The sequence below is a fragment of the Equus przewalskii genome, chromosome 1, assembly GCF_037783145.1.
Source record: "Equus przewalskii isolate Varuska chromosome 1, EquPr2, whole genome shotgun sequence".
Taxonomy (NCBI): domain Eukaryota; kingdom Metazoa; phylum Chordata; class Mammalia; order Perissodactyla; family Equidae; genus Equus; species Equus przewalskii.
The window spans coordinates 110,641,308-111,185,683 of record NC_091831.1 but is presented as its reverse complement, the minus strand read 5'-3'; the positions used below and the strand labels follow the sequence as shown (position 1 = coordinate 111,185,683).

Genomic DNA, 544,376 nt, shown 5'->3' with positions numbered 1-544,376 from the left:
TATACACACACACTTCAAAATATCTTCAAGTCTGCCTTTCTACTAGACACTTGGTGGTTACTGGTTATTCCCAGTACCATTCACCTTGACCTCATGGCTACCATTAGCTTCCTAATTGCTTTGTCCTCTTCAGTCTCACTCTCTGTTAATTGACTCTGCCAAACTAATCCTGTCAGTGCCTTACTCCCATCTCCATACTCATTGCTTCTTTCAAAAGCAGTATCCTGCATGCTTGGCCCCACCTGTCTTCCTCTGCTCATCTCCCACTACCCTACTTCCCACATCCTACACTCAAACACAGCAGCACAGGGTTCTTGCACTCATGTGTGCACACATACACACACACACACACACACACACACCCCAACCACCCTCCCACCTCTGGTCTTTGCTCGCACTGTGCTCCTAGAATCTCTTTCTTCTCACATAAACATGTCTAATGCTACCTGCCTACAAATCAATTTAAATGCACCCTCCATGAATCTCTGTCTTCAATTCTGCAAGCTGGAAATAATCTGTCAGTCTCACAAACTCTACCCTTTTAGCACATTATAGTTCTTTCTTCGCATGTGATAGCTGTTTATATGCATGGCCAATCACTTGTTGTGGAGTGTGTTTCCAAAGATGTCCAAACAGTATCTCCCATCTCACACGCCCTTTTGCAATGTGACCTTGATTATCCCTCAATAAGAGACAGAGGGTTTCTTTGCTCTCCCCTTGAATCTTACCTGTCTTGCGATTGTTTTGACCAATGAAAACTGTGGAAGTGATGTTCTTGAATTTTCAAATCCAGGCATTAAGAGCTAATGGCAACTTCTGCTTTTGTGCTCTGAGAGAAGCTGGCTGCTCTGTAAGAAGGCCCACAAACCTGAGACCACCATACCGTGAGGAGGCCCAAGCTAGTCTCATGAAGAGACTACATGGAAAGATGCCTGGCTAGCCCCTATGTTCCAAACACCTAGCTGAGGCACCAGATACATAAGTTAAAAATCCATCTTGAACATTCCAGCCCAAGCAGATGCTACACGGATCAAGATAAGCTGTCCTCACCAGGCACTGCCCAAATTGCAGAATCATGAGCAAAAAAATTATTGCTGTTGTTTTTAGCTACTGAGTTTTGGGGTGGCTTGTAATGCAATATTAGATGCCACAGTGTTTACCTTTACTGGGTAAGACTGTAAATGGGCTCAAGTATCTGCCAGCTGAGGTTAACACTCTAATTCAGCCACTTACTGAGACTTCAAGTAAGTGACTTCACCTCTCCCTCTCTGCCCCAGATTTCTCATCTGAAACATGGAACAATAACAGGAGAATTGAATAAAGTAATGGTCATAGAGTATTTTATTTTTATTTTTATTTTTTTAAAGATTGACATCTAAGCTAACATCTATTGTCAATCTTCTTCCTCTTTATTTTTACTTCTTCTCCCCAAAGTTTCCCAGTACATAGTTGTATATTCTAGGTGTAGGTCCTTCTGGCTCTTCTATGCAGGACGTCACTTCAGCACGGCTTGATGAGCAGAGCTAGGTCCCCACCCAGGATCCAAACTGGTGAAACCCTGGGCCACTGAAGTGGAACACATGAACTTAACCACTTGGCCATAAGGCCAGCCCCTGTAGAATATTTTAGAACAGTGCCTGTCCACAGACAACCTTCAATCTGTGTTAGCAATTGTTATGTTACTTGATAGCAAGCTACTTGAAGGCAGGAAGGTTTATATTATTCATCTTCGTCACCTACCAAATGTCAGCTCATGTCTGGGAACCCAGAAGGCTCTGAAACACGCTAGTTGAATGAAGGAATGAATGAAGAAACTATTGTTGTGTTTATTAAGGGCATGAGAGTGTAGGATTAAGAAGAGAAGGTATTGGTGGATCCCAGACTTCCCCCCAATCCCTCAGTTCATGGGAATAACCCAAAACTCTTCATCAACCATGCTGCCTTTTGAGGGCAGCCACAATAGTCAGCCATAATTTAGGGGGAAAAAAAAATCGTATGCTCTTCTAAGTTCAGATTAGAGTCATCCTGTCCTTGTCAAACAAAAGCATATTCAGTTACCTTAACAATTCACGATTTCGGACCAGTTAAATAAATTATGATGTATCCATAGAATGAAATATTTGCACAATTGTTGAAAAAGAATGAGGAAATATCTGTATACACATATGAAAACATCTCCCCAGATACATTTTCAAACGAACATAAAGGAACTGTGTGGTGTAATAAGTGATCTGGTTTGTGTCAAAATGGAGAGATGTAAATCTGTTTCTAGCCATAATAATTTAAATAAGAATTCCAAAACCAGTTGGAGGATTGGCGTCTGGGAATTTGAGTGGAGGGCACACTCACTTTGAACTTTATACTTCACTGTACTGTTGGCTTCTTTTTCTACTACGAATGTGTTTCACTTTTTAAATAATTTTTAAAACTATTTTAAAAGATTCTCTTCTTGGTAAACCAGATGTGAATAGAATGTAGTTGTCACCCCAGTAACATCTGTGTGGGGCACAAGCATCTTATGCTAGTTCTTCTGATGGTGTAAAACCAAGATACAATTTCGTTGTTGGTGAAGAAATGACTGTACCTCCTGTATTCTTTTCCTGTGGCTGCCCTAACAAACTTGCACACAGTTGGTGGCTTATAACAACAGCAACTGATTCAACACAGTTCCGGAGGCCAGAAGTACGAAATCAGTTTCACTGGGCCGAAATCAAGGTATCAGCAGGTCGCGATCCCTTCTGGGCTCCAGAGGAGAATCTCTTCCAGTTTCTGGTGGCTCTTGGCAATCCATGCCTTGTGGCTGCATTACTCTAATCTCTGCCTCTGTTTTCACATCACCTTCTCTTCTGTCTGTCGTTAAATCTCCCTCTGCTTCCCACTTATAGGGACACATACAGTTACACTTAGGATTCACTCCATAATGCAAGATAATCTCCCCATCTCAAGATCCTTAACTTAAACACATCTCCAAAGACTATTTTTCCAAATAAAGGTAACACATAGAGGTTCCAGGAATTAGGATGTGGATATCTTTGGGGGGTGATTTTCAGCCTACCACATCTTCTGTTTGCTAGAATACAGGTCCAAAGGCATGTGTGATGTCATTCATGGATTCCATAAATGTTTAGGTGCCTGTTCTGTCCAGAAACTGCAAACGCTTAGTCCTTGGATTTTGAAGAGCGTGGAGGTCATCCTTGTAGGGATCGGGTACAGGTAGACTTCTGTAAACTGGCATGCCCTAACAAACTTCCTAGAAGGAGGCAGCACCAACCTTAAGAGGGGCCAGGAAAAGGAAGTCTGACTGAGTGATGGTCACTGATCCCCTCTCAGCATAGCAGGAGGTGACCTGGCACTTCTCAGCCAGCTAGCGAGGAAGTGCAATAGCTCATCTGGGCCTTCCGGGGGCTACTCACTCATTTCCAATCTAAAGGGACTTCCTGCACCCAGTTGGCCATTAAAGTGAGCCAGTTGTGCCCTGGCCTCCCTTCACAGGGATGCCCCACACCTCATGCCCCATCCTGCAGGGCCTGCCGATGCCAAGGACTTTGGTCTGAAAACCACAAACACTTCGGGTTCATTGACATGTGGGCTTTTTATTTCATCTGGAAAACTGTTGTACAAGCTAAGCACTCTTCTGTGAAAAAGAGAATCCAATGCAAGCTCTGAAAGGGGTCTTTATTATCTGCTTAGCAACAGTTTGCTATAAATAAAACTGCCCCATTTTGCTATTTTATGATTAATAGCCCAACATTCCCACAAAAACATTGGCCTTGCTGGCATCCTGATTTCTTGTTTGCAGTGGGCCTGGATGATTCCACAACCTTTCTCTGAATGCAAATTGAGTATACAGGGTTTTAAAGAAAAGAAATGTTGCCTCTTACCATGCATTCATAGGCTAAGCAATCAGAGCTGCTGCATTCACACCCATAAATTTCTTATCTTTGGTCAAATGTTTAATATGCATTTTCATCAACTGTGCCAACTGAAGAGGACTTACTCTGGGATTGTCATTTGCACTCTCCCCACCAGACTTTCCCCACACCTACCCAATGTGAAAACCAAAAAATTGGTGCTAACATTTATGACTACTAACTGTGCACTCCACTGGGCTTGACAGGCATCACTCTTTACTCCACCCTGAGAGGCAGGCATTGTTCTCTCCATTCTGCAATTGAGCAAACTTAGGCACAGATCTAGTCAGGAGCTTGTCAGATTCAGAGAGTGAGTCAGTGGAAAATGTATGATTTGAGCCAGGACTTCAACCTAGTTCTGTCTGACTTGAAGGCCCAGCTTCTCAATCATCATCCCTTACTGCTCCATCATGAGTGGTCATAAGAACACACAGGCATGAGATTGACATCCTGTGATAAGAGCAAGGAAACTGAGGTCTGCAGCACTTAGCTGTTCTCACTCTTTGAGCAGAGGAGGCTGCCCACCCTCACCTCTTTATTGAAGGAAGAGCGTGTTTCTTCCAAGATAGGAAATATGCCTGATACTTAGGGAACAATTATCACATCAAATGTACTATTTTAGGAAATCTTCATAGTCCTTAGGGCTGTTTGGAATAAAAATCTGGAGGTATAACTAGAGAATTATGAGCATTTTGTGGGGAAGCTGACATCATCTTTGGATCCTAAAGGTATTAATGGACTGATGATGCTGATGAAATACCAGCAAAGCATTAAATGCCACAGGACAGAGGGCAGTGATCCTTTCCCAACAGGCAGGGTCCTGTAAGCACAGGGACAGAGATGGCCATCAATCCACTCACGTTACTCCCTGATCAGAGCCTGAGTCCTGATCCTCTGAGGCAGGACCAGATTGTGGGCTTCTCCCTGACTGTCTGTGGATATTGTTAATGTTTAAATACGGAATGACATATGCATGGCTTCCAGGGAAATAGAATCTTAAAAACAAGGCTCTTTCCTCACAGGATTCAGGAATTGAACTGTATCAAGAACAAGGCTTTCTACAATGTAAAAGAAGTCATCTTCTCAGAGACCAAAGGGGTGAGCAAGCACAATGGGCAGCTGACTGGTGGAGGAATATTGGGGTGTTCCAGGTAGTTATGGTGAAACCCTGGAATGGGCAGTGGAGTGCAGGCTGAAGGCTTCTAGCCACAAAATCCCATGATATAAATGCAGCAAGGATCAGGAGTCAGAGGGAACCTCTGTGGTTAATAATGCACCATACCAAGGAGAGAAATGGTATTTCTAGTTATCTTACTTCCTAAATATTCCTTACTTATACAGGTAATTTAATAAAGTGAACTGACTCCTAAAGACATGAAACTTGGCTACTACAACTCAATAAAGAGTAATGAGCCTTCAGAGTGGTATTCTATGTAGCTCGGGGCTTTTATCTGCACACTGGGAGTCGCCCAAGCCTCACTGTGAGCTTCCAACTGGGTAACGACTCTGGTAATGCCCAGAAAACACACAGGCATGCATCCATTCAACAAGTGTCTATTGAGTCCCCATCACGTGCTTCCTATTCGGTGATGAAAATGAATGCCTTTGTTCAGTAACGTTATTGCACGTAGGCAGTGGCAGGGGACAGGGAAGAAGATTCTTTGACCCTGGTAGGAATCAGCAAACCTGAATAATGACCCAAAGTCATGTTATGAATATGAACTGTCCCTATGCTGTTAGTGTAGAGCAGGGCTTATGTATAACGTCTTTGGAGACAAACCATCTGCCTTCAAGTCCTGGCTCTATTACTTACTAGTGTATGACGTTAGCATACCTCTCTTATCGTTAACCTCTCTTAGCCTCAGTGTTCTCTTCTGTATAATGGGTGATAATAATGTCCATCTCACAGTACTATTGTAAGGATTAATGTATGTAAAGCATTTAGCACAGTGCCTGACATGTAAGTGATCAGTAAATGTTACCTCTTTTATATTAATAGTAGCAAGGACTATAGCCAGGTAGAGCGGATGACACTTTCCTGAATGTGACTTTTCTTACATTGAATGTCCCTAGGTCCTCCAGTTCTAGTCTCCCAGAGAATTGGTTTACCCAACCTCATCAATAAAGCAAGTTCCATGAAACCAATGTCTAGGGTATGACAAGTGTGTTAAAGAAATCTTCTGACAAGAGGCAGCTGGATCTGTGACTCAGGGTTCTAAGAGGTGGGATGAGCCTCACAGATGTATCAGATGGACTGGTACGTCATGCACCCATGGAACTCAAACTAGCGCAGCTTGACATATAGGGACTGGTGGGCCATCTGATAAATGAAACAATTAGAAAACAATTATCACAGTCACCATTATCATCATCATCATCATGGTCAAAAAGCAAGGACCGCCTTGGAAATAAATCCTACCTGATTCACTGTGTGCCTTCTGCTTCACAGCCTGATTCTCTCTCTCTTTTCTGATGCCTCTCCTCTTTTCTGACATCACCTCCCAACTGTGGGCATTCTCTGAGACCTGGTGCCTTCTCTCTCTCTAGTCTCTATGGTTGTTTCCACCCCTAGGTCAATGGTTCCTAAATACAGTCTCATTCCCTGCCTAATTCTGGTGTGGCTTCTGGCTTCTCGCCCTTTGTGCCTCCAGATCTCAGCCAGCTTGGCCCACATCAGTCTCAGCAACACAAATCACACTGTACTTGAGATCTTTCCGTCCAAGCCAACCTTCCTTTCCTGGTTTTCTGTTTCTATCAGTAGCAACACCATCACCCACCAGTTGCCCAAGATCAAAAGACTCAAGTCACTCTCTTCTCCATATACGTGCAGCAGCCATATGTCCAAGGATTTCTGAAAATAGCTCTGACCTCAAATCTTCTGTTTTGTTGTCTGACCATGTGTCAACCCTTTCGTCTTGATTTTGGACTGAAGGGACAACAAGCTGTAGTAACTGTACTGTTAATACTCTGGCCTGGTGGTCTGCTCTTTCCATATGCCCTCTGGGGCTCAGTCGTATTTCCAGTTACCACAGCAGGAGTTCTTGTTCTCATTCCCAGATTCCATAATTATGCTACCCTCCTCCATTTCATTTTTCACAATTCCATCAAACAGATCCTCCAAAAATAAGTTTCTCTTTTCACTCTCAGCAAAACAAGCAAAAATAAAGTTTCCACAGCCAATCACATGAAGTCACCCTCTTTGTCTTGGGGTTTTTTCCCTAAAGCCTTCCATCAGCTCGGGCCCCACCAACCTCCCACCTTCCTGAAACAATATGACATTCCCTTGTAGTTTTGATACTTAACTCCTGAGGTCCTAAGTTGTTTTATTATTCAAGTCTTATCTCTGAGGTTTTAACCCTGAGGACCAGCTCTTCCGCTGTTTTTGGATGCCCCTGTCACATAAGCTGGTTGCAGGCAAGGAGTAAGTGTTCAACAATTTTTTTTTTTGAATGGAATTTCGCAGTGTGACTCAATATGTGAAATGTGTGTGCCCCCTGTAAGCCAGGCTTTCTACACATGCAGTTTGTCTTTAAAGGGATGAACAATATCATTCTTTTCTAGAACAAAAATGACCACGTGAAAAGGTTCTATGAAAAAACGTGGATAAGGTTGTCTCAGAAAACGGAAAGGGGGGGAAAAGGCGGCTTCGGGATTTTTTCCATTTTATGTGTAAATAGTGACATCTGCTGGTAAAAATACAGAAATGTTTACATGGGGTATGGAAGTGCCGCAAAGCAGATTTAACATTTAGGAAGCATAAATTTTTGAGTCTTTTTATCATGGCCTTCTCTTCACAGGGACACCTAAACACCCCTTGTGAGACCTCGAGGGTAGAGGCTTATACCTGCTGTCCAAAGAAGTGTTATTCTGGAACATCACACAATTTAATTAAGACAACACACCAATAATTAAAACAATTCTTCCTTTATCAGATTCATTAGCCTAGTTTAAACTTTTAGTTGTCGTCCTTTGTGATACATTTTTCATGTGGTAGATGCCAGCTTGGTCTCTCTAGGGGAAGAGCTTGCAAGCATGTACCTCATCATAGTTCGGTAATCATGAGTTAACTTTGTTCCCTAATTCTGTTTTTCGAGCATGATTTTAAACAATGCCATCAGGGATGACGAGAGATTTTCACATATTGAGGTGTATGGGGTAACTATTCTAGTTCAAAACTGATTTGGCTTGAGCTAGAAAGCCTGACTTATGGCCTATGAAACATACATTGTACATCTGCTTATCCATTAAAGTAAGGAATCTCTCTTGAGATAAGGAATGCATACTTCCCCTCCTACGCCCTATTGGTAACATCACCCTACTGGTAACGCCCTGTTGGTAACATCCGGATTAGTCCCTTTCCTGGCATTAGGGTCATGTTGACCTGCTAATTTGCAACTGAATATGTCTTTGAAAACGTATCCTGGGTGTGTTTAATGTATCTTCTTTGTTCTGAAAAGATATAAGTCCCTACTGAAACCCATGCTTCTCTGCAATACCTTCTAAGGCCTTCCCAGGGTTATAATCCTCACTTTGGCTCATAATAAACTCATCTCAGTTTTGATTTATAGGTTGGTTAGGGATTATTTGCGTCTACAGGGTTAAAAGTGTTTGAAGCTGAGAACTAACATCCAAATGTAGAAAACTTGTCTGCTGAGGACTGTTTTTCCAATTCTGCCCTCACCACTGCTGGATGCCAAAATGAAGCTCCGCTCCCAGGGTAAAGTAAATGTCAAGAGCCACACAGTAGCGTGCCTTCCATTCAAAGCAAAACAAGTTTTCTTGGCCAATTAGGCTGAATGGAATGAAGGCAAGCAGCACCATGTGGTTCAGGCCCAAAGGAAAACCGAAAATCTTTTGCCACCTCAAGCTGTAAATCTGCCGTCAGACGTCAGAAACTTGTGTGAAAATAGGGACTCCTGGAATTTGCTGTGGCTCCACAGAAGGACTGTTCTAGACTCACGGCCCCACTGCGACTACATTCTTGGGCTGGATGCTGCTGGGAAGGCAGCCCCAGAATACCTTTTGGTCACATTTGACTCCACAGCCCCCTCACCCTACAACCACATCTCCCATCAGGCTTCAGGTTCCATCCATTCTTCCTTGTCTCTCAGATCTGTCCCTGCTTTTGTTCCATTTCTACTGCTACTCCCTTCAAGCCTCAGGCACCTCACTGGACCACTATAGTCATCTTAACTGGCTACCAGCCTCCACTGCCCACCTCTACAGTGAGACTTCCCAAAGCACCAGTCTCCTAACCCCATCAGAATGCCACCCAGACAGAGTACCCCCATGGGTGTATGCTCTTGACAAGCAAAAATGGCAAGCAATAGCATATATTGGAGAACATGAGGAAGCCATTTGGCATAAACCTAATTCGACCTGACCTTGTCTTTCCAAAAGGGCTGACCATGGCTGTTGAGCATGCATTGTATATCTGCTTTAGATATTCCCTATGGCAAGAGCAAAGGCCCTTGAGATAAAGGTGCAACTTCCCTCCCCCTCCCAACATTGGCATTCCCTTAAGGATTAAGTATCTTTCCTTAGGCTGGGAACTGATTGCTATGCTCACCGGTGACCACCCAGCTTGAGACAATAGGCTTGCCTGCTGCTACGCCCTCTGAGATAGCAGACCCACTACCTGCTGTGTCCATCAAGTGCTGTGCCAACAGGGCAATCTTGTGACTATTGTGGGAGGGACATTTCAATCATATGTGAAACGTCCTGTATGGGGGTATATAACCACTCTGTATACCTCACTTCTTTGGTGCCCTTTCTTCCTTTGGGAAGAAAGGCCCCGGGCCATAGTCCTCAGATTTCAGCTCAGAATAAACTCTCCCAAATTTTCATTTATAGATTGGTTATGGATTATTTTTGTCGACACTCTGCACACATGATTGCACTGGGTCCTCCAACCAAGACTGCAAGGCAGGCATCATGTCCTCCAGTTTACAATTGTGGGAACTGAGGCTCAGAGAACAACTTAGCAGTGTACACTGCTAAAAAGAGAGTCAGAATTCTAGCCAGGATTTGCCTAACCCTAAAGAGCATGCTTTTCCCATTACATCAATGTCATGGATTTCCCCTGATCTAAAAGCTCTCAAGGATCCCACCCCTGTGGAATTCAGCCTGAGCCACCTACCCTGGTGTTCAAGCCCTCTGTGCCCTGGCCCTAGCCTGCCTCTTCAACCTTGCTCCAGTTCTTCCCTCCACTAACAGTCCCAAGTCCCATACAAGTCCAAATTCTTTTGTTCATCTGCAATATTTTCTCCATGCACCCATCTCCTCTGCTCACTCATCAAGTGTGTGACTCTCCAGGAATAGTTCATTCTTTTACAAACTTCCACAACACTTACTTTATTCTCCCTTACTTATAATTCTCTGCATAGAAGGTCTCTCCCTACCAGACTCTGAGCACTCTGGGGAAAGAAACTATGCCTGTTTTTAAATATCTTTATATGGCCTTTAATCTTTAGCACAGGTACCTGATGCTAAGTCAAAACTAACAAATGTTTGTTGGGTGGATGGATAGTTGGATGGATGGACAGATGGATGATAGATAAATGAAGAAAGTACGGTAAAGTCCCTTCATTATTGTCATTTCACTTTCCAGAGTTTCAGTTACCCATGGTCAACCACAGTCCAAAATATTAAATGGAAAATTCCAGAAATAAAATATTTATAAGTTTTTATTTGTGTACCGTTCTGAGTAGCATGATGAAATCACTAGCCATCCTGCTCCATCCGACTTGCTACATAAATCATCTCTTTGTCCAGCATATTCACACTGTATACACTACCTGCCTGTTAGTCACTTAGCTGTTGTCTTGGTTATCAGATCGACTGTCATGGTATCACAGTGCATAAGTTCAAGTAATTCTTATTTTACTTAATAATGGCCTCAAAATGCAAGGGTAGTGATGCTGGCAATTTAGATATGCCAAGCAAAAGTCATAAAGTGCTTCCTTTAAGTGAAAAGGTGAAAGTTCTTGACTTAAGAAGGAAAGAAAAAAAATCAGATGCTGAGTTTGCTAAAATCTATGGTAACTTTTATTAGAGTATATTGTTTATTATTGTTCTATTTTATTATTAGTTGTTAATCTCTTAATGTACCTAATTTAAAAGTTATACTTTATCACAGGTATGTATGTATAAGATAAAACATCATAAATATAGGGTTCATACTATCGTGGTTTCAGGTATCCACTGGGGGTCTTGGAATGTAGCCCTCACAGATAAGTGAGGACTACTGTATCTAACTGTTTAAGTTGTCATCTCTCAGAAAATAGGGAAATATATTTACCTGATTTACAGGCATACAAATACAAGAGACTAGTTATGACAATATAAAAGAGCAATAGTGTTTTGGAATAACAGTGATTAATAAATAGATATTCTTTTATGTCGATGCTGTATCTCTACGATTAGACTAGCAAGTCTGTAAGTTTCACAAGGACAGGGAGTACGTTTATACCTACAGCTACATCTGCCAAGCAAATTTGGCGCTCTTCACTGATTTGATACCATAAAGTAGGAGCTCTCACTCACACTAGAGGGAAATTCACTACACCAAGCTGCTTGCTAGAGCCCCTAGGAAGAAGCAGGGCTCCCCATCAAGGTCAAAGCTTTGGGGTTAGGATGCCTGAATCCAAGCCTGGTTCTGCTGTGTGAGCCTCTCTTGAGTCTCAGTTTTCTCTCAGAAAATACGGATCCCTGTCCCATGAGTTGCATTGGGGAATAAATGTGATAACCCTCACAATGCTCTCAGTATAGCACAGAAGCACTCCATGAGAGGGAGCTATCATCATTCATCCAGTGACAATTGTTCATGTCTCAGCTTTTGTCTTGCTGGTGATAACTTGTTGGTGATGACTCACTGGTATGACTACAACTCCAAATTCTTACTAGTGATCACCAGGACTTGTCAAAGTAGGAAAATATAGACTTCTGATAAAGTCAAATTATAGATAGTTTTAATTTAAAAAAACCAAATTAATTGCATTTTTTAAAAATCTACAATAAGATATAATCTGAAAGAGGATCCATAAACAGAATAGAGAGCCCAGAAATAAACCCATGCACACATGGTCAATTAATTTATGACAAAGGAGGCAAGAATACACAATGCGGGAAGAATATCTCTTCAATAAAAGGTGCTAGGAAAACTGGACAGGCACATGCAATAGAATGAAACTGGACCCCTATCTTACAACATACACAAAAATGAACTTAAGATGGATTAAAGACTTGAATGAAAGACCTGAAAGCATAAAATTTCTGGAAGAAAACATAAGCGGTAAATTCATTGACATCAATCTTGGCATTGATTTTTTTGGATTTGACACCAAAAGCAAGACAACAAAAGCCAAAATAACACATGGGACTACACCAAACTAAAAGCTTCTGCACAGCAAAGGAAATCATCACCAAAATTAAAAGGCAACCTACAGAAGGGGAGAAAATATTTGGAAATCATATATGTGATAAGGGGTTAATAGCCAGAATATATAAAGAACTCATACAACTCAATAGCAAAAAGCCCAGAAAATCTGATTAAAAAATGGGCAGAAGATCTGATCAGACATTTTTCTAGAGAAGACATACAGATGGCCAACAAGAACATGAAAAGATGTTCAACAAGACCATCAGGGAAATGCAAATCAAAACCACAATGAGATATCACCTCACAGCTGTTGGAATAGCTATTATCAAAAAGAAAAGAGATAACAAGTGTTGATGAGGATGTGGAGAAAAGGGAACCCTTGTGTAGTCTTGATGAGAATGTAAAATGGGGCAGCCACTATGGAAAACAAGTATGGAGTTATGGAGTTTCCTCAAAAAATTAAAGGTATAACTACCATATGATCCAGCAATTCCACTTCTGGGTAACAAAAACACTAATTCAAAAAGATATATGCACCCCAATGTTCATTGTAGCATTTTATATATATATATATACACACACACACACACACACACACACACAATGGAGTATTATTCAGCCTTAAAAAAGAATGAAATTTTACCATTTACGATAACATGGATGGACATTGAAAGCATTATGATAAGTGAAATAAGTCAGACAGAGAAAGACAAATACTGTATAATCTCACTTATATGTGGAATCTAAAATAAAACAAAACAAAACAAAAACCGAGCTCATAGATCCAGAGAACAGATTGGTGGTTGCCAGTGGCAGGGGGTGGAGAGTGGGCTAAATGAGTGAAGAGGATCAAAAGATACTTCCAGTTAAAAAGTAAATAAGTCATGGGGATGTAATGTACAGCATGATAACTATAGTCAATGGTACTATATTACATGTTTGAAAGTTGCTAAGAGAGTAAATCTTAAAAGTTCTCATCACAAGGAAAGAAATTTTTATAACTTTATAAGGTGACAGATGTTAACTAGACTTATTGTGGTGATCATTTTACAATAAGCAAAAATATTGAATCATTGTGTAGTACACCTAAAACTAATATAAGGTTGTATGTCAATTATACCTCAATAAAAATAAATAAATAGTAAATAAAAGAGGATTCCATAGTCTTCAATTCAAAGTCCCCATTTAATCCCTTAAAACCTCACCTCCCTTTGCCCATATTAGCATATTATATTATATTACACTGATCAGCTATTCCAACTAGTCCTCAACAATGGCTCCCCCAGTAGAGAAGATACTAGAAACAAAAGAGCCACTCCCCTCTGGGCTGAGAGTTAGGAACTGGAGATATCCATCCCAGGTGAGCATTTGTGCTGGCGATGAATTCTCTGTTTTGAGACTGTGAATGACAGAGATCCTCCAGCGGCAACAGAGAGGAAATGACTGCGTGGATGGACTCAGCCCCTGGCAGGCTCACTTTGTATGCTGTCACATCGTTAAATAAATGTTCACCCTTTTCTTCAAGCAAAGCTGGAGAGGACATTGTTGACATATCAGGACATCCTTAAAGTACTCAGCCTCCTCACCCAGTGTTTGGAGAAACGCACTAGCTCTGGAGGCTAGGAATACGGCATTGCTCATTACTTTATTACGTCCTTAAAAACATGAGTGCTCAGAAAATTTATGAGACTATATATACATAGATATATATATATTTACATAGACATACATAGAGCTATATATACACAGCCTATATATTTAACCTAAGGAGATTGGTGATGGTAGATCTCCATTATAACAGCAGAGAGTTTTGTTTGAATAATTCCTTTTCTCATATGACAGCTTCATTTCACATTTTTCTCAGTACAGTGATGTTGGTGATATTACCAACGATGACAAAACTTCTTACAGTACGTGCTGATCGCTCAGAGGCACTGCCAGATATAGAAATGACTTTTTCAAATTCCAACTATAATCCTCCCAAACCTCTACTGAGGAAATGAATCATCATCACCAAATGCAGAACTGAGTGTTACTCTCCATCAATAACAAACACAATCTTTCTTCTGCTGACCTCCTCCAGGGCAGGCTTCAGGCTGCTCACACTGCTAGCCACTCCCTTCCATCCCAGCTGCCTGTAGTCCTCTGAACCCTCTCTTCACTGACAGAACTAATAAGAGACAAATCTAGGAAGCTCCCTAAAACTTTTGTAAGAAGAAACCATTTTTCGTTTTCCTGAAAGTTTGAGTGCAGTCTGACTACACCTCCTCCTCTACAGCAAATCTCAGCGCTCCTAGAAGAGGAGGGACGGCACAGAGAGGATGCAAGGGAAAGCCAGCCTACCCCAGGATAGACTTTGAGAACAACCTTACGATTGCACCACTGGAGAACTCATACTGGGAGAGTACAGTCCAATTCCCAGGTTCTCATTCTGGCTGTGTCCACTGAAGGCTCAACCAAAACTTCATCCTCAGAGAAGAAACGATAGAGGAATTCCTCCTAAATTCTCCCCTTCCCCCTTCTTGTATAAATGAATGGCATGACTGACTGACTGAATGAAAGGAGAGAAGGAGAAAGTGAATAAACTCCTAGTTTTGTGGACATCAAGCTTCAAGATGGTAAATTAGAACTGAGTTCAATAGTGATCCCAATCTTCCTTTCTTTAGCAAGGCAGGAGGAAGGAATAAAATAGCCTCTACCTTCAAAACTCTCCAATTCAAGGCGAACAAATTCCATCGTGCACTTTTTAACAGTTAATTCTGCTATAAGCACCATAGTCACATCATGCATACGGTTGAAGCCTCTTGGTGGGTTGGTGCTTAGGTACGTGTACGTGTTTCTCACTCCTTCTGCAACCCAAGACCAGTATGAAGTTTGTTTCACTTGGTTTAGCTTCTCCACCCTTCTCCCACCTTGGAGAACAGGCTATTTTTCCAAGATTTGGTTCTAGGAACTTTGTAATGCAGAATCAGACAATAGGCAGAGAAATATGGGACCTCAAGAGCTAGGTGAGGAGGGAAGGACAAAGAAAGAGGCTGAACAAGAGGGGGAAAGGGGAGCGGAGAGAAAACAGCCACACCTCGGAGAAGGTGTGGGGAGGGGTGATGATGGAAGGTTGGTTGACCATCAGAGCATATGGAAAACAGGAAATAAGAACTGAAGAGGAATGAAAAAGGGCATGGGGTAAGAGGGTGTCCCATGAATTGGGAGATTGGTTCTGCTTTCATGCTTTTCAAGAAATGCAGATTGGCATTTCCTCTTAAATTCTTATTTGCTGTTGCGACTGCTATTCTTTGACTATGACTTTCACAGAAAGGGAACCACATGGATCTTGAACTCATTGATTTTCTCAGTGCTAGTCCAGTTGTCTCATCTTACAGCTGAGGAAACTGAAGCCCAAAGAAGTAAAATCACTGGCCTCAAAATGCACTACAATCTAGCAACTGAACTTTGACTGATTCCTCTGCCTCTTAGTCCAGTGTAGAGTCCACTACCCAATGCCAAAAATATGCCTGTTCCTGAACATATTCACACACAGGCACATCCCTCATTCCCCACAAGCCTGCCTCCCTCTCTAAGTCTTATTGAGAAGACAAAAATCTCGGACTTTCTCTCCAGTAGAAAGAATTTAAATTTCTGAAGAGAAATGTGTCCTACCACAATAGAATAGGTTCCCAAAATAAATTTAGTTTCTGGGGCTAGGAGCCAGCAACCGTGCCTCACTTCTACAGATTAAAGGCAGAATCTTCCCTTTAGGAGACAAGCTGTGACATTAAAAGGAAGAAGGGACAGATATTCGGATGTTTAAAAGGTCCATGTGTCTAAGTAGGTCTCATATTCCATCCAACAGATGGCAGTAGCAACATAGTTTTTAAATAAGCACAAAGTTCAGAAGAAAAAAAAAACAGTGAAATGTGATGTCAAATCTTCCTGTCCTCATCAAAAACTAGGTTATCCATCCATTCTTCTTGAAGTAACATAGAATTAAAACAAACACACACTACCTAAGCACTGCTAGATAAAATCAACTAACTGCCCACTAATAAAGTTCCCCATAACAAATTATAACAAAGAATTGCTTTTGTGTTTTTTTTGTTTTGTTCAGTTTTGGGGGTTTTTTTGAGGAAGTTTAGCCCTGAGCTAACTACTGCCGATCTTCCTCTTTTTGCTGAGGAAGACTGGCCCTGAGCTAACATCTGTGCCCATCTTACTCTACTTTATACGTGGGACTCCTACCACAGCATGGCTTTTGCCAAGCGGTGCCATGTTCGCACCCGGGATCCAAACCGGCGAACCCCGGGCTGCCGAGAAGCAGAACGTGCGAACTTAACTACTGCACCACCGGGCTGGCCCCCTGTGTTTTGTTTTTATTAGAAGGATTAGCAAGGATTATTCCTCTTGTCTGTTGAATATAACTAGACTTAAGTGAGTGGTTGAATATAGTTTCAGTTTTCTACACACTAGCATTCTGGAAGAAAAAAAAATAGGTCCCCTTGGCTGCTAACAATTGTTTTAGCACCACCGAATTCTTGGAATTTATTAGACTTGTGAACATTACTGCAATTCTAGTTTTCAAATTGAGAAAGCATTTGTATTAGAAAGCAGTGGCTCTCTTTCCATTTGGGATTACGTTTAACTTACTTAAGTTACAGAAAAGTTAAGTAGATCACGCAATTTATCTCAATTGTAACTGTATCCTGATAACTCTTAGCTTATTTTTGTGGCACTGTATAAAAAATACATTTCTGGAGGTCTTTTTTTCATTCTACTTTTATTCCGTTTTTTTCCTTTGCTCTATGCCTATCCACACTTTTCTGCATCACTAATATCATTGTGCAGAATTAAAACGACTACCTACACCTATTTCCCAGCAAGGAGGTATTGCTTTGCGCAAACAGACTGTGTCCTGGGGCAGCCACCCGAGGAGAATCACAGAGCCTCCTGGATGTTTTTTTAAATTTTCGAGGGCAACACAGCAAAGTCTGTCAGACATCTCAGGAACTGCTAGCTCCAGGTAAGCCAGCTTTAACATTAGATCACTACATTCCTTCCATGATGTCACAGTTTTGCAAAGCTGGGTTTTTGGTAGTTGCTGGGATGGATGTGGAAGAAATGTGGCATGTCTAATCTAATTCCAATATTTTAGGTGCTATTTGTACCTAATAGATGCACCCACATACTATTAGTAGGAAATTGTGATTAAAAATAAAATTAAAATGTTATTTTTTCTTTCAGTTTGTGTATATTATTTTTTAATCAGCTACTAAATTGTTAAGACATAAATACTTATTAAGATGTTTGACTTGACCACTTCATAAACAGAAATATTAAGTATTTCTTTTGGCCTAGAGAAAAACATTACTAAGACAGTAAGGGTGCTATAAAGGAGAACTGAGAGCATTTTGGGACCTCTGGAGCAAACTATTCACAGCAGTTTGCTGCTTTATTCCCCCCAAAATTTTAAAAATTACTTCAGAGGATGAATCATGAATTTAAATAATTGATATAAAAACCCAAAAAGAATGAATTAGAAAAAAAGAAATGAGCTTAGGTTGGGTTTGAATCCCGCCCTTGCCACAAACTTGTTGATTTCAGGTCATCTTTCTGTGCCTTGGTTTTTCTCCTTTGTGTGGGTTGAAGGAAATAACATTAAAGCATCTAAGAACCTTCCTGGCACTCTTAAATGCACAAGTGGTAGTAATTATGATTACCAAATCAAGCATGACCCATACAAATGTCTCCTCTCAGGAGAAGAAGGGGCTTTAATTTGTGGGGTCCAGAGCAAAATGAAAATGCAGGGATCCTTGCTGAAAATTATAGAGTTTCAAGTGACAGGAGAGCATTAAGCCAAGTGTGGGGCCCTTGTAAGTGTGGCCCTGTGTGAAGCTTTCCCCGCTCTTCCCTGCTCTGAACTGAGTCTTCTCAGGGTTTTCCAGCTCATATGAATCTTTTCTTGAACACCAAATCTTTTTACACTTGCTCTCTGCGCTAAATAATTGTTAGTTCATTAACTATCAACCTGATTCCTACTTGAGTTAGCAATATGTAATATCATCATATTCAGTAGTAGCTTCACAGTGACATTCTATTTCCCAAGTACACGATTAGGTCCTTGTGGGCAAGAGTCTATGAAGAGCTCTTAACTTATTTTCCATCTTGTCCTCTCCAGGCGCCACTGGCACATATTCGATGCTCAACAAATACTTGTTGAATGAATGCGATATTGTGATTTAAAAGAAATATTATTATTTGGTCTTTGTCCAGTTTCTGGCACAGAGCTTCTAAAACTCTAGGAATTTCCTAAGTGATGAGAGCCATGGAAGATGTCTTTGTTATGTTAATTAGGTGGCTTTTGGACCCCACCTAAGGATGGGGCTGATTGCCAGGAGAACCAACCATGTGATTAGAAGGTTGGAACTTATGGTCCCACTCCCACTCTTGATCAGAGGGGAGAGGGGCTGGAAGTTGAATCAATCACCAATGACCAATGATTTAATTAATCATACCAATGTAATGAAGCCTTTACAAAACCCCAAAAGGATGAGATTCAGAGAGCTTCCAGGTTGTGTAACCAGAAAGCTTCCTTGCACCACCATGCCAGGCCCAAACTACATAGGGACAAGTGCTCCTTCGTTCAGGACCTTGACATATGTAACTCTTCATCTGGCTATTGATTCCTATCCTTTACTATCCTTTGAAATAAACCTGTAATCTAGTAAGCAAAATGTTTCTCTGAGTTCTGTGAGCTGCCCTAGCAAATGAATCCAGCCCAAGGAGGAGGTGTCGTTGGAGCCTCCAATGTCTATAAGGTCAGTCAGAAGCACGGTGACAACCTGGGCTTACAATTGGCATCTGAAGTGGCGCAAGATGGGGAGGGCAGTCTTGTACGACTGAGCCCCTAACATGAGAAATCTGATATTATCTTTGGGTATATAGTGACAGAATTGAATTGAATTATAGAACACCCAGCTGGTGTTGGAGAATTGCTTTTTGGTGTGGGGAAACCCCTACCACCATGCACACACACATACACATGTTGGAATTGGTATCAGAACCTTTCATTGAGGAATTAACTAATACGAGGATGGTGTGGCTACATAGGTATCAGCATCTTACTTTCATATTCTCCAGATTGTAAAGGCTGGGGGTGGTAGAGAATGAAAGCATGCCAAGCAATCTTTGCAGGTAGCATACTAAAGGAACTAAGAGGACATTGTGTTCTATCTCTTTCTTTGATTTAGTTTTTCCTTCTTTCTTTATTTTATTTAATTAATAAACTTTATTATTTAGAGAAGTTTTAGGTTCACAGCAAAATTGAGCAGAAAGTACAGAGTTCCCACATATTCCTTGCCCCTACACACTCACAGTCTTCCCCACTATTGACATCCCACACTAGAGTGGTACATTTGTTATAATCAATGAACATTCATCAATACGTCCTTATCACCCAAAGTCCATAGTTTACATTTGGGTTCAATTCACTCTTGGTGTTGTATATTCTTTGAGTTTTGACAAATGTACAATGACATGTATCCACAATTATAGTATTATATAGTATTCTATATATTATATAGAAACTCTGCCTATTCATCCCTCCCTCCCCCTTAACCCCACTTAACCAATGATTTTTTTAGCTGTCTCCATAATCTTTCCTTTTCCAGAATGTCATATAGTTGGAATCATACAGTATGTAGCTTTTTCAGATGGGCTTTTTTCACTTAGTAATATGCATTAAAGGTTTCTCCATGTCTTTTCAAGGCATGATAGATCATTTCCTTTTAGTGCTGAATAATATTCTGTCTGGATGTACCACAGTTTACTTATCCATTCACCTATTGGAGGACATCTTGGTTGCTTCCAAATTTTGGCAATTATGAATAAAACTGCTATAAACATCCATGTGCAGGTCCTTATGCGGACATAAGTTTTGAACTCATTTGGGTAAATTCCAAGTGGTGCAATTGCTGGATTGTATGGTAAGAGTATGTTTAGTTTTATAGAAAACTACCAAACTGTCTTCCAAAATGACTGTCATTTTGCATTCCCATCAGCAATGAATGAGAGTTCCTATTGCTCCACATCCTTGACACCATTTTGTGTTGTCAATATTCCAGAGTTTATTCATTTTAATAGATGTGTAGTGGTCTCTCATCATTGTTGTAATTTTCAATTCCCTTCTTGATTTGAGCATTAGGGGCCCAGGTGTTTGGTTAAACATTGTTCCGGATGTGTTTGTGAGGTATTTCTGGATGAGATTAATATTTGAATCAGTAAACTGAGTAAGGCATATTGCCTTCCCCAATATGGGTGGGCCTCATTCTCTTCACTGGAGGCTTGAATGGAACAAAAGGCAAGGTAAGAAAAAATTTACTCCCTCTGCCTGCTTCCCAGCTATGACGTCAGATTTCTTCCACACTGGAATTTACACCACCAGGTCTCCTTGTTCTCAGGCCTTCAGACTCAGATTGGAACTACACAACCAGATCTCCTGGGTCTCCTGGGTCTCGAGCTTACAGAGGGCAAGTCATGGGACTTCTCAGCCTCCATAAATCATGTGAGCCAATTCTTAATAATATGTATAACATATATCTCCTAATGGTTCTGTTTTTCTGGAGGACCCTGACTAATACGCTATCTATATGTCTTCTTTGGTGGGGTATCTGTTCAGGTCTTTGGCCATTTTTTAACTGGTTTGTTCATTTTATTATTGTTTGTTGTTTTATTTTTGTTTTGTTTTGTTTTTGGTAAGGAAGATTGTCCCGGAGCTAACATGTGTTGCCAATCTTCCTCTTTTTGTTTGAGGACGATTGTCCCTGAGCTAACATCTGTGCCAGTCTTCCTCTATTGTATATGTGGGACACCACCACAGCTTGGCTTGATGAGCAGTATGTAGGTCTGTTCCTAGGATCCAAACCCATGAATCCCAGGCTGCCAAAGCAGAGTGCACAAAATTAATCACTATGCCATGGGGCTGGCCCCTATTTTTGGTGAGTTTTAAGTGATCTTTGTATATTTTTGGTAACAGTCCTTTATCAGAGTCATTTTTTGCAAATATTTTCTCCCAGTTTGTGGCTTGTCTTCTCATTTTCATGACATTGCCTTTTACAGAGTAGAAATTTTTAACGAAGTTCAGCTTATCAATTATTTCTTTCATGAATCTTGCGTCTAGTGTTGCATCTAAAAAGTCATTGCCATACTCAAAAGGCATCTCACTTTTCTCCTATACTATTTTCTAGGCGTTTTATAGTTTTATGTGTTTTACACTTAGGTCTATGATCCATTTGGAGTTAATTTTCATGGAGGGTGTAAAGTCTGTGTCTAGATTCTTTTTTTTTTTTTTTACATGTGGATGTCCAGTTGTTTCAGTGCCATTTGTTGAAAAGACTGTGCTCGATTGTATTGCTTTTGCTCCTTTGTCATATATTCCTAGGCTCTCTATTCTGTTCCATTGATCTTTCCATCTATTCCTTTGCCAATATCACCCTGTCTTGAGTACTGTATCTTTACAAAAAGTCTTGGAGTTAGGTAGTGTCAGTCCTCTGGGTTTGTTCTCCTTCAATATTGTGCTGGCCATTCTGGGTCTTTTGCCTCTCCACATAAACTTTAGAATCAGTTTGTTGCTATCTGCAAAATAACTTGCTGGGATTTTGATTGGCATTGCGTTGAATCTATAGATCAAGTTGGGAAAAACTGACATCTTGACAATGCTGAGCCTTCTTATCCATGAAGATGGAATATTTCTCCATTTACTTAGTTCTTCTTTGATATCCTTCATCAGAGTTTTATAGTTTTCCTCATATATATATTATACGTATTTTATTAGATTTATAACTAAGTACTTCATTTTTGGGGGGTGCTAATATTAATGGTAATGTGTTTTTAACTTCAAATTCTACTTGTTTATTGCTGTCATATAGGAAAGTGATCGACTTTTATACATTAACCTTGTATCCTGCAACCTTACTGTGATCATTTATCACTTCCAGCAGCATTCTTGTCAATTCTTTTGGATTTTCTACATAGATGATCATGTCATCTGTGAACAATGACAATTTTATTTCTTCCTTCTCAATCTGTATATATTTTATTTCCTTTTCTTGTCCTATTACATTGGGTAGGACTTCCAGTATGAAATTGAAAAGGAATAGTGAGAGGTAACATCCTTGTCTTGTTTCTGATCTTAGCAGAAAGCTTCACATTTCTAACCATTAAGTTTGATGTTAGCTGTAGGTTTTTGTGGATATTCATTATCAGGTTGAGTAAGTTCTCCTCTATTCCAAGTTTACAGAGAGCTTTTATCATGAATAGGTATTGGATTTTGTCAAATGCTTTTTCTGCATCTATTGATATGATCATGTGATTTTTCTTTGTTTGTTGATGTAATGGATTACATTAATTTGAATGTTGACCCAATCTTGCATACCTGTGATAAATCCCGCTTGGTCGTGACATGTAATTCTTTCTACACATTGTGAGGTCAATTTGCTAATATTTGGTTGAGAATTCTTGCATCTTTGTCTCAAGAGATACTCATCTATAGTTTTCCTTTCTCATAATGTATTTGTCTGGTTTTGGTGTTGGGGTAATTCTGGCCTCATAGACTTAATTATGTAATGTTACCTCTGCTTCTATCTTCTGGAAGAGATTAGAGATTTAGTATAATTTCTTCCTTAAATGTTTGGTAAAATTCACCAGTAAACTTATACGGACCTGACGCTTTTTGTTTTGGAAGGTCATTAATTATTGACTTAATTTCTTTAATAAGAGATACCTATTCAAGTCATTTATTTCTTCTCATGTGAGTTTGGCATTTGTGTCTTTCAAAGAATTGGTCATTTTCATTTAGGTTATCAAGTTTGTGAACTTAGAGTTGTTTATAATATTCCTTTATTATCCTTTTAATGTCAATGGGATCTGTAGTGATGTCCCTTCTTTCGTTTCTGATATTAGTAATTTGTGTCTTCTCTATTTTTTTTCTTAGTTAGCCTGGCTAGAGGATTATCAATTCTATAAATCTTTTTAACGAATCACCTTTTGGTTTGGTTGATTTTTCTCTATTGATTTCCTGTTTCCAATTTTATTTATTTCTGCTCTAATTTTTATCATTTTTTTAGTATTTATTATTCCTTTTCTTCTGTTTACTTGCATGATTTAATATGCATTTCTTTTTCTAATTTACAAATTGGAAACTTAGATGACTGATTTTAGGTCTTTCTTTTTTTCTAATATATGCATTCAATGCTATAAATTTCCTGCTAAGCACTGTTTTCATTTTATTCCACAAATTTTGATGTCATATTTTCATTTACATTTAGTTCAAAATAATTATTTTAATTTCTTGTGAGATTTCTTCATTGATCCATGTATTATTTAGAAGTGTGTTATTTAATCTCCATGTATTTGTAGATATTGCAGCTACCATTTTTTTTTTTTTTTTTGAGAAAGATTAACCCTGAGCCAACTACTGCCAATCCTCCTCTTTTTGCTGAGGAAGACGGGCCCTGAGGTAACATCCATGCCCATCTTCCTCTACTTTATACGTGGGATGCCTACCACAGCCTGACTTTTGCCAAGCAGTGCCATGTCCACACCCGGGATCCGAACCGTTGAACCCTGGGCCACCAAGAAGTGGAACGTAGGAACTTAACCACCGTGCCACCAGGCCAGCCCGCAGCTACTTTTTTATTATTGATTTCTAGTTTAATTCCTTCATGGTCTGAGGGTAAACATTGTATGATTTCTGTTCTTTTAAATTTGTTGAGATGTGTTTTATGGTCCAAGATGTGGGCTATATTGGCGAATGTTCTACTTGAGCTTGAGAAAAATGTTCAATCTGCTATTGTTGGATGAAGTAGTCTATAGATGTCAATTATATCCTGTTGATTTAATGGTGCTGTTGAATGCAACCATGTCCTTAATGATTTTCTGCATGTTGAATCTGTCCATATCCAATAGAAAGGTATTAAACACTCCAACTATAATAGGATTCATTTACTTGTTCTCTCAGTTTTATCAGCTTTTGCTTCTAGTATTTGAGTGTTCTCTTGTTAGGCACATATACATTAAGAATTATTATGTCTTCTTGGACATTACATATCATTATATAATGCCCCTCTTTATCCCTGATAACTTTCCTTGCTCTGAAATCTGACGTGTTTGAAATTATTATAGCAACTCCTGCTTTTTTGGATTAGTGTAAGCTGGTATATCTTCCTCCATCCCTTTTCTTTTAACATATATATTTCTCTATATTTAGTTGGTATATTTGTCTTTTCATTGGCATATTTAGACCATTGAAGTTTAAAGTGATTACTGACATAGATGAATATCTACCATATTTGTTACTATTTGTATTTGATACCACATTCTTGGTTCTTAGTTTTGTCTTCCACACTCTTTCTCTCTTTTATGGTTTTGACTGAGCATTTTATATGATTCCACTTCTCTCCTTTCTTTGCATATCAATTATACTTCTTTTCTACTTTTCAAATTTGTTACCCTAGAGTTTGCAAATAATTCAAGTCCACTTTGAAATAACCCTTTACCACTTCATGGGTAGTGCAAGTACTTTATAATAACAAAGTAATCATAATTCCTCCCTCCCATCCCTTGTATCATTGCTGTCATTCATTTCATTTATATGTAAGCATGCATAAGCATACACATGTATGCTTATATACAGATATTTGTTTATGTGTGCTTATGTATAAGTGAAATGAATGACAGCACTGATAAAATGGTTGTGTGTGTAGATATATACACACATGATCTATTTTTGCTGTTATTATTTTGAACAACTGTTATCTATTATATCAACTAAGAATAAGAAAAGTAAAGTTTTTATTTTATCTTCACTTATTCCTTCTCTGATGCTCTTCCTTTTGTTATATAAATCCATGTTTCCAACCTTTACCATTTTCCTTCTTTCTAAAGAACTTCTTTCAACATTTCTTGCAAGGCCTGTCTACTAGCAACAAATTTCTTCAACTTTTGTTTGTCTGAGAAAGTTTTCTTGCACTTTTGAAGGATGGCTTTGCAGGGCACAGAATTGTAGGTTGGTGACCTTACTTCTCTGACAGATCTGAAGAGTTGTTGGTTTTGCAGTTTGTTAGCTCTTTTCTTGTTGTTAGGATGGATTGGTGACTTTTAAGCTCCTTATATGTTGGAAAAGAAACAGGAAGTATAATGTTTTTGAAAGAATTTTGTCTTTCATAAAATCAGTGTAATGATTGTTGACCCAGTGCACAAATCTCCCCTGTCTCCGATTACCCTCTACATGCAGAAGTAGTCTTCAAGCAACCCAACCCACACACAGAGTGGGCACTGACTGAATTCAGTGAGTCAGAATCTCCACCCTAGAAATTGGGTCAAAGAGAGTCAGTCTCTCCCAATAAAGTATCTTTCACCTCCTTGTGAAGAGTAGAAACAGAAGTTGATCTCCAGCAATTGAAAAGAAGAGTGAATCAGAAAGAAAGAGATGCAAGACAGAGACTCAGGACGATTTTCCTCTTCCTGGGCCAGTACAAGCCTGGTCTTCAGCTGTACATCTTTAAATAGACTCTCTCTCTCTACTCAGCTTCTCCAAGAAAATTTATGTTTCTTTCAATCAAGAAGTCAAATTCAGCAAGTCTGAATCTGTTCATAAACTCAAACGGGTATGAATATCACATTTCCGTATCTTCTGAACTGGTGAGAAAGTGATCCACCACCTGGGTGGCTCTAAGGTGTAGGGTCTTCCCTAGTACTCACACAACAGGCAAGAGCCCTGACCCATACAAGGTCAGAGAAATCAGAGTAGCCACACACACAACTCCAGGGAGCACCAATTTCAGTGAAGTTAGTGGGAGTGGTGACCACATATTGTGTGGCCTGGGAATTCACCATTAAATTAACAAGTCTGGGGAACAAGTGGAAAGACTGTTTCCTGGAAGAGAAAACCATATCTGGAAGGAAACCAGAGAGCTCTGCCCAGCTGGGTGAAGACACATGATTAAGACAGCCCCAAGAATAAGGGAGTGTAATTGCCCTCATTTTTTCTGAGTCTACAGAGAAGATGAATATATCATGGTAGGTTACATGAAGGAAGAAAATTGCAATGAACTACAGGGAATCTAAGGCATCTTGGGGTTTGGGAGAGATTCAGGAAAATACAAAGAGACCAGAGCATGAAGTTTCTTGGTCCCATCAGAGTCTAAGCTCTGTCTGCACCATTTCTCCTCAGATCAGATACCTGCAGCGAGAAGAGGGAAGGAAGAAGAGGCCAGAACATCACGATACCATCATGCAAATTGTGGGAACTGCTCCCCTCCAGCTTCACCCCAAGTGGCAGGACTATCGTTGAATTGTCTGTTTCTTCATTCTATTTTGCCAGTTTTGCTTCATATATTTCCATGTTTAGTTATGTGGTTTGTTATATATTTGAGTAGATAGTTATTATTGTTGTGTCTTCTTGAGGGATTGCCACTTTGTCAGTATAAAATATCTTTTTTTTGTTTTTAGTAACAAGTTTTGTCTTAAAGTCTATTTTGTCTGATGTTGGTATAAATACTCTAACTCTATTTTGATTACTGCTTGCATTGTATATTTTTTCCATCCCTTTATTTTCAATCTGTTAGACTTTTTAATCTAAAGTGTCTCAATTGTAGACAGAATAAAGTTAGATTATGTTTTTTATTTCTTCTGCCAGACTCTGCCTTTTACTTGGAGTGTTTAATTCTTTTACATTTAATGTAATTACTAATAAGGTGAGGTTTATTTCTTCCATTTTGCTATTTGTTTTCTATATGTTTTATGTGACTTTTGTTTCTGCACTCTTTCATTACTGACAGTTTATATTAATGCATATTTTCTAGTGTGCCATTTTAATTTTCTTATTGTTCCTTTTACTATGTATTTTTTGAGTTATTTTTGAGTGGTTAATAACCTGATAACTTAAAACAATCTCATTCAGATTAATATCAACTTAATTTCAGTAGTATGCAAATATTTGGTCCATTAGAGCTCTATTCTCCCTTCCTTTGTGCATTATTATCATACAAATAACATGTTCATACAATATAAGCTCATTAACAGTTTTACAATTATTGTTTTATGGAATTATCTTTTAAATCAGATAAGAAAAGCAGTATTATAAACTCATGTGGATTCAAGTTACTATCAAGTGTCCCTTAATTTTAGCCTGAAAGACTTGTTTTATTGTTCCTTGTAGAGCAGACCTGCTAATGATGAACTTTCTCAATTTTTGTTATCTATGGTTGCCTTAATTTCTCCTTCATTTGTGAAGGATAGATTTGTTGTATAAAGCATTTTTCCTTGACATTTTTTTTCTTTCAGTACTTCAAATATGCCATCTCAGTGCCTTATCTCCATTGTTTCTTATGGAAAGTGAGTTGTTAATCTCATTTTAGATTACTTGTACATGATGAGTCATTTTTCTTTGTCTCCAAAATTCTCTCTTTGTCTTTCAATAGTTTGACTATAATACGTATAGACGTAGATTTCTCTCTATTTACCTAATTTGATATTTTTGAATGTGTACATAAATGCTTTCATCAAAATTTGGTTTTAGCCATTATTTCTTCAGATAGTCTTTCTACTCCTTTCTCTCTCTCCTTTTTGTGACTCTTATTGTGGGCATGTTGGTACACCTGATGATGTCCCACAAGTCTTTGTAGCTCTGTTCATTTTTCTTCATGCTTTTGTCTTTCTGTTTCTCAGACTGGGTACTTTCAATTGCCCTGTCTTCAAGTTCATTGCTTCTTTCTTCCGCCAGCTTAAGTCTACTGTTGAATTCCTCTAATGGCTTTTTCATTTCACTTATGGTATTTTTAGCTCTAGAATTTCCATTTGGTCCTTTGTTTTTATAATTTCTATCTCTTTATTAAAATTTGATGAGACGCTGTTCTTGTACTTTCCTTCTTTAAACATGTTTTCCTTTAGTTTTTTTAACACATCTTTAAGAGTTGATTTAAAGTTTTTGTCTAGTAAGTCCAATATCTGGGCTTCCTCAAAGATAGTTTCTATTGACTGCTTTATTCATGTGTATAGGGCATATTTTCTTATTTCTTTGCATGATGTGTAATTTTTTGTTGAAAACTGGTTATTTTAAATAATATAATGTGAAAACTCTATAAATCAGATTCCAGTCCCTGCCACCATGAATTTATTATCATTGCTGTTTGTTGTTGCTGTGGCTGTCTGTTAATTTAGTGATTTTCTGGAATAATTCTATGAATTCTGCATTCTCTGTAGTATGCAGACACTAAAGTATCATTTGTGTGTGTGTGTGTGTGTTTATGTTGTGGCATGCCTTCTTTCAATGCTATGGAAGTTTAAAACTTATCCTTAGCCCTCACTAAAGGCCTCAAGGTCTTTCCTGAGTATGCACACAGAGTTGCACATGTGTGTACCTTTCAGATCCCCCAAAACAGAATTTTTCGAGACTCTTATGACATCTTCTTTATCTTCATGACCTTGATCTTCCTTTAAGTTTTGTCTCAACTTGTATTTCAACGTTAGGCAATTGCAGTGTTAACTAATTCCTGCTGTTTGTTTTTGACAAATGCCTTGAATAGGATTTTCCCATGGAGTAGAGCTCCAAGTCAGGTCAAATAACAAAAATACCCTGAAAAATGGGATTTTTCCAGGGAACTGTGAGACAGATCAAATAATGAAAGTACTCTGAGGATGGGACTTTTTGAAGAGCTCCAAACTTGATCTCCCTCCTCCAGTGATTGCAAGGCTGCTGGTTTTGACAGCTACTGTGGTTGTAGGGGTGCTGGTTTTCAAGTTTACTACCCACCTTCATTGAGAGAGACGGATTTAGATCACTTTATAATGCCACAAACCCTGCTGTTCTTACCCATTTTCAGCAGTTTTCCTGAATAAACTCTCCTCAGATTAATGCAAGACTTTGTTTATCTTCAAAAGTTCTTTTAAAAGTTGATTTGACAGTTTTGGCCAATGTATTCATTGCTTTTGTGGAAAGATGGATTTACAGAATTCCTCACTATACCATTCCAATAATAAATCTTTAATTAGCTAAATTACAAGAGAATGGACCCACAAAGATAACACATTTTCCTTAATAAATGTTTATTGAGCAGCTAGTCTTTGCTGGACACTAGGCCAGGTCCTGGAAATCTAAATATCGGGAAGAAATAGCACTTATTCTCAAAAAGCTCAACATTCGCAAAGGAAGTGGACATATGGATAGAGATAAGTCAGCTGAGGAAGGAATCAAGACTTCTTCTTCAGGACTAAAGAAGGGAGAGTCTGGCCAGGAAAAAGAATGAAGAGGCTGACACATCCACTGCCATTTACTTTTTGTCCAAGCCGGAGAATAAGAACTATAGGGACAATATGGGACCACATATGTTGCACTTTGCCCACATTTTTGTATTTTTCACTTTATTTCTCTTTATTTCCAGCTAAAGGGTAATAATATTCTTAAAATAAAAGTTTACAGTTTGCTTTGATCAAAACAGCAGAAAAGGACCAGTAGCTACAGAAAAAGGAACTTTTTCCATTGCTAGACTTAGAGGAGACAAAAACCTCAAGAATAAAGAGTAGGTGGTAGCAGCTATAGAATAACAATAGAAAGGGAGAAAATATAATAGGCTGGATGCCCCAGGTGTCATTAATAGAAAATAGAGTTTAGGGACAGCCAAGGATGGAGGGTCTACGCCAGGGGCTTAATGGGCCAAAGGTCCCTGTGTTTCCCTAATTCAGAAGTGCGTGTGTCATTTTAATTTCATTTCAAAGTGATTTCATTTTCACTAATTCGATATTGTAAAAAGGTGTAGATTTCTTCCTCATAATTTGACAGAAAGTATTTCTGCAACATCGTAAAAAGACAGGGATATCCTTTCCTTGGTACAAATTATATTAGGAGCACTGGAGAACGTGTGAAGGCCAGGTTACTCTAATAAACATCATCTAGCAATAACATAAGTCCCACGGGTTTACGTAAGAGTTCCCAGAGGAAACTTGATTTCCTTCCTCTAGGATGGTATCCAGTTTCCCTGTTTATGGCCTTCTTCATACCTGGAGGCTGTACTTGTGGTCTGTTACAAGCTGAGCTAATCCCATTGCTGACCTGTGGAGATCTTAAAACAAGGCTATAAGATGAGACAGAAATTTGTAGAAGAATGACAAAGAAATGCAAATGCCCTGGACAGCAAAAATTGGGGGATAATCACAGAGCGACCAACTTAATAATTCTTAATGCTGGAGTCCATCCTGGGGTTGATATCTTAGTTCATTTGGGCTGCTGTAACAAAATACCAGGGACTAGGTGGTTTATAAACAACAGAAATTTATTTCTCACAGCTCTGGATGCTGGAAGTCCAAGATCAGGGTGCCAGCATAGTCAGATTCTGGTGAGAGCCCTCTTCTGGGCTGCAGATGCCAACTTCTTGCTGCATCTTCACAGGGGAAAAGGGAAGGGAGCTCTCTCTGGCCTCTTTAATAAGGACATTAATCTCACAATTAATGCAGAGACTTGTGACCCAATCATCTCACAAAGTCCCTACCTCTTAATCATATTGGGCTTTAGGGTTCAATATATGAATTTGGGAAGGGCACATTCAGACCACAGCAAGTAGAGAAAGAAATAAAGCTTTCTCTGAAAATAGCCCCACCCCTCCATTCTCCTATTGGAAAGCACATTATATTGCAAATGTCTTCATAGACCACTCAAGTACTCTAATTTAGACAGATACTGCCAAACCAAACTTACGGATTCTCATTTCCCTAGAGTAAAACCCCATTTGTCATGTTTAACTAAGAAACACAAGCTGAATTAATAAAATATTTTATGTAATTTTTAAGATATATGGTTTTATGCATTTCTTGTACCCTCTAGGCCTATTAGGATTTGCCTCTTCACTCAACTTCTCCCTTAAGCAGAATTCACTGCAGAATAAGCTAGGTGACGCCATAGTGACGAAAAATGCCCCAGATCTCCACAATTCACACACAGAGGTTCCTGCTCATTTACATTGCTCATATTATGCACCCTCTCAGATCTGCGGGGGCTCTGCTCTGAGCTGTCATCATCCTCACTCTGAGACGTGGGCTGATGGAACAGCCGCTGTCTGAAATATCACCATCGACAGTAACAGAGGGAAGAGTGCAAAGCAAAGATCCTCCTGGCTCTCAAAGCTTCCACCTGTAAGTGACACTCATCATTCCTGTTTGCATTTCATTAGCCAGGCAAGTCATATGGATAAGCTGAATTTCAAAGGGTCCCTGGGCATTGAAGGACAATAGCACAAACAGCCCGCCACACACACCCTGCTATGCAGTCTATCCTGTGCCGTGCACCAGAGCTACAGCTCCAGATCTACAGCAAGACTTGGTTTTCCTTCTATAGGTTTATAGTATAGGAAAAATACAAACAAGAGACCCACTATGCCAAGACTCCCCAGTGTACCTGGTGGGTAGGCAAAACCAGCAGAGGGATGCCACCATGACAAGTGGCTCAGCCCAGGAAGCTTCTTCATCTCACGGGCCTGAAACTCCTCTCCTCCTTCAGGACACTTGGTAGGCCAACCTGGGGAAACCTGTTTCACTCCCTCAGGCGGCACCAGGAGGGAGAGGGAGTCCCGGCACCAGCAGGAAAGTCAAGAAGACCAAAGGCTCTGAAATATAATTGATTTGGAACCACAGCCGAGAAAAGTGAGCCAGGACCTTGGTGCTAAACAGGGTGACTGCCTGATGAAATTAAGGATTTAAATAGGACCCAGAGTCTCCTAACACCACAGACAAAAAGTACAGGATACAATAAAACATCACCTACCCTATGAAGAACCAAGAAAATCACAGCTCGAATGAGAAAAGACAATAAACTGACATTAACACTGAGATGAACAAGATGTTGGAATTATCCAGTAAGAATTTTAAAACAGTTGTTATAAAAATGATTCAACAGTCAATAACAAATTCTCTTAAAACAAATAAAAGCAATTACAAAATCTCAGCAAAGATATAGAAATTACAAAAAAAGAACCAAATGGGAATCAGAGAACTGAAAAATACAGTAGCAGAATTTTTTTTTAAAACTCGCCAGATGGGCTCAGTAGTAGAATGGTGATGACAGAGGGCAGAATCACTGAATGTTAGCCTATAATTTGCCCAATTTGAACAACTAATCTAAACAACAGAGAGAAATAGCTTTAAAAATAATAAACAGAGTTTCAGAAATCTAAGGGACTATAAAAAAAATCTAATGTTTCTGTCATTGGAGTCCCAGAAAAAGAGGAGAAAAGGTGGGGCTGAAAGAGTATTTGAAGAATAACTTAAAACTTCCCAAATTTGGTGACACATACACACGTACAGATTCAAGAAGCTGAGTGGACCCCAAACAGGATAAACTGAAAGAAATCCATGCCTAAGACAAAGAAAAAAATCTTAAAAGAAGCTAGAGAGATATGACACATTACCTGTAGGGGAAAAATTATTCAAATGACAAGAGATTTTCCATCTGAAACAACAGGAGTCAGAAGAAAGTGATACAACATTTTTCAAGTCTTGAAAGGAAAAAGTTCAGCCATGCATTTTATGTCTGGGAACACTGTCCTTCAGTAATGAAAGGAAAATAAAGACACTCTCAGATGAAAGAAAACTAGAAGATTTTGTTGCTAGCAGAACTACCTGCACAGACTGGCTAAAGTAATTTGTCAAACAGAAGAGAACTGATGAAAGAGGTAATCCAGGAGCATCGGAGTAGGAGAAGCAACAGGAATGTGGGTAAGTACTCTTCCTCTCAAGGGTTTTATAAACCATAGTTGATGATTGAAACAAAAATGTTAACATCGTCTGATACTCAAGCCAATGAAATTTAAGAGAGGAGAAAGTAAAGAGATCTAGATGGATACGAAACTCCACATTTAATGCAAAGTAGTAAACAGTTGATACTAATAGACTGTGATAAGTCACATAGTTATATTGTAATACCTAGAGCAATCACTAAAAATCTGTACAAAGAAATATACTCAAAAACGCTATGAATAAATCAAGATGGAATCCAAAAAAATTATTCAAGTAACCCAAGGGTGGCAAGAAAAGAGAAACAAAGGAACAAGAACTGGAAGAAACAAACAGAAAACTAATAATAAAAAAGCAGAATTAAGTTTCAACATATAAACATTTACCTTCAATATAAATAGTTTAAGTACAGCAAAAAAAGACAGAGATTGGCAGAGTAGATAAAAATAACATAACCCCTTTTATATGCTGTCTAGAAGAGACTCATTTCAAATATAACCATATAGGTAGCTTGAACTGGTTCATCCACACCATGGAAAACTACAGCAATTAAAAAGAACAAATTATAGACAAACACAATGACTTGAATGAATCTCAAGAGAATTAGGCTGAATGAAAAAAAACAATCCCGCATGTTATATACTGTAGGATTCCTTTTATATGCCAGTTTTGAAATGACAAAATTTTAGAAATGGAGAACAGTAGTTGCCAGCAGTTAGGGGCAAGGATGAGGATGGGGAAACGGTGATGTGGTTATGAAAGGGTAACATGGCAATTCTAGTGAAGAGAAAACTTTCAGTATCTCGACTGTGATGGTGGATACACAAACTTATACATGTGTTCGAATTGTATAGAACTAAATATACACACACACACAAATGAGTACAAGTAAAACTGGGAAATCTTAAAACTATGGTGAATTGTGTCAATATCAACATCCTGGTTGTGATATTACACTATAAGTTTACAAAATATTACCATTGAGGAAAACTGGGAAAGCGTATATGGAATCCCTTTGCATTATTTCTTCTAAGTGCACGTGAATCTATAATTATATCAGTAAAAATTTCAATTAAGAATAATTTGCGTGTTGAGTTGTTTTAAAACACAAACATGCACACCCACACGCACACATACAAACAAAGAGTAAAACTTGCAATCTTCCCTTTCTACTGAAACAGCATTTTCCTCTTGGGAGATCCTCCCCTCTCACATTGTCCTTGCCCTCTCCCCTCAGGTATCTGTAGGCCTTGAACAATGAGACACTCCAGGAAGCAGACCTGGCCGAGTATCTCAGGCCCTTCTTTTGTCCTCAGTTCTAGGTACAGCATTGATCTGCTCTCTGGTTCTGAGTCAGCATGAGTTGGCTCATTATAAGCTGCAGTGTTAACCACAGCACTGGCTAAACCCAAATTTGGCAAGCCAAGAGAAAAGGAAAGAATAGAAAAAGGAAAGCCAAGATGGCAGGGAGGCAGGATTGAGTAATAGGGATTTAAGGCCAATGCTGCACACACAAACGGAGCAGCTTTTGCAGGTCTTTCAGGAGCTGCTGGTTCCTTTCCAGGCAGCAGGAAACAACAGAAGAACAACAGTGTGCGTTCAGCTACATCTTTGTAATTAATTATAACCTTCTGTATTAAATGGTAGGCAGCAGGGGCATATATATGTCTTTCAGGACATGCAAAAGGCACAGCTTCCCCCTCAGGCCGCTTAAATTCTTCAGGAATCTAACAAGTTAGATCAGTGATTTGGTATATGTAACCTTGGTGCGTGATTGTATCGTTAGCAGTATAGTGTTGTTTTCATTAATTATCTTTTGCATTCGACAGCTTATTAACATTGACAGACATTACGGATATGGTTTATTCAATCCCCACTCCTTAATTAGGGCCACATCCTCTCCTACAGTGTACACATTGACATAAGGCAGGGGAGACCCTGGTATCTCAGGGAAACCAGCACCAAGAATATGGGCTTCTTTCAGACAACTCTGGCTCCAACCTGTTCACCCAGCAGCACCTGTGAGGAGGAACAGGCATGCAACAGACAGGGAGAAGGGAGAGCATCACTGGCCCTTGAAATGGCATATCTCCTTCCAAGGCAATAGAGGTGTTTGACTCAATGCAGTCTCTTGTCCTTAAAACCTTTCTTGTTCTCCTGGGTTTTCTTCTCCTTTCTGCCATCACTTTCACGTCTCACCAGGCTGGATCCCAAGATCAGTCATTTTAAATCACTGGACACTTTAGGACCTTACAATTGCTGCTTTTCTAACCTATCACTCTTTTCCTGTCCAGGAATTTCTGGAGGAAGTCACAAAGCTGTGCTGTTTTAATTCTCAAAAGGTGTGCTATCTGAAATTTGGCCCTCAGAGGGACTGCACCGTGCTCAGCTTTATCAATCATTTCTTGACTTTCTTGTGCGTTATCTAAAGTGATTGCTCCAAGCATGTGTCACCCTTTCAAGCCCCCAGTGATTTTAGCGCCTACAAACATAGGTTCCTTACCTGCCACACAAGACAGGCCAAATAAAAACTGGAACACCAGGCTTATGGCAAGGAAAGAGTTTGTATTTCTGATGATATCAGCTGGGAGACAAGAGTGAGCCCTCAAATTTGTCTCATTTCGTTTCGTCTCCCGGAAATATGGGAGGCCAGGGGTTTTAAGTGTTTGTGAGTAATGTGGCTGCTTCTAGGGATGAGGGGATATAAATCAGTGGCCTTGCTGGTCAGAGCTTTCCCACCAGCCTGCGTTCAGCCTTGGGAGGCTGCTTACAGGGAGGAGGATGATAAGGAAATTTGTAAGTGGGCGACCATGGCTGTGAATGTTCATGGTGGATAGTGGATTCTGGAGCCAGGGAGCCAGGGAGCAAGCTGGGAAATGGTGCTTTGGTTTTAACCCAACATATGCTGGGTTTAATGTAGGGGAACAGGTATCAGGGCCGGCATCAGCGACACCACTGTCCCTCTCCATTTTTATCAAATTACCCTTCCTCTCAGTTTCGTAAAACAGTCAAGGACACCCCATGAAAGCTTTCTCCACTTTCTCTTCTTTCCATCTCATCTTCTTATCTTTTCATCTTCTTATCTTTCCCCTTCTCTCTTGTTGCTTTCCTTTGCAGTCTAACCTCCATTTGGATAATCATCCATTGTCTCCCAGCAGCATATCAGTCTCTCCCCTTCTCCCACCTTCTCCCATTCCATCAGCCACCTGCATCCCCAGACCAGGCTTCCTTGCAGCCTCCGCCCCTCACACCCTGACTTCTCAGCCCTTGGCCGACATTTTTCACCTCCCTTGCTCTGACGAACAACTGTCTCCAGCATCTCTTATCACAACACCAGAGCCGTTTTCTGGCATTTCTGCCTTACCTGCTACTTCATATATCATTGTGCCCATCTGCCTCATGGAACTTTCCCTAGCCTTGTTTCCTGAGCACTTTGCTGGCTCTCACACTTTTCTGATGACTTCAGCTCCATCTCGTCTACTATTTTATTTCTTACTGCAGACCTCAAATTCATGAGCTCTCGTCAAGCTTCTGTTCTCAGCAAATTTCCCTTTTCTTTGTGAATTTTTTTAGCAAGTGCATCAACTAGCAGAACTTCAGTGACTGCTTGGGCCTGTCTGTGGAGTCAGTCTCAGACTCTGGCCTCTATCTCACCTCCAGTTCCTTGTTCCTGTTTGTTTTTTGGACATCTCCATCTGGATAGCTCTCTGGAAATGCAAGTCCTTAGCGACCAATGCAGAACTCACCACATTTCCCCCAAACTCGATCTTCTCCGTTTTTCTGTTTTTATCACCAAATCTGGGAGCTTTGGCACAGCATTCCCTGTGTGTCCTTGAGGTGGTACTGGGTCTTTGTCACACTAGCCCAGGCATCTAGCACAAGGCCTAACACAGAGTAGTAGATGCTCAGTGCATTTATGAATGACCCTTCGTCTTCATCTGATCAGCTATTAAGTCCTAGCAGTGGGAACAATCTACTCACAATCATTCAGATAAACTGTATGAAGAAGCTGGATTGAGTTGGCAGTGACATTGAAAATTTCAAGTAGTAGCAAAGAGGTACTAAGAATTGACTGTGTAAGCCTGTAGCTCCTCTACCTGTTCAGCATTTTGGGATGATATGTGTAAAGCACACCAAGTAAGCGTGTAGTCAGTAAGCCATATTATATTGATATTTAGTATATATTTTATTACATAGCCAGCCACTCTCCTAATTTAATTCTAGGCAAGTGATTCTCATAGATTTCCTAGCCCTGCTTTTTAAAAATAGTGGTCATTCACATTCCTCTTTTGCATAATTATATTTCTTATTTTTGTTTCATTTGTATTATATTTCAAAACATTCTTAAATAATAAAAGAAATAACAAGGTGCCCAGACTCTTGCCCTGAGTGTCTCATCTGCTAAGAAAGCATCCTGAAGGGCAGATCTGATGATTTCTTGAAGTTTCCGTTGTGCGGAGCGTGTGTGTATGCACTTTAGGCATCTAGCCAAGCACCAGCTTTTAAAAAATAACTGTTTAAGGGCTCCATTCAAAACAGCAGTTAAGTCCCATCACTATTTAACAGCAATTAGGAACACTGACAACGTACATTGCATATGTTATTACTCAGGTGGATATTTTTATTGCTGGCAGACTTACATGCCTAAAGAAGGAAAGAGAAATGCCGCAAAAATGGGAATGTTATAGGCACTGCGCTCAGGAGCCAGGGTGTTGCATGCAGGGACAGTGAGAGACAAAGCCCTCGGACCCTCAAAACCTTCATTTCTGAGGCAACCCTGGAAATCACAGCACTTCACAGGAAGATGGCACCTGGTAGATGTTATAATACTCCCTTGAGTTCATGTATTCTGCAAAAACAAGCAAACCAAAAGTCTCAAAAGATTTATTTCGATTATTCTGTGATCACAGAGTTAACACCAGCAGTACCATCTTTCTGTACAGAGGAATAAATTAGACTTTTGGTTTTCTTTGGAGAGAAATCATTAAAAACAAAACTCCCCAAGGCCTTTCCAGCATGGGGATCAGCCACAGCAAGGAAAGCTACTGGGTGTTTGGTTTTGTTCCTGAGAGAACTGAGAACATGGGGGTAGACAGAAGAGCCAAGGCTGAGTCACAGATTTTCTGCCAGCTCACTTATGCATTCAGGTGCAGAACCTAGAAGTGAGGGGGTCATTGGTGACCTCTGACAAAACAGTTTCATTCATTCACTTTTTCTATGAGTAAGGCATCTACTGTGTTACAGGAACTGGGCTTGGTACAGTGATAACCTACACTAATGCAGCCTCTATCCTTTTGAAGTTCATAGTCTAGAGAATGGCAATATAAACAAACAAGTAAATATATATATATTTGTATATATATATTCTTGTGTGTATATATATATTTGTATATATACACTATATATATTTGTATATATAATAAATATATATAGAAATTAGGAAATGTACTCTCAAGGAAAAGAATAGGAGCTATAAGAAAGAGAATAATAAGGGGCCTTATCTTAAATCAAGTGAGCAGGCAAGGCTTCTCTCTGATATTCAAGTGATAATCTGTGAGGAGGAAGCAGGGAGAGGGCGTCCGGTTCCAGACTGCAGGAGTGCAAAGGCCATGAGGCAAGACAGAGCCCTGCACATCAAGAACCTATAAGGAAGCCCAGGAGTGCAAGGCAGCAAACAATGGGGATGGAAGAGAGCTGCCCCAGGAGAGGTGAGCTGAGTCATGCAGGGCGCTGAGGGCTTCGTTGGAGGGTCTGGGTTTGGGTTACTTGGTGGGTTTGTTTGTTTTAAGGGTAATAAGAGCACACATGCAGTGGTAGGGAGGGACACTGGACTGCAGAGAACTGAAGAGTGAATGAGCATGACGAAATAGATAACCAGTGTGGGCTTATTTTTTTTCAGGAGATCTTGGCTATAAAAGAGTACAGAGCAAAGAGGTTAAGCAGGGATTCTTTTCTTAGTAGGAAAAATTTGAACATCTTTACTGACTAGAGGATGAGTCAGTAAAAATAAAATGAACATGGAAAGGAAGCCCCCTCTCCATGGAGCAGGGACTATTCCTCACAGAAGGTCCAGCAAACTCTGTGTGAGGATTGCCTAGGGGACAGTTAGAAATAAAAATCCCCAAGCAACACCCAGTGTCTGATGAATTTGATGAGTGATAAAGAAACATAGTCACATGAATGAGTCTAAGATCTCCAGTTTGGGTGGCAGGATTGATGATGGAGTCAATAATTAACATTGGGAATATGGGATAGGAAATAAGTTTGAATGGGAAATATAGTGAATTTGGGTTTGGATGGATTGAGTAAGCTTTGAAACACAAAAGGAAGCTGTAAATATATATCAGGAGCTTAAGAGAGAAGTGTGGGCTGGAGCTTCTGATTTAGTGTAGTTGAAGACAGAAGAAAGTATATTTTGAAAGCTCTAAAATGATAGGGTGAAAATGCCATATGACCATTCACTTAGCAATAATTTTCACGCTGGCATCTCATTCGCTATCACAAAACCATGGTTTTGTCCAGCTCTTCCATGCCATCTGGACAGCATCAATGTTCTGTAGCCAGCTGAGAGTTTGGAGCTGGACTTCTGCACATTGAGTTGTCAGGAAGGGTGTAGCTGCAGTTCTGGGAGGAGGGGTGACAGCTGGCAAGAACCAGGTGAGTTGCATGGCCCCAGGCCAGCAGCCAAAGCCCAGGAGAACTGGGATGCTAACCAGGACCTACAGCCAAAGGCCACTCTGAGACCCTCCTCAGGTCAGAACAAGGTACCTGACCTCAGGCCTATGGATGGACTTTGGAAGTCTTTAAAGGTCCTAGAAAGATAAGCAAAAGTGGGGATATATGCTTACTTTTCTGAGGACAGAGTCGATAATTTTCTATTTTCAAAAGGTTCTGCTACTCAAAAATCTTATGGAACACTGGAATAGAAGAAAGCTGGACCTTAGCAGATGCATGGACTCAGGGCTTCTCTCTTCCCCTGTCTGGGCACTTCCCTCAATGTATACATCAGACTCTTTTGACTGCAGACTGATTTCATATTAAACCAATTGGTGAAGAGCCTGTTTATACAGACTTAGGATTAGTTAGGGTTTTCTCAGGACTTGCACAGGCCTGAGTGAAAAATAAAGCTCTCAGATCCTTGAGCTGAAAGCACCTAGAGAAAGCAAGAAGTCATAATTTTCCACTAAGAAGTTTTTCCAATATTTCTGCCAACATTACATGTACTGTTAATGGTTTTCTATTGGGTGACAAAATATAGAAAAATTAGGGAGATCTCGTCAAGATGGCAGCATAAGCAGACTCTGAACTCATCTCCTCCCACAAACACAACCAGGTTACAACTATTTTTAGAAAAATTACCCTGGAGAGAAAACTGAAAACTGGATGAAAAGAACCCCCACAACAAGGGACAGTCCTGACTAAGGCAGAAGAGGCAGAAATTCCTTCTGGAGAGGGAAAAAGCCACCTTTGGGAGCAGCGGAGCTTCTCAGCTGGCCAGGCGGGAGCCACCCTAAGGTATGCAGCCCTCCCTGGAGGAATGAGGTCTGGAGCAGGGGCGATACTGCTATAAGCATCCTTCAGACTCAGCCCAACTGAGATGGGGGTCTGTCTGGCTTTGCTGGCTATTAACTGCAGCAAGGATACCCCCAGAAAAGCTATCTGCCAAAAGCCAAAAAGACCCAGGTCTTAAAGGGCCCACACACAAACTCACTCATTGCATTCAACCTAAAATCACCAGAGTGAAGGCTGACAGTCCTTTGGTGAAATGAGACTCACCTGGTGAGTTCTGGGGGCATCTTGGTGAGAGGAGGGCCCTCTCTGGAGACTGAGACATTGGTGGGGGCCATTGTTCTGAACTGGTCCAGGCATGCTGCCACAGACCCCGGTGGGTGCCATTGACGTTCAGCCCTTGGCCTGTTAGCCCAGGGTTCTGCCAAATCCACTAGAGCACAGATTTAATCCAGTTCAGCCAGGGCAGGCAACACACCCAAGGGATTGGCCCCACCTAACAGCAAGCCCTCAGGATACTTTTCAGCCTGCATTGACTGGGTGCCTTGATCCTCTACAGGCCAGCAAGGGTGTCTGCCTCTGTGGGGCAGGGCCTGTGTGAAGACCAGGTGAACAGTGGGGGGCATTGCTGGAGAAGTGGGGGGCCTCTGCAGTGTGGCATTGGGGTATTCTCCAAGGGGTTGAGGAGTGTGCATGGACCAGGACTGTGTTGACGGTGTGTGTGGTCCTGTGGGATGTGAGGCTTATCAGTGGCAGAAGACCTGTGCTTCACAAATAGCCATCAAAGGATCAGCCCCACCTTCCAAAGCCTGAAACAATTGAGTCCTCCCTGCCTAGGGCCAGCCCCACTCAGCTGCACTCCTAAGAGAGCTGACAACAGCCTTGTAGGCCTGAGGCCTATCACAACTATAAGCCCCTGAGCCTAGCAACCAGCTATACTGGGTACCAACCCAAGTAAGAGGAAAATTGCAATAGGAGTGTGCTGAAAGACTTTGTAGCCAACAGGTGCTGAGGCTCCCCAAACTGGATTTACAAACAGTTGGCCAGGGAAGGAAAGACTAGACTCCCTGGATCCCTGCAGTGGGAGCAACCCTGTGACAGCAGAAAGATACAAGTAGCCCCCAAAGGGGTCAATCCTTGATCTTCTGGACTGGTGATGAGAGGGAAGCACACTGCCGGGCCTCATAAGGCATCTCATACATAAGGCCACTTCTCCAAGATCAGGAGACATAGCCAACTCACCTAATACAGAGAAATAAGCTGAGAGAAAGCGGCATAATGAGGAGACAAAGGAATACTTTCCAAGCCAGGGAACAGGACAAAACCCCAGAAAAATGATTAAATGAAACATAAACAAGCAACCTACTTAACAGAGAGTTCAAACAAAATATCATGCATATGCTCACAGATATTGGGAGAAGACTGGATGAACACAGTGAGCACATCAGCAAAGAACTGGAAGATATAAAAAAAAATCAGAAATGAAGAATACAATACTGGAAATGAGAAATTCACTAGAGGGACTCAATAGCAGAGTAGAGGATGCAGAAGAACAGATCAACGAGCTAGATGAAAGGCTAGAGGAAATCACCCAAGCAGAACAGAAAAAAGAAAAAAGAATTAAACTGAATGAGAACAATCTAAAGGAACTCTGGGACAATATCAAGCATGCTAACATTCGGATTATAGGTGTTCCAGAAGGAGAAGAGAAAGACAAAGGGGCAGAAAATTTATTTGAAGAAATATAGATGAAAATTTTCCTAATCTGAGGAAGGAAACAGACATCCAAGTTCAGGAAGCACAGAGAGCTCCAAACAAGATAAGCCCAAAGAGGCCTACACCATGACATATTATAATTAAAATATCCAAAATTAAAGATAAAGAGAGAATCCTAAAAACAGCAAGAGAAAGTCCACAGGTGACACACAATGGGAAGCCCATCAGGCTATCAGTGGACTTCTCAGCTGAGAGCCTACAGGCGAGAAGAGAATGGCATGATGTATTTAAAGTGCTAAAAGGAAAAAACCTACAGCCAAGAATACTCTATCCATCAAGGTTGTCATTCAGATTGGAAGGAGAGATAAAGAGCTTCCCAGATAAGGGAAAATTAAAGGAGTTTATCACCAAGAAACCAGTTCTACAAGAAATGCTGAAGGGACTTATTTAAGTGGGAAAGCAGTGACCACAAATAGAGATTAAAAAAAAATTATTATCCAAAAAACAAGACAACGAAAAAAAAAACAGGCAATAAAATCACTTGTAAAGGTAAAAGTATAGTAACGGTATCAGATCAACTACCTGTGAAGATGATATGAACTTTAAAAGACAAATGTACTAAAATGACCTATTTCAATGATAAGAGGGTAATGGATGGACACACACTAAACAAGAGACTATATATGATTTGAAAAACATAAAATGTGGGAGGAGGGGAGTGAAAAAGCAGAGCTTTTAGAAAGAGGTCAAGCTAAAGAGTCTATCTACTCAATATAGAATTTTACATACATAGAATATTAAATAGGATCCTTATGGTAATCACAAATCAGAAACCCATGATAAGGAAGCAAAAAAGTCAGACAAAAGAAATCAAACATATTACTAAAGATAGCCATCAAACCACAAGAGAAGAGAGCAAGACAAAAAGACAGGAACAGAGAATAACTACTAAAACACCCAGAAAAAAAGTAACAAAATGGCAATAAATACATATTTATCAATAGCTACTTTAATCGTCAATGGACTAAATGCTCCAATCAAATGCCACAGGGTGGCCAATTGGATAAAAAAGCAAGACCCATGTATATGCTGCATACAAGAGACACACTTCAGACCTAAAGACACTCACAAACTGAAAGTGAAAGTATGGAAAAGGATAGTCCATGCAAATGGCAAAGAAAAGAAAGCAGGGGTAGCAATACTTATGTCAGACAAAATAGACTTTAAAGCAAAAACTGTAACAAGAGACAAAGACGGGCACTAAATATGATAAAGGGAACAATCCGACAAGAAAATATAACACTTGTAAATAGCTACGCACCCAACATAGGAGCACCTAAATATATAAAGCAATTATTAACAGACATAAAAAGAGAAATAGACAATAACACAATAATAGTAGGGGACTTGAACACTCCAATTACACCAATGGATAGGTCATCCAAAAATAAGATCAATAAGGAAACACTGGTCTTAAAGGACACATGAGACCAGATGAACTTAGTAGATATATACAGAACATTCCATCCAAAAACCACAGAATACACATTCTTTTGAAATGCACATGGAACATTTTCCAGGACTGATCACATATTAAAACACAAAACAAGTCTCAATAAATTTAAGAAGATCAAAATAATACCATGCATCTTTTCTGACCACAAAGGTATGAAACTAGAAATCAACTACAGGAAGAAAATAAGAAAAGCCACCAAAATATGGAGATTAAACAAAATGCTACTGAACAACGACTGGATCAATGAAGAAATCAAAGGAGAAATCAAAAAATTCCTGGAGACAAACAAAAATGAAAATACGACAAGCCAAAATCTGTGGGATATAGCAAAAGCAGTTCTAAGAGGGAAGTTTACAGCAATTCAGGCCTACCTCAACAAAGAAGAAAAATCCCAAATAGACGATCTAAAAGCACATCTAAAGGTACTGGAAAAAGAACAACAAACAAAGCCCAAAATCAGCAGAAGGAAGGAAATAATAAAAATCAGAGCAGAAATAAATGAGATAGAGACTAAAAAAAAATAGAAAAAAATTAATGAAACCAAGAGGTGGTTCTTTGAAAAGATAAACAAAATTGACAAACCCTTAGCTAGACTCACCAAGAAAAAAAGAGAGAAAGCTCAAATAAAATCAGAAATGAAAAGGGAAAGATTACAACAGACACCTCAGAAATACAAAAGATAATAAGAGAATACTATAAAAAGCTATAAGCCAACAAACTGGATAATCTAGAAGAAATGGATAAATTCTTAGAAACATACAACCTTCCAAAACTGGACTAAGAAGTAGAAAATTTGAATAGACCAATCACCAGTAAGGAGATCGAAACAGCAATCAAAAACCTCCCAAAAATAAAAGTCCAGGACCAGATGGCTTCCCTGGTGAATTCTACCAAACATTCAAAGAAGACTTAATACCTATCCTTCTCAAACTCTTCCAAAAAACTGAAGAGGAGGAGAGCCTTCCTAACTCATTCTACGAAGCCAACATTATCCTGCTACCAAAACCACACAAGGACCACACAAAAAAAGAAAATTACAGGCCAATATCACTGATGAACATCGATGCAAAAATCCTCAACAAAATACTAGCAAATCGAATGCAACAAAACTTTAAAATGATCATACATCATGATCAAGTAGGTTTCATTCCAGGGATGCAGGGATGGTTCAACATCCACAAATCTATCAACATGATACACCACATTGACAAAATGAAGAATAAAAATCACATGATCATCTCAATAAATGCAGAGAAATCATTTGACAAGATACAGCCTCCATTTATGATAAAAACTCTAAATAAAATGGGTATAGAAGGAAAATACCTCAATGTCATAAAGGTCATATATGACGAACCCACAGCAAATATCATTCTCAACGGAGAAAAACTGAAAGCTATCCCTTTAAGAGCAGGAACCAGACAAGGATGCCCACTGTCACCACTCTTATTTAACAGAGTATTGGAAGTCCTAGCCAGAGCAATCAGGCAAGAAAAAGAAATAAAAGGGATCCATATTGGAAAAGAAGACGTGAAACTGTCACTCTTTATAGATGACATGATTTTATATCTAGAAAACCCTAAAGAGTCCACTAAAAAACTTTTAGAAACAATAAATGAATACAGTCAAGTCGCAGGATACAAAATCAACGTATAAAATTCAGTTGCATTTCTACACACTAACAATGAAATAGCAGAAAGAGAAATTAAAAATACACTCCCATTTACAATTGCAACAAAAAGAATAAAATACCTAGGTGAAAGATCTGTACAGCGAAAACTATAAAACATTGTTGAAGGAAATTGAAGAAGACACAAAGAAACGGAAAGATATTCCATGCTTGGATTGGAAGAATTAACATCGTTAAAATGTCCATACTTCCTAAAGCAATCTACAGATTCAATGCAATCCCTATCAAAGTTCCAACAACATTTTTCACAGAAATAGAACAAAGAATCTTAAAATTTATATGGAACAACAAAAGACCCTGAATAGCCAAAGGATTCCTGAGACAAAAGAACAAAGCTGGAGGTATCACGCTCCCTGATTTCAAATTATACTACAAAGCCATAGTAACCAAAACAGCATGTCACTGGCACGAAAACAGACACACAGATCAATGGAACAGAATCGAGAGCCCAGAAATAAACCCACACATTTATGGACAGCTAATATTCGACAAGGGAGCCAAGAGCATACGATGGAGAAAGGAGAGTCTCTTCAATAAATGGTGTTGGGAAAACTGGACAGCCACATGCAAAAGAATGAAAGTAGACCATTCCCTTACACCATGCACAAAAATCAACTCAAAATGGATTAAAGACTTGAATGTAAGACCCGAAACCATGAAACTTCTAGAAGAAAACATAGGCAGTACGCTCTTTGACATCCGTCTTAGCAGCATATTTTCAAGTACCATGTCTGACTGGGCAAGGAAAACAAAAGAAAAAATTAACAAATGAGACTACATCAAACTGAAAACCTTCTGCATAGCAAAGGAAACCATCAACAAAACAAAAAAGACAACCTAACAATTGGGAGAAGATATTTGCAAACCATATATCAGATAATGAGTTAATATCCAAAATATACAAAGAACTCATACATCTCAACAACAAAAAACTAACAACCCAATTAAAAAATGGGCAAAAGATCTGAACAGAGATTTCTCCAAAGAAGATATACGGATGGCCAACAGGCATATGAAAAGATGTTCAACATCATTAGCTATCAGGGAAATGCAAATCAAAACTACAATGAGTTATCACTCTGGTCAGAATGGCTATAATTAACAAGACAGAAAACAGCAAATGTTGGAGAGGATGTGGAGAGATGGGAACCCTCGTACACTGCTGGTGGGAGTGCAAACTGGTGCAGCCACTATGGAAAGCAGTATGGAGTATCCTCAGAAAATTAAGGATAGATCTACCATATGATCCAGCTATCCCACTGCTGGGTATTTATCCAAAGAACTTGAAAACACAAAGGCATAAAGATACCTGCACCCCTACGTTCATTGCAGCATTGTACACAATAGCCAAGACTTGTAAGCAACCTAGGTGCCCATCAAGGGACGAATGGATAAAGAAGATGTGGAATGGAATGGAATACTACTCAGCCATAAGAAATGATGAAATCTGGCCATTTGTGACAACATGGATGGACCTTGACAGTATGATGCTGAGTGAAATAAGTCAGAGGGAGAAAGTCAAATACCGTATGATCTCACTCATAAGTAGAAGATAAAAACAATGACAAACAAACACGTAGCAATGGAGATTGGATTGATGGTTACCATAGGGGAAGGGGGGGAAGGGCAAAAGGAGTGATTAGGCTCACATGTGAGGGGATGGACTATAATTAGTTTTTGGGCAGTGAACATGGTGTAATCTACACAGAATTTGAAATATATTATGATGTACATCGAAAGCTATATAATGTTAATATCCAATGTTACTGCAATTAAAAAATAAAAATTTAATTATATTAAAAAAATAAAAATAAAGCTATTTATGAACTAGAAAAAGAAGTAAAAAAAAAAGAAAAATTATATCTGACTCTCACGCTCACAGGATATGCTGTATTTTAGTATTTCAGTTTTTAGAAAGAAAAGCTAAAACAATAATCTTATGATAGCCCCCCCTTTTTTGGTAATTTTATTTTATTTTGTTTTTAAAACACTTTACTAGGTATGATTGACATGTAAAAAGCTGTGCATACTTATTGTATACAACTCAACGAGTTTTGGGATAAGTATCCCCTGTGCAAGCATCATCCTCATTAAGGCCATAAACATGTCCATTACCTGCTAATGTTTCCTCCCACCCCTTTATTAGCATTATAATTTTCTGTGGTAACAACACATCATAAGATCTACTCTGTTAGCATATTTTAAGTATACAATATAGTATTGTTAGCCATAGGCATATGCTGTAGAGCGCATCTCCAGAACTTATTCATCTTGCATAACTGAAACTTTGTAGCCCTTTTTCTTGATGAATTTATGATAGCAGTCCTTCTCTTTCTAGTTTATTCCATCTCTAAACATCAGCATGTTACAATGACCAGAGAATGAATAAATGCTTCAAAATAAAGAATAGCTGTTACCTCATATTTGGCATGTAAATTATCAGCATTTTGGATTTATCATCAAGCAGGTTTAGCCTAGCTGTGGTAAGTCACTGTCTAAGGTGACTAGTGAAGAATTCATGGGCTGACTCACTCTGTGGACACATGTCAGTCATACTGCAAACACTGAAAAGCCAACACAAGTGCATTTTATCACAGCACCTTAATTACAGCTTACAGAGTGATTGCAAGCATTTTTGAGATCCAACACATCTGGATTTGAATGTTTTTACTGCTATAATTGTGGTCCTGGGAACTACAAGCCTTACGAAATGGAGAGATGAACAGTGTCCACCGGGCTGTTCAGAGTGAACTTTAAAAGCCACAGGTAACACGTATGTATTTGAAAAAAAAAAGTAAGCTTATTTTTTGGCGCAAGTGTTATTCCTTAGCAACATTATTTACAAGTATTTTCCATCAGTTCAATTCTGTAATTAAAAAGGTGCTTTGAAGTGTTTCTCAAGGTCTCACTTCTCCACAGAGAGAAATAATATCAATTCATGTATTTTGCTGACGAACTTACTATTTAATATGAAAAGAACACCTTTTAAATGGGAAGATTTCCACTTATAACCACTTATCATTGGAAATTGGGGGTGAAAACATATTTCTTTTTTTGATAAAATAAGACAAAAATCACATGAATCTAGAGCTGCCTGTCCAATACAATTGTCACTAGCCACATGTGACTGTTTAAATTTAAATTATTTAAAGTAAAAATAAAATTAAAATTTCAGTTCCTCAGTCTCAATCGCCACATTTCAAGTGTTCAATAGCCACATGTGGCTAACGCTGCTGTATTAGACAGTGCAGAGACAAATCATAGCCACCGTCTCATAGAGCTCAGCTGGACAGCTCCACTCCAGGCACTAGATTTGACCTTATGCTTCTGCCCAGGTGGGTTACCTGGGAGACTTGAGTTGGGTCACATTGTGGAGTCTCTACCCAGTGGTCTTCAACCCTAGCTGCACAATAGAGTTAGCTGGGGAGCTTTTAAAAGGACAGAAGCCCAGGACAGATGCCTCCTAGAAATTCTGATTTAATTTGTCTGGAATGTGGCCCAGTCATCAGCATCTTTTAAAGCTCCCAGATAATTCTAACATGCTGCTGTAGCCCTGCACATTTGTATATGGTAAAATCAAGTTATATGGAATATCAGGGGCAGTCATAAAGAGGAAAGATCACCAAAAGGTTATAATGAAATTAAGAATAGAAATACCGCACAGAAAATCATCAAGGATATAGAAGAAGTGAACAACACCATCGACCAATAAGACCTAATAGGTATCTATAGAACATAATCAATAACAACATAACAATCAATAGTGACAGAATACATTTTTTTCAAGCACCTATGGAACATCCACCAAGATAGACTATATCCTGGGTCATAAAACAAACCTCAACAAATTTAAAAGAATTAGAATCTTGCAGCATGCATTCTCTGACGACAAAGAAATCAAACTGGAAGTCAATAACAAAAAGATATGAGGAAAATCTCCCAAAACTTGGAAATTAAACAGCACACTTCTAAGTGATCCATGGATCGAGGAGGAAGACTCAAAGGAAATTAAAAAATACAAAGGACCTAATGAAGATAAAATTACAACATATCAAAATTTGCGGGATGCAGCTAAGGTATTGCTGAGGGAATTTATAGCACTAAATGCTAACATTAGAAAATAAAGTTTTCAAATCAACAATCTGAGTTCCCACCTCAGGAAATTAGAAAACGAAAAGCAAAATAAGCCTAAAACAAGCAGGAAAAAGGAAATATTAGAGTAGAAATCAATGAAATTAAATACAGAAAAGCAGTAGAGAAAATCAATAAAACAATACGTTAGTTCTTTGAACACATCTATAGAATTGACACACCTCTACCAAGACCTACAAAGATGAAAAGAAAAGATAAGAATTACCAACATCAGGAATGAGATAGGGAACATCACCATTTTATCCTGATTGTGATAATGTACCGATCTTACCACTAGGGGAAACTGGATGAGAGGACCTCTTGGTACTATTTTTTTTGCAACTTCCTGTGATTCCATAATTATTTCAAAATAAAAAGAAATTAAGAAAATTAAATTAAAAAAATAAAAATTATTTGAAATTCCAAAAATTTTGAAATAAAATCAAGGGCAATTGAATATTAGTAGACTTTAGAAAAAGTTGAATTTTCTCCTTTTCTTCAAATTTTTTTTCAATTTGTCTAGCTGATTAAAGATGAGTGAGGTGTAGGCTGCCTCCTTTTCCAGCAGCTGCCTTCCGGCTATATTCGTGTCCACCGATAACAGAAGACTGAACTCTGAAACAGGGCCAGAGGACACCTCAATTCTCCATACTTGATGCATAACTCTGTCCCAGTGGAAGGGGGCTCCCAGGGCAGAGGTGTCCCACCTCCTTATATGAACCCTTCAAATAGCATACCTACCAGGAAATTGTGTAGTAGCTACTGTTTGCCATTGACTTAACAGTTTAGCAGATGGAAAGAGAAATCCTTAGAAAGTCAAAGGCCAAGCTCCATCTCCAGGTGATGATCCAGAAGCTGATGGTGTCAACAACACACTTAGGGGAACACTGGAGACAACTCCAGGGTCTCCACATGGGGTGCACCACCAAGGTCACATGAAGCCATCCCCACTCTTGGGCTGGGGTTCACCGCCTCCGTGGAAGGGGGCCATGTGGTGTCAGAGCAATTCAAAGTCTATCTGCATTGATGGAATGGTGAATCTGTTTTTTAACAGCAGCTATATTTCATCTACATATCATACCAATAAACCCAAAATGGGACACATAGATGTTTTAAAATGTAGTCCTTACTCCCCTCCTGACCTCAGAAATAGCATAATGGCTACTGGATCCATTTATTTGTTAAAACATCAGTTGAATCATGTTCTTTCTAAAATTTTGTTAAATCTGTCCTAGCAGGGGAAAAAAATCTGAAAATAGTACTCTCTCAGTAAACTCACTCTTTCTCAAAAGGGGAGATCTTTACATAGATTTTGTCATTGACTTTAGCATCTGTCCTGAAGGAAGCCTCCTATGGCCACATCAGGAGGACACACGATGCCCAGAGCTCTCGTCAAACCTGTAGCATCACGTTGACTTCTGGCCAGGTCTAAATTCAAGCACAATTGGGCTTCCCCAGTCATGCCAGGAAGTTCTTATTAACACAACAAAATGTTTAAGTCAATCAATATTCGTTTCACTCTAATGCATTTGCACTTGGTTTGCAGGAGCTGCAGCAGATGGTTGTGGCTTTGTCTTCAACAGGAAGGTGTGGCCCCCTAACGCTGAAGTCCTGCCTCTCTTCCCTGTGAGCTTGGCTGGAAGAGGCATCTGGCACATCTGTCACCTCCCCTTATAAGGACCCCAGCAGCCACCAGCTGCTTTGCCTACTGTGGTGCTTATCAGGACCATGAAGCCAACCAAAAACTGTGCCAAGTTTTGGGATGAATTCCAATGGTCGTAGAAGTTCTTACTTGCTCACAAGTGCATCTTCGCTCAGGTCCTAGTAACATAACCTCATCAGCTTGTGATCACAAAATAAGACCATCTTTGATACCTCAAAATAGATTGGCCTCAAACTTTTCCCCATGATTCTGAGTCCTGAAAGGGGCATCATACTCACCCCAACACAAGCTGCACCTGCCCTGGCCTTCAGCTTCAGTTCTCACCAGTCCAGACACCTGCCTGGAGGGGTGTCATCCCGGTTCTCTCACCTGGCCCCTACTCATCATGCAACAACATACGCAGCCTGTGGTCTTAGGATTCTCCTGGTAGCAATCACTTGACTCTGTGCAGAGGAGAGGAGAATAGTTTCTTCCCCATTGTGCTACTTTCAGTCCCTTGGGCCCCTAAACAGTTCTGCTATGCCTAGCTATCCAAAGTTTTTTTTTCGATAGTTCTGTCAACTTCTGACCTCTCATCCCTACCAAATCTTCCATGAGTAGTAGCTCTGTCCACTTCCTGCCTCCCTCCTCCAGCTATAGAAACTCAAATCCTGCCTCTACCGACTGACTTAACCAAAACTCTCCCATAATGATAGAATAAAAACTCTCATGCACAACAATGGATACAAACAAATACTTAGGATTCAATGGCTTAATGGGCAGTTAGAGGAACATGGAGATTATTTTCATTTATAGCTTCTGGGCTCCAAGTCAGTCAGATAAAATTTTCCTTTTATAAAAGTAACAATATTTTATTACAAAAATAGTTTGTGTTCATCCTAGAAGAAGGATTTAAAGAAGGGATAAACATTACTTCACTCCCCCCTCCCAGAAATAAGCAAATTTGTGCTTTAATGTGCCTTTTGAATATAGTCAAAATTAGACTCACACTATATCCTGCAGGTCCCATTTTACCTGGAGCATTATCATACCCATCTGCATTCACTTTCCTAAAACTCCTCACATTAACAGGGTGAAATGTGCTCAGTCTTGCACTGAGCAGCTTTTACCATCTAGACTGTAGAGTTACAATTGGGAAAGCAATTGCTCATACATGATGAGTATCTCCTGAAAACTCAGCAAGCACCTGGCACAAAGAAAATGCTCAGTAAACATTAGCTATTATTATTTAGCCACAAAATTGACCTACGATCCATGAGATAGTTTAAAGAGTGGCTAAACCTTAAGATTCGGAGAGTATCCAGGAACCTTTGTTCCAGTACCAATTAGTTATCATCTCGTTTTTTAACCCTCTGAGTAGCACTGTATCCTATAAATGACACCTCTCCCATCATCCTCTTCTCTGCAGGTGGGACCGGTAGGGATTTCTTGAATGTTCAACCTGAGACAGGACATTGTGACACTGTGCTTGTCTGGCTTGTTTTTTGTGTTAAAGTTTCTTTTGGTGGAAGGATATTAACTCTGGGGGACAATGATGCTACCACCTTGAGTGAGGATGGGCACAGTTTGTACTGCAGAGGCTACCACAGCTCACGTGTTACAAAATCAAGGTTAGTCAATGGGATTAGGAGCAAAGTTTAGAGTAAACCTATGTTCTCTACTTTGGAGGATGGTTACATTGTCTAAGTCGTACATCTGAAAGTCTCCTTTACGTTTGAAGTTTCAAGGTTCACACTCTTGAGCAGACAAGGCCTTCACAAGCTGGCTCTCCTGATTCACTTTTCCAGTCTAATCAAATGCTAGTGTCCCACCTCCACCCAAAGAAAATGACTTCTTGGACTTGCTGTGCTGTTTCACACCTCCACACCTTTTCTGGCGCTGTTCTCTCCGCCTGGAATCTCCTCCTCCACTACTCCTCTGCTTTGTAACTTGTCTCATTCTCTGTCCACCACGAAGCCTCCCTGACCTTCCTGCTCTTCTGACTCTTATCTCTCTCTCTGCTCTCCTTTTGTACACACTGCTGTCACAGGGTGCCCAGTTCCATCCTGTGTTCCTCTGTAGACTGCATGCTCCTGAAAGGTGAGAATGGTATTTTTTGAATATCATATCCTCAGCATCTAATAGTGCTTCAAGCATGTAGCAGAGGATCAATAAATACTCGTCATATGTGTGAATGCTCAAATACATTATTGTCTCTACATTGGGGGAGTAGATCTCTTTGAAGAATGGTGGGTGATCTTTTCTTTCTTCTTTGGAATGAATTACTGTATTACTTTTATAATCAGAAAAGCGTAATAATATAATCATGCATTAATTTTATAATCAGAAAAATTATTTTTAAAATAAAAAATTTAAAAATTACCCAATCACTATAATCATTTGTAACATTTGCAAAGTTCATGCTAAAGTTGGATGGCTGTTTCAAGGTTTGTGATATTTTTAACACTTATCCTTCAAAATTTGTTTTTCTACAAATAAGAGTATAAAAAATGATATGATAACTAAACATTACCACATGGCACAGTCAAAGTGTGTATGCATATAAGTCTACCCTTTCTAATCTAAAATGATCTTGATAGCCCTCACTGAGGATAAAGAACTTAGTGCCAAAGGCTTTTTTATTTTCTTGTGCGCGTCTTCTCTATTTACTAATCCATTTATTATTATATGTTTGAGTCATGTTCTGGACAGTTTTTTTCACCAAGGGCTATGAGAAGGTATGTGGTGGTGGGGTTTTTTGTGTATTCAGGTAGATATTAAACTTGCTAACTGCTCTCTCAGAGTTTCTCAAATAAGTTTCTTTAATTACATCAATATCTTCTTCTAAAGTGTTCTAATAGATTCTTCTGCTTATTCAAGAACAGATACCAGGAAGACTTTCAAGTGAATTCTGATGAAAAAGAACCCAAATTGCTCTGTTCTACAGAAGCTGCCACTGGTGGGCACAGCCATTTACGGTGAGATCCTCAGGCAAGGATGACCTGCCAAGCCTGTCACTACAATGTCCTTCTTTGGGCAGTGATGCATTTGAGGGCATCCTCTTTTCTTGGCTCAATTCCCTTCTCTGAGATCTACTGATTCCCAGCATTGTTTGACACTCTCACTGATTTAGACAAACTGTATGTTCTGTGGTGACTCGAACTTCACAAGTCACTAGATACTGTATCGTTCAGGAGACAGGGCACTGAAGAATTGTTTCTCTTTCTGGCAGTTCCACTACAGATTTAGCATGGAGTCATAATACGTCACTAGTCTCTTTACCTCTATTTTAAAATCTTCCAGGGCCAGGCTGCTGTCACCTTCTCCTCATCTAGGAAAAAGTATAATCCATCATTAAAGGCCGTCACAGCCAGGACAGAAGTAACAACTCAGAGAGAGTGCCAGGAGACATACCCTTCTTGCAGGCTGGTCTGGTCAGTTCTGTGAGTTGCTCCATTCTGGGTCCAGTGGAATTATTTTGGAATCATTTCTGAGAGTGAAGAGACCATTAGACATCTAGTATTCTCTCCTGGATTCTGTGTCAGAGGTTGGCTGTGTTCCCTGGCAGAGGATCAAGGAAATGTGATACATTCTTAGTAAGCTAAGATAGCTGGTTGATGTCAGAGTTTATTCCCCAGGCACTGCTTTCAGCAACATGCCAAACTCAATGGCTTCACCTGCTACTTCCTAAAATATATGCCAGGGACTCAGATCTAATTCTAAACCATGGTCAAATCCAGTTAAAGTGACAGTCCACATAATACAAAACATCCCCAAGACTTAGCTGACAATCTAAAGTAATATTTGATACAACAGGATTTTGGCACCAAAAACTAATCTGGACAGTACTTTGAGCTTCACTGACTTCCTCAAGGTCTTTTCCACTGGCACTACCCTCACATTTTACATTATATAAACTTTATGCTTACTTTTCTTTTTTTTCCCCTATTGAGATATTTAGGATTGGTGAAAACATTTAGGCCTTACTAAACCAGTCCCCTGGCACCCATGCCCCAATAATTTTCTTCTTCCCACTTGCCACCAGTACATGAAAAGCAACTGTCCCATCCCCTGCTGACAGCAGGTGGCAGGGGGCTTGGCTTTGCACTCTTCTCCTGGGCCAGTAATGACCTTATCATAGATGCTGGCACCTGCTCCACCATGCATCATGCCCTGTGGAGATGCTCCCACCTTCCACCCTCCCTCCATCCAGTGGTCTGAGGAATAATAATTCATAGTTTATAATCTACACAAGCTCCCTGGGTACCAATGGCATGAGGCTGCATGAACACAGAATTGTAACACATGATCTTTGTGCTTTCCAGTCAAGGTGTCTCAGGATGGTAGCCTCTGTCAATGGCATTCTCATGCTGTTTGTCATTCAAGTTCAAAACTTTGATGTGGGCCTGACTTCTTCCGTCATCATTGTCCAAATATCCCATCAGTCATCCTTTGCTGGCAGTTCTTCCATCAAAATGCTCATTGTATCTCTTTTTTTCCAGCCTCAGGCTCCCTCCCTAATTTGGAACCACATCAGTTTGCCCCAGTGATGCTCCCTGGGTAGTCCTAAATCCAGGTTCTCCTTTTAACCTGTAATGATTATTGCTACTGTCCTCACACCCCTTCTCCACTCAAGAATCCGGGCTTCTTCATTTCCACTGCTTAGATTTATATTTCCCTGCTTATATTAATCCCACCCCGATCTGATTTAACTACTACCCTTATTCCTTTTCTACTCTCGAAACATGCACCCTCTGTTCTATTCATCCCAGCCTCCCTGCTGCCAATCAATGGTCATTTCACTTCCTCCTCAGTACCTGCTGAGGTTTGTGTAGCCCCTGCCCTCCCTTTAACCACGACTTGTGTGTAACTTGCCATTTAGCCCCAGGACAACCGTGTCTCAGAAGCTTGTCCTCAAGTCAGCCTTGCTGCTCATCCAAATCTCCTCTTTTATTCCTACCCTGACATATTTTTGAGCTCTTCTTCTGTCTTCAACACCCAGTCCTGCTTTGTGCTTCAATTCTAATAACCAAATCCTTCCCCAATCCTTGCCCAGTAATTCAGTTTCATCTTCTTCCCACCCTACTCCCACTTCTAGCTCTTCAAGAGCTTGGAGAGCTGCCATTTGAGGCAGCTGCAGAGGCAGGTCCCAGTCCTGCTCCCGGGGCTCCCAGAGCCTTGAGTCTCTGTCCTCCTTATGCTGACCACACCGTTTCAATCACATGCCTAGCTTCTTGGGTTTATATGTCTTCTAAATCCTGGCCAAGTCCTTTTCTGGTACTTTCAGGGGCTACACTCTTTACCTAGGATGAGTGCCCCCCCCATCCCAATGACAAGTCACACCTCCTATAGGGCACTGACCCTTTCTACTCTAGCCCTCAACAAGCTCCTTCTCCTCAAAACCATGGCACTTGTAGGCTGTACAGAATTATTTAACTCTTTATTTATTCTAAAAGCCAATATTCATTATGCATGTACTTGAGATGAGTCACTGTGTAAGGTGCCTAGAAAGAAAAGGCCAATATCATCCTCCACCTTGATGAAGTCTCATCCTATAAGACACAATGTGGTCCAGAAGAATGCTATGAATGACAAGCTAGGGGAAGTCTTGCATCATGCCAGCCTTCATGAGCTGAGCCTTTATCTGCACTTAGATCAGAGCCTGGATGTGCTCCACATGACACATGACCACTTCATTTATAACTTTCTTAAAACTCTTTCTGGCCACCCCAAAGTCTAACTTATTTATTTTTAAGGCCTTTTCTTATTGGCTCCAGCCTACACTCATCTCTTCCACCTGTCCTTCACACCCTACATCCCTGACCCACTGAAGCACACCACTCCCCAGATACATCCAGGACTGCGTGGCTCTAGATCCTTGTACATGTCTAAACAGAATTTCTATTCATCCTTCAAGACCCAAGTTAAATAGCCCCTTCTTGTAAAACTTCTCCAAATACTCAAGGCAGAATTATTTACTCCTTCCTGTCCGAAACATGATCCTTACCCATTGTACTTCCACTTACTTGTGGAAGTATTTCTCTACCACTGGACTGTGAGCTCTCTGGGTACCAAGGATCTTTGCCTATCTGTGGTGCTTCTCACAGTTCCTGGAATGCAGATGGTGCTTAATGAGCTAGGCCATGTGAGAGAGGACTAGGACCTGGACAATGTATATGTCCACTCTAGTTATGGTCAATGTTTCTCAAGCATCCCTAGAACTATGCAGTGAAAAGCATGGTCCCATTTTCAAATAAGTGTGGGAACACCACTTAACTGTAGTTCTGCATTTGCAGAGTTGAAATGCACAAAAATATGTTAAAAGATCTAGAAAATCTCATCTAAAGAAGACAGTTTAAAAGTAAGTAAACATATGGCTTTATTTGTTCATCTATTAGTGTGGCGGACTACACTTACTAATCTGATATTAAACCATCCTTCCCTATCTGGAACAAACCCAAATTGGTCATGGTATGTTACCCTTTTTATACCTTGTTAGATTTGGTCTGTTCATATTTTGTTTAGCATTATTGCATCTATATTAATAAGTTAAATGAGTCTGCAATTTTTCTTTCTTATAATGTGTTTGTCACCTGTAAATCTCATTTGTTAAGCCATTTGAGCCTGATGTTTTCTTTGTGGGAATATTGTAACCATTGCTTCAATTTCTTTAATAATTATAGTATTCTGTTTCTTTTTTTTTTTTTTTTTTTTTTGAGGAAGATTAGCCCTGAGCTAACTACTGCCAATCCTCCTCTTTTTGCTGAGGAAGACTGGCCCTGAGCCAATATCCATGCCCATCTTCCTCCAATCTATACTTGAGATGCCCACCACAGCATGGCTTTTGCTAAGCGGTACCATGTCCGCACCCAGGATCCAAACGGGCAAACCCCGGCCGCTGAGAAGCGGGACGTGCGAAATTAACCACTGCGCCGCTGGACCGGCCCCGTAGTATTCTATTTTCTAATCAGTTCTGTTGTTATAAGTTTCAGAAATTTTCATAAGTTATAAAGTTTTGTGATACTTCATTATTTTTTCTACAGTTTAGTCTATATGTTTCCAGTATTAAGAAGGATCTGGCCACCACTTCTGAAAACCGGCCATGAAAACTCAATGAATTGCAGTAGTGCATTGTCTGACATAGTGCCTGAAGATGAGAGGATGGAGCAAAAGACCCAGCAGGGTTCCACTCTGCTGTACACAGGGTTGTCCTAGGAGTTGAAATTGACTCAACAGCATGAACAACGTTTCCAGTTTTATTAACTTATGTACATATACAAGATATGTTTACAAAAATGAGGTTTTATAGTTTTCGCTTTTTTGTAGTTTTATACAAAATGAGTTTCGTAATTTTATCATCTGTATTTAAAGCTTTCAATATTTTGTGAACAGCTTCCCTGGTCTTCTTCAACACTAGAAATAATTTCATACCGACCCTAATATCCGTTTCCCTACATTAAACCCAGCATATACAGGGTTAAAACCAAAACACTCATTCCCTGCTTACTCTCTGGCTTCGTGGCTCCAAAATCCACTACCCTCCATGGAGACAGACACTGTCAAGGACAAGCACCTGGATTCATGATCTCCTCCTTGCAAAGAGATACAGACTGGTGGGAAAGCTGCTGACCAGCAAGGTCACAGGCTTCCTCCTCTCTGCAAGTGCCTCAAGGCCAAAGACAGGCTGGTGGGAAAGTTCCGACCAGCAAGGCCATATGCTCCCCCTCCCCTACCTAAAGCCCCAAATAAAAACCCTTCCTTTTAGCTTTGGGAGTTCAGTGTTAGCTGCCCTCTCTCCTTGCTCAGTGCTGTGCAAAAATAAAATTCCTACTTTCTTCCACCACACCCGGTGTCAGAGACTGGCTTGCTGCGCGATGGGTGAGCCAACTCACTTCAGGTTCGGTAACAATATCATGAAGGAAAAAATTTAATATCCAATCATTTTAGAGCTAGATATAATTTTTCACCAGGGGCATTACATGCTCCTTGCAATAGCTTTACTGATTTAAATACCTTGAGTAAAAGAAGAAGCTCTGCTATAAACATACCGTTATCTGTTTCTCCATAATTGTATGCATACTATTGAAACTTGCCTTTCAACTTAACTGTTTAACTTATTATTGTACCTTGTGAATCATCAGCTTAAAATATTTTGAAGACGTTTTATCAAGTGCATACATGTTTAAAACTGAGATATCAACTGGGTGTGCTGAAATTTTTATCATTATGTAGTGATCTTTCCCACCTAATAATATATGAAAGAATAGGATTTAAGACCATAGGTATTAGTGGGGTTGGAGAGGGTCACATACGATGATGAAAGATTAGCATTTGACATATCTTTTTCCATCCTTATATTTTCAACTTTTGCCTGTTGTTTCAACTTTTTTCACTGTAGGTTTATTTCATTTACATTTATTGACATTATTGATATATTTGGACCTATGTAGCAACAATTTCATGCTCTACCCAGATCCATGTGGGTCCAAACTCTTTTTGTTCTTCGCCCGTCATCACTGTTTTTTGCTTCCAACAGCAAGTACTTACCACTGTTTAAATAACTGCCTCTGTCTCCTGGAGCTTTGTTGCCATGCCATCTGGAAGTACTTGGGAAATGCCTTCAATAATGACTGATAGGTTTAAGGGGATGAAAGGCATAACCCACCCTCCAGAGTTGCTCTGCAGGGTCAGGCTGAAACCACCACTGCTGTGTGTTCACGAGGGTGTAACTTGCTCAGCTTCCTTCTCTTCCATGTTCTGTTTTGCCCACTCCATTACCAGTCGACTCGGAGAACATTTCCTTAATAAAGTGCTCCTGTAAGAATTCTTATCTCAATATTGGTAGTACATCCTTTGACATTGAACTAAAATGTATCTTTTCAAATATGATGTCCTCTCAGATAAGGGAAACAAAAGAAAAAATAAACAAGTGGGAATTCATCAGACTAAAGAGCTTCTGCAAAGCAAAAGAAACTAGGATCAAATCAAAGAGACAACCCACTAATTGGGAGAAAATATTTGCCAATCATATGTCTGACAAGGGGTTAATCTCCATAATATATAAGGAACTCACACAAATGAACCATAAGAAAGCAAACAACCTAATCAAAAAGTGGGCAGAGGAGATGAACAGACATTTTTCCAAAGAAGACATACAGATGGCCAATAAACACATGAAAAGATGTTCAACATTACTAATCATCAGGGAAATGCAAATCAAAACTACACTAAGATACCACCTTATGCCTGTTAAAATGGCTATAATCACTAAAAACTAAAAATAACAAATGTTGGAGAGGGTGTGGAGAGAAGAAAACTCTCACACACTGCTGGTGGGAAATGCAAACTGGTGCAACCACTATGGAAAACAGTAAGGAGCTTCCTCAAAAAACTAAAAATAGAAATACCATATGACCCAGCTATCCCATACTGGGTATCTACTCAAACAATTTGAAATCAACAATCCAAAGTTACATATGCACTCCTATGTTCATTGCAGCACTATTCACAATAGCCAAGACATGGAAGCAACCCAAGTGCCCACTGACCAATGATTGGATAAAGAAGATGTGGTATATATATACAATGGAATACTACTCAGCTGGGAAAAAAAAGACTACGAATTCATCCCATTTGTAATAACATGGAAGGACCTACAGGGAATTATGCTAAGTGAAATAAGCCAGTCTGAGAAAGACAAACACCAGATGATTTCACTCATATGTGGAATATAAACAAGTACTGGGACAAAGAAAACAGTTCAGTGGTTACTAGGCGAAGGGGAGTGGGGGAGGGCACAGCAGGCAAAGGGAAGCACTTATATGGTGACAGTCAAGAAGCAATGTACAACTGAAATCTCCCATTGATGTAAACTATTATGAACCCAATAAAAAGAAAAAGAATTCTTTGAGTGTGCTTTGGGGGAATCAGATCTAAAAGAAAAAATTACAATCTTAGTTTATTATTTTAGTTCTCTCCCTCTTTTTAAATTTGTGTCTTATTTTTTTTTCTTTTCTTTTTGGTATTGAGGTCTACTTCTCCTCCAGCCCCCAAAAGAAAGAATTTTAGCACACTTTTAAATATTTCAGACTCCTCGCTCTTTATGATGGTAATACCTGTATTTAAAATTCATAGTTACTATAAATATATTTTTGTTTTTCTTTGACCTTATTGTTTAAACACAACAATAAATCTTACCAAGGTATGAAATCTTTTGTTTCTTCATATATTTTCTGCCTTTATCTTCCTAGATTTTTCTCTCCACTTATATAAATATTTCACTCCTGTTTCCCATGCAGATCTTTGTCAAAACTTCTGAGGTCTTCTATGCTAGATAATATCTTATCATGTCTGAATTTGAATGACAGTTTGTCTGGATATAAAATTCTAGATTCTAAGTTGTTTCCCTTTAACATGTTGAAAATCCTCTCTCATTGTTTTCTTGCATCTAGAGTTGATAGTGAAAGAAAAATCTAATATCATTCTGATGTTTGGGCTCATTTGTGATTTGTTTTGCCTTTGAAAACTTATAATTTCTCTTTGCCTTTGATATCTTAAGTTTTACTATAATGTGTCTGGGTGTGAGCTTTTCTTTACCCCTCCTCAAGGACCCTCTATGAGGCCTTTGAATCGGAGGTCTTCCAACTTTATATAATTTGAGAAAATTTATCTCTATTATTTCTTCAAATATTTCCTCATGCCTGTTTATATTTTCTCTTTCTTGGACTCCTTTTATCTGGATATTTGTACCCCTACTTCTCCATATTTAAAAAATTTTACTTTGTTTTTTCTTGCAAGAGTTTTCCTCAATTTGTCTTCTAATTTATTAATTCATTTTTCAGACACATCCATTCTGCTACTCATCTCAATGAATGTATGCTTTAAGTATTATTTTTGATACCTGATATTTCTACTTAGTTCTTTTCAGTCTTTTATTATTATTGTTTCACATTGCCAATTTTGTCTTTTGTCTCATTTAGTATGTTTGAGACAATTTATTTGTCTTCTTTTAATATTTCTCCTTCTGACACAATCTATAATTGAATATGTTATTTTTAGTTTTGAAATTGTTGTGCTCCTCAAATGATTTCTTCTTTTGGTATAAGTGCACGTCCCTTTGAAGTTTTAACTAATCTGCGAGGCAATGTGGAAGGTAAGATCCCAACTTGCCTCAGTCCTACTGTAGGAGGTGGATGTGCCCAGAGTGGAGGACCCTGGGTACTAATCACTTCCCACAGTCACATCTTTACTATTGGCCCTAGCAGGAAGTACAATTTGTTTTTTTGTAATCTTTCTACATTTTTTTTTTGTCTTTCTCTTCACTTCTGTAGTCATACCCCTGTTTCTTCTTCCTGCTGTTGCTTATTGACAGCTTTGGTCCAGCTGTCCAAAGAACACCTGTATTGACATCTCCTTTGGTTGCTTGTTAAAAATGCAGTTTCCTGGGCTCTATCTCAGACCTATTGATCCAGACTCTCTGAGTGGAGCCTGGGAAGCTGAATGTCAATCAACTCCCTGGGTGAATCTTACAGATATAAAGAATTCAAAACCATTCCTCGTTCTTACCATTAATTTTGCTCTCAGAAGCTTTATTGAAGAAGTTGGAGGGGAATTTATAATGTATGACTAAACTGTATTACTGAAATGAGGTTTTAATGTGTTGTTGATATCATTATCTGTGCTCTGCCTGGATCTCATCAGTATAAATAAGCAGAGAGTGAGTCCAGTGCACTTCTCCAAGGGCCTCAAAGGACTTCAGGAATCTTAAATCTCATTAATTCTCAGAATATTCTCTAGTGGCAAACATGTATTAATAGAACAATAAGGAAAATGAAGCTTATTTGTATTGATGAATCACACTGTCCACTGGAAGAATATCATCAGTCAAATAGCTAGTGAAGATCATGAAACTGAACAGTAATAAGGAAGCCTGGAGAACCTGCGCAGTTTTTTCTATGGTAGAAGAGCCCTTTGTTCATGATTCAGGCAGAAGAAGGTTACAGTTACTTCAAGAACTTTCCTAGCAGCATTATTTACTATATCCAAAAATAAGAAAAAACCCAAATGCCCATCAACAGTAGAATGGGTTAATTAGATGTAGTATATTAGCATTATGTAGCAATGAAAATGAAGTAGCTACAGATACATGCCACAACATGCATAAACCTCACAAACAATTTTGAGTGAAAGAAGGTAGACCCAAAAGAATACGTGCTGTGGAATTCCACTTATATAAAGTTCAAAAAACAAAGAAAACTGAATTATAGTGTTTGGGAATTTAAACTTGGGTAGCGAAAGTACAAAGAAATGCAAGGAAATTATCTCCATAAATACGTCCTTTAGGGAAGAAAGAGAGAGTTATGTCAAATTCATCTATCACTCCATACTGGCCCTTCTGGCTGCTGATCTTGCCTGCTTATGCCAATAAGGGAGCTGGGGAAACTGTCTCTGGGCTGTATCAACAATTCTCAGTGAATGTCCTGGAAATTGACTGCAAAGGCAATTGAGTCCTCCTTTTTCTTGTGTAAAGTACAGTGCAGGTTTGAAGCAAAGAATCAAAAATCTCACAGGGCTTAACCATCATGCCCCACTTCTGAGGCCACATGTTTCTAAGGGATTGATTATGAGTGGCTCTTCATTCATGCACATAATTTAACATCACTGCTGGAACTTAGGTCTTTCTAACTTAGAGCCCTCTTCCCCATTGTTCATTCACAGGTTCAATAAATAGTTATGAGCACCTTCTGTATGCCAGGCAGTGTTCCAGGTCCTAGAGATATAGCAAGTGGACAAGACACAGCTTCTGTTTTCACAGAACTTGCAATTTAGTAGGTGAGATGGAAAGATAAGGGCAAATAATAAAAATTATTGATATAATTTAAAGTAGTGGTTAGTACTAGAAAAAATATACCAGGGAAAAGAGTAAGAAGTAAAAGTGTGTGGGGGAAATATTATTTTGATATTTACAAGCCAGGGCTTTCTGAGGAGGCAATGTTCAAGGACTTGAAAGATGTTACATCACAGAGAAATGAAAGTTTTCCATGATTTCCTTGCATATGCTATGATGTGATTTTGTTCTTTTTTTTTAACCCTAGTTCCTTGAGTTGGTCAGAAAATTGCATATTTTCACTAGATCTAAAGAGCATATATTATTCATAGTCACTGAATTAAGTATAACTCCTTTTCCATATTTGCTTGCAAACTATGGCCTGTGGGCTAACCACCTGTTTACATAATATCTATGAATGCTTTCACTCTACTTGGCAGAGATGAGTAGTTGGGATAGAGACATGTGGCCCCAAAAGCCTAAAACATGCACTATTTGGGCCTCTACAGAAAAATTTTGCTGGCCCCTGGCTTAGACCGTAGATTTTCAAATTTTATTCTATTTAAAGTTATTAGTTTCTTTCTAAGCATTGCTTTAGCAGCCTTTAACTGGTTTTGATATGACATACAGCAATACCATTCAGTTCAAACTATTTTTTAACATACACTATAATTTATCCTTTTACTCATGGGTTATGTAGAAGTGAATTACTTAATTGCTAAACTATTAAAGATTTGCCTATTTATCTTTCTGTTCTTGACTTCCAGTTTAAGTTCAAAGTGGTCAGAGAGCACACCCTAAACTTTTTCAATTATCTGATTTTGTTTTGAGACTTGATTTAGGGGCCAGTTTTGGTAACTGTTCCATGTGTACATAAAAAGGAAGTCTGATCTGCAGCTATGCGCAGGTCTAGGTAAAAATCTAGATCAATTAAATTAATTTGCTTAATCATGTTGCTCAAATATTTTATATCCTTTTTGATTTTTTGACTGCTGTTATAATAATTACTGAGACATATTAAAATATTCAACTATTATATGATTTTAGATCAGTTTCTTCTACTTCTGTTAAATTTTGCATTATATATTTTGAAGCTACTAAGTACACATAGGTGAAACATGCAGAAAATTTTAGGACTGCTATCTATTTGATTGATTTTTTTTATTATGCAATTTGTCTGTTTGCTTCTAGCGATTTTTTTTGCCCTAAAGTCTATTAAGCTGATATTATACTTTAATAACCAGCTTGCTTTTGGCTACTGTTTGAATATAATTTTTTCTATCCTTTTACATTTCATTTAACTGTATACTTATATTTAAACTGTTTTGTTTAAACAAATAGCATATACTCAAATCTTGTTTTTGTGTCCAGTGTGACAATGTGTCTTTAACTGAAATGTTTAACTATTCATATAAAATGTAACTAATTAAACAAATGGATTTAGGTCTCCAATATTGCTATTTATTTTCTATTCATTCTACCTATTCTGTGTCTCCTATTTTCTCTCAGAAGCTTTCTTTTGGATAAATGAACTCTTTTTTTTTCACCTCTATTAGCTATTCTTGAACATTTTAATGGATACCTACTGAGGGATTCCAGACGAATCCCTCACTACAGTCTTCCTTAAGTTAGTTATTTTTACAACCTCCTAAGCAATGCAAGAACTTCACAACATTTTTAATCTATTTAATGTCCTCACTCTTTGTGCTGTTGCTGTCATATATTTTTACTTCTACATATAATAAATCCCACAGCACATTATTATTATTTCTAACAGCTATTATCCGTTTATATTTTCCACACGTATTTACCCATTCCAGTGCTCTTTATTCCTTCTTGCAGTTCTATGCTTCCATTTGGGATAATTTCCTTTCAGCTTAAAGAATTTATTTTAGAATTCTTCTAGAAAAGACCTGCTAGTCATGAATATTTTCAAATTTTTTGTCTAAAACATTTTTGTTTTACATTTATTTATTAAGGATATTTTCCACGAATAAAGAATTCTAAACCGACTTTTTTTTCTTTCAGTCCTCTGAAGATATAATTCCATCATCTTCTGGCATCCATAGTTTCGGATAAAAAGTTAGCTGTAAGTCTTATTGTTGGTCCTTTAAAGGTTACATGTCTCATTTCTCTGGCAACTTTTAGGGTCATCTCATTTTCTTTGCTTTTTAGCAATTTGATTCTGATGTGCTTCAGTGATGTTTTCTCTATATTTATTCTACCTGAGGCTCACCAATCTTCTTCAATCTGTGGATTGATGATTTCCAACAGTTTGAGGAAACTATTGCTATTCTATTTTCAAATAACCCTTCTGCCTCATTTTTTTTTCTCTTCTACTAGAATTCCCATTAAACATATAGTATATTATCTGACTGCTTAGATTATTTGATTATTTATTTCACATATATTTTATGCTCTCATCTTGATTTCCATTCTTCCTTTCTCTGTGTGCTTTAGTTTGGATATTTTTTATTGATCTAGTTTCAACTGCATTGTTCCTATCTTCTGCTATATGTGGTCTGCTGTTAAATCTACCCAGTGTTCTTAATTTTAGACATGTTATTTTTCATTTCTAGAATACCTACTTAGTATATTTTAGAATTCCAGATCTCTATTGAAATTATTCTTTTTTATAGTTTCAATTCTCTGTTGAAAATCTCCAACTTTCCATGAATTTAGTTTTTCTTTTCATCTCTATCTTTTTTTAAATGAAAAATATTAATCATAGATGGTACTCCCAGGCTTTTGATTAAGATACTGTGTCTATCTGCTCAAACCTGGAAGTTTTGCCCTTTGTAGGTTTTGAACTCAGCTATTATTTTATCTCATGAAGCTTCAAAATCTGGCAAATGTCTTGAGAGGAGACTGATATCGAACCTAAAGTGAGTTCCTTCACCCATTGCACAGCAAGCCAATCTCTGACACCAGGTGTAGTGGAAGAATGTAGGAATTTTATTATTGTGCAGTGCTGAGCAAAGAAAGAGGGCAGCTAATGCTGAAATCCCAAACTCCCTGGAAAGCTAAAAGGAAGGATTTTTATTTGGGGCTTTAGGTAGGGGAGGGGGAGCATATGGCCTGCTGCTTGGAGTTTTCCCACCAGCCTGTCTTTGTCCTTGAGACACTTGCAGAGAGGAGGAAGCCTGTGACCTTGCTGGTCTACAGCTTTCCCACCAGTCTGTATCTCTTTGCAAGGAGGAGATCATGAATCCAGGTGCTTGTCCTTGGTGGTGTCTGTCTCCATGGATGATAGTGGATTCTGGAGCAAGGAAGCCAGGGAATAAGCAGGGAATGAGTGTTTTGGTTTTAACTCCACATATGCTGGGTTTAATGTAGGGAAACTGATATCAGGGTTAGTATCAAGATCAATCATCTATTTATTGTAGGCCCCTCTCTCTATCTGGAATTTAGCAATATGAGACCATGGGAAATTTCACTCTCTCTTTCAGGCTTAAGTTTCCAGCCTCAGAAATCAGCAACTGTTTTGTGAGGAAAAGTGACATATACATCAATTAGATCAAATTTGTTAATTGTGTTATTCAAATCTTCCATATGCTTACCAAGTTTTGTCTATTTGTTTTATCAATTACCTAGAGAAACATATTAACATTTTCTGCTCCAATTGTGGATTTTTCCATTTTTTTTAGTTATATCACTTTTTGCTTTATATATTTTGAAGTGATATTAAGTACATATATATTTAGAGCAATTCTATCTTCTGAATGACTTGAAACTTTTATTGTCATGATGTACCCCTGTTTATCTCTCATTAGGCTTTTGCCTTAAAGTTTATTTTATCTGGTATTGATATGGTGATATTAGCTTTCTTTTTATTGGTGTATGTAATTTTCCATCCTTTAACTTTCTCCTTATACTTTCTATTTCTCTGTATCCTTATATTCAAGATAACAGCATATATTTGGGTTTTATTTTATTCAGGCTGACCATTTTCATTTAATTTACTGACAAAATTATTTTTGTTCTCTCATCTTTTATTTTTCCATCTTTTCTGCTTCTGTTTTCTTTTTTTTCCTTGTATTTCCTTGAATAGATTGATGTTATTGCATTTTTCACTCTACAATTTTGATGTTTTTTTCTATTATTCTATAAGTAATCTTGCTGGAAATTATCCTGCATCCTTGCCTTGTAACTTATTTTTTACTTTTGTCATCTCTCTGGCCTGTACTGGGCTTGTGGAACATTTTAACTCCATTTACCCTCTCCAAATCTATAGGTATTATTGTCATTTATTTGAATTCTCTACATATTTTAAACCCCATTAGATATTATTACTTGTTTATTCATTCCTCATCCATTCAGATTTGCCATTTTCATAGTATTTAATTACTTTCAGAGTGTATCAGTAATCCTTGGTCTCTTTAATTAAATTTCAAGCTTGCAATTTTATGAAATATCTTGGTCTACTTATGTTTGCCCTTATTTGTAAGGTTTCACCCTTCAAGGTCTCATCTCAAAATGCTAAGTTTTGCCAGTGACTCCACCCGTGATAGGCCCTGGATTATAACTTTTGTCTCCCAGGCCTACAAGTTTGTCAGAAATAATGCTTACTTTCAGCACTTTTTCAGGTAATCAGAAAAGGCTCCCTACTAAGAAGAAGTTCCATATGCCAAATTCACCTCTCTAGACTTCTATCTGTTTCCAGATACTCCTCAGCTCTCTGATGCCTTCAAGAATACACTCTTCCACTATGAAAGCATTTAGAGAGACTGTGGGAGAGGGTTGAAGATTATTAGAGGAATTTTTGGAGAGAGCTGCTGCTGGGCTAAGGGGAGTGTTGCTTCTCATTTCACCTCAAGACAAGAGACAAAATTTGGGGCAATCATTTGGGGAGCTTAACATGTGTCCTTGCAGTCTCACAGAATAAACTTGTGGCTGATTGTTATGGATCAAATTGTGTCCCCCCACAAAAAGATATGTTGAAATCCTAAGCCCAGTATCTCAGTATGTGACTTTATTTGAAAATAGGGTCATTTTAGATACAATTTGTTCAGATGAAGTCATACTGGAATAGAGTGGTCCCCTAATCCAATGATTGGTATCCTTATAAGGAGATGACCATCTGATGCCAGACACAGATAGGAGGAGGCCATGTGAAGACAGAGGCAAAGATTGAATTATGCTGCCATAAACTAAGGATACCTGGGGATACCAGAAGCTCAAAGAGGCAAGGAAGAGCCTTCCCTGGAGGCTTCAGAGAGAGTATAGCCCAGCTAACACCTTGAATTCAGACTTCTAGCCTCCAGAACCATAAGAGAATAAATTTTTGTTGTTTAAGCTAGCTTGTGGTACTTTGTTATGAGAGCCCTGGGAAACTAACGCACTGATTCATACCTAAAAATATTAAAAGGGAAACTAGTTGGCTAGCTACTCTGTGAGTGAAGCAAGGGAATGTGACTGAGCTGGATGCCATTTAGGCCCACATTTGTCAGAGAAAAAAATGGATGAACATTTCTTAGGGATTAGAGATGGGTCACACCTGAAAAAGAACTGGTGTGGAGTTATCTTAGATCCTATCTAAGAGAGCCACCAATATATGAGAAGAACTCAGCAGCAGGATAAAATTCCAAAATCTCAGAAGCTGAAGAAGTAGCTAAAGGGGCCAGTGTGGTGGCATAGGGTTAAGTTTGCACACCCCGCTTCAATGGCCTGGGGCACGCAGGTTTGGATCCTGAGTGTGGACCTAGCACTGCTCCTCAGTCTGTGCTGTGGTGGCATCCCACATAAGATTGGCAAGATGTTAGCTCAGGGACAATCTTTCTCACACACACACACACACACACACACGCAAAGTAGCTAAAAAACAATCAGCCACAAAAGATGCATTTGCCTATATTCAGGAAATTACAGGGGAGGGATTCTAAATCATGTGAATAAGAGGGTCTCAAGGCATCACACTAAAGTGCCCCTGAGATAGTCACTTTTAAAGATCCACATATGGTAAGAAGTACTCATGCTATCTTATAGCAGTATTCATCAGGAAAAAGTTCCCTGCACCTTCTCTTATAGAGAAGCAAAAACTTGAATTTGGAGATGGAAGGAGGAATAGTAGAAGGAGGATCAGTAGAAGCTCAAGAAGATGAAGACAGAAGATGGAAATCATGCCTCTTTTCCCATTACAATTGGCCAGTCTACAATGGACCTAAGCTGGAGAGGTAGAAGAATTTGTCTCAACATTAAAGTTTGACCTTTCTGATTATTATCTTGGATCAGACATTTTAATTATTGAACTGAGACTTTTTGGGGACTAGAGTGATCAAGGAATATTTTCTTAGCTAATAAGGACAAAAAAAGTCATTGAATCTTCCATAAATTTCATTCAGGGAGAGGGGAAGAACCAATCCTACATTTAAAAATGTAAAGAGAAAAAGAGATCAAAATAAAAGTAAAGTTGCCTGCTTCTTGAATGTGACAGCTACATGAAGAAAACAATCTTCAGTAGAAAATTTTGAAGTCATCCTACAGAGAGAAACAGGTAAGAGACAGAGTCTAGCGACATTTGAGCTGAAGCTTCTGATTGTCCCTGCTTCCAAGTTGTGCCCCTACTACACTGCATTTAATAAAACTCAAACTGGCTCATGATAATTGTTCAAGTGGTCACAAATAATCTATACCCCTCCTTGTTAAGAAATCGTTCTTCTTTTCTTATGGGATGAATTGTGTCCCCTCCCCCTACATTCATGTGTTGAAGTCACTCTTGCTTATGTCATAAGACTTCAGTGTAGCATACTGGTGAGAGATTCTCCTGCTGGCCTTGAAGAAATAAGCTGCCATGTTCTGAGAGGAAACACCCACATGGAAGAGATCTGAGGGCAGCCTCTAAAACAGAGCAGTCCCCAGTTGGCAGCTAGTAAGAAAATGGGTACCTCAGTTCCACAACTGAAAGGAACTGGATTCTGCCAATAACCAGGGAGCCTGAAAGAGGATCCTGAGTTTTGGATGAGACTGCAGGCTCAGGCGACACCTGAATTTCAACCTGGTGAAACCCTGAGCTGATGACTCAGTTAACTCTGTGATCTGACCCATGAAAACTATGAGGTAATAAATCTGTGCTTTTAAGTCACTAAGTTTCGGTAATTAGTTACAATGCAATAGAAAACTAATACGTTTAGATAAAAAAAGAAATCACAAAGGAAAATACCTAGTATAATTTCATTTATATAAAGTTTAAAATACTAAGTTACCTGGAGGCACACATATGTACAATAAACCTACAAAGAAAAGCAAAAGCATGATTGTCACTAAAGTCAGCATAATGATTCCCTCTAGGGTAGAAGGAAGATGTATGATTGGAGAGGGGCATGAAGGGAACTTCTAAGTTTCCACCACTTGTTCATATATTACCTTGGGTAGTGTTTACATGGGGATACAGTTTATTATTGATGAAATAGTACATGTAGATTTTATGCAATCCTCTGCAGGTATTACGTATTTCACAATTTAAAATTTTTTAAAAAGAGAGAGGGAATGGAGGAGAAAAATGAAGTGGGAGAGAGAGGGAGAGAGATAGCTAGAGCTAGAGCTAGAGATGAGAGAAAGGGAATGAATAACCACCTTAGGAACAGCAGCTGCAATTGAAATTATCCCCTGATTAGACTTATGATAAATCATACTGTCATTCTCCAATATCCATCTGATTGCACAGGCCAAACAGGCAAGTTAAATGGGAGAGGTGGTAGCAATCAACAATCCTGTACCTATCAAGTTTTTGGTGGTGGCACTAATCGCCAATATTCCCCTTGTGGAATGGTATTACTTTTGGTTTATTTTTTTTTTTAATACAAGGTAAGTTTATAGGTTTATACCATGATAGCCCTTCACTCCATGGGTCAGGAAACGAATATAAGGATCCTGCCAGATGACAAGCACGCCTATTACAACTTACATTTAGAATCTGGAGAATTAACCACAGGATGGCTTGTGCACCTACTAGACCAACTGAGAAATGATGTAGTTGATGCTGACAAGCCCCCAGTCTGACTGAAGGACCAGGGTGTCTTTCTGGTCTCTTGGAAGTATGTTATCTCAGAACTAGTGCCCAACCATCCCTGAAAGGTCTGGATATTTCCTTTCCCTCAGTGAACAGTGATACCACCAAATAGTCACAGGATTCTTTCAGGAAGCCTAGAAGGAAAATATACAGTATGATATGATACTGTATATTTTCCTATGATATATATTGTGGGGTTATCCTCGAGTGTACCCAGGCTTTTCTTCATTGACACAACTCTTTTGTCCTCTGAGTCACCAAATGACTCAGGCTTGGAACTTGGTGAGGGGCTGTGAGTCTCCATTAAGATGGCATGAGTCAAGCTTTGGTCAACCAGAACTAGAGTTGTACTGATCAAAAGGGCCATAGTGGACTGCACACCTACTTCAGTCCTTGGTAACTTCTGACCAATGAGCTCTGTTAAAGATCCATGTAGGCCAAACCATTCGGATTGCTACTCCAGCTTTTTTAAGTAAGACTTCTCCTAAGTTGGACTTTGTAAATGGCCTCCAGGAGCCTTCTAATGATATGGACCAACAATCTCTTGACTCACCAAAGCCTTTCTTTCAATATCCCCTTTGTCCAGTGGACTATAAGAAATCATTTAAGTAACTAGTTGGTCACTATTTGCTGTGGACTCCTGTCCCATTCTCTAGTACTACCTAGATTTTCACTGCCTTCAAAACCAAACATTTCAGGCACTAGTTCCAGCTTTCCATTTATTTGGGGGATCTTTTAGTATCAATTATGTGTCAGAAATAGTTGTTAGTTGGAGACAAAAAAATCCACTGTAACTAGTTTAGGCAAGTCTGTCACAGGTTCTCTAGACTACCCTCAGGCTCAATGATTTGCCAGAAGGACTCACAGGACTCAGAAAAGCTGTTATACTCATGGTTACAGTTTATTACAACACAAGAATACAGATTAAAATCAGCAAAGAAAAAAGGAGCATGAGACAAAAGTCCAGGAGAAACCAGGCACAAACTTTCAGGTGTCCTCTCCAGTGTAGTCATATGAGGATGCACCTAACTCTCCCACCAATAATATGGGACAGCACATATGAAATATGCCAACCAGACAAGCTCATCCAAGCCTTAGCATGCAGGGTTTTTACCTGGGGTCTGTCACGTAGGCATGTAGTGCCTGCATGACTCATACTCCAGCCACCTCACCCCTTAATCCCAACAAAAACAGGCATTCAACATAAATCACATTGTTAGGATGAACTTATCTGGTACATGACCCAAGACCACAGGCATACAAAACACTCTTATCAGGCAGAGTGTTAAGAGGACTCAGAGAGTATCTCCCAGGGGCCAGCCAAGGACTAGTCTTGAAGGCAGGCCTTTCTTTAGAATGTGCAGGGTTTGAATAACCTAGCCATTCTGAGTCAACCCTTTCCTGCCGAGCAAGAAAATATTTATAAAGAAATATTGGAAAGATCACAGAATAATCAGATATAATCAGAAGGGGTGAAGGGACAGCCTTTAGGTTATGTTTCTGAGAACACTTCCCAGAACCACATCATTGAACTAGCCTGCTAATGGAGATGGCTGTCCCTGCTAACCCAGACAAGACTATTTTTGCTGCCAATAGAAGGCTACCACTATCTAATAGATGAATTCCAAGTCAGCCTTCACAGACAGACAGAAGACTGAGGAATGTAAGTTGTTTCAATTCCACATTGAGGAGGTAATATACAAAACATGGGAAGGTATCAAAGTGAAGGCAGGGTTTTCAAAGGAATCTGGGGCAGCCATTCACGATTAATGACAGATGTTCTCTAAAGTGGGTTATGGTTGTATGTGTGTAGGGCGTGTGTGTCTGGATAATTACTGTCAAAATCACCCAAAGCATTTGGTAAAAATTCAGGTTCCTGAGGTTCAACTAAGACCTATTGAATCCCAATCTATGATGTTAAAGCGCCCCCCCCCCTCAAATATTTTAGTAGTTTCCCTGGGTTCGTCCAGTACTACAATGCTTGAATTTATGACTGCATAAATTCTCTGTTTTCACTCAGATACTCATAGCAAAATGATAAAGCAGAGACAGAGTAGCAGCAATTCACTGCCAGAGACAAAGCAGGTGTGGAGCTATAATACGCAGCAGGGCCACAATGATAATTAGCAAGGCGTGCCTGCAGGGGCTCTTTGGTGTTGGCCAACTGATTACAGGGTACATAAGAGAAAAATATAGGAGCAATCCATGAAGCAATTTAACTTAATCTGTATGGCAAAAGGAACTCTAGGGCTGGGGAATAAATACCTGATTTGAGTTATCATGATGAAGATTCAAAATCCTTCCCAAGTCTCAAGCTATCTTTAGTTCACAGACCCAGAGCCCCTTGAAAGAAACAAATACCCTTGAGGAAGCAGTTTCTGATAATATCACACACAAGCACAAATGGTAAATCTTCTTAACATTTCCCAGTCGAGTAGCAGCCAGTTACAATGGCACTTGTGTGCTGGAGAAAGAAGAAAACCCAGGTCTTTTGTGGACACTGACCTGGAACTAATCCTGTGGTCCACTAAACAGATAGGGACCTATGAGGGTCCAAAAAAAGAAATGTATTTGAGCCTCTGTCTAATTCTCAGTGGTTCATGAACACAAGCTAAAGTTACTTTCCTAGATCTTGAGACTATGGTTGGACTAACCATCCTTAGAATTGGCAGAACACTCACTTGGCTCCCTAATCAGTGGAACAAAGAACATTATTGGATGAAGGACCAAGAGAAAGCCATGTAGCTGCCTCTCTCTAACAAAACAAAAACCACATCTGTGTGAAAATTTCAGAGATTATACCAAATTCAAAGGCTTGGAATATACGGGAGTTGGTGATTCCTATCACATCTCCATCTAACTGCCCTGTTTCTTTGTATAGAAATCAGATGGGTCTTGAAGAATGAAAGTAGATTACCACAAACTCGGTCAAATATTGATTATAATTACAGTTGCTGGCCCAGGTATAGTTTCCTTACCAGAGCAAATAAACACAGTTCTTGGTTACTAGCACACAGCGACAGATCTGGAAGATGGTATTTTCTCTGTCTCGATGACCAGAAACCATCTGAATGAATTTACTGTGTCTGGCGGGAATAGTGAGATATCTTATTTCTGTTACCTCAGGGCTATATAACCTCTACAACTCTGTGCCATAACAACCTTCAGAGGATTTGATTATCTTATCATCCTATAGGAAATCACCTTTATCTGCTACATTAATGACATTTTACTGATAGAGACTGGAAACCTGAGAATGACAGATACCCAAGATGCCCAGGTAAGGCACAGAGATAATAAAGATGAGAGAAAAATAATCCATCACAATTTAGGGGCCTGACACCTCAGTGAAGTTTTCTAGAAGTCAGTGTCTGCGGCATGTCTGAGTATTCCTTCCAAAAGGAATATCGTGCCTTGTACCGCCTACCACACTAAGAAAGAGACATGATGCTTGGCATGTCTCTGACTGGGGACCAAAACAAGAGAAGGCTATCTAGTTGACCCACAGCAGAAGTCATATTCCTTAACTTGCCATAAGTAAATAATAGTACATTGAGTGTGACTTCTCATGGTTTAGATTTCTTTTATGCGTGGTTTGTATGGAAATTCCTCCTTTTCCCCTCCACTTTATCCTCTTCTCAGTTGCTAGTTGAAACTCTTGCATGTAAATTAGAGTATATAAATAAGATCTCATTTAAAAAGAAAGGCCTTTCTCAATGTGTATCACCTAGGGAAGACACACGTTCTCAGAAACCGTTAAGCCATGGTGAATTTTGAGTAGGCAGCAAATAATTTTTATCCCACTCTGAAATTGTCCCTAGCTTGCTATTTGGCCCTGAAAAAGACTAAATGCCTGATAAGGGGACATCAACTGATTTCATGAATTTCCATGATGAACTATTATTTGATCTACCAAGCCACAAAGCTGGTCACGCCCAGCAGCACTCTATCATAAATTGAAAGATGTTTATATACGATCAGAAGCTTGACAAATTGATTTTCCTGCAAACAATGGCTATGAACTCTGAACAACAACAATGAAAAGCCTGAGGGCTCTGGAGACTGAACAAAGATATGCAGATTTGAGAGAGAACTGAAACTGGGAACAAGTGACTTTAAGGGAGAAAGTTTCCATTTTTTGCAGCTTTGGCCTGAGGGCAGCCACAGTCAGGGGGATGGTAATGTGGAGAGGTAAAATCCAATAGAAAGTCTGCCACCTTTTGGCCAAAGGAAAGAAAAGAAAGTGACCAAAGCAATCAGGATCACCCAGAAATAAGAGAGACAGAGACAGATGAACTGCAAATTCCATGTTTAAACTCAGCCAAACTTTCTCTATAATCCCTGAAATATATGGCTGAAGCAAACTGAAAGTGGTGTGCACATGCTGCCCACATCAGGTGTGAGAGCTTTCAGTCTGAGTCTGACCAAGTTAATCACCTGCTAAAACAAAAACATCAACACTATTCGAATAATATAACATAAGCCAGAGTCCCCGGAATATGTCTTCTTGATGTCTAGGATACAATACAAAATATTTGATATATGAAGTACCAGGAAAATAAAATTTAGTCTCAAGGGAGAAGATAGCTGACAGATGCCAACCAGAGATGACTCACATATTATCGGACAAAGATTTAAAAACAGCTATTGTACTTATGCTCAGTGAGGTAAAGAAAAACATGCCTAAAATGAATGAAAAAAATTATTAAATATTTTTAAAAAAGAGAACTTTAGACCTGAAAAGTACAATATTGGAAATAAATTCACTCCATGGTTCTAACAGCAGAGTGGAGATGACAGAGTAAAGAGTCTGTGAACCTGAAGATAAAACAAAACAAGACAAATCTTCTAATACAAAGAAGAGAGATGAAAGAGATTAAAAAACAAATGGATAGAGCTTGAAAGACCTGAAGGATAACTTCCAAAGGTCTAACATAGAGTAACTGGAGACCAAAAAGGTGAGGAGATAGAGAGTGGGGCAGAAAAATATTTAAAGAAATAATGGCAGAAAACTTCTCAAATTTGGTGAAAGAAATAAACATTCATAAACTTCTATGAATTCCAAAAAGATAAATTTAAAGAAATATGTACCTAGGCACAATGATTCAAATGACTGCCAATTCTTCATCAAAACCATGAAGGCCAGAAAACAGTGAAACATCTTTAAGTTAGTAAAGAAAGAAAAAAGTAGCTTTCAATCTATAATTCTATATCCAGTAAAAATATTCTTCAAGAATAAAGGTAAAATAAAGCTACTTTCAGACAAAGGAAAATTAAGGGAATTTATTACTACAGCACTGCACTGCTATAGAACAGCTAAACGAAGTTCTTCAGGCTAAAGAGAAATGATGCAAGAGGGAAATTTGGATCATCAGTAATGAGACAAAAAGCATCAGAAGTGGTAAATGTATAGATAAATGTAATAGATTGTTTTATCTCAATTTCTCTAAAAAAACATGATTTTTTTAAAGCAAAAAATTGCAACATTCTCTTGTGGGGTTTATCACGCATGCATATGTAATACATATGACAACTATAATCTCAAGAAGTAGATGAACCTATACAATTGCAAAGTTTTACATTTCATGTGAAATTGTTCAATATTAACTCTAAATTAATATTGTCAAAAATTAAAGGTATATGTTGTAATTTCTAGAGTAACTATTAAAAAAATGAAAAGAGATGGCTAAAAAGTCAATAGAGAAAAAGAATATAAAAAACATTCAAATAAATACAAAGGGAGGAAACAGAGAAACAAAAGTACAGAGAGGATAAACAGAAAACAAATGATAAAATGGTAGACTTAAATCCAACTTTATCAATAAAAACATTAAAGTTAAATTAAAGGAAGAAATTATCAGAGCAGAATTTTTTTAAATAAACAGGCCCAACATAAAAGATAGTATACTTTGAAGGTACAGTTAATTTTTATGATCAAGTGACTTGCGTTCTTCATTATGTACCATCATCTGCTCAACACACATATGGGACATTTCCTACTACCAGTTGGCTGGAAGAGAAAAAATATGAGGCTGGATTATAGATAGTTCTGACATTAGCCAGAAGAGGACCAATATAACTTTATAGTCCTACTTAAATGAGTCCCTGAAAGACAGGGAGGAAGGGATAATCCTGTCAAGTGAGTTGAACTTTGGGTGGTATAAATTAGTTCCATTTTCTTGGAAGGAGAGTTCATAAGGAGTCTGGATCTATGCGTGATTCATGGGCAATGGCTAATGGTTTAAGTGAATGATCATAAACTTGAAAGAAAGAAAACTGAACTGGTATTATGAAGACCAGTCGGGAAGCAAGTAGTTTAACTTTCAGAATGGTCCAAAAGTGTGAGAATATTTATGTTCCATGTGAATGCTGACCAAAAGGGCACTCACTACGGAGAAGTTGCTCATTACTGAGACAGACAAGATGATGATTTTGTGAACGTCAGTTTCTTGTGTCATTCACCCCATTGTTTGCTTAATGGTCTCATGACCAAAGTGACCAAGGTGACAGATAACGAGAAAATGCATGGGCTCAACAGTATGGACTTCTCTTCACCACTGTTGGTCTGGCTATTACCTTTGCTGAGTGAGAAATCTGCCAGTAAATATAACACAAGACACATCTAGTTGTAGATTGTAGGTTGATTACATTGGGCCTCTGCTGTCATGGAAGGGATAGCAATTTGTCCTCATTGAAATTGATACTTATTTTTAATATTTGCCTTCTCCAAATACATTTCTGCAAGTACCACCATCCATTGACTACATGTCACATTCACTAACAGTGTCTCCCACTCAACGTTGCTTCTGACTAAGTAACACAGTTTACAGCAAAAGAAGTAAGACAATGGGTTGATACCCAAGGGGTTCTTTGATCTTAACGTTACCAGAAGCAGCTGACCTTATAGAACAGTGAAAAGGCCTGTTGAAGACTCAGTTAATGCACCCGGAATCAACTTTTTGGGATAGGGGTGCAATCCCACAAAATATAACAACAAATATTTAGTGTTCTTTCTCCCTTAGAATACATAAGTCGAGAACCCAAGGGGTAGAAATGACGTTCTTCTCTGGCTGATAACCCAGTTGCAACATTTTGCTTTCTATCTCTGCTACTTTGAGTTCTGCTGATTCAGAAGTCTTGGTACCCAAAGAATGTTTATGCCAGAGATTACACCAGTGGTTCCCTTGAACTGAAGTTGAGACAGACACCTATTCACTTGGGGTTCATCAAGCCAGTGAGCTAACTGGCAAAAGAGATTTACTCTGGGTAATTGAGGCTTATTACTAAGGAAGTGTAGTTTTATTGCTATACAGTGAGAGTACATGAGTATATCTGGAAGCCACAGGATGCTCTTGGTGCCTCCTAGCACTTCCATGTCCAGTAGTCAGAGTTAATGGAAAACTATAGCAACTGCATTCAAGAATAACTACCAAGGGCTCAGACTCTTCATCTTACCAATATTTTCTCCTTTGTTCTGTTAAAAATATTTACATAATCAATTTCCTCTGTTCTTCCTTTTCCCCAGTGTTTTAACTAGGGCATATTAAGAGGTGATTAATTTTATAATGTAGTCTATAAATTCAGAATATCAAGATAGGTTTCTAACTTGATCTAGAGGCTATACTAACATCACCCAGAGATGGATGCAATGACTACATCTCCACATTTGAGGAATGGGTGAACATGTTTTATTCACTTAAGAGAGAGGAATGGTTACTTGATGTTAAGCAGGAAGAAGTTGGTGCTACATGTAAGTTTAAAAATGGGAAGACGGATGTCTATGGAGATTGAACTGAAGCGATATAGTAGACTGGCCCTCAAATTCATTCCCACCTTACTTCTATGCCTACCTGTTGGACAGAGGACAGAAATGGAAAATTGCATTTTTAGGACTTTTATGTAGCTAAATTTCCAGAAGTGATTTGGATTTGTCTAATGAAATGTTCTTGGATGGCAGCAGTGTGACAGAGGCCATACCACTGCTGGCAGGTACAGTTTTGGAGGTGTTTAGATTTTCTGTGGCTGCATTAGCAAAGGCCCAAGCATTCAGACATTAGCTTTAGGAGATGTTGAGAGGCAAGCTATGATGTATGCATTTTGTGGGTGTAAATCATAACAAGTGCAGCATTGTTCTGGACTCCAGCTGTAGTAGAACATCTTCTTTGTTAGGACAGTTTCTTCACAGCGGTGGATGTGTAATTATACAGAGGGAAGACTTGGTGACCTGGATATGCAATGTGGCTTTGGAAAGCCCAATCTATAGTCTGTTGCTTTAGCCCTCCTAATGATTCTATAAACTATTCAACTTCATGTATTAAATCCCTTTTGCTTAAACTACCTAGAGTAATATAGTAGGCAGAATGATGGTCCCCCAAAAGATGTCTACATCCTACTTCGTGGGACCTGTGAGTATGTTACTTATACGGAAAAATGGGCTTTGCATATGTGATTAAGTTTAAGGACCTTGAGATGGGGAGATTTTCCTGAATTATCCAGATTATCCAGTCCAATCTAAGCAAATGAGTCCTTAAAAGCAGAAAACCTTTCTTGTCTGCAGAGAACCAGAGAGATGGCAGCATGAGGACTTGGCCTACTCTTGTTGACTTTGAAAATGGAGCAAAAAGGCTATGAGCCAAGTAATGCAAGTGGCTTCTAGAGGCTGAAAAGGGCAAGGAAACAGATTCTCCCTTAAAGCATCTCCAAAAAAGTACACGAGCTTTGGCTGTGTTTTGATTTTAGCCCAGTGAGGCCCACTTCAGATTTTTGACCTACAGAACTGTAAGAAAATAAATTTGTGTTATTTCAAACCACTAAATTTGTGGTAATTTGTTACAGATGTAGTAGAAAACTAATACAAATAGATTCTGTTATCTACCATTGAAAAATAAAGTTAAAATTTCTCTCCACTTCATTTTCTGTTTTGGTTTGATCTCATGCAGAGGGTTGAGTACATTTTGGGGTCCATGCTTCCCCATTTGCAGACTGTACCAATTTCCATTGGAATGCATCCAGCTCTTTCAGAACCTACAGAATTGGTTTAATCAATTGTTCTAACTGTAAGCCCATTCTTCAACATTTCAAGGATTTCATACAACACAGAAGAATAACACAGCAGTTATCCTATACCACAAATTATGGGAAATATTGTTAAAATTCCCTAGCTACATCAACAGCTTATCCCAAGCAATATGCTATTCTTAGAACACAATTAGACCCACATGACAGTTGACAACAGAAGACCCCAGCAAATATTTCAAGGTATGTGGGTAAATAAGGAAGAGAAAGGAAGTATTAGAAAATAATTTGACTTCAGTTTCTCTTAGATGCCTCAGTCGGGTTGTTATTGGCCAGTGCCCATAACCTCTGTAATTCTATTCGTCATGAATATCCTACGAAAAGGTAAATTATGTTGCTGTGTGGCTTTCCCCAAACCCTGCATAAGCCAAAATTTTCAATTCTGTAATTCTGCTGCTGGCATTCACGAGGCCTGTATCATCAAATACTAAACAAGAATCAAAGACCTCTGCTTACATAATTCCTCCCAAACTTATCTTTCCTCAGTTTTTAATGTCTCAAATCTTGGTAAGCCTTCACTACTACTATAACAATAATAAAATCCCTTTCTACAGCTTTTCCTTTTTTTGTAGCAGAAACTGCCCCCTCCAAGCAAAGCTTAAATGGAAGCATCAAAATATCTATCAAAACTGTGCTTGTTTTTAAGGCAGTCATCTTTAGCCCTACCAAAAACTAATCACTCCACAGATTGCAGAAGTAACATCACATTTCTTGGGTAGAGATGACCCTCTTAAAAACAGGCAAACGTTTGATAGACATTTTGTCTACAAGCTTACTAAAGATTTCTACTCAAGAGATGTGACGCTACCTCTGCAATCTGAGGTCTTCAAGCAGGAATCTTAGGAACCATGAGAAAAAATATCTATACCCAGACAAAGACAGATCTAGGCTGAGGCCTTGAACAGTTGAGGTACAATTTCACTTTACTCTCAAAATGAAGATTCTTTCGTATTAATCCTACCCTAATTGTGTACCTGCTGATGCCAGTTGCAACCTCAACTTCTCCTCATGGTACTTGTTTCTGAATGCCAGTCCCTATGCGTGTATCTTCTCAGCCCAAAGTTGAGGTTAAGAAGGATATTTTGGTGCTTTTACATGGTATTTCTCACAGGGACCCAGGCATGCCCAAATCCTGCCCTCCCAATCTCCCCTACCTACATATTACCCTCCTACTGTGGTAATCAACCATAGAATCCTAGCTAAAATAGAATCATAGTGTCTCTTTATTAACACATCTATGTAGTCCTAATAACTCAGTGTAGATTCCAACAAATGCTATGTTAAAGTATGAGGCTTAGACTATCTGTTGTCCTTTATATTTAAACTCCTGTGACTATTTTGGTCAAACTATAAAGAAGCATATGCAGAGTGAGATGACTGGGACCCAAGAAGATCCCCAAATGAACTCATACACTCTAGCACGTGGAATGAGAGAGAGAAAGAGAGAGAAAGAGAAAAACAACTTTTAACATACAGTGACCCTGCCTACTAGTAAAAAAAAACATATAATCTGATGATTGGCATAAACATTTTTTGTTGCCATGTCTCTTTATTGAAGTATAATATACAATTTATAATTCACTCATTGTAAGTACACAGTTAAACGATTTTTAGTAAATGTACGCAGTTGTGCAAATTTCACTGTGGTATAATTTTAAAACAATTCCATCACTCCACAAACTTCTCTCATGTCCATCTGCAACCAATTCCTGCTCCAACTCCCAGCCCTAGACACTCTCTGATCATTTTTCTGTCTCTACATTTTTGCCTTTTCTAGAAATTCCATATAGTAAATAGAATCCTACAATAGATCGTTTTTTCTGTCTGGCTTCTTCCACTTTAGCACAATGTGTTTGACATTCATCCATGTTGTATGTATCAGTAGTTTCATCCTTTTTATTGTTGATTAGCATTCTGTTGTACAGATATTCCAGTTGGTAGAGATTTGGATTGTTTTCAGTTTTTGTTATTATGAATAATGCTATACAAACATTCGCATACAAGTCTTGGTGCGGACATATGTTTTCATTTCTTGTGGATGGAAACTTAGGAGCATACTTGCTGGATTATATGAAAGCACATGTTTGACTTTTCAAGAAACTTCCAAACTGCTTTCCAAAGTGGCTGCACCACTTTATATACCCACTAGCAATTCCTCTATACCCTAGGCAACACTTTATATTATCAGCCTTTGTGATTATAATCATTCTAGTGGACATAAATTGGTATATCGTTGTGGTTTTAATTTGAATTTCTCTACTGACTTATGATGTTGAACATCCTGTGTTTATTAGCCATCTGTATACCATATTTGGTGAAAGGGCTATTCAAATATTTGCCCCCCTCTTTTTTTTTATGCTGAGGAAGATTCACCCTTAGCTAACATCTGTGCCAATCTTCCTCTATTGTTTTATACATGGGACACCTCCAAGCATGGTTGGTGAGTGGAATAGTTCCGCACCCAGGATCCGAACCTACAAACCAGGCTGCCAAAGCAGAGCATGCAGAACTGGTTCAGTTTTTAATTGAGTTGTTTGTCCTCTTATTACTAATTTGTAAGAGTTTTTATATGTTCTGAATATGTGCTTTATTAAATATATAATTTGAAAATATTGTCTCCAGTCTGTGACTTAACTTTTCATTTCATTAATGGTGAATTTTGATGAACAAAAGTTTTTAATTTTGATGAAGTCCAATTTATTGCTTTGTTTTATGGGTTGTGGTTTTTGTGTCATATCAAAGAAATCTTTGCCCGCACTGAGAACAAAAATTTTTCTCCTATGTCTTCTTCTAGAAGTTTTATAGTTTTAGTTCTTACATGTAGGTCTATGATTCATTTTGAGTTAGTTTTTGTATACAGTGTGAGATAAGAGTGTAAATTTGTATTTTTGCCTGTGAATACTCAATTGTCCTAGCACCCTTAGTTGAAAAGACTATGCTTTCCCTACTGAATTGCTCTTGCACTTTTGTTGAAAATCAATTGACCATAAATGTGTGAATTTATTTCTGGACACTTTATTCTGATTCATTGATCTACAGCTATATTCTATTTTTTTTTTAAAGATTGGCACCTGAGCTAACAACTGTTGCCAATCTTCTTTTTTTTTTCATTCTTTCTGCTTTATCTCCCCAAATCCTCCCAGCACATTTTAGTTGTATATTTTAGTTGTGGGTCTTTCTAGTTGTGGCACATAGGACACTGCCTCAGCGTGGCCTGACGAGTGGTGCCAAGTCTGTGCCCAGGATCTGAACCAGCAAAACCCTGGGCCGCCGCAGCAGAGCATGCACACTTAACCACTTGGTCACGGGGCCGGCCCCTACAGATCCATTCTTATATTAATACCACTCTGTCTCTATTAATTTAGCTTTGTTGTAAGACTTAAAATCTGGTGGTATACAAAAGAATAACCAGAAGAACCACTTTAAAAATGTTATTTTTGGCTATCATAGATCTTTTGCATTTCCATACAAATTTGAAGATCATCCTGTTAATTCTACAAAAAAAAGAAATTGCATTGGGGCTTGCCTGGTGGCATAGCAGTTAAGTTTGAATGCTCCGCTTTGGCGGCCCAGCGTTCACCGGTTCGGATCCCAGGCATGGACCTATGAACTGCTTATCAAGCCATGCTGCAGCAGCCACCCCACATAGAAAATAGAGGAATAGGGGCCAGATGTTAGCTCAGGGCCAATATTCCTCAGCCAAAAGAGGAGGATTGGCAGCAGATGTTAGCACAGGGCTAATCTTCCCCACTCCCCTCCAAAAAAATTGCATTGAATCCATAGGTTGACTTGGGAGAGAACTGACATCTTAAGAAGATGGAATCTTCCAATCTGTGAACATGGTATATCTCTCCATTTATTTAATTCCTGTTTAATTTCTTTTAGCAATGCTTTGTAGTTTTCAGTGGACAAGTCTTGCACTCCTTTTGTTAAATTTATTCCTAAGCATTTTATTATGTGTGTTTTAAAATCAGCGTGTTAATTTCCACAAAATAATGTTGAGATTTTTATCACAGCTGCATTGAATCTGTACATTAATTTAAAGATAACTGACATCTTAAAAATGCTGAATCAACCAGTCTATAAAGATGGTATAACTCTCTGTTTATTTAGGTCTTTAATTTCTCTCAGTAACGTTTTGTAATTTTCTGTGTGGAGGACTAGTATATCTCTTCTTACATTTATTACTAAGTATGTGTTGCTTTTTCAATGCTATCATAAACAACATTGTTTTTAAATTTTATTTTCTAATTTCTTGTTGCTAATATATAGAAAGAACTGATTTTTATACATTGACTGTTTCCAACAATCTTGCTAAATTCCTTACTAATTCTAAAAGTTGGCCTATAGATTCATTTGGATTCTCTTTATACAGTAGGATATATAATTTCATCATCTATGCATGATGATAGTTTTCCTTCTTCCTTTCTAATTTGTACGCTATTTCTTTGTCTTGCCTTATTTCACTGGCTAGGACCTCCAAGAAAATACTGAATAGAAATAGTGAGAGTGAAAATCCTTGTCTTGGTCACAATCTTGATGGAATGCTCCTAGTCTCTTGCCATCTAGGTCAATTTTATCTACAGCCCTTGATGAACCAACTAGGTCATTTGCTATCGCCCATGAGTTCATGTGTATCTATACCTTCTCTCTCCACATAAAGTGGATGATGTACTACCTAAAGCTCTACCATTGAAAGGATTTCACCTATCTCACACCATTATTTTTCATTTTCTGATCATACCAATCATAAGTTGACCTACTGTGAATCAATATCAGATCTTTTTCTTCTTTGTTAGCTGGTTATAGGAAATATTCCACTGGGTCAAATGTGTGAGCTAAGGGAAAGGAGAGAAATGTGGATGTGGATGAGAGACAGTTGTTCTTTCAGCTTATTTGTGATGTTTGGATTCATTCAAGCCTGATGCCAAATGTAGCACTTCTACACTTATGATAAACTGATGCTAGTCCTACCTGATTTTTGACTACTTTCCAAGAAAACATTGCAGAAATAAAAAAAGATCTGAATATATGTGTTGAAAAGGGCCTCACTATGAACTTGCAAAATTGCCTCTAAATGGTCATATCCAAATCATATCCTAGGAAAACTGTTAGATGTTAAAAATAAAGAAAAATCTGGTTCCATACTAAAAGGCAAAGTTTCTTACAAAGAACAGAAAATCAAGTTTTCGTCAGATTTCTTAAGAGCAACAAAAGGTAAGAAACAGTGGAGCAACCTATACATGAAGATGAAAGGGAAAATGTAAACCAAGGAATTGTTTTTAAGCCAAGCAAGCTGTCCTTCTAATATCAAGGCTATAGGAAAACAATTTGAAACTTGAACAAGCTCAGGGAATTCTGTGTGCCAGACCTCTTGCCAAGGAATTCACTAAAAGATAACCTTTATCAAACCGAGATACAACTGAGGAAACAGTAAAAGGACTAACTACAAGCTTTGATTTTATTTAACTATAGCTCTAACCCCAAAACAAATTGCTAACTAGGTATAAGAATAGGATGCAAAAATCATGTTATTACAAAGGAGAACTAACACAACTTTTAAAATAATAAGAGAAGGAAGAGAGAACAGGGAAAGCAGAATATGCTCATTGATTGTTGCACAGGCAATAGGTAGAATTCAAAGGCTATTGCACAGTTTTGAACCAAATAGTAGAAATCTAAATAAAGGAGACTAAGGGGATTATATAAAGTATTAGTGTCAAGTTTTCTCTATGCTAATTTACATTTCTTAAATACAAATGAAATAAACTCAGTAAATATAAAGAAAAAAGGGACAATATTGATAATTATATATTACATATACACATAAAGATATGTATGTGTGTGTGTGTGTGTATGTAGGTTTATTGTAAAAAGAAACTCAAGAAAGATAAACTAAAAAAATGAAAGTGACTACTTATAGATAGTGGGTAGGAATGGGGTTGGTGGAGTGAGAATTAGAGTGAAACATCTCTGAGTATATATTTTATGTAGTTTTGATATTTGAAACTTCAAAATGTTTTACATATTCAAAACTAAAATTAAACTAATGAAAATGAAAGAATCAAGCCCTAAAATTTCTACAGACAGAAACAAATAAACCTAACTACATATCAAACTAATAAGAATTAATTCAAGAAACTTCACAACACAATACTCAGAACATCTTTAGGGGAATTTAGTTTAAGGACTAGAAGAACTGCAAAGAAATCCCGAACTTTATTTAGTAGATTTGTTGTTGATAGTGGTATTAATAATATGTGTGTATTGCAAGATAGAGCATATGATGAATATATTGGGTTCTAATTGTAGGAGAAGGGAGAAATAAATATGGAATGGGAGAAGATGCAGAAGAACCCTGCAGTGTTGGATGTGAAACATCATTTCAACACTTGATTTAAAAAATATATACGTGTGTGTGTGTGTGTGTGTATATATACACACATATATTCCAGAAACATGGCCACTGAAGCAATGACAAGTTAGATACATTGACTAGTCCCCAGATTTACTGAAAGGAACCAGATTTCTGAGAAACAGCTGAGTTCAGATCTGAGGCAGAATAAGCCTGAACATCTTATTGTGCCAAAAAGCAAAGAAATGCTCAGACTGACAGGGACATATCAAAAGGACACAAAATAGGCTTGAGGGACCCCAACTGGCCAAATATGGGACAATTTGAGCACTATAAAGAATAATGATGTAATGTATTATGCCTTATTGAATAAAAGAGAATCCATGAATCCATATTAATACTAAAGAAAAGTGATGGTGAGAGGGAAAATTCTTCTTTACTTCAGCTAATAAATGTAGAAGGAATAGAGGAAAAATTAACATTGTGCAACCACCAACGTAAAGTTTATTCAGACGATCACCCATGGATGCCAAAACTAGTGGGTAAAACATTGGAATATTTACTCAATTCTCAAAGCATTACCACTCAGATTACTTATTAATTACAACATACATCTATAATGGAGAAATCTGGAAGACATCACATTAACCAAGTAATCAAACTTAGCATCACCAATAATACAACAAACTACCATATGTACATCTGTATGTGCTGAAATGAGTATGTAATATCACCTATATAATGTCATTTCCAAAAACATGTAATGTGAATCAAATCATAAGGAAACAATTAGATGAATCAGATTGTGGAGACTTCTATAAAACTACTACTCTGGAATCTTAAAAAATATCAAGGTCACAAAAGAAAAAAATGTTCTGGGGATATTTCTAGATAAATGAAGACTGAAGAAACATGACAACTAAAGGTGTGTGTTACTTAATTGGATCTTGGATGAAAACAATCTATAAAGAATATTACTGGAACAACTGGTGAAATTTGAATATGGATTGTATATTAGATAATATTATTGAATCAATTTTAAATATCATATGGTATTGTGGTAATATGTAAGCATGCCCTTGTTTTTAGGAAAAACATGCTAAGGTATATAAGACTAGTGTTCTGAAGTCCGCAATTTACGCCAAATTGTTCCATAGTTAAAGATGATAAATGATTAAGCAAATACAGAAAAATATGAACTATTGTGAAATCTAGGTGAAGAAAAGATGTGTTCATTGCACTATCGTTTAAACTTTTCTTTAAGGTTAAATAATGACTCACAAATGTGGAAGTAAGAATAACTATGGCATGTTTCATATGAGAAATATTTGACATGAAAGAGAGAAATAGGAGATAAGCTTCTGAGAGCTAGGTAGTAGCTTTCATAAATTTGAGAGATGTGAAGAAGTTCAGATTACACATAGTAGGAGAAAATTTCTGCATGAGAGGAGATTACAATCATTCAGGTAATAAAATATAATATTGTTGGTACACAAAACATGGAAATGAAGGAAAGTAAGAGTGCCCTTCGAGTGTTCCACTTTCAGATTAGTCACACAATTGACCAGGGCAGAGGATGGCATAAGTCACTTTTTAAAAAAGAGAACTGGCTTCCAGTTCTGCAAGACATAACTGAAACCTGACATTTCTAAAGAAAGGGGCCAGTCACCAGTGGAAACATTGGATAGAGTCAGACTAGGAAATGCTGCGTATATAACCTTCCTAGGGAATGTTGACGAGTGAGCTTCAAATATTCTCATTCCTCTGTCGAGATGATTCTTAAAGGAAGTTGGATGTATCAGGTATTTTAGCTTATTGCCATCAAAATTCAGTTCCTCCAGCTCCCTCTGTCTAGATTTCAAGGTTCCTAAGCAACCTTCTGTTATTGGACTCCCTGAATGTCTTCTTACAAGGAAAGAATGCTCTGGTCACATGCACTTCCAGTATTCCAGTCCCTGTAACAGTTATTTATCAATTTAAATCAATAAACTGGCATTCTGATTTTATAATTCTATCTCTTGAGCTTGGTTAATGTGTGGGCTGCTAATAGATTTCTACGCCTGCAACCATGAGAGCTAGACCAGAACTGTGGTAAATTCATCAAATTTGGCTTGTTGTTTCCTTTGTTCATTTGTACATTCATTCATTTGGCAGATGATGTTGGAACCCTGGGTTTTACCAACATAGTGTGCATGCCAGTCTTAGTCCCAATTGCCAGCATTTGCATTTCTTTGCTTTGGGCCCCTTGTTCAGCTGAAGCTGCCCGTGCCCTTCCACAGCAGTATGAGGAGTCATCACTGGGACAGTCAGTGTATGTGAAAGCTCCCTCTCCCTTCTGATGGTTAACTGTGAAGTAAGAGTTCTCCACTGGCACCCAGAGATCCTCAGCAGAGTTAAGGACTAGTTGCCCACAGTGGATGCTTGATTCATAAGGCACCCTTTATTGGTTGTCTCCCTTCCCTAACTCACTTCCTTACTTCCCTACCAATGTTTTTCGGGGATCATCTCCAAAAGAAACTACTTTACTCAAATAATTTTCTCAAGATCTGTTTCTGGGGGAACCCCAAATGAAGACAATTTCATTCATTCAGCCATTCATTCATTAACATTTACTGAGCATTTATCATGTGCCAGGCACTGAGTCAAGTCCCTAGCAACACATCGTCTCTTTAATCCTCACAGAATCATCCCTGTTACAGATGAAGACATTGAGGCTTAAAGAAGATAAGCAGCTGGCTCAACACCACATAAGTAGGACTGAGTGCTGGAAGGGAGTGGTAGCAGATCATGCTGGCTGAGGCTCTCAGAAGCCCAGTTTTGAACTGAACAGTATGGAAAAGGAACTTCCTGTTGGGGTAACAATTTGAGAATATTTTTCTGGCATAATACTATTAGGAAGCAATGACAATTATTAAGAAAACATTTCAATGAAGCATATTTTTGAAATTCAAAAAATTTATCTTTGTTTTCTGGGAAAGCAGCAACAAGACACACAGACACATACCTGGATTTAAATCCTAGCTTCATTAGGTTTTAGCTGTGAGACATGGGCAAGTTACTTATTCTAAGCTCAATTTCCTAATGCACAAAATGCGTAATACCCAAGATTGCTGTAAGAATTAGTGAGATTTATTTAAGCAACTAGCACGTAATGAGTCCACAAATGCAATTTGTGGAAGTAAATTGTCATTTCAGGAACTTTGTGTTACATACTGAAATACAGATGCATTTAGTACCATGCTTAGCAGGAACTAAAAAAAAGAAGCAATATAAAATATTTTATATCATGAATAATGTCCACATTACAATCTTAAAAAAACTTTTTCTATGATAGTTTACTGTCACAAAACAAAAATTTAAAAAGGTAAGCTTTAGGTATAAAATTGTTTGAAGCATTCTCAAAAAGAGTTCATAGTAAATTTTACCATTTTGATAATTTTGTACTGTTTGTTAGTGTCAAGCTAAAAAACAAAAAAATAAAATCTTATCAATTAGAAACTATATTCATGATTCTTCCCTAGCCAGATGTTTTCTTTAGTGGAGATATCCTGAAAAAAACCAGTGTGTAGCTATCTACACCATTTTTAATACCTCAGATTTTATTTAACCTTAATGCACTTCCTTAGATTTAAAAAATCATTTTATTTGAATTCCTGTTAGAATCAGTATGATATGTATTAAAAATGGTAATAGACATATGGATACAGTGTGAATGATTTCAAAGAACTCAAATGTGATGCACTTGTCAGGCAAAATTTCTAAAGTTTGCTTCATTGATTTGAGTGGAACATTTTCATTCAGAACAGCTTAGATTAGCAGTAGCAGCAGCAGTTGGTGCTCAAAGAAACTCCTCTTTTCCATCTACTCTCCATCTGGGTTAAGACAGGCACAAAGAGACTGAAATGACCAAGATCAAAGCATGATTTGATAGGGTTTCCAGGTTTTTGTTTGTATGGCTTCCTATCTAGTCTTGGATATAGTGCAATTAGTAAAAATTAGTGGTTGAGTAAGTCATAGATTTAAGAAGACTTTATAGGTCATTTGTTCAAAATCTCAGTTTTATACATCATAATACTAAGGTCCTGAAAGATTAAATGACTTATACATTGTTGCTTACTTAGTTGTTGGAGTTCACAATAAGTTAAAATTTCTTACAGTAAATTAATTTGCCTGATTTTTCTGTTCCCACTGAATTATATTTGCAGTCACCTCTGCACCTTGGATCTCTGCTTGACATAGTTGAAAAGTGAAATATCCAAAGATAAACAACTTTACCATACATTAGCTCATTCATTCAAATACTTTTTGAGGAGACATCAGTTTTTAACCACCGAGATTGGTACTGGGAACACGAAGCAAGTCAAAGGTACTTTCCTTTCTCAAGAAACTTAATGGGAGACAGAAATGTAAGCACAGCACATATAACAACAGTTTTTGAGAAGTAACATGATGGGAAGAAGTAGCATAGAGGCACAAACAATAACCCTGCTTGAAAAGATTAGAGATGCTTCTCAGAGAAGGTACTTGAACTTGTCTAAAAGGCAGAAGGAATTGCATACCAAAGGGCTCCAAATGACTCAAGTGTGTATGCACTGCTCTAGCAATGGGTTCATGGAGGAGTGAAAAGACATGAGACTGGGAGGCAGGGCCCACATCCAATGGGTCTTGCTCTTGGAGTTTGGATATCATCCAGAAGGCTATGAAGAGCCACTGATAGATTCAAGCACAGGAGTAATGAGATGCTATTTGTTTCTTTAAAAAACATTCCAAGATGAGGAAATTCAGTAGGAGAATACCGTAATATGGACAAGCATTTTGTTGGGGGTTGGGAATACAATAATGAATAAGATAATACAGCCCTAACTTTCTGGAGCCCACACTGTAGTTCAAGCAAGAAACACTAAGGGTCTAAATTAAGGTAGTAGCAGTGGGATTTTATAGAAGGAAATGGATGTTATAATAGTGACAATAATAGCTAATAATAATAATAGCAGTCCTTATTACCATTTATTGAACATTTTCCATATGTTGTGCACCGAATACTTCACATGTGCTGTCTCTGTCCATTCTTCACACAGTAGTCAGAATGATTCCTATAGCTTACATCTCGTCATAAGTCTCTCAAACCCTTCTAGGGCTTCTCACCTGATTCAGTACAAATAACCAAGTCCTTAGGATGAGGTACAAAGCCCACCTGGCTATAGCCCACCCTGACTTCCCTGAGCTCATCTCAACATCTTCTCTCACACTGCTCCATCCAGCCTCAGTGCCTTCCCAGGTGGTCCTAGAGGTTCTAGGTACCTTTCTGCCTCAGGGTCCTATCTGTTTGGAATGCTCTTCCCCTTGGATTCCCACAGTTCATTACTTCACTTCTGTCAAGATTCTGCTTAATGTCCTCTTTTCAATGAGACCTTCTCTGGCCACCCTGCATGATGTAACTCCTGTAGCATCCACTATCCTCTTTGCCTTGCTTTGTATTCCTCCTTGATACTTATCACATTCTGACCCACCAGATTTGTGGCTTTTCTTTTTCCACTAGATCATAAACTCCATGAGGGCAGGTTCTTTGTTCATTGCTGTATTCTTGGCACTTAGCACAGTGCTGCTACACCATATCTATTCAATAAATATGTGTCGAAGGGATGAATAGTTACAGTAGCCACATGGGGTCAGGACTATTATTTTTCCCCCTTCACTGATAAGGCAACAGAGAGATTAATTGAAGGTCCTCTATCTGGTAAGTGATAGAACTGGGATTTGCATGGGACAAAAACCTTCCCTTTATTGAGCTTGTGCTATGTGCCCAGCATTATTCTAATTACTTTACGTATATTAACATTTAATCCTCACAACCACCCTGCCTTACAGCTGAGAAAACTAAATCAGAGAGGGGTTTATGATTTTGCCCAACATTTTTGCACTTGCTAATAAACGGGGAGCCTGTGCTCTTAACCACTTTGCTACGCTTGCTAATTCTAAAACCAATTCTTTAAGGAGTATATAACTTTGCCTCCTAATTGCCAGGAAAGTGAGGGAAAGGAGGAAATCTAGGATTACTAACACTATTATGATTGGGGACTGTTACAGATGGTAGAGTCATCAATTAAGAAATGTCAGATGAGTTGGTTTCATTCTCCCTTAACTCCAGATGCCCATACCTACCTGCCTCCTTGATTTCTTCATTTGAATATAGGATACAAGGTGAGCTGTAGTAAAAGGGATCCAGAATAACCATGGAAAATTATAGAAGTTAGTAGCTGTCTTACACCAAAGTTTAAGCTGGTACACAGGCTCTGACCCATGAACTCCTCAGGGACCCACCGTGCTGCTCTGTGATCCCTCCAACATAGCTCACACCCCAACCGCATTCCAATCATCAGAAAAGGACACAGGGAAAGGGGCATCCCATTTCTTTTAGAGTATGATCTGGAAATTTCACACGTTATTTTTGCTCACATCCCACTGGCCAGAACTTAGTGACATGGCCATACTTAGAGAGTTTATTATAGGTAACCATGTGTCTGGGTAGATACTCCATTATCATGGATGAAGAGAATAATATTAAGAGTCAACTAGCAATCAGTCTCTACTGCATATATCTACTACTGATACATAGGCATCTCAAATTCAACACTGCCCAAACCCAATTCCTACTTGTTCTTCTAAAACCTGCTCCTATCCACAATTATCCCCATCGCTGTTAATGGTGGAAAATGGGACAAATTCAGCAGTTTAATTTTAGATATATTGAGTGTGAGGTACCTGTAGATAGAACATCCAGTACAAATTTCCAATGGGTTGAAAATATGTCTGAAGTTTCTGAGTGAGGTCAGTGTTCAAGATTCAGATGATTCCTGACTGAAATAAGTGATACAGAAAGAGTATACGTAAATGGTACTGCCAGAGACTGTAATATAGCAGGCAAAGAGAACCAAGGATGGAGAGGAAGACCATTCTGTAAAGACTTGAGGAACAGTGGCCTGAGACACAGGAGGAGAGGCTGGAGAACATGAGGTGATGGAACCAAGGGAGCAGTTTCCAGGAGGCAGTGGTTAGCAGTGTGGAAGGCTGCAAAGAGGTCATATAGGAAGAAAATTGAGAAGCAACCTTTGGGTTTGGCCATTATGCCATTACTGACATTAATACTAGCAACATATACAGTAAAATGGGGCAAATGCTAAATTTCAGTAGGTGAAGAGGGACTTGGAAGGAAAATGGCAATCTGAGTCTTCTAAACAGAAGGAACAAAGTACAGGGAGAATTTATGAACAGGAGAGGGAACTCCTGAGGGATTAAGAACCTTGAGGAGAGCTCCCTCTTCCCGCCAAAAAAAATTAGCTGTAGAAAGGAAGAAGGATGGCTCATACTTTAGGACAGAAGATCAAGGATAGTGCAAATTTAGGTAGATCTGTAGGAATAAGGGTGGAGGTGTGAAGGAGTTCATGCATGAAGTGTCTAATGCCAAATAATGATATAGATAATGCTAATATTACTAAGCACTAACATTTACCGAGCACTTATCATATGTCAGGCAATGTTCTTCATGCAGCTAATTTTGCTTCCACTGTATTTCTTAAACACCAAGAGCTACTCATATACTGAAAGCTTAGTCTCTTTCAACACAGAGTGTATAACAGTTTGATGCAAGCTAAACATAGCAACAGTAACTTTCATTCCACCATATCTGACCCTTTTCTGTTCCATAATCTCAGTTTATTCCTGATCCTAGGGGCATGCTAGCATTTTGATTCATCTGTTGTGTCTCTCATCAACAAGAAATTGTGAGCACCAAACAGCTGTCAAAAAACCAACTTCATCAGAGATTTAGGGCAAAATGTTCCATTACAAAAAAAAGTTCATGAGTATTAGAAGACATAGATTAGTAAACACTCCCATAGTCACTGAAGTGTTTGGTTATTCTGAAAAAGTGTCCACAGTTTTACAGGTGTGCCTTCCTCTTGGACTGTGAGTTCTTGAGGGCAGGGATAGGGATTGTTGCCCTTTTATTGTTTCCCAAAGCCTGGCACAGCTCTGGGTAAATAGAAGTTCAAAGCTTGTTCAAAGAATTAATGCACTATGCTAAAAAAATTAAACTGCTGATTTCACTTTACACCTGAAATGAGAAAATTATTAGAAACTACTGGGTCTCATTTTGATTACAAGAGTTTATAAATTTTACAACTTACTCAGTAGACACCAAGTTATTTTTCTGGGAAAACAGACCTGAAGGAAAACATGGGTCTGACTTGAGAGAAAAAAATTTATTCATAAAAACTGATATACATGGAGGTGGAACATCATTAGTATTCTAAGGATTCCTGACAATATTTGTGCTGGTAATTTTTACCAGAAAACATTTTGAAATTTGAAAATAGATAAGGCAAATAGCACAGTGGATTCTTGAATCAAATCTGACACCAGCGTCACACATAAGAATACCTATTTAATATTAATGAACTGAAAGGGCTATGGGTAATTTCTCCAGATTCCAATGAGAAATTGGGATTCTCCTTGATCTTACTAAAGAACTAGATAGTCATTCTGACATTTAAGAGCAGATTTATTTATCTTGAGCCTTTGATTTTTTGGAACTCAGAGATTTCTGCCACATTTGGATATACCAGCTTATTATAAAGTTACACTTCATTTATTCAATTTCTAGAGGAAATAGAACAGCTAAAAGTATCTTCACACGCCAGATATTGTAGTAACAATTATTTAACTACTTTAATGAAGTCTTTAAAGCTTTTCATTCTCATTTGCCTATTCTGATAATATGCAAAGATAATTCCTTAAAAGACCATGATTTTAACTAGTCTATTCCATACAATAGAATTGCAAATAGTTTCTAAATGAAAATCTGCAACGGGAGAAATAAAAAAATAAGGAACTGAGTTAAAATTGGACATGATTTAATACTGCCATTTGTCATGAGTTGTCCTAGAATAATTTAAATTCCACTAGCTTATTTTTTATAGTTGGTAAAATTTTTTATAGTTAGTTATTGTTGGGAAGCAGTGTATATATATTTCCCTGACTACATAAAAAAGATGTTCTAAGAATGACAGCTAAATACACTGCTATGTACAAGTGTTGATATAAAAAGTTTGAATACTAAACGAATGGGATCGGCAAAGTTGCAACCCGTTAAGACTATGAATTGTTAGTGATTCCATTATACTTTGCTATTAAGTGTTGCGGAGCCATAAAAAAACCTTTAAAAAAAAAGGGTAACCTTTGTACTAAATATGAAGACGCATGGGTTTAAATGGGTTCAGTTCAGTCGTCAAGCGGACCAAAATCAGCCTCTATCCAGCTGGGGTCAACCAAGAGGCCACTTTCTCTGTATCGGCAACCTACCAAAGGTCAAACCTGCAGGACAAGGGCTTTTACCTTCTTGTAAACCAGTGATACATCAAGTGTTGGCAAGAGGCCTAAGCAGATGACCTTGGTCCTCTGAAAGCTGGCCCGCTCTCTCGGGCTATCTCTACAGTGCTTACAAAAGCAGCCCGACGAACAAAGGGGTTGGAGACCTAATATCCGGAGGCTTCCGCCCCGCCGCGGGGACTGCGGGCTATCAAAGCCCCCTCGGCGACTTTCGGACCGATTCCTCCCCCCACAAAATCCCGAGCGTCCAAATTCCGGCACGTTCCTCCGTTGGGTAGACCAGGAAGATCTCCAACATTCCTAGGGCCTCTAGGGGGTTTCCGGAGCGGACCCCGTTCATTCTGTAGGGCCACAAACACCAGTGGTTCAAAGGAGGAACGGCCCAGGCTGTTCAGCCTCAAAATGGCGACCGAGCCCGAGGAGATTCCGAGGAACGGCGAGCCACTTCCCCTTCCCAACGGCCCCTGCGCTGGCGACGACGGCAAGCAGGAGGGGGGCGGAGCCGGCGAAGGAGGGCGGGGCAGAGCTCTGCGCCATCCCGCGCGCGCCCCGGCACCTCCCCGCGTCCCTGCGTCCTGGCCTGGAGCCCTAGCCTGGCCGGGCGACGCGCGCTGCCTGCTGGGATACTCGGCCCGCCCAGCCAGTCCTCCCGGCTTGCGCCGCGGCCGCGAGATCCGCGTTTTTCCCAAGATGGTGGTGCTGGGCTCGGGGTGACTGCAGGAGACGACAGAGTCTGAATCCCCTTCGCCAAAACCTCGACAGACCGCCCTCCTCTGACTCGCGCACCCCGCCGCTACGTAGCCATCCGCCGCCCCCGCCGCCGCCGACTTGCGCTTCACCTCTGCCGACCCGGCGCTCACGGCGCGGGCGGCGCGCCTCCCTCGGCTCCTCCTCGGGGTTGTGCTCGGAGCGGCTCGCAGCCTCCCCCGGCCAGGCTGGCCCCGGAGTCCCCAGTGTGGATAGGCAGCGGCGCGGCGGCAGCTGGCGAGAGCGCGGGGTTTTCAGCGGCCCCGACGCCCCCTTTCCCGGCCTTGGTCTCCGGAGAAGGAAGCGCGGGTCCCGCATGAGCCCGGGCGGTGGCGGCAGCGACAGGGAACGAGGCGGTGGCGGGCGGAGGCGGCAGGCGAGGACGACGACGACCAGTGAGGCGGCCGCTGCTGCGAGGGCCGCAGCCCAGGCGCGGGGGCGACCACAGGTCAGTGCGGCCGAGGACGGGGCCTGGGCGGGGAGGCCGAGCGGCGCCTCCTTTAGTCTCCTCTGTTGCCCAGGCCACCCTTCGGGGCTGGCTCGGCTAGGGTAGGGACACCCCCACCCCCGTCGGGGCTAGTGTTTGGGGCGCGTGGTCTGGAGGGGCCGGTGCCAGAAGTAGGCCTCTGGTAGCAGCGCCTGCTGCTGCCGTAACTGTCAGTCCTGGCAGAGCGCCGGAGGGAGGGTTTTGTCGCCCAAGGGGACCGAGCGGGCCCAGAGCGGGGCGGGGCGTGCGGGGCGTCGAGAGTGGCCCCTCCTTGGAGTAGGGCTCGCGGAGCCGGCCTGAGCCTCGGGCTGGCTTTTTACTTCCTAGGGGAGCTCTTTCTCGGTGTTTTCCAGGTTTTGGCCTTCTTGGTAAAGAAATATATAGACGTGGGCTTTGGTGGGTTGGGGCTTGGGAAGTGGACTGGTGGGGCGGCGGGGGTGGGGGGTGCGGATGAAGTGGGAAATCAGACCTAAGGGTTGTGTTCACAGATTACTCATCAGGATTCTGAAATTAAACGTGAGCTAGTGAGTTTGCCAGAGACTGTTAAATGCAAACCTGCAAACAGTTGGCCTGTTTTTTTTTTTCTTTTTCAGTTGAGAAAATGAAAAGGACTCTTTCCTTGTCATGGTGTGGAGGTTTTTGTTGGTAAAGTCAGAATTTGAATGTGGCAAATGCTTTAGCCCATAATATTGTTAAAAATAATTTTAATATGGACGCTGTTTGATTAAGCTTAGAATCCTCGAAAGATAATTTAGTGTCTGAATTTTTTAAAATGTCCTATGAGCGTGCTAAAATAGAAACATTACAAAGTCTATTTGGACTTGTGTTTAGGACTTGTGTTTATTAAGTGGCTTGGGTGCAGTTGCAAATGCAACCTACGTAATAGCATATGAGATTTGCAGTCCGAAGTTACCCTCTATCAGTCGTGAAGGAATATGGATATGACCCATAATTTTGAATCATTCCACTGGTTGCAATATAGAGGGAAGCCGCACATTATTCCAAAATTTTTTTTGAGGAGGAGTAGGGGCCTTCAAATGAAAATGACCTAAAGTTTAGCAGTACAACTGTTAAAAAGTTAGGTGTCAAAGACTGTGGATACGCAATAAATCTTGTTGAATGAATTGAGAAGTGTTTATCTCATGCCTGTGACTAGTAAGTCCCCTTACTTAGATTATTTTGTAAGCCACATAGAAAGGTTAGAATTTAGGAAGATAAAAAGCAAGCCTTGTCCTGGTATGTTTAGTGGAAATCACTTTGGAATTAGATCCTGCTTTAAAATCTGAGTTACTTACCATATTTTTAATGTAATGAATACAGTATTAATGATGGTGCTAATCCCGAAAGATGACCTGAAGCCCTTTAAAGACAGTAATAATCCTGACAAAACAAAAACAAGAATAGCTTCAAGAAATAATGACTCTCTATTTACAAAATTAGAATGTGAAGTAAGAAAGTTTTACTGTGTCAATATTTGTTAACCAGCATTAGTGTGCTTAGTAGTTTGTACACCATCCTGTGGACGTTACTTGGTTCCTCAGGGGTTTACACAGAGATGCAAATTGAGTGTTTTGATTCCTTTTCAGAGGTTTTGTAAGCTGCTTTTATTTTATCTCTCTTGAATCCTACACTTTTTTTCTTGACTTAAAAAATATCTTCTTGGGGCCCGCCCAGTAGTGCAGTGGTTAAGTTTGCGTGCTCTGCTTTGGTGGCCAGGGGGTTCGCCAGTTTGGATCCCAGGCACGGACCTATGCACTGCTTATCAAGCCATGCTGTGCCAGGCCTCCCCCATATAAGATAGAGGAAGATGGCCACAGATGTTAGCTCAGGGCCAGTCTTCCTCAGCAAAATGAGGAGGATTGGCAGCGGATGTTGGCTCAGGGCTGGTCTATCTGGGGGGGGGAATCTTAAATAAGGGTACTTAGTAGTCACAAGTGTAAGGAACACATTCTCATCCCACTTGTCCAGTCCACTTAAAGTTTTTTGGGTACCTATAGTGTCTTTGACTTGCAACATTTAATCAGTTGTATTTATTAAACTTTATATCATTTCTAAGTGACCTCTCTCCCCTCAAAAAACAATCTGGAAGAATTTGCTGTTTCTCTCAATATGCAGTCAGTGGAATAATCCAAATCTATGCATCATACCTAAATTTTTCAACCCAAGCACTTGAAATGATATTTACAAGTGTCTGTTTTCTTAAATGCTTACTGGTTATGTTCTTCAGTCATGTTGCACGGTTTTGTTTGGATCTATTTTTCTGTAGGTCAAAATGTAGAAACATTGTTTATGTGGCTGTTAAAAAATTAGTTTTCTGATTTTTATGAGTGAATACTTTTTCATAAGTGGTTTTTCGAATAAAAATACTTGGATAAGGTCTTAGATGCTCTTTTCATGATGATTCAGGACAACAGAGTTTTGGGTGATTTGGCAGTCCCCACTCTTCCCCTGACTGCGAATGTAAAGATAAAATATAAAAATTAAAGACATTATGGTATGTATAGTAGACATAGCTTTGTTTAATTCTGGCCTTACCTTACTTGTTGGACCCTTGGCAAGTTGCTTAATCTTGTTGAGCTGCAGTTTTGTCATCTGTAAAATGGGAAGGTGAAACTCACTCACAGTTGTTGTGAGGATTAAAGTATGTAAAATGCCTAACACATAGGCGCTTAATAAGTATTATCCTTTGAAGTCTTCCCACCCAGTTTTTTTGAATGGTCTCAAAGCACTTTATATACAGTGGACTATAGCATATTATCCTTGACATTGTTTTCTTTCTCACTAGCTGTGAACTCGATCTTTAAGGTCAAAGACTCCAAGTGTTTACCACAGAGTATGTTAGCAGAGTATGGATGAATTAGTTATCAGTAAATCGATAAATGGTCAACTAACATTTATTAGGTACATACTGTGGCTACTATGAGCTGAGCTAGGTATAGGGGCTACAAAGACAAGAATCATGTCTCTGTCTTTTGGAAGCTTAGAGGCTAGTGACTTTTCTCCACATAACTCCATTATTTTGTGAAACACCATCACATAACAGAGTCTCCTTCTCCCATGCCCTTTCAATCTTAGGGCAGTTCTGTGGGCACAACACCTCCCGCCTGTAGCTGCTATTCTAAAGAATATTGTTTTACCCCTTTCTTTTTACAACTGGCACGTGCCAGATACTTCATATCTTCCTGTCTTGGTCCCAGTCCGCTACCCAGCATCTGGCACATAGTGTTTTAGAGAGAGAGAGAGAGCGAGAGAGTGTGTGTGTCTAAGTAAAATAAAAAAATAAATTTACCTTGGCAGTTGCCTGTAAGTACTCTATTTTTCTGGTGTGACTATGATTCTGTCTTCTGGTTATAGATTCATAGAAGTTTTAAACCTGAGTAGGACTATCCTTGAGGTCAGTTACTCCGTTCATTTTACACATGAGGAAATTGAAATGCAAAGCTTTAAAATGGTTTTCTTAAAGACACCTAGTTCAGGACTCTTTGCACACAAAGACATAGTTCCTGTCCGTCCTGTTGGGAGGAGTAGTTACTTTGCTTTGTGATTACCTGCCCACCTTTTTGGAGATGTGTATTTTCTACATTGTTCATTGAAGGCAACCTTCATAAGATGCCATGAAGGGACCTTTTTTGACCATAGCAGTTAGTGTAGGAAATGGGGCTTTTTCTTCTAATAAAAGAAATACAGTAAAGTTACAGTTAATGGAAATAGTGTTAATATACAAACTTATATCCTATGTCCAAAACATGAGATGTTTGAAATACTTAAGGATGCTATATAAATGTTTTTTTAATGAAATGACTTATTAATAAATACGTAATATCTCATTGTAGTTTAGATCTGCATTTCCCTAATAATTAGTGATGTTGAACATTTTTTCCCGTGCCTGTTGGCCATCTGTATATCTTCTTTGGAAAAATGTCTCTTTGTATCCTCTGCCCATTTTTTGATCGTATTTTTGTTGTTGTTGAGTTGTATGAGTTCTTTATATGTTTTGGAAGTTAACTCTTTATCAGATATGTACGCCTGAAATTTACACAGTGTTATAAACCTCTGCGACCTCAATAATTAAAATACATAAATACATAATAAATTTTTTTGCTAGCTTTCATTTTCATTTAATCTCAGAAATGTCACTTATAGTGCTTTGATCTAAGTTATTTTTAAGAAGTAAATACCATTATGGGTAATAAGTCAAAAAGAAGGTTATTAAGTATAAGGCCTATTTGAGAATGAAATCAAGCTATTCTTTTTTTATCTTGGGAGTACTTACCTTGGCACATGGGATTTAGCTGGAAGTTATTGTTGTTTGATTCTAAGCTTTGTGACTGTGAACTTTTAAAATTATTTGTAAAATTTTAAGTGCTTCAGAGTCTCAACAGGTTCAGTGAACAAAAGCCACTGAGAACTGTTGATGTGGAGGAAGAAGCACTGCCTTTGTTGTCAGAAGATCATGGATTCATCCTTCCTCTCTAGCTTCCTAGCTGGTCATGAGCAGGTCCTTTAGCGCTCTAAACCTTTGTTCTATTCCTTCTGTCAAATGAAGGTGATACTTGCTTTGTCTCTTTCAGAGAATTATGTTTTTCGAATGTGATCGTTCTTGAAAAAGTGGATTAATATTCTATAAAGTGACCTTATAACTGATTTAATGACTTGCCCAAGAAAACAAACTGGTTAGTGATCGTCAGGTGATTGGAACCTTGGTATATTTTCCTGCTTTTCTCTATTAACATTTTTAACCTTTTCATAGAAATATTATTTCAGGAAATATTTAGTGTGTGAATTTATTTTAAATTTGGTAACTACATTTGAAATAAATAATTGTTCTGAATAGTTGATAATGCATTATTCAATATTATTAATCCAAAGTCAAATCCCTTCTGTAATTTGCTTTATTTTTGACCTCTCCTGTTAATTTGGTAAATGGCAAGTGAATCATTAGGTTGACCTGAAAAGAGGTTTTGGAGACCTTACTAGATAGTATCAGTATACAGAACCTTACTAGATAGTATCATTCCAGAAGTTCAATTCTAGGAAATCTGCTGAAATCTCATATAAACATCACATGTGGATCATAGTTAGAAGAGAGTCCTGTGTAAGACTTTATTAGTTAAGAGTCAGCATCTGTGCTGCAAATAAAAGCATGGAGGTAGTGTATGAGCCCTGAACACTTACTATACAAGTAGGATAAAATCTTCCTTAAATGAAACTCTTGGCTGACCAGTGTGGAGTCTAATGTGGTGACTCTAAACAGCTCAGTGTGTTCCAGAAGTTGATCTTCTGTACCCTTTGGGATCATTTGCGGTTAGTCAAGCATAGATCCCTTTATGTTGACAGAAATAAAACATCAGCAAATTTTTTGACCTGTCTCTGTGGTATGCAGGCTTGTGGCTCTTTTTTAGTTCTTAATGTGTGCCCATTGTGTATTCTTTCAGTAACTCAAGATGTTCCTTTTCACCTTTGAGACAAGTAGTGCTGCACATAAATTACGTAGCTGGGGGCTGAATGAAGATGTTACCAGTGCTGTACTTCCACACATATTCTTTTCGTTTGATGACTTATGTCTCTGTATCAAAAGGAATGGCTTAGCCATTTTAAGCTTCTAATAGACTTCTACCTCAGCAGCATTCCTCTTGAATGTGAGAAGGTAGTCTTAGAATTACCCTTGTGGACTGTAGCTATTGTTCTAACTCATATATCTTTATATTCTTTGTGATGCAGAGTAAATTCTGAATTCCTTCCAAATAAATAGACAATACAGAGGATACTGTAACAATCGTGTATGTACCATTCAGTTATGGACAAATGAAATTGTCATTGCATTGCACTCTAGCTCCCTCTCTAAAACTGATATTCTTTATTTTCTTCTCAGATGATAGCTCTAGCACTGCAGATACCACTACAAGAATTTCTTCATACTGCCAACAGATGCTTTCCTATCTCTTATCAGATGTAAAGCATAATTCTGCTCTTTGGAAGGAAAAGGCTGAAATACCTGACAGTGTTTTCTATATAGAGCTAATAGCTCATAGGGAGAAATATGGGTTATTTCCAATTTATTAATTATCTTAGTACTTTTTTCTTAGGAATTCTATTTATTGTGCTTCTGTGTGTGTATGTGCCCATATTGATAACCTTACAGTGTTCCATCAATAAGGATATTAAATACTGACCTTTGCTAGATATTTAAAGTTTTTGTTTAAGGAATTAAAAAAATACATGTTTTTGAGCACCTATTGTATGTGATGTATACTAATTGATAAATCCTATTTCACACAAAGATTAATTGGGTAATATTTTTCTTTTCTGGTTTTCTAAAGGGAACTGACAATGGGTATATTCCATTGTTGGTGATAGAAACTGCTGTTTCAGATAACCCACATTTAGAGCTTCTAAGAAATGAAGTTTCTCTAATTACTTAAGCTGCTTTATTCTTATTCACTTGCACATTTGCTATGTCCATAACATGTTGCTGTAGACTGAATATTTATATTCCCCCCAAAATTCGTATGTTGAAATCCTAACCCCCAGTGTGATGATATTAGGAGATGGGGCCTTTGGGAAAGTGATTAGGTCATGGGAGCAGAGCCCTCATGAATGAGATTAGTGCCCTTATAAAGACTACAGAGAGCTTCCTTGCCTCTTCTGCCAAGTGAGGATCCAGCCAGAAGACAGCTGTCTGTGAACCAAGAAGCTGGTTCTCACCAGACATGGAATCTGCTGGAGCCTTGATCTTGGACGACTTAGACTCCAGGACTGTGAGAGATAAATTCCTATTATTTATAAGCCACCCAGTCTGTGGTATTTTGTTACAGCAGCCCGAATGGACTAGGACACGTATTAAATACATTTAAAGAACAGAGAGGGAAAATAGAAAATTAAATGGATAAAGTTTGGTAGCTAAGGTGGGGATATACTGTACTTGACAGAATGGAAGTGCTTCTTAAAAGTTGACTACAGTGTTGAAATGAGAACACTTAAGTGTAATATATTGGAAAAACTGAGCTAACTTTAGTCTTTTACATACATAAAACTACATTTCTGCATTTTAAATCATATTGTATATTTCTTTGTTTAATCATTGCCCAGTGTACTGTATTTCAGATTATCTTTAAAATGAGAAAGTAAGATCTTATGGTCTCATTTAACTCAGTTGGGAGTCAGGGTACTCTCTCCCCCCAAAATTCCTCTTCCATCTTTGGGCTAGATGTAAGAAGGGTGAACTTAAAAAATAGATGGATCTCAACTGAGATTAATTTCTTTACTCCTGGATTGAAGATTCTGTGAGAACAGTAAACATTTGCTGTCTGTCTCATATTTTTTTCACGTGTGCAGTTTTAGGTAGTTATGAGTGCTAGATGAATGAACTACTTTCTAGTTAGTTCAGGACTACTTTTAGATATCTGCTGTGGGCTAATGAACTAAATATGATCAGGAACAATCCTCTAGGCTTCAGGATTTTAAGTAATTTTAAGTAGAAATAGAACTAGGAGTCAGCCTAGACAGTGGGCCAAAGACCTACTATAGTCCCACTTTACTGCCGTCCCTGTGCTGAATTTGACAAGGCATTCCTAGGAGGGGTATGTGTGTGTGTGTGTTCTCCATACTTCTAGCTGACACCAGATTTTGAAAATTTGGGACTGATCACGTAGCCTACCAAGGTTCTCTCAAGTGATCAAGATCTAATTCCCCTAAGTGCTATTTTAAACACCTAGTATGTGTTTAAAATCACCATGACTATAATACTACTTATTTTATATTCTTATTCTGATATCTTTCCTTAGTTCTTTTATAAAGTAAGTAGGTTGGATAGATGATATCCAAGGTAATTTTCAGTTTGGATATTATATGCTCATTTTTTCTTTTAAAATACATATATATATTTTAATTATAAAGTATTTAAAACATACAGTGAATAATACAGCAAATAACTCATTTACCCACCACCACGAATTTATAGCCAATTTTGATCCTTTGAGAAACGTGGCCTTAAGTATCCTCTTGTAGCAACGTCACCCCTTCCCCCCAAGTCCTATTATTCTCTCTCTTTACCCAAGCTAATAACTATCCCAAGGGTTCTGTGTTTTATATCCTTGTTTATACTTTACTGTGTTTGTGTACATGTATCCGTAAGTGATATCTGTGGTGTTGGGTTTTGTATCTTAGAGTTTTACAAAGTGTTGTCTGTATCTTTTGTCAGCTTGCTTTTTTTAACTCAGTATTCTTTGGGATATGTATGTTGATGCATGTAGCTCTAGTTTATTCAGGTTAACTGCTGTATGGTACTCCATTGTATGGATATGTAAAATGTCTGTGATGGATATTTTGAGTCATTTCCTTTTTTGCTATTACAAATAATGCTGTAATGATCATTTTTACACATTTCTTTTTTTGTTGTTTTGATGAGGAAGATTGACCCTAAGCTGACACCTTTTGCTAATCTTCCTCTTTTTGCTTGAGGAAGAGTGGCTCTGAGCTGACATCTGTGCCCATCTTCCTCTGTTTTTTATGTGAGTTGCTGCCACAGCATGGCTTGATGAGTGGTGTAAGTCTGTGCCTGGGATCCAAACCTGCAAACCTGGGCCACTGAAGTGGAGCACACCGAACTTAACCACTACGCCCCTGGGCCACCCCTTTACACGTTTCTTTATGCCATTGTTTCTTTGGGAAGATTCACAGAAGTGGAATTTCTGGGGAATAGATTGTGAATATCTTTCACTTTACTAGATAACTGCTAAATTCTTTAAAATAGTTATGTCAGTATATACGTTAGCAGTATATGGGCATATCTTTTTCCAGCGTCCTAGCCCATACTTAGGATTGTCAGATTTAAAATTTTTTGCTAATTTGATGGATTTAAAATATCTCATTTTAATTTTCATTTCCTTTGAATATTAATTCTGGGTGGTGGATAAATAGATATGAATTTTATTTTCTGTTTTCAGTGATTCATAAATTAAAGGAATGTTTTAAAAAGAAAATAAAAGACTGTTTATGTTGTAAAGGACCTTGGAGATCATCTTATCCAACCTTCTCTCTTTACAATGCAGCCAGGAAAGTTATCAGAATAAGAATAAAATGCAAAATCCTACTTATTGCTTATTGTGGTATCTCTTTTGGGATATAGAATCTCAATTTTTGATGTCTTAATCATGAGTCTTTTCCTTTGTGATTTGTGTTTATGATTGTGTTTTTTGTGTTTAAGAAATCCTTCTTGTATTGTTTGCTAATAGGTAAGGGGATTTTGTTCTTGTTTGTTTTTTTGTGTTTAGGTCCATCTGAGAAGGAGTTAGGAATCTTTTTTTTTCCCCTTGATATGAAAAGCTAGTTGTCTCAACATTAAGTATTGAATTCTTTCCCTGTTAATTTTTTTTTTTTAGTGTCAACCTGTGTCATCTGCCTTATGCTTGGGTTTGATTTTAGGTCCTTTATTCTATTGCATTTAATTTTTTTGTCTTTTTTTTTTTAACACCAGTACTACATTATTTCAAATAACTTTATATTAAGCTTTGAAATCTGAGAGTCACTGCCCCCCTTTTATTGATTTTCAGAACTGACTTGACTCTTAGACTTTTACTGTTCCATAATAATTTAAAACCAGTTTATTGAGTTCCTTTGGGGATATTAATTGGAATCACATTGAATGTATAAATTAACTTGAGAATTGACATGGTTTATCTTGCCATTTATTGATTCTATATTTTGCAGTTTTTTTTCATAGATGCCTTTTAAACATACTTGATTAAATTTATTCCTAGATAATTGATTTTTTTTTCCTTTTCTTTTCAAATATCCTTTTTTTTTAACATTTGATCGTTGTTGGTATTGATTTTGTATCCATCAACGTGGGTGAACTTGATCATTTTTAATGTTTGTAATTCTTTTGGATTATTGTGAACAAATAAGAATTCTCGTCTTTTCAAGTGATCTTTTAAAAATACAAGTCTAGCCTTGCTGCTTTCTATTTTTAAAATTCTTCTCTGGCTTTCTGTTGCTTTTAGAATAAAACTCAGAAGCCTTAATTGGCCTAAAAGGTCCCACCTGATCTGCACCTCCTCAGCCTTGCCTTCCTCCACACTCTCCTTTGTTCAGAACCATCTAACAGTACTGGCCTTTTTTTTTTTAAAAGTTTTTTGAGCTATCCAACATCCTCCTTGTGTCAAACGCTTTACTGTTGCATTTCAATCTGCCTGAGACACAGGCAACAATTTTACCCATCCTTTAGGGCTCAGCCTAAATATTACTCAGAGAAGCCTTACTTGAGAATCTCCTTGAATTCACTGGTTGTAAGGCTCCCTTGTATTATACTGTTAGTAAATCCTGCATTTCCTGAGTAAGTACTTATCTCAACTGAAATTGAATAATTTTTTTTACTCCTTAATTGAAGATTCTATGAGAAAAATAAATGCTATCTCATGTTTTTTTCACGTTCCAGGCATTGTGAATGCCGCATGAATGAATGTTCATTTACCAATTGGTTAGAATTGCATTTTTATTTTCCAGTTAGACATATTGCTCCAGTTGATAGCTGCTCAAAAGAAAATTTTTAATTAGGCTACATTGAAGTATTTTGCTAGACAGTAATAAAAGATTAAATGTCCTCAGTGTTTAATATTTATGTCCTTCCAGTATGGGTGGTCTTTAGAACAACAATTTTCTATCTTTTAACAAATGCAGTCTGGTTCACTTAAAATTATATGTGGTAAATTTTCTTAAAGGCATTTTGAAGTCAAATTAGAAGCCAATGGTCTTTTGTTATCCTTAAATCAAATTTTATGAGTTTAGATGCTACATTTGATAGGCAGATGAAATATAATAAATTAAACCTGAAAATGTGTTCATGATTATTTCAAGAAAAACCAACCTACCTTTAATTCTTATAGTATATTGCATTACACATCTTTTTTTGTGTGCATATAACAGACTGAAAGCTAGCAGAATTCTAGATTTAATTTTAGCTTAGGCACTGTATAAGATTGAACTCAAATGTGGTGCGAAAAGAACCTAGAGGAAAGTTTCACAAAAATAATCATTAGGACTATATGGCACATTTGCTTCTGTTTTCAGATCATAGATTTGTTGACCAGAATAAGTGATTTATCATTAAAGCCAGAAAATTGAAATAATTCTGGTAATTTGGAATTTCTAAAGGATCTCCCTACATGACACCTAAGATCTGCGCTCAGATAAGATTCTCTCACTGCTAGTAAGCCACATAAGAAAACACTACTTAAATACGTGTATCTTTTGGGGGAAAGATAGCATTTTAATCTTGGCAGATCATGGGTCTACTTTCTGTATTCAGGTAAGTAAAAAAGCATAACTTGTTTACTTTCGGAAATCTTCACAGAACCCTGTGAGGCGGCGGAGGTGGCAAGGATCAGTTTAGAATGAGAATTCAGTTCTTTTCCAGTGCACAGTGCTTGTGATCCCAAAGTTCTGCTTCTATCTATGTGTGACCATACAACCTAGATTTGCCAGCACAGCCTCAATTTTAAATATTAGATTATTCCCATAAATCATAAAACCAGGAACTCTAACACTTTTATATTTCCGGAGAGCCTCTCTACCCTTCAAGTGTTGGCATGTTGATTTAATTGTTTTTGAGAGTAAGGAAATAAAGATAAATAAATGAATGTATATTTTTAAGTGTGAAAAGGAGTGAAAGTTTTCTTAGCCCATTTCAAAACTTAGTTGTCGAATTTAAGTGTAAAAACATAAAAATGCCTGGCAAATACCAAACAAATAAATATATCTGTGTAAGTGCAGTTACACGTAGCTGTGTTCCCTTTTTGGAGAGTTTAAAAAAATCATGCTGTATGTTTTTTACAGTTTCCAACTTAATTGAGATATAATTCGCATACCATAAAATTCACCCTTTAAAAGTATACACTTCAGTGTGTTTTAGTATATTCAGTTGTCCAACCATCACCACTATCTAATTTTAGAACATTTTCATCATCCCCAAAAGAAGACCTGTACTTGTTAGTAGTCATTCCTTTTTCTCCCATCTTCCAGCCACTAGGAACCACTAATCTACTTTCTTTCTGTATGGATTTGCCTATTCTGGATATTTCATGTGAATAGAATTGTAAAATGTGTCTTTTTGTGTATAGCTTCTTGGCACAGAATTTTTGAGATTTATACATGTTGTAGCATATAACAGTACTTCCCTTTTATGGCTGAATAATATTACATTGTGTGAGCACAGTCATGCACCACATAATGATGTTTAGGTCAGTGACGGACTGGATATACAATGGTGGTTCAGTAAGATTAGTAGCATATAGGTTAGGTGTGCAGTAGGTTATACCATCTAGGTTTGTGTTAAGTACACTCTATGATGTTCACAGACAAAATTCCCTAATGAGGCGTTTCTCAGAATGTATTCCAGTCACGATGCATGACTATACAGATACTGTTTGTTCATCATCACTTGATAACTGTTTGGATTGTTCACATTTTCTAGTTATTATGAATCATATTGCTATGAACATTCCTACACAAGCTTTTCTGTGCACATATATATTCATATCTCTTGGATATATACCTAGGAGTGAAACTGCTGGGTCATAGGGTAACTATGTTTAACATTTTGAGGAACTGCCAAACTCTTTGCCGAAGTGGCTGCACCAGTTTACAGTTCCACCAGCAATACATGAGAGTTCTTTCTGATTTTTTTACTTCCTTGCCAAAACTTGTTGTTTGTCCCTTTCATTTTAGCCATTCTTATGGGTGTGAGGGTATCTCTTTGTGGGGTTTTTTTACATTTGCTTAATGACTAATGATGATGAGCATCATTTCATATGCTGATTGGCTGTCTTTCTAGAAGGTCTGTTCATTTCCTTTGCTGTTTTTAAATTGGGTTGTTTTTCTTTTTATTGTTGGGTTCTAAGAAGTTTTTATATGTTCTGGATACAAGTCCCTTATTGGAGATATGATTCCCAAATATTTTCCCCCATTCTGTAGGTTGTCTTTCACTTTTACCGTTGTTTCCTTTGAAGCACACACATTTTAAATTTGAGTGAAGTCTGATTTATCTGTTTGTCTTTTCTTGCCTTTGGTGGTGGTATCTAAGAAACCATTGTGTAATTCAAGGTCTTAAAGGTTTATACCTGTTTTCTTCTAAGAGTTTTGTAGTTTTGTCTCTTATATTTGGGTCTGTCATCTGCTTTGAGTTAATTTTTGCATATGGTGTAGTGTGAGGTAGGGGTTCAACTTTATTCTTTTTTTTTTTTTGCTGCTGGGAAAGATGCACCCTGAGCTAACATCTGTTGCCAATCTTCCTCTCTCTCTCTGTTTCCTTCCCAAAGCCCCAGTACGTAGTTGTATATTCTTGTTGTAAGTCCTTCTAGTTCTTTTATTTGAGCCATCACCACAGTATGGCTACTGACAGACAAGTGGTGTGGTTCTGTGCCCTGGAACTGAATCTGGCTGCTGAGGCAGAGTTCACCGAACTTTAACCACTAGGCCATCAGAGCTGGCTCCCACCTTTATTCTTTTACATGTAGATCCCCAACGCCATTTGTTGAAAGACTGTTCTTTTCCATTGAATTGTCTTGGCACACTTATTGAAAATCAATTGACCATAAATGTAAGAATTTATTTCTGAACTCTGAGTTCTCTTCCATTGATCTGTATGTCTGTTTTTCAGCTATGAATACATTCTTGATTATTGTAGATTTCTAGTAAGTTTTGAAATTGGGAAATGTGAATATTTAAACTTCATTCTTTTTCCAGACTATTTGGCTCTCTGGGTTTCTTGAATTTCTATGTGACTTTTAGAGTTATCTTGTCATTATCTGCAAAAAGGGCAGCTGGGATTTTGATAGGGTTTGTGTTGAATCTGTAGATCTATTTGAGGAGGATTGCTACCTCAATATTATGTCTTTTGATTCATGAACATGGGATAACTTCATTTATTTAGGTCTTTAATTTTTTGTGTGTTTTGTACTTTTCAGTGTATAGGTCTTATTCTTCTTTTGTTCAAAAGAAATATATTCCTAAGAATTTTATTGTTTTTTATGTTGCTAATGGAATTGTTTTCTTAATTTCATTTTCAGCTTGTTCGTTGCTTGTTTATAGATTTTTGTACTGAACTTGCGTTCTGTACAACTTTTACTCTCTTAATATGTTACAGAAATCTTTCCTTGTGAATGGCTACATAACTACATCTACTTCATTCACTTAGCAAATATTTATTGAGCACCTATTGTGTCATAGGCATTTTTCTAGATGCTAGTGGAGACAGTAGTATATAAAACCCACCCAAACTCCTGTTCATGGAATTTATGTTTAGTAGGGAAAGAGAGATCATAAACAAGTTATGTAAATATATTGTATGTTGTATAGCACTTTTAAGGAGAAAAAAATAAATAAGGGAAGTGAGATATGAAGTATTTGAGATGGAGAAGATGAGTGCAGATTTTAAGGTGGCCGGAGAAAACCTCACTGAGGTGGTAGCTTGAATAAACAACTGAAGGAGATGAGAGCGCTAGCCATGTGGATATCTGGAGGAAGAGCATTTCAGGCAGAGAGTAGTGAACACGGAAACCCTGAAGTGAGAGAGTGCCTGATGAGTTTGAGGAACAGTGAGGTGTTGTCAGCGTGGGTTTAGAAAATTAAATGATGAGAAATAGAGTCAGAGAATGTTGGTACAGATCATTTGGTCATAATAATAAGTTTGCCTTTTACCTTTGAGTAAGATGAGAAACCGTTGAACGTTTTTGAGCAGAGGAGTGAAAAGGTCTGACCAGTGTTTTAGCAAGATCTCTCTGGCTGCCATGTTGAGCATAGACTGAGAAAAAGGACAAAGGCAGAGTCAAGAAAGCAGTTAGTAGGCTACAGTAATATAGATAAGAGGTGGTGATGGGTTGGACAGGGTAATGCCAATGAGGTTGGTGAGAAGTGATTAAATTATTGATAAATATTCAAACAGTAACCCATAGGATTTGGTAATAGATCAGATGTTTGTGTGAAATAAAGGGAGGAGTAAAAGATGACACTGAGATTTTGGCCAGAGCAACTGAGAGAATGGAGTTCAATACTTATTTTTAATTACTGCATTAAATCTATGCATCACATCACATGCCCACAAAACTACAGATAGTTTTACCATATAAGCTTGGGGAAAAAAACCAGAAAAATAAAAAACAAACGAAACGAATGTCAAATATGGGAAATTGGGCCTTAATGAACATTCGTCCTGGGGTAAACTTGAGATGGAAGAGTATAAATCTTACGATTTCTGTCAGTCTTTAGGACTGAACTAGAAACTCAGAGTTAATAATACATTATGGAACTTTTTATTGTGGCATTTAGGTTGCTTTCCATTTTTGCTGTTACAAATATGGTACTTATTTCTGTAAGGTAGATTTCTACAAATATGGTTGTTAGAGTATGAGGCTATGTCAGCTTAAAAATTTGATAAATACTTCCAATTACTCTTTAAAAAATGTTTTTAAGTGGTTTCGTTCCCAACACGCTATATAGGGCTGCTTATTTACCTCATTGCTTTATTTATTTTGTGTATATATAAAATCTTTTTCAATATTTGAATATTTATAGATAGCTTTGTGAAATTTTCTGGATTTGGGGGTTCATTTTCTGTTACATTCTGTGTTTTTTTTCCTTATTAATTTGTAGGCACTTTTTATAGATCATTATTTAATCCCTTATCCATTGTAATTTGCAAATGTCTCATCATCTATCATTTATCTTTTAACTTTTTAGTATCTAATCAGGTGAAATTTTAAAATTTCGATGTAGGTACATCTGTCTTCTATGGCTTAAGAGTTTCAGCATGCTTATAAAGATGATATAAAAATAATCTCTTGTATTATTTTTCTAGCCCTTTAATTAGGTTACTTCATAGCTTTAGATTTATACTTTTAGACCTGAGTACATTCAGCATATTTTGGGGTATGGTATGATTTAGGTTTAGATCTAAATTGCATTTGGCATATTTTTGGGTATGATATGAAAATAGCTACCTTTTATTTTTTTCCACTGGGTAGCCAGTTCTCTAGACCATGTAAAGGATCCTTTCTACACTGATTTAAAAATGCTACCTTTTTATATATTAAGTTTTCATAAACACTAAAATCAAGTTTACTGAAGTATAATTTACATCCAGTAAACCGCACCCGTTTTAAAGTGTACAGTTTGATGTATTTTGACACATATATATATTGTAACTACCACCACAGTCAAGATATAAAACATTTGTATCCTCCCCCTTCCGCCCCCCCCAGATTTTTTCATGTCCCTTTGTAGTCCTTCCTCCCTCTTGGCTCCAGGCAACCTCTGATCTGCTTGTTAGTTTTGCCTCTTCTAGAATTGTGTATAAATGGAATCATACAACATATACTCTTTTTTTTGTTTGGCTTCATTTGCTTAGCATGTGTTTGAGATTCCTCCATTTTTGTGCTTATCATTAATTTTTCTTTAAATACACTATAGCTATACCACATTTCTTCATTTGTTTGGTGAACATTTAGATTTTTTTCCAGTTTTAGGCTGTTGTGAATAAAGATACTCTTTGCATGTGTGTCTTTCTGTGAACATGTTTTCATGTCTCTAGGGTAAACACCTTAAATTGGAATTACTGGATCACATGGTAAGTTTATGTTGAATTTATAAGGAACTGACAAACTGTTTTCCAAATGGTTATACCATTTTGCATTCCCACCAGCAGTGTGTGAGAGTTCCAGTTTTTCCAAATCCTCTTCAGCATTTGATACTCTCAAATTGTAGACATTCTGATGGATGTGTAGTGGTATCTCATTGCAGTTTCTTTTTCTTTAACTGTAGTAAAACATATGTAACATAAAATTTATCATATTAAGCATTTTTAAGTGTACAGTTCATTGGCATAAAGTATATTCACATTGTTGTGTAATCATCATGCTTATCCATCTCCGGAACCTTCTTGTCGTCCCACACTGAAACTCTGCACCCATTAAGCAGTAACCACCCATTATCTTCCCTCTCCCTCCAGCCGTTGGCAGTCACTATTTTACTTTGTTTCTATGAATTTGACTGTTCTAGGTAGGTACTGAGAGAAGTGGGATCATACAATATTTGTCCTTTTGCTCCTGGTTTATTTCACTTAGCATAATGTCCTCAAGGTTCAACCATGTTATTGCATGTACCAGTATTTCTTTCCTCTTTAAGGCTGAATAGCATTCCGTGTATATATATACACCACATTTCATTTAACAGTTCATTCACTGATGAATACTGAAGTTGCTTCCTCCTTTTGGTATTGTGAATAATGCTGCTATGAACATGGGTGTAATATCTCTTCAAGTCCCTGCTTTCAGTTCTTTTGGGGATATACAAGGATCATTATGGTAGGTTTATGTTTAATTTTTTTATGGAACCAACATAACATTTTCTGCAGTGGCTGTACCATTTGACATTCCCTTCAGCAGTGCAGAAATTGGAACAACCCTTGTTCCAATTTCCCCACATCCTTGCTAACACTTATTTTGTTATTACTGGTTTTTTTAGCAATTGCCATGCTATTGGGGTGTGCCATGTCATTGTGGTTTTGATTTACATTTCCTTGATGATTAATGATGTTGAGAAGTTTTCATGTGTTTTTTTGGCCATGTGTATATCTTTTGAGAGTATCCAAATATTTTGTGCTTTTTCTTTCTTTTTCTTTTAAAGATTGGCACCTGAGCTAACATCTGTTGCCAATCTTCTTTTTTCCCTTTCTTCTTCTCCCCAAAGCCCCCCAGTATATAGTTGTATATTCTAGTTGTAGGTTCCTCTGGCTGTGCTATGTGAGTCGCCACCTCAGCATGGCTTGATGAGCCGTACCACGTCTGCACCCAGGATCTGAACCAGTGAAATCCTGGGCCGCTGAAGTGGAGTGTGCAAACTTAGCCACTTGGCGATGGGGTGGGCCCCTGTGCATTCTTTTTCTTTTCGGGATATAAGCCCTTTGTTAGATAGATATATGTATTCCTCTATATCGTTACTGATTTTTTTTGGTTACTTATTAATTACCAAGAGAGAAGTGTTGAAATCTTCGACTATAATTGTGAACTTGCTATCTTTTCTTTGAGTTCTGTCCATTTTTGCTTCATGTATTTTGAAGCTCTGTTATTAGGTACATTCACATTTAGAACTATTAGATGTCTTTGATTAATTGATTCTTTATCATTATGACATGTCTATATTGATATCTGGTAATGTTCCTTGTCCTAAAGTCCGTTTGATGTCTGATGTTAGTATAGCTACTCCTTTCTTATGATTCATGGTTGCATATTATATCTTTTGTTCTCTGTCTGATCTTATCTGTCGTTGAATTTACTATGTCTTTCTTTTAGGTGGTGTATTGTTGCATCTTGCTTTTTGATTGATTTTTCTGATCTCTGCTTTTTAATTTGTGTTCAGTCCATTTACACTTATTGTAATTGTTAATATGGTTGGGTTTAAGACTACCAAGTTAGTATTTGTTGAGCTTTTTTTAGAAGTCTGTTTTATCTCCACTATTAGCTTATACCTTTATTCTTTTTATTTTTTGGTAGTGGTCACACTAGTATTTGCAATATGCACCCTAGTTTATCTCAGTCTACCTTCAAAAATATTATACTACTTAGAGTGTAATGTGATAATTCTAGAATAATATAAATTCATTTACCCCTCTTCATCCTTTTTGCTGTTGTAGTCTTACTACATTTTACTTCTAAGTAAGTTAGAAATTCCACAATAGAATTTGTAATTATTTTTTTAAGTGGTCAGTTGTTTTGTAAAGAAATTTAAAAACCAAGAGCAGCATTCTTTGGTGTTCAGGCTCATACTTACCATTTTCATTTCTTTTCCTTCATGTAGATTTTTGCAGATTCCTTTGCAAGGACCCAAGTTTCTATCTGGTGTTATTTTCCTTCTACTTGAAAAATTCAGAAATTTCTAAATTGCAGGTCTACTGGTCAGAAAAACTTTCAGCTGTTATGAAATGCTTTCATTTCATTCTTTAACATTTTATTAGGAAAATTTTCAAACTTACATAAATGTGAAATAATTGTAGGATGTAATGTATATTTACTTTGTCTCATATCTATCCATTTATCCATCTATTAATTTCTTATTTTTTGGATGCCTTTCATAGTAAGTTGCAGGTGTTAGTATACCTCATCCTTAACTTCAGCATGTGTGTTGCCACCTAAAACTTAGTAATTTAGTATTATTAACGGAATTTAATATATTGAGTTTAACTGAATTTACTGTATTGTTCCAGTTATCTGTTGCTGTGTAACAAGTCATCCCACACTTAAGTGCCTTAAACCTCAGCGCTTATTTATCTTGCTTATCAATCTGTACTTTGGGCAAAGATTGGCAAGGATACCTTGTCTTGGCTTCAAGCATGTCAGCTGAAATGGCTTGATGACTGGGGTAATTTGATGACTGGAGGCTGAAGTCATCCATCTGAAGGCTTCCTCACACATCTGGAGATTGATGCTGGCTGTCAGGACTTCAGCTGGAGGTCTGATCTATAACACTTACATATTGCCGTTGTATGTGGTTGTTTGGCTTCCTTGCCAAGTGGCTGGCTTCCTTGCTGTATTGTGGCTAGATTTCAAAACTGAGTGTCTCAAGAGAGCAAGGCAGAAGTGCCTGGCATTTTTTTTCTTTTTTCTTTTTTTTTTTTGAGGAAGATTAGCCCTGAGCTAACATCTGCTGCCACTCCTCCTCTTTTTGCTGAGGTACTCTGGCCCTGAGCTAACATCCGTGCCCATCTTCCTCTACTTTATATGTGAGACGCCTACCACAGCATGGCTTGTTAAGCAGTGCCAGGTCTGCACCCAGGATCCGAACTGGCAAACCCTGGGCTACCAGAGGAGAACATGCACACCTAACCTCTGAGCCACCAGGCCGGCCCCGTGCCTGGCATTTTTATGGCCTAGCATTACAAGTCACAGAGCACTACTTTCACCATACTCTCTTGATTGAAAAAGTCACAAAGGCCCCTCAAATTCAAGGAGAAAGGACATAAACCCTACCACCTGATGGACAATGCCAGTGTTACCTTGTTAGAAGAGCATGTGGGATGGGTTATATTGTGGTGGCCATCTTTGGAAAATACAGTCTGCCACATGTACTGTTCCTAGTCAGTTCCTGCCCCTACATCACCCTCCCAAATCAACCATTATTCTGACAGCTTTCATCGTAGATTAGTTTAGCTTGCTCTAGAATTTCATATAAATAGTTTTGTGGTATTTATTTGTGTAAGTTTCTTTTACTCGGCATAATCTTTTTGAGATTCATCCATGTTACTGCATGTGTCAGTAGTTTATAACTTCATTCTTCTATTAAGGCACACCTGGGCTGTTTTCACTTTCTAGTTGTTATGAATGAAGCTGTAGCAAACAATGTGTGAAAGTCTTTTTGTGTGATTATGTATGGTTTCTTTTCTCTTGGGTAAATACCCAGGAGTGCAATTTTTGGGTTATAGGATAGTTAGAATACGTTGCTAGATCTTTTCCCAAGTTGATTGTTTTGTTTTATGCTTCTACCAACAAGGTATGAGAGTACCAGTTTTGCCCTACATCCTTGTCTACATTTTGGGCTGTCTTTTTGATGTAGTCATTCTGGTAGATGTACGGTGGTTTGCATTGGTATTTTGAAGGATGTTTTCACTTGGTTTATAATTCTACGTTGACATGTTTGTCTTTTAGCATTTGTTTCTAATGAGAAGTCTGGTTATTATCTTTCTTCCCCTGTACTTAAACTTCTTTTCCTCTGGCCCCTTTTTTAGATTTTCTCTTTACCACTGGTTTTCTTTGTGATTGTCCTGCTTAGGATTTGTTGAGTTTTTTTGTGTGTGTTTTGGGGGGGGAATCTGTACATTGATGTTTTCAGCAAATTTGGAAAAGTGTCAGGTATTATTTCTTCACCTGTATTTTTTAAGTCGCTTCTCTTTCTCCTACTCTGTTATTTTTCTGGGACTCCACTTAAGATGTTAGACCATTCGCTATTGTCTTCAGGTCATTAACCTTTTTTTTTAGTCTTTTTGTCTCTCAGTGCTTCAGTTTGCTTTGCCCTCTATTTTCCTGTTCTTTTTTTTATCTCCTGCAGTGTCAAAAACTTGCATGTATCTTAATTTGTATTTCTGTAAGCTCTATTTGATTTGTTTCCATGTTTTACATTTCTTTATTCGTCTATTCCTTTGAATCCTTGAGCATATTTGTAATAGCTGTTTTGAAAGTCCTTGATTACTGTCTGCATTAATTCTGTCACTTCAGGGGTCATTGATTGGTTTTTCTGTTTGTAGGTCATATTTTCCTGTTTGCGTATTTAGTAATTTCTTGTTGGATGCTGAACACTGTATTAGTCTATTGTTGAGTAACTGGATTTTGTTGTCTTTTAGAGTGTTAAACTTTGGCAGCCAGCTAAGTAACTTGCTAGTCAGCTTCATCCTGTCAAGGCTATGTTAGGGTATGTCTAGAGAAAGCTTTACTTTAAGGCTAGTAGCTATTATAAAGATATGACCCTTCTTAGTTCTCTCCTAAATGTACCCAGTGTCAGCACATTCTTTTCACTCTGGTTGGAGGAACTTAAGGATCACCCAGTCCTCTGTGAGCTGTGGGACTATTTCAGCTCACCACTCTTTGTCCAGCTTCATGGAATCTTTCACCGTACTCATGCACAGTTTAGTATACAGTAGCAGACTCTAAGGACACCCAAGTAACAGATTTCTGGAGCCTTTTTTCTGCATAGCTCCCCTCATCTCTGGCACTCTGCCAGTTTCCACAACTCTGACCTCTTGCTTCTCGCCTCAGCGAGGCTGCTGTTCTCTGATTGAGTTTTCCCTCCACTGACAACAGGTTAGAAAGTACCTCCAGGCAGAAATCTGAGCATTGAAAGGCTCTCTTCATTTGTTTGTTCTCTCATGGGTCACAGTCCTGTACTGTCTGTTTTCCAGGGTCTGAACCAGCCATTTTGTATATATTGTCCAGTTTTCTTGTTTTTGACGAGAAGCAACTGTTACATACTTTTGGATCTGTCTCTGGACTGACTTCTGTTCCACTTATCTATTTATCTACGACTCATATCATACTGGGTTTTTTAAAATAAACTTTTGATTGAAATATATACAGAAGAGTGCACTTAACGAATGTACACATAGCCTCTCGAACTTTCATACATTCAGCACACGTTTAGCCAGCATTTACATCAAGAAACAACACCAGAAGTTCCTCTGATGCCCTTTGTGCTCTCTTTGTCACTACCTCTCTTCCCCCAAGAGTAACCACTATCCTGACTTCTAATAGCATAGATTAGATTGGCCTGTTTTTACATTTTATATAGTTAGAATCAATCACATTTAGTTGTGTCTCTCACTTAACTTATTTGTGATATTTATCCACATTGTTGGTTGTAGTAGTTGGTTGGTTATAATGGGTACTATATATATTCAGTTTTAGGAATATACCACAATTTATTCATTCTGCTGTTGTTGGACATTGTAGTCATTTTTGGTTTGAGGCTGCTAAGAGTATTGCTACTCTACACATTTCATTGAATGTCTTCTGGTGAACATATGTACTCATTTCTGTTTGATGTATACTTAGGATCGGAATTTTTTTTTTTTTTTAAAGATTGGCACCTGAGCTAACAACTGTTGCCACTCTTTTTTTGTTTTTTAATTTGTGCTTTTTTCTCCCCAAATCCCCCCATTACATAGTTGTATATTGTAGTTGTGCGTCTTTCTAGCTGTGGCACATGGGATGCTGCTTCAGCGTGGCCTGTCAAGTGGTGCCATGTCCGCGCCCAGGATCCGAACCAGCAAAACCCTGGGCCGCTGCAGCAGAGTGCTCCAACTTAACCACTCGGCCATGGGGCCACCCCCAAGGATTGGAATTTTTAAGTCATGGGGTATGCATACATCTAGTTTTAGTAGATACTGTCAAAGTTTTTTGAAGGAGTTATACTGACTTTATACATTTAAATTAATATTCTATGCGTTAATCCCTGGTAGAACAAGTCCCTTGGGAGAAAGAGACATTCTTCTTCTATTAGAAAATGAGTTTTGTTTTTATTCTTAAATCTGGTCATTGAAATAAACTTTTGTTAAATCGAGATTGGATTAAATTTGTGTTAATTTGGGAAGAAATGACACTCTGGTTTGTTCATCCATGAATTGCATTTGGAACTAGCTCAGAATTGGTTCTTTTTTTTTGAGGAAGTTTAGCCCTGAGCCAACTGTTGCCAATCCTCCTCTTTTCTCTGAGGAATACTGACCCTGAGCTAACATCCATGCCCACCTTCCTCTACTTTATATGTGGGATGCCTACCACAGCATGGCTTGCCAAGGAGTGTCATGTCTGCACCCGGGATCTGTACCAGCGAACCCTGGGCTGCCGAAGTGGAATGTGCACACTTAACCGCTTCACCTCTAGGCCGGCCCCCGAGCTCAGTTCTTTGTCAGGCCATGAATCCTGATTCCTTCCTTTTTTTTTTTTGTAGAGGGAGGTGTGGTGTCAAGAAAACATAGTCCCCATTACTATGAAAATAAAAATATGGATAAGATGAGCCCTACCATCAACCAGCTTACAAGTAGAGGCACTGACAAATGTACACAGATAGCTATAATATAAGATATAAAATAATAAATTTAAGGTAGGAATATTAATAAATTACTTTATGATATTAGGAACATATAGCAAGCCTCAAAGAAGACAGTAGTTAGTTACAGAAGAGCTTAGAGAACTCTGAGAGAGAGCCTTTAGAATGATTAGAGTTTTTAACAGGGCATGATGGATGGATGGGGGTGGATGTTAGCAAAGGATAGGCAAGTATTTCTGAGTGAAGTGTCCTGAGACACAAAAGCATTGAAGCCAGAAATACAGATGGTCAGTATGTGATAGCCAATAATCCAGTGGTGGATATAGATCATCAAGTACCTGGTAATGATGTCCTGTAATGGGCAGTAACACTTGTAAGGTTGGGGGTCAGTGGCTAGGGCCTCATATGATGTATGGAGTTTGAAATTTAGGTCTGGTATTAGAGAGCTAATGGGTAAATTTGTAAAGAGTATACCTAATGTTTCTGGTGCTTACAGTATCTGTTGCTTATCCTGTATCCTTATAGATTTGGTATATTTCCACTATGATTATGTGTTCCTAATCTTCTAAGGAAAAGTTTCTCAAATGGCAGTCTGCACATCACCTGAAATATATGGTAAAAAATACAAATTCACGTACTGTACTTTATTCACTGAATCACCATCTCCAGAGGTAGAGATCAAGCATCTGCATTTTTTACAGATCGCCAGGTGATTCTGAACATAATAAAGTGTGAGACTCAGTTCTCTAAGGTATAAAACTTGGTTCCTTTTAAAGAAAATATTTATACAGTGTCTTCGTTTTCTACGATCAACCTTTAGAACACAGAGTGGGCTTCTTAATCTTTGGGACATGGTTTTTTCATATGTAATAAAAGGAAATGGATTAAAAGACTTCAGTTCCTGTTCCACTGAGAAATGTTTTGATTGTATACAAAGGCATTAAGAACTCACAGTGATTATTTGAGTGAATGCTTTAAGCTTCAGAATTTGGTTTTGGATAAGAGTTAACTTTTCTTTTTTCTTGAGGAAGATTAGCCCTGAGCTATCATCCACCACTAATCCTCTTTTTGCTGAGGAAGTTTGGCCCTGAACTAACTTCTGTGCCTATTTTCCTCCACTTTATATGTGGGACCCCTGCCACAGCATGGCGTGATGAGCCGTGCTCAGGTCCGTGCAAGGGATCTGAACCCAAGAGCCCAGGCTGCTGAAGCAGAGCACATGAACCTGACTGCTGCACCACCAGTCCAGCCCCAATAAGAGTTAACTTTTGATAGATATATTAAATGTTTGATTTAAGAAATAATAGTTGCTACCATATATTGAGGCCCTATTATGTGTCAAGCAGCATTGTCCTATGTAACTTTTAAAATATTTTCTCTACTACTCATAACAACCTGACACCTAAGACTCAGGGGTCAAAGGACCTGCCTAAAGCTGCTACTCCAGGAGTTCATGAACAAATGCCCATATGTGTACCTAACATAGCAGATGCTCAACATATAGGATTTAATTAAAAGCTAAATTGGTATAGGTAACTGAAGGAATTTGAAGCATGTAGTGTAACAGTTTTCATATATTTTCAGCTTTGAGAGGGAGACAAAAGTAAAAAAATGGCAGTCACTAAGCTCTGGATGAAAATGGGAAATACAGCTCTACAAGCTGAAAGTACTCAGGCCACAGGGCCTGCCTAACTACCCTTCTCTGCATCCTGGCAACAGCAGTAGGGGCATTTGTCTCGATATGTTTTTGGATATTCATAAATATTACAAAAAATAAATTTCCTTTTATAATAAATTTTAGAAAAGTTTTTTCTTTGAAAGTTTATCCAGTTGTCTGTGTAAAAAGAATTGAGTGAGGTGTTTTATATTTTAGGTTAAAAATCTGTAAGAGCCTGATTTTAGAATTCACCAGCTCCCCAGAAGTTTGGCGCAATATGGTATGTTTCTGTTTTATTTTTTGGAATTCAAAATTGCACGTGTATCTTAATGTCATGGTTAGAGTAATGACAAATGCGTTCAGCAAATTTGGGTGCCTACCATTTTTAAAGCATTGTGCTAGGTGCTAAATCACTATGCTACCAGGTAGACTGTATGGGGGGCCCAAGTGGGATTTTGAAAGAATTTACAAGAGGTTAGTGTGCTGTGAGAAGTAAAATAATATGCATAGGAAGATTGAGGGACAGGTGTGGCTGTAAAGGTCTGAGTTAATAATAGATTCCATTTGTTGAGCTCTTACTACGTGCCAGGCACTCTTCTGAGCAATTCGTATGTTAGTCTGTTCATCCTCATGACAGCCCTCTGAAATAGATACTACTATCATCTTAGTTCTAGCTTTGGAATCTGAGGCTCAGAGAGGTTAAGTAACTTGCCCAAGATTTCCCACCTAGTAAGTGACCAACCAGGGACTGGAATACAGACCGGCTCTGGAGCCTGTGTGTGCTATGTTAGGCACTGCAACTCATGAAAAAGGGGGACTGGAAGAGAGAACTTGGCTCAGTAATTTTCAAAATATATGTAGCTCTTTAATAAATTAATTTAGCTCAGTTAATTAGTCAGTTAAAAGGTATTTTAACTTTTCTCATTTTTATGTTTACAGGTTGGAAAATTAGACTTGTTTAGATTTTCTGAATCCATATACACTGTTAGTCTTAGGAGAACACAAGAGGGAACAGTATTCATTTAAGGGATGTCATTTCTTTTTCTTCATATGACCTTACGAATGTTCTAGATTCTTATCAGGAGACATGTAGCTATGATAGGAAAACCTGGGAAATTGAGATTTTTCTTCCAGACATTATAAGAGTCCCCTAAAATTTCTTATGTATACTTAGGCCAACCCTCACCCTTGTATAAATTTGAAGCCCAAGTTCATAGGCTGCAGAGGTATGGGCTCAAGCATTGGTGTTTCAGCCCTTCTCTTGGGGTTCTCAGATACTTTGCTATTCTCTATTAGGTTCTGACCCATGCTGGTAACCACCTTCTATGGTTGTCTGTTGTCACTTTGAAGGTGTTAACTCTCAAGGGTCTTCTTCTCTCTTGTAATTTTCTCATCTTTCCTTAGCTTTAGCTTTTCAGAACTGACCTGGATACACAATTCGGTAGGGAAATGATCAGGGGAAAAACTAGTTGCATGAATTGAGCTCTCGATACTGGGATATTTCAGATGTATATCTTTGCCAGAACTGCAGTATGATTAGGATGCCTGATAAATTTGAACCATGATAATCAGGAAAGTTCTGCTAAGGCCAAATAAGGGGATTGAAAGATAGTAGGTTGAAGAAGGAAGAAGTGTTTTCATATTTTTCCATTCTCTCTCATGAAATTGATATAAATGGATTTATGGCTGAGAAAGAGTGGAGCATGTTTTCATGAAGGACCCGGGGGTTTGGCTAATGTTGGTCACCCTACTTAAATGTAGAATAAGTAGGACTAGATTTTGGTGTACATATATGTGTGTGTGTATGTGTAGGACTATAACTATTCCATTAAGCATTTGGCTACCTGGAAAACCTACGACTATTAGTGCCATTTAAACTGTTGCCATAAATGTGGGGTCCCAGTCCGTATTCTAAATCTTTGCTCATTTACATTTCATTAAAGTCTATAGCAAAACTAAACCAAATCAAAAAATTCTAGACTTGGATAGGAAGTCAGTAGATCTGGGTTTTAGTCCTAGCTTTAACACTAATTTTAAAATCTTGGGCAAGTCAGTTAATCACTCTAAGGCTACTTAATATATATATATAGATTTTTTAATTCTTACTATAGTATCTACCCTGATTAGGTGGAGCCAAAGTTGTCATGAGACTCAAACAGGATACTGTTGATAAAGTGCTTTATAAACTGTAACACTTCATAAAAGTACAAGAAATTATTGCCACCTTGTCTCAAGAGAAATTTTAAGGAAAAAAATGCTGGAAAATGGTCCTTAAAAGCATTTCTATAATAATTACTCTTCGGATGAACATTACATTAACACCGAATTCGAAGCTTTGAAGATTAGTTTTTGAACAGTGAATTGGATTTATATATTAAAGTGTTCTAACCAAAGATTTGTTTAATTTATTAGAGTTATTAAACCTACGCTCAGATCAAGTTAGCAGCTAGACTGGTGTGACAACCTGTTTTTAATCAGTGACTCAAAGCTGTGATCACCCTGATGTCACCGAATGGCCACAGCTTGTAAAAGGTAATTTTGAATGTTATTTTACAGCCTTTAAAAGGCTGTCATTGTGAAGTAAAATATGTGCTGTAAAAAATGAAGAAAATGTATAGTTGGCAGGAATATTGCTGAGAATAGTGGACCTAAGAGTTGACCTGCTTCTCCATGTAATCTCCTTCCTAAAATATTTCCTGCTTTTTTCCCCCAGACTCACCTGTATGAATAAACAGGAAAGCATTTCTTAAAAATTTTAGGTTTCAAAATGTTTTATTATGAACATCATAAAAACTATGAAAAAGTTCTTAATATGCTTTTTACAGTGTGCCTTTTCTGTGGTAAGAGTTTTAACTAAATCCTTCTCTACAAGTTTTTACAACTTTAATAAAACTAGTATACTTTTCACTCCTAGAGAGTTACACTGGAGGTCAAAGGAGTGGCTCGCAGGCTGGAGAAGCCTACATTTGAGTTTTCTAGCTCATGCTGCAGAATTCAGATTAGTGGTCATTTTGTGATCACATTTTCTGTGATCCAAATCAAGACCTAAAACTGTTCCAGGGTTTATTTTGTGTTTTCTAATGTTACTTGCATATTGTTTCTGTTTTAAAATTTCTTTTCTGATTTGTTACTCTTCCAAACTTTAACCTGAGTCAATAGTTCTTGTTTTTTTCCTGCCTTTGATCATATATCCTGAATTTGGTAAAATTACTAGCGTGTAATGTATCTTTACTTCCAAAATCTTGACAGTAAAGAATAAGATTCTTTAGGGCCCAAAGTAAAGATTGGAAACTATTTCTAGATATTAGATATTTCATAGTTTTGAGAATTCTAATCCTAACCTTAGGATATTTTTTGGTAAATTATTTAGAATATTATAGAAATATACTCTAAGCAGAATGACTAGAAATTTATTCAGACATGTACTATTGCTTGCTACTCACTTTAAGAAAAATATTTCTCCTAGTTCTATACATATTCACTTCTCTCTTGATTAAAAAACAATTTCCATTTTGAGTAGAAAACAAGTTGTGCTAACCATGTTTAAGACACCCAGAATAGATCTCTTTTAGGGTAATAATCTTTCAATCCTTTCTTATTCTTTTGTCCTTTTAGACTGAATTGGTTTAAATTACTTCGTTTGACTTCTAAATGGCTTTCAGTAGCTCACTTTAATATATGTTAATATTAAATGATAATCTAGTATATTTACAATTATTTGGTGACATTTTGATGCTAATGTTTACATATTCTCCTGTTTGGGGAACAGAAATAGAATGTAGTCACCATCTAATTATGTATTTAATCTCTGTCCCATTTCAGAATCTCAAAACTTTGCAGCAATTACATATTGTGCTTCTAAGACTCGGATTTGTTTTTCTTCTTGCTTGTGTCTTACCTTTTTGCAGCAGTATTTTAATTTTCCTGTCATTGTATCATCATTTTTCCCCCCTCTCTCTCTTTCCCTGTTAATTTTGAAAGTTTTGCCGCCTACGTGTTTGAAAGCTTCTAATCTGCCTCTCTTCCCTTAGTGCCAGCAGGTTTATTTTTTGTTTTGCAAGCCTGCTCTGCCTCCTTACAGTATGACATCTGATGCTGGAGGGTCGCACTTTCAAAAATGAGTCAGCTGGTACATGGGGTTATCATCAGTTTTTAGCTCTTCTGTCTGAGAGATACGAGTTTGGAAGCAATCTTGGGGTACTTACCCACAAGGCTGGTGGAGACCAGGTGTGTCACAAAGGTGATTTACTTGCTCCCTGGGGGAGAGGGTGGAGTGAAATTTTTGCATTTGTGTCACTGCCAAGTCACTGCCACCTTCAGCATGCCCCAATTTTTGGTTGTAATATAATTTTGTACAAAACTGAAAATATAAATATACTGCAAAGAAGATCTGAAATAAATATTTGAGCTGGTGGAGTCCTTTTTTTTTTTTTGCATTCTTGTCCTTGGACTCTGAATGAACTGCAGTGAGGGGTAATTTTGAAAGTCTGATGAAGAAGTGAGTCTTTTAAAAGCTAAGAAATGTGGAAAACAGATTTTTTTCTTTTTTTTTTTTTGCTGGTGGCTTTGGAAAATTTATCTTTTGACCTCTAAAATGTATTCTGTTTTGAAAATTTGAAAGTGTTAGAAATCAGTGTTATGTTGATTCACCTTAATATCCATTGACTGATGCTGTTTATAAAAGCTAATAGGGTAACAGGAATTTATTTTTTTAACAGCATGGTAGGGATAGGCAAAATTGGTTCATGCCTCAAAATGGAGATAAAAGGCTTGTTAGTGTCTTAGAATTTTGAATAATTCTACATAAGATAGCAGCAGTATATTAAAAAATAATATCAACTAACTGGCAACTGTTTATAATTGAAGTCATTCACAGTTATCCACAGCAAAATTTTAATACCTCAGGATGGTACACTTCTGACAAGTAGTACATCCTGCCAGTGTTTTTTCAGGGAAAGATAATTTCATTGTTGAACCAAGATAATCATGATCAGAATGGTATATCTGACTTAAGTGTCTCAGAATTCACTAAGGCTGTTAGGTTTACGTTTAAATTATCTACAGCAGAAATTGGCAAACTTTTTCTTAAAAGGCCAGATAATAAATATTTTAGGCTTTGTGGGCCATGTGTTACTGTCAGTTTCTCAGCTCTGCTCATGTAGCATGAAAGCAGCCATAGACAATATGTAAATGAATGAATATGGCTCTGTTCCAATAAAACTTTACAAAAATAGGTGCTGACCCACACCTTAGTTTGTCATCTCAGGCAGTAGTTTACTAACCCCTGATCCAAAGTTAGGGACTGTGAATACCAGTGAATACCCTTGTTATTGTGGATAACCAATACTTGGTTTTAGAAAGTTTCATAGTTGTGTTTTTATTGTAAATACTTGACTTTCTGAGTAATTATGATTTATTATACTGGTTTGTATGTTGATATATAAATAGAGTGTTTATAGTTTCCTTTCCTTTAAAAAAATGCACTGAGTTTCTTATTAGTCTAGCCCTTAACAGTAAATGTGTTGTATGGCAATCTGATCTGATCACTTTTTCTCATATTGAAATCTTCAGTTACTTTTAAAACTGTTAATGATTATATCCTGTTTTCAAATTTGTCTTCCAAAATAATATGTCTGCCCCTTTTTGGAATGTGGAATATTTTGCTTAACTTTCCTCAATTGCATTTTACAGATCACCAGGAAAACCTCAGTCTGACGACATTGAAGCTAGCCGAATGTAAGTGTAACTTGGTTGAGGCTGTGGCGTCTTTTAACTTGCCCTACCTTGCTTTAAATGGTATCACATTATTTGAAAATAATTTCCAATTGAAAGAGAGTAATGCTTTAAAAAATAAATTGGAAGATAGGAATATACCTACTCTTTTCCCTACCAAATAAATACCTCTAAACCTTGGTAACACGTTGCTGGATTTCTACTTCTAGATAGATAATTGCATACTCCTGGATTCTTAGGTCTTTTTGCTCACCTAGCAGTTGTGGGGAAATACAGGGATGGGGGAAGAGTTCAGTTTAACATTCATTTATTAAGTGCCTGCTATGTGGAGGGCATCAGGTGCTGTGCTGTGGATACAGTTAGGGCTTCTGCAGTTCAGTCAGTGAGAGCCTTAACAAGGACAGTGGTATAATAAGAATTCAAGGTAAAGTTTTCCAGGTTTAAGAAGAATATTTAGAAAGTGAAACAGGTAAGACTTGAGTGATTAGTTAAGAAGTTTAGGGTAATAGGAGAGGTGGTAATTGTTGAAGCAAGGTTTTTGAGGTTGGAATGAAGAATATAGGTATAGAGATTGCTCTTGAGTAAGAGCAAAGACCCCCATCTTCTGAAATTAGGTGGAGGAGGGAAAGATGGATACGTGATGTTAAATGTATTAGTAGGTAAGAATGGGGAGGTCAAGGTCATTTGTGCATGAACTATATCAGTTTTCTCAGTAAATTAGTTTAGGTCTGCTATACCACTGTTTCTGTCGTCTTTGAGATAATGCTAAGTGCTTCTTGAAAAGGGTTTGACTGTTGAATAAGTTTGGGAAATAAAGTTTAAGTTTGCAGACTTAAACAGCAGGTTTCTTTACTGAAAATAGTGGAAATCCTTTAAAATGCTACTGTACATTGTAGACTCCAACAAGGTACTCTAAAATGTATTTCTCAAGTTTATGTGTCCATATAACCTTTTTGTGTGTGTGTTGTGGGGGGGTAAAATACACATAAAATTTACCATCTTGACTGTTTTTAAGTGGGCAATTGAGTGGTATTAAGAACATTTATATTGTTGTGCAACCATCTCTGCCATCATCTCCACAGCTCTTTTCATCTTGCAAAACTGAAACTAAACCCATTAAACAATAACTCCCAAATTCACCCCTCTCTCCAGCCTCTGACAACAACACTTTAACTTTCTGTCTCTGATTTTAACTACTCTACCTCATATTAGTGGAATCATAGAATATTTGCCTTTTTGTGATTGGCTTATTTCACTTAACATGATGTCCTCAAGGTTCATCCATGTTGTAGCATGTGTCAGAATTTTCTTCCTTTCTAAGGCTAAATAGTATTCTGAGTGTGTATGTAGTACATTTTGTTTATCCATTCATCCATCAACGGATACTTGGGTTGCTTCCATTTTTTAGCTGTTGTGAATAATGCTGCTGTGAACATGGGTATACAAATATCCCTTCAAGACCCTGCTTTCAGTTCTTTGTGGGATTGCTAGATCATATGGTAATTCTATGTTTAATTTTTTGAGGAACCTCCATGCTGTTTTCTACAGTGGCTGTACAATTTTACATTCTAACCAACAGTGCACAGAGATGATAATTTCTCTACATTCTTATCTTGTAATTACCTATTTTTTTTTAAAGTAGCCATTCTAATGGGAGTGAGGGGATATCTCATTTTAGTTTTGTGATTATGTAACCTTTTAAGAAACACGTTTTGATAGTTTTTTGTAGAACACAGAGTTTGGTTAGGGGATTTGACAAGACTATGAAAACTTGGAAAGTTACTGGGGGGAGTGAGTGAAGGAGTGGACCAAATATTATTGAGTGTCTCATTCCGCTGAGTGGCCAGCTGAGGTTAGAGACTTTATCATACTTGGAGTTTAAAGACTTTTCTTTTAATAGTTGGTAGAAGATGCATGGTATTTCAGGGTTGGGTATTAGCAGAGCAGATGGGACAGAACCACTAGTGGCATGTGCATAGGATGTTAACAATGGAGTCGTTGAATTTATATGTCATTATGCGGTGGCTGTGGTTGAAAAGGTTGTGGTGTCAGATGGAAGGTGTTGGGTTGGTTACAAAAAGCCTGATATAGATCAGAGATAGTTCAGTGTAAATGAAACTCTCAAGGACAGATGATAATGATCAGAGGTTGGGTGTTTAATATGCCTCTACGGTAGTGATTGGCTGAAATAGAAAGGAGATGAAGGTCACTCAAGAAAGTTAAGTATTTTGGGAGCTAGAGTGTTGGGATAGATCATGTACACAGATGTTAAACTTACCATGGCAATGATGTAATTGGGGACAAAAGCAGAGCCTTTAGTACGTGGGTATAATTTTCCAGAACAGAGAGGAAAGGCAGACAATATTCAGGTAGATAACAGGAGTTTCACTGTAAGTCTTGTTTGTGTTGTGTTTTGTTTTGTTTGGAGGGATGGGCATTGTTTGTGTTTAATACAAGGAATTAAAAGAATAGTGGTAGACTTAGGAATTTGTCTCTGAAACCCTCTCATAAAAAGATTGCAAGACAAGCAATGCCTTTGTGGGTAAGCCAGGCTTTAGTGAAAGCTAAGAGGTTGAGGAACCATTATATAAAGCAGTTGAAGATAGAGGACAACCTGTATCATGAATGTGCTTCTAGAGATCTTGGAATAGGTTAGGAGGATGAACCGAGAGTAAAGAATGGAAAAGGATAGGTGAGGTTTGCATTTTGTAGTAAAAACCAAGGATGGCAAGAATGTGAGGCGTAATAGGGTATTTGTCACAAGATTCCAGGTGAAACTCTGTTGTTAAGTTCTGGTTTAGTTTAGCAAGCTCTCATACTGTTTGACTTGACCATGTTGAGGTAAAGTTAACGAAATTAGACCTACCACGTTGACTCCATACAGGCATCCAAGATTCTAGCCATAATTGCTGTGGGAATTTAGCTCTAAGTCTTCAAGTCTGCCACCATTTCTCAAATTCCTCTACCTGCAGAAACGATAACCAGGCAGTAGTTTAGTAAGGTGAGTGGGTCCAGGTGTATTCTATCATAATCTTGTGAGTCTTGATTTACAAAATAGGTAATGAAGGATTATTGGTTTTACCTAAGAATTAGCTAGAGTGTTTGAATAATGGCAGTTTATTAAAGCATGCTTTTGTTGGGCACTTGGAGACGTATTTGCTTTTGGCATCCTTTAGGAACACCTGGAGTGCATTTAGATAGTAATTTATATAAAATTAAAGAATATGCTTGTTTGTTTTTAGGAGTTCTTAGTGTTGCCTATTTCCTAGGGTGCAGGAAAACAGTAAAAAATTTTTAACAGCTGTGTGCCATTTTACAGTTTAGCCTAGAAATAGAGCTAACACAATAACCGAGATCTTTTTCTTCAGTTGAATATATATTCTACCTGGATTTTGTTTAAATTTATATATACCATGTAGTAGCTTCTTTTGTATGTATCAACTTAGACACTTTAGTTTTCTTAATGATTTCAAATTAATTTCTAGTATCTTCAGATTTCTCCTCTTTGGTAGTTACTCCCCATACCTGTCTGTAACACTTAGGTTATGTTTTCAGGTGTATAAGTAAGACAGTAAATGGAGTTAGGGTAAATGTTTCAAGTAATTTGTGATTCAGTATTCAGGAAGGCTATTTTTTTTTTTAAAGATTTTATTTTTCCTTTTTCTCCCCAAAGCCCCCTGGTACATAGTTGTGTATTTTTAGTTGTGGGTCCTTCTAGTTGTGGCACATGGGACGCCACCTCAATGTGGCCTGACGAGCGGTGCCATGTCCGCGCCCAGGATCCTAACCGGCAAAACCCTGGGCCGCCTCGGGCCGCTGAAGTGGAGTGCAGGAACTTAACCACTCAGCCATGGGGCCGGCCCCAAGGCTATTTAAATACTCAGTTTTCTCTAAATGTTGGCGTGACCCAGGACTCAGTTCTTAAGCCATCATTATCATTTCTCTTTAGGTAAGAGCTTTAGCATATGTACTCTGACGACTCGTATTTTTATCTCCAACTTTGACTTGTAGACTCTCATATCCAATAATTGCATGGCTCATTCTCAAATTTAACAATTCCAGACTAGAGGTCTTGATTTCTGTCCTCTCAGACCTACTTCTCTTATAATCTTTTTGCCATTTCAATCAGTAACAACTCTTTTTTTTTTTTTCCCTTCCAGTTCATCCAAAACTTTGGAAGCATTCTTGATTTCTCTTTGTCTCACTTAAATTTTAATATCAGCAAATCCTTTTGGTCTTTCTTCAAAATATCACTAATTCAACTATGTCCTTTTTTTCCCCCCATACCATTTCCACCTCTACCATTCTGGTTAAAGTGATCATCTTTTGCCAGAAGAATGAAATTGTTTCCCAGTAGTTTGCTGCTTCCATCCTTGTCCCTTACAGTGTATTTTCTGTGTAGCAGCCAGAGTGATCTTTTTAAAATTGAAGTTAAAGCATGTTATTTATGCTCAAAACCTTTCAAAGGCTTCCCATCTCTCTCACAGTACAATCTAAAGATCTTCAAGGCCCTATATGAGCTCCCTTTCACTTCTGTGACTTCCCATTTCTCTTGCTCATCTCTGTCTACACTGGATTAATCCTCTTGCTCTTATGTCTTGGTGTTAGTAAGACTTGAGCCTATTCTTATGACCCTTCTCTATGATATCCGCTTGGCCTCCTTTCTCACTTACTTCAATGCTCTGTGCTTAAGTGATGCCTTATCAGAGAGCCTGACCACTTTCATCAAAGAACAGTCATGTTCTTTTTTCTCTATTCCCCTCATCCTGCTGTATTTATCTTCATCCGATTTAATGTCATTTGACTTGTTTCATATTGATTTAAGTCTGGCTCATTTAATACTAGCATGGAAGCCTAATGAGAGTGCTTGGAATATAGTAGGTAGTCAGTAAATACTTACTTTTTGAAAGAATGAAATTACTAATTTTATGCAAAATGTTCATTTCTGCCTGTTTAGTTCCCTTACAGAAATGTCGGAAGAATTTTCTGGGATCAGTTTGTCTATAAATAGACTGATATATATGTACAAAGCCCATAGAACTTGGGTAATAACACCTAACATCATCTTGAGTACTTACCATGTAACAGACTACTGTGCTCAGTATATACTACATGCATTATATGACTTGAGAGGAGAACTTGAGCCTTTTAATCAGAGTAGACTATGGAGAGAGTAGATGTAGAGTTAGTAAAATTTCTTCCTTGAATTTTTGTTAAAATTCACCAGTGAACCAATCTGGTTCTTGTGCTTTCTGTTTTGGAAGGTTATTGTTTATTCAGTTTCTTTATTAAATATAAGCCTAGTCAGGTTATCTTTCTTCTTGTGAGTTTTGGCAGATTGTATCTTTTAAGGAAGTGGCCCATAACATCTAGGTTATCAAATTTGTGGGTGTAGACTTGTTCATAGTATTCCTTTATTATCCTTTTGATGTCTGTGGGATCTGTTGATTTTTCTCTCTTGATTTCCTTTTTTCAATTTTACTGATTTCTGCTCTAATTTTTATTTTTTATTTTCTTCTGCTCAATTTGGATTTAATTTGCTCTTTTTCTAGTTTACTAAGGTGGGAACTTAAGATGATTGATCTTTCTTCTTTTCTAATACATACGTTCAATGTTAAAATTTCCCTCTAAGCACTATTTTTCACTGCATCTCACAGATTTTGGTAAGTTGTGTTTTCATTTTTATTCAAAATATATTTTAGTTTTTCTTATGATGTCTTCTTTGACTTGTGTTATTTAGAAGCATATTGTTTAATCTCCACATATTTTGAGATTTTTCAGTTATCTTTCTGTTACTGATGTAATTCCATTTCAGTCTGAGAGTAGACATTGTATGATTTCTGTTCTGTTAAGTTTGTTAAGCTATGTTTTATGGCCCAAAATATGGTCTGTCTTGGTGAATGTTCCATGTGAGATTGAGAAGAAGGTGTAATATGCTATTATTGTTAGATGAAGTAGTCTATAGACATTGATTATATCCAGTTGATTTCATGGTGCTTTTGAGTTCACCTACATCCTTACTGAATTTCTGCCTGCTGGATCTGTCCATTTCTGATAGGCGTGTTGAAGTCTCCAAGTATGATAGTGGGTTCATCTGTTTTTTCTTGTAATTCTGTCAGTTTTTGCCTCAGGTAATTTTACTGTTGTTAAACACAAACATGTTAAGGATTGTTATGTTTTCTTGGAGAATTGACCCATTTATCATTATGTAATGCTCTTCTTTAACGCTGATAACTTACCTTGCTTTGATGTCTGCTCTAAAAGTAATACAGCTACTCTTGCTTTCTTTTGCTTATTGTTAGCATGGTATATTTTTTCTCTATTTACTTTTTTTTTTTTTTTTAAGATTTTATTTTTTCCTTTACTCCCCAAAGCCCCCTGGTACATAGTTGTACATTCTTCGTTGTGGGTCGTTCTAGTTGTGGCATGTGGGATGCTGCCTCAGTGTGCCCCGACGAGCAGTGCCATGTCCGCGCCCAGGACCTGAACCAACGAAACACTGGGCTGCCTGCAGCGGAGCATGCGAACCTAACCACTGAGCCACGGGGCCAGCCCCTTTCTCTGTTTACTTTTAATCTATGTGTGTCTTTAGATTTAAAGCCTAGACAACATATAGTTGGATCTTGTTTTTTGATTCACTCTGACAATCTCTGTCTTTTAATTGATGCATTTAGACCATGGATATGTATTTGGGTTAATAGCTTATATGTTTGTTACTGTTTTCTATTTGTTGCCCTTGTTCTTTGTTCCTATTTTTGTGTTCTACTCTTTTTCTGCCTTTTGTGGTTTTACTTGTGCATTTTATGTGATTCCATTTTCTCTCCTTTGTTAACCTTATCAGTTACCCTTCAGTTTTATTTTGTTTGGTGGTTGTCCTAGAGTATACATTTATATCTAACCCTAGTTCACTTTCAGGTAACACAGTATCACATCACAGGCAATGAGTGAGTACCTTATAATAACAAAATAACCGTAATTCTTCCCTCCTGTCCCTTTTATCATTTCTCTCATTTATTTCACCTATATATAAGCGTGTATATATATAAATAATTATACACACACTCTTAAGTACACACGTAAGTATTCATAACCAAATACGTTGTTGGTGTTATTTTGAACAAAATGTTATCTGTTAGATCAGTTAAGATTAAGAGAAATAAAAGTTTTTATTTTACTTTCATTTATTCTTTCTTCAGTGCTCTTCCTTTCTTTAGGTTGATTGGAGTTTCTGATCTATATCATTTTCCTTCTCTCTAAAGAACTTCGTGGAACATTTCTTGCAGGAAAGTGTACTGACAGCAGATTCCTTCAATTTTTATTTGTCTGAGAGTCTTTGTTTCTCTTTCACTCTTGAATAATTTTATGTGGTACAGAATTCTAGATTGGTGTTTTTTTTTTTCTCAATACTTTAAATATTTCATGCCACTCTCTTCTTGTTTGTGTGGTTTTTTTTTAAATAGAAGGAAACCTGCTCCTAGTTCATGGTAGGGTTGGATGAGTAGATGAACTGCCCATGGTTGAGTCTTCTTAGAAAGTAGAATGAGCAAACCTGGTTGTTTTTGTTGAGGTGCCCTAATGAAAGAATTTTTAGAGTCAATATGAGTTTTGCATTTTATTCATTATATCTTTTGTGTCCCTAAAAAGATTTTAAGAAACATTAATGGGACTAGTTTACTTTTATTATATAGAAGTTGTTAGCTGTAAATAGGAGTCAAAGCTAAAAGAGGTCAGTGAAAATAAAAGGGATGCTATTTCCCCCAAATTACTTAAAAGTAAGACTTTTTGATTCACTAGGTCCTTTCTTGGCTTCTACTATCATCTTCCTAGGATAATTGTGAAGATTAAAGGACGTAATCTACAAAAATCACTCACTGTGTGTTAACGAATGTTCACTGTTCTTATCATTTCAGCTTGTAGCACTAACTTCTACTCAGTTGCTCATACCATAAACCTAGATATTCAACTCTTCCTACTCATTTATCCTCTAAAAACTATAGTCTTTTAAATATTTTTGCATCAATTTCCTTCTCTTCATTCCTGCCACTACTTCATTTTTTGCCTGGTCTGTTATAGTAGTCATCACCTAACTGGATTGCCTGCCTCTACTTTTGCTAACTTTGGTCCCAGTTTAGAAAATCGAATTATTGTAAAGGGAGATTGGACATAGTCACTTACCTACTTAAAACCCTTTAGTCTTACTGCAGGTGTTCTTAACTAGTGTTTCCTGAATGGTGTGTGAATCTTTTGAAATTTCTTGAAAGATGGAGTATACTTTTTTTTTTTTTTGAGGAAGGTTAGCCCTGAGCTAATAACATCTGCTGCCAGTCCTCCTCTTTTTGCTGAGGAAGACTGGCCCTGAGCTAACATCCATACCCATCTTCCTCTACTTTATATGTGGGGTGCCTACCACAGCATGGCTTGACAAGCAGTGCCATGTCTGCACCTGGGATCCGAACCAGTGAACTCCGGGCTGCCTAAGCAGAACGTGCACACTTTAACCGCTGAGCCATGGGCCAGCCCTTATACGTGTATTTTTATGGGGAGAAAGTCATTAGCTTTTATTAGATTACTCCTCTTCTGGGTAAAATCAGAATTCTCTATCCTGTCTTATAAAGTCTCCCATACCTGGCTTGTCCCTTCCTCTTCATAGTTTTGGGGCCCTTCCTTGAACTTTATATTATTGAACTGCTTGCGCTTGTCATAAAACCATGTACTCAGGCCCTTGTGCCTTTACTCACTTATTTCTCTCTTTATCTGAAATCTTCTTCCCACCTTCTGTGTCATCATCTCCTAGTCATCCTTTGTGATTCATCTTGGCTAAGTTACCTCTCTTTATATTGACACACATCTGTAGTCCCTATAATATTAAAATAATCTGGCTTTCTCCTCCTTTAAACATTAAGTTTCTTGAAAAAAGAGCCCATGTGAAAATAGCCAGAGAACCTGGAATAGTGCTAGATTCTCAAGCAGTTTGAACTGTACTGAAGGAGACATTTGGAAGTCATCAGGTATCATCAAAGCCTTGAAAGAAGATGAAACTGTCCAAAGAGAAATTTAAAAGAAAGTGACTAATGACTGGTCTCTGGGGATTATAAACATTTCTAGATTAGGAAGAGAAGTCTCTGAAGAATAGCCAGAGAGAAAGGAGGAAAAAAGGAAATAGTCTCCTGAAAGCCCACAGAAAATAATTTCTAAAAGGTCTATGTTTCTCAGCAACGTTAAGTAAAATAAGGAGTGAAAAGTGGTGATTTGCCAAGAACAGTTTCTACATTACTAGATACAGAAGCTAGGTTATAGGCACAGTAAGCCTTGATCTGTTTGTTTCCCACACACAGTATTTGCTGTTCTCGTTTTTACTTATCTGTCTGGACTATTTCTGTTACTCTCTGAGCGTAAAAATCCCTGCTTTTTTGAGGCTTTGCCTTCTGGCTGTGTCATCCTCTATTGTCTAGTGATCTCCCAGTCACTTCTCAGTCTTTGTAATACTCATACTCTTCCACTATACTACAAATCCCCTGCCACCTTTGTTTATATTGTTAACCTCCAACTTCCTAACATCTCAATTCTCCAGCCATTTTATCTTCATAACTTTTACCTCTGCTTTGCTGTTCCTTCCCATGGGCATCCCAAGTCTGAACTATCTTACCCCTGTAACCTTTAATTAAAACACCCACCTTAGGTTGGGGTCTTACTTTCTTATTTTCTTTCTCATCTCATCTGTTCTTCCTTTTCTTACAGAAATGTCCCTTGGCACCCCTTACTATCTTCCACCCTCAACCGTCTGGTTTTTTCTACGTCCTAACATGGACTGGTCAGACCCAGGAGATTAAATAGATAATATTCCATAGGTTGCTTTTTCATTCTTTTGATTCTTTCCTTTGCTATGCAGAAGTTTTTAAGTTTGATGTAGTCCCATTTGTCTACTTCTGCTTTTGTTGCCTGTGCTTTTGGTGTCATATCAAAAGAATATTGAAATGAATCTTTAGATTACTTTGGGTAGTATGGACATTTTAACAATATTAAGTCTTCCAATCCATGAACTAAGGATGTCTTTTCATTTGTTTGTGTCTTGTTTAGATATTTTCGGCAATATTTTGTAATTTTCACTATACAAGTCTTTCGCCTCCTTGGTTAAGTTTATTTGTAAGTATTTTATTCTTTTTGATGCTATTGTAAATGGGTTTATTTTTGTTTCAGATTATTTATTTTTAGTTTATAGAAAAGTGGTTTCTGCATGTCAATTTTTGTATCCTGCAACTTTACTGAATTTATTAGTTTTAACAGTTTTTTTATGGGGTCTTTAGGGTTTTCTATGTATAAGAGCACGTCTTCTGTGAACAGAGAAGATTTTGTTTCTTCCTTTCCTATTTGTATGCTTTTATTTGTTTTTCTTGCCTGGTTGCTCTGGCATGGATTTCCAGTATTGAAAATAAGTGGTGAAGAGTGGGCATCATTGCCTTGGTTCCTGATCTTAGAGGGTAAGCTTTCAGTTTACACCATTGGTTATAATCTCAGCTGTGGATTGTTCGTATATGGCTTTTATTATGTTGAGGTAATTTCCTTCTGTGTCTGGTTTGTTGTGTTTTTATTATGAAATTGGGTTGATTTTTGTCAGGTTCTTTTTCTATGTCAATTGAAATGATCATGTTATTTTTGTCCTTCAATTTGGTATATTACATTGACTGATGTTCATATAGTAAAGCATCCTTACATTTCAGAAATAAATCCTACTTAGTGATTATGTACATTCACTTTAATATGTTGTTGAATTCTACTTGGTAGTATTTATTACGGGTTTTTGTATCAATATTCAGCAGGGATATTGGTCTGTATTTTTCTTTTCTTGTATCTTTGTCTCATTTTGGTATCAGGGCCTCCTAAGATGAATTTGGAAGTGTCCCCTTCTCTTCACTTTTTTGGAACAGTTTGAGAAGAATTGATGTTAATTCAAGTCTTTGGTAGAATTCTTCATTGAAGCCATCTGGTCATTTATCTGGACTTAACTGGTCTTTCTGGGCTTTTCTTTTCTTGGCAATTTTTTATTACTGATTCAATCTCCTTACTAGTTGTAGGTCACTTCAGATTTCTTATTTCTTCATTATTCAGTCCTGTTAAATGTATATTTTTATAAGTATATTTATTGTTCTAGCGTAGCCAGTTGTTTGATGTATAGTTGTTGATAGTAGTCTCTTATGATCCTTTTTATTTTTGTGACATCAGTTATAATGTCTTTTTTCATTGCTGATTTTATTTTAATCTTTCCTCTTTTTTTCATAGTCTAGCTAATGATTTGGTGATTTTCTGGATGTTTTCCAAAAACCAACTCTAGTGTCTTGTTTTTTCCTTTTTCTGTTCTCTGTTTTATTTATTTCTGCTGTTATCTTTATTATTTCTTTCCTTCTTCTACCTTTAGGTTAGTTTCTTTTTCTAGTTCCTTGAGGTCTAAAGTTAGATTGTTGATTTGTGGTCTTTCTTTTTTTTTTTTTGATATGGGCATTTACTGCTATAAACTTCCCTCTTAGTACTACTTTTCTGCATCCCATACATTTTGGTATATTGTGTCTCATAGTCAGTTGTCTGAAGATATTTTCTAATTTCTTTCTGATTTCTTCTTTGACGCATTGGTTGTTCAGGACTATGTTTGGTTTCTACATAGTTAGGGGGATATTCAAGTTTTCCTTTTGCTTTTGATTTCTAGCTTCATTCCATTGTGGTCAGAAAAGATACTTGGTATGATTTCAACCTTCTTTAGTTTGTTAAGATTTGTTTTGTGGTATAACATGTGATCTCTCCTGGAAAATGCCCTATGTCCAATTGAGCAAATGTGTATTCTGCTCTCATTGGATGGAGTATCATGTATGTGTCTGTTAGGTCCATTTGGTCTATAGTTGTTCAAGGACTTTGTTTCCTAATTGATTTTCTGTCTGGTTAATATATCCATTACTGAAAGTGAAATATCAAAATGTCCTACTGCTATTGTGTTATCTATTTTGCCTTTCAGTTCTGTCAATCTTTGCTTAATATGTTTGGGCGCTCTGCTGTTACGTGCATGTATATTTATAATGATAATATCTTTCTGGTGAATTGACCCATTTATTATTATGTAATGTGTCCTTTATTTCTTGTGACAATTTTGTGACATAAACATCTCTTTTTTCTGATTTATGTTTGGCCACTCTACTCTCTTTCAGTTATCATTTACATAGGATGTTTTTTTCCATTCCTTCACTTTCAGCCTACATATGTCCTCATAGCTAAAATGAGTCTTCTATAGGCAGGATATAGTTGAGTATTTTTTTTTGGTATCCATTCATACATTCTATGTCTTTTGATTGGGGAGTTTTGATCCAGTTATATTTAAAGTCATTACTGATAGGGAAGAACTTAATATTGCCATTTTGGTTTTTTGTACATCTTATAGTTATTTTTTTCCCTTTCTCTGTGGTGTCTTCCTTTGTGTTTTGTTAATTTTTTGTAGTGACATACTTTGATTCCTTTCTCACTTTCTTTTGTGCATCTTCTATAGGTATTTTCTTTTTGGTTACCGTGGGGATTACATAAAGCATCTTATACTTGTAATGATCTATTTTAAACCAATAACAATTTCAGTTGCATGCAAACTCTACTCCTTTACATCTTTTTCCCCTTTTATGTTATTGATAACACAAATTGCATCTTTTTATATTTTGTATCCATTAACATATAGTTTTTTAAAATGTTTTTCTTTTAAATCAATCCCTGAATTAAAACTGATTTACTCACCACAATACCAGTATTATAAATTCTCTATTTGTCTATATACCTTTGTCAGAAAGCTTTTTATTTTCATATACTTCTGTGTTGTTGTTTACTGTCCTTTTATTTCAAGTTGAAGCATTCCTGTTTGCATTTTTTGTAAGGCAGGCGTGGTGATGAACTGTCTCAGCCTTTATTTATCCTAAGAGGTCTTTATCTCTCCTTCATTTTTGAAGGTCAGTTTTGCCAGATATAGTGTCTTTGGTTGGCAGTTATCTTTTTTTTTTCAGGACTTTGAATATATCATCTCACTCCTTTCTGGCCTGTAACCTTTCAGCTGAGAAATTCACTGATAGTGTTATGATAGTTCCCTTGTACATGACTAGTCATTTTCTGTTGTTGCTTTCGAGATTCTCTCTCCTTCACGTTTGACAGTTTGATTATAATGCGTCTTAGTATGGGCCTCTTTGGGTTCACCTTAGTTGGAGTCCTTTGAGCCTCTTAAAATTAGCCTCAGATTTGGGAAGTGTTTGGCCGTTATATTATCAATAACGAGAATCTGCCCCATTCTCTTTTCTCCTCCTAGGATTCTCCTAATTCATCTATTGGTCAACTTGATGATGTCCCCACAAGTCCTTTAGGCTTTCTTCACTTTTCTTTATTTTGTTTTCTGTTTTCCCTCTGACTCACTAATTTCAAGTAACTGCCTTCGAGTTCATTGATTCTTTCTTTCAATAGTTTGATCAATGTGCTATTGAGTCCCTCTCATGAATTTTTCAATTCAGTTATTCTATTTTTTACCTCTAGAATCTGTATTTTGTTCTTTTTCATGTTTGTTTGTTGTTAATTCTCATTTTGTTCATGGATCATGATTTCATCTAGTTCTCTCTGTTCTCTTGTATACACTGAGTTTTCTTAAGGCATTTATGTTGGATTATTTGTCCGGTATTCTTAGATCTCTGTTTCTTTAAGGTCATTTTCTAGAACATTATTTTGTTTCTTTGATTTGTCCATGATTCCCTGGTGTTTTATGTGCTTTGTTATTTTTGTTTTGGATTTTGTATTTGAAAAAACAGTCACCTCTCCCAGTCTTTAAGGACTAACTTCATAGAGGGGAAGACCTTCACCATTCAGCCCAGCAAAAGATTCTTGGTACCTCTAAAACTTTTTATGGAGGTACGTCATTTCTGGACTTGTGCTTGTAATTTCTCAATTGAAGAGGGTTGTTATTTTTCTTTTTCAAGACCTGTAGTCTTTTGCCCTCTCTTGTGTGGTTCAGGTTCTCTCATGCTGCAACAAGCCAGGGAACTGTCTTGTGTTTTCTGTGGGCTCCAGGCATCCAATGTGTGCTGGTTCCATCAGTCCTCTTGAGTCAGGCCAAGACAGAAACTAGTCTTTTGGGCAGCTCCCCCCAAAAACTAGAATGTTGGATATAATTCTACTCTTCTCTTTGTTCCCAAAGGTGAGGCTGTGAGTTGGGCTTTTCATCATGATTGTGAACTGTGCCACCTAGGGGAGGGGTTGAAGCAATTGCAGTGAAACCACTTTTCTCACGTTTCTGGCTGTTTTTGGCTTTGAGCTCACCTGGGGTACTGCAACTTTCCAACTTGTTTCTGGAGGTCTCATAAAGCATTTTTGGACAATATGTAAGTCAGTGTTTCCGTGGGAAAATGAGTTCTGGGGCTTCTTTTTTCTCCATCGTGCTAATGTCACTCCTGGTTAGCTTTTTATGTTTGTTCAGATAAATTTAGTATTTCTGCAGTTCAGTTGCTAGAAAGACTATGCCTGCAGGTTCATGTATCACCTATCCAAAACTAACTTTGATGTATATCAAATAATCTTTAGTATAAATTCAAAGCTCAGTCTTAAGTATTTTCTCACCCTAACACTGAGAGAACTCTAGGTGTTTCTCAACAGTATATATAAAAGCTATTAAGTATAACTCCAAGGTTTTCTCAGCTCCCTAACCCCCTAAAAAAGACAATTTTATAAGAGTGATACAGATATCTAGAATGCAAAATTATCAGCCAACCAGATCTTTATCACAGAATTTACAACATATTGCCTGGTCAGTCGACACTTGTGTATAATTAGTCAAGGGATAAATTTTCTGTCTTGATTATCTTTGAATTAGAAGAAAATATCAAAGACCATATTTCACGTTTATTGCAGAGAGTTGGTAGGTGCACTACACTAATGCCAGTATGTATTTTGTGTTCCTTTCCTTTTTGGATCTTAATTGGAGGAAGGTGGATGGATATATTTTGGTTTTTGTCTATTATAACTTCATTGTAAAATGTGCACACTTTTTTGTAAAGGTGAATACTTTTATATAAATATTGTACAATTTTACTTTGTATTTATAATAAGCATTCTGGGCATTGAGATTATAAAGATCAATAAAACAATACTTAGGAGTTATTGTTATGTTAAACATATTTCTAACAGTAAAAAACATCAATTTATATTTACTTTTCATGAAAACTGTATCTTATTCTATAGTTAATGGCTTGTTGGTTTTAATGAGCCACAATTATTAAGTTCACAATTGTGGATGGCAGTCTTGGAATAATCTAATAATTCACTCAGTTTTATTGTAGCAGACCCAACTGTAAACCTGAACAAAGCTGTGTTACAGATATCTTTTGTCAAATCTATTTCTATAAGGCTTACTACTTTTATGATACTATTGTTCGTTATTCCATTTTCATTAAATATAACTTTGGGAGGGGGTGAAGTATTTGCAAAGGAAACATCCTAGAATGAACGAAGAGGTACTCCACTTACTTTGAGAAACTGGTAATCAGTGGTTATTAGCTTTATATACTGATTATACAAGCCTTGGGCCCTTTCAGTTTTATCTCTGGCCTCTCACTTCTTCACATCTTCATTTGACTTCATTTTCAGTTAAAGTCACTCTGCTTACATTCACATATTTTTGGTGTTTGCCTTTTTATCTCCTTTTGTTCTGTACTTTATCCACCATTAGATTTTATGCCGCATGTCACAGTTACTGTTTCTTTCATGTCCTGTCAGGGTTGTTTTTAATTCTGATTTTAGTCTTGTTTCCTCACTGTTCACTAACACATCTTCACTTTCTGACAGTTGCTGTTTTTATGGATTCATCTTCATTCTTGTGTTCATTTTCCAGTGGCCTTTTAAGTTCAATTATTAAGTTCAATTTAAGATCATTTTCAACTTCCATCTCCTATATTGTTGGCAACCATTTCATTGAAGGTTCTAACCCCAATGATTTGCTATTGGTATAGTAACATTAAACATACTTTCCTAATATTTATCTCCTTGATGGGTAAATTAAGGTGCTGCGCATAGTTATGGGGAGCTTATAGCTCTTACTTTTATTATTATTATTATTATTGTTATTATTATAGGGCTTTTTTGCTTGTTTTGTTTTGTTTTTTGTTAAGTACTGGACTGTTCTAAAAAGTCAAGGCAGCAAATGTGATACTAGTGCCATTAATGACACTGATGTTAGTTTTCCTTGGTGTTTTACTTTGAAAACTTCAAATCATGCAGCAGTGTTGAAAGATTTTTACAGTTGACGCCATATGCCTATTATCTAGATTCTACCATTAATATGCACATTTTTGGGGCCGGCCTTATGGCTGAGAGTGCTCTGATTTGGCGGCCCAGGGTTTCACTGGTTCGGATCCTGGCTGCCGACGTGGCACTGCTCATCAAGCCGTGCTGTGGTGACATTCCACATAGCACAACCTGATGACCTACAACTAGAATATACAACTACATACTAGGGGTTTGGGGAGGAAGAGGAGGAGGAGAAGAAGAAGAAGAAGAAGAAAGATTGGCAACAGTTGTTAGCTCAGGTGCCAATCTTAAAAATAAAAAAATTTACGTTGTTTTATCATGAGTCCATGGTTTTTTTTTTTTGTTAATGCATTTTAAAGTTAGTTGCTGACATCACTACATTTACCCCTAAGGTGAGACCATTTCAAAAACATTTCTGTCAAGTTTTCTGGAATAACTCTGACCCTCTACCTATGATTTATTCCATAGAACATTTATTGGTAGGACTGTCTCACTAATTCAGTCATAGAAATAAAATCAGTAAATGAAAGTACTGTCTGTTTTATTTTAATTTTATTTTTATTTTTTTATTGCTGTAATTGGTTTATAACATTATATAAATTTCAGGTGTACATTGTTATATTTTGATTTCTGTGTAGACTACATCATGTTCACCACCCAAAGACTAATTATAGTCTATCACCACACACATGTGCCCCTCACTCTCTTTTCCCTTCCCCTCTGGTAACCACCACTCTAATCTCTGTTTCTTTGTGTTTGGTTGTCATTCTTTTTATCTTCTACTTATAAGTGAGATGATACAGTATTTGACTTTCTCCCTCTGACTTATTTCACTTAGCATAGTACCCTCAGGGTCCATCCATGTTGTCACAAATGGCCAGATTTCATTTCTTATGGCTGAGTAGTATTCCATTATGTATAGATACCATATCTTCTTTATCCATTCGTCCCTTGATGGGCACCTAGGTTGCTTCCAAGTCTTGGTTGTTGTGAATAATGCTGCGATGGACATAGGGGTGTGTGTATCTTCATGCATTTGTGTTGTCATGTTCTTTGGATAAATACCCAGCAGTGGAATCACTGGATCATATGGTAGATATATTCTTAATTTTTTGAGGAATCTCCGTAGTGGCTGCACTGGTTTGCACTCCCACCAGCAGTATATGAGGGTCCCCTTCTCTCCACATCCTGTCCAACACTTGTTTCCCGTCTTGTTAATTACAGCCATTCTGATGGGAGTGAGGTGATATCTCCTTGTAGTTTTGCTTCGCGTTTCCCTGATAGATAATGACATTGAACATCTTTTCATGTGCTTGTTGGCTATCTGTATATCTTCTTTGGAGAAATGTCTGTTCATATCTTTTGACTATTTTTAATTGGGTTGTTAGTTTTTTTGTTGCTGAGATATATGAGTTCTTTGTATATTTTGGATATTAACCCCTTATCAGATAGATGGTTTGTAAATATCTTCTCCTAATTGTTAGGTTGTCTTTGTTTTGTTGATGGTTTCCTTTGCTGTGCAGAGTTTTTTAGTTTGATGTAGTCCCATTTGTTTATTTTCTCTATTGTTTCCCTTGCCTGGTCAGACATGGTCCTTGAAAATATGCTTCTAACGCCGTTGTCGAAGAACGTACTGCCTATGTTTTCTTCTAGAAGTTTAATGGTTCCAAGTCTTACATTCAAGTCTTTAATCCATTTTAAGTTAATTTTTGTGTATGGTTTGAGATAATGGTTTACTTTCATTCTTTTGCATGTGACTGTCCAGTTTTCCCAACACCATTTATTGAAGAGACTTTCCTTTCTCCATTGTATGTTCTTGGGTCCCTTGTCGAAAATTAACTGTCCATAGATGTGTGGGTTTATTTCTGGGCTCTCGATTCTCTTCCATTGATCTGTGTGTCTCTTTCTGTGCCAGTACCATCCTGTTTTGTTTACTGTAGCTTTGTAGTATATTTTGAAATCAGGGAGTATGATACCTCCAGCTTTGTTCTTTCTTTTTTTTTTTTTTTTTGAGGAAGATTAGCACTGAGCTAACATCTGCCTCCAGTCCTCCTCTGTTTGCTGAGGAAGAAAGACTGGCCCTGAGCTAACAACCATGTCTGTGTTCCTCTACTTTATATGTGGGACGCCTGCCACAGAATGGCTTGACAAGCAGTGCCATGTCCGCACCCAGGATCCGAACTAGGGAACCCCAGGCCGCCGAAGCAGAGCATGCAAACTTACTGCTGTGCCACCAGGCCGGCCCCACCAGCTTTGTTCTTTTTTTCTCAGGATTTCTTTGGCTATCTGGAGTCTTTTGTTGTTCCATATAAATTTTAGGATTCTTTGTTCTGTTTATGTGAAAAATGTTGTTAGAACTTTGATAGGGATTGCATTGAATCTGTAGATTGCTTTAGGAAGTATGGCCTATGTTAATTCTTCCAAATCAAGAACTCAGATATCTGTCTGTTTCTTTGTGTCTTCTTCAGTTTCTTTCAACAATATTTTATAGTTTTCAGTGTACAGGGTCTTTTTACCTCTGTGATTTTTCTTATTCCTAGGTAATTTATTGTTTTTGTTGCAATAGCAAATGAGATTGTATACTTAATTTCTCTTTCTGCTACTTTGTTGTTAGTGTATAGAAACTCAACTGATTTTTGTATGTTGATTTTGTATCCTGTAACTTTAGTATTGTCTGTTTTAAATGTGTAAATATTTTCAGGCATCTACTTTAACTTTGAGAGCTCTCTCACTAGAAGGTCTCACTTGACCTTCATTACTGACTTGATAAGAAAAGCATACTTTTATAGAACATCGATATATGTTACAAAGTACTTTGTTTTTTGAATAGTAAGAAAAGTCAGTGAGATGTGAGGAAATTGTAGAAAGTAAGCCATAGCTCCTTTTCTGGTAGTTTTGATTTTGAATGGCAGATAAGATGTCACTAAAGGGACCCAGTTCAAGCTAAGATCTGTCTTCATTTCTTTCCTTTTTAATCTTCTTTTCATCTTCTCTCCTCTTCCTCCCTTCTCTCCCCCTCACTCCTTTTCTTCTTTCATTTAATCATGCTTGGGGACAAGTATACATTTTACTGCATTGATTTGCTGAGGGGAAAGAAAGAGTGAGGAGTCCATGCAATTAGATGGAAATGCCACTGGAGAGCAGAGAGCACAGATTTTAAATTAAGAGTTGGGAAATTTTTCTGTAAAGGGTCAGATATTTATTTGAGGCTTTGGAGGCCATACAGTCTGTGTTAAAACTGCTCAACTCTGCTGTTGTAGTGCTAAAACAGCCATAGCCAATATATAAATGAATGAGCTTGGCTGTGTTTTAATAAAGACAACTTTATGGACACTGAAATTTGAATTTTCTATAATTTTTAAATGTCGTAAGATATTATTTTTCTGACTTTTTCAATGATTTAAAATTGTAAAAATCATTCTTAGCTTGTGAGCTATAAAAAATGGGTGGTAGGGAAGATCTGGCAACTCCTACTGTATAGGGATTAGCCTTGTACAAGTTACAAATGTCATTATTAGTAAGTACCTTCTGAACTTGGAAGCCCTTTATCTACTAAGTTAGAGGGGATCCAGAATTGTACACAGATAATTCAAGGTGTCATTGGAGTGAGGAAAGAAGAAAAATGCTTAATATTATTGATTCCATTAAGGTTCTGGCATGGTCTTCTTTCAGTCCTATCTCATCAGTATAGCTCCTATTTCTAAGTGTTGGGATAGAGAAGCATATCAGATAGAGGGGCCTACTCTCCCCTTAGAGATAGTAAATCTCTCCTTAGTGATATTAAAAGTCCAAGTTTTAGAGTCAGGCCTGGGTTGAAATCTCTTATTGGATATATGATTTATTATGTAACTGCACTGAGCATCTGTAGAATGAGAGTTATTAAACTAATTCACAGACTTGTGAGGATGGCAATAACGATTGTAACAGTAATAATAGCAGCTAGCACTTACATGGTGCTTACTATGTGCCAGACAGTGTTCTAAGGACTTTATATATATTAACTCAGTTAATTCTCTCACAGCCATGATAAGTCTCATGTATATCATCACTTTAAAGAGGAAGAAACTGAGACACAGCAAGGTTAACTAATTCTGGCTCTGCGACATAGTTAATAAGTGGGAGAGCCAGCATGTGAATTTGGGCAATCTGACCTCAGAGTGTGAGCTCTTAACTGCTAGGTTTTACTGCCTTCTAAAGTGGGAACATCTGTAAAGTGCCTAGCACCTGGGTCCTCAACAATTACACATATGTTAACTCTATAGAACATAGTGGTACCTGTTCCTCAAGAAACTTAGTGTACTTGAGTGATAACAAGATATCATGCATAAATATGAGATTCAAATTATGATTTTTCAGAAGCTTTCTAATTTATTTCAATTACACATTATTTATGGGATTTTTTTCCATAAAAGTTTTTGCTACTACTATTGTTAAGAATTATTTTGAAATGAATTACCTTCTGTAAGACAATATAGTGGAAACTACTTAGACTCTGGAGCCAGAAGACCCCGCGCTCCTGTTCTTGTCCTGGTTTTGCACTTTCCTTTGTGTGATCTTAGGTGTGTGATTTGACTCTTTCAATTCTGTCTCCTCTTTTGGCTGTGGACTAAAGATAATCCTCAAAGTCATGGGATTCAAATGAGATAATCTATGTCAAAGTGCCTAGCAGTGTGTCTACTATGTTATCAGACTTTCAACAAAAGCTGGTTCCTTACTCACTTTCCTATTACATACAATAACCTGAAATTTAGAACTGAAAGGAATCTTAAAGGTGGGAAAAACTGAGGCCCGGAGAATTACTTGTTCAGGATCATACAGCTACTTAGAGGCAGAAGGAGCTGTCACTTAATGCAGGTCTTCTGATTTCTCAGTCTTGTCCTGTTTTTACTGTTCACTCTCCTTTATGCATTACATACAGAAGCATTATGTATATGACTGAGAGTTTTTGGGTTTTTTTAGGACAAAACCTGACATTCTTATTAAGGAAAATACCTAGAATGTTTTGGTATTTTGTAATTAATCTTCAAAAAGTCATAGGGACAGTTAGTAAACCTTAAGGCCATTCAAATTATGTATGTGAAATTTTAAAACTGCTAACGTTTTCCTCATTCATATTTATTAATTTTTAATATACAAGTAACATGTTTATTATATAAAATAAATTAGAAGCTAAAAGAAGAATTTTAAAAACCCATTCAGTCACATCATTCAGAGAAAATGACTATTAATACTTTGAAGTAAAAATAGCTTCATCCTACATTTACTACTTTGTAACTGACTGTTGTCAATTAGTGATGTATGAGGGAGACTGTTTTTGCCAAATTCAGATCTTGGTAATTTTTCTTTATTCCATTGTGTGAATAATGGTTATTGGATCATTTAAGTAATCCCCTATTGTTGGGCATGTTGATTTTTTCCAGATTTCATGGAAACACCACATTTTTGCAAAATTGTCCAATTATTTCCCACAAGTGGGATCTCTGATGTGTGGTTTATTCCCTGATTCATTTTTAGGACTTCTGATACACGTTCATAATTTTCCTCCAAAAAAGAAATACATACCTGTTTACATTTTCACTAGAGAAAGCTACTGCAATTTTAGAGAGGATGGTATCAATCTCCCATTCTTTACTGAAAAGTAGCAACATATTGTATAAATCTTCTAGATTCTATATTTCTCTTTCTTTACATGTTATCACTTTAATATTTTGCATAGTGATATATCTGGAATAATAATAGTTAGTTTTCCAAAGTGAGGTTGTTTATAGGTACATATGATAAAACATCTCTAAAAGTCTTGTTCATGCAATTTTTAAATGTGTTTTGTGGTTTTTTTCTTTTATCTCTATTTGCATGCAATGAGTGGTACATTTGCATGCAACATTTGAAAAACAGAAGCACTAGAATGAATTGAATGTGTTTGAATTATTACTCTTTGTTACTTACTTGATAGTTTAGAGACAAAATTCTACTTTTGAGATAAAATTGAACTTAATAGTATGTCCCTTTTCTACTACTTATTTGCCTTCTTGTTAGTTGTTGAGTTTCTTGTCATTAACAAGATGTAAACTCTAATACCATTTGCTCTTTAGTCCTTCATGTTAGTGAGATAATTGTAGGAACATTTTGAGAATTAAATTAGGTAATTTTTTAATATAGTTTTGATTATTTGTAGTTTTCATTCCAGTGCAGGTAAATTTGAGACCTAAAGGAGTAGCTATGAATTAGATTTCTTTGGATCCAGTAGACTACTCTACTTACCTTGTGATAATCTCATATCAGATAGTGAAAGCCTAGATTTTAGAGTTAAATAAACCATGGAGATAGTGTAGTTTAGCTTCTTGCATGATGAAATCATCGCTTCCTCAGTATTCTTGATAGTTCTGCTGGAAGAACCATAATGGAACATTAATCTACGTACTTTAAGTTCACAAAGTAAGAGGAGTGTAAGGTTTTGCCCTAAGGAAACTTAAAATATTCCATGTTTCTATGGTATGGGGTTAATGAGGAACTTTAATGACATGTTTTGGGTTCAAGATTGTGTGCTTTGAGCCACTTTCTTGCAGTATAACACAAGCTTTGGATATTTCATTTATACAGTTATTTTTAAATCCCCCATATGATAGCTAATTGGAAAGAAACCTTTTTTGTTCCAGATAGAAGTTCTGGATTAACTATAAATCAAGCGTTTACAAACTGTTGAAACAAAATGGTGATTATATAAAGGAAAGCTGGATTGATACTTTAAATAGATTCTCATTTTCTTTTTAAATTTTTTTTATTTTTGACTAGGAAGATTACTCATAAGCTAACATCTGTTGCCAATCTGTCTCTTTTTTTGCTTGAGGAAGATTGTCCCTAAGCTAACATCTGTGCCGGTCTTCCTCTATGTTGTATGTGGGACACCGCCACAGCATGACTTGATGAGCAGTGAGTAGGTCTGCACCTGGGATCCAAACCCAAGAACCCTGGGCCACGGAAATGGAGTATGAGAACTTAACCACTACGTCACCAGGCCAGCCCCAGATTCTCATTTTCTTAATGTTAATTTTTAAAGTGATAAAATACTAAAACTCTTAGCCATATACCTTGTGATTTCTCAGCTGTTGTGCTAAGCAATTTAAGCACATATACCATTAAACAGGCTTTTTTCCCCTTTTTTTAAAACAAAGGAAATTATGTTGTATTGAAACAATGATTCTGATAAGCAGTATTCTTTATCATAGTATCTTAGGAAATATTTATCAGATATTTCAGTAGTTAAAAGTTTTGTGTAAATAGTGGATCTCCATTTTCTATTCCTCATCTTAATATGCAAGTTTATTCAGTGCTTGACTAACTTTAGCCTTGCTGATGATCTGTTGAGCTTTGTACCTGAGAGCTGTACTAATCACTGTGCTTATTGTTTGAATGTTTGATACAGGAAGCGAGCAGCTGCAAAGCATCTAATAGAACGCTACTACCACCAGTTAACTGAGGGCTGTGGAAATGAGGCCTGCACGAATGAGTTTTGTGCTTCCTGTCCAAGTTTTCTTCGTATGGATAACAATGCAGCGGCTATTAAAGCCCTCGAGCTTTATAAGATTAATGCAAAACTCTGTGATCCTCATCCCTCCAAGAAAGGAGCAAGCTCAGCTTACCTTGAAAACTCGAAAGGCGCTCCTAACAACTCCTGCTCTGACATAAAAATGAACAAGAAGGAAGGACACGGAGCAAGAGATGATTTTAAAGGTAAGATGTTCTATTCTTAATTGAGAATTTTTGACTGAAAACCAGATTGGAGATTTAAATAATGTGTGAGGGTTTTTTGTTTGTTTGTATTGTCTAATTGCTTGATATCTGGACATGATAGTATAGTGGAACTGTTTTCTTTTTATTTTGGTAAATGACAGAACTAATAATTGAGTTTTACTGTTCTAATAGTCTCTAATTAGAAGCAGATTATACCCAAAAGTTCTTTTGTTAATGGATTGATTGGAACTTTTAAACATTTTCCACCAGGGAAAATGTATTGTAGTAGTTAATCTCCTAAACTAGGCTTCAGAGTTTATTTAAATTATAGAATAGCTGGATTAAATATCTGGCAACCCAGGCTGGGGTTGTGGAACCCCAGCACTGTCCGGTGAAAGAAGCAGAAAGAGGGAGCATTGGTCTTTTCCTATTTCTGAAGGCAAGGCAAAATTTTGTAATAGTTACCTGAAAAATAATTTAATTTTTCCTTCTAATATGTCTTTTCTATATCCTGCTCATCTTCTCCCAGGCATTTGGCATACTCCTGCTGCCAAGAATCACCACCTACCAATGGCAGTCTTCTCCCAAGCCTTAGTTTTCTAAATGATCCTGTATCTCAAAACTGTTAAAACTTTTTTTAAATGCTCAACTCCAAGCTTTCTTTCCCTCATTGAAGGTAATCAGTATCAGTAACGAGGTAATCGAATTTGTGAATGACTGGCATGGCTCAGTCCTCCTAGAGGTAATTATGTTAAAAGAGGAAGCTTTTTGTTTAGGACATGTATAAGTTAGAGAATACTTCAAAGTTTTCATTAACACTATTTGAATCAAGTTTAAATTAGTGAAATTGAATCGTGGTATAACTTCTACTCTATTTCCACAATAAAGTTCTTTACATAACTTTATACAACTTTATTGCTTCAAAATATATAGTTCTGTTACATGAATAGGCTCACACAATGTGGATAAGTAGGTGAATGTTGTCTATATGTATAATGCAGAAGCTGCACTAACTTCATTATATACATTTCCCCAGCAAGTGTACACCATAGAGCAACAGTTATTAAATGTAGAACGTGCTGGCAGTTGAATGCAGCCATCCATCCATTATAGTCCAGAAGAGGTGTACCCATCCTCTTTTTGGCTATGTGCTTTGTCTTAGAGGTGCTTATTGAGTGGTTATTGCCAGTTCTTGTGTACTGTTTCTGCTCAAGTTTATGTAATTTTGCAGTTCCTTATACTTTTTCAATATGTTAGTAGCCCCCACTTTCCCTCTTTTTTTCCTGCAACATTGTGTGTTTACTGTAGTGTTTTTGTACTAAAAATTATAAATGTAGGGCCAGCCTAGTGGTGCAGCGGTTAAGTTCGTACATTCTGTTTCGGCAGCCCAGGGTTCACAGGTTTGGATCCTGGGTGTGGACCTACACCCTGCTTGTCAAGCCATGCTGTGGCAGGCATCCCACATATAAAGTAGAGGAAGATGGGCACGGTTGTTAGCTCAGGGCCAGTCTTCCTCAGCAAAAAGAGGAGGATTGGCAATAGATGTTAGCTCAGGGCTAATCTTCCTCAAAAAAAAAAAAAATATATATATATCTATAAATGTAAATGTATTAACTGCACTAGTACTTTTATTTTGATTGTTAATTATATTTGTTAGTTCTAGTTACAAAGTTCCATGGATATTGAATAGTCTGCCTCAGACTATTTTTGCCTAAGAGTTTTTTCATGTGTAAAAGTTTTTAGATTAAGAATATTTTCAGGAACACACATATCACAAAATACACAGTTATATATCATACATAAATGTCTCTTCATTTAATGTTTTCTCAGTAGAACACCTCTTTTTATTGATGAATAAAACTTTATGAGTATTTATATCTCGAGTTATGTTTTTTAATTTATGTGTGAAAAACTCAGTTCAACATTTTAAAACACTGGAAAAATTATTGGTCTATTTTATTTAAAATTAGTAGAATGTCTGAATCATTTGAAGATGTTCTGAAGAGCATGACATGTCACCAAAGGGTGTGTGTATCTATAATGTGTCTCTAAGGCCACATTACTGCATGCAGAGCAACTCTTTGTTACCAACTTCATGATTTGATGTTTAGGAAACCAAGTGTTTTACATCCTAACAGGATAGCTATTTATAATAGTTATTTACTATGTTTTGGTTAGATTTTAGGGAATTAAATAGGAGTTTTGCCATGTCTTGTAAGAAAGTATTATCATTTTTTCCAATTAACATAATGGGAAATAAGCTTCCAGTTAGCAGTTTCACACTTTTTAGGAAGTGATTCTGATGTTAACAGAAGATAACTATATATCCTTAATAGACAACCTGAGGATTAGTTCTTAAAGAATTAAGTCCCATGAAAGAAACTCTGTAGGTGCTGACAGTCTGGTAGTAGGGTTCAAAGATCAGATTTGTGGTGTGATGAAATTTGGTATTTTGTGGTTCAACTTTTGGAGGCTATTCATTCAATGATCACTTGCATATTATATTGTGTTTTACTGTGAAGCAAATAAAGTAGAGATAGGAATTGTACTAAGAAATTTTGTATGTTGTACAGTACGTGTGTAAAGGTCCATTTGTCACAATGAAGATAGGATTATCTACATGACTCTAAAATTATCCTCTGCTTAAGTATTTGATGACAAGTCTGTCACTCTCTTGATGAAAGGGATAGATTAAGCCTTTTGTCAGTATTATATTGTTTGACCAATATAATTCCACAAAGTTAATAGATATATATCATTTGTTCTCTTTTCTGTAAAATAGCTGAATAATTTACTCAAAATGACAAAAACTCTTTATTTGAGGTGTTCCATTTTTATTTCTTTCACAATTCGATACTGTTTTTACTGGCCTGTATAGCAGTACCTTAGAAAAATGGTCTTGAAATAATAGTAAACACTGTTTTTGGTTCTTTTTTGAGGGAGATTAGCCCTGAGCTAACATCCGCTGCCAATCCTCCTCTTTTTGCTGAGGAAGATTGGCCCTGGGCTAACATCTGTGCCCATCTTCCTCTCTTTTATATGTGGTATGCCCGCTGCAGCTTGGCTTGATAAGCGGTGCTCAGGTCTGCACCCAGGATCCGAACCAATGGACCCCGGGCTGTCGAAGCGAAGTACATGAACTTAACTGCTATGCCACCGAACTGGCCCCAGTGAACACTATTTTTTTAAAGTTTGAAGGACTGTTTTATAATTTGTAGAGACATGTATAGGAATTGGAAAGTTTGAAGGTGATATTATTTAGCTTATTTTATATATCAACTAATAAAAACTGTGATTTTTTTTTTTACTACTCAAAATATGAGTTAGTCTGTTTGCCCTCATTTATCAGGAAAACAAACCCTCAGAAGTCCACCAGTAGACTTCCACTTAGGTCATGGGCAGACTTGTGTCACATGCCATCCCCCAGGTACAAGAGAGAATTGGAATACTAGTGTGTGGTTTTTATAGTTTCTCTTATAATGAAATGTCAGGGAAAAGGGAGTGACTAGATTTGGAGTTAGCCAGCCTACAGCGTCTGCCCAGGTATGTTAGAGAGTTGGAGGAAAGACAGTAGTTTCAGAAGATCGCATTTCAGATACAGATACAGATACACTTTATTTGGAGTTCAATGTAATCTCAATAGAAAGTTTAAGTTCACGTATGCATGTAAACTAAGACTCTCTTGGGGTACTGTACAGCATTGAACAAGACCTCTTTCTTTCAGTTGAGAATGAGGTCCTATGGTCCATCATTAGAGGTTTCATATCCTTTTAGTAATTGAGTAGTCTTACCTGTCAACAAATCCTCGAGTGTTTTCCAAAATGCCAGACAAATAAGATGGTCATTAGGGATGGCAGAAAACATACATACACACACAAATAACATAGAGCTTTCAAGTTTTTGAATTATCTCCGCCCAGAGCGTTCATTCTTCCCTATATTAGCTATTAAAACAGCTAATATAGTTGATTTGTAAAGTGAAATTTGATTATCTTTTGTTTAAAGGATATTTTCACTTTTTTCTTTTATTAATGAAGTTTGACTATAAGATTGGAATATTTTTATTTCTGTTTTCATGTGAAGTACAATCATTTATGCTATTGTTTGACTTAAAAAATTTATTTTATCCCCAGTTATCTGATATTCATGCAAGTCATAAAAGAAAAAATAGTGTTATCTACGTATATTTCTCAGCTTTGGTAGGGTGAAATTTTGTGATGATGTAGGCTTATCTCAGATAACAAATGAGAGAATGTAGGGTGGTTTTTTTTTTTTTATGATAATCTTGAGAGTGAGTGCATTATAGCTAAGCTAATTTTAATTTAAAAATTGTTAGTTTTTTTCTTTCTTTTTTTTTAAATTGAAACTCATGGTAAGTACCAGGGAGTTTTATGACTTAAGGTGTTAAATCTACAAGTTGTCAATTGTATGATGATCCCAGGCATTGGGATTTACTACTCTTTGAGATGGGATGATTTGCATTGTTTTACTTCAATCACTGTACTCAGTGCTTTCTATGAAAAAGTCAGATGTTATGAAAAGTCAAACTGCATGAAATAAATTAACATTTGCAATTTGGAGTTTTAGAAAACAGCATGTTAAAATTCATTTTGTGTGTGTGTGCTTGTATTTTCTTCTCTAGTAAGACAAGTATAAGAGAGAGAACACAGGGACTTTCTCTAACGTATTTCATCCACTGGCTCTCCCCTTTAATACTCATGCGTTTTATAACCTCCAAACTTAGTCTTCATTTCTCTCAAGAGTGTATGTATAGATTTAAATTTTGTTGGTGAAGAGAATGAGAGCCAGAGGTTTGTCTGAAAAAGAATAATGGCAAATATAAAAACAATCTACTGGCAAAAAGTGATAATGGAGGTCTAAGCTACTATATTTAGAGACAGATATGAGAGGGAAGTAAGATGTGTCCCTGCAAACTGCTAAAAATTCTTTCAACCCTGCAGTGGTTCATGGCTCCAGAGAATTTTATCTCAAAAACTCTTGAAGTATTTTCTTCTCTGTTTCTTCTGTGATTTCATTAGAATTTCAACTTGTTAACATTAGTACCTCTGAAAATATGTAATAAGTTGGTATTCAGTATAGGCTTTCATTAACTCCTATCATTTTGCCTTTTATGGTATTATTTCTTTATGTGGAAGAATGGATATAACAGAAAAAAGTAGTAAAACTCCCTTGGACTTAAATACTACAAGCTGTAAAAACAAAGATAGTATTTCAGCTTATGTTACTTATAAAATTTATATTAAAAGTACCAGGAAGGATTAAGCATAACTTAGAGGGATGGTCATTAGTGGTATTTTAAAGACTCTGAAGGTAAGATGAGGAAAGGTGAAATGCTTCTATACTAGTGAGGATTAGCTAGACTACAATATTAAGTAGCCCCCACAAAGAGCACCAGCTTAAAAAACAGTGGAAATTTAGCTCACCTAACAGCCATGATATTCTAGGTTGGCAGAGACTTCTGCTTCGTGCAGTCATTCAGAGATGCAGCTGTTGTGGCACTGTTATGCTCAACATGTAGCTTTCAGAGCCATCCTGGGAGCATCGTCCCATTAGGCAGGAGGAGAATAGCCTTTGCCTGAAAGTAGCACTTATCTCAAAAAGCTGGGAGATGTGGTTCAACTTTGCCTAGGAAGCAGAGGAAATAATTTTTGGTGACTGCGTAGTAGTCTGTTTCACCTGTCTGCTCATAAGTTGCCTTCTTCCTACTCTATTTATTGCTCCATGACTATTTCCTGTCACTCTGTAAGGTTTATTCCAACCTGGTTCCTGCCTGCAAATGGCCATGTAATTTAAATTTAATATGTAGTGTATTACTGTATCGACTAGTATACAATATATTACCATATATTACTGTATATAATATAAATATACATTAAATTTACTGTACTTGGTTTTATTATACCGCATTCAAAAGTAGGACAAGAGCTGTTTCCAAACAGGATGCTGAAGAAAATCTTTAAACCTGCCTTCTCAGTCTTTTGAGTGCAGAGTACAGTCATGCACCACATAACTAACATTTCAGTTGACAAAGGATCACATATATGACAGTGGTCCCGTGAGATCAGTACTGAATAGCCTAGGTGTATAGTAGGCTATACCATGTAGGTTTGTGTAAGTACACTCTGTGATGTTCACACAACAATGAAATAGCCTAATAATGCATTTCTCAGAACTTGTCTCTGTTATTAAATGACACATGACTGTAGTGAAATAAGGAAGAAACTTCTCAGAAGAATAACCGTGTTTCTGCTCTTAGCACGAGATTGTAAGAGGTGTATTGTGATGAATCAGCACATGATATCTTGGTTCATATTTACAGTTAAAGCTGCAAGTTAATATATTCCATGATTTTGAAAAGTGTTTGAGTAAACAGTAATAAAAGCTATATATTATTGAAAGAATGGATGAGGTTGTTGCTGATAGTAGTTCATTGGAAAAAATAGGTAAACATATTTTGTTTATTGAATCAAGTATTAGATACTTTTTAAAAGTTGTAAATCATAAAGGATATTGAGTGCAAAATGGCTGTTTTACTTTTCATTAAAACTTACTAAAACAAAGTAAACATACATATATTATGAAAATAAATATTCTTTTTTTCTCTAATTTTCTAGATGTGACTTATCTAACAGAAGAGACAGTATATGAAATTCTTGAATTATGTAGAGAGAGAGAGGATTATTCTCCTTTGATCCGTGTTATTGGAAGAGTTTTTTCTAGTGCTGAGGCATTGGTACAGAGCTTTCGGAAAGTCAAACAGCACACCAAGGAAGAACTGAAATCTCTTCAAGGAAAGGATGAAGACAAAGATGAAGATGAAAAGGAAAAAGCTGCATGTTCTGCTGCTGCTATGGAAGAAGATTCAGAAGCATCTTCCTCAAGGATAAGTGATAGCTCACAAGGAGATAACAACTTACAAAAATTAGGCCCTGATGATGTGTCTGTGGATATTGAGGCCATTAGAAGGGTCTATACCAGATTGCTCTCTAATGAGAAAATAGAAACTGCCTTTCTCAATGCACTTGTATATTTATCACCTAACGTGGAATGTGACTTGACATATCACAATGTATACTCCCGAGATCCTAATTATCTGAATTTATTCATTATTGTAATGGAGAATAGAAATCTCCACAGTCCTGAATATCTGGAAATGGCTTTGCCATTATTTTGCAAAGCAATGAGTAAGCTACCCCTTGCAGCCCAAGGAAAACTGGTTAGACTGTGGTCTAAATACAGTGCAGACCAGATTCGGCGAATGATGGAAACGTTTCAGCAGCTTATTACTTACAAGGTCATAAGCAATGAATTTAACAGTCGAAATTTAGTGAATGATGATGATGCCATTGTTGCTGCTTCAAAGTGCTTGAAAATGGTTTACTATGCAAATGTAGTGGGAGGGGAAGTGGACACAAATCATAATGAAGAAGATGATGAAGAGCCCATCCCTGAGTCCAGTGAATTGACACTTCAGGAGCTATTGGGAGAGGAAAGAAGAAATAAGAAAGGTCCTCGAGTGGACCCACTGGAAACTGAACTTGGTGTTAAAACTCTGGATTGTCGAAAACCACTTATCCCTTTTGAAGAGTTTATTAATGAACCACTGAATGAAGTTCTAGAAATGGATAAAGATTATACGTTTTTCAAAGTAGAAACAGAGAACAAATTCTCTTTTATGACATGTCCCTTTATATTGAATGCTGTCACAAAGAATTTGGGATTATATTATGACAATAGAATTCGCATGTACAGTGAACGAAGAATCACTGTTCTCTACAGCTTAGTTCAAGGACAGCAGTTGAATCCGTATTTGAGACTCAAAGTCAGACGTGACCATATCATAGATGATGCACTTGTCCGGGTAAGTTGGGCTACTGTTTAAAAATTAGTACTAGATCAAATACCTAATGATGGGGAGATTGTGGTACAGTTCAGTGAATTCATTTTATAAGTGACTCTGAAAAAAAAAATATATGGTATATAGCATAGGAACACATGGACTTTTTTTTATTGTAAATATAAGTATTATACTTTTCTTGTTCCTTTCCAGGTTTGTAATGTGTTCCACAGAGTACTGGTTGTCTTGTATAATGATCACTCTCTTTGAAAAAGAAAAAATTTTCCACTCTCTTTTCAACTAACCCCAAAACCTTTTCCATTCAGAAGAGAAGTGGACGTTAGGAAAAGACCAGAGCACAGGAACAAGGGGAAGATGGAAATGCCTAATAATAAAATGTCAAGTCTTAAATGGGAGAAATGGTACAATAAAAGCATACCATAAAATAAGTGGTGTCCAAAAATTCCATCATGTAAAATTTAGAGTTGCATCATTGTGAAGTCGATGAAGTGACCTGGGGAGGTTGGTGCATGCTGCTAGTAGGAGTTCCTTCCAGGTCACTCAAAATGTTCCTGTATGACACTGCCTGATTGTGGTAGTTTGTTTCTGCTTAAATACCCATATAGACTACTCTGGGTCTTAGTTGATTGGAATTTTAGGGAAAACAGCAACTATTCCAGGAATCTTGTAGGAGTTAATCTTCCAGGATTAATGGTACCTGTTTCATCAACCCAGTCCAGGGAGATTGAGCTGGGAGGATACTGGGAACACAAACCCGCCTTCTAACTTCCTGTTTCTCCAGATAGCTTGCCTTGTGTTCATTCCTTCCCTCCAAGGAAATAAGAATTTTAGTGCTCCCATTCAAGAATGCAGGCCTGGCTAGAAGACAGAAAGCAATTGCTGATCACTTTGTACCAAAATTTTCGTTTGTCAGAGGGTGCTTTATGACAGAGTTTTATTGTATTCATACTGTTAGATATCCCCGTCATTGCTGGTTTCTTTTCATCAACTTCAAGTAAAATTTATTATCAACTAAAATTAAGATATGGTCAACTTTCTGTACTAACAAAGGATAAGATCCCATGACACAGACTATTAGGAAATAGTGATATTTATTTTAAAATATGTTTTAGTTTTAGAATGATTTGTCTGTGTCTGAGAATTCATAAAACTACACCAGTGGAAAAAGTTGCTTGACATCTCGGAAATTTAAAAGTTGCAAAGGTTCTGTGCCTCTTTTCTTTGTTACTGGTTTTTAAAATTACCAAATATGTTTATTCTGTTGAAGAAAGGTTCTGCATTATTTAAGCAACTCAGGCAGTTTTTCAACAGACAGAAATGGGTATTAACTGCTTGGAGTAATCATTGCTTGCTTTCTGGTGCCCTTTTATTTTGCTTACATAGTTTTGAGCTACATGAATAATTAATATACTTAATAACTGATCATCAGGCAGCCAGCAACTTATTTTACATAGTTTAACAGAATGGTAAAGTATCAGATAAGGATGTGAGTGAAGTTTTATGGAATGCACATTGAGGTCTATCTATGATTTTCTATTGTTAGAGCAGAGCTACAAATCCCAAAACTTACACATTTTATGTTTGGCTTCTTGGGTTGGGATCCTTTCGTTTGCTTCCAGCAAAAGCTATGACTAGCCTTTAAAAGCAATGAAATTACTCTCTGTAAAATTCAATCCGGCGTTGAGGAAAATAAAAAAGTCCGCCTTCCGTATCTGCCTTCTGCTCAGAAATCTGCCTAGCTTTATTTCCCACCCCTCCCATCCCACCATAAAGCAAGGTTAAGAACCAAGAAAAATTTAGGTACTTGTTGTATACTTTATTTATTTATTTATTTGGTGAGAAAGATTTGCCTTAGGCTAACATCCCTTGCTAATCTTCCTGTTTTTATTTTTTGCTTGAGGAAGATTAGCCCTGAGCTAACATATGTGCCAGTTTTCCTCTATTGTGTTTGTGGGATGCCTGCACAGCATGGCTGATGAATGGAGTAGGTCTGCACCCTGGATCCAAACTCGTGAACCTGGGCTGCTGAAGCGGAGCATGCGGGACGTTAACCACTCAGCCTCGAGACTGACCTCTACTTACTTTACTTTTAAAATTATCTATCTAGGATTTTGAGGAGACAGTTAGCCATTTTCATTTATGAGGACTTCCTTTAAGCACGTGTTAATGTCAAATTAACTGTGAGCTTTTTAATTTTGCTAGCAAATTATTGTTTTAGTGAGTTCTGCTTAGTTATATCAAAACAAAATGATGATTTGACCTATTATATATCAGGATTCACTAGGTAATATCTGTACTTGAATATTATAGTTCATAAAAGAAGTTCACTTCAGAAATCTGTGAGTGAGGCACTTTGTTAAGCAGTAGAGATAAAAGATGAATGGTGACCACTGAGAAACTTGTTAGGGGCTCTAAATGCTCACACTAAGCAGATTTTACTCTTAACTTACTCTTAACATTCTTCTTCCTTTTCTTTCTTTTTTTTGTTTAATAACACAATGTGAAAATGTTAGAAAAATAAGCATTAAAATAGGTCTTGGAAGTCAAATTGATAATCTACCTATTTTGGGGGAAATATTCGTAGTAGGTGATGGTTATTATTGTTACAGTATTTTAGTAACAAAAAGCAGACAGTTTACAACAAAAAGTAGTTTAAGGTCATCTTCTCAGGTGAACAAACTCTCAAAAGTACTGATGGATTTTCCATACCTTATTCCTCAAGGATCTGCTTTGCTTTTTTTAAGCCTTATTCTTCCTTTTATATCACAATTTGACAACCAAAATAAACCTATTGACTGCTTCTTATGACGCGCTAATTTTCAACTACAGAGTGGGGTCAGGAAGAGAAGACGGAATGAGAAACTTTGTCGCGAGCTCAATATTAATAATTATATAATTAAGATTGTAGGATCCTAAACTTTAAGAGCTGAAAGGAGCCTTGAAGTTCAACTCATTAGTTTATAAATGAGGCCCAGAAAATACTACATATATGACACTCTTGAGTATGTTTTCTCTTGGGTCTTGTTTTTCACTTATTAGTTGTAAGACTGACTAGCTTAGAGGAAGAAAGAGGGGTAGTAACTTAATTAGTAATTAGAGGGTTTTTTTAAAGAAAAGTATGTTCAACTGAGACTAGCAAATTGTTTCCTAACTTGAGTTTTTAGAGGAACTGTCCTTGATGACAGCAGAAGAATTACTGTGTACAGTTTTTTATTGAATCTAAGATACCATTGATCGTAGGACATGCTATTATTTTATTACTACTGAAAAAGAAAAAATGCTGCCAATTAGTTGTCAGATGCTATCGGTTGTATGGTATATCCTGATTTCAGAGATGTTTAAATGTCAAAACAAAAATGAATTTCAGAATCAATGAAATACAAAATATAAGTTGTCTTTCCACAAACAGGTATCTCAGAATTATTTAAGAACTACTCCCACACCGTTAAGGTACTGGAATATTTCCCCCTAGGACTTATTTTCATCTTTTTTTTGTTGTTATTCCTTAGAAAACAGTACAGTGATAAACATGAATTCAAAACTCTGCTTCCATTTGAATGAAAACAATCCTAATGTGATGGAGTTTTTACATTATTTTACTAATAACATTTATCTATTTGTATGTTCTTTTAAAAATAGATAATTTGTCATTTTTCTTAGACAAAGCATTCTCAAGGGAAGAGTATAAAAAAATTTTTTTAGATTACTTTTATGTTAGGAGATTGGGAGTATGAGTATCGTGGAAGAAGACAATATTGCCATCTATAAAGTGCCCCAAACTGCCTTAATATCTTGAATGGGAAATTTGGGGTTTTTTTTAGGAAAAAAAAAACACAAAAAGCCAAGGTTCTACCCTCTAGAGGTTCAGATTAGGAGGTCTGGTGTGGAGCCTAGTAATCTATAATTCCGGTAATACCCCCAAATATTCTGATAAAGCCAAACTGTAAACCGGTGTTTGGTAAGATGGCTGTTGATACAGTTTATGTATACATATTTATTGAGGCCATTTTTATATACAAGTACGTATTTAGGAAACTTTCAGGCTTTAAGAGGATGTTGAGGATAGCAGGCTTAGAATAGGGCTTGATGGTGGTGTGAGACTTAGTTTAGTTTAGATTAGTCAGGGAGCCCCAGAATTTTGAGTAGAGATGTAAAGACGAAAAGGAATGGCTGAGATGTAGAATTGGATAGGAAAGTCCAAAAATATGAACTAGAACAGATAAAGATAAAGGTGGTAGGTACAAACGAAGAGCACTCCTACTGCGAAGTTCTCCTCAATCCTCTCAGAATCACTTGACTGTTTTTGGGGAGGCTCTAACAGCACTATCTAAACCAGGCCCCACTATTTTTATTGGAAAACACACTTAGTTATTATTGAAACAACACTTCTTTTATTTATCAGCTGACCTACAGTGCTTTAGGAATAAGATTATTCTGTGCTGCCCTGGATATGGTTAATTATATCTTATTCATTCACTACATTGTGCTTAATGCAATACCTTTATTGTTTCTTATGATTTGTTCTGATTGAAATGAAGAACTTCGTGCCTGATTTATGTTGTCAAAGTAGAATAAGAGAAGGAAGTAGATGTGCATAGATTCTCAGCACCGTATGATAATTTAAAACGAGCTTGTTAAACTCGTTAGTATTATTTTCTGTGAGGAAAATGAAACTCAGATACTGGCCTGCAGAAATTAACGGCAGAATTGGAAGTAGAACTCAGAGTTCCTGATCTCACAGGCAGATGTGATTATGTGATTTGGCCTTACGCAAACATGTAAGGTTTATATTTAAGGCATAAAAACCATTCCTTCCTCTGTTTATTGAGAAATGAAAAAATTAAATATATCTGAATAATGTAGAAATCCCATTCTAGTCAGTAGTTTAAATGTACTCACTAGCGAAGTGCTTCACTGTAGAGTCTAATAAGTTAACTGAAATAGTTTAAGCCAGCCATTCTTAGGGATCTTAGGTATTCTTAAGTATTAGGTCTGTTTTATCTGAATGCTACTACATCAACTTCAATATTCATATCATTAAAGAATTCTTTTTCAACTATCGATAAGGATGGATTTGACATGAGTAATAGTCCAAAATACTATAAGATTTTAAAGGATGGAGTTTTCTTTTTGACTCTTGTAAATCTGGCAAGTATTGATATTTTTGTATTGAGATGTCGTCCTACCTAGATATTCTGGGAATACTCTGATATCAGGTCAATTTTTTAAAAATGATCTCTCTAGGATTTCATCATCATGGCCAATTAAAAGTTCAGAAATTGAGAATCGTTTTATCCAACAGTGATGAAATCAAGAGTCTTAGTAAGAAGAGGAAGTCATATAAGGAAGAGGTAGATGTCATTACATCCAGTCTTATTGTTTGTTTTTTCCCCAGTTATCTGTCTTTTGCTAGTCTCCATATTAAATTAATACAAAATATACCCTACTTTAAGAACACCTGTATATAAAAATCCTGGTCTTTATACTAAATGAATTCAATTCAAGTATGCACACAAATTCTCCTTTTCAGAATGTTCACTGACAAATTCTTCCAATTTCCAAATATCCTACTGCATTCAAGACAGCTTTTGATTTTAAAAATTCAGTCTTAAATGGTATGTGTCGATCACATAAAGGGATATACCTTTATAGTTTAATTCTGAAATGATTCTCTGATGGAACACTGGGTTGGAAGTGGTTGTTTTTAAGAAAAATAAAAATAAATGCAGCTCCTTACTTAATAATGGCCTTCATCAAAATGATTATTGCTAAATTTTACTATGTAGAGAACAATTAAAAGTAAATTCTTTTAAAAGGTAGGCTACCCATGTATACATAAATAATGCAATATTTTACAGAATCAATGTATATCTGAGAATGTTAATCTAAAATAGATAATGGTAAATTTTCATTGGCAGAATTCACTTGCCACCTATTTTTCGAAGTATTCTTTTTGCATATTTACTTTTGAATATACTGATCCTGAAAGTAATGTATATAGTAAAAAAATGAAAAAGAAAAGCATAAAGAAGAAAATAAAAATCACTGTATTTTAAAAAAGATTACTGCTAGTCATTGAGGAGAGGGCTGTAAAGCATAGTAGTTAAGAGCTTGCTTCTTGGATTAGAATCTCTGTTCTACCATTTACTAATTCTGACTTGAACATGTTATTACTTTAGGGTCTCCATCTATAAATAATATTACCGACCTAATAAGGTTGTTGTGAAAATTAAATGAGTTCATCTATTTAAAGTGCTTAGAATAGTGCCCTGGCACATAAGTGCTATGTATTATTGTTGTATTATTACTCGAATATTTTTGTTCTGTAATATCTGGGATGTTAGGTTTTCAGGCAAGCTTGAAAAAAATTTTAGAACCAATAAAATAAAAGTAACAATAAAAAGTGTTAGTACTTATAAGGCATTGTTGTATGGGGAATTCATCTAAACACTTCATGTATATTATTTATTGATATGTTATTCTCCTTTTAACGATGAAACTAAAGCAAAGAGAGGTAAAGTTATATGTTTCCAGTTATCATGATAGAACATATTGCATTAAATTGTTTTGGCACTCAAGGTGGGGAGGGGAGAGTGGAGATTGTTGGGAATGGACAGATAATATTTTATTAAGAATGAAGATAAATTTACTTCACTTGGCATATGAAGTATCTCAGGTGGAGCTAAGTCTAGAACACAGGGCCTCTGAATCCTGTAGAAACTCTCCACCAAATCCTTTAAAAGGTTTATCAGTCACATTGATACAGAGTCAGCTCTCACTTATGAATGTTAATAAGGAGGAGCTATAGGAAGCATAATCTAAATATCAGATAATCATTTTTTTTCACTTTGGACTACATTATACCTGATAGAAGCAGGTTTGTCTTTGTGTTCTAAGAGCATATATAAATAGTGACTTAACATTCCTTTAACACCTAGGCAGGTAGGAACTGGGAGAAGGAAACTAGGAATGGGTTCCATGGCAATATGGAATGTTGGCCTGATGTTAAATCACAGTTGAGCTAGGATGTTAATTTTAATTTAGTCCTCAGAATTTTTATATTCTGTTGCTTGAAATAAATTACCAACTGGAACTAATCACTTTAGGACTATAGTGCACTTATTCCGATGATGTTTGTGTTGCTTAAAACTACTTTTAAAATTCTAGTTGGAATAGTTGCAATAACCTAAACACCCCTAAATATTCTGTTTTGGCAATTTTTTTATTTTATTATCATCCAGAAGGTATTTAATGTGAATTTAACAAATAAGATGGATGATCTATTAGACATGTTGTTAGTAAGTTTCAGATACATAGAACAAAAAAGTTGCAGTATAAATATTTCACATTAGAATCAAGTGTTGATTTTATGATTAATTTCATAACAACTAAGGTTAATCACTATGTATATTCATTATTCTATAGATACAAAAAAGCATTTGGTAAAGATTTATAGCTGAAGAAATGCTAGATACTAGGGTTTGATAACTGTTACTAAGAAGTTAAAGCTAAGGATATGAGCAAGCGTGTGTCTCATCTCTTTTCAAAAGAAGTGGATATGAGTTCTAATCCATTAAAAAGTGGCAGTTTCAACTAAGTGCTATTATGAGACCATGAACTACTTCCCTGTTTAGCCAGTGTATGTTTCTTAGTAAAATTATTTTATTTATGACTTAATTGATATTAAGACTTAATTCTTGAGTTTCTGTTCTAATAAACATGAAGAACTGCTAGTGAATGAACAGTTTTGAAGTCTCACTTCCATACTCCATTGTTTTTGCTGAAATGATTTACTTTGAATAGTTACTTAGGCATTTTGCTGTCTTGACTTCTTTCCATGTCCCAACCTTACAGTCCAGGTTTGTCATACGCAATTAACAGCAAATCTAATTCTGATTTTCTACTATATATTAATATCATAACAAAGCAGTACTGAGAAAGAAACTCTCTTACAATTCTATTTCTTTTCTCTCTCATTTTTCCATCATCTGTGAGACTGGATCTTTGCCTACATTGGCTTTTTACCAGTTTGTTTCCTGTTTCCATTTAAAAAAATCCCAAAAGTCACTATCTTTTATTGGGTCCCTAACCCTACTCCTTGTTTTTATTTTGCTTCTCCTTATTTTTATTTTGTTTTCATCCTAATACTCGTAGTCATCTTGTTTTCACTTTATCTTTTCACTCACTAGCTAGAGATGATCGCTATGGAAAATCCTGCAGACTTGAAGAAACAGTTGTATGTGGAATTTGAAGGAGAGCAAGGAGTTGATGAGGGAGGTGTTTCCAAAGAATTTTTTCAGCTGGTTGTGGAAGAAATCTTCAATCCAGATATTGGTAAATATTTTAGTGATGTGATCATGGTGTCATATCTTTTTGAATTAAGAATTTGTTTACCTAGATGTATAAATATTCCCCGTTATGAAGAGCAGCAGAAGAAGGTTTTGGTATGGATTACCTAGAATCACAGATAATGACAATTTGTTGTGAGTTTTTGGGACTGATTTGTATCGCTCATTTATTCAAGTTCTTTTTTAAATTACTTAGCGAAATATTTTAATATAGGAAATTATCTTTTAGGTAAATGAAATTGAAAATACTTTAAAATGGTTCATTAGAACAATTGACGGGTTTCTTTGCTTTTTTTAGTCTAAAACGTCAAACTCACAACATTTCTGAAACAAGAATTTCATAGAAAAATGGTCTAAAGAATGTTGAGAATGTCTCACGAGTATCTCAGGCTCAAAGTTTGGTAACACTGGCTGGTATCCAATTAATTAGGTTTATTTGCTACAGGATTTCTTGGGGCTGAATATTGTAATGTTTTCACAAACTTTTTGAACTCCAGAACCCTTTTTCCACCCTGCACCTAATAATATTTGCAACCCAAAAGAGTTTTCATTGAACACAGTTTAGGAAAGACTGCTCTACATGTGTCAGTCTGAAAGTGAAGGATTTGAGTTGTACTGATGGACAAAGTGATAGACAAAGTAGGCAAAATAGAACACAGAAAATATGACAGCTTCTTGGATAGTGTACTAACTGCATAATTCTGAACTGATTCAGTTTCTACAGTATAACCACTTGGTTACTGGGTTTGCTTACTTTTAAACTTGAATGCATGTCAGTTGTAGGAAAAGGATTCCACTAAAGATACCATCAGAATTGTGAATACATGGCATAGAATAATGCAGATCGTTTCCATTAAGCTTGAAAATTGAGCTGTGATAGCCTTTTGATGCTCAGTATGTACATTGAATCGACTTTGTTATTATTCTTAGTCATATATGTACATTTACATGTAAATGGCAGTAGATATTTTGAGATCATGACATAATATCTGTATTCTAGCTAATGTTTCTTAATAATCAGAAGGCTATGTCATTAGTATGTAATTTGTTCAAATAAACCAAGACACACAAAACCATGCTTTTTTTGAGATAGAAAATTAATTTATAAGCTTCATAAGTTTGGTAAACCTTAGCTCTAGGTTCTGATGTGCTTAGAAATGTTAAACATTAGCTGTAAAGTATGCTTATCTGTAGAAATACGTTTAAGAAAAAGCATATATTAAATAGTTCTACTTGATAGTAAGGTTATTGAAATGATGGCGGTAGAAATATCAAACGGGAATATTTTAGAACAGCCACACTTTATGGTGCTTTTCTTTGAGGGACCTGAAAAAATGTGCCAAAAATGAAATCTCCTTGGACTTCAAAACTCTTATCTTTCATGTACAGAGGTGAGAGTAGTGACTTGTGTAATTTATATTCTGATTAATTTGTAGTTTATTGCTCTTGAGACAAGGATATACATTTGTGAGATTTCATCACATTTATTAATTATAATTAGTTTTTACTATTCTTGACCCTATTAATGCCGCATTTATAACTAAATGAAGTTTTTAGCACTTCAGTGGATGTTATAACTTAGGCCTGTAAAAGAGTTCAGATCTAAACTGTGAAATTGATGTACGAATTGGACAATTTTCAAACTGTTATTTTATGAGCATTAAATTGCATTAGAAAAAAATAACTTGATTTATGCTCTTATGATCAAGGGGACATTTTAAAGTTCCTTTTTATTTAACTTAAACTAAATGTGAAAACGAAGAAACATTTTTAAAGCTTTAAATAATATTAAAAATTAGTTTATTCATGTGCTCTATTGAGTTTTAAAGTTTGTTCTATTGGAAATTTCCCCCTTTTTCATACCTAATTCTTTAAATGTTTTCATTCAGTTTCACAGTAGCAACTGAAAAACATTTTAGTAAAGGGAGAAAAGTTGTAAATTCAATTAAAATATGACTTAAATTTTTCCTAAGATGTTCATCTAAAGGGAAAAAGATAATTTTGCCTTAGTAATGGTTATTCAGGTAGGTAAAACCAAAGATTCTTATTTTAAAATGAGTGATGTAAAAAAGGTCTCCAAGTTTGGGTTTTGAATAGTGAAAACCATGCGAAACTGAAAAAAGACTACAAATACAAACTACTTTTGTTTTACTTATTGGCTCACAATTAATGTGTATATTAAGTAGCTTTGGGTTTTGGACATAATCTAAGTTTATGTACTTGGTTTTATCTGGCTTTGTTAGAAAGGTGTTAGAAAAACTTGACGGGAAATTGTACAATTTTGGTTTTTTTTGTTTGTTTTGAGGAAGATTAGCTCTGAGCTAACATCTGCTGCCAATCATCTTTTCTTTGCTGAGGAAGACTGGCCCTGAGCTAACATCTGTGCCCATCTTCCTCTACTTTATATGGGGGATGCCTACCACAGCATGGCTTGCCAAGCAGTGCCATGTCCCCACCTGGCATCCGAACCGGTGAACCCCAGGCCGCCAAAGCAGAATGTGCACGCTTAACCGCTGTGCCATCGTGCCGGCCCCTGTTGTACAATTTTGAAAAAATTAAAACAAGCTTTTCCTTAATGAAATTCAGAATTGTTTTTTAAAACAGTGTCTGTGGATCAAGTAGGTTTTTATAAGTGAAACATTTTCAAATTATGATAGCTTTTTTTCCTTTTTTGCGTTTATTTTCACCCATTCAGTAGATAAAGTGTGAGTGCAAATTAACTTTTCATTTGTGTTAATAGGAGATTAGAGAACTTGAATCTAATGAACATTTACCCTGACTTCTTGGAAAATGCCACCAAAATTGCTTATTACCTTGTTTCCTTGGCTTCTTAAAATGGTATACTACCATTTGCCACAATTTATAACAATCATATATTTCAACTTTGGTTTCTCAAGTGCTGATGTAATAGAGAATAAAAATTTTGTACACCTAGTACATATAAGTTTACATATATAATTACATTTATATTGTATTGTTCATCAGTCTTTAATACAATATAAAATTAATTGTATTTTTAAAAATCATTTCTTATAGGTATGTTCACATATGATGAATCTACAAAATTATTTTGGTTTAATCCATCCTCTTTTGAAACTGAGGGTCAGTTCACTCTGATTGGCATAGTACTGGGTCTGGCTATTTACAATAACTGTATACTGGATGTACATTTTCCCATGGTTGTCTACAGGAAGCTAATGGGGAAAAAAGGAACTTTTCGTGACTTGGGAGACTCTCACCCTGTAAGTCTTCGTCATATTTTTATTCGATCTTTCAGATTTTATTTAAAAGCAAAAATCTAGTTTAAGAAAATTTGAAGTTTTCATTTGGAATATTTGTTAATATTTATACCTAGTAAGATACGATTGTTTTAATCTGTCTTAAGTACCCTAAAACTTAAAAACTCAAAGGGGAAATTTTATATGTATTGCTATCAGCAAACAGGTTTTGTAAGATTGATGCTGTAGAAAGTGTTTTTAAAAAATACTTTGTTTGTTTTTTATTGAAATCATGTGAGAATGCCGGGTGAAATCAGAGCTGCCCTGGGTAAGGGGCTTGGTGGCTACAGTTAGTGTATCTGTTTCTCTCCTCAGCCCCTCCCTAAGCGTGAGACACCTCTGAGATTCTCATAGAGCACAGTGTGAAATCCATTGCTAAACTGGTGGTGTAGGGTTTCTCAGCAGAGAGTGGTACCTCACCAATGACTGATAATCTTTCTTTAGTTTCTATATTGTAAACTGTTTAGGGAACAAGAGGGGGATACTATGTATGCTTTAATTCTTTATTGTCAAATTTTTTTTTTCTTCCAAGAAGGGTGATACAGACTATTGTATTTTGTAGTTCTATAGTAGCCGTAATTTTCCATTTCTGGTTGTTAGGTTCTATATCAGAGTTTAAAAGATTTATTGGAGTATGAAGGGAATGTGGAAGATGATATGATGATCACTTTCCAGATATCTCAGACAGATCTTTTTGGTAATCCAATGATGTATGATCTAAAGGAAAATGGTGATAAAATTCCGATTACAAATGAAAACAGGAAGGTAATATATGTTTTTATATTGTCATTGTATTTGTTGCTTTATTAACAAAATTTCAAAGCATATATGCTTGTAATTTCTAAAGAAAGTATCTAATATAGTCCATACAAAGACCCAGGAATCAAGTAACCAAGTTCCTGTAAATGAAGTAGCCACTGTTTTCTGTTGGGTATAAGCTTACGTGAGAGCACATAGTTGGGCACTAAACCCTTTTTGGACAAAGAGGACAGGAGTAGGAGATAGTGAATAACTCAGTGTGGCTGTAATATAAAGCAAGAAGCCTGATGTTTCTCATATTAGGCTGTAAAGGGGAGGGAAATAGAGATCTCATGATTAAGATCCTTATCACGGAACAAATAATAATTGCATTTAATGTACACACATATATAAGTGACTTAAATCCACTTCTGAAAAATATTCTTTAAGTCAGATTTGTGTTTTCTATTGACTCAAAAAGTACGCATCTGGAAAGAGAGAGGAATAACCCAGAGCATAACAGGAAAATTATGATAAGTATTATAATAAGCCTTTGAAAAACATGTTTACATTAATATAATTTTTGATAAAATATTGTACTCACTGAAGTACATTTTCCTTTTATGATTTGGTAAAATAGCTTATGTATCAAGTAAAACACCAACATTTTTGTTGAACTGGATATAGCAGGCAGCTTCCCAAATATTCTAGAATAGAAAACATGAGACTTCCTGGTTTACTCAAATCCAGTACATTGTGTTCTATTAAAAATGTTAGCTTTTATAAATAGATGTATATGTGGTTTAGATGTCTCTGTGTTTGCACACCAAGTTGAGAGAACCTCAAAATTGTGTTGAAGCCCAGCTTTTATATTCAGTCTTTAATCCGATATTAAAATTGATATTGTATTATTGATTATATGTATTATTAATTTATCTACATGGCCTTTTTACAGTTTAATGTTGGCTATTGCAGAGACCTGTGAAATTGTTAAAGGTATTTTCCTTTGTGTGTGTAAAGTTTAAATTGTTGAAAATATTCTTGAATGTATTTTCTTTTGGAAAATAAAAACAAAAAAGCTGTGCAGCCTAGTAGCTTGTTGTGTTTTGTTTATATAGCATATTATAAGAAGTTCTTGTGGTTAATGTTTTCTGCAGGAATTTGTCAATCTCTATTCTGACTACATTCTCAATAAATCGGTAGAAAAACAGTTCAAGGCTTTCCGGAGAGGTTTTCATATGGTAACCAATGAATCTCCCTTAAAGTACTTATTCAGGCCAGAGGAAATTGAATTGCTTATATGTGGAAGCCGGGTAAGAAAGCAAGTGTCTGCGAAAGTATCATGTATGGATTTATTGTTTGTAATGGTGTGGTATAGAAGATGTTAAAACATATTTGCTTGAATTTGCAGAATCTAGATTTCCAAGCACTAGAAGAAACGACAGAATATGATGGTGGCTATACCAGGGACTCGGTTCTGATTAGGTGAGGTGATTAATTCTTAAAAGAAAGATTTAATTCACAAACGGGGGTGTGAGGTTTATTCTTTAGACCTTTGTCTCTAGGTGTTATTTCCAAAATAAGCAAACTCACAAATTCTTAGGCTATAAAATTAGAAGCGCTTTTGTAATATAATCACCACTTTTCATTGTTAATCTTGTGATTTATTTCCTGAAAGAAATGCTTTATGTAAGTCACGTTTTCTTCTGCATTTGGGGTATAAATTATCTGATATTCTTAGAGATTTTGATTACAGTGTGTTTACTGCTAGTTAGAAGATGATGAAAATAGAACTACCACATTTGAGTATTTCTCCTTTCTTTTGAACTCTGTTTGTGAACTGTTACTGACCTACCCTAAATGAAGTGCCTTTTCTGTAAAATGTTACTTTCTTTTATTTAATCCATATGATAATATGCCAAGATACATATTAGTATTTGTCTTTGACACATGAAGACACTGAGCCCCAGATTCTCACAGAAAGAGGCAGAGATTCCCAGTCTTACCTGGTTCCAAACAGATGCCCTTGCCTACTGTACTATCTCTTTTTCTGTACTGTGTATCCAATCCTGAAAGACATAGGCTTCCTCCTCCCCTGCTGAGATTGATAAAAGGGGACAAAGATGCCCTTTTGGCACCAGCTAGAGGTGTGAGGTGAGAAGGCATGCAAACAAATAACTTCTTGGAGGTTGTCTCTGAAGGTTATTGCTCTAAGACTGAAGTATGTGAACACCAGAAAATACTAACTGTATCTAGAAATAAACAATATGTTATTTCATATTATTTATGTTACATTATTTTCTTTTGTTCTGTTTATATTGTTCTTCATCCTGGTTCATAGGAGATTGCTAGTATCTCCTCTTTTTAGTACACCATTCATCATTTCCAGCAGCAACCACTGTTCTGCTACTTACTTGAAGTTTCAAGGGCAACCCATAAAAGGGTTGAGATAACATGATAGGAAAAACCTCACTTGTGAGTCACAAAGAGGATCCGGGTAGTATCTCCATTAGTGATATTATTGATCACAAATAGGACTTTGTAGCATCTTAATGTTTCTTTGAGAATAGTTCAAACTATCTTGTGCAGTTCTTTTATGGAAAAACTATTTTTTAAATAAATGTCTTAATTTTATTTCTAGGTTATATAATAAGGTAATTCCTACATGATACGTATTTTAAGATAACATGTGAATACATGGTTTGAAGGGCAAGCTAATAAGCACTATGTGAAATGACAGGGATATAGTAGCTTCCAGCTCATTCTCACAGTTAATGATATTCTAAAACACTTTGAAACAAATTTCAGCTTCTTAGTTTTGTCAACATAAATATGAAAATATTAATTCATTAAATAGAGTCTTCAGCTAGTAGGAAGTTTAAGACTCAGAATAGTGATTATAATACCAGGGAAAAATGGCAATATTGGTAATTTGGTTGGTATTTATTTCATATAAAGTATTCACAATTCATTAAAATGAAATGAAAAACTTTGAAACTGTTTAATACATTTCAACTAAAAATTAGCAGTCTAACGTTTAGTAGTATATAAAGCACCACTAGAAAAATTGATTTTAGTTTTAAATATTATAAAAATATAGTTCTACTAAAACTTTTACCAATAATAAAATGAAAATAAATTATTAAAAAAATAACCCTATATTTAAAACATGAACGTTTATACTTTTAAATAAAAGTTTAGCATTGATAAAAACAGTGTGAAAATGTTGAGTCACATGCAGATTTTTGTGTATGTGTTTTCCAGTTGCTGATAAAGCTCTCCCTGACTTCATTTGTTTTTTTTGGTTTTTTTTTTCTTCTTTAGATTGGCACCTGGGCTAACAACTGTTGCCAATCTTTTTGTGTTTTTTTCCTGCTTTATCTCCCCAAACCCCCCTGTACACAGTTGTGTATCTTAGTTGCACGTCCTTCTAGTTGTGGGTTGTGGGACGCTGCCTCAACATGGCCTGACGGGCGGTGCCATGTCTGCGCCCAGGATCTGAACCCTGGGCCACCGCAGTGGAGCGCGCGAACTTAACCACTCGCCCGCGAAGCTGGCCCCCTGACTTCATTTGTTTGATTGCTAGGAGACTTAGAGATGTCTTTTCAAATGCTGTCTACATTTTTGGGGTGAGAGGCAGGAACTGCAATTTTAACTGCTAGTTTCTGTTTCACAGGCTTGATCAGATTCAGATTTGATCCGTCCATCCCTCTCACCCCCAGTTAATGTGATTAATTCCATTGAATTTTTCAATGTTATATCAGGCTACCATTCCTAGATAAGCCTAACTTAGCTGTAGTCTGTTAGTTTATAAATATATCGTTCTATTTGTTTTGCTAACATTTTGTTAAGAATGTTTTTATGTGTATTCATGAGGAATACTGACCTGTAATTTCTTTTTCTTGTACACATTTATCAGGTTTTGCTATATATAATGAGTTCAAAAAAGTACCCTGCTTTATTTTCAGAAGTATTTGTGTAAGACTGATATTATATTTTTCTTAAATATTTGATTGAATTCACCGGTGAGATATCTGGGCCTAGAGATTTCTTTTGGGAAGATTTTGGTTTATTTTTTTAAATTTTATTTTGAAATAATTATAATGGAATATTTTTTTAAGTACAGGTTGGTCCAGTGTACCCTTCATTCATTTTCTCACAATGGTAACATCTTACATAACTATAGCACAATATCAAGATCAGGAAATTGATATTGATACAATCTGTAGATCATAAATTTCATCAGTTTTTCACACATGTGTATAGTTCTGTGCACTTTATCACATGTATATATTTGCATAACCACTACCATAATCAAAGTACAGAACTTTTTTGTCATCAGAAGACTCTGTTGTATTATTCCTTTATAGCCACACTCACACCCCCCCCCCAGCTTGAAATCCATCAAAGTTGTTGCATATACCGACAGTTTGTTCCTTTTTCTTGCTGTGTAATATCCCACGATATGGATGTACCACAGTTGGTTTAACCATTCAACTGTTGAAGGACACTTGGGTAGTTGTCAGTTTTTGCTTATTAAGTATAAAGCTGCTATGAACATTTAGGCACACATTTTTATGTGAACATGAGTTTTCTTTTCTCTGGGATAAATACCCAAGAGTGCAATCACTAGGTCATATAAGTGCTTGTTTAGTTTTTTAAGAAACTGCCAAAACTACTTTCCAGAGTTGCTGTGCCATTTTACATTTCCCTGAGTGTAATGTGATGAGTGATTGTTTCTCCCCATCATTGCCAACATTTGGTGGTGCCGAAATTGTTAATTTTATCCATTTATCCGTTCTATTAGACATGCTGTGATATCTTGTTGTGGTTTAATTAGAATTACCCTGATAGCAGTTATGTGGAGTATCTTTTCATGTACTTATTTGCCATCTGTATATTGTTTTTGTTGAAATGTCTGTTTTTTTACTGTTGAATTTGGAGTTCTTTATATAGTCTAGTCCTTTATGAGGTATATGGTTTGCAAATATTTTTGCCCACTCTATAGCTAGTCTTTTGATCTTCTTAACAGAGTCTTTTGCATAGCAAGTTTTTAAATTTGATGAACTCTGATTTTTCTTTTTATAGATCATACGTTTGATATCAAATCTGAAACTCTTGACCTAGCCATAGGCCCTGAAGATTTTCTTCTGTTTTTTCCCCTAAAATTTCATAGTTTTACATTTTACTTTGAAATCTGTGGCCCATTTTGAGTTAACTTTTGTATGATATGAGAAGTTCAAGTCAAAAATTCGCTTTTTTTGCCAATGGCTATCTGGTTGTTCCCATATAACTTATTGAAAAGACTATCTTTCCCTTGCTGTTTTTTGCCCTTTTATCAAAAATAAGTTGGTAATGTTTGTGTGAATTTATTTCTGAATTCTCTCTGTCCTTACATTGATCTGTGTGCCTGTCCATCCTTCTGCCAGTATCACAATGTCTTTATTGCCATAGGTATGTGATAAGTATTAACATCGGATAGAGTGCTTACTCCCATTTTAAAAGAAAAGTTTCTTTTCCAAATTATTTTAGCTACTCTTTGCTTTTCTATATAGATTTTATATTCACCTTGTCTGTGTCCACAAAATCCTTGCTGAGGTTTTGATAGGAATTACACTAAGATCGAATTGAGGAGAATTGACATTTTTACTATGTTGACCCTTGTAATCTATGAACACAGTAATGCTCTCTATTTAGATCTTCTTTGATTTCTTTCATGAGCATTTTGTAATTTTTGGCATACAGATCCTATTCTTGTTTTGTTTGATTTATACCTAAGGATATGATTTTCTTTGGAGTGATTATAAATGGTATTTTATTTTTATTTTCAGTTTCCACGTTTCTTGTTAGTATATAGAAATGTGATTGATTTTTACATGATGTTCTTATATCCTCAGACCTTGTTGAACTCACCTTATTTTAGAAGTTTTTTTGTAGACTTACTGGAGTTTTCTCTGTAGGCAATCATGTTATCTGTAAATAGGGACAGTTGCATCTCTTCCTTTTAAATTTGTATGCCTTTTCTTTCTTTTTTCCTTTCTTATGCTGGCTAGAACTTTTAGCATTATGCTGAATAAGGGTAGTAAAAGTGAAAACCTTGCCTTGTTCCAAATTTAGGAGAAAGCATTCATTCTTTAACCATTATGCTTGATGTTAGTGTAGTTAGTGCACTGAATTCAAGGAGGTTCCCCTCTATACTCTTTTGCTGAGAGTTTTATCATGAATGGGCTTTTGGATTTTCTCAGATGCTTTTTCTACATCAGTTGATGTGATCATGATTTTTCTTTATCCTGTTAATATGACACATCACATTAATGAATTTTCCAATATTGAACCAGCCATGCATACCTGATTCAACCCCATTTGGCTTATTGTTGAATTCTACTTGGTAATTGGTTGATGATTTTTGTGTTTAAGTTCATGAGAGATCTTGGTCTACAGTTATGTCGTATTTTTTATTGTCTTGCTCTGGTTTTAACATCAGGGTAATTAAGGCCTCATGAAAAGAGTTGGGAAGTGTTATACTCTCTGGAAGCGATTGTGTTAAAGTGGTATTAATCCTTAAATGTTTGGTAGAATTCTCCAGTGAAATCACCTGGGCCTGGAGATTTTCTTTTTGGGGAGGTTTGTAATTTTAATTTTTTTAATGGTAATAGGACTGTTAAAATTACCTTTCATACTGGGTGAGTTGTGGTAGTTTGTGTTATTCGAGGAGTTGATTTATTTCATCTAAGTTGTCAAATTTGTGTGTGTGGAGTTCATAATATTCCCTTTTTATCCTTTTGATGTCTGCAGGTCTGAACTGATCATCCCCTTTTTTATTCATGATGGTGGTAGTTTGTGTTTTCTGTTTCCCAGTCAGTATTGCTGAGAGGTTTGTCAAAATTATTGATTATATTGAAGAGCCAACTTTTTTAAAATTTCTTTTCCTGTTTTCAGTTTCATTGATTTCTGCTCTTTTATTATTTCCTTCTTTGTTTTGGGCTTATTTTGCTGTTCCCGTTCTGGCTTATTAAGGGTAGAAACACTGATTATTGATTTGGGAACTTTCCTCTTTTCTAATCTAAGCATTTAAAGCTTTAAGTTTTATTCTCAGCCTTTAGCTGTATCCCAAATATTTTGATATGTTGTACTTTCATTTTTCTTCATATCCATGTATTTTTTAAAATTTATTTTGAGACTTTGTCTTTGACCCTTATTTAAATGTTGTTTAATTTCCAGGACTTTTGGATATTTTCCTGTTTTTTTCCTTCTGTTATTGATTTCTGGTTTGATTTCTTTAAGATTAGAAAACTTAGTCTCCATGGCTTCAAAACTTTCGAATCTGTGTATTCTCTGTTGGTCGGCAGAGTGTTCTATAAATGTCAATTTAGATCCTGTTGGTTGATGATTTTGCTGATTTTCTGACTAGTGGTTCTATCAGTTGCTCAGAGAGGAGTGTTGAATGCTCTAAGTGGTGGATTTATCTGTTTGTCCTTTCAGCTCTTACCAATTTTGGCTTTGTGTATTTTGAAGATCTTTTGTTTGGTGCATGCACTTAGAGCTCCAGTATATCTTTTTGGTGGATTGATCCTTTTATCGTTATGTGATGTGCCTTTTTGTCTCTACTAATTTTCTTTCCTCCAAAATCTACTTATCTGATATTAATCCTCTTTAACACTTTTTTTTAAATTGAACTTTTTATTTTGAGGTAATTGTGGAATTGCATGCAGTTATGAAAAATAATATAGAGAGACCCTGTATATACTTTCCCCATTTCCCTCAGAGATAATTTTTTTGCAAAACATTAGTACAATATCACAACTAGGATATAGTCAAGATACAGAAAAGTTCTCTTACCACAAGAATCCTTCCTATTGCCCTTTTAGAGCCACACCCACATTTCCACCCTACTCCCACTCCAGTCTCTAACCCCTGACAACCACTAATCTGTTCTCTGTTTCTTTCATTTTTGTCATTTTCAAGAATGTTAGATAAAGGAATCATATACACAGTATGTCTCCTTTTGGGATTGATTTTTTTTACTCAACCTGGTTCCCTTGAGAGTCCAAATTTTTGCATGTATCAATAGTTTGTTCCCTTTTTGTTTGTTTGGTGAGGAAGATCATCCCTGAGCTAACATCTGTGCCAGTTTTCCTCCATTTTGTATATGAGATGCCACCACAGCATGGCTTGTTGAGTGGTTCGTAGGTCCGCACCCAGGATCCAAACCCACGAACCCCAGGCCGCTGTAGGGGAGCACACAAACTTAACCTCTACACCAGTGGGCCAGCCTTGATAGTTTGTTCCTTTTTATTGCTGAGTATTATTTCTTGATACGGATTTACGACATTCTTTTTTTCCATTGCCTGTTGAAAGACTCCAAGGTTTTTTCCAGTTTGGGGCTACTATGAATAAAATTGCTATGAAAAATCATGTAGTTTTTTAGTAAAACATAAGTTTTCATTTCTCTGGGATAAATGCCAAGAGTGCAGTTTTTTTTTTTACTGTTGAGTTTGAGAGTTCTTTGCATATTCTTGATATCTGCTCTGTCCTTCCTTGATTGAATTACTTTTTCACATATGTCAAAGTTGAACATATTTGTGTAGATCTGTTTCTGGTATTTGTCTCTTTTTCCTTTTATTGCTGTCAGGTTTTGCTTCATGTATTTTGAGGCTCTGTCATTTGGTGCATACCCATTTAGAATCCTTATGTCTCTTGGTGGATTGATCCTTTTATCATTATATAAGGTCCATCTTGTAATTTTCTTTGCTCTGAACCTGATATGAATATAATCATTCCTGTTTGGGTTTTTTTATGTTTGCGTGATACATCTTTTTCTGTTTTACTTTCAACCTCTCCATGTTGCTGAATTTGAACTGAGTTTCTTCTAAATAGGATAGAGTTGAGTCATATTCTTTTTTCATTCACTCTGTCAATCTTTACCTTTTAATTGATATATTTAGACTATTTATGTTTAAGGTAATTGTTGATATGTGAGGGCTTAAGTCTGCCATTTTATTTATTTTCTGTTTCTTTCCTCTTTATGGTTTCTTGTTTCTATTTTTTTGCCTTCCTTGGGTTACTTAGTTACTTGAACATATTTTAGGATTCCTTTCTGATTCAGTTTTCATACTCTCTTTTGTGTGTATTCTTTAGTGTTCTTCATGAATGCTGTTTGTATTACATTACACATATGTGATACTGGTATCAACATCTCTTCCAGTGAAGTGTGGAAACCTTTTCCTTTGGGTCTCTTACTTTCTCCACTTTTATATGTCATTGTCTTGCATATTAATGCTGTTATAATTTTCATATCAGTCACCAAATAGGATTTATAGAACTAGTGAGGAGAAGGGTAGTCTATTATATGAACCTATATTTCTGCTATTTCCATTCTTCCTTCCATTTACTTAAAGAGTCTATCTTTTTCCTTCAGTCAGTCTTCAAAGACAAGTCTGCTAATGACAAATTCTTTTACTTATCCTTTGTCTGAGAATGACTTTATTTTCCTTTTATTCTTGAAGAATAGTTTTGTTTATGCTTTTTGGGGTTTGTTCAGCTTCTTGAAACTGTGAGTTTGTATCTTTTACAAAACTTGGAAAGTTTTCAGCCATCATTTCTTCAAATACCTTTTCAACCCCACTCTCTCTTTTCTCTTTCTGGGCCTCTAATGATACCAGTGTTCAGTCATTTGCCGTTGTTCCACGTGTACCTGAGGCTCTGTTCATTTCTATTTTTCAGTCTGTTTTCTCTCTTTTGTTCAGATTTTTATCTTCTTTCATCTTCACTCTACTTGAGACCACCCAGTATTTTTCTTTTATTGTGTTTTTCACCTCTATAGTTTCTGTTTGTCTTTTTTTAATTGTAACTTCTATTTCTTTGTTGAGATTTTCTGTTGTTTCATTTGTGAAACAATAGAACTTGTAATTGCTTGTGGAATCACTTTTCTGATGACTGCATTAAAATCCTTATCATATAATTTCAACGTCTTATTTGTCCCAGTGTTAATGTCAGTTGATTTTCTTTCCTTCATATTGTGATTTTCCTGGTTTTTGGTATGACAGGTGATTTTGGATTGTATCCTGGACATATTGGCTCTTATGTTAGGAAACTCTGGGTCCTATTTACATTTTTTTCTTTTAGTAGATGGTCATCCTGTTCAAGTTTAGCATGCAGGTCCTGGCATACTTTGTGTGGGTTGTGGTTCCAGTGACAAATTTAATTTTCAGAGCCATTGTGGTGCTATTCAGGTCTGCTTCATGTATCTCATTTCACTCAGGCTTCCTCTCCTCCCTGATGGTATTGCTTAAGGGGTGCAAAATGAGTTACTTCTCCAGTCTGAGCTGTGTGGTGTTTCAGGCCCATGGGACTGGAGAGCACTTCCTGGGCCCTGTGCCTGTTGTGGCAGGATCCCCCTTACTGGTATTCCTGGCCATTCAGTGTGTCTGGGCTGGGAGAGACTCTGAGGCTCTGGCAGGAAGGAGAGCACTTTCCAGGACAGGGCCAATTGTGGCAGAATTCAGTTCCCTGCCAACTGTATCTCTGGGTTGGCAAGGAGAGTTTCAGGCATGGTTTCATTTCTTCTTGATTTTTAAGATTTTTCTTCTGTGTTCTCTTTCAGTGGTATTATCGTAGTGCTTAATTCACTACGATACTACTAGTGGTTCTTTTAGTTTAGTTTTCATTTCTTCATATTGATGTGATTTTTTTCTTTTATATCACATTATTCCTTAGTTCTGTCGTGTCTTCCAAAATCTTCCTTTTCTTCTGTTACCTTTGTTCTGAGATTCCCTATTTCTGATCTACTTGTTCTTTCATGGCTTCTAGTATTGTTTTAAAAAAATATTTAGCTCAATTTGAAATTCATTTATAATTTTCATTTGTTAGCAAATCTTTTGGTGTACTTTCTTTTTCATTCTCTATAGGGACATCATTCTCGTACACATGTACTTGCTCTCTATTAATAACTTTGTTTAGTATTTGACTGCAATTCTTTTCTGTTGCTCATTTTTTTAAAAGTGAAACTAGTTTGCAAGAGGGAGAAATAGGCCAAGACAGCTTTTCGTGCTTCAGGAGGTCTCCATGCGTTTTGTTTATGTAGGATGATAAGAACTATGATCTTGTGCTTTCTGAAATGCCTTCTCTACTTCCCTGACCACACTTAATTTAATTTTCCTTTGCCTTTACTATCCTTGATCTGGTCAGTTTGGATGTTATTCCCAGCAGTTTCTCCTCAGTATAAGGTTTATTTTGGAAGGGAAGTTTGGTGTCAAGAGTGTTAAGTGCCCAGAGCTTATTGTATCATGATCCCCTTGTAATCATCGGCAAATTGGATCTTGTGGAACTCCCTCTTAACTTTTAACTACTATTCTCAAACTGGCCCTGCTTTCCAGCAGGTCAGTGGTTTTGAGGCTCCCTTGTTCTCAAAGCTATAAGAAACCACTTGTCTTCCCTCTGCTTCCTCACTCACTGGTGCTGATAACCAACCAGTTCTTCTAGATGTCAGTAGTTTGTTCCTATCCACTTATATTCGAAGATTCATGGGGGATATCTTATCACCTAGTTTTGTTATAGGTATTCCCTGTAGGTCTTTAATTTTCCCATCCAATTAGCTCTGTTTTTATGGGAGAGATTGGGAAGATTTTTTTAAAAAAAGCAAAAAACAAAATGTGTCACTGCCACCATCATATTCCCAAAACCCCTTATCTGTCTTTCACCTGATTTTAGTATCCATTAGTATCCTTACCTGAATCCATTATTTCACTGGGGGTTGCAAACTGGTTATTTGGAAAATAATTTTCTTCTTCTGTTCATTCTTTCTTTATACGTGCCATTCATTTTCTTCTTTTTAATGGGTGCTATTTAGGTACTTTGAAAAACAGTTCTACTGAAAAGGCATGATAAAATGTATTTAAATACTTCAGAGTAAGGAGTTAATGTAATAATTTCAGTAGTGGTAATTGTTTGGCTTTTTAGTGTTTTTTGCCTTTTTCTGAATCATGTTATGAACATACGGCTTTTATGTTTAATGTGTTGCACAGTCATTGATCTTAATGATGTTCAAATTACTTAGTCTTTGTGTATTTTTAGCATGACCCCATTAAATTTTGAAATTTTTAGCTCACCTTCAACATTCTTAACCCTAGGTGTGAAATAAGCCATTTTTGCAAGAAATTATTGGGGAATGGCATTTAGAAGTGAATATTGGGTACAAGAGATGACCTTTTTAATTAAATGTTATTGCTTGCAGGTGTTTTTCAGGGGACAGAGCTAGGAAGAAATTTTTCCCAGTATATACTAGAAATCACCCCATATCAATACAGAGATAGTGCCCACATTTTTTTGTATGGCTGAATACTGTCAGATTGTGTGGCTGCAGCGTAGATTTTTTTTTTTTTTTTAAAGATTGGCACCTGAGCTAACAACTGTTGCCAATCTTTTTATTTCTCTGCTTTATCTCCCCAAATCCCCCTGGTACATAGTTGTATATCTTAGTTGCAGATCGTTCTAGTTGTGGCATGTGGTGGGACACCGCCTTAACGTGGCCCAACGAGCAGTGCCATATCCGCACCCAGGATCCAAACTGGTGAAACCCTGGGCCGCTGCAGCGGAGCGTGCGATCTTCACCACTCGGCCACAGGGCTGGCCCCTGCAGCATAGATTATTAATGTTCATGGACATAGTGGTTGTTTCTAACCTTTTACTATTAGAAGTGATGTAACAGTGAATCATCAGATGCATGGATTATTCCGTACATATGTAAGGGTATCATTAAAGTAAATTGCTGAAAGTGGCATTGTTGTATTAAATGCCACTACATGCATATGTAATTTTGCTATTCTCCTTCACAGAAATTGTAACATTTTGCACTCCCACCAGCAGTATATAAGAGTATACACCTACAATTACCCAACCCAAAGTGTTGTTAAACTAGGATGTTTATCAGCTAGTTGAGAAACGATATTTCAGTGTAGTTATAATTTGTGTTTTCCTCATTATGAATGAGAGTGGGCATCTTTTCTTGTACTTAAGAGCTATTTGTATTTTTTTATAGTCTTGTTCATTTTCCTGCCCAGTTATTGGTCATTTTCTTCATTTTTAGAAACTCTGTGTTAGGGAGATTCGCAGTTTAACGTTGATAAATTTTCAAATATTTTTTTCCTAGTTCGTCATTTGTTTTTGATTTTGCTGACAGGGTGTTTTTCCAAGTGAAAGCTTTTATGTTCATGTAGTTAAATATTGTTCTTTTCCTGTATTCTGCTTTGGTGTGCATTTCTTTAGTTTTTTTTTTTAATTTGTTTTCTTGCTTTTTTGTTTCTGACTTCCGTGTCCCTAGTAGAAATTATGGTCATTTTGCTTGTCCTTTGGTCACCTTGTAAATTAGTCTTTATTTCGAAGTTCATTTTGTATATTTCTTGAGTATTTTTGAGTATTCTCATTTCTAATTCAGATTTGTCCATCTCTCTCTGAGTTTTGTATTTCTGATTAATGGTGTTCTTTCTCATCTGTTGTTGCATTTTCCCTTCATATTGGAATGTGAATGTCACAGATTTCCCATTCTTCACAACTGGTTTTTTCAGATGTACTTTTTTTCTGCCAGAAAGTTTGGTTTCTCATGTATTTGCTGGACTTGTTTTATAATTATTTGGATTTTGGAATTCTGTTTTTCTCATTTATGTTTGTATATGTTGGATTTTTCTGGACCTGCTGTTAGTAGATCTCATGGGAGAGTGAGGAGGAGTTTGGTGGCTTTAGTGATCTCTCCATAGAAGGTCTTCTTTTGCTGTGGCAATGGTAGTTTCTTTGATATATGGTTATTTGGCCCAGCTCCTTCTGATTCTTCAATTCCATCTTGTTTAATCAGGGCCTTTTTTCATCAGGTGCTTCTATCCCTTTACAACCAGAAGTTACTTTCAAGGGACACCCCTGCCTCCCAAGGTGCCCCCCATCTCTTCCAGACATGGTGCCTTCTTGAGACTGCCATTTCTGGTCCCAGGTACTTTCCAAGGCCCTTCCTTTTAGCCACCTGTTGCCAGTGCCCTTACCTGCCCTTGGTAGTTCACTCTTGGGTGCCTCTCCCCTCCTGGAGTGAACCCTAACCCATGTTATTCTTCACACTTCGTTCTTCCACATACTCCTGCTGGACTCTGCTAGTGTGGGCTTAGTTATTCATACTCCAGATTACATGTCACTTGGAGTTTGCTGCTAGTTTAATCTAGGCATAGGTTATGGGTATTTTTATTGGATTTTCTTTCCTTTTTGATCTGGTTAGGTTTTGGGAGATGTGAATGGGATGTGATCCATGCAGCTACCACTTTTATGTTGGAACAAAGAAGCTTTTTTTTTTTATTTTCAGTTTTCTAAGTAGTTGTATTCTTAATTCTTGTTGTAGAACATAACACTTAGAGGAAGAGAAGAATTTTGTTGAGTAATTGTTTTCATTATATAAACTGATAGTAACCCCAATATTTTAAGTTCTAGTTTTTTTTTAAAGAGAACCAAAGAAATAGCTCCTAAATAATAGAGCCAGACTGGTCAGAGTGACCACTCCTGGTCTGCTACTTCCATCAGGGTCTGTCTCCTCCACTCAAGGGCACCCTGCATCTTTCTCTTCAGGTGTGCCTGGTTCACTTAGGTTTCAGAGCACTTCTGCAGTGTGAGAAGGTTTGATTATCACCCATTGTAGGGCAGCTTTTCTGCCCTGACAGAGGGCTCTGGCTACAGCAGACTTCCTTTTTTCTCTTGCCAGCCACCCAAAAGAATTACCTAAACTGTATGATTTCTTTCCTTCCTGAGAAATGTGCCTGCAAATTCCATGTCCAGATTCCTGTTGTATTTCTTTATCATTTCCTCTAGGTGAGTGGTAGGTTTGCAGAAACTTAGGGGTGAGGAGGATGTTAGAGTGTCAGGCAAGGGAAGTAGCGAGACACTGGATAGAGCCAAGAAGTCTAATAAAGCTGCTAACCCTTGTCAGAAATAATGGCATTGCACCAACAAAAATGCCAGCATTTTGGTAATAGAAATTATATACTGGAATACTAGAATATCAAAAGCTAGAATTTTAATTATGGATGTGGGAAGTATGATGTTCTCTGACAAGGTTCTGGAAAGAACTTTTCAAATAAATATTGAAATACATTATTTCACCAATTAAACGTTCTTTTTTTTTTTTTTTTTCTAAAATCTTCAAATTTTTTAGCTGAGTGTATATGTTAAAATAAGGCGTACCTGATTATTCAAAGAAGCATGCCAAAATTGTTCTTAATGAGCTTGCATTTTGTTTTTAGAGTGAGTATAACAAGCAACATTGTAACATGACTTTTATCACATAGGTTTTAGGAATTCTAGGGATAAATTCATTAAGATAACTCTGTATGGCAGAAATATCAGTATAATCCCCCATTCCCCATTTTACAGCACACACTATTGGTAAAAGTGTTCCAGTTTGTATAAAAATTGTATATTTTTGTATTACTGCTATTAGATGTGTAAGTTGTTTGTTTGTTCGTTTTTCTTTTGTCCTTATCTGTATCACCTTTTCTCCCAAAGTTAAATCAGGAATGAGTAGACTGAGAGAATAAGGAAGTAAAACATATACCTGAAGACATCTGGAGTTAATTTTTTCAGATTATTTTCTTTCAGTCATTTTCAGTGCATGGGATTTTGGCTTTGAATTTTGTCTTTTGTTTGTTACTGATTATGTATTGTGAATATGCCATAGTTTACATAATTATTTCCTATTGTTGGACACTTTAGGTTTACCAGTTTTTACTTTTATAAATAATACAGTGATGAACATAAACTTTGATGTTTTTAAAACTGTTTCCTTAAGATAAATTTGCTTAAGTGGAATTCCTATATCCTAGATCACCAGGAATCAATCTTTAGGGTTCCTGATATTAACTTGTAAGTTGTCTCTTAATATGGTTTTAATACAAGTCATATGCTTATGTTAGTGCTGGTTGTAACGAATGCCAAACTAAAGTCAGGATTATATTTTTTCTCATTAGGGAGTTCTGGGAAATTGTTCATTCGTTTACAGATGAGCAGAAAAGACTCTTCTTGCAGTTTACAACGGGCACAGACCGAGCACCTGTAGGCGGACTAGGAAAATTAAAGATGATTATAGCCAAAAACGGCCCAGATACAGAAAGGTAATTACTAAATTGTGACTACATACCGCAAACCTTGCATTCTATATCTCACACGTGTGGACCGTAAAGTAGCTTCTGAGCACTTTTATAATTTTATATAGAAATCTCCAAATCATATGCAAAATTAGTTCACAGAATATTTTGTTAATATTATTTGAGGAAATTTTTAAACACTGGCCTCGTGAAAAATTATTATAGGATTTACTTGATTTGGAACTTTGCAAATCGGTGTGATTCATTCAGTTTTTGGTTCAGAATTTTTTAATTGAAAGCCATATTATGTAATCTATTTAGAGTAGTTAAATTGAGGCTCAGACTGTCTGTTCAGCACTAGATTATGCCAGAATCCTCAATTTCATAATCTTTGACTAATTTTGTTCTCTCTCTATTGTATAAGTTAACTTATTTGGTGAGTAGGGACCGTACATGAGCACTAGCATACAGGCATAGCTTATTTTATTGCAGTCCACATATACTGTGGGGTTTTTTTGTTTGTTTTTTTTTTAACAAATTAAAGGCAGGACCCTCCAGCAAAAACATTATGACTCGCTGATAAGTATTTTTTAACTAAGATATGTACGTTGATGCTTTTTAGACATAATGCTAGTGTATACTTTATAGACTACAGTATAAATAATTGTTTAATGCACTGGGAAACCAAAATATTTGTGTTACTCGCTTTATTGCAATGTTCACTTTATTGCTGTGGTCTGGAACTGAACCTGCAATAATCTCCAAGGTATGCCTATATTTATTGGTTTAAATGCATAGAAACATTTCTGTTAGTCTTCTACATTATCTGACATATAATGTATTAATGTAAATTTATTTATATTTATGGAATAATTTACATAGTCGTATTGCCAGAAATATTTCTCAGCAGCATCAAAGAGTACACCTCTATAGTGGGGATACTGATACCCACTCTGTAGGTTTATTATGAGAAGATTTAGTTAAATGAACTCTAAGGGTTAAGTACCTAAACAATATCTGGTATGTAGTAATAACTCGGTGGTTGCAATATGTTATCATCATTGATCATCGTCATTAGCATTGAGTGACTTAAAACATAAACACAAATTGATACTTGGTTGTTGCATGATGAAAGCAAAAAGTTTATGACTTGCATTAATGTGTAGTCTATATTGCAAACCATCTCAACTATATTTACCATCTAAAAGTAGAATCATTTAATACTGAATGTATTTCCCATGACTTATTTTCCTGTTTTTCCCCTTTCTCTCTATTTAGGTTACCGACATCTCATACTTGCTTTAATGTCCTTTTACTTCCGGAATATTCAAGCAAAGAAAAACTTAAAGAGAGATTGTTGAAGGCCATCACTTATGCCAAAGGATTTGGCATGCTGTAAAAAAAAGTGGAAAAAAAATGAAAAAAGAAAAAAAGGGAAAAGAAACGGAAAAGAAAATTTAAAATTTTAATAAATATAACAAGAGGGATAAAATTGGTGGTGATAGTGTCCCAGTACAAAAAGGCTGTAAGATAGTGAACCACAGTAGTCACCTATGTCTGTGCCTCCCTTCTTTATTGGGGATATGTGGGCTGGAACAGCAGATTTCAGCTACTTATATGAACAAATCCTTTATTATTATTATTTTTTTTTGCGTGAAAGTGTTACGTATTCTTTCACTTGTATGTACAGAGAGGTTTTTCTGAATATTTATTTTAAGGGTTAAATCACTTTTGCTTGTGTTTATTACTGCTTGAGGTTGAGCCTTTTTGAGTATTTAAAAAAATATATACCAACAAAACTACTCTCCCAAGGAAAATATTGCCACCATTTGTAGACCATGTAACCTTCAAGTATGTGCTATTTTTTGTCCCTGTATCTAACTCAAATCAGGAACTGTATTTTTTTTTTAAAACAATTTGCTTTTGAAACTTGAAGTCTTGAAAACAGTGTGATGCAATTGCTGCTGTTCTAGTCCCCAAAGAGTTTTCTGTGCAAAATCTTGAAATCAATAAAGATGGAAGGGAGAATGTGGAATGTTTAACTGCAGCCCTCAGAACTTTCCTTTAGTAACAGCACAACAGATTAAAAACAGCTCATGTCACAGTATGTCGTCTTCATGTGTCTTGCAACGAACTGTTTCAGTAGCCAGTCCTCTTTCTTAGTATATGAAAGGACAGGGATTTTTTTTGTTCTTGTTCTTGTTCTTGTTCTTGTTCTTGTTGTTGTTTTAAGTTTACTGGGGAAAAGTGCATTTGGCCAAAAGAAATGGTAGTCAAGCGTATTGCAAGAAAGTTAGGAAGTTTGTTTATTATAAACACAAAGCATGTGAAAGTGCACTTAAAATAAGTTTTTTATTAATTACTTATTAGCTACATTTTAAATAGACAATCCAAAGTCTTCCCTTCATGTTGCCATCATCTTGTCTAATCTGCCATTTTATCAAGGCACATGATCAGTGTTGCAATATAATGGAAAAATGGCTACTGTGCCTTGTTTTACTTAATGATACAGTAAGCAAACCTGGAAATGAATGGAACTATTACTTTTAAGTCCTATTTACATTGTATATCCCCAAAGATTAAATTTTACTTCAAAAAAAAGTGTTAAATATTGCTTTCATGTACTCTGGAAAAGTACAAATAGGTTTAAATTACTGGACATTCAGAAGTAGTAGTTTCCCCTTTCTAGTCTTCTGTGTCTGTGATGTTAATTTCTCTTATTGCAATATAAAATAAAAGGATTATGTATTTTTAAGGAGAGACATATTGATATATCCTTTTACTACAAGCTACAGCTAATGTGCTGAGCTTGTGCCTTGATGATTGTTTTAACTGACTATGACAGATCAATGTGATGATTTGTTTGAAATTGGCAGGAACAATACAGCTTTCAAATCATTGGAGGGGAAAAAGGATGTCTTTCAGGATTATTTTAATTCCTTTAGTAATTGAGACAGAATTGTTATGTACCATAATGCTTAAATAAAACAGTGACATATTTCACCATAATTTAGTGGATAAAGAAGACAATGCTTTCCATATTGTGATATGGTAATATGAGTTTTTTCTGGGCCAGCCTTTAGAACACTGTTAAGGTATGTACACTACCTTGATGGCAAGGGACCCTTATGCTACTACAGTCATCTTAAAGGGCCTCTCATCCATGTGCTTCTTGTGTAAAATGAAAGTGAGAAGAGAAATCAAATACTCGGGGGCATTTTATATAATAAATTCGTGAAGAAATTTGTGCTCTTCAGTTCTCAAGTTTTATTATCACTACAGTATTGAAGTTCTAAAATTGTAATAACATATCTGTATGAAATTTTTGAATGGTAATTGAGTATAGGTTATCACATATAGAATTCACATCAGATAGACTTTTAACAAACAGTTGAAAATAAATCTACCCTTAAAAATATTTGAAGAGAAAAAAGTCATTGGTTGTCCAGACTAGCTGTTCTCACTTGCGTAGTAATTAATTATCCTGGGCATGTTACCACTTCCCTTTTCATTACTGTATACTAGAATGTCACTGGACAATATCTTAAGGAAGAGGAAAGCAATAAAAATTTTGACTATAGTGGGTACTCCCTCTACCCCAAGTGTCATGTCATAAAGGTACTTTTTTGCTCAGATACTCTCACATATTTTGGTTTTCTCTGAATCAGCCCACAGTCTGCAGGAAGCTCTGGGAGGAAAAAATGAACCATAAACTAAAATAATTGGCTTTCTAAATGAAATATAAGCTGTCTTTTACATTTTATTATTATAGAAAATTTCAATCATATAATGTAAAAATGCAGCCTACAGCCAAACTTTTCTGGATCCTGGCAGCTTCAGCAAATGATTTAGATTTCCTGACCCTATATACTACGTTCCTGAGCTGTGGTTAATTGTGTGGTAAAATCCAATTACAACTTCCCTAGCTTTATTTTAGGATACATACCTATGTAGGGTGATACATATCAAAAAGAAACTTGAAAATGAGGCTTCAGACAGAACTAGCTGGTGTTATTCATTCCTCCCTTGGCACATATATCTTACTATAAAGGATAGATGATTGTAACCTGGCAACATCACTCCCTGTTCACGTAAAAACACGACTGTGCTGGTATTCCAGGTCCCCTTTAAGGGTTTTCTCAAGAATTTCATCAAACTATCAGAGGAAGGAGTGTCTTTCCAAGGCTACTCTATCTGTAGTCTTGATCCCTTTACCTGCTTGCCATAAATATATGTAGAATATATTCCAACTTCCACCAACCTCTATGAACCATCTCTACCCTTCCTGTCTCTTCCCTGAACCACCAAAGAATTCAAACAGCTTCCATTTGCTCCTTCTCTCGTCTTTTTTTTTACCCATAGTGTCAGTCCATAAAGAATTTTTGGCGGAAGATAGACAGTGTTAGAAGTGCAGATTCCCCAGGCTTTCACCCCTTCCTTGTTGAAATCCAGAGGGTTGGCATTTGTTAACCACTGCAAGAAGATTTTGATGAAGATGTCTCACTCTGAGAAATGCTGCTGATCCATTGCTGTGCCACTGAAAATGCTCTCCTGAAGGATACACATCCTCCTCATTGCCCGTAAGAACTCTTCAACCTTGACAATACCTTGAACTTAGTTCGGCTGCTACTCTGCTTCCTTTTTGGGTTGGATGGATACTACTATAATTCTGCTTAAAGTTCTTGTCTGTACTTACTCAATTCTCTCTGTTCAACCACTCCTGAGGATTCTTCTCCAACTCTGTATCTTCTACTCAGGCTCTGTCCCCAGGATATCTTTGAGGTACCTCAAAGTCAATATACCTAAGAACGAAACCCTTCATCTTGTGTCTGTACTGGGTTTTGTTTTTTCTTAAAGGTATGGCATTAAACCCAGTCATTGAAATCCCTCATCCCTCAATTGTCACAGCTTGTATCAATTTTTTCCCCTTGAATCTCTCCAGTCATTCCTCCCTCGTACTTCCCATCAGCCCCTGATCCTCTGATTGGCCTAGACACTCTTAGTAGTAGCCTCTCCTAAGTTATCTCTGTGACTCTAATCTCCTACCTCCTCTTGTAATTTTTATTTCATTCTGGTAAAACACAGTTTTGCTGATTTAAATATCTTCTACTTCAAAACTTGTTTTCCTTTGAATAAATCTCCAAGCCTAGCAGCCAAAACCCTCCTGTAGAGTGGGCCTCACCCACATTTCCAATTTTGCTGTGTATTACAGGCACTTCTCCCTGCGTCGTCACTCATCTCCACTTTTGCTTAATTATTTCCTTTTTCTCAAATACCCTTCAAGACCAAATTTCAAAAGGCATCTCACCCATAAAGACTTCAACAACCCCCAAAGTGCCTCTGTAACCTCATAGCAACCCACATGGTAACACAGTATGGTGGGGCATGTTTCTTGTTTGAACAGTGAAGAATCAGTGGGGTTTTTTTTTTTTTTCCTTTTCATAATAGTTACCTACAATGTGAGCGGATTCCTGGAAGACTTTTTTTTTTATCTTTGTGCCTCTCCCATGTAGTTGCATAATGACTTTGTAGAGGTTTAGCTCCATCTTTCCACTAGCTTGTCTGAGTCACCACTTGATGAAGGATTGAAAACAACTCAGCATGCAGTAGAATGAAGCTTCCTATTTCTTTCTTTTTTTTTTTTTTTAAAGATTTTATTTTTTCCTTTTTCTCCCCAAAGCCCCCCCGGTACATAGTTGTGTATTCTTCGTTGTGGGTTCTTCTAGTTGTGGCATGTGGGACGCTGCCTCAGCGTGGTCTGACGAGCAGTGCCATGTCCGCGCCCAGGATTCGAACTAACGAAACACTGGGCCGCCTGCAGCGGAGCGCGCGAACTTAACCACTCGGCCACGGGGCCAGCCCCTGAAGCTTCCTATTTCTTCATTAAAGATGGCCTCTGTCTCCTTGTCTCTCCCCCTCCTCTAAAAGTTTTTATTTTAAAATTTTTGAATAGTGGCTAAAGGACTTGCTCCTTGAGGAAGTGGCTCCCCAGAATCACTGGCTGTCACTTCAAATGGAAGTGTGGAAAGGGGGAGGATGAAAAGAATAAAATCCTTTAGATCAAGATTTTTGTGTGACTTCAGCCCTGCTCTTTGAATGTTCTCTGGCAACCAGAAGCCTCTGCGCAGCCGTCTTCTGTGGCCACACTCCTTTCCCACTGGAGATGGGGGCAAGTGTCTTACATCGTCCTGCTGTTGCCAACCCCTCACATCTAACAAGGAGCAGTTCTCTGCCAAATACTGTGATTTTTATACTAAATAAAGTACTCACCACAGTGAATGCTTGTTTTGCCAGAACCTCATAACCATTGCTACAAATCGACCTCAAATCAGGACTTTTAGGTTCAGCTGAACAGGACATGGAATAATAATCCTAGCTATCATCCAGTCTTCAGGAAACCATAGTAAATGTGGTGGGCATGTCTAATATATAGTGCACAGTGGTTGAGGGTGCCGCCTTCAGAGATGGATGACTCTAGGTCTCAGTTCTGATCCTCCCCAACCCTCAGCTTGGATTATAATATCCAAGCCTACCTCACTGCTGCTTGTCAGGATTCAGTGAAGTTGAGATAATAGATGCTAGAAAACATGGTGCAAGACATCCTGAGACACTGTGAGGTGGGTTCTGCCAGCATTTGCCAGTTAAGAGAGTCCATTAAGAGGTTGGAGATGTTTGTGATGAGGATTTCTTTTGCAAGAGTTGACCCTCATCCACCTCAAAATGGAGGAGTGGTGCTTTTTCTTATCTTTGTTTTTTTAATTAAGATATATAGACATAGGTTTAGATATATAATTCTGATGTAATTCACATAAAATTCACTCATTTAAAATTAGTGACTTCTAGGATATCCATAAAATTGTGCAACCATCACCATTATATAATTCCAGAGCATTTGTATCACTGCAAAAAAACAAAAAGCCTGTACCCGTTAGCAGTAACTGTCTATTCCTTCTCTGCTCCACCACCCACCCCAAGCCCCTGGCAACCACTTATCTTTCTGTCTATAGATTTGCCTATTTGAGACATTTCATATCAATGGAATCATACAATATGTAGGCTTTTGTGTCTGGCTTTTTTTTTTCACTTAGAAGAATGTTTTCAAGGTGTATCCGTGTTGTAGTATATATCAGTACTTTTCTTTTTATGACTGAATATTTCATTATATCGATATGCCATATTTTTCTTCATTTTATGGATATTTGTGTTGTTTCTGCCTTTTGGCTATTATAAATTCTATTATGAACATTTGTGTACATGTTTTTGTGTGGACATAAGTTTTCAGTTCTTTTGGTTGCATACATAGGAGTGGAATTGCTGGGTCATATGCCTAATCCTTTCAAGGAACTGCCAAACTGTTTTCCAAAGTGGCTGCACTATTGTACATTCCCACCAGCAATGTGTGAGAGTTCCAGTTTCTCTACCTTCTAGCCAACACTTATTTTAATTCCAGCTATCCTAGTGGGTGTGAAGTGGCATCTCATGGTTTTGATTTGCATTTCCCTAATACTAATGATATTAAGCATCTTTTCATGAGCTTTGGGGCCATTTGTTCATCTTTGAAGAAATGTCTATTCAGATCCTTGGCCCATTTTTTTAATTGGGGTATCTTTCTATTAAGTTCTTTATTCTGGATGCAAGTCCCTTACCAGACCAATTATTTACAAATATTTTCTCCCATTCTTTAGGTAGTATTTTCACTTTCTTGATGATGTCCTTTGAAGTACAAACGTTTTTAATTTTGGTGATGTCCAGATTATCTGTTTATTCTTTTGTTGCTTGTACTTTTGGTGTCATATCTAAGAAACCCTTGCCTAATCCAAGTCGCAAAGATTTACAACTGTTTTCTTTTGCGTGTTAGTTTTAGCTGTTATATTTAGATCTTTGATCCATTTTTTGCATATGAGGCATTGTAGGAGTTCAGCTTCATTCTTTGGCACGTGAAAATCCAGTTGTCCAAGCACCAGTTGTTAAAAAGACTATTATTTACCCATGAACCATCTTAGTTCCCTTATCAAGAAATAATTGACCATAAATAAATATAAGACTTTATTTCTGGACTCTCAATTTCATTCCATTGATCTATATGTCTATCCTTATGCCAGTACCACACTGTCTTGATTACTATAGCTTGTAGTAAGTTTTGAATTTGGGATGTGTGAGTCCTCCAACTTTGTTCTTTTTGAAGATCATTTTGACTATTTTGGGTTCCTTGCAGTTCCATATGAATTTTAGGATCAACTTAATTTCTACAAAACAGGCAACTGGATATTTTAAGGATTATGTTGAATCTGTAGATCAATTTGAGAGATATTGCTATTTTAACAATATAAAGGTTTGCAATCCATGAACATGGGATGTCTTTCAATTTATTTAGGTCTTTAATTTTTTTCATTAATGTTTTATAGATTTCAGTGTACAAGTCTTGACTTCTTTGGTTAAATATTTTCCTAAGTATTTTATTCTTTTTGATGCTATTATAGACAGAATTGTTTTCTAACCTTCATTTTTGGGTTCATTACTAGTGTATAGAAATACAATTAATTTTTGTATGTTGATCTTGTATGTTGCAGCTTTTCTGAACTAATTTATTTATTAGGTTTTTTTTTAATCCCTTGAAATTTTCTATACACAAGATCATGCATCTGTGAATAGAAATAGTTTTGCTGGGGCCCGCGTGGTGGCGCATCGGTTAAGTTTGCACATTCTGCTTCAGCAGCCCGGGATTTACTGGTTCGGATCCCAGGTGCGGACCTACACACCACTTGTCAAGCTATGCTGTGGCAGGTGTCCCACATATAAAGTAGAGGAAGATGGGCATGAATGTTAGCTCAGGGCTAATCTTCCTCAAAAAAAAAGGAAATAGTTTTGCTTCTTCCTTTCTACTCTGGGTTCTTTTTCTTTCTTTTTCTTGCTCAAGTGCCCTGGCTAGCACCCCTAGTCCAATATTGAATAGGATTGGCAAGAACAGACATCTTTGTCTTAATCCTGATTTTAAGGGAGGTAAGCATTAGGAGGTCACCATTAGTGTGATGTTAGCTGTGGGTTTTTCATAGATGCTTCAGGTTTAGGAAACTTCCTTCTATTCCTCATTTGTTGAGTGTTTTTGTCAAGAAAGTGTATTGGATTTTGTCAAATGCTGCTTCTGCATCCATTAAGATGATCATGTGGGTTTTGTCCTTTATTCTATTAATAGGGTGTATTACATTGGCAGATTTTAGTATATTGAACCAATCTTTATTTCAGAGCTAATCCTACTTATCCATGGTACACAGACCTTTTTTATATGCTGCTGGATTTGGTTTGCTAGCATTTTGTTTAGAATATTTGCAAGTGTTTTCATAAGAAATACTGGTCTGTAGTTCTTGTTATATCTTTGTCTGGTTTTGATATCAGGGTAATACCTGTCTCATGGAATGAGTTGGGAGCTTCCCTTCATCTTAAACTCAGTGAGGTATGTTTCAAATGAACCTCTTAGAGACCTTGACTCTCTCATCTACTTGGAGACCTTGCTTGACCTTATTATCTTTAGCTGTTTGAGAACACAGCATAGTACCTGACTCTTCCTGGAAAGGGTCCTCCAGTAAGATGTGGCTGAACAGGCCTTTGACAGGTGAATAAAGGGCACATCTGCTATGATGGAAGTGAGGTATGTCCTTTCTGTAGGCTACATGTTGTCATTATAAGAGACAGACCATGAGCCATCTTGAAAATTGCCCTGCACAAGTGGGCTTCTTGCCTGGAGCCAGGCACCCAGCATCTGAGTACCATCAATTGTTGAATCTGTAAGGGGAGGAGAAGTTGGAAGCTACCAGTCTAGCCAGAGATTCTCAGTTGTAGTTCCCAGGAGAGTGTACTTCATGAAAGAAAGTCACTAACCCCCCCCCCCCACCCCCACCGAAGGCTCAATACCCTATTAACTCCACCAACTGGATAAGGCAGGATATTTTTCTCTCTGTCCCTTCCAGAAGGGCCAGAAACAGCTTTTCAGTGAGAATGAAGGTAAAGGGAGGAAGAGGAAACTGGTTGCCTGCACTGCTGTCTTCAGGCTTCCTGCCCAGAGGAAGGCCTGAGCAAATTATGTTTTCAATTAAGAGAGAGAGTATCATTTTGATGTTTCACTAGTGTGGACTTAATACCCAGAAAAATAGATGCCTTGTGTATTGTCTGAAAGTGACCAGAAAAGCCACACTACCTGAGATTTCCAAAAAACAAATTCAGAGCCAGAGAGCAGGCTTGCAAAAAGAAAACAATTGTGTTCTGCTGCTCCATCCCCCCACACACCTTCCTCCCCACGCCCCTGCCGCCCCACGTGCACACACATACACCTTATTAAATCAGATCTACGGAAAGGACTTGGGACACTTAGGGTGATGATGATATTTATGATGAGGAAAGATCTCTATGGGAGATTTCAAAACCTGCCTCTAATCCTATTTCAACTGAAGTATGTTTTCCTTTCATTGTTTACTACGCAAATACCAACTGAATGCTTGCCATGTTGCTGGTTTGTGGAGATTTCAGGTTAATTCAGAGCTGCTTTCTTCAATCCAAGGAGTCTGTTAAAGGGGCCAGCCCTGTGGCGCAGCAGTCAAGTTCACACATTCCGCTTCAGCTGCCCAGGGTTCACCGGTTTGGATCCTGGGTGCCGACCTATGCATTGCTTATCAAGCCATGCTGTGGCAGGTGTCCCATGTATAAAATAGAGGAAGATGGGCACGGATATTAGCACAGGACCAATCTTCCTCAGCAAAAAAAGGATTGGTGGAAGATGTTAGTTCAGGGCTCATTTTCCTCAAAAAAAAAAAAAAAAAGAGTCTATTATGGGGAGAGAATCTAATAGGCCAGACATACGTACAAACCACTAAGGGTAATAGAAGTATGCAAATGTACAACTTGGACGGAGAATTCAGATCCAAAAATTTTTCGAATAGGTGAAGGTTTAGCTGAGTCTTAATGGATGGGCAGGTGTATACTAGGCAGATAAGTGGTGAGTATGGCCACTTCAGTATGCCTGAGTGTGGGTCTCAAAGGGATCAAGATGGGATTCAAAAAGAAGACAGGTCAGATCATGGAGAGCCTTGTAGACCGTACCAAGGACTTTGGACTTCATTTTGCAGACACTGAGAATCAAAGACAATCAGTTTTGCATTTTATATCTATTATTTTATAGTGTAAACTGGAGAAGCATAAGTGCCATGTGATCTTCGTGGTTAGGAGACTATTGCCATAATCCTGGAAAGGCATATAAGAGCCTGAGGATAGAAGGGAGGGTACAATCTAAGACATGTTAAGAGACTGGGACTGGGTGACTGATTAGATATTTTTGCATGGGAGAGAGAGGAGTCAGACAGCTCTCACATTTCTGGTCTGGGTAGATAGTTGTGCTGTTGGGTCTACATAGAAGAGGAGCAGGTTTTGGAGGCAAAGGTAGTACAGTTGGGTCATGTTTTAGTTGAAGTGTCTGAGAGTTATACAAGCGGAGCTGTCCAGAGGTTGTTTAAAAAAAAAAATGGGTCTGGAGAAAAGCCTATACAGAAGATAAAAATCTCATGGCTTTCAGCATATAGATCATAGCTGAACCTACAGGTAGAAACATTATCACCAGGGAAAGGGAATAAGGGGAAGAAAGAAGAACATGGACAGAACCCTGGAAAATGCTAGTGTTTGAGAGTTACACAAGGAACTCTCAGTAAATGAAAGTGAAAAGTGGTTCATTTATTTGTTCATTTTTATCTGTGATCTGCTAGAAACCAGGCCCCATTAGGGCAGGGACTTTGTCTTGCTCATGGCCTTGCACCCAATGCCTAGAGCAGAATGTAAACATGTTTTATGGAGCTACACAGTAGCCAAAGTGACTCAGAAAGTCCTTCCCATCCTCCTCCCTGTTCCTTTGTGCACCAAGGGCTGACACCCAGCCCCCAATCTCAACTCTTACTTCAGCTTTTAAGAAAGGCATATATACGTTATTGTCATCACGAGAATAAATCAGCTAAGTGAAAATATTTCAAAACTTTTGAAGTGTTCCAAAATCATCAATTACATCAATTGTCCACTTTTCAGGACTTGTCACTGCTGAGTTTGGCTCATTTCTCAGTAGGTCCAAAAGGGTACAGTAGTGAGATCAAATCTGTTTCTCGAGGCAAATAAAATAGCTTTGTCCCAGAGATAATCACCAAGGGCAGGAAGATAACCTGCAGTGCTTCCAGCTGAGACTGAGCAGACACTCCCAGCTCAACACACTAGACAGTATATACTTGGGCCTGTCACATGGGAGTTATCCCATTACCAAAAAATGCATTTCAGAATTGCTCCAAGTGCGCTGCATCCGGCACCCAGACTCAGGGAAAATGCCTTTGCCTTCAATATGTATTGTTCATAGGACTGAAATATTTTTAAAATTTAAATGGTGTTCTCCAAAATGTTCATCATAACCCCACAGTGCCTATCACAATGTATTTTTGGGGTTTTTTGCTTACTTCGTTACTGCCTAACTCCCTCCATAAATTGTAAGTTCCATGAGTAGGAACGTGTCTGTGTTCTCTACCCCAATGCCCAGTATATATTTGTTTTATGAAGGTATGAAGGAAATTATGATTGCAAGGCCAAAGGGCCTGATTTGTCAACCGGACTTCCAGATCTCCACAGAAACTACCAGTAGAAGATAGTGTAAGAGTTTTTCCTGTACGTAAAGAAGGATCTGGGAGGCTTTTCTGGCACTCAGGTGCTCCTCATACCCTTCTTCCCATGGTTCAGGGACATCACAACCCTGTGTGCTCTTATGAAGTTAGCTAGTTTCAGAAAGCATTAGGAGGAAAACCAGTTTGTTTTCCATGTATTTCTAAGAAGGTGGTGAGTGAATCAATCATGTGTTCCTAAGTGACTTTAATTTTATGAGAGCTTCTTTATTCTTCTCTGTCCCAGCTCCCCACTTCCCCTCCCCTATCTGAAATCACACTTGGTAACCTCATTATTTAAGGGTGGCTTTTTGTTTCTCATCACCACCATGTGTGCTTTCAATGCTTCTAAGCAAGTAACCCATAGAAGAAATTGGTAAACTTCACCCTGAACCCGCATGACGTGGGTGCAGACATTTGGGACAGCACAGACCACTGCAGTGGACAGGAGTAGCCTCTGCCTGCAGTCAGGCCTCACTTAAGCCATCTGATTTCACAGCTGACGCTAAACCTGAAGTTATTTAGTCATGTGCTGTATAACAGGAATTCTACTTTCTTAGGTTACTTTTGCTGTCATCATGGGACTTACATATTTAGGAAATACACAGAAATAATATTTATAGGAAGCCCTACCCTTATTTATTTAAATGTAAAAGCTCCACCTACTATACATATTTGTCTCAAGACCATCTGATTGATAATAAAAAGATTTTAACTGCCTTATATTATCTCAGAAAAAAGTCTGAAATGTTAACTGCCCACTGGACTGACCACTGGAGGGACAAAAAACTTCATGAAGATGTTTTATTTTGCTCAAGGGCTGCCATCCAATATCTGCTTTTGTGACAAGTTAAAGTAAATGTATTGTGGAAGTTTAGAGGTAAAAAGGACCTAAAAGATCTTGTCCAGCCCTTATTTTATAGATGAGGAAACTGAGATCTCAAACTGTAAAGCATTTTGCCCAGGAGTAATCTGGCCATTGCATTTATATACATTTATAAATTATAAATATACATTATAAATTTATATAAAATATGTTAAAAATTTATGTAAAACTTACATATAATTACATATAATTTTATATATTATATTATCTATATTGTATAGTATAAAATATATTTTATATCATAAAAATTTATATAAAAATATAATAAATTTATATATAATTTATATAAATAAAGAAACCAGAGCCTCTGCCTCCCACTCAGTGCTCTTTCCACATCATCATGCCACTTAACTTCAGCTTCAGTCCACATTGTCTGTGCTTAACTAAGTGTAAGGAGTCTCGCCGTAGGGCTACTGGGGCGGGGGTGCTCAAGGGACAGGAAAAGAGAGAGAGAGCTCTCCTAGATGTCAAGTCAGCTAGTTTCCATTTGTTTGATTGTTTTTATTGTAAAAAGGTCAGAAATTAGAGCCAGGTTCCATTCCTGTTCCCTCCGCAAGCCACTGAAGAAAGAAATTTGCTAACATTCCCCAAATTAGTGTCAATTTCTCTCTCTTTTTACAGTAAGAGCAATACTGTCAAAAAGTTTCCCAGAATCATGTTCTTCTTAGATATGACTCCTTGAAAGGTGTTTGGTGTGAAAACAAAGCCTGGTGTGGAGAGTTGAAGACGCCCTGGCTCAGCCCAGCCTGCCCTTCTTTGCTGCCCGCACTTGGTGCTTGTCTCCATGTCTCCACTTGAAGGGCTTCAGGGCAAGTCATGACCCTTGTCAACTTTCTTACTGTTAAAGCCTGCCTTGATTGTTGTGTTTTTGTAGAAGGGGAAAAGCATTTTATCCCTGAGTTCAGGAGCAGTCTTGAGGTCAGGGGGAAGATTTTGGGGGGGAAGTAATAAAAAGTAGTTGCTGAATGATAAACGGGTGAAAAGGAGAAGGGTACCTTAGAAAAAACTGTTTTCATTCTTCCTGGTGATGGAATTGCCTCCAATTTGTTTTCCAATCTCTTCAAGAACCATTTTCTGCCCTCTTCCTGCACCATGCATTCTGATTCCTGGAGCACGTAGTACTCTCTCACTTCCTTTCTTCAAGGGACTGTGGGAAGAGTAATCTTGAAAGTGAAAATGTGTGGACTGAGGGAGACTTTGGATTCTGTCCTCCAGATACTTAGCTCTTTCCTTCATGAGAAACTCCTGCCTTAGGATGGCTTGGATGTGAGTCAGCATTGCTGGGTCCATTTGCACATCCTCTGGGCCATGAGAGTTGTTCCTGGGCCTTGGCCTTTTCTTCTTAGGGAGCTTCACACTTCTGTCTCCATAGACTATGTATTGAAGAAGCTTGCATTTCGATTTCCTGCCAATGGCTGGATCTTGCAGATGACTCTGCACAATGCTTGAGGGCCTGCTAGAGAAGTCCCTTGTGATCCCCTCTCCCTCTGGCAGAGGGCTGCTGTCCACAGGAGGCTTTCTCTGTTTTTCTCCCTGCTCTGGACTCTCAAGAGACTCTAATGATAAAACCAGAGCTGGCTTGCCCTCCCCTCTTGAGGGAGACCTACTTATTTTTACAGTTGTCCTCACACTCTCTTTCTTGGAGTCTGCCTTTAAGATTGCCCTGGGAGCTGCCTGGGCCTCCACCTTCTTCAGCAGATCACTGTTGAGGGCTGAGTAGAGTCTGTCCTTGTCCAGGCTAAGTCTGAAGAGCATCATGTTCTCCCACCCTCTGTTCTGGACTATCGCCTTCACTGCTGCCTCACTATCATCCACAAAAGTGGTGGTGTAACTGGACAACATGTTCTTAGAGGTGAGCCGTTTGACTAGGTCCTTGTTGCCTAACAACCGGGCATGCGCCAGCTCTGACCTTTGGAGCTTTGAGTGGCATCGTTTATAAAAAGCTTTCTGCTCCATTAGCCAGGCATTAGCTTCATATTTCTTCATGGACTCCAAAAAGCTGAGTTTCTTTTTCAGCAAGTTCTCTTCTTTCCAGTTGAAGGACAGAATTGAGTAGGACTTCCCTGTTTCCATAAGTTTTATGTTCTCTCCAAATATGGAATAGCGCCTGTTTCCCTGATTGTTGATGCTGTCCAACAATCTCTGATGGTTGCTCTGCTGGTGGCTTCTCCATGAGATGCCCAGTTGAGCCTGGGGATCTGACATTTCTCTGCCCACCTGGGGGCCTGGCAGCCAGTGTTCTGTCAGTAAACCTGTGAGGCTGCTTAGTGATGTGTGGGCACTGTGACCACAGGGTTCTATTCTGGGCTCCATTGTTTGTTGTTAAGAACTCTGTGGGTCATTAGGGCATGTAGTCTGGTGGCCAAGTGTTTCTCCCAAGAACAGAGGCCCTAGGAGGCTGGTTCACTGGGCTGTTTACTCCAGGCCCAGCTTCCACCTAAGAACAGTCTCCCTTCCAAGGGAAAGGGGACTTGAAGGTCATCCACCCTGTCTGTCTGTGGTAGGAGCTGAATTGACAGGGGCAAGGCTGAAATGTCTATGTGACTTTTCAGTCACTTATAGGTGTTAGAGATTTCTTAGATTTGGTTCTTTCTATCTCCCTGGCAAGTGATGGGGGAAGTTTATAATAAGATTATTAACAGAGATATGAGATTTAGAAGTATAATCTTAGAGAACTTTTATGTAGGTTGTTGAAAAAGATACTTTATATAGTTTCATTGTGTGAACCTCTCAAGGTTGGAGTTTGTTGATTGGTTGAAGTTGGGCCCCTTCTTTAATTGTGACATATAAGAACTTTGTTCAAAGATGAGACCTCCCAAAAGTTAAAGAAAAATAGGGGGGTGGAGAAGGAGGAAGAAGAGAAGATATAATGAGGAAACCCTTGCTGAGGGCACATCAGGTGTTGACAGTCTATCTCTGGATGCTGAGCTCAAGAAATGTGGCCCTAGCTGGGTGTTAGATCTTCTCTAGACAACCTCAGTCAAGGTGACAGCAGAGTGGGCCATGGAACCCCCTGGGTGGTACTGGTGCCAGCCTGCAGAAGCCCTTAGTTCCTAACCCTGGCTCTTATCCCTCAAACCATAGCCCCATTTATCGAAGCACCTTTACATACACTGCTGTGTTTGTTCTACCACAAGTTTAGTGTGTTTGTGCCCCAGCCACTTTGCAACTCGATTGTTGCTTGTTAGGTTTGTTTTTTTTTTTTTTTTTTTTTTTAACAACTGACCTTTTAGTAACTATCATCTTTCTTTAGGGCCCATTGATTGTTGCCTATACAGTATGTAAATCATCCATCCCATTCCTCTTCCTCCTAGCCTTCCTTTTTCTGTTTCCTAGTCCATCTTCAACTCTCTTCAAGACCAGCAGACCCCAATCTCTTTTATCTAAACATTATATTCCTGAAATAGTGCTCAACCTTCAGCCCACCAAACCTTCTCACAGTCTGAGACTCCCCCCTCATCCTATGTTTGTTCTCCTTCTTTGAGAGTTACAGCTTTTGTTAAACCCTATTGTGTAAAAACACAAAGCTTTGGTAGCTCCCTCACCTACCTGGACCTTATTCTTTGTTTATATTTAGGGTAAAGGCGGTATTTTTATTAGTAAAATTAAATTCTATAAAAATCTCTAAATTAGACAATATTGTATAAATCTAAATGAGTTTTCATGAATTCAGGTTGCCCCTAAACATCCAGGCGAGCTTTCCCCTACTGAATGGCGCTCATACAGTTTGGAGGGCTGATCCCAAAACTATGCCCAGCCCCCGGGGTAGATAGATTAGTCTAAGCCGATCAGGGTAATGCCATTTGCCTTGCCACAATAATTGGCTTGGGTCAGGGCTGCCCCAAACCACGGTGGGCTAAGATATGACAGGATGTTCACTATGGCTTGAGAAAAAGAGCATGCTTGCTCTTATGTGAGTTTTGGGAAGCAACACTCTGCCCAAACAAGGAAACATGTTGCTCCAGTTGCTATTGTCAGCCTTCCTACCACCCAGCCTTGAGATGATGTTGACCTGTGGCTGACAGTGTGGAGGGACAGAACCCAGATTTTAAATCACATGGCTGAGCCATTTCATCAAATCATCCCAGAAGTCTTCAGCTAACAGTGTCAACAGTCAACAGATTAAACTCCATAACTGACATAAGAAAATTTTACTTTGTGACAAAGTATCAGAATTCCTTTTAGGGGGAAGTGGCTTTGTGAAAATGACTAGACGTATTATTGCACACTGTACTGGAGGGTCACTCTTTGACCTTACTGACCTTAAATAGAAGGACAACCATCACATTTTTCTGGGTGGTTGGGTTATTTTATTGCAAATGGTGAAGGGGCTGAATTTACCCAGTTATGCCTTTATTGACAGTCTTTTCTTCCCCCTCAGGATTGTTTCTCCTAGCCTGAGCCCATACAGGTCAGAAATGCTAGTTTGTTATACAGTCAACAGAGACTAGCACTGTGCTTTAAAACATCCAGGGATAATTGTCAAATATTTAACAATGTGGCAACAAACAATTGGAATAGATGCCAGCTGTAAACAACCATTGCAGCTGAGAACCCACATTGGAAACACTGCCTTTAATTATAAGTGTGACCACATGATTGAACAATTTTAGTGCTATAAGAGATCTTAGAGATCAATTAGCTTAACACACGATTATATGAGGATTAGCTCTGCTGTGATTTACTCACGTTGGGAAAAAGAGGAAAAGGCCAGAAAGTGCTAGGTAGAAGTGAGCACCAGCAAAACGTGAAGCCTGCACCAAGTTCTAGATGAACACCCAGTAACACTGTCCCACCGTGATTATGGTGCTAACACTTACCCTGACCATTGACACAGCACTGGGCTACATGATTTTCTCCTAGAGTCATAGGACTACTGGATGATATGATCAGCTCACCATGCCCCTGAGTTCCATGAGGTGTATACTTAGAAACTAGAGTTTAGTTAGGTGACTACAGACTGCATATTAATCTCATGTTGATGCTTTCTTACATAACATTCTATTCTCCCAGATACCCACGCTGGGAACCTCAAAGACATCTCTAGCTCTTTGTTTCTGACCCTCACTATCTCGTTGTCCTCCTAGTTTTATATACGTCATCTCAGAAGTGGTCTCCACATCATCTCCCCTCCTTAATCCTTGGTCACTGCTCCACTTAATCTCTCACATAGACTAAGGGGCCTTCATGCCCCTTCAATATATATTCTACCCTGCTTCTGAGACCTAGGACCTGAGTGTTACAGTGAGATCACCCTTGACATCCCACCTCCCTGTAGAATTTGGAACTAAGGAAACAAGATTATCCTTAGCAAGGCAGGATTCCTAGGCCTATAATCTGGTGCAAGACACCAACCCTTCTGCAAAAACCTGTATCAACAAAAAGGGTCAACCAGCCACAGAAATCTCTACAGAAAGACTGAAAAAGGCTAGCCCTGGAGGAGGTGATGGCCAGGAGGACAGGCTCATGCCTATGAAGGATGTAGCCTATCAACCCAGGAGTGTATTCCTATAAGGAAATGGTATCCTATTAGGAACTCAGGGTAATATAGCCTGATGACATCAGCCACTAGGATGCTCTGACTCACTCCTTTATAATGTCACTTCTTCAGTCTGTTGTGAGTTTAATGTGAATTCTGCTCCCATGAAGGCTGAGAACTTTCCTGTGGGTCAGTCCTTACTTCATTCAGCCTCTGAAATTACAGAATGTGAAAGTAGGAAAGGCTGCCAGAGGTCACATAACCCAAGTGATGAGGAGTCTGAAGGCCAGAGAGGGCATGGGACTTGCCAATGTTGCACAGTGACCTAGACCTAGGAATCATACTTGAGACACCAGACTCCCAATCCAGTGCTCTTTGTATTGCACTGGATTGCCTTTGCTCATAGCCTTGTTGGGTAGATGGCTGACCAAGGACCAGGACAAGGAGTGCTCTTTGCGAATGCAGCAGCAGAGAAAACCATCTTCCCAATGGGAGTCTACAGAGAGCTCCCATATCCCCCATCATTCAAAGTGAATATGGATATGGTTCTTCCCTTTTGCCCTCTGCATAGGTACTGCCTGCTGTGGAGGAGACTGGGCTTCTCCCCTGCTACCCTCTCTCTTGCTGGGAAAGTGAAGCAGAAACCCCTTCTCTCAAGCCACTTTTAGAGCAAAAATCAAATCAATGATGGTTTAAAAACAATTGCAGCAAGTCCTGGGCCTGAGACCCCCAAATGGGAACTGTGGCTGTGCACAGGCTGAGATGGATGGGTCACTGCTGATGGGGCTCTCTTCTTACAAGATACACTGTGGGCTCCATACACACTGTGACCTGAGTTAAGAAACCTATATCCATTTTTCTCAGTGCAGCTGGGAAGTTCTTTCTAACATCAGATATTTTCCTTTGAAACCCTGTTAGATATAGCTAGTGTACTTCAAATTCCAGGTAACCTGCTCAAAAAGAACTTTGAGAATATAATAGACTTGTCACAAGCTGAGAGTTACCATCTGTGTCTAAAACTCAAGTACCTGAGCACCTATCAAGTTGTGAAAAACTTGTACCCACCCAGATGAGAGAGATATTTTGTGACATCATTGATTTTCTTACACTAAGCTCTGCCTTCAAGATATTTTGACCTAATTGGCTATTGGTCGGGTACAGCTCTTAGGTACTTTGGTAGGTTAACAGTAGGTTCCTATTTGGCAGGGAAAGTAAATAGGGGTTAGCTAGGCTCCACAACTTTGTTAGCAAGTTATAAGGAGAGTCAGTGTCAGACCAAATTGTGCCCTAGACATTATTTAAAACATGTTTCTTAGCGAGCACACACTGGAGTGTTCACACATGTGGTACTCTAAGCTCTCTATGCCTTCAAGACTTGCAACCTCTCAACTTACACGTCAGGTTTACATGAAGCATTTGTAAGTGATCCAGAGACAGACTGCCACCTTACCACTGACAGCAGTCAAAACAGAGACCTTCTGACCCTATTTCTGTACACATTTAGGGATCAAACACCGAATGTCCTTCCTGACAGCCAGGCTACAGGCCTCCTTGGGTTCCTCTACCTTGGTCTTGCAAGGGGGAGAGGGTATCTAAAGTATTTTGGCCAGGATACATATCTTGAATACCCTCAATTTCACCAGTGCAAGCCAATTTCTAACATCACACTAATTAGCAAGTAACCAATTTCACCAATAAAAACACACTTCTAACATTAACTATGGAATTATCAAAGCTTTTGTTATATATTGGATATAGAGATCACTGAAGCATGTGCAGTTGCCTCCTGTGGAGCATTGCCCTTGAGCACACAGCCAGCTGGCCACGTAGGGATAGGTTTCTGGTCAAATGTTAGCTGCATGTAGGGTCTAAAGCCAACAGAAACACACATAAAATCAAGCTTTTTATGCTATAGTATTTATTTTATAACAACTTTATTAAGATATAATTCACATACCATAGAGTTTACCCACTTCAAGTATATAGTGGTTTTTAGTATGTTCAGAGTTCTGTATCCACTGCCACAATCAACTTTAGAACATTTTCGTCACCTCAAAAAGAAGGCCTGTACCCATTGGCAGTCACTCCCCATTAGCCCATGACCCTTTCAGTCCTGGGCAATCACTAATCTACTTTTTTTCCTCTATGGATTTGCTTATTCTGAACGTTTCACATAAATGGAATCATAATATGTGGCCTTTCATGTCTGGCTTCTTTCATTTAACATAATGTTTTCAAGGTTCATTCATATAGCATGTGTCAGTACTTAACTTATTTTTATTGCTGAGTAATATTCCATTGTATGGATATACCACATTTTACTTATTTATTCATCAGTTGATGGACATTTGAGTGTTTCTCCTTTTTTGCTATTATGAAAAATGCTGCTATGAACATTAGTGTTAAAGTTTTGGGTGGACATATGTTTTCATTTCTCTGGGGTATAAACTTAGGAATGGAATTACTGTGTCATATGGTAAGTCTATGTTTAGTCTTTTGAGGAACTGCAAACTGTTTTCCAAAGTGCTGCACCATTTTAGAGTCCTGCCAGCAGTGGATGAGTATTCTGATTTCTCCACATCCTTACCAAAACTTATTATCTGCCTTTTTGATCGTAGTGAGGGTAAAGTTGTATCTCATGGCTTTGATTTGAATTTCCCTGATGCCTAGTGAAGTTGATCATCTTTTCATGTGCTTATTGTTCATTTATATTAAAAAATGATGTTAGAATTAGCAGACAAGGACATTAAAAACAGTTACTATAACTATGTTCTATATGTTCAAAAATTATGTAGAGACATGAAAGATATTTTAAAAAAGACTCAAAAAATGAACAAATGGGACTACATCAAACTAAAAAGCTTCTGCACAGCAAAGGAAACCATCAACACAATGAAAAGGCAACCTACCAAATGGGAGAAAATATTTACAAATCATATTTCATAAGGGGTTAACATCCAAAATATATAAAGAACTCATACAACTCAGGAGCAAAAACATAAAAAAATGCAGTTTAAAAATGGGCAGAGGGTAGGGATAGACATTTTTCCAAAGAAGACATACAAATGGACAATGGCTACATGAAAAGGCGCTCAATACCACTAATCATCAGGGAGATGCAAATCAAAATCACAACGAGATATCACCTCACACTTCTTAGAAAAACTAGTATCAAAAAGACAAGAAATAACAAATGTTGGTGAGTATGTGGAGAACAGAGAACTCTTGTACACTGTTGGTGGAACTATAAACTGAGGCAAACACTGTGGAAAAGAGTAGGGAATTTCCTCAAAGAATTAAAAATGGAACCATCACATGATCCTGCAATTCCACTTCTGGGTATTTATCTGAAGGAAAGGAAAACCCTATCTTAAAAAGATAGTTGCACTTCCATGTTCATTGTGGGATTATTTACAACATCCCAAGACATGAAAGCAAACTACGTGTCTGTTGATGGATGAATGAATGAAGAAAATGTGATACACAGACACTGGAATATTATTCAGTCATAAAAAAGAAAATCTTGCCATTTGTGACAACATGGATGGAACTTGAGTGTGTTATGCTAAGTGAAATAAGTCAGACAGAAAAAGACAAAAACTGTAGCATCTTATTTACATGTGGAAATGTGGAATCTAAAAAAAAAAAAAGAATTCTTAGGTACAGAGAACAGACTGGTGATTGGTGGTTGCCAGAGGTAGGGGTTGGAGGTGGGGTAAATGGGTGAAGGTGGTAAAAAAGTACAAACTTCCAGTATAAAATGTCATGGGGATGTAATGTACAGTATGGTGACTGTAATTAATAATACTGTATTGTATATTTGAAAGTTGCTGAGTAGATCTTAAAAGTTCTTATCACAGGAAAATAACAATTTATAACTGTGAAAAAGAAGGACTCAACTGAAACTTCTAGACATTAAAACAACAGAGCTAAAAAAAGAGCTGTGGAAACTTCGAGCAGCCTAATATAAGTAGGTATAAATCAGAGTTCCTTAAGGAAAGGCTAAAAGAACCGAAAAAATACAGGGATGCCTCATTTTATTGCACTTTGCTTTATTGTGCTTCATAGACATTGCATTACAAATTGAAAGTTTTGGCAACCTTGCATTGAGCAAAGTCTATTGGAGTCATTTTTCCAATAGTACTTACTCACTTTGGGTCTCTGTGTCACCTCTTGGTAATTCTTACAATATTTCAAACTTTTTCATTATTATCATATTTGTTAGGGTGACCTATGACCAGTGATCTTTGATGTTACTATTGTTTTGTGGTGCCACAAACCATGGCTGTATAAGATGGCAAAGTTAATCAATAATGTGTGTGTTCTGACTGCTCTACCAATCAGCCATTCCCCCATCTCTACCCCTATTTCCTGAGACACAATAATATTGAAGTTAGGCCAATTAATAATCCTACAATGGCCTCTTAAGTGTTCAAGTGAAAGGAAAAGTTGCAAGTCTCTCACTTTAAATCAAAAGCTAGAAATGATTAGGTTTAGTGAGGAAGGTATGTTGAAAGCTGAGATAGGCAGAAAGCTAGGCCTTTTGCACCAAACAGCCAATCTGTGAATGCAAAGGAAAAGTTCTTGAAGGAAATTAAAAGTACCACCTCCAATGAAAGCATAAATGATAAGAAAGTGAAACAGCCTTACTGCTGATAAGAAGAAAGTTTTAGTGGTCTGGATTGAAGATCAAACCAGCCACAACATTCCCTGAAGCCAAAGCCTAATCCAGAGCAAGGCCCTAACTCTTTTCAATTCTGTGAAAGCTGAAATAGGTGAAAAGTTTGAAGCTAGCAGAGGTTGGTTCATGAGGTTTAAGGAAAGAAGCTGTCTCCATAACATAAAAATGCAAGGTGAAGCAGCAAGTGCTGAAGTAGAAGCTGCAGCAAGTTATCCAGAGGATCTTGCTAATATAATTAATTAAGGTGACTACATTAAACGACAGATTTTCAATGTAGATGAAATAGCCTTATATTTGAAGAAGACACCAAGTAGGACTTTCATAGCTAGAGAGGAGAAGTCAATGCCTAGCTTCAAAGCTTCAAAGGACAGACAGACTCTTTTGTTAGGGGCTGGTGCAGCTGGTGACTTTCAGTTGAAGCTGATACTCTTTTACCATTCAGAAAATCCTAGGTCCCTTGACAATTATGCTAAATCTACTCTGCATATGCTCTATAAATGTAACAACAAAGCCTGGATGACAGTACATCATGGTTTACCGAATATTTTAAGCCTACTGTTGAGACCTATTGCTCAGAAAAAAAGTTTCTTTTCAAAATATTACTCATGATTGACAATGCACCTAGTCACCCAAGAGCTCTGATGGAGATGTACAATGAGATTAATGTTGCGTGCTTGGTAACACAACAGCCATTCTGCAGCCCATGGGTCAAGGAGTAATTTTGACTTTTGAGTCTTATTATTTAAGAAATACATTTTGTAAGACTATGGCTGCCATAAATAGCGATTCCTCTGATGGATCTGGGCAAAGTAAATTGAAACCTTCTGGAAAGGATTCACCATTCTAGATTCCATTAAGAACACTCACGATTCATGGGAAGAGGTCGAAATATGAACATTAACAGGAGTTTTTGGACAAAGTTGATCAACCCTCATGGATGACTTGGAGGGGTTCAAGACTTCAATGGAGGAAGAAATTCCATTGTGGTGGAATAGGAAGAGAACTAGAATTAGAAGTAGAGCCTGAAGATGTGACTGAATTGCTGCAATCTAATGCTAAAACTTTAATGGAGGAGGAGTTGCTGCTTATGGATGAGCAAAGAAAGTGGTTTCTTAAGATAGAATCTCGTCTTGATGAAGATGATGTGAAGATTGTTGAAATGACATCAAAGAATTTAGAATATTATATAAACTTAGGTGATAGAGCAGCAGCAGGGTTTGAGAGCACTGACTCCAATTTCGAAAGAAGTTCTACTGTGGGTAAAATGCTATCAAACAGCATCACATGCTACAGGGAAATCATTCATGAAAGAAAGAGTCAACTAACATGGCAAACTTCATTGTTATCTTATTTTGAGAAATTACCACAGCCAATCCAGCCTTCAGCAACATTGAGACATTCAAAAGGAGCTGTGTATGTACACAGGGGAATTGAGAAAAAGTCGCACACAGGCATAGGCAAGATAGACCTTAAGCTTTTACTTCAGCTTATAGCTTATCCCTAGGCTCACTTTAATCAGTCAGTAGCCATCAACATCCATGCAAGACCTTTCACCAGCAAAGATTACAACTCCCTGAATGCTCAGATGATGGTTAGCATTTTTTAGAAATAAAGTATTTTTTAATTAAGGTATGTACATTGCAGTTTTAGACATAATGCTATTGCACACTTAATATGCTACAGTAGATTGAAATGTAACTTTTATACTCACTGGGAAAGCAAAAAATTTGTGTGACTCACTTTATTGCAATATTCGCTTTATTGCTGTGGTCTAGAACCAGACCCACAATAACTCTGACTTATGCTAGTATTTGAAGAAATAATAGCTAAAGATTTCCAAATTTGATTGAAAAGAACAACTAAATTCTCAGAATCAAGAATATCAATGAACCCCAAGTACAAAAAGAAAACAATACGAAAGCACATAATAACATAATTTCTCAAAAATAGTGATAAAGAGAAAAATCTTATACATAACCTCTGGGCAAAAGGAAAAGATACTAGGTGAAAGTATGGATACACAAAGGAATGAAGAGCATCAAAACTGGTAACTACTTGAGTAAATATGTATAAAAATGACATATTGTAGGGTTTATAGCACAGATGTAAATAAAATTATGCAAACAATACACTGAAGGCCAGAGACAAGAAATGGAATACAGTATTATGAGGTTCTTAAACTATACACTGTGATAGGTATAATGTCACTTGAATGCAGACTATGATAAAGATGTACACTATAAACCCTAAAGCAACCATAAAATTAACAAAGCAGAGTTATAATTAATAAACCAACAAAGTGGATAAAATAGAGTCATATGAAGTACTTGTTATGGGTTGAACTTTGTACCCCAAAAGGATATGCTGAATTCCTAACCCCTGATACATATGAATGTGACCTTATTTGGAAATAAGATCTTTTCAGATGTAATCAATTTAAGATGAGATCATTAGGGTGGGAGCTAATTCAATATGACTAGTGTCCTTATTAGAAGAAGAGAGCAGAGACACGCAGGGATAGGATGATCATGTGATGATGAAGGCAGAGATTGGAGAAATGCATCTAAAAGCCAAAGAATGCCAAGGATTGCTGAAAACATCAGAAACTAGAAGAGGCACGGAAGGATTCTCTCCTACAGTTTTCACAGAGAACCTGGCCCTGCTGACACCTCAATTTCAGATGACTAGCCTCCAAAACTGTGAGAGAATACATTTCTGTTGTTTTGAGCTGCCTGGTTTGTAGTACTTTGTTACAGCAGCTCTAGGAAACTAATTCAATACTCAAGCCAAAAGAAAGCAGAAATGGGGGGGGGGCGGCTAGTGAGACAAATAGAACCCTAATAACAAGATGATAGACTTAATATTAGCCATAACGATAATCATATTAAATGTAAATTATATAAAAACTGCAATGAAAAGGCAGGGAATGTCTGGTTGTAGTTCATAAAAACTATCCAACTATATGCATCCTACAGGAAATGCACTTTAAATATAAAGACACAAATAGGTTAAAAGTAAATGAATGGAAACATATATTGTGCTAACAGTAATCAAAGAAATCTGGAATGATTATATTAATACCAGCAAAGTATGTTTCCGAGAAAAGAATATTATCATGGATAATGAAGTTTACTTCATAATTGTAAACAAGTCAATTTAACAAGAGGACATCATAATCTGAAGTATTTATGTACCTAATAGATGTTCAAAATACTTGCATTGAAAATTAATGGAAATGCAAAGAAAAATAGGCAAATCCACAATTGAAGTCAGAGATTTTAATACATCTCTCAATTATTGATAGAATAAATAGACAGAAAATCAGCAACAGTATAGAAGACTCGAACAATACTATTAACACCTTGCCTTAAGTGACATTTTGACATTTCTAGGACACTCCACACAACAGCAGCAAAATGCACAAAATTTTCAAGGGCAAATGGAATGTTTACCAATATAGACCATGTTTTTGGCCATAAAACAAGTATCAATATATTTAAAGATGAATACAGAATAGTAACATCAGCAAAATTGTGCACTAGGAAGCTCTAAACTGTTGTTCTCCCAGGGAGACATCAGAAAAGAACCAGAAACTGCCTAAAATAACCTTGTAGGAGCTCTGGAAAACAAAGTTGTATAGCAACCAAGCAAATACCCCATCAAGAAAAAAACACATTAGGTAGGTAGGAAGTTTTATGTCTTTTTTACCCCCATTTGCCCCATCACCTCCCTGGCATAGTGTGGTCTTGGTTTGAAAAAGGTGAAAGCTCAATTCCCAATTCCCTCCCTTAAACCAGAGGCAGCAGAACAGACATTTGCAACATTCTTACCTGCCTGGGGGCTGGTAAGACTGGTCTCTTTCTCTCATAACTCAGATCACAGATGGGGAAAAGCAACATCCACTTGTGGTAAAAGCTGCACTGGTAATACAGACATGCAGACACCTGAGACAAGATATTATGGGTAGAGACATACAATCGACCATCTAAAGCCTAAGGAGAAGCTGAGATGAGACTCTTTGAGAAACAAAGGCATTCAAAAGGAGCTTTGTATGTACACAGGGGAATTGAGAAAATGACACACAGACAAAGGCAAGATGCATGCTCTGAGAAGACAGTAAGCTTTTACTTCAGCTAATCTGTAGGCTCAGAGCATGCCCAGCTAATCACTGAAGGACTGCTCTGGCAGAAACAGTCTACAAAGACTGGGAAAGCTGGCTGTTTTTGCAAATGCCAATTTTCAAGCAAAAAAAAAAAAAAAATCACAAGGCATACAAAAAAAAGAAAAAACAGGAAAATATGGCCAGTTCAAAAGAAGAATGTAAATTGGTATAAACTATCTCTAAAGGAACACAGACATTGGACTTATTAGATGAAAACTTTAAAAGAACTGCCTTAAATATGCTCAGATAGCTAAAGGAAAACACAGACCAAAAAATAAACAAGAAAATCAGGAAAATTGTACATGAACAAAGTGAGAACATCAATAAAAGATAGAAATTATAAAGAGGGAGAATACAAATTCTGGAGCTGAAAAATACAATAACTGAATTGAAAAATTTACTAGAGGGGTTCAACAGCAGATCAGAGGAGGCAGAAGAAAGAATTAGCAAACTTTAAGATAGGACAATTGAAATGATCAAGTCTGAGGAGCGGAAATAAAAAAGATTGAAGAAAAGTGAACAAAGCCTAAAGGACTTGTGAGCTATCATCAATTAAACCAATGTAAGCATCATGGGAAACTTGGATGGAGAAAAGAGAAATCACTTGAAGAAATAATTCCTGAAAACTGCTCAAATTTGTTACAAGACATGAATCTATAAATTCAAGAATCCCAACCAACTCTAAGTAGGATAAGCTCAGAGACCCATGCCAAGATAGATTATAATCTAACTGTCAAAAAGAAAAGACAGAGAATTTTGAAAGCAGCAAGAGAGAAGAAACTCATTGGGTACAGGGGATGTTCAATAAGATTCTCAGCTGAATCTTGGTGGCCAGAAGGCAGTGGGATGATATATTTAAAAAGCTGAAACGTGTGGAAAAAACCTGTCAACCAAGAATTCTATGTCCAGCAAAACTGTCCTTAAAAAATGGAGAAATTAACGGGGCTGGCCCCGTGGCCGAGTGGTTAAGTTCGCGCGCTCCGCTGCAGGCGGCCCAGTGTTTCGTTAGTTCGAATCCTGGGCACGGACATGGCACTGCTCATCAGACCACGCTGAGGCAGCGTCCCACATGCCACAACTAGAAGAACCCACAACGAAGAATACACAACTATGTACCGGGGGGGCTTTGGGGAGAAAAACGAAAAAATAAAATCTTTAAAAAAAAAAAAATGGAGAAATTAAGACCTTCCCAAATAAACAAAAGCTGAAGGAATTCATTATCACTAGACCTGTCCTACCAAAAATTCTAAAGGGAGTATTTCAGGTTGAAATGAAAAGATGCAAGAGAGTAATTCAAAACCATATAAAGATATAAAGATCTCTGGTAAGGATAAATACATGGGCAAGTATAAAATTGTCTAACAGAATATCTAAAGAACTCTTAACAATTCTACAGTAAAGACAACTCAATTAAATAATGGGCAAAGTATTTAATTAGACATTTCTCCAAACAAGATATACAAATAGCCAACAACAACAACAGGAATAGACGCACATCATCATTATTCACTAGAGAAATGCAAATCAAAACCATGAGATACTGCTTCAGACCCACAAGATGGCTATAATTAAAAAAATGGAAATTAAGAAATGTTGGTGAGGATATGGAGAAATTGGAACACTCATCCATTGTGGGTGGGAATGTAAAATGACGCAGCCACTGTGGAACACAGTTTGGCAGTTCCTAGATAAACTAAATATAGGATTACCATATGATCTGACAATTGCTTTAATAGATATATACCCAAAAGAATTTAAACACTCAGACAAAAACTTGTACATCAACGTTTATAGAAGCACTATTCACAATAGTCAAAAAGTGGGAAAAAGCCAAATGTTTATCAACTACTGAATGGTTAAACAAAATGTGGTATATCTATACAATGTAATATTCAATCATAAAAAGGAATGAGTACTGATACATACTACAACACTGGTGAAACTTGAAAACATTTTGCTAAGTGAAAGAAGCCATATACAAAAGACCACATTTTTATATGATTCCATTTATATGAAATATCCTGAATTGGCAAATCTATAGAAACTGAAAGCAAATTGCTGGTTGTCAGGGGCTGTGAGAAAGGTGAATGAGGATCGACTGCTTAAAGTGTATGGGAGTTCATTTTTGAATGATAAAAATATTTGGGAACTAGATAGAGGTAATGGTTGCACAACATTGTGAATGTACTAAATTCCACTGAATTGTACACTTTAACATGGTTAATTTTATGTTAGGTGACTTTTACTGAAGTAATAAAAAGTAGTACTCAAGTCATACAAAGTATGTTTCTGGGCCACAATGAAATTAAATTAGAAATAAAACATGGAAAAATTTCTGGAAAATTACAGATATTTGAAATTAATTACCAGACACACACATGAAAAGATCAAAAGGGAAATTAAGATGTATTTTGAGCTAAATGAAAATGAAAACACAACATATAATAATGCATTGGATGTCACCAAAGCAATAGTTAGGGGAAAATTTACAGTACTAAGCACCTATATAGAAAAGAAGACAGGTCTCAAGTGAATGACTTCAGTTTCCACCTCAAGAAACTATACAAAGAATAAATTAAACCAAAAATAATAAGAAGGAAGGAAATAATAAAGATCAGAGCAGAAATCAATGAAATATAACACAGAAAAATAATAGAGAAAAATCAATATAACCAAAAGCTAGTGTTTTGAGAAAATCAATAAAATCGCAAACTTCAAGCCAGATTGATCAAGATAAAAATGGAGAAGACAGAAATTGCCATTATAAAGACTGAAAAAGTTGTCCTCATTTCAGATTCTACTGACAATGAAAGGAGAGCAAGTGAATATTGTGAAAATTTTGTCAATAAATTTGACAACTTAGATGAAATGGGCAAACTCACCTAGGAAGAAATAGATAAATTTGAAGAGCCCTTTATCTGTAAAAGTAATTGAATGGGTAGTTGGAAACCTATTCACAAAGAAAACTTCAGACCCAGATGGCTTCCTTGCTGAATATTTAAGTAAGAAATAATATCAATTCTACATAGAATCTTCTGGAAAATAGTTGAAAATGATGGAATACTTTCCAAATCATTTTATGAGTGTTACTCTGATCAAAAACCCAGAGAGACATTTTTAAAAAGAGAAAATTGTAGACCTATAACTCTCATAAATATAGATGCAAAAATTCATACCAAAATTTTATCAAATCATACCCAACAATATATTAGGTAATATATCAACACCAAATGAAGCTTATCCCAGGAAAGCAAGTTTTGTTTACAATTTGAAAGTCAATCAATGTTATTCACCATGTTAATAAACTAAAAAGGAAGCTACATGCTTATTTCAATAAGCACAGAGAAAGCACTTAACAAAATCCAACAGCCATTCCTCAGCAAGCTAGAAATTGAAGGGAACTTCTTCAATCTGATAAAGGTTATCTACAAAAATTCACAGCTAACTTCATACTTAATAGCGAAAGACTAAATTATTTTCTCCTAAGATCAAGAATGAAGCAAGGATGTCTAATCTCTTAATTTTGATTTAACATTTGTACTGGTGGTTCATAGTCCAGGGCACAGGCTTACCAAAAGGCTGAGACTTAATCAGAGGATTATAAAATACTGCTCCTCTCACCACACCTTGCTACCACATTAGTAAAGGCCTATTTACCACAGTTCCTTTTACCTAGTATAGCATATCCACTTTTCAAGAATAAATTACAAGACACACTGAAAGACAAAACATATAAGAGATGATGAATGTGTTAATTATCTTGACCTTCATAATCATTCTACAATGGATATGCATGTCAAATCATCACTTGGTACACTTTAAATATACGCAATTACATTTGTCAATTATTCCTCAATAAAGTGAAAGGAAGAAAGAAATTCAGAAAGAAAGGAAGAACATTGGAGAATGAAAAAGTGAAGGTAAAATAAAAACTTTTATTTCTCTTATTCTTATTTGGTCTAACAGAGAAATTTGTTCCAAATAATATATATATATATATATGCACGTATATGTATACTTATTTAAGTGAAGTGAATGACAGCAATGATACAAGGGACAAGAGGGAGGAACAAGGAATATTTTGTTATTATAAGGTACTTGCACTACCTGTAAAGTAGTACAGTGTGATTTGAAAGTGGAATTGGAACAGTTGTAAATATGTGTTGCAAACTCTAGGGCAACCACTAAAAAAAGTTTTAAAAAACAGTGATATGCGAAGAAAAGAGAGAAAATGGAATCACATAAATTGCTCAGTTAAAACCACAAAAGGCAGGGACCATCCCAGTGGCATAGTGGCTAAGTTCATGTGCTCCACTTCAGTGGCCCAGAATTTGCAGGTTCGGATCCCGGGTGTGGACCTACACACCACTCATCAAGCCATGCTGGGGTGGCATGCCACATGCAAAAAATAGAGGAAGATTGTCACAGATGTTAGCTCAGGGCTAATCTTCATTAAAAAAAAAAAAAAAAACACCAGCTTGGAAAAAGGCAAGTGCTCAGATTTACCTTCACAGGTGACTTGAAGCAAAGAACTTCCTGAAAATGTTTCCTGAATCACATGTGGCAGTAATACTAGGAGTGACGTCAGCGTCATGGCAGAGTGAGATTGCCCAGAACTCTTTCCCCTCCAACATACAACAAAAAGGAAAAACCACATTCCAACAAAAAATATCCTAATAGCATAGGAATACTTGGAGACTCATAGCTGCCAAATGATGGAAGGCTAAGAGGCTGGAGCCCGCCTCAGGAGAGCTGGAACGGGGTAAGAGAAAACTTCACACTCCCTCCCCTAAAGACTGGGATCACTCCCATGGGAGGCTCCATGAAGGAAGGAGTCGGGGAGGGGTCGTGCATCTGCAAGATCACCCAGGACTCCCTAGTGCCCTTGCAGCCTAGAGGGAAGCCCTCTAATGGGGTGAAAGCTTTCACGTGGGTTGACCTGATCAACTCAAGACCCCAGGAGACCAGACAGTGAGAGCTGATTGGGAAACCTGGGTCTGCGTGCAGGAGAAATTGCCCCCCTCCCCAACACATGCTGTGCCGCACCATCTCAGCTGAAGGCAGAGGATTCAGAATACATGGCTCTCCACCTTCATCTAGTGGTCGTAGGCTGTAATTGCAACCGAATAATATCACAATGGGGAAAAGTCGTACTTCCAGCATCAGGCAATTCATCAAATCTCCAGACAAGAGGGAAAACAATAAATACCCAGAATTATGTCCTGAAGACACAGAAAGAAGTAAACTAAACAACAATGAATTCAGAATAACTATCATCAAAAAGTTCAATGAGGTAAAAGAAAATATAGACAAAAAAGTCAACGAGTTCTGGAGCTACTTCACAAAAGAGGTTGAAACTATAAAGAAGAATCAATCAGAAATACTAGAGATGAAAAACACAATGGAAGAGACAAAACAAAATATGAATTCCATGAATGCTCATGTGGACATCAAAGAGGAGCAAACAAGCATAATCGAAGATAGACATGTTGAATGGCTCCAGATAGAGGAGGAGAGAGAACTAAGACTAAAAGAAATGAAGAAAATCTCTGAAAAATAGCTGACTCAATGAGGAAATGTAACATAAGAATTATAGGTATCCAAGAAGGTGAAGAGAAGGAGAATGGAGCAGAAAGCTTGCTCAAAGAAATAATAGCAGAGAACTTTCCAAATATAGGGAATGAGAGAGAAATGTGTGTGTGCTGGAAGCTTTCAGACCTCCTAGACTTGTCAATGTAAAAAGACCTACTGCAAGGCATATAGTAGTAAAACTGGCAAAAATGAATGACAAAGAAAGAATACTCAGGGCATCAGGGCAGAAGTAAATAATCTATACAGGAACCCCTATCAGACTTTCAGCAGATTTCTCTGCAGAAACCTTACAAGCTAGGAGAGAATGGAATGACATATTCAAAACTTTAAAAGAAAACAATCTTCAGCCAAGAATACTCTATTGAGCAAAAATATCCTTCATATATGAGGGAGAAATTAAATCTTTCTCACACAAACAAAAGCTAAGTGACATTGTAGCCACGAGATCCCCCCTACAAGAAATCCTCAAGAAGGCCTTCATACCTGAAAAAAGGAAGAAAGGGGTCACAAAACACAGAGTAAGGAGAGAAATAGAATCAGAATAGGATAGCAAATATTCAACTATAGCATTAGGATAAAGGGAAGGAAAACACCATAAATGAAGACAATGTTGTCACTTTAACCACAAACTCACAACACAAGTTGGAATAAGATATGAAAATAATAACTTAGGAGGGGAGGAGGAAAGAGACTGAATCAGTTTAGACTAAAGAAATAAGAGGCCATCAGAAAATGGACTATGTTATGCATGAGATTCTGAATACAAACTTCAGGGTAGCCACTAAACTAAAAAGGAGAACAGAGACACAAAAAAATAAAGAAAGAAAAAACTAAGAAACACAGCATAGGAAACTGCAGAGGTCAATGGGTAGACCAAAACTCACAGGATGAGAAACAAAAGAGATGCAGGAAAACTGGAAAACAAGTGACAGAATGACAGCATTAAGCCCTCATACATCAATAATCACCCTCAATGTAAACGGATTGAATTCTCCAATAAAAAGACACAGAGTGGCAAGATGGATTAAAGAACAAGATCCAACAATTTGTTGCCTCCAGGAAACACACCTCAGCTCCAATGACAAATACAGGCTCAGAGTGAAGGGGTAGAAGATGATACTCCCAGCTAATGGCAAACAAAAGAAAGCAGGTGTAGCAATACTTATATCAGACAAAGTAGATTTCAAGATAAGGCAAGTAAAGAGAGAAAAGGAGGGGCAGTATATAATGATCAAAGGGACACTACATCAAGAAGAAATAATGCTTATAAATATCTATTTACTCAACACAGGAGCACCAAAGTTCATAAAGCAACTATTAACAAACCTAAAAGAAGATATCAAAAATAACACAATAATAGTAGGAGACCTCAACACCCACTCACATCATTGGACAGATCATCTAGACAGAAAATCAACAAGGAACAGTGGAATTAAATGAAAAGCTAAAACAGTTGGCCTTAATAGATGTATATAGAACACTCCATCTCAAAACAGCAGAATACAAATTCTTCTCAAGTGTGCACAGAACATTCTCAAGGATAGACTATATGTTGGGAAACAAGGCAAGCCACTATAAATTTAAAAAACTTGAAATAATAAGAAGAATCTTCTCTGATCATAATGCTATAAAGCTAGAAATTAATTACAAGAAAAAAGCTGAGAAATGGACGAAATGTGGAGACTAAACAATATGCTATTGAATAAGCAATGGATCATTGAAAAAATTAAAGGAGAAATAAAAAAATATCTGGAGACAAATGAAAACAATAACATGCCATACCAACTCATATGGGATACAGCAAAAGCTGTACTAAGAGGGAAATTCATTGCAATACAGGCATATCTTAACAAACAAGAAAAATCCCAAATAAGCAATCTCAAATTACACCTAACTGAATTAGAGAAAGAAGAACAAGCAAAGCCCAAAGTAGGCAGAAGGAGAGAAATAATAAAAACCGGAGCAGAAATAAATGCTTTTGAAACAAAAAAGGCAATAGAAGGATCAATGAAACAAAGAGCTGGTTCTTTGAGAAGATAAATAAAATTGACAAACCCCTAGCCAGACTTACAAAGAAAAAAAGAGAGAAAGCTCAAATAAACAAAATCAGAAATGAAAAAGGAGAAAAAACAACAGACTCCACAGAAATACAATGGATTATAAGAGAATACTATGAAAAACTATATGCCAACAAATGGATAACCTAGAGGAAATGGATAAATTCTAAGACTCTTACAATATCCCAAAGCTAAGTCAAGTAGAAGCACACAATCTGAACAGACCAATCACAAGGAAAGAGATTGCAACAGCAATCAAAAGCATCCCAAAGAATAAAACCCCAGGACCAGGTAGCTTTCCTGGGGAATTCTACCAAACTTTCAGAGAGGATTTAATACCTATACTTTTCAAGCTATTCCAAAAAATTAGGGATGAGGGAACACTTCCTAACACATTCTATGAGGCCAACATCACTCTGATACCAAAGCCTGACAAGGACAGCATGAAAAAGGAAAACTACAGGCCAATATCACTGATGAACATAGATGTAAAAATTCTCAACAAAATTTTGGCAACTCAAATTCAGCAATACATCAAAAGGATCATACATCAGGATCAAGTGGGATTCATACAGCAACACAGGGGTGGTTCAACATCCACAAACCAATCAACGTGATACACAACATCAGCAAATTGAGGAACAAAAACTACATGATCATCTCAATAGATGCAGAGAAAGCATTTGACAAGATCCAACAGCCATTTATGATAAAAACTCTGAACAAAATGGGGATAGAAGGAAATTACCTCAACATAATAAAAGCCATATATGACAAACCCACAGCCCACATCATACTGAATGGGCAAAAATTGAGCACCATCCCCCTGAGAAGAGGAACAAGATAAGGATGCCCTGTATTACCACTCTTATTCAACATAGTACTGGAGGTTTTGGCCAGAGCAATTAGGCAAGAGAAAGGAATAAAAGGAATGCAAATAGGGAGGGAAGAAGTGAAACTCTCACTGTTTGCAGACGACATGATCTTATATATAGGAAACCCCAAAGAATCCATTGGAAAACTTTTAGAAATAATTACCAATTACAGCAAAATTGTCGGGTATAAAGTCAACTTACATAAATCAGTAGCACTTTTATACTCTAATAACAAACTAACAGAAAAAAAACTCAAGAACACAATACTATTCACCATTGCAACAAAAAGAATAAAATATCTTGGGGTGAATTTAACCAAGGAAGTGAAAGACCTATACAACGAAAACTACAAGACTTTCCCGGAAGAAACTGATGACAACATAAAGAGATGGAAAGACATTCCATGCATATGGATTGGAAGAATAAACATAGTTAAAATGTCCATACTACCTAAAGCAATCTACAGATTCAATGCAATCCTAATCAGAATCCCAATGACATTCTTTACAGAAGTAGAATAAAGAATACTAAAATTCATATGGGGCAACAAAAGACCCCAGATTGCTAAAGCAATCCTGAGAAAAACGAACAAAACTGGAGGCATCACAATCCCTGACTTCAAAACACACTACAAAGCTACAGTAATCAAAACAGCATGGTACTGGTACAAAAACAGATGCACAGATCAATGGAACAGAATTGAAAGCCCAGAAACAAAACCACATGTCTATGGACAGCTAATCTTCGACAAAGGAGCTGAGGGCCTACAGTGGAGAAAAGAAAGTCTCTTCAACAAATGGTGTTGGAAAACTGGAATGCCACATATAAAAGAATGAAAACTGACCACTCTTTTTCACCATTCACAAAAATAAACACAAAATGGATCAAAGACATAAAGGTAATACCTGAAACCATAAGGCTTCTAGAAGAAAATATAGGCAGTACACTCTTTGACGTCAGTATGAAAAGGATCTTTTCAGACATCATGTCTTCTCAGACAAGGGAAACAATAGAAAGAATAAACAAATGGGACTTCATCAGACTAAAGAGCTTCTTTAAGGCAAAGGAAAACAGGATTGAAACAAAAGAACAACCCACTAATGGGGAAAAAATATTTGCAAGTCATATATCCGACAAAGGGTTAATCTCCATAATATATAAAGAACTCACACAACTCAACAACAAAAAAATCAAACAACCCGATCCAAAAATGGGCAGGAGACATGAACAGACATTTCTCCAAAGAAGATACATGGATGGCCAATAGGCACATGAAAAGATGTTCATCATCACTGATCATCAGGGAAATGCAAATCAAAACTATACTAACATATCACCTTACACACATTAGAATGGCAAAAATAACCAAAATAAAAAGTAAGAAATGTTGAAGAGGTTGTGGAGAAAAAGGAACACTTATCCACTGCTGGTGGGAATGCAAACTGGTGCAGCCACTATGGAAAACAGTATGGAGATTTCTCAAAAGATTAAAAATAGAAATACCATATGACTCAGCCATCCCACTACTGGGTATCTATCCAGAGAACTTGAAATCAGCAATTCCAGATGTCCCATGCACCCCTATGCTCATTGCAGCATACAATAGCCAAGACGTGGAAGCAACCTAAGTGCCCATCAGCCGATGATTGGATAAAGAAGATATGGTATGTATATATACAATGGAATACTACTCAGTCATAAAAAAGGATAAAATAGTCCCATTCACAACAACATGGATGGACCTTGAGGGAATTATTTTAAGTGAAATAAGCCAGATAGAGAAAGACAATCTCTGTTTTACTCCACTCACATGTGTAAGTTAAACATGTAGACAAAGAGAACCTATTACTGGCTACAAGGGGAAAGGAGGGGTGGGGGGTGTGCACAAAGGGTGAACTGGTGCACCTACAACATGACTGACAGACAATAATGTACAACTGAAATTTCACAAGGTTTTAAACTATCATAAACTCAATAAAAAAACCCACCAAAGGCAGAAAAAGTGTGGAAGATAAGAATAGGAACAAAAGAACATGGGTAACAAATACAAAACAGTGACAAATATGGTAGATATTAATCCAACTATATCAACAATCACTTTAAACATCAATGATCTAAATACAGCAATTGAAAGAGATTGTCAGAGAGGATCAAAAACACAACCCAGCAATATGTTGTCCAAAAAACCAATTTTACATATAAAGACATATATAGATTACAAGTAAAGGATGGAGAAAGATATACCAGGCTAACAGTAATGAAAAGAAAGGAGTAGTTATATTAGTTTCACCAAAGTTGACTTCAGAGCAAGGAAAGTTATTAGAGATAAAGAGTGGCATTACATAATGATAAAGATGTCAATACTGCAAGAAGACATAACAAGCTTTAATGCTCATGTACCTAAAAACAGAGGGCCCAAATATGTGAGGCAAAAATGAACAGAATTGCAATGATAAATAAATGAATCCAGTATCAGTGTAGACTTGAATACTCCTCTCCTGGAAATGGACAGATCCAGCAGGAAGAAAATAAGTAAGGACATAGTTTGAAACTCAACAGTACCATCAAGGAACTGGACATAATCGACATAGACTACTCCATCCAACAACAGCAAAGCACACATTCTTCTCAAGCTCACATGGAACACTCATCAAGATAGATCACATTCTGGACCATAAAATAGACCTTAATAAATTTTAAAAAATATAAATCATACAGGGCTGGCCCAGTGGTGCAGCGGTTAAGTTTGCACGTTCCACTTCTTGGCAACCCAGGATTCACCGGTTCAGATCCCGGCTGTGGACATGGCACCACTTGGCAAAAGCTATGCTGTGGTAGGCGTCCCATGTATAAAGTAGAGAAAGATGGCCATGGATGTTAGCTCAGGGCCAGTCTTCCTCAGCAAAAAGAGGATTGGCAGCAGTTAGCTGAGGGCTAATCTTCCTTAAAAAAAATACAAAAATCATACAATATCTGCACTCAGATAATAATGGAATTGAAATTAAAATCAATAACAGAAAGATAGCTGGAAAGCCCAAAAATACATGGAGATTTAGCAACATACCTCTAAATAACACATGGGTCCAAGAAGAAATCTCAAGAGAAATTTAAAAATATTTTAAACTAAAGCAAAATGAAAACACAACTCATCAAAATTTGTAGGGTGCAGTGAAAGCTTTACTTAGAGAGAAATTTATACCGTTGAATGCATATATTACAAAGGAAGGAAGATCTAAAATCAATCATCTAAGCTTCCACTTCAGGAAACCAGAAAAAGAAGAGCAAATTAAGTCCAGATTAAGCAGAGGTAGAAAAAAGTAATTATAATTAGAGCAAAATCAATGAAATTGCAAACAGGAAATTAATATAGAAAATCAACAAAATCAAAAGCTGATTCTTTGAAAAGATCAATAAAATAGATAATCCTCTAGCCAAGTTAACTGAGAAAAAAGAGAGGACACAAATTACCAATATCAGAAATGAAAGAAGAGACATCACTGCAGATCCCATGGACATAAAAAAAGATAATACAAATATAAATATCTCTGTATTCACACATTTGATAACCTAGATATAATGCACCAATTCCTTGAAAGATACAATCTATCAAAATTCACACAAGAAGAAATAGACAACCTGAATAGGCCTATATTTATTAAAGAAACTGAATCAATAAATAATAGCTTTCCAAAACAGAAAGCATCAGAACCAGATGGATTCACTGGTGAATTCTACCAAACATTTAAGAAAGAGATTATACTAGTTCTCTACAGTCTTGTTTGGAAGAAAGAAGCAGAGGAAATACTTCCTAATTCATCCTATGAGGCTGGCATTATCCTAACACCAAAACCAGACAAAGACATTACAAGAGAAGAAAACTACAGACCAATATCTCTCATGAACACACGTGCAAAAATCCTCAACAAAATATCAGCAAATTGAATCAAACAATGTATAAAAATAATTCTATATCAACATCAAGCAGGATTTATTCCACATGCAAGGCTAGTTCAACATTCAAAAATTAATTAATGTAATCCATCAGATCAACAGACAGAAGAAAAAATCACAAGATCATATCAATAGATGCAGAAAAATCATTTGACAAAATCCAACACTCATTCATGATAAAACTTCTTAACACTAGGGATAGAGGGAAACTTCCTCACCTTGATAAAGAGTATCTACAGAAAACTTACAGCTAACATTGTACTTAATGGTGAGAAACTCAAAGCCTTTCCACTAATATCAGGTAGAAGGTAAGGATGTGCCCTTTCACCACTGCTCTTCAACATCATACAGGATTTCCTATGTAATTCAATAAAACAAGAAAATAAAATAAAAGATATACTGTGAAGACTGTGAAGGAAGAAATAAAACTGTCTTTGTTTGCAGGTGACGTTGTCTATGTAGAAAATCTGAAAGAACTGACAAAAAAAAATTTTCTTGGATTATAGGAAGGTAGCAGGATATAAGGTTAAAATACAAAAGTCAATCTCCTTCTAAAATACCAGCAATGGACATATAAAATTTGACATTAAAAACATACTACCACCCTCCCCAAATTAAATTCTTAGGCATAAATGTAACAAAATATGTACAAGATCTATATGAGGAAAGCTATGAAGCTCTGATGAATGATATCAAAGAAGAATTAAATAAATGGAGAGATAGTTCATGTTCATTGATAGGAAGACTCAATATTGTCAAGATGTCAGTTCTTCCCAACTTGGTCTATAAATTTAATATAATCCCAACCCAAATACCCACAAGTTATTGTGTGGATATTGACAAAATAATTCTACAATTTATATGTAGAGTCAAAAGACCCATAATATCCAAATCAATATTGAAGGAGAAGAATACAGTTGAAGATCTAATATTAACCATCTCAAGGCAATATAAAGCTAAAGTAATCGAGGTATTGGTGAAAGAATAGACAAATAGATCAATGGAATAGAATAGGGAGCCCAAAAATAGACCCATACCTGATGTTTGACAAATGAGAAAAGGCAATACAATGGAGCAAAGACAATCTTTTCAACAAATGATGCTGAAATACTGGACATCCACATGCAAAAAACTGAATCTATACACAGGCATTATATGTTTCATAAAACTTCACCCTCAATGGACCATGTATCTAAATGTAACATTCAAAACTATAAAACTCGTAGGAGAAAACATGTCTATGTTTGACCTTGAATATGGCAAAGACTTTTTAAAAACAACACCAGGGGTACAATCCATGAAAAAGACAATCAACAAACTGGGCTTTATTAAAATTGAAAGCTTCTGTTCTAAGAAAGACAATGTCAAGAGAATGGGGAGACAATCCACAGACTGGGAAACAGTATTTTGAAAGATACGTCTGGTAAAAGACTTATCCAAAATGTACAAAGAATGCTTAAAATTCAACAAGAAGAAAATGAACAACTCAATTAAAAATTGGGCCAAAGACCTTAACATATACCTCACCAAAGAAGATATACAGATGGCAAATAAGCATATGAAAAGATGCTCCACATCATACGTCATCAGGGAAATACAAATTAAAACAATGGGATATCACTACATGCCTATTAGAATGGTCAAAATCTGACAACACCAAATAAGGTATTGGTGTTGGTGAGGATATGGAGCAACAGGGACTCTCATTCATTGCTGGAGGGAATGGAAAATGTTACAGCCACTTTGGAAGACAGTTTTCAGTCTCTCATAAAATGAACATATTTTTACATACAATCAAGGTATTGTATTGTGCTCCTTGGTATTTAACCAAATTAATTGAAAACCTATGTTCACATGGATGTTTACAGAAGCTTTATTCATAATTGCCAAATTTGGAAGCAACCAATGTCTTTCAGCAGGTGAATTCATAAACTGCTGTGCTTCCAGACAATTGAATATTCAGCACTAAAAGAAATGAGTCATCAAGCCCTGAAAAGACATGGAGGAAAATTAAATGCATATTACTAAGTGGAAGAAACCAATCTGAAAAGGCTACATACTGTATGATTCCAACTACGTGATATTTTGGAAAAGACAAAACTATGGGCAGATAGAAAAAAAGATCACTAGTTGCCAGAAGTAAGTGGGGAAGAGGGAATGGATAAGCAGAACACAGAGGATTTTTACGGCAGTAAAAGTATTCTATATGATACTACAATGGTGGATATATGTCATTATACATTTGTCAAAATCCACAGAATATACAACACCATGGGTGAATCCTAATATAAACTATGGACTTTGAGTGATAATGATATGTCAAAGTAGGTTCATTGATTGTAAGAAATGTACTACTCTGGTGAAAGATGTTGATAGTGGGGAAGGTTGCGCATGTGTGGGAACAGGGGATATATGGGAAATCTCTGTTCTTTCCATTCAGTTTTTCTGTGAACCTAAAACTAATTTTAAAAAGTGAATATTTTTAATTAAAATTTCTCATAATTGAGGCCGGCCCCATGGCTGAGTGGTTAAAGTTCCATGTGTTCCACTTATGCAGCCTGGGTTGGTGGATTTGGATCCTGGGTGTGGACCTACTCCACTCATCAGCCATGCTGTGGAGGCATCTCACATACAAAATAGGGCAATATTGGCACAGACGTTAGCTCAGGGCTAATATTCCTCAAGCAAAAAAGAGGAAGATTGACAAGGGATGTTAGCTCAGGGTGAATCTTCCTCACCAAAAAAAAAAAAGTTGTCATAATCACCTTGAGTAGAACTCTGGATATTAGTTAAAAGCTCACAACAGTTTGGGAAAATCTCAAAGAAAAAAAAAAAACAACTGCTTGGGGGTGAGAGTGTTGTGGCATTTTCACTTGCCTACCTGCCATGATATCACATCTCAGACCTGTAGTCTTGTCATGGACTGAATTATGTCCCCCTAACATATGTTGAATCCCCAGTTTCTCAGAAAATGACTATTTGCATATAGCCCTTAAAGAGGTAATTAAGATTAAATGAAGTAATATGGGTGGCTCCCAATCCAATATGACTAGTATCCATGTAAGACAAGGAAATTTGGACACATAAAGGAGACACTAGGAAAGGGCACACACAGAGAAATGGCCATGTGAGAACACAGAAGGAAGGTGGCCATCTTCAAGCCAAGGAGAGAGTCCTCAGAAGAAACCAAACCTGCCAACACTTGGATCTTGGACTTCTAGCCTCCAGAACTGTGAGAAAACAAATTTCTGTTAAGCTACCCAGTTTGTGGCATTTTGTTATGGCAGCCCTAATAAAATAATATAAATTTTGGTGCCATGAAATGAAGTGCTGTTGTAACAAATACCTAAAAATGTGGAAGTAGCTTTGGAATGGGATTATGGATAGAGACTGGAAGAGTTTTGAGGTTACTGTTAGAAAATGTGGATTGTCTTGAAGATACTGATGGTAGAAATAAGGATGTCAGGGGATTCGGGTGAGGTCTCAAATAGAAATGAAGAACATTTTGTTGGAAACTAGAAGAAAGGTGATCTTTGTTATAAAGTGGTGAATAAGTTGGCTGAATTGTGTTCTAGTCTCTTGTGGAAAGCAGAAATTGTAAGTGATGGTCTTGAATATTTTGCTGAGGAGATTTCTAAGCAAAGTGTTGAAGCCATATCCTGGTTTCTCCTTACTGCTTATAGTAAAATGTGAGAAAAGAGGGATAAATGGAAGGAATTGTTAAGCAAAAAGGAACCAGAACTTAAATATTTGGAAAATTCTCAGCCTATCCATATTGCAACATGCAAGAAAGCGTGTTCTGAAGAGAACACCAAAGTGGGGCTGGAAAACAACTCCATAAAGAGATAAGAGGTATGACCATTGATCTGACCAGCCATCTCAGCAGAAACCTGGAGATGGGATTATACCAACACTCACACTGCCAGATTGGACTAAAGGGAATAGAAATGGGGGGAAATGAGGGAAAACATTCAGACTTCTAGAATTCTACAGGATGGGACAATAGAGCTATCTAGCTGTGAACATGCATTTTCCTACAAAAAAGGGAAGAATGATCCTCCCCCGACCCCAGGTGATTCAGTTATGCCACCTAAGGCCCAGGACCACCACCAGGATGGGCCTGGAAGACAGGTCATCAAGCAAAAGAGGATTATTCTTGAGCCTTAAAATATAATGGAATTTGTCCTGCTAGGTTTTGGACTTCTTAGGACTTGTGATCTCTTCTTTCTGATATCTCCATTTTGGAATGAGAATTTCTATTCTATACCTGTCCCATCTTTGTATTTTGGAAGCAGCTAGCTTGTCTGCTTTTACAGGTTCACAGCTGGAGAGAAATGTTGCCTCAGGATGAATCATATCTCAAATATCACCCATGCTTGATTTAGATATTTAAATGAGATTTGGGATTTGGAGTAGATGCTGAAGTGGGTTAAGACTTTAGAGGCTGTTTGGGATGGAGTGAATGTATTCATATGTTAGAAGGACATAAATGTGGGGGATCCAGAGGATGGAATGTTATAGATTAAACTATTTACCCTCCAAATTAATATTAATATGTCCTAACCCCCAGTGTCTCAGAATGTGACTATATCTGGAGATCAGGCAATTTTTTTTTCCTGAGGAAGATTAGGCCTGAGCTAACATCTGTGCCAATCTTCCTCCACTTTATATCTGGGTCACTGCCACAGTGTGGCTTACAAGTAATGTAGGTCTGTGCCCAGGATCTGAACTTGCAAATCTGGGCTGCTGACGTGGAGCGCACCAAACTTACTTGCTACACCACAGGTTGGCCCCCAGAGATAAGGCTTTTAAAGATGTAGTTAGGTTAAATAAAGTTATATGAGTGGAAGCTAGTCCAATATGACAGGTATCCTTATAAAGAAGATGAAATTTGGGTACACCAGAGATGTGCATGCACAGAAAAAAGGCCATTTAAGGACACAGAAAGAAGACGGCCATCTGAAAGCCAAAAAGAGAGAACTCTGGATAAACCAAACCTGCTGATATCTTCATCTTGGCCTTCCAGCCTCCAGAATCATGAGAAAATAAATTCCTGTCGTTTAGGCCACCCAATCTATGGTATTTTGTCATGAACTGTTAGTAAACTTAGTACAAGAGGCCATGAGGAAGGCAGCCCCAAACTCCTAGTGCAGCTTACTAGGGCCAGAGATACCAATACAGTCGTTAAACCCAAAGAATTATGATTGTGGGTTTTGCCTTGTCTTGTGGCTGCCTGAAAGTCTGGTGCATGGACTTGCCTTTGTTTCACCCAACTCAGAGCAGTCCTATGGCTGGGGAAGCTGCTGTGTGGTTTGTGCTGAAAACATTTAAAGACACAAATATTTGCTGCAGCAATCTGGTGGCAAGGTACAACAGCTGAGACAAGCAATAGACAGATTGAATATGGTGGAAAGAAAGAGGTTGGGAAAAGAGATACATGGATGAATAAGGGCTTTTAAAATCTCCTGCATATACTGGCAAATTGAAAAGGCCCTGCACGTGCTCAGGGCAGAACTCATGGTTAGAAAAGACCTGAGAATATGGTAAGCTTTCATCTTTAGCTGGACTTCAGGTGTCACACAAGTAGGAAGTGAAGGTGAAGGCAGAGTTGTAAATGGCCTGGCTAAGTGCTGGAGGAGGGTCCAAACACAGAGCCGTGTGCAAAGACTGGGAGAGTTGTTTTAAAGCTCTTTTTCTTTTTCCTTTTTTCCCTCAGTTTTTCTCTTTGTTTATTGTTTAAAATTATATTATAGAGGTCATATTGGTTTATAACACTATGTAATTTCAGGTGTACATTATTTATCAGTTTCTGTATAGATTGCATCATGCTCACCACAAATAGTCTAGTTTTTATCTGTCACCATACATACATGCCCCTTGACCCCTTTCACCTATCCCCCGACCCCTTCCTCTCTGGTAACCACTAATCTGTTCTCCTTATCCAGGTGTTTGTTTATCTTCCAAATATGAGTGAAATCATATGGTGTTTGTCTTCCTCTGTCTGGCTTATTTCACTTAACATAATACCCTCAAGATCCATCCATGATGTTGCAAATGGGATGACTTTGTCTTTTTTATGTCTGAATAGTATTCCATTGTATAGATATATCACATCTTCTTTATCCACTCTAAGTTGATGAGCACTTGGTTTGATTTCATGTCTTGGCTATTGTGAATAAGTCTGTGATGAACATAGGGGTGCATAAATTTCTTTGTATTGTTGATTTCATGTTCTTTGGATAAATACCCCATAGTGGGATAGCTGGATAATGTGGTATTTCTATTTTTAATTTTTAAGAAATCTCCATACTTTTTCCCACAATGGTTGCACCAGTTTGCATTCCCACCAGCAGTGTATGGGGATTCCCTTTTCTCCACATCCTCTCCAACATTTGTTATTTTTTGTCTTATAAATTATAGCCATTCTGATGGCTATAAGGTGATACCTCATTGTAGTTCTGATTTGCATTTCCCCGAATAATCAGTGATGTAGAACATCTTTTCATGTGCAGTTAGCCATCTGTATATCTTCTTTGGAAGGTAGTCTGTTCAGATCCTCTGCCCGTTTTTTGATTGTCTTTTTCTTTTCTCCCCAAAGTCCCAGTATATCCTAGTTGTAAGTCTTTCTAATTTTTCTGTGTGGGATGCCACCACAGCATGGCTTGATAAGCAGTCTGCAGGTCTGCACCCAGGATCCAAACTGGCAAACACTAGCCCACCAAAGCAGAGCATGTGAATTTAACCCCTACGCCATGGGGCTGGCCCTGGGTTGTTTTTTGTTGTTGTTGAGTTCTATGAGTTCTTTATATATTTTGGAAATTAATCCCTTGTCGAATATATGACCCAGTTATTGGGTTGTCTTTTCATTTTGTTCATGGTTTCATTTCTCTTGCAGAAGCTTTTTAGTCTGATGTAGTCCCATTTGTTTATTTTTCCTTTTGTTTCCCTTGCCTGAGTAGACATGGTATTTGAAAAGACGTTGATAAGACTGATGTCAAAGAGCATATTGCCTATATTTTCTTGTAGCAGTTTTATGGTTTCAGGTCTTACATTCAAGTCTTTAATCCATTTTGAATTAATTTTTGTTTATGGTGTAAGATAATGGTCCACTTTCATTCTTTTGCATATGGCTGTATGGTTTTCCCAGAATCATTTATTGAAGAGACCTTCCTTTCTCTATTGTATGTCGTTGGCTTCTTTCTTGAAAATTAGCTGTCCATAGCTGGGTGGATTTATTTCTGGGCTTTCAAATCTGTTCCGCTGATCTGTGTGTCTGTTTCTGTGCCAGTACTATGCTGTTTTAATTACTATAGATCTGTAGAATATTTTTAAGTCAGGGATTGTGATGTCTCCAGCTTTGTTCTTTTCCCTCAGGATTACTTGGGCTATGTGGGGTCTTTTGTTGTTCCATATAAATTTTAGGATTCTTTGTTCTATTTCCATGAAGAATGTCATTGGGATTCTGATTGTGATTGCACTGAATCTGTAGATTGCTTTAGGTAATACGGGCATTTTAACCATGTTTATTCTTCCCCATGTTTATTCTTCCAATCTGTGAGCATGGACTATCTTTCTATTTCTTTATGTCTCCTTCAATTTCCTTCAATAATGGCTTATAGTTTTCATTGTATAAGTTTTCCACTTCCTTGGTTAAGTTTATTCTTAGATATTTTATTCCTTTTGTTGTTATTGTAAATGGGATTGTATTTTTGACTTCTCTTTCTGTTAGTTCATTATTGGTGTATAAAATGCAACTGATTTTTGTAAGTTGATTTTGTACCCTGCAACTTTGCTGTAGTTGTTGATTATTTCTAATAGTTTTCTGGTGGATTCTTTAGAGTTTTCTATGTATATAATCATGCTATCTGCAAATAATGAGAGTTTTACTTCTGCCTTTTCAATTTGGATCTCTTTTATATCTTTTTCTTGCCTAATCACTCTGGTCCAAACTTCTAGTACTATGTTGAATAGGAGTGGTGAGAATGGGCACCTTTTTCTTGTCCCTGTTCTCAGAGGGATGACTTTCAGTTTTTCACCATTAAGTATGGTGTTGGCTGTGGGTTTGTCACATATGGTCTTTATTATGTTGAGGTACTTTCCGTCTATACCCATTTTCTTGAGAGTTTTTATCATTAATGGATGTTGGATCTTTTCAAATGCTTTCTTTTCATCTATTGAGATGATCATGTGATTTTTATTCCTAATTTTGTTAGTGTGGTTTATCACGTTGATTGACTTAGGGATGTTGAATCATCCCCATATCCCTTGTATAAATCTCACTTGATCATGGTGAATGATTCTTTTAATGTACTGCTGTGTTAAATTTGCCAATATTTTGTTGAGGATTTTTGCATCTACGTTTATCAGCAATATTAGCCTGCAATTTTCCTTCTTTGGGTTGTTCTTATCTGGTTTTGGCATCAGGCTAATGTTGGCCTCATAGAATGAGTTAGGTAGCATTCCATCTTCTTCAGCAGAGAGAGATAGGTATTAAATTTTCTTTGAATGTTTGGTAGAATTCTCCAGAGAAGTCATCTGATCCTGGACTATGTTTTTTGGGAGGTTTTTGATTACTGCTTCAATCTCTTTATTTGTGATTTGTCTATTCATATTTTCTATTTCTTCTTGATTCAGTGTTAGGAGGTTACATGAGTCTAAGAATTTATGCATTTCTTCTAGGTTATCCAATTTTTTGGTGTATAGATTTTCATAATTTTCTCTTATGATCTTTGCATTTCTGTGGTATCCTTTGAAATTTCTCCTCTTTTATTTTTAATTTTATTTAGTTGAACCTTTGCTCTTTTTTTCTTAGTGAGTCTGGCAAAGAGTTTCTCAATTTTGTTTATTTTCTTGAGGAACCAGCTCTTTGCTTCATTGACTCTTTCTATTTTTGTTTAAATCTCTATTTCATTTATTTCTGCTCTGATTCTTATCATTTTTCCCTCCTTCTGCTGACTGTGGACTATGTTTGTCCTTTTTTTCTGATTCTTCTAGGTGTAGTTTAAGACGGTTTATTTGATACTTTTCTTATTTTTTGAGGTAGGCCTGCATTGCTATGAATTTTCCTCTTAGTACTACTTTCACTGCATATCATAAGGGTTGGTATGTAGTGTTGTCATTTTCATTTGTCTCCAGGTATTTTTTATTTTTCCCTTGATTTTTCATTGATCCAATGGTTATTCAATGGCCTGTTGTTTAGACTTCACAGATTTGTGACTTTCCCAGCTTTTTCCTTATAGTTGATTTCCTTTTTCATAGTGTTGTGGTTGGAAAAGATGTTTGATACGATTTCAATCTTCTTAAATTTATTGAGGCTTGCCTTGTTTCCCAAGATATGGTCTATCTTTGAGAATGTTCCGTGCACACTTGAGGAGATTGTGTATTCTGTTGTTTTTGGATGGAATGTTCTATATATATCTTGGACTTAATAAAGTCCATCTGGTCTAGTGTTTCATTTAAGTCTGCTGTTTCCTTGTTGACTTTCTGTCTGGATGATCTATCCATTGATGTAAGTAGGTGGTTGAGGTCCCCTACTATTATTGTGTTGCTGTTAACTTCTCCCTTTGGGTCTGCTAATAGTTGCTTTATAGACATTGGTGCTCCTGTGTTAGGTATGTGTATTTATTCATAAGTGTTATGTCCTCTTGGTGGAATGTCCCTTTTAACATTATAACTGCCCCCCTTTGTCTCTCATTGTCTTTTTTATCTTGAAGTCTCCTTTGTCTGATATAAGTATGGTAACACTTGCTTTCTTTGCTTGCCATTTGCTTGGAATATCATCTTCCATCCCTTTACTCTGAGCCTATGTTTGTCTTTGGAGCTGAGATGTGTTTCCTGGAGGCAGCATATTCTTGGGTCTTGTTTATTTAATCCAGCTAACCACTCTGCATCTTTTGATTGGAGAATTAAATCTATTTACATTTAGAGTGATTATTGATATATGAGGGGTCAACACTGCCATTTTATCTCTTTTCTTCCCTGTTCTTATATATTTCCACTTTCTTTTCCCTTGTTTTTCTGAGTGCCATTTCAGTTTGGTGGTGTTCTGTGATGGTTTTCTTAGTTTTCTCTTTATTTGTGATTTGTGTCTCTGGTCTGATTTTTAGTTTAGCGGTACCATGAGGTTTATACAAAGGATCTCATAAATGAGATAATCCATTTTCTGATAGCCTCTTTTCTCTATTAGCCTAAGCAGGTCCCATCCCTTTCCTCTTCCCCTTCTGAGTTATTTTTGTCACAATCCCCTTTTGTGTTGTGAGTTTGTGACTAAATTGAAGTGCTTGTAGTTATTTTGATGCTTTCCTTCCCATTAACTTTTATGTTATAATTAAGTGTTTGCTAACCTGTTCTGATAGAGAGCTGCAATTCTTCTTTTTCTTTTTGTATTTTTAAGTTAAGTTTTTTGGTGAGGAAGATTGGCCCTGAGCTAACATCTGTTGCCAGTCTTCCTATTTTTGCTTGAGGAGCTGTGTTTTCTGATCCCACCCCATCTGCTGGTAGTTGTGCCAGTAAGGCTGCTCTGCACATGTGCAGGCTGGCCACAGAAACTTTGCGGTTGTGTTCATGAGGACGAGTAATCTGTGCTTGATGGGCAGACGCACATATGCAGGCAGGGCCCCTGTGGTTGGTGGGTGGGTTGTGCATGTGCAGGCAGGGCTGCTGCACTCAGCAGGGGACCTGCTGAGCTGCTGTGCTAGGTGGGAGGGGCACTTTCTTTCATAGGCTGGCACTGCACTCACAGGAAGTTTGGCTTAGCTGCTATGCTTGGTGGGTGGGGCACCTTTTTAGGTGGTGGGCCACTGCCACTAAGTGGGAAGCATTTACATGAGTGGAGCTGCCATGGCTTGGTGGCTTGGCTACCACTCCAAAAACATTCACGTGTGGTTTTGGCTGCCCTCACTTCCACTCACAGCTGTGCTGGCTGCTCTGTGACCTGGATCACTGCTGCTCAGGAGGGGGTGGTGTCCACACACCTAGTTCTACTGCTTCCTGGGGATTCAGTCCACCCACCTTCAGATGTATTGCTGCATGGATCTCTCAGACATCCCATTGTGCTATGTAGGAAATCCTTTGTTGTATAATGAATGTGCATTTAGTTGTGACAGAGAGGAGAGACAAAGGGAACAACTCACTCCACCATGATGCTTTTGTCACTCTTCATTTTCCTTTCAAATTAAAACTAATTTATTTTTGCTTCAAGACTTTGGGAACATTTTCAGAACACCAGGTTACCAGGAAGTTAGCAAAACACAGAATTCAGTGGCCACACATGACAAAGATATGAACTTTCAAAAATTATTTTAAAAGTCACTAAACAAGCAAGCAACAACACACAACAAACAGCAACAACAAGTATTAAGGTGGAGGGAGTATCTGATTTCCAGAATGGCCACAGTAAAATACTCAAAATATCCAGTTTCAAAAAAAATCACATAGGCCATTCATAGGAAAAAATTAATTAAAAAAAAAATACCTTTGAGGGAGCCCAACCATTAGACTAAGTACATAAATATTTTTAACCAACTGTCTTAAATATATTCAAAGAGCTAAAGGGAACTATAGGCAAATAATTAAAGGAAACCAGGAAATGATGTCTCTCCAAATAGAGACTATCAATAAAGAGATAGATATTATAAAGGAACTAAATAGAAATTCTGGACCTGAAAAGTACAATAAACAAAATAAAAAATTCACTAGATGGATTCAAGGAGATTTGACCAACAGAATAAAGAACAAGTGAACTTGAAAATAGATCAATTGAGATTATCCAGTCCAGCAGACAAAAGAAGAAAAAAGAAACTGAACAATGCCTAAGAAACCTGTGTACCTCATAAGCAAGTATGATTTACCCCGTGATTGCAAACGTGGATCAACATACAACAATCAGTCATATAATATACTACATTAATATAATGAAAAGATACACAATACTCAATGCAGAAAATAATTTCACAATATCCAAACCCCTTTCATGATAAAAACACTCACCAAACCAGGAATAGAAGGGAACTTACATAACATAGCAAAGGAAATTTAACAAAAACCCCCAGCCTACATATACTCAATGGTGAAAGACTGGAAGTTATGCCCTTAAGATAAGAAACAAGGATAACTGACTTTTCATTTCTATTCTACATTGTACTAGAAGTTCTATCTACAACAATTAGGCAAGAAAAAGAAATAAAGATATTCAAATTGGAAAGCAAAAAGTAAAATTATCTCTATTCACAGATGGCATGAAACATTAAAGAATAAAAAAACCTATTACAGATAATAAATGAATTCAGAAAGTTGCAGACAACTAGATCAGCATGCATTAATCAGTTGTATTTATACAGTGATACATGGAATAAACAATCTGAAAGTGAAATTAATGGGACAATTCCATTTAAACAGTGTCAAACAGGATAAAATACCTAGAAATAAATTTAACCCAGGAGGTACATGATCCGACACTGAATATTACTAAACATTGCTTAAAGAAAGGAAAGACGTAAATAAAGGTAGAGGTACCTCATGGTTATGCATTGGAAGACTTAATATTGTTTAGATAACAATACTACCCAATGTGATCTGCAGATTCAATGTAATTGCTATGAAAATCCCAACTACCATTTTTGCATAAATGGAAAAACCAATTTTGTAATTAATATGGAATCACAATAGACCCTGGATAGGAAAACAATATAGAAAATGACAAACAAACTTGGAGGATACATACTTCCCAAATTCAAAACTTACTGTACAGCTACAGTAATTAAAATAGTGTGGTACTGGCATGAAAATAGACATATTATCAATGGAATAGGATTTAGATCTGAGATAACCCCATCCACCTCTTCTCAATTGATTTTGGACAAGAGTGCCAGACCATTTAATGTCTCTTCAAGAAATGGTGCTGCAACAACTGAATATTCACATGTAAAAGATTGAAATTAGACCTCCTACATCACAGTATATGCAACAATCAACTCAAAATGAATCATCAACCTAAATGTACAGGCTAAAACTATAAAACCCTCAGAAGAAAACAAGAATTCTTCACAATGTTGAATTGGGCAGAAGCACAAGCAACACAAGAAAAACCAAATTGGACTCATTAAAATCTTGTTAAATGAAATAAACCAGACAGAAAAAGACAAATACTGCATTATTACACTCATATGTGGAAGATAACAAATACATGGATAAAGAGAACAGATTAGTGGTTACCAGAGGGGAAGGGGGTTGAGGAGTGGGTGAAAGGGACAAAGGGGCACATATGTATGGTGATGGATAAAAATTAGACTACTGGGGGTGAGCATGATGAAGTGTATTCAGGAATTGATAAACAATAATGTACAACTGAAATTATACAATGTTATAAACCATTATAATCCCATTAAAATTACTTAAAAAGTCACAAAAGTGAAAAGACATCCTATAGAATGGGAGAAAATACTTGCAAATCATATATATGATAAGGGTTTAGTGTCCAGAATATATGAAGAACGTATAAATTTTGCAAGAAAAGAACAAACAACCTAATTTTTAAAATGGGTGAAGGACTTGAATAGACATTTCTTCAAATAAGATATACAAATGATCAACAAGCACACTGAAAGATGCTCAACGTCATTAATCATTAGCGAAATGCAAATCAAACCACAATGAGATACCACTTCACACCCACTAGATGACTATAATAAAAAAGTGGAAAGTAGCAAATGTTGGTGATGATATGAAGAAATTGGAACCCTCCTCTATTGCTGGTGGGAATGTAAAGTGATGCAGCCACTGTGGAAAACAGTTTGGCAATTCCTCAATAAACTAAACATAGAATTATCATATGACACAGAATTCCACTAAGTATAAACTAAAAAAATTGAGAGAGGTATTCAAACATAACTTGCACACAATTGTTTATAACAGCAGTATTCACAATAGTCAATAAGTGGGAAAAACACAAATGCCAATCAAATGATGAATGGATAAAAAAATGTCATGTAGCCATTCCATGAAATATTATTGAGCCGTGCAAAGAAATAAAGTATTGACACATGCTACAACATGAAGAAATCTCAAAAACATTATGCTAAGTGAGTAAAGTCAGATACAAAGGTCACTTATTAATTCAATTTACATGAAATATCTAGAATAGGTGAATTCATAGAGACAGAAAGCAGCTTAGTGGTTGTCAGGCACTGGGGCAAGGAGGAATTGGGATTAACTATTTATCATGCCTGGAGTTTCCCTTTTGAGGTGATGAAAATATTTAGGAACTAGACAGAGTTGATGTTGCACCAAATTGTATATTACTAAATGTAACTGAATTGTACATTTTAACAAGCCTACTTTTATGTTATGTGAATTTTACCTCAATATAAAAAGATAGAGATTGGCAGAGGGGATGAAAAAAACATGATTCAGTAATGTGATGTCTATGAGAAACTCACTTCAAATATAATGACATGGATAGGTTGAGAGTAAAAGGATGAAAAACATATGTCATGAAAACATTAATTTTTTAAAAAGAGTGGCTATATTAATAAAGTAGATTTCAGAGTAAACAAAAATACAAGAGACAAAAAAGAGACACTATATAATGATAAAAGAATTAATCCATCAGGAAGACATAATTATCCTACATGTGTATGCATAAAACAACAAATTCTCACATGCACGATGCAAAAACTGATACAACTGAAAGGAGAAATAGACAAACCCAGAATTATAGTTGGGGACTTCACTTTCCACTCTCAGCACTTGATAGAACTACTAGACAAAAATCCACAAAGATGTAGGAGAACTTAGCAGAACCATCAAACAACAAAGTCTAATAACATTTATAAAACAATAGCACAGAACAGTCATTCTTGTCAATATTCCATGGAATATTCACCAACACAGATTATATCTAGGCCTTTTTAAAAAATTATATCTATAAAATAAATCTCAACAAATTAAAAAGAATTGAAATCATACAGAGTAAGTTCTCTGAACAAAATGGAACCCAAACTATAGGTAAATGACAAAAAGAGACCAGGTAAATGACAAAAAGAGACCAGAAAGTCCATAAAAACTTTGGAAATTAAGCAATACAATTCTAAGTAATCCTTGGGTGAAAGAGAAAGAATCAAAAGAAAATTTTAAGAGACACATAGAACTGAATGAAAATGAAAGTAGAACACACCAAAATATTTGTGATGCAGCTAAAGCAGTGCTGAGATGGAAATTTATAGCACTAAAGGTTTACTTTACATTAGAAAAGACAAAGGTCACAAATCATAATCTTAGTTCCTACTTAAATAAACTAGAAAGAAGAGCAAAATGAACCTAAAGCAATAAGAAAGAAGGAAATAATAAAGAGAAGTAATGAAACTAAGATTTGTTATGCTCCTTCTGGAACCAGAGACCAGATCTCACTCTGAGAACATGGGCTTCCAGTTTCAAGACTACTGCCAAGGTAGGGAAGGGAGTGGGGTGAGGGTAACAACATCATAAAGCTTTCCTATTCTTTTAAAGTTGCCTTTTTCTTGATTCAACATCTGCTTCATTGCTGAACCATTTGACTATTTAACAGAATTCTGAAAAAGTTTATTCTGACAAATTTTGCTTTTTTTTAGTGTTTCTGTGGAGGGACAGGTCTACTTTGCCATTTCCCTCTCCATTTTTGAAGGATAATCTCATTGGATACAGAATTGTAGGTTGATGGGCTTTTACTTTCAACATTTTAAATATTTCATGCCATTCCCTTATTGCTTGTAAGGTTTCTAAAGTGAAGTACATGTATTTCTTATTTTTGTTTCTCTATTTGTGTTTTTTCTCCTCTGACTGCTTTCAACATTTTCTCTTTGTCTTTGGTTTCGGCAGTTTGAAAATGACATGCCTAGTTGTAGATTTTTTTCTGTGCTACTTATTCTCCTTTACGTTCTCTAAGCTTCCTGCATCTTTGTTTTAGTGTCTATCATTAATTTTGGAAAATTATCTGCCATTTTCACTTCAAATATTTCTTCTCCTTTCTCTTTCTATTCCTACTGGTATTCCCATTATGTATACGTTACACCTTTTGTAACTGTCTACAGTTCTTTGAGATTCTGTTCTGTTTTTAAAATTCTATTTTCTTACTGCATTTCAGTTTGAGAATTTCCTATTGGCATACCTTCAAACCCACTGATTCTTTCTTCACCCTTGTTCAGTCTACTGATGAGTCCATCAAATGCATTCTTCATTTCCGTTACAGTGTTTTTTATTTCTAGCATTACCTTTTAAATCTTTCTTAGCATTTTGATCTCTTCACTTACATTACTTATGTGTTCTTGCATTGTAATTTTTGTTCAGACAAAAAATAATATATTGAATAGTAGGATCTGAGATAATAGCTCTTTGTGTGAGGCTTTATGTTGATCTGGTTAGAGGTAATGCTATGTTTAACATTTGTTGTAGCTATAGGTGTCAGAAGCTTCAATATCACCAAGTGTCTTTGTTCTGGTCTCTTCTATTGTTTTTGGGTTTTCCTAGACATTTCTTTTCAAATAGAATCTGTGTCTTGTAACTCTTCCAGTAGTGATCTACTATTATTATACTGGAGGCTGGTTGATGTGGTGGTAAAGTATTAGGGAGGAGAAGTGTTCTGTAAGCTTATGATTAAATCTTCCTGGGCTGTGACTTTCAGAAGAGAGACTTAGCCTATTTTTTTCTTCCCCTATGAGAGACAGGGAGGCAAGATGGGGCTCAGGCCATCCAGTTGCTTTTCCCATATGTCAGACAAAGCTCAGGGAGCATACTTTCCCCAGAGGGCAGGCTGCTGCCATGGGGTACAGAATGCTCTGAGAGTATTTAAAAATGGCTACTTTCTCCTAGGCATATTTTGAAATGGTTGCTTTTCACTTCCCCATGATTGAAGCAAAAGGTGGTTTTCCTGCATCTTTAGTGTGAGAACCTAGTGGGGCTCCTGGAAGTAAAGTCCACAAAAATGTGGGAAGCTAACACTCGGCCCTCAGAAGTTTTTAACTCTCCACATAGTCTACACTCCGGCAGTTCATCAATTATTATTTAAGTGTTCCTACTAGTACAGCAGTTTCTTCTCCTGGCAAGCTGTGATTCTCTGCATTTACTTCTCTCTCCAGCTTTGGAGTGGTGGTTTGCTTTATGACCTCAATTCTCTGGTTAGTCTAAAAAGAGTTATTGATTTTACTTTGTTCATATTTTTTTTCTCATGAGGACTTCCAATCTCTGGACATGTCAGAGCAGAAACTCTAAGTCTGTAGTTTTCTTTTCTTGTGATGTCTTTTGTTTTGGTATCAGGGTAATATGGGCCTTATAGAATGAGCTATGAAGTGTTCCTCCCTCGTCTATTTTCTTAGAAGAGTATGTGAAAGATTAGTATTAATTCTTTAAACATTTGATAGAGTTCAAACTTTTTAAATTGTAAATGGCCCATTTTAATTTTTCTGTGGTTTCAGTTTTGGTAGTGTGTTCCTTTCAAGGAATTTGTCCATTCCATATAATTTATTTTTTTTGACATTCATTGATTCACAATATTCCTCTATTATTTTTTTTTGTTTCTGTAAGGTGAGCATTGATGTCCCTACTTTCATTTTCTATTTTAGTAACTTGAATATTCTTTCTTTCTTGCTCAGTCTAGCTAATGGTATGCCAATTTTATTGACATTTCCAAAGAACCAACTTTCGTTTCATTAATTTTCTCTATTGTTTTTCTTTTCACTGCTTATTTCCACACTACTTTTTATTACTTCTTCCTTTTGCCTATGTTGGATTAAATTTTCTCTTCTTTGTCTGTTTATTATGGTGGAAAGTTAGGCTATTCATGTGAGATCTTTTTAAATATAAGCATTTACTCTTGTAAATTTCCCTTTAATCAATGTTTTAGCTGTATCTACAAAATTTTGGTATGTTGTTTCTTCAATTCCACTCATTTCAAAATACATCTAATTTCTCTTGTGATTTGTTCTTTGGCTCTTTAGGTTTTTAGGAATGTATTATTTAATTTCCACATCATTGCAAATTTCACAAATTTCCTTCTGTTATTGATTTCTAATACATTATCTATGTGGTTGGAGAATATAAGTTGTATGATATCAGTTCTTTTAAATTTATTGAAGTGGGTTTTATGGCTTAACATATGATCATCCTGGAGAATGTTCAACATGCACTTGAGAAGAATGTATATTCTACTATTGTTGGGTAGTGTATTCAACGGATGTCCGTTAGGTGTTGTCTATTAGGTATTGTTAAGTTTTCTCTTTCCTTCTTGATCTTGCCTTATTGATCTATTCTTTCGTTAAGGCTTTGTGGAGGTATAATTGACAAATAAAAATTTTATATATTTAAGGTTTACAATGTGATGGTTTGATATAAGCACATCTTGTGAAATGATTACCACTAACAAGTGAATTAAAACATCCATCATCTTGTATGGTTACCATTTCTTTTTTTTTTGGTGTGGTGAGAACACTTAAGATCTGCTCTCTCAACAAATTTCAAGTATACAGTACAGTATTTTTTTTTTTTTTACAGCATCACTGCTTCTTTTTTTGTTTTGTCCTCTGCTTTAGCTCCCCAAAGCCCCCTGTACACAGTTGTATATCTTAGTTGCATGTCCTTCTAGTTGTGGGATGTGGGACGCTGCCTCAATGTGGCCTGACGAGTGGTGCCATGTCTGCGCCCAGGATCCGAACCCTGGGCCACCACAGCGGAGCGCACGAACTTAACCACTCGGCCACGGAGCCAGCCCCAGCAGTACAGTATTTTTTTAGTTAAAAAAAATTTTTTTTTGAGGAAGGTTAGCCCTGAGCTAACATCTGCCAATCCTCATCTTTTTTCTGGGGAAGACTGGCCCTGAGCTACCATCCATGCCCATCTTCCTCTGCTTTATATGTGGGATGCCTACCACAGCTTGGCTTGCCAAGTGGTGCCATGTCTGCACCCAGGATCCGAACCAGTGAACCTTGGGCCACCAAAGCAGAATGGGCTCACTTAACCACTGTGCCACCGGGCTGGCCCCTGTGGTACAGTATTAACTTTAGTCACAATGTTGTGCATTAGATTACCAGAACGAATTCATCTTATAACTAGAATTTACTATCTTTTGACCAATATCTGCTCTCCTTCCCCATCCCCTGGTAACCACCATTCCACTCTCTAGTTCTATGAGTTTGACTTTTTTAGATTCTACATATAGGTAAGATCATATAGTATTTGTCTTTCTATGTCTGGCTTTTATCACTTAGCATAATGTCCTCCAGGTTCATCTATGTTGTCACAAATGGAAGGAAATCCTTCCTTTTTATGGCTGAATAATATTCCAGTGTACATATATACACCACGTTTTCTTTATTCATTCATCCTTTGACAGACACATAGGTTGTTTCCAGATCTTGGCTCTTGTAAATAATGCTACAATGAACATGGCAGTGCAGCTATCTCTTTGAGATTCTGATTTCAATTCTTTTGGATAGATAACCAGTAGTGGGATTGCTGGGTCATATGGTTGTTCTATTTTTAATTTTTAGAGGAAACTCCACATTGTTTTCATAATGGCCGTACCAATTTATGTTCCCACTAACAGAGTACAAGCATTACAGTTTCTCCATATCTTTGCCAACACCTGTTGTCCTTTGTCTTTTTTATAATAGCCATCAAAACAGGTGTGAGGTGATATCTCATTGTGGTTTGGTTTGCATTTCCCTGATGATTAATGATGTTGAGCACAGTTTAATATACTTGGATATAAAAGGTATATGTATATCCTCTTTGGAAAAAATATCTATTCAGATCCTTTGCCTATTTTTAATTAGATTATTTGTGTTGAGCTGTGTGAGTTCTTTATATATTTTGGATATTAACTTCTTATCAGATATATGTTTTGCAAGTATTTTCTCCCATTCCATACGTTGTCTTTTCACTTTGTTAATTTCTTCCCATGCTGTGCAGAAGCTTTCAGTCTGATGTAGTTCCACTTATAAACTTTTGCTTTTGTTGCCTGTGCTTTTGGTGTCATATCCAAGAAATCATTGCCAAGACCAATATCAAAGAGATTTTTCCCTATGTTTTCTTCTAGGAGTTTTATGGTTTCAAGTTTTATGTTTAAGTCTTTAATCCATTTGAGTTTATTTTTCTATGATTAAGATAAGCATCTAATTTTATTGTTTTACATGTGGATATCCAGTTTTCCCAAAACCATTTATTGAAGATGCTATCCTTCCTCCACTGTTTATTCTTGGTGCCCTTGTCATAAATTAGCTGACCGTATATGTATGAGTTTAATTCTGGGCTCGCTATTCTGTTCCATTGGTTGATGTGTCTGTTTTCAAGTCAGTGTCATACTGTTTTGATTATTATAGCTTTGTAATATAGTTTGACAACAGGAAGTGTGATGGCTCCAGCTGGGTTCTTCTTTCTCAAGATCTCTTTGGTTTTTTTGTGGTCTTTTGTGGTTTCATGTAAATTTTAGGATTTTTTTTCTACTTCTGTGAAAAATGCCATAGGAATTTTGATAAGAATTGCATTGAATTCGTAGATTGCCTTGGATAGTAATGGACATTTTAACAATATTAATTCTTTCAATCCACTGAACATGGATATCTTTCCATTTACTTAGGTCTCATTCAACTTCTTTCATTAATGTCTTAAAGTTTTCAGTGTATGGATATTTCATCTCCTTGGTTAAATTTATGCCTAAGTATTGTTTGTTGTTGTTGATGCTATTGTAAATGAGAGTTTCCTAATTTCAGTTTTTGGATGGTTCATTGTTAGTGTATAAAAATGCAACTGATTTTTGTACAGTAATATTGTGTCCTTCAACTTTACTGAATTATTTAATAGTTCTAGCAATTTCTTGGTGGATTCTTTAAGATTTTCTATGCAAGATTATGTCATCTGCAAAGAGAAATAATTTAACTACTCCTTTCTAATTTTATTTCTTTTTCTTGCCTAATTACTCTGGGTAGAACTTCCAGTACTATGTTGAATAGAAGTGGTGAAACTGGGCATCCTTGTCTTGTTCCTCATCTAAGAGGAAAAGCTTTCAGCTCTTCCCCATCAAGTACGATGTTAGTTATGGACTTGTCATACATGGCCTTTATTATGTTGAGGTACATGCCTTCTAAACCTAATTTTTTGACAGCTTTTATCATGAATAGATGTTGAATTTTGTCAAGTGATTTTTCTGTGTCTGTTGAGATGATCATATGATTTTTATCTTTTATTTTGTTAATGTGTTATACTACACATTAATTTGTGTATGTTAAACTATCTTTGCATCCCAGGCATAAAGCACATTTCATCATAGTGTATAATAATTTCAATGTCCTGTTGAATTTGGTTTGCTGTTTTTTAAAGAATTTTTGCATCAATTTTCATCAGGGATATTGGCCAGTAATTTTTTTTCTGATAGTGTCCTTATCTGGCCTTGACGTGAGGGTAATGCTGGCCTCATTAAGTGAGTTTGAAAGTCTCTCCTCCTCTTTATTTTTCCTGAAGAGTTTGAGAAAGATTGGCATTAATTCTTTAAGCGTTTGGTGGAATTTACCCATGAAGCCATCTGGTCCCAGAATTTTCTCTTTGGGAGGTTTTTTATTAATGATTCAAGATCCTTACTCATAATTGGTCTGTTCAAATTGTCTAATTTCTTCATGATTCAGTTTTGGTAGGTTGCATGTTTCTTGGAATTTATTCATTTTTTCCAGGTTATTCAATTTATTGATGTATAATTGTTCATATTGGTCTCCTATGTTATTTCATATTTCTCTGTTATCAGTTGTAAAATTTCCTTTTTATTTATGATTTTATTTATTTTAGTCTTCTCTTCTTGGTTAGCCTAGATAAATATTTGTCTTTTCTTTAATCTTTTCATAAAACCAACTCCTAATTTTGTTGATTTTTTTCTATTGTCTTTCTAATCTCTATTTCATTCATTTCTGCTCTAATCTTTATTATTTTCTTCCTTCTGCTAACATTGGGTTTAGATGGCCTTTTTGTATTTCCTTGAAGAGTAAAGTTAGGTTGTTCATTTGAGATCTTTTTTTTATTAATGTGTTTATTGCTATAAATTTCCATCTTAGAACTGCTTTTGCTTCATCCTATAAATTTTGGCTTGTTGAGTTTCCATTTTTGTTTTTCTCAAGATGCTCTTGATGTTCCTTTTGATTTCTTCTTTGACCCATTGGTTATTCAGCAGTGTTTTATTTAATTTCTACATATTTGTGAATTTTCCAATTTCCTCCTGTTGTTGATTTTTAATTTCAGGCCATTGTGGTTGGAAAAGATACTTGATATAATCTCAATCTTCTTAAATTTGTTAAGACTTCCTTTATTGACCAACATGTGATCCATCCTGGAGAATGTTCCATGTGCACATGAGAAGAATGTATATTCTGGTGCTGTTGGATTAAATGTTCTGTATATGTCTGTCATGTATTTGACCTATGGTGTTGTTGTTCAAGTGTCCTGTTTTCGTATTGATTTCTGTACAGATGATCTATCCACTGTTGAAAGGGAGGTATTGAAGTCCTCTACTATTATTGGATTGCTGTCTATTTCTCCCTTTATTTCTGTTAATGTTTTCTTAAATAGTTAGGTACTCAAAGGTGGATGCATATATATTTACAATTATTATATCCTCTTCATGAATTGACCCCTTTATCATTATATAGTGACCTTGTCACTGGGTTGGCAAGACTGGCATTGGACCATGGCTGAGAGGGGCTGAACTGAATCCAAGGGCTGCTTCGATGTCCACATCTGGGACTGAAGTTTGGAGGACAGACTCTGAAGGCATGAGTCAGGTATCCCTCATCAGGTCTCTGGGCAGATAGGATTGCTCCCTGACCACAGCTGGTAGGGATAGAAGTCAAGTTATAGGACCATTTCAGGATTTGCTGTCAGACCTTAGTCTGTGGGCTTATCTCTAAGGTCATGAGTGGGCATGCCTCCTGCTGTCTCTGGGTGGACTGGATTGCTTGAGGACTATAGCAGGGAGGGGCTGGAGCTCAGTTACAGGGCTGTTTCAGTATCTATTGTTGGATTGAGGTTAGCTATCTTTCCTCCAGGGGCACTAACATGCATGTCTTCTGGTGGGTCCCTAGGCTGACTGGACTGCTTGCAGAGTATGACTAGGAGTATCTGGATCTGAGTCATAGGGCAATTTCAGGATCTGCCATCTGACTGAAGTTGGCTGGCCTGCCTCCAGGGACACTGACAGGTATGTCTCCCAGTGGGTCTCTGGGCTGGCAGGGCTGATCATGGATAGCAGCTGGGAAGGACTGAAGTTGAGTTACAGGGTTGTTTCAGGTCTCCCGGAGTGCAGATGGGTGTGTTTCTGGCTGTTTCCTGTGGCTGGCAGGACTGCTCACAGATGAAGCTAGAAGGAGCTGGAGCCCAGTTATGGGGCCATTCTAGTATCTCGGTGGACATGGATGGGTGTGTCTCCTGCCAGCTCTCTGGGCTGGGAGTACTGCTTGAAGACCATGACTGAGAGAGGCTAGAACTGAGTCATGGGCCACTTCAGAATCCACACCAAGAACCAAGGTCTGTGGGCCAATTACCCGAGGCACAAGCAAGTGTGACTCTTTCCAGGTCCCATGGCATATGGTGCTTCTGGCAGGACCAAAGCCAAATGGGCTTATAGCTAAGTCTACAGGGGAATGGAGCTGTTTTGAGTTCTGTAGCTGGGACTATAGTTGGAAAGTCAACCCCTGGGTATGATCCTGCCTTCTCAAGACAGCTCTCCCTGCTCTTGAACCCCACTGGCATTTCATAATCTCCAACCTGGATCCCAAAGCTCCCACAAAGCCACTTTTGTCTCTGAATGGTGGCCAAATTATTGTTTCAGAGGGAGGATACACACTGTCTTGCTGAAATCACTTTGTTCTTCCATTATTGAAAATTGGGTTTTGAAGTCTCCAACTGTAATAGTTGAATCATCTATTTGTCCTCTCAATTCTAACAGTCTTTGCTTTGCGTGTTTTCAGCTTTGTTGTTCAGTGTATAGGTTAATAATTATGTCTTTCTTATCAATTTATTATTTATCATTTAAAATGTTCTTTGGCTTTAGCAACAGTTTTTGTTAAAGTCTCTTTCATCTGAGCTGCTCCAACTTTATTTTAATTATAGTTTGCATGGTATATCTTTTTTTTACCATTTTACTTTCAACCTATTTGAGTCCTGACTCTAAGGTATACCTCTTCTACACAGCTTATGGTTAATCTTTTTTCCCCCTTAATTTGGACAACCTCGTCTTTTGATTGTTTATTCCTTTTACATTTAGTCTAATTACTTATAGGGTAGGGTTTATGACAGCCAATTTGTTATTTGTTGTCTATATGTCTTATGTGGTTTTTTCCTGTATTTCTCCATTATTCTTTTTTTTTGTTAAATAGATATTTTCTAGAGTACCATTTAAATACTATTATTTATATACATGTGTACAAGACATATATATGTTTTAGTAGTTGCCCTGAGAATTCAAATTAACATCATAACTTAAACAATCTAGGTTGGATCAATAACAACTTAATTTCAATAGTATATAAAAACTTTGTTCCGATATAGCTCCATTCCTTCCCATCAATTTGTCTTATTGTCATACAAGTTACAACTTTATACATTAAAGACCATAAACACAAATTTATAATTGAAATTACTTTTTAAATCAAACAAGAGGAAAAAAATGGTTGTAGACAAAACACGTTTATATTTTGTTTTTATATTTATCTATTTAGTTACCTTAACTAGTGCTCTTTATTTCTTCATGTGTATTTGGGTTACTCTCCAGTGTCTTTCTATTTCAGACTGAAGGAGTCCCTTTAGCAGGTCTAATAACAGGTCTAATAGTAAAGAAGTCTCTTAGTTTTTATTTGGGAATATTTTAACTTCTCCTCTTTTGAATGATGGTTTTGATGGATATAGAATTCTTGGTTGAGTTTTTTCTTTCATCACTTTGAGTATGTCATCGTCTTCCCTTCTGGCCTGTATAGCTTATGGTGAGAAGTCAATTTTTAAACTTACTGAGGATCACATGTATATGTTGAGCCATTTTTCTCTTCTCTTCAAAATTTTCTCTTTGTGTTTATTTTTCAACATTTTGACTATGATGTGTATAGATGTGGATCTCTTTGAGTTTATCTTATTTGGAGTTTATTACTTTTCTTGGATGTGTAGATTAATGTTTTTCTTCAAATTTGGAAAGTATTTAGCCACTATTTTTTCAAATATTTCTTTCTCCTTTCTTTCTTCTCCTTCTAGGACTCCAATTTATGAGCATATTGGTATGCTTGATGGTGTCCACAGTTCTCTGTAGCTCAGTTGATTTTTCTTCATTCTTTTTCCTTTTGTTCCTTATGTCAGATAATCTCAACTCACCTATCTTCAGGTTTATTGTTTCTTTCTTCTGCCTGCTCAAATCTACTGTTGGAAGCCCTTTTACGTAATTTCAATTTTAGTTATTTTAATTTTTAGGCACAGAATTTTTATGTGCTTCTTTCTTATAATTTCTCTCTCTTTATTGATATTCTGTATTTTGTGAGACATCATTATAACACTTCCCATTAATTCTTTAGACATGTTTTAACTTTAGTTTTTGAGTAGCTTTTTGTTCCTTAAAGATTGGCACCTGAGCTAACAACTGTTGCCAATCTTCTTCTTTTTTATTTTTTGCTTTTTCTCTCCAAATCTCCCCAGTACTACATAGTTGTATATTTTAGTTGTGGGTCCTTCTAGTTGTGGCATGTAGGATGCCATCTGAACATGGCCTGATGACTGGTGCCATGTCTGCACCCAGGACTCAAACCAGTGAAACCCTGGTCTGCCAAAGCAGAGTGCACAAACTTAACCACTCAGTCATGGTGCTGGCCCCTGAATAGATTTTTAACAGTTAATTTAATGTCAGTGTCTATTAAGTTGAACATTTAGCCTTCTCAGGGATATTTTCTTTTGACTGCTCCTTTCCTGTGCATGTGCCATACTTTCTTATTTCTTTTCACGTCTTGTAATTCTTTTTTGTTGAAAATTTGACCTTTTATATATGATGTGGCAATTCTAGAAATCAGATTCTCCCCCTTCCAAAAATTTATTGTTGCTACTGTTTGTTGGCATTGCTGGTTGTTTTAAAAATGATTTTCCTAAACTAATTCTATAAAGTCTGTATTCCCAGTAGTATGTGGACACTGAAGACTGCTCAGTTATTCTAGTGGTCAGCTAATCATTGGACCAAGATTTCCCAACCAAGACTCTAATCAGTATGTCTGCTACCCTTTACAAAGAGGCTTTGTGTGTGTGTGTGTGTGTGTGTGTGTTTGTGTGTGTTGGGGCTCACATTTAGTACTTAGATAGTTTACAATTCTTCCTTAGCTTTCACCTCCTGCTTGTACAGGTCTTCAAGGAAAGCCAGAGGTAACCAATTAGGACCTTATCAGGTATTTCCTGTGCAGGCATACAGCTCTGCACATGTATGTAGCCTTGAGGTCAAAAGAATATATTGGAACTTTTCTTGACAAATTAGTATTTCTAGAACAGAGTTACTTGTCTACAGAGGTATTATTTTTATTAAGGAAACAATGAACACTTCAGCTTAAGTTTATTGAAGCTGGTAATATGGCAACCTGATAAGCTTCTGCAAAACCACTTCTCTCTATGGGGATGGCACAGTTTGGGATATGGCAATCTTGACAAACACACAAATTAGAACAGAATAAATAATTTGACAGGAATTGATTTTCAAGATTTACCTCTTAGATTATAGGAGCAAAAAGAGATCAATCACCAAAATAACACCTCATATAAACTTGCTTTCACCACAGCCACTGTGGAAAACAGTAGGGAGGTTCCTCACAAAGTTAAAAATAGACTACCACATGATTCAGCAATTCCACTGCTGGGTATTTATTTGAAGAAAACAAAAATAATTTGTATTTTGTTGTTGTTGAGGAAGATTCACCCTGAGCTAACATCTGTTGCCAATCATCCTCTTTTTGCTTGAGGTAAATTCACCTCGAGCTAACATCCATGCCAATCTTCCTCTATTTTGTATGTGAGTCGCTGCCACAGCATGGCTGCTGATGAGTGGTGTAGGTCCATGCCTGGGAATTAAACCTGGGCTGCCAAAATGGAGTTCACTGAACTTAACCACTGGGCAACAGGGCTGGCCCCCAAAAACAATAATTTGAAAAGATATATATACCTCATGTTCACTGCAGCATTATTTACAATAGTCAAGATATGGAAGCAACTTAAGGGTCCATCAACAGATGAATGGACAAAGAAGATGTGGTATATATATATACAATGGTATATTACTCAGCCACAAAAAGAATGAAATCTTGCCATTTGTGACAACATGGATAAACCTAGAGAGTGTTATCCTAAGTGAAATAGGTAAGACATAGAAAGATAAATATTATATGATTACATTTATATGTAGAATCTAAAAAACAAAATAAATGAACAAAAAACCAAAACAGAAATAGACTCACAGATACAAAGAACAAACTGGTGGTTGTCAGAAGGGAGGGGGGTGGGGAGACAGACAAAATAGGTGAAGGGGATTAAGATGTATAAACTTACAGTTATAAAATAAATGGGTCATGGGGGTGTGGTGTACAACATGGGGCATATAGTCAATAATATTGTAATAACTTGGTGTGGTGACAGGTGGTGGCTGGATTTATCATGGTGATTATCATAATGTATAAAAATATCGAGTCACTATCTTGTACACCTGAAACTAATATAGTATTGTATGTCAATTAAATTCAATAAAAATTTAATTCATTAAAAAAACCCTGCTTTCAGCAACTTTGTCTCTCCTCAGTATCCTAAGCAATATTTCTTCACTTTGGAACAATAATATTACTGCCAAGTGCCCATCCACTAATTGCATTCCTAGATCTAACTCTATATTTTCATTCAATCTGCACTTATAGTTCACATCTTTCTTTAATATTCTGTCTCCACTAATATTTAAAAAATAATTTTTCTATTTAGGAACAACAGCTCATATTCCTCTTCCACAAAAAAATTAGCTAAACTCTCTAGATAAAAGTCATATCAATGCTATCCTGCCGTATGTGTTTTTCCAATTTTCTCTTAGATCTGCTTAGCCAAACCAAGAGAATTATTAACTACCCTTCAGTCTCTATCCCATCATGCCCATTTTGCCACAGCCTCTCAATATGATTATCATTTTTTTGTATGAAAGTAACTAAATAATGAGTTTACTACATACTGGCCTGGAGAAATGACCTTGGATTTATCTTCACACAGACAGTATACTTAGAAAATATTGACATAAGATAATTGTGCAAAGAGACTTTAACCTGCTATGTTTACTGGGAATGTTTGACCTGTAGGCTCACTGCAGAGTTGGGTAAGCCATGTTTGATATGCAAGTCTGAGTCAACATGACCCTAACCATATATATACAAACCACACTGGCAACCAGATGTTGTTTGTCTGTGTCAAGTTCACAAACACACTCACACACAAACACACATCTAGGCTTCTATCTGAATAAGCCACAAAATGTTCATAGGGTGGTTGGTGCAAAACAAAAGTGTGTGCATCAGTAGTTATTAGACCTTTCGATGAGATAATAATAATGTACATGCTATATATCCCATTCTGCACGCTTTTATAAAGCTAAGTAAACATTATGCTGGATTAAAATTCTTTGTTTCCTGTGTGCTTAATTTACTACTTCAACCTGGGACCATAACTTAGGGCTTTATATTTATTTCCTTATTGGTTCACTCTCAAGCATGCATTACCAGCACTAAGGTCAAAGAAATAAAAAGAAAAACTCATATACCAAATATAAATCTGCTCAAATTATCTGGAAAGAAATACATATAACACAAGAATCTTAAAAATTTCTACTATGGAAGCTATCCTGATTAATTTCTTCATGTTAACACTTTTTTAACTCAATGTAATCAATTTTGCTTTCTCATCATCCTTGCATTCATTATCAGAATATAAATTACTATTATTAATAAAAATTGAAACCTATATGACTTATCCAGACAATGGCTTTTTCAGAACATCTGAATCTTAGTATACAAATTATGCTTTGCAATTAACAATAGTATTTAAGTGATAGGAAATGAAAAGCTATCCTGGTATGGCTGTCAGTGTTAAATACTACTTTAATGTTTGATTTACCAAAAATGTCTGAGAATACTCTTGACCTAACCTGAAGATATCAATCATTAGGCCCAAAGTAATACATTATCAACTAGACAATATTCCTAGGAAATGTATTAGCTAATATTCGGACTATTTTAATGGGATATTTTGAACTTTCTAGTGAAATGTAATATATGTGTAGAAAAGTACATCCACTAAAATTGTACAGTTCAATAAATTTGCACCATCCAAATACAGCAACTAATCAACATAGAGATCAAGATACAAATATTGCAAGCATTCCAGAAGCCACCCACATGTCTCATAACTTTCCATGACTAACTCATTTTCAGATCGTAGATTAGTAAATATGCAACAGGTATGGATGAAGCAATTTCAAACTGAAACTGGTATGTATAAAACACAGCATGTACAGTGATATAATTACATGCTAATGTAATGATAACTTCAAATTGAATATTTACTAAATTCTACAATACCCTGGGTCATTATAGACATGTAAAATTACTTGAAAGAAATGAAATAAATTCAAAGTATGTTTTCTCATCATATGGAATTAAGTTAGAAATCAGTAATAAGAACCAATAGAAAAAGCCCAACTGCTTGGAAGTTAAGCAATGCCCTTCTAAACAATTCACAATTCAAAAATAAATTAACATGGAAATTAGAAAATATATTTATATGAGTAATTGAAAAATGCCAAACTTGTGCTCATGCAGCTGAAAAGTGCTTACAGGGAAATTTAGAATGAAAATCAGTATATTAGACTTGAAGAAGGCTAAAACTGAATTAATTATATTTCATAATAAGCTAGATAAAGCAAAACAAATCAAACTCCAAAGAGTATAAGGAAAAATTAGTGAGATTAAGAGCAGAAATCAGCAAAATAGAAAGCAGATGTATAGTGGAAAAATACAAAAATTTGTAATTTGAAAAAATTAATATGATCGAAACCCTCCTAGCAGGATTAGTCAAGAATGAGAGATAACACAAATATTAATATCTAAGACATGAAAAATAGGAAGAGTATGTTATTAACAAACTTATAACAATGAATTTGATGTTTCAAATAAAACGTTCGATTAGCAATAATCTTGAGGAAATGATGCAGTTACAAAGAAAACAAAATGATATAATCCTATTTTTATAAGCTATGAAAAATCAGGTAAAAAATCAAATATATTTTCAGAAGGGGCAGCATTTGGGGAGAAGATGCTGAAGCTGGTCATAAGAGAGGGTTTTATTATGCTAGTCGTATTCCACTTCTATGTCTGAGTCCTGTACTTTTGTAAAGTAATAATTTACTGAATTTTAGTTGTTACTCGGCTCTTTATAATTATCTTTTATGGTTCTAGAGAATAAATATAAATAAATGAGCAATATGTAATAAATGAATACAAAAATAAGTACTATTTGATAAGATTTGTGACGGAACTTTGTCAAGAAAAAAGTTTACCTATCCTTAGGACATCCCTAGCTCCCAGTAACCCAAAATCTTCAACACGGCTTGCCAAGAAACATATGGACAACTCTTAGTGATGCATATTTCAGGGCTTAGTAAAAAATAATGATGCCATATATGATATTTCTCTCTCTCTCCATTTGATATGTCTAACATAATACCTTTCTTAGCCCAATACAGTATTGAAAATTGAAATATTTTGTGTTTCAAAAGAAATATTGCGAATTTTATCATATAAAAACTTCATGGTCTTAGCGAGATCTGAAAAAATTTCACGTACAACTTATGTTGCAAAAACGAGAAATAACTAATTCATGTCAATCCTTAAAGTTTAAAGTAGAAGTAGAAATATAATATAGTGTGACCACAAAGACATTAGGAATCATAGAACCTCTATTCTGAAATCTCAATAATTAAACAGATGAAGAAAATCTGATAATATTTTGGCACATTTGGATTTCACTACAACAATTTTTTGATCCAATATGAAATTGCCAAAAAACTCTCTAAAATTCTACATTTTTCCATCAAAGCAGAAAAGAGTTCAAATGAAAGAAGAAATTATAAGGATTAAATAATGTAGGTAATCTTGGTGAGGGTCTCAATGAGGAAAAGGATACATCATTAAAAATGTTCTCAAATGTCTCTGAAAAGATGAACACAGAGACCTCAGGACCTGGCATGGAGCACATGACATATGAATTTCAAAGGATTTTGGTATAGTTACTCACCCCTGTTTTCTGAAGTGGAAGACCTGATTCCAGCTTTCTATCTCAGCAAAACATGGCAGAAAGAAAAGCAAAGACAGAGTCTCAGAAAATATTCAATAGTAAAAATAGCAAAGAACTAGTTGATTTCATTGTCATTATTTAATATAGTCAGGCAGTATTCTCTTCTTGTAGTCCAACATGAACGAGACTTTCAGTACCCATCACAGTTGCTTGTCCCCCTCTTAATTCAATCTTTTTTCATTTCCCGATTCATTGCTGAAGAGCATATTTCTTATGTACAAGCATTTATTTACAACTCTTTGTTCAAAGTGAGCAAAATGAAGCAAGTCTTGGATAACTGATCATATCTAAAGGTGCATACTGCCTTATAATTTAGGATACTAATGCTCTGTTCTGAGACAAAGAAAAAGCATGATAACAGTGGTATTATGTTGTCACTGAGGGGTCAGCAAATAGAGCCAGGCTCTGAGAGTCTTATTTGTACTATTAGAGGGCCACTAGTCTGGACCTCAGATTGACATCTGGAATGAGTCCCTCAGCATCCTCAGACAATTATGCTCATCATTGATCCAGACAAGCACCCTCCCAACAAATAAGCATTTCAATAGCCAGGCTTGTTGTGTGTAGGCTTATCTACTACATTATAAATAAAGAACAGTAAATGTGCAGCAGACATTTATCTAGTACCTGAACAATGGAACTCTTATATATATAGCATGAAAAAAAGATAACCTTGGATTATTGTAATAAAATTAGATAAAATCTACTGGGAAAATTAAAAATCCTTTAATCAACTAAAATTTTAAAGAGTATATGAGGTCGTAAAACTAATACGATATTATTAATACAGTACAAATATAAGTAGAAGCATCTATGTTCTGAATGTTTCAGGTAACGATAAAAAAATCAATATTTAGCACATTTGGATTTCGCTACAAGTTTATTTTCTTCCTCTACAAAATGGTGAAAAAGGAAATATGGCAATGATTCCCCAGAATTATTTAGATTACTTGAAAAAGAGATTTTAAAAAGGAAAGAAACAATAATGACGATTCCTTGAATGATGTAGGGACGCTTCAGGAGAAAATATCTATCATAAAAATATTCTTCCTTGAGCATCTGAGAGAATGAACTCACAGACTTTGAAGTATTGATCACTGGTTATAAAATACGTAAGAATTTCCAAGGCACCAGGTTAGCTGCTCACCTTTCTTTCCTGAAAGTAACTTGTTCACTTGAAAGGAGAGTAACTTGTTCTAGCTTTTGACCTGCAGCAAAACATCAGAAAAAATAAAATCAGAACACACAATGCATTAAATTAATTTAAAATAAAGCATAACATTGGTTCCATTTAAATTAATCCTACAAGTATCCCTTGCCACAAACATCACAGTTGCTTGATTATTTGTTATATTTTTCATTTCATTTATTCACTTGTTTCCTCTCTGAATTCTTTACTTTGAAAATAGCCAGCAACCATCTCTACTGAGCTATGCAAATAAGTGATACAGCAGTTATCTCCTGGATGGAAAATTCTAAAGTTGTATTCCATCCAATAAAGACTATGAAAACACCTTGTGATGAGAAAAATACCCTGTGATGTGAAAAATGCAAGGTGCATGGTATGGCTATTTTGAGATTATTGAGGAAGTCATCAATTGAGCCAGTTCTGAAAGTATTATTTGTCTTATTAGAAGGCCACTCAGATGGACCACAGCAACCTCAGATACTTATGCTTACCCTTGATTCACACAGGACCACTACCAACCAATAAACATTCTTCACATCACATTAATGCTCTTAACAATTCACTACTTGCCTTCAGCTTTCAGTGGAAAACAGCACAGGTCGAGATTTGACTTGACTTTAGGGAATCTGGTTATAATGGCAACTCTAGAAGTTTTCCAGGATCATTCTGTCTAGAGTGATATCTCAGTGGAGTAGTTTTCAATGCTGATATATTTACTCCATATCATAGAAACAAAGAATCAGGAGTTAACTTGAAGGTGGGTTGTATCACTTAAAAGATTATTGAAGTATGTTAGGATCTATCTGACAACAGCATACAGTGTGATACTCCTTTCATCTCATTAGTCTATAGTACCTAGCCAGAGAAGATATAGGTTCATATTGAAACCATAGGATCATTACTCCACACCATTCTCCATTTTATCTGACTAAGAGAAACTTTATTTCAACACATAACACATACAAACCAATTCTATTTCATGAATTCTTGCCTTCATTAACTTGCAAATACTCCCAAGTATCTGGATTTTTTATTAAACTTGTTTCTTATTACTATTTTGCAAAATACATATCCTTTCAGAAGCCATGTAAAATCTCTTTAAAAAAGAACATTTTTGTCATTTTCCTGATCTGGCTGACTTCCTAACATCTGACTTCTGTTTAACACACTATTACTAGCAAGAACAACAAAAGCTAACAGTAAATAATTGGAAACAAGAAATAGATATAATAAATGTCTGATTAATACATGTAAAATATGAATCACTACATTCATCAAATGAATGAATTATCAATAATTATATTGATTGGATAAAGACTCAAAATACATTAAGAAAGCTATTAAATTTCAAATCAAAATTTCTCAAGATACCAAGATATCTGAAGAGTTAAGATAATATTTATGATATATAAATATAACATAGACACAGAGAGGAATACAGATGTACTTATAAGGATAAGGAGATGGTATAATATAAAAGCTACTCTTTGGTTCCAGATAAACTTGTCTTATGGTGAAATTTGAGTAACTTCTTCTCCCTAGCCACGAGATACTCTCTGAAAACAAAGCAAAACAAAATATAAGCACAGTGCAAATGTGTCCTACTCAAAATGTCGGATGTACAAAAATAAGAATAAGATGGGATAAAGCAAGAAAATATAACCCATAATCCTTAAAACTGACAAACAGATAACTTATATTTTAGAAAGAGTAGAGAAAAATTTAAAAATCTATTCTAAATAATGCATAGGAGGGGCTGGCCCTGTGGCTGACTGGTTAAGTTGGTGCACTCCACTTTGGTGGCCCGGGGTTTTGGCAGTTTGGATCCTGGGCACGGACATGGCACCACTCATCAGGCCATGCTGAGGTGGCGTCCCACATAGCACAACCAGAGGTACTCACAACTAGAATATACAACTATGTACTGGGGGGCTTCAGGGAGAAGAATGAAAAAAAAGATTGGCAACAGTTGTTAGCTGAGGTGCCGATCTTAACAAAAGCAAAAGAATGCAAAGGAAATGATGGTGGGAATGTGTTAATAGATTATAATCTCATAAGAAAAATGGAAAATATAAAAATTAACCCAAATAGGTATTCTAGATATTAAAACTACAATATCTTTAATTGAAAAGACATTAGATGGAGCAAAATGACAGAGAAAGAGATTCCTAGTTCATGTCCTCCCAGACAATGATCTGATGGCCATCCATGGATAAAAGTGCCTTTGTGGGAACTTCTTGGATCCAGTTGGAGACTGACACTCCAGTGAAGCCCAAGACTGAGGAAAGCCACTTTGAGAAGAGTGACCTGTGCCCTGATGGTAGGCTTGCTGAACACCATCCTGACTGCAGACTGAAATCAGTCTCGTCCCCCTATGGATTCAGCTCCAGCCCTGCTTGCTATTGTCCTGCAACCAGCCCCATTCACCAAGGGACCCTGGAGGAGCTACACTAATTTGTAACCCATTTGGTAGCCTGCAAACCTCAGATCTATCTGTGGATAGTGAAGCAGTCCTGTGACCCAGCTCCAGCCCTGCTTTACCACAGTCCAGAGTCATTCTTGTCCACTCGGAGACATGGCAGAAAACATGCCCATCTATGTCTCTGGTAATAGGCCCACTGACCTTAATCCCAGCTGTGGATATTGACACAGCCTGAGACTCAGATCCGCTTCTGCTCTACTGTGGTCCAGAGTCATCCCTGCCTGCCCAGGAGCCCTGTGATGGCTGTTGGTGTCCCTGGTAGCAGGCCCACTGATATCAGTTTTGACTATGGACTCTGAAACTCAGTTCCAGCCTCACTTTGCCATGGTCAGGGGGCCATTCTGCCTCCCCAGGGAATCTGCAAGAAACATGCCATCCAAGTCCCTAGTAAAAGGCCTATCTACAGACTTGACTGTGGATCCAGAAGTAGACCCATGGCCTGGCTCCAGCCCTATTCAACTATTGTCCCTGAGGCAATTCCATCCACCTAGTGAGCTAGCAGGAACCATGCCTGCCTTAGCCCTTGGTAATAGGCCTGCCAACCATGGACACAACTGTGGACTTGGCAGCAGCCACATGACCCAGTTCCAGCTCTGGTCAACTGTGATCCCAAAGGTAGTTCCATTAGTGTGGAGATCCAGCAGGAGAAAGTTTTCACCTGCTGAAACAAGTCTGTAAAGACAGGAAGAAGTTTTTGTTCCTTCAAATGCACAGATATCAGTGCAAGTGTACATAGGCCATGAAGAATCAGGCAAACATGAAACCACAAAGGAAACTAATAAAACCCCAGTAACCAACCCCAAAAATATGCAGATATATGAATTGCCTGACAAGGAATTTAGAATCATTGTTTTAAGGAATCTCAGTGATTTACAGAACACAGACAGACAACTCAATGAAATCAGGAAAATAATACATGAACAGAATGAGAAGTTCAGTGGTGATAGACATCATAAAAAAGAATCAAGCAGATATTCTGGGATGTCAGCATCATGGCAGAATGAGTTGTTCCCTTGGTCTCTCCCCTTGAAGTTACAACCAAACAGACATTCATTAACCAGCAAAGGATTCCCTATACAGCAAAACAGGACACCTGAGAGACCCACACAGCCATACATCTGAAAGGGGTGGACTGGATCCCTAGGAAGCAGTAGAACTAGGTGAGCAGACTCCTCCCCTTCCCCAGTGGCAGCAATCCAGGTCACAGATCCTCACAAAGCAGCTGGTGTGACTATAAGTGGAGGCAGGGGCAGCCCAGCCCATGCATGAACACTTTCAGAGTGGGGAACTGGCCCACAGAAGCACCTACCATGCTGCAGCAGCCTCACCTGTGGGAATGTTCCCCACCAAGTGGCAGCAGCTCAAATCCCATGAAGGCACCCTGTCCACCAACTGCAGCAGCTCAGCCAAATTGCCTGCAAGCACAGCATGGGCCTGCATGGAAGGAAGCACCCCTCCTGCCTAGTGCAGCAAATCAGTCAGTCTCCTGCAGAGCTCAGTGGCCCTGCCTACATGACAGCAACCTGACATCTGAACACAGAGGCCCTGCCTGCTGAGTGCAGAGGCCCCCTGAGGTGAGCACAATTTGCCAAGTGACTGTGGCCAGTCTGTGCAAATGCAGAGCAGCTCTACCAGCACAACTACCAGCAGATGAGGCAGGATCAGAAAACACAGCTCCTGCCTCCCCCAGCAGTGGCAGGTAGAATATGTGACCTGATGCTACCACAAATGCACCAGCAAAGGATCAATTCATCAAACACCATGCAGAACTACAGTAATACTTCAGAGCAGAAGAAAAAATGACAAGTCTCCAGAAACCAAACCTGAGGTCACGGAAATTTACAATCTAAATGACAGAGAATTAAAATAGCTGTCATGAAGAAACTCAACAAGTTCCAAGAAAACTGAAAAAGACAGTTCAATGAGCTCAGGAACAACATTAATGAGCAAAAGGAATATTTCATCAAATAGATTGAAGCCCTTAAAAAAAACTCTACAGAAATTCTAGATATGAAGACCATAATTAATGACATAAAAATAATCTAGAAACCATAAAAATAGAGCTGATGTTATGGAGGACAGAATTAGTGAATTAGAAAATAGAAATATAGAATTGCTTCAGGTGGAGGAGGAGAAAGAACTAAGTTTTTGTAAAAAATGAAGAACTTCTTCGAGAAATATCCAACTCAATTAGGAAAAGCAACATAAGGATTATAAGTATTCCAGAGGGAGAAGTGTGGCAGAAAGGTGCAGAGAGCTTGTTCAAAGAAACAATAGATGAGAAATTCCTAAACTTGGGCAAAAAACTGGACTTACAAGTACATGAAGCCAATAGAACTCCTATAGAACTCCTAATTACATCAACAGAAAAAGACCTTCTTCAAGGCATATAGTAGTAAAACTGGCAAAAGACAATGACAAAGAAAAAATATTAAGGGCAGCAAGGCAGAAGAAAATACCTACAAAGGAACCCCTATCAAGCTTTCAGCATATTTCTCAGCAGAAACTTTATAGGTTAGGAGAAAATGGAATGATATATTCAAAATACTGAAAGACAAAAACTTTCAGACAAGAATACCATATCCAGCAAAACCATCCTTGAGATATCATGGAGAAATAAAACCTTTCCCAGATAAACAAAAGCTGAGGAGTTCATTGCTACTAGATTAGCCTTACAAGAAATGGTGAAGGAAGCCCTCCTACCTGAAACAAAAAGGCAGAGGTTTACAAAGCTTTGAGCAAGGAGCTAAGTAGATGAAATAAAAAAATTTCAGGTCTCTATCAGAACAGGTTAGGAAACATTAGAGAAAAAGGGAAGATAAGCATCCAAAATAACTATGAGCACTTCGATTTTAGCCCATAACACAAAAAGGATAAACTGTGACAATAATAACTCAGAAGGGGAAGAGAAAAAGGATAGAAAATGGTTAGGCTAATGTAGGATATTTAATGTAGGATCTATGAGATCTTTTTTTTTAAAGGATTTTATTTTTTACTTTTTTCCTTTTTCTTCCCAAAGCCCCCTGGTACATAGTTGTATATTCTTCGTTGTGAGTCCTTCTAGTTGTGGCATGTGGGATGCTGCCTTGGCATGGTTTGATGAGCCGTGCTATGTCCGCGCCCAGGATTCGAACTGATGAAACACTGGACCACCTGCAGCGGAGCGCGCGAACTTAACCACTTGGCCATGGGGCCAGCCCCACCTATGAGCTCTTTTATACAAACCTCATGGTAACCACTAAACAAAAAATTAGAGCAGAGAGAGAAATAAAGACAAATAAAGAGAAAAATAAGGAGAAAATCATAAATGGGGAGACAACTGAGAAAAGCATCAGAGAAAACCACCAAACTGAAATGGCAGTCAGAAATACAAGGGAAAAGAAACAATGGAAATATAGAACAATTGGAAAACAAGAGACAAAATGGCAGTATTAAGCCCTCAAATGTCAATAATCACTCTAAATGAAAATGGATAGAAATCTCCATTAAAAGACACAGAGTGGTTAGACAGATTAAACAACAAGACACAAAAATATGCTGCCTCCAGGAAACACATCTCAGCTCTAAAAACACACATAGGCTCAGAGTGAAGAGATGAATATATATGCACCTAATACAGGAGTACCAAAGTATATAAACCAACTACTAACAGACCTAAAGGCAGAAATTAGTAATATAATAATAACAGAGGACAACAACACCCCACTTACATCAATGGATAGATCATCCAGACAGGAGGTCAACAAGGAAACAGTGGACTTAAATGAAACACTAGACCAGATGGACTTTACATATAGAGAGAGAGAGAGAGAGAGAAAGAGAGAGAGAGAGAGAACATTCCACCCAAAAATAAGAGAATACACAATCTTCTCAAATGTACATGGAGCATTATCAAAGATAGACCATATGTTGGGAAACAAGGCAAGCCTCAATAAATTTAAGAAGATTGAAATCATATCAAGCATTTTTCCAACCATAATGCTATAAAACTAGAAATCAACCACAAGAAAAAAAGCTGGGAAAATGAATAAATACATGGAGACTAAACAACATGCTCCTGAACAACCATAGGATCAATGAAGACATCAAAGGAAAAATTAAAAAATGCATGGAGACAAGTGAAAAGGAAAATACTACATACCAACTCCTATGTGATGCAGTGAAATTATTACTGACGGGGAAATTTATAGCAGTATAGGCCTATATCAGCAAATAAGAAAGATCTCAAACAAGTAATCTTAAACTACACCTAACAGAATTAGAAAAAAGAAGAATTAACAAAGCCCAAAGTTATCAGAAGGAGAGAAATAATAAAAATTAAAGCAGAAATAAATAGAGACCCCATTTCCCAAAATAACAGTAGTAAGGACCAATGAAACTAAGAGCTGGTTCTTTGAGAAGATAAACGAAATTGACAACCTTAGCCAGACTTACTAAGAAAAAAGACAGAGGGCTCAACTAAATAGAATTAAAAATGAAAGAGGAGCAGTTACAATGGATAACACAGAAATACAAAGGATTATAAGAGTATAGTATGAAAAACTTTGCTAGCAGATTGGATAACCTAGAAGAAATGGCTGTTGGTGTCCCTGGTAGCAGGCCCACTGATATCAGTCTTGACTATGGACCCTGAAACTCAGTTCCAGCCTCACTTTACCATGGTCAGGGGGCCATTCTGCCTCCCCAGGGAATCTGCAAGAAACATGCCATCCAAGTCCCTAGTAAAAGGCCTATCTACAGACTTGACTGTGGATCCAGAAGTAGACCCATGGCCTGGCTCCGGCCGTATTCAATGGATAAATTCTTAGACTCATACCATCCCCCAAAACTGAATAAAGAAGAAATAGAGAATCTGATTATACGAATCACAAATAAAGAGATTGAAGCAGCATTCAAAAATCTCCAAAAAACCAAAAATCCAGGACCAGATGGCTTCTCTGGAGAATTCTACCAAACATTCAAAGAAGGTCTAATACTTATCCCTCTCAAACTATCCTGAAAAGTTGAAGAAGATGGAATGCTACCTAACTCAGTCTATGAGGCCAATATTAGCCTGATATCAAAACCAGACAAGAACAACCCAAAGAAGGAAAATTATCCCTGATAAACATAGATGCAAAAATCCTCAACAAATATTGGCAAATTGAGTACAGCAATACATTAAAAGGATCATTTACCATGATCAAGTGGAATTTATAGCAGGGAGGCAAGGATGATTCAACATCTGCAAATCAATCAATGTGATGCACCACATGAACAAAATAAGGAATAAAATTCACATGATCATCTCAATAGATGAAGAGAAAGTATTTGACAAGATCCAACATCTATTTATGATAAAAACTGTCAAGAAAATTAGTATAGAAGGAAAGTACCTCAACATAATAAAGGCCATATATGACTAACTCATAGCCAACACCATACTTAATGGTGAAAAACCGAAAGCCCTCCCTCTGAGAACAGGGACAAGACAAGGGTGCCCACTCTCATTACTCTCATTCAACATAGTACTGGAGGTTTTGGACAGACCAATTAGGCAAGAAAAAGATATAAAAGGATCCAAATTGGAAAAGAAGAAGTAAAACTCTCACTGTTTGCAGATGGCATGATTCTATATATAGAAAATTCTAAAGAATCCACTAGAAAACTGTTAGAGATAATCAACAATTACAGCAAAACTGCAGGATACAAAATCAACTTAGAAAAAATCAGTTGAGGGGCTGGCCCCGTGGCCAAGTGGTTAAGTTCGCATGCTCCTCTGCAGGCGGCCCAGTGTTTCGTTGGTTCAAATCCTGGGCGCGGACATGGCACTGCTCATCAAACCATGCTGAGGCAGCGTCCCACATGCCACAACTAGAAGGACCCACAACGAAGAATATACAACTATGTACTGGGGGCCTTTGGGGAGAAAAAGGAAAAAAATTTTAAAAATCTTTTAAAAAAATCAGTTGCATTTCTATACACTAATAACAAACCAGCAGAAAGAGAAGTCAAGAATACAATCTCACTTACAATCACAACAAAAAGAATAGAATATCTGAGAATAAATTTAACCAAGGAAGTGAAAGCTCTAGACAACTAGATCTAGACAAAAGATCTAGACAAGAAAACTATAAGACATTACTGAAAGAAATTGAAGAAGACTTAAAGAAATGGAAAGATATTCTATGCTTATGGATTGGAAGAATAAACATGGTTAAAATGTCCATTTATCTAAAGGAATCTACAGAGTCAATGCAATCCCAATCAGAATCCCAATGACATCCTTCACAGAATTAGAACAAAGAATCCTAAAATTAAATGGAACAACAAAAGACCCCACATAGACAAAGTAATCCCAAGGAAAAAGAACCAAGCTAGTGGCATCACAATCCTTGACTTAAAAATATACTACAAAGCTAGAGTAATTAAAACAACATGGTACTGGCACAAAAAACAGACACATGGATTAATGGAACAGAATTGATAGCCCAGAAGTAAAGCCACACATTATGGACTGCTAATTTTTGACAAAGAAGCCAAGGATGTACAATAGAGAAGGGAAAGTCTCTTCAATAAATGGTGTTGGGAAAACTAGACTGCCACACGCAAAAGAATGAAACTAGATCATTATCTTACACCATATGCAAAAATTAACTCGAAATGGATTAAAGACTTGAACGTAAGACCTGAAACCATAAAACTCCTAGAAGAAAATATAGCCAGTACACTCTGATATCAGACTTAGTCACAACTTTTCAAATACCACATCTACTCAGGCAAGGGAAACAAAACAAAAAATAAATAAATGGGACTACAACAGACTAAAAGCTTTTTCAGGGCAAAGGAAACTATGAACAAAACGAAGAAACAATCCACCAAGTGGGAGAAAATATTTGTAAAGCATATATCTGACAAGGGGTTAATCTCCAAAATATACAAAGAACTCATAGAACTTCACAACAATAAGAGGAACAACCTGATCAAAAAATGGGCAGAGGATATGAACAGCCATTTTTCCGAAGAAGATATACAGATGGCCAACCACACATGAAAAGATGTTCAGCATCACTAATTATTAGGGAAATGTAAATCAAAAGTACAATGTGATATCACCTTGCATCTGTGAGAATGACTACAATTAACAAGACAAAAAATAACATATGTTGGAGAGGATGTGAAGAAAAGGCAACAGTCATACACTGCTGATGGGAATGCAAACTGGTGCAGCCCCTATGGAAAACAGTATGGAGATTTCTCAAAAAATTAAAAATAGAAATACCATATGATCCAGCTATCCCACCAATAGGTGTTTATCCAAAGAACATGACATCAGCAACATAAAGAGATTTATGGATCCCTATATTAATCACAGCATTATTCACAATAGCTAAGACATGGATGTACCCATGAACTGATGAATGGATAAAGAAGATGTGATATATATACATACAATGGAATACTATTCAGCTATAAAAAAAACCCCAAATTGTCCCATTTACAACAACATGGACGGACCTTGAGGGTATTATGTTAAGTGAAATAAGCCAGACAGAGAAAGACAAACACCATATGATTTCACTCATATTAGGAGGATAAACACATGCATAAGGAGAACAGATTAGTGGTTACCAGAGGAGAAGGGGTTGGGGTGATGGGCAAAAGGAGTAAAGGAGCATATGTATATAGTGACACACAAAAACTAGACTACTGGTCATAAGCACAATGCAGTCTTTACAGAAACTGATATGTATAATAATGTACACCTGAAATTACATAGTGTTACAAACCAATATGACCTCAATAAAATAACTAAAAAAAAAAAAAAGCAAAGAGATTCTGGACCTAAAGAATACCATGAATGAAATGAAAAATTCAATACGGAGCTTCAATAACAGACTTGACCAAGAAGATATTAGAATCGGTGAAGTTAAGGACAAGTTATTTGAAATTATTAGTCAGAGGAGAGAAAAAAAGAAAAATGAATAAAAAAGTGAAAAAATCTATTATATATATGGGAGACTATTTCAGTTCCTTTGGGTTGCTATAAAAAATACCATAGACTGGGTAGCTTATAAATAGTAGAACTTTATTTCTCACATTTTGGGAGCCTAGGAAGTCCAAGATCAGGGCCTCAGTAGATTTGATACCAAGTGACATTCCTATTCCAAAAGACAGAAATATTATAGAAAAAAGTAGTGACAATTCTCAAGTCCAAAACCAAATATGGCAAAAAAATTAAATGTTAAGGCTCAAGAATAAATATGTGATTTGATGCTCTGCCATCCAGGCTCACTGTGCCTCTAGTTCCTCCTTCTAGACATACTGGGGCAGGGATTGGGCCTCCAAGGCTCTGGTTGAGACTGCCCCCAAAGCATTGGGCAGCCCTGTCAACACGACTTTGCTGGGCAGAGCCCTTGCCACAGGTCTCGTGGGTTGGAGTCATGTGCTTGTGACTCTCCCAGGCTGGAATCATATGCTAGAGACTCTACTGGTTTGGGGTTGCACACTGTACTAGGGCCCTCTGGAGCCAGACCTGAGGCAGCTGAGGAATGCAATGATGGAGTGTGGAGAGTAGAACTGCTGTTGTGAGACAGTGCCAGGTAGAAGAAGCCCCTTCTTTAAAATAATTCTGTGCCCAGGTCCCCACACTCTGGGCCTGTAACAGGAGAGGCAGTCCTGATGACTTCATGGTCATCCTTCCATCATCTTGGACAATAAGCCTTGGCTTCTGTTTAGGTGACTGATTAATCTCCCCATTGTCTTGATGAATAGCTCATAGCATCTGTTGAGAAGGCAGAACCATAATAATTTCTTTATCAAATTTGACCACACCTGTGTATTCTCTCCCAAACAGGCTTTCTCATTTTTTCCAATACGGATAGGCCAAGAATACTCTAATTTTTAAAGTTCTGCTTCCTTTTGGATTAACAATTCCTTCTTTAAGTCATTTCTTTCTTCTTGTATTTTACTTTAGCAGTTAGGAGGAACCAGACTGCAACTTCAATGCTTTCCTTAGATGTTTCTTCATTAGATGAAATATCCAATTTCATCACTTGCAAGTTCTTCCTTACACAAAACACAAGGAAACAAACACAATTCAGCCAAATTATTTGCCACTTTATAACAAGGATCACCCTTCCTCCAGTTTCCGATAGCATTTTCCTCATTTGTACCTGAGACCTCATCAGAACGGCTTTGATTGTCCATATTTCTAACAGCATTCTCCTCAGGAATACTTAGGTATTCTCTAAGGATTTTGAAACTTTCTTACAGTTCTCCTAATTTCTTTCTGGGCTCTCAGCAGGATCACCCTTAACAGTCTATTTATGGCAATGTAAGCCTATTCTAGCATGCACCTCAAAACCCTTCCAGCCTCTACCCATTACCCTGTCCCAAAGCTCCTTTCATATTTTTAGGTTTTTGTTATAGCAGCATCTCTATGTCTCAGTACCAATTCTATATGTCAGTCCATTTGGGTTTCTATAACAAGAATACAATAGACTGAGTAGCTTATAATCAACAGAAAAACTTATTTCTCACATTTCAGGAGACTGGGAAGTCCAAGGTCATGGCACCAGTAGATTTAGGAAGAGGACCCACTTCCTCACTGATGGCCATCTTCTAACTGTAATCTCACAAGGCAGAAAGGACAAAGCACATATCTGGGGCCTCTATTATAAGGACAGTAATCTCATTCATGAGGGCCCCACCCTCATGACCTAATAACAATCCAAAGGTGCCATATCCTAAACCATTACTTTGGGGGTTAAGATTTCATCATAATGACTTTTGAGAGAACACAAACATTCAGTCAATAGCTGACTCCATTAAATGACCTAATTTATGCATTATGGGAGTCCCAGAAGGAGAAGAGAGGGAGATAGGGGCAGAAAGCTTAATTACAGAAATAATGGCTGAAAATTTCCCAAATCTTGGGAGAGATATGGATATCTACATTCATGAAGAATGAACATCCCCAAATAGGATCAACTCAAAGAAAACTACAAGACACATTATAATAAAATTACAAAAGTAAAAGGCAGAGAGAGAATTTTAAGAGCTGAAAGAGAAAAGGGACTCATCACGTATAATGGAAACTCCATAAGGTGATTAGCTGATTTCTCAGCAAAAACCTTACAGGCCAGGAGAGAGTAGAATGATATATTTAAAGTCCTGAAAGAAAAAACTGCCAACCAAGAATACTATGCCTGGAAAAACTCTTCAGAAATGAAGGAGAGATAGAGACTTTTTTTGACAAACAAAAGCTTAAAGTTCTTCAATACTAGACCTGCCATACACCAAATGCTAAAGGGATTTCTTTAAGTTGAAATGAGAGGATATTAATCAGTAACATGAAAACATAATATAAAACTCGCTGGTAAAGGTAAGTATATAGTCAAATTCAGAATACTCTAATTCTGCAATGGTGGTTTGTAAATCACTTTAACTCTAGTATAAAAGTTAAAAGACAAAAGTATTAAAAATAACTATAGACACAATAATTTGGTAATGGATATGCAATATAAAAAATATAGCTTCCAGTTCAAAATGGTGACATAGGAAGACCCTGAACTCACCTCCCATGAACACATCAAATCTGTAACTATATATGAAATAATTTCCTCTGAAAAAAACCCCCTAAAAACTGAAGGACAAACACCTCCACATCAGGAAAACAAGAAGAAAACACATCAAAGTGCATAAGAAAGTTTGAGGCACAGTCTTGCCATAAACACCATGCCTGGTGCAGCAACCTGCAATCAAGAGGGAACTCAAAACCCAGAGTTTCTCTCTGAGGAGCAAAACATTTGCACCCACATTAGGCATCCCAACTTTTAAGAGCAGCACCTGACAGATGAGCCCCCCAAAACATCTGGCATTGAAAATCAATGGGTCTCATGCTCACAAGAATCGTGTCACTGCAGCAAACTGAGAAATGGCTCTTAAAGTACTAGCACACAGACTCCTCTGCACCAGGGCGCAATGCAGAAGCTGCCTTTTGAAAAATACGCAGACTTTATGTAACAAAATAGACTCATCTGCTAATTTTAAAGCATTTGTCTGAGGAACAAGGGCTTGCTGGGAAACTCTCTGGGTACATAGGTTGGTGGGTACCAACTTCCTGCTCTCCCTTTGCCTTGATAAAGCATATGAATGCATTTATTATATGGTGAGCACCATATTCTTTTTTTTTTTCTTTTCCAGTGAGTGCCATCTTTATGCTTTAGCCAGCAGGTGCCATCTTCCATGCTCTCGCTCTGCCTTGCTAAAACTAGCAGGTGCTTTTTTCTTCTTTTTTTTTAAAGATTTTATTTTTTCCTTTTTCTCCCCAAAGCCCCCTGGTACATAGTTGTGTATTCTTCATTGTGGGTCCTTCTAGTTGTGGCATGTGGGACGCTGCCTCGGTGTGGTTTGATGAGCAGTGCCATGTCCATGCCCAGGATTCGAACCAAAGAAACACTGGACCGCCTGCAGCAGAGCGCATGAACTTAACCACTCGGCCACGGGGCCAGCCTAGCTTTTTTCTTCTTTTTATTTCTCTTCTTTTTCTTCTTTTATATTCTTTTTCTTTCTCTTTTAAAATTTTCCTTGTTTATCTTTTCTTTTCTATTTTCAAAGGGTGCCATCTTTGCACTCCTCTTCTGCCTTGCTTAAGCCAGTGGGAACCATCTTTGTGCTCTCCCTCTGCCATTCTCCAGAGAGCCAGTGTCTCCTGGAAGGGAGCTTCTACACAAGTCTGGAGCCCCATGTTCCATATCTGAATACTGGTATTTGTGGTTGCCACCAAGGAGATGATTCTTGATCTCCTAGCTCTGGAGGCCAGAGGGGCTTATGTTTCTGTATCCTATGGGACTGTAACAATTGAAGAGCCCGTTCTCAGCAGACCACCACTCCAGGGACATTGCACAAATAGCAGACTAAAACACACCCCCAGTCTTTCTGTCAAAGAGGCCTATTTGCTTGTTCAGGAACTTTGCCTGAGGGACAGGCTTCTGGTTTGGCACACTTATAGGGTCCTATGGAGGTGCTATGAGGAAATGGAGGCTGATGGACACAATCTTTGTGCTCTCCCTCTTCCTCTCTCCAGCTCACTGGTATTTTCCAGAAACGAGCTCATACCCTTGTATGGTGCCCTGATTTTTACAGCTGCTGCTGGGGGATACCTCTATATTCCCTGGCTCTGATGGCCAGTGGATCTTATGTTCAATGAGTCCCACAGAACTATAACCAATGGAGAAAGAGCTCTTAAACAGCTACCATCCCCAGGGCACAGCAAGAGGCAACAGACCCAGAAACTCAGTCTTTCTGTGAAAGAGGCCTATTACTTTATCATTATAACTGCAGTCTTAAGGGCAGGCTTCTAATTAAACATACATCTAAAGGCTGACTATAACCTTTCCTGAGACCTTGGAGAGTGGGCACTGTCTTCATGCTCTCCACCAACACACTTGAGAACACTGGCATCTCTTGAAGGGGAGCTTATATACCTGTTTTTATGTCTGGAACCCTGGTTTCTGCAGCTGCCACCCAAAGGATACCCCTTGATTGCCTGGCTTTGGTGGCCAGGGAGGCATGTGTTCCTGGGTCCCATGAAACTGTAACAATTGTAGAGACGTTCTTAGCAGGCTACCACATCCAGGGCACCACACAGACACTAGACTGAAACACTCCCCTAGGCTTTCTGTGAAAGAGGCTTACTTGCTTGTCCCAGAGTTTGACCATAGAAGCAGGCTTCAGGATTGGCATACATCTAAGGGCTACAGACGTGCTCTCAGGGAATACAGGCTGGGAAATTCCTCTAGGTGCTCTCATCTGCCTTGTTACAGTACATTGGTATATCCAAGAAAGGAGATTATACACTCATCTGGAGCCCTTTGTTTTGAAACTGCTAACTGGGAGACACCTCCGTATTGCCAGACTATGGTGGCCAGTGAGGCTTATGCTCATGGTCCCACAGGACTGTATATATTGCACTCTTTAAAAGCTGCTTCGTGAGGATCTGGCTTCCAATCAGCCTGATTTTAGGTGCTGACTGAAATACTCCCCTTTGGGACACTGACAGGTTTTGGCACAACCTCAACTACTGGAAGCTATGAAAAATAAAATAGTCTACTTGGATAATCTCAAAGGTTTGAAAGACAATCAAGAGCTAGGGTAGGGTTGAACAATAGAGTTCATCACCTACACAAGGCCAACACTTCAAGACTGGGAGAGGTGGCTGCTTCATCTAATGCATAGAAACAAAGACAGAGAGTCAAGAAAAATGAAGAAACAAAGGGATATGTTCCAAATGAAAGAACAAGACAAAATTTCAGGAAAAAAACCTTAATAAAATGGAGATAAATAATTTGCCTAATAAAGAGTTCAAAGTGATGGCCATAAAGATGCTCAATGAACTCAGGAGAAGATGAAAACTTCAATGAAGAGTTAGAAAACATAAGAAAGTACCAAAAAGGAGTCACAGAGTTGAAGAACATAACAACTGAAAAATACTTTAGAGGGATTTGACTGCTGACTAGATGAAGCAAAGGAAAGAATCAGTGAACTCAAAGACAGAGCAGAGGAACTCAATCAATCAGAGCAGCAAAAAGAAAAATGAATGAAAAAAAGATAGCTTAAAGGACTTATGAGACAACGTCAAGAAGACTAACATTCACATTATAGGAGTGCCACAAGGAGAAAAGAGAAAGAAAGGGCCAGAAAACTTACTTGAGAAATAATGGCTGAAAACTTTCCTAACCTGGGGAAGGAAACAGACATCCAGGTCAAGGAAGGCAAGAAAGTTCCAAATAAGATGAATCCAAAGAGGTTCACATCAAGACATATTATAATTAAAATGTAAAAAGTTAAAGACAAGGAGAGAATCTTCAAATCAGCAAGAGAAAAACAAGTTGTTGTGTACAAGGGAACCCCCATAAGACTATCAGCTGATTGTTCAGCAGAAATTTTGCAGGCCAGAAGGGAGTGGCACAATATCTTCAAAGTGCTAAAAGGAAAACCTTCCAACCAAGAATATTGTACCTGGTAAAGTTATCATTCAGAATTGAAGGAGAGAGAGAGTTTTCCAGACAAGCAAAAGCTAAAGGAGTTTATCACCACTAAACAAGCCTTACAGGAAGTGTTAAAGAAACTTTTTCAAACTGAAAACAAAAGGTACTAATTAGTAACAAGAAAACATATTAAAGTAAATCTCACTGGTAAATGTAAATATATATTAAAGGTAGTGGATTAATCACTTATAAAGCTGGTATGAAGATTAAAGGACAAAAGTAGTAAAAATAATTGGAACTACAATAATTAGTTGAGATACAAAAGATAAAAAGATGTGAAATACAACATTAAAAACATAAAATATGGGGAGGGAGAGTAAAAATATAGAGCTTTAGAATGTCTTCAAACTTAAGTTATCAACTCAACATATTCTTTATAAAGATAAGTTGTTTGTGTAAGCCACATGGAAACTACAAAACAAAAACCTACAGTAGATACACAAATGATAATGAGAAAGTAATCTAAGCATACCACTAAAAAAAGTAATCAAACTACAAAGGAAGAGAGCAAGAGAAGAAGAAAGGAACAGAGGAACAACAAAGAATCCAGAAAACACTTAACAAAATGGCAATAAGTACACACCTATCAATAATTACTTTAAATGTAAGTAGACTAGATTCTCCAATCAAAACAGATAGAGTGGCTGAATGGATAAAAAAAAAGAGACCCATTTATAGGTTGGCTACAAAAGACTAACTTCAGACATAAAGACACACACAGACTGAAAGTAAAAGGATAGAAAAAGATATTCCATGCAAATGGAAAGCAAAAGAAGCTGGGGTAGCTATACTTATGTGGGACAAAATAGGCTTTAAAACATAGACTCTAATAAGAGACAATGAAGGACATTACAAAATGATAAAGGGGCCAATCAAATAAGAATATATAACATTTGTAAATATTTATGCACCCAAAATAGGAGCACCTAGATATATAAAGCAAATATTAACAGACCTAAAGGGAAAATTAGACAGCAATACAGTAGTAGTAGGAGACTTTAGTACTCTATTTACATCAATGGATAGATCATCCAGACAGGAAATCAATAAGGAAATGTTGGCTTTAAATGAAATGTTAGATGAGATAGACTTAACAAATACAAACAGAACATTCCACCCAAAAGCAACAGAATATCCACTCTTCTGAAGTGTACATACAATATTGTCCAGGACAGATCATATGTTAGGTCACATAACAAGTCTTAACTAATTTATGAAGACTGAAATTATATCAAGCATCTTTCCTGACCACAATGGTATGACACTAGAAATTATTTACAAGAAGAAAACTTGAAAATTCACATACATGTGGAGATTAAAAACCATGCCACTGAGCAACCAGTGTGGCAGAAAAGAAATCAAAAGAGAAATTAAAAAATAACTTGGGACAAATGAAAATGTAAATACAACATATCAAAACTTATGAGATGCAGCAAAAGTAGTTGTAAGAGGGAAGCTTATAGCAATAAGTGCTTATCTCAAGAAAAAAGCAGTTCTAAGAGGGAAGTTTGTAGCAATAAATGCTTACATCAAGAAACAAGAAAAATCTCAAATAAACAACCTAAATTTACACCTCAAGAAACTATAAAAAGAAGAACAAACAAAGCCCAAAGTTAGTAGAGAGAGGAAAACAACAAAGATCAGAGCAGAAATAAATAAAATAGAGGCTAACGAGACAATTTAAAAAGATCAATGAAATCGAGAGCTGCTTCTTTGAAAAGATAAACAAAATTGACAAACTTTTAGCTAGACTACCAAGAAAAAAAGACAGTACCCAAATAAATAAAATCAGAAATGCAAGAGAAGATGTTACAACTAATACCACCAAAATACAAAGAATCATAGTAGAGTATTACAAACAATTATATGCCAACAAATTGGACAACCTAGAAGAAATGGGTAAATTCCTAGAAACAAACTTCTCAAGTCTGAATTATGAAGAAATAGAAACTGAACAGACTGATTACTAGTAATAAGGTTGAATCAGTAATTAAAAACTATCCAACAAACAAAAGCCCAGTGCCACATGGCTTCACTGGCAAATTCAACCAACCATTCAAAGAATTAATACAAATCCTTTTGATATTCACCAAAAAAATAGAATAGGAAGGAACAATTCCAAACTCATTTTACAAGGCCAGCATTACCCTGGCCACACAAGGTCAGCACAAGAAAAGTCAATATTCCTGACATAGATGCAAAAATTCTCAACAAAATATTAGCAAACTAAATTCAACAATAACTTAAAAGGATTATATGCCATGATCAAATGGAATTTATTCCAGGTATGCAAGGATGTTGCAACATCTGCAAATCAATCAATGTCACCACATTGACAAAATGAAGCATAAAAATCATATGATTATCTCACTAGATACAGAAAATGAATTTGACAAAAGTTAACATACATTAACAATAAAAACTCTCAATGAAGTAGGTATAGAGGAAATGTATCTTAATATAATAAAGGCCATATATGATAAATCCACAGGGAACATCATATTAAATGGTGAAAAGCTGAAAGTTTTCCCTCTAAGATAAGATCAGTAACAAGATAAGGATGCCCACTCTTGTCACTTTTATTCAATATGGTACTGAAAGTCCTAGGTCAAGCAATTAGGCAAGAAAAAGAAGTAAAAGGCATCTAAATTGGAAAGAAAGAAGTAAAACTATCACTATTTGCAGATGCTCAGACATTATATATAGGAAAGCTTACAAACTTCAGCAAAAAAAGTTAGAAATAAATGAATTCACTAAAGTTGCAAAATATGAAATCAACACACGGAAATCATTTGCATTTCTATACATTAATAAAAAACTATATGAAAGAGAAATTAAGACAATAATCTCATTTACAATAGCATCAAAAAGAGTAAAATACCAGGGCTGGCCTGGTGGTGCAGCAGTTCAGTTCACACATTCCACTTTGGCCGCTTGGGGTTTGCCAGTTTAGATCCTGGGTGCAGACCTATACACCACTTGTCAAGCCATGCTGTGGCAGGCATCCCACATATAAAGCAGAGGAAGATGGGCATGGATGTTAGCTCAGGGCCAGTCTTCCTCAGCAAAAAGAAGAAGATTGTCAGCAGATGTTAGCTCATGGCTAATCTTCCTTAAAAAAAAAAAAGAGTAAAATACCTAGGTGTAAATTTAACCAAGGAGGTGAGAAACCTGTACATGGAAAACTGTAAGACATTAATGAAAGGAATTGAAGAAGAGGCAAATAAGTGGAAAGATATTCTATGCTCAAGGATTGGAAGAATTAATATCATTAAAATGTCCATACTATCAAAGTAATCTACAGATGATTCAATGCAAACCCTATCAAAATTCTAATGACACTTTTTCAGAGAAATAGAATGAACCATCCCGCAAAAGACCTTTGTTAGCCAAAGCAATCCTGAGAAAGAAGAACAAAGCTTGAGGCATCATGTTGCATGATTTCAAACTATATTAAAAAGCTAGAGTAATCAAAATAGTATGGTGTTGACATAAAAGTAGACACATAGATCAATGGAACAGAATAGAAAGCCCAGAAATAAACTTATGCATATATAGTCAATAATCTATGACAAAGGAGCCAAGAATATGCAATGGGGAAAGGACAGGTTCTTCAATAAATGGTTCTGGGAAATGTAAAAGAATGAAGTAGACTGATATTTTACACAATATGCATTATTAATTCAAAATGGATTAAAGATTTGAATATAAAATCTGAAACCATAAAACTCCTAGAAGAAAACAGGCAGTAAGATCCTCAACATTGGTCTTGGTGATAATTTTCTTGAGTTTGACACCAAAAGCAAAGGCAACCAAAGCAAAAATAAACAAGTGGGATTACATCAAGCTAAAAAGCTTCTGCACAGTAAAAGAAGCATAAACAAAATAAAAAGACAACCTATTGAATGAGATAAAATATTTGCAAATCATATATCTGATAAGGGGTTAATATCCAAAATATGTAGACAACTCATAGAACTCAATAGCAAGAAAACAACTCAATTAAAAAATGAGTGGAAGATCTGAATAGATACTTTTCCAAAGAAGACATATAGATGGCCACCAGGTACATGAAAAGATGCTCAACATCACTAATCAACAGGAAAATGCAAATCAAAACCACAGTGAGATATTACTTCACTCCTGTTAGGATGGCTGTCATAAAAAAGACAAGAGATAAAAAAGTGTTGGCAATGGTGTGACAAAAGGAAACCCTTGTGCACTTGTTAGCATAAGTGTAAGTTGGTGCAGACACTATGGAAAACAGTATGGAGGTTCCTCAAAAATTAAAAATAGAAGTGCCATATGATCCAGCAATTCCACTTCTGGGTATTTTTTCAAAGAAAATGAAAATATTAACTTGAAAAGATATATGCACCCACCATGTTCATTGCAGGACTATTTACAGTAGCCAACATATGGAAACAACATGAGTGGCCATCAACAAATGAATGGATGAAAAATGTGGTGTATATATATATATATATATATATATATATATATACATAATGCAATATTATTAGCTATAAAAAACTAAAATCTTGCCATTTGAGACAACATGGATGGGCTCTGAGGGCATTATGCTAGGTAAAATAAGTCAGACAGAGAAAGACAAATACTGTATGATCTCTCTTATACATGGCATCTAAGAAAACCAAACTTATAGATACAGAGAACAGACTGCAGTTGCCATAGGAAAGTGATGTGGGGCTGAAATAAGTAAAGGGAGTCAAAAGGTACAAACTTCCAGTTATAAAATAAAAAGTCATGGGTATTTAAGGTACAGCTTGGAGACTATAATTAACAATACTGTATTGCATATTTTAAAGTTCTCAATACAAGGAAAATTCTGTAGCTATGTATGGTGACAGGTGTTAACTAGACTTGTGGTGATTGTTTCAAAATATATACCAATATTGAATCACTATGTTGTACACATGAAACTAATATAATGTATGTAAATTATGCCTCGATAAAAAATGTAGATTGTGATGTCAATAACATAAAATGTACATGTATAAAGAAATAAATGTGTAGAGGTTTTTAATGTGATTGAAGTTATCAGCTTAAAATAGACTCATAAGTATAACAGGTTTTATATAAGCCTCATGGTAACCACAAGAAAAAACTTCTAGTAGATACACAAAAGATAATGACAAATAAAAAATCATACCTTTATAAAAAAAATCATATCACAAATGAAAAGAGCAAGAGAAAAGAAGGAAAAAAAGAAAAAATAGAAAAAATGACAAAATGGTAAGAGTATGTTCTTACCTATCAATAATTACTTCAAGTGCAAATGGATTATATTCTCCAATCAAATGTCGTAGAGTGCCAGAATGCTTAAAAAACAAAAATCCTTCAATATGATGTCTGCAAGAGATTCAGTTTAGGTTGAAAATGGAGGGATAAAAAAAGCTCTTCCATGCAAGTGGTAACCAAAGAGATTAGGGGTGGCTGCACTTATATCAGACAAAATAGACTTTAATCTAAAAACTGTCATAAAATAGAAGAAGTTCATTATAAATGATAAAATGGTCACTTCAAGAGGAAGATTTAATAGTTATAAATATACATATACCCAACATCAGAGCACATAAATATATAAAGTAAACATTTACAGATCTAAAGGGAGAAATAAATAACAATAATAGCAGGAGACTTCAATATCCCACTCTTTATAATGGATAGACCATCTATACAGAAAATCAATAAGGAAACAGCAAAGCTGAACAACACCATAGACCAGATGGACCTAACAGACTTATACAGAACTTTCCACTCAACAGCAGAATACATTCTTCTCAAGTGCACACAGAACATTCTCCATATTACATCACAAAAAAATCTTAACAGATTCGAGAAGATGGAAACCATTCCAAGTATCTTGTGTGATCAAAATGGAATAAAATTATAAATCAGTGGCAGTAAGAAAATGAGAAAATTAATAAATATGTGAAAAGTGAACAACACATACTTTAACAATCATTGTGCCAAAGAGGAAATAAAAAGAAAATTTAAAAAATGTTTTGAGATGAATGAAAATGAATACACAACATACCAAAGATTATGGTATAGCAAAAGCAGTAATAAGAAGGAAGTTTATAGCAATAAATGCCTAAATTAAAAGAGAATAAAGATATCAAACAATCTAACTTTATGAACTCAGGAACTAGAAGAAGAAAAGCAACCTAAGCCCAAAGTTGGCAGAAGAAATAAAATAATAAGTAGAACACAAATAAATCAAGTCAAAGATAGAAAAACAGTAGAAAAAAAATCAACAGAACTGAGTTAGTTTTTTGAAAAAGTAAAGAAATCAATAAACCCTTAGCTAGACAAGAAAAAAAGAGAAGACAAATAAACAATATCAGAAAAGAAAGAGGAGGCATTACAATGGATGCCTTAAAAATAAAAAGAATCATTAGAGAGTATTATGAAAAGCAAATTGGATAACCTGGAAGAAGTGGTTAAATTCCTAGAAAGATGCAAACTGCCGAAACGGAATCAAGAAGCCATAGAAAGCCAAAACAGACAAAGAGTAAGGAGATTGAATTACTAATCAAAAATTTCCCAAGAGGAGCCGAGGGCCAGATTGATTCACAGGTGAATTCTTCCAAACATTCAAAGAAGAATTAATACACACCTTTCTTAAATTATTCCAAAAAGAGAAAAAGAGGGAATACTTCCAAACTTCCTTTTTGAGGCTAGCATCATCCTGCTACCAGAGCCAAAGACATCAAAAGGAAAGAAAACTACAGGCCAATATCTCTGATGAATATAGATGTAAAAATCCTGAATAAAATAATAGCAAATAAAATTCAAAAGCACATTAAAAGGATTATACACCAGGACCAAGAGACATTTATCCCGGGGATGCAAGGATTGTTCAATACATGCAAATCAATCAATGTGATGCATCACATTAACAAAAGTGAAAGTAAAAACACACCTGATCATCTCAATAGACACAGAAATAGCTTTTGACAAAGTTCAACATTCATTCATGATTAAAATTTTCAAGAAAACACATATAGAAGAGACTTACCTCAATACAATAAAGGCCATATTTGAGAAGCCGACATCTAGCATCATAAATAATCAATGAAAAACTAAAACTTTTCCCTTTAAGATCCAGTACAAGGCAAGGATGCTCATTTCCACCACCTGTATTCTATGTAATACTGAAAGTCACAGCCAGAGTATTTAGACAAGGAAAAGAAAGGAGACATTTAAATTGGAAAGGAAGAAGTAAAATTATCTGTTCGCAGATATATCATATATATATAAAAACCCTAAATACTAAACCAAAAAGAAAATTGTTAAAACTAGTAAATGAATTCAATAAAGCTGCAGTATACAAAGTCAGAACACAAAAATCTGTCCTGTTCCTGCACATCAACAATGAACTATCTGAAAAAGAAATTAAGAAAACAACCTCATTTAGAATGTCATCAAAAACAAAATATTTAGGAAGAAACCTAACTGAAAGGTGAAAGCCTGTACACTGAAAATTATAAAATATTGATGAAGGAAATTAAGAAGACACAGGAAATAGAAATAGAGCCTGTGTTCATAGATTGGAAGAATTAAAATGCCAAAACTACCCAAAATGATGTAAAGATTCAGTGCAATCTTTACAAAATCCCAATGGCATTTTTTACAGAAACAGAAAAAAACAATCCTGGAATTTCATGCACAAAAAATATAAAAGATTTTATTGCTGTTATTTTTCTGTTGTTTGTTCTAGACAAAAAACAGTAAAATGCCACACTGTCATTTTGGAAGTTAAGCACAGAAACTTTAAACTCTCTTTAACAAGTAGTATGTTTGTGGGGCTGGGCCAGTGGGGTAGTGGTTAAGTTCACATGCTCCACCTCAGCTGTCTGGGGTTCACTGGTTTGGATCCTGTGTGTGGACCTAGCACTGCTTGTCAAGCCATGCTGAGGTATCATCCCACATAGAAGAACTAGAACGCCCTAAAAGTAAGATATACAACCATGTACTGAGGCTTTGGGGAGGGAAAAAAATAAAAGTAAGATTGGCAAAAGATGTTAGCTCAGGGCCAATCTTCCCCAGCAAAAAAAAAAAAAAGCCTGTCAGCATCTTGAGATAGTAAGCTAAATATGTGGGGATTCAAAAAATAATAACAAATAATATATTTGCTTCACAAAAAATCCTAAAACTTAGATGGAACCACAAAAGACCTGAATAGCCAAAGCAATCTTTAGCAAGAAGAACAAAGCTGAAGGCAACAAATTCTTGATTTTAAAATATGCTACAAAGTTACAGTAATACAATCAATGTGATATGTCCTATCCATGAAAGTGGAATATCTCTCCATTTATTTAGTTCTTTAATTTTGTTCAGCAGAGTTTTGTAGTTTTTCTCATATAGATCTTGTATACATTTTATTAGATTTATACCTAAACAGTTCTTTTTTGTATTCTCATGTAAATGGTTTTGTGTTTTTACTTTCAAATTCCACTTATTCATTGCTAGCATATAGGAAAGTGATTGACCTTTGTATATTAATCTTGTATCCAGCAAACTTTTTATAATTGCTTATTAGTTAAAGGGTTTTTTTTTTGTTGATTCTTACAGATTTTGTACATAGACAGCCATGTTATCTGTGAACAATGTCAGTTTTATTTCTTCCTTCACAATCTATATACCTTTTGTTTCCATTTCTTGCCTTATTGCATTAGCTATAACATCCAGCATAACGTTGAAAAGCAGTAGTTAGAGGGGACATCCTTATCTTGTACCTGATCTTATTCGGAAAGATTCAAGTATCTCACCATTAAGATGTGAACTATAGGTATTTTATAAATATTCTTTATCAAGTTGAGGAAGTTCCCCTCTATTCTTAGTTTTCTGAGTTTTTTTTATCATGAACAGGTGTTGGATTTTGTCAAATGCTATTGATATGATCATGTAATTTTTCTTCTTTTGTCTGTTGATTTGATGGATTACATTAGTTGATTTTTGAATGTTGAACTAGCCTTGCATACCTGAGATAAATCCCACTTGGTGATGATGTATAATTCTTTTATACATTGTTGGATTCAATTAACTAATATTTTGTTGAGGATTTTTGCATGTATTAAGAGATATTGATCTGTAGGGTTTTTTTCTTTGTCTGATTTTGATATTAGGTTATTTCTGCCCTTACAGAATAGATTAGAAATGATTTCCTCTGCTTCTATCCTCTGAAAGGGATTGTAGAGAATTAGTATAATTTCTTCCTTAAATGTTTGTTTGAACTCACCTGTAAACCTATCTGGTTATGGTGCTTTCTGTTTTGGAAGGTTATTAATTATTGATTCAATTTCTTTAATAGGTATATGTCTACTCAGATTGTCTATTTCTTCTTGCTTGAATTTTGGCAGATTGTGTCTTTCAAGGAATTGGTTCATTACATCTAGACTATGAAAATTGTTGGCATAGAGTTGTTCATAGTATTCCTTTGTTATCCTTTTCATGTCCGTGTGATCTGTAGTGATATCCCTCTTTCGTTTCTGATATTAATAATTTGTTTTCTCTCTTTCTTTTCTTAGCCTGGTTAGAGGATTGTTGATTTTATTGATCTTTTTAAAGAACAAGCTTTTGGTTTCATTGAATTTCTCTTGATTTCCTGTTTTCAATTTCACTGAATTATGCTCTAATTCTTATTATTTATTTTCTTCTATTTACTTTGCATTTAACTTGCTCCTTTTTCTAGTTTCCTAAGGTGGGAGCTTTCATAGTTGATTTTAGATCTTTCTTCCTTCGTAATATATGCATTCAATGATATAAATCTCCCTCTAAGCACCAATTTTGCTTCATCCCACATATTTTGATAAGTTGTGTTTTCATTTTTATTTAGTTCAAAATATTTTAAAATTTCTCTTGAGATTTCTTCTTTGGTTTATATGTTATTTAGAAGCATGTTATTTAATCTCCACATATTTTGGGATTTTCCAGCTATCTTTCCATTATTGATTTTAATTCTATTGTAGTCTCAGGGCAGACATTGCATACTTTGTACTCTTAAGTTTGTCAAGGTGTGTTTTATAGTTCAAAAGGTGGTCTATCTTTCGAACGTTCATGTGAGCTTAAGGATGTGTATTTTGCTGTTTTTGGATGAAGTAGTCCATAGAAGTTGATTATATCCGGTTGATTGATGATGTTGCCCAGTTCAACTACATCCTTACTGATTTTCTGCTTGCTAGATCTGTCCATTTCTGATATAGGAGTGTTCAAGTCTCCTACTGTGATAGTGGATTCATCTATCTCATCGCAGTTATATTAGTTTCTCCTCACATAGTTTGAAGCTCCATTGTTATCATATACACATCAAGAATTATGTTTTTCGAACTGACACCTTTTTCATTATATAATGCCTTCCTTTACCCCTGATAACTTTCCTTGCTTTGAAGAAAGATATATCTAATCTTTCTTTCTTTTGTTGTGTTATCATGATATATATTTTTTCTATTCACTTACTTTTAATCTATGTGTGTCTTTATATTTAAAACATGTTTCTTATAGATGACATACAGTTAGGTCTTGTTTTTTATCCACTCTGACAATCTGTGCTTTAATTGATGTATTTAGACTGCTGACATTCAAAGTGATTATTGATAGAGTTGGATTAATATCTACCATATTTGTTATTTTCTATTTGTTGCACTTGTTCTTTATTTCTAGTTTTCTCTTCCACTCTTTTTCTGTCTTTTATTATTTTAATTGAGGATATTATATAATTCTATTTTTTCTCCTCCTTTAGTATATCTGTTATTCTTCTTTTAGAACTTTTTTAGTGGTTTCTCTAGAGTTTGTAATATATATTTACAACTAAACCAACTCCATGATCGAATAACATTACACCACTTCACAGGTAGTATGAGTACCTTATAATAACAAAATAATCCTAATTCCTCTCTCTTATCCCTTGTAACATTGTGGCCATTCATTTCACTTATATATAAACATGCAAGAGCATATATATATTTATGTATACATATATTATATATACATAGGCATACCTAAGAGAATACACTATTATTTTTAATAAACTATTATCTGTTAGGTTAGTTAAGAATAAGAAAAATAAAAATTTCTATTTTGACTTCACTTATTACTTCTTCAAGGGTCTTCCTTTCTCTATGTAATTGTGAATTTCTCATCTATATCCTCTTCCTTCTCTCTAAAGAACTCCTTTTGACATTCATAGGAAGGTATGGCTACTAACAATAAATTCCCTGTTTTTGTTTGTGTGAGAGAATCTTTGTTTCTTTTCCATTTTTGAAGAATAATTTCACAGGGTACAGGATTCTAGGTTGGTGGTATTTCTTCTTTCAACACTTTATTTCATTCCACTCTCTTCTTACTTGCATGATTTTTGATGAGAAAGTCAGATGAAATTCTTACTTTTGTTCCTCTATAGTTAAGGTGTTTTTCTCCTCTGACTTCTTTCACAATTTTCTCTTTATTTTTGATTTTCTGTGGTATAAAAGTAATATGCTTACGTGTAGTGGGTTTTTTCTTTTTGGCATTTTCCTTGTTTGGTGTTCTCTGAGCTTTCTGGATCTATAGTTTGGTGACTGATATTAATTTGGGGACATTCTCAATCATTATTGATTCAAATAATTTTTCTGTTTCTTTCTGTCTTTCTTCTCCTTCTAGTATTCCCGTTACATATATGTTATGCAGTTTGTAGTTGTCCCACTGTCCTTGCATATTCTGGGTACTTTTCAGTCTTCATTCTCTTTGCTTTCCGTGCTCAAAGATTCTATTGCTCTATCTTCCAGTTCAGAGATTGTTACCTCAGCTGTGTACAGTCTACTAGTAAGCCCATCAAAGCATTCTTTATTTCTTTTCTTTCAGTTATACATTTTATTAAGATGTACCCAGGTGTGTGTTTGTATTTAAATGGTTACCTTACTTAGGGCTTCCAGAGTTCCTTAACTCTAAATTTATATCTTTCAACAAATTTAAAAAGTTTCAGTCATTATATCTTTATTTTTTCTCTCCCATTTGCTAACTCACTCTTTTGGGATTTCAATTGTTAAACTTATTGATATTGTCCCATAGGTCACTAAAAGTATGTTTATTTTGTTTAAAATATTTTCTTTCCTATTTGTTCTTCTGGTTGAACATTTTGTATTGATTATCTGTAAGTTTACAGATTCTTTCTTTTGTCAAGTCCAATATGTTAGTAATCCCATCCAGTGGATTTTTTATTTCAGATATTGTATTACACAGTTCTAAAATTTTCATTTTGTTCTTTTTAATAATTTCTATTTACTTATGATGTTTCCTATTTTTATTTACTATAATTAAATTTTCATATATTTCCTTAATCATAGTTTTAATTGTGACTTCAAAATCTGTCTGCTGACTGTAATATTTGTCATCTCAGTTTGATTGCTATTAACTGTCTTATCTCTTAAATATTCATTTGCTTTTTGCATTCTAATGTCCAGTAAATTTGGGTTGTATTGTGTACATTTTAATGGGCATAGTTGAGATTTTGGTTTTGGTTATTTTTCTTTGGTGAGTATTATTGCTATTATTTTTTAGCAATCTGTTAATTAGGCTGGCCTCAGGTGCAAATTCTGTCTCACCAAATGTGGGAAGTCAATTCCTTTACTTCTAGCTGAGTTTCTTGAGATCTACCTGTGTATATATAATCTACGTACATTACAACACTTGAGTGAAGATTGCATGCATAATTTGAGAACCCTATTTTCAGCTTTCTCCTTTAATTTTACATGTGTTTGGATGAGTAAATCCCTCGATTTTTCAAGCTAGTTTGCCTGTGTTTTCTGTTTCATTTTTAGTCAATTTATGGAACTAATGTGAGTGGTCCTCAAACAAAAAGTTGTAAAAATGGGAAACTCACTCACTGTGTCATTCCTCTGTAAGACTCAGACACAGTTTCTGCCTGATTCTTCTTTTCCTCCAGTTCCTCTGGAAAATTGGTTTTCAGAGGACATTATGATTATGGCAACATGAGAGGATCCTTTTGCCTCTCCTTTAATTACTGTGAATAAAATGTCCATAACCCAACAAAGGCTATACTACAACATACACCAGGATTCCAGAAAGATCCACACATCAGTACATACAAAAGTGTCCGAATTGGAGCACATAGAGGAGGGTAAACAGGGGAACAGCAGAGGCAGAGCCTAGGATCCTAGATCCTGGACGCAGCAGCTCAGTCGGCCAAACCCAGCCCCAGAGAACTCAATGGACAGCAGCAGAGGTGTGCATGTGACTCCAGCCAGTCAGCTTCAGCAGAACCTGCAGTGATGACAAGCAGAGCAGTAGCAGACACAAAGCCCCATGATTCCAGGCCCCCCAACTTCGGCTTAGAGCCTTGTAGCAACAGCAGAGGTGTCCATAGAACATCGACATCCCAACTGCAGCAGCATCTATCACCACAATGTAACAGGAAACAGCAGAGATGGTGCTCTAATGTACTGATCTACCTCCCCAATCTCTCTCCACCCCCACCACAGTGATGGAACTTCCAAATCAGGTGATCCAAGACATAGCTAGGCATCAGCCATCTCTATGCACTTAGTGGCAAAGCTAGTGATTGCAGCAACAGCAAGGCATCAGTGACTCCCAGAAGCACAAGTGGTGACACCCCAAACAGAGGCAGTGAAGGGTGGAACATGCAGATCTTCAAACATAGCCAGAGGCAGCTCAGGTAAGAGATTCCAAAAACTAATGCTATAGCACCACTACTAAAAAACGAAAGAAAAGCTTCTAATCTCAAAGCAATTGAAAAGTTTAAATTAAAACAAATTTACGCCTAAATTAAAAAAACATGTTTGCTACAGCAAATGCACCTGCAGAGGAGTAACTCAGCAAGCTCCTTGAAAAGCCATGGCATCATGGCATTACAAAAAGAAAACAATTCTCCATAAACAAAACATAAAGTCATGGAAGATTGAGATCTAACTGATAAAGAATTTAAAATAGCTATCAGGAAAAACTCAATGATCTACAAGAAAACTCAGAAAAGTAGTTCAGTGAGATTAGGAATAAAATCAATGAACAGAAGGAAGACTTTATCAGAGACTGAAACTCTAAAACAAGCCAAGTAGAAATTCTGGAGCTGAAGAACTCAATAAATGAGATGAAGAATATATTAGGAAGCATTGGAAATAGAGTAGATAATACAGAAGAGAGAATTAGTGAGTTCAAAGATGGAAACAGAAAAAGGATGCAGATAGAAGAGGAGAGATAAATAAGACTTACAAAAGTGTAGAAAGTCTATGAGAATTCCCTGACTCCATTATAAAGGGCAACATAAGGGTAATGGGTATCCCAGAAGGAGAAGACAGCTGGAAGAGAACATAGAGCTTATTCAAAGAAATAATAGCTGAGAACTTCCCAAACCTGAGGAGGTAATTGGATATACAAATTCATGAAGCTAATAGAACATCCAATTATCTCAATGCAAAAAGACCTTCTTTGAGACACATGATAATAAAACTGTAAAAATAAATGACAGAGAAAGAATAGTAAACGTAGCCAGAGAGAAAAAGAAAATAACATACAAGGGGATCCCCATTAAGTTATCAGCAGATTTCTCAGCAGAAATCCTACAGGCCAGGAGAGAGTGGAGGGCCCTATTCAAAATACTAAAAGATAAAAACTGGTGGCCAAGAATACTCTATCCAGCAAAGTTATCTTTCAGATACAAAGGAGAAATAAAGACTATCCCAGACAAACAAAAGCTGAACGAGTTCACTGCCACTAGACCTGCCTTACAAGAAATGGTGAAAGGAGCCCTCCTACCTAAAATAAAAAGGCAAAGGTAAAAAATGCTTTGGGCAAGGTAATAAATAGATAGAATGAGAAAATTTCAAATCTTTATCAGAATAGGATAGTATACACTTAATTATAACATAAAGAGTAAAGGAAAAGAAAGCAATAATAATAACTATAAACACTTCAATTTGGTAATGAACTCACAACACAAAAAGGGATAATTTGTGACAACAAAAACATAGAAGAGGAAGAGAAAAAGGATGCAACCTACATAGGTAAATTAAGATGAGTCTATTAGCAGATAAAGGGCTATCTTATCTGTGAGAGTTTTTAAACAAACTATATGGTAACAACAACAACAAAAATTCAGAATAGAGTCATAAAACATAAAAAAGAGGAAACTAAGAAACACATAACAGAAAGCCACCAAACTGAAATTGCAGACAGGAGCACAAAGAAAAAGAAACAATGGAAATATAGAGCAATGAGAAACCAAGAGATAAATGGCAGTATTAAGTACTCAAATATCAATAATTATCCTGAATGTAAATGGATTAAATCTACTGATAAAAAAGCACAAAGTGGATGGATGAATTAAAAAACAAGGCCCAACAATATGCTGCCTCCAAGAGATTCATCTCAGCTTTAAATACAAACATAGGTTCAAAGTGAAGGGACGGAAGAATACTCTAAGAAAACGGCAACCAAAAGAACATGAGTGTAGCCATATTTATATCAGACAAAATAGACTTCAAGTAAAAAAAGATAACAAGAGACAAATATGGACATTATATAATGATAAAAGGGACAATCCATCAAAAAGACATAACATTTATTACTATATACACACCTAACATAGGAGTACCAATGTATACCAAGCAATTATAACAAACCTAAAGGGAGAAATTGACAGAAACACAATAATAGCAGGAGACTTTACTACCCCATTAGCATCAATGGATAGAACTTCCATACAGAAAGTCAACAAGGAAACATCAGTCTTTAATGAAACATCAGACTAGATGAAATTAATATATATATAACATTCCATCCCAAAGCAAGAGAATATAGATTCTTCTCAAGTGCACACAGAACGCTTTCAAAGACAGACAGTATTCTAGGAAACAGAATAAGTCTCAATAAATTTAAGAAGACTGAAACTACATCAAGCATCTTTTCTGAACACAATGGTATGAAACTAGAAATTAAATACAAGAAGAAACCTGGAAACATCATAAATATGTGCTGACTAAACAACATGCTACTGAAAAACTATTTGATCAGTGAAGAAATCAAAAATTACCTGGAGACAAATGAAAATGAAAACACAACATAAAATCTATGAAATTAGCAAAAATTGTACTAAGAGGAAATTTTATAGCAGAAGAAATAAAAAAGAAATTTAGAGTAAACAATCTAACATTATACCTAAAGGAACTAGGAAAAAAAAGAACAAATGAAGCCCAAAATCAGTAGAAGGAAGGAAATGACACAAATCAGAGTGGAAATAAATGAAATCAAGACTAAGATGACACTAGAAAGGATAAAGAAAACTAAGAACTGATTCTTTGAAAAGATAAAATTGAAAAATGTTTAGCAAAACTTACCAAGAAAAAACAGATATGGCTCAAATAAGTAAAATCAGAAATAAAAGAGAAATTACAAAAAATATCACGGAGACAAAAAGGATTCTAAGAAAATACTATAGGAAGCTATATGCCAACAAATTGGATAACCTAGAAAAAATGGATAAATTCTTGGAGTCATACACCCTTCTAAACTGAATCAAGAGAAACAGAGAATCTGAATACACCAATCATTTAAAATAAGATTTAAATAGTAATCAAAAATCTTCCCTAAAACAAAAGTCCAGATTAGATGACTTCTCTGATGAAGTCTACTAAACATTCAAGGAAGGTCTAATACCTATCCTTCTCAAATTTTCCCAAAAAGGTGAAGATAAGAGGATGCTTTCTAAGTCATTTTATGTGGCCAACATTACCCTGATACCAAAACCAGACAAAGGTGACACCAAAAAAGAAAATTACATGCAAATATCACGGATGAATATAGACCCAAAAATCCTTAACAAAATAGTATCAATATGAATAGAACAATACGTTAAAAGGATCATATACTATGATCAAGTGGGATTTATTCCAGGGATGCAAGGGTGGTTTAACAGTCACAAATCAATTAATGTGACACACCATATTAACAAAATGAAGAATAAAAATTACACTATTATCTCAGTAGATACAGAGAAAGCATTTAAGAATATTCAGGATACATTTATGATGAAAAGTCTCAATAAAATATCTATAGAATGAAAATACTTCAACATAATAAAGGCCATGTATGACAAACACACAGCTAACATCATACTCAATGGTGGAAAACCAAAAGCTATCCCTTTAAGAACAGGAACAAGACAAGGATGACCACTCTTGCCACCCTTAGTCAACACAGTATTGGAAGTCCTAGCCAGAGAAATTAGACAAGATAAAGGAATAAAATATTCACAAATTAGAAAGAAAGAAGTAAAAGTATCACCATCTGTAGATGACAATTGTATATATAGAAATCCCTAAAGAATCCACCAAAAACCTATTAGATATAATAAATGAATACAGGAAATTTGCAGGGTACAAAATCAACATACAAACATCATTTGCTTTTTATACTCAAACAATGAACTAACAAAAAGAAAAAATCAAGGATACAGTTCCATTTATAATCACAACAGCAACAAATACCTAGGAAAAAACTTAACCAAGGAGATGAAGACCTGCACACTAAAAACTATATGACACTGTTGAAAGAAATTGAAGAAGATACAAAGAAATGGAAAGATATTCCATGCTCATGGATTGGAAGAATTAACATAATTAAAATGTCCATATTACCTAAAGCAATCTACAGATTCAATGCAATCCCTATCAAAATCCCAAGGACAATTTTCGCAGAAATATAACAAAGAATTCGAAAATTTGTATGGAACAACGAAAGACCCACAATTACCAAAGCAATCCTGGGAATAAAGAACACTCCCTGATTTCAAAACATATTACAGAGTTATAGTAATCAAAACAGCATGGTACTGCACAAAAATACATAGATCAATGGAACAGAATTGAGAGCCCAGAAATAAACCCACACGTCTAAGGACACCTAATTTTTAAAATTTCTTTTAATTAAGTTCATAATATTTTACCTCAACATGAGATTTCAGTTGTACATTATTTCAGTCACCACATAAATGTTCTCCTTAACCCCCTGTGCCCATCCCCTACCCCCTTCCTCTGGTAACCATTGAGCTGTTTTCTTTGCCCATGTGTTTGTTCATATTCCACATACGAGTGAAATCATCTGGTGTTTGTCTTTCTCAGTCTGGCTTAGTTTGCTTAGCATAATTCCCTCCAAGTCCTTCCATGTTGTTGCAAAGGGATGAATTTGTCTTTTTTATGTCTGAGTAGTGTTCCGTTGTATATATATACCACATCTTCCTTATCCAATCATCAGTCAATGGGCACTTGTATTGTTTCCACGTCTTGGCTATTGTGAATAGTGCTAAAACGAACATAGGGCTGCATATGTTACTTTGGATTGTTGATTTCAAGTTGTTTGGGTAGATACCCAGTAGTGGGATAGCTGGGTTGTATGGTGGTTCTATTGTTAGATTTTTGATGAATCTCCATACTGTTTTCCACAGTGGCTGCACCAGTTTGCATTCCCACCAGCAGTGTATGAGGGTTCCCTTTTCTCCACACCCTCTCCAACATTTCTTATTTTTAGTCTTAGGGATTACAGACATTTTAACAGTTGTAAGGTGGATTCTTAGTGTAGTTTTGATTTGCATTTCCCTGATGATTAGTGTTGGTGAACATCTTTTCATGTGTTTATTGCTCATCTGTATATCTTCTTTGGAAAAATGTCTGTTCATATACTCTGCCCACTTTTTGATTGGGCTCTTTGTTTTGTTATTGTGAAGTTGTGTGAGTTCCTTATGTATTATGGAGATTAACCCCTTGTCAGATATATGATTTGCAAATATTTTCTTCCAATTGGTGTGTCGTCTCTTTGTTTTGATTCTAGTTTCTTTTGACTTGCAGAAGCTCTTTAGTCTGATGAACTCACACTTTTTAATTTTTTCTTTTATTTCCCTTTCCTGAGAAGACACGGTATTCTAAAAGATCTTTTTAGCTTGATGTGTGGGAGTGTACTACCTATATTATCTTCCAGGAGTTTTATGGTTTCAGGACTTATCTTCAAGTCTTTGATCCATTTTGAGTTTATTTTTGTGTATTACGTGTGTATTACCTTCATTTTTTGCATTGAAGAGACTATCTTTTCTCCATTGTATGTTCTTGGCACCTTTGTCAAAGACTAGCTGTCCGTAAATGTGGGGTTTTATTTCTGGGCTTTCAGTTCTGTTCCATTGATCAGTGTGTCTGTTTTTGTACCAGTGCCACGCCATTTTGATCACTATGGCTTTGTAGTACTTTTTTTTTTTAAAGATTGGCACCTGAGCTAACAACTGTTGCCAATCTTTTTCTTCTTTCTTTTGTTTTGCTTTTTCTTCCCAAATCCCCCAGTGCATAGTTGTATATTTTAGTTGTGGGTCCTTCTAGTTGTGGCATGTGGGATGCCACCTCAACACGGCCTGATGAGCAGTGCCATGTCTGTGCCCAGGATGTGAATTGGCAAAACCCTGGGCCACTGAAGCAGAGCACGAGATCTTAACCACTTGGCCACGGGGCCGGCCCCCTGTAGTACATTTTAAAGTCAGGGATTGTGATTCCTCCAATTTTGTTCTTTTTTCTCAGGATTGCCTTAGCAATCCAGGGTCTTTTTTTGCCCCATATGAATTTTAGGGTTCTTTGTTCTATTTCCACGAAGAACATCATTGGGATTCTGATTTGGATTGTATTGAATCTGTAGATTGCTTTGGGTAGTATGGACATTTTAGCTATGTTTATTCTTCCAATCCATGTGCATGGAATCTCTTTCCATCTCTTTATGTCATTATCAATTTCTTTCAGTAATGCCTTATGGTTTTCATTGTATAAGTCCTTCACCTCCTTGGTTAAATTTATTCCTAGGTACTTTATAATTTTAGTTACGATTGTAAATGCAATTGTATTCTTGAGTTCTCCTTCTGTAAGTTCATTATTAGAGTATACAAAAGAGAATGATTTTTGTAAGTTGATTTTGTACCCTGTAACTTTACTGTAGTTGTTAATTATTTCTATTAGTTTTCCTACGGAGTTTTTGGGGTTTTCTATATATAAGATCATGTCATCTGCAAAGAGTGAGAGTTTCACTTCTTCACTCCCTATTTGGATTACTTTTGTTCCTTTCTATTGACTAATTGCTCTGGCCAAAACCTACAGTACTATGTTGAATAAGAGTGGTGATGGGCATGCTTGTCTTGTTCCTGTTCTCAGGGTGATGGAGTTCAGTTTTTGCCCATTGAGTATGATGTTGGCTGTGGGTTTGTCATATATATGGCCTTTATTACGTTGAGGTAATTCCCTTCTGTCCCCATTTTGGTAAGAGTTTTTATCATAAATGGCTGTTGGATGTTGTCAAATGCTTTCTCTGCATCTATTGAGATGATCATGTGATTTTTATTCCTCACTTTGTTGATGTGGCATATCACGTTGATTGATTTGCGGATATTGAACCATCCCTGTGTCCCTGGTATGAATCCCACTTGATCAGGATGTATGATCCTTTGGATCTATTGCTGAATTTGGGTTGCCAAAATCTTGTTAAGGATTTTTGCATCTATGTTCATCAGCAATATTGGTCTGTAGTTCTCCTTTTTTTGTGTTGTCCTTGTCAGGCTTTGGTATCAGACTGATGTTGGCCCCATCAAATGTGTTAGGAAGTGTTCCATCTTCTATAATATTTTGGAATAGCTTCAGAAGGATAGGTATTAAATTATCTCTGAAAGTTTGGTGGAATTCCCCAGGAAAGCCGTCTGGTCCTGGGACTTTGTTCTTTGGGATCCTTTTGGTTACTGTTTCAATCTCTTTCCTTGTGATTGGTCTATTCAGATTATCTGTTTCTTCTTGATTCAGCTTTGGGAGGTTGTAACATTCTAAGAATTTATTCATTTCCTCTGGATTATCAAATTGTTGGCATACAGTTTTTCATAGTATTCTCTTATAATCCATTGTATTTCCGTGGTGTCTGTTGTTATTCCTCCTCTTTCATTTCTAATTCTGTTTATCTGAGCTTTCTGTCTTTTTTTCTTTGTAAGTCTGGCTAGGGGTTTGTCAATTTTATTTATCTTCTCAAAGAACCAGCTCTTTGTTTCACTGATCCTTTCTATGGTCTTTTTTGTTTCAATAGCATTTATTTCTGCTCTGATTTTTATTATTTCTCTCCTTTTGCTGATTTGGGGCTTTGTTCTTCTTTTTCTAATTCAGTTAGGTGTAATTTGAGATTGCTTATTTGGGATTTTTCTTCTTTGTTAAGGTGTGCCTGCATTGTGATGAATTTCCCTCTTAATATGGCGTTTGCTGCATCCCGTATGAGTTGGTATGGTATGTTATCATTTTCATTTGTCTCCAGATATTTTTTGATTGCTTCTTTAATTTCTTCAATGATACATTGCGTTTTCAATAGCATATTGTTTGGTGTCCACATCTTTGTCCCTTTCTCAGCTTTTTTCTTGTAATTAATTTGTAGCTTTATAGCATTGTGATGGGAAAAGATGCTTGTTATTATTTCAATGTTCTTAAATTTATTGAGGCTTGCCTTGTTTCCCAACATATGGTCTATCCTTGAGAATGTTTTGTGCACACTCGAGAAAAATGTGTATTCTGATGTTTTTGGATGGAGTGTTCTATATATGTCTATGAAGTCCAACTGCTTTAACTTTTCATTTAATTCCAATGTTTCTTTGTTGATTTTCTGTCTGGATATCTATCCATTGATGTGAGTGGAGTGTTGAGGTCCCCTACTAGTACTGTGTTATTATTAATATCTTCTTTTATATTTGTTAATATTTGCTTTATGAACTTTGCTGTTCCTGTGTTGGATGCTTAGATATTTATGTGTTATTTCTTCTCAATGAAGTGTCCCTTTGATCATTATATACTGCCCCCCTTTCTCTCTGTTTACCTGTCTTATCTTGAAGTCAGCTTTGTCTAAGTTTTGTGACACCTGTTTTCTTTTGTTTGCCATTAGCTTGGAGTATTGTCTTCCATTCTTTCACTTGCAGCATGTGTTTGTCATTGGAGCTGAGATGTGTTTCCTGGAGGCAGCATATTCTTGGGTCTTGTTCTTTAATCGATCTCGCCACTCTGTGTCTTTTTATTTGAGAATTCAATCCATTTACACTAAGGGTGGTTATTGATGTATGAGGGCTTAATGGTATCATTTTATAACCTATTTTCTGGTTTTCCTGCATTTCCTTTTTTCTCGTCCTGTGTGTTTTGGTCTACCCATTGAATTATGTAAGTTTTTGTGATGCGTTTCTTTGTTTTCTCCTTACTGATTATTTGTGTCTCTGTTCTTCTTTTTTGTTTAATTGTTACTCTGAGGTTTGAATTCAGAATCTTGTATATAAGATAGTCCATTTTATGATGGCCTCTTATTTCCTTAGTCTAAACTGATTCAGTCCCTTTCCTCTTCTCCTCCTAAGTTGTTGTTCTCGCATATTATTCCATCTTGTGTTGTGAGTTTGTGGTTAAAATGACAGGATTATCTTTGTTTTTGGTGTTTTCTTTCCCTTTAGTTTAAAGCTATACTTGAGTATTTGCTTCTTATCCTGATTCTGTCTACTTATTTATCTCCTTACTCTGTGTTTTGTGACGCTTTCTCCCTTTTGTTCCAATATGAGGGCCTTCTTGAGGATTTCTTGTGGGGGGAGCATCTCACGGCTATGAACTCCCTCAGCTTTTATTTTCTGGGAAAGTTTTTATTTCTCTCTCATATCTGAAGGATATTTTTGCTGGATAGAGTATTCTTGGCTGAAAATTTTTGTCTTTTAATCATTGGAATATGTCATTCCATTCTCTTCTAGCCTGTAAGGTTTCTGGAGAGAAATCCACTGGAAGCCTGATAGGGGTTCCTTTGTAGGTTATTTTCTTCTGCCTTGCTGCCCTGAGTATTCTTTCTTTGTCCTTCATTTTTGCGAGTTTTACTACTATAGGCCTTGCAATAGGCCTTTTTACATTGACATCTCTAGGAGATCTGGAAGCCTCCTCATCACAGATTTTCCTCTCTTTCCCTAGGTTTGGGAAGTTCTCTGCTATAATTTCTTTGAACATGCTTTCTGCTCCACTCTCCTTTTTGAATACCTATAATTCTTATGTTTAATTTCCTAATTGACTCAGATATTTCTCAGAGAATTTCTTCATTTCTTTTTAGTCTTAGTTCTCTCTCCTCTTCTGTCTAGAGCATTTCAACATGCCTATCTTTGATTATGCTGATATGATCCTCTAAGATGTCCCCTCAAGCATTCAGGGAATCCATATTTTGTTTTATTTCTTCCACTGTGTCTTGCATCTCTAATATTTCTGATTGATTCTCCTTTATAATTTCAATCTCTCTTGTGAAGTAGCTCCTGAACTCTTTAAATTGTTTCTCTACATTCTCTTTGACCTTGTTGAGTTTTTTGATGATAGATATTTTGAATTCATTGTCATGTAGATTATATATTTCTGTGTCTGCCAGACTGAATTCTGGTTTCTTGTCATTTTCTCTCTGGTCTGGAGATTTGATATAGTTTTTGATAGTGCTAGAGCAGGTGGGTCAGATCTTACACATCCTGATAATGTTTGGTTGCCGTTACTGCTTATTGCCACTGGGTGGGGGTCAGGAGCTGCCTATTCTGAGCCCTCTGCCTTCAGCCTAGATCCCAGACAGTGGAGCAGATGCAGGGTGGATGGGGAGATGGGGGCTTTCTCCTGTGTGCTCTCCAGGCTTTCTCGCTCTACTCTCACTCTCTGGTCTCCTGGTGTGTTGGCATGATAAGGCCACCCCATGCAAAATCTCTCACTCTGGTAAAGGTTTTCCCTCTAGGCTGCACATGCCCTCAGGGGTTCTTGATGTTCCCACAAATGAACTTCCCCCCCACCCCATTCCTTCCCTCATGGAGCTTCCTGTGGTTGCAGATCACAATCTCTAGGAGAGGGAGTGAAGTTCTCTCTTACCCCGTTCTATCTCCTCTGAAGGGGGCTGCAGCCTCTCTGCCCTCTGTCATATGGCTGTGTGTCTCTCTGATGTTTTTGTGTTGTGTTAGGATGTCCTCTGTTGGAGTATGGATGCCACTTTTTGTTGTATGTTGGAGGGGAGAGAGTCCTGGGCCAGTTCACTCCACCATGCTGCTGACATCACTTTCAACAGCTAATTTTTTATAAAGGAGCCAAGAGCAAACAATGGAAATGAGTCTCTTCAATAAATATTGTTGAGAAAACAGGACAGCCACATGCAAAAGACAGAAAGTAGACCACTATCTTATACCATACACAAAAATTAACTCAAAATGGATTAAAGACTTGAATTAAAAATATGAAACCAAAAAACTCCTCAAGATAAGATAGGCAGTACACTCTTTGAAATTGATCTCCAAAATCTTTTTTTCTTTTTCTTTTTTTAAATTTTTTCCCTTTTCTCCCAAAGCCACCTGGTACAGAGTTGTGTATATATTTTTTCAGTTGTGTGTCATTCTGTTTGTGGCATGTGTGGTGCCACCTCAGCATGGCCTCATGAGCAGTGCCATGTCCGTGCCCAGGATTCAAACTGGGAAAACCTTGGGCCACCGATGCACAGCATGCAAACTTAACCAATTGGTCACGTAGCTGGCCCCCTCCAGTATCTTTTTGCATATTGTGCTTCTTCATATGAGGGAAATAAAAGAAAAAATAAACAAAAGGGACTACATCAAAGTAAAAAGCTTCTGCACAGCAAAGAAAACCATTAACAAAACAAAAATGACAACCTATCAACCAGGAGAAGATATTTGCAAATCATATGTCCAATAAGGGGTTAATATACAAAATATATAACTAACTCATACAACTGAATGCCAAGAAAAACCCAAACAACCTGATTAAGAAATGGGCGGCGGATCTGAACAGACATTTTTCCAAAGAAGATATCCAGATGGCCAACAGATAAATGAAAAGATGTCTAATATCACTATTAGGGAAATGCAAGTTAAAATCACTATGAGATATCATCTCACACCCATCAGAATGGTGATTATTAAAAATGAAAGAGAAAAAGCAAAAAAAAAAAGAGGGGTCAGCCCCATAGCCAAGTAGTTAAGTTTGTGTGCTCTGCTTTGGCAGCCCAGGGTTTCTCTGGTTCAGATCTTGGGTGCAGACATAGCACACCTCATTGGGCCATGCTGAGGCAGTGTCCTTTGGAGATTCCTCAAAAAATTAAAAATAGAACTACCATATGAACCAGCTATTCCACTTCTGGGCATTTATTCAAAGAACACAAAAACACTAAATCAAAAAGATATATGCACCCCTACATTCATTGCAGTATGATTCATGATAGCCAAGACTTGGAAACAACCTAAATGCCCATAAATAGAGGAATGGATAAAGAAGATGTGGTATATATATTCAATGAAATACTATTCAGCCATAAAAACGATGAAATTTTGCCATTTGTGACAACCTTGAGAGTATTACGCTAAGCAAAATAAGTCAGATGGAGAAAGACAAATAACTTATGATTCCAAGTACTGAAAGCAGACTTTCCTATGTTTTCTGTTTCTCTTCTAATAGAAGCCTTACTGTTTTAAATTTCACATTTAATTTATTTCCAATATTAATTTAGTATACAGCTTGATAGGGGTCACAATTTACTTTTTTAACCCATATGGATATCAAATTGACACTGCATCATTTATTGAAACAAATATTTCCTCTCTGAAGTTGCAGTGGCAACTTGGTTGTAAATTATGACTCTAGAGATGTGGATCTATTTCTGCTTTGATATTTCTTTATTAATCTATTTATCATTGCACCAGTGTAAGAATGTCTTAATTATTATATCTTCATAATAAATCTTGAGATCTTATAGTTTTTGTCCTCCTCACTTTTTTCTTTGTGATTGCATAAGATACTTTGGGTTTTTGCATTTATAAATTTATTTTTAAAACTAATTAGCAATTAAAACATCTCTGTGGGGTTTTAAATAGATATTTTAACAATTGTGAGTCAACTCTATTTATATTGTATGTACTTCCATTTCTAGTTTTCTTTAATTTCTCTCAGCAATGGTACTTTCAGTGTAGAGATCTTCCAGCACTTTTATTAGATTTTTTCCTAGTTATATGACCTTTTAGGTGACATTATAAATAGAACTTTCTTAAATTTAAATTTTAATAGCTATTATAGAGAAATAAAAATTATTTTTGTAATTTTATCTTATAAACAGAGACATTTAATTCCCTTATTCTTAATAGATTGAACATTTTTTGAGATTTTACAAAGACTTAAGTTGAATGTAACTATAGAATTTTCTCTTCTTTTCTGATCATTATGGTTTTTCAAAAAAATACTGATTTTCTTGACTTAATGCATTGGCAAACACACTGTAGTAAAACATTGAATATATAAGTGTCAATGGGTAAATTTGACCAGTTCTTTACCTCAAGGGAAAGGCAGTCAATATTTCATCATTAAAATTGATATTAATATAGCAACATTATATCGAACTGAAACCACAATATCTCTGACATATGTCTGTAATCAAATTGTCAACTCACAAACAGAAGATGAAGGGATGGAAAAAGATGCTCTATGCAAATGGCAAAGAAAAGAAAGCTGGGGTAGCAGTACTTGTATCAGACAAAATAGGTTTTAGAATAAAAACTGTAACAAGAGACAGAGAAGGGTACTACACAATGATAAAGGGAATGATCCAAGAAGAGGATATAACACTTGTAAATATCTATGCACCCAATATAGGAACACCTAAATATATAAAGCAACTATTAACAGACATCAAAAGAGAAATAGTAACACATAATAGTAGGGGACTTTAACACTCCATTTACCCCAAGGGATGGATCATCCAAAGAGAACATGCCAAACACTACATGCCAAAATCTATGGGATACATCAAAAGAGGTACTAAGAAGGAAGTTAATAGCAACACAGGCCTACCTCAACAAACAAGAAAAATCCCAAATAAACAATCTAACAGTGCACCTAAAGGAACTGGAAAAAGAAGAACAAAGCAAAAAATCAGTAGAAAGAAGGAAAAGATAAAAATCAGAGCAGAAAAAAATGAAATAGAGATGAAAAATCAATGAAACCAAAAGTCAGTTCTTTGAAATGATAAACAAAATTGACAAACCTTTAGCTAGATTCACCAAGAAAAGAAGAGAGAATGTTCAAATAAATAAAATCAGAAATGAAAGAGGAGAAATTACAACAGACACTTCAGAGATAAAAAAGATTATAAGAGAATATTATGCAAAGCTATATGACAACAAATTGGATAATCTAGTAGAAATGGACAAATTATTAGAATCATACAACTTTTCCAAATAGAATCAAGAATAAATAGAGAATTTGAATAGACCAATCACCAGTAAGGAGATCAAAACTGGAATCAAAAACATCCCAAAAATAAAAGTACAGGACCAGATGGTGTCCCTGGTGAATTCTACCAAACATTCAAAGAAGACTTAATACCTATCCTTCTCAAACTATTCCAAAACAGGAGGGGAAGGTCCTAAGTCATTCTAGGAAGCAAACATTACCCTGATACCAAAAACAGACAAGGACAACACACAAAAAAGGAAATTACAGGCCAATACCACTGATGAACATTGATGCAAAAATCCTCAACAAAATACTAGAAATAGAATGCAACAATACATTAAGAAGATCATAAACCATGATCAAGTAGGACTTATTTCAGTGAGGCAGGGATGGTTCCACATACACAAATCAATCAACGTCATACACCACATTAACAAAATGAAGAATAAAAATCACATGATCATCTCAATAGATGCAGAGAAAGCATTTGGCAAGACACAGCATCCATTTATGATTAAAAAAACTGAATAAAATGGGTTAGAAGGAAAGTATCTCAACATAATAAAGGCCATCTATGACAACCCACAGCTAATATCATTCTTAATGGAGAAAAACTGAAAGCTGTCCCTCTAAGAACAGGAACCAAAGATGCCCACTTTCACCAGTTTTATTTAACCTAGTATTGGAAGTCTTAGCCAGAGCAATCAGGCAGGAAAAAGAAATAAAAGGGATCCGAATTGGAAAGGAAGAAGTGAAATTGTCACTATTTGCAGGTGACATGGTTTTATAGATAGAAAATCCTAAAGAATCCACTAAAAACTTTTAGAAATAATAAATGAATATTGTCAAGTTGCAGGATACAAAAGCATCATACAAAATCAGTTGTGTTTCTATACACTAACAACGAAGTAGGAGAAAGAGAAATTAAGAATATAATTCCATTTACAACTGCAACAAAAAAATAAAATACTCAGGAATAAACTTAACAAAGAGGTGAAAGATCTGTACACTGGAAAGTAGAAGACACTGTTGAGAGAAATTGAAGAAGACACAAAGAAATGGAGAGGTATTTCGTGCTTTTTGACTGGAAAAATTAACATAGTTAAAATGTCTATACTTCCTAAAGCAATCTATGGATTCAATGTAGTCATTATCAATGTTCCAACAACGGTTTTTGGGGAAATAGAACAAAGAACCCTAAAATTTATATGGAACAACAAAAGACCCCGAATAGCCAAAGGATTCCTGAGAAAAAAGAGCAAAGCTGGAGGTATCAAGCTCCCTGATTTCAAATATATTACAAAGCTATAGTAACCAAAACAGTATGGTACTGGCAGAAAAACAGACACACAGATCAATGAAACAGAATAGAGCACCCAGAAATAAACCCACACATCTATGGACAGAGAACTTTCAACAATGGAGCCAAGAACACCCAATGGAGAAAAGGAAGTCTCTTCAATAAATGGTGTTGGGAAAACTGGACAGCCACATGCAAAATAATGAAAGTAGACAATTATCTTACACCAAACACAAAATTAACTCAAAATGGATTAAATACTTGAATGTATGACCTGGAATCATGAAACTTCTAGAAGAAAACATAGACAGTATGCTCTTTGACATCGGTTTTAGCAAAATATTTTCAAGTACCATGTCTGATTGGGCAAGGGATAAAATAGGAAAATAAACAAATGGAATTATATCAAACTAAAGAGCTTTTTCACAGCAAAGGAAACCACCAACAAAAGGTAAAGACAACCTAACAACTAAGAGAAGATATTTGCAAGCCACATATCTCATAAGGTGTTAATATCCAAAATATATAAAGAACTCATACAACTCAACACCAAAAACCTAACCATCCAATTAAAAAATGGCCAAAAGAGCTGAAAAGACATTTTTCCAAAGAAGATATACAGATGGCCAACAGGCACATGAAAAGATGTTCAACATCATTAACAATCAGGAAAATGCAAATCAAAACTACAATGAGATATCACCTCTCTCCCTTCAGAATGGCTATCATTAGTAAGACAGGGAAAAAATGTGTTGGAGAGGATGTGGAGAGAAGGGAACCCTCATACACTTCTGGTGGGAGTGCACACTGCTGCAACCACTGTGGAAAACAATATGGAGATTCCTCAAAAAATCAAAAATAGATCCACTATATGATCCAGCTATTCCACTGTTGGGTATTTATCCAAAGAACATGAAAACACTAATCCATAAAGATATATACACCCCTATGTTCATTGCAGCATTATTCACAGTAGCCAAGACTTGGAAGCAATTTAGGTGCCCATTAAAGGACGAATGGATAAATAAGATGTTGAAGGCATTATGTTAAGTGAAATAAGTCAGAGAGAGATCTCAGTCATAAGTAGACGATAAAAACAACGACAAACAAACACACAGAAACAGAGATTGGATTGGTGATTACCAGAGAGGAAGGGTGGAGGGAGGAGAGCAAAAGGTGTGGTTAGGCACAGGTGTGTGGTGATAGATTGTAATTAGTCTTTGGGTGGTGAACATGTTGTAATCTACACAGAAATTGAAATATATGATGATGTACAGCTGAAATTTATATAAAGTTATAAACCACTGTTACTGCAATAAAAGAATCTAAAAAATTTGTCAAAGTAAAAGACAGATAATTTGGGAAGCAGCAAGAGAAAGCAACTCATCAGGTAGAAGGGAGCCCCTATAAGACTATCAATGGATTTCTCAGGAGAAAACTTACATGCCAGAAGTAAGTGAGATTGTATATTCAAAGTGCTGAAAAAAATTGCTAATAAGAAATACTTTATCCAATGAAACTGTGCTTCAGAAATGGAGAGGTAAATACTTTCTCAGACAAACAAAAACTGAGACAGTTCATCACCACTATACCTGATTTATAGGAAATGTTAAAGGGAGTTCTCTGAGTTGAAATGAATGGATAGTAAACTGCAACATGAATGCTTATGAAATAATAATTTTCACTGGTAAAGTTAAATATGTAGGTAAATATGGAATCCTATAATACTGTAATGGTGATAGTCAAATAACTTAATATTAGTATAAAAATTAAAAAAGAAAACTATTAAAAATAACTATAGCTATACAGATTTGTTAATAGGTACAGAATATAAAAAGATGTAAATTGTAACATCAAAACATAAATTTAATTGGAGGGAGAAGTAAAAGTGTAGAGTTATTGTATGTAATTGAAGGTAAGATATCATCAGCTCCGAATAGACTGTTATAAGTATCAGTAGTTTTCTGTAAGCCTCATGGTAACTATAAAGAAAATATGTATAGAAAATACACAAAAGAAAAAGAGAAAAGGAATCAAATAATTCAGTACAAAATAAATCAATGAATTACAAAGGAAGACAGCAAGAGAGGAAAAGAGGGACCAAAAACCTAAAAGAATGACAGAAAAAAAATGAACAAAATGGCAATAGTAAGTCCATTCTATTAGCAATTACTTAAAATGTAAATGGATTAAATTTCCCCAGTCAAAAGGCATTGAGTGAATGAATGGATATATACAATAAGACCCAAACATATGCTGTCTACAAGAGACTCACTTTAGGCTTAAGGATTCAAGCTTAAATTGTAGAGATGGACAAATACATTGCATGGAAATGGTAAACAAAATAGAGCAGGGGAGGCAACTCATATCAAGTAAAATAGACTTAAACTAACAAACTGTGACAAGAGACAAAGAAGGACATTATAATCATAAAATGACCAATTCATCAGGAAGATAAAATTTATATATAATTTGTATATGAATTGCATAAATTCAGAGCACCAGAACATAAAATAAATATTGACAGAACTGAAAGAAGAAATAGACAGTAATACAACAATAGTAGACTTAAATATCCCACTCTCATCAATGGATAGAACATGCAGACAGAAAATCAATAAGGAAACAATGGACTTGAAGAACATTATAGATCAAAAGGACCTAACAGACATATACAGAACATTCCACCAATAGCATCAGAATATACATTCTTCTCAAGGACACACAGAATATTCTTCAGGATAGCTCACGAAACAATTCTTAACAATTTTAAGATGATTGAAATCATACCACATATTTTTTCAGACAACAATGGAATGAAACTAAAAATCAAAAGCAGAAGGAAAATTGAAAATTCATAAATATCTTAAAATTAAACTACAAGTTCCTAAACAAACTCTGTCTCCAAAAAGTCAAAAAGGAAATCAGAAAATATCTTGAGACTAATAAAAATGGAAACACAACATACTAAAACTTGTGGAATGCAGTAAAGGCAACACTAAGGAGGAAAGTTTACAGTGACAGACACCTACATTTAAAAAGAAGATCTTAGATAAAGCATCTAACTTTATACTTCAAAGAACTAGAAAAATAAACACAAACTAAGGCCAAAGTTAGCAGAAGGAAGGAAATAATAAAGACTAGAGCAGAAATAATCAAAATAGAGAATAGAAAATCAATAGAAAAATTAAGAAAATTAAAAATTAGAGGTGGGTGGAGCAAAATGGCGGGGTGAGATGACCCGGGATTCTCTCCCCTCCAAAATACAACAAAAGATTGGAAGAACTGAATTTCAGAGAATAAACATAATGCCAGCTCGTTAGAGACCTACAATACCAAGAAGGTGGAGATCATAAACCTAGCTTTACACCTTCGGAGGTACTAGAATGGTAGGAGAGAACATCACTCCCTCCCCTAGACTCTGTGATTGCTGAGGCGTGGGTCGGGAAGGAGCGGGGGAGGGGCCACGTGACCGGGGGATCATCCAGGACTCCTGCCGCTGACTCAGTGGAGACCCGCTGACGGGGGGAAAGCTTCCGTCCACGGGGACCCTATAAATCAAGGGCCTTGGGAGACCAGAGAACAGAACTGATCTGGACCCAGACCGGCACGTGTGAGTAACAGCCTCTCCCCCCCAGCAAAGCCAGTGGGCGCAGCCATCTTGCCCCAAGGCAGAGAGCTAACATGCTGCTTTCAACCCCCATCTAGTGGCGACAGGCTGTAACTGCAACTGAATTCTACCACCATGAGAAAAAACCGCTCCTCTACCATCCAGCAATTTATAAAAGCCCCAGACCAGAAGGAAAACAATAAAAACACAGAATTAAGTCCTGAGGACTTGGAATTAGGTAAACTAAGTGATAATGAATTCAGAGCAGCTATAATCAAAAAACTCAATGAGGTAGAGAGAAAGATAGAGAAACAAGCCGAGTTCTGGAATTACTTCACAAAAGAGATTGAAATCATAAAGAAGAATCAAACAGAATTACTTGAGATGAAAAACACAATGGACCAGATAAAACAGAATATGGATTCCCTGAATGCCCGTGTAGACAACATAGAGGAGCAAATCAGCATAATCGAGGACAGACAGGCTGAATGGAGCCAGAGAGAGGAAGAAAGAGAACTAAGAATTAAAAAAAATGAGGAAAATCTCCGAGAGATAGTGGATTCAATGAGGAGTAAGAACATAAGGATCATAGGAATTCCTGAGAATATGGAAAAGGAAAATGGAGCAGAATGTGTGCTTAACGAAATTATTGAAGAGAACTTCCCAAATCTAGGGATCAACGGAGAAATGTGTGTAGAGGAGGGTTTTAGGTCTCCTAGATTTGTCAATGTAAAAAGACCCACTGCAAGGCACATAATAGTAAAGTTGGCAAATAGGAATGATAAGGAAAGAATACTCAGGGAAGTAAGAAAAAGAAGAGAATAACCTATAAAGGAGCCCCTATCAGACTGTCAGCGGATTTCTCTACAGAAACCCTAGACGCTAGGAGAGAATGGAGTGATATATTCAAAGCTTTAAAGGATAAAAACCTTCAGCCAAGAATACTCTATCCAGCAAGAATTTCCTTCAGATATGAGGGAGAAATTAAATCTTTTCCAGACAAACAAAAGTTAAGGGAATTTGTAACTAAAAGCCCTCCATTACAAGAAATCCTCAAGAAGGCTCTCATGCTTGAAAAAAGGAAAAAGGGAGAAAGGGGACACAATCCACAGACTAGGGAGACCGATGGATAGAACCAGAACAGCATAGCAAATATTCAACTATAGCATTAGGGTAAAAATAAGGAAACTACCAAAACAAGGACGATCTTAGCACTCTAACTACAAATTAATAAGACGAGTCGGAATAAAAAATGAAAATAATTATTTAGGAGGGGAAGAGCAAAGGGTCTAAAGCAGTATTGGTCGAGTAAGTAAGAGACCACCAGAGAATAGACTATATTATACACGAGATTCTAAATACAAACTTCAAGGTAGACACTAAAATAAAGTACAGAACAGAGTCACAAATCATAGATAAGGAAAAATCTAAGAAACCCAGCATAAGAAATTGCAGTATTAAATGGGTAGTCTAAAGCACACAGGAAAAGAAACACAGGAAAACAACATAATGAGCGACAGATTGACAGCATTAAGTCCACATGCATCAATAATCACTCTCAATGTGAATGGATTGAACTCTCCAATAAAAAGACACAGAGTGGCAAAATGGATTAAAGAACAAGATCCAACAATTTGTTGCCTCCAGGAAACACACCTCAGCCCCAAGGACAAACACAGACTCAGGGTGAAGGGGTGGAGGACAATACTTCAAGCAAATAGCAAGGAAAAATGGCAGGTGTTGCAATTCTCATATCAGACCAAGTGGATTTCAAAATAAGACAGGTAAAGAGAGACACAGAGGGACAATATATAATGATCAAAGGGACACTTCATCAAGAAGAAATAACGCTTATAAATATCTATGCACCCAACACAGGAGCACCAAGATTCATAAAGCAACTATTAACAGACCTAAAGGAAGATGTTAAAAACAACACAATAATAGTAGGGGACCTCAACACCCCACTCACATCAATGGACAGATCATCCAGACAGAAAATCAACAAGGAAATAGTGGAGCTGAATGAAAAACTAAAACAATTGGACTTAATAGACATATATAGATCACTCCACCTTGAAGGAGCTGAATACACATTCTTCTCAAGTGCACATGGAACATTCTCTAGGATAGACCATATGTTGGGAAACAAGGCAAGCCTCTACAAATTTTAAAAAATTGAAATAATAAGCATCTTCTCAAATCATAGTGCGATAAGGCTAGAAATTAATTACAAGAAAAAAGCTGAGAAAGGCACAAAGATGTGGAGACAAAACAACACACTACTGAACAAGCAATTGATCATTGAAGAAATTAAAGAAGAAATAAAAAAATACCTGGAAACAAATGAAAATGATAGCATGCCATACCAACTCATATGGGATACAGCAAAAGCTGTATTAAGAGGAAAATTCATCGCAATACAGGCACATCTTAACAAACAAGAAAAATCCCAAATAAGCAACCTTAAAGCACACCTAACTGAACTAGAGAAAAAAGAACAAATGAAGCCCAAAGTCAGCAGAAGGAGAGAAATAATAAAATTCAGAGCAGAAATAAATACTATTGAAACGAAAAAGGCAGTAGAAAGGATCAACGAGACAAAGAGCTGGTTTTTTGAGAAGATAAATAAAATTGACAAACCACTAGCCAGACTTACAAAGAAAAAAAGGGAGAAAGCTCAAATAAACAAAATCAGAAATGAGCGAGGAGAAATAACAACAGACTCTGCAGAAATACAACAGATTATAAGAGAATACTACAAAAAACTATATGCCAACAGAATGGATAACCTAGGGGAAATGGGTAAATTCTTGGACTCCTACAATCTCCCAAAGCTCACTCAAGAAGAGGCAGACAATTTGAACAGACCAATCACAAGGAAAGAGATTGAAACAGCAATCAAAAACATCCCAAAGAATAAAACCCCAGGACCAGATGGCTTTCCTGGGGAATTCTACCAAACTTTCAGACAGGATTTAATGCCTATCCTTTTCAAGCTATTCCAAAAAATTAGGGAAGATGGATCACTTCCTAACACATTCTATGAGGCCAACATCACGCTGATACCAAAACCTGACAAGGACACCACGAAAAAAGAGAACTACAGGCCAATATCACTGATGAACATAGATGCAAAAATTCTAAACAAAATTTTGGCAACCAGAATTCAGCAATTCATCAAAAGAATCATACATCAGGATCAGGTGGGATTCATACCAGGGACACAGGGATGGTTCAACATCCGCAAATCAATCAACGTGATACACCACATCAACAAACTGAGGAATAAAAACCACATGATCATCTCAATAGATGCAGAGAAGGCATTTGACAAGATCCAACAGCCATTTATGATAAAAACTCTGAACAAAATGGGCATAGAAGGAAACTACCTCAATATAATAAAGGTCATATACGACAAACCCATAGCCAACATCATACTCAATGGGCAAAAACTGAACCCCATCCCCCTGAAAACAGGAACGAGACAAGGATGCCCTCTATCACCACTCTTATTTAACATAGTACTGGAGGTCCTGGCCAGAGCAATCAGGCAAGAAAAAGGAATAAAAGGAATCCAAATAGGGAGGGAAGAAGTGAAACTCTCGCTGTTTGCAGACGACATGATCTTATATATAGAAAACCCCAAAGAATCCATTGGAAAACTGTTAGAAGTAATCAACAACTACAGCAAAGTTGCAGGGTATAAAATCAATTTGCATAAATCAGTAGCATTTCTATACTCCAGTAATGAACCAACAGAAAAAGAACTCAAGAATACAATACCATTCACAATCGCAACAAAAAGAATAAAATACCTTGGGGTAAATTTAACTAAGGAAATGAAGGAGCCATATAATGAAAATTACAAGGCCTTTCTGAGAGAAGTGGATGACGACATAAGGAGATGGAAAGACATTCCATGTACATGGATTGGAAGAATAAACATAGTTAAAATGTCCATTCTACCTAAAGCAATCTACAGATTCAACGCCATCCCAATCAGAATCCCAATGACATTCTTTACAGAATTAGAACAAAGAATCCTAAAATTCATATGGGGCAACAAAAGACCCAGAACTTCTAAAGCAATCCTGAGATAAAAGAACAAAACGGGAGGCATCACAATCCCTGACTTCAAAACATACTACAAAGCTACAGTAATCAAAACAGCATGGTACTGGTACAAAAACAGGTGCACAGATCAATGGAACAGAATTGAAAGCCCAGAAATAAAACCACACATCTATGGACAGCTTATCTTTGACAAAGGAGCTGAGGGCATACAATGGAGAAAAGAAAGTCTTTTCAACAAATGGTGCTGGGAAAACTGGAAAGCCACATGTAAAAGAATGAAAAGTGACCATTCTTTTTCACCATTCACCGAAATAAACTCAAAATGGATTAAAGACCTAAAGGTGAGACCTGAAACCATAAGGCTTCTGGAAGAAAACGTAGGCAGTACACTCTTTGACATCAGTATTAAAAGGATCTTTTCAGACACCATGCCTTCTCAGAGAAGGGAAACAATAGAAAGAATAAACAAATGGGACTTCATCAGATTAAAGAGCTTCTTCAAGGCAAATGAAAACAGGATTGAAACAAAAAAACAACCCACTAACTGGGAAAAAATATTTGCAAGTCATATATCTGACAAAGGCTTAATATCCTTAATATATAAAGAACTCTCACAACTCAACCACAAAACATCAAACAACCCAATCAAAAAATGGGCTGGAGACATGAACAGACATTTCTCCAAAGAAGATATACTGATGGCCAATAGGCACATGAAAAGATGCTCATCATTGCTGATCATCAGGGAAATGCAAATCAAAACTACACTAAGATATCACCTTACACCCGTTAGAATGACAAAAATATCTAAAACTAATAGCAACAAATGTCGGAGAGGTTGCGGAGAAAAAGGAACCCTCATACACTGCTGGTGGGAATGCAAACTGGTGCAGCCACTATGGAAAACAGTATGGAGATTCCTCAAAAAACTAAAAATAGAACTACAATACGATCCAGCCATCCCAGTACTGGGTATTTATCCAAAGAGCCTGAAGTCAGCAATCCCAAAAGTCCTGTGCACCCCAATGTTTATTGCAGCACTGTTTACAATAGCCAAGACATGGAAGCAACCTAAGTGCCCATCAACAGACGAAAGGATAAAGAAGATGTGGTACATATATACAATGGAATACTACTCAGCTGCAAAACAGAACAAAGTCATTCCATTTGCAATAACATGGATGGACCTTGAGAGAATTATGTTAAGTGAAATAAGCCAGCGAGAGAAAGATAATCTGTGCATGACTCCACTCATATGAGGAATTTAAAACTATGGACCAAGAACAGTTTAGTGTATACCAGGGGAAAGGTGGGGTGGGGGGTGGGCACAAAGGGTGAAGTGGTGCACCTACAACATGACTGACAAACATTAATGTATAATTGAAATTTCACAGGATTGTAACCTATCAATGACTCAATTAAAAAAATGAAAAAACAGAAAAGAAAATTAAAAATTGGTTTTTGAAGATAAACAAAATTGACAAAACTTTACCTAGACTGCCTAAGAAAAAGGAGAAAATACTCAAATAAAAATCAGAAATGAAAGAGGAAACATCACAAGTGATGCGATAGAAATAAAAAGAATCATAAGAGATTAACATGAACAGTTATACACCCACAACTTGGATAATCTAGAAGAATAGGTAAATTCCTAGAAACATACAACATACCAAGACTAGATCAGGAAGAAATAGAAAATATGAGCAGAATAATAACAAGTAAGGAGATTTAATCAGTAATGAGAAACCTCTCAATACTGAAAAGCCCAGGACCAGATGGCTCACTGGTGAATTTTACTAAGAATCAACATCAATATTTCTCAAACTCTTAGAAAAAATTGAAGAGGAGGGAAGACTTCCAAACTCATTTTATGTGTTCAGCATTACCCCGATACCAAAGCCAGACAAGGACACTAAGAAAATGAAAAGTATAGGCCAATATCTTTAATGAACATAGATGCAAATATCCTCAACAAAACACTGGCAAGCCAAATTGAACAGCATCTTAAAATAATCACACACCATAATCAAGCTGGATTTATTCCTGAGATGCAAGCATTGTTCAATATATAAAAATCAACTAATGTGCCACACCATATTAACAGATGATGGATGGAATCACATGATCATTTCAACACATGTAGAAAAGCATTTGACAAAATTCAATGCCCTTTCATGATAAAAAAAAAAACCCTCAATAAACTAGGTATATAAAGAATGTACCTGAACATAATAAAGGTCATATATTAGCCTTCAGCTAACATCATACTCAACAGCAAAATATGGAAAGCTTTTCTTCTAAAGTTAGTTGCAAGACAGGTTGCTCATTCTCACCACTTCTATTCAGCATAGCACTAGAGGTGCTATTCAAAGCAATTAGACAAGAAAAAGAAATAAAAGCCATCTAAATCAGAAAGAAGTAAAGTTATATTTGTAGATGATGTGATCTTATATGTAGAAAACCTTGAAGACTTCACACACAGAGACACAAAAAAACCTATTAGAATTAATTGAAAAATTCAGTAAAGTTGTGGAATACAAAGTCAACAGACAAAAATCAGTTAACTGTGTTGAGAATACACAATGGGAAAAGAATAGTCCCTTAACTGGTATTGGGAAAACTGGATATCCACAGGCAAAAGAAGGAAATTGGATTGTACTTTACACTATTCAGAAAAATCAACTCAAATGGATTAAAGACACAAATGTAAGAATTGAAACCATAAAACTTCTAGAAGAAAACATGGAAAATGTCTCGTGATATTGGTCTTGGCAGTGATTTTTTTGGATATGATAGCAAAAGGAGCACTCAACAAGTGGGGTTACATCACACTAAAAAGCTTTTGCACACCAAAGTAAAAATTAGTAGAGTAAAAATTAATAGGCCAAATCGCTCATTCTCAGCAGTCTTCATCAAAGAGGACAAGATTAGAACAATGTCAAAGATTAACACCACATTGTTAATGTGTTCATTGTTCATGCGTGCTATTCTGTGATTTCTACATGAGAGATGTTATCCTTGCTCCATGTGTAACAGTGATACACTAAAACAGACAAGAAGAAGAAAACAGTCTTGCTGTTTTGACTCTTAAGAAAGCATCAGAGTCTTTTATACACAAATAAAACTTCCCATTAACCATATTTTGGCTATATCTTCAAGGAAGCCTTATCAGGAACAACTGGCATAATTCATAGCATTTATTTCTACTTATAATGAACCTAATAAATCACATGAAAATAAGGAGCTGGAAATCACATAATAAACTGTTCATAATTTTCTCTAATTTCATATGTTATTGGCAAATAAAATATCTGGATGATACAATAGCATATCTTGATATCCCGTCCAAAAGAAGCAGACATACAAATTTCTTCAAAACACCTTAAAATACAAGAAATATCATGGTACATTAAGGTACTTCTTTGTGTAATTGGTTCTTCAAATCACATATATGTTCATTTCAGAATCACTCTATGTTTCTGTAGAGAGTGAACTGTTCTTAAGGAGAAAAAAGGCTTTATGCCATGTTTTCTTATTTTCTGGGGTAATCCTGTATAATTCCAATGCAACTTTGTGCAGCAAAAATAAGGCTTAAGATTTCTTGATGACGAACCTGCCTTAAAAATAAGAGGTAAAAATATAAAGAGAAAGTGACCTTTATGAGTGTTGGAAATACAGGTGGCAAAGGAATATAAACCTGGAGATTTTACCCAGTCTGTAAATCTCTGTCTTCTGATTGTATTATTTAATCAATTCACATTTAATGTCATCATTGATATTGTTGGATTTATGCCTATTTTACCTTTTTCATCTCATGTCATGCTTCTCTTTTTCTGCTTTACTGCTTTCTTTTGAATTAAGAAATTATTTTCTAATGTAGCATTTTAATTTCTTTAATGATTTTTCACTATAGTTTTAAAGTTTTTTAGTAGTTTTTCTAGAATTTATCTTAACTCAGTTGAATCAGCTTTCAATTTATACTAGCTTAATTACAGTAATACATAGAAATGTTATATCTACATAACTCTTTTCCTTTTTGCCCTTTTTTTGTGGTATTATTGTTATACACAATACATCTATTAATGTTATGAACCAAACAAGTTTTGCTGTACTTATTACTTTACCATCTGTAGTCACTTCCTTAGCTCAGTACGGCTTTGCTCCCACTGCCTCCTTTGTGCTGTTATTGGCAAATATATTACCATGTATTGTTTTTCTATACGTTATAGACCCCCAAATACATTGTATACATATTATTTTATACAATTGCTTCTTAAATAAGAGAATAAAGGAAAAAATACGCATTTTCTTCTGTTAAAAGACGATTATAGGGGCCGGCCTGCTGGCGCAGTGGTTAAGTGCACATGTTCCACTTTGGCGGCCCGCAGTTCACCGGTTCGGATCCCGGGTGTGGACGTGGCACCGCTTGACAAGTCATGCTGTGGGAGGCATCCGACATATATAAAGTGGAGCAAGATGAGCACGGATGTTAACTCAGGGCCAGTCTTCCTGAGCAAAAGGCGGAGGATTGGCAGCAGTTAGCTCAGGGCTAATCTTCCTCGAAGAAAAAAAGACAATTATAAAAGTAATTACATTTATTATCTTTATTGGGGCTTTTTATTTTTTTATGTGGATTCAAATTACTGTCTAGAGTAGTTGCTTTCAGTCTGAAGAATTTCCTCTAGTATTTATTTTAAGGAAAGTGTTCCAGAAATAAATTTTCTGGGTTTTTTGTTAAATTCTTGGAAGTCTTTGCTTTGATTTTTGAAAGATTGCTTTGCTATGTGCAGGATTCTTGGTTGACAGTTTTTTCTTTGAGCACCTTTTCTATATTATTGCAGTGCCTTATCACTTCCACTGTTTCTGCTGAAAAGTCAGCTGATAACTTATTGGGGTTCCCTTGTGAGAAATGAGTCATTTTTCTCTCGCTGTGTTAAAGATTTCTTCTTGTCTTTGACTTTCATAATTTTTACTATGATATGTCTGTTTGTCAATGTTTCTGTTTATTCCACCTGCAATTCATTAAAATTTATGGATGTATAGGGCATTGCTTTTCTGTAAATATAATACATTTTCAGCCACTATTTCTTTGAAGATTTTTTTATGCTCTTTTCTCTCTCTTTCCTCCCTTTCTGGTATGCCCATATGTGTATGTTGGTGTACTCAATGTTGTCCCACATTCTCTGAGGCTCTCTTAATTTTTATTCATTCTTTATTCTCTCTGTTCTATGAATTGAATAATCTCTATTGATTTATCTTCAAGTTTACTTATTGTTTCTTATGCCAGTTCAAATCTACTGTAACCTCCATCATGAAGTTTTTATTTTAGTTATTGTAGTTTTCAACTCCGGAATTTCCATCTAGTTCTTTTTATAATTTCTATCTTTTTTTATCGACATTCTCTATCTGGTGTGACATTGTAATGATACCTTCCCTCACTTCTTTAATCACGGTATCCTTTAGTTGTGTGAACATGTTTATAATAGCCACTTTGAATTCTTTGTTAAATCAAAATCTCATCATACTCCTAGGTTATTTTTGTTGCCTGCTTTTTTCCAGCATATGGGCCATATTTTCCTGTTTCTTTGCATGTCTTATTATTTTTTGTTGGAATTTAGGTAATATATTTTAGCAACTCCGGGTATGCATTCCCCTACCTCACAGCTTTTAATTGTTTGCTTGTTTATTTATTTAGTGACAAACTGGATTATTTTAATAAAGTATATTTCTCCCTCCTTCCCCCACAGTGTTCATCTTCTGATGTTTTTCAAGGAGGCATATCTATGTGTGTTCCCACAGTGACTCTGGGATGAAAGAGGTTTTGGTAGGGCTCTCTCCCTCTTTCCCTGACCACATAGAGCTGTTAAGCTTTACTAATTGCAAACTGAGTGTTCTATTGTTTTTTACAACGTCCTGCAGCATAAATTGTTATACAAACCAACATGATCAAATTCTGGTTCTTTGAAGGAATAGTTTCTGAGATCAGTGTTTGATTTTTGTTCTGATTCCAGGAGAGCTCCTTCCAGCTGTCTCATTCCCTACTATCTCCTGAAAATTAGCCAGCCTATAGTTTAACTTATATATTGATTTACTTCCAATAGTCTTTTGCCACACTCTCCACTATTCCTGAGAGATTTTTTAGGGTTGAACTAATTTTCTCTGTTACCTTTGAAGTCAGTTCTTTTGGGAAGTGATTAGGAGCTATTTTATAGTTTTCTACCAATCAGGAAAAATCTGAGTCAGGGTTTTGTAGCTAGGCTTCGAGACAATGGCAACCTTCTCTGAGAGAGACACTCCAACTCTAGATGTTAAGCAGTCACTGGCAGGAGCAGCAATGTGGGGTCTTTTTGGCAAGTCTCTCTGTCATGAGATCACTGCTTCACAAACTTGAGTGATCAGGGCCCCAGTATTCTCAACACAATTTTCCCAAGATAGAATCTCTGCTCCACAAATAAGGTTGGACAAAAGAAGCAAACCCCATCTCTCAACTGAACTTTCCCACGACTCAGCCTCAGCAACAGATAACTGAGGACAGGATGAGAAATGATGATGTTATGCTCCTCCCAGGAAGAAAGTCCTCTATATAGGGGCTGGGAAAAGCTGGGACCCTGTGTTCTTGGCTGAAGAAGTCTGGAGTGGAGTCTCTGCCTCATTAAATTGGGAAGAGAGAGGGAAGGAGCACTCTTGGTTCTTGAATATATGTTTCTTCATTTTCTGTTTGCCTGCAGGAACATTTCCGGAGGTGGTAAATAGTTTTTATTTTTTATAGTTTTACCATTTCACTGGGTCAGTGGTCCTCACATTATCATGCTGGAAATTGATCTCCTAAACATGGAAATTTCAAATTTCTGTTCTTGATATGGGTCATACCACAAAATTTAGATGACACAGTGTGGTAAGAAAGCAAATGCAAGAATGTGGAAGCAGTTTTCAGGAACCTTCATTTATGAATATCTTGTCAATAATCCACAAATATAGCAAAACTTCAAGCTCAATACAAAATAATAGTGATGAATTCATCTAGGTGTACATGTCGACCCCAAAGGTTATGTAGAACTCATATCAATGAATTAAAAACTTCTAAATTTTCTAGGAAATCAAAGCTCCGTTAAAAGGCAAAGCGCTTTTCGTAAGAATTGAATCATCCGTAGGCATTACTCAAAGAGAAGAAAAATCACACTCATTGATATTGACTGAAAGTTTGTGTTCCCTAAAAATACATGTGTTGAAATCCTAACCCCCAATGTAATGGTATTTGGAGGTATATATTTTGGGAGGTGATTAATTCATGAGGATGGAAACCTCATGAGTAGAATTAGTGCTCTTATAAAAGAGACTCCAGAGAGCTCCTTCTCCACTTCTGCCATATAAGGATATAGCAAGAAAACAGCCACCCATGAACCGGAAGTGGGCCCTTGCCAGACAATGAATCTGCCAGCATCTTGATCTTGGACTTCCAAGGCTCCAGTGCAATGTGAAATAAATGTTTATTGTTCAAACGACCCAGTCTATAGCATTTTTGTTACAGCAGCCTGAATGAACTAAGGCATTCATGTAGTCTAAAGGGCAAATCAAAATACCTTAGAGGACAGTCAACAATAGATCAAAGATCTAATCAAAATTTTTCAGTCACCAAAGTCACCACCACCTCTAAATCATGTAAAGTACATTCCAAGCCAACAAAATATTCTCAACAAACAGTACTAAGACGAAAGTTTATAGCATTACAGGGCTACCTCAAGAAATGAAAAAAACCCTCAAGTAAACAATCTAATATTACACCTAAGGGAACTAGTAAAAAGAACAAATGGATCCCCAAATCAGTAGAAGGAAAGAAATAATGAAAAATCAGAGTGGAAATAAATGAAGTAGTGACTAAAAAGATAGTAGAAAACATCAATGAAACAAAGAGCTGGTCCTTTGAACACATAAAATTGACAAAACTTTAACTAGACTCACTAAGAAAAAGAGAGAGGTCTCAAATAAATAAGATCAGATATGAAAGTTAAGAAATTAAAATGGATACCACAAAATGCAAAGGTTTATAAGCAAATACCATGAAAATCTATATGCCAACAAATTGGTTAATCTAGAAGAAATGAATAAATTCTTGGACTTATACAACCTTCCAAAAAGGAACCAAAAATAGAGAATCTGAATAGACTGATCACCAGTAAGGAGATCAAAACAGTTATCAAAAACCTCCAAAAAAAGCAAAAGTCCAGGACTAGACAGCGTCCCTGAATTCTACCAAACATTCAAAGAAGATTTAATACCTATCCTTCTCAAACTATTCCAAAAAATTTAAGAGGAGGGGACATTTCCTAACTCATTGTATGAAGCCAACATTATCCTAATACCAAAACGAGATGAGGACATCACAGACACACACAATTATAGGCCAATATAACTGATGAACATAGATACAAAAGTCCTCAACAAAATATTAGCGAATTGAACACAATAATACATTAAAAGGATCATACACTATGATCAAGTGGGATTTGTTCCAGGAACTCAGGGATGGTTCAACATCCACACATCAATCAATGTGATACACCACATAAAAAAGGGAAGAATTAAAAAACGCATAATAAAATGAAAAGTAAAAATTGTATGATCATCTCAGTAGATGTACAGAAAGTAATTCACAAGATTCAACATCCATTTATGATAAAATTCTGAAGTAAATGCATATAGAAGGAAAGTGCCTCAAGATACTAAAGGCCATATATGGCAAACCCACAACCAACATCATACTCAATGATTAAAAAATGAAAACAATTTCTCTAAGAACAGGAACAAGACAAAGATGCCCACTTCTGCAACTCTTATTCAACATGGCATTGGAAGTCCTAGCCAGAGCAGTTAGGCAAGAAAGAGAAACAGAACTTATCCAAATTAGAAAGGAATAAGTAAAACAGTAACTATTTGTGGATGACATGATTGTATATATAGAAATCTCTAAATAATCCCCCATAAAACTATTAGAAATAATTAACAAATACAGTAAAGTAGCATCGTACAAAATCAACATACAAAAATCAGTCACATTTCCACACACTAATAATGAACTAGCAGAAAGAGAAATCAAGACTACAATCTCATTTACAATCACAATGGAAAGAATAAAATAGAAATAAATTTAACCAGGGAGGTGAAAGACTTGTACACTGAAAACTGTCAGACATTATTGAAAGAAATTGAAGAACACAAAGAAATGGAAAGATATTCTGTCTAATGGGTTGGAAAAATTAACAGAGTTAAAATGTCCATTATTGAGAGAGATCTCGTCAAGATGGTGCTGTGAGCAGACATTGAACTCACTTCCTCCCACGAACACAACCAGGTTACAACAATTTTGGGAAGAATCACCCTGGATTGAAAACTGAAAACTGGATAAAAAGAACCCCCACGACAAGGGACAGTCCTGACGAAGGCAGAAGAGGCAGTAACTCCAGCCAGAGAGGAAAAAAGCCACCTTTGGGAGCAGCGGAGCTTCTCAGCTGGCCAGGCGGGAGCCACCATAAGGTATGAGCCCGCCCTGGAAGAGTGAGGTCCGGAGCAGGGGCAATACTGCTATAACCATCCTATGGACTCAGCCCAACTGAGATGGGGGTCTTACTGTCTGGCTTTGCTGGCTATTAACTGCAGCGAGGACACCCCAGAAAAGCTATCAGATGAAAGCCGAAAAGATCCGGGTCTTAGAGGGCCCACGCACAAACTCACTCATTGCAGCAACCTAAAATCACCAGAGAGAAGGCTACTGTCCTTCGGTGAAATGAGACTCACCTGGTGGGCTCTGGGGGCATCATGGTGAGAGGAGGGTCCTCTCCGGAGACTGAGACATTGGTGGGGGCCTTTGTTCTGAGCTGGTCCACGTGTGCTGATACAGACACCAGTGGGGGCCATTGAGGTGCATTTCTTGGGCTGTTAGCCCAGGGGTCTGCCACACCCACTAGAGCACAGATTTAATCCAGTGCAGCCAGGGCAGGCAACCCACCCTAGGGACTGGCCCCACCTAACATCAGGCCCTCAGGCTACTTTTCAGCCTGCATTGACTGAGTGCCTTGATCATCTACAGGCAGGTAAGGGTGTCTGCCTCTGTGGGGCAGGGCCTATGTGAGGACAAGGTGAACTGTGGGGGGCATTGGGGTAGAAGTGGGGACCTCTGTAGTGTGGCATTGGGGTACACTCCAGGAGGTTGAGAAGTGTGCACAGACCAGGACTGTGTTGACAGTGTATGTGGTCGGGTTGGGGGTGAGGCTTATCAGCAGCAGAAGACCTGTGCTTCACAAATAGCCATCAAAGGATCAGCCCCACCTTCCAAAGCCTGAAACAATTGAGTGCCCCCATGCCAAGGGCTGGCCCCACTCAGCTGCACTCCTAAGAGAATTGACAACAGCCTTCTTGGCCTCAGGCCTATCACAACTGTAGCCCCTGAGCCTAGCAACCAGCCACACTGTGTACCAACCCAATTAAGAAGACAATTGCAATAAGAGTGTGCTGATAGACTTTGTAGCCAACAGTGCTGAGGGCCCCCCAAACTGGATTTTCAAACAGCTGGCCAGGGAAGGAAAGATTAGACTCCCTACCTGCAGTGTGAGCAACCCTGCCACAGCAGAAGAACACAAGTAGCCCACAAAGGGGTCACTCCTGGTTCTTATGGACTGGTGACGAGAGGTAAGCACACTGCTGGGCCTCAAAAGGCATCTCGTACATAAGGCCACTTCTCCAAGATCAGGAGACATAGCCAACTCATCTAGTACAAAGAAAATAGCACTGAGAAAGAGGTATAATGAGGAGGCAAAGGAATACTTTCCAAGCAAGGGAACAGTACAAAACCCCAGAAAAAGAACTAAGTGAAACAGAAACTAGCAACATACTCAACAAAGAATTCAAACAAAATATGACGATGCTCACAGATATTTGGAGAAGAATGGACGAACACAGTGAGCACATCAGCAAAGAACTGGAAGATAAGAAAAAAACAATCAGAAATGAAGAATACAATACTCAAAATGAGAAATTCACTAGAGGGACTCAATAGCAGAGTAGAGGAAGCAGAAGAACGGATCAGTGAGCTAGACAAAAGACTAGAGGAAATCACCCAAGCAGAATAGAAAAGAGAAAAAAGAATTAGACAGAATGAGAACAGTGTAAGGGAACTCTGGGACAATATCAAGCATGCTAACATTTGGATTATAGGGGTCCCAGAAGGAGAAGAGAGAGACAAAGGCACAGAAAATTTATTTGTCGAAATAATAGAGGAAAATTTTCCTAACCTGAGGAAGGAAACAGACATCCAAGTTCAGGAAGAACAGAGAGCTCCAAACAAGAGAAGCCCAAAGAGGCCCACAAAGACATATTATAATCAAAATGTCTAAAATTAAAGACAAAGAGAGAATCCTAAAAGCAGCAAGAGAAAGGCCACAAGTGACATATAAAGGGAAGCCCATCAGGCTATGAGTGGACTTCTCAGCCAAGACCCTACAGGCGAGAAGAGAATGGCATGACATATTTAAAGTGCTAAAAGGAAAAAACCTACAACCAAGAATACTCTATCCATCAAGGTTGTCTTCAGAATGGAAGGAGAGATAAAGAGCTTACCAGATACACAAAATTTAAAGGAGTTTATCACCAATAAACCAGTTCTACAAGAAATGCTGAAGGGACTTATTTAAGTGGGAAAGCAATGACCACGAATAGAGATAAAAAAAGATTATCAAAAAAACCCCAAAACAACAACAACCAAAAACAGGCAATAAAATCACTTGTAAGGTAAAAGTATAGTAAAGGCAGCAGATCAACTACCTGTGAAGATAATATGAAGGTTAAAAGACAAATGTACTAAAATCACCTATTTCAATGATAAGAGGGTAATGGATAGACACACACTAAACAAAAGACTATATATGATGTGAAAAACATATAATGTGGGAGGAGGGGAGTGAAAAAGTAGAGCTTTTAGAAAGAGGTCAAGCTAAAGAGTCTATCTACTCAATATAGATTGTTATATGCATAGTATATTAAATAGGATCCTCATGGTAACCACAAACCAGAAACCTATAACAAGCAGGAAAAAAAGTAAGACAAAAGAAATCAAACATATTACTAAAGATAGCCATCAAACCACAAGGGAAGAGAGCAAGAGAAAAGGAAAGGAACTGAGAAGAACTACTAAAAAACCCCCCAAAAAGAAAAAGTGACAAAATGGCAATAAATACATATTTATCAATAGCTACTGTAAATGTCAATGGACTAAATGCTCCAATCAAATGCCATAGGGTGTCCAACTGGATAAAAAACAAGATCCATGTATATGCTGCATACAAGAGACACACTTCAGAGCTACAGACACTCACAAACTGAAAGTGAAAGGATGGAAAAAGTTATTCCATGCAAATTGCAAAGAAAAGAAAGCAGGGGTAGCAATACTTATATCAGACAAAATAGACTTTAAATCAAAAACTGTAAGAAGAGACAAAGATGGGCACTACATAATGATAAAGGGAACAATCCAACAAGAAAATATAACACTTGTAAATATCTATGCACCCAACACAGGAGCACCTAAATGTATAAAGCAATTATTAACAGACATAAGAGGAGAAATAGACAGTAACACAATAATAGTAGGGTACTTTAACACTCCACTTACACCAATGGATACATCAGCCAAACAGAAGATCAATAAGGAAACACTGGCCTTAAAGGACACATTAGACTAGATGGATTTAGTAGATATATACAGAACATTCCATCCAAAAAACACAGAATACACATTCTTTTCACATGCCCATGGAACATTCTCCAGGATTTATCACATATTAGGCCACAAAACAAGTCTCAATAAAGTTAAGAAGATTGAAATAATACCATGCATCTTTTCTGACCACAAAGGTATGAAACTGGAAATCAACTACAGAAAGAAAACCAGAAAAGCCACAAAAATGTGGAGATTGAACAAAATGCTACTGAAGAATGATTGGGTCAATGAAGAAATCAAAGAAGAAATCAAAAAATTCCTGGAGACAAATGAAAATGAAAACACGACATGCCAAAATCTGTGGGATGCAGCAAAAGCAGTTCTACGAGGGAGGTTTATAGCAATTCAAGTCTACTTCAACAAAGAAGAAAAATCCCAAATAGACAATCTAAAAGCACACCTATAGGGACTGGAAAAAGAACAACAAACAAAGCCCAAAATCAGCAGAAGGACGGAAATAATAAAAATCAGAGCAGAAATAAATGAAATAGAGACTAATAAAACAATAGAAAAAATTAATGAAACCAAGAGCTGGTTCTTTGAAATGATAAACAAAATTGACAAACTCTTAGCTAGACTCACCAAGAAAAAAAGAGAAAAAGCTCAAATAAATAAAATCAGAAATGAAAGAGGAGAGATTACAATGGACACCTCAGAAATACAAAAGATAATAAGAGAATACTATGAAAAACTATACGCCAACAAATTGGATAATCTAGAAGAAATGGATAAATTCTTAGAAACATACAATTTTCCAAAACTGGACCAAGAAGACGTAGGAAATTTGAATAGACCAATCACCAGTAAGGCGATAGAAACAGCAATCAAAAACCTCCCAAAAAATAACAGTCCAGGACCAGACGGATTCCCTGGTGAATTCTACCAAACATTCAAAGAAGACTTACTACCTATCCTTCTCAAACTCTTCCAAAAAATTGAAGAGGAGGGAAGGCTTCCTAACTCCTTCTACGAAGCAAACATTATCCTGATACCAAAACCAGACAAGGACAACACAAAAAAAGAAAATTACAGGCCAATATCACTGATGAACATTGATCCAAAAATCCTCAACAAAATACTAGCAAATCTAATACAACAATACATTAAAAAGATCATAGATCATGATCAAGTGGGATTCATTCCAGGGATGCAGGGACGGTTCAACATCTGCAAATCTATCAACGTGATACACCACATTAACAAAATGAAGAATAAAGATCACATGATCATCTCAATAGATGCAGAGAAAGCATTTCACAAGATACAGCATCCATTTATGATAAAAACTCTAAATAAAATGGGTATAGAAGGAAAATACATCAACATCATAAAGGCCATATATGACAAACCCACAGCAAATATCATTCTCAATGGAGAAAAACTGAAAGCTATCCCTCTAAGAACAGGAACCAGACAAGGATTTCCACTGTCACCACTCTTATTTAACATAGTATTGGAAGTCCTAGCCAGAGCAATCAGGCAAGAAAAAGAAATAAAAGGGATCCACTTTGGAAAAGAAGAAGTGAAACTGTCATTCTTTGCAGATGACGTGATTTTATATCTAGAAAACCCTAAAGAGTCCACTAAAAAACTTTTAGAAATAATAAAGGAATACAGTCAAGTCAAGGGATACAAAATCACTGTACAAAAATCAGTTGCATATCTATACACTAACAACGAAGTAGCAGAAAGAGAAATTAAGAATACAATCCCATTTACAATTGCAACCAAAAGAATAAAATACCTAGGAGTAAACTTAACCAAAGAGGTGAAAGATCTGTACAAAGAAAACTATAAAACATTGTTGAAAAAAATCAAAGAAGACACAAAGAAATGGAAAGATATTCCGTGCTCTTGGATTGGAAGAATTAACATCATTAAAATGTCCATACTTCCTAAAGCAATCTATAGATTCAATGCAATCCCTATTAAAGTTCCAACAACATTTTTCACAGAAGTAGAACAAAGAATCCTAAAATTTATATGGAACAACAAAAGACTCCGAATAGCCAAAGGATTCCTGGGAAAAAAGAACAAAGCTGGAGGTATCACACTCCCTGATTTCAAATTATACTACAAAGCCATAGTAACCAAAACAGCATGGTACTGGCACAAAAACAGACACACAGATCAATGGAACAAAATTGAGAGCCCAGAAGTAAACCCACATGTTATGGACAGCTAATATTTGACAAGGGAGCCAAGAGCATACGATGGAGAAAGGAGAGTCTCTTCAATAAATGGTGTTGGGAGAACTGGACAGCCACATACAAAAGAATGAAAGGAGACCATTCCCTTACACAATGCACAAAAATCAACTCAAAATGGATTAAAGACTTGAATGCAAGACCCGAAACTATGAGACTTCTAGAAGAAAACATAGGCAGTACGCTCTACGACATTGGTCTGAGCAGCATATTTTCAAGTCCCATGTCTTACCAGGCAAGGGAAACAAAAGAAAAAATGAACAAATGGGACTACATCAGACTAAAAACTTCTGCACAGCAAAGGAAACCATCAACAAAACGAAAAGACAACCTAACAATTGGGAGAAGATATTCGCAAACCATATATCAGATAATGAGTTAATATCCAAAATATACAAAGAACTCATACAGCTCAACAACAAAAAAACCCAACAATCCAATTAGAAAATGGGTAAAAGATCTGAACAGAGATTTCTCCAAAGAAGATATACAGATGGTCAACAGGCATATGAAAAGATGCTCAACATCATTAGCTATCAGGGAAATGCAAATCAAAACTACAATGAGGTATCACCTCACTCCAGTCAGAATGGCTATAAGTAACAAGACAGGAAAAAACAAATGTTGGAGACGTTGTGGAAGGGAACCCTTGTTCACTGCTGGTGGCAGTGCAAACTGGTGCAGCCACTATGGAAAGCCGTATGGATTATCCTCAGAAAATTAAGGACAGATCTACCATATTAATCCAGCTATTCCCCTGCTGGGTATTTATCCAAAGAACCTGAAAACAGAAAGGCATAAAGATACTTGCATCCCTATGTTCATTGTGGCATTATACACAATAGCCAAGACATGGAAGCAACCTAGGTGCCCATCAAGGGACGAATGGATAAAGAAGATGTGGTATTTATAGACGATGGACTACTACTCAGCCATAAGAAATGACGAAATCCAGCCATTTGTGACAACATGGATGGACGTTGAGGGTATTATGCTGAGTGAAATAAGTCAGAGGGAGAAAGTCAAATACCATCTGATCTCACTCATAAGTAGAAGATAAAAACGACAAAAAAAACCCCACATAGCATTGGAGATTGGACTGGTGGTTACCATTGGGGAAGGAGGGGGGCATAAGGGGTGATTAGGCTCGCATGTGAGGGGAGGCACTATAATTAGTGTTCGGGTGGGGAACATGATGTAATGTATACAGAATTGGAAATGTGATGTACATCCAAAAATAAAAATAAAAATTAAAGAAAAGTCCATTATTACCTAAAACAATCTAAAGATTTAATGCAATCCTAACAGAATCCCAGGGGCATTTTTCACAGAAATAGAGCAAAGAATCCTAAAATTTATATAGACTAACAAAAGACCCCAAGGAGCCAAAGCAACCCTGAGAAAAAATAATAAAGTTGGAGGTATCACATTCTCTGTTTTAAAAATATACTACATAGCTATAGTAATCAAAACAGAATGGCACTGGCAGAAAAACAGACACACAGGTCAATGGAACCGAATTGAGAGCCCAGAAGTAAATCCACACATCTATGGACAGATAATTTTCAACATGGGAGCCAAGAACATACAATGGAGAAAGAAAATCTCTTCAATAAATGGTGTTAGGAGAACTGGACAGCCACATGCAAAGGAATGAAAGTAGATCATTATCTTGCACCATACACAAAAATTAACTGAAAATAGGTTAAATACTTGAATGTAAGACCTGAAACCATGAAACTTCTAGAAGAAAACATAGGCAGCATGCTTTTTGACAGTGGTCTTAGCAGTATCTTTTTTAATATAATGTCTCCTCAGACAAGGGAAACAAAGGAAAAAATAAACAAATGGTACTACATCAACCCAAAAAGCTCTGCATGGCAAAGGAAACCTTCAAGAAAAGAAAAAGACAATCTACCAACTGGGAGAAAATATTTGCAAATCATACATCTGATAAGGGCTTAATATCCAAAATACATAAAGAACTCATACAACTCAACAAGAAATCAACAACCTGATCAAAAAATGGGCAGAGGATCTGAATAGACATTTTTACAAAGAAGATACACAAATGACCAACAGATACATGAAAAGATGTTTAACATCAAATAATTAGGGAATTGTAAATTAAAACTACGATGAGACAACAACTCACACCTGTCAGAATGGCTATTATTAAAAGACAAGAAATAAAAACTGTTGGAGAGGATGTGGAGAAAAAGGAACCCTCATACATTGCTGGTGGAAATGTAAGTTGGTGCAGCCACTATGGAAAACAGTATGATTTCTCCAAAAATTAAAAATAGAAATGCCATATAATCCAGCTATTTTATTTCTGGGTATTTATCCAAAGAACACAAAAACACTACTTTGGAAAGATATATGAACCCCATATTCATTGCAGCATTATTCACAATTGCCAAGAATTGGAAGCAACCTAAGTACCCATCAATGGCTGAATGCATAAAGATGTATTCTTTATGCATTTATGTCATAAAAAAAGACAAACATGGATGGACCTTGGAGGTATTATGCTAAGCAAAATAAGTTAGAGAAATACAATTACCTTATGACTTCACTCATATGTGGAAGATAAATAAACAAACACACATAATTGTGGAGAACAGATTGGTAGTTACCATAAGGAAAGGGAGTCGGGGGAGGTTGAAAGGGGTTAAGTGTCCATGTGTACAAAGACGGATGGCAACTAGGCTTTTGGTGGTTAACATGATGCAGTGTGTACAGAAGCCAAAATACAATGTACATCTGAAATTTATATGTTATAAACCAACACGGCCTCAATAAAAAAATACAAATTATGAATACAAAAATATTTTAAAAACAAACCCCCAAATACTCTAACAACTTAATAGTAATGTGTAAATCATTTTGAACTCTAATATAAAGTTTAAAAGAAAAAAATATTAAAAATAACTATAGTTACAATACTTTGTTAATGGATACATGCTATAGAAAGATATAAATTGTGACATCAACAGCATAAAATGTGTATGGGGGCAAGTAAATGTGTAGACCTTTATAAAGAATTAAAGTTAAGTTGTTATAGTAAACTATTATAACTATAAAATGGTTTAGGAGAGCTTCATGATAATCACAAAGCAAAAAAAAAAAAAAAAAAAACTATAGTACAGGGGCTGGCCAAATGGTGTGGTCGTTAAGTTCACTGATTCCACTTCAGTGGCCCAGGGTTCATGGGTTTGGATCCTGGGTGCAGACATACACACCACTCATCAAGCCATGCTGTGGTAGCGTCCCACATACAAAAATTAGAGGAAGATTGGCAATAGATGTTAGTTCATGGCCAATCTTCCTCACCAGAAAAAAACCCAAAAGACAAAAAAAAACCCTATAGTACATACACAAAAGATAAAGAAAAAAGGATCACAGCATACCACTACAAATAATCATCAATTCACAAAGGAAGACAGCAAGAGAGGAAGAAAGGAACGACAAAACAATCAGAAAACAATAAACCAAATGGCAGTAGTAAGTCCTGATCTATCAATAATTACTCAAAATTAAATGGTTTAAATTCTCCAATCAAAAAACATGCAATGGCTGAATTGTTTTTTTTTTTTTATTAAAAAAAGTAAGAGTCGACTATATTCTGCCTACAGGAGACCCACTTAAACTTTAAGGATACACACCGGCAAAAGTGAAGGGATTGAAAAGGGTATTCCATGCAAATGGAGACCAAAAGAAAGTAGGCATAGCGATACTGATATCAGACAAAATAGACTTTAAAAAACTATCAAGAGACATAAAGGTCATTCTAAGATAAATGATAAAAGATCAATCATCAAAATGATATAACAATTGTAAATATATATGCACCCATACTAGAGGACCTAAATACATAAACCAATTATTAACAAATCTGAAGGCAGAAATAAACAGCAATGCAATAATGGTAGGGGACTTCAATATCCCACTTTCAAAAACGGATAAATCATTCAGACAGAAAATCATTATGGGAATAATGGACTTGAACTACAATTTAGGTCAAATGGACCTATCAGACATACAGAATATTCCATTCAACAGTAGCAGAATACACATTTTTCTCAAGTGCACACAGGACTCTTTCATGATAAATCATTTGCCTGATCACAAAACAAGACAATGAATCCAAGAAGATTGAAATCATATTAAGCATCTTTTCTGACTACAAGGGTAAGGAACTAGAAATCAGTAACAGTAAGAAACTGGAAAATTCACAAATATGTGGAAATTAAACAACACATTCCTGAACAACCAATGGGACAAAGAAAATTTAAAGGGAAATTTAAAAAATCTTAAAACAATTGAAAATGGAAACACAACATACCAAAACTTATGGGATGCAGCAAAAGCAGTTCTAAGAGGGAATTTTACAGTCATGTATATCTACATTAAGAAAAAAAGAAAAATCTCAAATAAATAACCTAATCTTATGCCTCAAGGAAGTAGAAAAGAATAAACCAACCTCAAAGTTAGCAGCAGAAGAAAATAATAAAAAGTAGACCAGAAATAAATAAAATAGACACTAGAGGTAGAATACAAAAGATCAACAAAACTAACAGTTGGATTTTGAAAAATATAGACAAAACTGGCAAGCCTTTCTCTAGACTCTCTATGAAAAAGGAGAAGAGACTCAAATAAAATCATAAATGAAAGAGGAGACATTACAACTGACATGCATAAATACAAAGGATCATGAGACTGTTATGAACAATCATATGTCAACAAATTAGATAACCTAGAAGAAATGGATAAATTCCTAAAAATTTGCTACTTACCAAGACTGAATCATGAAAAAATAAAATATCTGAACAGACCAATAATGAATAAGAAGATCAAATCAGTAATCAAAAATCTCCCAATAAGTAAAAGCCCAGGATCAGATGGCTTCACTAATAAATTCTACCAAATATTTAAACAAAAATTTAAACCAATTCTTTCCAAACTCTTTCAAAAAAAATGAAGAGCAAGGAAGTCTTCCAAACTCATTTTATGAGGCCAGAATTAACAATTAACTTGATAAAGTCAGACAGGGACACGATGAGAGAAGAAAATTACAGGTGAATATCCCTGATGGACATAGGTGTAAACATCTTCAACAAAATACTAGCAAACTGAATTCAACAGCACATTAAAAGGATCATATGCCATAACCAAGTGAGATTTATTCCTGGGATGCAAGGATAGGTCAACATATACATATCAATGAATGTGATACACCACGTTACCAGAGGGAAAGGTAATAGTCATATGATTATCTCAATAGATGCGGAAAAAGTATTTAACAAAATTAAACATTCTTTAATGATAAAAACTCTCAGCAAATTAGGTATAGAAAGAATTTAACTCAAAATAATAAAGGCCATATATGACAAGGGCACAGCTAATAACACACTCAATGGTGAAAAGTTAAAAGCCTTCCCTGTAAGATCAGGAACAAGACAAGGATGCAAACTTTTGCCACTTCTATTTACCACAGTACTGGAAATCCTAGCCAGAGTAATTCAGCAAGAAAAATAAATGACATTCAAATCAGAAAAGGAGAAGTTAAATGATCTCTGTTTGCAGATGACATGATTTTATACATAGAAACCCCTAATGACTTCACCAAAAAAAGTTAGACCTAATAAACAAAATTCAGTAAAGTTTCAGGATACAAAAACCATATGTAAAAATCAGTCACATTTATATGCACCAACACTGAACTATCTGAAAGAGAAACTAAGAAAGCAATTCCATTTTCAATGTCATCAAGAACAATAAAATACTTAGGAATAAATTTAACCAAGGAATTGAAAGACCTAAACACTGGAAACTATTGTCCATAACAATTTGACAAGTCCTTGGATATATCTTCAAGGGTGCAACATTAGGAACAATAATAATTGATCAGAGCATGTTCTGTCCTTTATAAGGGAAGAAGTAAAACAATGTAAATATCAGGACCTTTAAAAGAGATATCATGTTGTGTATTTTATTCAAGATCACATATCATAGGCAAAGTGTATATCTGCATATCAAACTTGAGGCCATTATTACCTGGTTCATTTAGTTGTGAGTAGTACATTAATGGTCAAAATATATCACAACACTATTACCACCTTGAAATTAAATAACAGGAGTGAATTTGTCTATACACGTCTTTAGGGTGTAATATATATGTCACCATAGAATTATAAAACTGCTCAAGTTTCAATTAAAGCAAATTTAGATAAAAAGTGAAAAATTTCTCATAAGGATCTTGTGAAGTAGACCAGTCATTTATGAGAAAACTCGTTATGATATTCATGTTTCCTGATTGAATTAAGCTAATTATCTTAGGGCTCTGTTTTCACTAATCCAGTGAAAAATCAGCCAACAGCAATCACTCACATAAAATCATAGATTGGTGTACCTCCTATCAACAAGACATCCAGAAACACATAATAAGAAACAAAATTATTAAGGCATTAGCTCCAATAATGCCAGAGAATTAAAAACTAAAGAGCACCAAAATCAGGAAATTTAGAAAATGTCTGTCACTTAAGATCAGATATTCAGAATCTACTCCAGACAAGATTAGATTTTATCATTGACCAAAGACAAGACTCTCCACAAATATGCATCTATTTGTTCCTGAAAACTCTTACCAGGAAGGAAACCTTTAATCCTGGTTAAAAAGTAGACTATAGTTCGGCAGATTGAGTGTAGGATGCCTGGGTGGTAAAAGTTGAGTCAGAGGCAGCTGGCCAAAAAAATTCCTCTTCCTCAGTAATCTTTACCTAAGGAGACAGGATGAGGACAAGAGAGAGATATTTCACATTCACAATGAGCACTATTAATTAAATTGTAGATGATTGATGCAATAAACACAGTAAGTGTAAAGTATACAGGTTTCTTCTCATTGCAGAACATTCCAAGTTGTTTCATAAGGAAATGAAAATTCCCATTGATAATCCCTTGGTTATACATACAAGAAGCCAAACGATTGGCTTCATCCATAGCATACCCATTATATTGAAATAAGCATAATGAAGATACATGAATTTGAGACTGGGAATCAGATATAAAACTGCACATTCATTTATTTAATTTCATGTATCATGAGCAAATCTCAAACCTTGGCCACAATTGCTTCTGTCATTTGGTTGTGAGTAGGTCTTCACTGATATCATAACCTTGAAACAACATAATCGGAATGAATTTGTGCACTATTGTATTTAGACCTCAATGAATACTATACTATCAAGATGATGCCAATGGATCACAAAACATAATATTAAATAAAGGAAGTTCTGGTATAGAGTGAAGTTATTACTACGAGGATCCCATTAGGCAGGTTAGTCACTAATTGAGAAGAAAAGCACATAATGATATCCATGTGGCAGAATGAATAAGATCAATAATCTGTAGGGACAAGTTCACTGGTCCAATGGCATACTTGGAATTTCTCAGTCACCAGAGGGATGATGCATTTCATGACATTGGAAGACAAGTTTAAAGAAAAATAGCCAAGGTATCAGCTTCAAAGTAACAGGAGAATTAAGATTTGTAGAACATTAACATCAGCCTAAACCATTCTAGAAGTGCTTTTCTCTTAGATGAAACTAGATATAGATGAGCAAAATAGGTTTCCCACAAAGATGTGATTATCTCAAGCCCAAAATAAAATTCTATCAGAATAAATCTAAGGAAGGCACAATCTTAGTCCCACAATCATCATCTGTCTTGGTCCATAGCATCTAATATGCATGGCTTTTATTTCATTATGTCTTCTCAAGGAAATATGATGTCATATAATTGGCCCAAGTCACAGAAATACACATGCATATATCTCCTTGGAATTGAAAAGACTTATCAAGGAGGACAACTTTAAACCCTAGGATTAGAGTGGATTGAAGTTCAGGAATATTTAATGCAGGACACTTAGGTGCTGTCAGTTTCCATAGTAGCAGCAGGCTAGAAGTGTGCTTATTTGGTAGTTCTTATCTAAGAAGACAGACAGGACAGTAGTTCAAAATTAGAATTAAATCTGTCATGTTGTATGACTCAGGCAGGCTATACCTTAATGGACAAACATAGTCAGTTCTCAAAAAATGACCCATTATGTAAGCTGTAGACCACTGATTCATCAAATACCACAAAGGCAAAGCATACAGGTTTTATATTTTGGAGAACATATCAGGCGATTCCATGCAGAAATAAGAGCTTTGTACTGATTATCTCTTGTTTACATATTCAGGAAGCAAGATCAGTAACAAATGTCATCCACCATTGTGTATACATTTGATTAGAATGAACCATGTATAATTCAGGATATGGACATCAGATATCAGACAACTTGTAATTGTATTCAATTTCACAATTCAAAGCAACACATATACATGAATTTCAAACTATTGTCTATGATCCTATTGTTTTTATGTTATAACTTGTCATCAATGACCCCATATATCACAAAGTCATAGCAACCTGAAAATAATATACGGATGAATACTCCTACTCCTGTATTTGGAAAAAAAGAATATCACAATGTAAAGATGATATCAATGGATCACAAAACTTTTCAACATTATATCAATCCAATTTTAGTGAAAAATAAGTTTTTATCATGAAAATCCCATCAAATAGGTCAGTCACTCACTCACTGAGCAGAAGAACCCATAATAGGATTAATGTTGATTGAATTGGTAAACCTAGTCAAGTTGAAGGCTTTATTAGTAATAACTGGCATCATTCATATCATACATTTCATTATTTTGGTAATAACTGAACCACATAGTACTCAGTAGCTGAAAATCATGTATCAAATTCCTTATCAATTTATTCAATTTCAAGTTTCATGGGCAAGGCAAATTATTGAATCTTACATTCTCACTCTAATTTTTAGACTCATTAAATTATAACAAGTTCATCAATGATTAAACACATCTCTACACCATTACAGTCCATTAATGAGATTGTAGGGGAGAACGGCCTTCTCATATATTTAGAACCAAATAGATTGCACATTGTTCATGGCACCAATGAATCACAAAATTTCTCAGATTTCAATCAAATGAAAGTCAGGTTAAAAATATAGGTTTTCTGGGGCTGGCCCCATGGCCGAGTGGTTGGGTTTGCGCTCACCACTGCAGGCAGCCCAGTGTTTCATCGGTTCAGATCCTGGGTGCGGACATGGCACTGCTCGTCAGGCCACACTGAGGCGGTGACCCACAGGCCACAACTAGAAGGACCCACAACTAAGTATACACAATTATGTACTGGGGGGCTTTGGGGAGAAAAAGGAAAAAAAAACATAGGCTTTCTTATAAGGATCACAGCAAGCAGGTTAGCCACTCATTGAGAAGAAAAATGCATAATATTTATGTTGCCTGAATGAGTAAACCTAATTGTCTCAGAGGTAAATCTTCAATATCTCAATCATTTGTTTGGAATTTGTCTTTCAGCAAAGGCAGTCAGTTACCTCTAAACAATGGATTGATGCATCTCTTGCCAGCAGAACTTATTGAAACAATCAAAATGAAAATTGGATACCACGCTGGTTATTGTTTTATCCAATTTCAACCTGGGAAAGCATATACTGAAACTTACATTCATACCACAATTATGATGGTCCTTCAGTTATAAAAACTTAATCAGTGATAAAAGAATATCCCAGCACTGTTAAATTACTGTATTAATATTATAGAAGAAATTTTATCTATTTGTGTATTTAAACTCTGAATGTAGTGCATTAAACATTTTCTAAAAGTTTTCTAATGAGTACAGCATCAGATATGTTAGCCAATCATTGAGAAGAAAAATCCACAATGATATTCATGTTGCATGAATGAGTAAATCTCTTATAGAGGTGAGTCTTACTAGTCCAATTGTTTCTTTAGAATTTCTCAGTCAGCAAAGGCAGCTACTCATCTGTAATCAATAAAATAGTGCCAGTAGGATTTACTGAAAGATTCACTGAGGAAAAAATAACCAAAGTCTTAGCACCAAATATTCATGAAATCATAGATAACTTAAATAACACTTAAAGAATCAGAATTTTTTTGTAGTTCACTTAGCAATGCATAGATAGAGGTATGCAAAACAAGTTTCACAGAAAGATTTCATTGTCTGAAGCCCCAAATTAAATTTCCATGAAAGGGAACTAAGAAATCCAAAGTCTCATTCAATGATTGTCACCTAGGCTAGGCCTAAACATAATCCAACTGAGCTTGATTTTTGTGTCACCACTTCCCTTCAAGATAACATCTCACTCTTGACCCAAGCCATGGCACTCATATGCATACATACACTTAGACTTAATAAGATTATCAGAGATGGTTTTCTTAAACACTGGTGCTATAGTGGACTCCATGCTGGCATATTCAGTGCAGGACACTTAGGTGATACAAATTACCCCATGGGCAACAGGGTTAAAAGTGTTCTTCCTCAGTAGTTTTTCTGTAGTAGGACAGGAGTAAGACTATAGACAAAGAATAGGATTACCTCTCTTATGTGTATATGGCTCCTGCTTGTACTTCCTAATTTCTACAAGATTGACATATATGATACTCAAAACATGACCCATTAGTGTTGTCAGTATCATGGTGGAGTGAGTTGTTCCCTAGTTTCTCTTCACTAAGTTACAACTAAATGGACATTCATTAACCAACAGAGGTTCCCTACAAATCACAATAGGATGTCTGAGAGATCCACACAGCTATACATCTGAAGGTGGGGGTATAGGATCCCCTGGAAACAGTGAAAGGAGGTAGGAAGATTCCCCCTCTTCCTGGTGGCAGCTGTCTAGGTTACAGGTCCTCACACAGCAGCCAGCATGCAACTGTAAGAGGAGGCAGGGGGCAGGCAGACATGAGCATGAACACTTTCACTTTTGGAGTTGTGGCTCTGCCTATGGGAGTGCCCACTGTCCTCTGGCAGCCCCACCCATGGGAAAGCTCCACACCAAGTGCTGCAGCTCAGCCCTCAAGAAAAAGCCCCCACTAAGTGCAGCAGCTCAGGCAAACTGCCTGAAAGTGCAGAGTGGGCCCCTGTATGAGAAAGTGCCCCTTCTCTCCATCTAGCACATCAGCTCAGCAGGTCCCCTGCCAACACAGTGATCCCACACTATAGTGCCTTGGTGTGTATGTGTGACCCGCCAAGTTATTGTGGCCAGAGGGAAAATGGAGAGGAGCCCTGCTGGCACAACTTCCAGCAGACTCAGTGTTCAGAAAATGCAGCTCCTTCCCACCTCACCAGAGGTGGCAGGTGGAATCTGTGTCCTGATACTACTACAAATGCCTTGGCAAAGGATCAGTTCCATCAAACACCATGAAAAACTACAGTAGCACTTCAGAGCAGAAGTAAAATGCTAAGTCTCCAGAAACCAGTCCTGATGTTACAGAAATTTAAAATCTCAATGACAGAGAATTCAAAATAGCTGTCTTGAAGAAATTCAATGATTTATAGGAAAACTCAGAAAGTCAGTTCAATGAGCTAAGGAATAAAATTAATGAGAGGAAGGAATACTTCACCAAAAAGATTGAAACTCTAAAAAGAACCCCAACAACAGAAATTCTGCAGATGAAGAACACAATGAATGAGATAAAACACAATCTGGAATCCTTAAAGAAGCAAAGCTGATGTTTTGAAGGAGACGTTTAGAAGAACTAGTGATTTATAGGACAGAAATACAGAAATGCTTCAGGTGGAGGAGGAGAGAGAACTAAGACTTTTTAAAAAATGACGAAATTCTTCAAGAGATATCTGACTCAATTAGGAAATTCAACATAAGGATAATAGGTATTCCAGAGAGAAGTGAGGGACAAAGGAACAGACAGCTTGCTCAAAGAAATAATAGCTGAGAACTTCCAAAACCTGGGGAAAGAACTGGGCTTACAAGTAAGTGAAGCCAACAGAACTCCTAATTACATCAATCCTAAAAACTTTCTCCTAGGCATATAATAAAGCTAGCAAAAGTTGATGACAAAGAAAAAATATTAAAGGCAGCAAGGCAGAAGAGAATAATCTACAAAGGAACCCTTATCAGGATTTTAGCAGACTTCTCAACAGAAACTCTACAAGCTAGGAGAGAATGGAATGATATATTCAAAATAATGGAAGACAAAAACTTTCAGACAAGAACCTCTATCCAATAAAACTATCCTCCAGATATGATGTAGAAATAAAAGTTTTCCCAGATAAACAAAAGCTGAGGGAGTTCACCACAACTAGAACTCCCTTATGAGTAATGATCAAGGATATCCTCAAATGTGAAACAAAAAGGCAAAAGTTTACAAAGCCTTGAGCAAGGAGATAAATATGCAGATAAAATCAGGAAATTGAAGCTCTCTATCAGAACGAGACCGCAAACACGTATTTATAACATAAAAGATAAAGGGAAGGAAAGCATTAAAAAATCCCTATAAATACTTCAATTTAGTCACAAACTCACAACAAAAAATGAGAATTTCTGACAAAAATAACTCAGAAGGGAAAGAGGAAAGGGACGGAATCCACTTAGATTAATGGGGATGAGAAGCCATCAGAAAATGAACTATATCATCTACAGGATCTTTTATACAAAGCCCGTGGTAACCAGTAAACAAAAAATCAGAACAGAGATACAGGTCATAAATGAAGAGAAAACTGAGGAAACCATCACAGAAAACCACCAAACTGAAATGGCAGTCAGAAATACAAGGGAAGAGAAACAATGGAAACATAGAACAACAGAAAAACAAGAGATAAAATGGCAGTATTAAGCCCTCATATATCAATAATCACTCTAAATGTAAATGGATTGAATTCTTCAAATGAAAGACACAGAGTGGCTAGATGGATTAAAAAACAGCACCCAAAACTATGCTGCCTCCAGGAAACACACCTTAGCTCTAAAGGCAAACACAGGTTGAGAGTGAAAAGATGGAAAATGATACTCCAAGCAAAAGGCAAGCAAAAGAAAGCAGGTGCTGCCATACTTATATCAGACAAAGCATACTTCAAGATAAAAAAGGCAATTAGAGAAAAAGAAGGGTAGTATATAATGATAAAATGGACATTCCATCTAGAGGACATAACACTTATGAATATATATGCACCTAACAGAGGAGCATGAAAGTATCTAAAGCAACTATTAACAGACTTAGAGTGAGAAATTAGCAGCTATACAATAATAATAAGGGACCTCTACACCCCCACTTACATCAATGGATAGATCATCTAGACAGAAAGTCAAGTGAACAGTAGACTTAAATGAAACACTAGACCAGATGGACTTAATAGATATATATAGAACATTCCATCCAAAAACAGCAGAATACACAATCTTCTTAAGTGTACATGGAACATTATCAAAGATAGACCATATGTTGGGAATACCCGGAGACTACTGAAAATGAAAACACTACATACAAACTCTTAAAGGAATGCAGTGAAAGTAGTACTAAGAAGGAAATTTATAGCAATGCAGGCCTACCTCAAGAAACCAGAAAAATCTCAATAAGCCATCTTAAAATAAACCTGACAGAACTAGAAAGAAGGACAAACAGAGCTCAAAGTCAGAAGAATGAGGGAAATTATAAAAATTAGTCCAGAAATAAATGAAATAGAGACTAAACAACAATAGAAAGGATGAATGAAGCCAAGAGCTGGTTCCTTGAGAAGATAAATAAAATTGACAAACCCTTAGCCAGACTCACTAAGAAAAACAAAGAGAAGGGTCAAATAAATAAAATTAAAAATAAATGAACAGAAATTACAATGGATATCACAGAAATAAAAAGATCATAAGAGAATATTATGAAAAACTATATGTCAACAAATTGGATAACCTAGAAGGAAAGGATAAATTCTCAGACTCATACAACCTGCCAAAAGTGAATCAAGAATAAATAGAGAATCTGAAGAGACCAATCACAAGTAAAGAGATTGAAACAGTAATTAAAAGCCTCCCAAAAAACAAAAGTCCAGGACCAGACAGCTTCTTGAGAATTCCACCAAACATTCAAAGAAGATTTAATACCTATCCTTCTCAAAGTATTACAAAAATTTAAGAAGATGAGATTCTTCCTAACTTATTCTATGAGGCCAATATCACCCTGATGGCAAAACCAGACAAGGACAACACAAAGTAGGAAAATTACCAGCCAATATTGCTGATGAACATAGATGCAAAGATCTTCAACAAAATATTGGCAAACCAAATATAGTAATATATTAAAAGGATAATTCACCACGATCAAGCGGGATTTATACCAGGGATGCAGGGATGGTTCAACATCTGCAAATCAATGAATGTGATATGCCACTTTAAGAAAATGAGGAATAAAATTCACATTATCATCTCATTACATGCAGAGAAAGCATTTAACAAGATCCAACATCCATTTATGATAAAAACTCTCAAGAAAATGGATATAGAAGGGAAGTATCTCAACATAATGAAGGCCATATTATTAACTCACATATTAACTTACAGCCAACACCATACTTAATGGTGAAAAACTGAAAGCCACCCTTCTGAGAACAGGAACAAGACAAGGGTACTCACTCTTGCCACTCATATTCAACATAGTACTGGAGGTTTTGGTCAGAGCAATTAGGCAAGAAAAAGAAATAAAAGATATCCAAATTGGAAAGGAAGAAGTGAAACTCTTGCTATTTGTGGATGACATCATTCTATATATAGAAAACCATAAAGAATCCACCAGAAAAGTATTAGAAATAATCAACAACTATAGGAAAGTTTGTATAGGGTACAAAATCAACTACAAAAATCAGTACATTTTTTTTCCCCCTATTGGCACCTAAGCTAACATCTGTTGCCAATCATTTTTCTTCTTCTTCTCCCCGAAGCCCCCCCAGTATATAGTTGTATATTCTAGTTGTAGGTCCTTATGGTTGTGCTATTTGAGACACCACCTCAGCATGGCCTGATGAGTGGTGTCATGTCTGTGCCCAGGATCCAAACCAGCAAAACCCTGGGCCACCAAAGTGGAGCATGTAAACTTAACTACTCAGCCATGGGGCTGGCCCCAGTGCATTTCTGTGCACTAATAACAGACTAACAGAAAGAGAAGTCAATAGTATAATCCCATATACAACTGTAATAAAAAGAATAAAATATCTAGGAATAAATTTAACCAAGGAGGTGAAAGATTTATACACTGAAAACTATAAGACATTATTGAAAGTAATTGAATAGGACATAAAGAGATGGAAAGATATTCCATGCTCATGAATTGGAAGAATAAAAAAGGTCTAAAATGTCCACATTACCTACAGGTTCAACACAATCTTAATCAGAATCCTAATGACATTCTTCACGGAAATAGAACAAAGAATCCTAAAATTCATATGGGGCAACAAAAGACCCCAAATAGCCAAAACAATGCTGAGAAAAATGAACAAGCCTGGAGGCATCAAAATCCCTGACTTCAAAATATGCTAGAGAGCTACAGTAATCAAAACAGCATGGTGCTGGCACAGAAACAGACACAGAGATCAACGAAACAGTATCGAAACCCAATAAATAAAAGCACACATCTATGGGCAGATAATTTTCAACAAAGGAGCCAAGAACATACAATAGATAAAGGAAAATCTCTTCAATAAAAGGTGTTGGGAAAACTGGACAGCCACATGCAAAAGAATTAAAGTAGATTGTTATCTTACACCATACACAAAAATTAACTCAAAATGGATTAAAGACTTGAATGTAAGACCCGAAACCACAAAACTTCTAGAAGAAAATATAGGCAGTACACTCTTTCACATCGGTCTTATCAACATCTTTTCAAATATCGTGTCTACTCAGGCAAGGGAAACAAAATAAAAAAATAAACAAATGGGACTACATCAAACTAAAAAGCTTCTGCAAGGCAAAGGAAACCATGAACAAAATGAAAAGACAACTCACCAAATGGGAGAAAGTATTTGCAAATCACATATCTGACAGGGGCTTAATTTCCAAAATATATAAAGATCTCATACAACTCAACAACAAAAAACAAACAACCCAATAAAAAATTGGAAGAGGATATGAACAGATATTTTTCCAAAAAGATATATTGATGGCCAACAGGCACATGAAAAGATGTTTAACATCACTAATTACTAGGGAAATGCAAATGAAAACTACAATGAGATGTCATCTTACGCCTGTCAGAATACCTATATTTACCAAGACAAAAAACAACAAATGTTGGAGAGGATGTGGAGAAAACGGAACCCTCATACACTGCTGGTAGGAATAGAAACTGGTGCAGTCACTATGGAAAACAGTATGGAGATTTCTTGAAAAATTAAAAATATAAATACCATATGATTCAACTATCCCACTACTGGACATTTATCAAAAGAACTTGAAATCAACAATTCAAAGAGATTTATGCACCCCTATATTCATTGAAGCATTATTCACAATAGCCAAGACATGGAAGCAACCCAAGTGCTCACTGACTGATGAATGGATAAAGAAGATGTAGTATATAAATATATAATGGAATACTACTCAGGCATAAAAAAGACAAAATTATCCCATTTGCAACAACATGGATGGACCTTGAGGATATTATGTTAAGTGAACTAAGCCAGAGAAAGAGAAACACCACATGATTTCACTCATATGTGGAAGGTAAACAAACATACGAACAGAGAACAGATAAGTCATTTCCAGAGGGCAAGGGAGTAGGGAGGTGAGCAAAAAGGGTAAAGAGGCACATATATACGGTGATAGATAAAACTTATACTGCTGGTAGTGAGCACGATGCAGTCTGTACAGAAACTGCTAAATAATATTGTACACCTGAAATTATACAATGTTATAAATGATTATAGCCTCAATAAAATAATTGAAGAAAAATATGACCCATTACTTAGGCTGTGGGCCATTGATCCACCACATACAGTAAGGACCAAGAATGTGAGTTCATGTATTTTGATAACCTGGCAAGAAATTATTTCTATGCATAAATAAAGTTTCTCATCATCATCCCTTGGCTAAATATGCAAGGACCCATATCAGTAACAACTGGCATCATACATAGCACATATATTCCTTTATAAGACAGTAGTCCCCCCTTTGTCTGAGGGGCATATGTCCCAAGACCCTCAGTGGCTGCCTGAAAGCTTGGATAGTACCGAGCTCTATATATATTAATATTATATATATTAAGCTCTATATATTCTTTTTACTTAAAGGAAGCACTTTATGGCTTCTCTTTGGCATATCAAAATTTCCAGCACCACTAATTTTGTGCTTTGGGGTCATTATTAAGTAAAATAAGGTCTACTTGAACACAAGCACTGTGATGCCATGACAGTGGATCTGGTAACTGAGATGGCTACTAAGTGACTAATGGGCAGGTAGCATATACAGTGTGGACATTCTGGACAAATAGATGATTCACGTCAAGGTGGGACCAAGAAGGACAGCTCAAAATTTCATCATGCTGCTCAGAATGATGTGCAATTTAAAACTTATAAATTGTTTATTTCTGAAATTTTCCATTTAATATTTTTGAACTGTGTTGTCCATGGATAACCGAAACCACAGAAAGCAAAACCATGGATAAGAGGGGACTACCGTAAACTTAATAAAGCCACAGGAAAATCTGGATCTGGAAATAGGATTTCAGACCACCTGTAGTTGTATTAAATTTTACAAATCAAGGGCAACTTAGAATAGGCCATCACTCATTTTGTATGAAGAAGTGGATGTAATCATTTTAAAGGCCAGAGTTCAACAGTCAAATGGCCTATTTGGAATTTGTGTGTGTGTGTGAGGAAGACTGGCCTTGAGCTAACATATGTAGCCAATCTTCCTCTTTTTTCTTGAGGAAGATTGTCACCGAGCTAACATCTGTACCAATCTTCCTCTATTTTATGTGGGATGCTGCCACAGTATGGCTCAATGAGTGCTGCTAGGTCTGTGCCCGGGATCTGAAACTGTGAACCCCAGGTGCCAAAGCGGAGAGTGTGAACATAACCACTACACCACTGGGACAGCCCCAGCCTATTTGGAACTTTTTAATCACCAATGGCAGAACTCATATCTTTTCCATGGAATGGCACATCTCTTGCTAATTGGACATTCTGAAGCATACAATGAGGAAAACTAAGCAAATGTGTCTATTCTAAAATATATGAATACTAAGAATAAAGACACTAAAATCAGGATAAAAGAATAAAAAAATTCTCTTAGAAGCAGATAAATAGAGGTGGATGAAACAAGATTCCCAAAAGGATTTCTTTCTACCAACCCCAAAACAGAACACTCTAGAAAAATCTAATGATGGCCTACACCTTGTTTCACAGTTTGGACCGCTTTTGGGCCTTAGCATAATCCTATTGAGCATGATTTTTATGACATCACATCTCCTCAAGACACTCTCCTCACATACTTGCACTTTAACTTATAAACATTTACCAAAATGGCATCCTCAAGCCATGGTTCAAAAGTGGCAGGAGACCAGTTAGACTCACTATCGTATACTTGGATGGTAGTACAAAGAGTGCTTTTACTCAATAGTTATCTAGGAAGATAGGGATAGGATAGTAGTTCAAAATCAGAAATAAATCCTTCACATGTGTATGGCTTATACATGCTATTTATTAGTGGAGAGACACTGTCTTATACATGCTATTTATTAGTGGAGAGACACTGTCCATACCATCACAAAGACACACTACTAAGGCTCTACACCATTGATGCATTAACATCATAAGGACAAAGCATACAAGATTCTTGACATGGGTAACATATAATATTATTCATCATACCATAGAGATGGTAAACATGACTGAAAATATTCCAACATTATTTCAATGAAATTTCAGTAAAAAGTGAACATTTTCCAAGAGTAGGCCATCTAGTAGGTCACTCACTCATTGGGAAGAAGAAACCATATTGGGGCCCATGATGACTGAATTGGTGAATCTAGTCATCTCAAAGTCCATAAAAGTAAAAGCTGTCATTATTCACAGCATATACTCTCATTATTCTGAAAATAATGGGGTTACACGATACTCAGGAGACAAAAATTTGGGTATAAATTTTGCCATCAAATTATTCAATTTTAAGTTTCATAGGCAAAGCACATTACCGAACTCTCATATTCTCCTCTATTAGAATGGTACTAGTGTTATGGGAAGCTTATCGCTGACCTAAAACAGTAGAACACCATAAGAGTCCCATAATAATACTACAGCAATTTTTGTCCAGTCATGTATTTACACCCAAATGAATATTGTTTGTTGGACTAGGTAACAGTGAATCAAAAAACTGCATAACATTCAATCATAAGAAGTTCAGAGAAAAAGTACGTATTTTGCCATGAGGATTACAACAAGAAGAAAATTCTGTGTTGATATTCAGGTTGCCTGAATGAGGAAAACTAATTGTCTTAGGTGTGAGTCTTCAATAGTTCAATGCTCTATATGGAATATGTGTGTCAACAAAATAAGCTATTGATATTTTATAATGGAATGTTTCATCTCTTGAGAGCAAGTCTTACTGAAACACAAAATGAGAGAAAAAGGGCCAAGGAATGAAACCTGAATATGATATACTAGTAGAAATTATAGATCACCAAAACAAAGCTTAACAAATGAGAATTTTTTGTTTATTTATAGGTGCATAGAAAAGTTGAAAAAACAAGTTACCCATGAGGTTTCATATCTCAAGTTCAAAATAAAATTCTCTTAGAAAGGAAATAAGGAGTGACTATTATCTATCCCAGGATTGTCATCTAAGCTGAGCCTCAGTGTAATTCTATTGAGAATGATTTTTAAGTCATCATTTCTCTTCAAGATAATATAAGGCCTCATCCCTGACTGACGCCATGGCACTCCCCATGTTTACATACATCTGGACCTGATCAACTTACCAATGAAGGCTTCCTGGAACTCTGGTGCTAAGGTGAATTGGAGTTAGGGCATATTTATTACAGGATACCTGGGTTGTATCAATCTCTCCAGTCACAGCAAGCCCAAGAATGTTCTTCCATATCATCATCTAAGAGGACAGAGATAGAACAGGTGTGAAAATAACTATGTCTCTCCAGTGTGTATGGGTCATGCATGCTTTTCATTAATTGAGGAAAATTGTCGATACTCAAAAAAAGACCCATTACATAGATTTTAGTCCATTGATTTACAAAACTTAATAAGGACAAAACTTACAGGTCACTTGACTTTGGAGAAGCAATCCAGTGGTTTCATGCAGAAACAAGAGCATCCCATTGATCTTCCCTTGTCTATATATTCAAGAAAGTCATATCAATAACAATTGGTGTGGTGTGTTGTATATGAATGCTCATAATGCACTGGCATTCTTGAAGCCACATGAATCTAAGGATGTAGAAATCAGATCAGATCAGGCCACATGGAATTTGTATACACTGTATTGGTTTAAGAAATGCATGTACAGGTATTTCCAACTTGTGGTCAAATGTCTAGTCTTTATGTTATGAGTCCTCATAAATGTCTCAAAAACATTACAAATGCAGAGCAACATGAAAATATTATAATAAGGGTGAATATGTCTACTCCTATATTTAGACCAAAATAATATCACAACATAGAGAGTAACCATGACTAAGAAAATGTCTCAACATGATTTCAGCAAAATTTCAGTAAAAAGATGTTTTTCTCATGGGGATGCCATAAAATAGGTCAGTCACTCAAGGAGAAGTAGAATGCATAATGGGACATGTGTTGCCTCATATGGTACACCTATTCATCTCAAAAGCCCTATCAGGAACAATTGGCAGTATTCATAGCATACATTTTCATTATATTGAAAATAATGTAGCCACATGAAATTTGGGATTTATAATTCAGATATCAGTTTGCTTATCAATTTATTCAAGTCAATGAGCAAAGCAGATTACTGAATGTCACATTTCTTTTTTTTTTAATATATTAATGCAATATATTTTTTTGAAGCAAAAATAATGTAAAAAAATCTATGATGAAGAAAATGTCAAAACTTTAAATAAAGGGGGCTGGCCCCGTGGCCGAGTGGTTAAGTTCGTGTGCTCTGCTGCAGGCGGCCCAGTGTTTCATTGGTTCGAATCCTGGGCAGGGACATGGCACTGCTCATCAAACCACGCTGAGGCAGCATCCCACATGCCACAACTAGACGGACCCACAACAGAGAATATACAACTATGTACTGGGGGGCTTTGGGGAGAAAAAGGAAAAAAATAAAATCCTTAAAAAAAAAAACTTTAAATAAAGGCAGGATCAGTAAGTTACAGTTTTTCATCATCTATTTCTCTTCAAACCAGCCTTGTTGAGCTCTGATTCATAGACCATACAATTAACCCATTTAAAGCGTAGAATCAAGGGTGTTTAGTATACTCACTGAGTTGTGTAACCAAGACCACAATCAATTTTAGAACATTTCATCACCCCCAAAAAGAAGCCCTGTACCCATTAACAGTCGCTTCCTGATTCCCCCCAATCTCCCCAGCCCTAGAAAGCCACTCATTTACTTTCTGTCTCTGTGGATTTGCTTATTCTGGGCTTTTCTTCTAAATGGAATCACATAATATGTAGTCTTTTGTGACAAGCTTCTTTCACTTTGCTTAATGTTTTCAAGTTTCATCCATGTTGTGGCGTGTGTTGGTAATTCATTCTTTTTTATTGCTGAATCATATTCCATTGTGTGGTTATAGCACATTTTATTTATCCAATCATCAGTTGATGAACATTTGGGTTGTTTCTACTTCTTGGCTGTTAGGAACGATGCAGCTATGAATACAAGTTTTTGTGTGGATACATGTTCTCATTTCTCTTGGGTATACAGCTGGGAGTAGAATTGCCAGATCATATGGTAACTATGTAAACCTCTTGAACTGCTAGACTGCTTTCCAAAGTGGCCACACCAATTTATATTTCCACCAGCAATGCATGAGTGTTCCAATTTCTCCACATCTCTACCAGTACTCATCATCATTTTTATTATAACCATCCTGGTGGGTGTGAAGTGGGATCTCATTGTGGTTTTGATTTGTATTTCCCTGATGGCTAATGATGTTGAATATCTTTGAATGTACTTATTGGCCACTGAATGTCACATTTCTGTCTCCACTGGCATGATCCTTTAGTCATGAAAAGTTCACCAGTGAGTCAAAAACTGCCAGTACCATTACAACTGCTTAATAATATTATAGAAAGATCAGACCAGTTGTGCAAAAATATTCAAATGACTATTACACATCAGACTGGATACTATGAAGCAAAAAGTGAAAAAAAATTTCCTCAACTTTCAATCATATCAAATTCAGATAGAAAGCAAATATTTTTTCATGGCATCGCATCAAGTAGATTGGTCCCTCATTGAGAAGAAAACCCATATTGATATTCTGAGTAAACCTAATAGGCATAAGGGTGAATCATCACTAGTCCAATGTCTGTTTTGAATGTATCTGTAACCAAGGCATCCACTCCACTTTTATTAAAGGAATGGTACATCTCTTGAAGCATGTCTTACTGAAACACACAGTGAGAGAAAAAGATTCAAGGAATGAATTGCAAATATTCCATGCTATCAGAAATAATAAATAACTAAAACAATGCTTAAAGTATCATAATTTGTTGTTCACCTAGAAGCATACAGATAGGGTTGGGCCAAGCAAGTTTCCCACAATGGTGTCATTGTCTCAAGCCACAAAATTATTCACCTAGAAGGAAATAAGGATTCCAGACTTCTAGTTCTAGGTTTGTCACCTATTATGGGCCTCCACATAATCCTATTGAGCACAATTTTTATGTCATCATCTCTGTTCAAGGCAATATAAATTCTCATGATTGATCTAATCCATGGCATTCCCCATTCATACAGACTCTTGGAGTTGAATATGCTTACCAGAGGTGGATTAATGGGACCACTGTTCTAAGGTGAATTATAGTTCTTGCACATTCAATACTGGACACCTGGTTGGTATAAATTGCCCCAAGTGCAGCAGACCAGATGGTGTTCTTCTTCTGTTATTATCTATGTGGACAGGAGTAGGACAGGTGTCAAAAAGAAAAACTACACTTTTCATGGTTATTTTGCTCAAGCATGATTTTCCTTAATAGTCAGGACTCCAAAAGTGACATAATTTATTATATAGGCTGTAGACCATTGATTCACCAACACAAGGAGGAAAAAGTATACAGGTTTCTTGACTTTGGAGAACCAGTCAGGTGGCGTCATGCAGAAATGAGATTATCACATTGATTATCCCTTGTCTATATAATCAAGAAAACCATATCCATAACAATCACCATGATCCCTTGCCTATTAATTCTCATAAAATAAAACCTCTGAAGTCATGTATAATTCAGCTTCTGGAAATAAGACATCAAGCCTTATAATATTGCTGTCATTTATTTCACTATTCATTAGCTACAATCACAAAGCACATTGTTGTTGTTATTATTTTGAACAAACTGTTATTTGTCAGATCAATTCAGAATAATAAAAACAATATATTCTATTTTACCTTCATTTATTCCTTAGCCAAAGCTTTTCTTTCTTTATGTAGATTTGATTGTCTGACTGATATCATTTTCCCTCTTTTTGAATAATTTCCTTTTATATTTACTGTAAGGCTGGACTATTGGTAACAAACTGTCTCAATTTTTGCTTGTCTGAGAAAGTATTTCTCTTTCACTTTCTAGGATAATATAGCTGTTTACATTACTCATCTGTTCTTTCATGTCACCCACTTTTCCATTAGAGCCATCAACATGTTAATCATAGTTGCTTTAAGTTCCTGGTCTGATAATGCTATTAACTCTGCCGTATATAAATCTGATTCTGATGCTTTATCTGTTGCGTCAAGTTGTATTTTTTGTCTTTTAAGTACGCCTTATAATTTTTTGCTGAAGACCAGGCATGATATATTGGGTAAAAGGAACTGAGGTGAATAGGCCTTTATTGTGAGGTTTTTTATGTTTATTTGGCTAGAGGTTAGACTGTATTTACTTTACTGTAGCTGTAAGTGTCACAGCTAAAATTTCATCTGGTATCTCTGTTCCTGTCTTCTTTTTTGTCTTTGGGTTTCCCTAGAGACTTCTTTTTCTTTTCAACAGTAAAGTAAAAGTTTAATAAATCATGATACACTCATACGATAGAATTCCATCTACTAGAAACAATTCTGTACATGAGGATCAACATAAATGGCAGGAGAAAAATGTTCATATCTTATTAATATATTTAAAAAGTAAGTTAGATACAGTTAGATATGGACACCATTATGTTAAAATATCTACATACGGATACACACAGACAATATGAATGTTTTGTTTTCTTTGTATTTTTTCTCATTTTCCAGAGTTATGCAGTGAACTTATTGCTTTTTATAATCAAAAAACTAAGCTCACTACACATATAGAGAGGTGGGAAATTATTTATTGTGACTTTTTAGAGTCAGGCAGTACTTCTTTAACTTTTATTGGAATTTTGCAGCCTTAAAAACAGAAACTAAGAGTTTTTTCCGATTGTTTCCTAAAGACAAGGCCATTATCTATAGCTGAAAGAAAGCCAACACAATGTTGAGATTTGTCAAGAAGGATATCGAAACCAGAAGTCATTGTCTTGCTCTTCTCATACAAACTGTGCAAACACATTCTAGTTGCTGGGTCTCACATAAAAATAATAGCGAGGCTCACACCAAAATCCAGCTCATGGAAGACCTTCTGAGATTTCTTAAGGCCTGGGGTGTGCATTATTTCCATTATACTGTCCTGTTGTTATAAAGGAGTCCTATTGCTGTTGTGGTAAGGTATGAGGAGAGGGGAAGCATTCTATAGTCCTATGATTAGACATTAATCTGTTAATGAGATTGTGCTAGTAGGCTGTGACCTTATAGAGGGTCTCAGAATTCCTCCCCTGGCCTCCTCAGTAAGACAGAAAGGCAGGAGCAGTGCTGGAGTTGGGTATTTCCCTTCTCCTACGTTGAAGACTAGTGTGGACTGGATTGGGCATTTTCTTTTCCTTATGGAGCAGGCTTATAGCAGGCTGAAGTTGGGCATTTATTTCTCTCAGGTTAATTTGTTCTGGTAAAACACAAGTTAGGCTCTGGTTAAATAGTTTCCTTTGAAGTCAGCCCTTATTAAGAAAAAGAGAAAAGAGGACGGCCCCATGGCCAAGTGGTTAAGTTCACGTGCTCCGCTTCAGCAGCCTGGGGTTTCACCAGTTCAGATCCTGGGCGTGGACATGGCAACACTTATCAGGCCACCTTGAGGTGGTGTCCCACGTGCCACAACTAGAATGACCCGCAACTAAAATATACAACTATGTACTGGTGGGATTGGGGGATTAAAAAAGCAGAGAAAAAAAAGATTGGCAATAGTTGTTAACTCAGGTGCCAATCATCTTTAAGAAAAAAAAGAAAAAGAGAATGCTCTGGACATGTTTCAAAATGTCTACCTTGGTCCTTCATCTGACAGAAGCAGTAGGGGATTTTTCTGCAGTATTCACTGTGAGAACCTGGTAGGTTTTCTGGAGATAAAACTTACACAGGCATGGGGCTTCCACTAAGAGAGGTCCCCACAGGAGTTTTTAACTCTTAAACTTGTTCACAATGAGCCTCCAGCAATTGTGATTGTCAGTTACACTGTAAATTTTCCCACCTTGATACTAGTTCCAGTGGAGGTTTTGCTCCTGGGCTAATGTTGGAGTAAGTTGTGATTCTCTCTATCTGACAGACAATCCTTGTAATTTTTGTGGTAGTGACTTTCCTGTGTCTTCAACTGTCTAATGAATTCCAGAGGAACTGGTGATTTTCAATCTATTCATATTTTTCTTCATTGTGTCAATGAGGGTGACAATTTCCAAGTACTTTCCACATCATACTGGAAGACAGAAGTCCAAGTGTATTCATTCTCATGTGTATTGGACAACCCATGTATAGGGATTTCAAGCATACGCCTGATGTGACACTGTATATATGTTCTGAGTTCTCATCAGTGCCCCACACATATGAAAAAACAAGACCAAAATGAAAATATAATAAGAGGGGTGAATATATCTACTCTTATATTTATACTAAAGAATAACATACCATAGAGACAAGAATTATCACTCTGAAAATGTCTCAAAATTATTTAAAGAAATCACAGTAAAAGGTGATGTTTTTAAAATGAGGATGACATCAACTGTATTGGTCACTCATGAGAAGAATTCATAACAGGACACATGTTGCCTGATTTGGTGAAGGTAGTTATTGGCCAATCAGTAAATGGCATCATTCATAGACTGTGCTTTTATTATACTGAAAATAAAGAACTCTCAAGATACATGGGAGTGAAATTCAGATAGTTTTCTCATCAATGGATTCAATTTTAACATTTGTGGAAAAAGAAAATTCTGAATCTAACATTATCTTCTCCACTGTGAGGGTCCTTCAGTGATGGAATTTATCTCAGTGACCTCAAAGCAGCCTAACATCATTGGATTCCTTTAGTGACAATAAAGGAAAATTGGTCTATCTACTTACATATCCAAATAAATATCACGCATTGGACTGAATACCAAAGAAAAAAAATTTCTTCACTGTCAATAACACTAAATTCAGGTAAAAATTAAAGATTTTGTCATGGGATCAAATCAAGTAGTTCAGTCACACATTGAGTAGAAAACCTCATATGGATATTCAGGTTACCCAAATGAGTAAATCTAATTGCCTTAGGGCAAATATTCATAAGCCCAAAAGTCTACTTGGAAGATATTTGTGACTAACACTGACATTCACATCTCATCAGTTTTATTATGCATATCTTGTCACACACCTTACTAAAAGAAACAATGAGAGAAAAAGAGCTGAGATGAGCCCCAAATGTGTCAAATTATTAGAACTTATTGACCATTGAAAAAGCTGACAGTTATTGTTCAATTTGAAATGCATAGACAAAGTTATAAATGACAAAGTGATCAACACAAAATGCATCTGTAAAAGAAAAACAAGGAACCTCAAAACTCTGTCCTAGGATTGTAAACCTAGGGTGGGTCTCAATGTAATCCCATTGAGCATGATATTTAGTTATTCAGAGCTCTTCATTAAAATATGAGGTCTCATAATTGATGCAACACGTGTGACTCCCCAAGCATACACACACTTGGACCTAACTATGCTTACCAAAGATGGATGCAGGAAATTATGAAAGTTGGCTGTATTGCATGCTGGACACCTGGCGGATATTGATTGCCCTGGGGACAGCAGGCTGAACAGGATTCTTCCTCTGGAGTCACTATCTGGGTGAACACAAATATGACAGGTGTCAAAACAAAGTACTACATTTCCATTGGGCATGTGGTTCATGCATGCTTCTCCTTAATGGACCCATATGATCATTCCTGCAAAAATGATCCATTACAGAGGCTGTGTGCCATTAATTCACCAATCAAAAGGTAGACAAAGTACATAAGTTTCTTGACTTTGGAAAACCAACCAGGAGGCGTCATGCTAAAACCAGAGTATCTTACTGCTCATTCCTGGTACATTTGATCAAGGAGCAATATTAGCAACATTGACATGGTCCATCGCATTTCAAATTGGATAAAATGACACTATGAAGCCATGTGAAATTTATTTTGTAGAAAACAGATGATAGAATAATTGGAATTGTGCTTTCATTCAACCTCTCAACCCATGTATGAGAGTTTTCAGGCTGTGGCTGATAAGTCATTGTCTGTATGTTAACAGTTCTCATCCATGTCCCACAGTCATCACAAAAACAGCAACACGAAAATATTATAATTGGGATAAATATGTCTACTCTTGTGCTCAGGGCTAAGATTATCAATGGTGGTGATGAAACCAAGAATCAGAAAAATTATCAATAGCATTCTTATGAAATTACAGTAAAATTGACCTCCTCATTAAGAATGTCATCCTTTACATCAATCACTCATGGAAAAGAAGAACTCATAAAGGAACCAATGTTGTTTGATTTGGTGATCTAGACAAATCAAATGGCCAGTAAGGAACAACTGGCATCACCCAAACTATACACTTCATTATATTGAATTAGTGAAGCCACATGATATCAGGAAGTGCAATTCAGCTATCTGTTTATTCAACAATGTTATCAACATTCACCCCCTGGGCGGGGCAAATTACTGAATCTCATTATCTCAACTATACTAACGTGGTCCTTCAGTTATAGAAAGTTATTTGATGACCCAAATGCAGCACAAAAGGTTATAATCTTCTATGATATATTAGAAACACAGCCTTGATATGAATATAGACATAGACTAAGGTTTCCCTGAACCAGTTAGGGAAAAATTTCTTCAATTTTCACCCTTGGTTTCAGACAAAACAAAGTGACTTCATTGTAGGATCATATTCTGTAGTGTGGTTGCTCATTGAGAAGTAAATTCCATGCTGGTTTTCAGGATTCTCAAGAGTAAAACTTCAAAAACCATCACAAAAACAATACAAAATACCATATAAGCGTACATAATCAGGATGAAAATGTGTACTTCTGTACATTGGGAAGGAAATTATCACATAGTGGAGATGAAAGGATGGTTCATAAAAATTCTCAACATCATTTCAATGAAATTTCAGTCAATAGTGGCCTTTTCCTCATGAAGATGCCATCCATTAAGGCAATCACTCATGGACAGGAAAAACTCCAAATTGGGCCAAGTGGCCCAATTTGGAGAAGCTAAACAGAGCAAACAGCCAATCAGGAAAAACTGTTATCACCAAGGACATGCAATTCATTATATTGATATGGTGCAATTCAGATAACCAGTAACATAACAATTTATTCAAAATAAGACCCATGGACCAGGCAAATTCCTGAATCTCACAATGTCTACTCCATTGGCATGATCATTCAGTTATAGAAAGTTCTTTTGTGACTCAAATGTAAAGAAAAGCAGCTTTGGTAACCTAAGTATATTAAAATATTGGTTTTGATGTGTATACAGATTGAGAAGAATGTTGCCAGGGTTCCAGTTAGGAAAAACAAATTCCTCAGTTTGTAATCTGAACAATCTCAGGTAAAACAGAAAGATTTCAGTTTTTATAGGATCATATACCATAGGATGGACATTCTAACAGAAGTAAACCCCATATTGATATTCAGGGTCACTAAATAAGAAAAACCTATTGCCTTAGATCAGGACTCATTAGTAGTAGTCTAATACTCTGTTTGACATGTGTCTAAGATCAAAGTAATTCACTCATCTCTGATTATCAATGCAATGGTGTAATCCTTGGCCAAAAGTCTCTCTGAAAGGGACTATGAGATAAAAAGACCTAAGGAATAACTTCTGAAAAGCCCTACTGTTACGATATATAGATCACTATACAAAGCATAAAGTATGAGTATGCATCATTCACAGAGAAGCTCATAGACAAAAAATCCTCCTAAGAACTTTGTTGTGTCAAGTCCAAAATAGCATTGTTCTACAAAGGAAGTAGGATCCCCAGTGTCCTCTCATAGGATTGTTCTTGAGAATGGGTCTTAACATAATCCTATCGAGCATAATTTTTAGATCATCATATCTCTTCAAAACAATATTAGGTTGCATCATTGATCCACCAGGGCTCTCTCACTTCACCAATGCACCTGGACCTGAATATGATTACCAAGATTAGATTACGGAAACAGGGTGTAATCTGGATAAGAGTTCCAGATGCTGGACACCAGACAGATAAAAATTGACTCAATTTCAGCAGGCCAAATAGGGCTTTTTTTGGGAGTCATTATCCAGTAAACAGGGTAGGATAGTTGTCATAATGAAGTACTACATTTCTCATGGGCTTGTGCCTCACACATGCTACTCCTCAAAGAATCATAAAGGTGATTCAACAAAAATGAGCCCATAATGAAGGCTGTGCACCTTATATTCACCAGAAACAAAAATGGCAGAGCACACAGTTTTCTTAATGAAGAAAAATACTCAGTGTGCATCGAGCAGCATCAAATATCAAGCAATATTAGTAGACCTGAATAAACCTTTATTCCGGTCTATAGGGATGTTAACATGGATAGTTGGAAATTGTGAAGTCATATGAAAATCATTTTTAAAAGACAGATATGAGCAAAATTGAAATTGTGCTGACTTTGACTCTATTCACAAATTTGTGAAATAGTTCAAGTTGGGGACAAAAAGTCATTGTCTATTAATTTAAAGTTTCCATTTATGTACAAAAACATCCCAGAAACAACAACAAAAATTGCAATATCAACATGGGCATGTCAACAAATATAATTCACAAAATATTGTCACACTGTGGGGATGAAACTATGGAAAAATTTATTCTCAAGTCCTCAACATAAAGTTCAGTAAAAAGTGGTTTTTCTTCCTGAGAAAGCTATCATTCAAGGCAGTTACACCTGCAGAGGAAGAACACAAAAATGGATGAAGTGGCCTGATTTGGCAAAGCTAAATGATCAAAGGGCCAACTAGAAAGAACTGGCATCGGCAAGAGCCAGCAATTCCTTAAAATGACATGGGGAAGTCCTATAAATCTTCAGGAGCTGCCATTCAGCTATCTAAATACTCAACAATGTCTTTCAACAAAGACTATGAATGAGATTCACTTCTGCAGCTCACCTTCTTGAAGCCATCGGCATGATTCTTCCCTAGAGAAAGTTGTCCCCATACCCAAAGCAGACACAAGCATTTCTCATTCCTTCAGCATATTAGAGTTATTGGCCATAACTGGTACACGGATGAATGCGAATGTTGACCAGGAGGCAATTAAAGAAGACATTTCCTCCATTTACACTTTGATCCATTATGGGTATAATGAAAAGCTTTCAATTTCCAGAAATTGCATCCCATAGTGCTGACATAAAAGATAAATCAACCATCTATTGGTATTTAGGCTCTCAAAAGAAGTCAAACTTATTTACTATTTTAACGTGGGCCTTCCCTATTGTCCAATGTTCTCTATATCTTATGACTGTAATTAAAGACATCCACATATGTCTGATCATACAGGCAAGGGTGAAACCCATGCCAAAATGTTTCACTGAAAGACACATTAAGAGAAAAAGAGGTAAGGGACGGACCCAAAAATGGATCCAGTGAAATAAAGACTAAAAGATAAAAATTATCTTGGTCATGAGGAGCCTATACACAGGGTACAGCAATATTAGATTCTTGCGAGGGACTGGCTGCTTCAAGACCCAAGCCCATAGCTCTAGAAGGAAAAGTGATCCCCAACTTTAGGGTCCAAAATTCTCGATGGCATTGGACCTCAGTGCAATGGTATTGAGCATGATTTTTAGGTAAGACCTGAAACCATGAAACTTCTAGAAGAAAACATAGGCAGTATGCTCAATGATATCAGTCTTAGCAGTATGTTTTCAAGTACCATGTCTGACTGGGCAAAGGAAACAGTAGAAAAAATAAACAAATGGGATTACACCAAACTAAAAAGTGTCTGCACATCAACAAAACTAAAAGATAATGTAACAATTGGGAGAAGATATTTTCAAACCAAATATATGACAAGGGGTTACTATTCAAAACATACAAAGAACTCATACATCTCAACAACAAAAAAACTAACACCCCAATTAAAAAATGGGTATAAGATATGAACAGACATTTCTCCAAAGAAGATACATACAGATGGCCAACAGGCACATGAAAAGATGTTCAGCATTATTAACCATCAGAGAAATGCAAATCAAATCTACAAGATATCATGTCACTGCCATCAGAATGGCTATAGTTAATAAGGCAGGGAAAAAAAGAGTTGGAGAGTATGTGGAAAGAAAGGAACTCTCATACACTGCTGGTGGGAGAGCAAACTGGAGCGGCCACTATGGAAAACAGTATGCAGATTCCACAAAAATTTAAGACTAGAACAACCACAAGATTCTGCTTTTCTGCTGCTGGGTGTTTATCCAAAGAACACGAAAATACCAATCCCAAAAGATACATGCACTACTATGTTTATTGCAGCATTATTCACAAGAGCCAAGACTTGGAAGCAACCTAGGTGCTCATCAAGGGATGAATGGATAAAGAAGATGTGGAAAATATGAACAATGGAATACTACTCAGCCATAAGAATTGATGAAATCTGGCCATTTGTGACAACGTGGATGGACCATGAGGGTCTTAGTCTCTAAGGAAAATGTCAGAGAAAGAAAGTCAAACACTGGATGATTGCACTCATAAATAGAAGGTAAAAACAACAAAAATCAATCATCTAGAGACAGAAATTGGATTGGTGCTTACCAGAAGGGAATGGGAGAAGGAGAAGAGGGAAAGGGAGTATTAGCCACATGTGTGTGGTGATGGATTGTAATTAGTCTTTGGGTGGTGAACATGATGTAATCTACACAGAAATCAAAATATAATGATAAACACAATAAAATTTTACAATGTTATATCCCAAAGTTAACACAATATGTAAGTGAATAAAACTCAAATATTACTTAAATTTTAAAAAAGGCAATATGAGTTCATGAAAAGTTAATATGAGTTGCCAAAGCTCTCAATTTCCAGAGATCTTATCCTGTATGGCTGACCACCAAGGAGAAATAAGCTCTCTTGGCTTCTGGGTTCTTGAAAAGGGTCAAAACTATGTATGGCCAGATGGCTGGCCTTTCTCACAGTCCAACATTGTCTGTGGTTCCCTCAATGATCAATGACTTCCACTCAGCTGGGATCATTCAGGCCACAACAAAAGCCCAGCCAGAATATTTGACTGAAAGATACAATGAGAGAAGAGGAGCTAAGGAATGGCTGAGAACAGGGTCTTCGGGGCGGAATCAGGGCCCACAAAGCAGTCTGAAAGAAAACTCTTGTCTTGGCCTGTTGGACTCCCATAGGCAGGGCAGAGCCACACGAGACTTCCTCTAGAGATTCCATTGCTTTCGAAGGGAAATAAGGCTCCCCAACATCTTTCCCCCAAGTTCTCAACTTCACTGGGCCTCCATGTAATCCGATTGAACAAGATTTTTAGGTCGTCATCTCTCTTCAAGACAATATGAGTTCTCATCATTGATCCACAAAAGGACATGCATATTGCCGTTTTGGTAACACTAATAAATTCAATGTGTAAATTGGGTGTTCTAGTGTCATTCATAGCATACCCTTTATTATATGAAATAATGGGTCTACAGTGGGACCTGGAATTCTGATATATGTTTCTTCATGAATATACTCAGTTTTAAGTTTCAAATTTTATCCTGTAACCAGTACAAGTACTGAACCTCAAAACTCTTCTCCAATGGCAGGTTCTTTCAGATATGGAAAAATTCTTCACTGATGTCAAAGTAGCCCAAAGCAGTTAGAATCCTCTAAAATTATAGAAATGTTGATCTTATCATATATGTAGAAATAAATGAATATCAAACATTTTTCTGAACTTCAATATTATTAATTTAATATTCAAATGAAAGACTGTCATAAAATCACATCACATAGGTCAGTCACTCATTCAGAAAAAAATTCCATATCCCTATGCAGGTTACCTTCTGTGTAAACCTATTTGCCTTAGGAGTATATCTTCCACAGTTAATCGTCTATTTGGAATGTATCAGTGACCAAAGGAATCCAGATATCTATTATCATTGCAGTGTCACAAGCCTTAGTTGAATGTGTTACTCAAAGACACATTGAGAGAAAAACAGTGAAGGACTGAGCTCTGAATGTGCCCTACTGTTAAGAATTATAAATCTCTTAAACAAAGCTTATAGGATGAATATTCATTTTTTAATTTTGAGCACAAAGACAGGACTGCTCACATGAGTTTCTTTTAAGATTTCCTTGTCTCAAGTCCAAAATAAAATGCCTAGAAAGGAAATAATATTTCCCAACATACCGCTCCAGACTGTCACCTAGGTCTATCTTCATCATAATCCTATTGATCATGATTTTCAGGTTATCATCTCTCTTCAAGACAATAAGTTTTCATCCTTGACCCAAGCCATGGCAACCCCCACATATATACATTTGGACTTGAATATGCTTTCTAGGTAATTATGGTACTAATTTGGACAAGAGCTTTAACATATTTAGTGCTAGGCATCTGAGTCACATTAATTCCCCAAAGCTGCAGGCCAAACTGTGCTCTTCCTCTGTAGTCATCATCTAGGTGTACAGGAGTAGGACAGGTATCAAAACATGGAACTGTCTCTTATGGAATATGTCTCTGGAGTGCTTTCTTTAATGGAGCAATATGGTCAGTACTCAAAAAAATGACCTATTATAGAGGATATAGACTATTGATCACCCTACACAAGAATGACACAGAACACAGGTTTCTTTGGAGAACCACTCACGTGGTTTTAGGCAAACACAAGAACATCCCATTTATCATCCTTTGTCTACATATCAAAGGATGCCATACCAGTAACATTTGGCATGGTCCATTGCAATATGAACTCTCCTAAAGTGACACATTTGAAGCCATGTAAAACTTAGGATTTGCAAATCAACTATCAGACCACTGAGAATAATATTCATTTATAGGAAGCTTTGATTTTTTCATAGCATACACATCATTATACTGAAAATAATGCATTAATATGATATTTGGGAGCTGAAATTCATATATGTGAATTTCCCCATTATATAATCAATTTTAGGTTTAATAGGAAGAAAAAATTACTGAATCTCACATTTTCATCTTTGTTGGCATGATCCTTCATTTATTGAAAGTTCTTCAGTGACCCTAAAGCAGCCTGACACTATTAGAATCCCATTTAAGGTTATAGAGATATTGGTCTAGTCATGTATAGAGACCCAGATGAGTATTGAACATTAATTGATCTGGACACCAATGAATCAAAATTTCCTTAGCTATCAATCAAATCAGATTCAAGTAATAAGCAAAGATTTTATCATAAGATCACATCAAGTAGACCAGTCATTCAATAAGAATACCCCATCTCAATATTCAGGTTGACTAAATGAGTAAACCTAACTGCTTTGGGGTGAATCTTCAGTAGTCCAGTGATCTATTTGGAATGAATATGTGACCAAAGGATGCCATTCACCTCTTATCAATGCAAAGGTGTAACTCTTAGCAGAACATCTTACTATAAGACACAAAGAGAGAAAAACTACAATCTTGTAGTTTAACACTAGTAGGAATATATTGTAGTTGTTGAATAACTAGTTGTTTCTCAGTTATATAGGTGAAGCTTTGTGAAAATTCTTTAGGTATATTTTTTGCAGCAGGATTTAATTCCCAGATGTCCAATTCCAAATTCATTCCCAATTCCATTCTCATTTTTATCTACTGCTGTATCCTGTATTATATTTCGATTCCATTCTGTTTGCATTTGAATTATGTGTTTCTGTAGTTGTCCCAAGTCACTAAAATGCTTGTCAATATTTCTATATCAATAGAATCTGCAATTGTGGTCCCAGTTTCTATTTACCTATAAATATGGTATTTAGTAAATTTATTTTAATTTGATCATGGCACCATTTTAATTTTCAAATGAAAACTTTTCATAATGGTAAAGCCTATTACACACAAGTAAAATTGAATTGACTCCATTAGCAGTAGTACTATTTAAAGGTATAGTCCATTTAATAATCCTAGAAACCTTAGGTATGGGGACTGGAGATTGCCAGGTTTTAAATAGGGTAGACTCATTTTTATGGGATGATGTACTTTAGAACTTTTGAAGAAACTAACCCTCATCATTTGGACTGAGCTATTTCTTTCTCATCTGTACATCCATTTCAGTTTTGTTAAAGTGGACTCCAGGGCCAACATGGTGGCACAACAGTTGGGTTCACACATTTCACTTTGGCAGTCTGCGATTCACTGGTTTGGATCCTGGGTATGGACCTATGCACCACTTGTCAAGCCATGCTGAAGTGGCATCCCACATATAAAGTGTAGGAAGATGGGCATGGATGTTGGCTGGGGCAATATTCTTCATCAAAAAGAGGAAGGTTGGTGGCAGATTTTAGCACAGGGATAATGTTCCTTAAAAAAAAAGGGACCAGGCCCTTGGCCAAGTGGTTAAGTTTGTGTGCTCTGCTTCAGTGGCCCAGGGTTTCACCAGTTCGAATCCTGGGCATGGACACAGTACCACTCAACAAGCCATGCTGAGGTGGCATCCAACAGGCCACAACTAGAAGGACCCACAACTAAAAATACACAACTATGTACCAGGGGGCTTTGGGAGAAAAAGGAAAAATAAAATCTTTTTTTAAAAAAGTGGACTCCAATGGCTAAAGATGACTTCAATGGCTCTATATAAGAGAACAGTTGGAGTTTTGTGTTATAGTTTAGGGACTTTATATTTGAATATAATTGTATTAAGCTTGATTGGTTAAAATTTCTTCCCATCGGTATATTCAATAACACAAGGGTGATATTTAAGCTTCTTTAATTTGGGCAATATTGATAACTCTGTGGGGCTTGAAATTTTCATTTCTTCTAAATTTAAGCCATTCAATTGGTGGAGGTCTGAAGTATTGTGACAAAAATCAGCATTCTTGAATGCTTGCCCCGTAGTTGCCCTGTAATCAATTCAAAATTTCTTGAGGTTGAGATTATCATTTTTAAAAGAAGAAGTACTAATACTATAAGCTTCCTGTTCAACTGATATGAAATAGAATAAGTATCAACATTATAATGGTCAAGATAATTAATAAAAAAAGACGAAATCATCCTGTTTGCAACAACATGGATGGACACTGAGGGTATGCTGTTAAGTGAAATAATCTAGACAGAGAAAGACAAATACTTCATGATTTCACTCAGTTGGAAGATAACAATATAGATAAAGAGAACAGTTTAGTGGTTACCAGAGGGGAAGTGGGTGGGAGGGTGGGCGCAAGGGACAAAGGGGCTCATATGTATTGTGATGGATAAAAGTTAGATTACTGGGGGTGAGTATGATGAAGTGTATTCAGGAATTGATAAACAATAATGTACACCCGAAATTACATGATGTTATAAACCATTATAATGCCAATAAAATTACTTAAAAAAACAGAAATAGAAAAAAAAAGAAATGGAGATCTACAAATAGCCTGATAAAGAACTCAAAATAACTGTCTTAAACAAGCTCACAGAACTAAAAGAGATCACACATAGACAACTGAATAAAATTTGGAAAATGATACATAAACAAACTGAGAAGTTTAACAAACAAATAGAAACCACAAGAAAAAAACAAGCAGAAATCCTAGAGTTGAGAATACAATAACTGCACTGAAAATTTTAATAGAAAGCTTCAAAAACACACTCAATCAAACAGAAGAAACAATTAGCGAACTTGAAGACAAGTCATTTGAAATCATCCAGTCAGAGGGACAAAAAGAGAAAAGAACTAAAAAGAGAAAAAAAAAGCCTAAAGGATTATGGAACAACATCAAGTGAAACAATATATTATGGGAGTCCTAGAAGGAGAAGAGAGAAAAGGCAGAAAATTCTATTTTAAAAAATGGTGGAAAACACCCCAAATTTGGAGAGACAAATGGAATTTATTAAGTTCTAAAGTCCACCAAATGGATAAACCCAAAGAGATCTACACCAAGACACATTATAACTAGATTGTGAGAGTCAGACAAAGAGAGAATTTTGAAAGCAGTGAGTGATAAGTGACTCATCACATACAAGAGAACTCCCATAAAACTACAAGTGGGTTTCCTAGCAGAAATCTTGCAGGCGAGGGAGAAGGGAATGACATATTCAAAATACTGAAAGAAAAAAGTTTCCAACCAAGAAATTAACCTAGCAAAACTGTCCTTTAAAAGAGAAGGAGAAATAAAGACTTTCTCAGATAAACAAAAAATAAGGGAGTTTGTCACCACTAGACCTGCCTTACAAGAAGTGCTTAAGGTATTTCTTCAAGTTGAAATGCATAAACACTAAATATAAATACAAAAGCATATGAAAGTAAAATTCTCACTGGTAAAGGTAAATACATAGACAAATACAGAATATCATAATAGTGTTTGGTGGCACATAAATCAGTTTAACTGTACTATGAAAATTAAAAGACAAAAGAATTAAAAATAACAATAACCGAAAAATCTTTGTAATGGATTCACAATTTTAAACAAATAAATAAACTCTGACATCAATAATATAAAGTGTGGGGAGGGCAAATAAAACTATAGTGATGTTTTATTCACTTGAAGTTAAGTTGTTATTGCCTAAATTAGACTGCTATAATTATAAGTGGCTAAATGCGAGTCTCCTGGTAATCACAGAGAAAAAATTTACAGTAGATACACATGAGCTGAAGCGAAAATAAACAAATCATGTAACTATAAAAATATCATCAAACTACAAAGAAAGATGGCAAGTGAATAGAGAAACAAAAGAACTACAAATCAAATAGAAAACAATTAAAAAGGCAATAGTAAATCTTTATCTGTCAATAATTATTTTCAATTTAAACAAATGAAACTTATGAGTCAAAAGACATACAGTGACTAAATGGATAAAATAACAAGACCTAACCATATGCTGTTTACAAGACACCCATCTTACATTAAAGGACATACATAGGCTGAAAGTAAGGGATGGGAAAAGATATTTCATGCAAACAGTAACCAAAGAGAGCAGGAGTGGCTATACTTATATCAGACAAAATAGACTTTAAGACAAAAAAATAACTGTAACAAGAGACAAAGAAGTCATCACATAATGATAAAAGGGCCAATTCAACAAGATATAACCATTATAAATGTATATGAACACAACATCAGAGCACCTAGATAAATAAAGCAAACATTGACAGAACTGTAAGGTGAAATAGACAACAATAGCATAATAGTAGCTGACTTTAAAAACCCACTTTCAATAATGGGTAGATAATCCAGACAGAAAATTGATAAGAAAATATCAGACTTAACACTATAGACCAGATGGATCTAATAAATACACACAGGACATTCTATACAAAAGCTTCAGAATACATACTTTTCTCATGCATACATGGAATATTCTCCAGGATAGATCATATGTTAGGCTGTAAAGCGCATTTTAATAAATTCAGATTATTGAGATTATCATGTGTCTCTTCCAACCACAACAGTATGAAAGTAGAAATCAATAATAGGAGGAATGTTGGAAAATTAATAAATATATGAAAATTAAACAATGCACTTCTGAACAACTAATGGGTCAATGAAGAAATCAAAAGAGAAATAAAAAATATCTTGAGACAAATGAAAATGGAATGCAACATGCCAAAACTTATGAGATACAGCAAAACAATTCTAAAAGGGAAGTTTATAGCAATAAATACCTCCATTAAGAAAAAAAGAAAGACCTCAATTAACTTAACTTTACACCGCAAGGAACAAGAAAAAGAAAAAACTAAGCCTAAAGTTAGTTTATGGGAGGAAATAATAAATGGCAGAGTAGAAACCAATGAAATAAAGACTAGGAAAAAAATTAAAATATTTAAAAATGAGTTGGTTTTTGTAAAAGATAAACACAATTGACACCTTTAGCTAGACTAGATAAGAACAAAAGAGAGAAGACAAATAAATAAAATTATAAATGAAAGAAGACACATTACAACTGACATATAGAAATACAAAAGATCCTAAGAGACTACTATGAAAAATTATATGACAAAAAATTAGATAACCTAGAAAAAATAGATAAATTCCTAGAAACATAAAACATACAAGAATTAATCATGAAAAAATAGAAAATCTGAGCAGACCAAAGTAAGGAGAATTGAATCAGTAACCAAAAATCTCCCCAAAAGGAAAAGCCCAAGACAAGATGACATCACTGGTGAATTCTACTAACCATTTAAAAAAAGAATAACCACCATTCTTCTCAAACTCTCTTAAAAAATTGAAGAGGAGGAAATATTCTCAAATTATTTTATAAGGCCACCATCACTCTGGTATCACAGTCAGATGAAGACATTACAAAAAAAGAAAACTACAGGCCATTATCCTTGATGAACATCAATGCAAATACCCTCAAAAATATTAGCAAACTAAATTCAACAGCATATTAAAAGTATTATATACTATGATCAAATAAGATTTATCCCAGGGATGCAAGGATGTTTCAACATAAGAAAATCAATTAATGTGATAAACCACTAAAAAGAATGAAGGATAAAAGTTATATGATCATCTTAGATGCATAAAAAGCATTTAACAATATTCAATATCCTTGCATGATAAATACTCAACAAATTAGGCATGGAAGAAATGTACCCCAACAAAATAAAGGCCATATATTACAGCTAACAACATACTCAAAGGTGGAAAGCTGAAAGCTTGTCATATAACATCAGGAACAATACAGGAATGCCAATTCAATCCACTTCTATTCAACATAATGCTGGAAATCCAAGCCAGAACAAATAACCAATTAGAAAAAATAAAAGGCATCTAAATTACAAAGGAAGAAGTAAAATAGTCTCTGTTTGCAAATGGCATCATCTATATATACAAACGTCTAAAGATTCTCCCAAAAACCTGTTGGAAATAAAGGAATTCAGTAAAGTTGAAGAATGCAAAGTCAACATATGAGAATAATTTGCTTCTCTACACAATGAGCTCCCCAAAAAGAAATTAAGAAAACAATCTCATTTACAATGGCACCAAAAAAAAACAAAAAACAAACTTATGGATAAACCTAACCAAGGAAGTAAAAGATATGTACACTGAAAACTATAAAATGTTTATGGAAGAAATTGAAGAAGGCACAATTAAATGGAAATTTATCCTATGTTCATAGATTGGAAGAATTAATATTGCTAAAATGTCCATATGATCCAAAGGGATCTACAGATTTAATGCAATCTCTATCAAAATTCCAATGACATTTTCCACAGAACTAGAAAAAACAATCCTAAAATTCATAGGGAACTGAAAAAGACCCCAAAAAGCCAACGAAATTTTAAGGAACAATAATAAAGATGGAGGTATCACATTTCCTGACCCAAAACTACAGTGCAAAGCTATAGTAATCAAAACAGTATGGTACTGGAATAAAAGCAAACACATAGATCAATGGAACAGAACACATGGCCCAGGAAAAAACCCACAAATATGCAACTAAGCAGTCTTCAACAGGGGTCCCACGAATATAAAATAGGGAAAATATAGTCTGTTCAATAAATAGCACCAACAAAACGGGATATCCATATGCAACAGAATGAAATTGGACTCATATCCTATACTATACACAAAAAATCAACCCAAAATAAAGACTTAAATGTAAGACCTAAAACTGTAAAATCTCCCAGAATAAAACATAGGGGAAAAGCTCCTTGACATTGGTCTGGGCAATAATTTCTTAGATATGACACCAAAAGCACAGGCAACAAAAGCAAAAATAAACAAGTGGGACTACATCAAACTAAAAAGCTCTGCATAGCAAAAGAAACAAGCAATAAAATGAAAAGGCAACCTACAGAATGGGAAAAAATATATTTGCAAATGATATATCTGATAAGGAATTATTATCCAGAATATATAAGAAATTTCAACTCAACTCACTAAAATAAAATAAAATAAAATTTAAAAATGGGTAAAAAGAACCCCTGAACACAACCATCCCTTGGTGTTCACCAGAGATTGGTCCCAAGACTCCACCTCAGATACCAAAATCCATGGATGATCCAGTCCCTTGTATAAAATTGTGTAGCATTTGCATATAACCTACACACTTCCTCCTGTATACTTTAAATCATCTCTAGATAACTTATAATACCTAATACAATGTAAATGCTATGTAAATAGATGTTATGCTGTATTGTTTAGGAAATAATGACAAGAAGTCTGTACATGTTCAGTACAGAAACAAGCATCATAGGTCTTTTGATCTGTGGTAGGTTGGATCTGCAGATTCTGAATCCAAAGATAGGGAAGGTCAACTGTGTATGTTCCTCCAAAGAAGACATACCCATGTCCAATGGGTATATGAAAAGATGCTCAACATCACTAATCATCAGGTAAATGCAAATCTAAAGCACATTGTGATATCACCTCACACCTGTTAGAGTGACTATCATCAGAAATGCAAAGGATAACTAGTGTTGGTGAGGAAATGGAGAAAAGGGGACCCTGGTACTCTGTTGGTGGGAATGTAAACTGTTACAGCCATCATGGGTAACAGTACAGGGGTTCCTGAAAAAATTAAAATATAACTACCATATTATCCAGAAAGCACACTTCTGGCAGTATATCCAAAAGAATTGAAATCAGGATCTCAAAGACATACCTGCACTCTCATTTTCTTGCAGTATTATTCACAATAGCCAAGATATGGAAACAACACAAATGCTCATTGACAGATGAATGGATAAAAAATACAGTAGATACATGCAATGGAATATTACTCAGCTTTAAAAAAGGTGGAAACATTACCACTTGCAACAAGATGGATGGACCTGGAAGACAAAAGGATAAGTGAAATAAGTCAGTCAGAAAAATAAATCCTACATGATTCCTCTTTTATGAGGCAAATAAAATAGTCAACTATATAGGAATATATAATGGAATGATAGCTGCTAGGGGTTAGGGGTGGAAGGATTGGGGAATTATTAAATGGGTGTAAAGTTGTAGTTACACCAGATGAGTAACTTCTATAGACCTGTCATACAACATAGTGCATGTTGTTAGTAATAAGGTATTGCGTACTGGCAAGTTTAAGAGAGTGGATCTCGTGTGTTCTTATCACACACACAGAAAATGGACACAAAGAATCTTTTGCAGGTGATAGGTATTTTCACTGCCTATATTGTGGTGATAACATTAGTGTTTAATATGTCCAAACTCACCAAATTGTATAGATTATTTGTATGTAGGCTTTTGTATATAAATTATACTTCAATAAAGTTGGAAAAAATTTCAAAAGAATGATGGCTTATTTAACAGCTGGTATAATAGATATACATTTTGCCACTTGGGCTGATTTTATGTCTGAGAGAACAGAAGTCTGTAAAATTCCATGAGGGTTGACTACTGCATAAGATGCTTTTATATTACTCTGTGGGTTTCTCACACAGAACGTATCTGTGAAAAATATTAAGTCAGTATTGGGAACAGTAATAGGTAAATCAGACCAAGTTCCAGTTTATACTTTAATGACTGTGCGACAATCATATTCAACCTATTTTGTCAGGATCTGGCAGCATAGTAGCTGGGTTCCAAAGCTTACACTTAGACATCAGCAACATGGTGGAGGGACCTGTCCCCTTTGTACCTCTCCCTTTTGAACTAGAACTAAATGGACATTCATTGACCAATATAGGGAGCCCACACAGCACAACAGGATGCCTAAGAGACACACACAGCTAAAAATATGTGAGTGGATAGACTGGCCTTCCAGAAAGTGGTGGAGCTAGGTGAGTACTCCCTGCCCTCCCCTGGTAGCCCTGTGCATGCACATTAATGCTTTCCAGCCTGGCATGAGGGCCCTGAAAATGGGAACATGCGCTGGGTGATTGTAGGAAGAGGCTGCAGCAGCCCTTTACCCACTCATAATCAATTTTCCAGTGGGTGGGGGGGAGCCCACCGTGCCCCTCTGCCCCAAGGAGTGGCCCTAGCTTGGTCCCAGTGAGGAAGTCCTGCCCACCAAGTACAGTGGCCCTGCAGGAACACAAGAAGAGACTGCAGCAGATCTACACATCAGTGTAAGTGCACTCCAGGCCTGCATGAGGGCCCATAGTACTGCTGAGCCCCAAAAGAGGGAACATGCCCTGGGAAACTGTAGGAAGAAGAAGCAGCAGCCCTTAGCCTGCTTGTGATTGCTTTCTTGGTGGGGTGGGGAAACTGGGGAGCCCACTGTGCCCCTGTGGTTCCAAGGAGTGGCCCTACCTTGGTCCTGGAGGGAAGCCCCACCCACAAAGCACAGTCCACATGAGTGCCTGAGTACTCCCCAGGCTGGCACAAGCACTCATAGTACCCCCACCTCTTCCAGCAGATGAGGTTGGACCAGAAACTTTGCCCCTGCTTCCTCCTAGCAGTAACAGGTGGAATCTGAAACCTAATACTACCACAAATGCCCCAACAAAAGATTAGTTTATCAAACACCAGGAGAAACTGCAGCAAAAATTCAGATCAGAAGGAAACTGACAATTCTCCAGAAACAACCCTAAAGTCACAGATATTTACAACCTAAATGGGAGAGAATTCAAAATATCTGTCATAAAAAAACTCAATGATTTACAAGAGAATGCAGAAAGACAGTTCAATGAGCTCAGGAATAAAATGAATCTCTTCACCAAAGAGGTTGAAACTATAAAAAAATCAAGCAGAAATTCTGGATATGAAAAACACAACTAACAAAATAAAAAATAATCTAGAGTCCTTAAGAAATAGAACTGATATTATTGAGGAAAGAATTAGTGATTTAGAGGATAAAAATATAGAAATTCTAGAGGGGCAGGAGGAGACAGAACTAAGGTTTAAAAAAAGAAGGAATTCGTTGAGAAATACCCAACTCAATTAGGAAAAGAAATATAAGTATTATAGTTATTCCAGAGGAAGAAGAGGGGGAGAAAGGAGCAGAGAGCTTGCTCAAAGAAATAATAGCTGAGAACTTCCAAAACCTGGGAAAGGACTCAGATTTACAAATACACAATTCTAATAGAATGGCTAATTACATCAATGCTAAAAGACCTTCTCCAAGGCATATAATAGTAAAAGTGGCAAAAGCCAATGACAAAGAAAAAATATTAAGGGCAGTGATGTAGAAGAAAATAAACTATAAAGGAAACCTCACGCTTTCAGCAGATTTCTCAGTGGAAACCCTACAGACTAGCAGAGAATGCAATGATATATTCAAAATACTAAAACACAAAAACTTTCAGCCAAGAATACACTATCCAGTGAAACTGTCCTTCATATATGATGGCGAAAGAAAAGCTTTCCCAGATAAACAAAAGCTGAGGGAGCTCATTGCAAGTAGATCTTCTCTACAATAAATAATTAAAGATGCCCTCACACTGGAAGCAAAAAGGCAAGGTCTACAAAGCTTTGAGCAAGCGGATAAATAGATAGACATAATCAGAAAAGTGTAGCTCTCTATCAGAACCAGGAGGCAAATACTCAATTATAACTTAGAAGATAAAGGGAAAGGAAGCATCAAAAATAATGATAAACACTTCAACGTAGTCACAAACTTACAACATTAAAACCAGAACAATTTGTAACAGCAGTAACTCAGAAGGGCAAGAGGAAAGAGATGGAAAATGGTTAGGTTAATGGAGATAAGAAACTATGAGAAAAAAGACTAGTTCATGCATGAGATCTTTTATACAAACCTCACAGTAACCACTAAACAAAAAATCAGAGAAGAGCCACTATTCACAAAAAGAGAGAAAACTGAGAAAACCTCCTCAGAAAACCCACAAAATGAAATGGCAGCCAGAAATACAAAGGAAGAGAAACAATGGAAACACAGAACAACCAGAAAACAAGAAATAAAATGGCAGTATTAAGCAGTCATATATGAATAATCACTTAAATGTAAATGCATTGAATTCTCCAATCAAAAGACACAGAGTAGCTGGGTGGGTTAAAAAATAAAACCCAGCAATATGCTACCTCCAGGAAACACATCTCAGATCTAAAGACAAACATAGGCTCAGAGTGAAGGGAAGGAAGACAATACTCCAAGCTAATAGCAAACAAAAGAAAGCAAGCATTGCCATACCTATATTAGTCAAAGCAGACTTCAAGATAAAAAAGACAAAGAGAGACAAAGAGGGGCAGTATATCAATGGTAAAAGGGACATTCTACCAAGAGGACATAACACTTATTAATAAATATGCACTTAACACAGGGGCACCAAAGGACATAAAGCAAGTATTAACAGACCCAAAGGGAGAAATTAACAGCAACACAATAATAGTATGGAACCACAACACCCCACTTACATCAATAGACAGATCATCCAGACAAAAAGTCAACAAGGAAATAGTATATTTAAATGAAACACTTGGACGTAATAGATGTATATAGAACAATCCATCCAAAACCAGCAGAATATACATTCTTCTCAAGTGCACATGCATCATTTTCAAAGATAGACCATATATGGGAAACAAGGCAGGCCTCAATAAATTTAAGAAGATTGAAAGCATCTCAACCATCTTTTCCTACTACAATGCTATGAAACTAGAAATCAACTACAATAAAAAAATGGGATAGTCAGAAATATGTGGAGACTAAACAATATGCTACTAAACCACCATTGGATCAATGAAGAAATAAAAGGGGAAATTAAAAAACAACTAGAGACAAATGAAAATGAAAATACAGCATACCAACTTTTATAGGATGCAGCAAATGTGGTCATAAGAGGAAAATTCATAGTAATACCTGCCCACCTCAACAAACAAAAAAAACCTCAAGTAAGTAATCTTAAACTGCACCTACATAACTGGAAAAAGACCACACAAAGACTAAAGTCAACACAATGATGGAAATAATAAAAATCAGAGCAGAAATAAATGAAATAGAGACTAAAAAACAGAAGAAATGATTAATGAAACTAAGAGTTGGCTCTTTGAGAAGATAAACAAAATTGACAAACCCTTATCCAGAATCACTAAGAAAAAAAGAGAAGTCTCAAATAAATAAAATTAGAAATGAAACAGAAGAAATTACCAAAGATACTGCAGAAATACAATGGATTATAAGAGAATTCTATGAAAAACTATATGCCCACAATTGGATAACCTAGAAGAAATGGATAATTAGACTCTTACAACCTCCCAAAACTGAATCAAGAAGAAATAGAGAATCTGAATAGCTCGATCACAAGTAAAGAGATTGAAACAGTAATCAAAAACCTCCCAAAAAACAAAAGTCCAGGACCAGATGGCTTCTCTGAAGAATTCTACCAAACATTCAAAGAAGATTTAATATCTATCCTTCTCAAACTATTACAAAACATTCAAGAAGATGGAATACTATTGACTCATTCTATGAGGCCAACATTACCCTGATACCAAAAACAGACAAGGACAACACAAAGAAGGAAAATTACAGGCCAATATCACTGATGAACATAGATGCAAAAATCCTCAACAAAATATTGGCAAACCAAATACAGGAATAGATTAAAAGGATCATTCACCATGATCAAATGGGATTTATACCAGGGATGCAAGGGTGATTCAACATCCACAAATCAATCAATGTGATACACCACATTAACAAACTGAGGAATAAGAATCATATGACCATCTCAATAGATGCAGAGAAAGCATTTGACAAGATCCAACATCCATTTATGATAAAAACTCTCAAGAAAATGGGCACGGAAGGAAAAACTTCAACATAATAAAGGCCATATATGACAAACCCACAGCCCACATCATACATAAGGGTGAGAGACTGAAAGCCATCCCTCTGACAAAAGGAACAAGACAAGTATGCCCACTCTTGTTACTCCTATTTGACATAGCACTGGAGGTTTTGGCCAGAGCAATTAGGGGAGAAAAAGAAATAAAAGGAATTCAAATTGGAAAGAAAGAGGTGAAACTATTACTGTTTGCAGATGACATGATTCTATACGTAGAAAATTCTAAAGATCCATCAGAAAAGTATTAGAAATAATCAATAACTACAGCAAAGTTGTAGGGTAAAAAATAAATTTTAAAAAATCAGTTGCATTCCTATATACTAACAATGAACTAGCAGAAAGGGAAATCAAGAATGCAATTCCATTTAAAAACACTACAAAAAGAATAAAATATCTAGGGATAAACTTAACTAAGGAGGTGAAAGACCTGTCTACTGAAAATTATAAGACACTATTGAAAGAAATTGAAGAGGACTTAAAGAAAAGAAAAGATATTTCATGTTCATGGGTCAGAAGAATAAATGTAGTTAAAATGTCCATACTACCTAAAGCAGTCTACAGATTCAATGCAATCCTAATCAGAATCCAAACAGACTCATGAAATGACATTGAACATCACTAATTGTTAGGAAAATGCAAATGAAAACTACAATGTGATATCACCTTACACCAGTCAGAATGGCTAATTACCATAACAAAAAACAACAAATGTTGGACAGGATGTGGAGAAAAGGGAACCCTCATATGCTGCTGGTGGGAATGCAAACTGGTGCAGCCACTATAGAAAACAGAATGGAGATTTCTCAAAAAATTAAAAATAGAAATACCATACATTGGAGGTGGTGTCAGCATCACAGCAGAGTGAGCTCTTACCTTGGACTCTGCTCTCTAAGATTCAATGAAAAGGACATTCATATACCAACAGAGGATATTTACACATCACAAAAGATGTCTGAGAGACATCAGGAGCAGCCATACTCTGGAAGGTGGTGGTGGGGCTGTATCATCTGGAGAAAGTGGAAGCTGATCCACAGGAGCTCCATGGAGAGAGAGGGGCTGCGGCAGCAGGAGGTGAGCAGGTGAAAAGGGCCCCCCATCCATGCCCAGTACTCTAGCCCCAGAATTGTCCAGAGCACAGAGCAGTGAACGTGGTAGTGGCAGTGAGGAAATTTCACAGGTGAGGGAGATTCCCCATGCCTGCCCAGCACACCAGCCCCCGAATTGACCAGAACACGGTGCACAGAGCATGGCAGTGGTGGCAGGGAAAGTGTGTATGAGAGGAGAGTTATCCTGCCCCCGCCTGGCACTCCTGCCCCACTATAGCCCAGAGCATGGAGTGGTGAGTGAGGTAGCAGCAGCTGGGGGAAAGGGAAAGTGCACAGTCCTGCAATTGCCCAGAGCTCCATACAGAGAGACAAGTGGGGCCTGGGGGAAGCGCTGAGGAAGGAGAGTACCCCTCGCCCTGCCCAGTGCTCCAGATCTGCCATTGATCAGTCACTCAGTGAAAAGTACTCAATAGCTGGAGCTGGGGAGCCCATGTTCTGCGGGGTTCAGAATACACAGTGCCTGAGCTCCATCTAGTGGCCGTATGTGGGAGGTGCGACCAGATAAGAGAATGATGAGGAAGCAAAACTCCATCAAGCAGCAGGAGTAGGTATATTAAATCTCTAGACCATAAGGAAAGTAAGAAGTGCCCAGAAACCAACCCTGAAGGCACAGAAATCCATAATCTAAATGACAAAGAATTCAAAAAAGCTATCATAAAAAAACTCGATGGGTTACAAGAAAACACAGAAAGACAAAGGAATGGATTCAAGTTTTTCACAAAGGAGATTGAAACCATAAAGAAGAACCAATCAGAATTGTTGGAGATAAAAACCACAATGGATAAAATAAAGAAAAATCTGGATTCCCTAAAAACAGAGCTGACAATATGGAGGTCAAAATCAGACAATTAGAGGATAGTAGTACAGAAATGGTTCAGAGGGAGGAGAAGAGAGAACTAAGACTAAAAGGAAATGAAGAAGCTCCCAGAAGAATATCTGACTTAATCAGGAAATGCACCATAAGGATTATAGGTATTACAGAAGGAGAAGAGAAGGAGAATGGAGCAGAAAGCTTGTTCAAAGAAATAATAGCTGAGAAATTCCCAAACCTGGGGAGAGAGCCGGAAATCCATGTGAAAGAGGCCTCCAGATCTCTTAACTTTGTCAATGTAAAAAGACCCACTCCAAGGCATATAGTAATGAAGCTGGCAAAAGTCAAGGACAAAGAAAATATACTAATGGCAGCAAGGCAGAAGAAAATAACTTACAAAGGAACCCTTGTAAGACTTTGAATGTATTTCTCAGCAGAAAACTTACAGGCTAGGAGAGAGTAGAATGATATATTCAAAATCCTGAAAGACAAAAACTTTCAGCCAAGAATATTTTATTGAGCTAGAATTTCCCTCAGATCTGATGGAGAAATCAAAACTTTCCCAGATAAACAAAAGCTAAAGGAGTTCATTGCCAGAAACCCCCCCATGCAAGAAATCCTCAAGAAGGCTTTCATACCTGAAAGGAAAAAAAATAGGGAAGGGGCTGCAAAGCCCTGTGAAAGGAGATGAATAGGTAGGCAATAATGAGAAAATGGCAGCCCTCTATCAGATCAGGCTAGTAAACATTTAACTTTAACATCAAAGATAAAGAAAAGGAAAACATCAAAACAAAAATGATCTCATTATTTGAACCACAAACTCACAAAACAAGATGGAAAAAGATATGACAAAAATAACTTAGAAAGGGAAGAGGAAAGGGATGAAATCAGTATAGTCCAAGGAAAGAAGAGGCTATGAGAAAATAGACTATCTCAACTTATGAGTATTTTTTATACAATCTAAGGGTAACCACTAAAAAATAATTAGAATAGAAACATTTATGATAAACAAGGAGAAAACGAAGAAAACCAACAGACAAAATTACCTAATTAAACTGATAGTCTGAAATACGCAAGAAGAGAAACAAAAGAAATGTGGAAGAACCAGGAAATGTGTGATAAAATGGCATTATTAAGCCCTCATATATCAATAATCACTCTAAGTGTAAATGGATTGAATTCCCCAATCAAAAGACACAGAGTGGCAGGATGGATTAAAGAACAAGACCCAACAATATGCAGCCTCCAGGAAACTCATCTCAGCTTTAGAGACAAACATAGGCTCAGAGTGAAGTGATGGAAGACAATATTCTGAGGTAATGGCAAACAAAAGAAAGCAGGTGTTGCCGTACTCATATTAGACAAAGTAGACTTCAATATAAAACTGGTAAACAGAGACATAGGAGGGCAGTATATAATGATAAAAGAGACTCTCCACCAAGAAGATATAACACCTATAAACATGTATGCACCCAACACAGGAGCACCAAAGTACATAAAGCAACTATTAACAAACCTAAAAGGAGCTATCAATGACAACACAGTAATAGTAGGGGACGTCAATACTCTACTTATATCAGTGGATAGATCATCCAGACAAAAATCTCAACAAGGAGATAGTGGACTTAAATGAAAACCTAGACCAGATGAACTTAATAGATATACATAGAGCACACCATCCCAAAACAGCAGAATATACATTCTTCTCAAGCACACATGAACATTCTCAAGGATAGGCCATATATTGGGAAACAGGGAAACCCCAATAAATTTAACAAGATTGAAATCATATCTACTAACTTTTCCAAGCATAATGCCGTGAAACTAGAAATTAACTACAAGAAAAAAGCAAAAAAAGGAACAAAAACGTGGAGACTAAACAACATGCTACTGAACAACCAATGGGTCATCGAAGAAATAAAGAGAGAAATCAAAAAATATTTGGAGACAAATGAGAATGAAAACACACCATACCAACTCTTATGGGATGCAGCAAAAGTGGTCCTAAGAGGGAAATTTATAGCAATACAGGCCTACATTAACAAACAATAAAAAGCTCAAATAAACAATCTTAAACTACACCTAACAGAATTAGACAAAGAAGAACAAACAAAGCCCAAACTCAACAGGAGGAAAATAATACAAATTAGAGATGAAATAAATAAAAGTGAATAAAAAGACTGTAAAAAGGATCAATGAAACAAGGAGCTGATTCTTTGAGAGGATAAACAAAATTGACGACCGCTTAGTCAGACTCACTAAGAAATAAAGAGAGAAGACTCAAATAAGTAAAATTAGACATTAAAGAGGAGAAATTACAACAGATACCACAGAAATACAAAAGATTATAAGAGAATATTATGAAAAACTATATGCCAACAAACTGGACAATCTAGAAGAAATGGATAAATTCTTAGACTCTTACAACCTCCCGTAACTGAACCAAGAAGAAAGAATCTGAATACATCAATCACAAGTAAAGAGATTGAAACAGTAATCAAAATCCGCCCCCCCCCCCAAAATAAAAAGTCCAGGACCAGATGGCTTCTCTGTAGAATTCTCCCAAACATTCAAAGACAATCTATTACCTATTCTTCTCAAAGTATTCCAAAAATTTGAGGAAGATGGAAATGTTCCTAATACATTCTACAAGGCCAACATCACCCTAATCCCAAAGCAAGACAGGGACAACACAAAGAAGGAAAATTACATGCCAATATTGCTGATGAACATAGATGCAAAAATTCTCAACAAAATATTGGCAAACTGAATACAGCAGTACGTTAAAAAGATTATTCACTGTGATCAAGTGGGATTCATACCAGGGACGCAGGGATGGTTCAACACCTGCAATGAATGCAATACACCACATTAACAAAAGGAGGAACAAAAACCACGTGATCATCTCCATAGATGAAGATAAAGCATTTGACAAGATCCAACACCTGTTCACAATAAAAACTCTCAATAAAATGAGGATAGAAGGAAATTACCTCAACATAATAAAGGCCATATATGACAAACTCACTGCTAACATCATACTCAATGGGGAAAAACTGAAAGACATCCCACTGAGAACAGCAACAAGACAAGGGTGCCCACTCTTACCACTCTTATTCAACATCGTACTAGAGGGTTTGGCCATAGCAATCAGGTAGGAAAAAGAAATAAAAGGAATCCAAATAGGCATTGAAGAAGTGAAACTCTTGCTGTTTGCAGATGACATGATTTTATATATAGAAAACCCTGAAGACTCCATCAGAAAACTATTAGAAATAATCAACAACTACAGCATAGTTTCAAGACACAAAGTCAACTTACAAAAATCAGTGGCATTTCTATAATAACGAACTAACAGAACAAGAACTCAAGAATACAACCACATTACAATCACAACAAAAAGAATAAAATATATAGGAATAAATTTAACCAAGGAGGTGAAAGACCTGTACAAGGAATAAGAGATTACTGAAAGAAATCGGAAGATATTCCATGTACATGGATTGGAAGAATAAACATGGTTAAAATGTCCATTCTACCTACAGCAATCTATAGATTCAATGCAATCTCAATCAGAATCCCAATGAAATTCTTCACAGAAATGGAGCAAAGAATCTTAAAATTCATATGGGGCAACAAAAGACCACAAATAGCCAAAGCAATCCTGAGAAACAAGAACAAAGATGGTGGCACCACAATACCTGACTTCAAAACACATTACAAAGCTATAACAATCAAAACAGCATGGTACTGGTACAAAAACAGGCACACATATTCATGGAAGAGAATTGAAAGCCCAGAAATAAAGCCACACATCTACAGACAGCTAATCTTCGAGAAAGGAGCCAAGAACATACAATGGAGAAAGGAAAGCCTCTTCAATAAATGGTGCTAGGAAAACTGGACAGCTACATGCTAGAGAATGAAAGTAGACCATTACTTTTCTCCACACACAAAAATAGACTCAAAATGGATCAAAGACTTGAAGGTAAGACCTGAAATAGTAAAACTTGTGGAAGAAAATATAGGTAGTACACTCTTTGACATCAGCTACGATGTCGACTCAGACAAGGGAAACAAAATAAAAAATAAACAAGTGGGACTTCATCAAACTAAACAGCTTCTGCAAGGCAAAAGAAACCAAGATCAAAATTAAAAAACAACCCACCAACTAGGAGAAAATATTTCTAAACCATATATCCAATAAGGGGTTAATCTCCATAACATATAAAGAACTTACACAACTGAACTACAAAAAAATAAACAATCCAATCAAAAAGTGGGCAGAGGAAATGAACAATTTTCCAAAGAAGATATATAGATGGCCAATAGGCACATGAAGAGATGCTTGACATTGCTAATCATCAGGGAGATTCAAATCAAAACTACACTTAGATATCATCTTATGCCCATTACAATGGCTATAATCACCAAGACAAAAACTAATAAATGGTGGAGAGGTTGTGAAGAAAAGTGAACCCTCATCCACTGCTGGTGGGGAATGCAAACTGGTGCAGCCACTTTGGAAAACAGTATGGAGATTTCTCAAAATATTAAAAATAGAATTACCATATGACCCAGCTATCCCACTACTGGGTATTTATCCAAAGAACTTGAAATCAACAACACAGAGAGACTTATGCACCCCTATGTTCATTGCAGCATTATTCACAATAGCCAAGATGTGGAAGCAACCCAAGTGCCCTTCAATGGATGAATGGATAAAGAAGAAGTATAGATAAAGAAGTTGTGGTGTGTGTGTATACACACACACTCTCTCTCTCACACAGACACACACACACCCCCCATGGAATACTACTCAGCCATAAAAAAAGACAAAATCATCCCATTTGCAACAACATGGTTGGCCCTTGAGGGTATGATGTTAGGCAAAATAAGACAGAGAAAGGCAAATACTGTATGATTTCACTCATATATGGAAGATAATAAATACATGGATAAAGAGAACAGACTGGTGGTTACCAGAGGCGAAGGGGGTTTGGGGGTGGGTGAAAGGGACAAAGGGGCACATACGTATGGTGACAGACAAAAATTAGACTACTGGTGGTGAGCTGGATGACCTCTATTCAGAAATTGATAAATAATAATGTACACCTGAAATTACACAATGTTATAAACCATTATGATCTCAATAAAATTATTGGGGAAAAAAAGGTTACACTTGCCCAGAATAGCATTAAGATTAAACAATAAGATTCATTCATGCTAGTCTGGTAGCACACTGAGAAATGCATGAATCTTAAGAACTTGTAAAATAATAACAATGAAATAATCTGTGATAAGGGTCCCAAGGTCAAAGCCTGAGTCTTTTCAATCAGGAGAGTTGTTGCTCCTATGCCTTATAAACACCCTTGCATTCCCAGAGCAACAAAATCCAATAACACAGAAAAGTAAGCAATACGCCTATAATGAGGGCCTGATTTTTAATAAGCACACTATCAGAAGCACTGTTAATCTCATGACAGAAAATGCAGAAGGTTTTATCAAAGTTAAGAACTAATATAGATGGGAAAACAACAGCTTTTTTAAAGTGTGAAGGCTTCTTCATCTTATTTTGACTACAATTTTGATATTTCACGTAATATCTCAGGAGGGGCCTAGCCTTTTCATAAGAGGCAGGGATCCACAACAAACCCTCAAAATTGGTGGAGGTTTTTTTGTTTGTTTGTGGTCCATTGTTTCAACTGTATATTAAGCTGAGTTCAGGATGAAACCATCTTCCATCTGTTGGCCAATAATACATATCTCAGATATTTGACTTCAGTTTGATAATATTTCAACTTACAGAAATTTAATAAAGCTAAAATATCTTCTTTACTAGCATGTGAGTTATTAGCAGCTATCAATAAATCACCCACTATTGAATTAGCATGGAACCTCAAGGTAGAGAAAATTCTCTAAGTTTTCTGATAAATGCCTAGAGAATACAGTGGGTACATCTCAGAATCCCTGGGGAATCATCTGCCACAAATATTGAAAGCCTCCATAGGTAATCTCAAAGAGGAACCTTGACTCTTTAGCTGAAGGTAAATAAAATAAAGCTGAACATGTCTATTACAGAAAAATATTTAGCTGACTCAGACACAGAGGTTAAGATAGTTAGAAAGGTTGGGTACCACAGGTGTTAGAGAAATCACAACTTATTTATTTCTCTTAGATCATATTCAAATCCATGAGCAGATTGACCCTTCTTGTCAAATTTTCCTTCCTTTCTGACAGGTAATATGGAAGAGTTACAAGGTAAATATACCTTCTTTATTATGCCCTGTTTTTACAGCTCTCTAATTACCAGTTGTATCCATTGTGTTTGAGTTATAGAGAATATATTCTATATATGGCCATGGTTTTTCTTTATTGTAAACTATAGCAATGAAATTGATCCCTTTTATGAAACTGCTATAATTTGTTCTGAGGGCCCATCATGATGGATCTATTTCCTCTAATCTGAGTGAACTTCTCAGCATTGGGTAAGACTGCCACTCTCCCATAGCCCTCTTTTATTTCAGAAAGCACATATTTACCAGCCTAGATACATTGCCTCCCAGCTGCTCCAAAAACACCCCATCCAGAGTACAGAACATCACAGCCCTTAGTTTACATAGCAGGTCACTTCCTAACAGATTATCAAGCACATGAGAAGACAAGGCATATTCTTCTAAGGGGGGATCTCTAAGGGAGAACAGGTGGAAGGTCCAGAAACACCCACACCTTAGATGTTTTTCTGGGTTAGGGCTGAACAACAAAGGTCAGTAGAAATTGCAGAACTCATGGCTCCAGTATGCACAAGAAAGAATAGGAAAAAATAAGATGGGGAAAAGAACAGATACCTAAGTTTATCCCATTCCCAGTTCTGAGGTTCCCTCATTATGTCAATTTTGCTCATCAGTTTACACCATTTGCCAATTATTTCCTGTCTGATTTCCTGGGGTGGGGAGAATCCTCTTGAGGAGGTGGTAAAACTTCAGAGTTTGATTGTGTTCCTTGAATTTTCCTCAGTCTCTTCCAGCATTCCTTTTGCAATGTCTTGATTTTTCAATAGTGACTTATTTACTTTTCATTAGTGACTGCCTCTTATTTGTTGGTGACCCCAAATAAGGATGTGGTCTCTTGTGAATCATTATAAGGGGCAGTTAAAATTGCAGTCTTAAGTTTCTTTATGTCTTATCTTCCTACATATTATCCCAAAGCTGAATTGCTGCCACCATTATTTGAGAAACTATCTGTCCTTGCCACCAACCTACTTTTTCTCCTGTTTGTATTTGACTTCCTGGCAACAAAAGTGCCCTGAAAATGTATAGACTCAAGGGTCTACTCTGATCTTCACATGGATTTATATTTGTAAATTTAGAAAATTCCTCAGTGAACTGTGGTAAAAATCAATGGAGGACTCACCCAGTTTCTGAGTGCAACATTTAGCTTCTCCCAGTTCACTTTCTGCAGAAAGGTTTCAAGGACTCCAGTCAGCAGTCCCTCGTGTTGAGTTTCCAAGGTACAAAGACTAGCCTGAGTTGTTGGAGGAAGTATATAGTTGGATTCCTGATGACTTGGCACTCCCTGATGTGGGGGTTACCATTTTGCCTCTTTTGCGCCTTTTCCATTACTCAAAGACAGTCAACTGCAGGCAACAACCTATGTAGGAGCCAATATGCACCCACATGTATAGAGTTGTAGATTGAAAACACATTGCAGCAGCTCAGGAAATTTTTGTTAATTTCCTTCCAGAGTATTTGAAAAGAATTCTTAGGTTAGCCCATCTTAGCTAAGGAAAAGGACATACAGACCCTTACTATTTTCAGTCCTTCCAGCAATCTTGAATACATTCTAACAGGCATTTGAGTTGCTGGAGTTGAAAAAGAAGAGGGCTGATATTCTTCATATTCAAAAAAAAAATAAGTTGGTTTCTATGGCACTGTAGTTTCGGTTCCCATTTTGCCATTTAGCAGCATGACTCTGTCTTTATTCTCTTTTTCCAAGTTAGTAGGGCAACCACTGTCCAACCTGATATTTTCGTTGTATGACAGTCTCTTATCCAAATTTTCAATGACTACTTGTGCTTTTCTCTTAATCATACCTGCTTCCATAGCTGTTTGCATAGCCCGGAAAACTCCTACATCTCCTCCCAACGATGGCACTCATGCTGGGTACCAGCATAATTTTTATGTCATTAAATCTCCTCATGACCCAAGCCATGACACTCTCCTTATACATCTATTTGATCCTGAAAATCCTAATGAGTATTGGCATTCTTAAACCCTTGTGCCAAAAACAATTGGAGTTTGGGCAGATTCAGTGAAGCTAGTGTGAGTAGCTTTCATGTTTCTCTCATGTAGGAGGCCACAAAGTCCTCTTGTTCAGTAGTCTTTATCTAAGAGGACAAAGGTTTGACAGTAGTCAAGGATGAAAACTGTCTCATGGGTACTATTACTAAAAACTAAATAAGATACCAGGAAGCTCCTAATTTTATTGATTTTTACAACCAATGAGCTAACAAATATCTGGATTTCAATCCTTTGGCTGCAATTGCCAGGATTCTTGAATATTCATAGTCCAAAAATGATCCACAAGTGTAACACATTGAAAACCTGAGATAATATGACAGGGCTGAATTTGTCTACTTGAGCATTTAGACCCAAGCAAACATTGTACCATAGAAAGGATATTGATGAATCACAAAACTTTTTCATCTTTCAGTTTAAGCAAGCTCAGGTGAAAAGTGAAATTCTCATGAGGATTCCATCATATACACCACTCATAGAGAAGAATCCAGAATGATATTCATGTTATCTGAAAGAATGACTCTAAATGCCCTAGAAACAAGTCTTTACTAGTTCAAAGGTCTATTTGGAATTTCTCAGTTACCAAAGGCAGCCCTAATCCATGTAATGGTGCAAATCTTGCCAGCCAGATTTACTGCAACACGCGATGTAAAAAAAGAAGTGAGGTATAATTTCCAAAAATTATGAGAACAAAGCACCCCAAACTGGTTAATATAAAAGAAAGTGTCACTCACTGGGAAAGGAAAGAAAGAGGTGGAGTTTCCCACAGGGGATTTATTATCTAAAGCCCCCAAATAGAATTTATACTCTAGTGAAGCTAAGAACCCCCACCCCACCACACACACACACACACACACACACACACACACACTTCATGATCTACGACTGTCACCTCTGCTGGGCCTCAGTGTGATCCTATTGAGCATAATTTTTATGTCGTTACATCTCCTCAAGAAAAGATCTCATCATTCACTCAAGCCATGGCACCTCCCATACCTACAACATCTTTATCCTGAAATCTCTTACTAGGGATGGCACCCTTAAAACTCCGGTGCCAGATTGACCAGAGATCTGAGAGATTCAGTGCAGGACAACTGGGTAGTTAATTGTGCTGCAGGGGAAGTGAACTAAAGGAAACTATTCTCCATTTGTCTTTGTCTATGAGAACAGGATTTGGACAGTACTCAAAGATGAAATCTATGTCTCTCATGTCTGCATTGCTCATGTTCCTCTGTGATTTCTACATGAGGGATATTGGTTGTCCTTACTCAAAAAAGACCACATTCCTTGTAAATAGACCAGCGATTCACTAAACACAGTCAAGTCAAAGCAAATAATATACCTTGGCCTCAAGAACCTGTCAGGAGGCTTTATGAATAAGAAATAAAATCTTATTATTAACAAGCCCTTGGCTGTACCTTCCTGGAAGCCAGAACAGAAAAAAATGGCATCATGAATAGCATATATTTTCCTCTTAAAATTAACCTAATGAAGCCACATGATAATCAGAAGCTAGATATCAGGAATCAGGCTACTCTTATTCAATCTCACACATCATAGGCAAAGCATATACCCGAATCTCAAACCTCTGGCTGCAATTGCCAAGGTTCTTCAATTGTGAGTAGTTAGTTTATGATCCACAAGTATCACAACACCTTGGCAAACTCAAAATAAACTGACAGAAACAAATTTGTCTATATGTGAATTTAGATTCAACCAAATAATTCACCATAGAAATAATACCAATGAAATCAAGATTTCTTAATTTCAATCAAAGCAAAACTCAGGCATAAAATAGTGTTTCTCATAAGGATCATAATGTCTATGTGAGTCACTCATAGAGAATTAGCCATATTAATTTTCATATTCCCTTAAAAAATAAACCTAGGGGCCAGCCCAGGAGTGCAGCAGTTAATTTCGCATGTCCTGCTTTGGCAGCCCAGGGTTCACCAGTTCAGATCCCAGGTGCAGACCTACTCAGGGCTTGTCAAGCCATGCTACTGCACGCGTCCCATATACAAAGTAGAGGAAGATGGGCACAGACATTAGCTCAGGGCCAATCTTCCTCAGCAAAAAGAGGAGGATTGGCAGCAGATGCTATCTCAGGGCTAATCTTCCTCAAAAAAAAAAAAAAAGAGAAATAATAATAAACCTAAATATCTTAGAGGCTAGTCTTTGTTAGTCTACAGTTCTATTTGAAATTGTATCTCTCTGTAAGCACTGAGAGGAGTCCAGATTAATTTTCATTTTTGGTAATTTTCATTCTACTTGTGTTTCCTACTTGTTGCTACTGTGGATTCTTTTTTCAGCTCAACTCTGAAAACTGTGGATGATTCATTCCTGTGCTAAATAATTTTTTGGCTTAGCTCTTTAGCTTTTTATTCCATACTGTTTAGGTATTTATTATCCAGCCTTCTGCAGACCAGAATTTGGTAAAGTAGCATTGTGCTTATTGGTCCAACTCCCACAAATGTGGTCATTCAGTATGTGGTCATTTATCTTTTCCCCAGCACTCCCCTGCATGGGCAAAGCTTGTATACTCAGCCCCCTGCCTTACTGGGGTCATTTAATATATTGTCCGAGGGCAAGAGAAAGCACTGAAGATAGTTTCCCTGTTGAGGTTCTCCTCTACCTGCTACGTTAGCCCCTTCATTTTCATTTCCTTAGGATCTATCTGTTTCACTGTGTGCATATTCCAATGTTCATTTAGTCCTCCAACTTTTGATGGGGACTTTGTTTTCAGTTTTTTGGCTGTTAGTGCCACTGCAAGCATTCATGTGTGTGTATTTTAAGGCATGCATGATAAATTTTTGTTAACTATGTACCTGGAAGTATCTTAGTAGACACTGTCTAAGAGTATTCTAAACAGACTTACACAGCCATGCACCACACAACAACTGCATATAAACGACTGTTTTGGTCAATAATGAACTGCATACATGACAGTGGTCCCATAAGATTAGCGCCATATAGTCTAGGTATGTAGTAGGCTATATCAATTAGGTTTGTGGACGTACACTCTATGATGTTTGCACAATGACAAAATTGCCTAACGATGTTTTTCTCAGAATGTATCCCCGTCGTTAAGTGACACATGACTGTAGTTAGATTTTTAAATTTTATATAACCTGGCAAGTGTTTATTGTTTGAATGATCTTTTCGCTTATGGCTAATGACCTTGAATACTTTTTCATATACTTATTAGCCATTTGGATATCCTCCTTTGTGATGTACTTGTTTAAATGTCCTCTTTGTCATTTTTTGACATGTAAAAGTTTACTATGTCCTTTGTTTTTCATTGAATACACATTTTGATAAACAAAAGCTTTAATTTTGATACAAAACAATCATCAATGTTTTTCTTTATGTTTAATGCTATTTGTATTTAATTTTAATTTTTTTGCCTTCACCAAAATCATGGTAACATTTTCCTATGTTGTGTTCAAGAGGCTCTATTGCTTTGCCTTTTATATATAAGTCTACATTACACCTAGAAATTATTTCTCTGTATGATTTGAAAAGGGATTCAATTTTTTTCCATATTGATATCCCATATATCTAGCACCCACTGTTGAACAGATCATCATTTCCTCATCATGCAACAGTAGCACCCCTATTATAAATCAGGTAATCATATATCTGTTTGTTGAGTCTCTATTTTTTTCCCATTGGGATGGTTTTCTATCTTTTGTCAGTACACACTTGTAACTACTGTAATCTTATAAAAGGCTTGGAAATTTTGCCATGTAACTCATGAAACTTTGTTCATTTCCATCAAGAAGACCTTGGCTCTTCTTGTCTTTGCATTCTATACAATTCTTGAAATCAGACTTACAATTTCTAAAAAGCCTAATGGGATTTGATTTGGCATGCTACTGTGTTGAACCTTTAAAATGAATTTGGGGGAAAATTACCATCTATGTGTAATTGAATCTCCCAAACTGAATATATTACATCCCTTCATTTGTAAGGTTTATTTACTTCCTTTCAATAATGTTTTCTAATATTGTGGGTAGAACTTTTCCTATGTAATTGATATTTCTGATGTTTCTGAAAATGTTATGTTTTTAAATCTTCATTTTTCATCTTTGTTATTGCACATAGAAATACATTTCATTGTACTTATTTGCTATTAATATATCAACTTTGCTAAATTAACACCCTAATTTTAATTCTTCATGTTCAGATCACTTTGAGATATAGATATATAAAGATAGATGGAGATAGATATAGATATATAAAAATATACTATCAGACATACGCATATATAGACAGTATTTTGTTATCTGTAAATAGTGAAATTTACACCTTTCCATTTCTAATCTTTGTATACCTTTTATTCATTTTCTGTAACTTATTGCACTAAGACATCCAGGATAGTGTTGAATAGAAATGGTGACAGAAAATTCCTGTGTTATTCCGAGTTTCAGGAGAAAAGCTAATGACTTTGCAATTGATTTATTTTATAAATACCTTCTATCTCATTAAAGAATTTTGCTCATTTCCTAGCTCCCATGAGATTTATGAGGAATAGATTTTGTATTTTATCAAAGGCTTTTTATTTATTTTTGAGATATTCATATTCTCTTATGTTAATATGATGGATTGCACTGAATGATTTTCTATTTCTTTTAAAAAGTAAACTTATTTTAGCATAGTTTTAGATTCACAAAAAAAGTTGTGAAGATAGCATAGAGCTTCCAAATATTCCCTACCCCATTTCACCTGTTATTAACGTCTCATGCTATTATGGTATATTTGTCACACAACTAATCAATATTGATACATTATTATTAACTAAAGTCTGCACTTTATTCAGATTTTCATTGTTTTTACCTGCTGTCCTACTACTGTTCCAGCATCCCATACAGGATGCCACAATATATTTAATTGTCATGTCTACTTAGGATCCTCTTGACTGTGATACTTTCTGAGATTTTTCTTATTCTGATGATATTCCCAGTTTTGAGGAGAACTGATCAATTATCTTGTAGAGTGTCTCTTAAGTGGGATTTGTTTAATTATTTTCTCATGACTATACCATCGTTATGGGTTTTGGGGAGAAAGACCACAGAGGTAATGTTCTATTCTTATCATATCACATCAAGGGTACATACTATCAACATGATATATTACTATTTATTTTAACCTTGATTATCTGGCTGAGGTAGTGTTTGTCAGGCTTCTCCATTGTAAAGTTAGTTTTCCTCCCACCTGACATTTTTATACTGTAGTCTTTAGAAGGAAGTCACTATGCACAGACTACACTGGAGGAGTGAGGAGTTATGTTACACCCCCTTGGAGCCAAAGTATCTACAAAGACTGTTTTTACTTCTTCTGCACAAGAAATTGGTTTATTCTCCCTAATTTATTGTTTTTTCTTTTTTGAGGAAGATCAGCCCTGAGCTAACATCTGCTGCCAATCCTCCTCTTTTTGCTGAGGAAGACTGGCCCTGAGCTAACATCTGTGCCCATCTTCCTCTACTTTATATGTGGGATGCCTGCCACAGCATGGCTTGATAAGTGGCGTGTAGGTCTGCACCTGGGATTTGAACCCCAGGCCACTGAAGCAGAGCGTGCGAACCTAACTGCTGTACCACCTGGCAGGCACCTATTCAGTTTTTTATATTAGTGTGTATTCATAAATATTTATTTTATACTTTGGATTATAATTCAATATTATGCTATTTATTTTGTTCAAATTGTTCCAGCTTTGACCATTGGATGCTCTTTTGGTTAGCTCCTGTGTTACTTTGACTTATTTCCTTCAATGTGTGTGTGTGTATGTGTGTGTGTGTGTTTAGCACTTCCTTACTTTCTGGCACAATAAGAGGCTCCAGGCTCATCTCTTGTATTTCCTGCCCATCATAGAATCAGCTATTTTTGAAAGGACTTTTAGTTTGTTTTATTGGAGAATAGTATTAGAAACCAAGATATGGGTTCTAGGTATGCCTGTTGTTACTAGATTGTCATTGCTTCTAGGCTTGTTCAGTTGACAGAGTAAGGTAATGTGTATGTGCACAATAACTGTGTATATACACATATTTATAAATATTTATATGTGTAACCATATGTATATATGTGTGTGTGTATATATATGTACATGTACATATGTTAAACATGCGTTTATACTGAGGTTTCCAGCTCTAATCCATTATCACATGGATCATTCTAACCTCTCTATGCTTGTCTGTCACCTTCCACTCCAACAGTGAAAAACATTACACCATCTGCCAACCATTTTCTTATTTAATTCCAGTATACATACATAGTGGTTTCAGAGTTGTTAACCCATACACTCATGAGAAACAACTTTATCAAGTAAAATATAGTACTACGTACAGTAATTTTCTCCTTAGTTTTACAGATTCCACTAATTCCTGTAGTTACTTAAGTCAGCACCTTTTCCTTCCAACTTCATCATGAGGTTATTTCACACATACATAATACAGTAGATTCTTTTTTCACATTTTTTATTCCAGCTTGGGATCCTCCAACCTCCTAAATTATTTTTAGAAATTAGTATATATCAAGGTTCACTCTTTGTGCTGTAAAGTTCTATGGATTTTGAGAAATGCATTGTGTCATGTGTACACTGTTATAGTATCATACAGAATAAATTCACTGTGCTTTATCTATTCAGTCCTTGCCCTCCCACTGCCAACCACTGATATGTTTACTACATCTTTAGTTTTGCCTTTTCCATAATGTCATATAAATGGACCAAACTGTATGTATCCTTTTCAGACTGGCTTCTTTCACCTAGCAAAATGCATGAAGATTTATCTGTGTCTTTTCGTAGATGCAAATATACCACAGTGTTTTTATCCATTCACCTATTGAAGGATATGCCAGTTCTGCCAGGTTTTGGCAATTATGAAAAAAGCGCTATAAATATTCATGTGCTGATTTTCATGTGGACATAAGTTCTCTACTCATTTGTGTAAATACCCAGAAGCACAGTGGCTGGATGTACAGTAGGACATTTAGCTTTGTAAAAAACTGCCACACTTTCTTCCAATGTGACTATACCATTTTTCATTCTCACCACAAATGAATGATAGTTTCTGTGGCTTGCATCTTTACGAATGATTGGCATTGTCAGTTCTTTGGATTTAGCTATTCTCCTAGGCATGTAGTAGCATATTTTTGTTTAATCTGCATCTCTATAATGACAGATAATTTTGAGCAACTTTACATATCGTTATCATCTGCATATTTCTGTGGTAAGGTATTTATTCATTCAGGTCTTTTGCCCATTTTGAAATGGGTTGTTCGTTTTCTTATTGCTGAGTTTTGAGTTCCTTTTTATATTTGGATAGAAGACCTTTATCAGATATGTGTTTTGAAAACATTTTCTCCCAATCTGTCTTATCTTTTCACTAACTTAACAGTGTCTTTTGCCAAAGGAGAGAATAAAGTGCAATTTATCATTTTTTTCTTCATGGTTTGTGCTTTTGATGTTTTATCTAAAAACATCACAAAACCCAATGTCACATAGATTTTCTCTTATGTTTTCTTCTAGAAGTTTTATAGCTTTGCATTTCACATTTAGTTCTATGGTCTATTTTGAGTTAGTTTTTGTGAGACATGTAAAGTCTGTGTGTAGGTCCCTTTTTGCCTATGGACAACCCCTTCTGCTAGCTCCTTTTATTGAAAAGATTATTTTTTTATACATTGACTTGCCTTTGTCCTCTTGTCAAAGATCAGTTCATTATATTTGTGTGTATCTACTTCTGGGTTCTCTATTCTGTACCATTAATCTATGAGTCTATTCATTTGCCCATACCATGCTGTCTTGATTACCATAAATTTATAGGAAAAGTCTTGAAATAAGGTAGTGTGAGCCCTCAAAATTTGTTCTTCTTCACTATCATGTTGGTTATCTTGAGTTATTTTGTCTTTCCATATAAACTTTAGAATGTTTATTGACACCTACAAAATAACTTGCTGGGATTTTGAATAAGATTGTATTGAATCTATAGATCAAGTTGGGAAGAAGTGACTTCTTAGCAATATCAAGTCTTTTAATCCATAAACACAGAATATCTTTCCATTATTTACATTTTCTTTAATTCTTTTCATCAAAATTTTGTACTTTCTGCATTTAGATCATTTATTTATTTATATTTATACCTGAATATTTCTCTTTGGTCCAATTGTAAATGGATTTTAAACATTTATTTATTTCAAATTCTAATTGTTTCTTACTAGTATATAGACTTTTTTATATTAACTTTGTATCCTTTAACTTAGTTAAACTCATTTAGCTCCAGAAGGGTTCTGTTTTGTTTTGCTTTACAGATTCTTTGAGATTTTCTACGTAGACAACCATATCATCTCTCAATAAAGACAATTTTATGTCTCCAGTTTTCAATCTATATTCCTCTTAATCCATTTTCTTATTTTATTGCACTAAGACTTTCAGTATTACGTTGTGTAATAGTGATAGAAAAGGACATCTTTGCCTTTTTCCTTAAATTAGCATAAAGTATCTCACCAGTAAGTACGATGTTAGCTGCAGAGGTTTTTGTATATGTTCCTTATCAAATTCAGAAATTTTCCCTGTATTCCTATTTGCTGAGATCTTTTATCATGAATGAGTGTTGGATTTTGTCAAATGTTTTTACGGCATCTATTGATATGATCATTTGATTTTTCTTCTGTAGCCTTTTGATATGATAGATTACATGTGATAGATTGATTTTTGAATGTTAAAAAAGGCTTGCATACCTGGAATAAATTCCACTTGGTTGTGATGTATAATATTTTTTCCTATACGTTATTGGATTCAATTTGCTAATATCTTGTTGAACATTTTTATGTCAATGCTCATGACATATATTGGTCTGTAGTTTTTCTTTGTTGTAAGGTCTTTATCCGGTTGTGGTGTTAGGGTAATAATGGTTTAATGCAACAGTTAGCAGTTGTCCCCTCTCTTTCTATTTTCCAAAAACAGTGGTGGAGAATTGGTATTATTTATTCCTTAAATGTTTGGTAAAATTCACCAGTAAACTGTTTGGGTTTGGTGCTTTCTTTTTGGAAGGTTCTTAATTATTAATTCAATTTCTTTAATAGATTTAGGGTTATTCAGGATATGTATTTCTCCTTGTATGAGTTTTGGTAGTTTGTGTCTTTCAATGAATTGGTCCATTCCACCTAAACTATCCAATTTGGGGGTATAGAGTTGTTCTTAGTACTCTGTTATTATCCTTTTAATATCCATAGGATCAGAAGTGATGACTCTTCTTCTATTTCTGGCATTGGTCCTTTGTGTCTTCTCTCTTTTTTTCTTTGCTTAGCCCGGCTAGAGGTTTAGTAATTTTATTCATCTTTCAAAAGAACTAGCTCTTATTTTTGTTGATATTTCTCTACCATTTTTCTGTTCTTAATTTCATTGACTTCTATTGTAATTATTACTTTGTTTTCTTCTATTTGCTATAGGCTTAAAATGTTCTTTCTTTGTCTTTCTAAGGTAGAAGCTTAGATTATGGATTTTAGATCTTTTTTTTCTTTCTAATGTATGAATTTAATGTTAAAAAATTTTCCTGTAAGCAATGCTTTAGCTGCATCCTAAAAATTATAAGTAGTATTTTCATTTGGACTTAGTTCAAAATAATTTTTAATTTCTCTAATGACTTTTTTTATGATGTATCTTATTTAGAAGTGTATTGTTTAATCCAAATACTTGAGGATTTCTCAGCTATATCTTTCTTTATTGATTTCTAGTTTTATTCCAATATTGCCTAAGAACGAACTTTGTATGATTTCTAATCTTTTAAATTTGTTAAAGTTGGTCTGTTTTATGGCACGTGATATGACCTATTTTGGTGAATGTCTCATATGAGTTTTAGAAGAATGTATATTCTCTTACTGATGTATGGAGTAGTCTATACAAGTGTAAGTCAGACAAATAATTGATAGTGCTGTATAGATCACCTATATCCTTACTGTTTTTCTGCCTGCTTGATCAATTAATGCCAGAGGGGTGCTCGAGTTTCCAACTGTAATAGTGGATTTGTCTATTTCTCCTTTTAGTTCTCTCAACTTTTACCTCATATATCTTGATACTCTGTTGTTAGGGGCATACACATTTATGATTGTTGTTTTATTGAAGAATTGACCCTTTATCATTATGTAATGCCATTCTTCATGCCTCATTATCTTCCTTGTTCAGAAGTCAGCTTCATCTGAAATCAATATAGCTTCTCCAGCTATCTTTTGATTAGTATTAGCATGGTATATCTTTCTCAAATCCCTTTACATTTATTATATCTAAATCTTTTATTTTAAAGTAGGTTTCTTGTAGACAACATTTAGTTGAGTCTTGTTTTCTTTATCCATTCTGACAATCTCTTTTAATTTAAACCATTCACATTTAAAATGATTACTGATATTGTTGGGTTAATATCTTCCATGTTTTTAACTTTTCTAGTCATTGCATTACTCCATTTCTTTATCCCCCCATATAACTGCCTTCTCTGCTTTTAGTGGATCCTTTTATATGATTCCATTTTATCTCCTCTCTTAGTATATCAATTATTCTTTCTTTTTATTTTTCCACTAGTTTCTCTAGAACTTACAATATACATTTTCAATTAACCCAAACTCACTTTCAAATTACACTATACCACTTCATGTGTAGTGCAAGTTTCTTATATCAGAGTATTCTCAATTTCTCCCTCTCACCTCTTGTGATATTGCTGTCATTTATTTCACTTTCCATATGCCATAATCACTCAATACATTTTTACTATTAATACTTTATATTTTTTTAGATTATTTAAGAATAATGGAAATAATATTTTCATTTTACCTCATTTATTCCTTCTCTCATGCTCTTTTTTTCTTTATGGAGATCCAAGTTTCTGACCTGTTAATTTTCCTTCTGCCTGAAGAACTCCTTTTAACATTTCTTACAGGGCAGGTCTATTGGCAAGAATACCCTCATTTTTGGCTTGTCTGAGAGTCTTTATTTCTCCTTTACTGTTGAAGGATAATTTTGCAGGATACAGATTTCTAGGTATATTTTTTCCTGTAACCCTTTAAATATTGCACTCCGCCCTCTTCTTACTTTTATGATTACTGATGAGAAGGCCACTGTAATCCTCTGTGGGTAAGGCATTGTTTGTTTGTTTGCGTTTTTCCTCAAGCTTCTTTCAAAATTTTCTTTCCATCTTTTGTTTCCTGTAGTTGAATGTGATATGCTTAGCCTTTATTGTTGTTATTGTTTTGTCATTTTTTTTCCCACATATTTCCTGCTTTGTGTTCTCCAAGCTTCCTGCATCTGTAGTTTAATGTATGTCATTTATTTTGGAACATCCTTGGGATTTATTACTTCAAACATTTCTTCTGCTATGTACTCTTTCTTCTTATTCTAGTATTCTAATTATGTCTGTTATGCTTTTTAAATTGTTCAAAATTTTTGGATGTTCTGATTTGCATTTTTTCCTCTTTGTATTTTATTTTACGAACTATCTTCAAGCTCACTGATATATTCCTCTACTGTGTTGAGTCTAGGGATGAGACTGTTGAAGGCATTCTTCAGTTAGGTTACAATGTTTTTGATTTCTAGTACTTCCTTTTGGTTCTTACAGTTTTCATCTCTTTGCTTATTTAACCCATCTGTTCTTGAATTATGTCTTATTTTTCTGTAAGAGCTCCTAACATATTAATACTAGTTATTTTAAATTCCCTATTTGAATTCCAACATTTGTGTCCTGAGTCTGCTTCCACTAATTGCTTTCTTTCTTCAGACTATTATTTATTTATTTACTTTATTGCCATATGACATGCACTATAATTTTTTGTTGGGTTGTTTCTAGTCTTAAGAATTGAGATAAATAGGCCTTTAGTGTGATATTTATTGTAATCCGACTAGGAGTTGCATTCTATTTAATGTTTGCTGTTGCTATAGGTATCAGAAGTGTCAAATTCCATTAGTATGTTTGGTTTTGCCTCCTCTTTTGACTCTGGGCTTCCCTAAGTATTCCTCCTCTGAAAGAGTTGGTGTCTTGCAGCTCTTTCAACTGTAATCCACTGTTATTATACTGAAGCCTGTTGATGCAATGGTAAGATGTGGGGAGTAGAGAGATCCACAACTTTTTGAATAAGTCTCTGTTTTGTGTGCCTGTGTCTTGGTGTTATGACCTTTATAAGTATTTCTCCAGTAGCATAGCTGTTTTTCTCCTTGCCCTCTGCTCTTTTCTCTGACTCTAGTATTCCCAACCTATTTCCTTGAAGGACTGACCTCTATTGACAACTGTGTGTGTGTGTTTTCTGATTGGTAAGATAGGATGGTTAGAGGAGGCTGGAGTGAGAGGAATGCCCTTCCCCTAAATGGGATAAACCTTTGCCCAAGTCCTTCCCATGGAAATCAGGCCTTTGTTATTGAAAATTCTCTGGGTGTATTTCATAATGATTACTCTTCTCCTCCTTCTAGAGTCCTGAGGGGGTCTTTCTCAAATCTTTACCATGAGAAACTTGTAAGGTTCTTGTAGGTAAAGCCCATAAAAGTGTGAGATTTCCCAGGAGTTTCTCGCTTTCACTCTAGTTTACATTCTGTCCAGCTGTTCATCTAAATTGTCATTTAAGTGTTCCTAACAATTTGTGGCTTTTGTTTCAGCTAACCAGATCTCACCTATATCTCAATAGATAAGTCTCTCTCTCCAGATTTGGGGTGGCAGTTTTCCCTGCAGCCTCAGGTCTCTGACGGATCCAAGGAAATCATTGATTTTTCAGTTTGTCAATTTTTCATTTTGTTATAAGGACAGAAATGATGACTTCAAAGCTCTTCAGGAGTTAAAATCAGGAGTCTTGAATCATTTTTTGAATGCAAAAAAACTTTTTTTGTTACTTAAGTAAACCTTAAATAGTTTTGATGCATTTTTAAAATATTTCACATAATTTGATTTCCTATTATTGCATTTAGGATGTTTGCACCTATATTCATAGTACCCGTATTCTGTAAATCATTTTTTACAGTGTCACTGTCAGGTTTAGTTACTAGAATTTCTAAAGCTATTCTGAGAAAATTAAAATTAATGATATATTTTCCCTTAAATACTTGTAAAAATCCACTAGTGAGAATATTTATGCCTAGGGTATTCTTCTTTGGAAAGACTTTCATTATGGATTCAGTGTCTTTAACAAATAAAGGACAATTCCTATTTTCTATTTCTTTTTGTGATTTTTTCACTAGTTGCGTTTTCAAGGAATCTTCCCACTTCATAAATATTTTTTAAATAGTTGGAAAAAAAATTACTCTTCAAATGTTCTCTATATTTAAAAAATTTTAAGTTAGGAAAAATTTCAGTAATCGACAAAGGCGCAAAGAGTATCTAGATGGCTATGAACACTATTTTCTGTTCCCACTTTTATGTTCCCTGTGTTTTTCCAAGTTTTGATGGTACGATGAAAACTGCCACCCTTCCCGGAAACACATAACACATGTACAAAAGTAGCTGCAAATTCTACTCTCCCATGAAAGACAGGATTACTTAGTGCTCAGGTAGCTGCAAAAGTAGTCAAAACTGTTTTTAGGTAAATCCTCACAATCAGCAAATACTAATTGAACTGACCTGCTCTGCAGTCCTTCTAATTATCTCCATTTGGCTTTGATCAAATCAATCCCATCCAATCAGCTGCATTTTTGCTTTCATCTAATCAAAATACTGACTATAAATTTAACCTAAATTCCACTTATCCTCAAAATTCTTTAAATTTTGCTTTTAGTCAGGAATCAAGAAGCTCAAATTTCTCTTGCAGTTTTCCCCTTAGCAGACCAATAATTTGAAGTAAATTTAGCTCTTGGTTTTCAAGTTTAAGTTAATGTTTATTTATTTTTCAGTCAGGGAATTGGTAAGAGTATAGTTAAAGGCACACAGGCTCAGCATGTTTATATTTTAGTGCAAGGAGACAATCATTAAGAAATATTAAGTACTATACTTTATATTAGATGGTAAGTGCTAAAAATCAAGGAAAGGATATAAATAAACTTAAGCCAGAAATCGAGGATTTAACATGCAAGAAAAAACTAGAATGGGAAATAGCCACATTATTAGATCTCCAGCACCTCACTAAACATTTTGAAAGAGTTTTATAATAAAAACAAAATCAGACTAGAGACAAAACTACATCCTCCCATCCCAGACACTTTCAAACATTATGTACATTAGGAAAATAATTGTCCTACATTAACTGAAAATCTAAAAGGGAAAACATGAAACAAGTAATCAATGAAAGTGCTTCAAGTTGGCATCAAGCACCTAATTACCCATTTCACCCTTAAAGTCAAAAGGAATACTTCCTCTACATACTAAAGGATAAACTTGCAATTTTAAAAATTGATACGGGTGCTACAATATCAATTTTGAACCCTACCACTATTACACAACCTCTTCTTCAGAAATGACAAAGTATTTAGGTTGTAGGCTTCTCCAATAATCCTCAGATGTTCCCCATGTCCCAGCCTATCAAAAATCAGCCTCAGACTTTAACTGAATTACATTCTTTCTTCCACTGTAATACCACATCCATCGGCTCACTTGACAGGTAGAGATTTACTGTACAAATGGAATTGCAAATTAAACACTCTCTGGATGGTGTAGACCTTGAGTCCCTGAGGACCCCCCTCTTCATACAGTCCATAGATAACTTGGAAATTGATTACTACTACTTTTGTAATGAAATCAAGCCCTATTCGAAGATCTCAAGGAAGTGCTCGACATTTTTGTGCACAAGATCTTCTACTAATATAGTTAAGATTATTTGGGATAAATCCAGTAAGGTTTAGATTTATCCACCTAAACTGCTACCCAAAGTTTCTCAATATCTTCTAAAACCAGGAACTGAAAACAACTAAAAACATAAGCCAAAAACTCGTACTAGGCCTTATAATACTTTTACCCTCCAATTCCAGACACCAACTTGGTAGAAATAAGGATTTGTTCAGGACCTCAGAACCATAAATAAAATAGTCATTCCATTTTCCTGTAGAACTACGCCAAAATACCATTTTATTTTCAGTGACTCCTTGAAGTTGTATATTTTAGAACGGTAGATTTGCCTTCTACTTTTTTATGTTCTACTTTTTTGTTAGTGTCTCTTTGGATCAAAATAGTCTATACTTGTTTCTCCACCCAGGAATATCAACAGCATACTTAAACTATGTCCCAGGGAAAATTGCCCAGATTGCAGTACACATTGCACTCCACACACCTGGTCACTTATGAGAGAGATAAGAGAGTGGTTATACACACTGATATTAAGTATACTTTGAGTGTAGTCCATTGTTTTAGAATGCGTTGTAAATAAACAGGGTTCTTGATCTCAGCAGGTGCCTCAATTAAGAATGGTCAGAAAATTAAATAACTTTTGGTGTTCTAAAGTTTCCCAAAGAGGCAGTTATTATAAAGTAAACATGCAAAAGGGAACACCATGGAAGCTTAAGGAAATGCCCTTAATCTGTCCCTCATGATTAAATCTTTTGAGAGGTCAGAATAAGTTTGGAATGCCAGAAATTGGCTCCAGAGCCAGCAAAGTGTTACTGGGAGAAATATGGAGTAAATTACATGAGAATAATCTCTTGCCTTCTCAGGATGGGCACTTGGTGCCAGAGGACCTTAAATGGAAAATTGCAAAAATTTAACATGAAATTATCCAGACAGCAAGGACAAATTGACTACTGCATATAATCAACATTGGTGGAAAAATTTACTAAGATTACTGGAGGTGTTTGTGGTGTATGTCTCATTTGTCATTCTAGGTAAAACCATAAATGTCATGGACAACAGCCCAAACCTCAGGGCTTCCCAGAACACTTCCAAACAGAGTTCCAAACAGAGTTCATAAATACTTTCTGCACTATGTTCTGAATATTTATTGTGATTGTTTGCTTATCTGGGGGATGGACTGAAGTCTTGTTGGAGATTTCCAGCTCTCCCAGTAGCAATACATTATATGATTTTATGTTCCCAAACCAGCTCTGTAGTACTAGGCACAACCATTTTACTGAGACCACAATTAAAGAGCTTTGCACAGCTCTGCCAGTCACACAGTAACCCTATTGTCCATATTATTCCAATCTTCACGAAAGACAGAATAAACAGAAATCTTAAACTCTAATTAGCAACATTCTCAGAGACTCTCAAACTCCCCATTGCCTAAGGTTTGCTTTAATGGCAATGAACTCAACTCCTTCTGGGGTTCGATGAATTTTTCCTTTTGACCTAGTAACAGGACAATCTATGAGTCTAAGAATATTATCTCTGCTTCCAGAGTCTACATTATTGCAAGCAATCATGGCCAAATATTGCAGGTGACTCAGGCAATTTATGCCATTGTAATTACAATAAAACTTTCTACCAATTTGATATGAGTAATGTGGACATGCTCTTGGTATTCTAACTCAACTTCATTAAGATTCTCAGACCAGCTTACTAAAGTATCTTTCTTGACCCACCGGCAATAGCCACAGCAGCTAAACTAGTGGAAACTTCTGCTGGCTTGGTTTTAGTTTAGGGTCTCTTTTAAATCAAGAGGTACAAATAGACTTTCTTTGATATTCTTCTAAACAACCATTAAGTTCTGGAGACCTGGCCTAAAATATGGGAGAGAAAGAGAGCCTCCAAACCCCAAAATGTCCCTATCAGGTACTGTTAAAACTAGTGCTTTTAACACAAAAAATTGATACTTAAAGTGATGTCTTTCAATCAAAGAGGCATAAAATATCTTAAATTGGGGCCAGCCTGGTGGCGCAGTGATTGGATTCACGCACTCTGCTTCCACAGCCCAGGGTTTGGCAGTTCGAATCCTGGGCACAGACCTATGCACTGCTTATCAAGCCATGCTGTGGTAGGCGTCCCACATATAAGATAGAGGAAGATGGGCATAGATGTTAGCTCAGGGCCTATCTTCCTCAGAAAAAGAGGAGGATTGGCAGCAGATGTTAGTTCAGGGCCAATTTTCCTCAAAAAAAACCAATCTTAAATCATTAGTGGAGACCTCAAGCTGAAAAATTTTAGGAAGCCATTAGAAGCAGATGGTGTTTGGAAGGAAATGGCTTGTACTTAAGACCTTCCAAGCAAGTAGATGACTTTATGTAGACAGCTAGACAGCTTCTACTCAAGATCTACAGAACAATATCATAAATCGTCATGTTTTAATCTGCATTCTTTTATTGCTTTTTTTTTTTTACCTATCTGGTTTAAGGTTACATTTAACTATGTTACCTAAGGCAATTATTATTTATATTGCTTTATTTATTTATTTTGCATTTTAAGCACTCTTTCATAAGAATTTAATACCTGGTTACAGTTTATGTGTGAAGTAGTTAAAATATACAATCACACTGACTGTTGGGTTTGTACACATTTTTCTTTGTGAGCCACTCAATTTGTCTTGGTTCCAATTCCTTTGAATCAGTAACTGAGGCTCAACTAATAGATGACAAGGCAAACACAACAACATGCTAGACAGGTAGAAATCTAAAACCCTTATCCCATCACACCTGGAAAAAGAGTTTCCTGAGTCTACTAAAACAAGACTAGAGGATCTTTTGTGGAAGTCAGCTTTTGTAACTGAACTTTCACGGGAATAGAACTTGCATGAGAACTAGAGAACTGATGATACCTATTTGGAGGTGTCTAACTTTAACACATCTTGCAGGACTCACTTCTTTTCTTTGCTTTAGATCTACTAATGATATTGATACTTTATTGTCTGGCACTAAATTAGTCTTGATAAGTAAGATTAAAACATTACAACACTACTTCATAGGGATATTTTGGCTTTAAACAGATCATTGGGTAGCTCTGACGGACTGGTATTGGACTACTGAAACAAGTCTCCTAGCTACATGCTGCACGCTGGACAGGAACTTGTTACCTTGGTAAACTAAAGTTTGCCTTCAGTATAGTCTCTGACATCACCCAGGTTCTGTTTTAACCCATAGTTTCTCCCCTAAGAAGAAGAGGCCCTCGGATAACTTAATTCTAGAAGAAGAAAAACTAGGCCTTGATGTTAGAACAGAAGTTCTACCACTCAAGGGTAATTCCGTATTGCTTTCTTCTCTCCTCAAGCCCCGACACTGAAAGACCCACCTTAAATGAAACTTCAAAACATCATCCCCTTTCTGATATACTGTGGAGACTCTGCCAAGGTGGTATCTCTCTTGCTGTCATAAGACAGCAAGGTAGTTTTGGTGATATTTTTCAGGAGCCAGCATTTGATGTATCTAACATAATCAATCATTTTCAAATATGAGTTTTTCTCAAAGAGTCACAAGTAATAGTTACTGAATACATAATGTGCCAGATATTGTGCTAGGTAAAACTTTCCCCAACATATCTCATTTAATTTTGGTAATCGCTGGCACATCTCACCTCCTCTCACCAGAGAGACAACCAGGAAAACGTAGTAAGTGAGAATTTGGATCGAGGCAATCTATTCCAGCATCCATTTCTTCAATGAGTGGGCGGTTGTACCTTCTAATATTCTACTTCCACAATTACAGAGACCCATACTATCTTGCTCACAGCTACTTCTCCACTGCCTAGAACAGTTCTTGTCTCATACTACATGCTCCACAAATATTTTTAGGGTGAGTGGATGAATTTAAAACATATTCCATGCTGGTCCGCAGAGTGGTATCCTGAAACATGTGCTTTAAATTCAGAAGTTCAAAATTAGACTAATGTATATGCTACTTAGTAATTATTTACATTGGTTTTCTCATCTTTGTAATGAACGAAATAATATCTAGTTTTGCTCTAAAGATTATGTGGTAGAATTGTATAAACAGCAACTACATGGGCTAGAATAGACTGGGTACTATAAAAATAGTGTCTATTATAATGAAGGTTATGATTATTTTTCCTATATCATTTTCACCCAAGTATTTGTCTTCCCTGCATATGATTTTATTAAGTGGCATGTTCCTTTAATTTTTTACACTTCAACTTGTCCCTGGTTATTTAGAACATAAAAGCAGCTGTGCCATAGTTTGAGTTCAGGTATTTTTTTTTTAAATTTTGAAGGCTTCTGAGTGTCTGGAGACTATGCTTGGAGATGAATCGTGACCATTTAATGCCTAAACACATCCCATCCAGAAGTGAGGATTGAAAGTGGAGAGGAAAAGTACATAGAGTGTGTAAGGGAGTCAACTTGTATTTTTATTGTAATGGGGATTCTGCTCAACTGCTATAGCAGTAAGCTGCTCTGCCACTATGTCAATGTGTGCCCCAAGGCACCTCTCTTGATCTCTAAACATTGGAGTTTCTCTGGGTCTAAGCCCTACATAGATGTACATATGTAGAGGTATATAAGAATGACGACACAGATATGAGGTAAAGCATGTGACTGGTATATGGCAAGACCTCAACAAATGGTAATCATAGGCTAGTTACTATTATCACATTTACTCCTGTATCTATTTGCTCATTCAACACAGGATATAAATCAAACAACAAATAATCCCTCAAAAGGAAACAATTGTGTCAGTTTAAGCACATACAGTATTATGTCTGTAATCTTCTTCATTTATGATAGGCTAAAAAAAGATCCATCATAACTTCAAAAATTAAATCTCATCATAATTTTAGCTAGGGGCTCTCTCCAGATACAGCTGTCTCCTTCATGGAGGTTATACCTACAAAAAACTTCCCAGAGCAGGTAGGGAAGAAATCCTCTTGCCCATTCATTCAGTTATTCATGTTTTTGGTGATTCATTCAATAGACAAACATTGCTGCAGCATTTCCTCTATGCCAGGTAACGCACCAGACACAAGAAGAGTACAACCTTCCTCTGGCTGCTTTCACCAAACACAGTAGTGCTGACAGCCAACTGAAGTTGTCAATGACCTTTGCCTTCTGTATCATATCCACCTGCATCTCTGATACTCACCTCAAACAGGCTTTCTTCGTTCTATCCTTTGAGCATTACACATTTGTTCACATTCACTAAAACACACCAGATTGAATGAATGGATGACATATATATGTATGCACATGTGTGTGTATGTGTGCAATTGCACATTCTGGAATCTATATATAATTTTTATGTGTGTACATATAATATACATACATACGACTGTATATATAATATATATAATCGCCCATTCTTTCAATCATTCAATAAATCATTCAAAGCATTGAAGTTGCATTTATTGAGCAAATATAATGTTCAGAAAGTGTGGGAAGCCTTGCTATCAGAATATGAAAAAGACAATCTCTAGGAGCTTATAGTTTATCATGGATAAAGGGACATTGACAGTAATTAAAATAAAAATGGTAACTAGGTGAAATTACAAACAGGTCTAAGAATGATGATGCAACTTCTTCCTGAAGTTTTATTTAGAAGATAATATTACTTTCCTAAAGTTTTTTCTCAATTTATATTTTTAACTTTCTTAATGATGAATCTAATTGTTCTTCAAACCAGGTTAAAGGAAGGTTGGTCCTTCCTAGAAGAGTGTTGAAGATGCTGAGGAGAATTCCCTATGGTCTTACACCAGCTATGGCTGTCTTGAGCAGAATTTTCAGAAGAGGAAACAAAGACAGAAAATACCCAGCACTGCCATTTTTAATTATGTAACATGCAGTTGTTCCGGTTTCCCCTGTGGTGTATCCAGGATATCAGTGACTGCTTCTTCAAGTCGAGAGTTGCTAACATTGCATTTGCATGCCTGAGACTAAAATTTTAAAATCTGTACTCTGACTGTAATTAGACAAATACATGACCCACAATATTTTCCTTCAGTTGGTGCTATTCTTACTTATCTATAGACCAATGGCTTATTTCTATATCAGAGACATAATTTCCTTCTCAAATCTGTTTGTTGTTTTTTTTTTTTTTTTGGTTTATTTTACAAGGTTAGGGAGAGAAATGCTAACTTAAGTTTACACACCCTATTCTACAACAGCCTGAAAAGAGCATCACTGAGGTGGAGGATAAGCAGGGTAGCCTGGGGATTGGGAGCTCACATATAATTCAGTGGAAGAGAATCAAAGGAAAAAAAGAACAATAATTTGTGTGCCTAACATACATTACCTTTTTCACTCCTCTATTTCCTTTGAGGAAGTTCTACCATATTCTCATGTTACATGTCTAATTGGTTGGGGTTTCCAAAGGAAAATTAGCAATTATTTTGAGATAGCAAGGCAGTGTATTAACAAAGGCTTTTGGATATTATAGTCTGGAATCTTATGGTCTTTATAAAAAATGTAATGATGTTAAGGGTGTGGTAGCTATTCATGATGGTGCTGCCACAAACAAATAAGTGCCATTCCCAGCTGCCCTACTAAAAGCAGGGAATAGAATATAGCTTTGTGGAGAAGTCTTTTTTGTCTACAAAACATAAGGAGCCTGAGGGTCAAATAGTCATGAAACTAGAAAATATGTAATAGCCATATTCTTCCCAAACCAGAGAGAGATAGGAAATCTTTATCAACACTTCCAGATAGACACTCCTTTCCTGAATGGAAGGTACTCACCACTGGCCCTTAAAACAGTCCTTTAAGGAGGTTATTGCCTCAGGAAGGAAGTGATACTCTATTATTCACTTCTACAGTTTGAGGCCAAGACAGAAAGAACCACTTTTTCTCTAAAGGTTGAGACACAATTTAAGTACCATGATTAGTAGTGGTGCCTGATAATGTTTCATATCCCAAGGAGCTCTCTCAATCAAACTGCCTGTCAGCTTGATGCTTCAGGGGAATTCTATACGCAAATTAGAAATCTAAAGCCTAACTAATGAAAGACAGCAATGCCCTGAAGCCCTGATAAAAGGAATTTCTGAGTCATAAGAGTCACAAGAAAGGCACTCTCCACCATGATCATACAGCTTCTAAGGTCCCTAGAAAACTGAGCTCTTCCACAAAAGCAAAACAGGAACAGCTGGAATAATGATTAAGCAAAAGAGGAACAGCTGACCAATGAACAAACTCTATTAGGGAGTCTTTGCTGTTATCCGTTGGGCTATGAGGCACGTTTGGTGGTATATATGGTCATTTGATAATATAAGCTGGTAGTAATTAGTAACATGACATATACGATCACAAAAACTTGCATTACAACACTTGGCACATTAGTGGTGAGTAGTGGCACTTAGAATTTATAGCTGCCTGGCCATGTTTGCAACTAACTCCTTTCTCTTGCTCTTAGGGGATATTCTCTTCCTGACTATGAGGTACTGGTAGAGCTGATAATCATGGGATACTATACTTCCATTGAGTCTATGATCAGACTACCCAGAGTTTCCATTCTTGGGTTAGTGAATATCTTAGTGACTCAAGTCAGGCCCATCTCTCCACCTCTGAACTTCTATCTAGACAAGGGGAGAAAAAAGTTCACATTTTACTAAGACTGCAAAGAAGATAACTGAATTTACAGCTTGAAATGGCTTTTTTGCCAATCACATAAAGAAAAAATTGACTGCAGAATCAAGCGAAGCCAAGAAACACAGACTACAAGATGGGAAGGAGCACAAGGCCAGAGGCTTCCTTAGGTCCTGGACTCCTGGATTCAGCTGAGACTGAAGCCAAACCCATCATGGCTATAGAAGCTTATGAATTCCCTTTTCCTGCTTTAAAGAAATAAAATCTTTCATTTATAAGAGAGATATGACTGATCAAGACAATTACAAGGAAAAGCAAAGAAAGGCTAATAATATCAAGACTGAGGAATTATGATTTCCAGAGTGCTTCTTGAACAATTCTTCTTGAGAACATAATGCTGTCAATGGAAAAAAAAAAGATAAAATAAAGAGTGATGTGAAGGTAGTACATGGAGCAAGAGGTGACAACCAAATTCTCTTTGATATATGAAATTAATTTTTGACAATAGGATATCTAGTGCTGCAAAACAGAATGCAATGAGGAAATAAATTCAGTATTTTGACTTTGTGTAATTTAATGTATTTGTACAGATATTGTAATTAAATATAATTGTGCAAATGTAATATGTGACCATGGGATTAAAATTTCAGGTTACGCAAACAATGTGAAGCTAGGGTGTGTGGCTAACATCAAGGTATGATGGTTAAGCAAAGAGTTCTGCAGTTAACACATATGTGGGTTCAAATATTGCCTCAACCAGTTACTATAATGACTACCCTTATTGTTGCTGTTTCAAGCATCTGTTCACTGCAGCATGAAGTTCCAAACCTTCCCAAGCTGCTTTATCTATATAAAGTCATTTACTACTCAAAAGAGCAATTTGAGTGAGGTAGTATGAGTATTCTCATTATTTAGGCACACATAAAAAATACATTACATATATACTATATGTCAAATTTATAACATTCTATGACACATCTCTTTGGGTAATTGGAAATTTTAAAAACACAAGGTTTACAAACATTTCAGCACAGAATCTATCACTTTAAAGTGTGTACTCAATAAATAAAAACATTTATTATCATAGTCATTAATTATTTTATTACATGAATAAGGAATTCATAGACACATGTTATTTTCTTCTTTCAAATAAGGAAGCCTCTACTGAGTTGATCAAATAAAAAATATGTCACCATATAATTTAAAACTATGTAAGTAACCTAAACTAGTTGAAACACACATGCAGTGTATCTTCTAAATAAGTGGAATGGAGGAAACATAAAGTTATATATAAAAAGATTAAAATCAAATGAAACACCACAAATCACTTAAGAGAAAGGGAGAATTATAAAATGGCAAAGGCAAATAAAAACAACACTGTCTGCTGTATAAATAAGAATAATAGGGTTATATTATCTAGTTTAAAAAGTCTTATTAAATTAAAAAACGTAATGCAATAAAATGTTTTACAAAAAGAAGACATCTGAGACTAAAAAAATCTTTCAACAGAAATGTAAGATTACTACTCTTGATCAAAAGTATAATCCAAAATAAAACAAAATCTAACTGACTCCATTAAGGGTAAATATCATAGCATCAAATTTTATAAAGCAAACACCACTTTTATACTAACCAACATATTTCCTAAATTATTTTTCTGCCTGCTATCTTTCTTGCTCTTCTTCCAAGACTCCAATTACATGTACATCAACAGAAACATATCCTAAGATGATCCAGATGTGGTATTAAGATAGACTTTAAAGAACCCGTTAAAGTACACTTAAAATAGTTAAAGGAAAAGATGCTCATAATGAATACACAGATAGGAAATATAAGCAGAGAAATGGAAATTATAAAAAGTAACCAAAGGAAAATTCTAGAAATAAAAAGGACAAGAAGCAAACTGAACATTAAAGTGAAAGTGGAAATAGTAGAAGAAATAGTCTGTGAACCAGAGGCCAGCTCAATAGAAATCACCAAATTGGAAAAACACACACAAAAAGATTTTTAAAAAACAAGCAGAGCATCAGTAATCTGTGTAGAAATATAAAGCATTCCAACATAGGTATAGTTGTAGTCCATAAAGAGAAAGGGGAGGGGAGGGTAAGAAGAAAAAGACACTGGAAGAAATGAAGGTTGAAAATATCCTAAATGTCATGAAGAGCATCACTCTACACATCAAAGCTCAGTGAACCCCAAACAAGATAAATGCAAGGAAAACCACACTTAGATAGCAAAATACAGAGAAAACCTTGAAAGTAGACAGAGGAAAAAAGATAAATTAAATATAAATGAATGATGATACAAGGAATGGCTGGATTCTCATAAAATATAATAGAGGCCAGAAAACAATTAAGTACCCATATTTAAGGTGCTAAAAGAAGAAAAAGTGTTAACCCATAATTTTATATTCAGCAAAAATGAAGGTAAAGTCTATTTTCAGGCAAATGAAAAGTGAGAGAATTTGTTGTTAATACACCTCCACTGCAAGAATACTAAGGGAAGTTCTTCAAGCTGAAGGGAAAGAGCAAAATATGGAAACAGGAATGAACAAAAAGTAGAAATGGTAAATATATGGGTAAATACAAGTATTCTCTCCATTTATTTAAAAGACTATTGATTGTAGGAAGAAAAATTTTAATATATAGATTTTATATTATATGTAGATATAAAATATGACAAGAGAATAAATAACAAAGTACTAAAAGTAACTACTTTGCACAAGACTTTTACACTTTAAATGAAGTGTACAGTTTTAACTCTAAAACTGTGATAAATTAAGGGTACATATTATAATCCATATAGGAATCCCTAAGCAAAATACATAGTAGAGCCAAAATGTAATACAGAAGTTAATATAGAATACTACAATATATTCAATTAATTCAATAATTTGGCAACTATTCAATTCTTTGCCAAAAGAATGAAGCAAAGAAGGGACAGAGGAGCAAACTAAAAGAGATGAATAAGAAAAAAATTTGTGAAATAATAGGCATAAATTATGTCACTAAGTATATTTAATGTAAATGGACCAAAAGACTCCAAAAGATTTAAAAGGCACTGATGGTTAAATTGGATAAAAATCAAGATCCATCTATATGCTGTCTATAATAGAAATTCTATGAAGACACAGATAGATTGAAAGTACAAAGATGAAAAAAGATATTGGACAAACAATAAGCATAAGAAAGCTGGTATTACCATTCCAATAACAGACAAAATAGACTTCAAGACAACAAATATATCTAAGATAAAGGGATATAACCAAAATTAGAAAGAGAAAATTCAGCAACAGGTCATGATAGTCATAGAGGTGTAAAATATGAAGGATTTTCAAATACATAAAGAGCAAATGAGAGAACTAAAGAGAGAAATTCACAATCACAGAAAAATTTAACACTTCTTTCTTAGTAACTGATAGAACAAGAAAATAATCATTAAAGATAAAGAAAATTTAAACACTAACTGAACAAAATCTGAAAAACCACTTTGAGATATCGACATTCGTAGACCATTATATACTCAATGACTGCCAAATACACTTTCATGTGCATGTGGAATTTTCATCAAGATAGACCACATGCTGGACCACAGCAGAAGTCTCAATAAATTTAGAAAAGTGGAACTATTAGAGTACTTCTTTTTTTTTTTTTTACCATAGCATAATTAAAATAGAAATCAGTTATAAGTTACCAGGAAAAGCCCAAATATTTGGAAATTAAATATCCCACTTAGAATAACTAATAGGTCCAAATAAATCAAAAAGGAAATAGGAAAATATTTGAACTAAAAAATTAAAACAACATATCAAAATTTGTGGGATCCATTAATGCAGTGCTTACGGCCTTAAATATCTATATTGGAATAGAAGAAAGATCTACAAGTTTCAACCTTAAGAAGCTATCACAGGAAAGCATATTAAATCAACATAAAAAGAAGGAAAGAAACACAGATAAGATCAGAAATCAATAAGATAGAAAACAGATGGACAATAGGCAAAATCAGCAAAAATCGGTTCTTTTAAATAAATACAATAAAAAAATAACCTGGAATGAGAAATCTAGGGAAAAATGATATTACCTGTATTAGGAATGGAAAAAGTAATATCTCCACATATCTTACAGACAGTATAAAGGTAATAAAGGAACATTATCAACAACTTTATGCCGCAGAATTTGACAAATCTCATGAAACATATCAACTCCTTGAAAAATGCAACTTACTAACATTGACATTTGGTGAAACAGAAACTCTGAATAATCCTATACTACTAAATAAGTCTAAATTGTTACTGAAAATATCACAAAGGAAACTGCAGACTCAGATCAGCTCACTAATGAATTCTATCAAGCATTTCAGGAAGAAATACTAGCAAAATAGAGGAAGAGACAACAATACTCAATATATTTTATGAAGCCAAATACCAAAATCTGACAAAAATTTTAAGAAAAGAAAAGCACAGGCTACCAGCCATCAAGAATATTGATAAAAATTCCTGAAATAACTAGTAAGAAACTGAATATAGACATATATATATAAAGGATAATCATGACCAAATGGAGTTTACATCAGGAACGCAGTGTTGTTGGATTAACATCCAAAAATTGATCAATGTAATTTCCCATAAAAGAATAAAAGAGAAATCATGATTATATCAAGGTGTAGAAAAACATTCAATAAATTTAACACCCATTTATTCTAAAAATTATCAACAAACTAGGACTAGAAAAAAAGTTGTTCAATATGGTAAAGGGCATCTACGAAAAACTTACAGTTAATATCTTCCTTAATGGTGAGAAACTGCAAAGTTTCTCCAAAGACCAGGAAAAATACAAGGATATCCATTCACACCACTCCTGTCCAGAATTATATTGGAGGCCCCTAGCAATGTAATAATGCAAAAAAATGAGGGGAGTTCATAAAGATTCAAAGGTAAGTAATAAGACTTTTTATTAACAGATGATACAACTGCTTATGTAGAAAATCAAAAGGAATATAAACAATAATTACAAGAACTAATAAATTAACTTAGTCGGATCATAGGACAGAGGCTCAATAAAAAATCAGTTTTATTTTTATATAATAGCAACAAAATCTGGAAAATAAAATTTTAAAATATTCATTTACAATATTATCACAAAACAAAAATCAAAAGGATACATTTAACAAAGAACATTTCTCCGCTGAAAACTACAAAGTATGCTTCTATACTGAAAACTATAAAATATTTCTGTGAGAAATTAAAGATGACCTAATACATGGAGAATATACCAGTTTTATAGATCAGAAAATTCAATCTTGTTAAGATGTCGATTCTCCCTAAATTGATCTATTATTAGTTCAATGTAATCAAAATCAATATCTCAGCAGAGTCTTTTTTTTAGGAAATTGGCAAGTTAATAGCAAAATTTAAGTGAAAATACCAAGGACCTAGTATAGCCAGCTCCCTCCCCTACAAAAATCTTGAAATAGAAGAACAAAGGTTTGGACTCATAATCCTTATTTCAAGATTTACTAAGCAGCTTCAGTGAAAAAGAATGACATAAAAAGGGAAAAGCAGAGTTTAAAAGAGATTCATAGGCAATTTATTTTCAACAAAGGCACCAGTTAATTCAACAGAAAAAAGTCTTTCCAGAAAATAGTTCTGGAACAACTGGAGGAACACATTAAAAATGAACTTCAACCCCCATATCAAACCATACAAGAAAATTATTTGAGATAGGTGCTATACTTTTGTGTAGAAGCTATTAACATAAAGCGTCTAGAAAAAAACTTAGAAGAATACTTTTGCAAACTTGGGGTAAACAAAGATTTAATAGTGAGTTTGCAATAAGCACTAAAAATAAAACAATCAAACTGATACACCAAACCTTCACCAAAATTTAAAATGTCTGCTTATCAAAAACACAATTTAAAAATGAAAAGGTAGGGAAAGTGGAGTGGGGGCTGACTGTTTAATGGATATGGGTTTTCTTACGGGGTGCTGAAAAGGTTCTGGAATTAGATAAAGATGGTGGTTGTACCACGTTGTTAATGTATTAAATGACACTGACTAGTATACTTTAAAATGTTTAAGTTTGTATTATGTGAATTTTATCTCAATAAAAAAAGCAAAAAAAAAAACAAAAGAAGAAAAAATGAGAGAGCGAGACTAAATAGCATTCGGGGATGAATGATTAGGGTTATTTAACAGTTTAGACCTCATAGGCATTTAAAAAAGAGAAAGAGAAAGAAAGAAGGAAAACGTAAGTGACTTAGTGTGAGAAACATTTGCAGTGCATATATTGGGCAAGAAATGTGTATCCTGATAACATAAAGAACCCTTACAAATGAGGAGTGAATAACAACCCAACTTAAAAGTATCTGTAATTTAAAAATACTACAAATAATTCTTATAGAATAGAGTGGTTGAATAAACTGTGGTACATACACAGAGTTTAGTATCAACCAAAACAGATTGAGGAAGATCTATTTGAATCTCCATACCAATGGAATGATTTCTACGATATGCTAAGTGGAAAAGGCAAAGAGTAAAAAAGCATCCATTCATGCTACCATTCATGTAAGAAGGAAGGGGATATGATAAAATGTACATGTATTTGCCCACTTGTGAACGAGAATTTTAGAAAACATAAGCCAGAAACTAGTGAGATTAGTTACCTCCAGAGGTTGAGTGAGAATAGAGTGGAAAGATGGAAATGGGACTAGTGTGGTGAGGAGAGAGTGACAATTCTGACAGTCCTAATTCTTAGAACCATAGTAATGTTTCATATATGGAAAAATAAATTTAAAATCAACCATGAGGTGGGGGAACTCAAAATGGAATATACACAGTATCTGATTCTATGATTAACATACATAGGCAGTCAGGGGAAAAGTAAACTAACCTCAGTAAGTTTGGAAAATAGCATGCTGACTGAATACTGTAAGGGTAAAGAAAATAGAACCATAGTTAAATATTGTACTTCAGTTAGTAATTATCTTTTTTAAAGGAGTATGGCTTAGCAATTCTGAAACAATGTATACAGTGGATTGAGGAAATAAGAAAACATATTGTGGGTAATGAAAGGTAGGTTTCTTGCAATTGGGGAAAGGGGTTACAAATAAGGGAAGAGGAAAGAATAAAATGAGCCCTGTGATAATGGTTTGTAATCAGAAATATCAGTATGGAGATACACATACACACACACAAACACACACACACACAAGGATAGAGATAGAAATAATTTAGATGTGTGCCTACGTGTATGAGTAAACTTCTACATACCAACTCTGCACACTAGTATGCCTAGAAGAAATGATATCCCAATAGCAATGAGCACACCTAACACTCGGATCTTAGTTTCTAAATACTATTTTCCAGTACAAAGAACCAGAGTTCCTTGAAGAAGTGGTTGATTCCAGGTTTGGGAAAGGAAAATATAAGATAAGCCAAGAACATCTTGTGGAACCAAAAACTAAGGAAGTGCTCAAAAAATTATGTGAAGGAACACAGGGGCCAACTTAAAGGAGCTCCCAATGGTCAAATCTTGGATAATTTGAGAAATAAAAGTAAATATTTACTGCAATATATGAAAACTCATGGAACACAATAATCATATATCCATACTGATATAAAACAACAATTGAACACATAAATAAATGGAGGAGAAGGCAGCTCTTCCTTACAGTCATATTCTAATGAATAATTGTAGAATGTATCATGGAAATAGAAAACCATCTTTAGGCATATATGTATGATACATGATGAGAGAAAATATTTGCATAGTCTCAAAGTAACTCCTCACGAAATATTATCAATTGCAAAGAGAAACATAGTAACTTTGCAGTGGAGAAACCTAGCATACACCACTTTAACCAAGTAATCATATTTAACATGAGCAGAAATAAGATATATTGACATCATGCACTGCTTACATGATCCACTGAAAAGCACACACTATTATCACTGTGCTATTTTTACCAAAGTGCATAACTCTAATCTAAACATGAGGAAATATCAGACAAATCTGAATTGAGGACTATGGTACAAAATTACAGTCTAATATTCCTCAAATGTGTCAAGGTTATGGAAAACAAGGAGAGACCGAGGACTCTCCCAGATTGGGGGGTGGGTACAGAGACAAAGGAAAAAATTACAGATACAATGCGAGATTTTGAGTTGGATTCAGAACTAGAAGAAAAGGACATTAGTGGGACAATTGGCAAAATTCAAATATGGTCTTCAGACTAGTTAGTAGTATTTACATCAATGTTATAAAATTTATAGATTTTAGTAATTGTTATATGTATTAATGTTACAATAATGGTTATACAAGATGTTAACATTAGGAAAGCAAAGAATATATAGGAACTCTCTGTACTATTTTTGCAAATTTCCTGTAAGTCTAAAATTACTTTAAAATAATAAGTAAAATTTTGGGAGAAATTAAACAGAAATCTTACTAAAGAGAATTTATAACTGGCAGCTAACCTCATGAAAAATTGTTTATCTTCTTAAGTGACCAAATTGTAAATTGAGGTCACAAGATACCACCTCACACCCTCTCAAATGAATAAGATTTAAAAGACTAACAACTTCTAAGGTTGGTGATGATGGACAGCAACTGAAAATATCACATATCACTGGCTGAGAGGGTGGAAAGTTTCTACCTCTTTAGAAGCCTTTTTGACAGTTTCTGACAAAGTTCAGCAAAATCTATCTTATGATCAAGTGAATTCCATTTTTAGGTAATCACACAAAAAATCTGCTAACGTATTCAAAATATTTAAAAACTGGAAACCCAGATGTCCATCAACAGGAGAATGAATAAACAAATTGTAATATGCCCATTCAATGAAATGCTACTCTGCAACAACAAAAAAATTTTTTAACTTATTGATATAGGGAATAAAATGGATGAATCTCAATAGCATGATGAGTGGAAGAAGCCAGATGCATACTATGTGATTCCATTTATATTAATTTCAGGAACAGACAAAAGTAATCTATGACAATAGAATAAGAACATTGTTTCCTATGAGAATTAGGTTTGTCTGGAAGGAGGCAGTAGGGGAGGTTCTCAAGTAATAAAAAGATTCTCTCTCTTAAATAAGGTAGTATTTACATAGTATATACATTTAAGAAAACTCACTGAATTATATAATTAAGATCTATGCATTTAGTTATATAAATTTTACCTATGTAAAAATACAAATATTAAAAATAAGGAAGTGCCTCATATACCAATATGAAGTGATCTGCTAGAAACATTAAAAGATTTATGTATTACATAAATATATAACAGAAAGTTGCAGAAAATTATAATAGTATGTGTGTGTGTATCTACCTACACACACACACACATACATTTTGGGGGTTGTGTGTGATTGTGTGTGTGTGTTTGTGTTATGTCCGAAAGGAAAAACAAGAAACTATAACCCGAGTAACCATCAGGAAGGGGAAATTGGGTAGTTATGGACGACAGAATTGAGAAGGTGAATTACCTTTCACTGAATATCCTTTCGCATATTTTGAGTTTTGTAACTCAAAATTTAAGTATTTATTTTACTTATTAAATTTAAGTATTTAAAAAAGTATTTAAAATACTTCTGAGGGAAATAAGTGTTCTGAGGGAAATAAGTCTTCTAACTTATTTGAAAATATTTCAAAAATAACATGAAGTAAATAAGGTGAAATGTTGATAATGGTAGAAATTGGGTTCCCAGTATCTGCACGCTCACTGTTCTTTTCACCTTATACTGTGTATATTTAGAATGTGTTCATAATGAAAAGCTTTATAAAATTGACAACAGGGAAAGTATTTCACTACCAAGAATAAGTGAAAATAAGTAGATTACACATTTAAGAATTTCTTTTAAAAAACAGAAATTCATTAAAAACATATAAATAAATTAAAACATCAAAAAAAGAAAAAGCCCTGATAAATTATACCAAAGAGTTGACTTGGGGAGAGGGGAAGAGAGAGCTAGTGATGCTAGAAATCCACTAGTCAAACTTATTTCATTAAAAATGCATAGCAGAAAAAAACAAAACTGGACTGAAAATGGATATTAATTGAAACAAGAGAAATTAATAGAGTGATGAAAGAACACTTTATATAACTTCGTGGTACTTTCTGTGAAAATCTGCTTGCATTGTGATTTTCTAGGAGAAAGCAAGTTAAATATATAAAATAAAAAACAAGCAATAACAATAGAAAAAAGTGAGAGAATTTTCTAGTTAGCCTCAGTTCTACTCCAAGCCATCAAAAACAAAAAAGAGTTCAGATAATTTCATTGATGTGTTTGCTTAACTGTTAATATTGATGCTAGAACTTTTCAACCCATTCTGGAACACAGAGTAAGAAGAAAATCCTCAAAATTATTTTAACACAACCAGAAAACCTGATATCAAAACATGACAAAAATAGAACAAAAAAGAATTGCAAATCAATTTCATTCAATAGTATATTTGCAAAAATTCCAAATCAAGTTAAGATACTTATAATTCAGTAGTAAATTTAAAGAGTAAAACATCTATTTACCAAATAGGGTTTGTTCATTCAAGCAATAAAAGGAAATTTCATTAACAGAAAATGAATTATTTCACAATGATATGTTTAATTAAAGAATAATATAATTGTTTATGCAAAAAGTATTTGATTACATCTACCACCTCATTTTAAAATTATTCAGAAATATATAAAAGGTGGAAGACTTTCCTAACATGATACAAAACATATCTTAAGTTTAAAATTAGCATATTAAATTGACAATTGAGACTACCCACATCAAAATAACTTACCTATTGGCACTAAGACCTCATGCAACCCCCAGCAGTGTCCTATAAACAAGAATGAACTATAAACCAATAAGTAGATTCAGCTTGCTCATCAAAGCAAATAGCTCATTGATAACATCTAACTCACATGGGCAAACAGCTCATTTATCAGACACAAATTTGGTTATCTAGACTCATATCAAGGTCCTTACTCTTTCACAAACCTAAACTATTACATGACAGATTCTGCCCATTCCTAACCAGTTCTGTGCCTTGAAAAGCCTGCCTTAAACCACATTAGCCCAAACCCCTAAGTCCTAACTTTCTGCTTTTGAAACACTACTAAATCTTGTCAAAGTGGTGTTTTTCCTTACTGCAGTAGGTTTAATAAACTCAGCTTTGCTTGATCATAGCTCTTTCTGCAAGTCTTTTTGGGTAAAAGGCCAACAATAATGTGCTAGTCAAAACCAAGAAGCATTCCATTAAAATCTGATTAAATCAAGGTTGGACATTTCCACAATTGTTTAAGTGCTCTGAAAGTACCAGTCAGTGAACTTTATCAACATAACTGAAATCTAGATCATTTTGAAGGAGAGACTAAAAACTACTAGTATTTGCAAAGGATTTAGTATGTACTTTGAAAAAATCTGAAGCCATGAGAAAGTGTAAGCTGACCACTTACCAAAAAAAAACACAAAACTTTCAGATACAGAAAAATTATCAAGAAAATAAACAGAAAGAAAACACCCCCATCACAAAGTGAAAATATTAACAGTAATTAAAATTATTGAATAGAAAAAAAGACATACCTTGTCCTTGAACAGGAAGACTTATATTATTAAAAACCAATTCTCCCCTAAATTAATTTATTAAAGTTGATGAAATTGCAGTCTATACTGTAATTTCTTCCAACAAGAAGACACATGAGACAAGAGGCAGAAGAAGAGACGCAAAGATCCACAGAACAAAAATGGAGCCAGTCACAGATGAGAATACAGCATATGTGCAAGATGGCATTACAGATAAATGGGCAATTATTGGCAAATAATCGCAAGTAATGGCAAATAACTTGGCAACTTTAAGATTTCAAATAAAAAAATTTCTTATGATTTCAGAATTTGAATTAAAAAAACACAAAAGAATTAGAAGTTAACATATATGAAGGGTTTTATGGAATCAGTTTAAATACCTTTCCAAAATGACATGAAATTCAGAAGCCATAGAAGCGAACACGGTTATACTTAGACACATAATAATTATATACATTCTTATATCAAAAATGAAGTTTAAAAGTGTGTAAAAAATATCTGTAATGCTTGACAATCCAAAGGTTATTCCCCCAATAATCAATGAGCTCTTCAAAATCAGGAAGAGACTAAAACCTCCCCCGACTCCCAAAATCAGACATAAAGAGGAAATTAAAAAATACAGATGGCTAATAACATATGAAAAAATGATCAAACTCAAAAACAAAAGAAATACAATTTAAGACAATAGTTTGGGCTATCACACTGGCAAAGATTTTAAATATTTATAAAATCCATTATCTGTGAGGTTGTGGGAAAGCTGGCAATCTTATTCATTGCCATTTTAGGATAAGTTGTCACCACATTTTTAAGGAAATCTTGCAATAATTTTCAAAATTTGAAATGTGCACATTCTTAATCCCAGTATTTCAACTGCTAAGTAATTTATCATGATATAATAGACAAATGCAAAACTATTAATAAATAGGGAGGTTCACTGTGCAGAAATTTGGTGCTAACATAAATATCTATGGCTGAGAAATAATCAAAACATTTAATTATATTTCATCTACAAAACAGTCATGCAGTCATTCAACAAATGACACAAATGTATATTACTGAAATAGAAAAAGGGCATTTAAAAAACTATTAAATGAAAGGCAATTTGCAGAAGAATGTGTACAGTATGGCCCCACTTCCAGAACCCTCCAGAAATAGCTTGCATGTGTGCATTTATCCACTTAAAGAATGCACACAACTCCCTTAATAAAGAAAAACTCTGGGGGTTAGAATTGGGAGAGAGGAGGGCACTTAATTTCTGTATTAGATATTTAGAAATGCTTTGAATTTTTGAAAAAATTCATGCAGCTTCTTTTTAATATATCCTATTTTTAAAATTCACCACATGGCAAATGAAAATTATAAATGTCTATTTATGGGAGCACTGAGCAATTCCACCATTTTGAGTTTCTTGTGCAATAATATTTCCTCTACTGAGGCTCCTGGGATTGAGTCAAGTGGCAGCAAGGGAAACAGTCACCATGCCCAAATTAAAGTCTCATCGATGATATCCCAATATGAGCATTTCTCAGTTAAGCATTTCTTATCTGCAGGAGGTGTCCACTGCAACACAGGAAAGAGAGGAGTCTCCATGCATAAGGAGGACTGTATCATTGTTTTTGGTGAAGCTGGTGATAGAAGTAATGGCTTCCACAGTAACAAATCCACCTCGCCTTTGAGGTCATCACCTGCAAGAAGACTGTGGGGAAAATTGGCAAAAATGAGAAACATATTTTCTAAGGAGCTTGTCAGAGGGCTATGAAATCTTTGTACATTCTTCTCCTACATGTGCTGAAACAAATCTACTCAGAGTACATAGAGAAAGCCACATTTTCAGCAGCTGGATCCATGCTGTGCCAGAAAAACGACTTCAAAACTTCCTGAAATCAAGGATGCCAAACATTGGTGCTACTTTTTCTCCTTTGCTGGGCTAAAAAGTGATGGACATCTCCAGCTCTCTCAGATTATTATCTGTCTCTTCCCCTCTGTATTTGGCTCCTTAATGCCTTTGGCCACTCATTCATTTGATCAAATATTTCAGACAAAACTACTTGTCTGCCCTCCAGTCTAATAGTTATTGAGAATCTACTGTATCTCAGGCATACAACAATGCTCTGGAACCACCATGGATCCAGCCAAGAAGGAGGAGTTCAGTTTATTAGATAAGAAAAGTTAACGAAATCCTTCATATTAACAGCAAGTGCACTAACTGAGATGTAGAAAAGCGATTAAGGTATATAAGAAAAGCTGTGTCTCTTAACTCATTATGGAATCTGGCCCTTGGAATCAATTAGAATGTAACCAAAAGTCATCAATCTTCATAAAATTAACATCTAATTCTTTATCCAGACATGGTTACTTCTAGAAAGCAAAAAATATTCTGACAAAAACCTTACCTTTAGAGGGTGGCCCTTGAACAACAGGTAAGTGAAAAGGCTCTTTGTCTGAAAAGTCTTGTTTCAGGGATTTACTGGTATCATTCACTCCCCAAAGAATTCCCAAGTAGTCATCTTCTGAAGGGAAAAAAAAAACAGAAACACCAATTCCAATGAAAAAGGCCAGTCACCTGGAAGCTGGGCAGTCACTCTTTGGTATTCTTTCATATTAATTTCATTTGAAAGCTGTTTCTTACTCTGTTACACAAGCTCTGAAACTACAGCTAGCAGCTCCATAACTTGATACGTTTCAATATCAGCACATTGTATTAAAGCCCTTCTCTGTTGTGCATTTCCAAAACCAAGTGGATTGCCTGAATCCCACTGAAAATTGTGTCCTTTTTTTTTATCATTTATCTTTCTCTGTTTAGTTGGCCACGTTATTTACAGAATCGCTCAAAATAATCTACCCATATATCTACTCTTAATAAAAGTTTATTGAGAGCCTATTCTACGCCTGGTAATCCATAAGGTGCTTGTGTCACAAAAATAGACTGGAAAACATCAGGCCATAAGAAATTAAAACCCATTTGATAAATCAATCAGACAAATAAATAGCCAAGAAGTAACTTAGTAAATGGTTTTACAAAGGCAGATTCAGTTTTAGGATGTAATTGTTGAGACCCCCATTAAGGAAGACTTATTATGACCCACAGCAGTAATTCTCAATTACTGTGCCCACTTTCATTTGGCTCTTAAATGGGTTTTTGATGCTATTTAGCTCTAATCAAATGTCACCAAGCTTAAGAAGAACAAGATCTATCAACTCCTATCCATCCTAGGCCTTTTCCTGATAAACAAGCAGTTCCCTGCTTATGTAGTCATACCTGCAAGAGTGTCCAAAAGATCACCAGTAGGAATGGAGAATCACTGACTAAGAAGGAAGTTTTCAGCTCATTCTCTGGAGCTGACATTCAAGAGTAAAGGGAAAGGCATAGTTTCCCTTTCCTTCTAGGCTCTATCTGTACCTAACAGGAGAAAAAAATGAGGAAAAATAACATTTTAGGAAAAAATAAATGCACCTATATGTACATATAAACCATATACAAACACACATGTATGTAATTCAATTTAGCAATAAATTCACCAAGTGTGGGTATCCTTTACTAAACACAGACTGGAAAAGGTGGGTGTTGCTAAGTCCTTTGTGGGCCATGTGCACAACCTTCAAACATCATTGCTCTCCCTTCCCCCCGAGGTTCAATAGACACAGAGAGTGGCTGGCTAATAATTATTTTAGCAAGGTAAAATATTCTATTAAGACTAAATGTTATAAAACACACTTTTTACTATTGTATACAGATCAATGAAAACATGGTTTCTATATTAGCACCTAACTCCTAACAATTCCATTGGCAAAAGAAAATTGTTTCTACCTTATCAGTTTTCACAAGACCATTTTTAGAGAACAATATGCATCAATAATGTCTAAATATCTAGAAAGATTGAATTAAACTACTCTTTTTTTAAACAATACTCTAAAATTTGCCCCAAAGCAATAATCTAGTGAAAAGGTGTATTCCTGTGCAATAATCAGAAGTATTCTAACCATTCTTCATCTAAAAGACATCCATAAATATAATATTTTTATCTATGATTTTGAAGAAAGCATCTAATGTAAATCATCATTTTTAAACAACCTCAATATAACTATAAAGTCTAGATGTGATAAAATGAATAACACATTTGATTGCTATATTCAGAGCATCCTCAAAAATGCACAGAACAATGGCTCATATGTGACTTACTGATCTCAACTTCACTAATTACCCAATAAACAAGAGAAAAACTGTGTATCTCAAGGCCATGTCCTAATATTCTCTAACTGAAGTCATCTGAAGAACACGCTATCACAAATTTATCAAATGTATTTACAGATTTTCTTATATTAACACGTCAACCATTAAAACACCTTTAAATACTAGATTTACGTAAAGACGTAAAATTTTAATTTTTACATTAAAGAAAAGTTAAGCAAAAACCATACAATTGTTAAAACATGCGTTTGTCTCCTGAATATAAACATATTGATACAAGAACATTGTCTTCGTTATTTCATTTTCAGTCTTCCTGCCAAGTCAATAAACAAATTTAGAAATATTTATCACAATGTGGTAGCTTACAATTCTATTTTCAAACACATTTTCCCCAAATATGTTTCCCTTCCCTTGCTTAAGATTTCAACAACATGTATTTTAAATTTATTATTTATATAATATCTATATCATTTATCATATATTGGCATACGTGTAATAGCTCTGGATAACTTGTGCCCAATAGAACTTTGGTTCTTAATGAACAAAGGCTTGGAAATCTTAGGGGCCAAAGTAATGACATATCATCATGCATACATAATTCTCTGGTCTCAGACACTAAATTTGGTCCTGAAAATTCCTGCTGGCAAATATATGGATGTGGACCTTGACTGAGTTTTCTTAAAGTCCCAACAGAAGATAAGCAGCTATTTCCTTCAAGGGAACCACACAGACACATTTCTTCAGAAAACATTTAAGAACTAAGTTAAGATAACGTATTGCAGAAGAGAAAGATATTAAGTGCTTCTAAATGGGAAAAAAACCACAATCTTCTAAAATCAGTGTCTCTGCAAAACCTGCTACTATGAAGAGAATCTGTAGCAACTGCTCTGGCTTATGTCACTTGTTATTCTTCCAGAGTTAGATGGCAGAAACAAGATTAATTTCCTTATACATGTACAACAGTATTTCTCAACTTTTCCTTTTTATTATCACCTGTCTGGATATCCTTTTTAGACACTTTCCCCTGGTTTTCAACAGCTCTAAATTTTAATACCACAGATATGCTGTATACCTGCTTATGCTCTGTAACTGTTTGGAGGACCATGACCCACTGTAATATTTAAGATTTCTTTTGCTCCCCAAGAACTAATTTTCACCCCAGGGGCATGATATCAACTATGTTGAGAATGCACAGTGTACAGTAATTGGAGAAAAATAATTAAATGGGTAAGGAGTGCACAGAATGTTCTAACCTGTCAAGCACTGTGTTTGGGGCAGTTTCCCCAGGACATGCTACTGAGGCCTCAGGGACATTCTCTGAATCACATATTTCATTTTGACCCAATATCATCATTCCTGAAAATGAAAGAACTATTCAAACACTCTTAATGACCAATGCCTTTATGCTTTGAGCTAAACACAGAAATGTCAAAATTCCTAGGATCTATAGGAATAGAAACCACGGAGGACTCACCATATTATTAATATATCTATCTGATGTGATTACAAGAGGCGTCCAAAAATAGATTAAATTATTGACTAGTTAAAAAAACACACACTGGCTAGAAACATAGCAAATTTGAATGAGTGGTATTATATTATTAAGGGAGCTTCTGGAAACTTCTCAGAGATAAGCATTAATGACAATGAGAATCTATCTATCTATGTTGTGTTGCCGAGTTTTAAGTGCAACTAGAACATTGCTTTCCTCTATAGCCACCTCCCCCTCAAGAAAACACAATGAGACAAACAATAACATTCCTGATGGAATCTACAGATTCAGCAAGGATGCCCCCGCTTTCGTTACTAATTTTAGTGATTTATGTCTTCTCACCTTCTTTCTTGACCAGGAAAGGCTTGTCAATTTCATTAATCTTTGCAGAAATCCAACTATTGGTCTCACAGGTTTTCTCCATAGTTATTCTGGGTTTTATTTTTATGTCATTGATTTTTGTTCATATCTTTATTATTTACTTCTTTGTACTTGATTTGGGTTTAATTTTCTAATGTAGTCATTTTCTTGTTTCTTAAGGTGGAAAGCTTAGGTTATTTGATATATTTCCTCTTTTCCAATATAGTAATTTAAAACTATAAATTTCCCTCTAAGCATGTCTCTAGCGGTACCCCATTTAGTTCTAAATGTTTTCTAGTTTCTTTCATGATTCTGTCTTTGATCCATGGATTCTGTACAGCATGTTAATTTCCAAATATTTGGCAATTTCCCAGATTTATTTCTGTTTTGATTTCTAATTTAACTCTCCTGTGGTCATAGAATATACTCTACATAATTTCAATCGTTTAAAATTCACTGAGTCCAGTTTTATGACTTAGCATGTGATCTATCCTGGACAATGTTCCAGGTGTGTTTGAAAATAATTTGTGTTCTGCTGCTGTTGGGTGGAGTGTTCTATATATATCAGGTCAAGTTGGGTGATAAGATTGCTGAAGTATGCTACAACCACACTGATTGTTCAAATGGTTTGTTGATTATCAAGAAGAGGGTAATGAAGAGTCTAGTTATTATCAGTGAATTGCCTATTTACCCCTTTAATAGTGTTGGTTTTTGCTTTATGTAATTTGAGATACTGTTATAGGTGATTATGTCCATAATTGTTATATATTCCAGATTAATTAAACCTTTTATAATTATATTATATCCTTCTTCATTTCTACTAATATTCTACCTTAAAGTCTATTTTCTCTGATGTCAGAATAGCTACTCCAGTTCTCTTCTGGGTATTGTTTGAGTGACATAGCTTCTTCCATCCCTATACTTTCAAACTATTTGCGTATTTTGTTATAAAGTGTCTCTTTTATAAATAGTGTACAATTGTTTAATTTTTTTAATGGAATCTCCCAGTTTCAGTCTTTTAAATTTAATATAATTGTTGTATGACTGGATTTATGTCTGCCATTTTTCTATCTGTTCTCTAGCTGTCTTTCATCTTTTGGTTCCTCTGTTCATTCTTAACTGCCTTCTTTTGTATTAAGTAAATATTTTCTATAATACTATTTTAATTCCTTGGTGGCTCTTTTAATCATTTTTGAGTTATTTGCTTAGTACCGATCCTAATGTTTAAAAAATGCACCTTAAATTATTGCAATACACTTCAGAATAACACTAACTTTGTTATATGGCCTTTTAAATGTCTTGAATTCAGTTTTAGAGAAGTGATTCCCTCTCATTTTGTCCAGACTTTCCAATGGATCAATTACTGACAACATCATTGATCTAGGCATGTTTATAAAGGCGACTACAAGTCTGAGATTGGTGACAGACACTAAACACTAAGGATTCTGTCACCAATGGACACAACGACCATGCTAGTAAGTCACGGAGATTAGCAAACACAATCAGTGACCCAGTCCCATGGTTGACTAGCATAGGGAGACTCTCACTGTCACAGGAGTATTGCAATTACCTAAAAATACATCAGTATTCTCAGGACAAAATTCTTACCTTTGTGAGAATTTACACAGGCCCTTGAGGATGGAAGGTAGAATTATTCCCAATACTTTCCTTCACATCTCAAAGGGAAGGAATAAACTCTTTCATATGAAACCCACTTTTTGGTCCATGTCAGCCTATTGGAAGAGAATAAATATGTGGCAAGATGAGAAGTAAAATGAGTCTATTCGTCAACCATACATAAGACAGGAAGGTTCACTAAGTCTCTGTATATAATATATGCCAATTTATTACTCTACTGGAATGTTTCTGATGTTATTGAAAAGACAGTGCAAAAATTTGGGGGGAAAAACGACAGTGAATCAGATGACTCACAAGATTATTAATGTTTCACATTGTTTGGATTACAAAAGCAATAACATTCTAAATTACTTAATAAAATAATAAAAATAATCTAGGAATACACATTTACTAAAATTGGATATTACCTCTGGAGTGCATTGTTTTGATCTTTTTCAGAGAAAGGAGCTGGTGCAAGTGACAAAAACAGCACTTCTTCAGAGTGGCAGTGAGAATTCCAAGCAGTAAAATGTCCCTTCCCTCTGTTAAAAAACAAAATTCAATTGAGTAATTTGAAGATCTGATTGGCTTTATTAAATAATTCATAAATCAGGCAGCATCTCATCTGGTGGGCTGTATAGAGATACTCTGAGGGGTTATAAAACATGGAAGGCTTTTATAGAAAGGGGAGTGGGGCAAGGAAGTCATCAGCAGGGAAAGAATTAAAGTTCACTGGAGGAAAGTAAGTGCTCAAGTGATGACACCTTCCTATTGGCTGAGCTGTGGCATTTCTATTGGCTGGACTTGTTGAAGGGCAAGAAGGAAAACTTCCCTCCTCCTGCTGGAGCAGTAAAGTAGTTGCACTTACTGTTTGGGAGTGCAAGGTATTTCTCTTTCTGTTATCTCTAACAGATGCTGTGATTAACTGACTCTGCAACTGACATCTTTCTGTTTGGGGCAATTGACAATGAGTGGTAGGGCAGGAGAGTTCCCTCTATAGGGCTTCCAGGTTCCAATTTTAGTTGAGGTTTCCTTTATTAATTTTAACTGTTCCTCCCTTTTGGTCAAGATCTTTCTCCTAAAGTATTCTGATCAAGAGTCAGCTTTTCTCTATTCAGTAGCCTTTGTCCTTTGGTTCCAGGAAGGACTTTTCCTGGGTGTTGTGTCCCACATTGAAAGGAAAGTGCATGGACTGGAAACTGCTTGAGGCCAATATGAGTAACAAGGAAGTATAGAAGGAAGAACTCTCAGGTATTTCTTACTCAAAGTCTATATTCAGTTGAGGTTGTAAGCGTTGGAAATCATCTCAAAGCACCAAGTTAGCATCGCCTTATTAGGCATGTCATTTTTACAAAGGTTCAACAAGCAATAGGTACAGAACTTAGCAACAAATACATAGAGCAGAATTATAAACAACTTAAACCCAGTTAGCAAGACGGTTCTAAACCATGAGTCCAGACCTGAAGGTAACTGGGTAAATAGATCAAAAGACCATGGATCATCAGGTGAAATTTATTGTAGGCAATGTGCTTGTTCTCTAATTATATGCAATTGGGTTTCACTTCTCCAGAGGCATTTATCTACGTGCAACAGGAGGTGTTTGCTATCACACAGACACCTCCTTGCTCAGCCAGTAAATAATCAAGGGCTTTATGATTATCCAAAACTATTTTAGCCAATGAGTCAAGTAATTGTTGCTAAGCTGAGACTGTCTTGGCTGTGGAATTGGCCAACTCTCCTAATGTTAGGAAGAGATTTCCAATCATTTCTTCATTGGCACTTACTCCAATCTACAGAGAGAAATCTCTCCCTGTGGAGGCAATCCCAGAATCATGTATGCTTCCTGGAAGTTCTCATTTAAGGCAGTTAGAAATTTGATGGTACAAATCAATGAGAGGCTTCCATTTTGTTATGGAGAGAGAAAAGAACAGTGTTTACAGCAAGGACACACTGCCCTTTTATTCTCCAGCTGTCAAGGCAATAAGTTGCTCAAGCATAAAGACCATTTCAAAACGTCCACATATAAAGATGTAGCTAGGAGCTACATCTATACCTAACAAACCAGGAGCCCAGATCTTGAAGCAGCCCCTGGAAAAGTAGAAACCCAATTGCATAAAATAGGGATCTATGGTCCTTTGATCTATTTAGCTGGTTATCTTCAGCTCTGGGCTCCTGGTTTAGAACAATCTTGGAAACTGGGCTTGTTAAGTTGTTTTTAATTCTGCTCTGTATATTTATTGTTAAGTTCTGGATGACATTCAGGGATTTATTCACTGGTATGGTATATAGGTGTTAGCATCATTCACCCAAGACTCAGATACTGTATTATTACATATTGAACGACTATCTAAATATAACAGCGTTTGAAATTCCAGTGAAGTTACTTAGGGGGACCCAAGGGGTCATTGCTGTCTTGGTTTCTGATGACAAATATAACAATTAGAGGGCACTGTCCTTCCAAGAAAGAAAGGGAGAAAATGAAGTAAGAAACAATAGTGAAGAAAGGGCGTAAAGGCCTGGTTCAGTTATCCAGGAGAAGCTCTCTCTTTCAGATGCTGTCTGCTTCAATTCCTGAAAATCTTAAATTTCAGGTCACCAGACAATGTGCAGGTCCAGTTGCGGCTTGGTACCTTCTTTAGGTGCAACACATGAATCTAAGAGTCCACTCCCTGGAGCTTGGCAGCACAAGGGTTAGTCAACATTACCCAACAGGAACAGCAATAATTTCAAGAAGTTTGCAAGACTTTCGTTAAGGCTCATATAATTTGCCTAGTGAAGTGGGCGCCTCAATCACTGGAGATTGTGGAAGGCATACCTCAAGTGGGAAACACATTCTCTAACAGTTTCTTTGCCACTGTGACGGCATCAGTCTTACAACAGGAAAAAGCCTCAACCCATACAGAAAACATACATAAACTAAGAAGAACATATTGATAAGCCATGATAATTGGCAGTTGAATGAAGTCCAGCTGCAGGTAACAAAGGGTCCAGAGGGAGAAGGTCTGAGGCCCTCTGGGGACAAAAATAGTTTTTCCAGGATTATGAACCTGACAGGTATCAGCATTGTTGGTAGACTGTTTTGGTAATTTTGTAGAAGTCTCTCCAATAATGTTGATTCACAATTTGAGTTATCTCAAATGCACTGTGGTGGGTGAAGAAATGCAAAAACAGAAAAATGGGATTTGCCAGGGAGCCGAGAAGAACCAAGCAGCTGTCTTGCGTTTCCTATAACCCCAACTATTCATTTAATTCATAGCCATTGTTTACCCATCCTAATTTCTCTGAATCAGGAGCTGACTGTTGCCATGTTATAAGTACATCAGGATGGCAAAAGTCTGGCAAAGAGGGTTTAATTTTTGCAGAAGCAGAATGGATTCATCCACATGTGCTACAGTCTTTATAGATTCTGTGCTACTGTCTTTGTATGAAAGTCATTTAGGGCATTTTCTTGATAGTCACATTCAGTCCTTTTAGTATGAGTCTCAATTTTGATGACAGAGACCCAATTCAGTTTCATGAGTTTCCTTTCTACTAATCTTCTTGATTCTCACAAAGACATCAGAGTATAAATGACAAAAGACTAAAAAAAAAGGTTCATTATAATGCAATTGACAAAGAAATTGGTTATTTCTGTGACATACAACATTTTAAGATAATAACCAGAATTACAACTGATAACATTATACTAGGACAAATTAGGATTTTAGGAATGTCACACAATTTCTAGAATACTTATATATCTATACAGGCACAGCATAAAAAAGATTTCAATCTTAGCCAGTCTTGTCTATACACAAAATTCCTTTCCCATGTTATGATCAGTAGTTTTGTCATCGACTAGTTGCCCTAGTTGCCCCAAGAAGCTCAAGGGTGGGTTTGGAAGCATTTAACTGTTTTTCCAAATTTTCATTTTTCCTTCTGTTGTGTTAAGGAGATGCAATCACCAACCACCCTGAACCAGACCAAGCCTCTCCATAAGAGCTAAGACTATCACCTTTGCCTCATTTTCAATGCTAAGATCTCTCCAATAGGAGCTTAGGCCTCATTACCCTGTAACCTGCAGTGTATGTGAAAGCACGTTTTCCAACTGAGCCTGTGCAAGCGAATACCCACCTCTCCCTTTTGGATATTCATTCCCCATCCGAAATAAAAGGTCCCTGCTTCCTTTTGTTTGGGAACGCCTTGACTCTGAAAATGATTTGTCATGGTCTCCTATTTTTGCAAATATACTTTACTTTGTGAGACAACTTACTTCTGGTAGAGAGTCTGATTTAACTTGCCAGGAGGGAACACACTTTGGTTTCAGTAACACTTTTAATTACATATGTCAGAATTTTTAGCCCTTAGAAACTTTTATTTTTTAGTGAAAAGTAAGCAAATATAAACTGTCTTTTACATTAGCATTCTGCGGATTGGTAGACTTAGAAACACTTTTTACAATTTCTAGAAATATGTGCTTTCTCATAAAAAAAATTCTCAGCATGAAACAAGACATGTTTACTAACAGATCCAGTTCCTTCTAGTTCCTCTGGAATAAGAAGCCAAAACTTCCAATATTTTACCTTATTAGGGAATGGGTCTGGATATTTCATAAGTCTCTATCATTTAATTTAACTTAGGAACACTGAAGTTTCATGTTGCCAAAAATATTTGGGAAACAGGTGAAAAGTTCACCTGAAAAAACTTTTATTCCATTTACATTATTTAATTTTCTTGCCCTTAACAATTAGGCTTAGATTACTGTTGCCACACAAAAATGGGGTTCTCTTACTTGATGTGCAGAAACAAGACAGTTAATTAATTACAGCATCAGCTTTTGGGAAAAGAATTCAGTTCCGTTCTGTGAGATCAATCTGCAGCAAGACAGGGTATGTGCTCTCAGATCTCTCTCCCTGATTAAGCATTTGGGGCAAAATTTAAGAGGTTAGGGAGAACAGGCTGGCATACAGAAATGCTGGTGGGATTGATTTTGACTGGTGGGCTTCAAGTATTTATGGTAAGTTACTCAACATTCTTCAAGAATTTATGGTAAGGTTCTAAACATTTATGATGAGGTGGGGAAGGAATCTTACACCAGATCTTCCTGAATGACTGACTCCTCACTTCTCATAAGAGTCTCACTTTTACGTTCTGGTCATTTCCCAGTCCTTTGGTTCTCTGGGGAGGAGAATCTTTCATTCTGCAGTCATTTCAAGTCAAAATTTCTTCTGTGCATGCTGTAGCTACATGACTTGGCAAATTTTCTGAAAGACAATTTCCCAATTACTCTGTTGATAAAATGGGGTCAGTAGAACTGGTCCTGGAGGGCCTGCAGTTATGTTACTTATGAAAATTTCATCATACTAAGTTACTTTTCTTGTTGACAAATCTGTAAGCCTAGGTAGAATAAACGTATTATATTTAATGCCGATAACTCTAAAGACACGTCTGCTTTAATTAAACCAACAAACTTAAACTAACTTTTATTTACAAAAGATTATCTTAGATTACCTGAACTTGAAAGAACATTTGGGTTAGTTTTTTTTCATATTCCTGAGAACTTTAGGATGCCCAATCCTTACAAGCACTTGCCTTCAAACCAACTAAACAGAGCTCATTTACAAATAAATTTTAGCAATATCTTTCAAAGGAAGAAAAAAATCTCACATTTACAACATATATATCTATATGTACATATATATATGAACAAACACACAAATACACATAAAGATGCAAATAGAGATCTTATAGCTTTTGTTTTTGCTAGTATTTGTGGAGAGGACATTTTAGATATTTTTTAGCCCAGTTTCCAAATACCTTCCCCTTTCTGATGAGAAATATTTGCATTTCAAGGAATGGCTTTTAGGTGCTAGGGAAGATGGGGATAGAAAATTTACATCACGAAGGCATAGATTAAATGCAGGACAATTCTATTTCAGAAGTCCTCATCTTTTTAGACATTTTGAGAGGAATAGGTAAGGTTTTGGGAATTGGCAAAAGGGTGGGTAAACTTTAAACTTCTAGAGCCACAGCTTTGGCCCTACAGAGATTTTCAAGACAAAGACAGTTGTTTCCAGTTCCCCAAAGAACGGGATTGCAGCCTAAATGATAAAGAGGCTATTCTGCCCTTCCAATTACCTTACCTCCAATTTTCTTCTTTCCCTCTGGGTACATACTTTTATTTTAGCATAGGGCAGAAAGCCAAAAATATTCCCGTCAAGCTCTGAATATCAGTTTCCAATTTAGCCAAATTTCTGACTGTAAAGTTATTAAATCAGGATTCAGCTGGAACAAACAGCAAAATTTCTGGCAGATGAAATAATACCATTAATTTTAACTATAGTTTCTCCTTGGCTGTTTAATCGCATAACATAGCAGTTTATCAGGGAATTCCTATCAGTCCTGTTCACTTTGGGAGGGGTCCATATGGGGGCTATCCCTGGACATAGATATGAAGGCATTAGAGAAAAATTTGTATAGGACATTTGAGAGCCATCTCTTTTCTAGTGTCCCAGTTGATCACAATTGAGACATTGATCTTTGGACCAGTGTTTTTTTGAAGATGGACCCCTGGGGGGTGCAATGTGGGAGACCCAGGCGCTATTTTGGGTCTCTGGCCTTGGAGCTGTTGTAGCTGTATAGCTGCTATTAGCTTGGTGGATTTCTGATTGTGATCTTGTTCCAGGGGCCTTTCAAAATGTTCAGCTTTGGTCATGAGTTCAGTCAGGCCTGTGCCCTCCCTAGGTTTAAGAAATTCTTTGACTATACCTCCTAGTTCTGTCTTTGACCAAGGGGTAAAGGACACCTGAGGAGGCTTGTCTATAGGCTCAGGTAGTTTTATTTCCAACAGTAATTGTTTAATATTCTCTTCAGAGTAGAAAGGCAGTTCAGACAGAGAATCAGTAAAGGGTGAGTACAAAGGTGAAACAGAACAAGGGGGGCAGTAGGAGTTATGTCTGTCCTATCACCTTTTGTTTTAGGTACCTTTTGACTCTTTATTTTTCATTCACCTTTTGTAATAAGTCTTTTAATATATTTTGAAATCTTGAAGACTTTTGTAAGCTTCTGCATAACAATTAAAGTAGGCATCCCATTCTGTCTGATCTACTTTGTATGACTTGCTCTCAAGTGTATTTCTTAAACAACGTATTTTATCTCATTGGAATGTTCCCCATAATGGCCACTGTACTTCTAGGTTGTTGTTAGTAAAATTTTGCCATCTTTCTAGATATCTACAACTTCTGGGACTATAATTGTTAAACATAACATAAGCAGGTGTGCCAGAAGGTGGCATGCTTAAGTCTTTGGATATAAAGGATCTCATTTCTTTAGCTAGCCTTTATCCACACAAAACAAGACAAACAAACTTGTGCACCTTAATATATTGGCAGCGACCAAGAGATGTTACTATATCCTGGCCAAAACATGGCCCTGGCCAAAAAGAAGGCACATCACCAACAATTCCAATGGGATTTTGGACTGGGGGATAAGGATTGAACCAGCAAATCCAAAGGAACGGTGACTATGGACAGATTCCAAACAAAATGGAGAACTGTAGCTACTACCAACAGTTCCCAGTGTGGAATCTAGGGGCTGACTCCAAACAGAACCTGGAGACAGAATCAAGGGCTGGAGTTTTCCACTCAAAAAATCGGCAGTAACCAAGAGATATTACTGCATCCTGGGAATTGCATTCTGAAAAGAAGGCCCTTTAAAGGAAAGCCAATTAGATTTGGAGTTCAAACACAAAGAGAAAGTGGAAACTTGGCCACTGGAACTTACCAATGGCCCCTGGAAATGACAAGAAAGAGTGAACTCGAAAGGGTTCATGGGTGCCACACCTGCGTTTCTTGTTGACCCTGGATGTTGTCAGAAGTTTGCTTCAAATCCCACTGCTTCCACCAATCTGTTAAAAAAAAAATTCAACTAGTAAATTTGGAGATCTAATTGGCTTAATTAAATAGCTCATGAATCAGGAAGCATCTCATCTGGCAGGTAGAGAAATACATTGAGGGGTTATACAAGATGAAGGAGGGCAGGACAAGAAAGTCATCAGCAAAGAAAAAGCAGTTCATTGGAGGAAAGTAAGAGTTCAGGTGATCATTGTGTCAGATTAACAAACAGAAACCTCATTAAATTGGAACCAAGAGGCCAAAAGGAGGAGTTCTCATACCCTACCTGGATTGCAGAACCCAAGAGGAAGAAGAGAGATTTCCTCTGCTTGACAGGCAAGAAGCTCAGGCAACGAGAGACTGTCATGACTCAGCCAATGAAAAGCCACTACACCTCCAACTCTTTGTTTACAATGGCCCTCCCAACTTCCTCTTCCCCTCTATAAAAGGATTGATCCTCCCTGGCTTCTGGAGGACTTGCATGTGGTTCACTATGGTTGCAGACCCCAAATTGCAATTCTTCACTGATCTCAAATACTTACTTTTGCTGGAGAAATAACTGGATGCCTATTTGTTTAAGATCAACAACATTATTGGCTGTTATTTTGGATCTTATTGGCTGTGCTCTGGTGTTTCTAATGGCTGGGTTTATTGCTGGGCAAGAGGGAAATCTTCCTTCCTCCTGATACAGCAGTAAAATTGTTGCACTTCCTGTTTGGGAGTGCAAGATACCTCTCTTCCTGTCAAGGTCTGTAACTAACACTGTAATCAATGTCTTCCTGTTTGGGGTAATTGATGATGAATAGTAGGATGGGAGAGCTCCCTCTACAGGCCTCCTGGACTCTAATTTTAGTTGGGGTTTCCTTTACTAATTTTAACACCTCAAACATCACTTCCAATCTACAAAGAACAGCGGACATTAGGGAATTGAGAAACAAAACTTTCCTAATAGAATATTTAGTAACAAGGTGTTATAAGGAATCCATCAGAGATATTCACTGTACCATCTATACCACAAGAACAACAAATGCTTGCTCCCTGGAACATGTTAGTTTAGAAATATTTTTTTTCAAAGACATTGGTGTCACAGGTTCCTCAGCACAGCCACCATATCTTCCATTCATTATAACAATGATCTCTCTTCAAACATATTGGAAATCACTGAGGGTATATAAAAGTGGTCAAGGAAAGCCATGTAAAATAACCAAGAATTGGAAATTTAATCATTTCACATCTAAAAAATGTTTAATGCAGTATGTAGTCTAAGCCAGTATGCATGTGTATATGAAGTTGCTCTTTTGGTTGATGAGAAAAACAAAAATGAAGAAAAAGTAATTCAATCCCAATGACTAGATGGCAAGCAAATTAGACTGTGAAGATTCTACATATAGTATCTACTTTTCAATCATCATATATTTGTTTCAGTTAATAAAGGAAAGTGAAAGTCCATAATCTCTTTGGATTTTGACCATCTAATAGCCCTCAAGAGACCAATCATTACTCAGAAGATTCCAGCAGCTCAGACAAATGTGTGAATGGCTCAGGTATAAGCATAACAATTTCCAGAACTTCCAGTGTAGGCATACTTCATTTTATTGCACTTTGCTTTATTGCCCTTCACAAATATTGTGTTTTTTATAAGACCTCAACCAACAAAAATGTTATGACTCTCTCAAGGCTCAGATGATGGTTAGAATTTTTTAGCAATAAAATATTTTTTAATTAAGGAAGGTACTTTTTTTTTTAGACACAATGTTATTGCACACTTAATAGACTGCAGTATAGGGTAAACATGACTTTTATACGCACTGGGAAAACAAAAAATTTGCATGACTTGCTTTATTGAGATAGTCACTTTATTGTGGTGGTGTGGAACCAAATCTACGATATTTCCAAGGTAATGCCTGTACCCAAGTGCTAGTTCCCCAGGAGCTGTTTACTACAAGTGTATTTATGCTGCCAGGTAAGCACTCAAAGAGTTGTAATTTCACCCCCAAATCAGATGTATATAGAGCACCATACAATTCAATTCCTCTAATATACACCCGCAATTTTGCTTTCTAGTACTGCAGTTCTTGCTGGTACCACATAAATAAAAACGCTGATCTCCCCCTGTATATATTTTGCTTAGGGTGAATATCTGTGCTGGAACTTAGGTTCATCGAAGTGACTGTCTAAATCATTTTGTTCAGATTTTTCAATAAGATCAATTATTATAGCAATCATTGATACACACAACTTTCTAAAATAGGGCACTGCTTGTCTCACAAAGTTAAAAGAACAGCACTTCAGAGTTCATCACTCTAGGACACATTTATCCACCCTATTCAGTTATGAAGGCCAGCCCCTACATCAATGATCCATATTTCACAGCTGTCTATCACAGACAGTGTTTATGGTAATTCGAGTATTATATAATCCCTAGAAAGAATGTCGATATTTTAGGGACAAACGCTTACCGACCTAAGAATTCCCACTGGTCCTTGAGGATGGGCCTTTCCTTCATGTCTTATCTCAAGGAGAAGGAATAAACATTTTCATATGAAACCTGAGATTTGTTCTTGTTGACCTGTGAAAATAGGGTAAAAATATGGAAAGATGAGATGTATACATGTCCATTTGTCAAATGTGCACAAGAGGGTTTATTATGTACCTTCATTTCAAATATACTTATATTGCTTTCCTAGAATGTTTCTGATATTATTCAAAGGGAGAAAGCACAAAAATCCTGGAAATAAAGGAGATAAAATATTGGACAACTCACCAAATTAATTAATAATTCACATTGTTTAGATTAACAGATACATCACAAAACCAATTATCTATTTGATTACAGAAAAATATAATAAAAATAAGCCTTTAAGAGTAAATTTATTTAAAATTGGTTATTACCTTTGGATTGCACTGTTTTGTTCCATCTCAGGAAAGGGAACAGGTAAAAGTGACAAAATCAGCACTTCTTCACTACAGTTGTGAGTATTCCATGCTCTTCCAAAATCACTTCCATTCTACAAGGGCACAGAGGAAATTTAGGAAGTTGTAAAACAAAACCTTCCCAATTGAATGTTTACTGAAGGAATAAGGAATTAACCATAGATATTCACTTGATCTTCTATGTAACTAGAAAAACTATGCTTGTTCCTTGGAAAAGGGTCATATAGAAAATCAATTTTTCTAAGACCTTAGTCTCAAAGTTTATCCAAAGGCCCTCCTGAGCATTACTCATTGAAATTATAACTTCTCTTACAACACATAAACACATTGAAGGAATATGAATATTAGCTAATAATAGCCACATAAAATTCCAAGAATTGGAAATTTAACCATTTCATGGTTAAAAATGTTCAAAAAAGTATCTAATTTAACCCATTATCAAATACCTAGAAAATTTCTCCCTGACTGACAGAAAAAAGAAAAAAATTGTTCTAATCTTTGAGACTGGGTCAACAAGCAAATTAAAGCACAGAATAAGAGAATCCAATAAATACAATCTGCCCTTCAATTTTCCTTCAATATTCAATTGAAGTTGATATTCACATATCACTTCAATATTTATTTTATTTAAATGAGAAGCAAAAACTAACAATTTTTTTCTAATTTACTATCTAATAGACCTAAACATGCTGATCCTCACAAGACTGTGACATCTAAGAAAACTGAGTGACTGGCTCAAGGTAAGGCACACAACCTTTTCCTGCAGTGTTCCCTACTCATTTGCTGGTTCTCCACGGTCTGTTTACTATGGGTGCTGCCAGTCAAGCACTCAAAGAGTTACCATGTCATTCCATGATGGTTATTTACAGCCTCTGTACAATTCGTTTCCTCTAGCATATGCCAGCATGTGAGTTTTCCAACACCATAGTCCCCTTATTTTAGTATCACTTGATGACCAAACTGAATTCCTTTCCATATTATTTGCATGATATTGTCCCTTGTGCTGGACCTCAGCTCACAGAAGTGATCTTGTCACTCATTTTGTTCAGATTCCAACGACATCCATTTTTGAAGTCATCATTGATTCAGGCACATTTGTAAAAGGGAGCTTGATCCTGAGATACGTGGTAGAAACTGAACACTCAGGATTCTGACACTGTCAGACACAGTGACCCACAGTTGCCAATCATGGAGACCAGTCATCAAAGTCAATAAATTAGCCTCACAGTTGACTAGCATGGTCAGAATCTTATTGTTATTGGAGTGTTACAATGTCCTAAGAGGAATGTCATTATTCTCAGGACAAAATGCTTACCAGTGTGAAAATTCCCACTGGACAGTGAAGTTTGGATGCCAGACTTAGTCTCCGTCATTTTACTTCTCAAGGAGAAAAAAAAAAATTCTTTCATGTGAAAACCAGTGCTGATTCTATGTTGAACTGTAGTAAAAGAACAAAAACGAGCAAAGATTTGTAACACAGACATTCATTGGTCAACTGGCCTAGGGATCTCTACCCTGCAGGCATTCTCATTTGCATAGCCTCAAAGTTCTATAGACTGGAGAATTTCCTTCTGCACCTGAGGATGGTATCAGCTGGGTGACAGAGGTCGGGTTATCCCATGTTATTGAGCTGCATGAACTAAGAGGAATTCTTCATTTTTGTATTCTAGTCTCCCTTCCCCTAAATAGACACATAGGCATCCTGGTCCAGGAAAAACATTCCAGGACCTTAGGCAGCACTAGTAGCAGCTAGACGGAGGCCCATCACAACCAGATAAACCAAGTGATTGTGAAACAGTACCACATCAGCTATCACAACTAGACTGCCATTGAAACCACAGCCTACAAAAGTAGGACAAGCTATTTGTATTAAACGTAAATGGGGTGCATGAGTGTTAAAAGAAAAAATTTGAATAGAATTCAGGTATGTCTAACCAAATAGCAAAAACTGTCCATGAGGAAATAAGAAATCACCTACAAAACAAGAAACAGGAAAATCATTCATAGAATAAGAAAAATCAAAAGATGTCAACAAAAGATTAAACAAATGATATAGTTATCTGACAAGTATTTAAAAATAGTGATGATAAAAATATTTACAGTGTAACTACAAAAATCTCTTGAAATAAATGGGAATAGTAAACAATCTCAGGTAAGCAATAAAAATTGTAAAAAAATAAACTGGAAAAAAACCCAGAAAAATTTACAATAGATATAAAAATCTCACTGGGTAGGCTGATTATTACAATGGACAAAACAGTTAAGATATTATGTCAACTTAGTATGGATCAATAGATTTTGTCTCATTTAGAACCAAAGAAGGTAATCTAAAAAAAGAAACACTAAATATCTGCATGTGATAAGAAGTTAAGATTTCTGTATATTAAATATGTCAGTTGAAAAAGTATAATAATCTAAGGAAAGTCAAACATAGAAAAGTAAATGTGTTGTAGTATAAATATACAGAAGTATAACTTCAGTATCAAATAAAAACTGTTCAACTTTGAAGGTCCAGTAAACAAATGGGCATATGGGAAGCAAATGAGAACACAGCAATGTTCAATTTCATTATGGCTTTTTGGAAATACTAAACAGAGAAATAACAAAAAGAGGAGGATGCACCATGTGTGCATGAAGTCTGCTACGTATGGGTGTAATTCCCCAATTAAAATGGCATTTGTTATATAAAGCTTCCTGATTGACACTCACACTGCTGAAGAACAAGGATTAAAAACAAAAGAATGTGACCTGGGACACTGTGCAGGTATTTAAATAACACAGAAATGCCTTAATAAAAGCGATTACTTTTGTGGAGACTAACCTACTCTTTCCACGTAGACTGCCTCAACACAAGTTTGAAAAAAGGTGGACATACATTGTCTGGAAGGACTCACAAGGGAAGTGTACTTGGCTGAAAGGCAAGGGCCACTGCAACATGAGGTCACCACCAGCAAAAGGGGCTTCTTAGGGACACTGACTGAAGGATACAAGATATCCACATGAATTGTCCCAGTGAAATTAACAAGCATGGTCCTTTCTGTGCCTCAAAGTCAAGGCAAAATCCCTTCATTTGGACAAAAGAAAATCCTAACAAGGTGGGCAAATTTGAAGGCCAAGAGTTCCAGGACAAAATGCTTGCTGGAAGTAGGTTACTTCCAAATGGGTCACGAATTTCCCAAGGAGGGTCCTTCAACACAGTCACTTGAAAGAAAAATTAGAATCACAAGTAGACCTGGATGAGAGTGTCCTCCACAGAATTGCAAAGTAAGGCCCCATGAGACAGCTTGAAATACTAAAAGCTTCAGGAGTTCTACTACCTGACGGCATTAACTTGTTAGAGGACAAGCTCTTGGCATGGAATAACTGTGTTGAAATCAAAGGGTGTTGGATCCATTTCTTGGCCTGGTGTCCCCACATTTATTCAAAAACCAAAGACTGACCTAGCCAGAGAAAAGATAAGAAGGAATTAAAAAGTAAATTTTAAAAAAAAAGATTTCAGGTATCTATAACTAGCGCATTAGAGATGAGAGTGGAAGACCTACTTTCTCTGAGAGCCACAGAGAAAATGAAGCATAGAGGGACGTGACTAGGGGATGGGCACAGAAATGAAATAAGGCCATCCTGAGAGAATCACTGACTGGTTGATAACAAGAAGAAAGAGGGGATACAAGAGAAAACAAGAGGAATCAAAATCACCAGTGCAACTCTGAAAATCAGTGGAAGGAAAAGCACTGAGCAGCGCCACTCCGGAAGTGTGAGGCGGTGACCACAAAGGTCATCTACCGCAACCAAGCATTCTTGGGCAGGCATCAATTGGAAGCCCCCTTAGACTCAACGCCAGGCCTGGCAAGGCCTCTAGCCTTCCTCAGCAAGCACCGGTCACCAGTTCCATCAGAGGCAGGGGACGTCCACAACAAGCCGCTGCCAGCGCTCGGAACACAACGAGGCAGAACATCCCACGGAAGCCCACGGCATCACACTGTGACCTGTCCTCTCCGTGCCCTTCCTCCCCCCCAGCCCCCCATGACCAGGCCATCAGCCACCACAGTGTCTTGACCTGAGTGCCAGGCCCACAGCCCGGTCCCCGTTTGGGCACCTTGGCGTGGACTGGGCGAGCCGGAGAACTAGAGGAGCCCCAAGCTGCAGCACCAAAGCCTCACCTCTCCGGCGGCGCCCCAAACCGCGAGGGGTGCTCCAACTGCCTCACCAAACCAAAAGGCAAGAACAGCTGACGGCCGCCCGCCTGGCCCGGGGCTCTCATCAGAAACCACGCGACCTTCCACTGCTTACTGCTCAGCTCTGAGACGCAGACCCCCGGGGCCTTCGTCCCCAGCGGGAACCAGGCCCACACAGCCACAAGGCCCCGAGCTCACGGGGCCTGTGCCAGCGCCACACTCTCCGACTTCCCAACCTAGGATGCGAGCTGCCAGCCACGGCCCTCAGCCACAGGCCGTTCAACCAAGCACCGCCGACTGACGGACACCCCCCTCACGCGGTGAGAGGAAGGACCCCCAGATGCCACGGCTCCCAAATGCGGACGCCCGGCGTGGTGCCCGTGCCCGTCCCAGTGCGCTCAAGGGGAAGCGGTCCCTCACTCCTGCCATGCCTGGGGAAGACAACGTGCCGGACCTCAGTTTCGATGAGAACGACGGTAGTGAGTTCTCACTCATTTTGTTCAGATTTTCCAAGGAATGCATATGAGGGAGTCATCATCGATCCGAGCACGTTCTGCCAACCTGGACAAACTAACCAGGCAGGCTGGGGGGCTCCGCAGCGGGCGAGCCGATCGCCTCATGGGCGCCAGCGGCCTGGAGAATCCAGAGCCGAGCCCCGCCGGAGCAGGGGCAACAGTCAGTCCGCCCTCAGAGCACGACGCCGCGGGCCCCCGGGCACACGCGCCCAAGAAGCCTCTGAGGCAGGTCTAGCGAAGCCCTCAGGGCGAGAGGCCGAACTTGGGACAAAGCAATGCTGACCGTCCTGGGCCGTCCGAGGGCGTGGTGCGCATCCCGGGCCACACTTCCGCCGCGACTGCCTCGCACCTGCGCTCGTCACGGGACACGAAGGGTCTTCTTCTGTCGGTGGGCGGCAGCGAGCTTTGCACGGCACTTCCACCTGAGGAGTGTAGAGAAAGCACACGCATGCTTCAGAAACGTGCCCAGCTGGTCAGAAGACAGGATCCGTGCCACAGTTCCCCGCCGCGGCACCCTTGCATCTGCTTGCCCTGTACCTCTATCCCTTCGGGATGACCGAAGGCGCGTGTGATATCCCGAGTGTAGGCAGATGCGCAGGCCTGTGCATGCGTGTGTGTGTGTGTGTGTGTGTTTGAGCGCGTATGCGTGCGTGCCTGCGGGCTTCCGTGTGCGGTGGCCTCAGCACCCGGGAAAGCACGCCGTCCTCACAGATGCCTGACCTCGTGCCCTGCCACCCCACGCGGAAGCCCGGTGACTTCCCAAGGAAGGACGCCAACTCGCACCGCTAGAGGCTGCTGCAATCGGCCCCGGACTCCCTCTCTGAGCGCCACTCCTTCTGAGCAAAGGACACGGACCATCCACCTACACCCTCACGCTGACCGTGGATGTGAGGTCAACGTGGCCAGCGTGTCCCCGCGAGCTGGGCCGGGGGGAACGGCACTTGATGGTAATGCTACCTGGCTACCGCCAGGACAACAGGGCTGACACGAGAGCCGGCACCACTCGCCCACGGGCGGCGCAACAGAAGCAGCCCGTCTGAACCTCCAGGGGCCCGACGCCTTCAGGCCGCACTCCGGTCTGGGCTATCTAAGCCAAGACGCCCTGGGCGGGCCAGCAGGGAACCCCGCTGCAACGGCTGGTCACAGCCACCGAGACCCGGGGCAAGACCCGTCTCAGACCACAGCCAATTCCCACGCAGCGACGCGGCATTTCCACCGCCTGCGGGTTGCGGGGCGCTGGCCTTCGAGGAAACGTTCAACCCCGCGGCTCCCTGCTCCAAAGGGGAAGCCCCCTCACGCCTGCACAGCAAGTCCCCCAAGGTGTAGCCTCCAACACCTCGCGCGCCAGGCGGGCAGGGAGCCTCCCGGACGACAGCCGTCAAGGCATTATGACTTTGCCCAAGTCGACCGCGTCGCACTCGACCTATGACCCCCTCCTTCGGCCCCAGAACACCACAGACGACCTCACAGAGCACAAACGCTGCCTCCTCCTGGAAGACAAGGCAAAGAATGAAACTAGGACACCGCTCCCACACAAGGAGACGTGCTCCTCCTCCACGCTGGACGTGCGTCCGGGGCAGGGCGCCCAGGATCGCAGCACCCTCGGGTCGCTGCCACGCCCGCAGGCTTCCGCACACCGCTCTTAACCACCCCTCGCGCACGCCCCCCCACCCCCCCCCCGACGCCCCACACCGCCACCTGGCCCCGCTCCCCGGCACGCCCGGGACCACAGGAGCCCCCCGGGCCAGGAAGAGCGAACCTTCCTGCAGCAACGCCTTCACCTGGCAAGCGCCGGACCCGAGGGGGCGCAGGGTCAAAGAGATTGTCCGCCTCAGCAATCCGGAGCAGACGGGGCCGGTGGCCAGTCGCGGGCCTGTGGGTCTCTTCAAGGCGCTAGGACGACAAACACTGGGGGCCGAACCTCCCGGGGGCGCGACGCCGTCTACCGCACAGGTCATCTACCGCAGCCGAGCCTTCCCTGGCAGGCAACAACCGGCAGCCCCCTTGGGACCCAACGCCACCCCTGGCAAGACCGCGACGGCGGTCGCAACCCAACAAGAGGGTACATCCTGTGCAAGCCCGTGGAACCGCACTACGGCCGCTCCCCTCCGCTCCCTTTCCTTCCTGCCCGCCCTGTCAGCCACCACACTGCCTGGACGTCAGCGCCAGGGCCACCTTTGGCCAGCTGTGTGTGGCCCGGGTGAGCAGGTGACACACAGGAGCTGCCAGCTGCAGCGCTGCGGCCTAGGGCCGCTGCCCCCGCCGCCAAAACCACGGGCCCATCACACCTCCTCACCAAGCCAGAAGGCAACCACAGGCGCTGCGGCTTGCCCGGCCCAAACCGAGGCTCCGAACGGAACCCAGGGAAGACTCGGCTGTTCGGCCTCCAGACACGGACCGCCACCCCACCCGCCACGCCCCCCGGGGCAACGGCTCAGGCCAGAACCGGGCCAGCGCGTACTCAGCGCCAACCACGGGCCGGGCCCATGCCAACGCCACACTCTCCGACTCTAAAGACGCCCATGCGACCCGGGCGCCGCGCCAGCAGAGGCCGGCCATTCAAGCAAGTCCCTCCGAGTCGCAAACGTCCAGCTCATGCGGTCACGCTCCCGGTGCAAACACGGCAGACGCCCACACGCTGAGGCCCTGGGCGGGCTCTGCGCGAGGGTCATCAACCAGAAGCTGTCCCTCACTCCTCTCACCCCCGGAGAAGACCAGGTGCTGGACCTCAGTCTCGGCGAGAACGACGGTAGTGAGTTCTCACTCATTTTGTTCAGATTTCCAAGGAATGCATTTGAGGGAGTCATCATCGATCCGAGCACCTTCGGGGCAGCTGGCGGGGCTCGGCGGGTGAGCCCATCACCTCAGGGTCGGCCAGCGGCCCGGAGAATCCCGAGCCAAGCCCCTGAGCAAGGGCAACTGTCGACCCACCCTCAGAGCGCCAGCTCCGCACGCCCCCGGGGACCCGCGGGCTAGAAGCCTCTCAGCGCGGTCTGGGACTCCCAGGGCCAACGGCACGAACTGGGTGCAGGGGGATCCTTACCAGCCTCAGCGAGCCACGGGCACGGGGCGCACCCGAAGCCACGCTTCTTGCGGGATTCCCTCGCGTCTCCGCTCCACAAACGACAGGAAGGTCTTCTCTTCTTGGGCGACGGCAAGCTTTGCTCGGAGATCCCACCTGGGAAGTGCAGAGCAATCGCACGCGCACGCCTCAGCGACCCAGCCAGGCTCTCAGGTAACCAGAGCCAGGCCAAGGGTTCCACCCCGACTCCCCGCCCCGGGGCAAGCCTTGCATCTTCTTGGCCTCTACCTCTTCCCCTCAGGTGTGACAAGAAGGCGTGTGTGACAGCACAAGCGCAGGAAGGCGCGCAGGCGGGCGCGTGTGCGTGTCTTCGGGTGCGCGGGGCCCGAGCCCCTGAAGAAGCACGTCTTCCGCACACATCCCTGGCCTCAGGCCCTGCCGCGAGACCAAGAGCTCGCGCTGGCGGCTTTGACCTCGACTCGCCCGGCGGCTCACCTCTGCCCTTTCGGCCTGCTGAAATAGGCCACAGGCTCCCTCTCTCACAGCCCCTGCCTCTGAACACCGGAACACGACACTCCAGCAGGTTCACCCTCCGCCCGACCGTGGGCGCCCGCTGTCCCCGCACGCCGTGCCACGCGAACCGCGCCCGACGGAAACGCGCCGACCACTGCTGGACCTGAACCACGTAAAGCGCCTACACCACTCGAAGGCTGGCGCCGCTGGGACACGGGCTAGAGGGCAGAAGCAGCAGCCCCTCCTGATCTCCAGTGGCCACGCCACCGGGGGACCGGGGGCCAGGCGCCTCTTCCTGCTGACTGAGGCTACACCCACGCCCTCAGCGGTGCCAGCGGCAGGGGAAGTGCCAGGAAGAGGTGGTCTGTGGCCACCACGACCCACGCTAAGACCCGACTGAACCTGGAGCCCACTCCCGTCCAGGGACCTGGCGTTACCACAGCGGGCCCGCTTTCTGGACCCCGGCCTTCCAGGACTCCTTCCCACCCACGCGCTGCCTGGCCCACCTCAGGCCTGCGAGGCAAGTCCCCCAAGCAGGACCTCAAACCCTACACACACGTGGCGGCCAGGGAGCCCCGGGGAGGACGGCCACGAGGGAATCTCGACTGTGCGTACGGGACTCGACCCGTCACGTTCAACGTCTGGACCCTCCCTCGGCACCTGTAACACCACAAACGACCTCACACGGCCCCAAGGATGGCTCTGTCCACGAAGGCAAGAGGAGGCACGGAACGAGCACACACACACCCCGCCCCCGCCACCCATGGAGAGGCGGACGTTTTCCAAGGCGGACGTCTGTGCGCGGCAGGGCAGCTCGGGTCACGGCACCCGCCGTCTCCGCCAGGCCCACAGGCTTCCACGAAGAAACCTAAAGCCCTGCGACGAGGCATGAGGCGAACCGCGCCAGGAAAATCGGACCGTGCTGGAGGAACGCTTTCTCCTCGGAGACCCCGCGCCTGAGACGGCGGAGGATCCAAGGCCACGGTCGCCCAAGCAATCGATGAGCAGCGGCGGCCGGCCGGCCGGCAGTCACGTGCCGGGCCCCTCTTCAAGGAACCGTGGAGAGAACCGCAGAGCGCCACCGCTCTGGAACAAGGCCCGCCATCTGCCACAAAGGTCACCGACCACAGTGCACACCCCCGGGCCTTCAAGCCTCCAGCCTTCCCCGGCACGCACCAATCGCCAGCCCCGTCAGAGCCAGGGCACGTTCCCGACAAGCCGCTGCCAGCGCTCGGAACACAACGAGGCAGCACGTCCCACGGAAGCCCACGGCATCACACTGTGACCTGTCCTCTCCGTGCTCTTCTTCCCCCCCAGCTCCCCACGACCAGGCCATCAGCCACCACAGTGTCTTGACCTGAGTGCCAGGCCCACAGCCCGGTCCCCGTTTGGGCACCTTGGCGTGGACTGGGCGAGCCGGAGAACTAGAGGAGCCCCAAGCTGCAGCACCAAAGTCTCACCCCTCCGGCGGCGCCCCAAACCGCGAGGGGTGCTCCAACTGCCTCACCAAGCCAAAAGGCAAGAACAGCTGACGGCCGCCCGCCTGGCCCGGGGCTCTCATCAGAAACCACGCGACCTTCCACTGCTTACTGCTCAGCTCTGAGACGCAGACCCCCGGGGCCTTCGTCCCCAGCGGGAACCAGGCCCACACAGCCACAAGGCCCCGAGCTCACGGGGCCTGTGCCAGCGCCACACTCTCCGACTTCCCAACCTAGGATGCGAGCTGCCAGCCACGGCCCTCAGCCACAGGCCGTTCAACCAAGCACCGCCGACTGACGGACACCCCCCTCACGCGGTGAGAGGAAGGACCCCCAGATGCCACGGCTCCCAAATGCGGACGCCCGGCGTGGTGCCCGTGCCCGTCCCAGTGCGCTCAAGGGGAAGCGGTCCCTCACTCCTGCCATGCCTGGGGAAGACAACGTGCCGGACCTCAGTTTCGATGAGAACGACGGTAGTGAGTTCTCACTCATTTTGTTCAGATTTTCCAAGGAATGCATATGAGGGAGTCATCATCGATCCGAGCACGTTCTGCCAACCTGGACAAACTAACCAGGCAGGCTGGGGGGCTCCGCAGCGGGCGAGCCGATCGCCTCATGGGCGCCAGCGGCCTGGAGAATCCAGAGCCGAGCCCCGCCGGAGCAGGGGCAACAGTCAGTCCGCCCTCAGAGCACGACGCCGCGGGCCCCCGGGCACACGCGCCCAAGAAGCCTCTGAGGCAGGTCTAGCGAAGCCCTCAGGGCGAGAGGCCGAACTTGGGACAAAGCAATGCTGACCGTCCTGGGCCGTCCGAGGGCGTGGTGCGCATCCCGGGCCACACTTCCGCCGCGACTGCCTCGCACCTGCGCTCGTCACGGGACACGAAGGGTCTTCTTCTGTCGGTGGGCGGCAGCGAGCTTTGCACGGCACTTCCACCTGAGGAGTGTAGAGAAAGCACACGCATGCTTCAGAAACGTGCCCAGCTGGTCAGAAGACAGGATCCGTGCCACAGTTCCCCCCGCGGCACCCTTGCATCTGCTTGCCCTGTACCTCTATCCCTTCGGGATGACCGAAGGCGCGTGTGATATCCCGAGTGTAGGCAGATGCGCAGGCCTGTGCACGTGTGTGTGTGTGTGTGTGTGTATGTGTGTGTGTGTGTTTGCGCGCGCGCGCGTGCGTGCCTGCGGGCTTCCGTGTGCGGTGGCCTCAGCACCCGGGAAAGCACGCCGTCCTCACAGATGCCTGACCTCGTGCCCTGCCACCCCACGCGGAAGCCCGGTGACTTCCCAAGGAAGGACGCCAACTCGCACCGCTAGAGGCTGCTGCAATCGGCCCCGGACTCCCTCTCTGAGCGCCACTCCTTCTGAGCAAAGGACACGGACCATCCACCTACACCCTCACGCTGACCGTGGATGTGAGGTCAACGTGGCCAGCGTGTCCCCGCGAGCTGGGCCGGGGGGAACGGCACTTGATGGTAATGCTACCTGGCTACCGCCAGGACAACAGGGCTGACACGAGAGCCGGCACCACTCGCCCACGGGCGGCGCAACAGAAGCAGCCCGTCTGAACCTCCAGGGGCCCGACGCCTTCAGGCCGCACTCCGGTCTGGGCTATCTAAGCCAAGACGCCCTGGGCGGGCCAGCAGGGAACCCCGCTGCAACGGCTGGTCACAGCCACCGAGACCCGGGGCAAGACCCGTCTCAGACCACAGCCAATTCCCACGCAGCGACGCGGCATTTCCACCGCCTGCGGGTTGCGGGGCGCTGGCCTTCGAGGAAACGTTCAACCCCGCGGCTCCCTGCTCCAAAGGGGAAGCCCCCTCACGCCTGCACAGCAAGTCCCCCAAGGTGTAGCCTCCAACACCTCGCGCGCCAGGCGGGCAGGGAGCCTCCCGGACGACAGCCGTCAAGGCATTATGACTTTGCCTAAGTCGACCGCGTCGCACTCGACCTATGACCCCCTCCTTCGGCCCCAGAACACCACAGACGACCTCACAGAGCACAAACGCTGCCTCCTCCTGGAAGACAAGGCAAAGAATGAAACTAGGACACCGCTCCCACACAAGGAGACGTGCTCCTCCTCCACGCTGGACGTGCGTCCGGGGCAGGGCGCCCAGGATCGCAGCACCCTCGGGTCGCTGCCACGCCCGCAGGCTTCCGCACACCGCTCTTAACCACCCCTCGCGCACGCCCCCCCACCCCCCCCCCCGACGCCCCACACCGCCACCTGGCCCCGCTCCCCGGCACGCCCGGGACCACAGGAGCCCCCCGGGCCAGGAAGAGCGAACCTTCCTGCAGCAACGCCTTCACCTGGCAAGCGCCGGACCCGAGGGGGCGCAGGGTCAAAGAGATTGTCCGCCTCAGCAATCCGGAGCAGACGGGGCCGGTGGCCAGTCGCGGGCCTGTGGGTCTCTTCAAGGCGCTAGGACGACAAACACTGGGGGCCGAACCTCCCGGGGGCGCGACGCCGTCTACCGCACAGGTCATCTACCGCAGCCGAGCCTTCCCTGGCAGGCAACAACCGGCAGCCCCCTTGGGACCCAACGCCACCCCTGGCAAGACCGCGACGGCGGTCGCAACCCAACAAGAGGGTACATCCTGTGCAAGCCCGTGGAACCGCACTACGGCCGCTCCCCTCCGCTCCCTTTCCTTCCTGCCCGCCCTGTCAGCCACCACACTGCCTGGACGTCAGCGCCAGGGCCACCTTTGGCCAGCTGTGTGTGGCCCGGGTGAGCAGGTGACACACAGGAGCTGCCAGCTGCAGCGCTGCGGCCTAGGGCCGCTGCCCCCGCCGCCAAAACCACGGGCCCATCACACCTCCTCACCAAGCCAGAAGGCAACCACAGGCGCTGCGGCTTGCCCGGCCCAAACCGAGGCTCCGAACGGAACCCAGGGAAGACTCGGCTGTTCGGCCTCCAGACACGGACCGCCACCCCACCCGCCACGCCCCCCGGGGCAACGGCTCAGGCCAGAACCGGGCCAGCGCGTACTCAGCGCCAACCACGGGCCGGGCCCATGCCAACGCCACACTCTCCGACTCTAAGCCCATGCGACCCGGGCGCCGCGCCAGCAGAGGCCGGCCATTCAAGCAAGTCCCTCCGAGTCGCAAACGTCCAGCTCATGCGGTCACGCTCCCGGTGCAAACACGGCAGACGCCCACACGCTGAGGCCCTGGGCGGGCTCTGCGCGAGGGTCATCAACCAGAAGCTGTCCCTCACTCCTCTCACCCCCGGAGAAGACCAGGTGCTGGACCTCAGTCTCGGCGAGAACGACGGTAGTGAGTTCTCACTCATTTTGTTCAGATTTCCAAGGAATGCATTTGAGGGAGTCATCATCGATCCGAGCACCTTCGGGGCAGCTGGCGGGGCTCGGCGGGTGAGCCCATCACCTCAGGGTCGGCCAGCGGCCCGGAGAATCCCGAGCCAAGCCCCTGAGCAAGGGCAACTGTCGACCCACCCTCAGAGCGCCAGCTCCGCACGCCCCCGGGGACCCGCGGGCTAGAAGCCTCTCAGCGCGGTCTGGGACTCCCAGGGCCAACGGCACGAACTGGGTGCAGGGGGATCCTTACCAGCCTCAGCGAGCCACGGGCACGGGGCGCACCCGAAGCCACGCTTCTTGCGGGATTCCCTCGCGTCTCCGCTCCACAAACGACAGGAAGGTCTTCTCTTCTTGGGCGACGGCAAGCTTTGCTCGGAGATCCCACCTGGGAAGTGCAGAGCAATCGCACGCGCACGCCTCAGCGACCCAGCCAGGCTCTCAGGTAACCAGAGCCAGGCCAAGGGTTCCACCCCGACTCCCCGCCCCGGGGCAAGCCTTGCATCTTCTTGGCCTCTACCTCTTCCCCTCAGGTGTGACAAGAAGGCGTGTGTGACAGCACAAGCGCAGGAAGGCGCGCAGGCGGGCGCGTGTGCGTGTCTTCGGGTGCGCGGGGCCCGAGCCCCTGAAGAAGCACGTCTTCCGCACACATCCCTGGCCTCAGGCCCTGCCGCGAGACCAAGAGCTCGCGCTGGCGGCTTTGACCTCGACTCGCCCGGCGGCTCACCTCTGCCCTTTCGGCCTGCTGAAATAGGCCACAGGCTCCCTCTCTCACAGCCCCTGCCTCTGAACACCGGAACACGACACTCCAGCAGGTTCACCCTCCGCCCGACCGTGGGCGCCCGCTGTCCCCGCACGCCGTGCCACGCGAACCGCGCCCGACGGAAACGCGCCGACCACTGCTGGACCTGAACCACGTAAAGCGCCTACACCACTCGAAGGCTGGCGCCGCTGGGACACGGGCTAGAGGGCAGAAGCAGCAGCCCCTCCTGATCTCCAGTGGCCACGCCACCGGGGGACCGGGGGCCAGGCGCCTCTTCCTGCTGACTGAGGCTACACCCACGCCCTCAGCGGTGCCAGCGGCAGGGGAAGTGCCAGGAAGAGGTGGTCTGTGGCCACCACGACCCACGCTAAGACCCGACTGAACCTGGAGCCCACTCCCGTCCAGGGACCTGGCGTTACCACAGCGGGCCCGCTTTCTGGACCCCGGCCTTCCAGGACTCCTTCCCACCCACGCGCTGCCTGGCCCACCTCAGGCCTGCGAGGCAAGTCCCCCAAGCAGGACCTCAAACCCTACACACACGTGGCGGCCAGGGAGCCCCGGGGAGGACGGCCACGAGGGAATCTCGACTGTGCGTACGGGACTCGACCCGTCACGTTCAACGTCTGGACCCTCCCTCGGCACCTGTAACACCACAAACGACCTCACACGGCCCCAAGGATGGCTCTGTCCACGAAGGCAAGAGGAGGCACGGAACGAGCACACACACACCCCGCCCCCGCCACCCATGGAGAGGCGGACGTTTTCCAAGGCGGACGTCTGTGCGCGGCAGGGCAGCTCGGGTCACGGCACCCGCCGTCTCCGCCAGGCCCACAGGCTTCCACGAAGAAACCTAAAGCCCTGCGACGAGGCATGAGGCGAACCGCGCCAGGAAAATCGGACCGTGCTGGAGGAACGCTTTCTCCTCGGAGACCCCGCGCCTGAGACGGCGGAGGATCCAAGGCCACGGTCGCCCAAGCAATCGATGAGCAGCGGCGGCCGGCCGGCCGGCAGTCACGTGCCGGGCCCCTCTTCAAGGAACCGTGGAGAGAACCGCAGAGCGCCACCGCTCTGGAACAAGGCCCGCCATCTGCCACAAAGGTCACCGACCACAGTGCACACCCCCGGGCCTTCAAGCCTCCAGCCTTCCCCGGCACGCACCAATCGCCAGCCCCGTCAGAGCCAGGGCACGTTCCCGACAAGCCGCTGCCAGCGCTCGGAACACAACGAGGCAGCACGTCCCACGGAAGCCCACGGCATCACACTGTGACCTGTCCTCTCCGTGCTCTTCTTCCCCCCCAGCTCCCCACGACCAGGCCATCAGCCACCACAGTGTCTTGACCTGAGTGCCAGGCCCACAGCCCGGTCCCCGTTTGGGCACCTTGGCGTGGACTGGGCGAGCCGGAGAACTAGAGGAGCCCCAAGCTGCAGCACCAAAGTCTCACCCCTCCGGCGGCGCCCCAAACCGCGAGGGGTGCTCCAACTGCCTCACCAAGCCAAAAGGCAAGAACAGCTGACGGCCGCCCGCCTGGCCCGGGGCTCTCATCAGAAACCACGCGACCTTCCACTGCTTACTGCTCAGCTCTGAGACGCAGACCCCCGGGGCCTTCGTCCCCAGCGGGAACCAGGCCCACACAGCCACAAGGCCCCGAGCTCACGGGGCCTGTGCCAGCGCCACACTCTCCGACTTCCCAACCTAGGATGCGAGCTGCCAGCCACGGCCCTCAGCCACAGGCCGTTCAACCAAGCACCGCCGACTGACGGACACCCCCCTCACGCGGTGAGAGGAAGGACCCCCAGATGCCACGGCTCCCAAATGCGGACGCCCGGCGTGGTGCCCGTGCCCGTCCCAGTGCGCTCAAGGGGAAGCGGTCCCTCACTCCTGCCATGCCTGGGGAAGACAACGTGCCGGACCTCAGTTTCGATGAGAACGACGGTAGTGAGTTCTCACTCATTTTGTTCAGATTTTCCAAGGAATGCATATGAGGGAGTCATCATCGATCCGAGCACGTTCTGCCAACCTGGACAAACTAACCAGGCAGGCTGGGGGGCTCCGCAGCGGGCGAGCCGATCGCCTCATGGGCGCCAGCGGCCTGGAGAATCCAGAGCCGAGCCCCGCCGGAGCAGGGGCAACAGTCAGTCCGCCCTCAGAGCACGACGCCGCGGGCCCCCGGGCACACGCGCCCAAGAAGCCTCTGAGGCAGGTCTAGCGAAGCCCTCAGGGCGAGAGGCCGAACTTGGGACAAAGCAATGCTGACCGTCCTGGGCCGTCCGAGGGCGTGGTGCGCATCCCGGGCCACACTTCCGCCGCGACTGCCTCGCACCTGCGCTCGTCACGGGACACGAAGGGTCTTCTTCTGTCGGTGGGCGGCAGCGAGCTTTGCACGGCACTTCCACCTGAGGAGTGTAGAGAAAGCACACGCATGCTTCAGAAACGTGCCCAGCTGGTCAGAAGACAGGATCCGTGCCACAGTTCCCCCCGCGGCACCCTTGCATCTGCTTGCCCTGTACCTCTATCCCTTCGGGATGACCGAAGGCGCGTGTGATATCCCGAGTGTAGGCAGATGCGCAGGCCTGTGCACGTGTGTGTGTGTGTGTGTGTGTATGTGTGTGTGTGTGTTTGCGCGCGCGCGCGTGCGTGCCTGCGGGCTTCCGTGTGCGGTGGCCTCAGCACCCGGGAAAGCACGCCGTCCTCACAGATGCCTGACCTCGTGCCCTGCCACCCCACGCGGAAGCCCGGTGACTTCCCAAGGAAGGACGCCAACTCGCACCGCTAGAGGCTGCTGCAATCGGCCCCGGACTCCCTCTCTGAGCGCCACTCCTTCTGAGCAAAGGACACGGACCATCCACCTACACCCTCACGCTGACCGTGGATGTGAGGTCAACGTGGCCAGCGTGTCCCCGCGAGCTGGGCCGGGGGGAACGGCACTTGATGGTAATGCTACCTGGCTACCGCCAGGACAACAGGGCTGACACGAGAGCCGGCACCACTCGCCCACGGGCGGCGCAACAGAAGCAGCCCGTCTGAACCTCCAGGGGCCCGACGCCTTCAGGCCGCACTCCGGTCTGGGCTATCTAAGCCAAGACGCCCTGGGCGGGCCAGCAGGGAACCCCGCTGCAACGGCTGGTCACAGCCACCGAGACCCGGGGCAAGACCCGTCTCAGACCACAGCCAATTCCCACGCAGCGACGCGGCATTTCCACCGCCTGCGGGTTGCGGGGCGCTGGCCTTCGAGGAAACGTTCAACCCCGCGGCTCCCTGCTCCAAAGGGGAAGCCCCCTCACGCCTGCACAGCAAGTCCCCCAAGGTGTAGCCTCCAACACCTCGCGCGCCAGGCGGGCAGGGAGCCTCCCGGACGACAGCCGTCAAGGCATTATGACTTTGCCTAAGTCGACCGCGTCGCACTCGACCTATGACCCCCTCCTTCGGCCCCAGAACACCACAGACGACCTCACAGAGCACAAACGCTGCCTCCTCCTGGAAGACAAGGCAAAGAATGAAACTAGGACACCGCTCCCACACAAGGAGACGTGCTCCTCCTCCACGCTGGACGTGCGTCCGGGGCAGGGCGCCCAGGATCGCAGCACCCTCGGGTCGCTGCCACGCCCGCAGGCTTCCGCACACCGCTCTTAACCACCCCTCGCGCACGCCCCCCCACCCCCCCCCCGACGCCCCACACCGCCACCTGGCCCCGCTCCCCGGCACGCCCGGGACCACAGGAGCCCCCCGGGCCAGGAAGAGCGAACCTTCCTGCAGCAACGCCTTCACCTGGCAAGCGCCGGACCCGAGGGGGCGCAGGGTCAAAGAGATTGTCCGCCTCAGCAATCCGGAGCAGACGGGGCCGGTGGCCAGTCGCGGGCCTGTGGGTCTCTTCAAGGCGCTAGGACGACAAACACTGGGGGCCGAACCTCCCGGGGGCGCGACGCCGTCTACCGCACAGGTCATCTACCGCAGCCGAGCCTTCCCTGGCAGGCAACAACCGGCAGCCCCCTTGGGACCCAACGCCACCCCTGGCAAGACCGCGACGGCGGTCGCAACCCAACAAGAGGGTACATCCTGTGCAAGCCCGTGGAACCGCACTACGGCCGCTCCCCTCCGCTCCCTTTCCTTCCTGCCCGCCCTGTCAGCCACCACACTGCCTGGACGTCAGCGCCAGGGCCACCTTTGGCCAGCTGTGTGTGGCCCGGGTGAGCAGGTGACACACAGGAGCTGCCAGCTGCAGCGCTGCGGCCTAGGGCCGCTGCCCCCGCCGCCAAAACCACGGGCCCATCACACCTCCTCACCAAGCCAGAAGGCAACCACAGGCGCTGCGGCTTGCCCGGCCCAAACCGAGGCTCCGAACGGAACCCAGGGAAGACTCGGCTGTTCGGCCTCCAGACACGGACCGCCACCCCACCCGCCACGCCCCCCGGGGCAACGGCTCAGGCCAGAACCGGGCCAGCGCGTACTCAGCGCCAACCACGGGCCGGGCCCATGCCAACGCCACACTCTCCGACTCTAAAGACGCCCATGCGACCCGGGCGCCGCGCCAGCAGAGGCCGGCCATTCAAGCAAGTCCCTCCGAGTCGCAAACGTCCAGCTCATGCGGTCACGCTCCCGGTGCAAACACGGCAGACGCCCACACGCTGAGGCCCTGGGCGGGCTCTGCGCGAGGGTCATCAACCAGAAGCTGTCCCTCACTCCTCTCACCCCCGGAGAAGACCAGGTGCTGGACCTCAGTCTCGGCGAGAACGACGGTAGTGAGTTCTCACTCATTTTGTTCAGATTTCCAAGGAATGCATTTGAGGGAGTCATCATCGATCCGAGCACCTTCGGGGCAGCTGGCGGGGCTCGGCGGGTGAGCCCATCACCTCAGGGTCGGCCAGCGGCCCGGAGAATCCCGAGCCAAGCCCCTGAGCAAGGGCAACTGTCGACCCACCCTCAGAGCGCCAGCTCCGCACGCCCCCGGGGACCCGCGGGCTAGAAGCCTCTCAGCGCGGTCTGGGACTCCCAGGGCCAACGGCACGAACTGGGTGCAGGGGGATCCTTACCAGCCTCAGCGAGCCACGGGCACGGGGCGCACCCGAAGCCACGCTTCTTGCGGGATTCCCTCGCGTCTCCGCTCCACAAACGACAGGAAGGTCTTCTCTTCTTGGGCGACGGCAAGCTTTGCTCGGAGATCCCACCTGGGAAGTGCAGAGCAATCGCACGCGCACGCCTCAGCGACCCAGCCAGGCTCTCAGGTAACCAGAGCCAGGCCAAGGGTTCCACCCCGACTCCCCGCCCCGGGGCAAGCCTTGCATCTTCTTGGCCTCTACCTCTTCCCCTCAGGTGTGACAAGAAGGCGTGTGTGACAGCACAAGCGCAGGAAGGCGCGCAGGCGGGCGCGTGTGCGTGTCTTCGGGTGCGCGGGGCCCGAGCCCCTGAAGAAGCACGTCTTCCGCACACATCCCTGGCCTCAGGCCCTGCCGCGAGACCAAGAGCTCGCGCTGGCGGCTTTGACCTCGACTCGCCCGGCGGCTCACCTCTGCCCTTTCGGCCTGCTGAAATAGGCCACAGGCTCCCTCTCTCACAGCCCCTGCCTCTGAACACCGGAACACGACACTCCAGCAGGTTCACCCTCCGCCCGACCGTGGGCGCCCGCTGTCCCCGCACGCCGTGCCACGCGAACCGCGCCCGACGGAAACGCGCCGACCACTGCTGGACCTGAACCACGTAAAGCGCCTACACCACTCGAAGGCTGGCGCCGCTGGGACACGGGCTAGAGGGCAGAAGCAGCAGCCCCTCCTGATCTCCAGTGGCCACGCCACCGGGGGACCGGGGGCCAGGCGCCTCTTCCTGCTGACTGAGGCTACACCCACGCCCTCAGCGGTGCCAGCGGCAGGGGAAGTGCCAGGAAGAGGTGGTCTGTGGCCACCACGACCCACGCTAAGACCCGACTGAACCTGGAGCCCACTCCCGTCCAGGGACCTGGCGTTACCACAGCGGGCCCGCTTTCTGGACCCCGGCCTTCCAGGACTCCTTCCCACCCACGCGCTGCCTGGCCCACCTCAGGCCTGCGAGGCAAGTCCCCCAAGCAGGACCTCAAACCCTACACACACGTGGCGGCCAGGGAGCCCCGGGGAGGACGGCCACGAGGGAATCTCGACTGTGCGTACGGGACTCGACCCGTCACGTTCAACGTCTGGACCCTCCCTCGGCACCTGTAACACCACAAACGACCTCACACGGCCCCAAGGATGGCTCTGTCCACGAAGGCAAGAGGAGGCACGGAACGAGCACACACACACCCCGCCCCCGCCACCCATGGAGAGGCGGACGTTTTCCAAGGCGGACGTCTGTGCGCGGCAGGGCAGCTCGGGTCACGGCACCCGCCGTCTCCGCCAGGCCCACAGGCTTCCACGAAGAAACCTAAAGCCCTGCGACGAGGCATGAGGCGAACCGCGCCAGGAAAATCGGACCGTGCTGGAGGAACGCTTTCTCCTCGGAGACCCCGCGCCTGAGACGGCGGAGGATCCAAGGCCACGGTCGCCCAAGCAATCGATGAGCAGCGGCGGCCGGCCGGCCGGCAGTCACGTGCCGGGCCCCTCTTCAAGGAACCGTGGAGAGAACCGCAGAGCGCCACCGCTCTGGAACAAGGCCCGCCATCTGCCACAAAGGTCACCGACCACAGTGCACACCCCCGGGCCTTCAAGCCTCCAGCCTTCCCCGGCACGCACCAATCGCCAGCCCCGTCAGAGCCAGGGCACGTTCCCGACAAGCCGCTGCCAGCGCTCGGAACACAACGAGGCAGCACGTCCCACGGAAGCCCACGGCATCACACTGTGACCTGTCCTCTCCGTGCTCTTCTTCCCCCCCAGCTCCCCACGACCAGGCCATCAGCCACCACAGTGTCTTGACCTGAGTGCCAGGCCCACAGCCCGGTCCCCGTTTGGGCACCTTGGCGTGGACTGGGCGAGCCGGAGAACTAGAGGAGCCCCAAGCTGCAGCACCAAAGTCTCACCCCTCCGGCGGCGCCCCAAACCGCGAGGGGTGCTCCAACTGCCTCACCAAGCCAAAAGGCAAGAACAGCTGACGGCCGCCCGCCTGGCCCGGGGCTCTCATCAGAAACCACGCGACCTTCCACTGCTTACTGCTCAGCTCTGAGACGCAGACCCCCGGGGCCTTCGTCCCCAGCGGGAACCAGGCCCACACAGCCACAAGGCCCCGAGCTCACGGGGCCTGTGCCAGCGCCACACTCTCCGACTTCCCAACCTAGGATGCGAGCTGCCAGCCACGGCCCTCAGCCACAGGCCGTTCAACCAAGCACCGCCGACTGACGGACACCCCCCTCACGCGGTGAGAGGAAGGACCCCCAGATGCCACGGCTCCCAAATGCGGACGCCCGGCGTGGTGCCCGTGCCCGTCCCAGTGCGCTCAAGGGGAAGCGGTCCCTCACTCCTGCCATGCCTGGGGAAGACAACGTGCCGGACCTCAGTTTCGATGAGAACGACGGTAGTGAGTTCTCACTCATTTTGTTCAGATTTTCCAAGGAATGCATATGAGGGAGTCATCATCGATCCGAGCACGTTCTGCCAACCTGGACAAACTAACCAGGCAGGCTGGGGGGCTCCGCAGCGGGCGAGCCGATCGCCTCATGGGCGCCAGCGGCCTGGAGAATCCAGAGCCGAGCCCCGCCGGAGCAGGGGCAACAGTCAGTCCGCCCTCAGAGCACGACGCCGCGGGCCCCCGGGCACACGCGCCCAAGAAGCCTCTGAGGCAGGTCTAGCGAAGCCCTCAGGGCGAGAGGCCGAACTTGGGACAAAGCAATGCTGACCGTCCTGGGCCGTCCGAGGGCGTGGTGCGCATCCCGGGCCACACTTCCGCCGCGACTGCCTCGCACCTGCGCTCGTCACGGGACACGAAGGGTCTTCTTCTGTCGGTGGGCGGCAGCGAGCTTTGCACGGCACTTCCACCTGAGGAGTGTAGAGAAAGCACACGCATGCTTCAGAAACGTGCCCAGCTGGTCAGAAGACAGGATCCGTGCCACAGTTCCCCCCGCGGCACCCTTGCATCTGCTTGCCCTGTACCTCTATCCCTTCGGGATGACCGAAGGCGCGTGTGATATCCCGAGTGTAGGCAGATGCGCAGGCCTGTGCACGTGTGTGTGTGTGTGTGTGTGTATGTGTGTGTGTGTGTTTGCGCGCGCGCGCGTGCGTGCCTGCGGGCTTCCGTGTGCGGTGGCCTCAGCACCCGGGAAAGCACGCCGTCCTCACAGATGCCTGACCTCGTGCCCTGCCACCCCACGCGGAAGCCCGGTGACTTCCCAAGGAAGGACGCCAACTCGCACCGCTAGAGGCTGCTGCAATCGGCCCCGGACTCCCTCTCTGAGCGCCACTCCTTCTGAGCAAAGGACACGGACCATCCACCTACACCCTCACGCTGACCGTGGATGTGAGGTCAACGTGGCCAGCGTGTCCCCGCGAGCTGGGCCGGGGGGAACGGCACTTGATGGTAATGCTACCTGGCTACCGCCAGGACAACAGGGCTGACACGAGAGCCGGCACCACTCGCCCACGGGCGGCGCAACAGAAGCAGCCCGTCTGAACCTCCAGGGGCCCGACGCCTTCAGGCCGCACTCCGGTCTGGGCTATCTAAGCCAAGACGCCCTGGGCGGGCCAGCAGGGAACCCCGCTGCAACGGCTGGTCACAGCCACCGAGACCCGGGGCAAGACCCGTCTCAGACCACAGCCAATTCCCACGCAGCGACGCGGCATTTCCACCGCCTGCGGGTTGCGGGGCGCTGGCCTTCGAGGAAACGTTCAACCCCGCGGCTCCCTGCTCCAAAGGGGAAGCCCCCTCACGCCTGCACAGCAAGTCCCCCAAGGTGTAGCCTCCAACACCTCGCGCGCCAGGCGGGCAGGGAGCCTCCCGGACGACAGCCGTCAAGGCATTATGACTTTGCCTAAGTCGACCGCGTCGCACTCGACCTATGACCCCCTCCTTCGGCCCCAGAACACCACAGACGACCTCACAGAGCACAAACGCTGCCTCCTCCTGGAAGACAAGGCAAAGAATGAAACTAGGACACCGCTCCCACACAAGGAGACGTGCTCCTCCTCCACGCTGGACGTGCGTCCGGGGCAGGGCGCCCAGGATCGCAGCACCCTCGGGTCGCTGCCACGCCCGCAGGCTTCCGCACACCGCTCTTAACCACCCCTCGCGCACGCCCCCCCACCCCCCCCGACGCCCCACACCGCCACCTGGCCCCGCTCCCCGGCACGCCCGGGACCACAGGAGCCCCCCGGGCCAGGAAGAGCGAACCTTCCTGCAGCAACGCCTTCACCTGGCAAGCGCCGGACCCGAGGGGGCGCAGGGTCAAAGAGATTGTCCGCCTCAGCAATCCGGAGCAGACGGGGCCGGTGGCCAGTCGCGGGCCTGTGGGTCTCTTCAAGGCGCTAGGACGACAAACACTGGGGGCCGAACCTCCCGGGGGCGCGACGCCGTCTACCGCACAGGTCATCTACCGCAGCCGAGCCTTCCCTGGCAGGCAACAACCGGCAGCCCCCTTGGGACCCAACGCCACCCCTGGCAAGACCGCGACGGCGGTCGCAACCCAACAAGAGGGTACATCCTGTGCAAGCCCGTGGAACCGCACTACGGCCGCTCCCCTCCGCTCCCTTTCCTTCCTGCCCGCCCTGTCAGCCACCACACTGCCTGGACGTCAGCGCCAGGGCCACCTTTGGCCAGCTGTGTGTGGCCCGGGTGAGCAGGTGACACACAGGAGCTGCCAGCTGCAGCGCTGCGGCCTAGGGCCGCTGCCCCCGCCGCCAAAACCACGGGCCCATCACACCTCCTCACCAAGCCAGAAGGCAACCACAGGCGCTGCGGCTTGCCCGGCCCAAACCGAGGCTCCGAACGGAACCCAGGGAAGACTCGGCTGTTCGGCCTCCAGACACGGACCGCCACCCCACCCGCCACGCCCCCCGGGGCAACGGCTCAGGCCAGAACCGGGCCAGCGCGTACTCAGCGCCAACCACGGGCCGGGCCCATGCCAACGCCACACTCTCCGACTCTAAAGACGCCCATGCGACCCGGGCGCCGCGCCAGCAGAGGCCGGCCATTCAAGCAAGTCCCTCCGAGTCGCAAACGTCCAGCTCATGCGGTCACGCTCCCGGTGCAAACACGGCAGACGCCCACACGCTGAGGCCCTGGGCGGGCTCTGCGCGAGTGTCATCAACCAGAAGCTGTCCCTCACTCCTCTCACCCCCGGAGAAGACCAGGTGCTGGACCTCAGTCTCGGCGAGAACGACGGTAGTGAGTTCTCACTCATTTTGTTCAGATTTCCAAGGAATGCATTTGAGGGAGTCATCATCGATCCGAGCACCTTCGGGGCAGCTGGCGGGGCTCGGCGGGTGAGCCCATCACCTCAGGGTCGGCCAGCGGCCCGGAGAATCCCGAGCCAAGCCCCTGAGCAAGGGCAACTGTCGACCCACCCTCAGAGCGCCAGCTCCGCACGCCCCCGGGGACCCGCGGGCTAGAAGCCTCTCAGCGCGGTCTGGGACTCCCAGGGCCAACGGCACGAACTGGGTGCAGGGGGATCCTTACCAGCCTCAGCGAGCCACGGGCACGGGGCGCACCCGAAGCCACGCTTCTTGCGGGATTCCCTCGCGTCTCCGCTCCACAAACGACAGGAAGGTCTTCTCTTCTTGGGCGACGGCAAGCTTTGCTCGGAGATCCCACCTGGGAAGTGCAGAGCAATCGCACGCGCACGCCTCAGCGACCCAGCCAGGCTCTCAGGTAACCAGAGCCAGGCCAAGGGTTCCACCCCGACTCCCCGCCCCGGGGCAAGCCTTGCATCTTCTTGGCCTCTACCTCTTCCCCTCAGGTGTGACAAGAAGGCGTGTGTGACAGCACAAGCGCAGGAAGGCGCGCAGGCGGGCGCGTGTGCGTGTCTTCGGGTGCGCGGGGCCCGAGCCCCTGAAGAAGCACGTCTTCCGCACACATCCCTGGCCTCAGGCCCTGCCGCGAGACCAAGAGCTCGCGCTGGCGGCTTTGACCTCGACTCGCCCGGCGGCTCACCTCTGCCCTTTCGGCCTGCTGAAATAGGCCGCAGGCTCCCTCTCTCACAGCCCCTGCCTCTGAACACCGGAACACGACACTCCAGCAGGTTCACCCTCCGCCCGACCGTGGGCGCCCGCTGTCCCCGCACGCCGTGCCACGCGAACCGCGCCCGACGGAAACGCGCCGACCACTGCTGGACCTGAACCACGTAAAGCGCCTACACCACTCGAAGGCTGGCGCCGCTGGGACACGGGCTAGAGGGCAGAAGCAGCAGCCCCTCCTGATCTCCAGTGGCCACGCCACCGGGGGACCGGGGGCCAGGCGCCTCTTCCTGCTGACTGAGGCTACACCCACGCCCTCAGCGGTGCCAGCGGCAGGGGAAGTGCCAGGAAGAGGTGGTCTGTGGCCACCACGACCCACGCTAAGACCCGACTGAACCTGGAGCCCACTCCCGTCCAGGGACCTGGCGTTACCACAGCGGGCCCGCTTTCTGGACCCCGGCCTTCCAGGACTCCTTCCCACCCACGCGCTGCCTGGCCCACCTCAGGCCTGCGAGGCAAGTCCCCCAAGCAGGACCTCAAACCCTACACACACGTGGCGGCCAGGGAGCCCCGGGGAGGACGGCCACGAGGGAATCTCGACTGTGCGTACGGGACTCGACCCGTCACGTTCAACGTCTGGACCCTCCCTCGGCACCTGTAACACCACAAACGACCTCACACGGCCCCAAGGATGGCTCTGTCCACGAAGGCAAGAGGAGGCACGGAACGAGCACACACACACCCCGCCCCCGCCACCCATGGAGAGGCGGACGTTTTCCAAGGCGGACGTCTGTGCGCGGCAGGGCAGCTCGGGTCACGGCACCCGCCGTCTCCGCCAGGCCCACAGGCTTCCACGAAGAAACCTAAAGCCCTGCGACGAGGCATGAGGCGAACCGCGCCAGGAAAATCGGACCGTGCTGGAGGAACGCTTTCTCCTCGGAGACCCCGCGCCTGAGACGGCGGAGGATCCAAGGCCACGGTCGCCCAAGCAATCGATGAGCAGCGGCGGCCGGCCGGCCGGCAGTCACGTGCCGGGCCCCTCTTCAAGGAACCGTGGAGAGAACCGGAGAGCGCCACCGCTCTGGAACAAGGCCCGCCATCTGCCACAAAGGTCACCGACCACAGTGCACACCCCCGGGCCTTCAAGCCTCCAGCCTTCCCCGGCACGCACCAATCGCCAGCCCCGTCAGAGCCAGGGCACGTTCCCGACAAGCCGCTGCCAGCGCTCGGAACACAACGAGGCAGCACGTCCCACGGAAGCCCACGGCATCACACTGTGACCTGTCCTCTCCGTGCTCTTCTTCCCCCCCAGCTCCCCACGACCAGGCCATCAGCCACCACAGTGTCTTGACCTGAGTGCCAGGCCCACAGCCCGGTCCCCGTTTGGGCACCTTGGCGTGGACTGGGCGAGCCGGAGAACTAGAGGAGCCCCAAGCTGCAGCACCAAAGTCTCACCCCTCCGGCGGCGCCCCAAACCGCGAGGGGTGCTCCAACTGCCTCACCAAGCCAAAAGGCAAGAACAGCTGACGGCCGCCCGCCTGGCCCGGGGCTCTCATCAGAAACCACGCGACCTTCCACTGCTTACTGCTCAGCTCTGAGACGCAGACCCCCGGGGCCTTCGTCCCCAGCGGGAACCAGGCCCACACAGCCACAAGGCCCCGAGCTCACGGGGCCTGTGCCAGCGCCACACTCTCCGACTTCCCAACCTAGGATGCGAGCTGCCAGCCACGGCCCTCAGCCACAGGCCGTTCAACCAAGCACCGCCGACTGACGGACACCCCCCTCACGCGGTGAGAGGAAGGACCCCCAGATGCCACGGCTCCCAAATGCGGACGCCCGGCGTGGTGCCCGTGCCCGTCCCAGTGCGCTCAAGGGGAAGCGGTCCCTCACTCCTGCCATGCCTGGGGAAGACAACGTGCCGGACCTCAGTTTCGATGAGAACGACGGTAGTGAGTTCTCACTCATTTTGTTCAGATTTTCCAAGGAATGCATATGAGGGAGTCATCATCGATCCGAGCACGTTCTGCCAACCTGGACAAACTAACCAGGCAGGCTGGGGGGCTCCGCAGCGGGCGAGCCGATCGCCTCATGGGCGCCAGCGGCCTGGAGAATCCAGAGCCGAGCCCCGCCGGAGCAGGGGCAACAGTCAGTCCGCCCTCAGAGCACGACGCCGCGGGCCCCCGGGCACACGCGCCCAAGAAGCCTCTGAGGCAGGTCTAGCGAAGCCCTCAGGGCGAGAGGCCGAACTTGGGACAAAGCAATGCTGACCGTCCTGGGCCGTCCGAGGGCGTGGTGCGCATCCCGGGCCACACTTCCGCCGCGACTGCCTCGCACCTGCGCTCGTCACGGGACACGAAGGGTCTTCTTCTGTCGGTGGGCGGCAGCGAGCTTTGCACGGCACTTCCACCTGAGGAGTGTAGAGAAAGCACACGCATGCTTCAGAAACGTGCCCAGCTGGTCAGAAGACAGGATCCGTGCCACAGTTCCCCCCGCGGCACCCTTGCATCTGCTTGCCCTGTACCTCTATCCCTTCGGGATGACCGAAGGCGCGTGTGATATCCCGAGTGTAGGCAGATGCGCAGGCCTGTGCACGTGTGTGTGTGTGTGTGTGTGTGTGGTGTGTTTGCGCGCGCGCGCGTGCGTGCCTGCGGGCTTCCGTGTGCGGTGGCCTCAGCACCCGGGAAAGCACGCCGTCCTCACAGATGCCTGACCTCGTGCCCTGCCACCCCACGCGGAAGCCCGGTGACTTCCCAAGGAAGGACGCCAACTCGCACCGCTAGAGGCTGCTGCAATCGGCCCCGGACTCCCTCTCTGAGCGCCACTCCTTCTGAGCAAAGGACACGGACCATCCACCTACACCCTCACGCTGACCGTGGATGTGAGGTCAACGTGGCCAGCGTGTCCCCGCGAGCTGGGCCGGGGGGAACGGCACTTGATGGTAATGCTACCTGGCTACCGCCAGGACAACAGGGCTGACACGAGAGCCGGCACCACTCGCCCACGGGCGGCGCAACAGAAGCAGCCCGTCTGAACCTCCAGGGGCCCGACGCCTTCAGGCCGCACTCCGGTCTGGGCTATCTAAGCCAAGACGCCCTGGGCGGGCCAGCAGGGAACCCCGCTGCAACGGCTGGTCACAGCCACCGAGACCCGGGGCAAGACCCGTCTCAGACCACAGCCAATTCCCACGCAGCGACGCGGCATTTCCACCGCCTGCGGGTTGCGGGGCGCTGGCCTTCGAGGAAACGTTCAACCCCGCGGCTCCCTGCTCCAAAGGGGAAGCCCCCTCACGCCTGCACAGCAAGTCCCCCAAGGTGTAGCCTCCAACACCTCGCGCGCCAGGCGGGCAGGGAGCCTCCCGGACGACAGCCGTCAAGGCATTATGACTTTGCCCAAGTCGACCGCGTCGCACTCGACCTATGACCCCCTCCTTCGGCCCCAGAACACCACAGACGACCTCACAGAGCACAAACGCTGCCTCCTCCTGGAAGACAAGGCAAAGAATGAAACTAGGACACCGCTCCCACACAAGGAGACGTGCTCCTCCTCCACGCTGGACGTGCGTCCGGGGCAGGGCGCCCAGGATCGCAGCACCCTCGGGTCGCTGCCACGCCCGCAGGCTTCCGCACACCGCTCTTAACCACCCCTCGCGCACGCCCCCCCACCCCCCCCGACGCCCCACACCGCCCCCTGGCCCCGCTCCCCGGCACGCCCGGGACCACAGGAGCCCCCCGGGCCAGGAAGAGCGAACCTTCCTGCAGCAACGCCTTCACCTGGCAAGCGCCGGACCCGAGGGGGCGCAGGGTCAAAGAGATTGTCCGCCTCAGCAATCCGGAGCAGACGGGGCCGGTGGCCAGTCGCGGGCCTGTGGGTCTCTTCAAGGCGCTAGGACGACAAACACTGGGGGCCGAACCTCCCGGGGGCGCGACGCCGTCTACCGCACAGGTCATCTACCGCAGCCGAGCCTTCCCTGGCAGGCAACAACCGGCAGCCCCCTTGGGACCCAACGCCACCCCTGGCAAGACCGCGACGGCGGTCGCAACCCAACAAGAGGGTACATCCTGTGCAAGCCCGTGGAACCGCACTACGGCCGCTCCCCTCCGCTCCCTTTCCTTCCTGCCCGCCCTGTCAGCCACCACACTGCCTGGACGTCAGCGCCAGGGCCACCTTTGGCCAGCTGTGTGTGGCCCGGGTGAGCAGGTGACACACAGGAGCTGCCAGCTGCAGCGCTGCGGCCTAGGGCCGCTGCCCCCGCCGCCAAAACCACGGGCCCATCACACCTCCTCACCAAGCCAGAAGGCAACCACAGGCGCTGCGGCTTGCCCGGCCCAAACCGAGGCTCCGAACGGAACCCAGGGAAGACTCGGCTGTTCGGCCTCCAGACACGGACCGCCACCCCACCCGCCACGCCCCCCGGGGCAACGGCTCAGGCCAGAACCGGGCCAGCGCGTACTCAGCGCCAACCACGGGCCGGGCCCATGCCAACGCCACACTCTCCGACTCTAAAGACGCCCATGCGACCCGGGCGCCGCGCCAGCAGAGGCCGGCCATTCAAGCAAGTCCCTCCGAGTCGCAAACGTCCAGCTCATGCGGTCACGCTCCCGGTGCAAACACGGCAGACGCCCACACGCTGAGGCCCTGGGCGGGCTCTGCGCGAGTGTCATCAACCAGAAGCTGTCCCTCACTCCTCTCACCCCCGGAGAAGACCAGGTGCTGGACCTCAGGCTCGGCGAGAACGACGGTAGTGAGTTCTCACTCATTTTGTTCAGATTTCCAAGGAATGCATTTGAGGGAGTCATCATCGATCCGAGCACCTTCGGGGCAGCTGGCGGGGCTCGGCGGGTGAGCCCATCACCTCAGGGTCGGCCAGCGGCCCGGAGAATCCCGAGCCAAGCCCCTGAGCAAGGGCAACTGTCGACCCACCCTCAGAGCGCCAGCTCCGCACGCCCCCGGGGACCCGCGGGCTAGAAGCCTCTCAGCGCGGTCTGGGACTCCCAGGGCCAACGGCACGAACTGGGTGCAGGGGGATCCTTACCAGCCTCAGCGAGCCACGGGCACGGGGCGCACCCGAAGCCACGCTTCTTGCGGGATTCCCTCGCGTCTCCGCTCCACAAACGACAGGAAGGTCTTCTCTTCTTGGGCGACGGCAAGCTTTGCTCGGAGATCCCACCTGGGAAGTGCAGAGCAATCGCACGCGCACGCCTCAGCGACCCAGCCAGGCTCTCAGGTAACCAGAGCCAGGCCAAGGGTTCCACCCCGACTCCCCGCCCCGGGGCAAGCCTTGCATCTTCTTGGCCTCTACCTCTTCCCCTCAGGTGTGACAAGAAGGCGTGTGTGACAGCACAAGCGCAGGAAGGCGCGCAGGCGGGCGCGTGTGCGTGTCTTCGGGTGCGCGGGGCCCGAGCCCCTGAAGAAGCACGTCTTCCGCACACATCCCTGGCCTCAGGCCCTGCCGCGAGACCAAGAGCTCGCGCTGGCGGCTTTGACCTCGACTCGCCCGGCGGCTCACCTCTGCCCTTTCGGCCTGCTGAAATAGGCCGCAGGCTCCCTCTCTCACAGCCCCTGCCTCTGAACACCGGAACACGACACTCCAGCAGGTTCACCCTCCGCCCGACCGTGGGCGCCCGCTGTCCCCGCACGCCGTGCCACGCGAACCGCGCCCGACGGAAACGCGCCGACCACTGCTGGACCTGAACCACGTAAAGCGCCTACACCACTCGAAGGCTGGCGCCGCTGGGACACGGGCTAGAGGGCAGAAGCAGCAGCCCCTCCTGATCTCCAGTGGCCACGCCACCGGGGGACCGGGGGCCAGGCGCCTCTTCCTGCTGACTGAGGCTACACCCACGCCCTCAGCGGTGCCAGCGGCAGGGGAAGTGCCAGGAAGAGGTGGTCTGTGGCCACCACGACCCACGCTAAGACCCGACTGAACCTGGAGCCCACTCCCGTCCAGGGACCTGGCGTTACCACAGCGGGCCCGCTTTCTGGACCCCGGCCTTCCAGGACTCCTTCCCACCCACGCGCTGCCTGGCCCACCTCAGGCCTGCGAGGCAAGTCCCCCAAGCAGGACCTCAAACCCTACACACACGTGGCGGCCAGGGAGCCCCGGGGAGGACGGCCACGAGGGAATCTCGACTGTGCGTACGGGACTCGACCCGTCACGTTCAACGTCTGGACCCTCCCTCGGCACCTGTAACACCACAAACGACCTCACACGGCCCCAAGGATGGCTCTGTCCACGAAGGCAAGAGGAGGCACGGAACGAGCACACACACACCCCGCCCCCGCCACCCATGGAGAGGCGGACGTTTTCCAAGGCGGACGTCTGTGCGCGGCAGGGCAGCTCGGGTCACGGCACCCGCCGTCTCCGCCAGGCCCACAGGCTTCCACGAAGAAACCTAAAGCCCTGCGACGAGGCATGAGGCGAACCGCGCCAGGAAAATCGGACCGTGCTGGAGGAACGCTTTCTCCTCGGAGACCCCGCGCCTGAGACGGCGGAGGATCCAAGGCCACGGTCGCCCAAGCAATCGATGAGCAGCGGCGGCCGGCCGGCCGGCAGTCACGTGCCGGGCCCCTCTTCAAGGAACCGTGGAGAGAACCGGAGAGCGCCACCGCTCTGGAACAAGGCCCGCCATCTGCCACAAAGGTCACCGACCACAGTGCACACCCCCGGGCCTTCAAGCCTCCAGCCTTCCCCGGCACGCACCAATCGCCAGCCCCGTCAGAGCCAGGGCACGTTCCCGACAAGCCGCTGCCAGCGCTCGGAACACAACGAGGCAGCACGTCCCACGGAAGCCCACGGCATCACACTGTGACCTGTCCTCTCCGTGCTCTTCTTCCCCCCCAGCTCCCCACGACCAGGCCATCAGCCACCACAGTGTCTTGACCTGAGTGCCAGGCCCACAGCCCGGTCCCCGTTTGGGCACCTTGGCGTGGACTGGGCGAGCCGGAGAACTAGAGGAGCCCCAAGCTGCAGCACCAAAGTCTCACCCCTCCGGCGGCGCCCCAAACCGCGAGGGGTGCTCCAACTGCCTCACCAAGCCAAAAGGCAAGAACAGCTGACGGCCGCCCGCCTGGCCCGGGGCTCTCATCAGAAACCACGCGACCTTCCACTGCTTACTGCTCAGCTCTGAGACGCAGACCCCCGGGGCCTTCGTCCCCAGCGGGAACCAGGCCCACACAGCCACAAGGCCCCGAGCTCACGGGGCCTGTGCCAGCGCCACACTCTCCGACTTCCCAACCTAGGATGCGAGCTGCCAGCCACGGCCCTCAGCCACAGGCCGTTCAACCAAGCACCGCCGACTGACGGACACCCCCCTCACGCGGTGAGAGGAAGGACCCCCAGATGCCACGGCTCCCAAATGCGGACGCCCGGCGTGGTGCCCGTGCCCGTCCCAGTGCGCTCAAGGGGAAGCGGTCCCTCACTCCTGCCATGCCTGGGGAAGACAACGTGCCGGACCTCAGTTTCGATGAGAACGACGGTAGTGAGTTCTCACTCATTTTGTTCAGATTTTCCAAGGAATGCATATGAGGGAGTCATCATCGATCCGAGCACGTTCTGCCAACCTGGACAAACTAACCAGGCAGGCTGGGGGGCTCCGCAGCGGGCGAGCCGATCGCCTCATGGGCGCCAGCGGCCTGGAGAATCCAGAGCCGAGCCCCGCCGGAGCAGGGGCAACAGTCAGTCCGCCCTCAGAGCACGACGCCGCGGGCCCCCGGGCACACGCGCCCAAGAAGCCTCTGAGGCAGGTCTAGCGAAGCCCTCAGGGCGAGAGGCCGAACTTGGGACAAAGCAATGCTGACCGTCCTGGGCCGTCCGAGGGCGTGGTGCGCATCCCGGGCCACACTTCCGCCGCGACTGCCTCGCACCTGCGCTCGTCACGGGACACGAAGGGTCTTCTTCTGTCGGTGGGCGGCAGCGAGCTTTGCACGGCACTTCCACCTGAGGAGTGTAGAGAAAGCACACGCATGCTTCAGAAACGTGCCCAGCTGGTCAGAAGACAGGATCCGTGCCACAGTTCCCCCCGCGGCACCCTTGCATCTGCTTGCCCTGTACCTCTATCCCTTCGGGATGACCGAAGGCGCGTGTGATATCCCGAGTGTAGGCAGATGCGCAGGCCTGTGCACCTGTGTGTGTGTGTGTGTGTGTGTGTGTGTGTGTGTGTGTGTGCGCGCGCGCGCGTGCGTGCCTGCGGGCTTCCGTGTGCGGTGGCCTCAGCACCCGGGAAAGCACGCCGTCCTCACAGATGCCTGACCTCGTGCCCTGCCACCCCACGCGGAAGCCCGGTGACTTCCCAAGGAAGGACGCCAACTCGCACCGCTAGAGGCTGCTGCAATCGGCCCCGGACTCCCTCTCTGAGCGCCACTCCTTCTGAGCAAAGGACACGGACCATCCACCTACACCCTCACGCTGACCGTGGATGTGAGGTCAACGTGGCCAGCGTGTCCCCGCGAGCTGGGCCGGGGGGAACGGCACTTGATGGTAATGCTACCTGGCTACCGCCAGGACAACAGGGCTGACACGAGAGCCGGCACCACTCGCCCACGGGCGGCGCAACAGAAGCAGCCCGTCTGAACCTCCAGGGGCCCGACGCCTTCAGGCCGCACTCCGGTCTGGGCTATCTAAGCCAAGACGCCCTGGGCGGGCCAGCAGGGAACCCCGCTGCAACGGCTGGTCACAGCCACCGAGACCCGGGGCAAGACCCGTCTCAGACCACAGCCAATTCCCACGCAGCGACGCGGCATTTCCACCGCCTGCGGGTTGCGGGGCGCTGGCCTTCGAGGAAACGTTCAACCCCGCGGCTCCCTGCTCCAAAGGGGAAGCCCCCTCACGCCTGCACAGCAAGTCCCCCAAGGTGTAGCCTCCAACACCTCGCGCGCCAGGCGGGCAGGGAGCCTCCCGGACGACAGCCGTCAAGGCATTATGACTTTGCCCAAGTCGACCGCGTCGCACTCGACCTATGACCCCCTCCTTCGGCCCCAGAACACCACAGACGACCTCACAGAGCACAAACGCTGCCTCCTCCTGGAAGACAAGGCAAAGAATGAAACTAGGACACCGCTCCCACACAAGGAGACGTGCTCCTCCTCCACGCTGGACGTGCGTCCGGGGCAGGGCGCCCAGGATCGCAGCACCCTCGGGTCGCTGCCACGCCCGCAGGCTTCCGCACACCGCTCTTAACCACCCCTCGCGCACGCCCCCCCACCCCCCCCGACGCCCCACACCGCCCCCTGGCCCCGCTCCCCGGCACGCCCGGGACCACAGGAGCCCCCCGGGCCAGGAAGAGCGAACCTTCCTGCAGCAACGCCTTCACCTGGCAAGCGCCGGACCCGAGGGGGCGCAGGGTCAAAGAGATTGTCCGCCTCAGCAATCCGGAGCAGACGGGGCCGGTGGCCAGTCGCGGGCCTGTGGGTCTCTTCAAGGCGCTAGGACGACAAACACTGGGGGCCGAACCTCCCGGGGGCGCGACGCCGTCTACCGCACAGGTCATCTACCGCAGCCGAGCCTTCCCTGGCAGGCAACAACCGGCAGCCCCCTTGGGACCCAACGCCACCCCTGGCAAGACCGCGACGGCGGTCGCAACCCAACAAGAGGGTACATCCTGTGCAAGCCCGTGGAACCGCACTACGGCCGCTCCCCTCCGCTCCCTTTCCTTCCTGCCCGCCCTGTCAGCCACCACACTGCCTGGACGTCAGCGCCAGGGCCACCTTTGGCCAGCTGTGTGTGGCCCGGGTGAGCAGGTGACACACAGGAGCTGCCAGCTGCAGCGCTGCGGCCTAGGGCCGCTGCCCCCGCCGCCAAAACCACGGGCCCATCACACCTCCTCACCAAGCCAGAAGGCAACCACAGGCGCTGCGGCTTGCCCGGCCCAAACCGAGGCTCCGAACGGAACCCAGGGAAGACTCGGCTGTTCGGCCTCCAGACACGGACCGCCACCCCACCCGCCACGCCCCCCGGGGCAACGGCTCAGGCCAGAACCGGGCCAGCGCGTACTCAGCGCCAACCACGGGCCGGGCCCATGCCAACGCCACACTCTCCGACTCTAAAGACGCCCATGCGACCCGGGCGCCGCGCCAGCAGAGGCCGGCCATTCAAGCAAGTCCCTCCGAGTCGCAAACGTCCAGCTCATGCGGTCACGCTCCCGGTGCAAACACGGCAGACGCCCACACGCTGAGGCCCTGGGCGGGCTCTGCGCGAGTGTCATCAACCAGAAGCTGTCCCTCACTCCTCTCACCCCCGGAGAAGACCAGGTGCTGGACCTCAGGCTCGGCGAGAACGACGGTAGTGAGTTCTCACTCATTTTGTTCAGATTTCCAAGGAATGCATTTGAGGGAGTCATCATCGATCCGAGCACCTTCGGGGCAGCTGGCGGGGCTCGGCGGGTGAGCCCATCACCTCAGGGTCGGCCAGCGGCCCGGAGAATCCCGAGCCAAGCCCCTGAGCAAGGGCAACTGTCGACCCACCCTCAGAGCGCCAGCTCCGCACGCCCCCGGGGACCCGCGGGCTAGAAGCCTCTCAGCGCGGTCTGGGACTCCCAGGGCCAACGGCACGAACTGGGTGCAGGGGGATCCTTACCAGCCTCAGCGAGCCACGGGCACGGGGCGCACCCGAAGCCACGCTTCTTGCGGGATTCCCTCGCGTCTCCGCTCCACAAACGACAGGAAGGTCTTCTCTTCTTGGGCGACGGCAAGCTTTGCTCGGAGATCCCACCTGGGAAGTGCAGAGCAATCGCACGCGCACGCCTCAGCGACCCAGCCAGGCTCTCAGGTAACCAGAGCCAGGCCAAGGGTTCCACCCCGACTCCCCGCCCCGGGGCAAGCCTTGCATCTTCTTGGCCTCTACCTCTTCCCCTCAGGTGTGACAAGAAGGCGTGTGTGACAGCACAAGCGCAGGAAGGCGCGCAGGCGGGCGCGTGTGCGTGTCTTCGGGTGCGCGGGGCCCGAGCCCCTGAAGAAGCACGTCTTCCGCACACATCCCTGGCCTCAGGCCCTGCCGCGAGACCAAGAGCTCGCGCTGGCGGCTTTGACCTCGACTCGCCCGGCGGCTCACCTCTGCCCTTTCGGCCTGCTGAAATAGGCCGCAGGCTCCCTCTCTCACAGCCCCTGCCTCTGAACACCGGAACACGACACTCCAGCAGGTTCACCCTCCGCCCGACCGTGGGCGCCCGCTGTCCCCGCACGCCGTGCCACGCGAACCGCGCCCGACGGAAACGCGCCGACCACTGCTGGACCTGAACCACGTAAAGCGCCTACACCACTCGAAGGCTGGCGCCGCTGGGACACGGGCTAGAGGGCAGAAGCAGCAGCCCCTCCTGATCTCCAGTGGCCACGCCACCGGGGGACCGGGGGCCAGGCGCCTCTTCCTGCTGACTGAGGCTACACCCACGCCCTCAGCGGTGCCAGCGGCAGGGGAAGTGCCAGGAAGAGGTGGTCTGTGGCCACCACGACCCACGCTAAGACCCGACTGAACCTGGAGCCCACTCCCGTCCAGGGACCTGGCGTTACCACAGCGGGCCCGCTTTCTGGACCCCGGCCTTCCAGGACTCCTTCCCACCCACGCGCTGCCTGGCCCACCTCAGGCCTGCGAGGCAAGTCCCCCAAGCAGGACCTCAAACCCTACACACACGTGGCGGCCAGGGAGCCCCGGGGAGGACGGCCACGAGGGAATCTCGACTGTGCGTACGGGACTCGACCCGTCACGTTCAACGTCTGGACCCTCCCTCGGCACCTGTAACACCACAAACGACCTCACACGGCCCCAAGGATGGCTCTGTCCACGAAGGCAAGAGGAGGCACGGAACGAGCACACACACACCCCGCCCCCGCCACCCATGGAGAGGCGGACGTTTTCCAAGGCGGACGTCTGTGCGCGGCAGGGCAGCTCGGGTCACGGCACCCGCCGTCTCCGCCAGGCCCACAGGCTTCCACGAAGAAACCTAAAGCCCTGCGACGAGGCATGAGGCGAACCGCGCCAGGAAAATCGGACCGTGCTGGAGGAACGCTTTCTCCTCGGAGACCCCGCGCCTGAGACGGCGGAGGATCCAAGGCCACGGTCGCCCAAGCAATCGATGAGCAGCGGCGGCCGGCCGGCCGGCAGTCACGTGCCGGGCCCCTCTTCAAGGAACCGTGGAGAGAACCGGAGAGCGCCACCGCTCTGGAACAAGGCCCGCCATCTGCCACAAAGGTCACCGACCACAGTGCACACCCCCGGGCCTTCAAGCCTCCAGCCTTCCCCGGCACGCACCAATCGCCAGCCCCGTCAGAGCCAGGGCACGTTCCCGACAAGCCGCTGCCAGCGCTCGGAACACAACGAGGCAGCACGTCCCACGGAAGCCCACGGCATCACACTGTGACCTGTCCTCTCCGTGCTCTTCTTCCCCCCCAGCTCCCCACGACCAGGCCATCAGCCACCACAGTGTCTTGACCTGAGTGCCAGGCCCACAGCCCGGTCCCCGTTTGGGCACCTTGGCGTGGACTGGGCGAGCCGGAGAACTAGAGGAGCCCCAAGCTGCAGCACCAAAGTCTCACCCCTCCGGCGGCGCCCCAAACCGCGAGGGGTGCTCCAACTGCCTCACCAAGCCAAAAGGCAAGAACAGCTGACGGCCGCCCGCCTGGCCCGGGGCTCTCATCAGAAACCACGCGACCTTCCACTGCTTACTGCTCAGCTCTGAGACGCAGACCCCCGGGGCCTTCGTCCCCAGCGGGAACCAGGCCCACACAGCCACAAGGCCCCGAGCTCACGGGGCCTGTGCCAGCGCCACACTCTCCGACTTCCCAACCTAGGATGCGAGCTGCCAGCCACGGCCCTCAGCCACAGGCCGTTCAACCAAGCACCGCCGACTGACGGACACCCCCCTCACGCGGTGAGAGGAAGGACCCCCAGATGCCACGGCTCCCAAATGCGGACGCCCGGCGTGGTGCCCGTGCCCGTCCCAGTGCGCTCAAGGGGAAGCGGTCCCTCACTCCTGCCATGCCTGGGGAAGACAACGTGCCGGACCTCAGTTTCGATGAGAACGACGGTAGTGAGTTCTCACTCATTTTGTTCAGATTTTCCAAGGAATGCATATGAGGGAGTCATCATCGATCCGAGCACGTTCTGCCAACCTGGACAAACTAACCAGGCAGGCTGGGGGGCTCCGCAGCGGGCGAGCCGATCGCCTCATGGGCGCCAGCGGCCTGGAGAATCCAGAGCCGAGCCCCGCCGGAGCAGGGGCAACAGTCAGTCCGCCCTCAGAGCACGACGCCGCGGGCCCCCGGGCACACGCGCCCAAGAAGCCTCTGAGGCAGGTCTAGCGAAGCCCTCAGGGCGAGAGGCCGAACTTGGGACAAAGCAATGCTGACCGTCCTGGGCCGTCCGAGGGCGTGGTGCGCATCCCGGGCCACACTTCCGCCGCGACTGCCTCGCACCTGCGCTCGTCACGGGACACGAAGGGTCTTCTTCTGTCGGTGGGCGGCAGCGAGCTTTGCACGGCACTTCCACCTGAGGAGTGTAGAGAAAGCACACGCATGCTTCAGAAACGTGCCCAGCTGGTCAGAAGACAGGATCCGTGCCACAGTTCCCCCCGCGGCACCCTTGCATCTGCTTGCCCTGTACCTCTATCCCTTCGGGATGACCGAAGGCGCGTGTGATATCCCGAGTGTAGGCAGATGCGCAGGCCTGTGCACCTGTGTGTGTGTGTGTGTGTGCGTGTGTGTGTGTGTGTGTGTGTGTTGCGCGCGTGCGTGCCTGCGGGCTTCCGTGTGCGGTGGCCTCAGCACCCGGGAAAGCACGCCGTCCTCACAGATGCCTGACCTCGTGCCCTGCCACCCCACGCGGAAGCCCGGTGACTTCCCAAGGAAGGACGCCAACTCGCACCGCTAGAGGCTGCTGCAATCGGCCCCGGACTCCCTCTCTGAGCGCCACTCCTTCTGAGCAAAGGACACGGACCATCCACCTACACCCTCACGCTGACCGTGGATGTGAGGTCAACGTGGCCAGCGTGTCCCCGCGAGCTGGGCCGGGGGGAACGGCACTTGATGGTAATGCTACCTGGCTACCGCCAGGACAACAGGGCTGACACGAGAGCCGGCACCACTCGCCCACGGGCGGCGCAACAGAAGCAGCCCGTCTGAACCTCCAGGGGCCCGACGCCTTCAGGCCGCACTCCGGTCTGGGCTATCTAAGCCAAGACGCCCTGGGCGGGCCAGCAGGGAACCCCGCTGCAACGGCTGGTCACAGCCACCGAGACCCGGGGCAAGACCCGTCTCAGACCACAGCCAATTCCCACGCAGCGACGCGGCATTTCCACCGCCTGCGGGTTGCGGGGCGCTGGCCTTCGAGGAAACGTTCAACCCCGCGGCTCCCTGCTCCAAAGGGGAAGCCCCCTCACGCCTGCACAGCAAGTCCCCCAAGGTGTAGCCTCCAACACCTCGCGCGCCAGGCGGGCAGGGAGCCTCCCGGACGACAGCCGTCAAGGCATTATGACTTTGCCCAAGTCGACCGCGTCGCACTCGACCTATGACCCCCTCCTTCGGCCCCAGAACACCACAGACGACCTCACAGAGCACAAACGCTGCCTCCTCCTGGAAGACAAGGCAAAGAATGAAACTAGGACACCGCTCCCACACAAGGAGACGTGCTCCTCCTCCACGCTGGACGTGCGTCCGGGGCAGGGCGCCCAGGATCGCAGCACCCTCGGGTCGCTGCCACGCCCGCAGGCTTCCGCACACCGCTCTTAACCACCCCTCGCGCACGCCCCCCCACCCCCCCCGACGCCCCACACCGCCCCCTGGCCCCGCTCCCCGGCACGCCCGGGACCACAGGAGCCCCCCGGGCCAGGAAGAGCGAACCTTCCTGCAGCAACGCCTTCACCTGGCAAGCGCCGGACCCGAGGGGGCGCAGGGTCAAAGAGATTGTCCGCCTCAGCAATCCGGAGCAGACGGGGCCGGTGGCCAGTCGCGGGCCTGTGGGTCTCTTCAAGGCGCTAGGACGACAAACACTGGGGGCCGAACCTCCCGGGGGCGCGACGCCGTCTACCGCACAGGTCATCTACCGCAGCCGAGCCTTCCCTGGCAGGCAACAACCGGCAGCCCCCTTGGGACCCAACGCCACCCCTGGCAAGACCGCGACGGCGGTCGCAACCCAACAAGAGGGTACATCCTGTGCAAGCCCGTGGAACCGCACTACGGCCGCTCCCCTCCGCTCCCTTTCCTTCCTGCCCGCCCTGTCAGCCACCACACTGCCTGGACGTCAGCGCCAGGGCCACCTTTGGCCAGCTGTGTGTGGCCCGGGTGAGCAGGTGACACACAGGAGCTGCCAGCTGCAGCGCTGCGGCCTAGGGCCGCTGCCCCCGCCGCCAAAACCACGGGCCCATCACACCTCCTCACCAAGCCAGAAGGCAACCACAGGCGCTGCGGCTTGCCCGGCCCAAACCGAGGCTCCGAACGGAACCCAGGGAAGACTCGGCTGTTCGGCCTCCAGACACGGACCGCCACCCCACCCGCCACGCCCCCCGGGGCAACGGCTCAGGCCAGAACCGGGCCAGCGCGTACTCAGCGCCAACCACGGGCCGGGCCCATGCCAACGCCACACTCTCCGACTCTAAAGACGCCCATGCGACCCGGGCGCCGCGCCAGCAGAGGCCGGCCATTCAAGCAAGTCCCTCCGAGTCGCAAACGTCCAGCTCATGCGGTCACGCTCCCGGTGCAAACACGGCAGACGCCCACACGCTGAGGCCCTGGGCGGGCTCTGCGCGAGTGTCATCAACCAGAAGCTGTCCCTCACTCCTCTCACCCCCGGAGAAGACCAGGTGCTGGACCTCAGGCTCGGCGAGAACGACGGTAGTGAGTTCTCACTCATTTTGTTCAGATTTCCAAGGAATGCATTTGAGGGAGTCATCATCGATCCGAGCACCTTCGGGGCAGCTGGCGGGGCTCGGCGGGTGAGCCCATCACCTCAGGGTCGGCCAGCGGCCCGGAGAATCCCGAGCCAAGCCCCTGAGCAAGGGCAACTGTCGACCCACCCTCAGAGCGCCAGCTCCGCACGCCCCCGGGGACCCGCGGGCTAGAAGCCTCTCAGCGCGGTCTGGGACTCCCAGGGCCAACGGCACGAACTGGGTGCAGGGGGATCCTTACCAGCCTCAGCGAGCCACGGGCACGGGGCGCACCCGAAGCCACGCTTCTTGCGGGATTCCCTCGCGTCTCCGCTCCACAAACGACAGGAAGGTCTTCTCTTCTTGGGCGACGGCAAGCTTTGCTCGGAGATCCCACCTGGGAAGTGCAGAGCAATCGCACGCGCACGCCTCAGCGACCCAGCCAGGCTCTCAGGTAACCAGAGCCAGGCCAAGGGTTCCACCCCGACTCCCCGCCCCGGGGCAAGCCTTGCATCTTCTTGGCCTCTACCTCTTCCCCTCAGGTGTGACAAGAAGGCGTGTGTGACAGCACAAGCGCAGGAAGGCGCGCAGGCGGGCGCGTGTGCGTGTCTTCGGGTGCGCGGGGCCCGAGCCCCTGAAGAAGCACGTCTTCCGCACACATCCCTGGCCTCAGGCCCTGCCGCGAGACCAAGAGCTCGCGCTGGCGGCTTTGACCTCGACTCGCCCGGCGGCTCACCTCTGCCCTTTCGGCCTGCTGAAATAGGCCGCAGGCTCCCTCTCTCACAGCCCCTGCCTCTGAACACCGGAACACGACACTCCAGCAGGTTCACCCTCCGCCCGACCGTGGGCGCCCGCTGTCCCCGCACGCCGTGCCACGCGAACCGCGCCCGACGGAAACGCGCCGACCACTGCTGGACCTGAACCACGTAAAGCGCCTACACCACTCGAAGGCTGGCGCCGCTGGGACACGGGCTAGAGGGCAGAAGCAGCAGCCCCTCCTGATCTCCAGTGGCCACGCCACCGGGGGACCGGGGGCCAGGCGCCTCTTCCTGCTGACTGAGGCTACACCCACGCCCTCAGCGGTGCCAGCGGCAGGGGAAGTGCCAGGAAGAGGTGGTCTGTGGCCACCACGACCCACGCTAAGACCCGACTGAACCTGGAGCCCACTCCCGTCCAGGGACCTGGCGTTACCACAGCGGGCCCGCTTTCTGGACCCCGGCCTTCCAGGACTCCTTCCCACCCACGCGCTGCCTGGCCCACCTCAGGCCTGCGAGGCAAGTCCCCCAAGCAGGACCTCAAACCCTACACACACGTGGCGGCCAGGGAGCCCCGGGGAGGACGGCCACGAGGGAATCTCGACTGTGCGTACGGGACTCGACCCGTCACGTTCAACGTCTGGACCCTCCCTCGGCACCTGTAACACCACAAACGACCTCACACGGCCCCAAGGATGGCTCTGTCCACGAAGGCAAGAGGAGGCACGGAACGAGCACACACACACCCCGCCCCCGCCACCCATGGAGAGGCGGACGTTTTCCAAGGCGGACGTCTGTGCGCGGCAGGGCAGCTCGGGTCACGGCACCCGCCGTCTCCGCCAGGCCCACAGGCTTCCACGAAGAAACCTAAAGCCCTGCGACGAGGCATGAGGCGAACCGCGCCAGGAAAATCGGACCGTGCTGGAGGAACGCTTTCTCCTCGGAGACCCCGCGCCTGAGACGGCGGAGGATCCAAGGCCACGGTCGCCCAAGCAATCGATGAGCAGCGGCGGCCGGCCGGCCGGCAGTCACGTGCCGGGCCCCTCTTCAAGGAACCGTGGAGAGAACCGGAGAGCGCCACCGCTCTGGAACAAGGCCCGCCATCTGCCACAAAGGTCACCGACCACAGTGCACACCCCCGGGCCTTCAAGCCTCCAGCCTTCCCCGGCACGCACCAATCGCCAGCCCCGTCAGAGCCAGGGCACGTTCCCGACAAGCCGCTGCCAGCGCTCGGAACACAACGAGGCAGCACGTCCCACGGAAGCCCACGGCATCACACTGTGACCTGTCCTCTCCGTGCTCTTCTTCCCCCCCAGCTCCCCACGACCAGGCCATCAGCCACCACAGTGTCTTGACCTGAGTGCCAGGCCCACAGCCCGGTCCCCGTTTGGGCACCTTGGCGTGGACTGGGCGAGCCGGAGAACTAGAGGAGCCCCAAGCTGCAGCACCAAAGTCTCACCCCTCCGGCGGCGCCCCAAACCGCGAGGGGTGCTCCAACTGCCTCACCAAGCCAAAAGGCAAGAACAGCTGACGGCCGCCCGCCTGGCCCGGGGCTCTCATCAGAAACCACGCGACCTTCCACTGCTTACTGCTCAGCTCTGAGACGCAGACCCCCGGGGCCTTCGTCCCCAGCGGGAACCAGGCCCACACAGCCACAAGGCCCCGAGCTCACGGGGCCTGTGCCAGCGCCACACTCTCCGACTTCCCAACCTAGGATGCGAGCTGCCAGCCACGGCCCTCAGCCACAGGCCGTTCAACCAAGCACCGCCGACTGACGGACACCCCCCTCACGCGGTGAGAGGAAGGACCCCCAGATGCCACGGCTCCCAAATGCGGACGCCCGGCGTGGTGCCCGTGCCCGTCCCAGTGCGCTCAAGGGGAAGCGGTCCCTCACTCCTGCCATGCCTGGGGAAGACAACGTGCCGGACCTCAGTTTCGATGAGAACGACGGTAGTGAGTTCTCACTCATTTTGTTCAGATTTTCCAAGGAATGCATATGAGGGAGTCATCATCGATCCGAGCACGTTCTGCCAACCTGGACAAACTAACCAGGCAGGCTGGGGGGCTCCGCAGCGGGCGAGCCGATCGCCTCATGGGCGCCAGCGGCCTGGAGAATCCAGAGCCGAGCCCCGCCGGAGCAGGGGCAACAGTCAGTCCGCCCTCAGAGCACGACGCCGCGGGCCCCCGGGCACACGCGCCCAAGAAGCCTCTGAGGCAGGTCTAGCGAAGCCCTCAGGGCGAGAGGCCGAACTTGGGACAAAGCAATGCTGACCGTCCTGGGCCGTCCGAGGGCGTGGTGCGCATCCCGGGCCACACTTCCGCCGCGACTGCCTCGCACCTGCGCTCGTCACGGGACACGAAGGGTCTTCTTCTGTCGGTGGGCGGCAGCGAGCTTTGCACGGCACTTCCACCTGAGGAGTGTAGAGAAAGCACACGCATGCTTCAGAAACGTGCCCAGCTGGTCAGAAGACAGGATCCGTGCCACAGTTCCCCCCGCGGCACCCTTGCATCTGCTTGCCCTGTACCTCTATCCCTTCGGGATGACCGAAGGCGCGTGTGATATCCCGAGTGTAGGCAGATGCGCAGGCCTGTGCACCTGTGTGTGTGTGTGTGTGTGTGTGTGTGTGTGTGTGTGTTGCGCGCGCGCGCGTGCGTGCCTGCGGGCTTCCGTGTGCGGTGGCCTCAGCACCCGGGAAAGCACGCCGTCCTCACAGATGCCTGACCTCGTGCCCTGCCACCCCACGCGGAAGCCCGGTGACTTCCCAAGGAAGGACGCCAACTCGCACCGCTAGAGGCTGCTGCAATCGGCCCCGGACTCCCTCTCTGAGCGCCACTCCTTCTGAGCAAAGGACACGGACCATCCACCTACACCCTCACGCTGACCGTGGATGTGAGGTCAACGTGGCCAGCGTGTCCCCGCGAGCTGGGCCGGGGGGAACGGCACTTGATGGTAATGCTACCTGGCTACCGCCAGGACAACAGGGCTGACACGAGAGCCGGCACCACTCGCCCACGGGCGGCGCAACAGAAGCAGCCCGTCTGAACCTCCAGGGGCCCGACGCCTTCAGGCCGCACTCCGGTCTGGGCTATCTAAGCCAAGACGCCCTGGGCGGGCCAGCAGGGAACCCCGCTGCAACGGCTGGTCACAGCCACCGAGACCCGGGGCAAGACCCGTCTCAGACCACAGCCAATTCCCACGCAGCGACGCGGCATTTCCACCGCCTGCGGGTTGCGGGGCGCTGGCCTTCGAGGAAACGTTCAACCCCGCGGCTCCCTGCTCCAAAGGGGAAGCCCCCTCACGCCTGCACAGCAAGTCCCCCAAGGTGTAGCCTCCAACACCTCGCGCGCCAGGCGGGCAGGGAGCCTCCCGGACGACAGCCGTCAAGGCATTATGACTTTGCCCAAGTCGACCGCGTCGCACTCGACCTATGACCCCCTCCTTCGGCCCCAGAACACCACAGACGACCTCACAGAGCACAAACGCTGCCTCCTCCTGGAAGACAAGGCAAAGAATGAAACTAGGACACCGCTCCCACACAAGGAGACGTGCTCCTCCTCCACGCTGGACGTGCGTCCGGGGCAGGGCGCCCAGGATCGCAGCACCCTCGGGTCGCTGCCACGCCCGCAGGCTTCCGCACACCGCTCTTAACCACCCCTCGCGCACGCCCCCCCACCCCCCCCGACGCCCCACACCGCCCCCTGGCCCCGCTCCCCGGCACGCCCGGGACCACAGGAGCCCCCCGGGCCAGGAAGAGCGAACCTTCCTGCAGCAACGCCTTCACCTGGCAAGCGCCGGACCCGAGGGGGCGCAGGGTCAAAGAGATTGTCCGCCTCAGCAATCCGGAGCAGACGGGGCCGGTGGCCAGTCGCGGGCCTGTGGGTCTCTTCAAGGCGCTAGGACGACAAACACTGGGGGCCGAACCTCCCGGGGGCGCGACGCCGTCTACCGCACAGGTCATCTACCGCAGCCGAGCCTTCCCTGGCAGGCAACAACCGGCAGCCCCCTTGGGACCCAACGCCACCCCTGGCAAGACCGCGACGGCGGTCGCAACCCAACAAGAGGGTACATCCTGTGCAAGCCCGTGGAACCGCACTACGGCCGCTCCCCTCCGCTCCCTTTCCTTCCTGCCCGCCCTGTCAGCCACCACACTGCCTGGACGTCAGCGCCAGGGCCACCTTTGGCCAGCTGTGTGTGGCCCGGGTGAGCAGGTGACACACAGGAGCTGCCAGCTGCAGCGCTGCGGCCTAGGGCCGCTGCCCCCGCCGCCAAAACCACGGGCCCATCACACCTCCTCACCAAGCCAGAAGGCAACCACAGGCGCTGCGGCTTGCCCGGCCCAAACCGAGGCTCCGAACGGAACCCAGGGAAGACTCGGCTGTTCGGCCTCCAGACACGGACCGCCACCCCACCCGCCACGCCCCCCGGGGCAACGGCTCAGGCCAGAACCGGGCCAGCGCGTACTCAGCGCCAACCACGGGCCGGGCCCATGCCAACGCCACACTCTCCGACTCTAAAGACGCCCATGCGACCCGGGCGCCGCGCCAGCAGAGGCCGGCCATTCAAGCAAGTCCCTCCGAGTCGCAAACGTCCAGCTCATGCGGTCACGCTCCCGGTGCAAACACGGCAGACGCCCACACGCTGAGGCCCTGGGCGGGCTCTGCGCGAGTGTCATCAACCAGAAGCTGTCCCTCACTCCTCTCACCCCCGGAGAAGACCAGGTGCTGGACCTCAGGCTCGGCGAGAACGACGGTAGTGAGTTCTCACTCATTTTGTTCAGATTTCCAAGGAATGCATTTGAGGGAGTCATCATCGATCCGAGCACCTTCGGGGCAGCTGGCGGGGCTCGGCGGGTGAGCCCATCACCTCAGGGTCGGCCAGCGGCCCGGAGAATCCCGAGCCAAGCCCCTGAGCAAGGGCAACTGTCGACCCACCCTCAGAGCGCCAGCTCCGCACGCCCCCGGGGACCCGCGGGCTAGAAGCCTCTCAGCGCGGTCTGGGACTCCCAGGGCCAACGGCACGAACTGGGTGCAGGGGGATCCTTACCAGCCTCAGCGAGCCACGGGCACGGGGCGCACCCGAAGCCACGCTTCTTGCGGGATTCCCTCGCGTCTCCGCTCCACAAACGACAGGAAGGTCTTCTCTTCTTGGGCGACGGCAAGCTTTGCTCGGAGATCCCACCTGGGAAGTGCAGAGCAATCGCACGCGCACGCCTCAGCGACCCAGCCAGGCTCTCAGGTAACCAGAGCCAGGCCAAGGGTTCCACCCCGACTCCCCGCCCCGGGGCAAGCCTTGCATCTTCTTGGCCTCTACCTCTTCCCCTCAGGTGTGACAAGAAGGCGTGTGTGACAGCACAAGCGCAGGAAGGCGCGCAGGCGGGCGCGTGTGCGTGTCTTCGGGTGCGCGGGGCCCGAGCCCCTGAAGAAGCACGTCTTCCGCACACATCCCTGGCCTCAGGCCCTGCCGCGAGACCAAGAGCTCGCGCTGGCGGCTTTGACCTCGACTCGCCCGGCGGCTCACCTCTGCCCTTTCGGCCTGCTGAAATAGGCCGCAGGCTCCCTCTCTCACAGCCCCTGCCTCTGAACACCGGAACACGACACTCCAGCAGGTTCACCCTCCGCCCGACCGTGGGCGCCCGCTGTCCCCGCACGCCGTGCCACGCGAACCGCGCCCGACGGAAACGCGCCGACCACTGCTGGACCTGAACCACGTAAAGCGCCTACACCACTCGAAGGCTGGCGCCGCTGGGACACGGGCTAGAGGGCAGAAGCAGCAGCCCCTCCTGATCTCCAGTGGCCACGCCACCGGGGGACCGGGGGCCAGGCGCCTCTTCCTGCTGACTGAGGCTACACCCACGCCCTCAGCGGTGCCAGCGGCAGGGGAAGTGCCAGGAAGAGGTGGTCTGTGGCCACCACGACCCACGCTAAGACCCGACTGAACCTGGAGCCCACTCCCGTCCAGGGACCTGGCGTTACCACAGCGGGCCCGCTTTCTGGACCCCGGCCTTCCAGGACTCCTTCCCACCCACGCGCTGCCTGGCCCACCTCAGGCCTGCGAGGCAAGTCCCCCAAGCAGGACCTCAAACCCTACACACACGTGGCGGCCAGGGAGCCCCGGGGAGGACGGCCACGAGGGAATCTCGACTGTGCGTACGGGACTCGACCCGTCACGTTCAACGTCTGGACCCTCCCTCGGCACCTGTAACACCACAAACGACCTCACACGGCCCCAAGGATGGCTCTGTCCACGAAGGCAAGAGGAGGCACGAACGAGCACACACACACCCCGCCCCCGCCACCCATGGAGAGGCGGACGTTTTCCAAGGCGGACGTCTGTGCGCGGCAGGGCAGCTCGGGTCACGGCACCCGCCGTCTCCGCCAGGCCCACAGGCTTCCACGAAGAAACCTAAAGCCCTGCGACGAGGCATGAGGCGAACCGCGCCAGGAAAATCGGACCGTGCTGGAGGAACGCTTTCTCCTCGGAGACCCCGCGCCTGAGACGGCGGAGGATCCAAGGCCACGGTCGCCCAAGCAATCGATGAGCAGCGGCGGCCGGCCGGCCGGCAGTCACGTGCCGGGCCCCTCTTCAAGGAACCGTGGAGAGAACCGCAGAGCGCCACCGCTCTGGAACAAGGCCCGCCATCTGCCACAAAGGTCACCGACCACAGTGCACACCCCCGGGCCTTCAAGCCTCCAGCCTTCCCCGGCACGCACCAATCGCCAGCCCCGTCAGAGCCAGGGCACGTTCCCGAAGCCGCTGCCAGCGCTCGGAACACAACGAGGCAGCACTGCCCCCACGGAAGCCCACGGCATCACACTGTGACCTGTCCTCTCCGTGCTCTTCTTCCCCCCCAGCTCCCCACGACCAGGCCATCAGCCACCACAGTGTCTTGACCTGAGTGCCAGGCCCACAGCCCGGTCCCCGTTTGGGCACCTTGGCGTGGACTGGGCGAGCCGGAGAACTAGAGGAGCCCCAAGCTGCAGCACCAAGAGTCTACCCCTCCGGCGGCGCCCCAAACCGCGAGGGGTGCTCCGACTGCCTCACCAAGCCAAAAGGCAAGAACAGCTGACGGCCGCCCGCCTGGCCCGGGGAGCTCTCATCAGAAACCACGCGACCTTCCACTGCTTACTGCTCAGCTCTGAGACGCAGACCCCCGGGGCCTTCGTCCCCAGCGGGAACCAGGCCCACACAGCCACAAGGCCCCGAGCTCACGGGGCCTGTGCCAGCGCCACACTCTCCGACTTCCCAACCTAGGATGCGAGCTGCCAGCCACGGCCCTCAGCCACAGGCCGTTCAACCAAGCACCGCCGACTGACGGACACCCCCCTCACGCGGTGAGAGGAAGGACCCCCAGATGCCACGGCTCCCAAATGCGGACGCCCGGCGTGGTGCCCGTGCCCGTCCCAGTGCGCTCAAGGGTAAGCGGTCCCTCACTCCTGCCATGCCTGGGGAAGACAACGTGCCGGACCTCAGTTTCGATGAGAACGACGGTAGTGAGTTCTCACTCATTTTGTTCAGATTTTCCAAGGAATGCATATGAGGGAGTCATCATCGATCCGAGCACGTTCTGCCAACCTGGACAAACTAACCAGGCAGGCTGGGGGGCTCCGCAGCGGGCGAGCCGATCGCCTCATGGGCGCCAGCGGCCTGGAGAATCCAGAGCCGAGCCCCGGAGCAGGGGCAACAGTCAGTCCGCCCTCAGAGCACGACGCCGCGGGCCTCCGGGCACACGTGCACAAGAGGCTTCCCAGGCCTTTCTACCAAACCCTACCTAGATATATGCTGAACTTTGGACAAAGCAGTGCTGACCATCCTGAGCCATCCGTTGGTGGGGTGCACATCCCTGGCCACACTTCCGCCACGATTCCTTTGTAGTTGTGTTCATCAAACGACAGGAAGTTGTTCTCTTGGTTCTTGGCAGTGACCTTTGATGGCAGTTCCACCTGAAGAATGTAGGGAATTTTCATGGATTCATCAGAAACATACCTAGGCCATGCTTTATAATTTTAATTCAACATGTTCTCTTTTCTCCATCAGTATCTTATGTGCATTTGTCCTTTTTCATAATTTGTGTTTCTTTTCCAACCTTACAAGAATAGCACACACTCACATCCACCAATTTTGTATTTCCTTCACCCATAAACTTTGTTTCGTTCTCTTTTAAGAGAAATTCAATCACATAGTTAATGTTTCACAGGATTATCTTCTTGCCTGGAACACAAGATCACTGTGAAATAGTCTCAAATATCATGTGATCATGCATTCCAGCAATCTTTAGGGAGCACATCCACAAACTTTTTATTGTCATCAATCACATATGCTTCAACATATTATCCATACGTCTGCATCTTGTTGTTACAAATAACAAACACAATTAACTATCACCAAATCAATAGGAATAGAATAAATACATCCTTTAACAAATTAACAAAGAAAGTACGTAAATTCCATTCCATCATTATTCATGTATTTTCTGGTTTATGGATACCATTTATAAAGAAAGTACAGGCCATACAATCTTAGAAAACCATTTTCAAATTATATTTCTCATAAAATATTTGTTTCCATAATACATAATGAAGTCTTTCACTTAACTACAAAACAAAGAACCCAATTAATATGTTAAATTATTTTATTTGACATCTAACCACTGAAGATATAGAAGTGACAATTAAGTCCATGAAAATATTCCCATCTTCTTTAACGGCTTTGAAATTCAAAAATGAAATAAGGAGCGACATTTTAGCCAAACTGACAGAGTAAGGAACTTCAAAATTCTGTCCCTCCATAAAATGATTGCCAGAAAAAACTGTCAAAATCTTGAAGAATGAACTTATTTGAAATCGGGAAACTCACCATGAGATGTGTAAGCACAGGGGATCTCTTAATAAAAAAGAAGTTGAATCTTTATAATCAGGAAACACTGTGCTGTTTAACTTACCCTTTTTCTACCTGTTACTCCCTACCTCAGTAGCATTATTGAAAGTAACAGTCCACCTTCCTGGTAATGGTACAGGAGAGAGAACTGACCTCACATCCAAATAATTGTAATTATTTGTTTTTATTTGTATGTTGCCTCCCTAAAAGACTGCCTCAAAGACTTGCTTTTATTTCTGCTAATTGAGAACTCACTTGTTGTTACAGTGGCTAGACTGGTAGATTAATAATGATTTTGTGGTGTTAGTTGCTACTCTCTCATGCAGCGGATAATCATTGTAGAAAAATTAAATTAACCAAAAACTTTGTCAGGAAAGGTTGGGGAATGAGATTTTTTGTGAAATAATGGCTGTGAGAAAATCCAGTTGTTCTTGGGACTCTATCAGGACAGTACAGATATACAGTTATGTCCATATTCGGGAAAGATGAGAAGGCCCTAAGCTCTCTTGTCTGGGTGAATATGAGGCTCTTGGGAATCAAAAATTGAGACTAAGGGAAAGTTTAAAATGCCTGGCTATGTGTTAAAGGCATATGCTGACATACAAAGAGAGACTTTCTGCAAAGACAGGGAGATTTTGTGGTTTCACGTTTTTTTAAGGAAATCTCTGTCCAATTATTAGGTGACCCCTAATTTAATGGAACAGTCTTCAGTGGCCACACACTACAAACAACTTTCACAACAATAAGCAAGAACAAACCAAGGGAGTGAGGGATGATCTGATATCCAGAGTTGCCATATTATGATATTCAATATGTCCAATTTTCAACAAAAATGTATGGGCATTCAAAGTCACAAGAAAATATATCCCATACACAGAGAAAAAAAATCCAAAGAATGTCTCCCTCAGGAAGTCTAGACATTGGACTCAATAGACAAATTCTTTAAATCCATTATTTTAAATATGTCCAAAGATCTATAAGAAAATATATCTAAAGAACTAAATAAACCCTACAAACAATGTCCCATGAAATAGGGATATCAATAAAGAGACAAATTTTTCAAATGAAACCAAGTAGAAATTCTAGAGTTGAAAAGCGTGATAACAGAAATGAAAAACTCACTAGAAGGGCACAACAGGAAATTTGAGCTGACAAAAAAACAATTTAACTTGAAGATATATAAATTGAAATTATCCAGTTAAAAGAATTAAAAAACTATTTTAATGAACATAGCCTAAAAGTCCTGTGAGGACACCTTCAAGTATATCAACATATGCATAAGGAGAATTACAGAAGAGAGAAAGGAACAAAAAGCATATTTCAAGTAATAATGGCCCAAACCTACCGAAAGTTCATGAAAAATGTTAATCTACCTATACGTTTTACTCCTATATAATCTACCTATACATTTTTCAACAGTCCAGTGAACTCTATGTAGGATAAATTCAAAGAGATCCCTGCTGAGTCGCATCACAATGAAACTGTTTAAAGACAAAGAGAGAACCCTGAAAGCAGCAACAGCATAAAAGTAATCCTCAATAAGATCAACAACTGATTCTCATCAAAAAACATAAAAGCCAGAAGGCAGTATGAGGACACTTTTGAAGTGCTAAACAAAAAGACATTCAACCAGGAATTCTTTATCTGACAAAAATTTCCTACAAAAATGAGGGAGAAATTAAGACATTCTCAGATTAACAAAAAGTGAGAAAGTTCTTTGACAGAAGACTTGCCCTACAACAAATGCCAAAGGGAGCCCTTCAAGCTGAAATGAATGGATAAATAAACCAGTAAATTTTACTTTGTTGTTAGCACCATGTTGATTTCAACTCCTAGTGATCCTGTGTACAGCAGAGCAAAACTCACCCCAGTCTTTTTGCACCATCCTCTCACCATCTGGCACTATATCAGACAATGCTCCACTGCTACTCATAGGGTTTTCATGGCCAATTTTTTTGGAAGTGGGTGGCCAGCTTGTGCTTTCTAGTCTGTCTTAGTCTGGAAGCTCAGCTGAAACTGTGAATGACCAGTGTGAATGACCCTGCTGGTATCTGAAATACCAGCAACATAGCTTTCAGCATGACTGTAACACATAGCCATCACAGTATGGCAATCAACAGATAGGTGGTGTGGTTCCCTGACCAGGAAACAAACCCAGGGCGTGGTAGTGAGAACATCAAATCTTAACCACTTGACCACCAGGGCTGGCTAACGATAACTACAAGGCATATATAGAAGCCAGAATTCATGTATTTTTTGTAACTTGTTTCCTATCATATTTTTAAATAAGTGCATAGAACAATAAATATAAGTCTGTGGTGATGAGTATATACTTATAGAGACATAATTTGTAACAATGCCAACAAAATGGGGAAATGGAGCAATATAGAAGCAAAGACTTTATATATTATTGAAATTAAATTGGTATTAATTTGAAGTAGGTTGTCATAAATTAAGATGTTAATTGCTATCCTTAAGGTAACCACTAAGACAATAACTAAAAAATATATAGGAAAAAAACAAGAAAATTAAAAAAATAAAATGGTACACTCAATAATATCTATTTAAGAAAGCAATAATGGAGGAAGTAAAGACCAAAAATATATAAGACAAATAGAGAAAATGAACAGTAAACAACATTTCTTATAAATATTGAATAGAAATCTTCAACAAAATACTAGCAAACCAAATCTAGCAGTATATTAAAAGCATTATACACCATGACCAAATGGGACTGACCCCAGGAATGCAAGAGTGGTTCAACATACAAAAATCAATCAGTGTAATATAAGCTTTTAGCAGAATGAAGGACAAAAACTACTTGATCATCTTTTTTTTTTTTTTGCGGAAAATCAGCCCTGAGCTAACATCTGCTGCCCATCCTCCCATTTTGCTGAGGAAAACTGGCCCTGAGCTAACATCCATGCCCATCTTCCTCCACTTTATATGTGGGACGTCTACCACAGCATGGCCTATCACCAAGCAGTGCCATGTCCACACCCAGGATCTGAACCGGTGAACCCTGGGCTGCCGAAGCAGCACGTGCACACTTAATCGCTGCACCACTGGGTCAGGCCCATACTACTTGATCATCTTAAGAAACATAAAGCATTTGACAAAATCCACCACTGTTACTCAACATATTAAAAACAGAAGGAATACTCATCCTGATAAAGAGTGTCCAAGAAAAACCCATAGAGGACATCATACTTAATGCAAAAGACTGGATGCTTTCGCCCTAAGATTAGGAAAAAGACAAGGATATCTGATCTCACTGCTTCTATTAAACATGGTACTGGATGTTCTAGTGGCAGAAATTAGGTAAAAGAAAGAAATAGTGACTGAAAATTAAGGGGGTGGGAGAGTTCAAAAATTAGATTGCGATGATGGTCACATACTGTGTGTATATAAAAATAATTGAATTGCACACACTTAATGGGTAAATATATGATTTGTGAATTATATCTCAATATAGTTTTAAAAATTCCTGCTTCAATTAGTCTTAAAATAGTCCTAGCTTTTGATATTTAGATGAACTCAAATCTCCCTGTTGTTCTACAACTCATAACTTCCTCCAGCAGCTACATATCTTTATGAATAATGGGTCAGGATAACAATTTACAGGTTATGCTCTTCTTCCAAGATCCTCTCAGTTCTGCATACTAAAAGCAAAAATATCTGAAAAAGTAGTCATACATCCATCATATCTTGTGCCTCCTTTGCCAATATCTACTACCTGTATATTACTCTTTGTTCACATTTAATCTGTCTGATATTCATAATCTTTCATAATTAGCAACACATAAACCTTTGTTACATAGTTTTTAACATCACTAAAGATGAAAACTCCATTAATTCTGATTTAAAAAGACACAAAAATCAAGGGAAACTTACATATTTAACCATAATTAGAGCAAAACAGTTGAAGTGAAATGATAAACATTATTATTATTAAAATAGTGGCTCTAGAAATAATTGGCAAGAATGTAATAATGCTTACCACATTGTTGACTCCAGAAAAAAATACTAGAGTAATTCAGGATTCCTTCTCATTGGCATAAGAAATAGCATATAGATTAAAACAGGACATGTGTTCTATTTTTTAATTATACATTTGCATATTTAACACAAATTACTGTTAACTATATCTCATTTAACATAATATTGAAATATGTATTATTGTGTAAGATATTTATAAAGTATTTTGAGATGTCAGCATGCTCAAAATTATTAGATGATGATATCCTGCAAAATGAAAATGAATTTATGTATATCAGCATGCCAAAATATTGATGTTAAAACAGTAGTCTGGGAAAATATCAAGACAAGGCTACTTATCTTTATGAAATGAAAATAAAGGAGAAATTTGAGAATCAAGCATTCTAAGCGTTCTAAGGAACAACTTCACTAAATTTGTAACGTGTAATGAGTACACAGACTGATGGAGTTAGTATAAGAATCTTAATCGTAACAGGAACTGTGATAAAGGCAAATACTATTAAAATAAGACATACATTATTATGGCCCTGATAACTATGCTATACACTGATTTATCAAAGATACTAATTCTGACCTATTAATATGGACTTGGAGATTTTTTTTTTTTTAAATACAGTACTTTAGAAAACGTCCAATTTCAAGTTAAATCCTCTAGGAAAGCTTCAACTATTTGAAAATATGTGTGTGTGAATCTTCAAATATAGAATCTGTATCAGCATAAACAATTTATTAACTGGAGTCTAGTCTGGTTTATCATGAAAATTTTCCTTCTGTAAAACTAGACTGTAAAAGTAGAGAAAAATAATTTTTATTTCACATTCTTCTTTGTTGTTAACAAATTAGAACAAACTGTAATTATTCCTATAAGTAATTAGAAACTATCCTTTTTAGGGCATAGGTGAATACAAATGAACAAGAAAACAAAAATTAAGAACTATTACAATTTCAGGAAGGAATTCTGTTTCTGGAAGACGGAATAAGTGAACTCCATCCTATTCTTCCCTCTAATTACAACAAAAAATCCTGGGAAATAAATATATAAAGCAACTGACAAACCCTGAAAGGTTGAGGCAAGAAGGCAGATTGACTAGGAATGTGGGACTTGAAGAACAACCAAGCAGTGTATTTTTAGTCCCTTTTTTTTTTAGTCTATTTACATAGCCTAGCCTGATACCTAGAGCAGCCCATAGCCTGGAAATGCCAATGAAGAATGACAAAAGTTGAGAGTAAAAGCATGCCCCCTTTAGCCAAAAGTCTAAGAAAGGAACAGCCCTATAGGAAAGAATTCTGCTCACTAGATACATGCTCTACTCTGAGTAAACATCAATAGGACCCTTCCACATACCCAACAGGTACTACATCAGCAGAGACTATGGGCAGAAGCCTGTCTTCCATCCACACCCTGAGACAGTGACAAGCCCCTTCCCCACCAGATGGCATCTGACAATCAACCCCTCCCTTCACTAATGCAAGCAATGGCAGTATCTCTCTCCTTCCATCAGCTGCTGTGGTCACACACCTTTCTCATCCAAAACCATGGATGCCAGAAGAAAGTGGCAAAATAATTTTTAAAGCAGAAATAAAATAACTGTCAAACAAAAATTCTATATTCAGAGGAAACATCCTTCAGAAATGGAGGTGAAATAAAGACATTCTCAGATGAAACAAATCCAAGGGAGTTTTGGTCAGAAGAGACACTCTAAAAAAATTGCTACGGAAACTTCTTAACACCAAAGAGAAATGCTAAGAAAAGAAAACGTGGACATTCAGGAATGAAAAGCAACAGCAAGGGAAAATATCTAGGTAAATATAACACATTATTTTTCCCCCTTTGAGTTTTCCAATGTTTTGTAAACAATGAAATTCTATCTTTAAGATAGTTCATAAAGTATGTATGAGGGAACATGTAAGATAACTATATCATAAGGAAGTAGGATAGATAGAATAAGATTTCTATATTTAATTTCAAGTTATAAAATATTGAAGAATTGACTGTGATAACTAGTATATATATGCAGATATAGATATAGATATATATCTCAATCGAAAAATCAATATTATTTATATAGAGTAGCAATATACAATGGAAAATCTAAATTAAAAAAATACAAAATCTCCAATAATTATGAACTACTGAGGGATACAAATCTAACAAAACACATAGACAATCTATATACTGAAAACTAAAAAATGCTGATGAAACAAATCAAAGATTACCTAAACAAATGTAAAGAAATATCATGTTTATAGACTGAAAGACTCAACATAGTGATTTTTCCCCACATTTTTCTAAGATCTAATGCAATAGAAATCAAGATTAGAACAGGGGAGATGGGATCAAGATGCAGGAAGATCCCTGGAGTTCACCTCCTCCCACAGAAACACCAAAACTACAACTACAAAGAGAAGAACTATTGCTGAGAACAATCTGAAGACTAGCAGAAGAGATTTTCCACAACTAAAGCTATAAAGAAAATGCTACATCAAGAAAGGTAGGAGGGGTGGAGATGTGGTCTAGTCAGGACCCACACCCCCAGCACAGCAACCCACAAGCAGGAGGGATATCACAATTGTGGAGGTCCTCCTGGACAAGTGAGGGTCCTGAGCCCCACATTTGGCTTCTAGCCTGGGGCACCTGCACCCCAAAGAACAGCACTCATAACGGCTAACTTTGAAAATCAGCATGGCTAATGTATGGGAGAGCCATAGAGCTATAGAAAACCAAGACTCCATTCTTAGAGGGTGCACACACAAACTCACTTGCTCCAAGTCCCAGTGCAGAGGCAGCAGTTTGAAAAGTGCCTGGGTTACAGTTGAAGGAGACTCACTGATTAATTTTAGGGCATGTGCTCGAGGGGCAGGGATCTGTCAGAACTTTCTCTGGGGATGGAAGTGCTGGTGGGCACCAACTGTTTTTCACTCTCCTTCTATCTAGCTGGCCTGGCCCTGGTGGGTGCCATTTTTAACAAGCTCTATTTGCCTTGCTAGCACCACTTGCCTCACCCTCTGCAGATCCACCCCAGTTGACATGCCTACAAAGTGGCTCCTGCCACACCTCAGTGAGCACCAGAGATCCTCCAAAGCAGCTCTTCCCTGGGGGACCAGCCCTGCAAATCAGTGTGTTTTCAGCAATCATAACCAGAGCACACACAACCTACACAGGAGACACATCTGGAAGACTCAGCTCTTCTGACAAGGCAGGATTGCACTACTAGGTACTACAGGACACCTACAAAAAGTCACCCCTTCAAGATGGAGTGATGTACCTGATCTTCCTAATACATAGAAACAAAGACAGATAGTTAGGCTAAATGAAGAGACAAAGGAATATGTTCAAAACAAAAGCGGAAGACAAAACTTCAGAAAAAGAACTGAACAAAATGAAGATAAGAAATCTAGATAAAAGTTCAAAGTAATATCCATAAAGATGCTCACTGAACTCAGCAGAAGAATGGAAGAACACTGTGAGAACTTCAACAAAGAGATAGAAAATATAAAAAAAGAACCAATCAGAGATGAATAATACAATAACTGATATGAAAAATACATTAGAGGAAATCAATACTAGATTCGATGATGCCAACGAACATATCAGTGATCTAGACGACAAGGCAGTGGAAACACACAACCAGAACAGCACAAAGAAAAAAGAATGAAAAAAAACCAAGAATGGTTTAAGAGACCTTTGGGACAACATCATGCATATAACATTCACATTATAAGAGTCACAGAAAGAGAAAAGAGAAAGAAAGGGACAGAAAAATTATCTGAAGAAATAACGGCTGAAAACTTCCCCAACCTGGGAAGGAAAGAAAGTCCAAGTCCAGGAAGCACTGAGAGTCCCAAATAAGACAAACCCAAAGACATCCAAACCAAGACATACTATAATTACATCGTCAAAAGTAAAAGATAAAGAGAGAATCTTACAATCAGCAAGAGAAAAACAACTACTTACACACAGGGAAACCCCATAAGACCATCAGCTGATTTTTCACCAGAAACTTTATAGGCCAGAAGAAAGTGGGATGACATATTCAATGAGATGAAAGGAAAAAGCTTAGAACCAAAAATATTCTACCTGACAAGGTTATCATTCAGAAATGAATAACAGATAAAGAGCATCCCAGACAAGCAAAAGCTAAAGGAGCTTATCACCAATGACCTGGCCTTAGGAGAGTGTCAAGATGGCAGCATAGGTGGACTCTGAACTCATCTTCTCCCATGAACACAATCTACTTACAACTTTTAATTTTTTTTTGAGGAAGACTAACCCTGAGCTAACTGCTGCCAATCCTCCTCTTTTGCTGAGGAAGACTGGCCCTGAGCTAACATCCATGCCCATCTTCCTCTACTTTATATGTGGCACACCTACCACAGCATGGCTTATCAGCACTGGGGATCCAAACCAGTGAACCCCAGGCCACTGAAGCAGAACGTGCGAACTTAACTGCTGTGCCACCGGGCTCGCCCAACAACTATTTTTGGAACAATTAACCCTGAGAGAGAACTGAAAACTGGATAAAAAGCACACCTACAACAAGAGAAAGTCCTGATTGAGGCAGAAATTGCTGTCTGGAGAGAAAAAAGTCACCTTCACAAGCAGTGGCGCTTCATGGTCAGCTGGCCAACAACAATCCTAAGGTACACAGTCTTCCCTGGAAGAGCAGGCAACCTGAGCAGGGGAGTGTTGCTACTATAAGCATTCTTCAGACTCAACACAACTGAGAGAGTCTCATAATCTCTGGCTTTTGCTGGATATTAACTAGAATGGGGAATACCCCCAGAAAAGCTATCGGGCATAAGCTAAACACCAACAAATTGGATAATCTAGAAGATTCTTAGAATCATAAGACCTTCCAAAAGTGAATCAAGAAGAAATACAGAATTTGAATAGACCAATCACCAGTAACAGGATAAAAACAGTAACCAAGGGGCCAGCCCGGTGGTGCAGCAGTTAAGTTCACACATTCTGCTTTGGCGGCCCTGGGTTTGCTGGTTTGGATCCCAGGTGAGGACATGGCACCACTTGGCAAGCCATGCTGTGGTAGGCATCCCACATATAAAGTGGAGGAAGATGGGCACAGATGTTAGCTCAGGGCCAGTCTTCCTCAGCAAAAAAGAGAAGGATTGGCATCAGATGTTAGCTCAGGGCTAATCTTCCAAAAAAAAAAAAAAAACCAGTAATCAAAAACCTCTCAGGGGCTGGGCCTGTGGCCGAGTGGTTAAGTTCATGTCCTCTACTTTTGTGGCCTAGGGTTTCGCCGGTTGGGATCCTGGGCGCACACATGGCACCACTCATCAGGTCATGCTGAAGCAGCATCCCAATAGCACAACCTGAGGCATTCACAAGTAGAATATACAACTATGTATGCACTGCTTTGGGGAGAAGAAGAAGGAAAAAAAAAGAAGATTGGCAACAGATGATAGCTCAGGTGCCAATATTAAAAAAAAAAAAAAATCTCCCAAAAATTAAAAGTCCAGGAACAGATGGCTTCTCTGGTGAATTCTACTAAACATTCAAAGAAGACTTAATACCTAACCTTCTCAAATTCTTCCAAAAAATTAAAGAGGAGGGAAAGCTTCCTAAATCATCCTATGAGGCCAACATTACCCTGATACAAAAACCAGACAAGGACAACACACAAAAAAAGAAAATTACAAGCCAATATCACTGATGAACATCTATGAAAAAATCCTCAACTAAATACTAGCATATTGGATATACATTAAAATGATCATACACCATGATCAAGTGATATTTATTCCAGGGATGCAGCAATGGCTGAATATCCACAAATCAATCAACATGATACATCACATTAACAAAATGAAGAATAAAAATCACATGATCATCTCAATAGGTGCAGAGAAAGCATTTGATAAGATACAGCATCCATTTATGATAAAAACTCTGCATAAAACAGGTATAGAAGGAAAGTGCCTCAACGTAATAAAGCCCATAAATGAAAAACCCACAGCTAATATCATTCTCAATGGAGAAAAACTGAACACTCTCCCTCTACAAACAGGAACCAAACAAGGATGCCCACTTCTGCCACTCTTGTTTAACACATTATTTGAAGTCCTAGCCAGAACAATCAGGCAACAAAAAGACATACAAGGGATCCAAATTAGAAGTGAGGTAGTGAAACTCTCACTATTTGCAGATGACATGAGTTTACATATAGAAAACCCTAAAGAACCCACCCAAAGACTTTTTGAAATAATAAAAGAATACAGTAAAGTTTCAGGATACAAAAGAAACACAAAAAATAGTTGTTATTCTATACAATAACAACAAAATAGCAGAAAGAGAAGTTAAGAATAGAATCCCACTTACACTTGCAAGAAAGAGAATGAAATATCTAGGAGTTAACTTAATCAAATACGTGAAAGCTCTGGACACAGAAGACCATAAAATATTGTTGAAAGAAACTGAAGAAGCCACAAGAAATAGAAAGACATTCCATGTTCCTGCACTGGAAGAATTAACATAAAGTGTCCATATATCCTACAGCAATCTACAGATTCAATGCAATCCCTATCAAAGTGCCAACAAGATTTTTCACAGAAGTAGAACAAAGAATCCTAAAATTTATATGGAACAAAAAAAGAACCCAAAAAGTCAAAGGAATCCTGAGATAAAATAACAAAGCTGGAAGCATCACACTTCCTGACTTCAAAATATACTACAAAGTGATACTAAGCAAAACAGTATGGTACTGGCACAAAAACAGGCACACAATCAGTGAGGCAGAATCGAGAGCCCAGAAATAGACCCACACATTTATGGACAGCTAATGTTTGCCAAGGGAGCCAAGAACATGCAATGGAGAAATGGAAGTCTCTCCAACAAATGATGCTGGGAAACCTGGATAGCCATATGCAAAATGAAAGTAGGCCATTATCTTATACCATAAGCAAAAATTAACTCAAAATGGATTAAAGACTTGAATGTAAGACCTGAAACCATGAAACTTTTAGAAGAAAACATAGGTAGTATGATCTTTGACATCGCTCTTAGCAGCATATTTTCAAGTACCATGTCTGTCCTGGTAAGGGAAACAATAGAAAAAATAAACAAATAGGACTACACCAAACTAAAAAGCTTCTGTACAGAAAGGAAACCATCAATAAACCGGAAAGACAAACTAACAACTGGGAGAAGATATTTGCAAATCTTATATCTGATAAGGGTTTAATATCCAATCCTTCAAAGGATTAAAAATAGATCTACTGTAAGATCCAGCACCACTACTGGGTATTTATTCAAAGAACATGATAACATACATGCATAAAGATACATGAACCCCTGTTCATCACAACATTATTCACAAGAGCCAAGACTTGGAAGCAACCTTGGTGCCCATCAAGAGACAAATGGATAAAGAAGATGTGGTATTTATACAAAATGGATTACTACTCACCCATAAGAAATGATGAAATCTGGCCATTTGTGAAAACATGGATGCACCTTGAGGGCATTATGCTAAGTGAAATAAGTCAGAGGGAAAAAGTCAAATACCGTATGCTTACACTCATAAATAGAAGATAAAATGACAAACAGACACGTAGAAACAGAGATTGGATTGGTGGTTACCAGAGGGGCATATGAGAGGGAGGAGGGTGAAACTGTGTGGTGACAGATTGTAATTAGTGTTGGAGTGGTGAATATGTAATCTACATAGAAATCAAAATATATAACGACGTACACTTGAAATGTATATAATGCTATAAACCACTGTTACTGCAATGCAAAACGAATCAAACATTAAAAAAACAATCATATGGAAATACACATACATACAAAAGTCCTCAACAAAATATGATCACCATGATCAAGTGGGATTGATCCCAGGAATGCAAGGATGATTCAATATGCTAAAATCAATTAATGTGATACATCACATTAACAAAACAAAGGATAAAAATCATGACCATTTCAACAGATGCAGAAAAAGCATCTGACAAAATTCAACACCCATTTATGATAAAAATTCTCAACAAAGGGAGTATAGAGGGAATGTACATCAATATAATAAAGGCTATACATGACAAACCCACAATTAACATCATACTCAATGGTGAAAAGCAGATAGCATTTCTTCTAAGATGAGGAACAAAACATGACTATTCTCATCACTTTTATTCAACATAGCATTTGAAGTCCTAGCCACATCAATAAGATAAGAAAAAGAAATCAAAAGTATCCAAATGAGAAAGGAATAAGTACAATCTTCACTATTCGTAGATGACATGATACTATATACAGAAACCCTAAAGACCACACCAAGGAAAATATCAGAACTAATAATGAACTCACTAATGTTTCAGGATACAAAAATCAATAAACAGAAATCTGTTGCATTTCTAAACAACTGGAAAAAGGTTAAAAAAAATACCATTTAAAATTCTATCAAAAAGACTAAAATACCTAGGAAAAAATTTAACGGAGATCAAAGACCTGTATTTGAAAACTATAAGATGCTGAAAAAAGAAATTGAAGATGACATAAATAAATAGAAAGATCTATCATGGTCATGGACTGAAGGCATTAATATCATTAAAATGTCTCCCTACCCAAAGTGATCTACAGATTTGATGCAATCCTAGTCAAAATACCAAAATTCCAAAGTATGAGGGCATTTTTCACAGAACTATAATAATCCTAAAATTTGTATGGAACCCCAAAACACCACAAATAGCAAAAGCAATCTTGAGAAAGAAAAACAAAGCAGGAGGTATCATTCTCCCTGATTTCAAACTATACTGCAAAGCTACAATAATCAAAACTGTATGGTACAAGCACAAAAACAGACACATAGATCAACAGAACAGAGAGCCAAGAAATAAACCCATGTTTATATTGTCAAATAGTCTAAGACAAAGGAGACAAGAATATACAATGGGGAAAAAATAGTCTCAAACAAATGATGCTGCAAAAACTGGACAGGTACATGCAAAAGAATAAAACTAGACCACTTCCTTACACCATATTAAAAAAACCCTCAAAATGTATTAAATACTTAAATGCAAAACCTGAAACTAGAAAGCTCCTAGAAGGAACCATAGCCACTCAGCTCTTAGACATTGGTCTTAGCAATATTTTTATGTATCTCTCTCCTCAGGCAAAGGCAACAAAACCAAAAATATACAAATAGGAGCACAACGAACTAAAAAGCTCTTGTACAGTGAAGGAAACCATCAACAAAACAAAAAGGCAACCTACTGAAGGGGAGAATATATGTGCAAATGATATATCTGATAAAGTATTAATATCCAAAATATATAAGGAATTCATGGAACTCAATATCAAAAAAACCAAACAAATCAACTAAAAAATGAGCAGAAGGCCGGAATAGATATTTTTCCAAAAAAGATATACAGATAGCCAATAGACACATCAAAGGATGCTCAACATCATTAATCATCAGAGAAATGAAAATCAAAACCACAATGAGATATCACCCAACACCTGTCAGAATGGCTATCATCAAACAGAAAACAAATAAGTCTTGGCAAGGATGTGGAGAAAAGAAAACCCTGTTGGTGTGAATGTAAATTAGTACAGCCACTATGGAAAACATTATGGAGCTTCCTCAGAAAATTAAAAAACAGAACTACCATACACTCCAGCAATTCCACTTCTGGGTATTTATCCAAAAAAAATGAAAACATAATTCAAAGAGATATATGCACCCCTATTTTCACTGCAGCATTATTTACAATAGCCAAGATATGCAAGCAATCTAAATGCCCATCAGTAGATGAATGGATAAAGAAGATGTTGTATATATACACAATGGAATATTATTCAGCCATTAAAAAAGAAATCCTGGCATCTGCACCATTGATGAACGTAGAGTGTATTATGCTAAGTGAAATAAGTCAGACAGAGAAAGACAAATACTGTATGTTTTCACTTATATGTGGAATCTAATAAACAAAGCAAATGAACAAGCAAAACAAAACAGAAACAAACTCATAGACACAACAAACAAACTGGTGGTCATCAGAGGGGAAGGGAGTGGGAGGATGGGTAAAGTAGGTGAAGGGGGTTAAGAGGTACAAACTTCCAGTTATAAAATAAATAAGTCATGGGGATGTAATGTACAGCATAGGGAATACAGTCAATAATATGGTAATGCCTTTGTATGGTAACAGTGCCTAGACTTCCCATGGAAATCATTTCACGATATATATAAATGTAGAATCACTATGTTCTTGCCCTGAAACGTGTAATATTGTATGCTGACTATACTTCGATTAAAAAAAAAGATTAGAGTACAATTTTTAATACATATAAGCTGATTCTGAAATGTATAAAAAAGAGCAAAAAAACACTAAACAATTTTTGATAAAGAAGAATGAAGTTGGAGGAGTCATACTATCTGGTTTTAAAACTATTATAAAAATACAGTAATCAAGACAACATAAAACTGGGTAAGGGAGAAGCATATAGATGAATGAGAAAGAATAGAGAGTCTAGAAACAGATCTATATAAAAATGTCCATTTGGTTTTTCACAAAGACACAAAAGCAATTCAATGGAGAAGCAAATGGTGTTAGAACAATTCGTCATACAATTGCAAAACAATGAACCTTGACCTAATCCTCACGTTATATACAAAAATCAACTCAAAATGAATATGTCTAAATTATAGATCTTGATGAAACATTAAACTATAGGACTAATAACAAAAGAAAATCCTTATGACCCAGAGTTAGCTGAACAGCTATTATACATGCAACCAAAAGTATGATCTATTTAAAAAAATGATAACTTGGATTTTATCAAAATTTTGAACTTTTGCTGTGAGAAATACACTCTTTAGAGGATGAAAAGACAGGCCAGATTGTGAAAAAAGACATGGGAGTCACATATCCAACATAAAGGATTGGCAAAATATGTCCCAATGGCCAACCACCAGTTTTGTAGATAAAGTTGCATGTAAACATAGGAACACTCATTCATTTCTGCTACAATAAACAGAGGTGAGTAGTTTGTGATAGAGACTGAATGGCCCACAAATGTAAAGTGTGTATTATCCGGCACTTCAAGAAAAATTTTGCTGCTACTCACTATAGAGAAAACTTAGGTTCACACAGAAACCTGTAGATAACTGTTCATAGCAGCTTTATCTGTAATAGCCAAAAACTGGAAACAGTGTAAGTGCAATTCAAAGAATGAATGAGTACATAAATGATGGTGCATCCAAAGAACAGAATATTATTCAGCAATAAAAAAGAAACTATTGGGGCCGGCCCGGTGGCACAGCAGTTAAGTTTGCATGTTCTGCTTCTTGGTGGCCCAGGGTTTGCCAGTTTGGATCCCAGGTGTGGACATGGCACCGCTTGGCAAAAGCCATGCTGTGGTAGGCGTCTCAGATATAAAGTAGAGGAAGATGGGCATGGATGTTAGCTCAGCGCCAATCTTCTTCAGCAAAAAGAGGAGGATTGGCAGTAATTAGCTCAGGGCTAATCTTCCTTAAAAAAAAAAAAAAGAAACTATTGATACAACTACAACCTCGATGTATCTCAAGGGAATTATGCTGAGTGAAATAGCTTCAAAAGTTACATACTGTATGATTTCATTTCTATAGCATTCTCAAAACTACAGGGATAGACAAAATATTAGTGGTCATCAGGAATTAAGAGTGGAGGGAGAATATGACTATAAAGGGACAAGAGAGTTTGAGGAGTTAAAGGACAAAGCATACACCTGTTCTGTATCCTAATTATGCTCATGGTTACACAAATTTACACAAGTTAAAACTCAAAGAAGTATACACTAAAAGAAAAAAATATGGTAGAATTGACACCATAATAATTGTAAAAAGATTTTTAACATCAAAGGAAACTACAAGAATACAATATCTTCAATCTTTAAGAGTTCTGAATTGTTTAGCACATTATCATAAGAGCAAAATGGATAAGTACATAAACACATGGAAAAATACATATTTTCCTCAACTTACAAGCGGGTTACATCCTGATAAACCAATACTAAGTTGAAAATATCTTAAGTTGAAAATGCATTTACTACATCTAACCTAGAGAATATCATAGCTTAGCCTAGCCTACCTTAAACATGCTCAGAACACTTATCTTAGCCTACAGCTGGGCAAAATCATGTAACACAAAGCCTATTTTATTAAAAAAATGTTGAATAGCTCACATAATTTATTGAATACTGTACTGAAGGTATAAAACAGAATGGTTATATGAGTACAAAATGGTTGTAAGTTTATTGATTGTTTACCCTTGTGATCACACCACTGACTGGGAGCTGTGGCTCACTGCCACTGCCCAGCATCACAAGAGAGTATCATACCACATATTGCTAGCCTAGGAAAAGACCGTGAATCAAAATTCAAAGTATGGTTTCTACCGAATATATATTGCTTTCACACCATTGTAAAGTCAAAAAGTCATTGAGTTGAACTATCATAAGTCATGGACCATTTGCCTACAAATATGTAAAAATTATGAATACATGAACAATCACTCCTTGATACGGTTTGCTGAAATGCCTTGTTAAAAAGAGAACACTCTTGACTTACCCTAAAGACATCAATCGTCAGGTCCCAAGTAACACAATCTATTGGACAATTTGTGGAAAACATATTAACCAATGTTTAGACTTAGTTCTATGGGCTATTTTTACCTTTCTATTGAAGTATAATATAGATAAAGTGTAGGCATTACATTGTACAGGTTAATAAATTCACATCTCCCGAACATAGCAATTAATCAACATGTAGATCAACAAACAAACATTACCAGCATTCCAGAAACCACCCAGCTATTTTGTTTCTATGACTACCTTCCACAGATATTATCATCGTCCTTGATCTATGGGTCAAGCCCTTCACCAACATACTATCTTGTTTCTTTACCACTGTAGTAAGCCTTAAAATAAGACAGTGTGAGTTCTCTGACTTTAGGACTTGTTCAGAACCTCTTTTGTTATTCTAGTTGTTTTACCTTCAATATAAATTTTAGAATCACCTTTTGGCTTTATACAAAAAAGCTTGCAATGATTTTTATTGGCATTGCATTGAATCTACACATGAAATTGAGGTAACTGACAACTTAATAATACTGAGACTTCTGATCCATGAATAGAGTACGTCTCTTCATTTATAAGGTCTTTAATGGCTTTCATCAGTATGATGTAGTTTTCATCATAGAGATACTGCACATTTGTATTAGATTTACACTGAAGTAATTCATTTTTGTGCTATTATAAAAGGTTTTTATTTCAAATTCCAAGTGTTCATTGCTAGTTTATAGTAACATGATTGACTTTTGTATATTGACCTTGTTAACTTGCTAAACTTAGTTTTTAGTTCCTGGAGTGTTACTTGGAGATTCTTTGGGCTCTTCTAAGATAGGCAATCACATCATCTGCAAAGAAAGCTTTGTTTCTTCCTTTCTGATCTTTATGTCTTTTATTTCTTTTTCTTGCCCTGTTGCATGGGTTAAAACTTTGTAGAACAGTATAAATAGAAGTAATGAGGCAGCACATCACTGTCTTCTTAATCTTAGAGAGAAAGCACTTCTTTTTAAAATACACTGGGTTGTACATTTAATACTTGCTATTTACATCATCAATAGTATATGTCAATAAACTTCCACACATTGAGACAGTAGCCACGCACCACAAATCTACTTATATACTAACATAGGAAAATATACAAGTATGTATTTGTAGGATCATATTTATTATACTAAAATACTTTATAGTATTCCTGTCATTCATATTCATCCTCAAATGTTTTTTCATGATGAAGTTTCTACAGTCCATTTCAGTATCTGATAGGGCTCTTTTCCTCCCTGATGCTATAATTATTAGTGTTCATGGCTATTTTATTAATTGTTATTGAGCTTATTTGAGTGACCTTGCTAGGTTCTGAAGAAATGAATACACGGGTTAAAATACATAAATAAGTAAATACGTATAAAAAGAACACACAAAAATTATTACTTGAAAGAATTTTTGACAAGAACTTTGTCAAGAGAAAAACAGAGTTTATCTATTCCTAAAGTATTAAACACCAGGCCCCAAGTAACATAAAACCTTCTGTGTAATCATGCCAAGAAATATACAGACTACGTCTTATTGATGAATGGTTCAATTTTAACAGCAAATAATGATTAATGAATTAATATATGAAATTTCATTATCTCTCCACTGGATTAACCCAAACTAATATGTTTTGTGAGGCCAACACAGAAAAATGAAGTACTTCATGGCAGTTTATCATATAAAATCTTCATGGTCCTGGAAAGATCTCATAAAATTTAACATATACATTTCCACATCAAAAAAAAAAAAACTAACTAAAGTCAAACCTCAATGATGAGAAGAGTAGCAATAATGATCCAAAATGATCTTATGGACTTGGCCAAAATGATCTGACTATGACCAACTTAATCTTGGGGTCAATACTCCAAAACCATAAGAATTTGTTAAGGAAACTCCCAAGCATAGCTTAATTTCACAAAAGGATATTTCATTGCAATATGGAGCTAAAAAAAAAATCAGCAATTTTCCAAAATTCTACACTTGTCAGTCCACCTAAAACTTGGAAATGAGAGTGGAGACACTCAGCAAAGAAAAAAAACATACCATGAAGATATTATCCAGTAAGTATTACACTTTTCAGTGGAAAAGATGAAGACAGAGACCTTAGGATGTTGCACGGAGCACATGACACATGTAGCTACTCACCCCTATTCTCTTAAGTGGGGGACTTAATTCCAGCCCTTTCTACCTCAGAAACACACGACAGAAAGAAAAGTAAAGATATAGTCTCAGAAAATACTTAACAGTAAAAATAACAAAGCACTAAAATTGATTCCATGTCAATATTTAGTATAGGCATGCAATGCTCCCTTCTTTTTGTCCAACACTAATGAGACTCGCAGTACCCATCACAGTTTTTGACCCTTTTTTAATTCAATCTTTCTTTCTTTCCTCATTCATTATTCAAGAACATACTTACTATATAAGTATCTGTCTTGTTCAAAATGAACAAAATGAAGCAAGTCTTGGTCACTCAGCATATTTACATTTGCATACTACCTCATAAGATAGGATGCTAATGCCTTCTCCAAGAGAAGGAATTATGTTGTCTCTGAGAGATCACCAAATAGAGCCAGGCTCTGAGAGTCTTATTTGTCCTATTAGAGGGCTACTCATCTGGACCTCAGATTGACATCTGGAATGAGTCCCTCAGCATCCTCAGACAATTGTGCTCATCATTGATCCAGACAAGCACCCTCCCAACAAATAAGCAGTTCCATAGCCAGGCTTATTTTCTTCAGGCTTATCTACTGCATTATGAATAAAGAACAGCAAATGCACAGTAGACACTGTGTTTAGTATCTGAGCAATGAAACTCTCATATATATAGCACAAAAGGTATATGACCTTGGATTGCTCTAATAAAATTAAACAAAATATATTGGGAAAATAAAAATTAGTCAACTAAAATTTCAAGGAGTAATGGGGTAGCATTTGTAAATCAGGTAGCAAATAAATTGTGACTACAGTAGAAATATGAGTGGAAACATCTATATTCTGAATATTCCAGTAACAAAAAGGATACATAAATCAATATTTTGGCATATTTAAATTTAGTTACAAGATTATTTTCATATACTATAAAATGGTATAAAAAGGAAATATATCAATGATCCCCAAAACTTATTCACGTTACTTCAAAAATAGATTTTTATTTAATAAAGAAAAAAACAATAATGAAGATTTAATGAAGATTCCTTTAACAAAGTAGGTACACCTATTGGAAAAAATATCTATTATAAAAATATTCTCGGGCTGGCCCCATGGCCAAGTGATTAAGTTCACAAGCTCTGCTTCGGCGGCTGAGGGTTTCATTGGTTCGGATCTTGGGCGCGGACATGGCGCCGCTCATTGGGCCATGCTGGGGCGGCGTCCCACGTGCCACAACTAGAAGGACCCACAACTGAAAACACACAACTATGTACCAGGAGGCTTTGGGGAGAAAAAGGAAAAATTAAATCTTTAAAAAAAAATATTCTCCCTTGAGCCTCTGAAAGAATGAGCCCACAGAACTTGAAGTTCTGATATCACAGGCTTCAACACAGAATTTCCAAAGCACTAGAGTATCAGCTTACCTCTCTTCTCTGAAGTATGGTAACTTGTTCTAGCCTTTGACCTGCAACAAAACATCACAAAAAATATAAATCAGATTAGAAAATACAAAAATAATCTTTTAAAAATAAGGTACCATAACTACTCCTTTAGTAATTATTTCTCATATAAGCATTCCCTACACTTCTGGTCCTTGCCACACAAATTATAGTTGCTTAGTCCTTTGTCACCTTTGTCATTTCATTTTTTCACTTATTTCCTCTCTTAAATTTTCACTCTGCAAATAGGTAATAATCCTCTCTACCATGCTATGCAAATTAGTGGCACAGCAATTTTTTCTTTGAATGAGAAATTCTAAAGTTTTTTTCCACCAAATAAACCCTTTCTGAAAATGCTCTCTGATGGGTAAAATGAAGGGCACATGACAAGGGTGTTGTCAGACCTATATTCTGGGTAAAAGATAAGAAGTGTGAAAATCTATTACAAACAGCACATAGAAACTGATGGAATAATGGCAAGAATAGAAAAACAGAAATTTCATAAGACAAACGGAAATTATAAAAAAAAAAATGGAAAAAGGACATTAGAGAGGTAAGACATAAGAGGAATAAGATGGAGTAAGCATGGTCTATCCTTACTGAACATGGAATGCAATTAAGAATCCTAGGAGGCATGCAGTGATAAGCTAGTAGAAGTCTCTGAAGGTTAAATGCTTGCAAGTGAACTGAGGAATTCAAAGTGCTAGGTAAAAGGAGCCAGACTTCAGAGGCTATGTAATGTTTGATTCCACTTAAGTTATATTTTTTAAAGGCAAAACTATAGAAACAGTGGTTGCAAGCGATTGGGGAATAGAAGGAGGGGTTGACTAGAAAGGAGAAACACAAGAGAATTTTAGGGTAATGGAACCCCCGCATATCATGATTGCGGTATTAGATATGCCATTCTATACATTTATCAAAACCCATAGAACTGTACACAACGAAGAGTAAATTTTACTGTATATAAAATAAAATTATATAAATGTACACATAGGGGCTGGCCTGGTGCTGCAGCGGTTAAGTTCGCACATTTTGCTTTGGTGGCCTGGGGTTCACCAGTTCAGATCACAGGTGTGGGCTTATGCACCGCTTGTCAAGCCATGCTGTGACAGGCATCCTACATATAAAGTAGAGAAAGATGGGAATGGATGTTAGTTCAGGGCCAATCTTCCTCAGCAAAAAGAGGAGGATCAGCGGCAGATGTTAGCTCAGGGCTAACCTTGCTCAACAAATAAATAAGTAAATAAATGTACACATATAAAATTGACAAAGGCTAGGACAGAATGCTGGGCCTAGTGTCCACGTACCCACTCAGGGCTAATCTTGCTCAACAAATAAATAAATAAATGTACACATATAAAATTGATAAAGACTGGGACAGAACACTGGGCCTAGTGCCCACGTACCCACTCCACACTCTCATGTATTGAGCCTGTATGTTTGTTAGCAAGCATCCACTTAAACGAAGACCAGTTAACCAAGGAGCCAGATATTCAGAGATTAAATGTTCAATACATGCAAGATTTGTAGCATTCAAAGCTACCAAAAACTTTGTGATGGCAGTAAAGTAAGAGGAAGTCCACTCTCATTTGCTTAGTGTGGAAACACTGTAATGTTCAAAAACAAGATTTTGTCTACCGTTTTCTTCAGATTTTTCACAACGTATGAATATATGATCCAGTCACATTCACTCAAAAGGATACCTTTTGCTTTCTGCCAGTGAGAAAGGATAGACCCCGGAGCCACACATGAAATCACACAGGCATTCATGCTGAACATATTCAAACATACTGAACCACTTGATCTACACGTGGAAAATGGAGATGACAATGAACGAGGGAGGTTGCATCAGATATTATGTCCATGAGCTACAGTTTTTCTTTGCAGTTCTCCATGCTCATTATGAGGAAACTCAGTATATTTCTGTGGCAAAATTCTACTGATATAAACAATCCTATTATCATTGAATAATATATAATTCATTTATTCGAGACTTTTGTCATCTTAATTAATGTTGTAACACAAGGAAATGCTTTGTATTCAAACCAACATTTATTTCTTAACATTTAAAACTGAGAACACAAAAGCAAAAATGTGCAATGATAAAAATATATATATACCCATTGAATCAAATGGATAAGCAAATTATGATATAACCATACAACAGACTGTTACTCATCCATTAAAAGGCATGGAGTTCTATTACATGCGACAACATGGCTGAACCTTGAAAACACTACACAAAGTGAAAGAATTGAGGGTAAAAAGACTTGTTCAAATGCACACAGAGAAGACCTATTGGCATCACAGTATTCATGCTCTTAATCCATACTTTCCTATTTCCTGAGCAAGTATTTATAACTGAAGCCATATGCTTCAAGCCATTCCTCTTTTTACAATTCTTTCATATTATCATTTTGACCTAGTTTCATACTCAAAGAGCAGATTCAAGAGAATCCATAATTTTTGGATAATTTCCACCTGAATACCCTATTTGCTTACATTTTATTACATTTCTTTAATCTCTTTTCATTTTCTCAACTTATTTTTTGAAATATGTATATTCAAATATTATTTTATCCAATTTGAAAACTGCAGCTATGATGTTCCTTTACCACCTAAGTATTTTTATTTCTTAAAAACAAAGATTTTCTGGGGCTGGCCCCGTGGCCGAGTGGTTAAGTTCGCGCGCTCTGCTGCAGGCGGCCCAGTGTTTCGTCGGTTCGAATCCTGGGCGCGGACATGGCACTGCTCGTCAGACCACGCTGAGGCAGCGTCCCACATGCCACAACTAGAGGAACCCACAACGAAGAATACACAACTATGTACCGGGGGGCTTTGGGGAGAAAAAGGAAAAAATAAAATCTTAAAAAAAAAACAAAAAAACAAAAAAACAAAGATTTTCTGTTCCATAGCCTAAGTATTATTATCAAAATTAGGCAATTAATACTACAATCTATTTGATGGATTTTCTTAGAATTTTGCCAATTTTCCCTTTAACATCTTTTATAGAAATCATGAATCAATTTTATATTCAGTTTTCATGTCTGTTTAGTCTGACTTAACCTGGAACATTTCCTTAGTGATATTAATATGTTTGAAGACTAAAGGTCAGGGTTTTTGTTGTAGGATGTCACTCAGTTTGGTGCTGCTCAATTTCCTCATGAGTGGATTCAGGTTTATGCACTTGTGTCTGAAATACTACAGAAATGAGGCTCTGTTCTTCTCAGTGCTTCATATCAGTGATGCCAGATGACCCCTCACTGGTGGTATTATCTTTCTTCTCTTAATTCAGGTAGTGTCTACCAGGTTCTCCACCTGTAAGTTATTTTCTCTTTGTAACTGATAAGTATATCATGGAGGAGATAATCATGTGGGTGATAATCACAGATTATAAAAGTATCCTCTTCATCCTCAAATTTTCTCCAAGAAGTTTTAGCATCCTTTCATGGTTCCTGGTTGAAAGGTTATGATTATTTCCAAATGTTGATTTTTTATATCCTATTGTTCCTATTATGTTTATTACAGCTTTCTGTTGTAAAGAACTTTACTTTCTACCCTATTTATCCATCCATTCACTCATTCATTCACGTATTAGTTTAATAACATTATAAACATCTTTAATAAGTTTTCTCATCCTTAAAGAGATTTACCATGCCCAAACTACCCCAAATTGTATCAAAGTCAAAATGAGAGGTGGCTTACTGCTCAGCGTCCAGCAGTCCTCTTTGACAGATGCAGCCTTACCCATCTATAACTGCTTTCTCCTTCTGTACTTATCTTCCTCCTTCAACATTCTCAATGTTCCAGAGCCCCAACTGGAAGTAACTTATATAGTCCATTTCCCCTCAAAATACCAGAAGAAAAAAAGGCAAAGTTAGAATAGCATAGCACATTCCTCACATTATAAACCAAATTTCTAAACATACTTTATCCACTGTTGTGGCATAGTCAGGCAAAATTTATGTCACAATTCCCTCTGTTTATCATTTTGGCCAACATTTCAGCTACTAGCTCAGAATTGCTAATTAACTGCACTCACAAGACACAAAACGTTGTCTTTGGAAAAGGGTTAGAATGAATATAGATAACTGGGGAGAAGTGAACTGATTATGGAACACATACTCAAATGAGATAGGTAGTTTAGAATCCAGACCATATAGTCATAAATTACAACTGGAAAAAAAATTCCAACAGGAGATTATAACATTTACATCTACACCTTTTGGGGATTGCTTTTTCACTCTGAGATCCTCATTGGCCTTTTTCCTGCTATCTGCAGTATTTATGTTTTGGTATTGCCTGTCATCAGGTCTATTCCAAAATTGGTTTCTTTCATTTAGTGACATTCATCTTGACTGGCCATTTCTCTTTGCACTTTGATCTCTGCCCTCATGGTATCCCCATGTTTCATCTATGAAATGGTTTCTGCTAAGGAACAGTGTCCTGTCTCCTAAGCACTGGTACCCCATAATTCAAGAGGTCATATTTTGCAGGTCTATACCGTGGAATTTTCCAGAAACCCACGTCCTATTCATCTTTTTCGCCTGTTCCTGCAATATTTCAACACTTACACTTTTTAGCTCAATAAATTGCACCTAGTAATTCTCATGGCTCTGACCTTACAGACAAAGGGAGAATGAATATGACCTCAGAAATTTTCATTCTTTCCCAAAACACTGTTTTCTTAATAGATTTAGCAAAATATAAGTATTTTTAATTATCTTCCAAAGGCTGTGACTCCATAGGGTCATGTTTTTTTAAAGTTATGAATAATAGGATGAATTATACAATCAAACTCAGCCTCTATTTTCTTATCTTTGAAAGGGAGTAAATATCCTACTCCGTATGGTTATTATGAACATTAAATGAGAAAATCCATGAAATAGTGTATATCTTAGCATGTGGTACATATACTAAGAACTTAATAAATGCTATATATAACTGAAATATATATATATATTTTAAACTATACACACACACCACACACAAATGAAACAGTAAAATAATGATCAGAATTCACTATAACTTTTTTTAATATTCTTCCTATTAAATTGCTTTATTGGTCATATCCAAACACATACATATATAATTTTACATGAATGAAATACAATGTTCATGCCTCAAACATAGTTGGTATTCAATAACTGGTGGATAAATGAACTTTCGAAAACCCTGGATTTTTGTATCAATTAATTTGAAATACATTACCATATATAACTGAATATAATCCAACTGGATAAATGTTATCATGACTAATTTGCCTAGCCTTACAACTTAACAGGTTACATCAATTTTACAAGTATAACTAAGGTTGCAATGAGTATGCTTGAATTTACATACATCTTTAAACACTTCCTACTATACCCTATAGGTAAATTTCTACAAATAAATTTGTTAGTCAAAATGTGCTAATTTCCATCTGATAGATATTTTCCACTATCTCCCGAAAAAATTCTCCACCCTGTATTAGCAAATGTAACTATTCATCTGATAGGTGAAAAAAGCAAGTAATTGTTGATTTATTTCATTATGTGCTTCATTTTGTGTGTGTTACGTGTATGTACACACAGACACATAGATATATAATTATTTCATTATATAATAATTTATAATTGTTTAATATATCTATTTAATTAATTTATTATAAAGATTGATAAAGTTGAGCATATTTTTATATGCTCTTTGCCAATCATAGAACACTTTTTAAAAAAATTATTTATTTATTTTTGGTGAGGAAGATTGGCCCTGAACTAATATCTGTGCCAATCTTTCTCTGTTTTGCATGTGGGATGCCACCATGGCATGGCTTGATGAGTGGCATATAAGTCCACACCCGGGATCCAAATATGCGAACCACAGGCTGCCAAAGCAGAGTGCATGAACTTAACCACTATGCCACCAGGCTGGTCCCAATACTTTTCTTTTACGAATTGTTAATTTATATGCTTTCTCACTTTCAAACTCAGATATCTTTTTTCTAATTGATTTTGAGTGACGTTTTCATAGAATATTAACAATAAATTGGCCATAAAAGTTTCAAGTAAACACACATATATATTTTTAGTTGACTGCAAAATTAAAAAATAGGACAATTTAAGTAAGTTAACAATTTTTAGACTCTCTTTTTATTTCTAAACCCTCTGATGCACATAATGTGGACAAACAAGAAGAAACTTTGAAAACACAGTTCGATTGGATTAAAGATTGTATCCACTGGTTATGTATATTATTGACTCTTTCACGTTTTACAAACTAGGTTAAATAATAGCGTTGGAATATATAAATCCTATTCTGAGATGTTGAAACAATTATAACTCCTCAGATGAAGTCAAAATAGACTTAAGTCATTGCCCAAGGAGGCTGGATACCACCAAAAAAGCTGAGAGAAATCGCTATATTCAATGAAGGCCAGAAAACTATGTAATATTGTCTTTAATGTACTAGAAAAAAATTCAAGCCATAATTCTATATTCAGTAACAATATCCCTTAATAAAGAAGACTAAAACAGACAGTATCAGATAAAAGAAAACTATAAAAAAATTAGGGCCAGTCGTCATAGTGCTAAAGCAATTTCTGTGGGAAGAAAGAGAATGATAACAGAAAGAAACGTGGACCTTCAGGATAGAATGAAGTGCATGGAAACTGACTAATATTTAAGTAAATATGAAATATTATTTTTCCCTCAAATTCTTTACAATAAATACACTTATTTAAAACAAATATATGATTGGCTGTAGAGTTGATAGTAATGGAAATATAATATATATGACAACTCTAGCATAAAGAGGGCAGGGACTAGGAAAATGAGTATATGTGGGTTTAAGATTCTTATGTTTATGTGAAGTAATATAATATTTACTTTTAAAAGACTGAAAAAACTAAATATATATATTGTAATCAATAAAAAATGCAAGGAGATAGACTTAAAAAGATAAAGGAAAATGGAATTCTAAAAAGTATTCAAACAATCAAAAGAAGGCAAGAAAGAAGAGAGACAAGAACAAAAAACAAAACATAGACACTGGAGGTGAGTACACATTTACAAATAAACAATAAAAATGGTAGAAAATCCACATTTTCAATAATTATACGTAAATAAAAACTCCAGCTGTTAAAAGTTAAAACATATCTCAACTATACTGCTGTCTAAAATGACAAAACTATACATAAAGATAGAGGGTGAAAGAAAAAAAGGTGAAAAGATACAGCCTAAGAAGGCTGGGGTGGCTATACTAATTTTAGATAAAATAAAATTCAAGACAGTGTATTACCAGAGATAGAGATATTTCACAATATAAGAAGGTCAATTTACAAGAAAAACGTAACAATTATGAACGTTTATCTGACTAATAACAGAGTTTCAAATTACATGGAATGAAAGTGACATAAATAAAGGGAGTAACAGACAAATCCACAGTGGCAGTTGGTGATTTTAACTCTACTCTTTCAGTAATTTCTAGAACAAGACACAATAATATCACTCATAGAAGACATGAGCAACACTATCAACCCTCTCAACTGAATGGACATTTATAAAACACTATAACCAACAACTTTAGAATGAACATACTTTTTTTTAAGCGCCTACAGTACATTCACTAAGACAAACTATATACTAGGCCAAAAACCAACTCACAAAAGCTTTAAAATCTTTCAAATGATATAGAATATGTTTACTGGCCATAATGAAAATCAGATCCACAGAATAAAATATCTTTAAAGAAAAAAAAGGAAACAGTGAAAGACGTATATATTTGCATAGCTAATGAAATTTGTATAGCTAATAAAATTCGTGTAGTTAATGCAAATTTCTCTGATTTTCCACAATTATATGTTCTTAACTTAGTTCTGTTTTAAAGTAATCCTTACTTAAAATAATAAGTCAGCACAGGATTGAAATGCAACCCTAGAATAATGGTTCCAATCTCAGGAAGAGCTTTGGCAGAAATAAATATTTTTATTGTCATTTAAGTGAGGCATCTAACTCAAGGGTAAGAAAACTCAGAAGATTAAAATATTATTGAAGAATATACTTCAAATTTGGAAAACAATGTTAGGGAGAAGGTAAAAATTTTTACTGAGAAGCAAGATTCAAAGTTTAGGAATTGGGAGTTGACCAAGATGGTGCATAGAAGGCTCCTGAGCTCCCTGCCTCTTACAGACATACCAAATGTACAGCTACACACAGAGCAATTTCCTCTGAAAGAGATCCAGAAACTAGCTGAGCAACTCCTACACATAGGACAAATCAGAAAATATCCACATTGAAACAGGTAAGAAAGGCTGAGACACTGTGCCGTAAAATCCACCCCCAGCACAGCATGGTACAACTGGGAGGGAATCTTCAACTTCTAGCTTCTCCCAGAAGAGTTAATGGCTTGGATTCCACATCTAACACACCAGCATTTAAGACTATCACCAGAATGACCAGCTCACAAAACCCCTACCTCTAAATGCCAATGGAGCTTGTGTCCACAAGACTCATAAGACTAACAAACAAGGAAGCAATTCTTAACCACTGTGCACTCACCAAGGATATCACCCCAGGGATCAGTACAGAGGAAACAGGCAACACAACACATCTCACAGTCTTTCCATGAAAGAGATTTATCTGCATACTTTAAAAGCTGCTGCCTAAAGGCCAGTCTTCTAATTTAGCAGGCACTGGCTCTGGCTGTGATCCTCCCCAGAGACTGAGGAAGTGGACACTACTCACACCTTCTCACTCCAGCCTGCTCTAAGTTCCAAGTATCTCCCTGGAAGGAGCTTATACACTCACTTGCACCCCAGCATTTGTAGCTGCCACTGAGGACCAGGTCTCCAGACCATCTGGCTCTGATAGATAAAGGGGCTTCCATTCACAAGTCCCACAGGACTGTAGCAAATAAAGAAGCATATTCCCAACCAACTATCCCCTCTAGGTTCAGTGCAGAAGGAATAAGCAAAATTGCCCATAGTCTAATTTTCCCCTGAAAGAAGTCTGTCTGCAAACTATAAAAGCTGTCGCCTGAGGGCCAGACTTCTAATTTATCAGGCCAACTAGGGGCTGGCCGCAATCTTCCCCAGAAACCAGAGAGGGAAGCAGATACCTCTCACACCTTTTCCCTTGAGCCCACTCCAATAATAAAACCAAGTTACCAATATTTCTCTGGAAGGAGCTTCTACACACATCTGGTACCCCAGATTTTGTGGAAGCCACCTGAGGGACAAGCCCCAAGATCACCTGGCTCTAACAGACAAAGGAGCTTGCAATCACAAGTCCCACAGGACTGTAGCAAACAAAGAAATAGCTCTTAACAGGTGCAACAGCACTCCACCCTATGGCTATCTACCCAGGCCCACAACAGAGGGAGCAGGCAAAAATGTCCATCTTCCAGCTTCCCGCTAGAAGGACCTTAACTACATAGTTTCCCAATTGCTGCCTGAGGGGCAACCTTCTAATCAGCATGCAACTAGGCACAGACTGCGAACCTCCCCTTTGGGACACTCTTGGGTCTTGGCACATCCACAAATACTGTGACCCTCTAAGAACAAAAAAGAAGGCTTGGACAATCACAAAGGTTTGAGAGACAACTAGAAGGTTGGGCTGGGCTGATCAAAAAGATTCATTTCCTACACAAGACCATTATTTCATGACTGAGAAAAGTGGATATTTTATCTTATGCACAGAAACAAGACAGAATCAAGGAAAATGAAGAGACAAAGGAATATGTTTCAAACAAAAAACAAGATAAACATTCAGAATCAGATCTTAATAAAATCAAGACAAGTGATATACCTGATAGAGAGTTCAAAACAATGGTCATAAAAATGCTCCCTGAGATCAGGAAAGCAATGTATGAACAAAGTGAGAATTTCAACAAAGAAAAAAAGAAAATTAAAAGCACCAAACAGAAACCAGAAAGCTAAATAACACAATAAGTGAACTGAAAAATCCAATAGGCACGTTCAATAGTAGACTAGATCAAGTAAAAGAAAGGATTGGTGAAACTGAAGACAGAGCAATAGAATCCATCCAGTCAGATAAGCCAAAAGAAAAAAAGAATGAAAAAGTGGAGATAGCTGAAGGGACTTAGGGACACAATCAAAAGAACAAATATACATATTATAGAGGTCCTAGAAGGAGAAGAGAGAGAAGGAGAAGAAAGCATATTCAAAGAAATAATGACATGAAAACTACCCTAATATGGGGAAAGAAACAGACATCCAGATCCAAGAATCCCAGAGAATAACAAAAAAAGGAAGACAAAGAGACCCACACCAAAATACATTATAATTACATTGTCAAAAGTTTAAGAGAAAATTGTAAAAGCAGCAAGAGAAAGCAACTTATTGAATACAAGGGAACCCTCATTAGACTTTTAGCAAAATTTTCAGCAGAAATCTTGCAGGCCAGAAAGGAGCAGGGCAATATATTCAAAACACTGAAAGAAAAAACTGCCAACCAAGAATATTCTCCCCGGCAAAGTGGTTCCTCAGAACTAAAAGAGAAATAAAGTTTTCCAGACAAACAAAAGCTGAAAGAGTTCATTTACTACTAGACCAGTCTTACAAAAAATGTTCTTCAAGCAGAAACCAAAGGATGTTAATAAATAGGAGGAAAACATATAAAAATATCAAACTTACTGGTAAAGGTAAATATACAGTTAAACTCAGAATACTCTAATGTAATGGTGATGTGTAAATCACTTATAACTGTAGATGAATGTTCAAAGACAAAAGTATTAAAAATAACTATAAGTACAATAATTCATTAATGGATACACAATGTAAAAAGAAGAAAATTGTGACATCAAAAACATATGTGGGATTGGGGGAGCATTGATACACATTCAAAGATATTACAAACTTAATACAGACTTATATACATAAAAGATATCTTATGTAAGCCTCATGGTAACCACAAAGCAAAAGCCTATACTGGATGCACAAAAGATAAAGAAATCAAAGCATACTACTACAGAAAATCCTCAGATCAAAAAGCAGTTGAGGAAAAGAGGAAGAAAGGAGCAAAAGAATTACAAAACAACAACAATTAACAAAATGACAATAGCAGTCCAAATCTGTCTATAATTACTTTAAATGTAAACTGACTAAATTCTTTAGTAAAAGACTGAGTGGCTGAGTGTATGAAAAAAAAAAAAAAAAGACTTAACTATATAATGCCTAGAAGAGACAACTAAGCTTTAAGGACACACATAGAATGAAAAAGGAGGAGTGGAATAAGATATTCCATGCAAATGGAAACCAGAATAAAGCAGGGGGAGCTATACTTATATCAGACAAAATAGATTAAGCCAAAGATTGAAAGAGACAAAGAAGCCATTATATAAGGATAAAGGGGTCAATTCATCAAGAGGATATGACAACTGTAAATACTTACACCCCTGACACAGTAGCACCTCAATATAAAGAGTAAATATTAACAGATCTGAAGGAATAAATACACAGCAATACAAGAAGAGCAGGGGACTTCAATACCCCACTTTCAACAATGGATAGATAATCCAGACAGGAAATCAATAAGGAAATGTGAAATGTAAAACAAAACGGTGTCACTTATTTCTAAGGGCTTTAAAATAGTGCTGGGAAGCCATAAGGAAATTGGTCTTATAAACATCCTCATCAGTCAGAATATGAACTTTTGAACTGAGTTAAGACACAAATAATCTGAGACCACCACAGGAGACCTGCAACTGGTCACTGTGACAAACTTTTACCTCACTTTGGCCATAGTCTCAGAATTATGTTTAGCCAAGATGAGCTTTCTACAGCCAATCCAAATTAACATTCTTTGTAATGCAAACCTTCCTCTTTTGTCTTCAAAAGCCCCTACCTCTTACTACCTAACAGGACGCTATTCCAAATTGCAATTTCGTGATCCCAAAATAAATGCCTCTCATTTTGGCTCTTTATTTTTACGTTAACATACATGGTGTCAGAAAGCAGGAGCTGAAGTGATCTCACCTTTGTGGATTGGCATCCCCTAGAATGGGGTACAGTGCCTACACAAGCCCCTTGGGCTCACCATTTCCACAGATCACTGATTCTTCCAATTGTGAGTCTTCTCAGGTGCTGAACTCCCTCCATTTGGTCAAGACCAGTGCCTTTTGTGGGGAAGGGGTGGGAGGATCAGGGGGAACTGGCCAGGAGATAACTGTCTCAGTGCTGGTGTGGCTTTTTTGGCTTATGGTCATTGCTGCAGGAAGAGTTTCCCTCAGCAAGATTCTTTTTCCTTGATTGGTAAGTACACTAAATAAATAGACGGATTTTGCTATTATCATTCTCATTTGCATGCTTTTCTTCACCATGGGACACTTCATTTTCTAAAGTTTCCCAAGAAATTCCTCCCTCGGGGAACTCCAGCTGGTATCATGTGTAAGAACTATGGTCCTTCCTCTCGTAAATGTCCATCTCGGTGGACCAATAACACCAAAGATGATTTAAAATTACAGTGACCACAATGTGGCTCTTTCAAAGTTTCTAAACGTATTTGTCTGTGCAATAAACTTGAAAGACATAGAACAAAAGAAGCTGAATGGGATATTTACTTTAATTGGTATTTAGAAGCTTGTAAAAGAGTCCAGGACTCTTAAAATTGCTCCCCTCCCAGACACAAATCCTAAATTTACTGAAAAGATTTCTCTATTACAAAAGACTCGTTTTTCCTGTTACCCCTCTGCTCAATCTCCTCCCCTTCTGGCTTCTCAAACCTGTCCTCCACCCTCCACCTCCCTTTTCCCTTTATTCTTCCCTTGCTAAACTCTGTTTTTATCTCCTAGACCCTGAGGCTTGCCTCAATCCTCCAGCCCCAACTTCTCTTACTAAACCAGTTCAAATTCATCCTTTTAAACTAAGAGAACATCCACCTAAATATAGCTTACATGCCTTGGACAAAAGCAGAATTGAGGGCTATAGGTAAAATATTTCCCAAGGTTACTGAGGACCCTCACCAGTTTGGAGAAGATTTTAACATTGTTATTTAAACCTATGAGAGCCTGGATTTTCCAGTCTTTATCAATTAATTCCCCTGCTCGTGGGAGGTGGTCAGGCCCAAAATTACACGGCTAACCTCGGGTGGAATCATCCTTTACAGGACTTTTCATAACCATGCCAGATGATAGACCTACAGCCCAACAAAAAGCAAAAACCTTATATGAGGCCATCCCTTGGCCTTACCAAAACCTGTTGATTGGAATAGAATTCAAGCATGCACACAAAGGACTGACAAACCTGTGCATGACTATTACAACAGGCTTGAAGTTATTTTTAAGGAAAATTCTGGACTCCCTTCAGATACAGAGTCCACTAAGGTGCCCTTGAATTCCGTGTTCAGAAATGTCTTAGATGAAGATCTTGCACTTCTAGTAAAGTGAGCACAACTTAATTGGGAAATTATAAAAACTCCTGATTTGGTTAATTCAGCAAATCAATTAGCCCAGACTATCCAAAAATCAAATAAACAAAAGGCTACTAAAATCAAGAATTTACGGCTTCAAGAACTATCAGCCTCCTTTCAGCCTCACCAAACTAAGTAAAACCCTTTAAACTCTAAAAATGTTTGCTATTTTTGCAAAAAGTCTAGCCATTGGCAAAACAATTGTCTTAAACTAAAACACTCTAAACAATCCTCCGATGTTAAGCCTCAGCTCCTCCTATGGACTGAAGCTGCTCTGGGAAAAAACAAGGAGTTTTTCTGATCCTCCTCATTAATCACCTGGGTGAAACTTCCGTAATAATCAGAAATGAGGTCCTTACTATCTTAATCAATGCTGAAGCCACACTTTCCATGTTCAACCCTGCCAACCTCAAACAACCCCTTCCTTAGAGTACTGAGAAAATTCAAATTGTGGCAGTATCTAATAAACCCCCTACAGCTTATAAATCCCTTCCCTTCCCTTTCCAATTGGGCCCTCTCTAGGACAGTCATTCTTTCCTATTGGTCAATTCTGCTACTGCCAACTTACTGGGACAAGACATTTTAGAAAAATATCATGCTGCCATCTCTTTTTCTCAAAAGGGGGAAATACTTCTTGAAATCGACTCAACCCTCACTGCTTCAGATAACATTAAGAAATCTTCAGTATCTCTAACAGTTTTTCATCATAAAACAGAGGATAACTCCAAGAACCCAGCCCTTTTGGAGGAAGTCCCTAAAACCCTTTGGGCAAAATGAACAAAAGATATTGGGAGAATTCACTCAGCTCCCCTGATAAAAATTCAGGTTGACTCTAATAAGCTTCTCCCAAACATTAATCAATACTCTTTAAATCTTAAAGCCCTTGCAGGAATTGAACGAATCATAGAAGAATACAGAGTTCAAGGCCTCATATTCCCCCATACCAGGCCCTTGTAACACACCTAACCTTCCTGCACAAAAACCTCTTGGACAAGGATGGAGATTTGTAGATGATCTCTGGGCTATTAATAATATTGTCATTCCTCGACACTGTTGTTTCCAATCCTCATATTCTCCTAACCTCCATTCCCACGGAAAGCAGATTCTTCACTGCGACTGATCTTTGTAGTGCCTCATTTCACATAACTGTAGATCCTGAAAGCTGATTTCTATTTGCCTTCAGTTGGGATGGGCAACAGTTATGCTGCAAGGTTACACAGAAAGTCCTACCTGTTTTTCACAAAGAAAGCTTTTTTTTCTTAAGAAGCATGAGAACATGATAGCCTCTGCCTCCTTAAACTACTAGCAACTAAAGGGCATAAGGCATCTAACGAAAAACTCCAATTTGTTCAAACTCAAGTTAAATATTTGGGACATTTACTTATTTACTTTCAGATCAGGGATTGCTTCTAGACTCTGATAGGCTGCAGAGCATTTTGTTTTCCCCAACCAAAGACTAAAAGAAAACTCAGAGGATTTCTAGGCCTTTCAGGATACCAAACTGTAACCTAACAGCCCAACCTTTATTTGCCTTATTAAAGTCTAATCAGCCTGATCCCACAGAAAGGAATGAAACTGCTCTTACAGTCTTTTGCCAATTAAAGGAAGAGCTTCTCAGCCTACCAGTGCTGAGACATATAGATTACCAACTCTCTTTTTCCCTTTTTTATACATGAGAAGGAAGGAAATGCCTTGGATGTCCTTACTCAGAAACATGGAAAACAACATAGACTGCTTGGTTACTATAGTCAACAAACAGATCCGGTAGCCAAAGGCCTCCCCTATTGCATGAGAGCAATACCTAGTACAACAGCTCTTACAAAATCAACAGAGGAAATTATGAGCTTACCCCTCTCTATGTTCCTCATGCTGTGGAAGCCTTACTCAATTCTCATCACTCTCAACATCTTTCTGCAGACTGACTTACCTCTATTGAGATCCTGTTGTTAACTTCTCCCCACATTATGCTCTCCCGTTATAGAAATCTTAACCTTTGACTCTCCTTCCCCTGCCTTCCAAAGACGCACCTCGTGACTGTTTAACCTTGACTGACCAACTACTGACACCTACGGTTGATTTACAGGGAACTCCTATTACAAATGCTGAGCTCTCACAGTTTACTGATCGTTTCTATTTAATAAATGCTAAGAGAAAATATTGTGCTGGATATACTATTACAACTCCTTTTGAGGTGATGGAAGCAGCTCCACTTTCAGCAGTCACTTCAGCTCAGCAAGCCGACCTATGTGCCTTGACTCAAGCTTGTACTTCAGCAAGAAAAAAAACTGCAAACATTTATACAGACAGTTACTATGCCTTTGGGTGCATTCATGATTTTGGTATGCTCTGGAAACAGAAGATTTCTAACCTCTGGAGGATCCCAAATTGAAATTGATCCTTCACTATAAATTACTAGAATCAATGCAACTTCCATCTCCCCTAGCCATCATTAATGTGCCTGAGCATTCAAAGTTAATTTCAGATGAAGCCAGAAAAAATAATTTGGCTCAACAGGCCACAAGAATAGCTGCATTATGTGGCACCATACCTGAAGTGATTATAGCAAATTTTGTCTGTATTCCAAAAGAGGATCTAAGGAAAATGATCAAAGATGCCCCATCTAAGGCACCGCCTAAAGAAAAGCTTTATTGGACAAACAATGGTTACATTTTTAGCCCATTAACCAATTTATGGCATCGCCCAAACCAAAAACCTATCTTGCCAGAGTCCATGAAAATATGTCAGATGACCCACTAGGCAGTAGATAAACTTACAAGTTCCATAAAACAATACTGGTGGGGAAATATTTCTAAAGCCACCCAGGAGGGACAATGTACTTGTGCTGTATGTCTCAAATACAACCCAAAAAGACTATCCAGATTGCTCCTGGACATTTAGACTTCCCTAAAGGGCCTTTTGAGGTATGACAAATGGATTTTATCAGGTTGCCTCCTTCTCAAGGCTATAAATTTGTTCTTGATATCGTTTGCATGTTTTCTCATTGGGCTGAAGCATTTCCCTTGGCAATGGGCTACCAGATTGGCAGCAGCAAAAATATTACTAGAGATTATACCCACCTGTGGTATACCTTCAGAACTACATAGTGACCAAACGACAAATTTTACTGGCCATCTTATGAAATAGGTATGTGAAGTTTGGCCTATTCTACAGCATTTTCATCGTGCTTATCACCCTCAGTCCTCTGGACTGGTAGAAACAACAAATGGCATTATTAAGACTCAATTGGCAAAATTTATGGAAACCTTGAAATTGGCTTGGCCTAAAGCACTTCTTCTGGTCCTTCTGAATGTGAGAGCTATCCCCTTTGTTTCCACACAAGCTGTCACTATTTGAAATAACTACCAGCAAACCTATGCACTTGGCACTCTCTGCTCTTGATATTAAATTCATTAAAGGAGACAAGCTTCAATACTGCAAAGAAATAATAAGAGCCTTAAATAAAAAACATGCCCTGGTACAAGCATATTTCCACAGTGTGCTCCCAGGAGACTGATACAACAAAGATCACAACCTACAGTCAGGTGATTTTGTCTACTGGAAACTACATCTCCAGAAAGATTCTTTACAACCTAGATGGAAAGGATCATATCAGGTATTGATTCTTGGATTCATGTTTCTCATAAGGAAGGCTCCAATGCTCAAGTGGACTTCCAAACCCACTGGAGGATTAGGAATAAAGTTAACTAGCAACTGAAGCAGATGGCATCTGATGTTGACAGCTTTCCCAAGGTTCAGGACCAGGCAAGTATATCCAGTATATATGCTCTAACCTTATTACTGATCCTCTTCATGATAGAACTCTATCACACAAATAAATTTACTGAGCCTCATGATAACAATTCAAGATTCTTGCAAAAACCAACTTAGTTAGCTACTGGTTTCAGAATATCACTTAATGACTTCCTTTATTATATCCAAGATGGTGACTAGTCAATGCTTTGTTACAATCGTTTTAATCTTAGCAGAAATTTTTACCTTCACTGAGGGCATGACTATAGGCAACTGGGAAGATAATATTCTAGTGAACTATTCTCAAACTATAGCCCCTGGGAGAAATCTCTCCAAGTGCTCAGTGTGTCTCCAAAGGCCACAGGCAACCAGAACTAAGGACCCCCTAGCTATACTCATCACCAATTTCTCCCTGGTCCCCAAGTACTACAAAAGATTTTAAGTGCCCAGTCCTTAAAAGTGCCTACAGAATAAAACTATTTGATTGAGTATAACCACTTTGTTTTTGGTTGATCTCCACAAAACATCTCCCTAATGCCCTATTCCTCTTCTATTCCAACCATCCAGACTCTCAATGCCTTTTTCTTTGCCTCAGGCATCAAGCAAATGGCTAAAAAAAATTTCTAAGAAATATAATATCACCCCTTTATGTAAAGCCTTTTGTCACAACAGGGCCTGATGGTTATTAGCTGGCCCCTTAATGGGCTGTAATACTCACACTGATCCTTGGCTAGACTGTATCCCAAAGCTCATACCTGCCAATGAGAATATAAATAACCACACTCTTGGTGGCATGCTATGTGCCTTTTCTGGGTACAGGTGTGTGTGTTATTACAATGAGGAACCATGGGCTTATGAATGTCTAGACAGTTGGCGTTTGGCAAGCCAATGCCTTTTAGGACACCATAGTGTTACATTTCATGTTCTTATTAAAGAAAACTCAACCACAATTTCTAGGTTTAGGTGCAACTTGGAATCCCCCTTTGTACATCCCATCTACTCTCCATTGATTATCACTGCCAAAGGATTTGTCCATTGGGTTGATATAAACCATAATGACCTGTTGATAAAATAATTTATCCCTAACTACAGCTAAACTGGCAAATTCTACCACTCGAGCCTTGGCTCAACAATAATGATCCCTGGATTCCCCAGCAAGGATTGTATTAGATAACTGAATAGCACTTGATTACCTCCTTGCAGAACAGGGTGGTGTCTGTGCCATAGTCAACACCTCCTGCTGTACCTGGATCAACTCTTCTGGTGAAGTTGAGTTAGAGCTTGGAAAAATTAGAAAAATAGTGCAGGACCTCTCCAGTCCAATGTCTTTTAATGATACCTTCTGGTTACCTACCAAAGTTTTCAGCTGGCTTCCTTCAGGTATATGAGCTTGGATAAGATCAGGACTTCAAATATTGTTTACAATTATTATTGGAATTTTCCTATATGTACTTGTACTTGAACTTCTTATGCTACTACTCACTCAGATGTGCTACAGAACTTCTATAAACACCAAGATTATGGCCACTCAAGATATTGAAATGATAGATCCGTCTTATTCACCTGAACCTTCAGGTAACCAGACGAAATTCCAAGCAGCGAACTGCCTACAAGTCATTTCCTGACTGCCTCCTTGTTGTACAAATGTGGCCTAACCCTTATGATAAGGACTCCCTGGAAAAATCATCAAAACAAAGAAATTTCCCCCAGACACGGGACAAGACTTTCTGGGACACACACATGCCAGTGACGTGGGACTAGACAAATCTATGGTTGATCAGCGATGCTTTCAGAGACAGATCATGATTAAAAAGGAGAAAATTTAAAAAGTGAAACAAAAGGGTCACTTACATCTAAGAGCTTCAAAATGGAGCCAGGAAGACATTAAGGAAACAAGTATTATGCATGTCCTCACTGGGCAGAACATGAACTTTTCTTTTTTCCCTTTGCCAGGAAAAACTCACTCTAACATCGGCTGCCATGCCCCCCTTCATTTCTTTTTTTTTCCCCCCGAAGCTGCAGCAAATAGCTGTATATTCTACTTGTAAGTCCTTCTACATCTTCCATGTGAGCTGCTGCCACAGCATGGCCACTGACAGAGTGGTGTGTTCTGCTCCCAGGTAGCGAACCTGGAACACAGAAGCAGACAATGTGGAAATTTACCCACTAGGCCATTAAAGCTGGCTCCAGAACATGAACTTTTGAATTGAGACAAGACAGAAATAGTCTGAGACCCCTGAATGAGATGTTCAATTCATCACAGCAAGAGACTTTTGCTTTTATTTAACTATAGTCTCTGTAATCAATTATGTTTAGCCAAGATTAGCTTTCTACAGCCAACTGCAATTAACATTCTTTGTAATGCAAACCTCCATCTTTTGCCTTTAACAGTCCCTGCATCTTACTCTCCAAGTGGGACACCATTTAGGTTGCTACCTGAATCTGTGTTCCCTGAATTGCAATTTTTTGATCCCAAAATAATTGCCTGTCTGCCTTTCATTTTGGCTATTTCTTTTTAGGTTAACAGAATGAGACAGACTTAACAGACGTATTCAGAACGTTCTTCTCAAGTGTACATGGACCATTCTCCAGAATAGATCATATCTTAGGCCAAAAATAAGTCTTAATAAATGTAAGGAGATTGAAATCATATCAAGTATCTCTTCTGACCACAGTACTATGAAATTAGAAATCAATTACAAGAAGAAAACTAGAAAATTCACAAATATATATAGATTAGAAAAAATGCTCCTGAACAACCAATGGGTCAAAGAGGAAAAAAGAGAAATCAAAAAATATCTTGGTATACTGGACGTCAGCATCATGGTAGAGAGCTCTCCCAGTGATCTCTCCTCTCCACAATACAACTAAAAAGACATTCGTATTTCAACAGAGACCATTCATGCAACACAAAAGTCATCTGAGAGACACACTCAGCCATATGTTAGAAGGTAGAGGTGCCAGAACCCTCCTTGGTGGATGGGTAACTAGGTAAGAGAAAGTAGTGCTGCCTCCCCAAAGACCTGGGTATTGCAAGTGGCTTTCGAGGGGGAAGGCAGGTGGTAGGGGGACGCTCATTCATGGGGACATCAAAGGTCCATGAGGTCCCTTGCAGCCTAGGGGAAAGCCTCCTACCAGGGTGAAAGCTACCATGAGGCATGACTTCATCAAGCCAACACCCCAGGTGAGCGAGTAGCAAGGGCAGAGTGAGAAAACCCAAGAGCAGGTAAAAAAAAGCACCCCTCCCTCCACCTGCCCAGTGCCAGCTCCAGCATCTGGAATCCCAGTGGAATGCAGAGGGCTCAGAATACACAGCTCTTGAACCCTACCCAGAGGTGATGCATGGTAAATATGACCAAATAACACCACAATGCACAAAAACAGAGCCACACAATCCAGCAGTATCAAAAATTATATTAAATCTCCAGAGGAGAAGGAAAATGACAAGTACACAAAAATCAATCCTGAAGACACAGAATTATGGAATCTAAATGACAGAGAATTCAAAATAGCTATCATCTTAAAATTCAATGAGTTAAAAGAGAATGTACAGAAACAATTCGAGGAATTGAGGAGCTACTTCACAATAGAGATTGAAATTATAAGAAGAAGCAATCAGAAGTATTGGAGATGAAAGACACAATGGATTAGATAAAACAAAATATGGATTCCCTGAATGCTCAAGTGGATATCATTGAGGAGTGCATCAGCATGATTGAAGATAGATATATTGACATGGTCTAGATAGAAGAGGAGAGAGACTTAAGACTAAAATTAAATGAAAGTCTCAGAGAAATATCCAAGTCAATTAGGAAATGCAACATAAGAACTATAGGTATTCCACAGGGAGAAGAGGAGAACTGAGCAGAAAGCTTGTGCAAAGAAATAATAGCCGAAAGCTTCCCAAACTTGGGGAAAAAGGTGGAAATCCAGGTGAAAGGCGGTACCAGATTCCCAAAAATGTCAAAGTAAGAGGACCTATTGCAAGGCATATAGTAGTAAAACTGGCAAAAGTGAATGACTAAGAAGAAATACTAAGGGCAGTGAGGCATAAGAAAATAACCTACAAAGGAATCCCAATCAGGCTTTCAGCAGATTTCTGTGCAGAAACCTTAGAGGCTAGGAGAGACTGGAAAGACATATTCAAATCTTTGAAGGACAAAAACTTTCAGCCAAGAATATTCCATCCAGTGAAAATAACCTTCAGATATGATGGAGAAATAAAAACGTTCCAAGATAAACAAAAGCTAAGGGAATTGGTACCCACAAGACTGCCACACACACAAATAAATCCTCAATAAGGCCCTCATAACTGAAAAAAAAAAGGGAGGAAGGGGTTATGAATCCCTGAGTAAGGAGCTAAATAGGTAGACAAAAATAAAAAATTGTAGCTATATATCAGAATAGGATAGAAAATACTCAAGTATCACATTAAAGATAAAGGGAAGGGAAAAAACACCAAAAACAAAAGGATAATTTTGTCATTTTAACCACATGCTCACAACACAAGAGGGAATAAGATGTGACAAGAACAACATAGACGGGGAAGTGGAAGGGGACTGAATTGGTTTAGTCTAAGAAAATAAGAGGCAATCAGAAAATAGACTATCTTATCTGTGAGATTTTGCATACAAACCTCATGGTAACCACTAAAGAAAAAAGTAGAACACAGATACAAATAATAAATAAGGAGATAATAAAGAAACTCAACATAAAAAGCTACATAACTCAATTGGTGAACTGAAACACATGGGACGAGAAACAAAGAAAATGCAGGAGAACCAGAAAATGAATCATACAATGGCAGCATTGAGCCCTCATATATTGATAATCACCCTAAATGTAAATGGATTGAATTCTCCAATAAAAAGACAGAGTGATGAGATGAATTAAAGAACAAGACCCAACAAAATGTTGCCTCGAGGAAACACATCTCAGCTTCAATGACAAACACAGGTTCACAGTGAAGGGATGGAAGACGATACTCCAAGCTAATGGCAAACAAAAGAAAGCAGGTATTGAAATACTTATAGCACACAACGTAGACTTCAAGATAAGCCAGGTAAAGAGAAACAAAGAGGGGCAGTATATAATGAAAAAAAAGGGACACTCCACCAAGAAGACATAACACTTATAAATATCTACGCACCCAACACAGGAGCACCAAAGTTCATAACACAACTATTAACAAACCTAAAATGATATATTAATAATAACACAAAAACAGAAAGGGACCTCAACACTGCGCACATATCAATGGATAGATCATCCAGACGGAAAGTCAACAAGTTAACAGTGGAATTAAATGAAAAGCTACACCAGCTGGACTTAATAGACATATATAGAGAAGACTCCATCCAAAAACGGCAGAATACACATTCTTCTCAAGCATGAATGGAACATTCCCAAGGATAGACCATATATTGAGAAACAAGGCAAGCCTCAATAATGTAAGAAGATTGAAATAATAACAAGCATCATTTCATATCACAATGCCATGAAGCTCGAAATAATTACAAGAAAAAAGCTGAGAAAGGGAGAAAGATGTGGAGACTAAACAACATGCTATAGAACAAACAATGCATCATTGACGAAATTAAAGGGTAAATCAAAAAATATCTGGAGACAAATGAAAATGAAAACATACCACATGAACTCATATGGGATGCAGAAAAAGCAGTAATAATAGGGAAATTCACCACGATACAGGCTCACCTTAACAAAAAAGAAAAATCCCAAATAAGGAATCTCAAACTACACCTAACTGAATTAGAAAAAGAAAAACAAACAAAGCCAAAAGTCAGCAGGAGAGAATAAAAATCAGAGTAGAAATAAATGCAATTGAAACAAAAAAGGCAGGTGAAAGGATCAAAGAAACAAAGAGCTGGGTTTCTTTGAGAAGAGAAACAAAACCAACAATCCCCTAGCCAGATTTACAAAGAAAGAAGAGAGAAAGCTCAGATAAACAAAATCAGAAATGAAAGAGGAGAAATAACAACAGACACCACAGAAATAGAACAGATTATAAGAGAAGACTACGAAAGACTGCTTGCAAACAAAATGGATGATCTAGAGGAAATGGATAAATCCTTAGACTCTCACAACCTCCCAAAGCTGAACCAAGAAGAAACAGACAATCTGTATAGACTACTCACAAGGAAAGAGATTGAAACAGTAATCAAAAGCATGCCAAAAAATAAAACCCCAGGCCCAGATGGCTTCCCTGAGAATACTACCAAACTTTCAGAGAAGATTTAATAGCTATCCTTCTCAAGCTATTCCAAGAAATTAGGAAAGATAGAACACTTCCTAACACACTCTATGATGCCAACATCACTCTGATACCAAAGCATGACAAAGACAACACAAAAAAGAAAAGCAACAAGCCAATATCGTTAATGAACACAGATGCAAAAATCCTCAAAATTTTGGCAACCCAAATTCAACAATACATCAAAAGTATCATACATCATGACGAAGTGGGATTTATACCAGGGACACACAGATGGTTCACCATCCACAAATCAATCAACATGATACACCGCATCAACAAATGGAGGAATAAAAATCATATGAACAGCTCAATAGATGCAGAGAAAACATTTGACAAGATCCAACAGCCACTTATGATAAACACTGTGAACAAAATGGGGATAGAAGGAAATTACCTCAACATAATAAAAGGACATATATGACAAACCCACAGCCAACATCATACTCAATGGGCAAAAACTGAGTACCATCACCCTAAAAACAGGAACAAGACAAGGGTGCCCACTCTCATCACTCTTACTCAACATTGTACTAGAGGTTTTGGCTAGACCAATTAGGCAAGAAAAAGGAATAAAAGGAATCCAAATAGGAAACGAAGAAGTGAAACTCTCGCTGTTTGCAGATGGTATGATTTTATATATAGAAAACCCTAAAGAATCAATTGAAAAACTATTAGAAATAACCAACAACTACAGTAAAGCTGCATGGTACAAAATCAACTTACAAATATCAGTTGCATTTCTACACTCTAATAAAGAACTAACAGAGAGAGAACTCAAGAATCCAATTTACAATCGCAACAAAAAGAATAAAATATCTAGGAATAAAATTAAGTGTGGATCAACAGATGAATGGATAACAAAAATACCATATGTATGTATGTATGTGTGTATATATACATACACACACACACACACACACGGAACATTATTAACCCTTAAAAAAGAAGGAAATTTTGTCATTTGTGACAAAATAGATAAACCTGGAGGACATTATGCTAAGTGAAATAGGACAGAAAGACAAATCAAATACTGTATGGTATCTCCTATATGTGGAATCTTAAAAAAAAAAAGAAAGTCAAAGTCGTAGAAGTCTCTCTACAGAGAGCAGAAAAGTGGTTGTTAGGGGCTGGGGGGTGGGAGAAATAGAGAGAGGTTGGTAAAAGGGTACAAACTTCCAGTTGCAAGATAAATAAAGTCTGAGGATATAATATATAACATGGTGACTATAATTGTTAACACTATTGTATAACTGGAATTTGCTAAGAGAGTAGAACTTAAATGTTTTCACCAAAAACAAGAAAAAAAAATGTGAGGTGATGGATGTTTTCACTAACTCAATGGGGGAATTCCTTTCACACTGAGAGCGTGTGTGTGTGTATGTGTGTGTATACATATGTATATGTATATATCAAATCATCTTGAAATATAACTTTACACATCTTACAATTTTATATCATACTTTAAAGATCCGACAATTTTGTCGATTATACCTCAATAAATCTGGGGAAAAAAATTTTAGGAATGCAGATTTCCTAAGCAATATCAAACAAAAGTAGTAGCAACTGGCACAACTAAGCCCTTATATTTCCCTGGGAAACACAAAGAGGATTTCTTAGTCCAAGAAAGCTCACTTCCTTTGCATCTCAATGAATCTGAAGATAGATCCAAATTGTTATCAGTGGTAGCCCTCTCCCTTCCCTGCACGAATTCAAAGGGGTTACCAAAGTAGGAGTCACAGAAAAGTGTGAATTATACAACATTCACATGGAACAGACATAGGAAGGAAGACCCAGAGTGAAGCTCTTCTAATTTCCCAAATTCAGACATTTTTATAGTTATTACCTATTACTTAATTTTAAACAAACCACTTTATAGAGTTAATACCTACATGTCTACATCTAAGAAAAAAATCATTAAATTTAATGTTCTCTTTCAACATTGTCAAACACAAGAGATTCCAAAATTACTCAAATAAGATCATGTCTATCTGAATAATGCTATCACTCCTTTATTGTTATAGTCTCTCATTATTTATGACCTCTCTCTCACTCCTTAAAAAATTTGTTTACTTAATAAACTTTGATGAAATTCTTACTTTCTGACATTGCAGCATAAGACAAGACAATAGAAAAAAATATCCCTGTCAAGTAGGAGCTCATTATACGTATTTTGGGAAAAGGAGACAGAACACAAGACAAAGTGAATCAGAATTGGTCTGGGTATTAATAAGGATGGAAATTTATTATTTAAGAGTTTGAAGTTGGAAGCCAAAGCAAAAAGACTGAATGCATGCACCTATTTACATTAAGACATACTGACCCGTCCTGAAACACTTCAGATTTAAGTGCCAATCAACAATGGTCTCATCCAAAATTTAGCATTTTATCATGAATCCATTCAGATGCTCTCTCCAAACCACCACTTTCTCCACTAAGAGAAGGGGGTGTGGGTGGGAATCCCATATAATATTATGAATGAAGATAACCATGAATGAACTAGACAATTTAACAGAGCTCTAGTTGTATCTGTACTCCAAATTGAACCAACGGTAGTATTTTTGTAAAGTTAATAAAGTCAGAAGAAATTTCAAACCCAGAACAGCTGATTAAAAGCCAGAAAGAACACAAGAAGAGGTCTATCTGCTATTCACCTGATGCTTCTGCCCTTCTATAAATCAACACTCTCAGACAACTTGGTCAGCTCTCTGCTGATAGGATAATTTTCACCTCTTCACAATCTCCATAAAGTTGAGTTTTCTTATTATTGTAGACTTCCTAAACCTAAGAGTATTGTGAAAGACTCATGTATAGTTCTTTTTCCTTATTGTCTTTCTTGTTCTCTTATTTGAAACACATATACTCCCCCATCCAACATTAGTCAGTTGACATTTCTTCAGCACTCCTTGAATTCCAATACTAAACAAGTGAACTGAGTCACATAGATGAATACATACTTTTGGGAAAGACCTATCATATTGTCATGGTAGGTTGGCATACAGATACACAAAGAAATAACTTTTAAAAGTTAGAAAGTTCAAATAAAGTAATATAAATACAGTATTATGAGGACACTGAATGGTCTCACGAAAGTCAGCCATATATATTGTACTATATTGCTCCTCCTCATAAACTGAAAGCCATTTATAAGTGACTATATTCTGCATTCTATGTCTTATCATTGATCTGTCCACACTCTCTCCTCAATAACAGCTGTTCTCTTTCAAAGTAATTTTAAATATATTGGAGCGTATTATACAGAGAAAATGAGTATTTTATGAGACATACTGCACATAACAAAAGCAATACTACAAAATATGTTGTTGATTCTATCCAAAGGAAAAAAGTTTAGCATATATAAAGTTTCCTCTTTGAATTTTGTTTGAGACAACCCAGGAGAAAACAAGGACACCACTGGTACATGCCATACTAGCAGGAAAGAAAACAAAAGTTGCATTCTACTATTCCACAGATATAAATGGGGATTTAAAACTCAACCCAAAATTTTCATCACAAAATGTCTAATCCAGCAGATGCTCAATTCCCCAATACTACAGTCTGTATTTGCACATTCCAACTCTGCATAGTCTACATAATATATGATTTCCTCAGTCATGGCCATAACCTCCCCATAAAATGTCCTCAAAGAGATCCCTCACGCTGGGTCTCTATAAACTTCTATTTTTCTTGCTCTTTAAGTGATTGCCTACTTCATCAAAACCTCACTCATCCACTAATCAAGTAGTTCAGTCAATGCAGTTATAAAATTATATATCTGCTACATGCTAGGCTCTGTAAGGTAGTGGAAAGTTAAATATGAATAGGAAATATCCCAGTCCAAAGGAGTCCATTATTTCTAGTCTGTTAAACCGCTACAAAATAAAACTTGGCAAATGAAACGTGAGAGACATGAAGTATGTCACAAATTGAGTGGTGGCAATTTAGAGCAGTTGGACAAAAAATTTCCAGACTCATTTCTAAGCCATTAACTAGTGATTGCCAATATACAATAAGTTTCTGCAAATATCCCACACTCAGCTGTGAAAGATCATCTTCCAGAGTCATATCTTCTCTTGACTTTAGTGATGTTATTGACATTTACCACCCTCTAGCACTAGTATCTACAATGTAGATTCAGCACACCTTGGCCTTGCCTTTACAGCTCTGTGCTTCAAAATTCCACCTTCTGTACATTCCATCTCCCATGACTCCTTGATTCCTAGCACTATCCTTTCTTCATTTCTTTTCCACTTGTTTATGATTAGGTTGTTATTCACTTGGCCCTTCACTCATTCCTTTCTTCAACAGTCTTTACTCCACATCTCACAAAAGCCAAGATCTCTGGAACTACTGAGCAATCTTGCCATTATGAGATATTCCACCATGACCAATGGATGCAGGAGCAGATAGACACAATGTAAGTGGGAACTCAAAGGATAAAGTTGCACAAAGGTTATTACTGGAGGACTGAGGAGTTGTAATGAAGACAACAAATTCTATCCTGTGTGCATATAATGTGAAACACTGAAGAGGATCTCAAATTGCTCCATTGAGATGCATCTTTATTTTATTATGATTTATGCAAATGAACTCACAAGATTCTAGCACGTGTCTATGCCAGGCTGACACTGGTAAGATCTTTACAGGGTTGTCTCAGAGGGATCCTTTGATTTGGCCTTGCCAATATTAAAAGTATTATCATCCATACAGCACTTTTAATTAAAATCAATGACATTCTCTTTCTTCCCAAACTTAATTGTGCTTTCAATGCCATGCAAAAGCCACCTGCTCTCGCATTCCATTTTGAAACTCATTCTTCATTTCTCATTAGGGACAACACAACACTGGTTTTTACTCACTGACTGTAGCCACTCTTGACAATCTCCTTTAACAGATCCTTCTCATTTATTCCATATCTAAACACTATAGCACCCAAGGCACAGTCTTCAGACAAATGTATTTCTATTCCCATATATATTCCATCTCTAGATCTCATCCTTTCCCCTTGACCATAAGTAACAGTTTTGTATGGATTAACGCAAAGTAACATCTCAAACTCCAATCTCCTCCATGAGCCCCAGAGTCCTATTTCTACCTTGAAAATCAACACCGTAATCTATGCATTTACTATGAATACAAAACTGGCAAAACAGATCTCTTTCTTATCATGCATTCTGAGAAACTCAATCTTCCCTAGCTAAGTAAATGGTATCACCATTCACTTGGTTGCTGAGGCCATGATCATACTGTCCTATTTGAATCCTCTTCTGGTCTCACCCAGTACCATTCAATCCTTTGTCAAGTAGGATTGACAATACTTTCAAAGTACATCTTAATTCTCAGTACTTCTCAACACTTCTACACCAACCAACTTAGTACAACATTTTTAATATGACTACTGAAATAATCACGTAACTTGCTTTCTTCCACTTTTGCTATCTTACCAGTATTTTATCCATGGTGATTTCTTTCCTACCTAACCTGTTTGAATATATAAACTTAAGTATAGTGAAAACCAAAGATTGGCTATTTTGAAAAACAAAAGCAGTTGGCATGTTAATTACGAATAAAATGCAGCCATTGCACAGGGGAAGAAGTCTTGCCCCAAACACTAAGTGAGAACACTCTACCTTGGAAAATGCTGAATGAGAAATTATGGGAGGGAAGACATTTTTAGGGTTTATATAGTTCATGGAGATAAATAATATATCAGATTTAATTATCTTCTGGAAAAATTAAAGATAACATGCTTGTTATATAATTTCATATATGATGAACTAGGCAAAATGATGTAGCACAGACTATCTCAAATTATCAAATAAATACAGAAGTAGCAATTTTAACCAATTGTATAGTTTTCCTTTAGAATTAATTTAATGTCCTATTTAAACCAATTACCAGAAAAGCCACAGGTCTGGATTTATGTGCAAATTATTTATGAGAGTAGTAGAACTCAAGAGATACAGAAAGAAATAATAGGCTACAATCTTCTCCTTAAACTTTTCTTTGTCTACCTCACTCTGTTCCCACTAAGAGAACATTGCACCCTGATTGGAGAGATTCCACAGTCGTTGCTGGGCCTATCTTTAATGGGTAGTCACTGTGTTCATCCATATTTACTCCCCTTTGCATCTTCATTTCAAGTTCATAGGCTGCTTCCTTGAAAGTGCCTTTCATCATGAAAAAGACCCAGGCATGTTGCCCCCTTGCCCTCTTCTCCAGGCTAAGGGCATATGGATTCTATTTACATTTAAAATTAGAGAGGCAGAGTTCTCTTCAGGACTAATCTACATTCTTCTCATATCAAAAAATGGGGGTCGGTCCCATGGGCAAGTGGTTGGGTTTGCGCGCTTTGCTTCGGTGGTCCAGGGTTCATATCCTGGGCACAGACATGGCACTGCTCTTCAGGCCATGCTGAGGTGGCATCCCACATGGCACGACCAGAGGGACCTACAACTGGAGTGTGCAGTTCCGTAGTGGGGGGCTTTTGGGAGAAGAAAAGAAAAAAGATTGGCAACAGATGTTAGCTCAGGTGCCAATCTTAAAAAATAAAAAAATGTTTAGCAACAGAGTTTCTATTATCATCCCAGAGAACAATTAACTAGCAAATGCTTTACTGTTGTGATTTCCTATTTATTTTTTGAAAACTCCTTTCATATCATGGAAACATTAAGGGTTTTCTACATTGAGGCTGAATGTATGAATTTGGTAATAAAACTGTCTTAATGACCTAATACCAAAACAATAATCTGATATACACAGGCTCATGGAAGAGAGGAGAATGTATTTAATCAGGCAGATTTCAAACTTTCCAAGACATATGAAAGTAACAATATTTATTTTAAAATGTTAAAAGACCTGATAGCCTTCTTCAATTGTTTCACCTTCTTTAGATGACAAGTTTTTCCACTGGTAATTTGCCTGTTTATTTGCACGACACAAAGAGTCGCTATGTCATTTGTTTACAGTTAGTAATTTTGGCCTCACTTCCATTTTTTTGTCATGCATTTAATGACAATATTTACTGAACTACTGCTACAAGCCTGTCATTAAAGACTAAATACAAAGTTGGATTCAGGGAGCAGGGAATATTCAGAACACCATTTTAAGCCAAAGCTTTAGGTCATGTCCATGCCTCCACAAATACATGGCATTGGTTTACAATTTATAAACTGGTATGCCATTTCTACTCGTATCAGGTTGACTGCATCTCAGCAACACTGAGCCATATTTTGAAACTCATCATATTCAGGATGATTAAGAACATTTCACCAATTCAACCCAGACACTTTTCAAAACTTAGAATATCTTTATTCTGGAAATCTTATTTAACTGGCACAAAATTTGGAATTATGATTACATTACTTACAATTCCCTGATTACAGAAAACAAACAACAGAATTTAGGGATATATAGGTTTTAGCCAACATAACCACTGCAGCAGTCTGTATTATCAACACAGACATCACCACACAATGTTGGAAGGAACAGTGACAGGTGAAACACAAATAAAAATTCAGAAAGCTGAGTGTTCATCTTTAGATCACATCTCAAATACAGTTCCTTCAACATCAATATCAGATACTCTAAAGGGTTATGGATATTTAACAAAGCAACAACAAACAAAATAGGGAGGAATATTGGTAATTTACCATCTACATAGATTATCAATCTAGAGTCAATATGAACCTGGATTCCACCATAATGCCTCACAGTCAGTTGAAGAATATTGTTGAACAACTTGCCAATAAAGATGGCATTGACACATTCCCTAGCTAAGACTTATTACTAAAAGCATGATTTTTCTCCTTCTGCCATGCAAATCTATTTCATCAAACACCTCTAAAGATGTCTATGTGCCACTCTCATTCAGCTGCATACTTTAGACATAAAATTCACTAAAGTCATTAGATAAGCCTCTCCCTGCTTTGTTCTGTGCATTACTATCTCACTTTTCCTTCAGTACTTTAAGTCAGAAAATACTTTGCTGAACATGTCTCACAAGCCATGATACACTAACTCCCTTAGAGCAGAATACCAACTAATATACATAACCAATAACAAAGATTTTTAAGTCACCATTGATTCTGCTAAAAATCACCTGAAACTGCTAAAACTATGGCATAAATAAGGTTGATGGACAAATAGGATATTTATATATTTTTTAAATGATATCCCTAAAGAATATTTATTAATTAGAAAGGACTGTTAACTTTGAAGTGGAAAAACTTAGTGGATACTAATTGAACCAAGTGATTAAAGTTAATGTCACCAATAACAGGTCAAAGTGACATCATGTGCCACCTGATGTGAATCACTGAATTCAACAGACAAATTATGAAGTATTCCTGCCAAAAATACATAACCTAAACCTATTCACGAGGAAACATCAAAAAATTAAAAATTTGAGGAATCTCTTTAAAAACTATTAGCCATTACTTCTCAAGAATACTAGTGTCATCAAAGACTAAGAATGAATGAGAAACTGTTACAGATTAAATGAGTCTACAGAAATATGACACTTAAATGCAATACAGGATCCTTTTCTGGGGCCTGAATAAGAGCAGAAATAGATGTAAAGAACATTACTAAAGCAACTGGTGAAATCTATGGGCTATATATTAATGTTTGTACTGTTGATAAATTTCATGATTTTGAAAACTGTACCAAGGTTAATATAAGATGATGCCCAGGCTCTTAGAAAGTGAATGGTGAAGTATTTTAGGTTAAAGAGACATAACATGTGTAAGTGACAAATAATTCATAAAATAAGAACAATATGGGGAGGGAGAGAAAGAAAGAAAGAGGGTGGGAAGGATGAATGAGGAAAGCAGGGAAAGTAAGAAAAAAGAACACAACAATGTAGGGGAACAACCTGGGTGAAGAGTATATGGAGTCCTTTATACGATTCTTGAAACTTTAAATCTAAAATTTTATTTTAAAAAGTCAAAAAATGTACACTGGTATATGGTATACTTACGAAGTTTATGAACCTCCAAAAAGCACTACACATAGCAAAGGTCAATGGTTTCAACCTTTGACAACTGGGATGATTTGTGATTAGAAGGAACGTGAAATATTGCTTTTTTTAAAATAAATAATCCATCACTATTTGGTCTTTTTTATCCATGGCCATTTACTGTTTAAATTAAACTTAGGTTAAAATTACTATTTTCACCTATTAGATTGGCTATAAGTTTAAAAGATTGATGATATCCATCATGTAAACCTTTTTTATGAAAATTAGCACTGCCATTCCACCACAGCTGTGTACTGGCCTGGAAAACATTTCAAGAGCAATTTATCACTATCTACTGAAATCAAAAGTATGCAGAACTGATGATGTAACCAGGCCACATCTAGAAATCTATCTTATAGGATTAGGAGCCCAAGTACATTAAAATAAATATATAGTTATATACATTACAACATTATATGCAGTGGCAAAAACAAACATTTAACTTGTATTTCCCAAAAGTGAGAAATGAATAAACCCATTACGATATGTACTTTATTTCCAATGAAAAGTCTGTTGATAAGATATATTTATTGGTTTGGAAACATATCCATAATGCATTAAAAAAATAAAGTTGGAAGACAACATATACCATAATGATGGTATATTTGTAAAATAAATTCCACATAAATTTATATAAGCTTAGAAAACTTATTGACAGCTATACCACAAATAGTTAATTTGTCATCCTTGGGGAATAGGAGTGGAAGATGGAGGAGAATGACTACAGTTCACTTTAAATTGTTTAATAACTCACTCATTCTTCTCAGCCCTGTTTCAATGTACTAGGTGTCAAGCCTGTCTATTGAGAAAGATTGGGCAATGCAGTTAGTAGTTCTCTGATGACAGTGCAGTTTATGTTCCAGATGTAGACAATTAAAACTTCCAATAAACACAACTGTCTATACTAAGCCCACTTAGGTTAAACAGAAAATAAATAAAAATCAGGGTAATGTGGATAAAAGTGAAATCTCTTTGGTACCTTGTGTTTTTTACTCTAGTCCCAAAGAACAAAATTACAGTAATACCAGGAAAATAATGGAATCATGTGTTCTACAAGATGGCATCACCATGACTCAAAATGTCACTGCAAAGGTCTGGCTCTCCTTTATACAACCAGAGTTGTGATGGCATCCAAGTCTTGAGTTCAGGCATTGGGGAAGAGATCCACTGCAGCCAGACTCAGATCCTGTTCTAGAGTGAGATCTACTAATAAAAAGCAAAACTATAGATGGCCTACTGCAGGCAATGGGATGTCTTAAGACGTTCTTGTTTGGGACCTCTCTAAAAACTGTGGGCTCATGATTCAAATGAGGAACAAAATATCTCACAAACGGTACCAGAAGTGGTACATGTGAGGCACTCGGATTATGAGAAAGTCTGGCTGTTA

At 39.0% G+C, this 544,376-nt stretch overlaps 4 protein-coding genes, 1 long non-coding RNA gene, 28 other non-coding genes and 1 pseudogene across 46 annotated transcripts; 1 reads left to right on the top strand and 33 right to left on the bottom strand.

Moving 5' to 3' along the window:
- Positions 1 to 97,392: 97,392 nt before the first annotated feature.
- On the top strand, positions 97,393 to 192,746 carry UBE3A (ubiquitin protein ligase E3A). Of its 12 annotated transcripts, none has more exons than XM_070572015.1 (14): positions 97,493 to 98,110; positions 123,603 to 123,666; positions 125,799 to 125,918; positions 127,418 to 127,613; positions 129,078 to 129,122; positions 152,845 to 153,152; positions 159,787 to 161,033; positions 169,220 to 169,364; positions 172,415 to 172,620; positions 173,257 to 173,421; positions 174,552 to 174,707; positions 174,806 to 174,879; positions 189,387 to 189,530; positions 190,782 to 192,746. In XM_070572015.1, coding segments are annotated over exons 5-14 (2,568 nt in total). In that variant the 5' UTR covers positions 97,493 to 98,110; positions 123,603 to 123,666; positions 125,799 to 125,918; positions 127,418 to 127,613; positions 129,078 to 129,120; the 3' UTR covers positions 190,903 to 192,746. The 12 variants fall into 12 exon arrangements, with proteins under 12 accessions (XP_070428086.1, XP_070428143.1, XP_070428116.1 ...); XM_070572005.1 differs by lacking the exons at positions 97,493 to 98,110; positions 127,418 to 127,613 and adding exons at positions 98,278 to 98,517; positions 98,743 to 98,794; XM_070572026.1 differs by lacking the exon at positions 97,493 to 98,110 and adding an exon at positions 98,379 to 98,517.
- On the bottom strand, positions 158,686 to 361,885 carry LOC103540210 (uncharacterized). The gene is made up of 8 exons (XR_011525944.1): positions 357,344 to 361,885; positions 353,083 to 353,211; positions 350,391 to 350,558; positions 350,096 to 350,223; positions 336,875 to 337,006; positions 262,403 to 262,463; positions 261,196 to 261,232; positions 158,686 to 158,797 (listed from the first exon to the last, which is right to left on the bottom strand). It is a non-coding gene; the product is annotated as an uncharacterized lncRNA (long non-coding RNA).
- Positions 261,700 to 261,766, bottom strand: LOC139078542 (small nucleolar RNA SNORD109A). Its single transcript, XR_011531553.1, has one exon. It is a non-coding gene; the product is annotated as a small nucleolar RNA SNORD109A (small nucleolar RNA).
- Positions 340,414 to 340,489, bottom strand: LOC139078435 (small nucleolar RNA SNORD115). Its single transcript, XR_011531368.1, has one exon. It is a non-coding gene; the product is annotated as a small nucleolar RNA SNORD115 (small nucleolar RNA).
- On the bottom strand, positions 348,539 to 348,616 carry LOC139078436 (small nucleolar RNA SNORD115). Its single transcript, XR_011531369.1, has one exon. It is a non-coding gene; the product is annotated as a small nucleolar RNA SNORD115 (small nucleolar RNA).
- LOC139078406 (small nucleolar RNA SNORD115) lies at positions 349,965 to 350,045 on the bottom strand. The gene has a single exon (XR_011531340.1). It is a non-coding gene; the product is annotated as a small nucleolar RNA SNORD115 (small nucleolar RNA).
- Positions 352,951 to 353,031, bottom strand: LOC139078407 (small nucleolar RNA SNORD115). The gene has a single exon (XR_011531341.1). It is a non-coding gene; the product is annotated as a small nucleolar RNA SNORD115 (small nucleolar RNA).
- LOC139078430 (small nucleolar RNA SNORD115) lies at positions 357,212 to 357,292 on the bottom strand. The gene has a single exon (XR_011531360.1). It is a non-coding gene; the product is annotated as a small nucleolar RNA SNORD115 (small nucleolar RNA).
- LOC139078408 (small nucleolar RNA SNORD115) lies at positions 359,683 to 359,763 on the bottom strand. The gene has a single exon (XR_011531342.1). It is a non-coding gene; the product is annotated as a small nucleolar RNA SNORD115 (small nucleolar RNA).
- Positions 361,886 to 363,118: 1,233 nt separating the features above from the next.
- On the bottom strand, positions 363,119 to 363,199 carry LOC139078405 (small nucleolar RNA SNORD115). The gene has a single exon (XR_011531339.1). It is a non-coding gene; the product is annotated as a small nucleolar RNA SNORD115 (small nucleolar RNA).
- Positions 363,200 to 364,033: 834 nt separating this feature from the next.
- Positions 364,034 to 364,117, bottom strand: LOC139078427 (small nucleolar RNA SNORD115). The gene has a single exon (XR_011531358.1). It is a non-coding gene; the product is annotated as a small nucleolar RNA SNORD115 (small nucleolar RNA).
- Positions 364,118 to 388,581: 24,464 nt separating this feature from the next.
- LOC139078422 (small nucleolar RNA SNORD115) lies at positions 388,582 to 388,657 on the bottom strand. Its single transcript, XR_011531355.1, has one exon. It is a non-coding gene; the product is annotated as a small nucleolar RNA SNORD115 (small nucleolar RNA).
- A 52,399-nt stretch (positions 388,658 to 441,056) lies between these two features.
- On the bottom strand, positions 441,057 to 441,138 carry LOC139078470 (small nucleolar RNA SNORD116; annotated as a pseudogene).
- A 3,538-nt stretch (positions 441,139 to 444,676) lies between these two features.
- On the bottom strand, positions 444,677 to 444,770 carry LOC139078451 (small nucleolar RNA SNORD116). The gene has a single exon (XR_011531396.1). It is a non-coding gene; the product is annotated as a small nucleolar RNA SNORD116 (small nucleolar RNA).
- A 1,809-nt stretch (positions 444,771 to 446,579) lies between these two features.
- LOC139075505 (uncharacterized) lies at positions 446,580 to 458,992 on the bottom strand. Of its 3 annotated transcripts, XM_070572128.1 has the most exons (7): positions 458,858 to 458,992; positions 457,596 to 457,792; positions 456,085 to 456,223; positions 453,320 to 453,454; positions 450,550 to 450,688; positions 447,785 to 447,919; positions 446,580 to 446,719 (listed from the first exon to the last, which is right to left on the bottom strand). In XM_070572128.1, the coding sequence occupies exons 2-6, from the start codon at positions 457,770 to 457,772 to the stop codon at positions 447,790 to 447,792; spliced, it is 720 nt and encodes a 239-aa protein (XP_070428229.1). In that variant the 5' UTR covers positions 457,773 to 457,792; positions 458,858 to 458,992; the 3' UTR covers positions 446,580 to 446,719; positions 447,785 to 447,789. The 3 variants fall into 3 exon arrangements, with proteins under 3 accessions (XP_070428229.1, XP_070428240.1, XP_070428234.1); XM_070572139.1 differs by lacking the exons at positions 446,580 to 446,719; positions 447,785 to 447,919; positions 450,550 to 450,688; ... (1 more) ...; positions 457,596 to 457,792; positions 458,858 to 458,992 and adding exons at positions 450,909 to 451,769; positions 452,062 to 452,258; XM_070572133.1 differs by lacking the exons at positions 446,580 to 446,719; positions 447,785 to 447,919; positions 450,550 to 450,688; positions 453,320 to 453,454; positions 456,085 to 456,223 and adding an exon at positions 456,444 to 457,304.
- Positions 447,465 to 447,557, bottom strand: LOC139078460 (small nucleolar RNA SNORD116). The gene has a single exon (XR_011531413.1). It is a non-coding gene; the product is annotated as a small nucleolar RNA SNORD116 (small nucleolar RNA).
- Positions 450,202 to 450,295, bottom strand: LOC139078450 (small nucleolar RNA SNORD116). The gene has a single exon (XR_011531394.1). It is a non-coding gene; the product is annotated as a small nucleolar RNA SNORD116 (small nucleolar RNA).
- Positions 453,000 to 453,092, bottom strand: LOC139078459 (small nucleolar RNA SNORD116). Its single transcript, XR_011531412.1, has one exon. It is a non-coding gene; the product is annotated as a small nucleolar RNA SNORD116 (small nucleolar RNA).
- On the bottom strand, positions 455,737 to 455,830 carry LOC139078449 (small nucleolar RNA SNORD116). The gene has a single exon (XR_011531390.1). It is a non-coding gene; the product is annotated as a small nucleolar RNA SNORD116 (small nucleolar RNA).
- LOC139078453 (small nucleolar RNA SNORD116) lies at positions 458,538 to 458,630 on the bottom strand. The gene has a single exon (XR_011531410.1). It is a non-coding gene; the product is annotated as a small nucleolar RNA SNORD116 (small nucleolar RNA).
- A 2,282-nt stretch (positions 458,993 to 461,274) lies between the features above and the next one.
- Positions 461,275 to 461,368, bottom strand: LOC139078448 (small nucleolar RNA SNORD116). Its single transcript, XR_011531388.1, has one exon. It is a non-coding gene; the product is annotated as a small nucleolar RNA SNORD116 (small nucleolar RNA).
- A 613-nt stretch (positions 461,369 to 461,981) lies between these two features.
- Positions 461,982 to 464,528, bottom strand: LOC139075508 (uncharacterized). Its single transcript, XM_070572150.1, has 3 exons — positions 464,394 to 464,528; positions 463,132 to 463,328; positions 461,982 to 462,842 (listed from the first exon to the last, which is right to left on the bottom strand). The coding sequence occupies exons 2-3, from the start codon at positions 463,306 to 463,308 to the stop codon at positions 462,414 to 462,416; spliced, it is 606 nt and encodes a 201-aa protein (XP_070428251.1). The 5' UTR covers positions 463,309 to 463,328; positions 464,394 to 464,528; the 3' UTR covers positions 461,982 to 462,413.
- On the bottom strand, positions 464,074 to 464,166 carry LOC139078452 (small nucleolar RNA SNORD116). The gene has a single exon (XR_011531403.1). It is a non-coding gene; the product is annotated as a small nucleolar RNA SNORD116 (small nucleolar RNA).
- Positions 464,529 to 466,810: 2,282 nt separating the features above from the next.
- LOC139078446 (small nucleolar RNA SNORD116) lies at positions 466,811 to 466,904 on the bottom strand. Its single transcript, XR_011531383.1, has one exon. It is a non-coding gene; the product is annotated as a small nucleolar RNA SNORD116 (small nucleolar RNA).
- A 254-nt stretch (positions 466,905 to 467,158) lies between these two features.
- Positions 467,159 to 484,351, bottom strand: LOC103544622 (uncharacterized). Its single transcript, XM_070589348.1, has 8 exons — positions 484,214 to 484,351; positions 483,763 to 483,828; positions 480,998 to 481,132; positions 478,226 to 478,364; positions 475,461 to 475,595; positions 472,688 to 472,826; positions 469,923 to 470,057; positions 467,159 to 467,297 (listed from the first exon to the last, which is right to left on the bottom strand). Exons 1-7 carry the CDS (start codon positions 484,349 to 484,351, stop codon positions 469,928 to 469,930), a joined length of 882 nt encoding a protein of 293 aa, XP_070445449.1. The 3' UTR covers positions 467,159 to 467,297; positions 469,923 to 469,927.
- Positions 469,603 to 469,695, bottom strand: LOC139078467 (small nucleolar RNA SNORD116). The gene has a single exon (XR_011531431.1). It is a non-coding gene; the product is annotated as a small nucleolar RNA SNORD116 (small nucleolar RNA).
- LOC139078445 (small nucleolar RNA SNORD116) lies at positions 472,340 to 472,433 on the bottom strand. The gene has a single exon (XR_011531382.1). It is a non-coding gene; the product is annotated as a small nucleolar RNA SNORD116 (small nucleolar RNA).
- On the bottom strand, positions 475,141 to 475,233 carry LOC139078466 (small nucleolar RNA SNORD116). Its single transcript, XR_011531430.1, has one exon. It is a non-coding gene; the product is annotated as a small nucleolar RNA SNORD116 (small nucleolar RNA).
- On the bottom strand, positions 477,878 to 477,971 carry LOC139078441 (small nucleolar RNA SNORD116). The gene has a single exon (XR_011531380.1). It is a non-coding gene; the product is annotated as a small nucleolar RNA SNORD116 (small nucleolar RNA).
- On the bottom strand, positions 480,678 to 480,770 carry LOC139078464 (small nucleolar RNA SNORD116). Its single transcript, XR_011531424.1, has one exon. It is a non-coding gene; the product is annotated as a small nucleolar RNA SNORD116 (small nucleolar RNA).
- On the bottom strand, positions 483,415 to 483,508 carry LOC139078439 (small nucleolar RNA SNORD116). The gene has a single exon (XR_011531373.1). It is a non-coding gene; the product is annotated as a small nucleolar RNA SNORD116 (small nucleolar RNA).
- A 1,863-nt stretch (positions 484,352 to 486,214) lies between the features above and the next one.
- On the bottom strand, positions 486,215 to 486,307 carry LOC139078462 (small nucleolar RNA SNORD116). Its single transcript, XR_011531421.1, has one exon. It is a non-coding gene; the product is annotated as a small nucleolar RNA SNORD116 (small nucleolar RNA).
- A 2,645-nt stretch (positions 486,308 to 488,952) lies between these two features.
- Positions 488,953 to 489,046, bottom strand: LOC139078437 (small nucleolar RNA SNORD116). Its single transcript, XR_011531371.1, has one exon. It is a non-coding gene; the product is annotated as a small nucleolar RNA SNORD116 (small nucleolar RNA).
- Positions 489,047 to 509,574: 20,528 nt separating this feature from the next.
- On the bottom strand, positions 509,575 to 509,641 carry LOC139078546 (small nucleolar RNA SNORD109A). Its single transcript, XR_011531560.1, has one exon. It is a non-coding gene; the product is annotated as a small nucleolar RNA SNORD109A (small nucleolar RNA).
- Positions 509,642 to 544,376: the final 34,735 nt, after the last annotated feature.

What these genes read in the sequence shown, in the direction of transcription:
- LOC103544622 (XM_070589348.1), bottom strand. Translation starts at nt 484,351, where the DNA reads ATGGTCCGTGTCCTTTGCTCAGAAGGAGTGGCGCTCAGAGAGGGAGTC. An exon ending in GTGGGGTGGCAGGGCACGAG is followed by an intron (nt 483,829 to 484,213) that starts GTCAGGCATCTG and finishes TGACGAGCGCAG; the next exon opens with GTGCGAGGCAGTCGCGGCGG. An exon ending in CCCTCGGACGGCCCAGGACG is followed by an intron (nt 475,596 to 478,225) that starts GTCAGCATTGCT and finishes TGCACTTCCCAG; the next exon opens with GTGGGATCTCCGAGCAAAGC.
- LOC139075505 (XM_070572128.1), bottom strand. Translation starts at nt 457,772, where the DNA reads ATGACCTGTGCGGTAGACGGCGTCGCGCCCCCGGGAGGTTCGGCCCCC. An exon ending in CCCGTGGCTCGCTGAGGCTG is followed by an intron (nt 450,689 to 453,319) that starts GTAAGGATCCCC and finishes TACACTCCTCAG; the next exon opens with GTGGAAGTGCCGTGCAAAGC. An exon ending in CCCTCGGACGGCCCAGGACG is followed by an intron (nt 447,920 to 450,549) that starts GTCAGCATTGCT and finishes TGCACTTCCCAG; the next exon opens with GTGGGATCTCCGAGCAAAGC.
- UBE3A (XM_070571985.1), top strand. Translation starts at nt 125,899, where the DNA reads ATGGCCACAGCTTGTAAAAG. An exon ending in AATCTTCAATCCAGATATTG is followed by an intron (nt 169,365 to 172,414) that starts GTAAATATTTTA and finishes CATTTCTTATAG; the next exon opens with GTATGTTCACATATGATGAA. An exon ending in TTACAAATGAAAACAGGAAG is followed by an intron (nt 173,422 to 174,551) that starts GTAATATATGTT and finishes TGTTTTCTGCAG; the next exon opens with GAATTTGTCAATCTCTATTC.
- LOC139075508 (XM_070572150.1), bottom strand. Translation starts at nt 463,308, where the DNA reads ATGACCTGTGCGGTAGACGGCGTCGCGCCCCCGGGAGGTTCGGCCCCC. An exon ending in TCGGGTCCGGCGCTTGCCAG is followed by an intron (nt 462,843 to 463,131) that starts GTGAAGGCGTTG and finishes CTTGTCTTCCAG; the next exon opens with GAGGAGGCAGCGTTTGTGCT.